The sequence below is a fragment of the Bufo gargarizans genome, chromosome 1 (genome assembly GCF_014858855.1).
Source record: "Bufo gargarizans isolate SCDJY-AF-19 chromosome 1, ASM1485885v1, whole genome shotgun sequence".
NCBI classification, from domain to species: Eukaryota; Metazoa; Chordata; class Amphibia; order Anura; family Bufonidae; genus Bufo; species Bufo gargarizans.
Window position 1 is genome coordinate 148,967,983 of NC_058080.1, and position 576,716 is coordinate 149,544,698.

The window sequence follows — 576,716 nt, forward strand, 5'->3', positions numbered from 1 at the left end:
TTATGAAAGAACATTTAAAAACAATGTGTTATGCCAGTAATTATGTAAAACTTTATTCTCATAGCTGATTAGTTTTTTTTTTCTTTTTTTCTTTTTTTGGCTGGATTTTGAGGCTTAGTGAGATGATTAATTATTTTACCTCTTGATCAATCTCTAGTGAATCCAGTACATAATTTTGTAGTCTCAAGCCAGTTTGCCTAGATAGTTCAAAGATCAAGCCAAAAACCCACATGTCCATGACTTTTTTTTGGTATTACGTGCCAACTTTGAATGAAATTTAATTATGCTTGTTTTAAAGAGGAAAGTTGCCAAATGTACATACTTATAATCCTGCTGTTTTATTAAAGGAGAAATGCAATATTATAACACTTTTATATACAGCTTTATGTGTACCCGGTGCAGAGAGATATGATGCAGTATAGTTAATAAAGTGTTGTTTGCATACAATTGTTTTCATTTAACTCGTAGGATACCAGCGCCGTACATGTACAGCGCTGGTATCAGGGTCACAAATCCCAACGCCGTACAGCTACGGTGCTCTGATCGCGCGGGTGCATGAGCTGCGCCTGCCCGATCAGCTGCAGGAGTCTTGCAGTCACTGATAGCCGGACCGCTGCTGTATGCGCCGGGATCTGTAAAAACACTGATGCCAGCGCATTAACCCTTGCACTGCCGCAGTCAGCGCTGACCGCGACACGTGCAGTATCGTGCGGGGTGGCTATCGGGTCCCCGCACTGCTGTGACGGGGACCCAATGGCAGGGAAGGCAGCCCAATGCCTTCCTTAGGCATCGTGGCTGCCTTCCGTGACAGCCTGTGAGATCCAACCCTGGATCTCACAGAAAGCAGGCTGTAAGTGTATCTCTTTCGGGATAACCCCTAGCAAGGAGAAGTTCCTTTAGTTCTAAAGCCTGTATTTGGTACCCCTCTTCAGTACTGTTAATCCTTTTTAGCCTGATAAATTGTCCATAGGGGACCGATTCCTTAACATTCTGAAGATGTAAGCTGTTGTAGTGCAGCAAGGAGTTGGTCGCCGCGGGGTTACGGTAACCCCTCGTGACCAACTCATCTCCATTCACCACCATAGCCACATCCAGAAATTTCAGGGTAGTACCTCCATAATTTAAGGTGAATCTCATTTTCATGTCATTAATCTCGTTGAGATGTGCAACGAACTCCAGACATTGGGTTTCAGTCCCCTTCTGGTGCCATCTCTAAAGGGCTCTGGTTCTGGATTGTGATGGTCGCTGTGGTTGTTCAATTCATCTGATAAACTAGAATCCGAATCTGTGGTCCAGTACTCACTTTTTGTATGACGTTGATGTCGTTTTCTATATTGCTTGTTTTTATTCCAGTCAACTATATTTCCTGTGTCATAGTCCTGTTTATCTCTTAGGAATTTATACCTTTTTTTTCCTTTATTTCTGCTTGTATGACTACTAATTTCTTATCCAGATTCTTGTCAAATGCTTTAAATTGACTTTTAGTAAGTCTTGTTTGTTACTCGTCTCTGGCTTTTGCCAGCTCCTCTTTTATCATGGTATACTCCAGCTCATCTCTCTTAGGCCTCTTTCACACAACCGTATGGCTTTTTCAATGTTTTGCCGTCCGTTTTTCATGGATCTGTTGTTTTGTTTTTTATTTCCGTTGAGTTTCCATTTCCGTTCCGTTTTTCCGTATGGGATATACAGTATATAGTAATTACATAGAAAAAATTGGTCTGGGCATAACATTTTCAATAGATAGTTCCGCAAAAACGGAAGGATACAGAAGATATATGGATGTCTTTCCATATGTGTTCCATTTTTTTGCTGACCCGTTGACTTGAATGGAGCCACGAAACGTGATTTGAAGGCAAAATTAGGACATGTTCTATTGTTCAACGGAACAGAAAAATGGAGATACGGAAATGGAATGCATACGGAGTATCTTCCCTTTTTTGGGGCAGAACCATTAAAATGAATGGTTCCGTGTAAGGACAGTTTACGGAACGCTAAAAAGTCCCTTAAACAGAAAAAAAAACGGTCGTGTGAAAAAGGCCTTAAGCACCATAACCAGTATCTGTGATGAAAAATCAGCATGCAACTTTTTTCACTCCGCTACAAATCTGTTATCACTTTCATATTGCATTAATTCCTTATAGATCCGGAGTCCTCTCGGCACTCTTCTACTCTCTTTATAGGATTTTAGAGAATTCACGGTCCAGAAAAAGCAGACTTCCTTATCTGCTATTTGTGTGACTTTGACTTCCAGAGCTAAAGTGTTCAGGGTCTGTAGTGCGTCTTTTGTGGTTGCATTGCGTGAAAAAATCATCTGCCCCCTCTCTGCCTTCATTCAGACAAGGTACGGTTTCCTCTAACGCCATAATATACCCTCGATACACCAAGGGTCATTCAAATCTGCGTGCTCTGCCCCTTCAAAGTCCAAATGAAACTGTATAAAACATAGATAAAAGATGGGCGGCACAGCTAATGTCCCACATGCAGTAAACAATGGATACCGGCGTTGTTAACCATGCGTGTCGCACAGTGTTTCAGTGCTCAAGCCTTCAAAGATAGAAAGTTCATATGCGAATAAGGAGTAAAGCAGGCGGCACTCACCACTGTATCCAAAAGGCAGACAGCTCCCACACAAGCTAAAAGCAGCAATGGCCGATTCGCGCTCCCACGCTACCTCGGGCCACTGTCGTCATCACTCACCTGCGTGTCAAATTTATACATCACCACAAGGGGTCGCCATAGAGAACTCTAGCGTTACCTCCAAAATGACATTTACTAATGGCAACGTAAACGAATAACCACATATGATCTGAAGCTCACTTCACTCAACCCTAATTGTAAGCTCTGGCTAATCCATACACAGATAAACTGGGTTATGCAATATATGAGAACATTATACAACAAGAAAGAGTTTGCATGTGCCCTATCCTGGGGTACTGCACAGGAAATAACAAGGATTCTGGATACAAATCACAGTGCTCACATTATAAGGCCTCTTTCACACTACAGTATGTTGAATTCAGTGTTTTGCGTTCCGTTTTTCACGGATCCGTTGTTCCGTTTTTTGCTTCCGTTGTGGTTCCGTTTCCGTTCCGTTGTTCCGTTCCGTTTTTCCGTATGGCAAATACAGTATACAGTAATTTCATATAAAAAATTGGGCTGGGCATAACATTTTCAATAGATGGTTCCGCAAAAAACGGAACGGATACGGAAGACATACGGATGCATTTCCGTATGTGTTCCGTTTTTTTTGCGGACCCATTGACTTGAATGGAGCCAAGGACAGTGATTTGCGGCCAAATATAGGACATGTTCTATCTTTTCAACGGAACGGAAAAACGGAAATACGGAAACGGAATGCATACAGAACACATTCCTTTTTTTGCGGAACCATTGAAATGAATGGTTCCGTATACGGAACGCAAAAAACGGACCGCAAAACGGAAAAAAAAACGGTAGTGTGAAAGAGGCCTAAACCACATCTTTATAGTAGAAAGCAGGAATACTTAAAGAAAGGCTAACCAATCAGAGGCCTCTCTCTGAACTAATCAAGCTGTGAATCAGCTGCATAAAATAAAACAGTATTAGTACACAGAAGAAGACAAGTCAACAGGGAACTCCTTGCTGCTCGTAACACCAGGGAGAACATTTCATGGCAAAATGCTAAACAATGTTAAAAATACAGGGCACAAGGTCACATCTTGGGATATTGATAGCATATTGCTAGAATACGCCATCAATATCAGATAGTTGCAGGTCACACCTCTGAGACCCACTCTTATCTAGAGAACAGTGTCCCCAAAGTGAAGCAGCAGACACTAAGCATACGCAGGTTGCTCTCCATTCATCACTATAGGAGTTGTGAAAATAGCTGAGCGAGTGTTCTCTGCTATTTTTGGAAGTCCCATAGTGGTGAATAGAGAACGCGCCACACAAGCACAACCGCATCTCCATTCACTGCTTTGGGACTGCTAGAAACAGCGGAGCCAGCACTCAGAAATTTTCAGAACTCCCTTATTAGTCAATGGAGAATGGTGACACATGTGAGGCTGCTCTCTGTTTACTTCAAAGGTCCCATTCTGGAGATAGGATTGGGTCCCAGACATGGTGCCTTCACCTTTCTGACATTGAAGGTGTACCATATCGATATACCATCAGTGTTCCAGATAGGCTGATCACTTTATTGGGCACATAGTTTGATAGGTGTTTTGTATATTTATTTGTGTATTTGTTATTCTATACAAATTGTGTGATCCATTGTTTTGAGATAGTGCTTTCAGCTTGTTAATAATAAACTCCCTCTCGATTTGTTGCCTCCAGTATTAATTTATAGCATGTATATTTATATACATATATTGCTTTCCCCAGAAAAATATTTTTCCCACAAAATATTGGTCACTGGCTCTGTTTGTATGGACTATGGGGGAGATTTATTAAACTGGTGTACAGTAGAACTGGCTTAGTTGCCCATAGCAACCAATCAGATTCCACCTTTCATTTTCCAAAGTAGCTGTGAAAAATGAAAGGTTGAATCTGATTGGTTGGTATGGGCAACTAAGCCAGTTCTACTTTACAAGAATTTGATAAATCTCCCCCAAGTCCCTGTTCACCCCAATTTCAATGCTGCTCCAATTATTGCTCCACTCCACTTTTTGTCCCAGATGAGCACATGGGAAATACTGAGGAAGGCCGGCTCAGCCACCGATTAGCTAAAGTGGGTCACCAACAATCACTGGCTGACAAGGCTTTTTTTGGCATATTTTAATGTTTTGCCAGCACAGCAAGTGGGGAAAATTAGGGATCGGAACAGCATCAGAACCGTATTGATGAAAAATCACTGGAGGTGAGTAATGCTGCTTTTTTATAGATATTTTTCAACATTTTCTGGTCCTTTTTTAGTGTTTCCGTGGAAAATCCCATTAAGAAATACATAATGTTGGTTCTAACAGCAACACAATGTCAAAAGGTGGACAGTACACTTTAATAAATGCCATCTTTTATAATTTTCTATCATATCTGCTTATTTGCAATATGTTGAAACAGCAGCAGAAAAGCACTTCATTTGCTATTGTGATTTTATTTTCTCGGAGACAAAGCACTTTTACGTCAATGCGTAGCTGAACGCACAAAGCTGCCAAATAATGACATAGGCTTAATACCTCCTGAATACAGTATGTTTGTTTTAACAATATATCTAACAAACCCCTTACGTTGATGAAAATGACTTACCGACTCATCATGGACATGTCATTTTTCCAAGGAAACATTGCCTAAAGTGTCCCAATGTTACTGCTGACCTTCCCTAAAGAGAAACAATAGACAAAGCACCTAACATAGTAAATCACAAGCCTTCCCTGAAGTCATAAGTCCCAGACTCTTTCTGGAATGAAAAAAAAATGAGTTACTATAAAAATTGCAATTGTAGAATTTAACATGTGTCCAGATGCCAAGGTCACTTCTCTGTGGCTTTTTTTTAATAGTAAATCATTGGCACGAAACTCATGGCATAAGTGATCCCATTCCTTTACGGTTTATGCCACAAAGTGTCCAACATGATACATTCCTTCTTCTTCAGTCAATACGCCAGTGATAGAAAAAATCAACACCATATATGAGGTCATTGAGTCAATCTATCAGGCTTCATACCGGCCAATGAATAGATCCCCTGCCTAAAACGTATATATACAGATGTAGAAGCGGTTTCTTCGGTGGATTTCGGTGGATTTCGCTTAAACAGCAAGCCAATTGTTTGGAGTTTTTGGGTTTCTTTTACCTCTCTAGATCTATCTAGAATATTTTCATGTTTAAAATATATGGGTTGGAGAAAGACATGACAGGTAGTTTTTCATTCCAGAAAAATGTACTACATTACTTACAGTAGTACTAAATCTGACTTACAGGCTGTTAATAGTCGAGAGCTGCAGGTACTGTGGGCATAGAACGTGCTCTGCAGATTTGCACCTCGTATTAAAAGATACTATAAGGCCTCATGCACACGACCGTTGTTTTATTCCATGGCCGTTTTTCGTGATTTTCTGCGGACCCATTGATTTTCAATGGGTCCGTTGAAAACTCGGCTAATGCACCGTCCGTGATCCGTGGTTCCAGTCCGTCAAAAAAATATAACCTGTCCTAATATTTTCGCTGGAAAACGGTTTGCGGACCCATTCAAGTCAATGGGACCGCAAAAAAACGCAGAGGCACACAAGATTGTCATCCTCGTCCACGTCCATTTTTTTCCTATCATTTGCATGGCTAACCTGTCTTAGACTTTTTTTTTTACATTCCCTTATGTCTGGTGGTCCTCCAAAAATAAAGGAAGACACACGGAAACAAAAACGGAAACAGGATCACAGAACAACGGAACCCCATTTTGCGGAACGGAACACAACAACGGTCGTGTGCATGAGGCCTAAAGCATACAATGTAATAACTATATAATTAAATAAACTGTTTAACTCCTTCATTACCTGAATGTTTATCCCACTTCTTTACCAGGCCAATTTTTCAGTTTTAGTTTTCAGTTTTAGTTGAGGTACTAATTCATTTCTGAGCCTACCTACATGTATTTGCACTAGTGTCTCTGACCTCCATTGCTACGCTGCCAACACTGGGACTAATTTCAAGAGGTAGCGAGCTGATCTCTGTGTTAGAGTTAAAGGGTGAATACCAAGGGTCCACCAGGATAATGCCATCAGGCATAGCCCAATGCCAAACCACTTAGTTGGCACAGTAGTTCCACAATAATTGTCTATATCACCTATCCGTAAGATAAGACAGTGTACCACTGATCCTGATTCTCACGTGTGGGTTGTGGTAGAGTAAAACAATTCTGAAATAAAGGTAAGGGCAAAATACATTGTCTCCACTATGCCCAGCAGCAAAATCCAATCCACTCTGCCCAACAATTGTTTTGTGTCTGTTCCATGTACGGTAAGAACAGTGTTTCTTTATGTAGTTAGATGACACATCTGCTCCAGGCAAATAAGAGTGCCCAATAGTTTAGCAATACTGTGCAACAAATCTTTTGTCCACCAGTTCAGATCTACATTGAAGAGGACCGGTCACCTCTCCAGACATGGCTGTTGTAATAACCTCATGTAATAACATTTCTGGGGCATCTATTCATATGGCTCTATGTTGTGCCATTCCTTCCATTATTTCTACAAGAATTTTATGAATAAATAGTCAGTAAAGGTATAAATGAGTGTTACCAGTAAGGGGGGGGGGGGGGGGTCCTACACAGTCTGACACTGGCAGTACTAATTTGTTAGTGTCAGAAACACCCGCTACCAATAAAACCCAGCAGTACTTTTACTATAGACTGCTCGATGTCACAGATCAGCGTGTGTGAACCCACTGTGCCACTGACTGGCTATACTCTGGAGCGGCGTGTCTAGGCAACTACCTGGTTTTCACTAGAGCCTCAGATGGTGAGGATAGACTTGAACTGTTAGGGCAGCAAAACAGGCAAAATTTCAGCAGTACCCAAATACACTATTATGAAAGTATATTGTTATATAACACCCCGCTTCAATCTGTCGTTTTGGGGGGGCCACTGGTCTATAACACCAATTATAATACTTTTTTCCCAGTAACGTTTGTCACTGTGTGCAGGAGAGGGAACGCAGCAAAACAGGCAAAATTTCTGCAGTATCCAAATACACTATTATGAAAGTATTAATTGTTTTTAGAGATGGCTCACCTGCTCATCAAACCTATGGGCTGGGTGCTCCTACTGGAAAGATCCACCCAATCGTCAGAGGTTGCGGTAATTAAATAAAAAGTAGTAGGGCACAACTACACTTGGTTACACATGGAGATTTTGTATATGAACTATGTATATTTATTGCACGTAAACACTTGGTATAAAACAATTAATTTAAAACAGTATACAATGCTATAATAAAACATACAGTATAAAATCACTGTAAATCTTTGGTAATTGCACGTAGGTTACAGTCTCGATATATATGGCTGGATGTCAGCAATAATATTGCTTTGACACTTCACCAACTTGGCTGGTATCGAGGTGAAAAATACAGTTTTCCTGGTGTAAAGTAATCTTATTAGTGTCCAATTGTTGCAATTGCATACGCTGTTAAAGAAAGTACGTTTGCTGATGGATAAAGTATGTTACTTTCACTGTGAATTAATGTTGTATTTCTCTCTGAGTACGCAGTTTGTGGATTACTATTTCATAATCCTCCTCATTTTAGATAGTCTATGATGTTTATAATTACTTAGTTATTGCTGTCTGCATATGTGTTCCGCATTGTTTTTACTCACTTACTTTTGCTAGATTTGTCGGGCTTGCTACATATACCGTGGCGTCCCACGTGTTGCTTGCATATGCTCCCATGTTCGGAAAACAGCGAACGAGCAAAGTTCGCCGCGAACCGCAAGGCCATCTCTAATGAACAGCTCCTGTGGCTGTTCAGAGATTCCAGATTTTACTGTAAAGAATGCTTGTCACTTCTTATGACTGAATCTTTTTTTCTCCAGGTGTACGGAGTGGGTCCTTGTTTTTGAGGGGGTTTAACACGCAATAGCTTCCCTACATATATTTTGTATGGTCTATTTATATATTTGTACAGGTTAATCATGTCGCCCCTTAGACTTCTTTTTTCAAGGCTCTACAAATTCAGTTCATTTAATCTTTGCTCATAATTAAGATCTTTCAGGCCCTTTATGAGTTTAGTTGCTCTCCTCTGTACTTTTTCTAACTCCAGGGCATTTTTCTATGGACTGGTGCCCAGAACTGAACTGCATATTCCAGTTTAGGCCGCACCAACACATTGTATAGTGGCAATATTACATCTCTGTCCCGCGGGTCCATACCACTTTTAATACAAGACACAATTCTGTTGGCCTTAGAGGCAGCTGACTGGAATTGCATGCTGTTATTTAGTCTATGATCTACTAATATACCCATATCCTTTTCAACAAGTGAATCTCCCAGTTTTACTCTCCCTAGTATATATGCTGCATGCAGATTATTAGCCCCCAAGTGCATAACTTTACATGTATCTATATTCAACCAAATTTGCCAAGTGGAGGCCCAAACAGTAAGTTTGTTCAAGTCAGCTTGTAACTTATTAACATCTTCCATAGACTGGACTGTACTACAAAGTTTGGTGTCATCTGCAAAAATAGAAACAGCACTTAGAATCCCATCCTCTATGTCAGTGTTCCTCAACTCCAGTCCTCAGGGCCCACCTACCAGTCATGTTTTCAGGATTTCCTTAGTATTGGGCAGCTGATATAATTAGTGCCCATCCATCAGAATTTACCACAGGTATTCATTCTGTGGGATACTCCTAAATCCTGATCGGCAAGTGGGCCCTGAGGGCTGAAGTTGGGGAACCCTGCTCTATGTCATTGATGAATAAGTTAAATAATAGCGGACCCAGCACAGAACCTTGGGGTACACCAGTTATAACCAGGGACTATTCAGAGTAGGAATCATTGACCACAACTCTTTGGATATGATTATGAAGCCAATTTTCAATCCAATTACAAATTATATTTTCTAAACCAATAGACCTCAATTTATCCATTAGTTGTTGGAGTGGGACAGCATCAAACGCCTTTGCAAAGTCCAAAAACACAATATCGACAACCTTCCCCCTGTCCAGGCTTCTACTCACCTCCTCATAAAAACAAATCAGGTTAGTTTGACAGCTTCTGTTCTTATTAAAACCATGTTGGCTATCACTTACTATATTATTGACAGTTACATAATCCTGTATGTAGTCCCATAGAAGGCCCTCAAACATTTTTCCCGCTATGGATGTCTAGCTTACTGGTCTATAATTTCCTGGTGAAGACCTAGCGCCTTTTTGAAATGGGCACCACATTCACTTTGCACTAGTCCTTTGGTACAATGCCTGTCATTAACCCCTTCAACCCTGGGCCAGTTTTCACCCTCCTGAACCAGGCCATTTTTTGCAAATCTGACATGCGTCACTTTATGTGGTTATAACTTTGGAACACTTATACTTATCCAAGCCATTCTGAGATTGTTTTCTCTTGACACATTATACTTCATGATATTCATAAATTTGAGTCAATATATTTCACCTTTATTTATGAAAAAATCCAAAATTTACCAAAAATTTGGAATTCGCAATTTTCAAAATTTAAATTTCTCTGCTTTTAAAACAGAAAGTGATACCTCATAAAATATATATTAACATTAACATTCCCCATATGTCTACTTTATGTTGGCATCATTTATTTTTTTAGGACATTAGAAGGCTTAGAATTTTAGAAGTAGAATTTTAACGAAAATTTCCAAAAAACACTTTTAAATGACCAGTTCAGGTCTGAAGTCACTTTGTGGGGCTTACATAGTAAAAAAAAAAACATAAATGTAGAAACTAAACCCCTCAAGTTACTCAAAACTGATTTTACAAACTTTGTCAACCCTTTAGGTGTTCCACAAGAATTAAAGGAAAATGGAGATGAAATTTCTAAATTTCATTTTTTTGGCAGATTTTCTTTTTTAATCCATTTTGTTCTTTAACACATCGAGGGTTAACAGCTAAACAAAACTCAATATTTATTACCCTGATTCTGCGATTTAAAGAAACATGCCACATGTGGTCGTAAACTGCTGTACTGGTGCACAGCAAGGCGCAGAAGCAAAGAAATGCTGTATAGTTTTTGGAAGGCAGATTTTGCTGAACTGGTTTTTAGATGCCATGTCCCATTTGAAGCCTCCCTGATGCACCCTTACAGTAGAAACTCCCCAAAAGTGACCCCATTTTGGAAACTAGGGGATAAGATGCTAGTTTTATTGGTACTATTTTGGGGTAAATATGACTTTTAATTGCTCTATATTATGTTTTTTGTGAGGCAAGGTAACCAAAAAATGGCTGTTTTTGCACAGTAGTTTTTTTTTTTTTTTATCTGACAGAGTAGATCATGTGCTATTTTTATAGAGCAGGTTGTTACGGACGCAATGATATCAAATATATCTACTTTTTTGTTTCAGTTTTACATAATAAGGCATTTTTAAAAAAAAAATTATGTTTTTGTGTCTCCATTTTCTGAATGCCATATTTTTTTTATTTTTCTGCCGATCGTCTTGTGCAGGGCCCAATTTTTGCAGGAAGAGTTGACATTTTTATTGGTACCATTTTTGGGTACTTGTGTTTTTTGATCATTCATTATTATACTTTATGGGGCAAGGTGACCCAAAAATTTGTTGTTTTGGCACAGTTTTTATTTATTTATTTTTACAGCGTTCACCTGAGGTGTTAGGTCATGTGACATTTTTATAGAGCAGATTGTTATGGATGTGGCAATACCTAATATGTAAACTTTTTCTTATTTATTTAAGTTTTACACAATAATAGCATCTGTATTGTAATGCATTGCCTGTAAGTGTATTACACTGAGTCATACACTAAGGCCCCTTTCACACGGGCGAGTATTCTGCGCGGATGCGATGCGTGAGTTGAACGCATTGCACCCGCACTGAATCCCGATTTATTAATTTCTATGGGGCTGTTCACATGAGCGGTGATTTTTCACGCATCACTTGTGCGTTGCGCGAAAATCGCAGCATGCTTTATTTTGTTCATTTTTCACATAACGCAGGCCCCATAGAAATGAATGGGGTTGCGTGAAAATCGCAAGCATTTTCACGCACGGTTGCTAGGAGACGATCGGGATGGAGACCCGATCATTATTATTTTCCCTTATAACATGGTTATAAGGGAAAATAATAGCATTCTGAATACAGAATGCATAGTAAAATAGCGCTGAAGTGGTTAAAAAATAAATAAATAATAATTTAACTAATTTTTTTCTGCAACGCAATGATGGCTGCACGTGTTTCTTTGCAGGTCACCATGGTTAACAATGGAAGAACAATGATTTCAAGCATCACCCTCTTTTTAACAGGTCAAGTCTGCCATTTTAACCCAACCAGCCTGACATAATGATCTCCAGCCTTGTGCTCGTCAACATTCTCACCTGAGTTAACAAGACGATTACTGAAATGATCTCAGCAGGTCCTTTAATGACCGCAATGAAATGCAGTGGAAAGTTTTTTTGGGGATTAAGTTAATTTTCATGGCAAAGAAGGACTATGCAATTCATCTGATCACTCTTCATAGCATTCTGGAGTATATGCAAATTGTTATTACAAAAACTTAAGCAGCAACTTTTCCAATTTCCAATATTTATGTAATTCTCAAAACTTTTGGCCACAACTGTATGTTCACAAATGCCAGAAGTCTAGCAAGCAAAATGAGAGAGCTTGAGACCTTGGTACTAGAGAAACATATTGATGTAGTTGGTGTTGTTGAGACATGGCTGGGGTTAAAAAAAATAAAAATAAAAATTTAACTCACCTTAATCCACTTGATCGCGCAGCCGGCATCTCTTCTGTCTTCTTTCTTTGCTGTGTGCAGGAACAGGACCTGTGGTGATGTCACTCCGATCATCACATGATCTTTTACCATGATGATAGACAGCAAAGAAAGAAGACAGAAGAGATGCTGGCTGCGCGATCAAGTGGATTAAGGTGAGTTAAATATTTTTTTTATTTTTTTTAACCCCAGCCATGTCTCAACAACACCAACTACATCAATATGTTTCTCTAGTACCAAGGTCTCAAGCTCTCTCATTTTGCTTGCTAGACTTCTGGCATTTGTGAACATACAGTCGTGGCCAAAAGTTTTGAGAATTACATAAATATTGGAAATTGGAAAAGTTGCTGCTTAATTTTTTTATAATAGCAATTTGCATATACTCCAGAATGTTATGAAGAGTGATCAGATGAATTGCATAGTCCTTCTTTGCCATGAAAATTAACTTAATCCCCAAAAAAACTTTCCACTGCATTTCATTGCTGTCATTAAAGGACCTGCTGAGATCATTTCCGTAATCGTCTTGTTAACTCAGGTGAGAATGTTGATGAGCACAAGGCTGGAGATCATTATGTCAGGCTGGTTGGGTTAAAATGGCAGACTTGACCTGTTAAAAGGAGGGTGATGCTTGAAATCATTGTTCTTCCATTGTTAACCATGGTGACCTGCAAAGAAACACGTGCAGCCATCATTGCGTTGCAGAAAAAAATGGCTTCACAGGCAAGGATATTGTGGCTACTAAGATTGCACCTCAATCAACAATTTATAGGATCATCAAGAACTTCGAGGAAAGAGGTTCAATTCTTGTTAAGAAGGCTTCAGGGTGTCCAAGAAAGTCCAGCAAGCGCCAGGATCGCCAGTGCAGAGCTTGCTCAGGAATGGCAGCAGGCAGGTGTGAGCACATCTGCACGCACAGTGAGGCGAAGACTTTTGGAAGATGGCCTGGTCTTCAAGAAGGGCAGCAAAGAAGCCACTTCTCTCCAAAAAAACATCAGGGACAGATTGATCTTCTGCAGGAAATATGGTGAATGGACTGCTGAAGACTGGGGCAAAGTCATATTCTCCGATGAAGCCTCTTTCCGATTGTTTGGGGCATCAGGAAAAAGGCTTGTCCGGAGAAGAAAAGGTGAGCGCTACCATCAGTCCTGTGTCATGCCAACAGTAAAGCATCCTGAGACCATTCATGTGTGGGGTTGCTTCTCATCCAAGGGAGTGGGCTCACTCACAATTTTGCCCAAAAACACAGCCATGAATAAAGAATGGTACCAAAACACCCTCCAACAGCAACTTATTCCAACAATCCAACAACAGTTTGATGAAGAACAATGCATTTTCCAGCACGATGGAGCACCGTGCCATAAGGCAAAAGTGATAACTAAGTGGCTCGGGGACCAAAATGTTGACATTTTGGGTCCATGGCCTGGAAACTTCCCAGATCTTAATCCCATTGAGAACTTGTGGTCAATCCTCAAGAGGTGGGTGGACAAACAAAAACCCACTAATTCTGACAAACTCCAAGAAGTGATTATGAAAGAATAGGTTGCTATCAGTCAGGAATTGGCCCAGAAGTTGATTGAGAGCATGCCCAGTCGAATTGCAGAGGTCCTGAAAAAGAAGGGCGAACATTGCAAATACTGACTCTTTGCATAAATGTCATGTAATTGTCGATAAAAGCCTTTGAAATGTATGAAGTGTGTGTAATTATATTTCACTACATCACAGAAACAACTGAAACAAAGATCTAAAAGCAGTTTAGCAGCAAACGTTGTGAAAACTAATATTTGTGTCATTCTCAAAACTTTTGGCCACGAATGTACATTTTAAGATTTTTCATTATAATTTTTTCCTCCTTCAGAGTTGGTTTGCGACTGACAGATTGTCACGGTACTTTCTGTGACAGAGGTTAAAAGATCTGAGAGACTGACTGCACGTGAGGTTAACTGACAGTCTCTTGATTCTCAGTGTTGTTGGGTAATGACCACATCCTCTTGTCAGGTGCAGATTGTGGTCATTTCTGCTCCCCTATGTAGTGTGGTTTCACACTTCATACCATGCGGTTGATATTCTCTGCTTGGATTTGGAAGAGTTGGTGTGTGGACCTTACCTGTGTTCCTACTCATCCATTTTCTATAAGATAAGTTGTACTGCTCTTTGTATTTGGTTGTTCCTTTGTGCTTGTTGCTGCTAATCCTCAGGGAGATGCTGGTTCTTTCACCTGGGAAGAAACCAGTAGTCTAAATCCCTGTCACTACCTCTAGGGCATCTCAGGGCTCCTAGGGTTTAGGTTCCGGAGTATGTATTTTCCCACCTTCAGGGTCTATACATACTGACAGGAGTTAGGGCCAATTCTAGAGGTTTCCTAGGAGGTGACCTTTCCCCTCTCCCTAGCCTTGAGGCCTAGTTCTTTGTCTTCTCCCTTCTGTTATAATTTTGGTGTTCCTCCCCATTATTCGTGACACAGATCTCCTTATCTACTTTTCTAATGTTCCCCCCACCATCCATACCCCCACCAATATAGTCTCAACCCTCTCTAACCTGTCTACCTGTCACAGTCTCCCCCATGACAGTGGTCAGTAGATCCAAGAGACTGGCTGTACGAGATGCAATCTGACAGCCTATTTGGTTTCACTTGTTTCTGTGCTGTTGCTGGGTATGACCACACCTTTTGTCTCAGGTGTAGCTTAAGTGGACATTCCAACTCCTCTATTTAATCTGGTCTCACCTATCATGCTATGCAGTTGATAGCTCCTTTTGGTTGTGGAAGTGCTGGTGACGTTTCTCCTCTGAGTTCCTACTCATCCGCATACTTTGGAGTTAAGTGTCTTCCCTTATTTCTTGTTTGTTGTATTCCCCTATCTTTTGGTATTAGGCCTGAGGGTGTCTCCTATTCCTTCAGCTAGAAAGGAACAGAACTTCTTTGTCCTGACACTATTTCCAGGGCCCTTTGGGTCAGATAGGGCTCCTGATTCCTATGTATGAACATTCCTACCATTGAGGTCTGTTCATACTGATAGTAGTCAGGGCTCGGTTTAGGGATTCACTAGGTGGTGACCTTTTACCTTTCCCTAGTTTCCAGGCCTAGTACCTTTTCCCTTCTCTCTTGTGTTCGATGTGGAGTTTAGTACCCACACTGCACCGTGACATTATCAACCGCCGCAAACCGTAATTTTTGTTTGTGTCAGTGAGGCTATGGATTCAATCACTGCACTGGCTAGACAATTGCAGGGTCTGTCTATAGAGGTAGTTGACCTCCGCACACATATCCAGGGATCACAGTCTGCTGGTGCCAGTAGTAGTTATCAGGCCTGTCCTGAACCTAAGGTTGCACTTCCGGACACATTTTTGGGGGGAAGTGATAATTTCATTCGGTTCAGAGAGTCGTGTAAATTGTGCTTTAAGTTACGTCTGCTCTCATCTGGGGATGAGAGTCAAAGAGTGGGCATTATCTTATCCTTAACCTCTTAAGGACCGGGCTCATTTTCATATTAAGGACCAGGCCATTTTTTTTTTTAAATCTGACCAGTGTCACTTTATGTGTGAATAACTTTAAAACTGCTTTGACTTATCTAGGACATTCTAAAGGTTTTTTTTGTCACATATTGTACTTCATGACACTGGTAAAATGGAATAAAAAAAATCATTTAAATTTATAAAAAAATACCAAATTTACCAAAAATTTTGAAAAATTTGCAAATTTCCAAGTTTCAATTTCTCTACTTCTATAATACATAGTAATATCTCCAGAAATAGTTATTAATTTACATTCCCCATATGTCTATTTTATGTTTGGATCATTTTGGGAATGCCATTTTATTTTTGGGGGGCATTACAAGGCTTAGAAGTTTAGAACCAAAGTTTAGACACCATTTTGGAAACTACGAGATAGGGTGGCAGTTTTGTTGGTGCTATTTTAGGGTACATATGATTTTTGGTTGCTCTATATTACACTTTTGTGAGGCAAGGTAACAAGAAATAGCATTTTTTTTGTTATTTACAACATTCATCCGACAGGTTAGATCATGTGGTATTTTTATAGAGCAGGTTATTATTGATGCAATGATACCTAATATGTCTACTTTTTTTATTTATGTAAGTTTTACACAACTATTTCATTTTTTAAACAAAAAAAATCATGTTTTAGTGTCTCCATAGTCCGAGATCCATAGTTTTTGGGTGATTGTCTTAGGTAGGGTATCATTTTTGTGGGATGAGATGACGGTTAGATTGGCACTATTTTGGGGGGCATACAACTTTTTCATCGCTTGCTATTACACTTTTTGTGATGTAAGGTGATAAAAAATGGCTTTTTTTACACCGTTTTATTTTTATTTTTTACAGTATTCACCTCAGGGTTTAGGTCATGTGGTATTTTTATAGAGAAGGTTCCTACGGACGCGGCGATACCTAATATGTATGAAAAATCTTTTTTGAAACCAAAAAAACTGAGAGCCATATATTTTTTTTTTTTTTTGGGCCATTGTCTCATGTAGGGGCTGATTTTTTGCGGGATGAGGTGATGGTTTGATTGTTACTATTTTGGGGTACATACAACTTTTTTGATCACTTTTATTACCTTTTTTGGGAAGTAAGTTTTTATTTTTTATGGCGTTCAAAACATGACAGTTTTATAGATCAGGTCGTTACGGACGCAGTAATATCAAACATGTGTAGAGAATTTATATTTATTTATTTTTATCAGTGATAAATGTTTTTTTTCCTTTTTTTCCCTTTTTTTTTATCCAGACCCACTTGGTTCTTGAAGATCCAGTGGGTCTGATGTCTGTATTTTCACTTTACTTAGTCTGATCAGACTTCTGCTTTTAGCAGAAGTCTGATCAGCACCTTGGACAGCCGGAAGCCTGTGTGATCCCATCAGTAATCGGGGGCTGAAAAGGCACAGCAGCCCCTGATGGGAGAGGGAGGGAGCTCCCTCCCCGTTTACCCCTTCTATACAGCGGTCCCTAAGGGCCATGGCATGGAAGGGGTTAAACGGCTGCCATCACAGCACAGATGTCAGCCGTTTCAAGCAGAGTGTCAGCAATGTGCTAATACTCTGCTTGCTAACTGCTTGGCCATCCTGGAAATGAAAGGGGGCGGGCAGGATGATCGCCCCCTTCCGACAGCGCTGCAAACCACAGATCTGAATTGACCTGCGGTTTGCAGCGATCACTGATACGGGGGGGGGTTACAGCACCCCCCTCGGCATTGTCCCAGGGTGCCTGGTGATTGATTTCAGCAGGCACCCTGTTCCGAACACCGCCTGCCGCACAGCGGTGATCGGAAATACACATGACATACCGGTACGTCATGTGTCCCTAAGTACCGGAACATCAAGATGTACCGGTATGTCATGTGTCCCCAACAGGGTAAAGGGGACGCTCAGTCTTGGTCTTTTTCTCTACCGACCAAATCACATTCCCTCCGGTCGGTAGATTAATTTTTCAGAGTCTTTTTCAGGTCTTATCTACGATGACCCGGATCAGATCTCCCTACGTGGTTTACAGCAGGGAGAGAGTTCTGTGGAGATCTATTGCTCTGAATTTAGGAGATGAGCTATGGATACGGAGTGGAACGATCTAGCTCTCCATAGCCAATTCTGTCAGGGATCATCCGATAGGCTTGATTGGCCTTTCACAAGAATCCTAAATCATTGGATGTGGCCATGTTATTTGCTGTATGTATGTATAGACGCCTGAGAGAGAGAGATCTAAGGCCCCTCACTCTCAGGATGAACTATCATATCACGTCCTCTGACACCTTGAGTGGAGAGACTCCTGAGTTTATGCCTGGTGACGAACCTATGCAGTTAGGGCGAGCTACCCCTGGGCCTGCTTGCAAGAGTTTTAGTCTTAAGAAGGGAGTATGTTTTTTCTGTGGAAAAATGGGACATGCTAATGTTTGTCCTTACGTTCAGCGTCAAAGTGAAAACAAAAAAAACATTTAATTCCCATCTTACTCTTGGTGGTGTTGAGTTAGAGAACTTACTCCAAAACTCTTGGAATTGAGATGTTTATTGACAGTGGGGCAGGGGTTAACATAGTTGATGGTCAGTTCGTCCGTTTGAATGGGTTTTCATCAAGTGCATTAGAGAAAAATATTTCAGTGTTTGCAATAGACTCCACACCACTTACTCAGAAATGTTTGTCACAGATGGTGCAGGACATTCGTTTAAGAGTGTGTGATTTTCATCAGGAATCCATTTTGTGTTTTGTGCGGGAGGGTCTGCCTGCTCCATTGGTTCTAGGTTTACCATGGTTGAGCAAACATAATCCTACCATTGACTGGCAAGCGAGACAGATTCTAGATTGGAGTGATTATTGAATGGACAACTGTCTTAATACATCTCTTTCTGTCTTGACCACTAAAGCTGTTCCCTCTTTCATTTCTGATTTTGCTGATGTATTTTCTGAGAGTGGTTGCCAGGGTTTACCTTCCCACCGGGAATATGATTGTCTTATTAATCTTATTCCCAGAGTGAAGTTGCCCAAATCTAGGTTATATAATCTTTCTGAACCCGAAAGCACGGCCATGCGAGAGTATATTGCCAAAAACTTGGGTAAGGGATATATTAGATCTTCCAAGTCATCAGTGGAAGCAGGGTTTTTTTTGTAAAGAAGAAAGACGGAACTCTTAGGCCATGTCTGGACTTCCGTTCCGTGAGCTCAATCGGATTACGGTCTGTGATCCGTACCCCCTTCCTTTGATTCCTGACTTGATTAACCAGATTTTTGGTGCCAAGGTGTTCTCCAATATAATTCTCCTCCGCATATAATCTGGTCAGGATCAAGGAAGGGGATGAATGGAAGATGGCGTTTAATAATCCTGGAGAGGGTCATTTTGAGAGTCTGGTCATGCCGTTTGGGTTAACTAATGCTCTTGCTGTTTTACAGCATTTTGTTATTGATATCTTTCATCATCTGGTGGGAAAGTTTGTTGTTGTGTATCTGGAAGACATACTAATTTATTCTCCAGACATGGAGACTCATCAGGCTCACGTGAGACAGGTGTTACAGATCCTAAGAGAGAATGAATTGTATGCTAAGATAAAGAAGTGTGTATTTGCAGTTCAGGAAGTGCAATTCCTGGGTTACCTACGCTCATCTTCAGGTTTTCATATGGATCCAGAGAAGGTCCATTTTGTGTTGGACTGAGATCGACCCAAAAATCTGAAGCTGCTTATGCGGTTTTTGGGGTTCACCGAGTACCGCAAATTCATTTTGAACTACTCGACTGTGGTTTAACCTTTAACGGACATGACTAGGAAAGGTTTGGATGTCTCAGTCTGGTCTGATGCGGCATTACTAGCTTTTTCTGCGGTGAAGGAATGTTTTGCTTCTGCCCCTATACTGGTTCAAACGGATGTGTCACAGCCATTCATTTTGGAAGTTGATGCATCCAAGGTAGGGGTAGGAGCAGTCTTGTTGCAGTGTAATTCACCTAGTAAATGGCGCCCATGTGCATTCTTCTCTATGAAACTCTCAGCTGCAGAAAGGAATTATGACGTGGGTAATAGAGAGTTACTGGCCATTAAGTTGGCTTTTGGAGGAGTGGTGTCATTGGTTGGAAGGAGCAATTCATCCTATTACTGTGCTTACTGATCACAAAATTCTGGCTTACCTGGAGTAGGCTAAACGACTGAACCCAAGGTATGCCAGTTGCCAGATGGTCGTTGTTTTTTACCAGATTTAATTTCATCGTCATCTATCGCCCCAGGATTAAGATCGTCACGGCTGATGCTTTGTTGCATAGATTTACTGGGGAGGAGGGTGATTCGGAAGATCTTGGTCCGATATTGTCTGAAGGGGTAGTTATATCTGTCCTATATCCCGACCTTGAGGCAGAGATGTTGTAGGCCCAGGGAGATGCATTGGATTCTTGTCCTCTGGGGAAGATGTATGTTCCTTCTGAATTATGTCACAAGGTGTTCGAGGAAAATCTGTCACGAGTAACGGAGAAGGGGAAAACACCAGATACACACAAAAGAAAAAGACAACAGTCTAGGCCTCAAAAGCTAAGCAAGAGGGGAGAGACCTCCTAGTAATCCATAGGCTTTACCCTAACTCCTGCCAGTATGAGCAGGTCCTGATGGTGGAAATGCTCATATGCCATATACCTATGCCCTTTTAAAACTGACGAGCCCTAGGGTAGGTAGCAGGAGACGAGACAGCAGGTTCCTTCCCAGATGAAGAAACCTGCGTCTCCCTGAGGCATAGAACCAAAACACACCAGAGAACAACAAACAGAACAGACAACTTGTACTTAGCTTTGAGATGAATTAAGAAACAGTAGACCCAAGACAAACAAGCTATTGCAACTCCCAGAGGAAATATCAACCGCATGGTCAGCAGTGTGACGCTAACCTAAATAGAGCCTAATCACTAATAACAAGCAGAACCTGAGGAGAGGTGATATCCTGCCAAACAACAACATACAAAGAGGAAAACAGAGAGACCTGTCAGATAGCCTCATGTGCTGCAAGTCTATCCGATCTTCTCACCTTCGTCAAGGGAGGGACCGTGACAACATCACTGTACGGTTCTCAGGACACCCTGGAAGCAGATCCACTGTCAATCTAATCTCTCGTAGATTCTGGTGGCCAGGGTTGTATAAGTGTGTTGAGTACTATGTGTCTGCTTGTAGTACTTGTGCACGTGCTAAAGTGACACATACTGAGCCGTCCGGATCTTTACTTCCATTGCCCAAATAGTCCCGACCTTGGACTCATTTATCCATGGATTTTATCACAGATTTACCTAATTCTTCAGGAAACACTGAGATTTTGGTGGTTGTTGATTGTTTTAGTAAGATGGCGCACTTTATAGCATTGTCAGGTCTACCTAATGCTAAAACTCTTGCACAAGTGTTTGTCGATAACATTGTGAAATTACATGGTATTCCTTCCGATCTGGTGTCTGATAGGGGGACTTGGTTTGTTTCCAAGTTCTGGAAGGCAATCTGTACTCATCTGGGGGTACGATTGTCCTTCTCTTCGGCCTTTCATCCTCAGTTGAACAGACAGATTGAACCCACTAATCAGAATCTGGAGACTTATTTGAGATGTTTTGTCTCAGAGAACCAGGAGGAGTGGTCTTAATTTTTGTCTTTAGCCGAGTTTGGCATAAATAACCGTAGACAGGAGTCCACTGATAAGTCACAGTTTTTTGGGGCATATGGGTTCCAACTGCAATTTGTCAAATTTTCTGTTACGGAGACTTCTGGTATACCTGAAGAGGAACGATTTTCCTCTTCTTTGTCATCTATTTGGCGGAAAATTTAAAATAATCAGAAAAAATATGGGCAACAAGTATAAACATATGGCTGACAACAGATGTATGAATGGTCCGGACCTGAGAGTGGGTGATTCTGTGTGGCTGTCCACGAGAAACATTAAGTTGAAAGTATCTTCTTGGAAGTTGGGTCCAAGGTTTATTGGTCGATATAAGATCACTGCCATTATTAACCCTGTAGCCTTTCGTCTTGAACTTCCTTGGGCTTTGAAGATTCATATTGTGTTCCATAAGTCATTGTTGAAGAGATATGTCGAACCTGTTGAACCGCCCTCCTTGCCTCCCGCCAGGATAGTTGACTCCCAAATTCTCAGTAGATCCATCCAGTATCTCATTCACTGGAGGGGTTATGGACCAGAGGAGAGGATATGGGTTCCAGCGGCCGACGTTAATGCTAGTCGTCTGGTGAAAGCCTTTCACAGAGCTTATCTGGATAAAGTCGGTCCTGGGTGTCCAGAAGCCACCCGTAGAAGAGGGGGTACTGTTATGGTCTCTCCCATGACAGGGGTCAGAAGATCTAAGAGACTGGCTGCACATGATGCGATCTAACAGCATCTTTGGTTTTACTTGTTTCTGTGTTGTTGCTGGGTATGACCACACCTCTTGCCACAGGTGTAGCTTAAGTGGTCATTCCAACTCCTCTATTTAATCTGGTCTCACCCATCATGCTATGCAGTTGATAGCTCCTTTTGGTTGCAGAATTGTTGGTGTCGGTTCTCCTCTGAGCTCCTGTTCATCTGCGTACTTCGGAGTTAAGTGTATTCCCTTATTTCTTGTTTGTTGTAATCCCCTATCTTTTGGTATTAGGCCTGAGGGAGTCTCCTGTTCCTTCAGCTGGGAAGGAACAGAACTTTGTCCTGACACTATTTCCAGGGCTCTTTAGGGTCAGATAGGGCTCCTGGTTCCTGTGTATGAACATTCCAACCATCAAGGTCTGTTCATACTGTTAGTAGTCAGGGCTCGGTATAGGGGTTCACTAGATGGTGACCTTTTCCCTAGTTTCCAAGCCTAGTACCTTTTCCCTTCTCTCTTGTGTTCGGTGTGGAGTTTACTACCCATACCAAGCCAAGATACTACCTCCATATTTATAGCCATATCCTCCTCCCTATTTTTAATGCATTGCCACCCCAGCCAGAATCCCCAGACACAGCAGCTCCCCTTCCATTGAGGTGCAAATTATCTGCGGAAAACAGATTGTACTCCAGTGAAAAGTCAGCCCAATGGTCTAGGAACCCAAACCCTTCTGCTGTACACCAAAACTTAAAAAACTGTGAGGTACCAGCCAATTTTCACCACTTAAGGGGGGAAAAGTTCCTTCCCGACTCCAATCAGGCAATCAGAATAACTCCCTGGATCAACGACCCCTCTCTAGTAGCTATAGCCTGTAATATTATTTTACTCCAGAAATTCATCCAAGCCCCTCTTGAATTATTTTATTGTACTCACCATCACCACCTCCTCAAGCAGAGAGTTCCATAGTCTCACTGTACTTAGCGTAAAGAATCCTTTTCTATGTTTGTGTACAAACCTTCTTTCCTCCAGACGCAGAGGGTGTCCCCTCATCACAGTTACAGTCCTGGTTATAAATAGATGATGGGAGAGATCTATGTACTGTCCTCTGATATATTTATACATAGTAATTAGATCTCCCCTCAGTCATCTTTTTTCTAGAGTCAATAACCCTAAAGTTGATAATCTTTCAGGATATTGTAGTTGCCCCATTCCAGTTTTTACTTTAGTTGCCCTCCTCTGAACCCTCTCCAGCTCTGCTATATCTGCCCTGTTCACTGGTTTTTATTGCTTAGTTTGCTGTTTATTAAAATTCCCAGGTTCTATTCCATGTCACTGTTACAGAGTGTTTTACCATTTAGTATGTACGAGTTATTTGCATTATTCCTTCCCATGTGCATCTGCCACTTCTCTGCCCAAGCCTCTAATCTATCCAGATCCATCGGTAGCTGTATATTGTCCTCTTCAGTGTTAATTACTTTACACAGTTTAGTGTCATCTGCAAAAATTTATATTTTACTGTGCAAGCCTTCTACAAGATCATTAATAAATATATTGAAGAGAATAGGGCCCAATACTGACCCCTGAGGTACTCTGCTAGTGACAGTGACCCAATCTGAGTGTGTACCATTAATAACTAGTGTTGAGCGCGAATATCGGCACTTCACTAATTCGTGAATATTTTGAATATAGCACTATCAATTCGCTATTTTGAATATTCATTTTTTTTTTATTGTTATATTTTTTTCTTTCCCACTTCTTAAAAGTAGTTCTTACCTGTCCTGAGAATTCCTGGCTTCCTGGCTGCTCCAGTCAGTACCCGTTGCCACTTCTGCCGACTTCCGTGCTCATGGAGCGTCCCCATCACCATGGGAATGCCTCCATACTAGAATGTACTGTCGGATGTGAGAATTAAGTTAAAATCGCAATGCGATTAATATAACTTGAAGTAATCGCATTGCGATTTCAATTAGACCTGGTTTATTATGGTTGGCTTGGTAGAATTAGCGAAGATTACGAATATGACGAATGTATTCGTCATATTCCTCAAAACGAAGATAATGAAGTATTCTCCATCTTCATTTTAGCTCCATATTCGTCAACTTCGCTAATTCTAGCAATCAAATAGGAAAGTTGACTATAGAGACAGCTGTGTTTAATTCGCTATGCGATTATATTACTTTGCTTTTTTTAAATAAATAGAATAATTATAATAATTATCAAGTATTATAATTATTTTATTTATAAAAAAAAAGGTAAGTAATATTATTGCATAGCGAATTAAAAACTTAGCTGTCTCTAGTCAACTTTCCTATTTGATTGCTAGAATTAGCGAAGTTGACGAATATGGAGCTAAAACGAAGATGGAGAATACTTTGTTATCTTCGTTTTGAGGAATATGACGAATACATTCCTCATATTCGTTATCTTCGCTAATTCTACCAAGCCAACCATAGTAAACCAGGTCTAAGTTGAAATCGCAATCGAATTGCGATTTCAACTTAGCATTGCTATATTCCATATTCGTTAACTTTGTTAATTCTAGCAAGCTGACCCATTAGAAACACAGCTCTAAGTTGAAATCGCAATGCGATTAATATAACTTGAAGTAATCGCATTGCGATTTCAACTTAGACCTGGTTTACTATGCTTGGCTTGGTAGAATTAGCGAAGATAACGAATATTCCTCAAAACGAATATAACAAAGTATTCTCCATCTTCGTTTTAGCTCCATATTCGTCAACTTCGCTAATTCTAGAAATCAAATAGGAAAGTTGACTAGAGAGTTAAAATCGCAATACGCGATTATTTAAATTGCATATTAATCGCGATAACTAGAATAATGACGAATATTCGATTTAGACGAATATGAGACAAATATTCAAGCGAATATTCGTGAATTTCATTGAAATAGAATATGGCACCTCCCGCTCATCACTATTAATAACCACCTTCTGTTTTTTATCAATGAGCCAGTTACTTATCTACATACAGACATTTTCTCCCAGTCCGAACATTCTCATTTTATATACTAACCTTTTATGTGGTACAGTGTCAAATACTTTGGAGAAGTCCATATATACGACATCCATACCACACGATAAAGGTCTAGCAGCTACGGCCCATTTCCTGAGATCGAGGGGCACGCAGTTTCAAAATCACAACAATTTTATCATGAGCCTCCTGGAATACACTCTTACACACAACTTCTTCACATATAGCGGGTCCATTTACCACCAGCTCAGGGGGACTGCTATGGGCAGCCCTTGTGCCCCCGCCTATGCAAATCTCTTCCTGGGCTGGTGGGAAGACAAATTTGTGTTCCCCGATCACCAGATGTGGTGGAATAGTGGGATTGTCTTTTGGACCCGCTATATTGATGACATCTTTGTAGTGTGGGGTGACAGTAAAGAGAAATTCTGTGACTTCGTCTCCGCCCTTAACGATAATAATGTGGGATTAAGATTCACCAGCGAAATTAAATCCAAGAGCATCACCTTCTTGGATGTGGAAGTAACATCTGTAGCAGGAAATCTGACTACAAATATCTATCGAAAACCGACCGCCACAAATAACATTTTACACTGGAATAGTCACCACCCACAAGCAGTTAAAAGAGGTATTCCAAAAGGCCAATATTTACGCATGCGCCGTAACTGCTCTGACAAAGAAAACTTTTACCAGGAGTCAAGGAATTTAAGAAATAGACTATTACAGAGAGGGTACCCGAGGTCTACTTTAAGGGAAGCTTTTCAGGCAGCCGAGAACAGGGATAGGGGCGATTTATTAATACCAAAAACAAAAGATAACAAGGATAGCTCAACCATTCGCCTAATTTCCACATATGACACAGCCAACAGCGAAGTCACTGCCATTTTAAAAACTCACTGGCCAATCCTAATGATGGACAAAGACCTGTCTAAAGCCATCTCTAACTACCCCCAAATAACATATCGCAAGGGGAGGAGCCTCAGAGACAGGCTCGTGCATAGCCACTACACCGGCATAAAAAAGGAGGGAACATGGCTGGACAGACAACCGAAAGGGACATTCAGATGCGGTAGCTGTAAGGCTTGCAGATATATACGCATTTCTAAAACGGTCACCTGTTCCACAACCAATATCATCCAAACGTTAGGTTCCTTCGCTAACTGCAAAACACAAGGAGTTGTCTATATATGTCAGTGTACCTGTCCGAAAGATTACATCTGCAAGACTTTCAGGGAACTTAGACGTAGAGTCTGCGAACACATCAACGACATAGTAAAGAAAAAAGACACCCCCGTTGCTAACCATATTAACGATCAACATGGGGGAGACCTAAGTACCCTTAAGTTTTTAGTACTTGAGGTTATTCCCAAACCTCTAAGAGGGGGTGACTGGGACCGGAAGATACTCCAAAAAGAATCCGAATGGATTTATCGATTCCGGTCACAGTCACCAAGCGGTCTCAATGAGCGACTCACATATACATGTTTTATTTGATTTAAAACATGTCGTTACAAACCCCTTAATTCCTCTATCAGAGACTATTCCTCTGTCCTATCCTATATAAATATCCCTAATTGCTCGTCCCCCTTTTGCCAATGCCGGTGCGTGAAGCACCATATCTTAGGAAAAGTGACATACATCACTGTCACTCCTATCATTCCTTCTCACGTCTATATGGCTCCCGTAATCTTTGCTATATACACGTGATGATGTCTATAGCATGCTACCATTAGAATCCCTCCGATTAAGACCTGGTATTTTTTGGGGCTCAAAATATATATTATAGTCCTCCCATCACCGATTCTTTATGAGTAGGGGACTATAGAACCATTTCGATCCAATTACTGTGGTTAAAATAACAGTTAGTGAGAAGCACATATAGACCAGGAACTTTCAGCATCATTGGCCGCTCATGCGTTCCAATATGCGTTCCAAAGACCGGAAGTGACGCATCGCGACCGGAAGTGCTCTCCCTTCGGCGTCCGGAAACACATGCCGGCACCAGCGCTTAAATAGCAAGCGCTGACATACTGTTATGAGCCCTCCAGCCTCCCAGCATACCAGCTGTGCTTGTTACAGGGTCTCCCTCTGTCTGGTGAGTACACTATATCGTTTACACCACTGACTTGTCCCCTTATGCTAATGACTGAGTGGCATATGGTGTACTTTGTTTATTGATCAGTACACTATTGCAATATATGAATATCTGTGACTAAGTACTTTGCTCTTTCAGACTCACATATGAGTGTCAGACACAGAGTACTTTGTTTTTTCAGACCTATATAAATGTCTGACATATAGCCCCTTTTTTTCACCCTCAGAATTCATCATATATACGGACAAGAGATATATATCTGTATACACAGCACCATCAAGTATGCCAAGGAGCTAAGTACCATCTCATTTTTCTAAGCACAACAATTTTTTATAAAAGGAATTTTTCTGCTTACTTTATTCCCTACGTTGACTACACTGTCATCACCTCCTGATGAGCTGCTGTATGCAGCCGAAACGCGTTGGGGTTGTCTTTCTATCATTTACATTAGACTTATTATTTTTTTGTTTTGTTTCACTGGATTAATATTTTTCGATCCAGCTTTGCTAAGTAGGGCATCACTAGGGCCATATCTAGGCTTAGGTACGGGGGCAGGGTGTCTCCACCATTAGGGGACATCCCTGTGCTTCAGGACATAGTTCCGTAGGGTCGTCTAGGGAGAGAATTTTTCCCATAGACTTACCCATTATCATCCCCGTTACTATAGTGATTCATTATTGTACCACCTATCTATAATAGGAGGTTCGCTGTTTGCATTTTTATATCAAGAGCATCTGAGTGTATCGATCACTCTTGCTCATACCCACTCATTAATAAAGGTATCAAGTTTCTTAATAAGCACGTCAATTCTCAATTTTCTTTTGACCCATATATACGACATCCATTAATTCACCACTGTCAAGTCTAGAACTTACCTCCTCATAGAAACTGATTAAATTAGTTTGACATGACCAATCCCTCATGAAGCCATGCTGATATGATGTTATTTGCTTGTTTTCATTGAGATCCTCCAAGATAGCATCTCTTAGAAAACCTTCAAACAGTTTACCCACAACAGATGTTAAACTTACCGGCCTCTGGGTACTGGGTGCTGGGTACATAGGTAGATGAAGTAGACAGATGTATAAAGGTAATTTATGCTGGATACATAGAGTGCCGGATTTGGCGTGTAGACGCTGGATAAAGTGTCTAGTGTTTGTTAAAGTGCTGAGTGCATGGATACTTGTGCCGGATGAATCTTGGCTGGGTATTAGTTCGGTATTGGGTGTAATAGAACTTCAGTGCAATATGTGAACTTCAGTGAGAATGTGTACATACATATAAAAAGGTTTGATTTCAAATATTTCCTCAGGATCGTTGGCCTGGTAGTAGAATTCATATGTCAGTCTTCTGGTGATCATAAAAAAGTCATATAAAATGTCCCATGAGTAAGAAGTTGTGAATTTATTACTCATGGGACATTTTATATGACTTTGTTATGGACTGGACTGCGCTATCACTTATGGAACACATACTAGATGGGGATTACGCAAGAAAGAGAAAAATACAATATAGTGCAGTGAAAGAAACTGATTTACTGCAGTCCTCCACTGAAGTCCCTGAATCTGAAGTCACTTAATCTAAAGTTGCACACTTATACAAACACACACTTAAATCAAACACACGACGTGCAAACTCGCGTTATATTCCTGAATATATAAATAGAGCTCTCAAAGCCAGCCTGTTTTGCTTCACCTGGATTCAAAGGACTGGGATGCCCTCAAGGCTGGTTTTTTTATCTTCTCCTAATTAGACAGCCACACCCTAATTACACACCCTGCAGAAGAGAGAGAATTTTTTTTTATCACAGTATATTCTCAGCAGCTTTTCAATGAACCTTGCAGCAGATGAAAGTCACAGTGTACAATAAAGTCAGATACAGCCACTCAGCAATGCACACAAATAATTTAGATCTCAGATACTCCCTCACTTAATCTAAAGTCGCACACTTATACAAACACACACTTAAATCAAACACGTGAAACACGCAAACTCGCGTTATATTCCTGATTATATAAATGCAGCTCCCCCTGGACTAAAGTTCTTAAAAATTATACTTAAGGACCTTCCACCTACCATTTATTTTGTCATTGGTACCAACATGGACCACGACAGCTGGGCCATCCCCAGCCCCTCCCAGTAATTTATCCACCCGTTCCACCACATGCAGAACCCTAGCACCAGGGAAACAGCAAACCATTCTGTTACGGCGGTCTTGGCGACAAATCACTGTCTAGGCCTACCTGCAGTACCATCACCCCGACTACTAGCTGGGCTATTCTCCCGGCTGTTGGGGACAACAATAACCGCTAGGGCTGCCATTTATGAAACCGACACCCTTGCATTATTGCCCAACTTGGCAAATTTGCTTGGAAGCTCAGAAATAGTGTTGTGAACGAATATTCGAATATCAAATTTTTATCGCGAATATCGCCACTTTGAGAATTCGCAAATATTTAGCATATAGTGCTACCCTATATATTCGTTATATCGAATATTCTGATTTTTCTTTTCATCTGAACACATGATTCCTCTCTGCTTCTTGCTTGTGGACCAATGAGAAGGAAGCAATGTCAAGTTCACAACAATACTTAGTGCACCAATCAGTAATCTGTAGTCAGACCTGCTAAAATGTTAAGTTTCACATAGTGCGAAAAAATATTCTAATCATTACCGATTAGTGCAATTGTGAATATATTGGATGACGAATATTCTGCAAAATATTCATGAAATATCGCAAATTCAAAAATATAGCCCCTGCCGCTCAGCACTACTCAGAAACAGGATTGGCCTTCCTCTTCTTGGATCCCTTTCTACTCCCTCTAAATACATTAACCCAGCGACCTACCTATTCCTATTGATCCACCAACTGATCTCCAACTTCCATATCTACCCCACTAACTGCTTGCTCAGTAAGCAGCATGCTCCTCTCAAGATTGTCAGTCGCCCTCAGTGTTGCATTTTGCTCTTCCCGATCTCTAACACGAGTTTCCAGGTGAGCAACATGCTGTCACGGCTGTAAGTGAGCAACAAGAGCCTACACAGTGAATAGCTACTGACTGGACCCAAACTAGGGAGGATAAAGGGTGACCCCTGTCAGACCCTAAAAGCTCTCCCTAAGCTGCTAAGCACATGTCCGGATCCGAATGGTGGATCGAGACATGCCCGCGTACCTGAGGCTGATGACCACTGAAACCCCTACAATAGTGGAAGGGGCACGGCCACCGGTGCCCTGCTCAGTATATGGACGGAACCGGGGTCGCCTCGGATCCAGTCAGCAAAGAAACAGAAACACACAATGTCTGAACACTCAACTGAAGGAGCGGCAGCTGCAGTGAAAACAGATCCAAAGTCAGCAGACAATATCCGAGGTACTTGCTTCAGCAGACGACAGATCCAGTGAAACGATAACACACAGGTGAAGATACTCAAGCGAGAGATACAGCTCAAATGAAAAGTATAATCTGCACCTCTACAAAGGAGGAGGGGTGATTTAAAGGCAGCAAAATCAAACACAGGAGGGACAGCTGGGAGGAAGGAAACCGAAAGTAAAGACCTCATCACAGGGGCGGAGAAACAGGGCAGAGGGAACTTCTCCAAGCTCTAGTAGTGACATCATCACAGGGGTGGAGAAACAGAGCTGTGAGAACGTCTCAAAGCTCTGGTAGTGACAGTACCCCCCCTCTACGGGTGGACTCCGGACACCCAGGACCCACCTTCTCAGGATGAGCCCTATGAAATGCCCTGATGAGGCGAGTGGCTTTAATGTCCGACACCGGAACCCACATCCTCTCCTCAGGACCATAACCCTTCCAATGAACGAGGTACTGAAGAGAACCGCGGACAATGCGAGAGTCCACAATTCTGGAAACCTCAAACTCCAGATTGCCATCAACCAAAATCGGAGGAGGAGGCAAAGAGGAGGGTACCGTGGGCTGAACATATGGTTTTAAAAGAGCCCTGTGAAATACATTATGTATCTTCCAAACCCGAGGAAGATCAAGACAGAAGGCAACCGGATTGACGACTGACAAGATTTTATAAGGCCCAATAAACTTGGGACCCAATTTCCAGGAGGGAACCTTCAGTTTAATATTTCTTGTAGACAACCACACCAGATCACCCACATTCAGGTCCGGACCAGGCACACGTCTCCTATCAGCCACACGCTTATATCTCTCACTCATCTTTCTAAGATTACTCTGAATCTTTTGCCAAATGATAGACAAAGACGAGGAAAATCTCTCCTCCTCAGGCAAACCAGAGGGAGCCCCTCCCGAGAATGTCCCAAACTGCGGATGGAACCCATATGCACCAAAGAATGGTGACTTATCAGAAGATTCCTGGCGACGATTGTTCAGAGCAAACTCGGCAAGAGGGAGAAAAGAACACCAATCCTCCTGGTTCTCTGCCACAAAACAGCGCAAATATGTCTCCAGATTCTGGTTGACGCGTTCAGTCTGACCATTCGACTGCGGGTGAAAAGCAGAAGAGAAGGACAGCCGAACCCCCAGGCAAGAACAGAAAGCCTTCCAGAATCTGGACACAAACTGCGTGCCTCTATCGGAAACTATATCCGAGGGAATGCCATGCAATTTAACAATATGGTCAACAAACGCTTGCGCCAACGTTTTAGCACTGGGTAAACCAGGGAAGGGTACGAAATGAGCCATCTTGCTAAAACGGTCCACCACCACCAGGATCACCGACTTCCCTGAGGAACGAGGAAGATCCATGATAAAGTCCATGGAGAGTTGTGTCCAAGGACGGGAAGGTATTGGTAACGGGAGAAGGGGACCTGAAGGCCATGAACGAGGGACCTTAGCGCGATGCACGTCTCACAAGCAGCCACAAAACCCTCCACCGACTTACGAAGAGCCGGCCACCAAAATCTCCGAGCAATGAGATCTACCGTGGCTCTACTCCCGGGGTGACCAGCAAGAACCATATCATGATGCTCCTTGAAGAGTTTGTGACGTAACTCAGGAGGCACAAACAACTTCCCAGGAGGACAACGGGCAGGTACCTCAGTCTGGGCAACCTGGACCTCGGCCTCCAAATCAGAATACAGAGCAGAAGGAGAAGGTCCAGAGGAGGGCAACTAAAGTAATAACTGGAATGGGGCAACTACAGTACCCTGAAAGATTATCAAAATTAGAGTTATTCACTTTAGAAAAAAGACGACTGAGGGGAGATCTAATTAATATGTATAAATATATCAAGGGTCAGTACAGAGATCTATCCCATCAGCTATTTATCCCCAGGACTGTGACTGTGACGAGGGGACATCCTCTGCGCCTGGAGGAAAGAAGGTTTGTACACAAACATAGAAAAGGATTCTTTACGGTAAGAGCAGTGAGAATATGGAACTCTCTGCCTGAGGAGGTGGTGATGGTGAGTACAATAAAGGAATTCAAGAGGGGCCTGGACGTATTTCTGGAGCTTAATAATATTACAGGCTATAGCTACTAGAGAGGGGTCTTCCTCTGGATCAACTTGCGGGATAACAGGCCGAACTGGATGGACAAATGTCTTTTTTCGGCCTTATGTACTATGTTACTATGTTACTATGTTAGAAACAACCACCCCCTCCGCCAAAATGGGACCCGGGTCCTCAGAGTTTCCTCCTCCCGGAAAACAGCGAGAGAGAGCATCAGCCTTCACATTTTTGATCCCAGGGCGGAATGTAACGACAAAATTGAATCTGGAGAAGAACAGAGACCATCTGGCCTGTCTCGGATTCATACGCCTGGCCGACTCCAAGTACGCCAGATTCTTATGGTCGGTAAAAACGGTGATAGGGTGCCTGGCCCCCTCCAACCAATGGCGCCATTCCTCGAAAGCCAACTTGATGGCCAACAACTCCCTATCTCCCACATCATAGTTTCTCTCTGCCGGGGAGAGTTTTTTTAGAGAAAAAGGCACAGGGTCGCCACTTGGCAGGAGAAGGGCCCTGGGACAAAACCGCACCCACACCCACCTCGGAAGCATCCACCTCAACAATAAAAGGTAAGGAAACATCGGGATGCACCAAGACGGGAGCAGACGCAAAACTCTCTTTAATCTTAGAAAAAGCTGCAAGCGCCTCCTCCGACCAAGAGGAAAAATCTGCCCCCTTTTTTGTCATGTCAGTGAGGGGTTTGACAACAGAGGAATAATTCAAAATGAACTTTCTGCAATAGTTCGCAAAACCCAGAAAGCGCATCAATGCCTTCTGATTCTCAGGAAGCTCCCACTCCTGCACAGCACGGACCTTCTCCGGATCCATGCGAAAACCAGAAGCAGAGAGGAAAAAACCCAGAAATTGAATCTCCGATACCATAAAAACACATTTCTCCAGCTTGGCGTACAATTTATTCTCCCGCAGAATCCGCAGAACCTGAAAAAGATGATCCCGATGGGTCTGAACATCAGGGGAAAAAAATCAAAATATCATCAAGATACACCAATACAAATTTCCCCATCAAATGGTAGAAAATACTGTTAACAAAATGCTGAAAGACGGCTGGAGCATTCATCAGGCCGAAAGGCATAACGAGATTCTCAAAATGCCCGTTAGGGGTATTAAAGGCCGTTTTCCATTCATCCCCCTCTCTGACCCTGACCAGGTTGTACGCGCCCCTCAAATCCAATTTGGAAAAAACCTTGGCCCCAACAATTTGGTTGAAGAGGTTCGGGATCAGAGGAAGGGGATAGGGATCGTGAATCGTGATACGGTTCAGCTCCCTAAAATCTAGGCAAGGTCTCAGAGAGCCATCTTTCTTTTTAACAAAAAAAAAACCAGCGGCAACAGGTGATTTTGAGGGACGAATATGCCCCTTATCGAGACTCTCAGAGATATAAGTTCGCATTGCGATTCTTTCCGGTTGTGAGAGATTGTAGAGGCGTGCTTTTGGCAACTTGGCGCCGGGAATGAGGTTAATGGGACAGTCAAACTCCCGGTGAGGAGGTAGCTCCTGAACACCGCTCTCGGAAAACACGTCCGAGAAATCAGAGAGAAATGATGGCACCGTTTTAGTAGACACCTCTGCAAAAATCGCTGTGAGACAATTCTCTCTACAAAACTCACTCCACTCATTTATTTGCCTTGCTTGCCAATCAATAGTGAGGTTATGTCTAGTGAGCCAGGGTAACCCCAAAACTAGAGGTGAAGGCAATCCGTTAAGGACAAAACAAGATATATCCTCCACATGAGTGTCACCTACCGCTAACCGGATATTGTGAACAATGCCCTTCAGGGATCTCTGTGAGAGTGGAGCAGAGTCAATAGCAAAAACAGGTATATCCTTTTCTAATGTGCAAACCTGAAAACCATGCATGGCTACAAATTGAGTATCAATAAGATTGACGGCCGCTCCACTATCGACAAAAATTTCACAAGAAATGACTTTGCTCCCTAGCGCTACCCTGGCAGAAAGGATAAAACGGGAACTGCAGGTCAGAGGAAAAGCATCAATTCCTACATCAACTTTGTCCAAGGTAGCAGATGAAGCAGAGTTTGATGAGTTACCTTTTGAGGTTTTTCTCTTATTATAACTCTTAGTACAGTTCAAGAATTTCCTAGACGGACAAACATTTGCCAAATGACCTATGCCCCCACAACAAAAACACACCATTCTCTGAGGACTAAATCCTCTTTTATCAGGGGCAAGTTGACCTAGCTGCATGGGCTCCTCCACAGAGGGAACCGAGAGAGGATGAGGCCCCTGCACACTAAATGAGTCCGCACCACTGCCCCTAGAGTGAAAATGACTGGACCGAGAGGTCTCGTTTCTTTCTCTTAGACGCCTGTCAAGGCGTACGGCCAATGACATGGCAGACTCTAAGGACGTTGGTCTCTCATGGAAAGCAAACGCATCTTTCAATCTCTCTGAGAGACCATGAGAGAATTGACTCCGGAGTGCAGCATCATTCCAACCTGAATCAGCTGCCCATCTCCGAAATTCAGAACAATAAAGCTCCGCAGACAGTTTGTTCTGGCATAAAAAACGTAAGTTAGATTCGGCCAGAGCAACACGATCCGGGTCATCATATATCTGCCCCAGGGCCACAAAAAATCTTTCCACGGTTCGAAGGGAGGGATCCCCCGATGGCAACGAAAAAGCCCAAGTCTGAACATTACCCCTGAGCAGGGAGATGACAATCCTCACCCTCTGTTCCTCATTACCAGATGAATGGGGACACAAGCAAAAATGGAGTTTGCATGCCTCTCTGAAACAAACAAAATTCTCACTGCCCCCGGAGAACTTCTCCGGAAGTGAGACCTTTGGCTCGCAACAGACTCCATGGGCCGGAGCAAAGCCCAATGCTTGAAGCTGAGTCATAGATTGACGGAGATCCGCTACCTCCAAAGAAAGACCCTGCATGCGGTCAACCAGGTCAGAAAGCCGATCCATGTCAAAAAAGGACGGTTTGGCGGATTATAATGTCACGGCTGTAAGTGAGCAACAAGAGCCTACACAGTGAATAGCTACTGACCGGACCCAAACTAGGGAGGATAAAGGGTGACCCCTGTCAGACCCTAAAAGCTTTCCCTAAGCTGCTAAGCACATGTCCGGATCCGAATGGTGGATCGAGACATGCCCGCGTACCTGAGGCTGATGACCACTGAAACCCCTACAATAGTGGAAGGGGCACGGCCACCGGTGCCCTGCTCAGTATATGGACGGAACCGGGGTCGCCTCGGATCCAGTCAGCAAAGAAACAGAAACACACAATGTCTGAACACTTAACTGAAGGAGCGGCAGCTGCAGTGAAAACAGATCCAAAGTCCGCAGACAATATCCGAGGTACTTGCTTCAGCAGACGACAGATCCAGTGAAACGATAACACACAGGTGAAGATACTCAAGCGAGATATACAGCTCAAATGAAAAGTATAATCCGCACCTCTACAAAGGAGGAGGGGTGATTTAAAGGCAGCGAAATCAAACACAGAAGGGACAGCTGGGAGGAAGGAAACCGAAAGTAAAGACCTCATCACAGAGGCGGAGAAACAAAGCAGAGGGAACTCCTCCAAGCTCTAGTAGTGACATCATCACAGGGGTGGAGAAACAGAGCTGTGAGAACGTCTCAAAGCTCTGGTAGTGACACATGCACACATCTTTCACAGAGGTATTCATCCTGGAACACCTGCTCCAGTCATGCATACATATGACAACTGTGCACTGACGGAAATCTCTTATGTTGCTAGCCATTATCCCAGCCATTAAAAGTAGTAAAAAAAAAAAAACTATTTAAGTTTGGTATAGCCGCAGAATTAGAATGTCAGGTCTTTTTTTAGTGCATAGAAAATGCTGTGATGTCAAAACCCCTAAACCTTGGTGGAATTCATTTTTTTTTTTTTTTTTTATTATTTTGCCACACAGAATTTTTCCCCGTTTTCCAATCTAAGGTAAATTACGTGGTAAACTAAATGGTGGCATTAAAAAATGCATTTTGTCCCGCCAAAAATAAGCCCTTAGATAGCTATGTGAACGGAAAAATAAATAAGTTATGGCGATTGGAACGTGGGGAGGAAAAATAAAAAATATAACAATAAATATAGGCCCGGTCTTTAAGGGGTTAAGGAGGAAAATACTTCTATCTTTGCCCTCTTTCAGAATTACTGAGATACTGTACAGTCATGTGAAAAAATTAGGACACCCTTTGAAAGCATGTGGTTTTTTGTAACATTTTTAATAAAAGGTTATTTCATCTCCATTTCAACAATACAGAGAGATTAAAGTAATCCAACTAAACAAAGAAAACTGAAGAAAAGTCTTTTCAAGATCTTCTGTAAATGTCATTCTACAAAAATGCCTATTCTAACTGAGGAAAAAGATAGGACACCCTCACATGTATTCCCTCTTAAATTGGCTCAGATCTCACACAGGTATATCACACCAGGTGCACATAATTAGTAGATCGTTACTCTGCATGTTGAATGAGGCTTGCCCTATTTAAACCTCAGACATTTAGTTTGGTGTGCTCCTGACTGTTGAAGTGAGAGTGAGCACCATGGTGAGAGCAAAAGAGCTGTCAGAGGACTTCAGAAAAAAGATTGTAGCAGCCTATGAGTCTGGGAAGGGATTTAAAAAGATCTCAAAAGATTTTGAAATCAGCCATTCCACTGTCCGGAAGATAGTCTACAAGTGGAGGGCTTTCAAAACAACTGCCAACATGCCCAGGACTGGTCGCCCCAGCAAGTTCACCCCAAGAGCAGACCGCAAGATGCTAAAAGAGGTCTCCAAAAACCCTAAAGTGTCATCTCGAGAACTACAGCAGGCTCTGGCTACTGTTGATGTAGAAGTACATGCCTCTACAATCAGAAAGAGACTGTACAAGTTTAACTTGCATGGGAGGTGTGCAAGGAGGAAACCTTTGCTTTCCAAGAGAAACATCGAGGCCAGACTGACATTTGCCAGAGATAAAGTTGACAAAGACCAGGACTTCTGGAATAATGTTCTTTGGACAGATGAGTCCAAAATTGAATTATTTGGACACAACAGCAGAGGACATGTTTGGCGTAAACCAAACACAGCATTCCAAGAAAAGAACCTCCTCATACCAACTGTGAAGCATGGAGGTGGAAGTGTCATGGTTTGGGGCTGCTTTGCTGCAGCAGGACCTGGTCAGCTCACCATCATAGAATCCACGATGAATTCTACTGTGTATCAGAAGGTGCTTGAAGAACATGTGAGACCATCAGTTAGAAAATTAAAGCTGAAGCGGAACTGGACCATGCAACATGACAATGACCCAAAACATACTAGTAAATCAACCAAAGATTGGCTGAAAAAGAAGAAATGGAGAGTCCTGGAATGGCCAAGTCAAAGTCCAGATTTGAATCCCATTGAGATGCTGTGGGGTGACTTGAAAAGGGCTGTACGTGCAAGAAACCCCTCAAACATCTCACAGCTGACTATTGAGGAGTGGGGTAAAATTTCCTCAGACCGATGTCGAAGACTGGTAGATGGCTACAAGAACCGTCTCACTGAAGTTATTTCAGCCAAAGGAGGTAACACTCGCTATTAGGGGCAAGGGTGTCCTATCTTTTTCCTCAGTTAGAATAGGCATTTTTGTAGAATGACATTTACAGAAGATCTTGAAAAGACTTTTCTTCAGTTTTCTTTGTTTAGTTGGATTACTTTAATCTCTCTGTATTGTTGAAACGGAGATGAAATAACCTTTTATTAAAAATGTTACAAAAAACCACATGCTTTCAAAGGGTGTCCTAATTTTTTCACATGACTGTATATGCATCTAATGACTGGTTGGATAATTGTACACCATTTAAAAGCAAATTGAACATATGCAGCTAGAACATTTCAAGTTAATATATCCTTACATTTTAATTTTTATAATAAAAAATAGGAAAGCCACCTGGACCTGTGGTTTCCCTTTATGGATAGAGAAAAGCAGGTCTAGGATCTCCGAAAGAGCAAAAATTTTTATTAATTTAACTCATTCCACTAAAGGTATATTTTGGCAACTGGATTACTTAAGAACCTATTAATACCTTCAGGGGGATGTTGAATTCTCAGAGCCGTAAATATAACGTTTTACAAAATAATTCAATTCATTTTCTTATTTCTAAGTTTTCATAACCTTAGCACTGTTTTCAGATTTTATCACATGAAAGGATTTTTCTTTTTTCCCTCTAATAAGTAAAGAGGTAAGCTATATCTATTATCACCATGGGCATTTTGTTTAAATTTGTACATTTCTAACGCTTTCACTGCTCTAAGGTTCAATGGGTCCTTCAGTTGCTTCCTAAGGTTCTCAAGTTCCTCCTGAGCGGCAATAATGCCAGACTTCTTTCTTAGATTTCCCAATTCAGAGATCTGTCAGAGAAGACTGTCCAGTTTCCTTTTTCTTATTATTTTTTTTGCCCATGGAGATAAGTTTGCCCCTCATGCTTTGTGAGCTTCCTATAAATAGGTTTTGACATATCATTAGGATCATTTAAATGGAAAAACTAATCTATGATCTTGCTGAGTGCTTCACAATTGCAGTAGTGAAACAAAGCAAATAGACATAATAGGGGCGTGGACTAAGACTATTAAATGTCCTGAGAGGGTGAGAAAATCATTTGTGGACTAGAGAGATTTTACTATTATCTACTTTGCACTGAATAGAAGAGGGAACAAATCCACTTTTTAGATGCTTCTAAAGTAGGGTTGGGGGCCACGCTTAAATCACCTCTCAGTATTACCATCCCATCAGGCAGGGGCAAAGCTAAAGGCTCATGGGCCCTGGGGCAATAGTTCAGCTTTGGACCCCCTTCCCTCAGTGCTTTGTGAAGAAGAGTGCGCTAGACCTTAGGTAGAGCGTGTGGACCACAGAGGGCGCACGAAACAACCGATCGAAGACAATGTTTTTGATTTCAGCAGTATTCCATTTATTCGTAAGACAACGCGTTTCGGGGTGCTAGGGTCCCCTTTATCAAGTTGTTTATCAGGCTGCAGACCAGTCAGAGTGCCAATGCTGTCAACCAACACTGTTGCCCCACGTGACTTCCGAAGGGGGTTGCGCCATGGCATGGGTAAGATAAAATTAGTTGAATTATGGACACTGCACGTGCAGTGTCCATAATTCAACTAATTTTATCTTACCCATGCCATGGCGCAACCCCCTTCGGAAGTCACGTGGGGCAACAGTGTTGGTTGACAGCATTGGCACTCTGACTGGTCTGAAGCCTGATAAACAACTTGATAAAGGGGACCCTAGCACCCCGAAACGCGTTGTCTTACGAATAAATGGAATACTGCTGAAATCAAAAACATTGTCTTCGATCGGTTGTTTCGTGCGCCCTCTGTGGTCCACACGCTCTACCTAAGGTCTAGCGCACTCTTCTTCATACCGTTACCCAAGTGGCAGGGTGGCTCCTGCCCAAGGCAATCGGACGAATCTAGGCTGCACCAACCGACAATTATCTACACTCATTCTCCATTGCAGTTGCATCCAATTGATGCAACCACAATAGGTGAGCAAACCATTTCTTTCACTAGAAATTTGATTTGCTGAATTTACTTACGCTATGAGCGCCTTCTCTTTCCTCTTGGCCGCTATCTGCTCAGTGCTTTGTGGCCTGGGGCAGGGAAGCACATAGCCTTCATGCTGCCTGAGGCAAAAATATGAACGGCACCCCCCAATGTCCTCCCCCAATGCCAAATTCTTGACCTAACCCATTTCCTCCAGCCAAAGGTGTAACTTGACCTGCATGCACTTTCTGTAATACCGGTTTTCTTATTTGGCACAAGGGTCTTTGGGTCCCCTCTGGCTCCTGTGCCCGGTTGTGACTGTTACCTCTGCACCCCCTATAACTACACCCTTGCCTTCAGGAAAATGTGTGAGTGTGTCTAAAACTAAGGAAAGCCTTACGAGAAGTGTTAGGTGAGTATAAGTTAACACATCACAACCATATTAGCTACCTTTTTTTTTAAAGACACCCAGCACATGCTACACATGGGTATTTAAGTTGCATTAGCACCATGCTGTACATGCTTGAAAAATGCTTAGGTTCATCCCAAACATTTGCATAATTAGCATGATTGATAGGTGTCTGATAGTTGACTACTATTAATGGATTAAAAGGACAATATTCCTGCTGCCTTTGCTTTCTTTTTTTCTTTTGTCTCTTTTGTGTGTCTGTCTCTGCACCTTAGTAGTATAGGAACTATTGACCAGATGCAGTCTTGCTACCCTAGGACTTATACTGCAAGTAGGTAAGGAAAGAAGGCTGGGTCCTAGTCAGGGCTCACTCTCTGTGTCTGTCCCTACCTACAGGTGTTACAAGATCATTCAGATTTTGCATCAAATTTTGGAAGCTTGTCATCAGCAAAAAAAACTTCCACTATATGTAATGTTATTTTTGTGTTGTTAGTGAAAGATATGTGTCAAGTACCTGGTGTCTGGTGGTCACTCACCATTCATTGTGCAATGAGCCGGGGCGTGGTACAGTTACACGGACGCTAATTATGCAGTGGGTCCAGATATGGGTATAATAGTCTAAAGTTTTTGTTCGTGGCGCCAATTGCAGAGAGCACAGGGTACAGTCTCAGGGCCCTTTAAGGTGTTGCAACTCACGTATCAGGTGAGGAATGCCAGAGCGGTGTAATGTCTCTGTGTAGCAGTAGTAATAGTGTCAACGGTGTCTCCTACCTTGGTATGGCTGGAGATCCAGACTTGGAATATAATTCAACTTGTCTTTACTGGAGGTAGCATTAATCCATATGAGTTACAGCAATAGTCTTGGGTCCCAGCAGGTATTGGCAATATGTGGCAGGGATCAATATCTCTTCTGCTCTGTCTATCTTCTGCTGTGTATGGGACTGACTAGCTGAGGAGGGATTTGGCTTCTCCTGGTCTCTGGATAGTTACTCACAGTTATGCTCACAGGGAACGGTTCGTCCTGGAGTTCTGGAAGTGCTGCTTGCTTGTTAACCAGTTGAGGCTGAAGGGCTCAGACTGGGAATGGTGATCTTTGGTCTCAACCGAGACGAGATCCTGGTTTGGGATCCCTATTTCTGGGAGCTCCTACTTGCACAGCCTTCCCCTTGCAGGGAGAGGTGGAACACACCGGATCTAACTTGTTTTTCCCTCCCTTGGCGCAGGACGTGGGAAACTCCACTTCCCTTAAGCAGGGGGGACAGAACAGAACTGGAATGTTCCATTCTGAATGGCCATAACATTAAAACTATGCCTACCAACGATGCCGCCACCTGCTGGTAGACCTGAAACATTACAAAAGAAATATAACATTTAAAATGGTTTCATCTGCACAGTTGTGAATGACATGAGGTAAATCACATCCAATGACAATATTAATGCTCTTAGCAGATTGTAGCGGGGTAAAAGCGTTTAGTCACCCCACTCTGGGATGTTACAATTGCACGGGCAACAGCTCTGGTAGACAGTTCTGCAGTCAGCATGCCAATTGCACGCTGCCTCAAATGTTGCGACATCTGTGGCATTGTGCTGTGTGATCAAACTGCACATTTCAGAGTGGCTTTTTATTGTGGGAAGTCTAAGTCACACTTGTGCAATATTCATGTCTAATCAGCACCTTGATATGCCACACCTGTGAGGTGGGATGGATCATCTTGGCAAAGTAGAACTGCTCACTAACACAGATTTAGGGCTCATTCACACGACCATATGAACGGATCCGCATCCGTTCCGCATTTTTGCGGATGGTATGCGGATCCATTCATTTCTATGGGCTCTGAAAAGATGCGGACAGCACACCGTGTGCTGTCCGCATCCGTAGTTCCGTTCCGCGGATCCGCAAAAATAAACTCACATGTCCTATAGTTGTCCGCATTAAACGTTCCGTAGCCCCATTCAAGTCTATGGTTCCGCAAAAATGCGGATCATACGGGAGTGCTTCCGCAAAAACGGAACACCATCCGTTCCGTTTTTTCACAGAAGAACGGATCCGCATATTTGCGGATCTGCAAAACACATACGGTCGTCTGAATGAGGCCTTAGACAGATTTGTGAACAATATTTGAGTGTAATTGGTCTTTTGTGTATGTAGAAAATGTTTAACACACAATCTGGCAACTAAAATGTAATGTTGATAAGTGCAAGATAATGCCCCTGGGACGTAAAAACCCAAGAGCAGAATATAAAATCAGTGCTGCAGTCCTAACCTCAGTATCTGAGGAAAGGGATTTAGGGGTCATTATTTCAGAAGACTTAAAGGTAGGCAGACAATGCCATAGAGCAGCAGGAAATGTAGCAGAATGCTTGGGTGTATAGGGAGAGGCATTACCAGTAGAAAGAGGGAGGTGCTCATGCCGCTGTACAGAGCACTAGTGAGACCTCATTTGGAGTATTGTGCTCAGTTCTGGAGACCATATCTCCAGAAGGATATTGATTCTTTGGAGAGAGTTCAGAGAAGAGCTACTAAACTGGTACATGGATTGCAGGATAAAACTTACCAGGAAAGATTAAAGGACCTTAACATGCATAGCTTGGAAGAAAGACGAGACAGAGGGGATATGATAGAAACTTTTAAATACATAAAGGGAATCAACAAGGTAAAAGAGGAGAGAATATTTAAAAGAAAACTGCTACAAGAGGACATCATTTTAAATTAGAGGGGCAAAGGTTTAAAAGTAATATAAGGAAGTATTACTTTACTGAGAGAGTAGTGGATGCATGGAATAGCCTTCCTGCAGAAGTGGTAGCTGCAAATACAGTGGAGGAGTTTAAGCATGCATGGGATAGGCATAAGGCCATCCTTCATATAAGATAGGGCCAGGGGCTATCCATAGTATTCAGTATATTGGGCAGACTAGATGGGCCAAATGGGTCTTATCTCCCGACACATTCTATGTTTCTATGTTTAGGATCCTTGAGTTCAGCTCATGCAAAATAGGAGCAAAACCAAAAGTGTTGCGTTTACATTTTTGCTCAGTGTAAATAACGTATCCCTGTCTCAGCCTGTACAACACAGTTCACACCCGTGATCAGATGCGGCTTTCCCAGCCCAACCTCCAGCAGCCTCCTGGCTGCTCCCACACCAGTGTCTCTTGGGAGATAGTGGTCTAAAAGTCTTCCCGAAGCTGACCGTGCGACCCTCTTCCTTAGGCGTCACTGGACCCCCCAAACCTCAGGCTAAACCCAGCCTTGTGGTCTCTCAACCCTCCCGGCTACGACCACACAGAACCACTCCAGGCTTCTGTGTGCAAGACACCACCCCCTCTCACTCTGAGGATTCATTTAGCCCCAGGTGATTACTGCACCTAGTTTTGCTTCAGACCTGGTTATTATAGGGAAGACCAAGAAAATCCTGCCATATATCTCCCCTAACAACCATCAGGCCTGTCACTGCCTCACATACCCCCCTCCTCTGTTCAAACCCATGGGGATAAACACCTGCATGTCTATACCCAGGCCAACAAAGCTCGGTTTGTCATGAATACTTGCTTTCTACCTAGTAGACCGTGTCTAAAGGGACTCCTCCGTCTTCTCCTTCTTCTTAGGTCTGTGGCCTGCCGAAAAATTTTCCATTGCCTGGGCACAGCTTTCAGACACCATGCTGTCTTCTCACCGTTTGATCAGGTTCACATCCTAAACCTGCTCAGGCCCTCTTTCATGTGCTAGGTTAACAGATGCCACCTTCATCTAACTTGCGCCCAAGCTCACTAACCATAGATCCCTGTGGAGACTTCTTACTGCATCTGGTTTGTGTGGTACACCTTCTAGCACTGCCTCATTTTTCTGCATGTTTATCACAGTAGGTTAACTCAGAGTTGTGCTCTCAACCTCATCACTCCGCATTTTCAAGTCACATACATTTTTACCAGCAGGGGAAGCTTCTTCCTAAATCACAGCCTGCAAAGGAAAAGGGGTGTCATCATCATCATCATCATCATCATCATTACATGGCCCCACATATTCACTAGGCATTGCAGATAACTTGGCACATTTGATTATAGAAAAAAGGGACCCGCTCACCTCTATTCTCTCAGGATAGGTGCTCCAATCCAAAATTTGAGTCACCCCTCAAAATGTCAGGTTATGTATAGGAAAGAAGTGGATTGGTCACTCTTATATGGAAATACAGGATGTTTTACATATATATTTGTAATAAGTGATAAAAAGTAATAAAAACATATTAAAAAGTACAGTGAAAAATCTTCTATGCTCTAGTCGACACAATATTGTATGCTTATTCTCTATCAAGATGGCATGGATTCTTTCAATGAATATTCATTACATAGAGAATAGCAGCAACGTTGGAATAGGTACTGATAGTGTCAGATGCCCCTCTCTCTATATCCCCACCTGGACTAATACAGTCCTATGTGTGATAGATAGGTTGTTTGGGTGAGGAGACAAATTGGCACAAGCAGTATTTGATAATGTACCAAATTGATAAAAATGAACCTTACATCCAGTATTACATTTTTATAAAATTATATTAAACCATTAGGTGGATCAGTCTTTGGGTATTGGGTCTTTTCTTTGTATCTACACAGGTCTGTCCAGGCGTCTGTGTCAGAAAAGGACTCCAACTTTTTGCAAACAAGTGATAGATTGTATCGGCTCTCCAGCTGTTGGTTGTCCCAATGTACTAGCAAACAGCTAAATTACAGCAGGGATCCTTCATTTAAGTGACCGATGCAGTTTGTTTGTGTCAAACGTCTATATTGGAAAAAGCGCTTCAACCGCTGCAGGCTGATACTAAGTTGCATCCAACTGCTGGCTATTGTAGCAGATTCGTGTGTGACTGCGGTAAGGATTACTCACTTAGGTAGCTGAAACAGTTCATTCAATTGTTGCTTAGCAAAGTATCTCTTGTTGTTGTACCCACTATTTTGGGCTTACCTTTGCTTGCGCCGTCAGGTAAATCGGGACTTAATCTCGAGCCCTTGCTCCGTGGAGTCTGCCGGCGTCCCGGCTGTGAAGCCGCTCGCGTCCCACGTGTCTCCCACAGATGATGTTAGTTCAAAGTGAGGATCACGGACCTTTCTCTGTTGGCGCTGCTGAATGACGTGTTGTAGTCCTCTATTGCTGGATCCAGAGGTTATTTTTCCTTTGTAGTGCACTAAGTGGAAAACGGGTGGGTGAGGTTCATCAGGGATATTTTGTATATAGAATTCTATTATATACAGATACCCAGAACAAATGAAAATTATATGTATATATACCACACAACAAAGAATTCTATATACAAAATATCCCTGATGAACCTCACCCACGATATAGAGATGATGGGAGAGAAAACGCACCAAATCTGTGCGTTTTTAGCGAAGTTTTTTTGCAATAAAGGTCCTCAGTGGAAGGCAAACTATTCTTCCATTAAAAGCTTGGGAAAACAGCCTTGATTGCACACATAAATATTTATTTATTGTTTTAAAGTGTATTTTATAAATGATATAGTACTAGTGAATAAGATCATAGTAGATATGTGAAATAACAAATATTGGCACTAAATATGATAGGTGGATCAAATTCTGGATAGAAAACTATAAAGAAAAAACGCACCAAAATCAGGGGTGCAAATAACATCCCAAAAACTTTATATTGACCTTGAAAGATACGATTTTGGATCCAGTCCGGATTTAGCTAAACACCAGCACCGGTATAAATTGTACTGATCCAAGGAATGGGGGTATGCCACTGAGGAAGGGGAAGCGTCTCCCCGAAACGCGTCTGGCGTCAAACATTTGGACGAATACCCCGTTTTCCACTTAGTGCACTACAAAGGAAAAAGAACCTCTGGATCCAGCAATAGAGGACTACAACACGTCATTCAGCAGCGCCAACAGAGAAAGGTTTGTGATCCTCACTTTGAACTAACATCATCTGTGAGAGACAGGTGGGACGCGAGCGGCTTCACAGCCGGGACGCCGGCAGACTCCACGGAGCAAGGGCTCGAGATTAAGTCCCGATTTACCTGACGGCGCATGCAAAGGTAAGCCCACAATAGTGGGTACAACAACAGGAGATACTTTGCTAAGCAACTATTGAATGAACTGTTTCAGCTACCTAAGTGAGTAATCCTTACCGCAGTCACACACGAATCTGCTACAATAGCCAGCAGTTGGATGCAACTTAGTATCAGCCTGCGGCGGTTGAAGCGCTTTTTCCAATATAGACGTTTGACACAAACAAACTGCATCGGTCACTTAAATGAAGGATCCCTGCTGTAATTTGGCTGTTTGCTAGTACATTGGGACAACCAACAGCTGGAGAGCCGATACAATCTATCACTTGTTTGCAAAAAGTTGGAGTCCTTTTCTGACACAGACGCCTGGACAGACCTGTGTAGATACAAAGAAAAGACCCAATACCCAGAGACTGATCCACCTAATGGTTTAATATAATTTTATAAAAATTTAATACTGGATGTAAGGTTCATTTTTATAAATTTGGTGCATTATCAAATACTGCTTGTGTCAATTTGTCTCCCCACCCAAACAACCTATCTATCACACCTGGGACTGTATTAGTCCAGGTGGGGATATAGAGAGAGGGGCATCTGACACTATCAGTACCTATTCCAACGTTGCTGCTATTCTCTATGTAATGAATATTCATTGAAAGAATCCATGCCATCTTGATAGAGAATAAGCATACAATATTGTGTCGAATAGAGCATAGAAGATTTTTCACTGTACTTTTTAATACGTTTTTATTACTTTTTATCACTTATTACAAAACTTGGCACATTTGCTTTGCACCTTGTCGGCAACTTCGTTTTCAATGGTCTCTTCACTTAAAGGTACAAGTTCTGCAGGAGTTTCGCCACTGGCTGCAGAAGTGTCTCTATTTCCCCACAGTTCCCATACCAAAAGGAAACCACAGCCCTACTTCAACTCATGTATGAGCACTTTGGCATCATCAAGTTCATAAGTCCCAGTTCCCCCTGGAGTCTCACACTTAGTGAGAGCTACCGGACAGTTTATGCTATCCCCATGAATGTCCCGCACATAGTTCCCAGCCACCCGGCTGGAAGGTATTAGGATTACCTGGCTCTCTGCGTCCAACAACGCCTGAACTGGACTGCCTTTCTCCATAAGGTCACACATTTGTGTAGCAGTCTCTAGTCCTGGTGTTTTTACACCAACTGGCTCGGCAGATAGCAACTGCTGCCGGCTCATAACACAACTCAGGGCTTCTGAGTAGGGATGAGCGAACTCGAACTGTATAGTTCGGGTTCGTACCGAATTTTGGGGTGTCCGTGACACGGACCCGAACCCGGACATTTTCATAAAAGTCCGGGTTCGGGTTCGGTGTTCGTCGCTTTCTTGGCGCTTTTGTGACGCTTTCTTGGCGCTTTTTGAAAGGCTGCAAAGCAGCCAATCAACAAGCGTCATACTACTTGCCCCAAGAGGCCATCACAGCCATGCCTACTATTGGCATGGCTGTGATTGGCCAGAGCACCATGTGACCCAGCCTCTATTTAAGCTGGAGTCACATAGCGCCGCCCGTCACTCTGCTCTGATTAGCGTAGGGAGAGGTTGCAGCTGCGACAGTAGGGCGAGATTAGGCAGATTAACTCCTCCAAAAGACTCCATCCAGTGATCGATCTGCAGCTGTGGATCATTGAGCTGCTGATACTCAATTGCTCACTGTTTTTAGGCTGCCCAGACCGTTTGTCAGTCACATTTTTCTGGGGTGATCGGCGGCCATTTTGTGTCTTGTGGTGCGCCAGCACAAGCTGCGACCAAGTGCATTTAACCCTCAATGGTGTGGTTGTTTTTTGGCTAAAGCCTACATCAGGGTGAAGCTGTCACACCAAGTGCATTTAACCAGCAATAGTCTGTTTATTTTTTGGCCATATACTACATCAGGGGCAAGCTGCGCCTGTCACCAAGTGCATTTAACCCTCAATGGTGTGGTTGTTTTTTGGCTAAAGCCTACATCAGGGTGAAGCTGTCACACCAAGTGCATTTAACCAGCAATAGTCTGTTCATTTTTTGGCCATATACTACATCAGGGGCAAGCTGCGCCCGTCACCAAGTGCATTTAACCCTCAGTAGTGTGGTTGGTCAAGCTATCACACCAAGTGCATTTAACCAGCAATAGTCTGTTCATTTTTTGGCCATATACTAAATCAGGGGCAAGCTGCGCCCGTCACCAAGTGCATTTAACCAGCAATAGTCTGTTCATTTTTTGGCCATATACTACATCAGGGGCAAGCTGCGCCCGTCACCAAGTGCATTTAACCCTCAGTAGTGTGGTTGGTCAAGCTGTGACACCAAGTGCATTTACCAGCAATAGTCTGTTCATTTTTTAGCCATATACTACATCAGGGGCAAGCTGCGCCCGTCACTAAGTGCATTTAACCCTCAGTAGTGTGGTTGGTCAAGCTGTGACACCAAGTGCATTTAACCAGCAATAGTCTGTTCATTTTTTGGCCATATACTAAATCAGGGGCAAGCTGCGCCCGTCACCAAGTGCATTTAACCAGCAATAGTCTGTTCATTTTTTGGCCATATACTACATCAGGGGCAAGCTGCGCCCGTCACCAAGTGCATTTAACCCTCAGTAGTGTGGTTGGTCAAGCTGTGACACCAAGTGCATTTAACCAGCAATAGTCTGTTCATTTTTTGGCCATATACTACATCAGGGGCAAGCTGCGCCTGTCACCAAGTGCATTTAACCCTCAGTAGTGTGGTTGGTCAAGCTGTGACACCAAGTGCATTTAACCAGCAATAGTCTGTTCATTTTTTGGCCATATACTACATCAGGGGCAAGCTGCGCCCGTCACCAAGTGCATTTAACCAGCAATAGTCTGTTCATTTGTTGGCCATATACTACATCAGGGGCAAGCTGCGCCTGTCACCAAGTGCATTTAACCAGCAATAGTCTGTTCATTTTTTGGCCATATACTACATCAGGGGCAAGCTGCGCCCGTCACCAAGTGCATTTAACCCTCAGTAGTGTGGTTGGTCAAGCTATCACACCAAGTGCATTTAACCAGCAATAGTCTGTTCATTTTTTGGCCATATACTAAATCAGGGGCAAGCTGCGCCCGTCACCAAGTGCATTTAACCAGCAATAGTCTGTTCATTTTTTGGCCATATACTACATCAGGGGCAAGCTGCGCCCGTCACCAAGTGCATTTAACCCTCAGTAGTGTGGTTGGTCAAGCTATCACACCAAGTGCATTTAACCAGCAATAGTCTGTTCATTTTTTGGCCATATACTAAATCAGGGGCAAGCTGCGCCTGTCACCAAGTGCATTTAACCAGCAATAGTCTGTTCATTTTTTGGCCATATACTACATCAGGGGCAAGCTGCGCCCGTCACCAAGTGCATTTAACCCTCAGTAGTGTGGTTGGTCAAGCTGTCACACCAAGTGCATTTAACCAGCAATAGTCTGTTCATTTTTTGGCCATATACTACATCAGGGGCAAGCTGCGCCTGTCACCAAGTGCATTTAACCCTCAATGGTGTGGTTGTTTTTTGGCTAAAGCCTACATCAGGGTGAAGCTGTCACACCAAGTGCATTTAACCAGCAATAGTCTGTTCATTTTTTGGCCATATACTACATCAGGGGCAAGCTGCGCCCGTCACCAAGTGCATTTAACCAGCAATAGTGTGGTTATTTTTTGGCTAAAGCCTACATCAGGGTGAAGCTGTCACACCAAGTGCATTTAACCAGCAATAGTCTGGTTATTTTTTGGCCATATCCCAGTCTAATTCTGTCACTAAATCCATACCGGTCACCCAGCGCCTAAATACTAGGCCTCAAATTTATATCCCGCTAAATCTGTCGTTACCGCTGTACTGTTGTGGCTGGGCAAGTTATTTAGTGTCCGTCAAAGCACATTTTTTGTTCAGGGTTGAAATACAATTCCAAATTTAGCAATTTCATAATTTAGTGGTTTCTGCTATATCAGAGCTATTTGAAATCTATCCCTAAAAGGGTATATAATATTCAAGGTGCACATAGGGTCATTCAGAATAACTTCACACACACGCTACTGTGCATTTCCAAGTCCAATTCTGTTAGTAAATCCATACCGGTCACCCAGTGCCTAAATACTAGGCCTCAAATTTATATCCCGCTAAATCTCTCGTTACCGCTGTCCTGTTGTGGCTGGGAAAGTTATTTAGTGTCTGTCAAAGCACATTTTTTGTTCTGGGTTGAAATACAATTCCCAATTTAGCAATTTCATAATTTAGTGGTTTCTGCTATATCAGAGCTATTTGAAATCTATCCCGTTCTGCCACATCCACACGTCCTAGTGTACCAACTACCTCAGGTCCCAGTAGCCGCCAGAATTTACAGCGATATATGGTGGGGCCCAATGCCGTTCTAAGGATGGTAAGGCCTGAGCAGGTACAGGCATTAGTCAATTGGGTGGCCGACAGTGGATCCAGCACGTTCACATTATCTCCCACCCAGTCTTCTGCAGAAAGCGCACAGATGGCGCCTGAAAACCAACCCCATCAGTCTGTCACATCACCCCCATGCATACCAGGGAAACTGTCTCAGCCTCAAGTTATGCAGCAGTCTCTTATGCTGTTTGAAGACTCCGCTGGCAGGGTTTCCCAAGGGCATCCACCTAGCCCTTCCCCAGCGGTGAAAGACATAGAATGCACTGACGCACAACCACTTATGTTTCCTGATGATGAGGACATGGGAATACCACCTCAGCATGTCTCTGATGATGACGAAACACAGGGGCCAACTGCTGCGTCTTTATATATGCCATCTAAATATATGCCAATGGACTGTTGCAGTGGTGGCTGACGTGAAGCCTCATTCTCTGCTATGACATGCAGACTAATTCTCTGCTGACATGAAGTCAGATCCTCTGTTACGGGACCTCTCTCCTCTGCCTGGGTGCTGGGCCTAAACTTATGAAAATGGACTCTTACAGTGGTGGGTGACGTGAAGCCTCATTCTCTGCTATGACATGCAGACTAATTCTCTGCTGACATGAAGCCAGATTGTCTGTTACGGGACCTCTCTCCTCTGCCTAGGTGCTGGGCCTAAATTTATGACAATGGACTGTTCCAGTGGTGGGTGACGTGAAGCCTGATTCTCTGCTATGACATGCAGACTGATTCTCTACTGACATGAAGCCAGATTGTCTGTTACGGGACCTCTCTCCTCTGCCTGGGTGCTGGGCCTAAATATATGCCAATGGACTGTTGCAGTGGTGGCTGACGTGAAGCCTCATTCTCTGCTATGACATGCAGACTAATTCTCTGCTGACATGAAGCCAGATTCTCTGTTACGGGACCTCTCTCCTCTGCCTGGGTTCCGGGGCCTAAATATCTGAGAATGGACTGTTCCAGTGGTGGGTGACGGGAAGCCAGATTCTCTGCTATGGGACCTCTCTCCAATTGATTTTGGTAAATTTTTATTTATTTAATTTTTATTTTAATTCATTTCCCTATCCACATTTGTTTGCAGGGGATTTACCTACATGTTGCTGCCTTTTGCAGCCCTCTAGCCCTTTCCTGGGCTGTTTTACAGCCGTTTTAGTGCCGAAAAGTTCGGGTCCCCATTGACTTCAATGGGGTTCGGGTTCGGGACGAAGTTCGGATCGGGTTCGGATCCCGAACCCGAACATTTTCGGGAAGTTCGGCCGAACTTCTCGAACCCGAACATCCAGGTGTTCGCTCAACTCTACTTCTGAGGTATTAGGGCACTGGTCAGAAACATGCCCAACCTCCAGAGCCTTGCTGTCACGGTGCCTCCTGTGACAGATGTCAGGAGATCAAGGAGACTGGCAGAGCGTGGAGGAATCTAACAGCCTCTTTGATTACTCTTGATTCAATGTTGATGTTGTTGTTAATGACCACATCCATTGTTTCAGGTGTAGCTTAGTAGTCATTACTTCTACCCTATTTAGTCTTTCCCCACCCTTCTGACTGTGCAGTAAGATAGCTTCATTTGGTTTTGGAAGAGCTGGTGTGTGGTCGCCTCTGGAGTTCCTGCTCGTCCATCTCACTACAGAAGTGTCGCGTTTGTTTGTGTTTTGTTTTCCCTTCCTTGTGGGTTGTTACTAGGCCTTAGGGAGATGCTTGTTTCTTCATCTGGGAAGGAACAGGTTGTCTCAGCCCTGCCAATATCCACAGGGCTCTTTAGGGTCTCCAGGGTCCCAGTTTACAGGGTATGGGCATTCCTACCTTCAAGGGGTGCCCATACGGTTAGGAGTCAGGGCCAGGAGTAGGGTTCTCTAGGAGGTGACCTTTTCCTTTCCCCTAGCGTTAAGGCCTAGTGGCTTTCCCTTTCCCTCCTGGTTGTCAGTGTGGTGTTTCCTTCTATACCTCATCAGTGACACCCGCTCACTATCACTTTGTCTGCTATACAAGTAATAACTGAAAAGCTGTTACCCACTGTCGTCACAGGTGCAGTCACCTCGGAAGATGAGGGAGCTCCAAGTACCTCTCTACCAAGTTCATCATCTTTCTCCTGGATCCTGGGAACCGCCCGCCCAGGATCACATGCAGACTCCACAATAGCTGAAGCGACTTCTGATTTCGCAATCCAGCTTCCTCTTACATGGGCTAGCATGGGATCCTTGAGATTCGCCATCCCCCAGTAACTTCTGGTAGCTGACGATATAGATAGAGCTGTCACTTTCTCCAGGTAGTGGTTGCTTCTAACAACATCACTACGGTTTCGCCGCACATCCTCTCCAGGACTTGGTACTCACTGACAGAGAACATATGCACTTCGGAATGCCACACTGCTCTCCCTATCACTTGGTTCCCGTTGGTTGCCCTTAGCAACTGCCCACATCTTTGTCTCTGGAACTCCAACCGCAGAACTTGAAGCACTCTCTCCGCTCCATAGCTGCCAAAATAAGGGAAAGGCCTTGCCCAGTATGAACTCTCATTTCCAGAGCCCCCACTGTACAGAGCCATGGTCTGTCACAAAGGTCAGTGACAGAGTAGTATTTGTCTCTGGTCCCCTCATTAGAAAGTCCAGAACTTTGGGCAGGACCCAAGACACTTGTTGACGGGAGTCAAGAATGACCCCCAGCGGGATTCCCCTGATCACTAACTCACAGGATCTCTCCGATGGGCTCCACCAAGCCGCAGCCATTTCCACCGGTCAGTCTCTATCACTGGGGTTCTGGCCCTTTAACTCACCACACAACTTTTCTTTGCAAAACAGAAATGACACTTTTCTGTGATGTAATTGCCCCTAGCAACCACTTTGCCCTTTTACTTTCTGTTGGGTCCGTTCAGCATGGACATAGCCTGCATCCTCCACCAATTGTAAGGGATGTCTCTCTCTCAGGGGTTTTGTAAGAAGCCACCCGTGTGCCTTCCGCAATTTGCAGAACGGAACAGGCGTCCCATTGTAGAAATGCCTATTCTTGCCCGCAAAACGGACAAGAATAGGACATGTATTTTTTTGCAGAGACATGGAATGGAGCAACGCATGCGGACAATACACGGAGTGCTGTCCGCATCTTTTGCGGGCCCATTGAAGTGAATGGGTCCGCATCCGAGCCGCAAAATCTGCAGCTCGGATTTGGACCAGGACAACGGTTGTGTACATGAGGCCTTAGTGTAAGGCCCCTTGCAGACGAGCATGAGCGGATTAGGTCCGGATGCGTTTAGTGAAAAATGCTCGATTTCACAAGAAAGTTCATTCAGTTTTTTATGCGACCGCGTTCAGTTGTTCAGTTTTTATCAATGCATTTTGCACGCGCGTGATAAAAAACTGAAGGTATACAAACAACTTTTAGCAACCATCCGTGAAAAACGCATCGCATCCCCACTTGCTTGCGGATGCAATGCGATTTTCACGCAACCCCATTCACTTCTATGGGTTAAGCGTTGCGTAAAAAAAAGCTGAATACAAAACATGCTGCAGTTGGACTGAAGTGATGCGTGAAAACCAGCGCTCATGTACACAGACCCATTGTAATGAATGGGTCCGTATTCAGTGTGGGAGCAATGCGTTCGCATCACGCATTGCACCCACGCGGAATAATAGCTCGTGTGAAAGGGGCCTAAGAGTAAAGCTGTAGCCTGTAGCCTGCATCTGGCACCAGGAGAGGTATAGAGTGGGCTCAGCATGAATGTTGGTACCTGCATTCCCTGGATTTAATGGAGGCCATTATGGCACCAAAAATGGTAAAAGGCAGAGTAGACTCAGCATGCATGTGGAACCTGCACTCCCTGAATTTTATGGTGGCCATTATGGCACATAACAGGACAGTTTTGTGAAGAACGCAAGTAATAGTTGTCTTGTGGAAAGATTTTCCCACCTGAGCTGTTAATCCCTGCAGCTCCGCCAGAGTGACCATGGACCTCTTGGCCACTTCTCTAATTAGTGCTCTCCTTGCATGGGCTGTGAGTTTAGGTGGACGGCCATGTCTTGGCAGGTTTGCAGTTCGGCCATACTCCTTCCATTTTCGGATGATGAATTGAACAGTGCTCCATGAGATGTTCAGAGCTTGGGATATTTTTTTTTATAACCTAACCCTGCTTTACTCTTCTCCACAACTTTATCCCTGACCTGTCTGGTGTGTACCTTGGTTTTCATGATGCTGTTTAATTACTAATGTTCTCTAACAAACTTCTGAGGCCTTCACAGAACAGCTGTAGTTATGCTGAGCATAAATTACACACAGATGAACTCTATTTTCAAATTGACTTCTGAAGGCAATTGGTCACACTGGATTTTATTTAGGGGTATCAGAGAACAGGGGGCTGAATTCAAATACATGCTTACTTTTCAGATTTTTATTTATTAAAATTTTTGAAAACCATGGATCATTTTCTTTTAACTTCACACATGCTTGCTACTTTGTGTTAATCTATCACATAAAATCCCAATAAGATGCATTTAGGTTTGTGGGTATAACGTGAAAAAATGTGGAAAAGTTCAAAGGGTATGAACACTATTTCAAGGCACTGTATATACTCATGCTGCTGCTGCTGCTTAAATTTGAAGCGGAGGAGCCCCCTGGCTCCTACTCATCGCCCAGGAGAATGTCGTCCTTGGTCTCCTCCCCCCAGCCACGGACAACACCAGGGATCCCAGAAAAGTTTGAAGTCCCCCTCAAAGCCTGCTCTTCTTGCTCCTCCTCCTCCACCCCCAAGCCACCATCCTCCTCTGACTTCTCTTCAGATTCCTGCTGCCTTGTCTCAGATAGAGTAGCCCCCCCTAGGAATTCATTCAGCATTGCGACTTCCTCATCTTCCTGCTCCTCGATGGCTTGATCAATAACATGATGCAATGAATGCTCGAGAAAGAAGGCATAAGGTGCAATGTCACTGATGGTGCCCTGGCTGCGACTCACCAGCTTGGTGATATCATCAAATGGCCGCAGAAGTATGCATGCATCGCGCATGAGCAGCCACTGGCACGGTGAAGAAAAAACAAGCTCCCCAGAACCTGTCCTGCCACAGAATTCGTACAGGTAGTCATTAATGGCATGTTTATGCTGGATAAGCCTATCAAGCATATACAAGGTGGAGTTCCAGCGCGTCGGGCAGTCACAAATAAGACATCTGATGGGCAAGTGGTGTTGCCGCTGAACGTCAGCAAGGCGAGCCATGGCCGTGTAAGATCTTCTAAAATGGCAAGACATTCTGGACCCCGGGGTATTTGGCAACAAATCACTGCACAACTAAGTTCAAAACGTGTGCCATGCAGGGCACGTGTGTCATTTTGCCCTTTTTCAGCGCGCTCAGCAGATTGACACCGTTGTAGCACACCACTTTACCAACTGTCAAATTGAGCGGGGTTAGCCACTGATCGGCCTGTGAACGCAGAGCTGAAATCAGTGCAGGACCGGTGTGGCTCTTGGCTTCGAGGCACAACAGCTGCAGCACAGCATGACAATGTCTCATCTGCTACATCGAATAGGCTCTGGCGAGCTTGGGGGGTGCAGTGGAAAAAGAGGAGTCAGCCGAGGAGGAAATGGAGGTTGGAGTAGGAGGAGGAGAATAAGAGGCAGGCCTGCATGCAATCCGTGGTGGTAACACCAAATCCACACGAGTGCCATGTGTTACATGCTTGACGGCCGTCAGAAGGTTCACCCTGTGGGCAGTAAAAGTTATGTACTTTCCCTGCCCATGTTTGCTGGGAGAAATATTTTCTTCTGGGGACCTTCCATTGTGGTGTGCCAATGGCCACAAATTTTCTAAAGGCCTCCGAGTCCACCAAGTTATATGGCAGCAGTTGGGCTAGTAGTTCCAACAAGCAGGCAGTCAGCCATTGGGCAAGAGGATTACCCGGCGTCACCATTTTTTTATGCTCGAACATTTGGGCCACGGAAGCCTGCCTTGTGCCAAAAGAACACGACGAAGGCACGGTGGAAGGTGGAGTGGAGGACAAATGGTAGGAACGAGGAGAAGGAGAAGAGGCAGGACGTGGGGACCAGGAGTGTGTCTTTGTTGTTCTGACGGTGTTGCTTCCACTGGGCTCGGTGATGGGAAGCCAGGTGCCTTCTTAAGGCGGTCATCCCTAGGTTAGTGTTGGGCTTACCGCGACTTATGCGTTGACAGCACAGGTGTTACGACCAGAAGATGTGGATCCTGTGTGTCATCTGATAGAGGACTGGGAATTAGTCCAATATTGCTGACTGCTGACTCTCAGAGACAGGACCCTGGTGTCTGCACCTGTTACCTTGAATGCAGCTACCTGCAGTAGTGTGAATAGAGTCCAACAAAGGCAGAATAAAGGAACAGATGGTCTTTACTGGCAGACAGTATTCAAAAGTCACTTGACAGATACAGGCAACACAAAGTTCAGAGCAATATAGCATGCAGATATAAGCAGTCTCATAGGCAGCGCAGGGTCTGGATCCAGGCAGACTTACAGGAGGATATGGGCAGATGCGTAGTCAGGCAGTGCAGATATAAGCGGTCTCGTTGTCAGGCAGTGCAGAGGTCTATAATCCAGGTGATCCAATAAACAGACAGCAGGCAGATGCGTAGTCAAATGAAGCGGAGGTCAGAATCCAGTAAATCCAATAAACAGACACAGTGGAATGCTTCAGTGGGAGTCAAGAGGTACAACAACCACGCTTGGGCACTTCATGATGAGTGAAGCTGCCTTAAATACAAAATAGTCCCGCCTCCGGGTGGGGATGGTAATCAGGAACCAGCTGCCTACTCCTATAAGAAAGGGAGAGGCGCGCAGCGTGCTATAGCTCATCAGATGACACTTGGCAAAGAGGACGGATGCGGCAGTATGCTGGCGGGCACCTGCGTCTCCTACAAGGTAAGCCAATAAGTCTGCCTGAAAAGATGTGTTTTTAAGGCACGTTTGAAGGTGGAGAAGTTGTGGATTGACCTAGTATTCCGCGGCAGAGTATTCCAGAGAGTAGGTGCAGCTCGAGAAAAGTCTTGAAGACGGGAGTGAGAGGTGTGAATTATGGAGGTTATTAATCTTAGTTCACTAACAGATTGGAGAGCACGAGTAGGGTGGTAGATGGAGATGAGGGAGCAGATATATGGAGGTGCGGCGTTGTGCAGAGCTTTGTGGGTTAGGGTGAGAAGTTTAAACTACAGGGTGGGCCATTTATATTGGATACACCTTTATAAAATGGGAATGGTTGGTGATATTAACTTCCTGTTTGTGGCACATTAGTATATGTGAGGGGGGAAACTTTTCAAGATGGGTGGTGACCATGGCGGCCATTTTGAAGTCGGACATTTTGAATCCAACTTTAGTTTTTTCAATAGGAAGAGGGTCATCAAACTTATTGGGAATTTCACAAGAAAAACAACAGTGTGCTTGGTTTTAACGTAACTTTATTCTTTCATGAGTTATTTACAAGTTTTTGACCACTTATAAAATGTGTTCAATGTGCTGCACATTGTGTTACATTGTCAATGCAACCCTCTTCTCCCACTCTTCACACACTGATAGCAACACCGCAGGAGAAATGCTCGCACAGGCTTCCAGTATCCATAGTTTCAGGTGCTCCACAGAATATGCTGTGAAGATACGAGATGTGCAGCACCTGAAACTACGGATACTGGAAGCCTGTGCTACCATTTCTCCTGTGGTGTTGCTATTAGTGTGTGAAGAGTGGGAGAAGAGGGTTGCATTGACAATCCAACACAATGGGCAGCACATTGAACACATTTTATAAGTGGTCAGAAACTTGTAAATAACTCATGAAAGAATAATGTTACATTAAAACCAAGCTCACCATTGTTTTTCTTGTGAAATTCCCAATAAGTTTGATGTGTCACATGACCCTCCTTCTATTGAAAAAAAAAAAGTTGGATTCAAAATGGCTGACTTCAAAATGTCCGCCATGGTCACCACCCATCTTGAAAAGTTTTCCTCCTCACATATACTAATGTGCCACAAACAGGAAGTTAATATCACCAACCATTCCCATGTTATTAAGTTGTATCCATATAAATGGCCCACCCTGTATATTCTGTGGTGGATGGGCAACCAGTGAAGTGACTGGCACAGACTAGTGGCATCAGTGTAGCGGTTGGTTGGATGGATAGATGAGCCTGGCTGCAGCATTTAGAACAGAATGAAGGGGGGGAGAGTTTAGTGAGAAGGAGACCGATTAGTAATACATTGCAGTAGTCAAGACGAAAATGGATCAAGGCAACAACAAGAGTTTTTGCCTTTTCCACCATAAGAAAAGGGCAGATTCTGGCGATATTCTTGAGGTGCAGACGACAGGAAAGGAAAGGAAAGATCAGAGTCAAATGTGGCCCTAAGACAGCAGGCATGCTGTACAGGAGTTATGATAGTGCTGCAGACTGAAATTGAAATATCAAGTTCAGGTGAGTTAGTAGATGGGGTAAAGACAAGAAGTTCCGTGAGGACATGATGTTACATACAGCTGCCAAACAATTACTGGTGTTTTGGAGTAAAACAGGGGTGATGTCAGGGGATGAAGTGTATAGTTGGCTGTCGTCAGCATAGAGATGGTATCGAAAGCCAAATCTACTAATAGTCTGTCCACTGGGGGCTGTATAGAGGGAGAAGAGTAGAGGACCTAGTACTGAGCCCTGAGGAACTCCAACATCAAGAGGAAGAGGAGAAGAAGAAGAGCAAGCAAATGATACACTAAGGGAGTGGCCAGAGAGATACGAAGAGAACCAAGAAAGGGCAGTGTCTTTAAGGCCAATTGAGTGGAGCATGGTGAGGAGGAGTTTATGGTCTATGGTATCGAACGCTGCAGAGAGATCCAACACAATCAATAGCGAATAGTCACCATTTCTTTTTGCCGTTAGGAGATCATTAGACACTTTAGTAAGGGCAGTTTCTGTAAAGTGAAGAGGGCGGAAGGCAGATTGTAATGGGTCAAGAAGAGAGTTTGCAAAGAGATAGCTTATTAAGCGAGAGTAGACAAGACGTTCAAGGAGTTTAGAGATGAAGGGGAGGTTAGAAACAGGTCGGTAGTTAGCAGCACAGGTCGGGTCAAGAGATGGTTTCTTTAGTAGTGGGGTTATAATAGAGTGTTTGAAAGAGGAGGGAAAGATACCAGAAGAGAGAGAGGTTAAAAATTGTAGTAAGGTGAGTGATGACAGCCGGGGAGAGGGACTGGTAGAGGTGTGGTGGAATAGGATCACTGCTACAGGTTGTGGGTCGAGAAGAAGAGAGAAGCCTGAAGACTTCTTCCTCTGTTATACAGGTCCTTCTCAAAAAATTAGCATACTGTGATAAAGTTCATTATTTTCTGTAATGTACTGATAAACATTAGACTTTCATATATTTTAGATTCATTACACACCAACTGAAGTAGTTCAAGCCTTTTATTGTTTTAATATTGATGATTTTGGCATACAGCTCATGAAAACCCCAAATTCCTATCTCAAAAAATTAGCATATCATGTAAAGGTTCTCTAAACAAGCTATTAACCTAATCATCTGAATCAACTAATTAACTCTAAACACCTGCAAAAGATTCCTGAGGCTTTTAAAAACTCCCAGCCTGGTTCATTACTCAAAACCGCAATCATGGGTAAGACTGACGACCTGACTGCTGTCCAGAAGGCCATCATTGACACCCTCAAGCAAGAGGGTAAGACACAGAAAGACATTTCTGAACGAATAGGCTGTTCCCAGAGTGCTGTATCAAGGCACCTCAGTGGGAAGTCTGTGGGAAGGAAAAAGTGTGGCAGAAAACGCTGCACAACGAGAAGAGGTGACCGGACCCTGAGGAAGATTGTGGAGAAGGACCGATTCCAGACCTTGGGGGACCTGCGGAAGCAGTGGACTGAGTCTGGAGTAGAAACATCCAGAGCCACCATGTACAGGCGTATGCAGGAAATGGGCTACAGGTGCCGCATTCCCCAGGTCAAGCCACTTTTGAACCAGAAACAGCGGCAGAAGCGCCTGACCTGGGCTACAGAGAAGCAGCACTGGACTGTTGCATGTCATTCGGAAATCAAGGTGCCAGAGTCTGGAGGAAGTCTGGGGAGAGGGAAATGCCAAAATGCCTGAAGTCCAGTGTCAAGTACCCACAGTCAGTGATGGTCTGGGGTGCCATGTTAGCTGCTGGTGTTGGTCCACTGTGTTTTATCAAGGGCAGGGTCAATGCAGCTAGCTATCAGGAGATTTTGGAGCACTTCATGCTTCCATCTGCTGAAAAGCTTTATGGAGATGAAGATTTCATTTTTCAACATGACCTGGCACCTGCTCACAGTGCCAAAACCACTGGTAAATGGTTTACTGACCATGGTATTACTGTGCTCAATTGGCCTGCCAACTCTCCTAACCTGAACCCCATAGAGAATCTGTGGGATATTGGGAAGAGAAAGTTGAGAGACGCAAGACCCAACACTCTGGATGAGCTTAAGGCCGCTATCGAAGCATCCTGGGCCTCCATAACACCTCAGCAGTGCCACAGGCTGATTGCCTCCATGCCACGCCGCATTGAAGCAGTCATTTCTGCAAAAGGATTCCCGACCAAGTATTGAGTGCATAACTGAACATAAATTTGAAGGTTGACTTTTTTTGTATTAAAAACACTTTTCTTTTATTGGTCGGATGAAATATGCTAATTTTTTGAGATAGGAAATTTGTGTTTTCATGAGCTGTATGCCAAAATCATCAATATTAAAACAATAAAAGGCTTGAACTACTTCAGTTGGTGTGTAATGAATCTAAAATATATGAAAGTCTAATGTTTATCAGTACATTACAGAAAATAATGAACTTTATCACAATATGCTAATTTTTTTAGAAGGACCTGTAGGGTCAAAAAAGGAGAGAGAGCATGTGGGGGAATTGGAGGGAGGAGGATTGAAATTATTTGGGGACTGGGAGATTATTTCCTGCCGGATACTGACAATCTTGTCTCTGAAGTAAGTGGCCATGCCATCAGCGTAAAGGTCAGTGACAGGTTCTGGAACATTAGAGCTTAGAAGGGAGTGAAAAGTGTCAAAAAGTCATTTTGGGTTATTCGAGAGTAAGGCGATGAGAGAGGTGAAGAACTTTTGTTTTGCAATATTGAGAGCCAAATTGTATGTTTTAAGCATAAATTTATAATGGAGAAAATCAGAGATGAGCAGTCATGAGATGCCAGTGAACAGGTGTGTGCCAGGTGACCAGGAGTTGCTGGTGCTGGTAATGGCATGACAGTAGTCCATGATAGAACTTGTATGTACAAATTATTGACCAAAAAATACACATACAGTAGGCGTACAATTAAGGACATAATAAGGCAGATTTAGGCTCATGCACACAACCATATTTTCCTATGGGGCCATACACATATTTCTATTTTTTGCGGAACTGCAAATTTTAGAGCAGGTCTTATTCCAGCCTGATCCATTCCATCCACTCAAGTCAGTGGGTCTGCAAAAACTGTGGACAGCACAAGGAAGCCATCTATTTGAGCCCATTTTTATGTTGATCTGTTGATAGGCATCTGGGAAATGCCCTGCACACCTATGACTTTTTGATGGCAATTTCTCATAGTAAATGGACATGTGCATGAGCCCTTACTAATATAAATGTGCTTGAATTCTGTATCAAATCAACCTCATGTTGTGCACAACATTTATTAAAGGGGTATTCTGGTTTCATGAAATTAATGACCTATCCTCAGGATAAGTCATCAATATCCGATCGGTGAGGGTCTAACTCTTGTCACCCCCACCAATCAGCTGTTCTAAGGGGCTGCAACTCTAGAGTGAGAGCTGCATCCTCTTCAATGTTTACCTACGTGCTGTCTACAGTACATTGTAGTGGCGATACACTGTAATTACTGCTGTTCATCCCATTCAAATGAATTGGAGAGGATACAAAAGTGCATGTGCCACTGTGATCACGTCCAAATTTTTCCAGTGCATTTTTTGCCCTTTTTATTCCTCTTTATTACAAAGTTGAGCTGCACATTTTGTTTGTAGCTCCAGAATAATAATGCAACACGTCTTCTAATGCTCATTTTATGAAGCACCTGTACAGTATATTATGAGTCAGGATGAACTTCTCCAGATGTTACCCCATTCTAAGACTAGAACACGGGGGACATTTGTAAATAATTCCTTCAGCGCTTCCATTTCTGATACACATTAGCATTTACGGCAAGACAATGTCAATGAAGTGAAGTGAAGTGAAATGTGTGAATAATTTAGTAGTAAAACCAAACAAATAAAGAAATATAAAAGACGGATCTCTTGTTCTATATCACATCATGTTGTAAAGACCCGCTCTAATAGGTCATTAAGTAATTGCATCAAACATGCAGTCACAATGATGTATTGACGAACAGAGATTGATTTTGAACAATATAAAGAAATAGTAAACAATTTATATCTATGTGAAATAAATGAGCTGTCTTAGATGTCACAGGAGGACTTTTATCTTATGTTCTTTTATCTTCACATTAAAACTTAAAAGACAGTTGAGAAAGAAAGGCCAATCTATTATGCATTTGAAATTTTAATAAGACAACTTGCTAGCACAATTATACTAATATGCAGAATTACTAGAGTACAACTACTGTATAAAGCCTAATTATTTTCTTAACACAATATTTTCAAGTTTTCTTAACTTCAAGAAAATGATTTTAGCAGGCCAGGTAAAAGCTTTTTACTTGTTGGACAATAATGAATTTACTTTACAATTCATAATTTCGTACCGCTGAGCTCTGTAGATTTTACATTGCTTTTTGCAGTTATAACTAAGAATTCACAGGCAAGGAAATAATCATAATCATGTTTTTGTTTATAAATAAAAAAACTATATTCTACAATCTGGGAATTCAATTCTTATCACTTAAAATAAATGGATGTGAATTATGTCCTTTTATCTAAATGAACGATCATTCTGGTTGTACCAAGTTATAACTATTAGATCAGTGGGGGTCCTACAGCAGGGAACATGAGAACAGGAACCCTGTACCCCTCAGAGTCCCCTGAAATTATTGGAAAGGCAGGTCAAGAGAGCCCATTGCCACGCCATTGGTCTCTATGGGAGTTCCAGAAATGCCAAATGCAGACCCTGCAGCTCCGTTCATTCCGGGGACTCCAAAGGGTACAGGGTCTTCATTTTTGTAATTGGTGGGGGTCCCAGCAGTAGGACCATCACCAACCTAATAGATTTACCCAATTAGTTATACCCTTATAGTTCTACAACCAGAATACCCTTTTAAAGTGTACCTAAATGCTCATCTAAAAAAAATTGAAAGTGTTAGAAATACTTCAACATAACTTTTCTAATATACACTCACCTAATGGATTATTAGGAACACCTGTTCTATTTCTCATTAATGCGATTATCTAGTCAACCAATCACATGGCATTTGCTTCAATGCATGTAGGGTTGTGTTCCTGGTCAAGACAATCTCCTGAACTCCAAACTGAATGTCAGAATGGGAAATAAAGGTGGGTTACAACAGCAGAAGACCCCACCGGGTACCACTCATCTCCACTACAAATAGGAAAAAGAGGCTACAATTTGCACGAGCTCACCAAAATTGGACTGTTGAAGACTGGGAAAATGTTGCCTGGTCTGATGAGTCTCGATTTCTGTTGAGACATTCAAATGGTAGAGTCCGAATTTGGCGTAAACAGAATGAGAACATGTATCCATCATGCCTTGTTACCACTGTGCAGGCTGGTGGTGGTGGTGTAATGGTGTGGGGATGTTTTCTGGGCACACTTTAGGCCCCTTAGTGCCAATTAGCCATAGTTTAAATGCCACACGCTACCTGAGCCTTGTTTCTGACCATGTCCATCCCTTCATGACCACCATGTACCCATCCTCTGATGGCTACTTCCAGCAGGATTATGCACCATGTCACAAAGCTTGAATCATTTCTAATTGGTTTCTTGAACATGACAATGAGTTCACTGTACTAAAATGGCCCCCACAAACACCAGATCTCAACCCAATAGAACATCTTTGGGATGTGGTGGAACAGGAGCTTTGTGCCCTGGATGAGCATCCCTTAAATCTCCATCAACTGCAAGATACTATCCTATCAATATGGGCCAACATTTCTACAGAATGCTATCAGCACCTTGTTAAATGAATGCTATGTAGAATTAAGGCAGCTCTGAAGGCAAAAGGGGGTCCAACACTGTATTAGTATGGTGTTCCTAATAATTCTTTAGGTGAGTGTACTTCTTTTTTATATTTTCCAATTTTACCATGAAAACGAGGCCCCTGAAGTTCGGGTCTCCTTATGTTCTTTTCACTACAGTTCATAGAGAATCCGTACATGGCAGCCATGTATGCGGAGTATGGAAACTGATTTATATTATATGCGCTGTAGAGAGCACTGTCCTGATGGGAGTACATCTCCCTGTTCCACTCTGTACCTTCCGCTGAAATCTCCACCATAGAATATCAGTGCAGGATACCACTGCCATGTTCTATGCAGAGGTTCCATCAGAGCACAGTGAGGACAGTCAGGAGCTCTGCATAGCATATCACTGCTCCTGCTTGTCCTGGCTGTGCACTATTGGAACCTCTGCATAGAACATCGTAGTGCTGGGCCCTAACTTCAGGGGTCTCTTTTGGTGGTAAAGTTAGAAAATAAATAAATTAAGTATATAAGAAAAATTATTTTCAGGATTTTTTAACACATAAAAAAAAATGTAACTGGACATTTGGGTATAATTTAAGCAAATTTTGCTGAGTATCTTAAAGATAGAATATTAACCAGACATCCCCTTCCTTTGCTATTTCCTTTTCAGCCTGTTGATAGGAAGAAGAAATAAATATTTTCCAAGGCAAACAGAGCATGCTCAATTCTGGTAGAATTTATATGAAACCAAATCAAATCGGATGGGCAACTCAGCAAATTCAGACTCAAATCGAATTTTAAAAAATTCACTTGTGTCTATTCTCCACCTTTTGGCAGCTGCATGTGCTCTAAAGGACTAGTGGCACTAGAGATATTTTGGCAATGTTAGAACTTCAACAAGGGTCAAAACCACATCAGTGGAACATCAGGATCAAAGCCATGTCAGTTGACCATATCATTAACCCTCTAACAACATTAAAATGGATAAAATCCTCCTGAGCATGTCACTTTTTTATTGTAAATTATGAATGTATGTATCAAGTAAGTAAAGCTGGCACACAAGTCAGGTGATTTAAGTGCATTTTAACCCTTTAGTGACCGTTCCTTTCCTGATTCTGATGGATAGTTTCTTTGCCTAACTAGCTCCATCCTCAAACCTTATTTAATCCAGGCCTTGCCATGTCCTCCTTACCAGATTATTGTGCTTCCTTTAAGTCTAGCTACTGCACCTGAGCCTCCCACAAGCTGTTGTGTTTATCTGTTACCGAATATAGACTGTTACCTGACTACACCTCTGCCTCACGCTACAACTATCGCCATTTATCCATTAACAAACCTGGACTATACCTCTGCCTCACGCTACAGCCATTATTAGTTATTGAATTTTGACTTTTATTAAATACGACTTACTTCAGGAAACTCCAGTCTTTTGGATTTTGAAAGCCATTGGACTCCTAACTTGTTTCCAGACCTTCACAATTCCACATATCAGGTGAACAATCATGTGAATAGTAGTGTTGATCGAGCTACTTGAGCATCGCGATGCTCGGCACATTGTGGTGTTCGGCCTAACACTGCATGAAAAGTTTCTGCTGGGATTTGAACTCACAACCTTCTACATTAGAGGCAAAAAACGTAACCACTCAGCTGTAAAGCTGAATGGTAAACTGTGTCAGAAAAACCTCACAGTAGTTTATCATATAGTAAGTATTCCTATACAGCAGAAGTGTGATTTTGTATTTAACTGCAGGTTAACATACAGCTTTATAGCATAGTGGTTAAGGTTCTTGATTCTAATGTAGAAGGTTGTGAGTTCAAATCCCGGCAGAAACATTTCAGAAATAGAGGCTATATTCAGAAATGGACATAGCTATATATGCTGTCAGAGCAGGGACTGTAGAGCACCCGAGCATCCCAAGGTCTTCTACCCGAGCACTGGTGCTCGGTCAACACTAGTGAATAGTATTACACTAACAAAAATATATTAAATAGCTTTTATTAAAAAAAAATGTTTGGGGGGGAGATAAAAATACAGCGATTTCAAATTATAATTTTTTTTTTTAAGTTTTCACTGTATGATGTAAATAATATGATAACTTTATTCTGTGGGTCAGTAGAATTAGGCATATTTCAGGAGCATATGGTGGCGCAAAGGTTAGTTGCACTACTATATGTGACTCTTGCCTCTCACGCTAGTTCTACAATTGTGGGTGTAGCATGGGGGAAAGGGGCCATTTTCTACACCGTTTTAGGCGTGGAAAAAGGTCTAAATGTAAGCTAGCTAGGATGCTATCTTACATTTAGACTGGCATTGGATACGCCACAGCTATGTAGACGCCTGCGTATAGGGCATTATTAAGACCGACTTCTAAAACGCTGGTTTTAATAAATGTGCCCCATAGTTTTTATTAGGTTAAACTTATTACACACTAAAAACACTTGTTTTTTTTAAAAAAAACTTTTTTTTTCCCATTAGACTATGTTACAGCTTGTGTTTCTAGGACAATTTGTAGTTTTAATAGTATCTTTTTATTAATTCAAGATTAACAAAACATTACAAACACTCCAATAACAGGTACAGCACTTTCAAGCAGAGTACAGTAATCAACACTGGGTTAACCATAGCATCTTTTCACGATTTTGCCTAGGTCCGAAGCACAGGGTAAATGGATACTGTATATAACACCCAATATACTGTGACTGGAGCTAATAAAAGGCTCTGCATACACACATTCATACACACCCTCTTCAGTCAGATCCCAAGAATCTTATCTCATTAGGGTAACAGCATTTGGGCTCCAATCCAGGGGCGCCAGATTTTCACAAATCGGTCTGGTGTCCCTCGTTTCTTGTAGATAAACTTATACAATTCAAGGTTGGTATTAACTAGTTGTATCTACTGTTGCACAGTGGGATTCTTAGGGGGCTTCCAAGGAGGATCGTTTTCCTAGCATAAAACAATAGTATTCTGCCAAATCTAGTGGGAACAACCTCATTCGCTATCCCCAGTAGACTCGTCAGTGCGGTGCAAACATTAGGGAGACCCAATCTGCTGTTAATGTAGGCATGAATTTCTATCCAAAAGTTGTGAATGATTGGACATTGCCATATCATATGAATTTGGCAACCTGTCACGAGTTTGAGGTCCCAGGAGAGACCTCCGCGTCGTCAAGCAGAGTGGGTCCACTCTGGAGCGTGAACTAGACAGTGACAACAGGAGCAAACGGACAACAGGTACCAGAAGGTACCGACGGTACATAGGCAAACATAAACAGGCAAATACAAGCAGGCAACTAAAAACACAAGCAGGAGTTCACGCAAGGGAACAGGAGTGGCAATGAGCAGAGAAGGACTAGCTCCACCAGTGGTATACTGCGTGGCCTTGCCCATAGCACTCTGCAGCAAGGCACGCTGCAGCAAGGGCTTGCTGAACAGAGACATATAAATACACACAAGGCGACTCAAACATAACTGGCAGAACAGATAACAGAAACACAGGAAAGAGGATGGCAATGAACAAGTAGGAAACCCACAGAGCACAGACAGACACGGATCCCATGGATCAGCAGCATGGGAGAGCGAGTACAAACTAGGAGCAGGACAAGACAACACACACCAGGAGAGCTGACCCAGAACTGAGGAAACCTCAGCCTTAGGCCTCAGGCACACAACTGTTGTTGTGTCCCGTGTCCGTTGTTCAGCTTTCTGTGATTTTCTGCGGACCCATTCTGTTGATTTACTTCTATGCTTTGGGTCGCTGTCCTGTTGCAACACCCATCTTCTGTTGAGCTTCAGCAGGTGGACAGATGGCCTTAGTTTTCCTTCAAAATGTCTTGATAAACTTGGGAATTCATTTTTCCTTCGATGATAGCAATCCGTCCAGGCCCTGACGCAGCAAAGCAGCCCCAGACCATGATGCCCCCACCACCATACTTCACAGTTGGGATGAGGTTTTGATGTTGGTGTGCTGTGCTTCCTTTCCTCCACACATAGTGTTGTGTGTTTCTTCCAAACAACTCAACTTTGGTTTCATCTGTCCACAGAATATTTAGCCAGTACTGCTGTGGAACATCCAGGTTCTCTCGGGTTTTTTTGGACAGCAGTGGCTTCCTCTGTGGTATCCTCCCATGAAATCCATTCTTGTTTAGTGTTTTACATATCGTAGATTCGCTAACAGGGTTGTTAGCATATGCCAAAGACTTTTGTAAGTCTTTAGCTGACACTCTAGGATTCTTTTTCACCTCATTGAGCAGTCTGCGCTGTGCTCTTGCAGTCATCTTTATAGGACGGCCACTCCTAGGGACAGTAGCAGAAGTGATAAATTTTCTCTATTTATAGACAATTTGTCTTACCGTGGACTGATAAACAGCAAGGCTTTTGGAGATACTTTTATAACCCTTTCCAGCTTTATGCAAGTCAACAATTCTTAATCGTAGGTCTTCTGAGAGCTCTTTTGTGGGAGGCATCATTCACAGCAGGCAATGCTTGCTCAGTTACTGGGATTTTCACGCACAACCATTTCTAGGGTTTACAAAGAATGGTGTGAAAAGGGAAACACATCCAATATGCGGCAGTCGTGTGGGCGAAAATGCCTTGTTGATGCTAGAGGTCGGAGGAGAATGGGCCGACTGATTCAAGCTGATAGAAGAGCAACGTTGACTGAAATAACCACTAGTTACAACCAAAGTATGCAGCAAAGCATTTGTGAAGCCACAACATGCACAACCTTGAGGCGGATGGGCTACAACAGCAGAAGACCCCACCGGGTACCACTCATCTCCACTACAAATAGAAAAAAAGAGGCTACAATTTGCACGAGCTCACCAAAATTGGACTGTTGAAGACTGGAAAAATGTCACAAAGCTCGAATCATTTCAAACTGGTTTCTTGAACATGACAATGAGTTCACTGTACTAAAATGGCCCCACAGTCACCAGATCTCAACCCAATAGAACATCTTTGGGATGTGGTGGAACGAGAGCTTCGTGCCCTGGATGTGCATCCCTCAAATCTCCATCAACTGCAAGATGCTATCCTATCAATATGGGCCAACATTTCAAAAAAATGCTATCAGCACCTTGTTGAATCAATGCCACGTAGAAATAAGGCAGTTCTGAAGGCATAAGAGGGTCCAACACCGTATTAGTATTGTGTTCCTAATAATTCTTTAGGTGAGTGTATATACATATATATAAAGAAAGTAGAAAAACTGCAGCACATCCAATGTGGTGAAATAAAAAAGTGGTCTTTTATTCACCCATGTGACGTTTCAGTCCATTTCCTGGGACCGTTTATCAAGATAACGGTCCCAGGAAGCAGACTGAAATGTCGCACGGGTGAATAAAAGACCACTTTTTTCTTTCACCACATCGGATGTGCTGCAGTTTTTCTACTTTCTTTATATGTGTGGACAATTGGTTGCGTCTGTACCGCTGGCACTCCAGATTTACATTACGGTTGGTGCTGCCTTGGATTTTCCATATGTATATATATATATATACTAGCTGAAGGACCCGGCTTCGCTCGGTTATATTTAATCTATTTAATTTAATGTTTGTGTGTGTCGTTAAAAGATATCAACACTATCCACTATAACAGTGACATCTACAGCACCCGCCCTAAAAACAGTGACCTCCACAGCCCCCCACCCATTAACACTGACCCCCCCCCCCCCCCACAGTGCCCCATCCCTTAAAATTGGACCTCCACAGCAGCTCACCCCCTTAACTTTGACCTTTACAGCAGCCTTCCCCTTTAACAATTACTTTCACAGCATACCACCCCCTTGACAGTGACCTCCACAGGGGCCCACCCCCTTAACAGTGGCCTTTACTGGTTTGGGGGCATGTCAATTTGAACAGCTCACTCTAAGACAGCAGCAGTTTGCTGTCTGAGTGTGATCTGCAGGGAGAAAGTCACCCTCCCTCCCAACCCTGCAGCTGACAGAAGTTGATTTTTACCTTTACCTCTAAGGGTCTATTCACACGTCCGTAGACGTAAGCCATAAGCTGTTCTACCAGACCGTCCATTTTCGGATGGTAAACAGTCGTTTGTAGTTGTTTTATGTGCAGCAACTTACAGAGTTCCCTCATCACCTTGGACATTACAGGGGTCCCTTGGTCGTTCAGAACCTCTTTAGGTTCTACTCAGGAAAACATCTCCATTAACTCCTTAGCTATGAGTCTGGCCGATGTATGTCGCAGTGGCACCACCTCCGGGTACCGAGTGGCGTAGTCTAGAATGACTAAGATGTGTTGATGCCCTGTGGCGGACTACGGTACTGGGCTTATGAGCTCCATAGCTATTCTGTCAAACGGTACTTCGATAATCGGGAGAGGTACTATGGGACTATAGAAATGTGTCTGAGGGCTAGTTATCTGGAGGGTCAGGCAAGACTTACAAAACTCTTCCACTTCTTTGAATATGCTGGGCCAGTAAAACCGCTGTACAATAGGATACTGAGTTTTCTGCAGCCCCAGGTGACCCCCGAGAATGTGTTGGTGGGCTAGATCTAACAGAAGCTTGCTATAAGCCTTAGGGACCACCAACTGTTCAATAGGCTCACCCCATAGTTGGTTTACCTAATACAACGTATCCTGATGAACCACAAAATGGGGAAACACTGACTCTGCCCCAGGATGTTGTGGTTCACCATCTACTATTAACACATTTTTCCAGGCGCGGGATAGGGTTGGGTCCCGACTTTGGGTGATACCAAAATTATCCCCGGAGACATTGAGGTCTGCCAATTCAGGACCCGGCAGCAAGTTCTCAACGTCTCCCATCATTACACTTAGCAAGGTTGTCTCCCCCTCTTCCACCGAAGTGGCGGTCACCCCTACTACTGGCCCTTTGGTCTCAGGTTCCCAGGGTTCTGGTCTCCACCCTGAGCCGGGCGACTCTGCTAGGGTTACTCCTGTCTCATGGGTATTAGTCACTCTCATAGCAGGCCACAGTGCCGGGAGGCCCGGGAAGTCTCTCCCTATTATAAGTTTGCAGTGTAAATTTGGGGCAACTGCCACTTCATGAATCCATCTGCATGATCCTGTGGTTAGAGACACCCGGGCGGTGGGATAGTCTTTTAAGTGTCCATGGATGTACATGACCCCGACTTTCCGGCCAGTATACTCCGCTGACCTTACCAGGGGAGCCCTTACTAGGGACACCAGACTCCCTGAGTCCAGCAGAGCCTCCACTGGAGTGTCTCCGACCTCAACCTGGCACAGGTGGTTTAGAGTTTTTGGGGTACCTGCTGCAAACAGCTTCCTGGCATATAGCCACTGGCGGTAGCCAGTTAGTATCCATGGGTTCCACATGATGGGGACATTCAGCTCTTATATGGCCAGGCTCCTGACACCGCCAGCAGACTATTGGAGCCAGGTCCGTAGAGGGCACAAGTCGCCGTGTCTGGGATGGAGATTTACGGTGTTTGACTGCACCCCTCCCAAAAACGAACCCCCCTCTTAGTAGCCTCGTAGCGCTTCACCAGGTCCACAATTTCTAGGGTGTTGCCAGGAGAAACCTGGCCGATCCAGAGCTGGAGAGGGGTTGGCAGAGCCCTCCAGAACATATCAGCCAATAGTCTATCCAGTATAGCCGTGGGACTCAGCACATCAGGCTGTAGCCACTTTTGCAAGAGGTGGAGTAAGTCATAATACTGGGTCCTCGCAGGCTCAGCCGGCTTAAAGGGCTTCTGTCACCCCACTAAACTTTTTTTTTTTTTGCCTACTTATAATCTCTACACTGCGATTTATGCCTACATTATCTAATTCATCATTTTGGTCCTGTAGATTTTGTTTAAAACATGCTTTTAAAATATGCAAATTACCTTGCTACCAGCAAGTAGGGCGGCTACTTGCTGGTAGCAGCCGCATCCTCCGATCCTAAAGACGCCCCCTCCGCATTGTGATTGACAGGCCCAGGGAACGGAATCGTTCTCTGCTGGCCCTGCCTGTTTGCATTCAAAATCTGGCGCCTGCGCCACGGCCGTACCTGTCTTCAATCGGCGCAGGCGCACTGACAGGCGGCCGCTCGCTCGGCCCCTCCATCCTCAATGCGCCTGCGCCGATGACGTCACATCTACACCCGACGCAGGCGCATGATTTTGAATGCAAACAGGCAGGACCAGCAGAGAACGATTCCGTTCCCTGGCCCTGTCAATCACAATGCTGAGGGGGCGTCTTTAGGATCGGAGGATGCGGCTGCTACCAGCAAGTAGCCGCCCTACTTGCTGGTAGCAAGGTAATTTGCATATTTTAAAAGCATGTTTTAAACTAAATCTACAGGACCAAAATGATTAATTAGATCGCAGTGTAGGGATTATAAGTAAGCAAAAAAAAAAAAAGGTTTAGTGGGGTGACAGAAGCCCTTTAAACCCCCACTGTACCCGCTGAGCCCGGACAAACACATTCACCCCCAGTCTAGCCAAAATCTCACCCTTTACTTTTTGCCGCTTGATCGTCCGGCAAGTCGAAATAGACCCACTGGGAATCAGATGGCAGAAATGGAGCGACGACCTCAGCCCACTGGTCATGGGGTAACTTTTCTCTGATGGCCACTTTCTCTTACATCGCCAGGTAGGTTTCAACGTTGTCCGCGGGTGTCATCTTAGGAATCACGCCACGGATTGCTTTCCGGGCATCGAGGACGCTCGGGGTTGCTCCTGCTGTCTGCAAAGCCATCACATGTTGTAGCAGAAACTGGTTAGTCTCTAGCTGCTGCTTATTAGCCTCGTGTTGCTGCAGGTTTGTCTCTTGCTGCTGCAGATTAGCCTCCATGAGGGCCTTCACAACAGCCTCCATTTTGTCATGGGGCACTGGTTGTAATACAGCTGGTTTAATGTACGACATTTAACCGTGCCTCAAAAAAATGCAGAAACCAAAAATATCGGCGTTCACGCCAGCCTCACTGCTATTGCCCGCATCCTCCACATATTGTGGGGTGTTCCTCTGGTAGATAGGGTAAGCGGGCACAGTACAGAGGCAAAATACAAGTTCTTAACTCAAAAGATCAGTGTTTATTCAAACTTGAGGCAATTGCACAAAACAGCACAAAACTTTGCAGTCTTGGTGTTAATTCACACACAATGGAAAGTTCATATAAGACAAGTCACCTTGCTGGCAATTCTGCCTCCAGTAGTCCACAGCAGGCTTTAGGGGGCCTGTTTCCCCAGCGTGCGGCTCTCAGCCCTCCAGCATTACACAGAGCCTCAGATCCCAAAAAACAGAGACAGCTCAGCTGAGCCCAGCTGCCTATTTAAGGACAGCCAGATGCTGCCAAAACCCGAACCGGCACTTAAACTCCAGTCCGGAATTTGACCTCACCTGGCTGAAAACCAGCCCAGCCGTACATGCTGGGAGGAAAATACCTACCTTGCCAGACACAACCACTTACTGTGTCACATATATATATATATATATATACAATATTTATATACTGTGACACAGTGAGAGGTTTGGTCTGGGAAAACAGGTATTTTCCTCCTAGCATGTGCTGCTGGGCTGATTTACAGCCAGGTGAGGCCAAATACGGTACTGCATTTTAAGTGCTGGTCCGGGTTTTGGCAGCACCTGGCTGTCCTTGAATAAGCAGCTGGGCTCAGAAGCCGGGTCTTTGTGCTCGGATCTGAGACCTGTGCTGGGCTGGAGAGCTGAGACCCGTATTGTAAAGGATCTCCTGGCACCCCGACCGGGTACCTCCGTCGATGGATGCTCCTAGCACTTCCCGAGGACTCCAAGCACTCCACTTGTCACCGTAAGCACTGCAGACCCCACAAACCGCCAAAGCTTGGTTAAGGACTCGCCGTCTCCTACCCACCCTGGACCTACGACAAGGCTCCAGGCTCCAGTGGGTGAACCTCTCCTAAATCCAGAGAGCAGGAACAAGTAACTGGAACAAGCTCTTACAAGAGCTAGTAGTTATAACCAGGGGATATAGCAAATCTTCAGCGTATAGCAATCCCCAGTGTCGATCAGTTACCCAAACACCAGCCTCAACATGATGAAGGGTAAAACAGGAACTTTATTGAACACACAAGCATTGACTTACACAAATTTTCCAACAAGGTTACCACCCACAGGGTTTTGTAAAAACAACCAATAAACACGAACAATACACTCAGACACTCCCACACAAAATCCTCCCCCCTATACAATTACCCCACACAATGGGTTGATGCAATTGTATCACAGGCAGGAGAATACACAATGTCTTCTGTCCTGGGGACAACCGAGGCATAATTCAATTATCTCTCAGGACAAAGGGAAATCGCCAATACACACATGGAGACAATAGGACAGACATCACCACTCAAATACACAATGTCCCACCCTTTACAGAACACATAGACATTTAACATATCCCAAAATGGCACGAATTAGACCAGGGGTTCAAAAGTTAGTAAAAGTCCTTTGTGAACAAAGGAAGCCTGGCTGATGAGAGGGCCCATAATCCTGGGGCAAGAGGCTGGTAGCCAGGCTTCTCCACCACCCAGTGGCAAGGTTGGTTTCGTCACACGTATGTAAAGGGAACAGGCCGCCTAAAGCCTGTATTTGAACTTTCTGAGGCAGAACTGCCACCAAGGTTACTTTTTGTTATATTAACTTGCCATTGGGTGTGAAGTAACACCCAACACTGCAAAAGTGACGTTTTGTTTTTGGCACCAGTTGTAAATAAACACTGAAGTTTGAATTATGGACTTGTATTTTGCCTCTGTACTGTGCCCGCTTATCCTAACTACCAGAGTGAATCCCTACAATTGGTGAAGGATGCTGGAAAGTGCAGAGAGGCAGGTGTAAGCACCAAAATATTGGGTTTTTTTTTCCGCCGGGCACAGTTGTATGTCTTACATTAAATCTGCTAAATTTCAACCCGTGACCCTTGACAAAATGGAGGCGGTAATGAAGGCCCTCGTGAAGGCTAACAAACAGAAGCAAGAAACAAATCTGCAACAGGGGGAGGCTAACAGGCAGCATTAAGAAACAAAGCAGCTGCTGCAGTGGTGGATCCAGGGGGGGGGGGGCAACTGGGCAATTGCCCCCCCCCCCCGAGCTGGCGGCGGGCGGCGGCGGCAGCGGGGCACAGGGAGATGAGCGCTTCCATTGTGGAAGCGCTCATCTCCAGACATCTGTATCGCCGTCCTCAGGACAGCGATACAGATGCCTGCCTGTGCTGCGGCAGGGAAGGGAGAGGCGTGTCCCTTTCCCTTCCTCTGATAGGCTGCCGGCCTAGTGCCTGCAGCCTATCAGAGGCCGACGCAGGCGGCGCAATGACGTCACCGCGCCGCCTGAGCCATACAGTGTAGGACACAGGCCAGAAGATGCCTGCATCGCATCGCTGACATGGAGGTAATTATGTGGTTTTTTTTTTTTCATTATATACAATACTTTTACTGGCACCTGGGGGCTGTTATTACTGGCAAAGGGGGGCTCTTATTACTGGGGGCTCTTATTACTGGCAAAGCGGGGCTGTTATTACTGGCAAAAGGGGGCTCTTATTACTGGGGGCTCTTATTACTGGCAAAGGGGGGCTGTTATTACTGGCAAAGGGGGGCTGTTATTACTGGCACAGAGGGGCTCTTATTACTGGGGCTGTTATTACTGGGGGCTCTTATTACTGGCTCAGAGGGGCTGTTATTATTGGCACAGAGGGGCTCTTATTACTGGGGGCTCTTATTACTGGCTCAGAGGGGCTGTTATTACTGGCACAGAGGGGCTCTTATTACTGGGGGCTGTTATTACTGGCACAGAGGGGCTCTTATTACTGGGAGCTGTTATTACTGGCACAGAGGGGCTCTTATTATTGGGGGCTCTTATTACTGGGGGCTCTTATTACTGGCTCAGAGGGGCCGTTATTACTGGCACAGAAGGGCTTTTATTACTGGGGGCTGTTATTACTGGCACAGAGAGGCTGTTATTACTGGGGGCTGTTATTACTGGCACAGAGGGGCTCTTATTACTGGGGGCTGTTATTACTGGCACAGAGGGGCTCTTATTACTGGGGGCTGTTATTACTGGCACAGAGGGGCTCTTATTATTGGGGGCTGTTATTACTGGCACAGAGGGGCTGTTATTACTGGGGGCTGTTATCACTGGCACAGGGGGGCTGTTATTACTGGGGGCTGCTATTACTGGCACAGGGGGGCTATTATTACTGGCACATGATTGGGGGCACTATAGGGGCATCTACTGAGGCCACAAAGAAGGGGTATTTTATATGGGCTCTCTGTACAGTACAATTTTATACTGGGACACATTATGGTGGGTACTATGGGGAAGGGGGGAGAGGAATACTATGGGGTCATCTACGGGGGGCACTAAGAAGGGGTATTTTATACTTGCAAATTATGGGGGACACTGAGGGCATCTACTGGAGCATTTTATACTGGTACATTATGGGGGGCACTAGGAGGAAGGAGGGTGTGGAGCACTATGGGGTCATTTACTAGGGGCACTATATAGGGGTATTTTATACTGGCACATTATGGGGGCACTATGGGGACATTAGCTCAACTGGGGGCATTACAAGGGGGTATTTTTTGCACTGTCACATTATAAGGAGAATTATTTCTACTGGGGGGGGGGGGCATTATGGTGGGCTTTATTACTCCCCCATGGTATGACCCCCTAGTAGCAGCACCATCCTCTCCCTGCTCTGCTATCCCTCTGCCCTTTCTCCAAATCCCTATTATGAAATCTTTCTCATTAGGATAAAACACATCAGCTCCGCCGAGCCCCCGGCCAAAGTGTGGAAGTGGCGTTCGAGATCCCCAAGGGCCAAGCCAAGTAGCTGTGAGTGTTCATGTGAAATATGATTGTTATACACATATAGCATACACTGTGCCCCACAATATACAGTATACCTTTACACTGTGTAGTCTGTTCTATAAGCACCATTGTTTTGTGGCGGCGGACAGAAAATAAACTAAAAGTGCCCCTCCCGAGACCAGGCTCTGGATCCGCCACTGAGCTGCTGCTAAAACACGTGATGGCTTTGCAGACGGCAGGAGCAACCCCGAGCGTCCATGATGTCTGGAAAGTGCTCCGTGCGGCGATCCCCAAGATGACATCCACAGATGACGTAGAAACCTACCTGGAGATGTACGAGATGGTGGCCACAAGGGTGAAGCTACACTGAGACCAGTTAGCTGAGGTCGTCACTTCGTTCCTGGTATCCTATTCCCAGCGGGTCTATGTTGACTTGCCGGATGATCAAGCGGCCGACTACTGGAAAGTCAAGGGTGAAATTCTGGGAAGACTGGGGGAGAATGTGTTGGTCCGGGCCCAGTGGGTGCATCAGTGGGGGTTCTGTCAGGAAGGGGGTCGGCAAACCCCTGAAAATCTCCACCGCAGGCCCGGAGAATTGAGCCGATAAAACCCGCCCGGGATGTACCCATGGCGGACCTGGTTCCAATAGTCTGCTGGCGGTGTCAGAAGCCTGGCCACGTAAGGGCTGACTGTCCCCATTGGGTTGAGACCATGGACACTAACTATGGCTACCATCAGTCGCTATATGCCAGGAGGCTGTGTGCAGCAGGTACCCCAGAAACTCTAGATCATTCGTGCCAGGTGGAAGTGGGAGACACTCGGGCGGAGGCTCTGTTGGACTTGGGGAGTCTGGTGACCCTAGTAAGGGCTACCCTGGTGCGGTCCACTGAGTATACTGTCACAAGTCGGGGTGATGTGCATCCACAGAGAATTAAAAGACTACCCCACTGGTGTCTCTAACTACGGTGGCCGGTACATGGACCCACGAGGTGGCTGTCGCCACAAATCTACATTATGAACTCATAATAGGGAGAGATTTCCAGGGCTTCCTGGCACTGTTGCCTGCTACGTGAATTACCGATACCCATGAGACAGGGGTAAGCCCAGCAGAGTGGCCTTGCTCAGGGGGGAGACCAGAACCCTGGGAACCCGAGGCCGAAGGGCCAGCAGTAGGGGTGACCGCCACTTTGGTGGAAGAGGGAGAGACAACCCCGCTGAGTGTGATGGTGGGAGATGTTGAGGACTTGCCGCCGGATCCTGAATTGGCAGACCTTAATGTCTCCGGGGATAATTTTGGTACCGCACAACACCGGGACTCATTCCTATCCCGAGCCTGGGAGAATGTGTTAATAGTAGATGGGGAACTACAAAATCCTGGGGCCGAGTCGGTGTTTCCCCGTTTTGTGGTTCATCAGTATATGTTGGATCGGGTAAACCAATTACAGGTTGAGCATATTGAACAGTTGTTGGTGGGTAGTAGGACTACCTAAAGAGGTTTTGACCGATCAGGGACCCCTTTTATGTCCAAGGTGATGAGGGAACTCTGTAAGTTACTGCACATAAAACAGCTACGGACGTCCGTTTACCATCCGAAAACGGACGGTTTGGTAGAAAGGTTTAACCAAACATTAAAAAATATGTTGAAAAGAGTGGTGGCTAAAGATGGGAAGGACTGGAACCTTCTTCTGCCCTATCTCATGTTCGCAGTGCGAGGGGGTACCTCTACTGGGTTCTAGCCCTTCGAACTGCTATATGGCAGACACCCTCACGGTCTCTTGGATGTAGCCAAAGAGGCATGGGAACAATAACCCACTTCGTATAAAAGTGTTATTGAGTACGTTACCCAGATGCAAGAATGGATAGAGACAGTGTTGCCTCTTGTTAGGGAGCATATGGAGGCAGCGCAGCAAGCCCAGAGTAGGGTCTATAATCGGCAGGCTCGGGTACGGCTCTTTAACCTGGGTTATTGGGTTTTGTTTCTGGTACCGACCGTGGACGGCAAGTTCCTGGCTAGGAGGCAGGGGCCCTACGAGGTACTCGAGAAAGTTGGAGATGTGAACTACAAGGTACACCAGCCAGGGTGGCAAAAGCCGGAACAGATCTACCATGTTAATTTGCTTAAGCCGTGGAAGGATAGGGAGACCTCTACGGAAGAAAGCCTGCGTCCAGGTTTTCTAGGGGAAGAGGTTTCGGCCCCTTTGTCTGATTCAAGGGAAGCGGTTGCCACCGTAAAAGCTGCTGACAGCCTGTCCTCTAAACAGGCGCAGGAGGCCAAAGAGTTCGTTAGTCAGAACACGGATGTGTTCTCTGACCTCCCCAGACGCACTTCCACAATCCAGCATGACAATGTCACAGAACCTCAGGCCAAAGTCTGGTTAAAACCATACCAGGTACCCGAGGCTTGGCGACAAGCCATCTAAAGACAGAATTTCCTGGGTCACCTGATGGTTTCTCTCCCTACAAAACTTTAAGTTCGGTGGAACACAGGGCAAGCTGGTTACAGGGAAACGCGGATGCCCTGTCCAAGGTACATTGTCTGGCGTGTGTTCACCCCCTCTGGGTTGAACAAAGGGGGGGGGGGTATGTGACACAGTGAGAGCTTTGGTCTGGGAAAACAGGTATTTTTCTCCCAGCATGTGCTGCTGGGCTTATTTCCAGCCAGGTGAGGTCTAATACCAGACCGGATTTTAAGTGCTGGTCCGGGTTTTGGCAGCACCTGGCTGTCCTTAAATAGGCAGCTGGGCTCAGAAGCCAGGTCTGTGTGCAAGCATCTGAGGCCTGTGCAGGGCTGAAGAGCTGAGGCCTGTATTTGGACTTTTTGAGGCAGAACTGCCACCAGGGTGACTTTTTGTTATATTAACTTGCCAATGGGTGTGAAGTAACACCAACACTGCAAAAGTGACGTTTTGTTTTTGGCACCATGTGTGAATAAACACTGAAGTTTGTATTACGAACTTGTATTTTGCCTCTGTACTGCACCTGCTTATCCTAACTACCAGAGCGAATCCCCACAATACATATACATATCTCTACAGTATATATATATATATATATATATATATATATATATTGGCAGTATTTGGGCACCATGGTGGGTGGGGGAGAGCATTATATACACTAAAGAAGTGCCACTATATATACTACAGAGGGCGACCATCATATATACTACAGAGGGGTCCATTTTATATACTACTATTTTGCGTAAACAGAAAGAGAACATGTATCCATCATGCCTTGTTACCACTGTGTAGGCTGGTGGTGGTGGTGTAATGGTGTGGGGGATGTTTTCTGGGCACACTTTAGGCCCCTTAGTGCCAATTGGCCATTGTTTAAATGCCACGGGCTACCTGAGCATTGTTTCTGACCATGTCCATCCCTTCATGACCGCCATGTACCCATCCTCTGATGGCTACTTCCAGCAGGATAATGCACCATGTCACAAAGCTCGAATCATTAAAATTGGTTTCTTGAACATGACAATGAGTTCACTGTACTAAAATGGCCCCCACAGTCACCTGATCTCAACCCAATAGAGCATCTTTGGGATGTGGTGGAACGGGAGCTTCGTGCCCTGGATATGCATCCCTTAAATCAACTGTAAGATGCTATCCTATCAATATGGGCCAACATTTCTAAAGAATGCTATCAGCACCTTGTTGAATCAATGCCACGTAGAATTAAGGCAGTACTGAAGGCAAAAGGGGGTCCAACACCGTATTAGTATGGTGTTCCTAATAATTCTTTAGGTGAGTGTATACTACCACTACAGAGGTGGTTATTAAATATATTACAACAAATACAAAAATACCATTATATATACTACCAATTCAGAGGGGGATTACAATACTGGTGGTATTACGGGAAGGGGGAGGGGCTTTATGTATACTACCACTACAGGGGGGCATTATACTAAAGGACATTGGGGAAGTGAGAGCATTATGCATGCTAGCACTATAGAGGGCGTTATTTTAAAGGGGGCAGTACAAGGGAGTATTAAGGGGACATTTTAATACAGGGGGCATTATACATATTGGCATTCCAGGGGGATGCATATGTAGTGGCACTACAGGGGCATTATAATACAAGGGGCACTTCAGGAGGTCATCATAACTACAGGGGCATTACAGCAGGGCTTTATAATGCCCCTTGTAGTAGCCCCAGTATTTATACATACTGTGTAACTATAGGGGATATTATAACTACTGGGGGCATTATAGGGGGCTTTATTACTATAGGGGTGACTTATAGATTAGCCTTTTTACTACTGAGGGCCCTTAAGGCCTGCCTTATAGACGGGGCCTTGTTATGCTGGGGGCACTATAGGGGGCTTTATTTCTGCAAGGGGTCCTATGGGGGCATTATTAATATTGGGGATACTGTGGAGGCATTGTTATTGGGCACAGTATGTTGGGCATTACTATTAATTGAGTTACTATTGGGAGAACTGTAGGGAGCACAACTACTATTGAGGGTAGTCTGGGAGCACTATTAATATAGGAGGGACTATGTGTGCGGCACTGTTATTTCTGCAGTACAGTATTTCGGGGCATTGGGGAGCACAGAGGGCACAATATTGGGGTTAGCCGCTGGATGACAATGCTGTGGTACCAGGAGGTTGGAGTATGATTGAAAAGTGAGGAATGTCTGTGTGTGTCCAGAGATGAGGGGCTATTGCGTGGCACCAGTTCAATTTCTGCCTCAGGCAGCAGAAAGACTAGAATCGGCCCTTTCCATAAGATATTACTATGTGTGCTGGGTGAGCTGCTGTGGAGGCAAAGTATGGGCGGTCAGAGTGCTGCTGTGTGTGTTACTGAAGGCTCTGTCCACACTGTATCTCATCAACAGATACTGTAGATGATAGATATGAGAGCGATTATAGAGAAACAGACCGGGGCATAGCTGTAGGGGAAGCGGCTGCTTTAGGACCCAAACTCAGAAAGGGCCCACCCAGGAGGACTAAGAGATTTTATTGTCAGGGCCCCCTCAACAGTATTATAAAATGCCATTATATACAGAGACACTGTAGAGAATGGACGGAGCGGCTGCTGGGCCTTGTCTGACTAGCCATAGGCGTGGGGGTTGCGAAGAAGTTGGCAGGGGAGAAGGGGCCCATTCAAAAATTTGCTGTGTGGCCCAGTCATTTCCAGTTATCCCACTGGAAACTGATAATAATGATCAGTATGAGAGAGATACCAGATAGAGAGATAAGAGACCGCTACAAGCTAAGAGAGACAGCAAGATGATAGAAGATAGGTAGATATATAGGAGATAGACAGATAGATAGAAAGGGTGAATAAAGGACTACACATTCTTTCACCTTATGGAAGTGCCGCGATTTTTTTATTTTTTATTTAGATACTGTAGATAGATATAAAAGGATAGATAGATAATAGAGCGATAGATAGATATGAGATAGATGATAGATATTAGATCAGTGGCGTACCGCCAATGGCGGCAGACCATGCAGTTGCTATGGGGCCCGTGAGGATCGGGGGCCCGGCCAGGCTGAATGGCCCCGCCCCCTCACTTTCTTATCTTGCACGCTGGTCTACAGAGCAGCAGGAAGAAGGTTTTGTATGCTAATGCCCACTGTGCCACCTTAGTATTTTTGTATGTCCTGGCCCAATTGGGCTGTCTTCATGTTAGTCTGTCTAGAGGCCTTATAGGCTGATGCTTCATGTTAGTGCTTATCCTTTTAGATATAGGAATAAACGTTAAGTTTTACCCCTTTGTCCCCTAGGGGATCAGTACATATTATTTAATGCCCACTAGGGTTGCACTTTCAGACCTGCATCGATACTATTTACCGATACGAGGCTGCGCAGCCTAGTATCAGTTAAAGAACATGGCATGCGCTGCTCTCAGCACGTGCCAAGTTCTCTTAACTAGCACAGTGGAGAAGGAGGGAGTCCCCCCCCCTCCCCACTGTGACGTGGCTGCCGCTGCCACCAGCTGGGAGAAGAGCAGGGAGGAGGAGGGGAAGAACTGTGGCCACTGCGCCACCAATGAATGTAAAACTTGTAATTCAAGTGTAGGCAGTGGGTGCCGGCAGCGGTATCACATACTCGTCACCTGGCCTCAATAACGGGGCATGCGATCTGCCGAACTGCGGCAATTAACCCCTCAGGTGCCACATTAACCTGAGTCGTTAATTGCCGCAGTTCGGTTGATCGCATGCCCTGTTATTGAGGCCGGGTGCCAGGTATGTGATGCCACTGTGCGGAACGCACATGAACACCATCTGTGTTTTGAGGATCTGCAATTTGCAGACTGCAAAACACACAATGGTCGTGTGCATGAGGCCTTAGTGTAATAATCAGTCCAGGGGCGTAGCTGTAGGGGGTGCAGAGGTAGCAGTCGTTACCGGGCCCAGGAGTCTGAGGGGGCCCAAAGACCCTTGTGCCACATAAGACACTGGCATTATAGAAAGTGCATGCTGGTCAAATTACACCTCTGGCTGGAAGGAAGGGGTTAGGTTAAGAATTTGAGCTTTTAGCTACGCCCCTGAATCAGTCATTCACAATGTGTAGGGAGCTGTATACTGTGGTGTCTGGATGGTATATATATCTATAGTACCTTTCATTGGCCTAGTACTGTTAGTACAAGCCACTATTAGTAATAGTAATGAGAGGCAGAGCATGAAACCCCCTTAAATTACTGCATTTCCCCCATAGACATATGCTTTAAGTTCTAAGGGGGGTTCAGTCTCTGACCCTCACCAGCACTGGTGCCTTGCAGCCCTGAGGTTCTAGGTTCAAATCTGACCAAAGGACCAACATCTGCATGAGTTTGTATGTTCTACCTGTGTTTGCATGAGTTTCCCCCCACACTCCAAAGACATAGTGATAGGGACCTTATGCTAATGTCTATAAAGTGCTGTGGAATATAGTAGCGCTATATAAATAAATATACACATCCAAAACAATAAGACCACAGTATCGCAGGGGTAAGTCAAAAATATAAAAACTTTATTCAAAAAGGTCCATCACATGAAGCAATGTTTCAATAGCAAAAAATACTTTGACTACTTGACAAAGGAGTTCTTTATGCTGAATCGTTGCATCGTTTGATGGATGGACCTTTTTGAATAAAGCTGTTTCCTATTTCTGACTTACCCCTGCGATACTGTGGTCCGATTTTCTTGGCTGTTGAACCAAGCTGTTGTTCTGGTGGCCAGGCGCACAACGGGAGAGGAAACCGCCGACACTAAATATTTTATACTTAGGATCCATTCACACGTCCGTAATGTATTGTGGATCCGCAATACACCCGGCCGACACCCCTCATAGAACTTCCTATTCTTATCCGCAATTGCGGACAACAATAGGACATGTTTTATTTTTTGCGGAGCCGCGGCCTGGAAGTTCGGGGCCGCGCTCCTGAAATGCGGATGCGGAGAGTGCATAGTGTGCTCTCAGCATCTCTTCTGGCCCCATAGAGAATGAATGGGTCAGCACCCGTTCCCAATATTGCGGAACGGATACGGACCCATTTGCGGACATGTGAATGGACCCTTACAGTAGGTGGGAGGGGGCCCACTTTGCCACTTTTTTTTTTTTTTTTGCTATGGGGCCCCTTGATTTCTGTATTAGATAGATCTAAGAGGAATGGATAGTAGGTAGATATTACACAGATAATAGGTGACAACTGACAACCTATGCAGTGAACACAGAGCACGTCACTGACGCTGAGGAGCCGTGCACGTGGCTTCCTGCGCTGTAGTCCGGGATTAGCTGAGAGAACTACATTAGCCGTGATGCTCTGCGTCCTCCGCGGGCGCTGATTGGCTGACAGCTCAGCCAGTGAGAGCCGCTGATGACAGCAGAGCAGGTGCTGATGGGGAAGCTGATGTCCACAGTCATGGCGTGCAGCATGAGAGCAGCTCTGCAGCATCTGCTCATCCTGACCCTGTGCCTGCAGATCGGGGGAGGACAGAAGAAGAAGGAGGTATTAGTGTGTGTGCTGGGCGAGCTGCTGGACGTGTTCACACTGCATCTCATCTTCTGTAGTGAGGATGGATGACGTCCTTACTGGGTGGGATATGGATGCCCGTAGATAGGTAGGGGGTGTAAAAAAATAAATGAGACCCTCACCTTATAGACCCCATAATTCCTTTGCTGTTGCCCCCCCCCACCCCCCACTGGACCGCAGTGATGCCACGCCATTCCCACTCTCAGTCCTCATTGGTCGCCTGTACTAGAATGGCGCATTCCTGCTGAGGCTCAGCCACGCAGATCTTGTCCTTGTGACCGTTGAGGCCACATTCTCTGTGTGCTTGGTTTACGAAAGTAAAGGTGCGACCACGCGGCCCGGTACTCGGACCCCAGCACCTCTGTCGCAACTGACAGCGTGGTCATACCCTAAGGGAAGGGCAGCCGGAGAGAGTTCAGAGCTGCGTATAAAGGATGACAATCCAGGGTGCACCCAGAAGATGGAGGCCTGATGGGTGCAGCGTGTGATTGTCATCCTCCACAATACTTACCTATAATAGTCATGTAAATAAAAGATGGAGGTGACATTTGTTTTTTAAAGGAGGTTCCCAGGATTTGAAGGGATTTTCCAGGCTCCTGATTCCTGATAATGATATCGTACCCTTGGGATAGGTCAATAATATCCCAGTAGGTGAGGGTCTGACACCCCGCGCCCCCACCGATCAGCAGTTCCTTGCAGCCTCCATCACTTTGAATGGCACAGGAAGCACATCTCCGTTCAAGTGTACTGGCCATGCTTCAGTGGGTGCTTAGCTGAAGTGACCCAGCATGGCCACCATCTTGAACAGAGATCCTGCTTCATTCAAAGTGCTGGTTCCAGCTGCAGGAAACCGCTGATCATTGGTGTCAGACCATTACCGATTAGATATTAGTGACCTATCATGACGGTAGGTCATCAACGTCAGGAGCCTGGAGAATCCCTTGAAATATTGATGACTGGTCCTTAGGATAGGTCATCAATATCTGATTGTGGAAGTCCGACACCCGGATCCCCCACCAGTCATCTGGTTGAAGAATGAGCATGGCCGCTCTTGTACCACCCTTAGCGGCATACTTTGGATAGCGGCTGTGCTTGGTATTCCAGCTCAATCCATTCACTCGAATGGGACTGAGCTGAGCAATAGCTGTGTGACCAATGGAGGTGACGTCACTGGTGGAAGAAGAGGCTGTGGCACGCACTAGAGCACCTAGGCTTTTCCAACAGCTGATCGGAGGAGTTGCCAGAGTTGGACCCCTACGATCAGAGTGGGGCTAGGTTATCCATTTTTAAAGGGATTCTCCAGGAAGGAATAAAATAAAATTACTGAAAATGCCTAAATAATACTAATATAACCATACTCTTTTATATAGCATTTATTATTCATAAGAAGTCCTTTTGTTTAGGGGGAATTAAAATGGCCAAAGCCTTATTACCTCACAGCAAACCCGTCCTAACTTACAGCAGGACAGGTTAGGCCTCGTTCACATCTCCGTTTGTGGATCCGGCCGGCTGTTCCGACATCTAAGTCGTGGAAAACCCCTTTAACACAACAAAAGCCATTGAAAGTCAAGTTGAAGCTTCCTGCAACTCTTTAATTATTAGGAGTGTGCCGTTAGAGGTTGTGACATCTAAGTCTTTGGTGCCTGCATGGACATGGACCATAAAGCTTTGTTCAACTGGAGACAACAATATGGAATAATTTACAGATTCTCTATCAGTCAGGAGAATTAATATTTATACTTAGTATGCGTCATCTGAGGGTTCATCACATTATAACCAAGCTAATGGATGTAAGTGAAACCTTGAGCTGGAGCCATTTTACAATTATTTCTTCAAAATCCCCTGTAGAAATCAGACCATACTATGAAAATGCTGGATGTAACAACTGAAATATTGCATGTCCTTCGTGACCAAGCTGCAGGTAGAACTGTCAGGTGTCCTTCATATTCGGGAGTCTGCACCAACCAGTACGATGGCTTGGGGCAAGTTTTGTGTGGGGGCAGCCAAAATAAATCATTAGCCTTGCAGTAGCGTTAGTTGGGATTTCGGTCTTTGCTTTTCTGGTCCATGTTGTACATCTGGCAGAGTAGGACAGTGCAAGTCTAAGAAAACTCTAAGCACTGTGTCTGGGATGTTTATTACTGTTTCTAACATGGTTCTGGGCTTTCGGTGGACAGCTGTGTACGTTTTTTATTTTTATACTTTTTTTTTTTTTGTGTGTGTGTTTTCCCAGATTTTTCTTCACTTTTGGTGTGTAGTTTGGCATTTCTTATTTTTCAAAACACAAAATGCTCTGTGTATGTCTTGTGTTGTCCTTAGCAACCAATCAGATTCCTCCTTTCATTTTCCGAAGGAGCTGTCCAAAATGAAAGCTGGAATCTGATTGGTTGCGAGGGGCAACTAAGCCAGTTCTACTTTACACCTGTTTGATAAATGTCCCCCTATGTTTTCATATGTGCAAATGAGCCTCTAGGAGCAAGGGGGGCATTGCCATTACACCCAGAGGTTCAGCTCTCTCTGCCGTGCCCTCTGCACTTTGATTGACAGGGCCATAGTGAAAACATCATAATGCCTGCCCCCGTCAGGCCTGGAGAGGGCACTGGGCGCCTGCCAAAGACTTCTCATAACGTCCTTGCTAATGATGGCTGGTTCTCAGGCTGTATAGCAGCTAGAGATACCAGCCGTGACTTGTTTTAAACCTTACAATATAAGCTCTAGCCCCAAAACATTGGGAGTTACAGCTAGAAAGAGGCCCAGGGCTGTATAAACATGTAACTTTGATTCCTGACCCGATTTTTTTATTTTTTTTTAAATTAATTTTTTAAGGGCGAAATAGTAGAGGAGCAGGTATTTTCAACATTTAGAGCAAGGAGGAGGAGACGCCAGTGTCTCTTCTTCTCCTGGACAGCAGCGCTGTCCAATCAGAGCTCAGAGTGAGGGAGTTTTTTTTTTCTCCCTGGCTCTGATCTCTGTGCTGTGATTGGACAGCACTGCTGTCAGGGAGGGGACACACTGGGGTCTCCTCCTCCCGGCGCCCAGGAATAATAGTAAGTGCACTTAGATCCCTGGGCGCAGCTCTATGTAGCCTGCTGCTTAGTTAATATTCTTTGGAACCATGAAAGGTCCTCTTTAATTACATTCATTGGTTGCGCAGTGCGCCCCTCCCTTAGTATTAGTATAATTGGTGGTGCAGTGCACCCTCCCAAAGCCCTCCTGCCCCCCCCCCCCAATTATTAGTATCATTGGTGGCGCAGTGGGCACAGGCCATTGTTATATGGTGGCCACAGGGTCCCCACCTCTCCATTGGTGGCAGTGGCAGATTACACTGCTGGGGATCCGATTGGTTACCATGGCAGCCAGGATGCTACTGAAGCCCTGGCTGCCATGGTAATCTCCCTGCTGCTGTGTGCACTATGCACAGGGCAGCAGGGAGAGTGTGCCGTCCTAGTCACCCTAATACAGCTCTATCGGGGTGAATAGGACAAGGGATGAAAAGATCCAGGTTATAGCCCCTAAGGGTTATTAAATAAAAAGTTAAAAAAAAGACCAATATACTAAAAGTTTAAATCGACCCCCTTTCCCAATTTTACATATAAAATTTAAAAGCAATAAAAAATATATATATTACATATCGCCACATCCGAAAAAGTGTGAGCTATTAAAACATTAAAAAATATTTCCGCTCTGGTGAAGGCCGTAACAGAAAAAAAAATCTAAACCAAGCAATTTGCCATTTTTTGTCACCTTGTCCCCCAAAAGATGTCACTGGCTGTGAGAGGTATGTGGTGCTGTATTATCTTATTTGTAGGGCTGGCTCACTACCGTGACCTGCGTCTCATCTTCTCCGTCAAGTCCTTTTTTTTTTTTTTATAATATGCATTTTAAATTTGACTACTAAAAAATGTCATTTGGCTCCTAAATTTTTTTAGTTTAGGAGCCAATGGCTCCTGGTTATTTTTTTTAGTCTGGAGCACTGTTTGCAGTAATTTTTGCAGTCTGTGTTAGTCATTTGCACCAAATTTATCAAATGTCGCAAGTTGTTAAACCTGGTGCGCGTCTCTCTAGAAATGCTACTCTAGTTTTCTTTCTCCACCCTTTTACTGGAGTGAGTTTGCGACTTTTGTGTCACTTTAGAAAAAGTCTCAGTAATAAATCTGTTGTGAAACGTAATAACTTAGCTAACAATGCCCACATTTCCACCTATTTTTCAAAACTGGAGCAGGTTGGGTAAAAATGCAGAAAGATTCAAAATAATTTTGTATTTTTTTTGCAAGGCCCCTATTTTGCAACTTTTCGAAGCCAGAATTCTGACGTGCAGGACGTGATAAATTCCCCTCAGTGTCCTCTGTCCCCAGGGGGAGGATAACAATCCCCCTTCCACCATCAGTCAGCATACTTGCTCTCTGCTTGTCACATATGAGTGAGAAGATGAGTGATGGTTCATCTAATCACCCTCCTGTGCCTAATTAGGCTGCTTGATGCCATGACCCAGACATTTACTGGCGTCCGGATCACCGCGCCAAATAAGTCACATCAAACACAACATCAATAAGGTTTACATTTTATACTGTCCCCATCCTATCCAGGCCCGATCCTTAGAGTAAAATATACAGACCACTTCTATAGTGATACACCACGTTACCCGCTGCACTGACGACAGAGGAATCTGATATTTATGACACATGGAAAAGAGTTTCATCAGTCAGAAAAGGCATTTTCACTCATTGTTGCCATAAATAATAATTTTCTTGTAGTGTGTTTTTTTTTTAACAATATTCAGACAATTTTCAGATGCGTATAATACAGAGGTGCCCATACTATGAATCCAACACCTGGACCTCCTGTGGTTCATCAGAACCTGAGGTATGGCGCGCTAACTTATTCTCTGATGTGTGTCTGTAATACAGGAGTAGTAAAGCAGCCATATTATACTTTTGCCTAAAAGCGGCCTTGGTTAAAGGGTTATCCAACCCCTATAATGCCCCATCTAATGGCCGGGCCCCTGACACAGGTTGTACTTACCTTGCTCCCTGGCATCACCGTCGCTTCTGATGCCCGCACGGCTGCCGCTGCATCTCCCTGTTGCGCGGATCAAAACATACGGGAGAAGGAGGGCAGGCTGTGAGAGGGATGAGCCTTCCTAGTATCGCGGGTGATGCTAGGAAGGCTCGTCCCCGTCACAGCATGCTACTTGCTACCCCATCGCCAAATACTACATGGTCTCTTCAATGTTTTTAAGCGCACCCACTCTTTTGTTGATGTCTATGCATGTGGTATATGAGATCTGCACACCTTAACCCTGGGTTCACACCTGAGCGTTTTACAGCGCGTTCCTACGCGCTGTAAAACGCTCAACAAGGAGAAACCAATACTTCCCTATGGGAATGGATCGCGTTGTAAAACGCTCGACGCTCCAAAAAGTTATTGAGCTTCTTTGGGGCGTTTTGTCGCGCGTTCCCGTACATAGACTTTCGGAAACGCGCGACAATGGGCGTTCGCTTGTCTCTGTATGCGCGATTGTAAACGCCGGTACAATCGCGCATACAGAGTGCTTCATCACAAACGCTCAGGTGTGAACTCAGCCTAAAGGGGTTGTTGACGGCGAGCAGGTAAACAATGGAGCGAAGTCTGCTCTTGTACAAGCACTGCTTTCTCTTTAAACAGCTGATCGGTAGGGGTGTTAGGTGTCGGACCATCGCCGATCTGATATAGATGACCTATGCCGAAGATAGGTCATCAATATAAAAAAGTAGACAACCCCCTTTAATATAGCACATTGTTTTTAATATATTACGTTGTAATAATACAATATTTACATAGTTTTTATGTGTAAAGGTCTCCCGGGTTGTGTTTTTTTTTTTTTTTTTCAAATAATTCCTGTTTGTCATAAAGTTACATGAAAATGTTGTCAACAGACTGTCAAGACCAGTGCAAAGATCAGGTGGTCTGCTTTCAGGAAATATACAGTATAGGCTTACTTTTCGAGGACTATAATCCTTGTATTTTATAGGTTGTTACTTTTTAAAAAAAAATCCAGATTTTTGTTCTTCTATTTCTGGTGATTTTATGAAGATATGTGCTTGTAACTTTAGATCTAACTTGTATGTATGAATTCTACTTATGTTGAAATGTTATTTTTAGGAGGCGTGGTGCATATAACTTTTTGCTAATTATTTTTAAACTAATTGCACTTCGACGCAAAGTTGTATGGAGATGCCGGGATGTATAAAGTGCTGAGTTGCATTTTGACAATGTGCCAGGTGTCTACTGGGTATGGAGGTTTAGTATGATTTTTTTTTTTTTTTTTTATAATTTTGGTTTTATTAATACAAAACAGCAAAAATTGTCCTGGCTACCAGAAGTGCAAAATGTCCAAGCCCCCTCCCCCCGAAAGGGTTAAAGGGATTGTCCCATTAAAACAACTTATCTGCAGTAAAGAGCCTGATCTGCAGGGGTCCAACTGCTTGGGCCTTCGTTGATAACTAAAAAAGGGGTCCGTGCAGTCGTGCTGATGCTCCATTCAGCTCTGTGGTGGCTACCTGAGATAGCCGAGTGCTTGCATGTGTGTCTGCTGCTCCGTTCAAGTGGGGAACATGGGCCCCCATTCTAGATTGCAGAAACAACTAAAATTGGGTTAAGAACTGTCCAACGCATTATTAAAAACTGGAAGGATAGTGGGCACCCATCGTATTCGAGGAAGAAATGTGGCGGGAAAAAAATCCTGAATGATCGGCGATCACAACGTTTGGTGAAATCAAATCAAAGAAAAACAACAGTAGAACTGTGAAAGTAAGAGCATTTCCACACCCACAATGTGAAGGGAACTCAAGGGATTGGGACTGAACAGCTGTGTAGCTGTAAGAAAACGACTAATCAGTGAGGCAAACCGGAAAAAAAAGGCTTCAATTTGCTAGGGAGCATAAAGATTGGACTCTGGAGCAATGGAAGAAGGTCATGTGGTATAATGAGTCCAGATTTACCCTGTTCCAGAGTGATGGGCGCAGCAGAGTAAGAAAAGAGGCAGATGAAGTGATGCACCCATCATGCCTAGTGCCTACTGTACACTCCTGTGGGGGCAGTGCTATGATCTGGGGTTGCTGCAGTTGGTCGGTTCAGCAACAGTATGTGCTCCAAGAATGAGGTCAGCTGACGACGGGTGATGGGACGTATGTATATTTTCTTTTTCTACACCACGTAAATGGCTGTAGTACAATGTAGGGTTGCTGCGATACAAAATTTTTGATTCGATACCACGTGAAAAAAATAAAAAGCCCAAAAAGCCACGTGCATTCTGCATTTTAAAAAATGTCGAATCGCGCAATTTTTTCATACATTATATTTATTTTTTTTCTTTGCCGGCGTTCACCACGTAGATAAAAAAAAATAAAAAATGAATATTTTAATAGTTTGGACTTTTTGGACGTGGCGATATGTTTATTTATTGTTTATATATTTTATATGTAAAATTGGGAAAGGGGGTGATTAATACTTTGGTGTGTGTGTGTGTGTGTGTGTGTGTTTTTTTTTTTTTTTTTTTATATTATATTTTTTTTTACTTTAATAACTATTTCCCCCCTTAGGGGCTAGAACCTTGTCCTATTCACCCTGATAGATTGAATTAGGGTGAATAGGACTTCACACTCTCCCTGCTGCCCTGTGCATACTACACACAGCAGCAGGGAGCTGACCATGGCAGCCAGGGCTTCAGTAGCGTCCTGGCTGCCATGGTAACCGTTCGGATTACACTGCTGGGGTTCCGATCAGAAGCTGCCACTGCCACCAATAAGAAGGGGAGAGGACCCTGTGGCCACTGCCCCCCATGATTTTAATACTGGGGGGGTTGAGGGGGGCACTGCGCCGCCAATGATAATTAACCTTTAATACAGGAGGGAGGGGTGTTGGCAGCAGAGGAGCGGCAGTTAACCCCTCAGGTGCCACACCTGAGGCGCTAACTGCCGCTGATCGCAGCTCCCTGTCAGAGGCAGGGTGCCGGTTATGTGATTCTGCTGCCGGCACCTGCCTCCTGTATTAAAAGTTAAAGACGAGCTTTCATGGGTTCGGACTTTGTTAAAGGTTAACTCTCACATTTAGACCCTAATTTCAATTTTCATACATGTAGTTACTAATAACATGATATTCCAGAATCAGTTACTATTAGACTGACTTACCCCATATTTAACAACATTCAGCCCTTAGCAACCAGTCTGCATAAGGGTCCATTCACACGTGCGTTTTTTCTTTCCTGATCTGTTCCGTTTTTTGCGGAACAGATCTGGACCAGATCTGGACCCATTCATTTTCAATGGGTCCTGGAAAAAATCGGACAACACAATGTGTGCTGTCCGTTTCCGTTGTTCCGTTCCACATGTCCGATTAAATATAAAACTTGTCCTATTCTTTTCTGCAAAAATCGGATCCTGGTACAATACAAAGTCAATGGTTCCGCAAAAAACTGATGACATTCGTATGTCATTACGTATGTCATCCGTTTTATGCGGAATCCGTTCCTGGAAATTAAATCCTGCCCACAGAAATCACTTATTCACTTTTCTTTTTCAATTTTTTTTCAAAGAAATCCAAACAACTTTATTTGCTTTGTGAAATTTATACATGTTTCAGTTTTTTGCGGATCCGCAAAAAACGGATGACATACGGAAACATTTTCAGGAACAACGGATCCGCAAAAAACGGACCGAAATTCGGGCTATAGAAAAATACTGACGTGTGAATGTAGCCTAAAACTGCAATTCACTATTCAGTTAAGATGGCCGCCACTGCCCTCACCCTGAGGCTAATCCCGCCTGCCCTCACTAGCCAGTAACAATAGCCCCCAAAAAGTGTCAGTAACCAAAGCCCCCCCCCCCCCACTAAAGCGTTAATCTCCTGCAGCACAAAGGGGTCCTCTTACCACATGTTGCTTTCATTTATACACTGAGCAGACGGCAGATCTCCCTTCCCTGGTCTGCGCTGCTTCGGCTCTGCATTGTCCCAGTCTGCTGAGTGAGGGAGCGCAGGGACAGGGAGAAGTGCACACAGCCCAGGCACTGTTATCAGCTGCTGGGGAGGACCTGGCTCTAATCATTTACTTACAGTCCCTGGCTGTAATGTGACCATGCACGCTGTGTCCTCCGTCCTTCAACAGATAGACGGACCATGCATAGCAACCCTATTTTAAGCACAGGTAAAAATAGGCAGTAAAGGAAACAAAAATGTGGAATTAAGGGCGGCACAGGGGGGAAGGAGAGACTGCTTCCTTCTCCCCTGTGCTGCTGAGAGAACATGGTGCGCTGACAGCAGCGTACTCATGTTCTGTGATACTAAATTGCGCACCAGCACAGCCCAGTAACGAAAAAATGGAAATTGATACGATACCGAGACAAAAGTATCGATTGGGTATCGAAATCTCGATACCTGCAACAACCCTAGTATAATGTACCTTCACCACCGGCAATTCTGACATATATTTTTCCCTTTTTTTTCTCCCTATTAATACACCCCCCCCCCCCCCCCCAGTTAAGACAGTTTATATCGTTTTTATCGTTATGTGGCGTGTCTTGCACATACTGTTCATCTGTGCTGATTAAATAATTACCACTGATACATATCGTGTAGGAGGAATGTAATTAAAGTTGTTTGTTTAATGTTATATTAACATAACAGGAGCAGATTCAATATTGATACGGCACTTGGCCCGGCAGCATTCATGTCTATTAAAGTTGATCGGTGGTCGATAAAGGGGTAGGAACCGGGTAACTATTGACCTATTGATATGGCTGTCCTGTGTTTTGTTCAAAATACTTGACATTTTTGTAAAGCATACATGGAAAAATGATATTGCAGGAAATAATACATAACTACCATGCCTAGTCATCCTAGTTTTGTCCTGTAGCTTTTTCAGTTGCTTTGTTCCCGGCCAAAAGCTGCGCATGGAGCGGTGAGTGTCCCAGAGGTCAGATCCACAGCAATCATAGCTGCATATTTACTAAAACCAGTGTTGCGCTAGATTTACACCTAGCAGGCTGCCGTGAATCGCCAAATCCCTATTGACTTTAATGGGATCTGGCATTAGTGCATGGATCCCCATCGAATCCTATTATACTCAATAGGGATCCAGCGGTTCACGGCATTGTATGCCAGATACGGTGAACTCTGGTGGACTGTTCTTCTGCAAGGAATAACTCTAACCCTGGGTTCAGACCTGAGCGTTTTACAGCGCGTTCCTACGCACTGTAAAACGCTCAACACGGAGAAACCAATGATTCCCTATGGGAATGGTTCTCACCTGGGCGTTTTACAGCGCGTACGATCGCGCTGTAAAACGCCCGACGCTCAAACAAGTTCTTGAGCTTTTTTTTGGGCGTTTGTCGCGCGTTCCCACACATAGATATTCGGGAACGCCCGACAATGTGTGCACGCCTGTCTCTGTATGCGCGGTTGTAAACGCCCGTACAATCGCGCATACAGAGCGCTAGTTTCAGAACGCTCAGGTCTGAACCCCCTGTAAATGTTACTCACCCAGAATGGTCTGTAGTTTAAGGTGGGGTATAACAGGGATGTGTATTAGGCACAGCTCTTTTTAATCCTTTGTAATTGCTCTTACAAATTAATGGAATTCAAATCAAGTGGAAAGTTTAAGAAGCTATGTTTGGGTTGGTAGTTCAGAAGATCATGTGGGGTGTTATGTGGACTTTTCTATCTCAGTGTTAGAGTGCCTTGCCTTATTTAGTAATATTTGCCTAAAGGGGTTGTCTAGCTTTAGAGCTGACCTTGACTTATCCCCATTTTAGCCCAGGCAGCTCCCCTGATATGAGCATCTGTGCATTTCATGCTCTGATGCTCTCCATTGCCCTGTGCTGGATGACGCTGGGTAAGGGCTTTTTTGTTTTATATATTTTTTTACACTGCTAGCTGGAGGCTTCCGCCTAGAAGTTTTGCCACTGACGTCACTTTCTCTGATAGGCGGATTTTACAGGCTAGGGCAGGGCTAAAGCCCGCTTATTAGTGCCGGTGACGTCACCAGGCTAACTGCTAGGTGGAAGCCCCCGCCTAGCTTTACCCATGAAGAGCCCGGTACGTTACTGCATCTCCAAAAAAAGTCTTTGCTCTGTGCGATTCAGCACAGGGCAAAGGAGAACATTGAAGCATGAAATCCTCCGATGCTCATATCAGGGGGACTGCCTGGGTGAAAACGAGCATACAGTCAGATCCATAAATATTGGGACATCGACACAATTCTAACATTTTTGGCTCTATACACCACCACAATGGATTTGAAATGAAACAAACAAGATGTGCTTTAACCGCAGACTTTCAGCATTAATTTGAGGGTATTTATCCCAATTACAATGAGCAGATAAAAGGTCCAGATTTCATTTCAAGTGTGCTATTTGCATTTGGAATCTGTTGCTGTCAACTCTCAAGATGAGGTCCAAAGAGCTGTCACTATCAGTGAAGCAAGCCATCATTAGGCTGAAAAAAAAACAACCAACCCATCAGAGAGATAGCAACTGTTTGGAACATTCTTACAAAGAAGAAACGCACCCGTGAGCTCAGCAACACCAAAAGACCCGGAAGACCATGGAAAACAACTATGGTGGATGACCGAAGAATTCTTTCCTAAGTGAAGAAAACGGTCTTCACAACAGTTGGCCAGATCAATAACACTCTCCAAGAGGTAGGTGTATGTGTGTCAAAGTCAACAATCAAGAGAAGACTTCACCAGAGTTAATACAGAGGGTTCACCACAAGCTGTAAACCATTGGTGAGCCTCAAACAGGAAGGCCAGATTAGAATTTGCCAAGCAACATCTATAAAAGCCTTCACAGTTCTGGAATAACATCCTATGGACAGATTAGACCAAGATCAACTTGTACCAGAGTGATGGAAAGAGAAGAGTTTGGAGAAGGAAAGGAACTGCTCATGATCCTAAGCATACCACCTCATCAGTGAAGCATGGTGGTGGTAGTGTCATGGCGTGGGCATGTATGGCTGCCAGTGGAACTGGTTCTCTTGTATTTAATGCAGCAGGATGAATTCTGAAGTGTTTCAGACAACATTATCTGCTCATATTCAGCCAAATGCTTCAGAACTCATTGGACGGCACTTCACAGTGCAGATGGACAATGACCCAAAGCATACTACATTCCACTTTGAGGGAAAGAAGTGGAATGTTATGCAATGGCCAAGTCAATGACCTGACCTGAATCCGATTGAGCATGCATTTAATTTGCTGAAGGCAAAACTGAAAGGAAAATGCCCCAAGAACAAGCAGGAACTGAAGACAGTTGCAGTAGAGGCCTGGCACAGCATCACCAGGGATGAATCCCCGCGTCTGGTGATGTCTATGCGTTCCAGACTTCAGGCTGTAATTGACTGCAAAGGATTTTCAAGTATTAAAAAATGAAAGTTTGGTTTATGATTATTCTTCTGTCCCATTACGTTTGGTCCCTTAACAAGTGGGAGGCACATATGCAAACTGTTGTAATTCCTAAACCGTTCACCTGATTTGTAAATACCCTCAAATTAAAGCCGACAGTCTGCAGTTAAAGCACATCTTGTTTGTTTCATTTCCAATCCATTGTGGTGGTGTATAGAGCCAAAAATTTTATTATGTCGATGTTCCAATATTTATGGACCTGACTGTATGTCTGGGTTCAGCTCTGGACCTGAACAACCCCTTTAAACAACCCTCAGGATAGGTCATCAATATCTGATAGGTGGGGGTCCGACCCCCCGGCAACCCCACCGATCAGCTGTTTGAAGACATTCGTACAAGCACTGCTTCCTCTTTATAGATTCCACTGCACATTATCTCTCTTGCAGCAGCGGCATAGTGTAACTACGTCTTATTCAAGTGAATGAATCAAGCACTTATAATAACAGTGCGCCGCCGAGACTTCCGTGATAACGTGCAGTGTAATCTTGAAGAGGAAGTAGCGCTCAAACAGTTGATCGGCCAACCAGTTATAAGTCAACACTGTGTACTTGCTGCACAACCCCTTTAATATACATGAAGAAAAGCGGGTGAGCAGGAAGTGTTTTTTTCTGTCTTAAGTACTGTGTGCAAAATGGTTGCCCATAGGCCCCAAAATGATTGACACTGATTGCACCCTGCTCCCAGTTAAAATAGGAAGAACAGCCCTGGAGCGCGCGCACACACAAAAAAAAAAATCCTTTTATTATTTTTTCTTGGGATATATTTTTATCTCTCTCCGCCATGGTTACAATCACTGAACGTTCCTGCAAGTTTTATAACTTGGAATATAAAGCTTTTTATTATTTTATATGTATTATTCAGCTAAATAACTGAAAAGATGATGATCTACTGGTTTTCCTTTTCATTTCACAGTCCTGAGTCTACGTTTCTGCAAAACATAAGTATACAGTCTACAGAAATCCAGAAAATATATACCCTTAAGATGTATATATTTATACAGGCAAAAGATGTGATTATTTATTTTTTAAAAGAGGAGTCCACTTAAACCTTGTGTAATGCCCCCTTGATTGTGAGGTCAAATGCAATAAAAAGAAATAGTCTTTCTCCAGCTTTCTGAAGCGTTCAGGCTTAATCATCGACAACAACCTTTAATATTGCACCTTGAAAACTATTTTATAGTCCTACTTCCTGGAAGCCAATAAAAATAGAATTCGCACTGAATTTAATGTGTGTTGCTGTAACTTCTGCATTATTGGATAACCTTATTGTAAATTGGGTTTAACTTTTTATATGTACTGTATGCCATTCGTCATGATATAAAAAAGTTACTTTGTACAGTAAGCCTTTTTTCTATTGTAAATTCAGCTAAAATATGTGATTTTTTTTTTTTTCTAGTTGTCATGGTTGTCCAGTTGTATGTACACTTTAGCATCGACCATTGTTTATTTCGGTTCTTTCCGCTGAGTCCTCTTTGTCAGATCCACTTTTATGGAAGGACAGTTTCCAATGTATGGCATGTTATTGAGCGTACTGAAGTTTTTTATGTAGTTCCTAATTGCGTTTAGCACTTTTTGGGACATAAAATTTATTTTAAATCAGTTAACAGGGTACAAGAGATGTAACAATATTGGCGGCTATAAAAGCTTTATTAAAATGATGGACCTTGCCTTGGAGCTGCTGGACTCATTGAAGAAGCTTGTGTATTTTAAAAATTTGGTGGTAGAGAAAGTTTTCATCCTAATGCTATCGAAAAAGTGATTGTCACAGTAGGTACTAGTGATGTCCTGTACTCACCCAACCACAAGGTTACAGTCTATTTAGAAAGGATCGTCAAAACCGGAGAGGGGGAGGGGTCTGCCTTTATGTAAAGTCCTGTCTAAAGCCCACACTCCGTGAAGATATAAGTGAGGGACATGAACATGTGGAGTCACTGTGGGTAGAGATACATGGAGCTAAAAACAATAATAAATTACTAAAAGGAGTTTACTATAAATCGCCTAATATACCACTGAAAATCTACTACTAAACAAGATAGACGAGGCGGCAAATCATAATGAGGTGGTTATTACGGGGGACTTCAACTACCCAGATATAGACTGGGAAACTGAAACTTGTATATCTCTTAAAGGAAACGGGTTATTGGCAATAACCAAAGACAATTACCTCTCCCAACTGGTTCAGGACCCAACTAGAGGGATGGCCATACTGGACTTAGTATTAACCAATAGGCCTGACAGAACAACAGACGTGCAGGTTGGGGGACACCTGGGAAATAGTGACCATAATGTAATAACCTTCCAATTATCATTTAAAAGAGCGTTTCTACAGGGAGGAACGAAAATACCAAACTTAAAAAAAGCTAAATTTAGCCAACTAAGAGAGGCCATAGGCCTAACTAACTGGGACAAAGTCCTCAAAAATAAAAATGCAGACACAAAATGGGATATCTTTTAAAAGTATCCTAAAATCTCATTGTGAGAGGTACATACCATATGGGAATAAAATGTTAAGGATCAAAAAGAAACCAATGTGGATAAATAGAACTGTAAAGAAAGCAATAAATGACAAAAAGAAAGCATTTAAATCACTAAAACAAGAGGGTAGCGAGGAAGCACTGAAAAACTAGAAGGAAAAAATAGAACATGTAAAAAACTAATAAAAGCGGCCAAACTAGAGACCGAGAGATTAATTGCCAAAGAGTAAAACAAAAAAAAAACATTTATCCCTGATTAAAAAATAAAATAAAAAATTCCCTACACATGTTATATATTACCGTGTCCGTAACGACCCGATCTATAAAACGGTCATGTTACATTTCCCGCACGGTGAACACCATAAAAAATAAAAAAATAAAAACTATGATGAAATTGAAACTTTGCTCACCTTACTTCCAAAAAAAGGTAATAAAAGTGATCAAAAAAGTCGTATGTACGCCAAAAAAAGTATCATTTAAACCGTCGTCTCATCCCGCAAAAAATGAGCCCTTACATGAGACAAAGACCCCAAAAAAAAAAAACTATGGCTCTCAGACTATGGAGACACTAAAATTATTTTTTTTGTTTCAAAAATATTATTGTGTAAAACCTTTAATAAATAAAAAAAGTACACATATTAGGTATTGCCGTGTCCGTAAGAACCTACTCTATAAAAATATCACATGATCTAACCCCGCAGGTGAACAACGTAAAAAAATAAATAAAAATGGTGTAAAAAAAGCCATAATTTTGTCACCTTACTTCCAAAATAAGGTAATAAAAGTGATCAAAAAAGTCATATATACCCCAAAATCATACCATTAAAACAGTCATCTCATCCTGCAAAAAATGAGACCCTACCTAAGACAATCGCCCAAAAAATAAAAACAACTATGGCTCTCAGACTATGGAGACACTAAAATGATTTTTTTTTTGTTTAAAAAATGATATTGTGTAAAACTTAAGTAAATTTTAAAAAGTAAACATATTAGGTATCCCTGCGTCCGTAACAACCTGCTCTATAAAAATAGTACATGATCTAATCTGTCAGATGAACGTTGTAAATAATAAATAAAAAAACGGTGCCAAAACAGGTATTTATTTTTTGGGCAAATTTTCCATTTTAATCCATTTTTTCCTGTAACAAAGCAAGAGTTAACAGCCAAACAAAACTCAATATTTATTGCCCTGATTCTTTAGTTTACAGAAACACCCCATATGTGGTCGTAAACCTCTGTACGGGCACACAGCAGGGCGTAGAAGGACAGGAATGCCATATGGATTTTGGAAGGCAGTTTTTGCTGGACTTGTTTTTTGACACCATGTCCCATTTGAAGCCCCCCTGATGCACCCTTAGAGTAGAAACTCCAGAAAGTGACCCCATTTAAGAAACTACACCCCTCAAGGTATTTAAAACTGATTTTACAAACTTTGTTAACCCTTTAAGTGTTCCACAAGAGTCAATGGCAAATGGAGATGAAATTTCAGAATTTCTATTTTTTGTTACTTTGCTTCACAAAAAGTGTAATATAGATCAACCAAAAATCATATGTACCAAAAAAACTGCCACCTTATCACGTAGTTTTCAAAATAGGGTCACGTTTTTGGAGTTTCTACTCTAGGATTGCATCAGGGCACTTCAAATGGGACATGGTGTAAATAAACCACACAGCATTCCTTTCCCTCTACGCCCGGACGTAGGGGCCGTAGAGTGGTGTACGACCACATATCGGGTGTTTCTGTAAACCGCAGAGTCAGGGCGATAAATATAGAGTTTTGTTTGGCTGTTAACCCTTGCTTCGTTAATGGAAAAAACGGATTGAAATGGAAAATTTGGCAAAAAATTGAAATTTCATCTCCATTTGCCATCAACTCTTGGGGAACACCTAAAGGGTTAATAATGTTTGTAAAATCAGTTTTGAATACCTTGAGGGGTGTAGTTTCTTGAATGGGGTCACTTTTGGGTAGTTTCTATTATGTAAGTCTCATAAAGTGATTTCAGACCTGAACTGGTCCCTAAAAAGTGGGTTTTTAGGAATTTCTGAAAATTTTCAAGATTTGCATCTAAACTTCTTCTAAGCCTTGTAACGTCCCCAAATAATAAAATGGCACTTCCAAAATGATCCAAACATAAAGTAGACATATGGGGAATGTAAACTAATAGCTATTTTTGGATGTATTACTATGTATTTGGATTCCATTTTACCAGTGTTATGAAGTACAATATGTGACAAAAAAAAAATTCAGAATGGCCTGGATAAATAAGAGCGTTTTAAAGTTATCACCACATAAAGTGACACTGGTCAGATTTCCAAAATAGCCAAGTCCTTAAGGTGAAATAGGGATGAGTCCTTAAGGGGTTAAAGAGTAATAAGGGGGGAAGCGCAGAGATCGACAAGGAGAAAGCAAAGCTGTTAAATATTTTTTTTCTCCACTCTATTCACTGAGGAAAATAAACTGTCAGATGACATGCAGAGTGTAAAAATTAATTCCTCATTCAAAGTGTCCTGTCTGACCCAGGAAGAAGTACATCAGCGACTTAAAAAGATTAAAATAGACAAATCGTCAGGACCGGATGGCGTACACCCCCGTATCCTAAGAGAATTAAGTAATGTCATAGCCAGACCTTTATTTCTGATATTTGCGGACTCTATACTGACAGGAAATGTCCCACAGGATTGGCACATAGCAGATGTGGTGTCAATATTCAAAAAGGGTCCAAAAACAGAGCCTGGAAAATATAGACCGGTAAGTTTAACAACAGTTTGAAGGTTTTTTAAAAGATGCTATCTTAGAGCATCTCAACGTAAATAGGCAAATCACGCCATATCAGCATGGCTTCTTGAGGGATCGGTCATGCCAAACTAATTTAATCAGTTTCTATGAGGAGGTAAGTTCTAGACTTGACAACGGCGAATCAATGGATGTCGTATATCTGGACTTCTCCAAAGCATTTGACACTGTACCACATAAAAGGTTAGTATATAAAATGAGAATGCTCGACTGGGAGAAAATGTCTGTAAGTGGGTAAGTAACTGACTGAGTGATAGAAAACAGAGGGTGGTTATTAACGGTATACACTCAGATTGGGTCACTGTCACTAGTGGGGTACCTCAGGGGTCAGTATTGGGCCCTATTTTCTTCAATATATTTATTAATGATCTTGTAGAAAGCTTGCATAGTAAAATATTAATTTTCGCAGATGACCCTAAACTGTGTAAAGTAATTAACACTGAAGAGGACCGTATACTACTACAGAGGGATCTGGATAGATTGGAGGTTTGGGCAGATAAGTGGCAGATGAAGTTTAACACTGACAAATGTAAGGTTATGCACATGGGAAGGAATAATGCAAGTCACCCGTACATACTAAATGGTAAAACACTCGGTAACACTGACATGGAAAAGGATCTAGAAATTTTTATAAACAGCAAACTAAGCTGCAAAAACCAGTGTCAGGCAGCTGCTGCCAAGGCCAATAAGATAATGGGTTGCATCAAAAGGGGCATAGATGCCCGTGATTAGAACATAGTCCTACCACTTTACAAATTGCTAGTCAGACCACACATGGAGTACTGTGTACAGTTCTGCTTTGTTCACAGGAGCCCAGATCTAGAGAGGGTCCAGAAGAGGGCAGCTAAAGTAATAACTGGAATGGAGCAACTACAGTACCCTGAAAGATTATCAAAATTAGGGTTATTCACTTTAGAAAAAAGTCGACTATAAGGAGATCTAATTACTATGTATAAATATATTAGGGGTCAGTACAGAGATCTATCCCATCATCTATTTATCCCCAGGACTGTGACGAGGGGACATCCTCTGCGTCTGGAGAAAAGAAAGTTTGTACGCAAACATAGAAGAGAATTCTTTACGGTAAGAGCGGTGAGACTATGGAGCTCTCTGCCTGAGGAGGTGGTGATGGTGAGTACAATAAAGGAATTCAAGAGGGGCCTGGATGTAGTTCTGGAGTGTAATAATATTACAGGCTATAGCTACTAGAGAGGGGTCATTTATCTAGGGAGTTACTCTGATTGCCTGATTAGCGTCGGGAAGGAATTTTGTATTCCGCTTAAGTGGGGAAAATTGGTTTCTACCTCACAGTTTTTTCTTTTGCCTTCCTCTGGATCAACTTGCAGGATAACGGGCCGAACTGGATGGACAAATGTCTTTTTTCGGCCTTATGTACTATGTTCATAGAATGTGTCGGCAGATAAGAACCATTTGGCCCATCTAGTCTGCCCAATATACTAAGTACTATGGATAGCCCCTGGCCCTATCTTATATGAAGGATGGCCTTATGCCTATCCCATGCATGCTTAAACTCCTTCACTGTATTTGCAGCTACCACTTCTGCAGGAAGGCTATTCCATGCATCCACTACTCTCTCAGTAAAGTAATACTTCCTGATATTACTTTTAAACCTTTGCCCCTTTAATTTAAAACTATGTCCTCTTGTAGCAGTTTTTCTTATTTTAAATATTCTCTCCTCTTTTACCTTGTTGATTCCCTTTATGTATTTAAAAGTTTCTATCATATCCCCTCTGTCTCGTCTTTCTTCCAAGCTATACATGTTAAGGTCCTTTAATCTTTCCTGGTAAGTTTTATCCTGCAATCCATGTACCAGTTTAGTAGCTCTTCTCTGAACTCTCTCTACCTACCTGAAAGACCCATCATAACTGACGACCCACAACTGGTCAACCATCCTTTCCTATCTTAGGCTACTTTCACATATCCGGTTTGAATTCTGGCAGGCTGTTCCAGCAGAGAACAGCTTGCCGGAGTTCTCCAGATCTGGCTCTGTCAAATGCAGACGGATTGTCTGCCAGGCCCACTAAAGGGAACCTGTCATCAACTTCATGCTGACCTCACTGAGAGCAGCATAAAATAGTGACAGAAATGCTTATTTCAGCACTGTGTTACTCATGAGCTAAAAGTAAGAGGTTGCTTAGAACCAGCATCATAATCATTGCAGCACAGGCCTTGAAAAATGGTTATTCATAATCCCCCGCACTCTCACCTATCTGCTCTTCATTGGCAGTTCTCTTCTAGAAAGAGCCTGTTAATCATCAGCAGTTGGGCAGGGAGAGCAGGACATGAGTAACCATGACTCTTCTCAGGTGTCTGGGACTCTCTTCCAGCCCAGTCTGCAATGATTGTGATTTTGGTTCTCAGCAACCACTTACTTACCGCTGAAATCAACTCACCTGTCTCTACTTTATGGTGCCGTTAATATGGGCAGCATAAAGTTGATGACAGGTTCCCTTTAAAGGGGTTGTCCGGGTTCAGAGTTGAACCAGTAAAACGGCTAGGGCAGCGCTAAAGCCCTCCCATCAGAGCCAGTGATGTCCCCAAACACACTGCCGGGCGGAAACTTCCGCCCGGCAGTGTGTTATGAAAAAAAAAAAAAAAAAAAAAAAAGAGCACGTGCCCTGCGCGATTTAGCGCAGGGCAAGGGAGCGCATCGGAGCATGAGATGCTCCGATACTAGCCTCAGGGGGGCTGCCTGGGTGAAAATAAGGGTATGTCCAGGTTCAGCTCTGAACCTGGACAACCCCTTTAAGTATAATATAGTCCGGCGGAGATCCATATGCATTCTGGCAGACGAGCAGAAAACCGGCCGGACACAAACCACTGCAACCTGCAGTTTTTGTCCAGCCGATCCTCCACTTTTTTGACGGAACAGCTATGCTGGAGTTTAACACCGGACATGTGAAAGTATCTTAAGCGCTGGGGCCTATACGGGAAGGGTACCATGGAAGCAAAATGGTAAACAAGTGACAGATCAGCACGGCCAATAATGGAAAATAGGCAGAACAGACTTAACGTGCCGGATTAGGAGAGACTAAACGGAACCAAATATGGATACACAAATCAAACTAAACCATGCCAAAATCAATGCCAGGAGAAATGGACAGGATTGAGTCAAAGATCAATAACCAGAAACAATTGCCAGGGGTCAATAGCAGGATGTCACATCAGGGTCCAAATTGTCAGGCAAAGGGTCAGCGTCTAGGTCCAAAGCAGAGGTCTGGAATACAATGGTTATGAGAAAAGACTCCTAATCACAGGCAACTTGTGACCAGACGTCCCCTATTAACATGGGACGTCCGAGTCACATGGTATCATCTAGCAGGATGAGGAACTTCTTATAATACCATGCAAGACTTCTACTCCCATGCTTAGGCCAGGTATAGCTGCTACCTGTGCAGACTGGTCTGGTTGGTACAGTTGGAAACTCACCTTTCCTCAAGTGCTCTGGTGAAAGATCTTGGTCTTTATTTCAATTCTTAAACAGGCTTCTAATTTTCTGGTTAATGCTTCTGTGGATTTGGCAAGATTATGTGCCTCTAATGTGTCCTTGTCAAATTCCTTATTAGAGCTGTCTGCCTTTTGATCTTGCTTGGACGATGCTGGTTCCACAGGTTGTGTACATTTTTATGTGAGGGAAACTGTCTGTTCTGTGTTAGATGATATGCTTGACAAAGCGTCAGATAAGAAGAAAGGATTGCCAATAGAAGCACATTTTTACTATCAAAGCTGTTCATTTCATAACCAGAAGCACAGAAGCCCTGAGCAGAGAAGAAAATTTCCAGCCCAATAAATGTAAAGGGAAAGTATTTGTTTTCAATCCTGACAACACCAATTGTCACTCCCAATGATGGCAGTTTTTCAGTTGGGGTCAGCCAATTTTTTTTTTATATATATATATATATATATATATATATATATATATATATATATATATATATAAATTATTTTTTTTATATTACCAAGCATCGGAAAAGATATTTAACATTCCATGGTTCCTGTATGCTATACACAGGGTTACAGGCTAGATTTCCAGTTGCTTCCTACCAACAGCCAATTCCTCCATAGAGATCAGAATTCTGCTACCCAGTGAAAAAGCCAAGTGCATCCTTCAGACTCCTACTCGGTTTAAAGAACGTGAACAATTTTATCAAATACATGAAATTCAAAATGTTAACTATCAAATCCACCATCCATCTTCTACTGTAGAACTGTTTAATGGCTATCCCATTCAGAATTTTATCTGCCCCAAGGGTATCCATCAAGATTATGGCACACATCCTCATCTCAGCCAACTCAGAACATCTGTTACAGTCTCATCTTCAGACAGTTCTGCATTTTTTGTCTACCTTGAAATGGCTGGTAAACCTCGACTCTTATCACCAAATGTATTTTCTTCCTGCAGACTACCAGGAATCTAGTAGCATCTTTCAAAAACATTATACGCCATTAGTCAGAGGTGCCCAAGCTAATACATGGATTCTCCAAACTACCCTTCTGAGCATATGGGATGTATCAGAATCTTCCCTGGATGTAAAGGACCAGTCTGTTCAGGTGGATGTTCTCTTATACCAGGGATGCTCAACCTGCAGCCCCCCAACTGTTGTTAAACTACAACTCCCACAATGCCCTTCTGTAGGAACATAGCTGTAGGCTGTCAGGGAATGATGGGAGTTGTAGTTTTGCAAAAGCTAGAGGGCCACAGGTTGAGCATGGCTGTCTTAGACCAATGACCAAGTCGTCACTTATATGCTTTCCCACTCTCCGGTTCCGAGGACCTTGATGAAAATAGTGGAACAAAAGCAAAAGTCATCCTGAGAGCGCTCTACTGGTCCAAGTGGTCCTTGTTTCCTCTTTCTCAACATGTTGGCGGGAAACTACTGGTTTCTGCCCATGGCACTCAATCTCCTTTTGCAGGGACCAGTTTCACATGCCAATGTCTCGTTATTTCTAGCTGCCTAGACATTGAATGTGCCCTTTTGAGGAGAAAGCCTCTTCAGATGTGGTTGTTTTCATACTTCATGATAGGAAACCAGTTATTTCTGCCACATATCTCAAAACATGGAAGGAAGGTTTTTCTATCCTATATATTTAAAATTGGATCCTTCTGACTCTCCAGACATGCCCTTGATATTGGACTTTCTACAAACCAGACTGGATAAAGTCTTAAAGGCTGCCTCCACTATGGCCTGCTGCTGCTCGCACAGTCTGTCCAGCATGTGCAAGGTGGAGTTCCACCTGGTGGGCACGTCGCATATGAGGCGGTGAGCGGGAAGGCCGAAGTTACGCTGTAGCGCAGACAGGCGAGCAGCGGCAGGATGTAAACGCCGGAAGCGCGAACAGACGGCCCTGCACTTTATGCAGCAGCTCTGACATGTCGGGGTAGTTGTGAATGAACTTCTGCACCACCAAATTCAGCACATGCGCCAGGCAAGGGATGTGCGTCAAACCGGCTAGTCCCAGAGCTGCAACGAGATTTCGCCCATTATCGCACACCACCAGGGCTTGAGGCTCACCGGCAGCAACCACTCGTCGGTCTGTTGTTCTATACCCCGCCACAACTCCTGTGCGGTGTGGGGCCTGTCCCCCAAACATATGAGTTTCAGAATGGCCTGCTGACGTTTACCCCGGGCTGTGCTGAAGTTGGTGGTGAAGGTGTGTGGCTGACTGGATGAGCAGGTGGAAGAAGAGGAGGAGGAAGCCGAGAAGGAGGAGGTGGCAACAGGAGGCAAAGAATGTTGCCCTGCGATCCTTGGCGGCGGAAGGATGTGCGCCAAACAGCTCTCTGCCTGGGGCCAAGCTGCCACTACATTTACCCAGTGTGCAGTTAGGGAGATATAGCGTCCCTGGCCGTGCTTAATGGTCCACGTATCTGTGGTTAGGTGAACCTTGCTACAGATGGCGTTGCGCAGTGCACACTTGATTTTATCGGATACTTGGTTGTGCAGGGAAGGCACGGCTCTCTTGGAGAAGTAGTGGCGGCTGGGAACAACATACTGTGGGACAGCAAGCGACATGAGCTGTTTGAAGCTGTCTGTGTCTACCAGCCGAAATGACAGCATTTCATAGGCCCGTAGTTTAGAAATGCTGGCATTCAGGGCCAGGGATCGAGGGTGGCTAGGTGGGAATTTACGCTTTCTCTCAAATGTTTGTGAGATGGAGAGCTGAACGCTGCCGTGTGACATGGTTGAGACACTTGGTGACGGAGGTGGTGGTGGTGTTGGTGGTACATCCCCTGTTTGCTGGGCGGCAGGTGCCAACGTTCCTCCAGAGGCGGAGGAAGAGGCCGAGGCGGCAGCAGCAGAAGAGGTAGCAGGGGGAGCCTGAGCGACTTCCTTGTTTTTAAGGTGTTTACTCCACTGCAGTTCATGCTTTGCATGCAGGTGCCTGGTCGTGCAGGTTGTGCTAAGGTTCAGAACGTTAATGCCTCGCTTCAGGCTCTGATGGCACAGCGTGCAAACCACTCGGGTCTTGTCGTCAGCACATTGTTTGAAGAAGTGCCATGCCAGGGAACTCCTTGAAGCTGCCTTTGGGGTGCTCGGTCCCAGATGGCGGCGGTCAGTAGCAGGCGGAGTCTCTTGGCGGCGGGTGTTCTGCTTTTGCCCACTGCTCCCTCTTTTGCTACGCTGTTGGCTCGGTCTCATCACTGCCTCTTCCTCCGAACTGTGAAAGTCAGTGGCACGACCTTCATTCCATGTGGGGTCTAGGACCTCATCGTCCCCTGCATCGTCTTCCACCCAGTCTTGATCCCTGACCTCCTGTTCAGTCTGCACACTGCAGAAAGACGCAGCAGTTGGCACCTGTGTTTCGTCATCATCAGAGACATGCTGAGGTGATATTCCCATGTCCTCATCATCAGGAAACATAAGTGGTTGTGCGTCAGTGCAGTCTATGCCTTCCAACGCTGGGGAAGGGCTAGTTGGATGCCCTTGGGAAACCCTGCCAGCAGAGTCTTCAAACAGCTAAAGAGACTGCTGCATAACTTGAGGCTCAGACAGTTTCCCTGATATGCATGGGGGTGATGTGACAGACTGATGGGGTTGGTTTTCAAGCGCCATCTGTGCGCTTTCTGCAGAAGACTGGGTGGGAGATAATGTGAACGTGCTGGATCCACTGTCGGCCACCCAATTGACTAATGCCTGTACCTGCTCAGGCCTTACCATCCTTAGAACGGCATTGGGCCCCACCATATATCGCTGTAAATTCTGGCGGCTACTGGGACCTGAGGTAGTTGGTACACTAGGACATGTGGATGTGGCAGAACGGCCACGTCCTCTCCCAGCACCAGAGGGTCCACTAACACCACCACGACCATGTCCACGTCCGCGTCCCTTACTAGATGTTTTCCTCATTATCGTTCACCACAACAACAAAAATATTATTTGGCCCAATGTATTGTATTCAAATTCAGCTGAATATAAATTTGAGGCCTAGTATTTAGGCGCTGGGTGACAGGTATAGATTTACTGACAGAATTAGACTTGGAAATGCACAGTAGCGTGTGTGTGAAGTTATTCTGAATGACCCTATGTGCACCTTGAATATTATATACCCTTTTAGGGATAGATTTCAAATAGCTCTGATACAGCAGAAACCACTAAATTAGGAAATTGCTAAATTGGGAATTGTATTTCAACCCAGAACAAAAAATTTGCTTTTGACGGACACTAAATAACTTGCCCAGCCAGAACAGTACAGCAGTAACGACAGATTTAGCGGGATATAAATTTGAGGCCTAGTATTTAGGCGCTGGGTGACAGGTATAGATTTACTGACGGAATTAGACTTGGAAATGCACAGTAGCGTGTGTGTGACGTTATTCTGAATGACCCTGTGTGCACCTTGAATATTATATACCCTTTTAGGGATAGATTTCAAATAGCTCTGATACAGCAGAAACCACTAAATTAGGAAATTGCTAAATTGGGAATTGTATTTCAACCCAGAACAAAAAATGTGCTTTGACGGACACTAAATAACTTGCCCAGCCAGAACAGTACAGCAGTAACGACAGATTTAGCGGGATATAAATTTGAGGCCTAGTATTTAGGCGCTGGGTGACAGGTATAGATTTACTGACAGAATTAGACTGGGATATGGCCAAAAAATAACCACACTATTGCTGGTTAAATGCACTTGGTGTGACAGCTTGACCAACCACACTACTGAGGGTTAAATGCACTTGGTGACAGGCGCAGCTTGCCCCTGATGTAGTATATGGCCAAAAAATGAACAGACTATTGCTGGTTAAATGCACTTGGTGTGACAGCTTGACCAACCACACTACTGAGGGTTAAATGCACTTGGTGACGGGCGCAGCTTGCCCCTGATGTAGTATATGGCCAGAAAATAAACAGACTATTGCTGGTTAAATGCACTTGGTGTGACAGCTTCACCCTGATGTAGGCTTTAGCCAAAAAAACAACCACACCATTGAGGGTTAAATGCACTTGGTGACAGGCGCAGCTTGCCCCTGATGTAGTATATGGCCAGAAAATGAACAGACTATTGCTGGTTAAATGCACTTGGTGTGACAGCTTCACCCTGATGTAGGCTTTAGCCAAAAAACAACCACACCATTGAGGGTTAAATGCACTTGGTCGCAGTTTGTGCTGGCGCACCACAAGACACAAAATGGCCGCCGATCACCCCAGAAAAAAGTGACTGACAAACGGTCTGGGCAGCCTAAAAACAGTGAGCAATTGAGTATCAGCAGTTCAATGACCCACATCTGCAGATCGATCAATAATCAAGTCCATTGGAGGAGTTAATCTGCCTAATCCCGCCCTACTGTCGCAGCCGCAACCTCTCCCTACGCTAATCAGAGCAGAGTGACGGGCGGCGCTATGTGACTCCAGCTTAAATAGAGGCTGGGTCACATGGTGCTCTGGCCAATCACAGCCATGCCAATAGTAGGCATGGCTGTGATGGCCTCTTGGGGCAAGTAGTATGACGCTTGTTGATTGGCTGCTTTGCAGCCTTTCAAAAAGCGCCAAGAAAGCGTCACAAAAGCGCCAAGAAAGCGACGAACACCGAACCCGAACCCGGACTTTTACGAAAATGTCCGGGTTCGGGTCCGTGTCACGGACACCCCAAAATTCGGTACGAACCCGAACTATACAGTTCGAGTTCGCTCATCCCTATGACGGGGGGGAAATCTGTGGATGACACTGATGGGGGGGGGGGGGGGGGAGGGGAATCTGTGGATGACACTGATGGGGGGGGGAATCTGTGGATGACACTGATGGGGGGGGGGGAATCTGTGGATGACACTGATGGGGGGGGGGAATCTGTGGATGACACTGATGGGGGGGGGGGAATCTGTGGATGACACTGATGGGGGGGGGAATCTGTGGATGACACTGATGGGGGGGGAATCTGTGGATGACACTGATGGGGTCTAATCTGTGGATGACACTGATGGGGGGGGGGGGTGGAATCTGTGGATGACACTGATGGGGGGGGTGGAATCTGTGGATGACACTGATGGGGGGGGGGGGTGGAATCTGTGGATGACACTGATGGGGGGGGGTGGAATCTGTGGATGACACTGATGGGGGGGGGTGGAATCTGTGGATGACACTGATGGGGGGGGGGTGGAATCTGTGGATGACACTGATGGGGGGGGGGGGGAATCTGTGGATGACACTGATAAGGGGGGGAATCTGTGGATGACACTGATGGGGGGGGTGGAATCTGTGGATGACACTGATGGGGGGTGGAATCTGTGGATGACACTGATGGGGGGGTGGAATCTGTGGATGACACTGATGGGGGGGGTGGAATCTGTGGATGACACTGATGGGGGGTGTGGAATCTGTGGATGACACTGATGGGGGGGTGGAATCTGTGGATGACACTGATGGGGGGGGGTGGAATCTGTGGATGACACTGATGGGGGGGTGGAATCTGTGATGACACTGATGGGGGGGGAATCTGTGGATGACACTGATGGGGGGGGGAATCTGTGGATGACACTGATGGGGGGGGGTGGAATCTGTGGATGACACTGATGGGGGGGGGGTGGAATCTGTGGATGACACTGATGGGGGGGGGGTGGAATCTGTGGATGACACTGATGGGGGGGGGGGTGGAATCTGTGGATGACACTGATGGGGGGGGTGGAATCTGTGGATGACACTGATGGGGGGGGTGGAATCTGTGGATGACACTGATGGGGGGGGGGGTGGAATCTGTGGATGACACTGATGGGGGGGGGGTGGAATCTGTGGATGACACTGATGGGGGGGGGGGGAATCTGTGGATGACACTGATGGGGGGGGGGAATCTGTGGATGACACTGATGGGGGGAATGTGGATGACACTGATGGGGGGGTGGAATCTGTGGATGACACTGATGGGGGGGGGGGTGGAATCTGTGGATGACACTGATGGGGGGGGGGGTGGAATCTGTGGATGACACTGATGGGGGGGGGGTGGAATCTGTGGATGACACTGATGGGGGGGGGGTGGAATCTGTGGATGACACTGATGGGGGGGGTGGAATCTGTGAATGACACTGATGGGGGGGGGGAATCTGTGGATGACACTGATAAGGGGGGTAATCTGTGGATGACACTGATGGGGGGGGAATCTGTGGATGACACTGATGGGGGGTGGAATCTGTGAATGACACTGATGGGGGGGAAATCTGTGGATGACACTGATGGGGGGGAAATCTGTGGATGACACTGATGGGGGGGGAATCTGTGGATGACACTGATGGGGGGGTGGAATCTGTGGATGACACTGATGGGGGGGGGGGTGGAATCTGTGGATGACACTGATGGGGGGGGGGGGTGGAATCTGTGGATGACACTGATGGGGGGGGGGTGGAATCTGTGGATGACACTGATGGGGGGGGGTGGAATCTGTGGATGACACTGATGGGGGGGGGGGTGGAATCTGTGGATGACACTGATGGGGGGGGGGGTGGAATCTGTGGATGACACTGATGGGGGGGGGTGGAATCTGTGGATGACACTGATGGGGGGGGGGTGGAATCTGTGGATGACACTGATGGGGGGGGGGGAATCTGTGAATGACACTGATGGGGGGGGGAAATCTGTGGATGACACTGATGGGGGGGGGGTGGAATCTGTGGATGACACTGATGGGGGGGGGGTGGAATCTGTGGATGACACTGATGGGGGGGGGGTGGAATCTGTGGATGACACTGATGGGGGGGGGGTGGAATCTGTGGATGACACTGATGGGGGGGGTGGAATCTGTGAATGACACTGATGGGGGGGGGAATCTGTGGATGACACTGATAAGGGGGGTAATCTGTGGATGACACTGATGGGGGGGGGAATCTGTGGATGACACTGATGGGGGGGTGGAATCTGTGAATGACACTGATGGGGGGGAAATCTGTGGATGACACTGATGGGGGGGAAATCTGTGGATGACACTGATGGGGGGGGAATCTGTGGATGACACTGATGGGGGGGTGGAATCTGTGGATGACACTGATGGGGGGGGGGGTGGAATCTGTGGATGACACTGATGGGGGGGGTGGAATCTGTGGATGACACTGATGGGGGGGGGGTGGAATCTGTGGATGACACTGATGGGGGGGGGGTGGAATCTGTGGATGACACTGATGGGGGGGGGGGTGGAATCTGTGGATGACACTGATGGGGGGGGGGTGGAATCTGTGGATGACACTGATGGGATGGGGGGGGGGTGAATCTGTGAATGACACTGATAAGGGGGGGTAATCTGTGGATGACACTGATAGGGGGGGGAATCTGTGGATGACACTGATGGGGGGGGAATCTGTGGATGACACTGATGGGGGGGGAATCTGTGGATGACACTGATGGGGGGGGGAATCTGTGGATGACACTGATGGGGGGGGAATCTGTGGATGACACTGATGGGGGGGGGAATCTGTGGATGACACTGATGGGGGGGGGAAATCTGTGGATGACACTTATGGGGGGGGGGAATCTGTGGATGACACTGATGGGGGGGGGGAATCTGTGGATGACACTGATGGGGGGGGGGAATCTGTGGATGACACGTATGTCATTCACAGATCCCCCATCAGATGCATCAGTGTGGAGGGAGGAGGCGGAGACGCTCATGGCAGAGCCCGGTGCAGTGATTCTACTCATATATACCCGGCCACGCAGCTGTTAAGTACATTCAATCCGATCCATATCTTAATGTATACTGCACTGTTCTGTACTTACTGTAGTACCGTATGTATAGCATTAAGACGGCGCAGACCGGCAGCTCCCTTGGTCATGCGCCGCCTGCCGCAGCTCCCTGCCGCAGCTTATCTCACTTTATGAATGAGCAGGCAGGCGGCGCATGAGGAGGGAGCTGCGGCAGGCGGCGCATGACCGAGGGAGCTGCCGGGCTGCGCCGTCTTAATGCTATACATACGGTACTACAGTAAGTACAGAACAGTGCGGTATACATTAAGAGATGGATCGGATTGAATGTACTTAACAGCTGCGTGGCCCGGTGTATTACTGTAGAATCACTGCACCTGGGCCCCGCCATGAGTGTCCCCGCCTCCTCCCTCCACACTGATACTTCGCTGGCCGCGCTGTGCAGCATAGCGGCCAGCAAAGTATCCGCTTTATAAGACGCACGCTATTTCCCCCCCACTTAAATACGGGCAATTCACCTTTTCTTACTTGTAATATTATTATGATTTTGTTTTTGCAACAAAAAAAAAAAAATTTCTAAATAAAATGTTATTAGGTGAACAGGGTTCATTTGTACAATGCAGTAAAAGTCACTTGCATTGACAGCATGCCATACTTCTCCTGTCATGTGCCCAGACTCAGTGCATCGATCTCATATCGATCGCTATTATTACTGCTGAACTGACTTATTGTACCGTGGCTGCAGTTCGATTCTCATTGTGTTGCTGTGCTTGACTATGATATCACGGGTCAATGATTGCTGTGCGGTACAATGGTGATAATGAGAATAATGAAATTCTGTCAACGCTTTAAACTGTTTCCGACCGTCTGAAAGAAGACCCTTGATCTCTCTGTGTCAGAAATAAGGATGAATACCTTTTATGTTACACATTAAGATCTGCTCTTCAAGAGGAGACTTTGTCACAAAAGAAGAGGTCGTGGCACACAGCAAACAGTCTAATGTTATGTATTACTGCTGTAGACAGTAATGGAAAGATGAATGAGAAAGTTGTGTTCTACAGCTATACTATATGTAGCAGGGTGGATTTGATTTAAATCACTAGTCAGTAAGGTTTGATTTAAATCCTAGTTTTCTACATAAAGACTCGTTCTTGCTGGTATAACTTATAATATGCAAGTAGATGAAGATTTTTAGAATAACAACTTTTTCATATTAGTTTGATTAGTAGGGATGTCCTGGGACCGATACCGGACATTTGCACGAGTACATGTACTCGTGCAAATGTCCCCGATACCACTGCCGATACCTGTGCGCCGCTTCTAAATGTGTCCGTCCGCGGCCTGGCCCTGCATCTCGCACAGCAAATACAGCTGCGATTCCTCTGACTGAGCCGATCCGTGTGAAACAGCTCAGTCAGATTAGCATAGAGGCAGCAGCAGGCAGTGTAATAGGAGCAGACAGTGGAAGCTAGCCCCGCCCCTCCCCGCCCTCCAACCAATCAGAGGCAGCCAGCACTGACTCGCAGCACAGGGGAGTCGTGCAGGGACTCAGAGAATCGTATGAGAGTTTATTAGTTAAAAGAATCGAAAGAGTCAGAGACGGTCCCTGCCAGGCTTTCTGCTCTGCGGCTCTGCAGTATACCATGTAGCGGAGCTGTGTGTGTGCAGGGTGCATGTAGCAGAGCAGGAAGCCTGGCAGGGACTCGGTGACACGATTCTTTTAACTAATAAACTCTCAGACGATTCTCTGAGTCCCTGCAATAACTATACAGTGTAATTACATCACAGTCTGCTCCACTGCATTCACTGTAGCAGAGCTGTGTTTGCCAGAAGCCAGTCCCTCCTGACCTTCGGTTCACTTGAGAGCCGACTCAGCAAGTGAACCAAAGATTCGATGAACTGAGCATGCGCATTGATCTTCAGTTCACTTGCTTCTGCCGGCTCAGGAAGTGAACCGAAGATCCGATTCATGAATCGGTTCTTTTGAATGAACTGATCCGAATGAACAGATTCATGAAAAAGATCCGAACTTCCCATCTAAATGCCTCTCCAGAGTCCAGACACCCTCCGGCCTCCTCAAACAGAGTTCTCCTGCCAGTAGTTTTAAAAGTTATAGGAACCGACCCTAGTAAGTGTATAAAGCTTAGAAGATTATAACCAGCCCAAGTGGTCACAGACAGAAATAAAGGTGTTGTGTCTGTCTTCTATGGCCCTGGTCCTTCCCTTCCTGCCTGCAAGCTGCACATTGATCTCTAAAAGCAGGCATTAGGGCAAGAAGAAATATACATTACTGTATGAGGGCCACAAGACTATTATACTGAGGAGGGAGGGGCTTCAAAAATTGTTGTCCTGACTCCTTACAGTAGCGTCTCCTTGTGGCCCTCATACAATATAATATATCCTTGTAGCTGCCCCCATACAGTATAATATCTCCTTGTAGCCCCCATACAGTATAACGTCCACTTGTGGCCCCCATACAGTATAACGTCTCCTTGTGGCCCCCATACAGTATAACGTCTCCTTGTGGCCCCCATACAGTATAACGTCTCCTTGTGGCTGCCCCCCATACAGTATAACGTCTCCTTGTGGCTGCCCCCCATACAGTATAACGTCTCCTTGTGGCTGCCCCCCATTCAGTATAACGTCTCCTTGTGGCTGCCCCCCATTCAGTATAACGTCTCCTTGTGGCTGCCCCCCATTCAGTATAACGTCTCCTTGTGGCTGCCCCCCATTCAGTATAACGTCTCCTTGTGGCTGCCCCCCATTCAGTATAACGTCTCCTTGTGGATGCCCCCATTCAGTATAACGTCTCCTTGTGGCTTCCCCCATTCAGTATAACGTCTCCTTGTGGCTGCCCCCATTCAGTATAACGTCTCCTTGTGGCTGCCCCCCATACAGTATAACGTCTCCTTGTGGCTGCCCCCCATACAGTATAAAGTCTCCTTGTGGCTGCCCCCATTCAGTATAACGTCTCCTTGTGGCTGCCCCCATTCAGTATAACGTCTCCTAGTGGCTGCCCCCCATACAGTATAACGTCTCCTTGTGGCTTCCCCCCATACAGTATAACGTCTCCTTGGAATATTATAGTTCTGTTTTTGGGCCTTTTGGTTGGTCAGTGGTGAGAAAATACATGTGTGTGTATTTTATTGTTAAAATTAGTATCGGTAATTGGTATCGGTGAGTACTTAAATAAAAGTATCGGTACTCGTACTCAGTCTTAAAAAAATGGTATCCGGACATCCCTATTGATTAGGTTGATTTTGCATTCATAGGTTGTAGAAGTTAGGTTTAAGGTATTTTTTCTCAACTCTGTTCACGTTATAACATTTTTGCTGTGAAGAAGAGGCATGTGATCTCTGCTGAGTCAAATTCAGTTTTGAGAACTGCAAAAGTAAACCAAGCATCTGTGATAATATCTTGTAGGCAGAGAAACTGTCTCACGCTTATTTTAAATACGCTAGTAGACGTTCCTAAATACCGTATTTTTTGCTTTATAAGACGCACTTTCCCCCCCCCAAAAGTGGGGGGAAAATGGCCGTGTGTCTTATAAAGCGATTACTTCGCTGGCCGCTATGCTGCACAGCGTGGCCAGCGAAGTATCAGTGTGAAGGGAGGATGCGGGCCCCGCAACTGTTAAACATTCAATTTGATCTCTATATCTAATTGTAGATGCGCTGTACGGTACTTACTGTAGTACCGGAGGTATAACATTAAGATGGCGCAGCGCCTGCCCCAGCTCCCTCTGTCATGCGGCGCCTGCCCCAGCTCCCTCTGTCATGCGGCGCCTGCCCCAGCTCCCTCTGTCATGCGGCGCCTGCCCCAGCTCCCTCTGTCATGCGGCGCCTGCCCCAGCTCCCTCTGTCATGCGGCGCCTGCCCCAGCTCCCTCTGTCATGCGGCGCCTGCCCCAGCTCCCTCTGTCATGCGGCGCCTGCCCCAGCTCCCTCTTTCATGCGGCGCCTGCCCCAGCTCCCTCTGTCATGCGGCTCCTGCCCCAGCTCACTCTGTCATGCGCCGCCTGCCTGTTTATTCATAAAGTGAGATAAGCAGGCAGGCGGCGCATGACCGAGGGAGCTGGGGCAGGCGGCGCATCAGGAGGGAGCTGCGACAGGCGGCGCATGACCGAGGGAGATGCCGGTCTGCGCCGTCTTAATGTTATACATCTGGTACTACAGTAAGTACCATACAGCGCGTATACAATTAGATATAGAGATCAAATTGAATGTTTAACAGTTGCGGGGCCGGGTGTATTAGAGTAGAGTCACTGCACCGGGCCCCGCCATGAGTGTCCCCGCCTCCTCCCTCCACACTGAACCATCTGATGGGGGATAATAACATAAGTGTCATCCACAGAGCCCCCCATCAGTGTCATCCACAGAGCCCCCCATCAGTGTCATCCACAGAGCCCCCCATCAGTGTCATCCACAGAGCCCCCCATCAGTGTCATCCACAGAGCCCCCCATCAGTGTCATCCACAGAGCCCCCCATCAGTGTCATCCACAGAGCCCCCCATCAGTGTCATCCACAGAGCCCCCCATCAGTGTCATCCACAGAGCCCCCCATCAGTGTCATCCACAGAGCCCCCCATCAGTGTCATCCACAGAGCCCCCCATCAGTGTCATCCACAGAGCCCCCCATCAGTGTCATCCACAGAGCCCCCCATCAGTGTCATCCACAGAGCCCCCCATCAGTGTCATCCACAGAGCCCCCCATCAGTGTCATCCACAGAGCCCCCCATCAGTGTCATCCACAGAGCCCCCCATCAGTGTCATCCACAGAGCCCCCATCAGTGTCATCCACAGAGCCCCCCATCAGTGTCATCCACAGAGCCCCCCATCAGTGTCATCCACAGAGCCCCCCATCAGTGTCATCCACAGAGCCCCCCATCAGTGTCATCCACAGAGCCCCCCATCAGTGTCATCCACAGAGCCCCCCCCCACAGTGTCATCCACAGAGCCCCCCCCTCAGTGTCATCCACAGAGCCCCCCCTCAGTGTCATCCACAGAGCCCCCCCCTCAGTGTCATCATCCACAGAGCCCCCCCTCAGTGTCATCCACAGAGCCCCCCCTCAGTGTCATCCACAGAGCCCCCCCTCAGTGTCATCCACAGAGCCCCCCCTCAGTGTCATCCACAGAGCCCCCCCCTCAGTGTCATCCACAGAGCCCCCCCCTCAGTGTCATCCACAGAGCCCCCCCTCAGTGTCATCCACAGAGCCCCCCCTCAGTGTCATCCACAGAGCCCCCCCTCAGTGTCATCCACAGAGCCCCCCCTCAGTGTCATCCACAGAGCCCCCCCTCAGTGTCATCCACAGAGCCCCCCCTCAGTGTCATCCACAGAGCCCCCCCTCAGTGTCATCCACAGAGCCCCCCCTCAGTGTCATCCACAGAGCCCCCCCTCAGTGTCATCCACAGAGCCCCCCCTCAGTGTCATCCACAGAGCCCCCCCTCAGTGTCATCCACAGAGCCCCCCCACAGTATTCATAAAGTGAGATAAGCAGGCAGGCGGCGCATGACCGAGGGAGCTGGGGCAGGCGGCGCATCAGGAGGGAGCTGCGACAGGCGGTGGGGGGGATCTGTGCATGACACTGATGGGGAATCTGTGGATGACACTGATGGGGCTCGGGGGATAATAACATAAGTGTCATCCACAATCAGATGGTTCAGTGTGGAGGGAGGAGGCGGGGACACTCATGGCGGGGCCCGGTGCAGTGACTCTACTCTAATACACAGAGCCCCATAAGTGTCATCCACAGATTCCCCATCAGTGTCATCCACAGATTCCCCATCAGTGTAATGCACAGAGCCCCCCCACAGTGTCATCCACAGAGCCCCCCCACAGTGTCATCCACAGAGCCCCCCCACAGTGTCATCCACAGAGCCCCCCCCCACAGTGTCATCCACAGAGCCCCCCCACAGTGTCATCCACAGAGCCCCCCCACAGTGTCATCCACAGAGCCCCCCCACAGTGTCATCCACAGAGCCCCCCCACAGTGTCATCCACAGAGCCCCCCCACAGTGTGTCATCCACAGAGCCCCCCCACAGTGTGTCATCCACAGAGCCCCCCCCACAGTGTGTCATCCACAGAGCCCCCCCCCACAGTGTGTCATCCACAGAGCCCCCCCCACAGTGTGTCATCCACAGAGCCCCCCCCCCCACAGTGTGTCATCCACAGAGCCCCCCCCCCCCACAGTGTGTCATCCACAGAGCCCCCCCCCCCACAGTGTGTCATCCACAGAGCCCCCCCCCCCACAGTGTGTCATCCACAGAGCCCCCCCCCCCACAGTGTGTCATCCACAGAGCCCCCCCCCCCACAGTGTGTCATCCACAGATCCCCCCCATAACAGCGCGTCATCCACAGATCCCCCCCCTAACAGCGCGTCATCCACCATTAGTTCAAAACCTACCAAAAGCACACCTTTTGGTTCAAAATATTTTTTTCTTATTTTCCTCCTCAAAAACCTAGGTGCGTCTTATCATCAGGTGCGTCTTACAAAGCGAAAAATACGGTACTTATGTAATCACAGCCTCATGAACGTTAAAATAAACTAAAACAAAAACTTTAATAAAGTTTGTTTAAAAAGAGGGCAAAAGGCCTATATGTCAGTCTGTGACCACAAGGCAACCAGACTTGAAACGTGCAGAAATGGACTATACAATAACCCTCTCCACTGTTGCAAGTCTGTACTAGACACCTGACTTGCTAGCAAGTAGCTGCTAATCAACTGCAAGCAGGATAACGGGACACGGTCCACACTATGAATGGACACTGGTCTGCTGCAAGTGAACCTTATGGATTGTACTGACCAGTGTGGCTGCATCAGCTAGTTGTTGGCCAGATGGGGCTGTGTTCAGTTAGCTGCACTGTGTCCATTCATAGTGTGGACTGTGTCCCGTTATCCTGCTTGCAGTTGATTAGCAGCTACTTGCTAGCAAGTCAGGTGTCTAGTCCAGACTTGTAACAGTGCAGAGGGTTATTGTATAGTCCCTTCCTGTACGTTTCAAGTCTGGTTGCCTGGTGGTCACAGACTGTGACATATAGGCCTTTTGCCCTCCTTTTAAACCGACTTTAATAAAGTTTTTTTTTTTTTTTTTTTTTTCTTTTAACATTCATCACGCTGTGATTACAGGCAGAGAAACTGCCCAATAATCTTACAAAAACCTCTGGAAGAGCATGACATTGTGAATGGATTAATGGAATTTATTTACCCCAAAAAATTACACACATAGAAACATAGAATGTGTCGGCAGATAAGAACCATTTGGCCCATCTAGTCTGCCCAATATACTGAATACTATGAATAGTCCTTGGCCCTATCTTATATGAAGGATGGGCTTTTTCCTTGCATGCTTAAACTCCTTCACTGTATTTGCAGCTAGCACTTCTGCAGGAAGGCTATTCCATGCATCCACTACTCTCTCAGTAATGTAATACTTCCTGATATTACTTTTAAACCTTTGCCCCTCTAATTTAAAACTATGTCCTCTTGTAGGAGTTTTTCTTATTTTAAATATTCTCTCCTCTTTTACCTTGTTGATTCCCTTTATGTATTTAAAAGTTTCTATCATACCCCCTCTGTCTCGTCTTTCTTCCAAGCTATACATGTTAAGGTCCTTTAATCTTTCCTGGTAAGTTTTATCCTGCAATCCATGTACTAGTTTAGTAGCTCTTCTCTGAACTCCTCCAAAGTATCAATATCCTTCTGGAGATATGGTCTCCAGTACTGAGCACAATACTCCAAATGAGGTCTCACTAGTGCTCTGTAGAGCGGCATGAGCACTTCCTTCTTTCTACTGGTAATGCCTCTTCCTATACACCCAAGCATTCTGCTAGCATTTCCTGCTGCTCTATGACACTGTCTGCCTACCTTTAAGTCTTCTGAAATAATGACCCCTAAATCCCTTTCCTCAGATACTGAGATTAGGACTGTAGCACTGATTTTATATTCTTCTCTTGGGTTTTTACGTCCCAGGTGCATTATCTTGCACTTATCAACATTACATTTTAGTTGCCAGATTTTTGACCATTCCTCTAGTTTTCCTAAATCCTTTTCCATTTGGTGTATCCCTCCAGGAACATCAGCCCTGTTACAAATCTTTGTGTCATCAGCAAAAAGACACCCTACCATTGAGGCCTTCTGCAATTTCGCTGATAAAGCTGTTAAACAATATGGGTCCCAGAACAGATCCCTGAGGTACCCCACTGGTAACAAGACCATGGTCTGAATATACTCCATTGACTACAACCCTCTGTTGTCTGTCCCTCAGCTACTGTCTAATACATTCAACAATATGGGAGTCCGCATACAGCCTAATTCTACATAATTAAAAAACGAATCTTTATTTCATGATGGAATAACCTTTGGATGGTAATATATTTTCCTCCAAAAAGCATTTTATATAAAAAAAATATCAGATTTAAATAAATAAAAATCTTTTATATTTTTAAATCATTGATTTCTATCCACCTTGATATGTAGCATACACTGAAAAAAGGCTCAAGTATACTGACCTACAGCAGCAGATGGAGGCCAAAAGGTCCTTCTTATGGCCTCTGGTGAATTGAGGCTAATTGATGCATTTGACATTTACAGTTGCAAGAAAAAGTATGTGAACCCTTTGGAATGATATGGATTTCTGCACAAATTGGTCATAAAATGTGATCTGATCTTCATCTAAGTCACAACAATAGACAATCACAGTCTGCTTAAACTAATAACACACAAAGAATTAAATGTTACCATGTTTTTATTCAACACACCATGTAAACATTCACAGTGCAGGTGGAAAAAGTATGTGAACCCTTGGATTTAATAACTGGTTGAACCTCCTTTGACAGCAATAACTTCAACCAAACGTTTCCTGTAGTTGCAGATCAGACGTGCACAACGGTCAGGAGTAATTCTTGACCATTCCTCTTTACAGAACTGTTTCAGTTCAGCAATATTCTTGGGATGTCTGGTGTGAATCGCTTTCTTGAGGTCATGCCACAGCATCTCAATCGGGTTGAGGTCAGGACTCTGACTGGGCCACTCCAGAAGGCGTATTTTCTTCTGTTTTAGCCATTCTGTTGATTTACTTCTATGCTTTGGGTCGTTGTCCTGTTGCAACACCCATCTGCTGTTGAGCTTCAACTGGTGGACAGATGGCCTTAGGTTCTCCTGAAAAATGTCTTGATAAACTTGGGAATTCATTTTTCCTTCGATGATAGCAATCCGTCCAGGCCCTGACAGAGCAAAGCAGCCCCAAACCATGATGCCCCCACCACCATACCTCACAGTTGGGATGAGGTTTTGATGTTGGTGTTCTGTGCCTCTTTTTCTCCACACATAGGGCTAGATTTATCATTAGCTCAGGTCAGAATAATGGAGTGAAAAAGTCCCAAACGCTAAAACTGCGCACAAATTTGCGACTTTTTTCTACTCTGCAGTTTTCTGAAAGTGGCGTGTTTTTCTTATGTAAATGAATCTCTAGACAGATTTACTATTGGGACTATTAAAAAAGTCGCAATTTCACTCCAGTGAGGACCATGCTTATCTTATGAGACTTTTTAATAGAACGTGCGACTTTTTCATAAAAACGTGCAACTTTGTTAAAGCTGCTTACTGACGGATAAACTGCTACCGTCAAACCACATTTATTACAGTCTTAAAGGGCCGATCATAAATCTGACTTGGCTAAAACTGACTTTAGCCATATGTTAAAGTGGAGTGAGCTGTCAGTCATGATAAATCCGGCCCATAGTGTTGTGTGTTTCTTCCAAACAACTCAACTTTGGTTTCATCTGTCCACAGAATATTTTACCAGTACTGCTGTGGAACATCCAGGTGCTCTTGTGTAAACTGTAAACGTGCAGCAATGTTTTTTTTTGGACAGCAGTGGCTTCCTCTGTGGTATCCTCCCATGAAATCCATTCTTGTTTTAATGTTTTACGTATTGTAGATTTGCTAACAGGGATGTTAGCATATGCCAGAGACTTTTGTAAGTCTTTAGCTGACACTCTAGGATTCTTCTTCACCTCATTGAGCAGTCTGCGCTGTGCTATTGCAGTCCTCTTTACAGGACGGCCACTCCTAGGGAGAGTAGCAGCAGTGCTGAACTTTCTCCATTTATAGACAATTTGTCTTACCATGGACTAATGAACAGCAAGGCTTTTGGAGATACTTTTATAACCCTTTCCAGCTTTATGCAAGTCAACAATTCTTAATCGTAGGTCTTCTGAGAGCTCTTTTGTGTGAGGCATCATTCACATCAGGCAATGCTTCTTGTGAAAAGCAAACCCAGAACTGGTGTGTGTTTTTTTTTATAGGGCAGGGCAGCTGTAACCAACACCTCCAATCTCATCTCATTGATTGGACTCCAATTGGCTGACACCTCACTCCAATTAGCTCTTGAAGATGTCATTAGTCTAGGGGTTCACATACTTTTTCTACCTGCACTGTAAATGTTTACATGGTGTGTTCAATAAAAACATGGTAACATTTAATTATTTGTGTGTTATTAGTTTAAGCAGACTGTGATGGTCTATTGTTGTGACTTAGATGAAGATCAGATCACATTTTGACCAATTAGTGCAGAAATCCGTATCGTTCCAAAGGGTTCACATACTTTTTCTTGCAACTGTACATTGGGAGCTTTTCCTTGATTATGTGCCAAATGTAGGGCTCTAACCGGATGTGTACAGGGTCTAAATTGTAGTTTACACACTTTTATTTTGTCTCTACAGCTTCCCCAGCGCTAAACAAACTTCCGTTCCCTATAATTGGCCCCATTATTGACCCATGTAAGAGTCCACAAAAGATGTCTGTAGCAGGGATTCTCACCATGCATGGTCGAAGCCCTTGCCAATATGTAAAGCATTGCTTAGGTTACTTTCACACTAGCGTTTTTGCTGGATCCAGCATGGCTCAGCAAAAACGCTTCAGTTACTGATAATACAACCATCTGCATCCATTATCAACAGATCCGGTTGTATTATCTTGACATTGCCAAGACGGATCCGTCATGAATTCCACTGAAAGTCAATGGAGGACTGATCCGTTTTCAATTGTGTCAGAGAGAGTTTTGCTTCGCAATCTATGACTGAAAGAAAACCGCTCTTCGGTATGAGAACGCAACCAAATGGAACGGAATACATTTTGGAACTTTCAGTTCTGTTCAGTTATGTTTTGTCCCCATTAAGGGTCCATTCACACGTCCGTTGTTTCTTTCCTGATCTGTTCTGTTTTTTGCGGAACAGATCTGGACCAGATCTGGACCCATTAATTTTCAATGGGTCCCCAAAAAAATAAGACCTTTTTTTTTTTTTTTTTTTTTTTTCTTTTCAGGACCCATTGAAAATGAATGGGTCCAGATCTGTTCTGCAAAAAACGGAATCAGGAAAGAAACAACGGACGTGTGAATGGACCCTTACAATGAATGGGGACAAAACGGAAGCGTGTTTTTCCGGTATTGAGACCCTATGACTGGAAGTGTGAAAGTAGCCTTAATTAACAGCATATATTGAAAAAAGTCGGCACTACCTGGTTGAAGTTCAATAGTGTCGTAATCCCGGCCTGTAGAAGCTCGTAGTCATGGATCGGCCATTGCCTGTACCTCCTCTTTTGTGTCTTCATTGACCAGATTTTAATGGACTAATATAGAAATGGAAGTTTTTACAGTGGTGAGTGACAGTTTGTTTTTCTATTGCTGGATATATTCCTTAAAGGGACACTGACAGGCCCAATAACCATAATTAGCTGTACATATCCATGCACAGGTCTTCTAATGTGCATTAAAAGCATAGAAGTATAACCCCTGTCCACATTATGAATACAGTAAACTCACGTTTTATAACCTGAAGTAATCGCTGTTTTTCTGCCCAAGGGGCGGGGTTTCAGCTTCTCTTGCGCCCAGCCAGCCTCAGCCCAACCGCCGTTTTTGAAGCGCCGCCCAGCTCATCAATAGTCACTTAGCTGGGCGGCTTCTGCAGTCCCCGACCTTCCGAGATCCGGCGCATGCCCAATAGAAAGCATGCGCAGAAGCTGAAAGCGAGTCCAATGCCCATTTCAGGTTATAAAACGTGAGTTTACTGTATTCATAATGTGGACAGGGGGGATACTTATATGTTTTTAATGCACATTAGAAGACCTGTGCATGGATATGTACAGCTAATTATGGTGAGGGTGTGGTGTATATCAACATTCAAATTGTTGATCCTGAGTGAACGGTAGGTGTTCTGTACAGTTACATGTATTACTGTCCTTGTTACGCCTTAGGGTTGTCACCATACCAAAATTTTGTTTAGATACAAAAACCTGGTGCAACCCTATTAGGCATTGCCGGAGGTGACTTTCCCTTTAAAATTACGCCTATTTGGAGAAATGTACAAGTACTAGAATTATAGGTAATGGATAAAATGCCGTGGGTTGAGAAGGGCTTCTGGTTTAGTTCAGTGTTTTAATTTAATTTTTTATTTTTTTTATGAGATACTTTAAAATGATTTTAGGAGATGGATGGGGAATGTGGGTTGGGTAAGCACTTATATTTTCACCATATTCGATTAAACCACACAATAAAGAGCAGACATAATTATTATTTATGGGTGATAAATTCTCAAGAATTGTTGCAGAATGCTTTACATTTTAAGCAGCAGGGATTTAGGTCTTAAATATGAGGCACCGATGGTGAATTTTAAGAAGGTATTAAAGTTTCTTGCTAAAAACAAATTAGAAGCGGCACAATGGGCATATGTAGATAAATATAGAAGTTATGGACAGGGACTAATTTTATTTTGCTGTATCGATTATATTATACTTATCCTATCGTCAGAAGAGGCCATCAATATCTGATCATCTGTTTGGCAGCATCATCGGTGTCAGAATTACACAGCTCCATTCACTGTGTGGTGGAGGTTGCTGGTTGGCGCAGCGCTGCTTCCAGTGAAGGGAATGGGATCAGTACTGTAGTTACGAGCTCTGTCCACTACACAATGGACTTTGCTGTGTAGGTGTGGCACCTGAGCTACATTCAAGTAGCTGGTTGATGGAGGTTCAAGGTGTCGCTCCCCCGCCAATCAGACATTATGGTATATACTGCGGATAGAATTGTGAAATCCTTGGAGGGTGGTTACTGAATAGATCTTTAATGTATTTAAAGTGAACAAGTTTTATTGCTGGCAATCCTTCTATTTTAAAGTGGTTATCCCATCATTTGATGTAAAAAATGAAAATCGGACATTGTATGGTGCATGACGATCTCTTTCTAACAAAGCTAGAACCAGCCCTGCACCTCACATGGATCCAGAGATCTCCCCATACATTGCTCTGCTAGATTTATATCAAGCTGAAAGCTCAAGTGGAGTGTATTTTCTTCTGCAGCTCAGGGGGCGTGTCCATGCTCTCCCTATGGCAGCTCAGGGGGCGTGTCCATGCTCTCCCTATGGCAGCTCAGGGGGCGTGTCCATGCTCTCCCTATGGCAGCTCAGGGGGCGTGTCCATGCTCTCCCTATGGCAGCTCAGGGGGCGTGTCCATGCTCTCCCTATGGCAGCTCAGGGGGCGTGTCCATGCTCTCCCTATGGCAGCTCAGGGGGGCAATTCAAGGATGAACAAAGAGAAGGTGGCGCTATACAGATAGACTTTATTGAATATTCCAGTGGCTATGCAACATTTTTATTACATGCAATTATAAAAGCATTCAGATCCAGGTGCTGGTCTGAAAACTGTAGAATATTTTTTGTGGGACAACCCCTTTAACTCATGTTGCCGTTCCCACATTACATTTGTACATATGTCCAAAGGTTTTCTCTTGGCTCAGTATATCAATGAGTGGCACTAGAATGCCAGCTTTGAAATGTTTTCTTCTTTTTAACAGCTGGTACTTTTATGTCACTCATTTTCGGTTATCTTGAGCCAGGAAGAAAGGTAAGGAAGGTCACATTTGTATGGAGTATAGAAATGTATGTGAGAGTACAAACTCCATATAAACCAATGTGGCTTATATAGGGAAATCTGTAGCACCGTTCATCTTACTTCAGAGGAAGTACAAAAGGTTTGAGCTATCCATTTTCCCTCTGGAATGATGTGTAATATTATTGAATTATCCATAAATGTGTTGAATTAATGGTGTATACGTAACCCATAGGGCCTTTGTTTCCTCCTGTACGGGCCTTGTCTGCAGCATGGTATTTATAAACATGATTATATGGCATTGTGCGCCAGGCCTGTATTTAAGTGTGTTTTATCACAGACTGCAGGTTCCCCCCTGTCAGAGGTGTCAGGATTACTTTACTGTGCCCTTCGCTAGAACATTAGCTGCCTATAGTCACAAATCAGATTTTTTTGGGGACAATGAATGCTGTGTGCTCTCATGCAGAACTCATGCTTATTTGGCTGTGAGGGGATAAATTATAAGTTCATTAGCTGATGTAGCGGCTTTGTTTTTCAAAGTAATTAGGGTTTTCAAATTTTTATTTTTTTTTCTCTCCCTCGCAGATGAGTTAAATTGAGATTGTCTGTGTCACTAGTGGGGTTGTGCGCAAACAAACGCATTAAGTTAAGTAAATCCGTAAAAAAGGGAACTTATAGCTGGTGTTTTTTTTTTCTTTTATCTTAGATGGTTTATTTAATTTTTCCAGTGTATGTTTAACCCCTTAAGGACTTAGGGCGTACCGGTACGCCCTATTTCCTGAATTCTTAAGGACTCAAAGCGTACTGGTATGTCCTAAGTTTAAATCGCGATTGCGGCTCCCCGGGGGTTAATCCGAACAGGATGCCGACTGAAATCATTCAGCCGGCATCCTGTCACAACGCCAAGGGGGGTCATGTGACCCCCCCCCCCCCCGTATCAGCGATCGCCACAAACCGCAGGTCAATTCAGATCTGCGGTTTGCTGCGGGGATCAGAAACTTTAGTGTGCCTAAAATATCGATTTTGCACCTCCCCCTGCACCCCTGCATGATTTTATGCCGGCGGGTGGTGCAGGGGAGGGTGGGGGTGGTGCGGGAGGCGGGCGGTGCGGTAGGCAGGATAGCGATCGGCCGCCCGCCTCCTCTTGAAAATTCATTGGTGGCCAGTGGTTATTCCAGAGTGTCAGCACATTGCTGACACTCTGGTATAAACGGCTGACATCTGTGCAGATGTCAGCCGTTTAACCCTTTCCATACAGCCCCCTGACAGGATGGGGTGACAGAGGTAAGGAGCCCCCCTCCTTACCCTTCCCCGTCTGCGAAGTTGTGGCCACAACTGAGCAGACAGGGAAGGTTCCCATGGCAACAGGACGCCTTCTCAGGCATCCTGCTGTCCATGGTGCTGAACAGATCTGTGCTAAAGGCATAGATCTGTTCAGACAAAGTGTAAGTAAAATACAGTACAAAACACTATATAGTGTACTGTACTGTATTATACAGACATCAGACCCACTGGATCTTCAAGAACCAAGTGCGTCTGGGTCAAAAAAAATAAAAAAAAATGTGAAAAAGTTAAGATAAAAAAACAAACACATTTATCACTGAATAAAAAAATAAAATAAAAAAAAACACTACACATATTGGGTATCGCCGCGTCCGTAACGACCTGATCTATAAAACGGTCATGTTACTTTCCCCGCACGGTGAACGCCATAAAAATAAAAAAATAAAAACTATGAGAAAATCTAAATTTTGCCCACCTTACTTCCCAAAAAAGGTAATAAAAGTGATCAAAAAAGTCGCATGTACGGCAAAATAGTACCAATCAAACCGTCAACTCATCCCGCAAAAATCATACCCTACCCAAGATAATCGCCCAAAAACGGAAAAAACTATGGCTCTTAGACTATGGAAACACTAAAACATTTTTTTTTTTTTTTTTTTAAATGAAATCATTGTGTAAAACTTACATAAATAAAAATAAAGTATACATATTAGGTATCGCCGTGTCCGTATTGACCGGCTCTATAAAAATATCACATAACCAAACCCCTCAGATGACCACCGTAAAAAAAAAAAAAAAAAAAACGGTGTAAAAAAAGCCATTTTTTGTCATCTTACGTCACAAAAAGTGTAATAGCAAGCGATCAAAAAGTCATATGCACCAAAATAGTGCCAATCAAACCGTCATCTCATCCCGCAAAAAATGAGACCATACTTAAGATAATCGCCCAAAGACTGAAAAAACTATGGCTCTTAGACTATGGAGGCACTAAAACATTTTTTTGGTTTTAAAAATGAAGTCATTGTATAAAACTTACATAAATAAAAAAAATTGTATACATATTAGGCATCACCGTGTCCGTGACAACCCGCTCTATAAAATTACCACATGATCTAACCTGTCAGATGAATATTGTAAATAACAACAACAAAAAAGTGCCAAAAAAGCTATTTCTTGTTACCTTGCCGCACAAAGAGTGTGATATAGAGCAACCAAAAATCATATGTACCCTAAACTAGTACCAACAAAACTGACACCCTATCCTGTATTTTCTAAAATGGGGTCACTTTTTGGGAGTTTCTACTCTAGGGGTGCATCAGGGGGGCTTCAAATGGGACATGGTGTAAAAAAAAAACTGTCCAGTAAAATCTGCCTTCCAAAAACCGTATGGCATTCCTTTCCTTCTGAGCCCTGTCGTGTGCCCGTACAGCAGTTTACGACCACATATGGGGTGTTTCTGTAAACTACATAATCAGGGCCATAAATAATGAGTTTTGTTTGGCTGTTAACCCTTGCTTTGTAACTGGGAAAAAAAATATTAAAATGGAAACTCTGCCAAAAAAGTGAAATTTTGAAATTGTATCTCTATTTTCCATTAAATCTGGTGCAACACCAAAAGGGTTAACAAAGTTTGTAAAATCAGTTTTGACTACCTTGAGGGGTGTAGTTTCTTAGATGGGGTCACTTTTATGGAGTTTCTACTCTAGGGGAGCATCAGGGGGGCTTCAAATGGGACATGGTGTAATAAAACCAGTCCAGCAAAATCTGGCTTCCAAAAACCATACGGCGCACCTTTCACTCTACGCCCCGCTGTGTGGCCGTACAGTAGTTTACAGCCACATATGGGGTGTTTCTGTAAGCGGCAGAGTCAGGGCAATAAAGATACAGTCTTGTTTGGCTGTTAACCCTTGCTTTGTTAGTGGAAAAATGGGTTAAAATGGAAAATTAGGCAAAAAAATTTAAATTCTCAAATTTCATCCCCATTTGCCAATAACTCTTGTGCAACACCTAAAGGGTTAATGAAGTTTGTAAAATCAGTTTTACAGTGAATACCTTGAGGGGTGTAGTTTATAGAATGGGGTAATTTTTGGGCGGTTTCTATTATGGAAGCCTCGCAAAGTGACTTCAGACCTGTAGTGGTCCCTAAAAATTGGGTTTTTGTAAATTTCAGAAAAATTTCAAGATTTGCTTCTAAACTTCTAAGCCTTGTAACATCCCCCCCAAAAAATATAATTCCCAAAATAATTCAAACATGAAGTAGACATATGGGGAATGTAACGTCATCACAATTTCTGGGGGTATTACTATGTAATACAGAAGTAGAGAAACTGAAACTTTGAAATTTGCTAATTTTTCCAAATTTTGGGTAAATTAGGTATTTTTAAAAAAATAAAAAATTAGACTTCATTTTACTAGTGTCATGAAGTACAATATGTGACGGAAAAACAATCTCAGAATGGCCTGGATAAGTCAGTGTTTTAAGGTTATGAGTACTTAAAGTGACACTGGTCAGATTAGCAAAAAATGGCCAAGTCCTTAAGGTGAAATAGGGCTGAGTCTAGGGGTGGGCGGTATAGGCGATATAGGAGATATGCGATATGAATTTGGGCCACGATATGGATTTTCGCCATATCGCCTATATCGCCGGACCGCGATATGATCATTTTCTCCTGAGCCGGCACAGCGGGGGGAGGAGGGAGGAGGGAGGAGGAGGGAGTCTCTCCCTCCCCACTGTGCGCGGCTGCCGCTGAAGACCAATGAGGACAGAGTAGGAGGAGGAGGGGAGGGACTGTGGCCACTGCGCCACCAATGAATGTGCCGGCCATATCCCACAGGGTCCCCCCATTCCCCCCCCCCCATCATTGGTGGCAGTTTGCAGTTCCGATCGGAGCCCCAGCAGTGTAATGCTGGGGCTCCGATCGGTTACCATGGCAGCCAGGAGTCACGCTGCTGAAGTCCTGGCTGCCATGGTATGTTAGTGAGCAGAGAGCAGCATTATACTCGCGTGCGCTGTGGCCGCCGGTCGCTCCTTCTTCTGTCTGTGCGGCGGATTGCTAATGCTTACAGCATTAGCAATGCGCCGCACAGACCTATGAGAAGGAGCGACTGGCGGCCACAGCGCACGTGAGTATAATGCTGCTCTCTGCTCACTAACATACCATGGCAGCCAGGACCAAACTGCCACCAATGATGGGGGGGAGGAGGGGGACCCTGTGGCCACTGCCACCAATGATTAATACTGGGGGGGGGTTTGCGTTACCAGAGGGGGCAGATCAGAGGCTGGGGGGAGGCAGATCAGAGGCTGGGGGGCACAGGAGAGGCTGGCGCCATGGTCAGCTCCCTGCTGTTGTGTGCACAAAGCACAGGGCAGCAGGGAGACTGTAAAGTCCTATTCACCCTAATAGAGCTCTATTAGGGTGAATATGACAAGAGTTCTAGCCCTTAAGGAGGCCAATAGTTAATAAATAAAAAGTAAAAAAAAAAAGTTTAAACACCCCCCCCCATATAGAAAACAATATATCGCAATATATATCGCACATGCTTGAAATTATATCGCAATATAGCTTTTAGGCCATATCGCCCACCCCTAGCTGAGTCCTTAAAGGGTTAAAGAGTTTGTTCTGTTGAAAAAAATAAATAAAAGTAAAATAATTCCAAAAGGAACACTCGCCTATACCATGCCATGCCCATTTTAACACTTTCCAGTTTACCCTGCAGTCTGTACTTCCTGGTCCCTCACAACACAGTAAATGTGACCACTCAGCCAGTCACTGGCCACTGCAGGGACTAGCCTCAAAGTCATTGGCGGAAATGTACTCACATTCAGAGGACTTTAAATGTAACCACATTCAGAATATTAAATAATGAATTCACAATTTACCACATTGAACTTCATTCACCATTTTTTGTCCTTACCTAAAACTTTCCCAACTCCTCTGTGATGATCTAATATTACAGAGGAGTTGAGAAAGTTGTAGCAAGGGGCAAAGAAATGGCAAATTGAGTTCCATGTGGATAAATGTAAATTAATGTACCTGAAGCAAGGAAACAGTGGGTGAATCATTGTAATAGTAAAACTGCCACTGAAAAATTTACTTGGGGTGAGGGTACAGCGCCTCACTACTGCACTGCAGAGTTCTACAGTGATGTGATCCTGCATAGGATATGCCATCATGGCTGAGCAGCCTGAGAAGAGAGCTCACCAATGCATAGTATATGCAAGTGCCAGAGCGTAGTGTGTAGTGAGGCTCCGCCCCCTCACCCCCCAGACAGCTCTGCAACCAGTCCTGCTCACATTCGAGGACAGGTTGCTGGCAGCCATTTTAAATCGTTCCTGGAGAAACCATTTAAATACGATTTTCCAGATTACAGTTAAATGGCTAGTGATGTCAGACACACACATTCATTCTCCATGGTTTTCTTTTAAGCAGCTTTATTCTTCTGTTCCACTTCTCAGTAACTGGAAATGGAAGCAGAAGTTTTGCCAGCAGAAGTTTAGCTGCAGATTTTCTTCAAGAATCAGTATGCCTTTCAGCACTGACAATGCCAGCTTTCAAAGGTCTGAAGAAGTGCTTATTGATAAAAGACTGCTTTCTGTATAGTTACTGACTCGCTGTATGAATATTCTTCACTTCTCCCATAGCACTTCCCAATGTGAACATACTTTTTCAGATTTAAGGGGAACTTTGAGATGAAACTGTGTATATATAGTATCCATGGCTGGAAATGCATAGTCAATTCATGGGGCAGCAATGTCTTCTTGTAAGGAACCTGACCCAGGCACAGTGGGAAATATTGGTTGTAAGGAACCTGACCCAGGCACAGTGGGAAATATTGGTTGTAAGGAACCTGACCCAGGCACGGTGGGAAATATTGGTTGTAAGGAACCTGACCCAGGCACGTTGGGAAATATTGGTTGTAAGGAACCTGACCCAGGCACGTTGGGAAATATTGGTTGTAAGGAACCTGACCCAGGCACGTTGGGAAATATTGGTTGTAAGGAACCTGACCCAGGCACGTTGGGAAATATTGGTTGTAAGGAACCTGACCCAGGCACGGTGGGAAATATTGGTTGTAAGGAACCTGACCCAGGCACGGTGGGAAATATTGGTTGTAAGGAACCTGACCCAGGCACGGTGGGAAATATTGGGTGTAAGGAACCTGACCCAGGCACGGTGGGAAATATTGGTTGTAAGGAACCTGACCCAGGCACGGTGGGAAATATTGGGTGTAAGGAACCTGACCCAGGCACGGTGGGAAATATTGGGTGTAAGGAACCTGACCCAGGCACGGTGGGAAATATTGGTTCTGCTGAAAAAAAACTGACGCCTTGACGAAGACCAAACAGATCCCATTATAGTCAATTGAATCTCTTCATGTCAATTATGTGCCGAATCTGGCACTTTTGTTATTTTCATTGTTCTGCTCCTGTAACAGAGCAGAACAATGGAAATCAGTATTGCTGGGGTGAAAGAGGCCTGCAAGTAAGACAGTCTGAACGGATAGTCAAACTGTGCTAGATGCTGTATGATAAATCTGTCACACCTTTAGACTGTAGTGTGGAAAACGACTGGAACTCACGATATTGAAGTTGAAGAATATGTCTTTATTCACATCACAATATGGTACAGAAGTGACGCGTTTCAGCTCAAGCATGAGCCGTTTTCAAACTTGCTTGTTTGAAAAAGGCTCAGGCTTGAGCCGAAACGCGTCACTTCTGTACCATATTGTGCTGTGTGAATAAAGACATATTCTTCAACTTCAATTTAATGAGTGCCAGTCGTTTTCTTCACTTCAGAGCGGGGGTCACCCTCCCTAGACGCGAGCACCACAACCGGAGTGCCAACTAAGCTTTTCTAGCGCACATCTTTAGACTGTCTAGTTTCAGGACAGAAAAAGCGAGCGCCTCATAGGGAGGATCGTTAAATACAGAGAAGGGCTCTTACAGCAGAGCTTCTTACCTTCAAATGTTCAAACAACCACTTCATGCATGTAGTAAAGCTAAAGACCAAGGTGCCGCCAGGCACTCCCTCCGAATGGCATGTGGCTCCCGAAGTTGGGAAATGCATTACTTGAACAACTTGAAATAAATTGTTTAAAGATTAATCAGTGAAGAATTACTTACCTAGGTCGCACTGCTGCTGCATCATCGTGTCTTTTGCTGTTCTTCTAGTCTAACTTTAGGCCACCTATAGGTTCTCTTTAGTGTTATTCGAAAAAGTTGCCTACATTTTAGTGCATATTTATATTTTTTATGCTCAGAGGCCATATTTATGAGACTCCCCTTTCCTGTGAAGCCACACCTTCTTTCACATAAGCCTCATAAATGCAGTGCAAATTGCTCCAAAAAACTGGCACATTTTTACTAGTAAATATGCATCATTGTGCAATCCTTAGTCCGTTGACCATAGTCTACAATATGACAACTATACTGCAACTGGCATGTGCAGGGAGATGTATTAAGACTGTCAGTATTAGGCCTCTTGCACACGACCGCATGCCCTCCAAGATATACGGTCCGTGAGCGGGCCATATGTCCCGAAGCGGCATTGAGCACACAGCATAATAGATTAAAATGAGGCTGTGGACTTCGGGCTGATGTCCCGCACTCATAAGATCATATGAGTACGGGATAATAGACCCGCGGGCGTCCCCACCTCCCCAGCATCATTGTAATCTATGATGCTGTGTGCTCCCATGCACACGATCAATGCCGCTCCGGGACATATGGCCCGCTCATTGTCCGTATGTCTCGGAGGGCATACGGTCATGTGCAAGAGGCTTTAAACTGAAGTTTTTCATAGTGAAATATAGGAAATTTATTAAGAAGCACACATCTCTCAATAAATTTGGTGAATGTTGGACTGTCTATAAGACTAAATCAAATGTATGCCTGCTATAAGCTGATGTACATTTGCTCTACAATTTGCACAATTTTCTATCTTTAAAAATTAAAACTATGCTGAATATTTGTGGTTGCTGCCCACTCATTGTTAAACCTGCCCAGGAACAAACTAAAAGTCTAAAGATTTTTTTATTCAAATATACTAGACCAAATTTTGCAACTTTTTTAACATCAAAGTTTCAAATCCCTATATATCTTCTTATGTGTTTTTTTGGACCATCTGACATAACATTACTACAAGTTATTACTTATTTTCTGTATATTACCACTTACTCCATGTTGCCACTGGACAGAAGCAGTAGTGTTAGTCAGTTTGAATTCCATCATGACTGCCACCGAGATGTTGCTTTCCTGACATCATAACTGATGGTCCAAAAGGCCATCTCCACCCAAAATCTAAAGATAACATATTGATTGGAGATGAGCTCAGTGTCTCCATTACTCCACATGCACAGATCTGGTGTGCTGTATGTAGAGTCCTTACTTTGAAGGACTGGTGTAATGTCTTTGTGAAATGGACTAATAAGTGGAAAATGGATTGATCTTCTTAAACCCTTCTGAATAGAAAAAAAACCTGACTGTCTTCCTCTTCTTCCAGTACAATGACAACTAGTGGGAAGACCCCTGTTAATGTTAGTTCATTCTTAGCAGAGTATTCAAGCAAATGCTGCTTATCCATTATATATTGAAAAGTTACTACTATACAGTTTGTACTAGACAGCGTCCAGATCCCTGCAGATGTTCATTGATTTGGATCCATTCTTGCCTATAGCCAGAGGCTGAAAACAGTCAAGCGGAGGTATAAAAAATGGTGAGGACTTGATATATCAGCTTACTCCTGTGAGGCTACTCGCGCCGCTGCTCTTGGGAATTAAGAGGGAGTGTTACTGGCTACTGTGCTATCCCCTGGACCAGGGGTGGCCAACCTGTGGCTCTTGAGCCACATGCGACTCTTTGCTTCTTCAAGTGAGGCTCTAGCTGTGAAGCCAGGAAGCACTCTCCACCCCATGCTCAGATCTCTTTTCCTGATAGGGCACTGTTACTACTTTGCAGCTCCAGCTCACTCTCCACTATGTTCTTATGCAGACAGTGTAAGGACGTAGTACGTGGAGACACGCACTATGACCTGACATTGCGCTCATCAGGTCACAGTGGAGAGCATGTCAGACCTCCAGAGTAGCAGGTGCCCAACCGAGCAGGAGCCCAGTGCCTGATCAGGAGAGGGAAGAGATTTGTTTTAAATTATAGAACTGAGAATGTGGGTCTGATCTGAGCATAAGGTGTGTGTGGGGGGGGGGGGGGGGGTCCTGATCTGGAAAATGGGGGTCCAGATCTGAGCATGAGGTTTCAGATTTGAGCATGGGGGCAGATCTGAGCATGGCGGTCTTGTTTGAGCATGGGTTGGTCAAGTCTGAGCATGGGGGGGGGGGCAGACCTGAGAAGGGGGAGATCTGAGCATGAGGGGGGGGGGGGGGTCTGAGCATGTGGGGGAGATCTGAGCACTGAGGGTCTGACAATGGGAGTCTGATTTGTGTTGTCTGATCCAAGCATTGGGGGTCTGATTTTGGGGGTTTGATTTGGAAGTCTGATGAGGTTTGGTGATCTTTATTGTAGGTCAGATAAGGATTGGGGATCTGATTTAGGAGTCTGATCTGAGGTCTGATGAAAAATATATATTACATTTTTTTTCTCTGCTAATGAACAATAAGAAAAAATATTTTTAGCAGACCTCAGACCAGATGAAAAATATATTTTTTTTATCTTATTTTTCTTTGTTAAAACCCAGGTGCATCTTGTAGGGCGAAAAATACGGTAACTGTGTGTAAATGTATAGCCTGTGGCTCCTGGTAGTCATACTTTTTTTTTTGTGTATGTAAGGTTGGCCACCCCTGCCCTGGACCGTCTCCACTGTAAGTTCCTGGGTGAGTGACAGCCAGGATATGAAGGGGTACTCAGGGGCAGACCTGGACATTAAGTATATATTAAATATAATTATAACCCCCACATCCATAGGAATTCACCCGTGTACTTTAGTACATTGATGTTTTCTTAAGGATAAGGGGGTTATGTTCATATTTAAAGGGATTCTGTCATCAGGATTTTAGCAACAGAGCTTTTCACATTAACACATCAGTCTCCATGTGTAACCACACCAGCCCAGGACCTCCACATCCAGCATGTTCACCTCCATGATCGTCTGAGACCAGCCACCCGGACAGCTGCAGCAACAATCGGTTTTCATAACCAAAGAATTTCTGCACAAACAGTCAGAAAACGTCTCGGGGAAGCTCATCTGCATGCTCGTCGTCCTCATCGGGGTCTGGACCTGACTGCAGTTTGTCGTCGTAACCAACTTGAGTGGGCAAATGCTCACATTTGATGGCGCCTGGTACGTTGGAGAGGCGTTCTGTTCACGGATGAGTCCCGGTTTTCACTGTTCAGGGCAGATGGCAGACAGCGTGTGTGGCGTTGTGTGGGTGAGCGGTTTGCTGACGCCAACGTTGTGGATCGAGTGGCCCATGGTGGCGGTGGGGTTATGGTATGGGCAGGCGTATGTTATGGACAACGAACACAAGTGCATTTTATTGATGCCATTTTGAATGCACAGAGATACCGTGACAAGGTCCTGAGGCCCATTGTTGTGCCATTCATCCACGACCATCACCTCATGTTGCAGCATGATAATGCACGGAACCATATCACAAGGATCTGTACACAATTCCTGGAAGCTGAAAACATCCCAGTTCTTGCATGGCCAGCATACTCACCGGACATGTCACCCATTGAGCATGTTTGGGATGCACTGGATCGGCGTACACGACAGCGTGTTCCAGTTCCTGCCAATATTCTGCAACTTCGCACAGCTATTGAAGAGGAGTGGACCAACATTCCACAGGCCACAATCAACAATCTGATCAACGCTATACGACGGAGATGTGTTGCACTGCGTGAGGCAAATGGTGGCCACACCAGATACTGACTGGGTTGGGGTTGGTGGCAGCATCTTGTTTTGAGTGTTTTGAAACCTGAATTTTTAGATTTCACTTGATTTGTATTAGATCTATATTTCCATTTCCATTGCACAGTAATTGGAGTGTTCGTTTTATATTCTGCTGTTACTTTTATGTCTCACATCTATATATTTGTGTAATGTTGTAACTGCTCGAAAGCCGATGAATAACCCGCAGTTGAAGAAGTTTATCTTACTAGGCATTTCCACTTTAAATAACATAAACTTTAAATATAAGAACATGAACTGGGAGCGAAGAGTAGCTTCTAAAGACGTCCCTTGTTAAATAAATCTCTTTTCTCTGTATAAGCTTGAGTTCTGACAAGAGAACTCGACGGATTAAATGCTTTTGCAAATTACTTCAGTATCTTTTTCCAATTATTTTTTCATTGCGGCAGGATTATAGACTGCATTGCATGTCACTTTGTATTTGCTTAGTACTTACATAACACAACACTGTCCTTAGCCAGCTATTGTAAGCCAGTGATGGAGAATTACAGTATGATTGTATCACTGATGTTAGTGTTCAGCTGTGATATTAATGGCACTATTAGTGATGTTTTTAGGCTTGCGGTTTATGACAGCTGCAACTGATTAAGTTTAATGCTCATAGATGCTGGTAAGGATGCGTGGCTTGTTTTTCCCATTATTTCTTCTGATGTAGGCAGACATTTTGCTTATTTACACATTTAAAATGAAAGCTGACACGTTTCCGTCCTGCCATAGATTTTGTGCTGAAGCTGAGATCTATAATGCTTTGAAGTCAAGTCAATTGGCCCAAATGCATGACGCTGACTTTCTTTGACAATGCAACTAGAAACTGTGCAATCCTCATTAGGCTTAAAGGGGTTGTCTGGGTTCAGAGCTGAACCTGGACATATCTCCATCTTCACCCCTCCGGCCCCCCTGATATGAGTATCGGAGCATTTCATGCTCTGATGCTCTCCTTTGCGCTGCACTGAATCGCGCAGGGAGAAGTACCGGGCTCTCCATGGGTAAAGCTTGACGGAGGCTTCCTCCTAGCAGTGAGCCCAGTGATGTCACCGGCACTAATGGGCGGGCTTTAGCGCTGCCCTAGCTTGTAAAACGGCTAGGGCAGCCCAAAGCTCGCCCATCAGAGCCGGTGACGTCACCGGGAACACTGCTAGGCAGAAGTAAACGAAAAAGCCTTTGCCCTGCATCGTAGCATGAAATGCTCCAATGTTCATATCGGGAAGGGGGGCAGAGGGGGTGAAGATGGGGATATTTCCGGGTTCAGACAAATGTCTTATTATATGGACACATAATTAAATAATATAAGTTGAAAGTCAACCTTCAACTGTACTTACTGTATTTTGTCCTTATGAGTAATAAGCCCAAACTTCATTGTAAATCTCTTTTGTTAAAGTTGATTTCCTTGGCGTTTAAAGGGGTTGTCTAGCCAGATATATTGATGACCTATCCAATCAGCTGTTTGATGAGGCTCCATATGAGCATCGCTTCCTCATCACTACACAACGCGTTGTCTGTCAAGCAGCAGCGTAGTGTAACGACAAGTACTTGAATGAAGTGAGTACTAGCCATTACCCTGCACGTCCAAGACGAAGTGCAGCATGATGAACAGCTGCCGATCTGATGTTGATGATCTCTCCTGAGGATAGGTCATCAATATATATGGCCGGACAACCCATTTAATATTGATGACTTAACCGTAGAATAGTTAATCAATTTCAGATCAGCGGGGGTCAGGCCCCCTGCATCCCCACCAATCAGCTGTTTGCAGGAGCTGCCGTGCACTGGAACTGGGCTGGAACAGACCAGCTCTATATACTGTGCGGTGGTCGTGTCTGGTTACTGCAGCTATCTCCCATTCACTTGGGTCGGAGCAAGCAAACCCATGCCAATCTAATATTGAAAACTTAGCAATATTAACCCCTTCCCGACCGCCCACTGGCTATATACATCCTATCTGCACATACCCCTTGCAGATAGCATGTATATAAAGGGTCAGGCAGCGCTTTAATCCCTGCGCTGATCAGCGCTAGGATTAAAGCTTCTGCAATCTAGCAGGAGCAGATTGGGTCCCGGCTGTCAGGCACAGCGGGGACCCCGAGGAGAAGATGGGAGCGGTTTATTACCTCTTCTTCCTTCTTATGTACTGGCAGCAGAGCTGTACCTGAGCGCAGGGGGGAGAGCGGGAAGCGGCCGCTTCCTCTGTTAGGCCTCGCGGTCATGTGACTGCCGGGGGTGTATGGGGTAGGAGCAGAGCTGCAGGGTCTAAGGAGACCCTGATCAGCTCTGCCTGTGTGTAATGGCCCCACAGGGGGCTGTTTCCTCCTGTAACTGGGGCTCCTGTGGATGCCTCAGTTACAGTGAAAACAGTGGGGAAAGAAAATTGTCTGTGTCCTCCAGAGGTCTTTTAATGACCTCCTGGGGGACATATTATGTGCCAAAAAAATCGGAAACCCATTGCAATATTTTTTTTTTTGTCAGAGTTTTAATATTTTTAAGAAGTAAGCTAAAATTTAAAAAATATATTTTTTTTAATAAGAATTTGAGGTTTCCCCCAAATTAAAACTAAAAAAGGAAAAAAAAATCTCTTAAAATACAAAAAAAACAACATGTTAATAAAAAGTCCTAAGTGTCACTAAACCACCACGTGCACAAAATCACAAAAAGTTGCCAGGACATTCAGGCCTTTTTTAGGCCCGGTCATGAATGGGTTAAACCAGGGTTGTTTCTCACGCAGATATATATATATTTTTTTTAAAGCGAATGTGTCATCAGAAAATAACCTGCTGTTTAAATCACTTTTTTATGTTTAACATATTTTGAAAGAATTTTTGATATTTTAAATTTTCCAGTTCAATATCTATATTTAAACAAAACCCATAAACTCCTGCAGTTTTCCCACTGGCCACTAAGCCTTCTTGGTCTGTACAGATCACTTTACTGCCCTTATATACCATTCTAAACCTGCCGGTAATGATAAGGAGATATCACCTCTGTGTATAGATAAGACAGGATCCACCAGTCACAGTGGGTGATTATCAAAGCTTATCTATTCCCACCTTGTACAATGACCTCCACACGGGTCACAGAGCATGCCTAGGAAACTCTCCCATAGAAGTCAATGAGGTCCCTCCTGACCATTCTGTCTATGGCCCATGTGGCAATTCTCTTGATGCTTTCTAAATGATAAAGGGGTTGTCTCATCACAGACTGTGGGGGCATATCACTAGGATATGCCCCCATTGTCTGATAGGTGCGTGTCCCACCGCTGGGACCCGCACCTATATCAAGAAAATAGCCCCAAAAGTGTTGGCGAGTGCACTGCGCATGCGAAGCCGCCCTCCATTCATTTTTTGTGGGTCGCCAAAAATAGCTGGGCCCACAGAAGTGAATGGGTGCGGTGGCCAGTCATGCGCGGTGCGCTCCAATTTATTTCTATGGGGAGCACGCTTGGTGTTGGCCGGATCGGAGTCTTCCAAGTTGGGACCTGCACCTTTAAGACAATGGGGGCATATCCTAACAATATGCCACCATGGTCTGTGATGAGCCAACTCCTTTAAGAACATCTCGGGAAAGATGGCCACCCCCATTATCATGTTCAGCAAATAGAAGAAATAAATCTACAATTAGAAAATGTTTAGTGCCACATTTCCATTAACTGAACCAAAGCAAAACTGCCACAAAAACTGCAATTTTTTATTTATTTTTTATCACCAAACACATGAGCGATATGGGCTGATCATAGCATTTCTACAGTATGGATCCATGAAATACGAATGACATAAGGAAGTGTTCCGTATTTTTTGCGGACCCATTGAATTGAATGGGGCTTCGCACCGTGATTTGCGGACAATAATAGGACAGGCACTACTTTTTTGAGGAACGGAGATACGTAAACGGAATGCACACAGTGTACCTTCTGTTGTTTTTGCGGACCCGTTGAATTGGATGGTTCCGCATACGGTCTGCAAAAAAAATGAAACTGAAGCGGAAAGAAAATACGTTTGTGTGCATGAGCCCTAAGAAGGAAAGTGAAGTATAAGATCTTTCCTGTATACTTCACGTTCCATTTGAATCTAGTGATAGCAGATTCAGATATTTTTTTGTTCCGATCGCTGTATTGAAGGCCGAATGCATTTCCTCCGCTGGGACTGAATGACCAAGGCCACGAGTCTATGAAAGTGCTCTACGAATCCGAACCTAGATTCATTATTACTCTGCAATCCACAGATCGGGTTTGGGATCCGTTCTCTAATACAGCATGTGCCGCTACTTACAGTAAAGGTATATACAACAGACTCCCATTGTCTCGCTTCACTATCGGCCTTGCATATATGACCGCAGCAGGGGAAATACATTCTACCTTCAATACAGCGATATGGAACTCCTTATATTTACTGTAAACCCAAAAAAGGTTTCATCCAAACAGGACAAATCTGAATCTATCATTACTATTCAAATCCAATTCTGGCTTGGGCTAATAAAAGCTGCACCAAAAACGGTCACCAAATAGCAGGTATTTTTTTAGGTTCCAAACAAAGCGGTCTCTGAAACCAACATTAAAGTATAGAAGCAGAATATCTACAGTCCATACATTTTTTTAACCACTTCACATCCGTGCCATTTGCCCCCTTCCTGACAGAGCCTAATTTTGCAACTTTGACATATGTCACTTTATGTGGTAATAACTTTGGCACGCTTATTCTTATCCAAGCCATTCTGAGATTGTTTTCTCGTGACACATTGTACTTCATGACACTGGTAAATTTTTGTTGATATACAGTGGATATAAAAAGTCTACACACTCCTGTTAAAATGTCAGGTTTCTGTGCTGTAAAATAATCAGACAAAGATAAATAATTTCAGAACTTTTTCCACCTTTAATGTGACCTATAAACTGTACAACTCAATTGAAAAACAAACTGAAATCTTTTAGGTAGAGGGAAGAAAACAAAAAAAACTAAAATAATGTGGTTGCAAATAAATGGGGATGTAGCTGTGTTCAGAATTTAAGCAGTCACATTCAAAATCCTGTTAAATAGGAGTCAGCATACATCTGCCATCATTTTAAAGTGCCTCTGATTAACCCCAAATAAAGTTCAGCCGCTCTAGTTGGTCTTTCCTGAAATTTTCTTAGTCGCATCCCACAGCAAAAGCCATGGTCCACAGAGAGCTTCCAAAGCATCAGAGGGATCTCATTGTTAAAAGGTATCAGTCAGGAGAAGGGTACAAAAGAATTTTCAAGGCATTAGATACACCATGGAACACAGTGAAGACTGTCATCATCAAGTGGAGAAAATATGGCACAACAGTGACATTACAAGAACTGAACGTCCCTCCAAAATTGATGAAAAGACGAGAAGAAAACTGGTCTGGGAGGCTACCAAGAGGCCTACAGCAACATTAAAGGAGCTGCAGGAATATCTGGCAAGTACTGGCTGTGTGGTACATATGACAACAATCTCCCGTATTCTTCATATGTCTGGGCTATGGGGTAGAGTGGCAAGACGAAAGCCTTTTCTTACGAAGAAAAACATCCAAGCCAGGCTACATTTTGTAAAAAAAAACATCTGAAATCTCCCAAAAGCATGTGGGAAAAGGTGTTATGGTCTGATGAAACCAAGGTTGAACTTTTTGGCCATAATTCCAAAAGATATGTTTGGCGCAAAAACAACACTGCACGTCACCAATAGAACACCATACCCACAGGAAGCATGGTGGTGGCAGCATCATGCTTTGGGACTGTTTTTCTTCAGCTGGAACTGAGGCTTTAGTTAAGCTAGAGGGAATTATGAACAGTTCCAAATACCCGTCAATATTGGCACAAAACCTTCAGACTTCTGCTAGAAAGCTGAACATGAAGAGGAACTTAATCTTTCAGCATGACAATGACCCAAAGCATACATCCAAATCAACAAAGGAATGGCTTCACCAGAAGAAGATTAAAGTTTTGGAATGGCCCAGCCAGAGCCCAGACCTGAATCTGATTGAAAATATGTGGGGTGATCTGAAGAGGGCTGTGTGCAGGAGATGCCCTCGCAATCTGACAGATTTGGAGCATTTATGCAAAGATGAGTGGGCAAATCTTGCCAAGTCAAAATGTGCCATGCTGATGGACTTCTACCCAAAAAGACTTAAGTGCTGTAATAAAATCAAAAGGTGCTTCAACAAAGTATTAGTTTAAAGGTGTGCACACCTATGCAGCCATATTATTTTATTTTTATATTTTTTCTTCCCTCTACCTAAAATATTTTTTTTTTTTTTTCAGTTTATAGGTCACATTAAAGGTGGAAAAAGTTCTGAAATGATTTATCTTTCCCATTTTTTTTTACATAGACTTTTTATATCCACCGTATTTTACCTTTATTTATAAAATCCCAAATTTACCCAAAATCTTGAAAAAAATCACAATTTTCTAAATTTCTATTTATCTGCTTTTAAAGCAGAAAGTGATACCTCATTAAATATTTATTAACATTCCGCATATGTCTACTTTAGGTTGGCATTATTTTGTAAATGTCATTTTTATTTATTTTTTTAGGACATTACAAGGCTTAGAATTTTAGAAGCAATTCTTAAAATTTTTAAGAACATTTCCAAAACCCACTTTTTAAGGACCAGTTCAGGTCTGAAGTCACTTTGTCGGGCTTACATAGTGGAAACCCCCTATAAATGACCCCATTGCAGATCTACACCCCTCAAGGTATTGAAAACTGATTTTACAAACTTTGTTAACCTTTTAAGTGTTCCACAAGAATTAAAGGAAAATTGAGATGACATTTAAAAATTTTGGGCGATTTTTCCATTTTAAACCATTTTGTTTCATTAACACATCAAGGGTTAACAGCCAATTAAAACTCAATTTATACCCTGATTCTGCGGTTTAGGCCTCCTGCATACAAATGTTTTTTTTTTCCATTTCTGTTCCGTTCAAATATAGAACATAACAAATTGCACGCAAATAACGATCCATGGCTCCATTAAAGTTAATGGGTCCGCAAAAAAAACTGAAAGCATACAGAGTGCATCCATAGGTCTTCCGTATCCATTCTTTTTTTGCGCATTTTTTTTTTATGTACTTACTGTTTAAACATTATTGTATGCTTTCCATTTGCGATCCGCAAAAAACAGATCACAAACGGAAACCGAACGGAAACACTACTGAAACAAAAAACGGATCCGTGAAACAGACCGCAAAATACAGAAAAAGCCATATGGTCGTGTGCAGGAGGCCTTACAGAAATGCCCCACATGTGGTCGTAAACTGATGTGACGGCAGATTTTGCGGAACTGGTTTTTAGATGCGATGTCCCATTTGAAGCCCCCTGATGCACCCTTACAGTAGAAACTCCCAAAAATGGTCCCTATTTTGGAAACTAGGGGATATGGTTTTATTGGTACTATTTTTGGCTACATATGATTTCTAATTGCTCTATATTAAGTTTTTTTTTGCTGTTTTGGCACAGTTTTTATTTTTTACAACATTCATCTGACAGGGTAGCCACTATACAATGTACGGCACTGTGCTTAGGGAGCACGGAGAAGGCCAAGGCGCTCACAGGAGTGCCGGTGTTTTCACAAACAGCTAATCTGTGGGGGTCCCAGTTGTCGGACCCCACTGATCATTATCTCTGAAAAACCCCGAAAAGGCTGTTTCACACAAGCGAGTCCATTGCGGGATTTGCACTCCGTGTGTGAACGTGATCCTCTTTTCTGGATTTCCAGGAGTGCACGGCATTATACTGATTTATAATGCTATGTACCGCTGCTTGACCTTACAGCTACAGAATCATGGTGACATAAAGCTGTCCATATGAGCCTGCAGAAGTAAGGTCAAGCAGAGGCACACAGCATTATAAACCAGGAGTGCACGGCATTATCCTGAAAGTCCAGAATGGAGCATGACGTTCCCACACGGAGCATTAGTCTCGCAATGGACTGGCTCCTGTGAAACAGCCCTAATAGGTCAGCCAGACTGTGTACATTTTCTTGGTCTGGCTTACACTGCCACAAAACTTGGTGTGAGTGGGAGCAGTGCTGCAGTAACCAGGCATGGCCTCTAGACGGTGTAAAGAGCAGTGTCGTTCTGGAGGTGGTGCCGCTAGTGAAAACGGCTGATCACTGGAGTTGATGGGAGTCAGACCCTTGTCGTTCTGATATTGATGACTTTCTTCCATGTTGAAGTGTCTGTAGAGCAAACTACAAGATTACTGCTACCGTAGTCAGGTAAAAAAAAGGAAATATAAAGAAAATGATACTGTAGCTTCAAATAAGTATTAAGAATGAAACTGAATGACGTAACATTTAATCAGCAGAGTATTCAGTCTGTTCCAACCTCTCTGATCTCTACAACACGTTGAAAATTTCAGTGAAAGAATATGGAAGGCGAAGCATCTTTATGAACAGGGAAGTCTAATTGATTTATATGCTCATGGCGAGGGGTTGGGGTGGGGAGAGACTATCCCTGGATGTCAGCCTCTTTTTGTAGCCTACAAAAGTAGCATTTTTTTGCACAAGGTACACATTTGAAATTTTTGTCATTTTAGCTTTTCTTGTGACTTTGTAAACATAAGTAGCTGAGATTTGGAGAGACTTGGGGGTCTCTTGGGCTCTACAAATTTAGGGCTCATTCAGACGGCCGCGCAATTTGTGGAACGGAACGGGTAGCCTGTTATAGTAATGCCTATTCTTGTCCGCAAAACAATATCTCTTTTGCAAAGCCATGGAACAGAGCATTGGATGCTGACAGCACACAGTGTGCTGGCCGCATTTTTTACGGCCCCTTTGAAATGAGTGGGTCGGCATCCATTCCGCAATATTGCGTAATGGATGAGGGCCCATTCATAGGGCCGTAGGAATGAGCCGGCTTCTCTGGTGGTCCATACTCATGGAAAGGAGCAGTGTATAATGCCATGGAAAAACGAATCCAGCCAGCAAAGGAGGCAATACGGACAATCGCAATACATTAGTAAGTGCCTTGTATTAACTCTCTCTACATAATAAGTGCTATTTGCTGAAGTTACACAGCCCCTTTAACAATAATGTACACCAAAAATCTCCCTATATTATGGTGTGAAACTACACGCGCTCATTGCAGGCTTGGATTTGCTATTCTGGTGCACAAGTACCCCACAGATGTACCGAATTAATTAAGGCGTTCATCTATTAATAAATTTGTCACATCTTACTCTAGCAATGAAGTGATACTTTTCCAAAAATGATCATTTATCATTTTGTACCATGTACTGAGAAATGTTAATGGGATCCTGTCAGAAGAAATTACAATTGTGACAGGTGACGTAAAAACAAGATGAAACCTGCAGTATGTGGCCGTTCATAGCGGTGCCATAGCAGAGAAAATGTAAGGGAATCTGTTGCGTCGCTTTTACCTATATAACGAACAGCGTTACCCCACAGAAGACTGCAAACATACCATGTCCAGAAAAAGTGCTTTTATTCTGCTGAAAACCAGCTCCCAAGGGCCCCGCTGGGCAGGGTTTGCTGCTCACTGTGCCCAAAGCAAACCAGACTTAAAGGGGTTGTCTCACTTCATTACGTAGCATTTATCATGTACGTAAAGTTAATACAATGCACTTACTAATGTATTGTGATTGTCCATATTGCTTCCTTTACTGGCTGGATTCATTTTTCCACCACATTATACACTGCTTGTTTGTGAAGCACCGATGAGCTACTTGCAAGGCTGCAATAGTTTAATAGTGTAGGGAAGCCAAGAAAGTTTATCATGTACGGCATACATATTAGGACATCGTTAGACATCATCCAAAACTCCCTCCTCCCTCAGACATCATCCACAACTCCATCCTCCGTCCTCCCTCATCCAAAACTCCCTCCTCCCTAACTCAAAATATGTCCTACTACACACACTCTTCGCCTGACGGAGCTGCTAGCTGCTGGAGAGGCAAAGGACCTGTGATGACGTCATGACCATGTTACGTCTGTTTTGCTGTTTGCCGTATGGGGAATGTATTTTTATAGTATGGGTGTTTTTACACATTGCGACACCCATGATCTGTATTATTTTTAGTTCTTTTATTTTCATTTTGGGAAAAGGGGGGTCATTTGAATTTTTATGTTTTTAATTTTATTTTTACAGTTTTTTATAGTTCCCAGGTTACACACACATCTCTGTAACACAGTACACAGCTCTGCTACATGCAGGTTACACACACATTTCTAATACACAGTACACAGCTCTGCTACATGCAGGTTACACACACATATCTGATACACAGTACACAGCTCTGCTACATGCAGGTTACACGCACATCTCTGATGCACAGTACACAGCTCTGCTACATGCAGGTTACATGCACATCTCTGATGCACAGTACACAGCTCTGCTACATGCAGGTTACATGCACATCTCTGATACACAGTACACAGCCCTGCTACATGCAGGTTACATGCACATCTCTGATACACAGTACACAGCCCTGCTACATGCAGGTTACTCGCACATCTCTGCTACACAGTACTGCTTCATGCAGGTTACACATACATCTCTGTAACACAGTACATATCTCTGCTACACAGTTCACAGCACTGCTACCTGCAGGTTACACATACAGCTCTGCTACACAGTACACAGCACTGCTACCTGCAGGTTACACATACATCTCTGTAACACAGTACACAGCACTGCTACCTGCAGGTTATACACACATCTCTGTAACACAGTACACAGCTCTGCTACACAGTACACAGCACTGCTACCTGCAGGTTACACATACAGCTCTGCTACACATACAGCTCTGCTACACAGTACACAGCACTGCTACCTGCAGGTTATACACACATCTCTGTAACACAGTACACAGCTCTGCTACCTGCAGGTTACACATACAGCTCTGCTACACAGTACACAGCACTGCTACCTGCAGGTTACACATACATCTCTGTAACACAGTACACAGCACTGCTACCTGCAGGTTATACACACATCTCTGTAACACAGTACACAGCACTGCTACCTGTAGGTTACACATACAGCCCTGCTACACAGTACACAGCACTGCTACATGCACATCTCTAGTACACAGCTCTATTTGATGGCTTCAGTTCTGTACACTCTACCAGCTGCTGTGCACATCTGACCCCTTCCACACACGTGACTCGTCACATGGTCATGACGTCATCACCGGTCCTTTGCAGCTAGCATCTCCGTCAGGTGAAGAGTGTGTGTAGTAGGGCGTATTTTGAGTTAGGGAGGACAGAGTTTTGGTTGAGGGAGGACGGAGTTTTGGCTGATGTCTGAGAGAGGAGGGAGTTGTGGATGATGTCTGACTATGTCCTAATATGTATGCCGTAATCTTGAGTTGTATCCACGAGTCCACCGGAGGTAGATGCAGGCAGACGGAGGTAGATAATAGAGAAAGAGAAACATTTTATGTAGGGTATTAGCTATATAGATGGATATATAGAATTAGATAGATAGATATAGATAATAAATATTGGAGATGGATATTAGATAGACTACCTCTTGAAGCTCATCAAGAGAATGCCAAGAGTGTGCAAAGCAGTAATCAAAGCAAAAGGTGGCTACTTTGAAGAACCTAGAATATGACACATTTTCAGTTGTTTCACACTTTTTTCTTATGTATATAATTCCACATGTGTTAATTCATAGTTTTGATGCCTTCAGTGCGAATCTACAATTTTCATAGTCATGAAAATAAAGAAAACTCTTTGACTGAGAAGGTGTGTCCAAACCTTTGGTCTGTATTATGTGTGTGTGTGTGTGTGTGTGTGTATATATATATATATATATATATATATATATATATATATATATATATATATATATATATATATAAATAAATATAATGTCTATGAGAGAGATTTATAAAGCAGAACCTAATATTCTGTGGACGTGTTTATTATAATACATTAGTGAGAGCATTTGCTATAAATGGAGCAATATGAAGTTACTAAAAGAGGTGAGCTTGTTCATGCCCTAGAGATCCTACAGTCAAATATCAGATGGCAGAGACATACGGCCTGATCTTAAATCAATTTTGAAGTCAATTTGTATTCCCCATTTTATAATTTGCAAGGGATTTTAATGAATAAAGCAGTGTAATTAACCTAATTAACCCTAATATAATTATAATTTGCCACTTACCAAGTCTATCAATCTAGCCATCACTCTTGAAGTATCAGTAAGTCTGCATCACTGATCACCTCTGGGCTCTTCATTACAGCTATACATTTGACGTGTTTTTATAAATGTGGATTTTATAACCAGTGGTCTACATTCCTGCTGCTTTCAATAAGCTTGAATTAATTAGCAAATTAATAGCTCTGATATTTTTATGTTTGTATTGCACCAGTAGTTGTGAATATAACTTTTTTTTAAAGGGGTTGTGCAGGGGGTTTATATCGATGATATGTTCTCGGGATAGGTCATCAATATCAGATTGGCGGGGTCCGGCTCCTGCATTAAATGGAGGCCATTATGGCACCAAAAGCGGCAAAAGGTAGACTGGACGAAGCATGCATGTGGAACCTGCATTCTCTGTATTTTATGGTGGTAAGTATGGCACATAACAGTATTTAGTGTTAGGTTCCTGTCCTATAGAGATTGCCTTGACGCCGGCAGATGGGCACAAATAAATGTATTTGCCAAGAATCTAAAATTTATGAAATAAGCGTAGCATTGGCACCAGAATATTTTCTATAAGTATGGCATTATTGTACTTTATTTGTGTTTGCAGAGTGCTGTTGCATTTTTTGTCTTTTTTTTGTCATTACACTGTGCCACCTTTACAGGTGAGCTGATGCACAGGTTATGTTGAAGAGAACGCAGTGCCAGTGCCACCTTCTATTCAGACAACTAATCGGCGGGGGTGCCGGGTGTCAGACCCCCACCGATCTGATATTGATGATCTGTCTTGAATATAGGTCATCAATATAAACCCCCTGCACAACCCCTTTAATGTAAGCTGTAGTAACAATCAGTTGATCATTATTTGGTGACCATTCAAATGATTTATTGTCCATGTAATACATTAAAAGACTAGTCCTGTCTGGACATTTGATATTTCTACAGGATATGTCATAATTGTATGATAGGTGTTGGTCCCACCTCCTGGATCTACATTTATCTCTAGAATGCGGCACAATCTGGTGGCCTCCACCAGGAACCGAGCATGCATGGTTCTCTCCATTCGCTTCATTGGGCGTTTCGAAAATAGCGGAGTGAGATTGTACAGTTTACTTTTATAACTCCCATAGAAGTGAACTACGATATCCACACATCTCAAGGTAGGTGGCAGGTACACCTACACTTATTGAACATATATAGCATGTCCTGTGGATATACCGTAAATGTCAAGATGGGAATACCTCTTTAAAGGGGTTCTCTGCATTTCCTAAATTGCTGATCTGTCCTCGGGAAAGGTAATCAATATCAGTTTTGCAGGGGCCTGACTGGCGGCACCCCTGACGATCAGCTATATGAGGAGAATTTAATAAATCAGGGATGGCCAACCTGAGGAGCTCCAGCTGTTGCAAAACTACAACTCCCAGCATGCCCAGAGTACCTCCAGCAGGGCATGGGGAGAGTTGTTCTTTTACAACCGCTGGAGGGCCGCAGGTTGGCCATGCCTGCAATAAATGAATAGAACGGAGCCATCCCATTGAAGTGAATGGGATGGAGGAGCTGTACTTGCACTTCTCACTCTGCAATGACGGCAACGAGCAGGTAAACAGAGTGCTGCGTTCTCTGATCAGCGGGGGTGCTAGCAGTCGGGCTCCTGCCGATCTGATATCGATGACCTATCCCGAGAATATAGGAAAAGTGGGGAGTTCCTTTAAGGACCAGGTCCAGATGCTTAATAAGTCTAACTTTTTCTACATTTAGCAGAGCAAGAATATTTGTGCTTATTGCAATAAAGGATAAGAATAGATCTAGAAGACTAAAAGTGATAGGTAAACCCCTAGGCAAGCGGTGCATACTATTCTGCTGCTTATAAGACTTTAAATTCATTAGCTAAAAAGAAAGTTGACACAAATTACATCTTTTAAATCCCGATACTGCTGAAAATAATTGGTTTCTTATATTTTTTTAATTTCTCTGTAATCTAATTTATACAAGAAACCCCAAAGTAATCTAGTATGAGAATTGGAAATGCTGCTAGCATTGGAAATATGTCAATATTAAAAAGAATGTTAGATTCTTATAGCGCCACGTTATTGTCTTCTCATTTTCCTTTTTTTTTTATTTTTTGTAATTGGAATGGCGTTATACAAAACAGAAATATTGAAGGCTGGCTATTTGTTTTATTATATTGCTAAATATTAAGCATTATTATGAACTTTGGTTGTGTTATATGATCATGTTAACTCATTTACTATGTGTACCTTGGTACCGTTCCGTGGCATTTTCTGCTGCCCTCCTTTGACTACATTCTTTTTCAGTCTATACCATCTGCATAGTATTAGGAAACAGTCATTGAAGGCAATGGAGTTTTACAGTCTTTGGTTAGTGTAAGGACATGGATCCACTTCCATAGGTATATCAGTCGGTGAATCTAACCTTAAAGTGGCACTGTACGTTGAACAAACTTTTAATACATCCCTACAGCATATCAAAAGTTTAGATTGTGTAAGTTTTGAGTGCTGAGACCCCCCAATGATCTCTAGAATAAGGGGCTAGAAGCATACGCATATTGCACTCTTTCTCCTTGCCTGAGACTGGGAGAGATGTCAGATGCTTTTTGTTATTGGGCTGCAAGTCTTTTGTTGAAAAGTCTTTAGAGGCTTATGTCTTAGTATCTTATTCAGTACTACAAGAAAAATATATACGCATTTCACTTCTGCGGTTATTTCTGTTGAAAGCGTATACGGGCAGTATTTCAGTACTACCAGAAAAGTACAGTATATACACATTTCACTATTTAATAGTTTTCTGGTTAAAGCGTATTGTGGCCTATTTCATTCCAACAAGAAATATATATTCTCAGGTCACTTCTGTAGTTATTTCTGGTGAAAGCGTATAGGGGTGTATTACAATAAAAAAAAAAAGAAAAATATATATGCACTGCACTGTTGCAGTTGTTATTTCTGTTGAAAGCGTATAACTGCGTATTTCAGTAAAATAATAAATATATACGCACTGCACTGTTGCAGTTATTTTTGGTGAAAGCTTATAGGGGCGTATTACAGTAGAAAAAGAAAAATATATACGCACTTCAATGGTGCAGTTATTTGTGGTAAAAGCGTTTTACTGGCCTATTTCAGTACAAACAGAAAAATTTATTCTTAGTTCACATTGGTGGCGGTTATATGTGTTAGTTCATGTTGGCAGTTATGTGTTGAAAGCATGGCTCGGATTCAGCAGGGTGGCAGCAGTGGGAGGTCGGGAGCCAAACGTGCCTGGGGTAGACCACCTTCGCAGTAAGTGTTCTAGAGGTTCACTGAAGTAGCGGCGGTAGCAGTCAGTCAGTGTGGCGGTAATAAGTGGTAAAATCTTTATTGAAGTTTTTCGTTTAAAAAACATTTATTCAGCGGTCAGAGCTGCGGTTATATGCGGTTAAATCTCCATGATGTCTCCATGATAAATCTGCAGTGTGGGGGCCCCGTGTGGCTTCTACACACTTTCAAAATAATCCTTAAGTGGAGCAAATAGATGCCGGATGACCGGGACGCTCTATGACCTTCCCAAAAGCTGCTGTCTGGAGCAGCGGTTCATTTCTGAGACATCCGTATAGTGCGGGGGGAATCCAAAGACCCTTTCCATCTCCATTATATGTGGTAAAATCTTTATTGAAGTATTTTGGTGGAAAAACAAATTTCATTTAGCGTTCAACGCTGCAGTTACATGTGGTAAAATCTTTTGTGAATAATTTTGGTGGAAAAACAAATTTCCATATTTTCCATTATCTTCCTACTCTCTTCATTCTCATCCTCAACACACACACACACTGACTTGACCCCCCCCCCCCAGCTATATATATATATATATATTGTAGGAGAGTCCCCGGAATAATAATGGACGGACGATACGTGCCACCAGAGGTCCTGGCCTCGGTGGAGTAAGAACCGGATCATTGCGGTTACAGCGGCGAATGCTGCTGGCGCAGCGTGTCCGGGCCGGTTCTTACTGGGATCAGGTAAAGAGTGGGGGGGTGCCTGTTCCCGACGGCCAGCCCAGGTTTTTGGTGGAGCTGGGCCTTTAAAGAACCCAGCCTGCTGATGATGGGGGTGGGGTGTGTCTTGCTGAGCTGGAGATTTCCACAGACAGAGTGAGTGCTGGTGAAGGAGAGTCTGGGCGCAGCACACATTGAAGGATAGCCCTGGGACCTGTGGTGCTACGAGCCGAAGGGGCTCTGGCCTGAGGGAGACAAAGGCAGATAGCCTAGAAGCCTGCAGAACTGCTGTGGTCTGTCCAAAACAAGGTGACTCAAACCTGCTGTTTATTTTCTATGGAAGGACTTTTGTTCTATGCACTATGTGGATATGCACCTGTGTGGTCTGCACATTGCCTGTTATGCCGTTGGTGTGAATAAAGTCACAGTGTATCACAAAGACTGTCTATGATTGCCTCAATACTGCTGCCGCTACCGTAGCCTACCACGAGCACATCCCCACAATATATATATATATATATATATATATATATATATGTGGTGCCAGCATCACCTAGGGGCAAATAAAGGTAAATGACATTGCCAGCCTGTTTAAGGGAATTACAGCATGATACCACAATGCATTTGAAATGACATTTAGCAACAGTTTAAAGTGACCACATATAGCACATAGTGGGACACTGCATCTGGATCAGCCAGGATTTACACACACCAATGCCTGATGTATCAGACTAGATCATCCATGGTGCCACACCAACAAAAGAGACCGGTTTCTTCTGGCTACCTGCCTCAGCTACTATTCTGATGCTGTTACCCGCCTGATGGCACACATCTGATGCAAAGTGCTCCTTCTTTCACCCACCATCTTCAGCAGGTACTGGTATTGCCACCAACCTCCACAGTATGTCACCTTGCCACTCTGTGGCCTCTTCATGCTGCCGCCACAGCCATACTCTGTCATTGTGCCACTCTGTGGCCTACTCATGCTGCCGCCACCTCCACACTATGGCACCTTGCCACTCAGTGTGGATATGGCAGCAGCAGGAGGAGACCACAATGTCACCTTGCCACTCTGTGGTCTCCTCATGCTGCTGCCATCTGCACACTATGTCACCTTGCCACTCTGTGGTATCCTGCTGCTGCCATATCCACACGGTCACCTTGCTACTTTGTGGCTTCCTGTCTCCTGATGCTGATGCCATCTCCACATTATGTCACCTTGCCACTCTGTGGTCTCCTCATGCTGCTGCCATCTACAGACTCTGTCATTGTGCCACTTGGTGGCCTTCTTATGATGCTGATGCTGCAATCCGCCACCTCCACACTCATTGTGCCGCTCTTTCAAAGTGTTTTTCTTTTCGGTAATATTGATGGGTGACTGAAAAACTCCTTTTACTGTATAGACCGAATGACGTTGTGTGAGGTCGTGGGACATCTGAGTGTGTGAGGAAAATATATATTATGAAAGAACAAATATACAAAAAGTACATGAAAACAATGACAACCTCCTGATGCTGCCGCCACCTCCAGACTGTGTCATTGTGCCACTCAGTGGCCTCCTCATACTGCTTCCACCTCCAGACCCTGTAATTGGGCCACTCTGTAGTCTCCTCATTCTGCTTCCACCTCACCACTATGCCATAGGTCCACTCTGTGTACTTCTCATGCTGTTCCCACCCTCCCCACTTCATGACTGGTACACTATTTTGGCTTTCGGCCTGGCTGACATCATAATTTATTTGACCTTTCTTCTGATCTGCCAGAAGGAAGGAAAAATGAGACACACAAAGGATCCTGTCTGTGTAGCAGCTGTAAGGCCTGTATGGTCCTATCAGAATTGGCTTATAATTTGGTAGCCAAAAGCAGGAGTGGGTAGAAAACGCATAAGACATGTAACTATTCCATTCACGTGTCATCTCTGTTTTACATCCACTCCTGTTTTTTTGGGGCATTAGCAATACTGATGGATTATTGAGCAAATGCTGACCGAGTGAAGGCGTATGCTCCGCAGACGGGATCAGTTTTTTTGTGGGTTATTGTTCTGACAGATCAGAGGAAGGACTAATTAATCAGTGAAGTCAACAAAAAATTACTACTAACAAAGTCTCCACTCTGCAGGGGGGCTCTACTTGTATACGCATTTAATAGAACAGGTTCTGTTGAAATCGATGTGGAATCAGCTGGCGACTGTGTAAAAGGAGTGCGCTTCTTCTTGGCGCTAACATCGACCTGTAAGGCTGTGTTATTGCTTCAGTTATTTGGTTTGTTTTGGCCCCGTAACTGCCCAAATAAGTGAAGTGTGCAGTGATTCTAAGAGCGACACCTGTCCTCTGCATTTCATACGGACTCGCAGTATTATTTTACTACCAAAGCAGACTCCCTATGCATGTTACTACAAGGCACAGTGTTCTACACCCCTATAAAGGCTCTGTGTAGCCAGGAAATAGCCGTTTTCTAACGTAATTTGCTGCGAATATATTCGGATCGAATCAAGTTTTTCCTGGAAAATTTGTTGAATCTAATTTTTTAAAAATTCGCTCATCTCTGTTTAATACCAATTACCTATCCTCAGGATAGGTCATCAGTATCTGATTAGTGGGGGTCTGACACCTAGGACCCCCACGATCAGCTTTTCCTAGGCCAGTGACGACACATCCGTCAGTCACATGGCTTAGGCACACCTCAGCCACATAAAGGAGAATGGGGCTGAGCGCAATACCAAGCACAGTGATTATACTATGTAACCTGAGGATAGGTCATTAGTTATAAAATCTTGGAAAACCCTTTGAAGGGGTTGTAGCTTTTCACTATTGATGACCTGTTCTCAGGTTAGGTCATCAATATCAGATTGGCGGGGGTCTGACTCCCGGCACCCCCGCCATTCAGCTGTTCGAAGAGGAGGCAGTGCTGCCTTCTCTTCTCTATTTACTTGCTGAACACAGCAATTACAGTGGTGAGGAGGCGTAATTACTACTATGGCATCCCCATTCACTTCTATGGGCTGGCTCTGTCTGTTCAAGTGAATACTACAAAGCCGTCTCATAGAAGTGAATGGGGATGCCATACTTGTGATTACACCTCCTCACCACTGTAATTGCTGTGGCGAGCAGGTAAACTGAGCAGAGAAGGCAGCTCCCTTCTCTTCAAACAGCTGATAGGCGGGGGTGCCGATCTGATATTGATGACCTTTTCTGAAGATAGGTCATTAATAGTAAAAAAACTGCCAACACCTTTTAAGCCTTCTGTTTCATAGCTGTTTCAGTCTGTAGTGCTATGCAGGGTGAAGAGGGGATTTATGCTTCTTGGGAAATGGAGATTTATGTATATCTCCGTTTTCCATCCCTTCTATTCTATTCCTAGCATGTTGCCCTTGTTTCCCATATAACCCGAATATCCTGTGTATATTTACACCTCCTCCAGTCCTTCATATACCCCAGGAGCAACACACAACCCTCGCAGATACTTATATATAAAAATAGTTTACTGATAACCTAGAGATGACAAAGCAATGGACATCATACATAAAGATACAGATAACACAATACATAGAGGACACCACCACACACAGCCACCTCAGTTCCTGCCCACCCTGGATGCTAAGCAAATGTGGCTAATAATGTGTATGTATATACAGTATATCCAGAGTCCACCAGAGTCCAATATACAGTCTACTGCAGTGATGGCTAACCTTGGCACTCCAGCTGTGGTGAAACTACGACTACCAACATGCTCCATTTATTTCTATAGAGCTGGAGTTGTAGTTTTACCACAGCTGGAGTGCCAAGGTTAGCCATCACTGGTCTACTGCATCGGTCCCCAACTGCCGGGCCGCGGCCCAGGACCGGGCCCTGGAAGATTGTTTTTCGGGCCGCGGCAGTACAGAGGAGCGGAGACGTCCGTGATAGGTTAATGCTCTATGACGCACTGGCCGTTGCCAGGATCGGCCCTAGAGACTGTAGCCCTGGTGGACTGGCTGGTACCAGAGAGCGCGCAGACTTAGGGCTCATGTTCCGGTAAAATTCAAAGAGCTCTGTCCGGTGCTCTCAGCGGGAGTATGAGGCGGCTACGGGCAGCAGGTAACCAGTCAGACTATAGTGAGTTGGACAGGGGGCAGACAGCGAGGGTGACACATAACAGGTTCCTATCTCCTGTGCATCACTGAGTGTCGTTCCGCGATCTGCCCTGCCAATGTCGCCTCACATCTGTGATCCATCCATTACATGGGGGGGTGGGGTGGGGGGGGGGAGCAGCCGGCATGGTGATAGTGTCGAGTCGACACATGTGGAGGTCTGTCATCTGTGAACTTACCCTGAGCAGCAGACACATTGCGAAGAGACCGAGACTTGATGAATGGGCACTGATTATCTGTCTACACTGTATACTCTACAATGTAGACATCTGTAGGGTCACTTATTATTAATCTGAGGTACATGGTGCTATTACATTAGTATCCCCATGTACCTCAGATTAAAAGTAAGTGGCCCCAAGCACCTCAAAAAATAATCGGCTGACCAGCACCCCCTAAGCCACACCCCATAACCCCCCACCCCACCCGGTCCCTGGGAAAATTGTCGTCCGTGAAACTGGTCCTTGGTGCAAAAAAGGTTGGGGACCACTGGTCTACTGGATCTACTCTTCTAACCAACTCACATCCAGTACCTAACCATTAGTATATGTACACATAGAGACTCGTGCATAAACGGCATCTATTGGTAATACAATCGCCGACTACAAATATCTATATGTACACATATAAAGTCTACTGGCATATCATACTTGTATACATACCCACATACACACACATATAACTTAGCTTGCTCCTGAAGTGCTGTTGGTCCAGTGGGTGGCAGGAAGAGAGAGCCAGCCTCACTCCCAACTTTCACCTATATCTTGCTGTGTCCCAGCCCCCCACCATAGACTCCACCCTGTGACCACCCAAATATCTTCCCCCATCTCTTGGTCAAGAGGATGTTGTTCAACTGCCTTATGCTAACAAGGGACACAATGCTACTGGCCATACTGAATGGGTGAATACCACTGGGTCCAATTATTGGGCATATTTGTGTGGTCATCAGGATGAGGTTCTGGCTGAAAGCCATATTTCCCTTAACACAGGGTTACTCACCTTGCAAGAATGACAAGCATTCCAGTGCCATTGCTCCAGCGATCTGCCACATCCATTTTCTAGGCAAAGGGATGCTTTTGGTGCTGGTTCTAAGCCTCCTTTTCTTGGGTAGCAGTGTCACTTTGTTAGGCAGCCAGCAATAATGTTGGTTTTCCAGCTTTTTTACATTTAGCCTCCAATGTTTTGCCTGCTGATTTATGTTTATTCCCTTGCCTGGGTCTTGTTCCTGGATATTGCTTCCACCTTGCCCTTGATATATGTGGTTCTTCTCCTGGATCTCACCATGGGTTCCTTTCCTGACTATGCTTCTGTCTCAGCCTTTGGTTTGTCGCATCCTAACTGCTTTCTTCGTGACACTTGGCTCTATTCCAGACTATGTTACTACACTGTGAGCACTAGTTCCACCAGGATGACCATTTTGGAAAATGAGACCTGTGGAGCTTCCTGTTGCAATATCCATAGATCCTTGCATATGTTTAAGGTTGAAGGCTAGATGATTTATATTAAAGCATGTTGGGACAATGGGGAAGATCTGTATTTTTAATATTAATGTTACAGTGTATACAATAAATAGGAGTAGATGATCCAGAAATCAGGTCCTCAGTTTTAGGAGTGACAACACTAATAAGTGTGTACGTTTTTCAGCTGTACACATGTGGTACATTGTCATTTTTGGTCCCATGCAGGAATAACATCTTAAATATTGAAATAAAAGCATATATTTTAGTGGCCCAATAAAAGGCTGTGTCACTAGTGGGGCATTTTGACTTTTTGTGATACATTTATAATATTCTTCAGACCAAAGTTTGGACAATGTGCAGCTTTGGTGTTTTTGTGACATTTTTATAGACTGCTACAAGTATATTTTGGGAATTGTTCTGTCATATTAGATTGAGAGGCACATGGTCACTGTACTTTTATACAACTTTGCATAAATCAGTAGTACAGGCGAATCAAAGACATTTTATAATATACCTTATTAGAGAAAAATGCCTTGCTCTGGAGTTATCTTTATCATCTGTCCCCTCCCCCTTTTTCGCTCTGAAATTTGTGAGAAATCAATGTTGCGAGTCCAAGACCATTGCCTGCTAGCTGAAGGATCACATTACATGATCATGTAGGAAGGTGGAAGTGTAGAGAGAAACAAGCAGACAGAGGGAGGGATACACGATTCAGCAGCTATCACACCCCAATTGTTTTATTCACATCTATACTTCTCCGTATTTCTTTATAATGCCCTACATGGTGCTTCTGAGTGAAGTTGAGTCGGGATGCAGTCTTTTATCTCCACGTGTATTCTATGGACAGATGAGATTAGAGATACAATATACAAAATAAAAAACTGCCAAAAAATATGCTAGATGCAATTCATATGTTGTTGACTCGGATATTTTGCCTGGACATCCACGTCTTGGCTTTGGAATAGATGAATGGACTTCATTTCGTGTTCTTCCAACTGTCATGGCGCTCACATGATGCAATTTTTGCAATTTTCTTGGCCGAGATACCGCTATGAATGAGCTGGATGATGCCGTTTCTCTTTTCTTGGGAAATCTTCTTCATGGTTGCTCCTGGATTCGAACCAGTGACCTTTTGCTTGGCAATCAACCTAATAACACACTGCGCTATTAGGGAATGTGAGAACAGGCTGTAATTTGTAGTATACATTAATAGGGTTGTTTCGATACCAAAATTTTGATTTGGTTTCGATACCATAAAAAAGTATTGTGATACTCGATACCATTCAATACCACGCAAAAAAAATTAAAAAACTAAAAGCCGTGTGCATTCCGCATTTTATGGAACGTCCGGCCCATAATTGAACAGTCCTATCCTAATTTTTGGGGGGGCATAGGAGTTTTTTTTAATATATTTTAATAGTTGGACTTTTTAGATGTGGCGATATGTAATATGTTTAATTATTGTTTATATTTTATATGTAAAATTAGGAAAGGGGGCGATTTATACTTAATAATTTGGTGGGGTTTTTTTGTTTTTTTTTTATACTTTTTTTTTATTTAGAAACTATTGCACTTAGGGGCTAGATCTTTTAATCCCTTGTCCTGTTCACCATAATAGATCTCTATTAGGGTGAATAGGACTTCACACTGTCCCTGCTGCCCTGTGCACAGTACACACAGCAGCAAGGAGCTTCTCATGGCAGCCAGGGCTTTAATAGCGTCCTGGCTGCCATGGTAACCGATCGGAGCCCCAGGATTACACTGCTGTGCTCTGATCACAAGCTGCCACTGCCACCAATAAAGAGGGGACCCTGTGGCCACTGCCACCAATGACTAATACTGGGGGGGGTGCACTGCGCCACCGATAACTTTAATACTGGGGGAGGCGCACTGTGCCACCAATGAGAAGTAACCTTTAATACAGATACAGGAGGCAAGTACCTCTGGCACCAGCCTCCTGTATTTGTATTACAGGTTCATTATTATTGGTGACACAGTGGCCAGGCACCTGCTGTGCTGGCTGCTTGACTCTGGGGGAGGACACTCAGGAGGAGGAGGCCGCTGTCGCTGCCGTTCGCCTAGCTCACTAGCTCAGACGGCGCAGCAGTGTATTACCTCTCCCGTCCCGCCTCCTGCTTTAATTAATAGAGGCACATTCATTGGTGACAGTGGTGCGGGCAGCTTCAGAGCCCGCTCACTTCATTCGGCTCAGCGCGGCACATTTGAAGCTGTAGTGGATGGTAAGATATGGAGCCTGAAAGTCAAAAGTTCCAAACCCTTTTTCTCGTTAGTGTAATTGCCAGATATTGTGCTGCCATTCACGTATATACATATGGAAGCCTATTCTGAAACTCCATCTGAAAGTTTAGGTTCACCTTTATACCAGGTTTCTGTGTGGTTAATCCCAGCTTGGTCCTTGTTGGTCGCTCTAAGGCAGGGGTGGGGAACCTTTTCTGCTGCCGGGGGCCATTTGGATATTTGTAACATCGTTTGCGGGCCATACAAAATTCTCAACTTAAAAATGTGACTGCTGTATTTGGTCAAATATATAACTAACTTAGGGGTAAGTTACAGAAATAGTGCTGCTTTATTTTTGCAGCACAGAATGGCGCCTGCACTATATATACAGTATCTCATATAGTACAGGCGCCATTTTGACCACACTGTCCCTGCCTCTTTCTTCACAATTGTCCCTGCCTTTGTCCCTTTCCCAGCCTCAGATCTGACCCCCACCTCCATCAGCCTGAAATCATCCTATCAGACCCCCCTTGCCTACATCAACCTCAGATCAGACTCCCATCAGACCCCCAGCCTCAGATCAGACTCTCATCAGACCCTCGCCAGCTTGAGATCACACCCCCATATGACCTCCTAACCTCAGATCAGCCCCCATCAGACCCTCCCCAACCTCAGATCAGCCCCCATCAGACCCTCCCCAACCTCAGATCAGCCGCATCAGACTCTCCCCAGCCTCAATAAGACCCATGCTGGAGAGGTTTCGTGAACCTCAAAGGCTTGGGTTTTGCTGGAATTGAGGTGGTTCCACAGATTAAACAAGGAGGCGATAGGGATCGCCTCTTATTTCAAAAAGAAGTGCGATGGATAATTTGCACAGATGCCATTGGACCCCTAGGTCTAAATGATCGAAATGATCTCAGTGTATTCATTTGAAATGTTCGTATTGTTTTGATTGATTTTCAATTGTATACGCACACAGGTGTTGCCTATATTTGCGATTGAGTATCACATACCCCACATGGGGTTAACCTCACACTCCTTTTTAAGTAGGCTGGCACACCTGACTGCATCATTCAGGTAGCCGGAAGAAGCACAAGGGTACGAAACGGCCATCGCTTCCGCACACCGCTCAGGAGGTTTTTATTTCAAGTAAAAGGCTTATCCGCCCCAGCCCTGTATAAGCATGTACCTGTTATCGCAATAAAGTGATGATACGTTGATACTCTGCAATTGGTGAGTGCCGCTGATTTCCTTCCTCTCTTGATGGTACTCTCCCCAGCCTCAGATCAGGCCCCCAGCCTCAGACCAGACCCTCCCCAGCCTCAGACCAGACCCTCCCCAGCCTCAGACCAGACCCTCCCCAGCCTCAGACCAGACCCTCCCCAGCCTCAGCCTCAGACCAGACCCTCCCCAGCCTCAGACCAGACCCTCCCCAGCCTCAGACCAGACCCTCCCCAGCCTCAGACCAGACCCTCCCCAGCCTCAGACCAGACCCTCCCCAGCCTCAGACCAGACCCTCCCCAGCCTCAGACCAGACCCTCCCCAGCCTCAGACCAGACCCTCCCCAGCCTCAGACCAGACCCTCCCCAGCCTCAGACCAGACCCTCCCCAGCCTCAGACCAGACCCTCCCCAGCCTCAGACCAGACCCTCCCCAGCCTCAGACCAGACGCTCCCCAGCCTCAGACCAGACCCTCCCCAGCCTCAGACCAGACCCTCCCCAGCCTCAGACCAGACCCTCCCCAGCCTCAGATCAATAGATCATCCCCAATAAGACCTCATATCAGACATTTAAAATAAATAAATAAACTTAACTCTCCAGCTGCTGATGGTGCTACCACTTGGCAGATTAACTTATCATCCCTGGTTTTCTTCCCACCACGCTGTACTGTGACCTGACAGCGCACAGTGTCAGGTCATAGTGCCCGTCAACTTGCACTACGTCTTGGCGCTGTATGTGTCAGGACACAGTGCAGGGCTGGAAGTAGACCAAGGAAGGTGAGGAAAGCCAGTGCAGTTCTCGCTCCCAGGGAAAAAGCATTTTCTGTAGTTCTGGTGACGAACCGGGCTCTCCACAGGGCTGCCAGGAAGCCCGGTGACGTCACTGGCACTGATGGGTGGGCTTTTTAGCGCTGTCCTAGCCAGTAAAACGGCTAGGGCAGCGCTGAAGCACGCCCATCAGAGCCTCTGCTTGGCAGTGTGTTATTGTAAACAAAAGAACCTGTGCCCTGCGCGATCGAGCAACAGGGCAAGGGAGCGCATTGGAGCATGAGATGCTCCAATGCTAACATCAGGGGGGCTGCCTGTGTGAAAATATGGGTAAGTCCGGGTTCAGCTATAAACCCCGACAACCCCTTTAACTGTTTGAAGGATTGCCTTTACATTTCCATATGCTGTTTCAGTTTTCGGTTTGTTTTCCATCTATGTTGTATTTAGTGAACAATTTCCATTTATTTCAGCTCTATTGGATCTTATTTTGCTGCAGCAGTAAAGGATAGGAAAAGCAGTCATGTCAAGGTTTCCTTTTATGTATTGTGTGCACCATACGAACAGATTTATTCTGTAACTGTGCGTTATTCTAAATTGGTCTGACATAACGGACAGGCTTTTTCGGTATTACATCCTTCTGTGCATAACGCTCCAATTTCATGTTTGACTTTACAGCCTGAAGCATGGTGATTGCCTCACATTCCTGCTCGTGTACAGCAGCTTCGTGTTTACTATTGCACTTGAAAAATTAAACTGCCTTTTTATATAGTTTATATATAGTTTTTTTTAATGATTTTTTCCAGTACATAATGCTACTAATGCAGGTGAACTAGATACTGAAGATGACACTCGGATGTACATGTTGAAGAGGGGAAGGTCTCATAACAAAAAATGAACTAGCAGTAGAACGTTTCTCCACGCTCATTGTCAGATCCTGTAGGAATTGGAGGTACACTTTAAGGGCTTGTTTACACGACCGTATGGCTTTTTCAGTGTTTTGTGGGCTGTTTTTAACGGATCCGTTTTTCAGTTTTTTTTGTTTCAGTAGTGTTTCCGGTTCCATTCTGTTTTTCCGTTCGGTTTTTATGAATGGCATATACAGTATATAGTAATTAGATAGACAAAATTGGGCTGGGCATAAAACTTTTGGTTCCGCAAAAACGGAATGGATACGGAAGACATACGGAGTACATTCCTTATGTGTTCCTTTTTTTTTTTTTTTTTGCTGACCCATTGAAATGAATGGTTAAGTATAAGTAACGCATACTGAAATAAAAAAAAAAGGCCAGTATACTGAACACAAAAATCCTTCGTGTGCATGAGCCCCAAGGCTGAGTTCACACCACTGTTCAGCTTTCCATTGTTCTGATCCATCAGAAGAACAGAAGAAAAAAATGCTTTATATTGAGCATCAGTTATGATCAGTAATCACATACAAAATATAAGAAACAGAACTGGATCGCACATCCTCAATACTATGCTTTTATCTAACTGCTTCTCAGTGTAATTTATCGTATACCTACCCCTATGCTGCATACTGTACATGAGGCATTAGTATACAATTTGATCAAAAAGCATAGGCCCACTCACCGCGACAAGGTTGCCTCTTCGAATGGGACCCTATTCTCGTTAACTACTTTCCCCAGATATTCTTATGGTATGTAATGACTCAACCAGTGGCGTACATAGAGAAGAAAGGGCCCCATAGCAAGGATCAATCAGACCTCCCACACAGGACAGAGGGGTTTCCGTCTAAACCCCTTTCAATGACCCTTGGGCCATTTTTTCCACTGCATTCATTTGCTAAAATAGCTGTAGGCTCTCCGGGCATGCTGGGAGTTGTAGTTTTGCAACAGCAGGAGGTCCGCAGGTTGGGCATCCCTGATTTAGAGGGTAGAGTCCTGACCAAGTTTTCACCCCCTTGGGCCCATAGCAGTCACATGGTCTGCCGCTATGATAGTTACCCCCCTGGCCTCCATTGTTTAGAAAACAATATAGCTACAGTATATACTTCTAGGAATTTAAACATAGGAATAAATGAAAGGCATCTGGACCCCTTCGCTATGATGTCACCACACCTGCATGAGGGGAGGAAGGGAAGGACTGGGTATGTTCACAATATTTTCCTAGGGTTTCTTGTAGGTATTTTATTTTCACATTTAGAAATACCCATTGTTCCTATGTGATGTTTTTTGTGCCAAGTGTTAATTGTAGTAAATAGAATTTTAAAAATCATGTTTATTAAATGCAGTAAGGCTACTTTCACACTAGCGCTTGATCGGATCCGTTCAGAACGGATCCGATCATATTAATGCAGACGGAGGCTCCGTTCAGTACGGATCCGTCTGCATTAATAACTTAGAAAATTTTCTAAGTGCGCAAGATGCCTGAGCGGATCCGTTCAGACTTTCAATGTAAAGTCAATGGGGGACGGATCCGCTTGAAGATTGAGCCATATGGTGACCTCTTCAAGCGGATCCGTTCCCATTGACTTACATTGTAAGTCTGAACGGATCCGCTCGCCTCCGCACGGCCAGGCGGACAGCTGAACGCTGCAAGCAGCGTTCAGCTGTCCGCCTGGCCGTGCGGAGGCGAGCGGAGCGGAGGCTGAACGCCGCCAGACTGATGCAGTCTGAGCGGATCCGCTCCATTCAGACTGCATCAGGGCTGGACGGAGGCGTTCGGGTCCGCTCGTGAGCTCCTTCAAACGGAGCTCACGAGCGGACCGACGAACGCTAGTGTGAAACTAGCCTTAAAAGGCCTGTGTAATGTCTCTGCATGGATTTACATAAAAGCAGCTTTTCTGTTAGAGAAACCGTCCTATCACATTTCTGTTTTTGTGCATATTACTTATTTGGTGTATTAAAAATGCTTGAGGCTGTGTATATTACTTATTACATTTCTATCATCCGCTTAGAGGATGGAAAAATGATGTGAATATACCCTAACACTTGTATATATTGCCATGAATTTGCCACTGATTTGCAAAAAATAAAAAATCTGAATGTGCCATTTAGGAAAATTGTAAAAACTAATACTATGTCTGCGAATAATTAAAGGGGTGATCCATGAAAAGATATTTATGACTTAACCTAAGGATAGGTCATTAGTATGAGATCTGCAGGGGTGCGATCAGCTGTTAGAAGAAGTCCTAAGTGCTGCACCCAGTGACCTCACTGTACATCGGTCACCTGGCCTAGTTGCAGCAAAGCCCCATTCAAGTCAATGGGGCTGAGCTGCAATACCAAGCGCTGCCACTATACGATGTACGGCGCTTTCCTTGGACGGCTGCCGGGAGCCTGTATCGGTCACCAGCACTTCGGTGAGCACCGTGGCTTCCTGAAACAGCTGATCGGCAGAGATGTTAAGTCATTATCATGTCCTAGATAATCCCTTTAAGATTATAAACATTTACATGACAGGTTCTCTTTAAAAACCTACAATTACCTCCTCGTCCTATGTATCTGCAGAATGTAGAATGTGTTTACAGTGCGGAAGGGGAAGATTAACGATGTCTTGGTGAATTCTCAGTCTTGTAAAAGCGGCATGCATAAGTTACTACAACTTCTAGTACATCAAACGCGACCTTGTTGGAGAAGTGAACCTGTGTTGGAGATTGTGGACAGCTGAAGGCAGTGCCTAAGAAATGAACATTTTTAGATATTGAGAAATGTTCTTTCCTTTTTTCTCGGATGCTTCTAGCTTAACATAAAATGAATCAATGTGGTTTAGTAGAAAGGAGCGATAAGACTATTCTAAGAAGTACTTCTCTGCATTCATAATAAAATCTGCCACTTTTTTATAGACAGTTGTTTAGAACAGAATGGAAACCTAGATGATCAGATATTATCCACCCTAACTCTTAAAGGGGTTATCCCATCATTAATGTAAAAAAATGAAAATCAGGCATCATATAGTACATGACAATCTCCTTCTAACAAAGCTAGAACCAGCCCTGCACCTCACATGGATCCAGAGAGGTCCCCATTCATTGCTCCAATTCTTCTGCTAGATTGTCTTCAGCCTGGCAGCTCAGGGGGAATGTCCTTTCTGCTGTAGCTTTTTCCCTGTCTTGCCACAGCTTCTAACAGTATATATGGCTGGTGGCAGTTAAAGATTTAAAGGGGTTCTGCAGTTTGTTTAAACTGATGATCTATCAGTTGGATAGATCATCAGCATCTGATCGGCGGGGGTCCTACACCCAGGACCCCTGCCGATCAGCTGTTTCAGAAGGCAGCGGCACGGCCTTCTCACTGTTTACCGCAGGCCCAGTGACGTCACGACTAGTATCACCTGGTCTGGGCGAGGCTAAGCTCTGTTCACTTGACTAGAGCTTTGCCCCGCCCAGGCCAGTTGATACTAGTCGTGACGTCACTGGGCCTGTAGTAAACAGTAAGAAGGCCGTGGCGCTCCTGGAGCGCAGCTGCCTTCTCAAACAGCTGATCGGCAGGGGTCCCGGGTGTCGGACCCCCTCCGATCAGATGCTGATGATTTATCCAGAGGATAGATCATCAGATTAAACAAACTGCAGAACCCCTTTAAACTGAGCGTGTGCGACCAGCATAGTGAGGTGGACCAGAAATAAGGAAAACAACAAACAGCAGGTGGCGCTGTACAGATACATTTCATTGAATAGCTCACCGGCTATACTAAATTTTCAATCATATGCAATTACAAAAGTATTCAGATCCAGGTGCTATTTCAAAAATATAGAATGGTTAGATAGTAAACCAGGAAAGTCCGTCATTTACGGTCAGGTACATTTTGCGTTGGTAACCTGAGAGAAAATCCGAAGACGTAAAATAAAGAGTCATTTTTCCACTCATGCGTTTCACACTATGACTAAGGCCACTGTGACTTCTTTATCTTGCTTCTACATCTGCAGATTTTACTTTGTTTCTAATAAAGAAATATATTTTATGAGATCTTGGATGCTGAACTTTTTCTTGCTTACCTGGTTTTTGCCTAGGGTTATGTTCACATAGAGCAGGTTTGCTGTAGATTTTACCTGCTGATTTCAAACTTGAATGCAGTACAAGTCAATGGTGTGTCCAAAACCCCTCTCACACATTGGGGAAAAATCAATGGGAATGTGTCACCATGAGCAATAGACAGTAGGGGACCTCATTGACTTCTATGGGAGAGTTTTCTAGGTCAGGAGGGAGTAGATAAGCTTTGATATCACCTATTTTGAATGATGGGTCCTCTGTTATCTGCACATATAGGTGATATTTGTCATTCTAATCCTGTCTGCAATGATATGCAGATAACTGCAGTAAAGTGATCTTTACAGAGTAAGAAGTGGTGCCTATTATTAGGATTAGTGACCAGTGTGAAAATTGTAGGGTTTTAGGAATTTTTAAAATACAGAGAGTGACATGACAATTTAATAATATCACCAAAAATTACTTAAATAAGTAACTCAAAGCCTTGTTGCACTCTGCATGTGCTATTCAGTGCTGGAAGTAAGGTTCCCACCCCATATGACACATGTAAAGTGGACTTCAGCACAAGATGTTTTAGTGCAATTCAATCCTTGTTTATTAAATTAGTTCTGTGGCTGTAATATCCTGACGTTTCGGCCGAATGGCCTTCTTCAGACTGATGCCGCTAGTGTTGAGGGGTAGAGTAAGAAAAGTGACAAAAGTGATAGGCAGACAGCGTGTGACGCTGTGTGTAAAGGCGAAGTTGTTTTTTTGCTTTTGTATTTACAGACAGCATCACGCGCTGTCTACCTATAGCGCTGTCACTTTTTTTTACTCTACCCCTCAACACTAGCGGCATCAGTCTGAAGAAGGCCATTCGGCAAAAACGTCAGGATATTACAGCCACAGAGCTAATTTAATAAACTACAATTTACTTGCACTTAAACATCTTGTGCTGAAGTCTACTTTACATGTTAAATTAAATAAATAAAAGGAGATGCTGGATTAAGGAGACCAGCTCTGTGTGGAGACTAGTGGCAGTACTCCATGGGAAAATAATATGCAAAGACATTTCTCTGGGAGAAAGGGAACAGTTTGGCTAATGCCACCTTCGAGAAGCGGCTCCCTAAGAGTTAATAGCCAAGCTATATATCCATCTGCAGACCCTTATGGGGTGTTTGTCCCCGATCAGTGTAAAGTAGGGTTCTGACTGGCTGAGGTGAGATGACTTGGATGCAGCTTAGGGAAGGTGATGGCTTTCCATAAAGGGCTTTTCCCCCTCGCCTATGACAGCACCCATGGAGAGACCGCCTCCTACTCCTCTGGACAGGAACCAGAAACAGATTCTGTTTCCTGTTCTAAGGGGACAGGAGGGAGTTCGGAAACAGACAGGATAGATGGACCTGCGGGTGCCCCGGCTGTTTAATAGTGTGTATGGAGGGCTTACTTGTGCGGAGTAAGTCTCCTTTAGGAGCCGCTGCGAAGTCTGGGCCTCTTTCTCCCTTCTCCCGGCTCCCCTCCTCGGCCCAGGGGGTTGTTTTAGAAACCTTCCCGTATTCTGCGGACCTCTTCGGCTGTGTCGCATGTCCAGCTGTCTGCACTGCACAGACTGCTGGCCACAGGTTGCCTGTGATTGGTTTTTGCTACCCTCACCTGCGTATTTGGATATTGACTATTGTGTGTTTTGACCTCAGCTAGTTTTGACCTCGACCCTGTGACCTTCTTGGATTTGACATGACCTGGATTGTATTGAACTTGTTTTCCCCTTCTCCCTGTGTACCTACGTGACTTCCTGCCCTTGACCTTTTGCTTCCTTGACTCTGTTACGGTTTTCTCCTTCCTCTTTAGGCCCCTGCACGTATCTAAGCTAGGGACCGCCGCCAAGTTGTACGCCGTCAGTTAGGACGGGCTGTGTAAGTAGGTAGGGACAGAGGTGCGGCTGGAAAACAGGGCTGCACTCTTCCCTTCCTACGTAACAGTTACCCTCTGCTTGGCCAAAGCCCCTGTGCCAAGCTGAGCAAGTTAATGGAGGAGGAAGGTCCGTTTCTGATGGGCAGCATCAAGCAGATGATCCAGGAGGAGGTTAAGGAGTCTGTTAGCAGTCTGCTAAAAAGCCGCCCTAGTACCTCTGCAGCTGCATCTAATCCTCCCTCTAGCGACAGTGATGTGCGTTCTGGATTGGAGGAAGAGGGAGAATGTCTTTCCTTAAATTAATCCTCTGATGACTAAGCCGCTGGTAAGCCGCTTTTTTATACAGAAAACATTAATACCCTAGTAAAAGTAGTAATAGCTACTATGGGGGTTAGATGACCAAAAGCCTCCGCAATCTGTTTAGAACTCTGTTTAAAGGTCTTGGCCCTAAGAAAACAAAAGTCTTTGATGTGCATAAAAATATTCAGGCTGTTATTGCTAAAGAATGGAAAAAGCCTGACAGGAAGTTTTTTATACCCTCCTCTGTTAAGCGTAAATACCCTTTTGGGTAGGAGATGACTACCTCTTGGGATAGAGCCCCAAAGCTAGATGCCACGGTTGCCAAAATAGCTAAAAAAGCTGCGCTTCCGTTTCAGGATATGGGTTCTTTAAAAGACCCAACGGATAGAAGGGCAGACATTTATTTAAAGAAAAATTGGGAAGCCTTGGCGGGGGCCTTTAAACCAGCTATTGCCGCTACTTCGGTAACTAGATCCCTTAAGGCATGGATGAAGTTTAACCGGGAGGTTTTCAGGGGAAGAGAAAGATCTAGACAATATGCAGGAGCAGCAAAAAAGTCCAAGGGGTTTCTTTTTTTCAGGGCAGAGGCTTTAAAAAATCAGCCCCAATGACGCCAGGCCTCCAGTGGGTGGTCTGTCATCTGTCTCGCTTCTTAAGTCAGTGGCAAAAAATCTACAAGAGCCCATGGATAAATGCAATTATAAAAGAGGGCTTAAAATGTAATTTTCAGACGCTGGTGAGATGATGGCTCCATATCTAGATGATTTTCTTACCTGGTTGAGAGAGGTTTTGGAGAAACTAGTATGGGAGATAAACATAGAAAAGTCTAGTTTGCAACCGAGTCAAAGGTGCAGTTTGTTGGGTTTGATCCTAGATTCAAAGTCCCAAACGTGTCTGTTGCCCTTACACAAAGCACTGTTGATATTATCAAAGATTCAGAACCTTCTTTCTTGGCAGGTAGTTTCCCTAAAGGGAGCCAAGTCTGTGCTGGGGCTCAAGACTGCTGCGATTCCGGGAGTGGAATGGGCTCAGTACCACTGAAGGCCCCTGCTGCTTCAGATTTTGGAAGTTTGGTACAGGCATACTCTCTGTTTCAGCTATCATCCCAGATGTTGCTTTCTCTGGAGTGGTGGATAAATCTTCAAATTCTACTGACACAGAGCTGCATATAGAGTCTCTGCTACTGCAGGGGACCTGAGACTTCGGGTGCTGTGCCTAGTCTCAAAATTTCAGAGAACTGAATGCTATCAGATTAGCGTTGACTCAGTCTTAAGATGATCAGGGGCAGGAATGTCAGGATCTATTCAGACAATATGACAGCAGTTGCATATATCAACAAGCAGGGTGGTACCAGAGCTCAGAGTCTGATGGCCCTAAGACTACAGATTTTCAGACTAGAGGAGGATTCTCTCTAATCTCTTTCTGCAGTACATCTAAAAGGGGTAGACAACGTAGAAGCAGATTTCCTTAGCCGTCATCATCTTTTGCAGAGCAAATGGTCCCTAGATCAGGGGGTTTTCAATAAAATTTCGGCCTTATGGGGCTTCCCGGAAATAGACTTCTTTGCCACCAGGTCAAACGGAAAGGTGGGGGTTTATTTTCTCTGTCACCGAAGGATGTAGATGCGATAGCTCAGTCCTGGAGAAGGGGTCTTCTTTATGCCTTCCCTCCTCTGAAGCTGTTGCCAAGAGTTCTCAAAAAGATCAAGGAAGATTGTGCTATGGTTATAGTGATAGCCCCATTTTGGCCAAGGAGTGTGTGGTTTTCAGAGCTCCGCAAAATGTTGATCGGCGCCCCCTAGGTTCTTCCAGTTTTCCGGGGTCTTTTAGCTCAGGTACCAATCCTTGACCCAGAAGTGGAGAGTCTTCATCTGACTGCCTGGCTTTTGAGAGGGAAATTTTAAAAAGAAGGGTTCTCTCTGAGGAGGTTATCACTACTCTGTTCCCGAGTCATAAGAAGGTCACTTCTGAGATTTATTTGAGAATTTGGAGGGCTTTCTGCAGATTTGCCAATAGACCAGTGGATGTTCTGGAGGCTCCAGATATTTCTCTTGAATTAGATGTCCTGCAGGAAGGTTGGAGGAAAAAACTTAGACCTAGCACTTTAAAGGTGCAGATCTCAGCCTTAAGTGCCTTATTTGAATTTAAATTAGCGGGTCATCCCTGGGTGAAGAGACTGCAGTAATCCCCAGTTTGCAGAAATAGGATCCCTTGGGATGTAAACTTAGTTCTTTCAGCCCTGATGTCAGATGCCTTTGAGCTGATAGACAGCATTTCTCCTAGGATGCTCTCCCTAAAGCTGGCCTTTCTTCTAGCTATTATTCTGCTAGAAGGGTTAGATGGCTGCTCTTTCCATTGACCAGCCTTACTTAAAGATCTCGGAGGATTGGGTGGTTATTTCTCCTGATCCTCCTTTTTTGCCAAAGGTGTCTTCCTCTTTTCACCGTTTCCAAGAGTTAGTTATTCCCTCCTTCTGGACTTCTCCAAAAAATGAGAACGAAGTTCCATTGTTTAGACGTGAGGAGATGTTTAATTCAATATCTGCAAGTCATACAGATAAAAAATTAGATTACACTTACCGGTAATCATATATTTTTTTTGAGCCTATGACAGCACCCGGCAAATTCCCCCCCCCCCCCCCCAAAAAAAAATAAATAAATAAAGATTATTAAAATAAAATATATACAGTACAGACAAAGTTTGGACACACCTTCTCATTCAAAGAGCCTATGACAGCACCCATGGAGAGACAGCCTCCTACTCCTCATGACAGCAAACAGGAACCAGAAACCGCTTTGAAATAGGGACCACCCTCTCCACCTCTAGTCCTTTTCCAAAAACTAAGACACATAAGAATATATATATATATATATATATATATATATATATATATATATATATATATATATATATATATATATACAGACGTGGACAAAATTGTTGGTACCCTTTGGTCAATGAAAGAAAAAGTCACAATGGTCACAGAAATAACTTTAATCTGACAAAAGTAATAATAAATTAAAATTCTATAAATGTTAACCAATGAAAGTCAGACATTGTTTTTCAACCATGCTTCAACAGAATTCTGTAAAAAAATAAACTCATGAAACAGGCATGGACAAAAATGATGGTACCCCTAACTTAATATTTTGTTGCGCAACCTTTTGAGGCAATCACTGCAATCAAACGCTTCCTGTAACTGTCAATGAGACATCTGCACCTCTCAGCAGGTATTTTGGCCCACTCCTCATGAGCAAACTGCTCCAGTTGTGTCCGGTTTGAAGGGTGCCTTTTCCAGACTGCATGTTTCAGCTCCTTCCAAAGATGCTCAATAGGATTGAGGTCAGGGCTCATAGAAGGCCACTTTAGAATAGTCCAATTTTTTCCTCTTAGCCATTCTTGGGTGTTTTTAGCGGTGTGTTTTGGGTCATTGTCCTGTTGCAAGACCCATGACCTGCGACTGAGACCAAGCTTTCTGACACTGGCTAGTACATTTCTCTCTAGAATTCCTTGATAGTCTTGAGATTTCATTGTACCCTGCACAGATTCAAGACACCCTGTGCCAGACGCAGCAAAGCAGCCCCAGAACATAACAGAGCCTCCTCCATGTTTCACAGTAGGGACAGTGTTCTTTTCTTGATATGCTTCATTTTTTCGTCTGTGAACATACAGCTGATGTGCCTTGGCAAAAACTTCGATTTTTGTCTCATCTGTCCACAGGACATTCTCCCAGAAGCTTTGTGGCTTGTCAACATGTAGTTTGGCATATTCCAGTCTTGCTTTTTTATGATTCGTTTTCAACAATGGTGTCCTCCTTGGTCGTCTCCCATGTAGTCCACTTTGGCTCAAACAACGACGGATGGTGCGATCTGACACTGATGTTCCTTGAGCATGAAGTTCACCTTGAATCTCTTTAGAAGTCTTTCTAGGCTCTTTTGTTACCATTCGGATTATCCGTCTCTTAGATTTGTCATCAATTTTCCTCCTGCGGCCACGTCCAGGGAGGTTGGCTACAGTCCCATGGATCTTAAACTTATGAATAATATGTGCAACTGTACTCACAGGAACATCTAGTTGCTTGGAGATGGTCTTATAGCCTTTACCTTTAACATGCTTGTCTATAATTTTCTTTCTGATCTCTTGAGACAGCTCTTTCCTTTGCTTCCTCTGGTCCATGTCGAGTGTGGTACACACCATATCACCAAACAACACAGTGATTACCTGGAGCCATATATATAGGCCCAATGGCTGATTACAAGGTTGTAGACACCTGTGATGCTAATTAGTGGACACACCTTGAATTAACATGTCCCTTTGGTCACATTATGTTCTGTGTTTTCTAGGGGTACCATCATTTTTGTCCATGCCTGTTTCATGAGTTTATTTTTTTACATAATTCTGTTGAAGCATGGTTGAAAAACAATGTCTGACTTTCATTGGTTAACATTTATAGAATTTTAATTTATTATTACTTTTGTCAGATTAAAGTTATTTCTGTGACCATTGTGACTTTTTCTTTCATTGACCAAAGGGTACCAACAATTTTGTCCACGTCTGTATATATATATATATATATATATATATATATTCTTATGTGTCTTAGTTTTTGGAAAAGGACTAGAGGTGGAGAGGGTGGTCCCTATTTCAAAGCGGTTTCTGGTTCCTGTTTGCTGTCATGAGGAGTAGGAGGCTGTTTCTCCATGGGTGCTGTCATAGGCTCAAAGAAAAACGATTACCGGTAAGTGTAATCTCATTTTTCCAGTTTGTATCAATATCCTTTGAAATGATCATTTATGAAGGTAAAAACTTGAAAATGGTATGAGCAGCACAGCGGTCAAATACATATGGTGTGCTAGCAGCTGAAGAGACGATCCACCAACCAAAAAGACAAAAAGGAAATAAATCCACGGCACTCGCAAAAGAAGTAAATTTAAAAAGGATGTTCTTTAATCACCAGAGCAACGTTTCAGTCCACTTACTGGGGTTTTTCTCAAGCAGTGACAACATACAATGGTGCAATGTGGAAGTATATAAACATCTCCATAGTAATTGATCATTAAACATAATTAGTGAATAAAACACAATTCTTATACATAAATGAAAATAGAACATGATCTATCACCAATCTTCATCGTAATCATTACAGTTGTGTGGACACAAACAAAACAGATGAGGAAAGCACATGCTAGATTGGACCCACTACACGTGTATTCAGCGTCATGTACTGTGTACTGCGCATGCTCTCAGGTTACCAGTGTTTCTCTGTGGAGCGCATTACCCAGCGGCCCAGCAATACTCTCATGTGACTGCGCGCTGGGTCACGTGATCCCACCCCACATGGAACACACTCTGAACCGCAAGCATCACCCTAGTGATGCAGTTACGTGATGTGACTATATGCTGGAGAGACTGTGTCACGTACATACGGACGTCCCCCTGACAGTGAGTGGCAGAAGATCTTTGAGACTGGCTACAAGTGGTTTGATTTGACATGTTAACCTTGTGGATCAGTAGGCATCTGTGTTGTTTCTGGTACTGGCCACACCCTTAACCTCCAGGTGTTGTGAACATTTAACTTTTCCCTATTTATAGTTAAGAAAAATCCAAGTTAATTAACAATATAATGGGGGAATAGAATGACATGTTAGATAAACAGATAAAAACGGAATGTAGATTCCACATATCCTGTCGCATCCTCCACTGCACACAAGACATGTCGGAGGGCCGATGCAGCTGCTCGGTATCCACATCATTGACATCAAACACAGTGGCCGCAAGCCACAAACTCCTATCTCTTATATATAAAAATATAATATAAGTTCCACCATTGTAAACGGGATAAGAAGTGACCCATGACACAATTCTGTTACATGAAGCAACTAGGGGGCCACACATCGAACCAATGTCGGGTAATCTGCATGCGATCATCGTATATGGCTCCCTTACCCGATTGTATAGAGGAACAGAGAAATGTTTTCATATTTATAGTACATAAAGATCAAGCATCTCATGCATAACACCCCACTTGGAAAAAAATTGAAATATGATGGTAACTACAATAGAAAGAGAACATAGTAACTGAAGAATAATTTTCTATCATAAAGTAATCAAGATCATATAATAATGCTAATCGGCAGAAGAAGGGTCGATACTGGTTTCACATACAGGGTATTCAATATCCATTATTTTCTGCAAGATAGAAAAAAAGTTTGTTTATTTTTTTGTATAAAAAAATAATCTGTAAAAATAACACCAAAGGGGGTACAAGAGCAAGTTTGCACAAGAATAATTATATAAAAGACATGGATATAAATGAATTAGGAATTATTTATTTTTTCCTTCACATATGGATTCACTATAATGATTACGGTGAAATTTGGTGATAGATCATGTTCTATTTTCATTTATGTATGAGAATTGTGTTTTATTCACTAATTATGTTTAATGATCCATTACTATGGAGATGTCTATATACTTGCATATTGCACCATTGTATGTTGTCACTGCTTGAGAAAAGTCCCAGTAAGTGGACTGAAACGTCGCCGTCTGGTGATTAAAGAACATCCTTTTTAATTTACTTCTTTTGGTGGTGCCGTGGAATTTTTTCCTTTTTACATTTATGAAGGTAGCTCTAATTTTTTTTAATGTATTTTACTTTTTTTGGTCTTGTACACCTTTCTGGGCTGTGGTCACATGACTATGTCCATGTAGCTCTTTCTTATTTCCTGTGATGTTATGTCCATGGGCGGGGCAATGATAGGGGAGTGCATCATGGGTTTGGTTGGATACAGGAACAGGAAGTGCTACATACAGGATGTGAAGAATCTAGGGTGATTGGTTTACATGGTGAAAATGGGTCAGGAGGATACACGTTAAAAAAGAAAAGGCTTGGGGGAGATGTACATATAAAGTAAGGAGTTACATGAACAGATCTGTTACAAGCCATAGTAATCCTAGAAAAACCCTTTTACCTAAAACCTTTTCTGTCTCAAAGAAGAGATTGCATACATTTTTCAATTATACTTTTTCATTGTTTAGGTTCTGATTCGAATGTAAAATACTCTTTCTAACTCCTCATTCTGAGTTCTTGGCACAATAGACTTTGGTATATTGGTACAGTATAGCAGTCTTCATTTCAGAGGTTCATGGAAAGGCTTGAAGCCTGTGTATGGTTGTCTATGCTCTACGCCACCACTTTTTGCATACTTTTCTCTGTTATGTCAAAAACAGGCAATGTTCTGAATGAAAATGTGACAAATTAATTCTTGTGTTTAACAGCGCATTGTTAAAATGGCTACTATATGAACATAAAGTGTACGGCGACACAGATTTTTTATTTTATAGGCTTTTTATGTAGATTTCTAACTTCATTGGAAACATTGGTGACCTGCCTTATGTAACTTAATTGCTTTATCCAGAGAACAGATGCGATCTGTACATATTTTCTTCCAGAAAACGAATTTATCATTGTTCTGTCATGTCACAAGCATCAAGAATCGTAAGGAACTTCTGTTTTTTCCCCTTCATCTCTGAACTCCTGTTTTTCTCCAAGTGTTTTTTTTTTTTTTTTTTTTTGCCAGTGTGTTTACTTGTTTTTATATATGACAATTTGTTTGATTTAGGCATAAGATGTGTTTGTTACTAGGAGACACATTTAGAAAGTGGAGACTAGCTGGGGCCCTTTTTTAACTTTACCTTCTATTGACGACAACTTTATAGCTCTTTAAAGTATGATCCCCCAGTTACAGTAGTTACATATTCACATTTTGTTGGCAATTGATCCGTTTGTTTCCCCCTCATCTGGTAAATACTGCTGCAAAATACTGCCATGTGAAAGTGGCATGACTGTGTTCAAGACATCATATTTTTCGCTCCATGAAGACACATTGAACCATTAGACGCACCTAGAATTTAGTGGAAGAAAATACATTTTTATCAGACCTCCAATCACACACCCAATCCTCATCAGACCACAGATCAAACCCCCAATCCTCATCAGTCCTCAACTCAGACCCCCATTCCTCATTAGACCTCAGATCAGACCCCCATCAGATCTCAGATCATACCCCCAAATCAAACCCCCATTGATTGTTAGACATCCAACCCCTATTATCAGACCTTAGATCCGGCCACTATCAGACTTTAGACCCCCATCAGACCCCTATTGTTCATTAGACATCAGATCAGACTCCATCAGATATAACATTAATTAACTTACCTCTCCTGCTCCGCCGCTGCTCTCCAGATCACACGGTCTCTCTTCCACTCCCTACTCCGTCGTCTTCTCCAGTCCTGCGCGTCACTGTGACCTGGCTGCATACAGTGTTAAGTGATAGTGTGCGCACCACGTCCTGGCAGTGTATGCAGTCAGCACGTTGCAGCGTGTTGCCCAGATGAAGACCAGGGAGCGGTGAGTACAGACAGTGGAAGCAGCATTTCACTTATCAATACTTGCGCCTCCTGCATACTAGTGAACACTTCCATAATGTAATCGCTCACTGGTATTTCCTCCATAATATGCACTGCCATTTTTCTCCCAGAAAAGTGTATCTTATGGAGTTGAAAATACAATATCTGCTAGTGGACACATTAGGATAGATCTACGTATGCAGTTCCGCTTGAGTTCTGGTGTAAGTTGCATCATATTTTTGCCAAAGATCAATTTAGACAAATGTAGTAATGAAATGCACCAAAGAGAGCAAATACTTGTGTCATGCTCCGTATTTTCAAAAGTGCCTAGGAAAGGGAACATAGTTTTGTCGAGCTGAAAAACGCGCAGGATTTATTAATGGCGTGCCAATGTTTTTTTTAAGACGAAAAACTGTTTTAAAATACCGTATAGCAACCAAGACATAGTATAAAGAAGACAAAAGTATATAATATACTCCAAGATGTGACCCACTGTGATAAATTTGGTCCATCTTCTAACTGTGTGGTCTTAAGTTTATGCTGTCTAATAGACAGTGAATGTTCCTCATTGTTCATGAGGTAGGTGCACAGGCTTTGCACACATTTGACTTGGAAACTTATTTTTTTACCTATATTAGTGTTTATGTTGAAAAGCATTAATAGCCAATAATGGCCAAGCTGCAATGTTCATCCCTTCATTAATTTCCATACCCCTAGATTTAGTTTGCATTCTGCTCTTAGTTTCAAACTTTTGTCATGTGGGAATGTCCCTCCCAATAATGCTGGATGTGAGGTCTGTGTGACCAGAATGCTGCTGCCTTCACTAACACTCATGTATCAGGACAGCTATGTAGAGTTGCACAGACTCTAGTCAGCATGCTTTTTTTTTTCTATAGAAGTAAATGGAGTGCTCCACACATGGGCGTCCACCTTTCCATGTTTAGCAAAAGTTGCTCTGTTCCCAGAGGTCCCAAAATGGAATATTCTGTTAAAAGGAACCTTAAAAGGCAACATAAAGTAGAGACGGGTGAGTTAATTTCAGAGATCTGTCATTTAAAAGTAAAAAGTAAGTGGTTGCTGAGAACCGACATCAGTCATTGCAGACTGGACCTGGAAACGAGTCACGGCCACCTGAGAAGAGTCATGGTTATTCATAATCTCCTGTTTTCTACCTAGTTTTCTCTCTAGTAGAGAACTGCCAATCATTAGCAGATGGGCAAGAGAGCAGGAGATTTTGTATAACCAGGACTCTTCTCAGGTAGATCTGACTCTTTTCAAGGCCTGGGCTGCAATGATTATGATGATGGTTCTCAGTAAGGCTACTTTCACACTAGCGTTCGTCGGTCCGCTCGTGAGCTCCGTTTGAAGGGGCTCACGAGCGGACCCGAACGCTTCCGTCCAGCCCTGATGCAGTCTGAATGGATGCTGATGCAGTCTGAGCGGATCCGCATCCATTCAGACTGCATCAGGGCTGAACGCTGCTTGCAGCGTTCGGGTGTCCGCCTGGCCGTGCGGATCCGTCCAGACTTACAATGTAAGTCAATGGGGACGGATCCGTTTGAAGATGCCACAATATGGCTCAATCTTCAAGCGGATCCGTCCCCCATTGACTTTACATTGAAAGTCTGGACGGATCCGTCCGAGGCTATTTTCACACTTAGCTTTTAAATGCCAAAATAATGCAGACGGATCCGTTCTGAACGGAGCCTCCGTCTGCATTATTATGATCGGATCCGTTCAGAACGGATCCGATCGAACGCTAGTGTGAAAGTAGCCTAACACTGACTTTTAGCTGAGGAGATCTGCATTTCTGTCACTATTTTATGCTGCCCTCAGTGAGGTCGGCATAAAGTTGGTGACAGGTTCCCTTTAAACTTTATAGCATTCTGAGCCTCTTCTAACTATTTTTTTTATCAGCCAGATGACCCCTTGTACTTGAGCCCTGATAGACACCACCAGTTATTTAGCGCAGCGCAGACCGGCCATCATACAGAAAAGATTACATGACAGCACCTGCTCCTTCCATATCCTTGGTAGAGAGACGAAGAAGATACAAAAAAGAAAAGTCAGTCTCTTTAATCTTGAAGTTAACGTTAATAATATTTAATTGACATGGCCTTTTTTCAATAGCCATTCTAATTATTAATTTTGACAAAAGGGCTCTCAAGCTGCCTCATGTCAAGCGAACAGAACCAAGCATCAACTACAAAGAAGCCAGGCCTCGATACCCAGCTGTCACGCCAAGACACTAAGTGAACCTGTTTTTCTTTGTCCTATGGAAACCACCAGCATGGACATCAATGGCAAAGCCATAATTAGTGGTTTGCAGATGGATAATATTCAATGGCTCCACGCACTAATCATAGCAGGGTTTGACGTTCTGCCATGCATTCTTTTCATCCGTGATATAAATACGCGGCTCACTGACATCTTGGTTGCTGTGTTTGTATTTTCTTCTATTCACGTCTTGTGATTGTGACCGTTGTGGTGGAAGGTTGAAGGGAGGCAGGAGGCTACGGACACCATGGTGCACAGGCCCGGGCATTATTAAGCTAATTGGTCAAATTAGACTTCTCTTCTGCTCAAGAATCCTTTCTGTGACACGAATAACTCGCTGGTTGTTCTAATTTTGCAGTGTTTTTCAGATGCTGCCAGATAACGCTGTAATCAATACTTCTTCTTTTCATTCGTATGATCTATGTCGACACGGTTATAGCTCCAGTGTATAGAGTATTATTAGTGTCTTAGTCACAGGGGAAGTGATACAGCAAAGTATTGGCAGCCTGCACAATGGGTTTTGAATAGGTTTTTAGTCACAGAACATATGTTTCTTCTGAACTAAAAGAGTGAATATGGACTGTGTAGAATGGAGGACGTGTCTTTGATCTCTCTACGTTCTGTATGTATGATATCGACGTATGCTAATAAAACTCAGGCTGAGAGGGAGCCCATCACCGGAAAATCTACTGGTAAACCAGGCACAACGCCTTGTAGGGCTAGCTCAGCGGGATGTCATGATATCTATCACTTAGTGATCCATTGCTTAACGGTGTTATCCGGATATTGATGACCTATCCTCCAGATTTGCATGGGTCCAACACCCGGGACCCCTGCTGATCAGCTGTTAGAAGAGACCGGGTGCTCCGTGAGCAGCATGGCCTTTTCATAGGAGATGTGACATCACTGTGCCATGACTGAAAGCACAAAGACAAAAACAAAACAATGCAACAGCACTCTGCAAACACAAATAACATACAATAATGACATATTTATAGAAAATATTCTGGTGCTAAAGCTACGCCGATTTTTATAAATTTGAGATAAATTTAAGTTTGCATTGGAGGTGTGGCCGACTCCACTCCTGACTAGCCTTTCTGCCCCTAGGCCAGTGGTGATGAACCTATTGCACGTGTTCCAGAGGCGGCACTCAGAGCCCTCTCTGTGGGCGCCTGCACCCTGGAAAAAGTCAATGGTGAACCTATATGCCTTAGACTTTTCCTGCCATTCATCAGCGAAGGGCGCAATATGAATGGCACAGGCAGCGCATTGAATGTAGGGAGTGATAAAAGTACATGGAAGATATACTATACTGGTATTCAGATTAAATTGCCCCGTTGACACTTTGCGATAAATAAATTGGGTTTTGGGTTACAGTTTGGGCACTCAGTCTCTAAAAGGTTCGCCATCACTGCCCTAGGCTGATTTTAATTAGTGCAAGTATAAAGCTGTGTCCTGCTCTCCCTGCAATCATTGGAAGCCATCTGGCACCAGGAGAGGTATAGAGTGGAACCAGCATGCATGTGGTACCTGCACTCCCTGTATTTTTTAGTGGCCAGTATGCCACCATTACAGGTAGCATTTAGGGTTAGGTTCTTGGCCTATCGAGATCACCATGACGCTGGCTGACAGGCACAAATAATTTCGTATAAAATGTATTTGCCAAGAATCTCACATTTATAAAATGAGCATAGCATAATCACCAGAATATTTTTTATAATTATGGCATTATTGTACTATGTTTGCAGAGTGCTGTTGTATTATCACTGTACATCGGGCACATGGTCTAGTTGGAGCTCAGCCCCATTCAAGCGCCCTGGAGGCCTCTGCACTCGCTAGAGCTCTGGTGAGCATAGCAGCTTCCCATAACAGCTGATCGGCTGTGGCTAGGTCATCAATAGTATAACCCCTTTAATTCTGGAGAAAAGTACTTTTATTACTTTTATTCAGTATGCAAATGAGCGATTAAGTGCACTGAGGGTGGACCCAAGCCACTCTGTGCACCCTTACTGCTCCTGCCAGTCATTATATTTGGTTCTGTGTCATACTCAGATTCTAAATATTATACACAAATGCCAAAAGAATAACAAAAAGCTTTTCTAATGTGTCTCTAGGGCTGTGATGACTAGTATATGCCCTCCGTTCTTCCTTGCAGTGATTACATTTTTAGGGTTAGGGATGTTTGCTACATTCAATAGAAGTTATAGCACAGAGGTCTTTAGGTAAGGTACAGATATAGTGGTCCCCCTCCCCTATTCAGCTCACGCCGTATAGTGAATATGATCGTCATTCCAGAATCATCGTCTTTGTAAGCGTCAAACTGAAGCTTCGTTTGTTTTTTGGCTTTCCGTTTGTGAGATCCGTTTGCATTCTAATGCATTCTGATTAAAAAAGGATCCGCTCAGAATGCATCAGTTTGCCTCCATTCAGTCTCAATTCCGCTCTGGAGGCGGACACAAAAACGTTACTTGCAGTGTTTTGTTGTCCGTCTGATGAAACTGAGCCAAACGGATCCGTCCTGGCACACAATGTAAGTCAACGGGGACAGATCCGTTTTCACTGACACAATCTGGCACAATAGAAAACAGATCCATCCTCCATTTGACTTTCAATGGTGTTCATGACGGATCCGTCTTGGCTATGTTAAAGATAATACAAACAGATCCGTTCTGAACGGATGCAGACGGTTGTATTATCTGAACAGATCCGTCCATGACTGATCCACGGAAAATGAAAATGTGAAAGTAGCTTTAATTAAATTGACAAAAACCGTCTCTGTTCACTGTAATGTTGCCATTGGCTGAAACCACCTGTAATGGCATTGTGCAAAGAGCCGACTGTATGCTGCCTGTAGTCCTGATGATGATTTAAGGCTTTTTTACAAGTGAAAATTAGTTAAAGGACAGAGTAATTTAGTAGATGGGTTGTTCATGTCTGTCCTTGTTTTGTTTTTTTTTGGATTCAAAGCAATTTTACTGTTTTTCTATCTTTCTTCCTTCCTATTTCTATTTTGTGCATTTAGAGAACTTTTTAGAAGACGTTGGCAAAATAGCGAAAGAAATGATCTGCAACATCTTCCATGATGTGAATAAGTTTAATAATTTGACTTAAGAAAAAAAAAAAAATTATAAAATACACCTGCAAATCCTATAAGTGTACAAAAGTTGCACGATGGTTGTATCTAGGGATGAGCGAATCGACTTTGGGTTAAAGCGCACTTGGAACCGAACCAGAGTTCGGGAAATGGTTTTTTTTTTTTATTAAATTTTTTTACAGTAGAAATCGATTTAAGTTATTATGCGAGCCGGTATATTCTAATACTGCTCGCTCCGTAAAATATTCAAACTAAGTATTATGCAAATCGACTTCGGACGTTTCATCCAAAGTCCATTCTCTCGTCCCTAGTTGTATCCATTACAATATTTTGTGAATTGAGGAAATGTGACTTTTAACCCCTTCACTACCGAGCCACTTTTCACCTTAAATCCCAAAACGATTGTTTTGTGGTAATAACTTTGGAAAGCTTTTTCTTAGGGCTTGTTCACACGACCATGGTTTTGATCCGCATCCGAGCAGCATTTTTTGCGGCTCAGGTGCGGACCCATTTACGTCAATGGGGCCGTAAAAGATGCGGATAGCACTCTGTATGCTGTCCGCATCCATTGCTCCGTTCCGTGGCCCCGCAAAAATGAAGAGGCATGTCCTATTCTTGTTCGTTTTGTGGATAAGAATAGACATTTCTATAATGGCCTCCTGTTCCGTTCCGCAAATTGCGGAAGACACACGGGCGGCATCTGTGTTTTGTGGATCCGCAATTTGCGGACAGCAAAACACGGCACGGTCGTGTGAACAAGCCCTTATTGAAGCCATTCTAGGATTGTTTTCTTGCGACACTTGGGCTTCATGTTGGTGATAAATTTGAGTAAATATGTTTTACCTTTTATTTATTAAAAACTCCCCAAATTAGAGAAATTTTTTAAACATTTACTATTCTCTAAATATGAATTTCTATGCTTTTATGGCAGATACTTATACATCGCTAAATAGTTATTACTTTACATTTTCCATATGTCTACTTTATGTTGCCATCATTTTGTAAATGTCATTTAATTATTTTAGGATGTTTAGTTGTAAGACCTTAAAAAGACAGGGCTGTATCATTCCAAATCATATCCAGTCATCTGAAGTTACCACAGGTGGAGTCCAATCAAGGTGTAGAAACATCTCAAAGATCAAGAGAAATAGAAGCCCCTAGAGCTAAACTTCAAGTTCATAAGGGCTCATGCACACGACTGTATGTATTTTATGGTTCACAAATATACTAAAACGGATGACATCTGTATTGCATCCGTATTTTTTATTTTTTTTGCAGATCCATTGTGACAAAGCCTGTCCTTGTCCGCAAAACAGACAATTATTATTATTTTTTTGTGGGGCGGACATACACAATGCCCGTGCACCTCATACAGGTTATACTTACCCCGCTCCTTGGCACCTGCGTCGCTCCTGCTGCCCGTTCGGCTGCCGCTTCATCTCCTCGTCACGTGTATCAAAACATCTGGGGACAGTGTAGGGGTGAGGGGATGGTTAGCCAATAGTAGGCTGCAATTGGGACCAGCCTCCGTAGCATCGCGGGCCCGTTGCGGCCTACTATTGGCTTCCCCTGTCGCCGGATGTTTTGATCCACACGACAGGGATATGTAGCGGAGGCCGTGCGGGCATCAGGGGGGGGTCATTATAGTGGTTTGATACCTATCTGCCTACTTAAAGGGGTTGAGTGATTTCACACACTTATCCATCACTCCCCAGACAGTCTATCTCTCTGAATCACTACTAACCTGTGGTCTCTCCCCTAGATTGACATAATCATCATCAGTTTAGTTTATCTAAGCTTCTATCTCTTACTGTACACACAACGTTTGCAAAGTAAACGCTCTGTGGGTTCTGTCCTGGATTTTCCTCTGGATGTAAAATCCATCACTCCTCATTCATGGTGTTCTTCTCAGTGTATGTCCAGAGAAGAAACCTGAGGATAAAGCCATGGTAGATTTGCTTTGCAGAAGCTAGATACAGTAGACACAGAAGCAGGCACACAACACATGGTCTATAGCTCTGTCTAATGCAGGAGCACAAAGGACATGTCCCCACTTTATGAAACCCTTACTTGTCTCTGCTGTTTGAGACAGACTTCACATAACAACCAGTAGTGGTAAGCAAAATGTATAACAATACATATACTGTAAGGTTCTTGTTATACACTTTGGTCAAACTGTGAGGTCTACTTTCTACCTTCACAATGACCTTTATTAAAGGGGTTCTGCACCTTCATTTAACTGATGATCTATCCTCTGGATAGATCATCAGCTTCTGATCGGCGGGGGTCCGACACCCGGGACCCCCGCCGATCAGCTGTTTGAGAAGGCAGCGGCGCTCCAGCAGCGCCGCGGCCTTCTCACTGTTTACCGCCGGGCCGCCCGCCCACTGACATCACGACTTGTATCAACTAGAGTGGGCGCGGCTAAGCTCCATTCAAGTGAACAGAGCTTAGCCGCGCCCACTCTAGTTGGGCGGGCGGCCCGGCGGTAAACAGTGAGAAGGCTGCGGCGCTGCTGGAGCACCGCTGCCTTCTCAAACAGCTGATCGGCGGGGGTCCCGGGTGTCGGACCCCGGCCGATCAGAAGCTGATGATCTATCCAGAGGATAGATCATCAGTTAAATGAAAGTGAAGAACCCCTTTAAATGGGTCTCTACTACAACACCAACCACCGCTGCCACAACAGAACACCAGTGGGGGTAAGGGCTGCCTCACAACCCAATGGCACCCATTCTGCCAGGCAAAGCACTCTCTTGTTCTATTATTTTAATGTACATAATATATAGACCCTGGTAGTTGGGGATGGCCACAGTCAGCTGTAAATGGGGTGGTCTTATGGCATACTCCAGTAGGCCTTAAAGCCAATAGGGTTGGACTGGCCCAACTGCACCCACTGACTTGACGTAAGATATGACCTCAGCGATGACATTATGAGCACTATGGCGACTTTTAACCCCTCATCAAATTCCAAGCGCTATAATGTCTGTAGAAGGAAACCGCTAAAGAGAACAAATGAAGGTGGCTACATATTGTATGGAAGTCTTGTGTAGATTTTCTGCTGTCCAGTGCTCAGTGTTATTACATTGCACATTAGTTTGATGGGGGAAAAAACAAGAGCATGTTAGAGATTAATTAAGAAGGTTTATGTTAATAGAGGCTAAATATATTTTCAAGGTTTGTCTCTAAATTAGTGTCTCTGCAATAACTTCAGCGTGTCTGGGTGAATGCAAGATAAACTGGAAATTAATTATGCTGTAATGAGCTTATCGTTCTGTCATTTGTAACAGCAGAAATTAGGAATAAGGTCATGCTTTGTGCTAGAGTAAATCCTCTATAATGTGGTTTTATTTGATTTAATGTTTGTGTAAATAGAATGGCGCCGCTCCACGATTCCATCATTTCAGGGCCAGTAAGACATAAAGTCTTGAAGTTATGTTATGTCTTTACCAAACCATAGGATGATTTATGGTAATGAGCATATTCCATATGTTAGGATTATATCTTCATTCGTGCATTGATCCAGCCTCTTATATAAAAGATTCCACATCTGTAAAATACTGTATGTATGCTCAGTCTAAAGAGTTCTTAGTGGTTGTCCTGTTCCCTTGAGCATTGAAGACAGCATGTACAGTGCAGAAATGCGTAGAACAGAACTAAGGAAAATGGTCAAAAAACTGTATCTTCCCAAAATGTAAAAATGGCATGTATTAATAATTAATGTATTAATAAATTAAAATTTAGAGCACTGGTAATTATTATTTCTTAAATTACCATAATTTTACCCTAGAAAACGCACCTGCCAAAAAGACGCACCGAGATTTCAGAAGAAGAAGAAAATAAGAAAAAAATATATTTTTCTTCAGACCTCAAATCAGACCCGCAATGTTATGCATACTCCCAATCAGACCCCCAATATTATTCATACCTCAGATCAGACGCCATGGTTATTCAGACCTCAGATCAGACAAAAAATAAATAAATCAACTCGTCTCTTCTGCTCCAGACACCGTCACTCAGGAGATTAATCGCTCTTCCTGCCGCACTGTGCTGGGATCCAACGTCGCACAACAATTTTTGAAATTATGGAAAACCTTAGACCAGACTATAGGTGCTTTGCATAGAAGAGATGCATTTTTGCCTGTGTTGCTTACTTGTGGTTGTGTTTTTTAAAGAGGTTTTTCAAGTTTTTCTTCAAATTAGCATAGAGCAGGAGGTGTCTAAAATAAAGGAAAAACATTCCTGTTAAAACAGCCGCTCTGGTCCACTCTGTTCACGCACACTGACCACTAAGCTTTGAGCTTGCATCATTCTCAAAGTGCAGCATTTCTAAGTGCATTTGAGATATTCAGGAAACTAAGGCCGAATGCACACGACCCTAGAACACGGACGTGAGCGGTCCGTGGTATCCCGGCCTGGCATCCTGCTAAGAGCAGGAGCGCATGGCGTCATTGGTTACTATAACGCAGTGTGCTTCATGCCGCCGCTGCAGTACAGTAATACAATCGTATGATCTATACGAGTGTATTACTGTACTGCAGCGGTGGCACGAAGCGCACAGCGTCATAGCAACCAATGACTCCGTGCGCTCCTGCTCTTAGCAGGATGCCAGGTCGGGATACCACGAACCGCTCACATCCGTGTTCCACGGTCGTGTGCATTCGGCCTAACTTAGAGCTTTTCCACTGTAGCACAACTTCAGCTGTTTTTGGTGGCTACTCAGACACTCTGCTTCAAAACAGGTAAGGAATTTGTTAGTCAGGTTTTTTGCTATTGTCTGATTGCAAATGAGCATAGGGTGATTAAGGTGTTCAATTTGTTGTTGGGGGGAGGAGCTTTTGTGGGAGTGTGTGTGTGTGTGTATATATAGCAACATAGTATTAGCTTGCCTAATTATAGCTTGCTGCATTCTCAAAGTGCAGCATTTCTAAGTGCATTTGAGATATTCAGGAGGTAATTTGGAGGTGGATACAATCTAAAAAAGTAAGATTTGATTGTTTAAAATCTTTCCCTTCTTTAAAATGGCAGACCTGGTTCTGTGCAGGAATTGTTGCGCTTTTATTTCAGGTTCCACTCTTTAGAGGTTTGGATGCTGTCTAATAATGATCTCCGTAATGCAGCAGGAAATTACATTTTTGAAATCTGAGATTTGTAAATTAACCGATAAACAAACTCAGGCTGGGAACATTGCAATGCCACTGCAACAGAGGCCCCCTAGAAATGGAAGGTGGATTACTGCAGGTTCTGGTAGACTTGGAGTTGTTGAGAGAGGACATGCCCCACAGTCTGTGGCTCTCCATAATTCATTTGCAGCACTTTCAGAGCGCAAGAGCAACATGGAGGATGGCTAAGGCACAGTGGGTGAGAAACAATCATCTCCTATGCAGGACTGCAGCCAAAGACAAAAAGGAGAAGGTGGGGACTGATAGTAAGCAGCTGTTGGTGGGCGATTCTATCATAAGAGGTGTGAAGTTTGAGGAAAAAGGTTTTATGAGATGTCTCCCTGGTGCTGCCGCTAGCAGGGACAGATGACAAATCCTTAATATTGTTAGGCAAGCAAAGCAGGAAAGGGAGGTGGATGTTATTGTCCATCTTGGGACAAATGATCTAGCTTGAAATGAGGTTTCAAAGGTGAAGGAAGCTTTTCACACACTTGGTAATGATATACGGGAGGTTGCATCGACTGTTTCATTCTCTGCAGTTTTGCTTGTGCATAACCTTCAGCATGACAGGCAGATGCACATTAAGGAATTCAATGTATGGCTTGGTAAATGGTGTCTAAACCAAGGGTTTGACTTTGTGTCTCATGTTCGCTCTCGTTGGAATGGAAAAGAACTGTGCAAGACAGATGGTTTGCATCTTTCTCTCAAGGGAGCGAATGTCCTCAGTGAACAGTTCAAAGTATTTGCTAAGGAGCATTTAAACTAGGAAAGGGGGGCAAAAGGGTGATAATCCAGCAATCAGACTGCCCCCGGAACAATGCCAGAAGATGCCAGTAACACATAGGTTAAGAAATGACAAGCTCAGAGTCTTGTCTACAAATGCTCGCAGTTTAGGGAGTAAGATCAATGAACTTGAGTCTATAATGGCATCTGAGAATATAGTTTTAGTGGCTGTTACTGAGACATGGTTCAATTGGAGTAATGACTGGGATATAACAATACCAGGGTTCTCTCTATATAGGAAAGACAGAGAAGGCAAGAAAGGGATGGGTGGCCCTGTATGTGAAAGATAGTATAAAATCTGATTTAATACAAGTTAGCAAGACCAATTTAGAGTCAGTTTGGGTTACGTTGCAGCTTGATATTCATAAGGTAACGCGTGTAAGTTTGATATATAGACCACCTAGCCAAGTCAAAGAATTAGACGATCTACTAGTTGAGGAAATGGCTAAAATTACATTGAAAGGGGAAGTTATCCTTTTGGGAGACTTTAATCTTCCTGATGTAAACTGGAAAACCAAAATAGTTAGTTTTGCCAGGAGTACAGATATTCTAAATTTCCTACTGGGATTATCTCTACAGCAAGTAGTAGTAGTAGTTTGCAGCTTTCTCTTATCCCCCATGATTGAATTCTACTTCTTGGTTTGTCATGTGACTGCTTTAAGGCCTTAAGGCAGTGAGATGTGTCCTGACATCAGCAGTACATGTGACACTAACCAGTTAATGTTCTACCTCCACATATTCAAAATGCTATGTGTATCTGGATTTATAATAGATACAGCTAATGTCCATCATTTATTAGAGAAAAATTAATCATTTAGTTTGTCTATTATCTATTTGCCTGTCTGTCTATCCATCCATAACTGACACTGTAACTCAGGGTTCCTCACCTCCGGCCCTCAGGGCCCACTAGCCAGCCATGATTTCAGGATTTCCTTAGTATTGAGCAGGGGATATAATTAGTGTCAGTGCATCAGGGCTTACCACAGGTATTTATTCTGTGGGATATGCTCAAATTGTGACTGATAGGTGGGCCCTGAGGACTGGAGTTCAGGAACACTACTGTAAATGTCTCTCCATAGTGGTTATTAAAGGGAAAAAAACAAAGCGCTGTGGGCATGTGCATCCTCCATTACAAGGCTCCACTACATGACGTAACCAGCGGCAACTGAAAATCAAAACAGATTTGCCACAGGGTGCAATGGTAGGCTTATGACTTTAGAATAAGACAGTTTTGGTAAATGGTGGTATTTGGAGAAAGTGGTATAACAGCGATATCTGTTGGCGGGACAGATTTATATTTATAGGCTATGTACACCTTTTGGGGGCATTTTTTTTAATTATTGCATTGTACTTATTTTGAGCTCAAAATCATTTTTTCAATTGGTCTTTATTAACAATATGGAATCCTTTTTTGTATACAGAGCGGACATGCCCCACTAGCTGCCTGTGGATTTTCTGTCATCTGGGAAGCAGAAAGGCTCTTTATCGCTGCTCTCACATTATAAACACTCATTATAGCTTAATCCTTATCTTACGGATAAGAATGTGGCTTAAATAAGTGTTTACGACCTCTTACTAAATGAGAGAAAAGGGTTATTAAATGACCGGCACATAGTGAAAGTACCAGTCACACAGCTAGAAAAACAGTTAACTCTTTGTGACAGAATGGCTCAATATTTTTAATAAAGGTCAATTGAAAATATGATTTTTGGCCAAAAATAAGTTAAATGCAATGATAAAAAAAATTGCATCCAAAAGTGTTCATAGACTTTAAAGGCACAACCCCTTTAACAATGTGCAAAGCTTCTAAAGCTTAATAAAGTTATTGATTTATACTGTCTGGATAGCGCTTTAACCCACCGATATTGGTGCTTGCTACATCTGTATTTACACCGTTCTCTCATTCATAGTGTTGTAATTCTATTAACTGAAGTGGTAGATACTGATAGACTTGTTTGATGGTAAAAATAATGATAATGTTATACAAGTGGCAAAACTTGAAAATGCTGATTGTACCCAGCATTTCTGAGCATCTGTCTGCAGCTTGTCGTGAAATGTACACGCGCTGGAAATACATTTGTAACACTAACCGCCGTTTAGCATCCTCACTAGAGTGCTAAGCTATTCTGCAATATGTTGCCTAATCAATGTTGACTGCTTTTGCCGACATCAGCAAATGACAGCATAGCGGCGACTAATCTAAAGAGACATTTTACCTTCCAGAGATTTACAATAAATTGAGAATTGTTTTTATTACTGAACTTAAAATTAACAATTGTAGAATTTCCCTTGAGTGACTTTTCTGTACATAAGGAGATAGATCGTTTAAATATTTGGAAGCGGCTCAGGTTCAGTGATGCCAACATTTTTCTAAGATGTCGAAATGCAGCAGTTTATACACAGACTGAAAAGAAGTAAAACTGTGGCGTTTACAGTCATTGTGTTATCTGCTTGAATGGAAAAAGGGGTCCATAAATCTGGATCTGAATCATAGCGAGCATCGGATATAAGTCACGAGGCGAATCCTGGAACTGGGTTATAGCAAATGGAAGTCCCGTTAGTGGCAATGCCAATATACTGTACAATAAAAACTTTTGTGCTGCAAGTTTTGAAGCTGCAAGGTGTCATTGTCACATAGGTGATAAACTAGTCATCATTCCTCATTGTGAGTTTCTGACCTATTCAAAAACCTTAATGGGGTTGCCCAGCCATTAATATTGATGACCTATCGTCAAGATAGGTCATTAATATCTGATCGGTGCGGGTCCGACACCTGGCACCCCCGCCAATCAGCTGTTTGAAGAGAAAGCAGTGCTCATACGAGCTCTGCCTTCTCTTCATTGTTTACCTGCTCATCGTTGCAACTGTCCCTGTTAAAGGGGATATTAATTATTGATATTTATGCAAATCTCAATAATTAATATTCATAAATAGGAGGAGCCGTCTAGTGATGACTCCGCCTATTTATGCCTTCATCATAATATATAAATAGGTTAACTATGTTAACTACCTCTGTTACCTATACACTACACTGAACTACACTACGTGCGACTTACTATCACTATACTACGGCGGCGACTACTAAAAACACCATACACTGTATTATGAACAATAAAGAATATTTATTACACAATACAATTATACAAGTCTAACAATATGCTATATCTATATATATATTCATAGATCAATGGATATGAATATATATACATATAGAAGTACACACCGCAGTATAGAAACGGTACTACAATAAACACAATACAAACCTAACTACACTACACAGCACAATCCCAAATTCCACCCCACACACTAGCTATACTTACAATAATGCACTTACATACATACAATTATCGGTTATACTCCCGCCTGGCTACTCACTGTCCCTACGGGGGCACAAGTGGGTTAATCACACAATTGTGGCCCTGCAGGGGTTAATACCTGCAGGCCAAGGAACACAGGGTTTTGGGTAAGGCGGGGCAAGGGTTACTCAGGAAAGGGTGTTTATGCTCTGCAGGGACTTGCAGGGCAGAAGCTGGGCCTCATGTTGTGAAGGGGTTAATGGTCAGGACTCTGCAGGGACAAAGCAATGCAGAGGTGTAATGCTCTGCAGGGATTTATTCACACACTATATGTATTTGCTTATAACTATATATATCTATATCAATGGAATAGAGATATATATATTTATAGCAGCACACAACAATATAAGTACACACACTATAACACAGTCCCAAGTCCTCCCCAACTTCTAACTACAATTGAAATAATACACATGCATACACTTTTCCAGCAGCCCACCCAATCCTGGCAATATACTATCCCTACGGGGAATAACCAGGGGTATTACGGAACAGGGGATATGAGGGATCTACAATCCTGGGGGAACACAGGGGATATTAGGATTATAGGGGGACTCAGGGCAGGAGAGGTGGGGGTAACCAAGGGTTATAAGGGGGTGTCTGGGCTGCTTCCAGGGTACATGAGGTCAGCAGCCAGGGGTGGGGATAGTTGGTACTCAGCCATTTCCAGGAGCATGTGGCCGCATGTGGCCTCTCTTCCTTCAGCGAGCTGTTCCCTCATTGTAGTCCAGATTCCAAGAGACCCTTGTTCCTGGTTTCAGGCTCCTATATCAGCCTCAAACACCCCACCCTCCTCAGGGATGTGACATCATAGTGTGACTGTGACGTATGCCTGCCAGTTGGCCCCCTGAGGCTAGCAGCACCACACGCCCAGCCATGTCACAAACATAAGGAGGGGCAGAACATAGTAAGTAGGCTGATAAACTAAACAAAAGGCCTTTGAAGTCACCAGCCACCTGGAGACATATCCACCCCCCTGCAGGAACTGGCTGAACGCTGTGCCTATGGGGGGAATATTAAGTATATATATATCTACCTGCATGTACATATACACAATATAAAAGGGCCAACATTCATGCATATATGTAAGGGCATATATATAGATATATATTTAAATCTAACACTTCACTCAACAGTCCCCATTCACTTCTATGGGATAGCTCTATCCTATTCACTTAAACAGACAGGAGCCTTCCCGTCCGACACCCAACACACCCTTTAATCAGCTCTGAGACGAGGAAGTGGTGCTGCATGCAAGCCCTGCTTCCTCGTCACACATCTCCTGTGGAGGGGCGGTGTAGTGTAATTACAAATACTTACTCTGTTTCTTGATTAGAGCAAGTACTTGTCATTACACTGCACTTCCGAGACGATGTGCAGGGTGATGAACAGGAAGCGCATGGAGCACCGCCTCCTCTCCACACAGCTGATCCCAGCACCCCTGCCGATCAGATACTGATCTATCCTGACGATAGGTCATTAATATTAACGGCTGGACAGCCCCTTTTAAAAAAAAAAAAAAAGTCGGTTTACTGCCTTGGACTAAAAACTGTAGCTAAATTGTTAAAATCCATTAAAGGTCCTACAAAAAGTCTAGGTATAGCCCCAGCCTTACACCCTCTCATGTCCTATTCTGAAAATATTCTCCTATGCAAGCCCAGCAATGTCAGCACTGAGGCAGAAATCGAACAATGTGTATATTGGAAAGGCTTCCGTTTTGCATTCCGTTCTAGAATTCCATTATATACCCTTATAACTATGTTATAACGGAACCTATAACGGAACTCAATAACGCCGATGTGAACCCGGCCTTGCACTATATACTACTTTTAGTTCTGGAGTGTTGACAGATTCCATTTAATCTTGAAGGTTCAGTTTTTTGGGGATTATCACCTGAGCAGAGAGAATTACTAAAAAGCTCATCCCTCACTATGGAGCCTGGCATGTCCATGCACCTCAACAGGCCAGTGATTTCTATGGACATTGTGTAATGCATCATTTTTACTGCGGGGGCACTGCAGGGAAATTGAGCACGCACTGTCAGCTGGTTTCTGGCTCTCTCCATCTTATCAATGGCAAATAGGGGGTTGCCTAGAATAGCTTGCATATAATTCGGATAAGCTTCTCGTGCAGAGTGTTTGCCGCTGTTACTGTCTTGGCGAGGACTAAAAAAAACTAAAATTTGTCTTTTTATATAAGAACACAATCCTGTGATCCTTAACGTTAAATAAACTTTTCACAGGCCATACTCAAGAAGGCATCATTAAAGGAAATGTTTTCCTCCTGGCTTGAAAAGGCTTAATTTTTCATTAAAAGAGCAATGGCCAAGTCAATTCAGAATGTTATAAATGCCCTTAAAATCGGGAAGAAATTGAAATTTTAAACAAGTGCACAGTCTAAGCCCAAGTGATTACAGAATGACCAGCTAGTGGTGAGGAATACCAACGCTGTATTATCCTGCAAGGCAGCAGAAGATAATGAACAGGTTAGCTGTTCAGCTCGCAGAGAGATGAGGACCTCATTTCGTTCTAAGACTATATATTTCCTGCTTTTTATTTTTCTCTGGAGCCATATTACACAGCTCAGCAGCGACCTACCATCTGTCATTTCCGCTTCTTTTCTAATTTTTTCAGCCACCATAGCATGGTATCAATCAAACAAAACCTCCTCAAAGGGTCTAAAGACCACAATGGCGACTTATTAATCAAGGCATATTCTCTATTATAGCTGCCATATTTTAGTGTAGGCTATATGTTTTGATATTAAAGGAACTAATCCTATTTCAAGGCCTTCCAATATGATTTATCTTCTTTCAAAATTAGAAAAAAAAAATCTAATCCTATTCCTAGACTATGTACAGATTCATCATGTGCCAGGCTGCCACTTGGCACTTGCTGTCATTTGTATCTCAGAGCATTTCCATGTTACCAATGGAATAAAGAAAATTGAAGGTGTCCAGACATCAACTGTGTTTCTCCTGGACCAGGTTACAAACCGGGAAACTGAAGTTATTTAATTATCTCCTTTTACATCGTAGTCATTTTTATATATGCATAAAACATAATAACATGCCAATTGATACTCGGCAAATCAGGATAGCATACAACCACTTCATGGTTGGAAAATACTACAATGGCTATGAATTTACAAATTATGGCAATTCTGGAGTTATAAATGTATACTTCAGTAGTGGTCTTGTAACGCTCTTGTTTCCTGCAGTTAGCAGAAGTCTGAATGACTATAAGCAGGTTTGACTTTTGGTAATAAATATATAAATATGACGTTCGAAATAGCCCGTCAGGTTTTATATAGTTTACATATACAGTGCCTTGCAAAAGTATTCACCTCCCTTGACTTTTTTCGTGTTTTGTTACATTAACCCCCCTGGCGGTAATCCCAAGTGTGGCTCGGGGTTAACTTTCACTGCCAGAAGCGGTAACCCCGAACCACACTTGAACTGCAAAACACAGACGCGGCCGGCACTTACATAGAGAAGTCCTCAGCTATTATCTTGCGGAGCTGCAGACCGGAAGTTCGCGTCCGCGCTCCGGAAATGCAGATGCGGACAGCACACTGTGTGCTGTCCACATCCATTTCTGCCCCATTGAAAATGAATGGGTCCGCACCAGTTCCGCATAATTGCAGAATGGGTGCGGACCATTCATACTGACATCTGAACCACAAAGTTCTTTACCTGTTCCCTGCGAGTCCGGCGGCGCATGAGGCAGAACTGGGAGGGAAATTCAAATCAATAAACTGAAATACAGTACACACACAAACAGTGATACAGTGGAATCTGTGAGGATTTGTCTCTAGGGATCATTCTCTAGTGCCCTGGCTGCCCTTTTACTGTCATTTCTGTCTGGAAATTTTTCGGCCATGGCATCAAAAAAGTGTCAATTGAGTGCAGACGCAGTTTTAGACCAGATTAATGACAGTGACTTAGAAGTACTCTCTGAGAGAGAGCGATTCATGGGGAAAATCCTTATCCGACACCGATCAGACAAGTGACAGTAACGAATCAGCCCCTGAGCTCAGTGATGTGCGAACCTGGTGCCCTATTTCTGTGGTACGTTTATTGGAACACCTGGTATCAAAGTAGACGTTGAGCACAACAACCCTTTGGCACACCTACAAATTGTTATGGAGACAAACTGGTACAAAGAGCAATAATCCACTACTGTGTCACACGTTTTCAAGAAGCAGAAAGTGAGAACCAGTGACCAAAGATGACATTTGGAAATTTATGGGCCTAATAATACTTCAGGGAGTGGTGGGAAAACCCCTGCAGAAATGGTATTGGACCACTAATAAATCACTTGCAACTCCATTTTTTGGCACCATCATGTCAGAATACAGATTTTCCCTGATTATGAATTAACTTCACAAATAGTGAAATATTTGATGAAGCTACTCATCCTGCACAAAAACGAAAGAAAATTTGGGAAATATGTCAAATGATTGTAAAGAATTTCCAACAGACCTATGTGCCAGAAAGAGACATCGGCATGGATGAAAGTCTAATGGCCTAAAAGGGACGGCTCAGCTGGATACAATACATTGCATCAAAGAGCATGATTTGGCATAAAATCCTATCTGCTCCTGCAAATGGTTAACTGGCTACATTTGGATTTCAGTTAAATACACTAGAAAAGACATACAATTCAGTCCAAAGTACAGCGACTATGGAATGTCCACATCTTCAGTCCTCACTCATTGAACCATTGCTAAATCAGGGCTATTGTGTAACAACCGACAACTTTATATATCTCCAACTTTGAGTTTCTTCTAAAAAACAAAACCGATGCCTATGGAACCGTTAGGGCTAACCGCGGTGACATGCCATCAATGTTTGGCAAGAAGAAGCTGAAAACTGGCAAAATGGTTGCCTGGCAGAAAGACAAGCTCATGGCACTGCGTTGGCATGACAAAAAAGATGTGTGCCTATTGAGTACTGTTCATAATACCTAGACTGTTACTGAAAACACGAAAGGTGGGAAAGAAGTCATAAAGTAGTGATAGACTACAATAAAACCATGGGAGGTGTCGACAGAGCTGACCAAGCAATTACATTCTACCCAGCAATGCGGAAACAGCAAAAGTAGTACTACAAGATGATCTTCAGGCATCTTCTTGAGCAATGCTTGTGGAATGCCTACATTCTGCATAGAGAAAAGAGTGACAAGCCTTTGGTTCATTCTGAGTTAATTTGGAAAGTTGCTGAACCGATCTTTGTGAACCACCAAACACCATCAATGGCTGTGAATAGACCTGGACGTCGTGCTGTTAATGTTGTCAACCCGGAACTCCTGACTGATCGTCACTTAATGGACTACATCCCACCAACCGAAAAAAAAAGTCAGCACCTACAAGGATGTGCGTGGTTTGTTGCTCAAAGCGAGATGATAATTGAAAGAGAATCCGAAAGGAAACCAGGTTTCATTGTCCTGATTGTGACGTCTGACTTTGTGCAGTCCCATGTTTCAAAATTTTTCACACCCTGGAGGTTTATTGAACCAATATGCAGTGTCTATTATTACAGGGACTAGTGATGTTGCACCCTTGTTTGACAAATTGCAGTGTTTTTGATTACATTATTGAGTAAAATTATATTATTTTTTTAAATTATTTATTGTATTATAACTTATGATTTTGTGTTTCAAACTTTATCATACCTGGAATGTCTACTAGACTTTTGTTTAGACAGATTTAAAGGGAACCTGTCACCATGATTTTGCGCATAGAGCTGGGGACATGGACTGCTAGATGGCCACTAGCACATCTGCAGTACCCAGGTCCCATAGCTCTCTGCGCTTTTATTGTGTTAAAAAAACGTTTTGAGTGATATGCAAATTACCTGATATGAGTCCTGTAGCCGGAGATGAGTCAAGCATAAAGGAGCCCAGCACCGCCCCGCGTCCTCCGAATCTCCTCCTTGCTGGCTGACGTCACAGAGCTGGAGCGCCGAAATCATGCGCAGTGTCAGCATCATGTTCATTCCCTGTGCTGGCATCAGCACAGGGAACGAACTACGCATGCGCTAGCTCGCGCATCGCGAGATTTCGGCGCTCCAGCTCTGTGACGTCAGCCAGCAAGGAGGAGATTCGGAGGACGCGGGGCGGTGCTGGGCTCCTTTATGCTTGACTCATCTCCGGCTACAGGACTCATATCAGGTAATTTGCATATCACTCAAAACGTTTTTTTTAACACAATAAAAGCGCAGAGAGCTATGGGACCTGGGTACTGCAGATGTGCTAGTGGCCACCTATCAGCCCATGTCCCCAGCTGTATGCGCAAAATCATGGTGACAGGTTTCCTTTAAGCGAGTAATTCCTAAGAATTACAGGCCTACAACATAAAATAAATTTCTATGCAAAACAGTGTACCGCTTTGGGTACAAAATTACTGACCTAATCAGACCGCCAGGGAGGTTAAAGCCTTAAGTTCAATGTTTTGTTGATCTGACTTTTATGTGATGGATCAGAACACAATAATCTAAGTTGGTGAAGTGAAATGAGAAAAATATATAAATAAAACAATTGTTTAGAAATGGAAAACAGAAAATTGGCAAGTGTTAGGAAGCCCATAAAAAGCTCTGGTGCAACCAATTACCTTCAGAAGTCATATAATTAGTGAAATGATTCCACCTGTGTGCAATCTAAGTGTCACATGATCTGTCATTACATATACACACCTTTTTTGAAAGACCCCAGAGGCTGCAACACCTAAGCAAGAGGCTAGGGTTGTTGCAGGTATCCAAATTTCGATACCCAATTGAAATTTTTCGATACTGGGCTGCGCTGCTGCGCAGTCTAGTATCGCCGAACATGAGTGCGCTGCTGTCGGCGCACTCATGTTCTCTCAGCAGCACAGGGGATAAGGAAGCAGTGTCTCCCTCCCCCTGTGCTGCTGCTGCCGCGGCCAACAATAAACTGAGAGAGGGGCGGCGGAGGGGCAGGCACACTGTGCCACCAATGATGGGACTTTTCCTGGGTCCGGACTTTAAGTAGCAGGCTACATAGAGCGGCGCCCAGAGATGTCCCTGCACTTAGTATTATTCCTCCGTTCGCCCGCTGTGCCCCATTACTGTATCCTGCTCAATATGCTAATTACTATCGGAGCAATGGGGAGGAGACATCAGCTTCTCTAGTGGGCGTTCCTTCTCCCTGGCTGTAGCGCTGTCCAAAAAAAAATAAAAGTTTAAGAAACACACCAAATTATTAAGTATAAATCACCCCCTTTCCCAATTTCACATATAAAATATATAAACAATAAATAAACCTAACGCCACGTCAAAAAAGAAATCTATTCGGTGAACGCCAGAACAGAAGAAAATAAATATTTTTATTTATTTTTTATGCGGAATGCACGTGGCTTTTTTGTTTATTTTTTCACGTTGTATCGAATATCGCAATACTTTTTTATGGTATAGAAATTGAATAAAAAATTTGTAATCGCAACAACTCTACAAGAGGCGTCACTAACCAAACACTGCCATAAAAACCAAGGAACTCTCCAAACAAGTAAGGGACAATGTTGTTGAGAAGTAGAAGTCAGGGTTAGGTTATAAAAAATAAATATCCAAATCTTTGATGATCCTCAGAAGCACCATCAAATCGATCATACCCAAATGGAAAGAACATGGCGCAACAGCAAACCTGCCAAGAGACGGCCGCCCACCAAAACTCACAGACCAGGCAAGGAGGGCATTAATCATAGAGGCAGCACAGAGACCGAAGGTAACCCTGGAGGAGCTTCAGAGTTGCACAGCAGAGACTGGAATATCTGTACGTAGGACGACAATAAGCCATACGCTCCATAGAATTAGGCTTTATGGCAGAGTAGCCAGAAGAAAGCCATTACTTTCAACAAAAAACAAAAAGGCACATTGTGAGTTTGCAAAAAGCATGAGGGAGACTCCCAAAATGTATGGAGGAAGGTGCTCTGGTCTGATGAGACTAAAATTGAACTTTTCGGCCATAAAAGAAAACACTGGCGCAAAACCTGTACCACTCTGTGTGTGATTTGAGGCTAGGAAGGAGGTTCACCTTCCAGCAGGACAATGGCCCCAAACACCCTGCTAAAGCAACACTTTAGTGGTTTTGGGGGAAACATGGAAATGTGTTGGAATGGCCTAGTCAAAGCCCAGATCTCAATCCAATAGAAAATCTGTGGTCAGACTTAAAGATTGCTGTTCACAAGCACAAACCATCCAACTTAAAGGAGCTGGAGCAGTTTTGCAAGGAGGAATGGGCAAAAATCCCAGTGGTAAGATGTGGCATGCTCATAGAGACTTGTCCAAAGTGATTGCTGCAAAAGGTGGCTCTACAAAGTATTGACTTTAGGGGGGGGTGGGGGAGGGGTGAATAGTTATGCACATTGACTTTCTGTTATTTTGTCCTATTTGTTTTCTTCCCAATAAAAAATAAATAAAAAAATCTTCAAAGTTGTGGGCATGTTCTGTAAATTAAATGATGCAAATCCTCAAACAATCCATGTTAATTCCAGGTTGTGAGGCACCAAAACACATAAAAAGTCAAAGGGGGTGAATACTTTTGCAAGGCACTGTATATAGTCGAGGGTATAGGCTGCTCATGTGGCTGTGTGGTGGCAGCATGCTCATGGCAGGTGGTAGGGTTTCCTGAAAAGGTGGATTTTGAGGTTACCCTTGAACGTTCGGATGTTGGGGGAGAGCCTGATGTGTTGAGGTAAAGAGTTCCAGAGTAGGGGAGAGGCATGTGAGAAATCTTCTAGTCTATTGTGTGAAGAACAGATGAGGGGAGAAGGTCCTGTGAGGATCTGAGATTACGTATGGGGACGTATTGAGAAAGCAGGTCAGAGATGTAAGGAGGAGATCAGGTTGTGGACAGACTTATATGTAGTTGTAAGTATTTTAAATTGAATTTGCTGGGCAATGGGGAGCCAGTGAAGAGACTGGCAGAGGGGAGAAGCAGAGAAGAAAAGAGGGGCAGCAGAGTTGAGAATAGATTGGAGGGGAGTGAGAGTGCTCGATGGGAGGCCACACAGGGGGAATGTGCAGTAGTCCAGGCAGGAGCCTGCACTAGTATTTTAGTTGAATCAGTGGTAATTATCCAAGGGAAGGAAGATTTTAAGACTTCGGGTTATGTCTCCCATTATCAGTCAGAGAAAATACAGGCTCTCTGATTGCCACACGTGATAGAGGTATTTATGTTTTCAGAAAAAAGGAACTATTCATTCTACATCTTGCAAACTGTTTAACTGCTCAGATGCTGCTATCAGTTCTGACCCCGCAATTTTCAAAAATGTTTTCTCCCACACAAGGCTCTATTATTAAGGAAAATCTAAAAAGATACATGTCAATAAGAACCCATACTATAAGGTTAATACATTATTTATTGGTCGCCGAAAATACTGAAACAAATTTTTTTTGTAGAACCTGAAAAAAATTGAAAGCATTATTATGTTATTTATACCACACAGTCAACACTGTAAAAGTAAATCCCAAAATGTTGAAATTTCTAGTTTTTTTTACCACCCAAAAATGTATAAAAGTTATTTAATTCAGTATACCTAACCCAGAATGGTTTCTATAAAAATTACAAATATTCACGCAACATTATGCCAGTGTCTCATACAGAAGAATACTGCTGGAAGACGGAGGAGGGGGGATGGTGGAATTTTCCTAGGTTAAAATTTGTTACATCGCTAAGGGGTTAAAGGCTAAGTACACCGTTGGGCAAATTTTTGCTATTATTGCATTTAGAGCTAAAAATCATTTTTAAAATTGGTCTTTAAATATGGAACCCTTTTCTCTGTACAGGGCTGAGCTGCTCTAATAAAAGGATTAGAATTTTCTCTCTGCTCTGTCAGCCAGCTAATCTGACGGGCTCCTTATCTCTGTTCTGACATTATAAACACTCATTATAGCTCAGTTCTTACCTTACTCATAAGAATGTGGCTTAAGTAAATGTTTATGACCTCTTAGTAAATTACGGATAAAGGTGACTGGCACAAAGTGAAAGTACAATTCACACAGCTAGACAGACAGAACAGCTCTATTTTTTTTTTTAATAAAGACCAATTGAAAATAACATTTTTATCCCAAAATAAGTAAAATTTAATTGTAAAAAAAAAATTGCCTCTGAAGGTGTACATCTCCTTTAAAGGGGTTATCCGACACTTTGAAATTGATGACCTATCCTCTGAATAGATCATCAGCATCTGATTGTTGGGGATCTGACGCCTGGGATCCTGATACTGCTGTGGTTGTTGCTGTCTTCTCGCTGCTTACCCTAGGCCAGTGATGTCACGTCCATCAGTCACATGGCCTAGGCACAGCTAAGGCCCATTGAAATGAATAGTATGAGTATGGTTCATTAGTTACAGACAGTTGAATAACCCCTTTAAGGCACCTGAGTTGTACACCAACTATAATCATTTAAGACATCCATTCAAATTCGACAGTAAAATGGGGACATTTTGGGGAATTTTTTTCCAATTTTCTGTTTTGGGGTTAAACTTCCTTTGACGGTTAAAATACCATGACATGTCTGTTTGATAATAAAGTACTAAAGGAACACTCCAAGCAAAACTGATATGTAGCCTATTATTAGGCTTAGGGGCCAGTGCAAAAACAGAATTTATTAAAATATCTTTTAATAAAGATATCAACATGGAAAATAAAAAAAATAACCACCAAAAATTATTTCGAAATTTTCAAAAGAAAAACATGATTTAAACTATAGATCATTTTCTGATTACTCATTCCCTTTAAATGCTGACAGCAGGTGAATAAGGGGGAGTAGGGAAATAAAAAACTGATATGGACTCCTTATCTGCAGGACTACTCATTTATAACCGCAGAAAATAGTCCAAAATCGTGGTAACAGATTCCCTTTCAGCACAGACCTAGTTCCTGTGTAATGTCATTATGATGCCCCCAGGATTAGGTGAAGACTGGCAGGGCATCTGGCAGCTCCTGTTAATGTATTCTCCCCCCCCCCCCCCCCCCCAAAAAAAAGGGGGGGGGGGAAACCTGGTTGCATTCTTTATTTCTCCAAGATTTGCTGATTTGCCAACTTCCTGTTATTTTGTCATATTATTGGGCAAAATTCCATGCAAGCTGATGGGACAACCCATTTGAGACTGCATCTTCATTGGGTTTTCTACATGCCTTTTGAAAATCCATAAATGGTTCCATTTTCTTTCTTTTTTTCTTTTCATTTTTCTTTATAATATAGTTTTATATTTATTATAGATCATAACGTAACAGCACAAGCTAATTGACGCCTTTTTTAAATTTTCATCACATTTGTACCCTTACAAAATTTAATGTAAATAAATGTTTTAAAAAAAAAAGCTTCTTTATTCTAAAGCTCTAATTAGTCTTCAGTAGCTGAAATCAGTTGGCTTCCTGCTGCTCCGCTCTGTGATGTTGCACATTTAGCGTGTTACCCTGTTGCTTTTTGTCTTGTAAACAAGCTGGAGTGATTGACTTGAATAGTTTTTAAGAATTGTGTTGAGATGAAATTACAGGAAATTCACTGGGACTCTTTGGAGTATTCACTCCATCTGCTGAAGTAACTCCAAAGTTTTGTAAGCATCGAAAAGTGGAAATTAGAAATCAACATGGAGTGTCAATCCGGCTGCTCTGCGTGTCTCTAATCAAGGCTGCTTGAACAATGCGGTAAAATAAAGTACAAACTGATAGACTTGACGTACAAAATTTTACATTATAGACGATTGTAACGCACCTCATGATTTCTTTAATACTAATCTGTAAAATAAAAGAATTCTACCTAATTGCCATTTAATTGTTTTAGGTGTCTTATACATTTGCTTGAAAAGGACGTTTTTGTAAGTTTATAATTTTGACCCTGCACAAATTCTTCAAATAATACAATTTCATACAGATTTGTTAAATGGGTTGTCCAAGTGTTTAATATTGATGGCGTTCTCTCAGGATAGGTCATCAATATCTGATGGGCAGAGATCAGATTCCTGGCACCCAGTCGGGCTAAATGCTCCACTAAGTTTTCCCTTTTTCCATTGTGTGGGGAAAGTGAAGAAGAGCTAAAGGAGTTTTCCAGTTGTGTATCCTCAGAATATGTCATCATTATCTGATCGGTAGGGGTCTGGCAACTGGCACCCCGTCGATCATCTGTTTTAAAAAGGCCATGGTGCTCTGTGAGCTCTGCACCCTCGTCGCAGCTTACCAGATAACACCCTCCATTGTATAGTGGATGTGCTTGGTATCCCATCTCGGCTCCATTCATTTGAATGGGACTGAGCTGTGTCTAGTTCATGTGACCAGTGAATGTGACATCACTGGCCTAAAAGGAGGGGCACCACAATCAGCTGATCGGCGGAGGTGCCAGGAGCCTGACTCTCACCGATCAGATATTGATGACCTATCCTGAGGATAGGCTATCTATATTAAACACCCAGAAAACCAATTTAACGGATTTGGATGATTCACTTATTGATCTCCATTCTGCACCAATTTATGGTGCACTTTGCTTAATCAGGTGCAAACACAATTTTGATGAGATATATATATATATATATATATATATATATATATATATATCAATTTAATAACAATTTTTACGTTCACTTTATTAAAAACTTTTTTTATTTTATGTCAAGTATAGTCACTGTTATATATATATATTTTTTTTTATTAAAGAGTTTTACTATTCAGTAAATTAAAGTAAAAGTAAAGTAAAATGTAATAGTGAGATCCCAAAGGGATGATCCCATCTTATAAAGTGATGGTATATCACTTGATTAGACCTCAATTTTTTTCTGGGAATAAAGGGGCTACAGTATAACAAGATGCCATCTCATTATAAAAAGGAAATGGACACCACATACATTTTTCTATATGACCAACATATATCTCACTTTTCATAAACCCTTGTGTTTGATTGCAGGAAGTGCTCATTCTTATGCGGCATGAATTTCTGTTTTTGATATAGGTGTCTATAGCCTGCCAAATCCTAGAACTTGTTTGTTAGATTACATTGAGGTTTGCAGCAGCAGCAATATTCCCTGACAATCCCACCCCCACTGGACACAGAAGTATCTTGACAACCCTTTCCCTACTGGCAGCAATATTGTCCCCTGGCAACACCTCTCCCGCTGGCAGCAGTATTGTCTCCTTGACAACCCCTCCCCCACTGGCAGCAGTATTGTCTCCTTCACAACTCCCCCCCCATTGGCAGCAATATTGTCCCCTGATAACCTCTCCCCACTACAGAATAGTGCTTTTTACCTAAGAATCACCATCGGTATTAAAAAATAAAAATTAAAATAAACCTCTCAAAATGTCAATAAAAAATGCGTACGTTTTTTACTGTAAAAAAAGAACAAGTATGTTTTTGTGGTAATTTTTAGCACATCTTTGGTATTATTCAACTCCTATAAAAAAGTACATGGGGTAAAAACACCTGAAAATCTGCAGTTGCAAAAAATACTAACAACGCAATGCAAAAATGCCAGGAAAAAAATGTGGTAAAAATTGTTTTTTTGAAAAAGCATGTGATTTTAATGCAAGTCGATCACTTGCAAAACGCAATGTGATGTGTCAAAAAATAAAAACATTAAATGATCTGCAATGCAGATTTTAAAATCTTTAGCATGTCCGTCCCACATAGGGTATTTGCACATTATCTGTAAGGCCTAGTTCACACTTCAGTAATTTGGTCAATGGTTTGATTACTGATTTTCATCAGTGATTGTGAACTAAAACCAGGTGTGGGTCAAAAGGTGTGGAACGACAGCAAGCGTTCCTTCCCAACAATCTGCTGCTCGCTGGTGGAGGACACTGCTGCATTTACATGCAGTGATCTCCTCCAGAGTATGGGGAGGGGCGATCACTAATACTACCTCAGACAGAAATGTTGTTTGCCGGCAGCAGATCTTGTTTACACAGCAAGATCTGCTGCCAGCAGACGTCAATGTTTGTGCACACACAAAAATCGGATTATCGGCGGTACATTTACACCACCATATAACGTGTGTTCCTATGATTATCATAACTGATTGTGAGCTGAAGGCAGAAATGGAGTATACACAGAGACAAGGCATAATGGAAAGATTTGCAGTTTCACCTATTCTGATTTATTACTCACATTTGGTTTTGGTTCAGAATCGCTGATCAAACACTGACTCTGTGATGTACAACATCACAAGACTTGGATTCCATTGCTATTACTCCAGATCACTTTACTTTGCAGCTCCTTTCCATTTGCTGGAAGGTTACCATTGTCAGCATGGGATGTTTGCTCAGTGATTACTTAGAGTAGACTCATCCTCTCCCACCTGCTCTTGTTTCACCTCCTCTGAAGTAATCATCTTTCCTCGGTTAACAAGCTCCAGAATTGAATTGCAGTATGTCAATTATATTCTAAGAAATTATTAACTAGATAAGGCATATATTGACATTCACTTTGTTGTGAAGTTATTAAGGGGTTAAAAGTGGTTGAAAATCAGGTATGGATGTTAGAGTGCATGGAAAGGATACCTTAATGCAAAAAAATGGGTTTTCTCCAGTAGTTTAGTAAGATGTGTCCATAGCATTTAAAGGCTAGGTACACATTTAGAGGCAATTTTTGTTTATTTGACAAAATATTGAGCCGTTCTGTCACAAAGGGTTAACTGTTTTTCTAACTGTGTAACTGGAACTTTCACTTTGTGCCGGTCATCTAAATACCCTTATCTCTAAACTTCTGAGGTCATAAACACTTATTTAAGCCACATTCTTATCAGTAAGATAAGAACTGAGCTATAATGAGTGAGTGTTTATAAGGTCAGAGAGCAGAGATAAGGAACCCGCCTGCTCCCCAGATGATGGAAAAGACTGAAAATTCACAGGCAGCTAGTAGACGCAAAAAAGGATGCCATAATTGTTCATAAACACCAATTAAAAAAATTATTATTAGATCAAAATAAGTACAGTGCTTTTTACCGCCCAAAAAAGTGCAGAAAAGGAAAAAATTGATTTTTTTTGTTCGGTAAAAAATGCTTTTTAAACCAGTAATGATTTTTTTCCATTGTGCTTGGCTTTTTTACGTTTTTTTTTTTTCTACCATTTTTCCCCCTATAGAGAAGATGATAAAACACTATAAAAATACCAAATACTTAATTATGTTTGTATTAAAAAAATAATGCCTAAGACCCATAAATGCCAGTAGTAAAAAAAAGCTTGTGTATCCTGTGTTTCTTATTTCCCATAGACCTTCAGCTAACATCTGGATCTGGAATTTTTACAGAAAAATAAAATAAAAATCAAAGGTCCAAAAAAAAAAATCATGTCAAGAGCATCTTTCAGCATGATCAACTCTATTACACCAGGTATACTGCCTGATAGAGTTGATCATGCTAATTAAAATTATACTTTTCTTTTGTCTGTATGTTAAACAGCTGCAGAGAGATCTGCATTTTATCCTTATGCCAATAAGCATGTTGGAGAATCGGGGGGCACGGGTGAATCCTTGGAGCACTGCTTTTATGTGCTCTGCACACTCCTCCCTCCCTTTGATTGACAGGGCTTCAAATCATCATACTGAATACAGAGGCTGACATTTTGATCATGCTAACAGAGGCTCTTTGAAGACATAGGATAATTTGTGGTCTGACACCCAGCACCCCCACCAATCGGGAAAAGGGTTTAGAGGAGAAAAATAAGAAAAACTAATATTTTCCCTCAGAGCAGACCCCCAAATCAGACCCTTTTCGTCATCAGACCTCAGATCAAACCCCCAAACCAGACCTCCATTTTTCATCAGACCTCAGATCAGACCCCAAAATTAGACCCCCCCAAGCTTCATTAGCATTAGATTAGCCTCGGATCCGGACCCCCCCCAGCCTCGCCTCAATCAGCCTCAGATTGGTCCCCCATTCCTTCTCACTGTCCTCAACTTGAAGAGAAACCTGAATGGAGCGGTGATCATGAGTGTGCCCTGCCATTCTGTTCAATGTCGGACATTGCTTGGTTTCAGAATTTGACTTTTTTATAAAGTAGCATGCAGTACCATCATTTTTCTTTATTTTTTTAGAACCTCTTAAGTGAAAAAGTAGAACAGATGATGGAATGGAGCTCCCGGAGATCTGTCATTCGTATGAATGGTGACAAGTTTAGAAGATTTGTGAAGGCACCACCACGTAATTATTCTGTTATTGTGATGTTCACTGCCCTTCAACCTCAGAGACAATGTTCTGTGTGTAGGTGAGTAGATTCATTTCTAAGGAATATCCTGTGTGGAGATGAGTTACAGCTATATATAGTACACATACTGTATACATTGGCATGAAGAAGTTTGAACACCCCTGTTCAAAATTATTGTTACTATGGAACAGGTAAGCAAGTTGAAGATAAAATGATCTCCAAAAGGCATAACGTTAAAGATGGCACCTCATTCCCTTTGTATTTTAAGCAAAAGCAAAAGTTTGGCACCCTGCATGGTTAGTACCTAGTAGCACCCCCTTTGGAATGTATCACAGCTTGTAAACATTTTTGTAGCCAGCCAAGAGTCTTTCAATTCTTGTTTGAGGGATTTTCATAAATTTTTCTGTAATTGTGATCAGAGGTGCCCAAACTTTTGCATGCCACCGTTTATGTAAGTTTTTTTTTTTTGCATATATTATAAAATAGATTCGCCCTTTAATCTACTGCCATTAGGCATAGACCCAGTGAGGGACATTTATGAAGACTCATATGCCCAGTATAATGACTTAAAGCCCAAAATGTTCCTAATTGTGTTTTATGATTTACATGGTGCATAAGGCTGAAAAAAATACATCTGTCCATCTAGTTCGGCCTGTTATCCTGCAAGTTGATCCAGAGAAAGGCAAAACAAAAAAACTGTGAGGTAGAAGAAAATTTTCCCCACTTAAGGGGAAAAATATTCCTTCCCGACTCCAATCAGGCAATCAGAATAACTCCCTGGATCAATGACTCCTCTCTAGTAGCTATAGGCTGTAATATTATTACACTCCAGAAATACATCCAGGCCCCTCTTGAATTCCTTTATTGTACTCACCATCTCCACCTCCTCAGGCAGAGAGTTCCATAGTCTCACTATTCTTACCATAAAGAATCCTCTTCTATGTTTGTGTACAAACCTTCTTTCCTCCAGATGCAGAGGATGTCCCCTCGTCACAATCCTGGGGATAAATAGATGATGGAAGAGATCTCTGTACTGACCCCTGATATATTTATACATAGTTACAGTTGCAAGAAAAAGTATGTGAAACCTTTGGAATGAGATGGATTTCTGCACAAATTGGTCATAAAATGTGATCTGATCTTCATCTAAGTCACAACAATAGACAATCACAGTCTGCTTAAACTAATAACACACAAAGAATTAAATGTTACCATGTTTTTATTTAACACACCATGTAAGCATTTACCGTGCAGGTGGAAAAAGTATGTGAACCCTTGGATTTAATAACTAGTTGAACCTCCTTTGGCAGCAATAACTTCAACCAAAAGTTTCCTGTAGTTGCAGATCAGACATGCACAACGGTCAGGACTAATTCTTGACCATTCCTCTTTACAGAACTGTTTCAGTTCAGCAATATTCTTGGGATGTCTGGTGTGAATCGCTATCTTGAGGTCATGTCACAGCATCTCAGTCGGGTTGAGGTCAGGACTCTGACTGGGCCACTCCAGAAGGTGTATTTTCTTCTGTTTAAGCCATTCTGTTGTTGATTTACTTCTATGCTTTGGGTCGTTGTCCTGTTGCAACACCCACCTTCTGTTGAGCTTCAGCTGGTGGACAGATGGCCTTAAGTTTGCCAGTACTGCTGTGGAACATCCAGGTGCTCTTATGCAAACTGTAAATGTGCAGCAATGTGTTTTTTGGACTGCAGTGGCTTCCTCTGTGGTATCCTCCCATGAAATCCATTCTTGTTTAGTGTTTTACGTATCATAGATTCGCTAGCAGGGATGTTAGCATATGCCAGAGACTTTTGTAAGTCTTTAGCTGACACTCTGATTCTTCTTCACCTCATTGAGCAGTCTGCGCTGTGCTCTTGCAGTCATCTTTACAGGACGGCCACTCCTAGGGAGAGTAGCAGCAGTGCTGAACTTTCTCCATTTATAGACAATTTGTCTTACCGTGGACTGATGAACAGCAAGGCTTTTATAACCCTTTTCAGGTTTATGCAAGTCAACAATTCTTAACCGTAGGTCTTCTGAGAGCTCTTTTGTGTGAGGCATCATTCACATCAGGCAATACTTCTTGTGAAAAGCAAACCCAGAACTGGTGTGGTTTTTTTATTTTTTTATAGGGCAGGGCAGCTGTAACCAACACCTCCAATCTCATCTCATTGATTGGACTCCAGTTGGCTGACACCTCACTCCAATTAGCTCTTCATTAGTCTAGGGGTTCACATACTTTTTCCACCTGCAATGCGAATGTTTACATGGTGTGTTCAATATAAACATGGCAACATTTAATTCTTTGTGTGTTATTAGTTTAAGCAGACTGTGATTGTCTATTGTTGTGACTTAGATGAAGATCAGATCACGCTTTATGACCAATTTGTGCAGAAATCCATATCATTCCAAAGGTTCACATACTTTTTCTTGCAACTGTACAGGTCCTTCTAAAAAAATTAGCATATTGTGATAAAGTTCATTATTTTCTGTAATGTACTGATAAACATTAGACTTTCATATATTTTAGATTCATTACACACCAACTGAAGTAGTTCAAGCCTTTTATTGTTTTAATATTGATGATTTTGGCATACAGCTCATGAAAACCCAAAATTCCTATCTAAAAAAATTAGCATATCATGAAAAGGTTCTCTAAACTAGCTATTAACCTAATCATCTGAATCAACTAATTAACTCTAAACACCTGCAAAAGATTCCTGAGGCTTTTAAAAACTCCCAGCCTGGTTCATTACTCAAAACTGCAATTATGGGTAAGACTGCCGACCTGACTGCTGCCCAGAAGGCCATCATTGACACCCTCAAGCAAGAGGGTAAGACACAGAAAGAAATTTCTGAACGAATAGGCTGTTCCCAGAGTGCTGTATCAAGGCACCTCAGTGGGAAGTCTGTGGGAAGGAAAAAGTGTGGCAGAAAACGCTGCACAACGAGAAGAGGTGACCGGACCCTGAGGAAGATTGTGGAGAAGGACCGATTCCAGACCTTGGGGGACCTGCGGAAGCAGTGGACTGAGTCTGGAGTAGAAACATCCAGAGCCACCGTGTACAGGCGTGTGCAGGAAATGGGCTACAGGTGCCGCATTCCCCAGGTCAAGCCACTTTTGAACCAGAAACAGCGGCAGAAGCGCCTGACCTGGGCTACAGAGAAGCAGCACTGGACTGTTGCTCAGTGGTCCAAAGTACTTTTTTCCGATGAAAGCAAATTTTGCATGTCATTCGGAAATCAAGGTGCCAGAGTCTAGAGGAAGACTGGAGAGAGGGAAATGCCAAAATGCCTGAAGTCCAGTGTCAAGTACCCACAGTCAGTGATGGTCTGGGGTGCCATGTCAGCTGCTGGTGTTGGTCCACTGTGTTTTATCAAGGGCAGGGTCAATGCAGCTAGCTATCAGGAGATTTTGGAGCACTTCATGCTTCCATCTGCTGAAAAGCTTTATGGAGATGAAGATTTCATTTTTCAGCACGACCTGGCACCTGCTCACAGTGCCAACACCACTGGTAAATGGTTTACTGACCATGGTATTACTGGGCTCAATTGGCCTGCCAACTCTCCTGACCTGAACCCCATAGAGAATCTGTGGGATATTGGGAAGAGAAAGTTGAGAGACGCAAGACCCAACACTCTGGATGAGCTTAAGGCCGCTATCGAAGCATCCTGGGCCTCCATAACACCTCAGCAGTGCCACAGGCTGATTGCCTCCATGCCACGCCGCATTGAAGCAGTCATTCCTGCAAAAGGATTCCCGACCAAGTATTGAGTGCATAACTGAACATAATTATTTGAAGGTTGACTTTTTTTGTATTAAAAACACTTTTCTTTTATTGGTCGGATGAAATATGATAATTTTTTGATATAGGAATTTTGGGTTTTCATGAGCTGTATGGCAAAATCATCAATATTAAAACAATAAAAGGCTTGAACTACTTCAGTTGGTGTGTAATGAATCTAAAATATATGAAAGTCTAATGTTTATCAGTACATTACAGAAAATAATGAACTTTATCACAATATGCTAATTTTTTTAGAAGGACCTGTATTAGATCTCCGCTCAGTCGTCTTTTTTCTAAAGTGAATAACCCTAATTTTGATATTTTAGGGTACTGTAGTCCACCCATTTAAGTTATTACTTTAGTTGCCCTCCTCTGGACCCTCTCCACCTCTGCTATGTCTGCCTTGATCACAGGAGCCCAGAACTGTACACAGTGCTCCATGTGTTTTCTGAATAAAAAAGACTGTAAAGTGGTAAGTCTGTGTTCTAATCACGGGCATCTATGCCCCTTTTGATGCAACCCATTATGTTATTGTCCTTGGCAGCAGCTGCCTGACACTGGTTTCTACAGCTTAGTTTCCTGTTCACTAAAATTCCTAGGTCCTTTTCCATGTTAGTGTTACCCAGTATTTTACCATTTAGTATGTACGGGTGACTTGCATTATTCCTTCCAATGTGCATAACCTTACATTTGTCAGTGTTAAACCTCATCTGCCACTTCTCTGCCCAAGCCTCCAATCTATCCAGCACTATCTGTAGCAGTATACTGTCCTCTTCCTCGTGAATTATTTTACACAGTTTAGTGTCATCTGCAAAAATTGATATTTTACTCTACAACAGGGATGTCAAACTCGTGGCCCTCCAGCTGTTGCAAAACTACAACCCCCATCATGCCTGGGCATACTACAGCTATCAGGGAATGATGGGAGTTGTAGTTTTGCAACATCTGGAGGGCCATGAGTTTGACATCCATGCTCTACAAGATCATTAATAAATATATTGAAGAGCAAAGGGCCCAATACTGACGCCTGAGGTACTCCACTAGTGACAGTGACCCAACCTAATTGTTTACCGTTAATAACTACCCTCTGTTTTCTATCACTCAGCCAGTTACTTACCCACATACAGACATTTTCTCCCAGTCCAAGCATTCTCATTTTATATACTAACCTTTCATGCAATACAGCGTCAAATGCCAGATATACGACATCCATTGATTCGCCGCTGTCAAGTCTAGAACTTACCTCCTCATAGAAACTTATTAAATTAGTTTGACATGACCGATCCCTAGTGAAGCCATGCTGATATGGTGTTATTTGCTTATTTTTATTGACATACTCCAAGATAGCATCTCAAACAGTTTACCCACGACAGATGTTAAACTTACCGGCCTATAGGCTCTGATTTTGGACCCTTTTTGAATATTGGCACCACATTTGCTATGATCCAATCCTGTGGAACCCTCCCTGTCAGTATAGAGTCCTTATCAGAAATAATGACAATTGGAAGGTTATTACTTTTCTGGTCACTATTTCCCAGGTGTCCCCCACTATTTCCCAGGTGTCATGGACATGGTGATAGAATGATATAATGTCACCATGGTGCCTTACAAAATATTCCCCCCTTGGTGGTTTTTCTGTTTTGTTTTGTTGCATTATAACCTAAAGGAAAATTGATTTTTGGTGGGTTTGTACCATTTGAATTGGTTACACAGCATATCCACCACTTTGAAGGTGCAAAACAATTTTTCACTGTGACACAAAACTTAAGACAAAAAAAAAAAAAAAAAAGCTGAGAAATTTAATGTACAGTCATGGCCAAAAGTTTTGGAAATTGGAAAAGTTGCTGCTTAAGTTTTTATAATGGCAATTTGCAAATACTCCAGAATGTTATGAAGAGTGATCAGATGAATTGCATAGTCCTTCTTTGCCATGAAAATTAACTTAATCCCCCAAAAAACTTTCCACTGCATTTCATTGCTGTCAGTAAAGGACCTGCTGAGATAATTTCAGTAATTGTCTTGTTAACTCAGGTGAGAATGTTGACGAGCACAAGGCTGGAGATCATTATGTCAGGCTGATTGGGTTAAAATGGCTGACTTGACCTGTTAAAAGGAGGGTGATGCTTGAAATCATTGTTCTTCCATTGTTAACCATGGTGGCCTGCAAAGAAACGTGTGCAGCCATCATTGCGTTGCATAAAAATGGCTTCAAAGGCAAGGATATTGTGGCTACTAAGATTGCAGGATCGGAGTGCCACCAGTGCAGAGCTTGCTCAGGAATTGCAGAAGGCAGGTGTGAGCGCATTTGCACGCACAGTGAGGCGAAGACTTTTGGAAGATGGCCTGGTGTCAAGAAGGGCAGCAAAGAAGCCACTTCTCTCCAAAAAAAACATCGGGGACAGATTGATCTCGAAAGTATGGTGAATGGACCGCTGAGGACTGGGGCAAAGTCATATTCTCCGATGAAGCCTCTTTCTGATTGTTTGGGGCATCATGAAAAAAGCTTGTCAGGAGAAGAAAAGGTGAGCGATACCATCAGTCCTCTGTCATGCCAACAGTAAAGCATCCTGAGACCATTCATGTGTGGGGTTGCTTCTCATCCAAGGGAGTGGGCTCACTCACAATTTTGCCCAAAAACACAGCCATGAATAAAGAATGGTACCAAAACACCCTCCAACAGCAACTTCTTCCAACAATCCAGCAACAGTTTGGTGAAGAACAATGCATTTTCCAGCACGATGGAGCACCGTGCCATAAGGCAAAAGTAATAACCAAGTGGCTCGGGGACCAAAACGTTGACATTTTGGGTCCATGGCCTGGAAACTCCCCAGATCTTAATCCCATTGAGAACTTGTGGTCAATCCTCAAGAGGCGGGTGGACAAACAAAAACTTACTAATTCTGACAAACTCCAAGAAGTGATTTATGGAAGAATGGGTTGCTATCAGTCAGGAATTGGCCCAGAAGTTGATTGAGAGCATGCCCAGTCGAATTGCAGAGGTCCTGAAAAAGAAGGGCCAACCCTGCAAATACTGACTCTTTGCATAAATGTCATGTAATTGGCGATAAAAGCCTTTGAAACGTATGAAATGCGTGTAATTATATTTCACTACATCACAGAAACAACTGAAACAAAGATCTAAAAGCAGTTTAGCAGCAAACTTTGTGAAAACTAATATTTGTGTCATTCTCAAAACTTTTGGCCACGACTGTACATTAGTATTCACCCCTTGAAAGTCAGTACTTTGTTGAGCCACCTTTTGTTGCACTTACAGATGCAAGTGTCTATTAGCTTAGCACATCTACACACAGTGATTTATGTCCATTCCTCTAGTCAAAATTTCTCTAACTCCTTCAAATGAGATATGTTTTATTGGTGTACAGCAGACTTCGAGTCATGTCACAGTTTTTAATTTGGTTTGAAGTCTGAGTTTTCACTAGGCCATACACAATTAAATGTTTCCCCTTAACCCCTTTCTATACTTTGCCGCAAATATATGGCATGGTGATTATTGCCTTGATGCACCATACAGTAGATTTACGGCATGGAGATGGCAACATACAGCTGACACCCCGCTGCAATAGCCAACATTGGTGCTAGTGCACAGTCTGTAGCAACCATGGCGTCTAAGGGGTTTATAGTGGGAGAGGGCTTCCTTTCTGCCTAATTTGGCCCAAGTGACACTATTGCAGGAACTTGATGGTTGCCATGGCAGCCAGAGCCCTTAAAAAGTCCTTCGAGCCTGCCATGCACACAAAGCTCTCAAGTGGCAGGGTCTGATTGGGCCAGGTATTTGTGCAAACTAACATTACAACACACTTCAGTAGATGACTACAGTATATTGTACCAGTGATAGGGTTTTGTATTTTGTATCCCCAATTGGGATCAAAAAATTATATCCACCCCAAAATGTTGCTAATAAAAACTCCAGCTTGTCCCGCAAAAAACAACAAACCCTCGCACAGCTCTGTTGACAGAAAAATAAAGTTAGGAGTTTTGGTTGTGGCAATGCAAAGAAATAATTATATTTTATAAAAAAGTTATCTCACCTTCCCAAAAAATGACATTAAAAAGGATCAGAAAAATCTTATGTACCCCAAAATGGTACCAATAAAAACTTCAGCCAGTGCCTCAAAAACAAGCCCCTGTACAACTTTGTTGACAGAAAAATAAAAATATTATGGATGTTAATATATGGCGATACAAAATACAACTGATAAAATCACCTTTTTAATTAAAAAGAATAGTAAAACATGAAAAACTATATGGATCTGGCATCACCATAATTTTGTCCAGTGGCAGAACAAAGCTATATCATATATAAATTGCAAATAAAAATTAAATTCAGTGACAGAGTTGCAATTTTTGCCCATTTCACCTCCTAATAAAGTAAATAAAAAGCGATCTAATAGCCAATGTACCGAGAAATGGTACCAAAAAAAACAACAAAATTGCCCCTTAAAAAAACAACCCCTCACAAAGTTCAGTCAACAATATTAAAATTATGGCTATTAAAACCATTTCAGTAAACTTCATGTTACAATCCAGATGCTGCTCCTTCCCTTCTGACCTCTGCTGTGTTGCCAGACAGAGTATGATTACATTTGGGGTGTTTCCGCATTCCAGAACAATTGCATAATAAACTGATGCTTTTTCTCTGTTTATGGCCTCATGCACACGACCGTGCTGTTTTTTGCGGTTCGCAAACCGCGGATCTGCAAAAAAACAGAACCTGCCTGTGTGCCTTCCGCAATTTGCGGAACAGAACGGGCGTCCGTCAATATAATGCCTATTTTTGTTCACAAAGCGCGGACAAGAATAGGACATGTTATATATTTTTTTTTGCGGGGCAGCGGAACAGAGCAACGGTTATGGACAGCAAACGGAGTGCTGTCGCATCTTTTGCGGCCCCAAAGCGGCGGCTCAGATGCAGACCCAAACAACGGTCGTGTGCATAAGGCCTTACCCTTGCAAAAATGAAAGATTTGTTGCTAATGCACTGTAGTATTGGAAAAAAATAATTTCACAGTCCAATGTTGATAAATTCCATGAAACACCTGAGGGACTTACTTAATTTGTCGTTTAAAAATCACAACATTTTGAGAAAAAAATATCCCTAATAAAACTTGGTAGATATTCTTGATCAGAATCACAGAAGTTACCCTTCAAATATGAATAGCAATATACCAGATATCAGTAATAACCTCTTAGTGTGATGGTATAGCAGAGTAAATACTGTACACAGATGTGGACCACTATGCCATATAGGTCATGTGGCCTGCCCTACTCACAGTTCCGCTGCTCAGAGTTCTGCTCAAGTTTACACCTCTTGGATGGAACATTTATATGTGGGGGAGGTTGTGTCAGTTGCTCAAATATACTCAGATCTACCTGCTGATAAGACACTCCTAGTTTTTAGAGGAGGAAAATCAGGAAAAACATTTTTTTTATCAGACCTCAGGTCAGACCCTCAATCTTTATCAGACCCCCCAATCAAACCGACAGTCTTTATTAGAGCTCAGATCAAATCTCCCAACCAGATCTCCAATCTGTACACACCTCAGATCAGACCAATCCTCATCAGACCAGACATAAATAAATGAACTTACCTCTCCTGCTCTGAACCACATGCTCTTCCTACACTCACTGCTCCCTGGTATTCTGCCAGTCCTGTGCCGCAATGCGACCTGACATCGCACAGCGTCAGGTCATAGGGTATGCCTACATGCACTGCGTCCTGATGCTGGTCCGGACACAGCACAGTGGGCGTCTGGAATAAGACCAAGGCGTGCTGAGTACAAGTAGTGCTAGCAGCATTACACTCCCCGCTCCCTGTTCCTCTTGTATACTAATGAGTGTTTCAGTAAACAAAGTGCTCATTAGTATTCGCTTTATAGGATGCACTACCATTTCTCCCTCTTTTGGGGATGAAGAACATATGCATTCACAACATTTCAGTTTTTCTTTCTTTTTTATACAAGGTGTTTTTTCATTCAGTGTAACAATTTAGACTATTTTGTCAAGTCTGTTACATAAAATCAAAATCCAATCCATTGTAATGCAACAAAACCAGGAAAACCATCAAACACGGTTGAATACTTTAGCAAAGCACTGTATGTGCAGATCAGCTTAAAAGTCCAAGATCCCATGAAGAATTATGACAGGAGAAAGAACTCTAATTAGATAGTTTTTATTGTTAGACATATTATATCATGGTTGAATTCTCAAGACAAACTGGAAATGAAAACTTCTGAAAATGAAGCCAGAGCGGCAATCGGCTAAGATTCTGATTTCTGAAATCAAGTGAATGGGTTCACGTCCGCATACTACGGTGGACACATGGGTGGTGGCCATGACACAGGCCAACAACGGCCGTCTGCATGAGGCCTTAAGATGCAAGATTATAGGAATCACAGATTTGGAATGACCAACTTCTCTTGCTATGGCTGATAGGGACATCCCTTTGGCCTTCATCTGGACAACCTACTGCTGGAGGTTTTCAGTCACTTTAAAACGACTCACCATTAGAGTTGAGCGAACGTGTGTTTTAAAGGGAACCTGTCACCTCCAATAAACATCCCAAGCTGGCAGCAGTACCTTAGAATATCCAGCAGCATGTTTGTAACGATCATTTTCTTCCTGCAGGCAGAGAAGCAGAAGCTGTAAAAACCTTCTTTAACCCCCTGCCCTGCGCGCTTCTCTAGTCAGGCTTGAAGTCATGGAGGCAGTGGAATCCTTGCTTCAAGTCACGGTAACCACGCCCCCTTCCCTTCCCCTTCACTGACAGCCGAACTGTCGTGCATAATCGCTGTCAGTCACAGCGAAGGGGCAGGGAAGGGGGCGTGGTTACCGTGACTTGAAGCAAGGAGGCCACTGCCTCCATGACTTCAAGCCTGACTAGAGAAGCGCGCAGGGCAGGGGGTTAAAGAAGGTTTTTACAGCTTCTGCTTCTCTGCCTGCAGGAAGAAAATGATCGTTACAAACATGCTGCTGGCTATTCTAAGGTACTGCTGCCAGCTTGGGATGTTTTGTCGGAAATATTTAGTATAATCTGAAGGCCAATGTGGCTAAAGCTCAGATAACATTCTTTTATCCCCTGCCGGCGCGCTTCTCTAGTCATGCTTGAAGTCAAGGGGGTAGCGGCCTCCTTGCTTCAAGTCAAGATAACAACGCCCCCTTCCCTGACCCTTGCTGTGACTGACAGCGCTTATGCAGAGAGTTTGGCAAAGCCAGCCAAACTGCCGGCTGTCAGTCACAGCGAAGGAGCAGGGAAGGGGGAGTGGTTATCTTGACTTGACGCAAGGAGGCCGCTACCTCCGTGACTTCAAGCATGACTAGAGAAGCGCGCCAGCAGGGGATAAAAGAATGTTTTCTGAGCTTTAACTGCATTGGCCTTCAGGAAGAAAATTATTGTCGGAAACACGCTGCTCGCTACTGTCAGTTACTGCTGGCGGCTTGGGATGGTTTTTGGAGGTGACCGGTTCCCTTTAAGTTCGGTGTCAGGTTATGGAAGAATCCAGTTATGTATTCCGCTACCACGGACCATAACATATGTGAGATTTTATTTTTTGACACAAGTTAGTGGAATATGAGACATTGTAAGAAAAAAAAAATATATATATCAATTTCCGCTAACTTGTGCCCAAAAAATGTCTAAATGGAGCCTTACAGGGGGGTGATCAATGACAGGGGGGTGATCATGGAGTCTGTATGGGGTGATCACCACCCTGTCATTGATCACCCCCCTCTAAGGCTCCATTCAGACGTCCGTATGTATTTTGCGGATCCGCGGTGTCAGTGTTTTGCGGATCCACGGATCCGCAAAACACATACGGACGTCTGAATGGAGCCTTACAGGGGGGTGATCAATGACAGGGGGGTGATCAGGGAGTCTATATGGGTTGATCACCCCCCTGTCATTGATCACCCCCCTGTAAGGCTCTATTCAGACGTCCGTATGTGTTTTGCGGATCCGTGACACCGCGGATCCGCAAAACACATACGGACGTCTGAATGGAGCCTTAGAGGGGGGTGATCACCCTATACAGACTCCCTGATCACCCCCCTGTCATTGATCACCCCCCTGTAAGGCTCCATTTAGACATTTTTTGGGCACAAGTTAGCGGAAATTGATTTTTTATTTATTTTTTCTCTTACAAAGTCTCATATTCCACTAACTTGTGTCAAAAAATAAAATCTCACATGAACTCACCATACCCCTCACGGAATCCAAATGCGTAAATTTTTTTAGAAATTTATATTCCAGACTTCTAATCATGCTTTAGGGCCCCTAAAATGCCAGGGCAGTATAAATACCCCATTTCGGAAAGAAGACACCCCAAGGTATTCGCTGAGGGGCATATTGAGTCCATGAAAGATTGAACTTTTTGTCCCAAGTTAGGGAAGGGTCACCTCCTAGCTAATCCCTGACCTCTTTCCCTGCACTGCTCAGCCCACATACAGACCTTGAAGGTAGGTGTGATGTGTCCTCCAGCCTGGGCTGACAAAACCCTGAATTCCCTGAGATGGTGAAGTGGGGAAATAGGAGCAGCCTGCTCGCACAGAACCTGGATGGGAAAGATGACATAAAACAACCATACTAGAAAAGACACTTATCTTCCAGAGCAGGAACAGACAGCCAACCTTCCCTCCTAGCTTCCCAGACCACAATGATTAGTATAATCCGCTCAGATCACTTGGCTGGAGTGCCATTTAAACTAATGACTCCACCCAGTGCACCTGATAAGAGGCGGATCCAGCACGGCACCAAAACAAACACTAACTTCGTGCTGCTATCCTGGCCGACCTCCGCACATCGTCAGAGTGGGGCATGACACTTTGTGAGAAAAAAACAAAAACATTTCCGCTAACTTGTGCCCAAAAAAAAAATCTTCTATGAACTCGCCATGCCCCTCATTGAATACCTTGGGGTGTCTTCTTTCCAAAATGGAGTCACATGTGGGGTATTTATACTGCCCTGACATTTTAGGGGCCCTAAAGCGTGAGAAGACGTCTGGGATCCAAATGTCTAAAAGTGCCCTCCTAAAAGGTATTTTGGCCCCTATACACATCTAGGCTGCAAAAAAGTGTCACACATGTGGTATCGCCGTATTCAGGAGAAGTTGGGCAATGTGTTTTGGGGTGTCTTTTTACATATACCCATGCTGGATGAGAGAAATATCTCTCTATAATGCCAACTTTGTATAAAAAAAAAATTGGAAAAGTTGTCTTTTGCCGAGATATTTCTCTCACCCAGCATGGGTATATGTAAAATGACACCCCAAAACTCATTGCCCTACTTCTTCAGAGTATGGCGATACCACATGTGTGACACTTTTTTGCAGCCTAGGTAGGCAAAGGGGCCCACATTCCAAAGAGCACCTTTAGGAATTCACTGGGCATTTTTAACACATTTGGATTTCAAACTACCTCTCACACATTAGGGCCCCTAAAATGCCAGGGCAGTATAACTACCCCACAAGTGACCCCATTTTGGAAAGAAGACACCCCAAGGTATTCCATGAGGGGCATGGCGAGTTCCTAGAACTTTTTTTTTTGTCACAAGTTAGCGGAAAATTATGATTATTATTATTTTTTTCTTACAAAGTCTCATATTACACTAACTTGTGACAAAAAATAAAAAATTCTAGGAACTCGCCATGCCACTCATGGAATACCTTGGGGTGTCTTCTTTCCAAAATGGGGTCACTTGTGGGGTAGTTATACTGCCCTGGCATTTTAGGGGCCCTAATGCGTGAGAAGTAATTTAAAATCAAAATGTGTAAAAAAAAAAAAAAATGCCCTGTGAAATCCTAAAGGTGCTCTTTGGAATGTGGCCCCCTTTGCCCACCTAGGCTGCAAAAAAGTGTCACACATGTGGTATCGCCGTACTCGGGAGAAGTTGGGCAAAGTGTTTTGGGGTGTCATTTTACATATACCCATGCTGGGTGAGAGAAATATCTCGGCAAAAGACAACTTTTCCCATTTTTTTTTTATACAAAGTTGGCATTTGACCGAGATATTTATCTCACCCAGCATGCATTTATGCACTGGTATGATTTGCTATAAGATGAAGAATTTCATGCAGTCCTTTTACAAATCACTGACCGCACGCTGGGATATCCCGGTGACAGCGAGAATGATTAATGTAGCGTGGTACAATGCAACATCAGTAGAAATAAGTGCTACCTATATATTCTATCTGCCAATAGCTGCCTGTTTCAAGAGATATACTGGTTAGTACTAATGTCGCCTGTGGACATTGTACTGCTGGGCAAGCAGCAGAATGCACTCCTACATTAGATTAATAGGACTTGTCTGTTACGGTATTGGCTCAGATCCACAGTGGCGGGAAGCTCAGCTAGGCCTGAATCGTCTATACATAAAATGGTCAGCTATTCACTTGAGTGGTCTCCATGTAATACTACCCTAGCCAGACAAAATGCATAGCAAGGCATTGCTTGCATATATCAGCTGATTGCCAGAGATTAGATAAGGGCAGATCTTCTAGAGCAAATCCTTTTAAAGGGGTTTTCCGAGACCTAAAGGGGTTAAGGGGAAAAGATATTGATGACTTAATGACTTATCCTCAGGATGCATAGCATGTGGATCTGCGATCCATGTTTTTATTTATTTATTCTTTTTGGTTGGATATTCAATTAGTGTCTTCCGATTTGACCTAAGTGTTTTTAATTGACAAGAGACTGCATAAGGGTTAATAAATTCCCACTAGTTCTCAGTTGGAGTCCCTGAGAGCACATGGAAAGGTGAGCCCTTGACATCTGTTCACATGGTGGAGAACTGTATGGTTACTATTGTTGCTGTGATGCTGTGCCGGTGGGTCGGTGGGGCCCAGTGCCAGGGTGGCTTTGTCTAGCAGCATGGGTGCTGTTGGACTGCCGGGTCCCGCCATCTGTTGGTGCGCGCAGTAGCGTCGGTGGTCACCACATGGTGCCGTGCCAAATTAGAGAAGGTCCCCACTCATGGAGACAACCTTGGCATGTTGAGTGGGCTTATGCATTTTGGTAAAACGTATACCAATGCCTTGTGTACAATATGTATATTAGGGGGCTGTCTACTATTACTCTGAGAAGCGATGTCAGTTGTGCTGAGAAATAGTGATAGAGCAATGAATAGCATGTGGATGTGTGATCTATGTTATATGTATTTTTTTGGTTATCCTCAGAATGGGTCATCTGTATCAGATCTGCAGGTGTCCAACACCCGGGTTCAGCTGTTAGAAGAGGCTGGCGCTCTGTGAGTGCCGCAGCCTCTTCCTAGGCCAGTGACGTCATCATACAGTCAAGTCAATGGGGCTGAGCTTCAGTACCAAGCACAGCCACTATACAATGTACGGTGCTGTACTTGGTAAGCTGCCAGGAGGCCACAGCACTTCCAGAAGATCCAGTGAATTCCTGAAACAGCTTGAGGTGGGACCCCAATGTAATAATGGTGACCTATCCGGAGGATAGCTCATCATTATCTTTTCAAGGAAAACCTCTGTAAAGGAGTTCTCTGGAAATTATTTAAAATAGCCATCTGCAACCAATGTGTGCCTCTACTTGCAGAGCCTCCTAGGGGGAGTGATGATGTTGGAGTTGTGCAGGCGGTATATCTTAATGACTTATCCTCACGATTGGTCATCAATATCTGATCTTTGGTGGTCTGACACCCGACACCCCTCGCTGATCAGCTGTTTGAAGAGGAGGCGGTGCTCCATGCAAGTGCTAATTCCTCTTCATTAGCCTGCTCGTCATCTCCCAAGCAAATGTAATTACAAATACTCTCTCCATTTAGTTGAATGGAGAAAGTACTTGTAATTACACTACACCACCGCTACAGGGGAGACAACGTGTAGTGTACTGAAGAAGAAGCGGTGCTCGCATGGATCACCGCCTCCTCTTCAAACAGCTGATCAGTGTGGGTGCTGGGCATCAGTGCCCCGCAGATCAACTATTGATGACCTATTCGGAGTATAGGTCTTCGATATATACCACCTGCACAACTCCTTTAAGTCCTGAACAGCCCCTTAGAAGACTTTTATATACCAAAAGTCATGCATGAAAACCGGCAATGGGAAGTTGCATGCCCCCAAGACCAAGATGCCGATTTCCATGTAAACGAGAGAGGTTCTCCTGTGACATACAGGTTATCATTTATCTGGGAAGTTATTAATAATATTGATCTGTGTGTGGGATACATTTGAAACACTGACAAATGTGATTTGAGACCTTTTTAGAATGGTAAACTTACAGAACCATTTTATTGCACAATAACCCTACAAAGGCTAATGTTTGACTCCGTAAATTGGCATTGGAAGAATACAGTAATGATGCATTGTTCGTATGTTAATGAATGCAGGTTTACAGTCATTTCACAGTGCTCGCTTATACAGTAAGGTGGTGGCTTTCCTGCTAGCATTGTGTTCTTAGACACCAGCTAATGAGACTGACGTTACATTACTGCCCTCTACAGCTTGTTCCCATTCACTGGTGCTGTTTCCTCCAAAATAATTTAAACGTTAAAATCTGACTGTGTGTCGGCTCATTTAAAAAACAGCATAAGCGTCTAAGGGCTCATCTACAGCTAGTTCTAAAATTAACCCTCCCTCCCCCTTTATTTTGCTTATGGTGACTCTTTTGGAGCTGACCATACATATTTGATTAATGTCAGGGGAACCTGTTGATTTCGATGGAAGCAGCCAACCATCTAACGTACATGCAGAATGTCCTGATTTATTTTTTTCCCTGATGGCAGATTTGTAGGGAAAGAAGGACTGGGCTGTTGGATATCAGCATGCCTGATCCTTTTGTTCTCAGGGAGGTGTCTGTTGGTGTCTTACTTCCCTCTCCCTGTTCAAAACGCATGCACGCTTGGCTAAGCGGAGTGTGTATGGGGGCAGTTGGGAGGGATAGCTCCACTGCTGACCAGTGAATAGCCCGCCTTACTCCACTCCATCAACCCTCCCCCAAGTGATGACCCTATTGCGAAATTGTTATTGTACCAAGACATTTTATTGCCACTGTGAGGATCGCCTGTAGTTGATAATGAAGCGATTTAACTGGGATAAACTCGGAATACTAGGAATTACTGTGAATCTGTCATCAGTATGTGATGCTGTGAATGCCTCTGTCTGTATTTTAAAGGTTCTGCCAGGAGAGCAGACGAACCTGTAGCTCAGGCAGCTGCATGATTCCAGGAGTGCGGTCACCGTGGAGCTGGGACTACACATTCAATCAAGTTTTTTTGAAGAAAATATTCAGTGTATATAGTAACAGGAGGTTTCTAGATAGGCTAGTTGGATATCTTCTTAATAAATCCAGGACATCTTAGGTCTGCTTTTCCCACCTAAGCACAAGCGTGAACTGCATGTGACTACATGAAAAACAACCCTTCTCAAAGGATACTTACATATTCTAATAATTAAAATAAAAAATGTAGCTTTTCTCTCTCCAGAAAGCCTCAGGAATTTCTCCTGCTAGAACAGTGAAAGAGTAAATGCTAAAATATCTGGAGGGCTAGGGTAGTGAAGTTGTTAATGCTAGCATCCCTGATGGTTCAGGGCAGTGGAGGGGCCTAGGGTACTGTCGTGAAGGGCTTAACAACAGGTATTTAAAGGCTACAGGACTCCTTCCTCTTGCTACTCCATCTGTTAATGCAGACTGATATGACATGCTGATACTGCTCCATCACTTTCCAGCCAATTATAGAGACAGTCTGACAGTCATAGCATTAAGGGCTAATGCCCACAAAAGTAAGGGCTCCATGCCCATGCTGCGGACCGCATACGGAGGTTCCGCAATACACAGGTCTTCAACTGTGTGCATGCCGAATCACGGATGCGGACCCATTCACTTGAATGGGTCAGCAAATCCAGAGATGCGGTGCGGAAGCACTACGGAGTGCTTCCATTGTGTTTATGGCCGTGCCTCAGCACCGCAAAAAAGTAGTGCATGCACTACTTTTTTGCGGTGCAGACCGCGGACCCGTGCAGCACGGGCACGGAGCCCTTAAGTTCGTGGGCATGAGCCCTTAGGGTGGAGCAGTGTCTGTGTTATCAATGAGAGTGTTAGAGGAACAGAGTACTTGTACTAAAACGTCCCATGGCTAGAGTGGACAGCCTCGCCCCTCTAGACTGTGCAGCTGAACCGGCTGCGCGGACTGTCTGTGCGTCTCTGGACTGAGCAGCAATAGTACACAAAGCTCTTAGAAAATCCATAATGTTGGAAAGAACAAGTCTCTCTTTTTTATATCTCTGGAGGTCTCCTTCTCACTATGCCTCTATTTTAGACCAAGGAAAAAGTTGGCCACCTTTTGGTCGTCTTGCCTAATCATGTCTCTGCTTGGGTAAGGTGTGACGAACAGCTCCACATATTACTACAGTTTTCTCGAACCGTTTATGGTGACTTTCACACAGTCAGTTTTTGTTCTGTATTTGTAAGCCAAAATCAGGAGAGGGTCCAAAGCACAGCAGAGGCACATATACGGATACAAAACACTGACTACATCTCTCCCAGTCCCTGTGTCTCTACCACATTATTGGGGACGTGGAATAACATTTTGCCCCAGGCCATAGAGGACTAAGCGTGAAGTTTTTGGTGAGAAGGTTTTTCTTGGATACTGCACTGTTATTGGCTATTTTAAGTACAACTAACATAAATTTTGTATTTCAATGATTCTGTTCTATAAATTGTTAAGCTATTGAGTTGGAAAACTCTCAGAGAAATATTCCTAGATAAATAGTGCAAATTGCTGAGGATTTTCAACTTTTTTTCCTCTTTATATTTTTATTTTTTTATTTTCTGTCTCATAATTATCCTTCCACATAAAGGCAGTGCATATTTTAAATTATCTTGCATGAATTACCCTAACTGCTACACCTGCTGTTAGAGCATATCTGAATATGTAGACGACTACTGTGTTCTTTCTGGAAGCTTCCAGATTGTTAATACATGAATGTTCTGCAGCAGGCAATCAAATAGCTACATGCATGGTATAATGTTGGAGGGAGAAGCTCACAGCAATCGCCTGGTATGTATTTTTACTCAATTTAAGTGGCCAGTAATCGGTTTTGAGAATAATAGGTGTCTTGATAATATATAAGGAGATTGTTCTTAGAAACCTGAGATGTCTCAGTGGTCGTAGCGATGTATGTAAAAAAAAGGTCTCATCTGCACTGGATACGTGCGGCGAGCCAATGGACTTAAGGCGCAAATCACAACCCGAGCTTGGATACGAGATTTTTTATTGAAAAGACGACGCGTTTCGGGGTACTCAGGACCCCTTTATCAAGTCTGAAAAAACATATGGTTGTTACAGCGGTCTGTAGTAAATCAAAGGTGTAAATAATGTAAAAGTATAAATAATCAAAAATTCATTAATATTAATAGTTGAACAATAGCTGAAACTGTGTGTGTACATACGTGCGTACAAGCACACATACACGCATTTATATCTGTATATATAGAAAATTATTTGGATGCGTGGATGGATCAATGGATGAAGACGAAAACATAACCATAAACACAAGCATAAACGTAATATACAGACGTGGACAAAATTGTTGGTACCCTTTGGTCAATGAAAGAAAAAGTCACAATGGTCACAGAAATAACTTTAATCTGACAAAAGTAATAATAAATTAAAATTCTATAAATGTTAACCAATGAAAGTCAGACATTGTTTTTCAACCATGCTTCAACAGAATTATGTAAAAAAATAAACTCATGAAACAGGCATGGACAAAAATGATGGTACCCCTAGAAAACACAGAACATAATGTGACCAAAGGGACATGTTAATTCAAGGTGTGTCCACTAATTAGCATCACAGGTGTCTACAACCTTGTAATCAGCCATTGGGCCTATATATATGGCTCCAGGTAATCACTGTGTTGTTTGGTGATATGGTGTGTACCACACTCGACATGGACCAGAGGAAGCAAAGGAAAGAGCTGTCTCAAGAGATCAGAAAGAAAATTATAGACAAGCATGTTAAAGGTAAAGGCTATAAGACCATCTCCAAGCAACTAGATGTTCCTGTGAGTACAGTTGCACATATTATTCATAAGTTTAAGATCCATGGGACTGTAGCCAACCTCCCTGGACGTGGCCGCAGGAGGAAAATTGATGACAAATCTAAGAGACGGATAATCCGAATGGTAACAAAAGAGCCTAGAAAGACTTCTAAAGAGATTCAAGGTGAACTTCATGCTCAAGGAACATCAGTGTCAGATCGCACCATCCGTCGTTGTTTGAGCCAAAGTGGACTACATGGGAGACGACCAAGGAGGACACCATTGTTGAAAACGAATCATAAAAAAGCAAGACTGGAATATGCCAAACTACATGTTGACAAGCCACAAAGCTTCTGGGAGAATGTCCTGTGGACAGATGAGACAAAAATCGAAGTTTTTGCCAAGGCACATCAGCTGTATGTTCACAGACGAAAAAATGAAGCATATCAAGAAAAGAACACTGTCCCTACTGTGAAACATGGAGGAGGCTCTGTTATGTTCTGGGGCTGCTTTGCTGCGTCTGGCACAGGGTGTCTTGAATCTGTGCAGGGTACAATGAAATCTCAAGACTATCAAGGAATTCTAGAGAGAAATGTACTAGCCAGTGTCAGAAAGCTTGGTCTCAGTCGCAGGTCATGGGTCTTGCAACAGGACAATGACCCAAAACACACCGCTAAAAACACCCAAGAATGGCTAAGAGGAAAAAATTGGACTATTCTAAAGTGGCCTTCTATGAGCCCTGACCTCAATCCTATTGAGCATCTTTGGAAGGAGCTGAAACATGCAGTCTGGAAAAGGCACCCTTCAAACCGGACACAACTGGAGCAGTTTGCTCATGAGGAGTGGGCCAAAATACCTGCTGAGAGGTGCAGATGTCTCATTGACAGTTACAGGAAGCGTTTGATTGCAGTGATTGCCTCAAAAGGTTGCGCAACAAAATATTAAGTTAGGGGTACCATCATTTTTGTCCATGCCTGTTTCATGAGTTTATTTTTTTACATAATTCTGTTGAAGCATGGTTGAAAAACAATGTCTGACTTTCATTGGTTAACATTTATAGAATTTTAATTTATTATTACTTTTGTCAGATTAAAGTTATTTCTGTGACCATTGTGACTTTTTCTTTCATTGACCAAAGGGTACCAACAATTTTGTCCACGTCTGTATATCCATAAGTAATAGATTGGTTCAGTGTTTTGGCTGGATGATTGTTTACACAAATGATAAAATAGAGGATAAAAGTGAAAAATAGAAAATGGATAAAAAAAGATAAAAAAATGGCTAAAGGATATAGGTAAAATGGATTATAGATCTAAAAAAATAAAATAAAAAGCTAACACAGACCCTGTTGGGGGTATATATAGCTGTATAGGACGGTTTCCTGGTTGTGTACGGGTCTAGATGTACGCAGGAACAGATAGGTAAAAGTACATGGTTTAGAGTGTAGATGAAGGGAGTCCCTTGCAAGGGGGAGAATGATAATATTTTTTCTTTTTTCTAAAGGAACAATTATTTGAGAATTTCAACTCAAAGTAAAATGCTATCATCTGGATAGGAGTGCTAGACTTTGCTATTCTCTTGTTTGAAACTGGAAGTTGTACTATACATAAGTGTTTTATAATGAGACGGAATGCCTGCGGTACCTGTATCCTTGGCAACGTGAACCCGCCCGCTGGTGCCCTCTCCTGGAGGTCCCTTTCAGAAGGAATGCTAGTCAGCATTAATGTGGTCAATGAACGAGGTGGTGGGGATAATAAAAAAAATACAAATAATTTTTGGTGAGGTTTGGTAGGTCAAGTGAAATGAACTTTTTTTGGGTCATGTATTTCATTTTGTGTTGTTTTTTTGTTGTTGTTTGCTTGTTGATTGGTGTGTTTGGAGCTGTATGTCTAGGGTTGTGAGCAATCAGTTGAAAGTATATAGTATATGCATATGTATGCACATATACATACATATATATATACACATACATACATACGCACCCAACAGCACACAACAATATGAACATGTATTTTTGGCCCGTCATATAGTAATTTGCTTCTATAGCTTGTGGTCAGCATTGGTGTAGAAGTTTAATCTATAGTGATAAAAGGTATAGGTAACCTGATAATGGGGCGTCTGGATGGTATTTGTGGCCAGTGTTCTGGTGCTGTAGTGGCTGCTGGCATGGGAGGAGGATCGGTGCTTACCTGATGATAATTGCTGGAGAGTGTCCTGCTGTTGTGGCGCTGCTGTGCTTGCTGCACGTGTAGTGTGCAGTGTGAAGGAGCGCACGCTTTCCGGAGTTATGAGGCGGGGCTGGTGGGCGGGGGCGTGGCAGGGGTGTGTCTGTGAGGGGGGCGGTCATAGATGCCGGAGGCTGGGGAGCCCAGCTGATGTAGATGATGTGTGTTTCGCTAATGCTGCGGCTAGTGTTACAGGGAGGGCGGTGTCACAGGAGTTGTTGATGCTGCGATAGGAAGAGTGTGGTCCTGGCTGAATGTACTGATGTTGGGGCTGTGTGATAGTGGTGACCGGAATTGGGCAGATGCCTGGGACTAGTGGGATGTTGAGGCGATGGGAGGGGTGTGTATTATGAACTGATTTGATGGGTATTCTTATGAGAGGAAGTCACGGAAGGTGGGGATGGGAAAGGATGGGAATGGTCAGTAAAGAGAGGTGCTGCTTGTGTAGAGGTGGTACCAAGTGGCCCATCTGATGAGGGGAAGAAGGACGGAATATATATATATATATATATATATATATATATATATATATATACAGACGTGGACAAAATTGTTGGTACCCTTTGGTCAATGAAAGAAAAAGTCACAATGGTCACAGAAATAACTTTAATCTGACAAAAGTAATAATAAATTAAAATTCTATAAATGTTAACCAATGAAAGTCAGACATTGTTTTTCAACCATGCTTCAACAGAATTATGTAAAAAAATAAACTCATGAAACAGGCATGGACAAAAATGATGGTACCCCTAACTTAATATTTTGTTGCGCAACCTTTTGAGGCAATCACTGCAATCAAACGCTTCCTGTAACTGTCAATGAGACATCTGCACCTCTCAGCAGGTATTTTGGCCCACTCCTCATGAGCAAACTGCTCCAGTTGTGTCCGGTTTGAAGGGTGCCTTTTCCAGACTGCATGTTTCAGCTCCTTCCAAAGATGCTCAATAGGATTGAGGTCAGGGCTCATAGAAGGCCACTTTAGAATAGTCCAATTTTTTCCTCTTAGCCATTCTTGGGTGTTTTTAGCGGTGTGTTTTGGGTCATTGTCCTGTTGCAAGACCCATGACCTGCGACTGAGACCAAGCTTTCTGACACTGGCTAGTACATTTCTCTCTAGAATTCCTTGATAGTCTTGAGATTTCATTGTACCCTGCACAGATTCAAGACACCCTGTGCCAGACGCAGCAAAGCAGCCCCAGAACATAACAGAGCCTCCTCCATGTTTCACAGTAGGGACAGTGTTCTTTTCTTGATATGCTTCATTTTTTCGTCTGTGAACATACAGCTGATGTGCCTTGGCAAAAACTTCGATTTTTGTCTCATCTGTCCACAGGACATTCTCCCAGAAGCTTTGTGGCTTGTCAACATGTAGTTTGGCATATTCCAGTCTTGCTTTTTTATGATTCGTTTTCAACAATGGTGTCCTCCTTGGTCGTCTCCCATGTAGTCCACTTTGGCTCAAACAACGACGGATGGTGCGATCTGACACTGATGTTCCTTGAGCATGAAGTTCACCTTGAATCTCTTTAGAAGTCTTTCTAGGCTCTTTTGTTACCATTCGGATTATCCGTCTCTTAGATTTGTCATCAATTTTCCTCCTGCGGCCACGTCCAGGGAGGTTGGCTACAGTCCCATGGATCTTAAACTTATGAATAATATGTGCAACTGTACTCACAGGAACATCTAGTTGCTTGGAGATGGTCTTATAGCCTTTACCTTTAACATGCTTGTCTATAATTTTCTTTCTGATCTCTTGAGACAGCTCTTTCCTTTGCTTCCTCTGGTCCATGTCGAGTGTGGTACACACCATATCACCAAACAACACAGTGATTACCTGGAGCCATATACAGACGTGGACAAAATTGTTGGTACCCTTTGGTCAATGAAAGAAAAAGTCACAATGGTCACAGAAATAACTTTAATCTGACAAAAGTAATAATAAATTAAAATTCTATAAATGTTAACCAATGAAAGTCAGACATTGTTTTTCAACCATGCTTCAACAGAATTATGTAAAAAAATAAACTCATGAAACAGGCATGGACAAAAATGATGGTACCCCTAGAAAACACAGAACATAATGTGACCAAAGGGACATGTTAATTCAAGGTGTGTCCACTAATTAGCATCACAGGTGTCTACAACCTTGTAATCAGCCATTGGGCCTATATATATGGCTCCAGGTAATCACTGTGTTGTTTGGTGATATGGTGTGTACCACACTCGACATGGACCAGAGGAAGCAAAGGAAAGAGCTGTCTCAAGAGATCAGAAAGAAAATTATAGACAAGCATGTTAAAGGTAAAGGCTATAAGACCATCTCCAAGCAACTAGATGTTCCTGTGAGTACAGTTGCACATATTATTCATAAGTTTAAGATCCATGGGACTGTAGCCAACCTCCCTGGACGTGGCCGCAGGAGGAAAATTGATGACAAATCTAAGAGACGGATAATCCGAATGGTAACAAAAGAGCCTAGAAAGACTTCTAAAGAGATTCAAGGTGAACTTCATGCTCAAGGAACATCAGTGTCAGATCGCACCATCCGTCGTTGTTTGAGCCAAAGTGGACTACATGGGAGACGACCAAGGAGGACACCATTGTTGAAAACGAATCATAAAAAAGCAAGACTGGAATATGCCAAACTACATGTTGACAAGCCACAAAGCTTCTGGGAGAATGTCCTGTGGACAGATGAGACAAAAATCGAAGTTTTTGCCAAGGCACATCAGCTGTATGTTCACAGACGAAAAAATGAAGCATATCAAGAAAAGAACACTGTCCCTACTGTGAAACATGGAGGAGGCTCTGTTATGTTCTGGGGCTGCTTTGCTGCGTCTGGCACAGGGTGTCTTGAATCTGTGCAGGGTACAATGAAATCTCAAGACTATCAAGGAATTCTAGAGAGAAATGTACTAGCCAGTGTCAGAAAGCTTGGTCTCAGTCGCAGGTCATGGGTCTTGCAACAGGACAATGACCCAAAACACACCGCTAAAAACACCCAAGAATGGCTAAGAGGAAAAAATTGGACTATTCTAAAGTGGCCTTCTATGAGCCCTGACCTCAATCCTATTGAGCATCTTTGGAAGGAGCTGAAACATGCAGTCTGGAAAAGGCACCCTTCAAACCGGACACAACTGGAGCAGTTTGCTCATGAGGAGTGGGCCAAAATACCTGCTGAGAGGTGCAGATGTCTCATTGACAGTTACAGGAAGCGTTTGATTGCAGTGATTGCCTCAAAAGGTTGCGCAACAAAATATTAAGTTAGGGGTACCATCATTTTTGTCCATGCCTGTTTCATGAGTTTATTTTTTTACATAATTCTGTTGAAGCATGGTTGAAAAACAATGTCTGACTTTCATTGGTTAACATTTATAGAATTTTAATTTATTATTACTTTTGTCAGATTAAAGTTATTTCTGTGACCATTGTGACTTTTTCTTTCATTGACCAAAGGGTACCAACAATTTTGTCCACGTCTGTATATAGGCCCAATGGCTGATTACAAGGTTGTAGACACCTGTGATGCTAATTAGTGGACACACCTTGAATTAACATGTCCCTTTGGTCACATTATGTTCTGTGTTTTCTAGGGGTACCATCATTTTTGTCCATGCCTGTTTCATGAGTTTATTTTTTTACATAATTCTGTTGAAGCATGGTTGAAAAACAATGTCTGACTTTCATTGGTTAACATTTATAGAATTTTAATTTATTATTACTTTTGTCAGATTAAAGTTATTTCTGTGACCATTGTGACTTTTTCTTTCATTGACCAAAGGGTACCAACAATTTTGTCCACGTCTGTATATATATATATATACTCACCTAAAGAATTATTAGGAACACCATACTAATACGGTGTTGCACCCCCTTTTGCCTTCAGAACTGCCTTAATTCTACGTGGCATTGATTCAACAAGGTGCTGATAGCGTTCTTTAGAAATGTTGGCCCATATTGATAAGATAGCATCTTGCAGTTGATGGAGATTTGAGGGATGCACATCCAGGGCATGAAGCTCCCGTTCCACCACATCTCAAAGATGCTCTATTGAGTTGAGATCTGGTGACTATGGGGGCCATTTTAGTACAGTGAACTCACTGTCATGTTCAAGAAACCAATTTGAAATGATTCGAGCTTTGTGACATGGTGCATTATCCTGCTGGAAATAGCCATCAGAGGATGGGTACATGGTGGTCATGAAGGGATGGACATGGTCAGAAACAATGCTCAGGTAGCCCGTGGCATTTAAACGATGGCCAATTGGCACTAAGGGGCCTAAAGTGTGCCCAGAAAACATCTCCCACACCATTACACCACCACCACCAGCCTGCACAGTGGTAACAAGGCATGATGGATACATGTTCTCATTCTGTTTACGCCAAATTCAAACTCTACCATTTGAATGTCTCAACAGAAATCGAGACTCATCAGACCAGGCAACATTTTTCCAGTCTTCAACAGTCCAATTTTGGTGAGCTCGTGCAAATTGTAGCCTCTTTTTCCTATTTGTAGTGGAGATGAGTGGTACCCGGTGGGGTCTTCTGCTGTTGTAGCCCATCCGCCTCAAGGTTGTGCGTGTTGTGGCTTCACAAATGCTTTGCTTCATACCTCGGTTGTAACGAGTGGTTATTTCAGTCAACGTTGCTCTTCTATCAGCTTGAATCAGTCGGCCCATTCTCCTCTGACCTCTAGCATCAACAAGGCATTTTCGCCCACAGGACTGCCGCATACTGGATGTTTTTCCCTTTTCACACCATTCTTTGTAAACCCTAGAAATGGTTATGCGTGAAAATCCCAGTAACTGAGCAGATTGTGAAATACTCAGACTGGCCCGTCTGGCACCAACAACTATGCCACGCTCAAAATTGCTTAAATCCCCTTTCTTTCCCATTCTGACATTCAGTTTGGAGTTCAGGAGATTGTCTTGACCAGGACCACAACCCCACATGCATTGAAGCAACTGCCATGTGATTGGTTGACTAGATAATCGCAGTAATGAGAAATAGAACAGGTGTTCCTAATAATTCTTTAGGTGAGTGTGTGTGTGTATGTGTATATATATATATATATATATATATATATATATATATATATATATATATATATAAAAAAAAAATAAGAATATATATGAGAATATATATGAAAAGATGTTTCAAGAAATCATATGTGTATACAATTGATAATGGAGAAATTAAAGGAAAATAAAACAAAAATATAAATGGTAAAAGGAAATAAATGAAAAAAAGAAAATACATATAAAAATGAAAATAAAAATATAAATAAAAATAAATATAGAAATAAAATCAAATAAATAAAATTAAAAAATAATAAATAAAAATAATAGAGAATAATAGAGGAAATCTTAAATGAGGGTTGGTGGTGAGGGGTGATAGGTTGATTGGTTCGGGTGGGTGGAGCTGTGGGGGTCGTATATGCACGGGATGGTGATATTAGAAGCACTGGTTTTCTATGCTTTCATTGAGTCCGTTGGGTTCAAGCGTGTTGAGTTTGAAGATCCAGAACATCTCGCGTCTTTGGAGGGTTCTGGATCTGTCCGGGCGATTGGCCTCAATATGTTCCAATGGAGTGATGGACAATTTTGAGGGATCCTGGTTATGGGTGGCTAGGTAATGTCTAGAGACGCTGTGTTTTAGATATCCTTTGGTGATGTTTATTAGTGCGTTCTCTTAAGGCCTGGATGGTCCGGCCGACATACTGCAGGCCACATTCGCATTCCAGGAGGTATATCACGTATGAAGTGGAACAATTTATGAAACTTTTGATATGGAATTCCTCACCGGTATGCTTGCTTCTGAAAGTTTGGATTTTGTTTGAAATGTTGCTGCAGCATTTACATAGAGTGTGGCCGCACTTGAAGCTGCCCACGGGAGCAGGACACCAGCTGATTCTGCTGGTGGGGGCTGGTTTCTTCTTCTTTAGCTTACTTGGGGCCAGAATGTTTTTTAGGGATTTCGCTTTTCTAAACGTGATTTTTGGTCTTTGCAGTATTTTTGGTTTGAGGTACGATCATTGGTTAGAATATGCCAATGTTTTGACAGGATTCCCCTTAGGGTATCGTGGTTGGGGTTGTAAGTGGTGATTTGTGATGTTCTGTAGTGGTTGGGGTCTTCAGTTTCCTTTGGTTTGACTTTGGTCACTAGGCATTCTTCTTTGCTTAGAGCATTCGCCTTGGAGTAGGCGTTTTCAATGATTTTGCTTGGGTATCCCTTCCTCAGGAATCTGCTGCGTAAGGTTTCGCTTTGTGTGGTGAAGTCCTCCTTGGTCGAACAGTTTCTTCTTATCCGTTTGAACGGACTGTATGGTATATTATTTTTCCATTTTCTATAGTGTGCACTTCTGTAATCAAGGTAATTATTTTCGTCTACTTTTTTGAAAAATGTTTTTGTTTGGATGGTTTCATTGTCGAAAAAAAGGAGTAAATTTAAATATTCAATTGAAGTGATAGAGATGTTGGCTGTGAAGGTCAGATTCCAGGTGTTGGTATTGAGGTATGAAATGAATTGCTTGGCTTTTTTTTTATATATTGCAATACCCACCCAAGTGGCGGTTTGGCCCCCGCCCAGGGTTATTTCGGACACCATCCGGCAGCACCAACCCAGACAACCTCAACTCTTCAAACCTCCCTCCACCAAGGTTGCACCACAATCAGTGCAAACCAAACCAGGTGAGTAACTCCACTCATCTTGGTTAGGAGGAAGGGACATCTATCTGTTTACCCTCACCTATGAGCGCCTTCTCTCCTCTCTTGGCCATCTGATCACTGTAGCGATGTATGGACAACTTTGGTCATATTATTCCACTGTTACAGTATTTAAATACGTTTTTTAAAGGTGGCCCTTCATTTTATAGCTTCATCTAATCTACTATTCTAATCCACAGCTCTTTTACTTGACATTGTTCCTGATCTAGTCACCAGTACTCAAGAGCGTAGATTTTGGTCACCAGCATACCTCCTAAGGTTTTGGCAGGGCTATGCAGTCGGTAATCCAAAGCTGCAACTCCTGCATTTTATCACGCTCCGGCTCCTTCAAAAATTTCCAATAAATTAGTAATATGTTTCCTGCCTTTTTCTTACTATCATGTAAGTAATCAGGCTACTTAGCTAGATCTTAAACCTTATGTATTGGAATCCAATTTCTGAATTTCCTGACATTTTCTAGTAAATATGTAATGCCCTATGCATTCAATAACTGGAAAGTTCTGTTATGTACCACATACTTGTGAGAAATCTATGAATTTGTCCTCCAAATTTTTGGAAAAGCTCATTTTGTATGTCCTGAAAATGTACAGATTCATAAGTCTAAATGGGAATAAAAGAAACATGTAAAAAGTGTAGCTGCTATATGCAGTGCTTCTAACCATGAAAGGGTTGTCTGGGAATAAATAACATTCCACAGACATGCAGCTATCCGCACCTCCGATCCTGCATACTGGCTTCTGTGTGTCTATCTTCCGGTCCTCAGCTTGTTTACTACCACTGGCACGGGCATGATCATCTACTCCACTGCAACCAATGACTGGCTTCAGCTGTGGTGTGTCCACAAGAGAAACATCACCACTGAAGCCAGTTATTGGCTGCAGCGGAGAAGATCATGCCCGTGCTGGGGACAAATTAAACAAGCCGTAGAACAGAAGATGGACACGCAGGAGCCGGCAGGTAAGTATGATTCTTTCCATAGAGGAGACAGGCTGCGGGCACCTGTGAAAAGTTACTTATTGCCGCAGGAGTTTCTTGCTACTGAGCATGTGCAACACAGTTTCCAGCATTGTACTGTAAGTAAGGGCCTTGGAATAACATGATGATATCAAGTATTAGGGACAGCAGGGAAGACAGGAGAGGGGAGAACTGATTCTCCATCACCAGTAGAACACCCCGCTCATCACTGATTTTGATTAAATAAGGGCCATAAATTTATAGAACATAAAATGTATTTATGATTTAAAGAGGTTATCTCACTTCAGCAAATTACATTTATCATGTAGAGAAAGTTAATACAAGACACTTAACTAATGTATTGTTATTATCCATACTGCTTCCTTTGCTGGCTCTATTAATTTTTCCACCACATTATACACTGCTCATTTCCATGGCTACGACCACCCTGCAATCCAGCAGTGGTGGTCGTGCTTGTACACTATAGGAAATAGCACCAGTCTACTGTATATGAGCTCCCACAGTCCAGGTCACTATAGATGCTGGCATTTTTTCCTTTAGTGTGGAAGCACAACCACCACTGATGGATTACAGGATGGTCGTAACCATGGAAACAAGCTGTGTATAATGTGATGGAAAAATGAATCCAGCCAGCAAATGAAGCAATATGGACAATCACAATACATTAGCAAGTGCCTTGTATTAACTTCCTCTACATAATAAATCCTATATGCCATACTGGCACAACCACTTTTCCAAACTTTTCTGCATTTACAGTATATGAAAGTTAAAGGGGTTCCGCACTTTGTTTTAACTCATCAGCTTCTAATCCGGGACACCCGGGACCCCCACCGATCAGCTGTTTGAGAAGGCAGCGTGGCTCCAGTAGCGCCGCGGCCTTCTCACTGTTTACCGCCGGCCCACTGACATCACGACTAGTATCAACTAGGATGGGCGGGGCTAAGCTCTGTTCACTTGAATGGAGCTTACCCCCGCCCAGGCCAGTTGATACTAGTCGTGACGTCACTGGGCCGGCGGTAAACAGTGAGAAGGCCACAGCGCTACTGGAGCGCCGCTGCCTTCTCAAACGGCTGATCGGCGGGGGTCCCGGATGTCGGACCCCCGTCGATCAGAAGCTGATCTATCCAGAAGATAGATCATCAGTTAAAACAAAGTGCAGAACCCCTTTAATGCATTAACACAATATTACCATTTTTTTTTTTAAACCTGAAGTCAGTATATTTTTTCCGACTCCACCCAAAACCAGCATAGACTCCGACTCCATGAATGTATATTTATACACTTGTGGTTTTTTTTTAACCCCTTCCCGACCAGCGCGTAATAGTACGGCGCAGCGGGACGTGACTTGCTGCCCAGCTCCGTACTATTATGGACTGGCTGTTCCCGTTAGCTGGACCCCTGCTGTTTAAGCCTTGCATCTGTGAAAACACCAATGCTGTCGCATTAACCCCTTCTATGCCGCGGTCAGTGCTGACTGTGACATAGAAGGGGTTTGCTGTAGGTGAGGGAGCCAGTCGGGTCCCCACACTGCTGTGAAGGGGGCCCGATGGGTGAGAAGGCAGCCCGATGCCTTACACCGCATCGGGACCAGCCTTCTACAGCTGCCCTGGAGATCCAGCCCCAGGCTGGGTCTCCTAGGCAATCTGTTAGTGTACTACTTAATATAATACACTAATAGGCAATGCATTACAATACAGATGTATTGTAATGCATTGCAGAGGGGATCAGACCCCCAAAAGTTAGTCAGAAATAAAGTTAAAAAAAAAAGTTAAAAACTTTTTACTAAGAAAAATAACGTTTCAATTAAAAATAGAAAGAAACATTTCCCCCTGATTTTATAATAAAAAATTGAAAAAAAATGAAAAAACCACACATTAGGTATTGCTGTGTCCATAACTACCGACTCTATAAATATATCACATAAGAAAATAAAATAAAAACTGTGTCAAATAAACCCATTTTTGTCACCTTACATCACAAAAATTGCAACACCAAGCGATCAAAAAGGTGTATGCCTCCCAAAATAATACCAATCAAACAATCACCTTATCCCGCAGAAAAGGAGACCCTACCTAAGACAATCGGTCAAAAAATAAAAAAGCTATGGCTCTCAGACTATGGAGACACTAAGGCCTCTTTCACACGAGCGTGGCGTGTGAGGGCCCGATAAGATGCGGGTGCGTTGCGTTTAAATGCAATTTTTCCGCGCGAGTGCAAAGCATTTTAATGCAATCGCCATGTTTGGTACCCAAACCCGAACTTCTTCACAGAAGTTCGGGTTTGGGTTAGGTGTTGTGTAGATTGTATTATTTTACCTTATAACATGGTTATAAGGGAAAGTAATAGCATTCTAAATACAGAATGCAAAGTAAATTAGGGATGGAGGGGTTAAAAAAAAAAAGTTAACTTACTTGCTCCATAGCTGCCGGTCTCTGTTCTATCTTCAGGACCTGGCAAAAGACCTGTGGTGACATCACTGTGCTCATCACATGGTCCAATCACATGGTTCATCACCATGGTGAGGGACCATGTGATGTGACGTCACCACAGGTCCTTAGCTGGCAGCTCAACATTACAGAAAAAGACAGAGATCCACAACTACGCGATCAAGTGGACTCGGTGAGTTAATTATTTTTTTTTTTAACCCCTCCATCACTATTTTACTTTGCATTCTGTATTCAGAATGCTATCATTTTCCCTTATAACCATGCGTGAAAATCGCACCGCATCCGCACTTGCTTGCGGATGCTTGCGATTTTCACGCGGCCCCATTCACTTCTATAGTGTCTGTGTTGCGTGAAAAATGCAGAATATAGAGCATGCTGCGATTTTCATGCAACGCACAAGTGATGCGGGAAAATCACCGCTCATGTGCACAGCCCCATAGAAGTGAATGGGTCCGGATTCAGTACGGGTGCAATGCGTTCACCTCTCGCATTGCACCCGCGCGGAAAACTCGACTGTGTGAAAGCGGCCTAAAACTGCAAAAATGCTATTATTGTATTAAAGTGAAATAAATTAAAAAAATATATATATTAGGTATCGCTGCATCCGTAACAACCAGCTCTATAAAAAAAATCACATGACCTAACACCTAACGCTGGGAAAAAAAAAAAACTGTGCCAGAATTACAATTTTTTTTTGTCACCTTGCCCCATAAAGTGTAATAATGAATGATCAAAAAGTCATATGTACCCAAAAATTATACCAATAAAAACATCAACTCTTCCTGCAAAAAACGAGCCCCTGCATCGGCAGGAAAAGAAATTTATATGTCAGATGAATGTTGTAAAAAATAAAAACACACAATAATATAGAACAATTAAAAATCATATGTTCTCCAAAATAGTACCAATAAAACTGGCACCTTATCCCCTAGTTTCCAAAATGTGGTCACTTTTTGGGAGTTTCTACTGTAAGGGTCTATCAGGGGGGCTTTAAAATGGGACATGGCATCTACAAACCAGTCCAGCAAAATCTGCCTTCCAAAAACCATATGGCGAACCTTTCCTTCTGCGCCCTGCCATATGTCCTTACATCAGTTTACGATCACATGTGGGGTGTTTCTGTAAATCGCAGAATCAGGGTAATAAATATTGAGTTTTGTTTAGCTGTAAACCCTCGATGTGTTAAAGAAAAAAATGTATTAAAATGTTAAATCCATTTTCCTTTTATTCTTGTGGAACACCTAAAGGGTTAACAAAGTTTTGTAATATCATTTTTGAGTAACTTGAGGGGTGTTGTTTCTACAATGTGGTCAGGCTACTTTCACACTTGCGGCAGTGTGATCCGGCGGGCAGTTCCGTCGTCGGAACTGGCCGCCGGATCCGCCGATCTGCTGCTGCCTGAAAGCATTTGTGAGACGGATCCGGATGCGGATCCGTCTCACAAATGCATTGCAAGGACGGATCCGTCTCTCCGCTTGTCATGCGGACCGACGGATCCGTCTTGTACATTTTTCGCATTTTTACCGATCTGCGCATGCGCATGCCGGAACGACGGATCCGGCATTCCGGTATTCTGAATGCCGGATCCGGCGCTAATACATTCTTATGGGAAAAAATGCCGAATCCGGCGTTCAGGCATGTCTTCAGTTTTTTTCGCCGGAGATAAAACCGTAGCATGCTACGGTTTTCTCTTTTGCCTGATCAGTCAAAACGACTGAACTGAAGACATCCTGATGCAAACTGAACGGATTACTCTCCATTCAGAATGCATGGGGATAAAACTGATCAGTTCTTTTCCGGTATAGAGCCCCTGTGACGGAACTCTATGCCGGAAAAGAAAAACGCTAGTGTGAAAGTACCCTCATTTATGAGGGATTTCCACTGTGTAAGCCCCACATAGTGACTTCAGAACTGGTCTGGAAATTTTCTTAAAAATTGTAAGAATTGCTTCGAAACTTCTAAGCCATCTAAATGTCCTAAAAAAATAAAAGGACTTTTACAAAATGATGCCAACATAAAGTAGACATATCGGGAATGTTAAGTGATAAATATTTTATGAGGTATCTCTTTCTGTTTTAAAAGCAGATAAATAGAAATTTAGAAAATTGCGGTCCTATCGGTGACAGCTATCTCTGTGCACAGACTTATGCCTCATTCACACATCAGTGTTTGGTCAGTGATTTTGGGCCAAAACCAGGTGCGGCTCTAAACGCAGAACAGGAGCAGATCCTTCCCTTAGCCTACATGCAAACGATCGTTGTTTGTTTCCGTTCTATTTCTTTTTTGCGGATAGGATGCAGACCCATTCATTTCAATGGGTCCACAAAAAATGCGGACAGCACACCGTGTGCTGTCTGCATCATTATGTCCATTCTGTAGCCCCGCAAAAATAGAACATGTCCTATTCTTGTCCGTTTTAGGCATTGTTACAATGTTGCAAAAACAGATGCCATCCTTTTTTTTTGTTTTTGTTTTTTTTTGCGGACTGCAAAACACATACGGTCGTGTGCATGTAGCCTTATAGCCTTATACCTGGTTTTGGTTCACAATCACTGATAGAAATAACTCACCAAAACACTGACGTGTGAATGAGGCTTAACAGGGAAGGTCTTCAGTCACTAATTGAACTGCCTCATTGACTTCAAAGCCAAGAATGAGCAGGACAAGTTTTGCTGAATCCTCTCCCATAAAACTGTACACCAATCTGCTCTGCTCCTCCTGCTCTATAGCCTGCTGCCTGCAGATCACTCAGCATTTGGTTGGTGACAGGTTCCCTTTAATAAAAAACAAAACAAAAAAAAAAACACTCCAGTTTTTTAGCTGACCTCCTCATTCTAACAACCGTTTCGCTGCCAGGGGAGTTCGCACATTTTGCATCTCGGGTAAACAGGACAATTTTCCCAGTTTTAGACACGTGCAAATAAAACTGAATTACAGAATAGAAAAATCCTACTAACCCATATATTTTCTGAAAGTTTGTACGCACGAGGTATGTCCTTGGCTTCCAAATTGCTGTCCTGCCGGTCCTTGGCAGGGAAAATGTAGTTTTTCTTTTGCTGATCTGAGGCTTTGTTCCGGACTTAACATACGTTGTTTCTCTCTTAACATACTTTTTCTAATGCTACTTTCACACTTGTGGCAGAGCGATCCGCAAGAAGTTCCGTTGCGGATGCGAATCCGTCTTACATATGCATTGCAAAAACGGATCCATCTCTCCGGATGTCATCCGGAGAAACCGATCCGTTATATATTTTTTTCACATTCGGCATTGCGGTATTTTTAATGCCGGATCCGCCACTAATACATTTCAATGTAAATTAATGCCGGATCGGGCATTCCGGCAACTGAGCCGGAATTTTGGATGGAGATAATGCCGCAGCATGCTGCGGTATTTCCTGCGTCCAAAACACCGTTCAGTGACTGAACTGAAGACATCCTGATGCATCCTGAACAGATTACTCTCCATTCAGAATGCATGGGGATATACCTGATCAGTTCTTTTCCGGGATTTAGCCCCTGTGACGGAACTCAGTGCCGGAAAAGAAAAGCGCTAATGTGAAAATAGCCTTATTATACAAATTAGGCCCTTGCTCACCATTGCTGTTGCTGCACCAAAGCTCCACTGCTTTCTGTTGCCAGCCCCTCCCTGGCTTCTTTGCCATTGCTTGGCCCTGTTAATCAAAGGAGGGGCTGGTCACGAAAAGCAGCAGAACTTGGGTGCAACAAGTGCAATGGTGACCCCCTCATTGCACCAAATGCCTAATTTGCATATTAATTAAAAGTATCATTACTTTGGAATGGAGCCTCGGTTATGCATCTATGCAAACAGTTGGATAGCGAGGCCGCTGGTGACAGATTCCCTTTAAAGGGGGTTGTCTGAGTTAAATTAGAACTCGGCCAGGCCCTGTAAATATGTTAAGATAATAAAAGAAGAGATATTTAATCCTTTTCTCCCTTGTAGTTAGTTTCTTAATGCACATCTTTCCCATGTCAAAAAGAGGAATATTTAAACAGGTTTTTTTCCCCGGGAGTTTTATACTGATAGCCTATCTTCTAACATCACATGGCTTAGGCTACAAGAAGGCTGTGGCGCCACTGACAGTGGTTCCGAGTGTCGGACCCCCACCGATTACAGAGAATAGGTCCTCAGTGTAAAACTCCCAGAAAACTTGTTTAAAGGGAACCTGTCATGTTTAACATGGTGTTCGAGCTGCAGGCAACATGTTATAGCGCAGGAGGAGCTGAGCAGCTTGATAAATATTTTTATGGGAAAAGATTCAGTAAAACTTGTGGTTCATTTATTTAAATTCCATCTTATTCTGGGCTTTGAAGTTCAGGGGGTGGTCCTGGTAGTATAGCGAGTTCTGTGAACCACATAGCTTGCTGTGCTCCGCTGTTTGCCTAGCTCCAATGCAATGCAGTGAGCGCTAAACAGCGGCGCGTCTGTCCGTTCTGACGTTTTCCAGCTAACTGGTGGATGGGTTGAGATGATACTACCCCTTTGAGGAGTACTAATTTTGCATATTGAAACCATTGTTGTCAGCTGTGTAACATTACCTGCAGTACCATACCTAACCTTATGGTTTGCTGTGACGAAAGTGCACAAGTGCAAAAGATACAAGAATTCAGTGCACTGCCTGTTGAATAAGAATGTAATGTCAGAAATATCTTTTTGTTAAAATATACAATTCATGTTACTTACATTTTGTTATGGCAACAGTAACCATGCATGTTTTTTTTTTTTTTTTTTACGTTGCCAAAAATTGTCATGGTAAAAGTGCTAGTTTTGTGGAGCCTACACTATGACAATTTGTGCCCCTGTAACTGTAAGATGCGTATACATAATCTGGTAACCTATAGTAAACCTCTTCTGGTATTCATTAAAAGGTAATCCAATTTATACACCGATGCGGTTTGTGATGTCCTTCATTAGCTAGTGATTAAAACAGATTTACTACAGGTAAATGAATTATTGTAGAAAGCAATTATCTGTATAACAGCAATAAATGACATAAGGCCCCATGTACAGGTGTAAAATGCAGACCGTTGTAATGCTTTATGCTTTGCTATTTTACATTGACTATAACAATGTATTGTTTTCCTGCTGTGGCCCTCTTAGCTTTTCTGCTACACAGTATACGGGGGAATTTATCATTGGATTTGTGCCAGTTGCCTGCCATAAAAAGTCACCCATTTTTGTGCACATCATTTTGTAACACCCCTAGACAAAAGTATTGTTTGTAAAGACCCACCACATTTATTAAACAGCATGCAATGCTTGAGTTATGTGCAAATTACATGAATACTGACTAGAAAATATGACCTAAAAAATTCTCCTCATGATAAATCCCTCCTGTGGTCTACACTTGATGTGATCTGCAGTACCTAGGTCGTATTATAAAAATCTACATCATATGGCAGTGTGTTCGGAAAGTCTTCAGACCCTTTGACTTTTTTCACGTTTTGTTATATTGCGGCCTGGTGCAAAAATAAATAGAAAATGTAAATTTTTTACCCCCTTCGTTCGGCACTCAATACCCCATAATGAGAAAGTGAAAACAGAATGAGTGAAAATGGTATTCAGACCCTTTACTTAGGACTTAGTTCAAGCACCTTTGGCAGTGATTGCAGCCTCTAGTTCTTTTGGGTATGATGCCACAAGGCTTGTACACCTGGATTTGCAGATTTTCTGCCATTCTTCTCTTGAGATTCTCCCAAGCTCTGTCAGGTTGGACGGGTATCTGTTGATGGACAGCCATTTTCAGGTTTCTCCAGAGATGTTTGATTGGGTTGAAGTTAGGGCCTTGGTTGGGTCACTCATGGACATTCGCAGAGTTGTCCTTAAGCCACTCCTGTGTTATCTTGATTGTGTTAGGAGTTGTCTTTTTGGAAAGTGAATCTTCGGCCCAATCTGAGGTCCAGAGCACTCTGGATCAGATTGTCAGTAAGATTATCCCTTTACTTTGCTTCATTTAGCTTTCCCTCAACTTTGACCAGTCTCCCTGTCCCAACAACTGAAAAACAACCACACAGCATGATGCTGCCACCACCTTGCTTTACTGAAGGGATGGTGTTTGCAGTGCCTTTTCTCCTCCAAACATGACAATTAGAATTAAGACCAAAAAAGTAAATCTTGGTTTCATCAGGTCAGAGAATCTTGTTTCCCGCTGTCTGGGGGTCCTTGGTTAATTTCTTGAAAATCTAACCTGTTTTTTACTGAAGCCCACATTGGTGGAGTGATGTAGTGATGGTTGACCTTCTGGAAGTTTCTCCCAACTGCACTCAGGATCTTTGGAGCTCAGCCAGAGTAACCATTGGGTTATTGGTCACCTTTCTTACTACTGCCTTTCTCCCCCAATTGCTTAATTTGATGAAGTGCCCAGCTCTAGGGAGAAGTCCTGGTTGTTCCTAACTTCTTCCATTTTAGAATTTTGGAGGCCACTGTACTCTTGGGAACTTTCAGTGCAGCAGAAATGTCATGTACTCTTCTCCAGATCCGTGCATCCACTCAATTCTGTCTATGAGCTCATTAGGAATGGCTTAGCAAGAAATGGCCAAGGCTTAAAGGGGTTCTCCGGGAAACAAAAAAATGAAAATACTGAAAAAACATGTTATTGTAAATAAACTCTGAAATACTTTTTATTATTTATAATGACTCCTTTTGTTTAGGGGGCAATCAGTGAAGAAGTAAAAATGGCCGCTGTCAGATTTATGAGCGCTGAGATAACTGCTCCGCTGTGTCCCTGTGCTTCGGAAAGGAGTTCACCTCTCCTTGTACTCACAGGCTGAAGTGTTTTTTAATTACGCTCCTCCCCCGCGGCAACACATCTGCTCCTCATTCCTACCCTTCAGCTTGGAAGGACGAGGTGAATTCTGAAGCACCTTCAGTGGTTGATGTTATTACCCTAAGAAGCTCTAGTCTGGTTTTATCTCTCCATCAGCCCCCAAAATGAATAATAACGGACATTTGAAGAAATGCATTTCACACCCCTTTATATTGGTAGTCCTAATATAGCTTCCACTTGCCATACAGCTGTATCGATCGGTTGTCCCCATAGAGCGAAAGTGATTGCTGAATGTAAAAGCTGCCCTCATCTCCGCTGATCAGTCACTCATTGGGAACGTCTGCTTAGTTCCTAATAATCCACCTCATCATTGGTCCATGTAAAGGGACCTTTACACATTATTTATCCATAGAGATGTGTCCACACTTAAAAGGGGTTGTCTCCCTTCAGCAAATGTAATTTATTATGTAGTGAAAGTTAATACAAGGCACTTACTAATGTATTGTTATTGTCCATATTGCCTCCTTTGCTGGCCGGATTTATTTTTCCATCACATTATACACTGCTCACTTCCTGGGATTATGACCACTCTGTAATCCAGCAGCGGTGGCCGTGCTTGTACACTATAGAAAAAGCACTGGGTTCTCTGGAGGCTGGGACTATTGGAGTGTTCATAGGCCGGCACTTTTTTTTTATTTTTATAGTGTGCAAGCATGACCACTACTGCTGGATTACTGGGTGGTCGTAACCATGGAAACGAGCAGTGTATAATTTAATGGAAAAATAAATCCATCCAGCAAAGGCGGCAACAAGGACAATCGCAATATATTAGTAAGTGTCTTGTATTAACTTTATCTACATGATAAATGCCACTTACTGAAGTGAGAGAACCCCTTTAACTGTTCATTTATCGCAACATTGTCTGATACGTGTAATACAAGATGCATCGCATAAATAATTTCAACACAGTGGGGGAGATATATCAAGACTGGCGCATCCATATGCCAGTCTTGATCTCTCTACACTGGTGTGAGATGGGCCTAATTTATTAAGAGGCAGATGTCTCGTAATATATCAGGCGTATCTCTTCCCTGCCGTGCGCCAGAAACTGAAGTCTACGCCAGCTACAAGCATGACTGTAGGAAAAGATTTACAGAGCAACAAGTTTTTAAAACCACATTGTGAATAACATTAAAAGAACGCCAGAAACAATGGCAAAATGGCTGTTTCCCATTCCACCCCCCATAAAATGTTTAAAAATGAAACAATAAGCTATTTGTACCTAAAAATGGTGGCAAAAATTGCAGTTTATCTCACAAAAAAAAGCCCCATGTAGCTAGTCTTGAAAAGTCATGACCTAAAAGATTTTTTTTTTAATGTCTGCAAAACTACTAAAACATAAAAGTTATTCAATAAATTATATGTACTTCAAAATGGTGCCAATAAGTTCGACTCATCCTGAAAAACAAAAACAAAAAAAAAACTCATTTAACTTTGCAAATGAAAAACGTAAAGGGGGTAATTTATGAAGCTGAAATACGTCTATGTTGGGCGTATTTCAGGCGCAGATTGAGCTGTAACCAATGACTTTTCCCCGCTCATACCAGGTCTAAAAAAGTGGGCAGGCCGTTTCTGGTGTCGAAAAAGTTTAAAAAAAAAAAAAAAAAAAAAAAAAAAAAAAAAAAAAAGGGCTTAATGTAAGAGGGCTCGGAACCTGTCTTACATTTAAAAGCGGCCTCTTCATAACTCCGGAGGATCCCCCGCCAGCGCAGGGGTTTATTAAGACCGGTGTTCTATCAAAAAACCTTACCCCGTGAAAATCCCTTACCACTCGTGACTTACGGTGACGCGGCCGCGCCGGAAATGACTAAGATCAGCTGGAGGAGGGGGTGTGCACTACCACGGGTGCGCAAGCGCACTACCACGGGTAAGGTAAAATTACAGGGAGCGCTGCGGGAGAAGCGGCCACCAAATGCGCATGCGCAACCACCAACAGCTAGGCTCTGGGGGTGCAAACCGCGATGTACTCCCGTCAGCCACAAACGTCAAGATTACACTGCACGTGTGCTCCATTGGCCAGGGATCGCTCGCACAGCGAACCACCATCCGAACTCCCTACCCCTCAGTGCGCATGAGTGGAGCCAGCCCGCACAGCCTGACTTTTGTGGCCGACGAGAGTACATCACGGCTTGCACCCCACCCCCCTCCTACCGCAGCTAAGGCTCCGTTCGCAGACGCAGTGTCTCCCGGGTCCTAGCTGTTTGTGGTCATGCGCATTTGGTGGCCGCTTCTCCCGCAGTGCTCCCTGTAATTTTACCTTACCCGTGGTAGTGCGCTTGCACTGAGGCGCACACCCCCTCTTCTAGCTTGTCCAGTGCGGCCGCATCACCGAAAGTCATGAGGGGTAAGGGATTTTCACGGGGTAAGGTTTTTTGATAGAACACTGGCATCTAAAACGTGACTCTTGATAAATGACCCCCAAAGTTTGTTAGATTTAGTTTGAGGCAGTGCACATTTTGCATAGTAGGAACGGGTTAATGTCTGAGCACTCGATGGCCATGCAAAATGCATAGATGTCACACAAGATGTCCAAGATTGGTTTATGGGAGTTCTGACAGTTGCAGACTTTCTGAGCAGGAGGGGCATTTAATTTTTAATTTTATTTTATTCTATATTGTTTTAAAGTTTGCTACTGTATTTATTAATTCTTTATTTTATTTTATTTTTTCCTATAGGGGCACATGTTAGGCTAGGCCTGATTTAGTAGTTCCGCACCCTATTTCACTGAACATGTTCGGCTCCAGAAATGTAGAACTTCTTTACAGTTGAGTAGTTTCCCCATCTTTTTCATCTGTGGGTTGTGAGTTTGGACATATGGATCCATGATTTATTGCAAACACTTGCACCTACCCTGTGTGGACTCATCAGTAGGACATTATTTTTAGATGTAATCCTGGAGACTCTCCTCCTATAAATTTTATATTAGATGATATTAAATTAGTCATAATATGGAGCACGGTTTCTGCCGTATGTGATTGACAGCCCTGGGAGTGAGGTTGTCATGGAATCCGGACCGCTGATCATCTTCCCAGCTCCCTGATGATTTAGCAGGCAGACTTCACATTGTTGGAGTGATTTGCTAACAGGATGTTGATGATGAGACTTCAGAGATTAGCAGCAGTAGAGGGCCAGCCAAAATGATTGATATTATTTCTGAATAAACAGTTGGATAGATATGTCGGATATTAGAAAAGAACAGGTAAAGTGTACTATAATGCTGTCGAATGTGCCGTCTGTATGCCTTGGTTTCAAGCTTTTATGTGGACTACAAAAGAATATATTGTAGCGGATATTCACTTTTGACTGGGTGTGTTTAAAGGGACAATCCAGGAAAAATTATGAGGTTTTTCCGGTACTTAATTGTCAATATCAGATCAGTGGATCAGTCCCACACCCAGAACCCTGACTGATCAGCTGTTTTTGGCACTATACAGTGACTGGAGCCAGAGGCACAATGTTCTGTTCACTGTGTAGTACTGGGGTTAGTAACTCTGCTTGCATGCAAATGAATGGGAGATAAGCTACCATATGCTGGTATTGGAAACTACGCAGTAGATGTATTGTTTCTATCCCTAGCAGCTACTCGAAACAGGTGGTTGGTAGCAGCTCCAGGTACCAGTCCCCTACTAAACTGATATTGATGACCTATACTGAGGCTTGACCCTCAATATCTAAGTACCGGAAAACTTCTTTAAGTCGGTCCACTACAAGAGACACTTAAAGGGGTTTTCCGAGATTTCGATACTGATGACCTATCCTCGGACAGCCTGGACCCCCACTGATCCACTGAGAAGGCACCGGCGCTCCTGTGAGCACCACAGCCTTCTCGCAGCTCACCAAGCACCGAGCCGTACAATGTATAGCCAATGAATGGAGCCAAGCTGCAATACCGAGCACAGCCGCTATACAATGTACGGGGCTGTGCTCGGTGAGCTGAGAGAAGGCCGTGGCGGTGTCTTCTCAAACAGCTGGTTGGCGGAGGTCCCAGGTGTCAGATCCCCACCAATTAGATACCCATGACCCTCTTAACCCCGTAAGGACTCAGCCCTATTTCACCTTAAGGACTTGGTCATTTTTTGCAAATCTGACCAGTGTCACTTTAAGTGCTGATAACTTTAAAACACTTTGACTTATCCAGGCCGTTCTGAGATTGTTTTTTCGTCACATATTGTACTTCATGACACTGGTAAAATGAAGTAAAAAAAAATAATTTTTTTGCATAAAAAAATGACTAATTTACCAAAAATTTAGAAAAATTAGCAAATTTCAAAGTTTTAGTTTCTCTACTTCTGTAATACATAGTAATACCCCCCAAAATTGTGATGACTTTACATTCCCTATATGTCTACTTCATGTTTGAATTATTTTGGGAATGATATTTAATTTTTTGGGGATGTTACAAGGCGTAGAAGTTTAGAAGCAACCCTTTAGGTGTTGCAAAAGAGTTATTGGCAAATGGGGATGAAATTTGAGAATTTCATTTTTTTTTTGCCTAATTTTCAATTTTAACCCATTTTTTTCCACTAACAAAGCAAGGGTTAACAGCCAAACGAGACTGTATCTTTATTGCCCTGAGTCTGCCATTTACAGAAACTCCCCATATGTGGCCGTAAACTACTGTACGGGCACACAGTAGGGCGTAGAGGGAAAGGTGTGCCGTATGGTTTTTGGAAGCCAGATTTTGCTGGACTGGTTTTTTGACACCCCTGATGCACCCCTAGAGTAGAAACTCCAAAAAAGTGACCCCATCTAAGAAACTACACCCCTCAAGGTATTCAAAACTGATTTTACAAACTTGTTTAACCTTTTAGGTGTTGCACAAGTTTTAATGGAAAATAGAGATACAATTTCAAAATTTCACTTTTTTGCCAGATTTTCCATTTTAATATTTTTTTTTCCAGTTACAAAGCAAGGGTTAACAGCCAAACAAAACTCATTATTTATGGCCCTAATTCTGTAGTTTACAGAAACACCCCATATGTGGTCGTAAACCGCTGTACGGGCACACGGCAGGGCGCAGAAGGAAAGGAATGCCATACGGTTTTTGGAAGGCAGATTATGCTGGACTGTTTTTTTTTTACACCATGTCCCATTTGAAGCCCCCCTGATGCACCCCTAGAGTAGAAACTCAAAAAAAGTGACCCCATTTTAGAAACTACGGGATAGGGTGGCAGTTTTGTTGGTACTAGTTTAAGGTACATATGATTTTTGGTTGCTCTATATTACACTTTTTGTGCGGCAAGGTAACAAGAAATAGCTTTTTTGGCACGTTTTTTGTTTTATTTTTTTTTGTTATTTACAACATTCATCTGACAGGTTAGATCATCTGGTAATTTTATAGAGCAGGTTGTCACGGACTAGGTGATACCTAATATGTATACAATTTTTGCAAAGTTTTATACAATGACTTCATTTTTAAAACCCAAAAAATGTTTTAGTGTCTCCATAGTCTAAGAGCCATAGTTTTTTCAGTTTTTGGGCGATTATCTTAAGTAGGGTCTCATTTTTTTGCGGGATGAGATGACTGTTTGATTGGCACTATTTTGGGGTGCATATGACTTTTTGATCGCTTGCTATTACACTTTTTGTGACGTAAGATGACACAAAATGGCTTTTTTACACTTTTATTTTTTTACGGTGGTCACCTGAGGGGTTAGGTCATGTGATATTTTTATAGAGCCGGTCGATACGGACGCTGCGATACCTAATATCTATACTTTATTTTTTATTTATGTACGTTTTACAAAATGATTTTATTTTTAAAAAAAAAAAAATCATGTTTTAGTGTTTCCATAGTCTAAGAGCCATAGTTTTTTCAGTTTTTGGGCGATTATCTTGGGTAGGGTATGATTTTTTGCGGGATGAGATGATGGTTTGATTGGTACTATTTTGGCCTACATGCGACTTTTTTGATCACTTTTATTACCCTTTTTGGGAAGTAAGGTGGGCAAAATTTCTTTTTTCTCATAGTTTTTATTTTTGTATTTTTATAGCGTTCACCGTGCGGGGAAAGTAACATGACTGTTTTATAGAAAAGGTCGTTATGGACGCGGCGATACCTAATGTGTAGTGTATTTTATTTTTAAAATTTTTATTCAATTTTTATTCAGAGCTCCCTGACCCTGACAGTTAACCTTTTCCATACAGCGGTCCGTACGGACCGTGGTATGGAAAGGGTTAAACGGCTGACAACCACTGGCCACAACCCCCCCCCCCTGCACCACCCGCCAGCATAAAATCATGCGGGAAGGGGGGGGTGCAAAATTGATAGTTTAGGCACACTAAAGATCAGAAACTGCAGAAAACGCAGCAAACCGCAGGTCTGAATTGACCTGCGGTTTGCGGCGATCGCCGATACGGGGGTCACATTACCCCCCCTGGCGTTGTGACAGGATGCCGGCTGAATGATTTCAGCCGGCATCCCGTTCCGATTAACCCCCGCGGCGCCGGAATCTCGATTTAAAGTTAGGAGGTACCGGTACGCCCCGAGTCCTTAAAGGGGTTGTCCGAGTTCTGAAAAAAAAATAATATAGCACTGAAAATCTGATATATAACTGAGCTAAGCAAGTTTTATGCAAAAAAAAAATATTTTTTTCCTAATTTCTCTGGTTCTTTTCTGGCTCTTTGTTTACATGCAATAACAACAATCTCTGCCCCTCCCCCTGCTCTTCTAAGGGAGTGAATACAAGAGCTGCCCTGAGTGACATGTCTGCCTGCTGGGAGACTCTGCAGCATGTTGTATGTGTAGGACTATAAGTCCCAGCTGTATAATGACACTGCTAATACACACAGGATCTTTCCCCTACCTTCTTGTGTAATGCTCTCTCTAGTAGATCAGCTCTAGTGCCCAGAATTGTCCCTGCTGCAGAGCTGTGCAGCTGAAGGGGTTAAGTATCCTTGCAAAGAGCAGACGGCAGTAAAGGGGGGCGTGGCCAGCACAGTGACGTCTCGGTTATAGGCTTGTAAACGACCTTTATCAGAGCAGGGAGAGAAGCTGACATCACGGGTCATGTGACCCTCAGTCAAATCGGAGAAACTAGCCACTGGAGATAAAGTGAGTGAATTGGAAATCTGTTACATTTGCTTAGTTAGGAACATAGAAAGAACAAAAAAATAACTCTGATAACCCCTTTAAGGACTCGGGGAAATAGGGCATACCGGTATGCCCTACGTCCTTAAGGGGTTAAAGGGGTTTTCAGAGATTCTGATATTGATAACCTATCCAAGGCATAACAGGTTGGCGGTGGTCTGACACCTGGCTCCCCTGCTGATCAGCTGCTTGAAGTGCAGTCCACTGAGCGCTGCAGCCTCCCAACAGCTTTCCAAGCATAGCATCGTCTTGTGTGAGTGCTTAGGCCTTTTCCTAGGCCATTGATGTCATGTTCATCAGTCACGTGGACTAGGGGCAGTCTCATTCAAGGGGTTCTGAGTTTCAGTTCTAAGCACAGGCACTGTCCAATAGACCACGCTGTGCTTGGAAAGCTATGAGGAGGCTGCATCACTACTGGAGCTCCATGAACTCCTTCCAGGAGTGGACTGGGAACTTAAAGTGGGCCTGGAAAAAATACTAAAAGTGGCCCCGTTTTTTATAGTCGGGTCCAAATTGATGGAAGGCGGGGCCAACAATACCATATTGTGGTACATTATACCATCCCAACAGAGCCAAATACCACAGTCCATCCCAAAATACTGCCCCAGCAGCACAAAATACATTCCCAAAAACTTCTAGCCGGCCGTGAGGAGGGCTCAAGTGGCCCCATGGGCATCGGCCCACCGGAAAATTTCTCTGTAAGTTCTATGGCCAATCCACCACTGACTCCTTCAAACAGCTGATCGGGAAGGGGGGGGTCTGTGATCCATGAGATATTTCCCTGTATGCACACAACAGTGCCTGGCTGATCATAAGCTATATGATAAGCTTTTTATGTTTGCTAATAAAACGAGACGCATTTGTGAATTAAGGGGGTTTGTTATCTGGGACTTGGATGGCATATTGCAAGGATATGTCTTCAAAGTCAGATAGGAGCAGTTCCCACCTTTGAGGCCTGCACCTGTCTCCAAACGGGCCCAATAAAGTTAAGGAAAGCATACCGTGCATTAACAGTGTGCTCTCCATTCATTTCTATGGAAATTCCGAAAATAGTTGAGTGATCGTGCTCAGCTATCAATGGCAGTCCTAAAGAAATGAACGGAGAGCAAACCGTGTAAGTGTGTCCACCACTCCATTCATTTCTATGAGACTGCTGAAAATAGCCAAGCCGTGGAGGGGGACCGCACATACGCAGCTGCTCTCCGCTCACTTCGAGGGTCCCATTCTGGAGTGGGACCCCCATCTATCTAACATTGGTGGCATATCCTAGCATGATGAGACAACCCCTTTAAGAGGGAATATGGCCAATAGGTTGAAGCTTCTGCCTAAATGTTTGTATTGATTTGTAAAATGTTGTATTTCTGTACCGCATTTAGGAAACTAAGCCAAGTGTTTTATCTAAATGATGCTACCTATTCCATTTCAAGGTAAATTGACTTAATGGTGACCCTGAGGCACTGGAAGTGAAGCATTTTACTTCAACATACACTAGAAAATAGTACAATATATATATATATTCCTTCGCTCCGTTCTCATTATATCCTAGCGATATGCCCCCATTATCTGTGATGGGAATACCCCTTTAAGAGGATTTTTTTTTTTTTAATGACATTCAATCTCTATAGATAACATAGTTTTTTGTAACCTGCTCTTATTTTGTGGTTATAGGTGTAAGCCATCTTGCCTGAGCTGACAGCAGTTTAGAGGTTAACACTGTGGATATGGATCCATTGTGCCTGGGGATACTCCTGGGGGTGTTCTCAAGGTTGACCCCTGGCTTTCACCCTTTTGCTAACATATAGGTACCGAGACATTCTTCAAGGAGCAGTCTCCATTCAGAGACTGCTGACCCAGGCAGGTCATGAGACACCAGTGCATGGCACCGAGGGGGACAGGTAATAGCTTGGTCAGTGGACAGGCAGAGTTTGTATAGTACGGTAGTCAGGCAGTAGATCAGGCCAAGGAGTCAATACGGAGATCAGGCAGAGGTCCCGACAGGCAGCACAAGGTCAGTTCGGTAAAAAGGCAGAGGTCAGGCATAGTTAGAACAATACAATACCACCACCTTTGCAGGACTAGGCAAGCCAGGAACCTAAAGCTTAGGCCTCATGCCCACGACCGTAGTTATGGTCCGCATCCGAGCTGCAGTTTTTGCGGCTCAGATACAGACCCATTCACTTCAATGGGGCCGCAAAAGATGTAGACAGCACTCCGTGTGCTGTTCGCATCCGTTGCTCTGTTCCGTGCCCCCCCCCCCCAAATTTTTTTAACATGTCCTATTCTTGTCCGTTTTGCGGACAAGAATAGTCATTTCTACAATGTGCCGCCCGTTCCGTTCCGCAAACTGCAGAAGGCACACGGACGGCTTCTGTTTTTTTGCAGATCCGCGGTTTGCGGACCGCAAAAACGGAATGGTCGTGTGCATGAGGCCTAAGGCACCTTCCCATGGTTAAGTCACTCTATGAATGCCACCATTAGCTGAGGCCACATGGAAGGCCTTGAGTGGTCTGCAGCCTGGAACTGTGGACAGGGTTTAAGTGCTCCATTGACCATACCAGCAGGCCGCCCGCTATCTGCCGCCATCACACAGAGATATGCTTTACAGCAGTCACATGGACAGAGGATTCCAGTTTCTGGGGATGACTCAATTGACTTCTATGGGAGAGCGTTGTGGACATGCATGGAGAACAGGCAAATGAGCAGTGACTATCATATATTGTCACTGAATAATCCTGCTCTCTATGCCAACAGCTTTATAGCATGGAGTTACCATTCATTGTCCTCCTGTCTGTACCGATAATGAGAATGCTACTGAGATTTCTACAGAACAGTTAGTGCCAACCTATTGTAAGTCTCAGTTGTTTTTTTCTTATATAGATAATGACATAGAAAATAAGAAAAAAAAACACCAATAATCAAAAAAACATTTAACACAATAAAACGAGACAGATGTTTATTTTCTGATGGTACATGTCTTATTACAACAGCTGATGAACAGGAAGGAGCAAGGGCTAGGAAGATCAGCAGAGATTTATTATATATGTAAATTAGACCTTTGGTGCAATGAGGGTGTCTTAATTGCTCTTGTTGCACCCAAGATCCACGATCAATGAACACATAGATGGTAAATGCAACATAAGAAATATATTTTTTTAATTGGTACATATGGGTAAACCCATTGATAACAAACCACAGGTCATAATCAGGGTAATTGTATTACATATCATCTGTATACAAGACGGATATCTATATATTCACAGATCATAAAGTGTGATTTATTGATCACAACACATTACAAAACTCATGTGCTACAAACGTGATTGGTAGCATATACGTTAAGTATTACTCTGTGCCCTGGCTCTCATTACAATAGTGCTGACTAGGAACAGTTCCTTATACAGACAGAAGGTCAATGTAAATATATATTCAACCTCTAGTATGTCACCCAACCTCCTGTCCGTCATACAGATCATATAGCTTATTCTATATAACCCTTCATGCCCCTTTACACTGCCCAATGTTCAAACAGACTATCGCTAATGAGTGTTCATATGAACACTCATTAATGATAATGTGCCGGTGTAAAGGTGCCGCCGATGAACAGGTGAAACACTCGTTCATTGGGTAAAAAGAAAGAGCGTTATATGAATCAACATTTGCCGGCAGAAGATTGTGCCTTCTAAACAACCCTCTGGAGCCGGCAAACAGTGATTTTGTATGAGGACGAGAGATTGCATTAGCGATTGCCGCTCCCCATACTGTGGAGGAGATCTCTGCATGTAAATGACCAGTCTCCTTCACTAACAAGCAACGCTTCCTTTCCGACCATCATCTGCTCCATTAAACAATGTAAAGGGGCCATAACTGATCTCAATACCATTCGTAGCACATGAGTTTCATAATACAGTTGCAAGAAAAAGTATGTGAACCCTTTGGAATGATATGGATTTCTGCACAAATTGGTCATAAAATGTGATTTGATCTTCATCTAAGTCACAACAATAGACAATCACAGTCTGCTTAACCTAATAACACACAAAGAATTAAATGTTACCATGTTTTTATTGAACACACCATGAAAACATTAACAGTGTAGGTGGAAAAATTATGTGAACCCTTGGATTTAATAACTGGTTGAACCTCCTTTGGCAGCAATAACTTCAACCAAACGTTTCCTGTAGTTGCAGATCAGACGTGCACAACGGTCAGGAGTAATTCTTGAGCATTCCTCCTTACAGAACAGTTTCAGTTCAGCAATATTCTTGGGATGTCTGGTGTGAATCGCTTTCTTGAGGTCATGCCACAGCATCTCAATCGGGTTGAGGTCAGGACTCTGACTGGGCCACTCCAGAAGGTGTATTTTCTTCTGTTTAAGCCATTCTGTTGTTGATTTACTTCTATGCTTTGGGTCGTTGTCCTGTTGCAACACCCATCTTCTGTTGAGCTTCAGCTGGTAGACAGATGGCCTTAAGTTCTCCTGCAAAATGTCTTAATAAACTTGGGAATTCTTTTTTCCTTCGATGATAGCAATCCGTCCAGGCCCTGACACAGCAAAGCAGCCCCAAACCATGATGCCCCCACCACCATACTTCACAGTTGGGATGAGGTTTTAAAGTTGGTGTGCTGTGCCTCTTTTTCTCCACACATAGTGTTGTGTGTTTCTTCCAAACAACTCAACTTTGGTTTCATCTGTCCACAGAATATTTTGCCAGTACTGCTGTGGAACATCCAGGTGCTCTAGTGCAAACTGTAAACGTGCAGCATTGTTTTTTTGGACAGCAGTGGCTTCCTCTGTGGTATCCTCCTATTAAATCCATTCTTGTTTAGTGTTTTACATATCGTAGATTCGCTAACAGGGATGTTAGCATATGCCAGGGACTTCTGTAAGTCTTTAGCTGACACTCTAGGATTCTTCTCCACCTCATTGAGCAGTCTGCGCTGTGCTCTTGCAGTCATCTTTACAGGACCGCCACTCCCTGGGAGAGTAGCAGCAGTGCTGAACTTTCTCCATTTATAGACAATTTTGTCTTACTGTGGATTGATGAACAGCAAGGCAATTGGAGATACTTTTATAACCCTTTCCAGCTTTATGCAAGTCAACAATTCTTAATCATAGGTCTTCTGAGAGCTCTTTTATGCGAGGCATCATTCACATCAGGCAATGCTTCTTGTGAAAAGCAAACCCAGAACTGGTGTGTGTGTGTTTTTATAGGGCAGGACAGCTTTAACCAACACCTCCAATCTCATCTCATTGATTGGACTCCAATTAGCTCTTGGAGATGTCATTAGTCTAGGGGTTCACATACTTTTTCTACCTGCACTGTAAATGTTTACATGGTGTGTTCAATAAAAACATGGTAACATTTGATTCTTTGTGTGTTATTAGTTTAAGCAGACTGTGATTGTCTATTGTTGTGACTTAGATGAAGATCAGATCACATTTTATGGCCAATTTGTGCAGAAATCCATATCATTCCAAAGGGTTCACATACTTTTTCTTGCAACTGTATATACAGGTGATGTGTGATACAATTACCCTGGTTAAGACCAGTGATTTATTATCAATGAGTTTATCTATATGTACCAATTTAACCCCTTCCCGACCGCTCCATGTAAATTTACGACGGCGGTCCAGCATGTTGTAAACAGCAGGCACCCATGACTAATGCATGCATTCAATGATAACATCAGTCGCATACATTTTATGTCAAATGTGGCCACGACATCTGGGAAGTTAAAGACCGTGAGCATTTACTCTCTGTCATGCTCTGGTTCCCCCTGGTGAGGATCGGGGGGAGCTGGATGCAGTGTGAGGCAGCCCCTGTACTCAGAAGTGGTACAGGGCTTCCGCACACTAGTTCATATGGAGAGTCTGCCTGTGGCAGGGCTCCATAGGAATTTATGTGGTCATTTATCAAACTGGTGTAAAGTAGAACTGTCTTAGTTGCCCATAGCAACCAATCAGATTCCATATTTAGTTTTTAACAGCTCCTTTGGAAAAAGAAAGGTAAAATCTGATTGGATATATTGCAAACTAAGCCAGTTCTACTTTACACCAGTTTGATAAATTACCTTATTAGTGTAATTGTCATAGCCTCAAATGCTAAAGCACTGGAGTCTATGAAAAAAGCAATCTAATGATTGCTTGTTATAGTTCCCCAGGGGAGCACTTAAAGTGTAAAAATAAATTAAATACGTTTTTAAAAATATATAAAAATTTAAATCGCCCCCTTTCCCCAAAATTAAAATTAAAATACATAAATAATTTAAAAAATTACGGTAACTTGAGCATCACTGCATTTGAAAACGCCCGTACTATTAAAATATATAAAAATATTTATCCCATATAGTGAAACGGAAAAAAGTTAAAATGGCTGTTTTTTTGTCACTTCACCTCCCACAAAAAAATGGATAAAATGTGACCAAAAGGTCATAACCACCCCAGAATGGTATCAATGAAAAGTATAGATGGATCCACAAAAAGTGTACCCTCATACAGCTCCGTAGGCAAAAAATGAATAAAAGTTATGTGGGTCAGAATGTGGCAATAGAAAGGAAAAATAATATTTTTCTAACATTTGTATTTATAAAAAATAAAATTGTATTAAAACTTAAGAAAAACTGCATATGTGATCTTGTTGTAATTGTAGTGACCCAGAGAATAAAAGTAACAGGTCAGTGGTCAGTTTTACCACATTGGAAATGGTGTAAAAAAAAAAGCTGTTGTCGAATGGTGTATTTTTTATTTATTTTTTATAATTCCACATTGTATGCAACCATAGATTGTGCCATTAGAAAGTGCATCTTGTCCCTCAGATCAACAAAAGAGAAACAGTGTTTTAATTAGGTCAGGGATGCCCAACCTGCGGCCCTCCAGCTTTTGCAAAACTACAACGCCCAGCCTGAATTAGGTGAACCACAGCTATGTGTCTATGCAAATAGTTTGATAGGGAGGTTGCTGGTGACAGATCACTATGGTTCTTACAGATAAGCTAATGTAATTCGTTATCTCATTTAGATCCTCCTTATGCTTATTTTTTTTTTATGTGGACACTCCTGGCCCGTTTTCACCATGAAAACAAATTCCTCTGGATGCCTGACATCCTGTATGTGGCACTTCCTGTTGTTGAATCCAACCAAACCCATGATGCACTTCTCCTTTTTCTGCCATAGCTCCAGCACCGCCCCCAGCAACTCCCAGCTAGTTTATTGCCCCTCCCACCCACTAGTTACATAGGCACTTCCCTGTCATTAGCACACCCATGGACATAACATCACAGGAAATAAGAAAGAGCTGCATGGACATGGTCATGTGACCACAGCCCAGAATGGGAGATGGGAGCATTAAAGGTAAAAGAAATGCATTACAACTGGTAATTTCATAAGTGATAAATTTAAAGGATGTTTATTTAAACTGGAAGGCCTCTTTATAGGGGTTTTCTGGTAATATTTATTTTAAGCAAGTGCCCACAGCCTGCCCCCTGAAATAGAGGATTCATACTTACCTGCTCCCTCAACTGTTTCCATCCGCCAGTGCCGGACATGGTCATGTGCACTGCTCCAGCCAATGACTGGCTTCAGCGGTGACGTGCTGCTGCTTGGTCCCACATTACTGCTGTAGCCAGTCATTGGCTGAAGCGGTGCATGTGACCATGGCCAGATGGAGACAGGACTGGAGCGGAGTAAAGCGGGTAAGTGTGAATCTCCTATTTCAGGGGGCAGGCTGCGGGCACTGCTTACAAATCAGTATTACCTGGAAACTCCTGTAAGACTAAATTATTATTTTGTTTATACAAGGCTGTATCTTGCAGGCCTTAGTAGCAGCTGATTGACACTTCAAGCTGTAGTCTCTGATATACACGTACAACCAGATTCTTCTCTATCACCTCCCTCGCCCCCCCCCCCCCCCCAGAACGTGTGAGGAATGGCGATTTAGTCCTCTGATAGTTTACAGATGTTCACATTGAATTCAATCATTCAAAAAAATTCGCAAATCGATTGGGGAAATTTATAATTACTGTCCTGAAATGTAAAGCTACACCAGTCAGACATCAACTTCAGCAAATTTATCAAACGGCACATGTTGCAAAAAAAAAAATTGGGGCATCCTGTTGGACATGTTAGATACTTTCATTTACTCTCCCTCTTGGCTGGCTTACTTTACACAATTTTTTTGTCCAACAATAATGGAACACGCCTCTACTAAATCTTGCACATTTTAGCAACATCTGCCTTTTTAGACAATTTTCAATGCTGTCTAAAACACAATTTGGTGCACATTTCATCACTTATTTGGGATACATTACAATAGTGTTGATGTGTAAGTCAGGGACCATGCTCTCTGTTACTGGAGCTCAAGTCAATGTTTTATTTAATTACAAACTAGCAAATCTAACTAAGAATTAGAATGCAACCTGACATGGCCAGAGTGAATACAAGACAAAGATATTTAAATGAAAGAAGAGGTTTTTATGCCGGAATGCAATGTGTTCCTTTTTCCAAACATAACGTATCTCATTTACACCAAAAACTTTTCATCCGTCAACAAAATATTGTTCTAATGGCCTTCTGGCTTGTTCAAGTGACCTTTAGCAAACTGCAGACAGACAGCAATTTATTTTTATTTTTTTATAGAGAGCAGCGGCTTGCAAATCCTGTCATGCACACTATTGTTATTCAGTGTCCTCCTGATGAACATTAACTAATGTGAGAAAAGCCTTTGAGGTTACTTTGGGTTCCATTGGGACTGCATGCTGTTGGCATAATCTTTGTTGGTCGACCACTTCTAGAGAGGGTAATAATGGTGTAAACAATCTTTCCCACTGTGGAATCCAAGCTCTTTAGAGATGGTTTTGGAACTTTTCTCTAGCCTGATGAGCATCAACAACTCTTCTTCTGAGGTCAGAACTTGCTCCACATGCCACACTGTTTCCTTATGCAGTAGTCACACATCCTTACACGTCTCTTCTGTACGTTAGCTAGGCAGAGTAAGCCCTGAGGAACATCACAGAGCAAAGAATGCTGGATTTGGTTAGAAAAATCATCAGGAAGCTGATGAAAACAGGAAGTTTTGCATGTAAATTTCCTGCCAGGATGCAGTGATGCCAAGAACAGGGAAAGTAAAGTGCAGACATGAGAACTTCTTAAAAGCATTGCCTGAGATTAGAAAATAAGTCGTCTTTCCTTAAACATTGTAATTGGAGCTGAGCTGTAATTTAAGGAAAAACAGCAACTTTTTCCTAATTCTGGACTACCCATTTAAGTTGCACTAGAGGTAAAACCTGCCCCTTCACAATGGCTATGTGGTTTCAGGTGGTCCACAGCCTATGATGAAAGGGACCAGGTCATAGACTTCTGTTTACTTAGCCAGAATACTGCTGAAGAAATTTGTGTAGACTAAAACATAGGTTTCTAATCCTTTCTTGTTTTCATCTAGCTTCTGTTTTAGCGTTCCTTTTAACCCCTTAATGACGTAAGCATGTGCTTGTTCCCACATAATGATTGATATACTCGTCATGATTATCTCATAGGCACTACCCAATGTAAACACAAGATCGCTGTAGAAGCTCGGCTACAATACACAATTTTGCTAATGCTACAACTGCCAACATTGTAATGTTCTCCAATTTCAGCAGTTTTACCTCTTAAATGACACAGTAAACAACGACTGTGGCATCTAAGCAGTACACACCTTATTGACTTCTATGGGAGAGTTTTCTAGGCATGCTCTGTGACCTGTGCAGGGGTCAGGAGGGAGTAGATAAGCTTTGACAATCAACTACTGTCAATAGCGGATCCTGTGTTATCAGTGCATAGGTGATATCTGTCATTGTACTCCTGTCTGTAATAATGAGGAGATAATCATTACATTTCAAGAGTTTGTTGTGGGCTGAGTTGTCATTAGTAGCATCTGTTTTCTGTCTTGCCAAAACTTTTTCACTTTACCCTCAACAGTACTGTATGATGATACATTTTTTTTTTTGTTTTGACATTTTGAGGTACATACAATGATTACAATACATTGATTGTTATTCAATTTTCCTGGAAAAGTGGCCAGTTCTGACATGTTGACAGAACAGGATGATGCTGTAGTTGGGGATTTGGGTCATTATGGACATCTATGCCAGTTATGTGTCCTTTTTTTTATTTTATGACATAACTGTTTCTGCTGGGGAAAAGGGTTTTTGCATTTTTCTATTTATTTATTTTAAACATATTAATGGAGGAACTTGATCACTTTTAAAATACACTGCAATACTTATGTATTGCGGTATATTATTCCTATCATTAGTATACTGAAAGGTAGCCTATTAGACCCTGCCAGAGGCAGGTTCTAATAGGGATGTCTACATGGCAGACCTGGGGGACATTTTTAGGTCCCCCAGCTGCAATAGCAGCCATCAGCACTTTGCAGTTGTATCATGGGGGCCGATAGGTTGTGAAAGAACACCCCTGTTCTTGTCTAGTCAACTAAGCAGTTAAACTGCCTGGAGCAGAGATGCCTCTGGTCCTGACAGTAGTTGGAGCAGGAGCAGGGCTCTCTCGTACCACTCTGCTTTTGCTGCTGATCTCTTAGATGCACTCAAAGATTAAGATCACCATGTACATCATAAAGTGGGACGTAGAGCTGGATCATGATGTACGTTTTCTGCATAGGTTGGGAAAGAGTTAAACAGCAATATAATATATGAAGTCCGCAGTAAATATACCATATATTTTAGAGTATATGCATACATAACTTGCTATGTGTATTAGCTTTTAGTTACCATGGCATACTTATATTGACCTTGCTAGGTTTGGCATATAAATATTTTGCACAGAAAATCCTATTAGGAAGTTGCCTTGAACAAACAGCTTAATTTCAGTTCACTTTTAGAACGTGTTACTTTTTTTATTTCGTAATCTCTTTCTACCTTGAAAAATGGGCCCATTATCTCTCCCAGTAGGCCCATTGCTGTCGGTTGTCATATATAACCAGCTTTGAGAATGTTCAAAAGTTGGATCTAGCCCTAAGGGGCTTAGCTGCATTTCTAGTTACTATCCGTCAAATTATATTTTCTTTCATGAATACAATGCATTATGATTATTAAACTAGTTTATTTCTTTTATTCATTAAATAAAGACATGATAACTGTATATTAGTCCCGAAAGGATCACAAAATTGTGTTGTGTTTGCCTTATATAGAAAATCGGCAAGCCAAGTGAACGTTTCCCTGGATGTAAAGAGCGGCAGGCTTTCTAGTATACTTCCCAAAGCTTCGTGTTAGGTGGAAATGACACAGTTTGTATGCAGGTCAATGAGCTGAATCCCCACACGTCTACAAAATGTACACAACACCAATATAAAAAATGAGGGGCTATTACCTTGTAGGTGTATTACAAGCTACAACTCCTACAATAAAAATTACCAAATGGCACACACAAAAAAAAAATATATATATACACACACATTGGGGTGGGACTCCCCTCCATCCTTGGTCGGTATTACTATTACTTTTAACATAGTACATAAGGCCGGAGGAAGGCAAAAAAAAACATGTGAGGTAGAAGCCAATTTTCCCCACTTAAGGGGGAAAAAAAAATCCTTCCCGACTCCAATCAGACAGTCGGAATAACTCCCTGGTTCAACGACCCCTCTCTAGTAGCTATAGCCTGTTCCATAGTCTCACTTCTCTTACCGTAAAGAATCCTCTTCTATGTGGAGTGATCTCTGTACTGACTCCTGATATATTTACACATAGGTATTAGATCTCCCCTCAGTTGCTGATCCCCTGAAGGATCCAGCAGAAACGCAGATGTGAAACTAGCCTTACTCCACACTGGACATTTTCCTGCTCTTTCCTCTATGACTCTGTGACAAAGGTCCGCCTCTCGGACCAAAACGTCAGACTACTGTCACATCAACTACTTTGCATAATATCCTCCATAGATGTGAAGTAATTTGTTCCTTTGTGTCTTTGAAATAAACGTATATCTTTTTAATTGTGTCATTCCTTGGAGTGTCCGGTGGTTTGTGTGCTAAATAATACAATTTCTGGTCATTTTATTTTTGTATTCTGTTAAGATGTGTAAAGGATCTGACATGCCTGAACTTGTCAAATTGATATCGGCACTTAACATTACTTACTCCTATGAGAAGCTTCTCTCTATGGGTAATGGTGGCTTTACCTGCTGTCAACAAAATTGGTGCCACTGGTCGGCCTCCCTATACTGTTCCCATCCTTAGGCCCTCACCAGGCCTTAGTGATCAGAGCTACTTACTGATATTTTGTCTCAATCCACTTGTTTGCCACTTGGCTATACCTATTAGGCAGCAACGCCCCTTTAGTGCATCTAATACTCCTCTTCTCCAGGCATGGTACTCCTATTCCATTAGATTATACCCTCCAATTGCACCGCTTTTGTTCTTATCATGTTGGTTACTATGTTACCTTCCTTATACCTGTGTTTCCCGGGTATGCCCGGCATGTTTCTTGTATGCTGCAAAACTTTAATAAAAACTATTGAATTGAAGATGTGCAAAGGACCTGTCACAAGTGTAAACTTTTTAAACTGTAAAGCAAAAAATCAGCAGCACCACATTTCTAGAATCCAAATTTTAGGCACGTATTAAGCTTTAAATAAACCACCATTGCATTTGAGAAGGAATGCTGCTATTTTTGACAAGTTTTAAATTGTCTATCTGCCTGTCTTAGCTCCATCATTTTTTTTTTTCTCCACTCCCCCTGTTCCCAAGTTAAGGGGCCCATTACTGGAGCAGTGGTTAGCCAAGGGGACTCTTCTCTCAAGAGGGTATGAACTTCATCACTCTGACATGGACAGAGTCAAAACTGCAAAGACCTATACTATACCTTATCTTCCAAGACCACACAGTGTTGTCACTTCAGCCTATTGGATTAGAGAGACACATAGCAATATGCTATTCATCCCTTTTCTCTACAAGACTGTGAACGTAAGTGCGAACACAGCATGGTCGCAAGATCACGCTAGTAGTGTTTACCACTGACACTGTCCACGTAGGTTGATTAAAATCACTCCCTCCTGAGAAGAGTCCCGTTGACCATCTACTTGGCTATTTACTGCTGCACCAACAGGCCCCGTAACTCGGGAACCGGGAGAGGACCGTAAAAAAAAATGAGCGACTCAGAGGAACAACACAGGCAGGTAGCAATTCAGGCAAGTACACTACTTTAACTTTTGTTTGATGTGATGATAGTCCTCTTTAACTCCAACCAGTATTGACCCAAATAACCTGAAAGGGGTTTTCCAGTACTTAGATATTGATGACCTGCCCTCTGAATAGGTCAGCAACATCAGATCAGTGAAGGTCTGCCACCCCGTGCCCCAACTGATCAGCTATTTTAGGCAACTGCCAGTGCTGGAAACTGAAGTTGACTCCAATGTGTAGAAGCCATGCTGGATGATTGCAGTTCAGCTCCCATTCAAGTCAAGGGGAGCTGAGATGGTGTATTTTGGCATTGGAGCCTTCTGTCCACTGTATAGTATGCGGTGGGGGTGCTTGTTGTTGGACACCCACCTATTTGATATTAGTGACATATCCTAAGGATAGGTAATCAGTACATGAGTCCTGGAAAACCTAATTGGATATTTTGACTTTAGATACAGTTATAATCAGGGCTGTGGAGTCGGAGTCTGAGGCAATTTTGGGTACCTGGAGTCGGCAAAAAGTGAACCGACTCCGACTCCTACTAGATTTAAATTGGAATAATTATTATTTTTTTAAACAAGTTTAAATGTCCCAATTCACAAAAAGTTATAATTAATTACCGTGTTTTTCGCCCTATAAGACGCACCTGCCCATAAGACACACCTAGGTTTTTGAGGAGGAAAATAAGAAACAAAAAATTTGAACCAAAAGGTGTGCCTTTGGTGGCTTTTGAACTAATGGTGGTCTGTGGATGACACTGTTATGGGGGGCACCTGTGGATGGCACTGTTTTGGGGGGCATCTGTGGATGCCACTGTTATGGGGGGCATCTGTGGATGGCACTGTTATGGGGACATCTATGGGTGGCACTGTGGATGACACATATATAGCATCTTATCTTATGTGTCATCCCCCTATAACAGTGTCCCTGTGTAGTGAATGGGGGCCGACATCTGTTTTCTGTAATGGCAGCGGGGCCCGGTGCCTGCTTCATTCATAAAGTGGGCGGAGCAGACGCGTGACGTAGTGAGCAACGCTACGAGCGCCCGCCCGGCCTCCTGACTGCCAAGAAGTTAGTAGTAAGTAGTACAGCGCTAGATTTAAGATGATTGGAATACTTTAACAATACCCACAACCAGTGTTCCCTCTAAGCCTTGGCCGCTGCTGAGCGCGGTCGACTTAGAGATGGGCAATGCTTAGTCAAAGGTGGGCGATAGGACAGGCAAACAAGAAGGGGCAGTATTATAGTAGTTATATTACTGCACATAGGAGCAGAATTATAGCAGTTATATTCCTGTACATAGGAGCAGTATTATAGTAGTTATATTCTTGTACATATGAGCAGTATTATAGTAGTTATATTCTTGTACATAGGAGGCAGTATTATAGTAGTTATATTCCTGTACATAGGAGCAGTATTATAGTAGTTATATTCTTGTACATAGGAGCAGTATTATAGTAGTTATATCCTTGTACATAGGAGCAGTATTATAGTAGTTATATTCCTGTATATAGGGAGCAGTATTATAGTAGTTATATTCCTGTACATAGGAGGCAGTATTATAGTAGTTATATTCTTGTACATAGGAAGCAGTATTATAGTAGTTATATTCTTGTACATAGGAGGCAGTATTATAGTAGTTATATTCTTGTACATAGATGCAGTATTATAGTAGTTATATTCTTGTACATAGGAGCAGTATTATAGTAGTTATATTCTTGTACATAGATGCAGTATTATAGTAGTTATATTCTTGTACATAGGAGCAGTATTATAGTAGTTATATTCTTGTACATAGATGCAGTATTATAGTAGTTATATTCTTGTACATAGGAGGCGGTATTATAGTAGTTATATTCTTGTACATAGGAGGCAGTATTATAGTAGGTATATTCTAGTACATAGGAGGAAGTAGTATAGTAGTTATATTCTTGTACATAGGAGGCAGTAGTATAGTAGTTATATTCTTCTACATAGGAGACAGTATTATAGTAGTTATATTCTTGTACATAGGAGGCGGTATTATAATAGTTATATACTTGTACAAGGATGTAGTATTATAGTAGGTATATTCTAGTACATAGGAGGAAGTAGTATAGTAGTTATATTCTTGTACAATGGAGCAGTATTATAGTAGTTATATTCTTGTACATAGGAGGCGGTATTATATTAGTTATATACTTGTACATAGATGCAGTATTATAGTAGTTATATTCTTGTACATAGGAGGCGGTATTATAGTAGTTATATTCTTGTACATAGGAGGCGGTATTATAGTAGTTATATTTTTGTACATAGGAGGCGGTATTATAGTAGTTATATTCTTGTACATAGGAGGCGGTATTATAGTAGTTATATTCTTGTACATAGAGGCAGTCTTATATAAGTAACAATTATTATTTTGCACTTGGTTATATGATGGTGAACATAAAATATGCCTTTGTCCTTCATTGAGTGAATAGTTTCTTTAACACTATAAAGACAACATTGTGGTCTCATTTGAACTTTTACTTTTCTTTGCTGCAGCTTCTTCAGTATTGCAGAAGAAGAAGGTGCTGCACAGCCAGGCTGCAACCTATGTGGTATGTGCTGTGGAGATTGCCTACTGTACCCTACATAGTGGTAAGGTCGTGCTTTCTCCCTTTAGCTACATACCATGCTGAGGGCAGAGTGAGGCACTGGGATATGAAGGGACTGGTAATGTTGTGTGGGAGACATGCAGTGAAAGCCTGAAGCCCTCCTCACTTTGCAAACATAAAATGATAAATTTCTCATTCAAAGGGCTGTGCAGTGTCCTGTTCAACTAAATGTAACATGAAGCTCTGTAATTACCCTGCACTCTGCTCCCGCGTGATCTATGGGAACACTCAGGGAGATTTTAATGTCTTCACTTTGCAGGCGGCGTCTTACCCTGTCCCTGACACAGCAGGGTAAAACCACTTTAGCCTCCCTCAGGTTAAAAGACAGCTCCACCTCCACATTACCTTGCCCTGCTGCTTCGTGCTGCTCAGTCCTCCTCTCCTCTTCCGGTCAGAAAAAGAAGGAGGAGCTGCAGCAGTAGCGCAGAAATATGTGGAGGCGGCGCCGCACACTGAACGTATTGCTGAAGAAGTCATCATCATGATGACTGCAGGTGCCGCTGAGCGGACATTATAAAGTGGTGAGCGGGGGCACAATAATTGATGCGCGGCCGCGCACCCGCGCACCTTAGAGGGAACACAGCCCACAACTTAGATATGATTACCGTATACTACAGTGAGCGGGGCCCGGTGTAGTAGAATACAGTGACTGCACCGGGCCCCGCTGCCATTACAGAAACAGATGCCGGCCCCCAGCCTCTCCTCCCTCTCAGCCTATTCACCGGACGGTTGCAGCATTCGCCCCCATAAGATGCACGGCTATTTTTCCCCCACTTTTGTGAAAAATACGGTACTTCTCTACTGTAAAAATAAAGGCCAATGCATGCAGTGCGTCACATTACCGCAAAACGAACATGTTAAGTGACTATGAAGAAGCATGCTTTTCATATGCTTCACTATATGGCACGCAACGCACAGTTAAGGAGCGGCAATACTTATACTTTCCATTGTGTTGTGTTCCGCTGTTACAGGGAACGCAACGCCCATGGTTAGCCTAGCCTCTCACTGATAACTGATTAAGTAAATATGTTTTTTGCAGGACTAGACACTTGTATAAGTGAAGGGAATGGATAGTCAATAGCTCAAAACTGAAGCTGTAAACCATTTGAAAAACTGCTGTCATTCAGCTAAGGCTGCTTTCACACTAGCGTTCGGGTTTCCGTTCGTGAGCTCCGTTTGAAGGAGCTCACGAGCGGACCCGAACGCAGCCGTCCAGCCCTGATGCAGTCTGAATGGAGCGGATCCGCTCAGACTGCATCAGTCTGGCGGCGTTCAGCCTCCGCTCCGCTCGCCTCCGCACGGACAGGCGGACAGCTGAACGCTGCTTGCAGCGTTCGGGTGTCCGCCTGGCCGTGCGGAGGCGTGCGGATCCGTCCCGACTTACAATGTAAGTCAATGGGGACGGATCCGTTTGAAGATGCCACAATGTGGCTCAATCTTCAAGCGGATCCGTCCCCCATTGACTTTACATTGAAAGTCTGGACGGATCCGTCCGAGGCTATTTTCACACTTAGCTTTTTTTAGCTAATATAATGCAGACGGATCCGTTCTGAACGGAGCCTCCGTCTGCATTATTATGGGCGGATCCGTTCAGAACGGATCCGCCCGAACGCTAGTGTGAAAGTAGCCTAAGGCTATAAAAACTTGTAAACTTGTAAACTCAGATTGTTAGCTTAAACTTTAAACATGACTATGGGATTCTACTAGGGAAATCATGTTTTACAATAAATGCCCCTTCCTGGATCCTCCCACTGCCCGATCTTCAGCAGAAGATCAGCACACAAAGGAGAAGACATTTGCATATTAAATACCAAGGAGTCGGGGAGTCTGGGTCGGAAGCAAAAACTGAGGAGTCGGATTTGGAGTCAGACCATTTTTCTACCGACTCCACAGCCCTGGTTATAATAAAACTATACCCCTATAACTTGCTATATATCTGCGTCACTTACCGCTTTCTCTGGCAGTGTTTGATGCAGTTCTTGGAGCCAAAGTCAGAAGTGCGTTGGAAGTGAATGAGAGATCTAAAGGAAGGACTTTCTCGTTCCTGCTGGATCCACTTCTGGCTTTGGCTCAAAAAACTTCCACAAAAAGCTGTTTGTGACCTTATAGTTGTCTTGAATGGTCGTTGTTCGTACTAGGACTATATACTGTATATTTTGCAGTACTAAGCATAACTTTTTTTTTGACAGACAAGCTAATGAAGAGTATCAAGTACTTGCAAATTCTTGGCGATATTCTTCTGCATTTTCCAACAAACTTTTCTTCACCATTGTGGATTACGATGAAGGAGCGGATGTTTTCCAACAGGTAAATAATCTGTTGCATTTTTCCTGTTTCTCTAAATTATATTTAAAGCCTAAATGCATAATTTTCCCAGAGGAAAAGTAGCCACCTAACGCATAAAGGTTATGAACACCTTCAAAGCCATTTTTTTTGTATTCTTATGATTTACATGTATATATATTTTTTTAAACATGTTTGTTATATGTTTATAAAAAATGTTGCACGGTTTAGTCTCTATAGCTATTAAATTTCACAGTACATAGCAGCTGCAGAAGGCTGCTCTGTGATAAATCTGTCCGAGATTTTGTCTGGTGGCTCATTCTCCAACCTGGAAGAGCTTGTGTATTGGCTCGTACTGGAGAAATGGGAGAATTCGAAATTGCAAAGTACAAAATGTTTTTGGATCCTGAAGTTGTCCATAGTAGAGTTGAGCGAGGAGCGCTTCGGACGCTTAATCAAATCAAAACTTAGGGTGCTTTCACACTAGCGTTATTCTTTTCCAGCATTGAGTTCCGTCCTTGGGGCTCTATACCGGAAAATATCTGATCAGTTTTATCCCCATGCATTCTGGATGGAGAGCAATCCGTTCAGGATGCATCAGGATGTCTTCAGTTCAGTCTTTTTGCCTTTTTTTGGACGGAGATAATACTGCAGCATGCTACGGTTTTATCTCCGTCCAAAATTCCAGAACACTTGCTCACTTTTTCCCATTAAAAAACGCATTAATGCTGGCCCCGAGTGTTTCGGCAAAACGGTTCCGGCATTGAGGTCTTCGCATGCTCAGACCGCAAAAAATTTGAAAAAAAATGAATGTCGGATCAGTTTTTCCGGATGACACCGGAGAGACGATCCGGCATTTCACTGCTTTGTCATACGGATCAGGATCCTGATCCGTCTGACAAATGCCATCAGTTTGCATATGTTTTAACGGATCCGGAAGGCAGTTCCGGGAACGGAACTGCCTGCCAAAATCCTCTGCTGCAAGTGTGAAAGTACCCTTAATCAATTCAAAACGTCTGAATAATACTGTACAGAGATCAGTCTCCTTACAGTATTAGAATGTATGGGCTCCGATAAGCCGAAGTAAGTTATTCACGAAGTCGCACGTGACTTTGTTGACTAACTTCAGTAATTGATTTTTGAAGCTGAAAACCACTTTAAAACTTGAAACAGAGTTCGGTTTCAAGTTATTCAACGAAGTCAGACAAAGACGAATCTCCGTACAGTATTGTTCTGAAGTTTTGAACAAAGAGACTTCTGATTAAGCATCTGAAGCTCGCTTCGTTCAACTGTTATCCATAGCATTCAAAGCGCACACATAGTTATCTCCTGTACAGGGTTAGGACAACTAATGATAAGTGCTGATTGGACACGAACAGGCAGCCATGGTGAAAGAGCCTACTGTATGAGGATCTACAGAACCATGTGGACCAGGTAACTATAACTGTAGGGTTGGTGTGGACGCCTTCCCTGCTTTTGTTTAGTGCGGCTAGAAAGATATTAACAAACAGAATTGTCCATTTGGCACTGATTGGAATAAAAAAATAAATGTATTGCTGTAAAATGTAATAAATCTGAAGTATGAGACAGTCAAGGGTTTGCTTGAGTTTTACATTGATTATAGGATTGTCTTGTTAATATGACTTCATTCTTTATTTCAAACCTGTTTATCGCTTTCCCAAATAAGCCTTGTGATTCTAAATACTTTTGTGTTAAAGGGGTTCTGTACCTTTTTTATTGATGATCTATCCTTTGGATAGATCATCAGCATGTGATTGGCGGGCGTCTGACACCCGGGACTCCCGCTGATCAGCTCTTTCAGAAGCGCTGCGCGCCATGACTATCACAGGCCTGGGCATGTCTCAGACCTATTGGAGTGAACGGGGCTGAGCCGAACCCCGGCCAGTGATTATAGCTGTTATGTCACTGGGCCTGCGGGAAAAACTGTGAGAAGGCCGCGGCGCTACTGCGTGAGCTGCTGCCTTTCTAAACAGCCGATCAGATGCCGATGATCTATGCTTTAATTCTTGTATAAGAGGTTGAGCATTGAGATAGCTATGTTACACCTTGTGGTGAGGAACTCCATTTTCCTTTCTGTTCCATTTGGAAAAAAAACTGATTTGCATGTTTATTTCACAGAGACAATTTGCATGTCTCTTTCAACCCTAGGTCCTCTCACTAAATGCGACCGTGGATGTGAAATCCTTATATTCCAATATCCTACACGAAGGTGGATTGCCAACTGTAATGGTTATGAAAATGAGATATCCGTCACTCAAGGAGATTAAAGATAAAAACATAATTTATTGTAAATCCTCAAACCTAGCTGCAATGGTTCTTACGCATGGCATGATGGATTACCTGAAATAACGCAACTATACATCAGTACAGTGAGCCGAATATACCTTTTTTTTTTCTTTTCTCCTACGGATTTCCAAGTGTACCTAGAGGCTGATGGGATTGTCTCAAAGTCTGTGCGTCAACTCACAAAATTCATCCTCAGCCACAGTTACTTCTCTTTTGGCAAAGAGACATACCTACCATGCACTGGAACTGCCATGGGCAGCAAAATGCTGCCACAATATGAAAAAACTGGAAACTGACTGGTATCCAAACAATCTGCATTCAGGCTGAACATGAACTAATAAAATTCCATGAACGATTCAATATATTGCATTCCACCATAACCTGACCCTTAAATGGGTTGTCCGGGTTCACATATCCATTTCTTCACCCAGGCAGCCCCTCTCAAATGAGCATCGGAGCATTTTTCTGCAGATCCGGTGACGTACCTGGTCTCTGCTACAGCTGTTTGACAGGCTAGGGTAGCGAGAAAGCCCGCCTATTAGTGCCGGTGATGTCACCAGCAACACTGCTAGGTGGAAGCTACCGCCTAGCAGTGTAAAAATGTAAACAAAAAAGCCCTTGCCCTACGTGATACAGCGCAGGGCAAGGGTGAGCATCGGAGCATTTCATCCTCCTCTCAGAGGGGCTGGCTGGATGAAAAGGGGGATATGTCCGGGTTCAGCTCTCAACCTGGACAACCCCTTTAACTATTCAAATACAGAAATCAGCTTTCTGTATACTACTATAAAACTTGAAAACAGCTTAATGCAGACATCCCTGTATTGAAAATCTTTTGATCGACCTACATACACACTACATAAATGTGACAGCTTCCACCCCAAACACATTAAAAAGTCCATCATCTACAGTCAGGCCATGAGGTATACTCACATCAATTCCAGCCCATCAGACAGGGATGAACATTCACACCATCTGAAAAGGACATTTTACATCTGGGCTATCATAGTGCTTCAATTGAACATCAGATCACAAGAGCCACCAGGATACCCAAAGAGTCAACTTCTCCAATTCAAGAAAAAAGAAACAGAACCACCTTGTACCTCTCATAGTGACCTACAACCCACAACTAGAGGGGGAAAAATGTATATCACGTCACTATATCACCAGCTAAAAATAAATTAAGATCCATCTTTTCTATGTTACCGACAACCTCCAAATCTGAGAATTGTCCTGATACAGGAGTCCATTGCCATGTACCACACAAGGAGAAACTTATCCCTGTAATATAAGTAAATGACAACAGGCAAGATCTGGATCCCCAAAACAAAGCAGGACTAGAGTCCCTGGAACATTCTCTATAACATGATTCACGGCACTGGGGGGCGAGGGGGGATTTGTCAAAGCTGATGCAAACAGGCACTGGAGCAGCTAAAGCAGTTTTCCTTGGCACCAGTTTTGATAAATCAGCCCTAATATGTACTGTTGGGGGTCCCGATTTTGGAGAAACAGGACAGAAACTTGAAGCAAGGATACATAGATACATTTTCCTTTGGCCAAGCATTTTTCTAGCAATGAAGAACACATGAAAGTAGTAATATGAAAAAGTCATTTTAATCTCAAAGATCCAGAAGAATTTGGGAATACAAATTTATAACACTACTTGACAGGTTGAATTTGTCTCCGGGATTTATGGCACATTACAAGATGTAAAGGGTCTGCTACAGACCCTTTACCAGGTCTCTGAGATGACCTCAATTTAGAGACCATAAAACTTTCACACCTTTTATCTATGAGATCATTAAGGACTTATTCTCAACCTTTTTTTTTTTTTTATATATTCTGTTGTTTTTCAAATGTCCGTCCATTATACTATGCCTCTGTTCTTTTATATAATATATATTGCTGTTTCTTCATATAGTGATATTAAGCCTGAAGAAGAGGCCTAAGTTGTGTCAAACGCTCGCTATGTAACATCATTGCTTCTAAAAGACTTACGATATTTAGTTTCTTTTAATGAGCGCAGTAAACCTCTCACAGAGGGACGTTATGTGTTGGCTAGCCTATTACCTCTCTCGAATTCTGGACTCTTTTCCAATGGCATCGGGTGCATGTGCATAGTTTAGTGGCCCTAAACAAGGTGACACGTTACTTTAAAGACAGATTGATTAGATAAATAGATTAATTGATCAGATGGTCAGTGTTAAATCTTAAAAAACCCATTGATGACGTTTATTACAAAATTACCTGCTTGACAATTAGGAAAAAGAGACGCTCTCCTTTCACGTGTGTCTGTAATAATATTCTGCTGATTTTTGGTTGCAAAATGACTAAAAGTGTACTTCTAGTTTGACGTAAAGTCAGGCAATACTTAGAAATATGTCAAGTACTTGATTAATTACTTCTTCCTCGTTTATTACCAGCTTCGATCTTCCTGGCTCCCTGCAGCATGCCTAGTGAAGTCGTAGCAGCATGCCTGCTCCTGCTGATGGAGAGAATCCACATCCTGTATAAAGATCTGTGTGTACTGCACCTATTAAAGCCTATAATATGTCTGCTGTTGAGACCTGTGTACTGAATACAGTTTCGGAGCAGCAGGAGCTGGCAGGCTGTGAAGATTTCGGCGTGCTTTATATAACATTATTCATTTATATTAAGTTGACTTTTTTTATTTGGCTGTTTCTTGTGACCTGCACAGGCTCGGACTGGCCCACCGGGGAGGCGGGGAATTCCTCGGTGGGCCCCCTGTCTCCTGCGCCCGGAGATAAGACGGAGGAGAAATTATTTATCTTGTCTCTCAGGAGAGATAATTATTGTAACCACTAGGTGGCAGTATCGCACAGTGATGCAGCCTCCTACTGGTGTACATTGTACAGGAGGCCCCGCAGTATCTTCTAGACTTCTGGGGCTGCTGGCAGTGAAGGAGGAGAGAACATGTCTGGCTATCCTCCTGCCCTCCCTGCTGTCAGAAAACTGGCTGCTGGAGAGAAGGACTCCTCTGCGGTGCTGGGCTGACTTCTCAGGTGTGACAGTAGTGAGCTGGAGGAGACTGTAAGGGGGAAATAGGGGATTTGTTTATATCAGACGTGTGTGCATATATATGAATGTGTGCTGCTCTCTCCAGAGTTCAGAGTGGCATTGGGGGGGGACTCTGCTGTAGGTACCCCAAAGCCTCTGCCTCTGCTTGAGGTGCACCCTCATAAGTGCCCCAGCTCCAGATGCCCCCACTCTAAATGCACCCCTAATATTGCATATTTTCCATTTGCCCCCCTAATACCTCTGCTCCAGGATCACCACTATTACCCTGCCTCTGGTAACCCAAATGCCTCTGCTTTAGGTGCACCCCCATAAGTGCCCCAGCTCCAGATGCCCCCACTCTAAATGCTCCGCTAATATTGCCTTTTCTCCAGTTACCCCTGCTCCAGGATCCCCACTATTACCCTACCTCAGGTGACCCTAATGCCTCTGTTTGTTATGACCCTCCGTTTGTGCCCTTCGCTCACGTTGCTCCTCTAGCACCTTTGCTTGGGCTTTGGTAAGGGTTATGACCTGCAAAGGGGGTTGGACTTTTGACTGAAAAATTCTGCACAGTGTGTCACATTCTCCAGTATTGACACGTATGGTTTACATTGCGGTAGTGATGATATTCCGTATTTACAGGCATCACTGCTGCCATGTAAAGAGATACTGGTGGAGTGGTGGAGGATTTAAAGGGGTTGTCCAGGTTTCCAAGTTATCCTCTCCACACCATAGGGCATAACTATATGATTTGTGGGTTCTAATTCTGCTACACCCCCCTGATTTCCAGGAACGGGTCCAGTTCCCCCTTTTTGATGGTGTGGCAGGCCACATATATGCCTTGCTACTCCATTCATTCTCTTAAGGACCACTGGAAATAGCCAGCGAGCGCTGTACTCTGCCATCTCCAGCTACCCCATAGAGAATGGATGGAGAGGCAGGGCAGATGCTCGACCTGCCACTCAATCAAGAAGGGGGATCAGTGGGGGCTCCAGTGTTCAAACCCCCACAGATCACTTAGTTATCCCCGATCCTGTGGATAGAGGATAACTAGAAAAGTGGACACAGGCCCTGTAACAGGCGAGCATTTCTATTTTAGACACATTTTGGGCCAGATTTTTAATTTGTATTTTATTTGTTTTTTATACCCAAAGAAAACCTTTAAAGATAAGGAATGTTAAAAGGTCCAACAGCTATGACACGACAGGTCATAAGTGTCTGATTGATGGGGTCTTACTGCTGGGACCTCCATGATCAAGGGAACGTGTTCTTAAGACCCTTGTGTACATAGATCGGTGGTAATGTAAATGAATGTCTCAGGACCCCCTTTCATGATCAGTGGGTGTCCCAGCAGTCAGACCCCCAGCAATCTGATATTTATCACCTATCCTGGAGATAGGCGATAGGACATTATGGTAGGACAACTCTTTTAAATATACTGTAGATTATGTGCAATCTGAGGAGGTTAAGATTTGGTAAATTTCATGCCAGACATTTATGCTTAAAGAGGTTAATGGGTTTATCTCACTTCAGTAAATGGCATTTATCATGCAGTTAATACAAGGCACTTACTAATGTATTGTTATGATCCATATTGCCTCCTTTCCATCATATTACACACAGCACGTATCCGTGGTTACGGCCATCCTGCAATCCAGCAGCACTGGCCGTGCTTACACACTATAGGGAAAGGCTTTACCTATAGTGTGCAAGGACGGCCATCACGGCTGGATTGCAGAGTGGTCAAAGCCATGGATACGTGCTGTCTATAATGTGATGGAAAAGTAAGGGTACTTTTACACTAGCGGCAGTACGGATCCGACGGGCTGTTCACCCTGTTGGATCCGTCCTGCCACTATTTCGCCGTGCCACCACACCGCCGCTCTGTCCCCATTGACTATAATAGGGATGAGGGCGGAGCTCCGGCGCAGCACGGCAGTGCACGGCGAGAGGCCGCCGGACTAAAAAGTCGGACATGCAGTACTTTTAGTCTGGCGGCCTCTCGCCGTGCACTACCATGCTGCGCCGGAGCTCCGCCCCCGTCCCCATTATAGTCTATGGGGACGGAGCGGCGGCACGGCGAAATAGCGGCAGGACTGATCCGACAGGGTGAACAGCCTGTCAGATCTGTCCTGCCGCTAGTGTGAAAGTACCCGAAGTGCCTTGTATTAACTTTCTCTACGTGATAAATGCCAATTGCTGAAGTGAGACAACCCCTTTAAGTGTGCTGCACTTAATAGGGTTAGGCATAAATGTCTTGGTGTGTGCATTACGTGTTTCCTATGTGTGATTGGTGTGTGCTATATATGTTCTATGTATCAGTAGTGTGTGTGCAGTTTGTGACATATGCATCAGTGACATGTGACCGTGGTATAAGTGTCTTGTGTCCCACATGTGTCCAATGAGTGATTGGTGTGCACTGCATGTGGTTTCTGACTGACTTAAGTGCAGGATATCCATATATGTGTACATTCTGCCACATGTATGTTTGTGCAATTTGCTGTGAGTGTCTGCCATCATACTTCATCTTTAATATTTCTGTTATCACTGTAAGTGCTCATGAACACGACCGTTGGATGTTTTGCAGTCTGCAAATTGCGGATCCTTTCCACATTTAGAACAAGCCTATCCTTGTCTGTAATGCCACAATAATAGGACATGCGGACATACAGACACAGAATCTACACAGTCATTTATTTATTTTTTTGCGGGCCCATTGATGTGAAGGGACAGGTACGGACATGGAAAAAAAAAAAAAGTTTGTGTGCAGGAGCCCTAAGGTGGGCCCCCAGTGTCGGACGAGGTGCCCCAGTCCGACACTGGACCTGCATCTTCCTGTTCTATCATGTATTCTACAGCAGAGACTCAGTTTAGCTTTCAGTTTTTGACTGTGGTTCTGACCCTTAGGGTCCATTCACACATCCGCGTGTGTTTTGCGGATCCGCTGATCCGCAAAACACTGACAGCGGCAATGTGCGTTCCGCATTTTTCGGACCGCACATTGCCGGCACTAAGAGAATATGCCTATTCTTGTCCGCTATTGCGGACAAGAATAGGACATGTTCTATTTTTTTCAGAATCGGAATTGCGGACCCGGAAGTGTAGGTCCGCAATTCCGGATCGGAGCCGCACGTTGTGCGGCCCCATAGAAATGTATGGGTCCACAATTCCGTTCCGCAAAATGCGGAATGGAATTGCGGATGTTTGAATGGACCCTTAAAGGGGTTGTCCAGTTTTTTTATATTGATGGCCTATCCTCAGAACAGGCTATCAATATCAGATCAGCAGGGTCCGATACACTGCACCTCCGCTGCTGTTTAGGTGTAGCTTTGGCACTGACTTCCAGAATCGGAGAAGCGCTGCAAGGAAACAGCTGGGGTACAGGGTGTCGGGCCCCCGCCGATCTGATATTGATGGAATATATTTTTATGCTTAACAACCTTACAGCTGTTTTTAGCCTGCCCCAAGAGCTTGTTGTATTTGGTGAAAAAATCATCCCCGCCTTAAAAACAACAATTGGGCTGGACAACCCCTTTAAGTTACATCTTATTCTTCCATATTGATGGTTGTCTTAGTATTGCTTTGGTTTATTCCTTGTCATTATACAATACTAGACATTAAGCCCGTTACAATAATGGGCGCTAGAACAGTAGTGCTGGCACTGTTATGGGGGGGTACCTGTGGATGACACGGTTATGGGGGGGTACCTGTGGATGACACGGTTATGGGGGGGTACCTGTGGATGACACGGTTATGGGGGGGTACCTGTGGATGACACTGTTATGCGGGGGTACCTGTGGATGACACTGTTATGCGGGGTACCTGTGGATGACACTGTTATGCGGGGGTACCTGTGGATGACACTGTTATGCGGGGGTACCTGTGGATGACACTGTTATGCGGGGGTACCTGTGGATGACACTGTTATGCGGGGGTACCTGTGAATGACACTGTTATGCGGGGGTACCTGTGGATGACACTGTTATGCGGGGGTACCTGTGGATGACACTGTTATGCGGGGGGTACCTGTGGATGACACTATTATGGGGGGGTACCTGTGGATGACACGGTTATGGGGGGGTACCTGTGGATGACACGGTTATGGGGGGGTACCTGTGGATGACACTATTATGGGGGGGTACCTGTGGATGACACTGTTATGGGGGGTTACCTGTGGATGAAACTGTTGGGGGGGGGTACCTGTGGATGACACTGTTATGGGGGGTACATGTGGATGACACTGTCATGGGGGGGTACCTGTGGATCACATAGCATTTTATGCTATGTGTCATCCACAGATCCCTCCCATAACAGTATCGCTGTTTAGTGTGAATGTAATGGCAGGGGGGCCCAGTGCAGTCACTTTATTGCACCGGCCCCGCTCAGAGTAGTAATACTTTGAATAACTGTAATAATAATAATAATGATCTTCACTTCTTCACTTACTACATGGTGAGGCAGGAGGCCGAGCGGGCGACCAGGCACTGGCAGCGTAACTCACTACGTCATGCGCCTGCGCCGCCTGCTTCATTCATGCAGTGGGCGGAGCAGGGGCGTCACTTAGTGAGTTACTCTACCAGTGCCTGGCCGCCCGCCCGGCCTCCTGCCTCACCATGTAGTAAATGAGCGGGGCCGGTGCAATACAGTGACTGCCCACCGCTGCCATTACAATAGGATGCTGCACATGTAGTGTCCGTGGAGTGTGTGCCGATAGAGCGGTGTCTGGCCGCGCTGCGCATGTGGGGAAGCGGTGCATGTGCAGTGCGGCATAATGAGTAAGATAGCCGGCTCTCAATGTGGACGGCTCCCCGGGATCTGTGACGGCTGTGCTGTCCCGTGTGCTCCAGGCAGAGTAACTCTGAAAGCCGCTGTGCCCGGCTCCCAGCGTCCTCCTCCCTGAGCGCTGCTGTCCCGCCGATGTGCCCCCGAGCCCGGCTCTGCGACCTGGATTGTCCTGTGTGTGTGTCCGTCCGCTGCTCATGCGCACTTCTGTAATTGGCACACACGCATGGACACCAGCCCTGAGCACGTACACAGGGCTTTTATTAGTATAGATAAGCCATGTGTTGATTGATGTGTTATTAACCATGTGTTTGCCTCCGGACAGAATGCGTTACAGGCTATGTTGTCAGGTATCTTGTTGCATATGCGTCGCAGGATTCTCTCTATGCATTGTAAAGGGTGAACTCAAAGTTTTTTTTTTTTTTTCCCTTAGCATGTGCACCAGATTTTGTAAAATGATATACATTGCCAGCATTGTAATATTCTGCTGATGTTATGCCCCCAGTTCCACAAGGGAAAATCTGTCACTTGCGAGTTTATATTTATGACACACATAACCTGATAGGACAGATGAAAATAGATAGTCCATTTAACTATAAATAACTTGAAAGTATAAAATAAAAATTCCTTAAAGGGGTTTAAAATACTTTAAAAGTGTTGGCCTATCCTTAGCATAAGCTATCTCTATCTGATTGGCGGATCACCGATACTCTGCACCCCGGACGATCAGCTGCAGTAGCTCCGGCACCAGAACGACACTGCTCCATCTGTTATTTAGAGGATGGGGCTGGTTACTGCAGTGCTGCCTCCATTCACTTCAGCGCAGAACTACAACTACTACACAACAGCTGAGTGGTGGGAGTGCAGGGTGTTAGACAACTTCTTTAAAGGGGATGTCCGGTTTCCGATATTGATGACCCATCCTCAGGATAGGTCATCAATATCAGAGTGGTGGGGTCCGACTCCCAGGACCCTCACCGATCAGCTGGTTGAAAGGAATAAAGCGCTCCTGCGAGCCCAACGTTTCCCTGCTCTCTGGCCCCGCAGTGGCGAGCAGGTGGAATTACAGCTCCTTCATCCCATAGAGCAGTGATGGCGAACCTTTTACAGACTGAGAGCCCAAACTTCAACCCAAAACCCACGTATTTATCGCAAAGTGCCAACACGGAAATTTACCCTGAATACTATAGTCCAATATAGTTTATCTTCCATGTACTTTATCATTTAGCTATAATATCCTGCCTACATTCAGTGCTGCCTGTGCTGTTCATAGTGCGCCCTGTCCTAATGAATGGTAGTAAAAGTCTAAGGCATATTGGTACACCATAGACTTTTTCTAGGGTGCGGGTGCCCACAGAGAAGGCCCTGAGTGCCGCCTCTGGCACCCGTGCCATAGGTTCGCCACCACTGCCATAGTGTATAGCTACAACTGCTCCTTCCCACTCAAGGGTAGGAGCTGTAATGACACAAGGCAGCACTCGTACTATCGCTGTGTTCTCTATGAACAGCTGATCAGCGGGCGCGCCAGGAGTCGGACGCCCACTGATCTGATAGACCCTCTCAGTCCACACTAAGGGCTCATGCACACGACCTTATTTTCTTTACGTGTCCATTACATTTTTTCTTGTTTGTTTGCAGCCCGTATGCGGAACCATCCACTAGAAAGGGTCCGCAAAAAGAAAAAACAAAACTGTGCACCTCAATCTGCAACAGATACGACAAAAAGTGGTATACTAAGGGTATGCCCTGAACGCAATGTGAAGAGAGGTAGTTTGATCATCTGTTTCTTCTTAATTCATTTATCAGATCTGATTAAGGCCAGGTCTTAGTTTTTTTTTTAGTTTTTTATGAACCTAAAAATCTATGACAAAAACAAACAAATATTTTTCCATGATTGCCATGCAATAATTATCAATGCATTTTTTTGGGGGTGAAACACACTGATGTAAAACATTTTTCTCATATTTTTTTTAAACCTCACAAATCCTGTAAACTACCGTATGTACCATTTCTGCTGTACCTCCATGACTGTCCTGTTACTCTGACCCCTGGAAATGGACTTAAACCGCAGATAGCTAAATGTATTCATATAAATGCTGACATTTCATTGTAAATGTTCTTTTTGTGTTTTTATGTCCTCATAAATCATTTTTGGACACAAAAAGGGAATAAAACGCCAGATTTCTCACCCCGAACAAAATCAAATGTCACGCACTTTTCAGGATACATTAGATAGAAATATTTTGTTTGCCGTAAGTCCTTTATTGATCAGATTTTCTATATACCGCCATATGCTTACTTCAGCTCTCTCTGTTAAGATATCGAATGCAATTTCTAGAGAAAGACAATTCGGGAAGAAAAGAGCAGATGCAGTTTTTATGTTACTATTGTGCATTAACATAATTCACACCTTTCTGTAAAGACGACCATCTGTTATAAAATAAATTCCTTTGCTCCTCCATAAATATTAGTTTAGCACTAGTAAAATGAAATAACCTCCTAAATGAATGTTAGATATATTACATAGAACATTAGAAGTGGTGCTTTAGTTGGTTAATTAAGTGAATACTTCATCAGCCGCCCTAATCTTCTTAAAGTATTCTGCTATTTAATGAAGCAGCTAAAACCGTGCCGTCTCAATGGATATTAGCTGCAGAATCTGGTGAAACGGCCTGAAAAACTCCTCTAATCCAGTATTCCATGATCTACAAAGTGTCATAATCCAGCACTTTTATACAGCATCATGTAGAATTTAAAGGGGATGTCAAACTAATCTTTAAAGAGTAGCTGCCGTTTCATTTTTTTGCTAATGTGTAGGGACAGTGACGGGGAACGTTTAATATACTTTTATTTAAGGAAAAACGATTATTTGTGGTAGAAAACTGGGGCTGAAATGTCCCGTAGCAGCTCTCTCTCAAATGAGGGTTACTAAGGGCCATCCGTCTTTTATCAGCATAGGAGAGACGGTCTGTGCCGGGGCTGCGGGCCTCTGCCTGCCCTGCTCCATCACAGCCTGGTGGGCACAGGAGCCTTATGTATTACATACACATTTCCCCTTGTATTAAATATAGTTTACAGTATGTTTAGTGTGGCCAGCGCTGTTAGTGAGCCTTTCCCCTGCACTCCCGGCTGGCTAATGAAACAGCCGCCGGGAGCGATGCCTGTGCGTGCAGTAAGCGCTCACTACAGGGAGGCAGGGAGGCTGCTATACAGTATATACGGACATAACCGTCGCTATAACAGCTTCCAGATGTCTGACCGAGTGGTAAGCGCTCAGTGCAGGGAGGCAGGGGGAGGCTGCTATACAGTATATACGGACATAACCGTCGCTATAACAGCTTCCAGATGTCTGACCGAGTGGTAAGCGCTCAGTGCAGGGAGGCAGGGGGAAGCTGCTATACAGTATATACGGACATAACCGTCGCTATAACAGCTTCCAGATGTCTGACCGAGTGGTAAGCGCTCAGTGCAGGGAGGCAGGGGGAGGCTGCTATACAGTATATACGGACATAACTGTCGCTATAACAGCTTCCAGATGTCTGACCGAGTGGTAAGCGCTCAGTACAGGGAGGCAGGGGGAAGCTGCTATATAGTATATACGGACATAACCGTCGCTATAACAGCTTCCAGATGTCTGACCGAGTGGTAAGCGCTCAGTACAGGGAGGCAGGGGGAGGCTGCTATACAGTATATACGGACATAACTGTCGCTATAACAGCTTCCTGATGTCTGACCGAGTGGTAAGCGCTCAGTGCAGGGAGGCAGGGGAAGCTGCTATACAGTATATACGGACATAACTGTCGCTATAACAGCTTCCAGATGTCTGACCGAGTAGTAAGCGCTCAGTACAGGGAGGCAGGGGGAGGCTGCTATACAGTATATACGGACATAACTGTCGCTATAACAGCTTCCAGATGTCTGACCGAGTAGTAAGCGCTCAGTGCAGGGAGGCAGGGGAGGCTGCTATACAGTATATACGGACATAACTGTCGCTATAACAGCTTCCAGAAGTCTGACCGAGTGGTAAGCGCTCAGTGCAGGGAGGCAGGGGAGGCTGCTATACAGTATATACGGACATAACTGTCGCTATAACAGCTTCCAGAAGTCTGACCGAGTGGTAAGCGCTCAGTACAGGGAGGCAGGGGGAGGCTGCTATACAGTATATACGGACATAACTGTCGCTATAACAGCTTCCAGATGTCTGACCGAGTGGTAAGCGCTCAGTACAGGGAGGCAGGGGGAAGCTGCTATACAGTATATACGGACATAACCGTCGCTATAACAGCTTCTAGATGTCTGACCGAGTGGTAAGCGCTCAGTACAGGGAGGCAGGGGGAAGCTGCTATACAGTATATATACGGACATAACTGTCGCTATAACAGCTTCCAGATGTCTGACCGAGTGGTAAGCGCTCAGTGCATGGAGGCAGGGGGGCTGCTATACAGTATATACGGACATAACTGTCGCTATAACAGCTTCCAGATGTCTGACCGAGTGGTAAGCGCTCAGTACAGGGAGGCAGGGGGAGGCTGCTATACAGTATATACGGACATAACCGTCGCTATAACAGCTTCCAGATGTCTGACCGAGTGGTAAGCGCTCAGTACAGGGAGGCAGGGGGAGGCTGCTATACAGTATATACGGACATAACTGTCGCTAGAACAGCTTCCAGATGTCTGACCGAGTGGTAAGCGCTCAGTGCAGGGAGGCAGGGGGAAGCTGCTATACAGTATATACGGACATAACTGTCGCTATAACAGCTTCCAGATGTCTGACCGAGTGGTAAGTGCTCAGTGCAGGGAGGCAGGGGAGGCTGCTATACAGAATATACGGACATAACTGTCGCTATAACAGCTTCCTGATGTCTGACCGAGTGGTAAGCGCTCAGTACAGGGAGGCAGGGGGAAGCTGCTATACAGTATATACGGACATAACCGTCGCTATAACAGCTTCCAGATGTCTGACCGAGTGGTAAGCGCTCAGTGCAGGGAGGCAGGGGAGGCTGCTATACAGTATATACGGACATAACTGTCGCTATAACAGCTTCCTGATGTCTGACCGAGTGGTAAGCGCTCAGTGCAGGGAGGCAGGGGAGGCTGCTATACAGTATATACGGACATAACCGTCGCTATAACAGCTTCCAGATGTCTGACCGAGTGGTAAGCGCTCAGTACAGGGAGGCAGGGGGAAGCTGCTATACAGTATATACGGACATAACCGTCGCTATAACAGCTTCCAGATGTCTGACCGAGTGGTAAGCGCTCAGTACAGGGAGGCAGGGGGAGGCTGCTATACAGTATATACGGACATAACTGTCGCTAGAACAGCTTCCAGATGTCTGACCGAGTGGTAAGCGCTCAGTGCAGGGAGGCAGGGGGAGGCTGCTATACAGTATATACGGACATAACTGTCGCTATAACAGCTTCCTGATGTCTGACCGAGTGGTAAGCGCTCAGTGCATGGAGGCAGGGGAGGCTGCTATACAGTATATACGGACATAACCGTCGCTATAACAGCTTCCAGATGTCTGACCGAGTGGTAAGCGCTCAGTACAGGGAGGCAGGGGGAAGCTGCTATACAGTATATACGGACATAACCGTCGCTATAACAGCTTCCAGATGTCTGACCGAGTGGTAAGCGCTCAGTGCAGGGAGGCAGGGGGAAGCTGCTATACAGTATATACGGACATAACTGTCGCTAGAACAGCTTCCTGATGTCTGACCGAGTGGTAAACGCTCAGTGCAGGGAGGCAGGGGGAAGCTGCTATACAGTATATACGGACATAACTGTCGCTATAACAGCTTCCAGATGTCTGACCGAGTGGTAAGCGCTCAGTGCAGGGAGGCAGGGGGAAGCTGCTATACAGTATATACGGACATAACTGTCGCTATAACAGCTTCCAGATGTCTGACCGAGTGGTAAGCGCTCAGTACAGGGAGGCAGGGGGAGGCTGCTATACAGTATATACGGACATAACTGTCGCTATAACAGCTTCCTGATGTCTGACCGAGTGGTAAGCGCTCAGTGCAGGGAGGCAGGGGGAAGCTGCTATACAGTATATACGGACATAACTGTCGCTATAACAGCTTCCAGATGTCTGACCGAGTGGTAAGCGCTCAGTACAGGGAGGCAGGGGGAGGCTGCTATACAGTATATACGGACATAACTGTCGCTATAACAGCTTCCAGATGTCTGACCGAGTGGTAAGCGCTCAGGGCAGGGAGGCTGCTATACAGTATATACGGACATAACTGTCGCTATAACAGCTTCCAGATGTCTGACCGAGTGGCAAGCGCTCAGTGCATGGAGGCAGGGGGAAGCTGCTATACAGTATATACGGACATAACTGTCGCTATAACAGCTTCCAGATGTCTGACCGAGTGGTAAGTGCTCAGTGCAGGGAGGCAGGGGAGGCTGCTATACAGAATATACGGACATAACTGTCGCTATAACAGCTTCCTGATGTCTGACCGAGTGGTAAGCGCTCAGTACAGGGAGGCAGGGGGAAGCTGCTATACAGTATATACGGACATAACTGTCGCTATAACAGCTTCCTGATGTCTGACCGAGTGGTAAGCGCTCAGTGCAGGGAGGCAGGGGAGGCTGCTATACAGTATATACGGACATAACCGTCGCTATAACAGCTTCCAGATGTCTGACCGAGTGGTAAGCGCTCAGTACAGGGAGGCAGGGGGAAGCTGCTATACAGTATATACGGACATAACCGTCGCTATAACAGCTTCCAGATGTCTGACCGAGTGGTAAGCGCTCAGTACAGGGAGGCAGGGGGAGGCTGCTATACAGTATATACGGACATAACTGTCGCTAGAACAGCTTCCAGATGTCTGACCGAGTGGTAAGCGCTCAGTGCAGGGAGGCAGGGGGAGGCTGCTATACAGTATATACGGACATAACTGTCGCTATAACAGCTTCCTGATGTCTGACCGAGTGGTAAGCGTTCAGTGCATGGAGGCAGGGGAGGCTGCTATACAGTATATACGGACATAACCGTCGCTATAACAGCTTCCAGATGTCTGACCGAGTGGTAAGCGCTCAGTACAGGGAGGCAGGGGGAGGCTGCTATACAGTATATACGGACATAACTGTCGCTATAACAGCTTCCTGATGTCTGACCGAGTGGTAAGCGCTCAGTGCAGGGAGGCAGGGGGAAGCTGCTATACAGTATATACGGACATAACTGTCGCTATAACAGCTTCCTGATGTCTGACCGAGTGGTAAGCGCTCAGTGCAGGGAGGCAGGGGGAAGCTGCTATACAGTATATACGGACATAACTGTCGCTATAACAGCTTCCAGATGTCTGACCGAGTGGTAAGCGCTCAGTGCAGGGAGGCAGGGGGAAGCTGCTATACAGTATATACGGACATAACTGTCGCTATAACAGCTTCCAGATGTCTGACCGAGTGGTAAGCGCTCAGTGCAGGGAGGCAGGGGGAAGCTGCTATACAGTATATACGGACATAACTGTCGCTATAACAGCTTCCAGATGTCTGACCGAGTGGTAAGCGCTCAGTACAGGGAGGCAGGGGGAGGCTGCTATACAGTATATACGGACATAACTGTCGCTATAACAGCTTCCTGATGTCTGACCGAGTGGTAAGCGCTCAGTGCAGGGAGGCAGGGGGAAGCTGCTATACAGTATATACGGACATAACTGTCGCTATAACAGCTTCCAGATGTCTGACCGAGTGGTAAGCGCTCAGTACAGGGAGGCAGGGGGAGGCTGCTATACAGTATATACGGACATAACTGTCGCTATAACAGCTTCCAGATGTCTGACCGAGTGGTAAGCGCTCAGTGCAGGGAGGCAGGGGGAAGCTGCTATACAGTATATACGGACATAACTGTCGCTATAACAGCTTCCAGATGTCTGACCGAGTGGTAAGCGCTCAGTGCAGGGAGGCAGGGGGAAGCTGCTATACAGTATATACGGACATAACTGTCGCTATAACAGCTTCCAGAAGTCTGACCGAGTGGTAAACGCTCAGTGCAGGGAGGCAGGGGGAAGCTGCTATACAGTATATACGGACATAACTGTCGCTATAACAGCTTCCAGATGTCAGACCGAGTGGTAAGCGCTCAGTACAGGGAGGCAGGGGGAAGCTGCTATACAGTATATACGGACATAACTGTCGCTATAACAGCTTCCAGATGTCTGACCGAGTGGTAAGCGCTCAGTGCAGGGAGGCAGGGGGAGGCTGCTATACAGTATATACAGACATAACTGTCGCTATAACAGCTTCCAGATGTCTGACCGAGTGGTAAGCGCTCAGTGCAGGGAGGCAGGGGAGGCTGCTATACAGTATATACGGACATAACTGTCGCTATAACAGCTTCCAGATGTCTGACCGAGTGGTAAGCGCTCAGTGCAGGGTGGCAGGGGAGGCTGCTATACAGTATATACGGACATAACTGTCGCTAGAACAGCTTCCAGATGTCTGACCGAGTGGTAAGCGCTCAGTGCAGGGAGGCAGGGGGAGGCTGCTATACAGTATATACGGACATAACTGTCGCTATAACAGCTTCTAGATGTCTGACCGAGTGGTAAGCGCTCAGTACAGGGAGGCAGGGGGAGGCTGCTATACAGTATATACGGACATAACTGTCGCTATAACAGCTTCCAGATGTCTGACCGAGTGGTAAGCGCTCAGTGCAGGGAGGCAGGGGGAGCTGCTATACAGTATATACGGACATAACCTGTCGCTATAACAGCTTCCAGATGTCTGACCGAGTGGTAAGCGCTCAGTGCAGGGAGGCAGGGGGAAGCTGCTATACAGTATATACGGACATAACTGTCGCTATAACAGCTTCTAGATGTCTGACCGAGTGGTAAGCGCTCAGTGCAGGGATGGCAGGGGGAGGCTGCTATACAGTATATACGGACATAACTGTCGCTATAACAGCTTCCTGATGTCTGACCGAGTGGTAAGCGCTCAGTGCAGGGAGGCAGGGGGAGCTGCTATACAGTATATACGGACATAACTGTCGCTATAACAGCTTCCAGATGTCTGACCGAGTGGTAAGCGCTCAGTAGCAGGGAGGCAGGGGGAGCTGCTATACAGTATATACGGACATAACCTGTCGCTATAACAGCTTCCAGATGTCTGACCGAGTGGTAAGCGCTCAGTGCAGGGAGGCAGGGGAGGCTGCTATACAGTATATACGGACATAACTGTCGCTATAACAGCTTCCAGATGTCTGACCGAGTGGTAAGCGCTCAGTGCAGGGAGGCAGGGGGAGGCTGCTATACAGTATATACGGACATAACTGTCGCTATAACAGCTTCCAGATGTCTGACCGAGTGGTAAGCGCTCAGTGCAGGGAGGCAGGGGAGGCTGCTATACAGTATATACGGACATAACTGTCGCTAGAACAGCTTCCAGATGTCTGACCGAGTGGTAAGCGCTCAGTGCAGGGAGGCAGGGGGAAGCTGCTATACAGTATATACGGACATAACTGTCGCTATAACAGCTTCCAGATGTCTGACCGAGTGGTAAGCGCTCAGTGCAGGGAGGCAGGGGAGGCTGCTATACAGTATATACGGACATAACTGTCGCTAGAACAGCTTCCAGATGTCTGACCGTGTGGTAAGCGCTCAGGGCAGGGGGGCTGCTATACAGTATATACGGACATAACTGTCGCTAGAACAGCTTCCAGATGTCTGACCGAGTGGTAAGCGCTCAGTGCAGGGAGGCAGGAAGGCTGCTATACAGTATATACGGACATAACTGTCGCTAGAACAGCTTCCAGATGTCTGACCGAGTGGTAAGCGCTCAGTGCAGGGAGGCAGGGGGAGCTGCTATACAGTATATACGGACATAACTGTCGCTATAACAGCTTCCAGATGTCTGACCGAGTGGTAAGCGCTCAGTGCAGGGAGGCAGGGGAGGCTGCTATACAGTATATACGGACATAACTGTCGCTAGAACAGCTTCCAGATGTCTGACCGAGTGGTAAGCGCTCAGTGCAGGGAGGCAGGGGGAAGCTGCTATACAGTATATACGGACATAACTGTCGCTAGAACAGCTTCCAGATGTCTGACCGAGTGGTAAGCGCTCAGTGCAGGGTGGCAGGGGAGGCTGCTATACAGTATATACGGACATAACTGTCGCTAGAACAGCTTCCAGATGTCTGACCGAGTGGTAAGCGCTCAGTGCAGGGAGGCAGGGGGAGGCTGCTATACAGTATATACGGACATAACTGTCGCTATAACAGCTTCTAGATGTCTGACCGAGTGGTAAGCGATCAGTACAGGGAGGCAGGGGGAGGCTGCTATACAGTATATACGGACATAACTGTCGCTATAACAGCTTCCAGATGTCTGACCGAGTGGTAAGCGCTCAGTGCAGGGAGGCAGGGGAGGCTGCTATACAGTATATACGGACATAACTGTCGCTATAACAGCTTCCAGATGTCTGACCGAGTGGTAAGCGCTCAGTGCAGGGAGGCAGGGGAGGCTGCTATACAGTATATACGGACATAACTGTCGCTAGAACAGCTTCCAGATGTCTGACCGAGTGGTAAGCGCTCAGTGCAGGGTGGCAGGGGAGGCTGCTATACAGTATATACGGACATAACTGTCGCTAGAACAGCTTCCAGATGTCTGACCGAGTGGTAAGCGCTCAGTGCAGGGAGGCAGGGGGAGGCTGCTATACAGTATATACGGACATAACTGTCGCTATAACAGCTTCTAGATGTCTGACCGAGTGGTAAGCGATCAGTACAGGGAGGCAGGGGGAGGCTGCTATACAGTATATACGGACATAACTGTCGCTATAACAGCTTCCAGATGTCTGACCGAGTGGTAAGCGCTCAGTGCAGGGAGGCAGGGGGGCTGCTATACAGTATATACGGACATAACCGTCGCTATAACAGCTTCCAGATGTCTGACCGAGTGGTAAACGCTCAGTGCAGGGAGGCAGGGGGAAGCTGCTATACAGTATATACGGACATAACTGTCGCTATAACAGCTTCTAGATGTCTGACCGAGTGGTAAGCGCTCAGTGCAGGGTGGCAGGGGGAGGCTGCTATACAGTATATACGGACATAACTGTCGCTATAACAGCTTCCTGATGTCTGACCGAGTGGTAAGCGCTCAGTGCAGGGAGGCAGGGGGAAGCTGCTATACAGTATATACGGACATAACTGTCGCTAGAACAGCTTCCTGATGTCTGACCGAGTGGTAAGCGCTCAGTACAGGGAGGCAGGGGGAGGCTGCTATACAGTATATACGGACATACCTGTCGCTATAACAGCTTCCAGATGTCTGACCGAGTGGTAAGCGCTCAGTGCAGGGAGGCAGGGAGGCTGCTATACAGTATATACGGACATAACTGTCGCTATAACAGCTTCCAGATGTCTGACCGAGTGGTAAGCGCTCAGTGCATGGAGGCAGGGGGGCTGCTATACAGTATATACGGACATAACTGTCGCTATAACAGCTTCCAGATGTCTGACCGAGTGGTAAGCGCTCAGTGCAGGGAGGCAGGGGAAGCTGCTATACAGTATATACGGACATAACTGTCGCTATAACAGCTTCCAGATGTCTGACCGAGTGGTAAGCGCTCAGTGCATGGAGGCAGGGGGGCTGCTATACAGTATATACGGACATAACTGTCGCTAGAACAGCTTCCAGATGTCTGACCGAGTGGTAAGCGCTCAGTGCAGGGAGGCAGGAAGGCTGCTATACAGTATATACGGACATAACTGTCGCTATAACAGCTTCCAGATGTCTGACCGAGTGGTAAGCGCTCAGTGCAGGGAGGCAGGGGGAGCTGCTATACAGTATATACGGACATAACTGTCGCTATAACAGCTTCCAGATGTCTGACCGAGTGGTAAGCGCTCAGTGCAGGGAGGCAGGGGAGGCTGCTATACAGTATATACGGACATAACTGTCGCTAGAACAGCTTCCAGATGTCTGACCGAGTGGTAAGCGCTCAGTGCAGGGAGGCAGGGGAGGCTGCTATACAGTATATACGGACATAACTGTCGCTATAACAGCTTCCAGATGTCTGACCGAGTGGTAAGCGCTCAGGGCAGGGAGGCTGCTATACAGTATATACGGACATAACTGTCGCTATAACAGCTTCCAGATGTCTGACCGAGTGGTAAGCGCTCAGTGCAGGGAGGCAGGGGAGGCTGCTATACAGTATATACGGACATAACTGTCGCTATAACAGCTTCCAGATGTCTGACCGAGTGGTAAGCGCTCAGTGCAGGGTGGCAGGGGGAGGCTGCTATACAGTATATTAACACAGTTATTTCCCTATAACAGCTCCCCACTGCCTCCCTGCACTGCCTGTACTGAGCGCTTACCACTCGGTCCTGTTACGTATCCTCTCCCTCACTACCCTGGTGCAATACATAGAGGCGTAGCTAAAAGCTTTTGGGCCCTGATGCAAGAATTCATCTTGGGCCCCCCTTCCCTCAGTGCTTTGTTGCAAGGGGTAGGGGTGCATCTCACCTCTCTGCTGCCTGAGTCAAAAATTGAAAAGGCACCCCCCCCCCCCCCCCATGCCAAATTCTCAACCTAACCCCTTCCCTTAAGCCCTACTTTTAAATACATACTTGGAAAACATTACATACAGCGCTACAAAACATACAGGGTAATACAAGGCCACATACCTCTTACATCCAGTGACGTAGATCTTCTCCTTTCAGACCAGACCACTATGACGATTTCTCTTAGCCATCTCTTATCTCTGCAGAGTTTGACAGACTGGCATCTTAGTTTTCTACTTTTCCATCATCCTCACACCTGAACACCCCATGCTGTCGCCCCTAATATTGTGCCCGGTGTGCTCCCCAATACTATACTGCAGAAACAGTCGACCTAAAAATACTAGTAGTAATACTAATAGTGTAAATATAATGTCCCCCACAAATAATTATGCTAAGCGGATACTGTGCCATGGTGCCCCTCACAGTATGGTGCTCCCCAAAATCCCACCAATAGAAATAATTATCTGCCAGAGTGCATAGTGTTGAGTGCACCCAATAGTAATAATATCCCCCATTGTGCCCCAGAAGTAATAATGCCAAATCAGACCTCAAATCAGATCCTCAAATTAGACCCCATATCAGATTCTCAGATCAAACCCCATATCAGATGCTCAAATTAGTCTCTGAGTGGAAGCCAAGTGGAATTAAACCAGGAGGCTTAAATCTGTAATTTGACACAGCACAACAGCATGTTTTATGCTCCCTTATTATTTGTTGTTTTTCCTGTAAAATAAAATAAAAAACCTTCCTTGTGTTCCTTTATTTTTACATAATTGAACCAAAGATAAAAGATGAGAAGTCATTAGTTATACAATCAGATTTTCTCAGAAAGCTATGGGCCAAACTAGCGCCAGTATGAGTGGAATATTTCCCGCAAAGCTCCAGTTTTTCACTGATTCTTATAGTGCATAAATATATTTTTTTACTTTCTTTGTTCTAAACAATTGATTTCCCGGTGACCCATACAATGAATTCTGAGAAATCCGAATAGAATGAATAGGAAATGTCAGTTGTTTCTTGATAGAACATATTTCACTGAGTTTTCTATGATGATCTTCATAAAAGGAAGAGAGCAGTAAGTACCGAGAAGCTGAACTTAAAAGACCAGTATTCATCCCTTTGTATGGATGGTACAATAGGCAGATTATTCTCCATTTGATGCAGTAGTAGACTAAAGCTGGCTACAGACATCAGGTAGGTCTCATTCAGCCGTCATCATCATCATCATCATTAACTGAACCAAGGACATGTTGTTTCAACATGATAGGGGGCAAAAACATACCGCCATGGTTCACTATCAGGGCAGGGATCTGACATGTAAAAATCCAATTTAATCCTTACTTCTCCTGACTACATGACTATCTGGCAGTTGCATAAACAAGCAGGATAGACTCGTATAGCACTGCTTAGTTTCTAGATATTTCATTTTAGTTTTCTACCTGTTGGGGGTCAGTTTTTGTAGTTCTACCAGTTTTCAGAATTTTTTAGTTTTTTAGCTTTCACTGACACTCTATCCACGTGTGCAAAAAATGGACAAGACATGGGAAGGAGTTGTTTAACCACAGGTTCTCCAGAATACTGCGGCATATTACACCAGAAATCTACTCTACCTCCTGGCTGGAGTAGATCTCAGTTCTGGTACAAGCAGACTGAGGACATGAATTACTGGAACTATGTCCTGTAGTGTGATGAGACCAAGATAAACTTATTTGGTTCAGATGGTGTTAAAAGTGTGTGGCGGCAACCAGGTGAGGAGTACAAAGACAAGTGTGTCTTACATACAGTCGGGCATGGTGGTGGGAATGTCATAGTTTGGGGCTGCATGAGTGCTGCTGGCTGTGGTGAGCTACAGTTCATTGAGGGAAACATGAATGCCACCATGTACTGTGACATACTGAAGGGCAGTATTCCAACAACCCCAAACACACCTCCAAGATGACCACTCCATTGCTAAAGAAACTGAGGGTAAAAGTGCTGGACTGGCCAAGCATGTCTCCATCAGTGATGGCCAGTTCGCAGTGTTCGCCAGGGAACACATGCAGGCTGCCATCTTGACTCACAAGTCCGGCAATGCACAGGTAAGCCCTTACCTGTGCCTGTGCCGCGAGCCGGTCTGAAATAAATGCGGTCACCGGGAGCAGGCAGTTCCGAAACAGACGCCAGGGACCTTCATCAGGCTGTTCTCGGAACTGCCTGCTCCCGGTGACAGCATTTGTTTCAGACCGGCTCCCAGCACAGGTACAGGTAAGGGCTTAAATGTAAAAACACAAAATGCAATCGCACACTGCAACCAGCACTCTGCAACCAGCACTCTGCCCTGCCTTTATGCTGGATGTTGAATAAGGCATTGGTGTACATTTTGGCCAAAGCGTAATAAGCCACTCACCACGTCAAGGTCGCCTTCATGAGTGGTCCCTAACACTAGTTCCTACCTTTTATGGGCCATGACAGCCACATAAAGTCCAGGGAGCGCAGGTACAGCATGCACGCCAAGCACACTCTGCTTTTAACCCCGTCCGGTGCCATTACAGCTTTCATCGGATCCAGGGATGCAAGTACTCACATGCATGCTGAGCCCACTTTATACTTCTCCTGGGGCCTAATGGCTACTGGTAGGTGCTGTATAAGCAGACTCAGTTTTATACTGACTTTAAAACCAGCCTCCAGGGGGCAGATTAACTGGACAGGTGTGCTTGACTGCTTGGAGATCGCCACGCCTCCAATACGTACTACAAAGAGAAAATATGGAAAATTTCAGCCCGCACAACCCCTAGCAGGGGCAGAAATAAAGATATAAATGTAAAAACACAAAATGCAATCGCACACTGCAACCAGCACTCTGCCCTGCCTTTATGCTGGATGTTGAATAAGGCATTGGTGTACATTTTGGCCAAAGCGTAATAAGCCACTCACCACGTCAAGGTCGCCTTCATGAGTGGTCCCAAACACTAGTTCCTACCTTTTATGGGCCATGACAGCCACATAAAGTCCAGGGAGCGCAGGTACAGCATGCACGCCAAGCACACTCTGCTTTTAACCCCGTCCGGTGCCATTACAGCTTTCATCGGATCCAGGGATGCAAGTACTCACATGCATGCTGAGCCCACTTTATACTTCTCCTGGGGCCTAATGGCTACTGGTAGGTGCTGTATAAGCAGACTCAGTTTTATACTGACTTTAAAACCAGCCTCCAGGGGGGCAGATTAACTGGACAGGTGTGCTTGACTGCTTGGAGATCGCCACGCCTCCAATACGTACTACAAAGAGAAAATATGGAAAATTTCAGCCCGCACCTGAGGGCTTACCTGTGCATTGCCGGACTTGAGTCAAGATCGCAGCCCGCATGTGTTCGCTGGCGAACACTGCGAACTGGCCATCACTGGTCTCCAGACCTAAACCCTATTGAGCATCTGTGGGGCATCCTCAAAAGGAAGGTGGAGGAGCGCGAGGTCTCTAACATCCACCATCTCTGTGATGTCGAAGGAGTGGAAGAGGATTCCAGTGGCACCCTGTGAAGCTCTAGTGAACTCCATGCCCAAGAGAGTTAAGGCAGTGCTAGAAAATAATGGTGGCCATGCAAAATATTGACACTTTGGGCGCACAATTAGGCCCTTTTCACTACAGATCAGTTATTTTTAGTGCAAACTGATGCTAACTGAACATAACTGATTCTCAAAGTAAACAATCAGTTTATTTAATTTACAGTGGATATAAAAAGTCTACACACCCCTGTTAAAATGTCTGGTTTCTGTGATGTAAACAAATTATTTAATTTTTTTTTGTTTTCTTCCCTCCACCTAAAATATTTCAGTTTTTTTTCAATTGAGTGGTACAGTGTATAGGTCACATTAAAGGTGGAAAAAGTTCTGAAATTATTTATCTTTGTCTCATTTATTATTTTTTTTACAGCACATGAACCTAACATTTTAACAGGGGAGTGTAGACTTTTTATATCCACTGTATCTTTTTCTGACGGATCAAAAGAGCGGAAAACTAAAAGTTGATGTGAACTCAGCATAAGCAATATACCCTTTATCTTACTACATTTAAAGATTGTTAAGAATCACACATTGTCCACTAAGTGGGATCTGTAATTAAAGTCGATCCTTTATAACCACGAGTACTAGACCCCAAAATTGCTTTACTTCTGGACAAAGCAGATTGATAGTTACCTACATCGTAGGCAGAAAGTAGTATCTTTAAATCCCATCTTATTCATAAGGATTGGAGTACCATATAATCTGTGAATTATATTAAATTGAACCATCACGTGGTGAGAATTGTGTGAAACATTCACCAAGTTCTCATGTATACTCTCCCAACTTTGCTGGGATAGGGCTGGAATCTCCAAATGCCATGCAATTTGGCCAGGAGAAGTGAGACCCCCGAGAGACTCTTTAATGATATATTCCAGTAGTACACGCAGTTCAGTATTGAACAGAGATTTATGCCCTGTCCCATTAAATGTAGAGCACAGTTGGGAATATCTGAAAAAACCTTGGGGCCCCATATTCCTTATTGACATTAAGTGATTATATGAAACCAATTCCCTATCCATAACTACATGGGCAACATAAACAATATTCTTTTTTCACCCAAAATTGATGATCAGACATTTTAAAAAATTCCTTTAAATAATAAGAGTTCCAGAGAGGAGTACATGAAAGCACTCCTTTGATCCCCAACATTTCCCTTAGGCCTCTTGCACACGACTGTATGCCCTCCGAGATATACGGTCGGTGAGCGGGCCTTGTGTCCTGGAGCGTCATTGATCGTGCCCACGGGAGCACACAGCATTATAGATCACAATGATGCTGTGGACGTTGTCCCGCACTCATACTATCTTATGAGTGCGGGACAATAGCCCTGCGGGCGGCCCGATGTGCGCAGCATCATTGTAATCTATGATGCTGTGTGCTCCCATGCGCACGATCAATGGCGCTCCAGGACACATGGCCCGCTCACCGACCGTGAGGGCATATGGTCGTGTGCAAGAGGCATTAGTGTAAACTTATTGAGAAGCTCATCAATAGGCCAGGTTTTTATTCACCATACCTTAACTCCCCAGATTCTGTGTAAGAATTTTATTAAAAGGGGATTGCCTTACAAGCATATTAATCGTCTGACAATATTCCCAGTTAGTGCACAGCCATAGTTGTGCAGCTAAAAAATATCCCTTAGGCTACATTCACGCGAACGTATTTAGTTTCCGTGTCCGTTTCTTTTTTTTTTTTTGCGTATTGAATGAGGACCCATTCATTTCAGTGGGTCCGCAAAAAATGCGGACAGCACACCGTGTGCTATCCGCATCCGTATGTCCGTTCCGTAGCTCCGCAAACAAAATAAAGAATGTCCTATTCTTGTCCGTTTTACGGACAAGGATAGGCATTGTTACAATGGATCCGTAAAAAAAAACGGAAGCCATACGGACGTCATAATCAATTTGCGGACCGCAAAACACATACCGTCGTGTGAATCTAGCCTTAAAGTGAGGAAGGGATAACCCTTCTTGCCCAAGGAGCTTACACAGATGGACCATTTATTATCCTAACTTTTAACCATATTAAATCATTAATATTTTTTATTTATTTTTTTCAATTATTTTGGAGAATTGTCTTCAATCCAAACAGGGGATACTCTTAAGACATACAAAAATTTTGGTAAGATTACCATTTTAACCAGCGACATTCTATCGCCTCTAGATAGAGGTAGTTTAAGCCATTTTCGTAATTTTAGTCCTCATTTTTTTTTATCAGGGGTATTAAATTAATTGTTGTATGGTCATTAATATTTGCTGAAATCCTAATAGAAATATATTCAAGCCATTCGAACATGCCCAGGACCCTCAAATCCTCCCCACTGTCTAATTCAAGTCTATCTAAAAGCAAAAGAGCAGCCTTGGACCAGTTAAAGACCAAACCCAGAAACCTCAGCAGCTCTCTACCCCTTGAATAATCCTTGGAAATGTATTATTCATATCACTAATATAAAATAATATATCATCTGCATACATAGATATCTGATCCATTTAACCTCCCACACCTAAACCCTTAATAATACTATCTTGTCTAACACAAATTGCCAGTGGCTCAATTTAGATATCATCGGGAAAGAGGACATCCCTGACGGGTTCCTCTAGTTAAAGCAGGATGTCACTCTCTGACTGGCTGTTGGACATTTATACAATAGCTTATCATATTCAATAAACTGTATTCCAAATCCAGATCTACCCATCACACTCTAGAGGAACTCCTACTCCTCCCTGTCAAAGGTATTAGTGTCATCAAGCGACAGGATGGAGCGTGATCCCTCCCATGAGGACTGTATGTTTGCAAAAGGACGATGCAAATTAAGATGAGAACCCTTGGGAATAAAGCCATTTTGGTCAGGATGAATTACTAAAGTTAATTCCCTTACTAAGCCTTGTAGTAAGTGTTTTTGCAAACAGCTTAACATGGGTTTTGGTAAGAACCTTTTTGCAAGGAGTCATTGACTGCGCCGAATGCCGCCGAATGCAGAGACGAACGGCGCAGGCGCGAGATTTCGGACGCCAGAAGCAGGGGGAGGATCGATTTCACTAGGAGAGGGGCGTGCTGGAGCGAGGAGCTGGGCGGCAGTTTAGGAAGGTAGACGGAGCCTCTAGGTGCTGAAAAGACGCCCACATAGCACCTAGAGGCTCATTTGCATAAATATAAAAGTGCTTTATTAAAGAAAACGGCGGAACGGAGGAATATAATACTTGGCTTGTATAGTTCATCAGACACTAGCGGATCGCTAGTGTCTGAGAACGAAATGTGTCCACAGCAAGTGGTAGAAACCCTTTAATGTAATTATTTCTTCTGACATGGAATCCGATAACTACTCAGTTGAAAGAGATTCTTTAATTACCTTCAACAAGCATGGAAGGATCACAGCTCCATAACTTTGGTAGAATTAAAATAGAATACCATCAGATTGAGGGGAGGTGTTCCCTGTAGATGATTGAACTGCTGCTTTAAGTTCTTCTAATGTTATCGGCTCCTCAAGCTTCCCCTTTTGGATATCCGAAAGTACTGGAAATGAAAGAGCCCTCAAATATAATTCCACATCATATATTATTCCTTGTGATTTTATATAATTCCAAAAAATAAGCAAAAACCTAATTTGATCCTGATCTTCTATAACTACCATGTGTGGAGCAAATCTCTCAAATATCCTCTCTAGGCTCTTGAATGTGGATGACCCTTGCTAACATTTTACTAGATATACAAAAAATGTTTTTGACCAGAAAAAAAAAGTTATTGCACTTTTCCCAACATAAAGTTCTGGTATTCCTGATTTGCTCATCATCTGTACTACATTTAAAAAATTCCTGTCCCATCATAAATGATGAATGAAGTCTGATTTTCATTTTTTACATCAATCATGGCATAATCCTTTAAAGGAAATATCCTGTATGGTTTGTCTGGTGTAAGAGACCCATGATCAAAAACTATATTAAGGAATATAGAGGAGGTGGTCCCTCAGTTGGAAGAGTGGCTTTAGAGAGTGTTGTTGTCCATGGAGAACCTGTCATGTATTATATGAACCTCTTATTGCTTTCAGTGGCAGTTTTGTAATAAATGCCTTATTTCCTCTGTGGTGCCGCTGCTGGGAAATTGAATACTTGCAGCAAGGGTCTTCTACAGATTTAATAGTTGCAGATCTCAACATGAGGACACCCTATTATCAACTTATTTTTAGGAGGTCTGCTAACGAAAATGGTTTATCTAGAAAACCCCTTGAAAACCCACATAAGTCTAATGTACAATATGCTTTGGCTGCTTTGGCACATTTTGTTCCTTCACTTTGCTTCATTGTCATTCAGTACTTCATTACCGTAATTTTTTTTTTTTTTTTTTTTTTTTTTTTTTCATTTTGTGCTGCAGTTTGTTGAGAGGTGAATCATTGTGTAACAGGGCTTTCATAATTGAATGCAAGTGTCAAGCTTAACAGACTTTTATTCATGTCCAGCTTTTCTTCTAACAATATAAATCCCTATCTCCTCGTGTTCAAACTGTGAATATCAAATCAATTTCTTGTTTTTCAAGGTTTCTATCATTAAAGTACAAGTACACTTTTGTCTATACATTGTAGCCAGTTACAAATACAGCTGCTCTCCTGCTAATTCACCAGAATTTGTTAAATAGACACTTATGTTACTTAGCATTTATCCGCCCACAGTATGGTTTTTCGAGATTTACATCCCATGGTTTCCTGAAACAGATGATTGGTGGGGGTGCGAGGAGTTGGATCCCTGCTGGTCTCATATTGAGGACCTATCCTGAGGATAGGTTATCAATATGTAAATCCTGGAGAAGCCCTTTAAGGTAACTAATTCCGTTTTGTGCTGAAGGACACAATATACAGAACTGAAGAGCGGACAGTCGTGATGTGTTTACCCTAAATCCAGTTTATATCTTCGTAAGGCCTCTTTTGCCTTAGGGTACTTTCACACTAGCGTTATTCTTTTCCGGCACTGAGTTCCGTCCTAGAGGCTCAGTACCGGAAAATAACTAATCAGTTTTATCCCCATGCATTCTGAATGGAGAGCAATCCGTACAGGATGCATCAGGATGTCTTCAGTTCAGTCTTTTTGACTTTTCAGGACGGAGATAATACGCAGGATGCTGCGATCTTGTCTCCGTCCAGAATTCCGCAACACTTGCCGGAATGCCGGGTCCGGCATTTTTTCCCATTGACATGCATTAATGCCGGCTCAGGCCCCGAGTGTTCCGGCAAAACGGATCTGGCATTGCGATCTGACCAAAAAAAAAAAAGTGAAAAAAAATAAATGCCAGATCCGTTTTTCTGGATGACACCGGAGAGACGGATACGGCATTGCAATGCAATTGTCATACGGATCAGAATCCTGATCCGTATGACACATGCCATCAGTTTGCATGCGTTTTGACTGATCCGGCAGGCAGTTCCGACGATGGTACTGCTTGCCGGAATCTTCTGCCGCAAGTGTGAAACTACCCTTACTGTGCCATTTTATATGAAATGTAAAAGCTGAAAGGACAGGGTAATCTTTACTAAATACTGGTAAATTTACATGGTGGAATGTAAATGTGTCTTACTTATATTTTTTGTGTCGTGGCTGGATGGTATAATCATATTTACTGTGATATGCAACATCTAATGCCAATGGCCTGTTTATTGACCCACACAATTTACGCAAACCCAGCACAACCACAATGCAAAGCACGTTGTATGTCGGTAAAGTTTTTCAACTGGATGCTGTCAGTATTTTGCCTGTACTTTCCGTAACTGATCTTATTAGAGAGGCATTTTATGAGATCTGGTCATAATCAACACCTACTCACCCCAGCTAAGAAGCTAGGTGTCTTCCCCAGGGATTAAGACCATAGCATACAACTCCTAAAAAAGTTCTTGGTATACAAAATCCAAACATTGCTTGTATAAAAATAAAAAAAATAGATATTCCGTATATACTCGAGTATAAGACGAGTTTTTTGGCACATATTTTTGTGCTCAAAAAGCCCCCTCGTCTTATACTCGAGTCTAGGTCTTGATTGCGAAAATTCGCAAAAAAATCGCATTCAAATTTTCGCATAAAAATTCGCATGAACTGGTATTTTCCCAAAAATCGAATATTCGCTTTAGTTGGTTTTTGTACTGTTAAAGTTATTGTTGATACCATATTGTTTTTCTGTGAAATAAATATTCAAAAACCTTTAACCTATTGAGGTCTCAATTAATGTAATTTTATTGGTACGGTATCTATTTTTATTTTTGAAATTTACCAGTAGCTGCTGCATTTCCCACCCTAGTCTTATACTCGAGTCAATAATTTTTCCCATTTTTTGGGGGTAAAATTAGGGGCCTCGGCTTATATTCGGGTCGGCTTATACTCGAGTATATACGGCAGTTTTTATTCAGTAAAACATAGTTAATACAGTATGGTGGGAAGTCAAAGCCCTACACTGTTAATCAAAAACATACCTCTACAGTATAAATCTCATGTACAGTAAGTATATATGACACCTTAGAGCCACAAACTGATGGAACAGTAAAATAGTACAAACCAGGTTGCAAAATACAGGTATTAAGGCATAATAGGCAGTAAAACACTAAGACAGGGAAACCAAAGTTACCAACCACTGTTAGACATACTATAACCACAAGGCAGTGAGTTACCCCTCAGACCCTGCCACAAAAATGTGCATCTCAATAATAAAAAGTAAAACTCCTATATCATATAGATTGATTACACACAGAATGATTTATTTCAAGCGTTTATTTCTCCTGCAGCGAATGTAAACCCAAAGTTAGTATCTCAGAAAATTAGATTATAGAAGTCAAATTACAAAAATATTTTTAATGCATTAATGTTGGCCTACTAAAAAGTATGTGCACGCAATGCTTGGTTTGGGCTCCTTTTTCATGAATTACTGTGTCAGTGCGGCGTAGCATGGAGGCAATCGGCCTGTAGAACTGCTGAGGTGTTATGGAAGTCCAGGTTGCTTTCATCGTGGCCTTCAGTTCGTCTGCAATGTTGGGTCCAGTGTCCCTCATCTTTCTCTTGACAATACCCCATACATTCTCCACAGCGTTAAGGTGGGGCGAGTTTGCTGTGGATCGGTCATCATTATAAAAAAAAGCGGACAACAGAAGAACATAAAACACAATTTAGATGTTGGGACAGGGCCAACAAAACACTGTAAATGTGAGTAGGACTAACAACTGGAGGAGCAATTTGCAACTAATTTACATGACTTGGTATGAAAAGAGCATGTTAGAGATGGGCAGAAGTGCACCAATATTTGCATCTAGAAATTGTGAAACCGTTTCCGAAAAATGTTTCTCATTGCAAAATTGTGAATACTTCCTCTGGATCAACTTGCCGGACAACAGGCTTAACTGGATGGACAGATGTCTTATTTTTCAGCCTTATAAACTATGATACTATGCTACTAATATGTCATCATGTACAATACATAATATCAAAAGATTTAGGTAATCTGCAGAAATCCATGTGTGCAAGGGACCAGGTCGACTGTCAATATTGGATGCTAGTCATTAGAGATGAGCGAATTGTTTAATAATTCGATTCGCCAGTTCGACAAATATTTTTGGAAAAATTTGCTTTGATACGAATAAATTTGCGGCAAATTACGTTAAAAAAACGGCTATTTCCTGCCTTCAGAGAGCCTTTATAGTGGTGTAGAACATTGTGCCTTACAGCAACACGCATAAGGAGTCTGCTGTGGTAGTGAAATAATACTGTGAGTCAGTATGACATGCAGATGACAGGCGTCGCACTTAGAATCACTGCACACTTCACTAATTTGGACAGTCACAGGGCCAAAACTGATCAAATAACTGAAGTATGAACTCAAGCCTTCCAAGTCGATGTTAGTGCCAAGAAGAAGCGCACTCCTTTTACACCGTCGTCAGCTAATTCCACATAGATGTCTACAGAACCTGTTCTGTTAAACACTTATACAAGTAGAGCACCGCAACCAGAGTGTAGAGGGTGTCAGCAGTAAGTTTGTGTTGACGTCACTGATTTTTTTGCCCTTCCTCTGATCCATCAGAACAATAACCCACAAAAAACTGATCCTGTCTGTGGAGCATATGCCTTCAATTGGTCAGTATTTGTTCAATAATCCATCAGTATTTTATAATGCCCAAAAAACAGGAGTGGATCTAAAACAGAGATGACACAAGAATGGAATAGTTACATGTCTTATGTGTTTTGTACCCACTCCTTCTTTTGGCTACCAAATCATAAGCCAATTCTGATAGGGCAATGCAGGCCTTATAGCTGTTGCACAGATAGGATCCGTTGTGCATCTCATTTTTCATTCTTTCTGACCGATCAGAAGAAGGGTCAAATAAATGATGTCAGCCAGACCGAAAGGCAAAATAGTGTCCCAGTCATAAAGTGGGGAGGGTGGGAAAAACATGGGAAGTCCACAGAGTGGACCTATGACATATTGATGAGATGGAAGCAGCATGAGGAGACCAAAGAGTGGCCCAATGACAGAGTGTGGAGGTGGCGGCAACAGTAGCAAGGTGGCCTAGCGTGGAGATGGCAGTAGCAGCGGCATCAGGAGACCACAGTGTGGCAAGGTGACATAGTGTGGAGATGGCAGCAGCAGGAGGATACCACAGAGTAGCAAGGTGACCTAGTGTGGAGATGGCACTAGCAGCAACATCATCAGACCACAGAGTGACATAATGTAGATATGGTAGCAGCAGGAGGATACCACACAGTGGCAAGGAAACATACTGTGGAGATGGCAGCAGCAGCTGCATCAGGAGACCACAAAGTGACCCGATGACAGAGTGGGGCGGTGGGTGGCAATACCAGTACCCGCTGATGAAGGTGGCTGAAAGGAGCACTTGGCATCAGATGTGTGGCATCAGGCGGGTGGCAGCATCAGAGTAGTAGCTGAGGCAGGTAGTCAGAAGAAACCGGTCTCTTTTATCAAAGTGTTGGTGTGGCACCATGGATGATATAATCTGATGCATCAGGAATTGGTGGTTGGAAATCCTGGCTGATCCACGCCTGATTCATCTTGACAAAGGTCAGTCTGTCCACATTCTGGGTGGACAGGCGAGTTCTCCCTGGGGTAACTATGGCACTAAACACCTGCTCTGATGCCACACTACTGGCCGGAGAGGGCACCTTTTCCAGGGCAAACTCTGCTAGTTGTGGCCACAAATCCAGTTTGGCTACCCAGTAGTCCAGCAGATCTTTGATGTGGGGTGGCAGAGTGCTGTCCAAGTATGTCACCACCTGCTGGTTCAGGTCCTGCTCTAGGTGTACCTGCTGCTGCTGGTGTGAGTAGTTTCTTCACTACGCGGGTGAAGAAAGCTATTCATCAGCAACTGTAGACTCAGGCTGCTACTGATGGAGCTGGTACTGCTCCCGCCACCCCACCCCTCCCCATCAACCATGTCATTGGAACATGAGTGCAAAGGCCCCCCGGTCAGACCTGCGAGAGGATGAACGATGGAGCAGATAGGCAGCGGCCAACTCACTACCTAGGATGTCTCTGTAGTAGTTCTTTGTCCTCCCTCTCAGTGGGTGTAAAAAAGGCTCCTATTCTGGACCGGTAGGGTCCAACAAGGTGGAGAGCCAGAAGTCATCCCTCTGCCAAATGGTGACAATTCGGCTGTCACTGCGCAAGCAAGTGAGCATGCATCGGGCCATTTGTGCAAGTGACTCGGAGGGACTCCCTGCCTCCATCTCCACTGCATACTGCCACGGTGTGTCCGGGTCCTCTGTCTCGTTTTCCTCATCACCCTGTAGCTCCTCCTGCTCCTCCTGTTCTGTCAGCTGAGTAGAAAAACCACCTATTTCTCTACACATTGCCTGTGCTCAAATGTCCTCTTCTCCCTCCATCCTTATTCTGCTGCACCCTCTGCTTGCGCCAGAAACATTCAGGCCTCTGCCACTCCTCTGTGCATGGCCTGGCACTTCTCTGCCTGACGTACTTGTAGCTGAACTAAACAAATTAAACGGAAATTAACCCCCCCCCCCCCCCCCCCAAAAAGCTACGAATATATTTTTCTTGTTGGACTAAAATAGGCCACTATGCGCTTTCACCAGAATTAACTGTAGAAATGCACTGCGAATATATATTTTTAGTTTTACTGGTATACGACCCTATACGCTTTCACCAGAAATAACTGCAGAAGTGAAATGCGTATATATTTTTCTTGTAGTACTGATATAAGATACTAAGATATAAGCCACTAAAGGCTTTTCAACATAGCACTTGCAGCCCAATAACAAATGACAGAGCTGTCTAATGGCTATTTGGATCCCCAAATAATCATTCCCTGCACTTGCAAATCGCTTTCCTATCAATGTCCCTAGCGCCTTCTGACGTCTCTCCGTGCGCTAAGATGCTGTGAAATGATTCCTCCCTATCCTTTCCCTGCACTTATAAATCTTTTTTTTTTATCTTTTTTTCTCCACAATCAGGTTTTTCCAGTTACTGTCTCTAGTGCCTTCACACGTCTGTCCCTGCACTCTGAACGCTGGAAAATGTCTGACTCTAAGATGGCCGCTGTGTTTATAGGGTTATGACATCACAGGGCTGGCTGGCTGCTAATTAGCTGCATGCATGGCATTATGGGTCATCCCGCCTTACCAGAGTTCCTTGCCCCATGTCCTCACACATGTAGCCACCATTTTAGGAAAAATTGCGATTCGTTACCACGAAGTGCGAGGAAATTCACATTCGTTGCAAACCTAATTTCTCCTGAAATTCTATACAAATTCCACTTTGTCAGCTTCGATTCGCTCATCTCTACTAGTGATCTATGAGCCCTTGGACGGCACTGCATTAAAAACAGAAATGATTCTGTACTGGAAATCACTGCATGGGCTAAGGAACACTTTTTGAAATCCTTGTCTGTGCAACCATTGTCTGTGTCTGTTCATAGTGCAATCCAGAAATGCAAGTTAAAGCTGTATCATGCAAAGAAGCCATATGTCAACGTGATCTGGGCATGGGCAAAAGTTCATTTGAAACGGACTGAGATAGAATGGAAAACTTTCTACGGTTGTGTGGTCAGATGAATCAAAATTTGAAATTATTTTTGGAAACCACGGACTTCATGTTCTGTGGACTCAAGAGGAGAGGGACCATCCAGCTTATCAGCGCACAGTTCAAAAGCTTGTATCTCTGATGGTATCAATGCTGAACAGTATATTAAGGTTTTAGAACAACATACAGTATGCTCCCATCCAGACATCTTTCAGGGAAGACCTTGCTTATTTCAGCAAAACAATGCTAAACTACATACTTCACCCAGCACACCAGCATGGCTTCACAGAAAGAGACCAGGTCTACCTGGTGTCCAGACCTTTTCACCAATAGAAAACTTTTGGCACATCATAAAACAAAAAATCCAGCAAAGAAGACTCAGCAGCTAGAATCCTACATCAGAAAATAATGGGACAACATTCCTCTCCCAAAACTCCATTAATTGGTCTAATTTCCTAAATGTTTACAGACTGTTATGAGGGGATGCTACACAATGGTAGACATGGCCCTATCCCAACTTTTTTGAGATGCATTGCTGTCATCAAGTTGTAATTGAGATTTTGATGAAATGGTAAAATGTCTCACTTTCAACCTCTGATATGTATTCTATGTTCTATTGTAAATACAATATCTGTATGGGTCTATGAGATTTGTAAATCATTGCATTCCGTTTTCTTAACATTTATTTACATTTTACTAAGTATCCCAATTAGGGTTGTATAATGTACAGTCTTATTGTATATGTAATTGTGGTTACACATTTATCTTTAACTAAAATGTTTTACTTGACCATTCATTTCAGTGCACAGTAAATGTAATAATTAATATTTTGCTCTTCACTACAGCTTAACATGAATTCAGCCCCTACGTTCATGCATTTTCCAGCCAAAGGCAAGCCCAAGAGAGCAGATACCTTTGATCTTCAGCGTATTGGGTTTGCTGCAGAACAACTAGCAAAATGGATTGCTGACAGAACCGATGTTCATGTACGTAAATAGATTTTGGCATCATACATCTTTACTCCTATTTTCATTCACATAGTATATGGTTTATTCTGTTATTGAAAGTCTTCTTAGACCTGTCACTTTATGTTTAGTAGACTAAGTCCTGTGTATCTTTAGAAGACTCATAGCTTTCTGCATACTATGGCATTCCATTCAGTTTTTTTTTTGCGGACCGTATAAAGAACCATTCATTTCAATGGGACCGCAAAAAAAAAATGGAATATGTCCTATTATTGTCCGCATTACGGACAAGGATAGTACTGTTCTATTAGGGGCCAGCTGTTCCGCTCCACAAAATACGGAATGCACACGGATGCCATCCTTATTTTTTGCGGACCACAAAATACATACAGTTGTGTGCATGAGGCCTTATTAATAGTAATGGATATTTGTTAGCCAGTGGTTATAGAATAACATGGTAATTAAAATTATATGAATAAGTAAAAGTACAAGCTTAACCCCTTCCCGACATGCACTGTACATGTATGACGCATGTCTGGGGCAAGCCTGCTGTTACACAGGAGTTGCACATAGACAATGTCAATGATTGGCGAAAACACCAATAGCGGACATTTGACCCCTCAGATGCCATGGTCAAATTGACCACGGCATTTAAAAGGCCTTGTCTCAGGTGTGCTGCACTCTCGGGGTCTAAACAGCTCCCCCACATGGTGATCATGGGAGCTGTTTGGTTGCTATGGTAGCCTCTGGCCCTCTGAAGGATCTGAGGTCTGCCACAATACCTGAAAAAATATGTATATAAAATTCAAATCACCTCCTTTTCCCCATATAAAACCCCCCCAAAAAAACATCATATGTATTGTTGCATCCCTAAAGGTCTATTAACCTCTGCCGAACACATGATGTACCGATACGGCATGTTGTCCCGGTACTTAAGGACACATGACATACCAGTACGTCATGTGTATTTCCGATCACCGCTGCCCGGCGGGTGGTGATCGGAACAAGATGCCTACTGAAATTATTGAGCAGGCACCTTGGCTAAATGAGCGGGGGGTCCTGTTTGCGGCTTTTACAAGCGGCGGCGGCTGCGGTCTGCTGTGCCATCGGGTCCTCGTGGGGCTGTAGGGGGGAAGGCAGCGCAATGCCTTCCTGAGGCAGCTGTGCTGCCTTCCGGTGAAGAGTCTGTGAGATCCAGCCCCCTGGATCTCACAGGCAGGAAGTATTGGAATGCATTGTAAAGGATTAGACCCCCAACAGTTGAAGTCCCAAAGTGGGAATAAAAATAAATAATCAAAATCGTCGTTTTCCCCAAATAAAGTTAAAAAATATTGGTAAAAAATAGGGGAAAAACAAAACTATACATATTAGGTATTGCCACGTCCATATCGACCGGCTCTATAAACATATCACATGACCTAACCCCTCAGATCAACACCATAAAAAATAAAAACTGTGCTAAATAAACCATTTTTTTGTCACCTTACATCACAAAAAGTACAACAGCAAGCAATCAAAAAGGTGTTTGCCCACCAAAATAGTACCAATCTAACAGTCACCTCATCCCACAAAAAATGAGCCCCTACCTGAGACAATCGCCCAAAAATTAAAAAAAACTATGGCTCAGAATATGGAGACACTAAAACATCATTTTTTTGGTTTTAAAAAACCTGTTATTGTATAAAACTTACATAAATAAAGTATACATATTAGGTATTGCCGCATCCGTATCGACCGTCCAAAACTATCTCAAGGCAAGCTGCTGTTCTTTAAAGGTAACACTTCAGGCTGACTATGCTGTTTGAGCTGCAGACAGCATGTTTTAGAGCGGGAGGAGCTGAGCAGATTGATACCGGTATATAGTCTTATAGGAAAAGATTTGCTATCACTTGTATTTTATATATTTAAATTCCTGCTCATTCTGGGCTATGAAGTCCAGGAGGCGGTCCTATCAGTGATTGACAGCTGTCTGTGTATACACAGTCATAGATGGAGGGCTTTCAATCACTGATTGAAGTCCAGGAGGCGGTCCTATCAGTGATTGACATCTATCTGTTTACACAGTCATAGAGGGAAGGCTGTCAATCACTGATAGGACCCCCTCCTGGACTTCACAGCCCAGAATGAGCAGAGATATACATGTATAAAATACAACTTCTACTGAATCTTTTTCCACAATGCTATCTGCTCAGCTCCTCCTGCTCTATAACATGCTGCCTGTAGATCATTTCACATTTTCATGGTGACAGGTTCACTTTAATCATTCAAAGGGCAAATCAAGTGTTGGTTCTATACCTTCATTATCCAAACTACAGCTATTTCAACCTTAGCTTATTTCTGTCCAAATGTAAACGTCCTAAAACTCACAGAGAATGTCACTCACGTTTGAAATAAGGCTACTTTCACACTTGCGTTGTCTTCTGGTATTGAGATCCGGCAGAGGATCTCAGTACCGGAAAGAAACATTTCCGTTTGGTCCTCATGCATTCTGAGTGGAAAGAGATCCGTTCAGGATGCATCAGGATGTCTTCATTGCGTTACGTGATCAGACACAACCAAAAAACGGAACCGAAAAAAATGGATTTGACATGGCATTGAAAACAATATCAGCCAATAGTGATGGATCCGTTTTTTTTTATGAGCCTAAGAAACCAGATCCATCACCCACTCACTGACTTTTAATGTATTTAGTGACGGATACGTTTTTTTTCCGTTTTGATTTCACACAACCGCATCCTAATGGAACAGATGCATCCTGATGTGCAAAATCAAATCTGATCAGTTTAATTCCGCTATCCTCTGCCGATCTCAATACCGGAATTAACCATGCAAGTGTGAAAGTAACCTAAGATGACTCCAGCTGTTGGCAGGAAGGTAGCGGAAGAGAACAGAGATGGAGGTCCTGGACATATGCCATTTTTCATAATGTGAGCAGATATTGTAGTGACATCTTTAAATTTAGACCTGCACTTTGCTGCTGTTTCTTCACTGGTGAATGTGCAGAAACTCATGAACAGGTTTCAGAGCCGATCCTCAGAGTGCAGTCCCAATTATCAGAGGACTGCCAGCATGGCTCACCCTCACAATCATGTGGAATAGGGGTTACATGCTAATATTTTGTTTTGGCAAGGGTTGTTGGTTGTCAAAAGTTATCTATAGGGGATAACTATTAGATCGGTGTGAGTCCTACTGTTGGGATGCCTACCAATCACGAGAATGGATACCCCTCAGAGTCCTCCAAAATAAAGCGGCAGGTCGAGCACGTGCAATGCTACTCCATTCATCTCCAATACAGTTCTGTAGATAGCTGTGTGCAAAGCTCTGCTATTTCCAGAACCTTCCGTGCCCAACCTGTGGGGGGGCTCCTGGGAGTACAGGGTACCCATTTTCATGATTGTGGGAGTCCCTGTGGTAGGACACCCACCGATCTGATTGTTATCTCCATTCTGTAATACCCCTTTAGTTTGGCCAGAGACATAAGATTTTAATAGGCAAATGGATGTCCATTCGCTTGTCTGACAATATTTTGGTCCAGGACTCCCACAAACAGTTGCCAACCTTCATAATCATCGTCACGTTGGGAAGGATCTACAAGTGAAAGAAACATACAGTTGGCCGATTATATGAACTACATATGATGGGTGACTACCGCACAGGAACCTGGCCAGGAGTTTGGGCATCCCAAGATAGGATGTCTTGATGGCAGTATCCTAGTGCAGGGTCTAGAGAGTAAATGTGAATTCTCCTGCTTATTTGTCATATTCCTGGAGTGGCTCAATAAACAGAATGACCCACCAGACAGCAGAGCCTATTTCAGGCACATCTTGACAGGTTCTAACACTGTAAATCAATAGTGATGAGCAAGAATACATTTTATTGTCTCAGAGCAAATCAATCCTAGTTCACAAGTCAGACAGAGCAGACCTGCTTCATCATGCTGGTCTGTTCAGCAAAGATTGGCTCTTGAGGATCCTTCTCCTTCATTATCTCTTGTCCAGAACCAAGGTTCTTTCACCATCAAAACACATTCCTTTTTAAGAGATAAAAATGTGATTCCGCTGCCCATTTGGACCTTTCATGTGCAAGGGCGGTAGACGGCGATTGTCCTCAAACCAAATACACCTGATGGAGGACAAATACTGTACCCCAGCATCCGGACCAAAACTGTTCCATTCATTTTACCCATAATATACAGTATACGGATTTTCCTACCTGATAAATTACGGTATGTAAATTCCCTATTTCAAGTCTTGACCTTCCCCTGGTAGAAACAATTCACATCCTTATCCTTCTATTAGCAACATTCTGCGTTTCTCATTTTTGGTCTTGCTGGTAATGAGGTCTTCTCAGTATATTGAGCTATAGACGTGGATTACTTATCGTTATCATTCATTGTGGTTTTCCGATTTGTCTGTAAAAAAAAAATGTTGGCTATCTGTGATTTTGGGATAAACTGTCCAGAAAAAAAAAAAAATTCTGGTTGGCAACTCTGATAGGCGCGCACTCTCACACACACACAGGGACAGACGCGCACTCTCACACACACAGGGACAGACGCGCACTCTCACACACACAGGGACAGACGCGCACTCTCACACACACAGGGACAGACGCGCACTCTCACACACGCAGAGACAGTCACGCACTCTCACACACGCAGGGACTCTGACACACGCAGGGACAGGCACGCACTCTGACACACGCAGGGACAGGCACGCACTCTGACACACGCAGGGACAGGCGCGTGCACCCACGCAGGGGCAGGCGCGTGCGCACACAGGGGCATGCGGTACCTGAGGGGTTAACTGGAGCGGATCGCAGTTCCCTGTCATAGAGGTCGGGTGACGGCTATTTGATTCCGGCACCCGCCTCCTGTATTTGTATTAACAGGTCAGTTATCTTCATTGGTGGCGCAGTGCGCCCCCCCCCTCCCAACACCCCAGTATAATAAACATTGGTGGTGCAGTACGCGCCCCCCCCCCCCCAACACTCCAGTATAATAAACATTGGTGGCACAGTGTGCCCCCCCAACACCCCAGTATAATAAACATTAGTGGCACAGTCACCCCCCCCCCCCCCAACACCCCAGTATAATAAAGATTGGTGGCGCAGTGCCAATGAGGGTTAAAAAATAAATTAACTCACCTCCTCCAATTAATCGCATAGCTGCAGTCTCCTGTTCTAAAGGACCTGTGATGACGTCACTGAGCTCATCACATGGTCCATTACCATGGTGATGAATCATGTGATGTACCATGTGATGAGCACAGTGATGTCACCACAGGTCCTTTGACAGGTCCTGAAGAAAGAACAGGAGACCAGCAGCTACGCGATCAATTGGAGGAGGTGTTATTTTTTTATTATGTTTTTAACCCTCAATTGACCTTCTATTAAGCATTCTGTATTAAAGAATGCTATTATTTTCCCTTATAACCATGTTATAAGGGAAAATAACACAGTGAATAGACTTTCATCCTAGCAACCAAGCGTGAAAATCGCACCGCATCCACACTTGCTTGCGGATACAATGCGATTTTCACGCAGCCCATTAACTTCTATGGGGCCTGCGTTGCGTGAAAAACGCACAACATAGAGCATGCTGCGATTTTCACGCAACGCACAAGTGATGCGTGAAAATCACTGATCATCTGCACATCCCCATAGAAGCGAATGGGTCCGGATTCAGTGCGGGTGCAATGCGTTCACCTCACGCATTGCACCCGCGTAGAAATCTCGCCAATGTGTAAGGGGCCTAAGGGTGAATAGGACAAGGGTTCCAGCCCCTAAGGGGGCTAATAGTAAGTAAAAAAACACTAAGGCTACTTTCACACTTGCGGCAGTGTGATCCAGCAACTAGTTCCGTCATCAGAAACTGCCTGCCGGATTCGCCGATCTGGATGTGACTGAAAGAATTTGTGAGACTCATCCGTGCGAATCCATCTCACAAATGCATTGCAAGAACAAATCCATCTCTCCTCTTGTCATGCGGACAGACGGATCCGTCTTGTATCTTTTTACAAATTTTTGCCGGCACTAATACATTCCTATGGGGAAAAATGCCGGATCCGGCATTCAGGCAAGTCTTCAGCTTTTTCTGCCGGAGATAAAACCGTTTATCTTTTGCCTGATCAGTCAAAATGACTGAACTGAAGACATCCTGATGCATCCTGAACAGATTGCTTTCCATTCAGAATGTATGGGGATATACCTGATCAGAATGTATGGGGATATACCTGCCGGAAATGAAAAACGCTAGTGTGAAAGTACCCTAAAATATTAAGTTTAAATCCCAATTTAAATATAAAATATCCCTTTCCCAATTTACATATAAAATATATAAACAATAAATAAATAAACATATTACATAGCGCTGCGTCCGAAAAGTCCAAACTTTTAAAAAATATCTCCTATGCGGTGAGCGCCGTAACAGAAATAAATAAATAAAAACCATGCGATTCGCCCTTTTTTAGTCACCTTGTCGCCCCCAAAAATAGGATAGGACTGTTCTATTATGGGCCGAGCGTTTAATAAAATGCGAAATGCATGCGGCTTTTTTTATTTTTTTTTGGCGTGGTATTGAGTATCGCAATACTTTTTCTGGTGACGAAAGCGAATCAAAATTTTGGTATCGAAACAACCCTACGCGTAGCGTTGTCACGATACCAAAATTTTGATTTGGTTTCAATTTGGCTCCTACATTTTTCAGTTCAGGAGCCAATGGCTACTAGGTATTATTTTTTAGTCTGGAGCCCTGAGTCCTATGTAACACCCCACATAACACAGTGAACTATTGTGTTATGTGGAGTGTTATATACGATTGCATGGAACAGCTACTACATTATCTGCACACAGAAAGTTATCACTGTTATCTGGGCTGTTACGTAGGACTGCAAGTGACGAATAAAAATTTTAGTTGCCAAATTTAAAATACATATGATTATAATAAAAAAAGACTTGGAGGAGAAGATGAGACGCAGGTCAGAGTAGTGAGTTAGTTCTACATATAGGGGAATACAGCACCACATACCTCTTACATCCAATGACTTCTCCTGTCATGTAGATCTTCTCTTTCCTCTTCTCCTCCGTTTGACCCAGACCGCCATGACAAATTATTTCAGCCGCATCTCGTCCCTACAGAGTTTGTTACACAGACATGTTAGATTTCTCATAATTGGGTTTATTTATCAAACAGGTGTAAAGTACAACTGGCTTAATAGCCCATAGCAACCAATCAGTTCACACCTTTCATTTTCCAGAGGAGCTGTCAAAAATGAAAGGTGGAGTCTGGTTGCTATGGGCTACTAAGCCAGTTCAACTTTACACCAGTTTGATAAATTATTCCAAAGGTCCCTATAGTGTCTACAGCAGTTATAATATCCCCTAGAGTGCCCCTAGTAATAATAACACCCTATATTTTGCTCCAGGTAATAATGCCTGTATAGCGTCCCCAAAAATAATGTCCCCAAAAATAATGTCCCCTAATATCAACCACAATATAGTAATTTCCCCCACACTGTCCCTATATAGTAATTCCCACCATATAGTAATTTCCCCCACACTGTCCCCATATAGTAATTCCCCCCATATAGTAATTTCCCCACACTGCCCCATATAGTAATTTCCCCACACTGCCCCATCAAGTATTAACCCCCCAAACTGCCCCCCATTAAGTAATTTGCCCCATCAAGTAATAACCCCCCCAAGCTGCTCCCATTTAAGTAATTTGTCCTCCACTCTGCCCCCATCAAGTAATTTGCCCTCAATTAAGTAATTTGCCCCCATAAAAACATTTGCCCTCACTGTCCCTGCAGTAATATGTCCTCCTCTGCCCCCCAAAGTTGGTACACACACACACACACACACACACACAAAAAAGGCTAATACTATACTTATACTACCTGTGCCCGGAATGGTGAGGCAGACGCGCATACATCAAAGCCCTGCTCGTGACACTATACATGCGTTCATTGACGTCATCACCCACTCCGCGCAATGATTTCCCCACGCATGCCGCGCTTTTACCACCACATAGGCCTCAGGCCTACTATGCCTGAAGACTATGGCGGTGATAGGCTGCGGGGCAGGGATCTATGTGCTCCTCTGCCATGCTTCAGTATGTGGGCGTTTGGGCCTGTGTTGGGCCCCCCAGCGATGTCAGGCCCGTGGCGGCCCACCCAAACGCCCCAATTCTAATCCGCCACTGATCCTGAGGGTAGTCATCAATATTAAGCACTCAGGCTATTACAAAGTCTTCACATATAGACAACCAAATAATGCTCCTAGACTTACTTGTTCTTCTGGATGATGTCACCTATTTAGTGACCAGGAAAAGGCTGTTAACAGATTGTATGAAGGTTTCAAAAGAAGTATTTTAGCTAGTGCAACCATGCAGGTATGCAGAAGTGATCATTAACTGGAGCATTGTATTAGCAGTAATTGCATCATTGTCCTAGTAATGTAAAATTAGTATTAGCCAAACAGTTTTACTTTTGGAATAGTGACACAAAACAAAGTAAAGCGCCACTTGCTACAACTCCAACATCTTGTGCTATGCAGTGTGCTCTACTTAGGAACTATTATTACAGCCTACGGTAAGCTGTAAAATATTTCTTACATGTGCAAAATAATAAGTACGGTCTTATAAGAATAAATGAGTTGTCCTGGAGTCGGGCATTGTGTTCTTTTTGACATAGATACAACAAGGAGAAATATCCCATTAAGTTATTAAAAGTAAAGATTGAAGGATTGTTGAAAGAAACATAATTTCTTTAAGTAATGCTTGAAGCACTGCCAGGTCCATCAACATTCTGTGTTAAGATCCTGGTTGAACCTAGACTCCTCAATCATGGCAACAGTAAGCTAATAAAACACATTCATAGTACGTGAAAGCTTCCCAAGTGTGTCCTCAAGAGCGTCCCCAACAATCTTAGCATTAGGTGAATATATTATTAATCGATATTGTCAGGAAATCCAAAAAAATATCAATTGCTCTTTGGAAATGACTGTTGGTATGTGGACATGTGGTGCTATAATTAGAAATGTATGACCCTGTTGTAAAATATACATGATGTATAGTTTTGATAATTTTGAGTTTTGAGATTTTTTTTTCAGTATTACGGTACTATTCTAACTTGGCAAAAAGATCCAAAGCAACGGTTTGTTGTAGTTGCTATCAGTCAAAGTAAAAAGAAAGCTCAAATAGGTCAAATTGAAATAAAGATTGATATATAAGAAACCATGCTATTGCTGAGTTCTTTACTACTTGATGTCCTGCCAGGTCCATCATCATTATATACAAAGTGTCTGGCAGCACCATAACACTTTGTTCTGTTTCTACAAAATCCAAAATGATTGAAGATGAACCTTCAGGATCGTTTTGAAGTTTAATGGAAGAGTGACGTTTAAAGAAAATTGTTAATATCTGGTAATAATCTTCCAAAAGGATATGTTACACTGGTGGTTCATGGTCATCACTGTCCTGTGCCGACAGGCATCTGCTTTGTGTGTGTGTGTATTAGGACCATTATTTATGTATATCCCCTCTGTTGCAGTACTGCAAGGGTTTAACCTCCCTGTTCCTCTGTGATCTACTGTTAGGCTGTTACCAATTGCTAATTAGCTTCTCCTATATAGCTGTGCTGCTGACCTCAACTTCCTGGCTCGTGCAATTTGTTCTATACAGATCTTGCTAGGTCTCGCTAGTCTGCTAGAGCCTGTGAAAGAGCTACAGTATAACCCATTTGTTGCCTGTGTACTGACCTCTACCTGTTTCCTGGTAACTCATCCTCAGCTGCCTCACCTGACATGTGCCTGTACACCATACTGATCCTGTGCATCCTGCCCTGATCTTTCGATTGTTTCACGGGTTCTCATGAGATCTGCCAGCCCTGACCTTCGCCTGTTTCCTGACTACATGTTATGCCTATTCCGTTGGTGCCATGCATCGGTGTCTCTGGTCCCTGTGGGGCAGCACTTTTAATAACTACAAGAGGTAGCAGTCTGGTGGCTACCCCGCAGTGAAGGCCAGATACCTGTTTGGGGGAAAGAGTGAAAACCAGGCGACCGCCAGGATAATACCCTGCAGACTAAAGTCAAGCCACTTTGCACAGTCGGCCCTTGCTTACTGCCCATAATAGGTTAATAAAAAATGTATTGCTGTAATACATTTTTTTTAAAGCATTATCATTATTATATCTGTAGGAAGATGTCACTGCTTATATTATAAAAAGGGGTTAAAGGGATTAAGCAAAAAACAAGCTTTCTGGTTCTCCGACATACATGTATTTAAAGATGGTCCCCTCTCATGAGCACAACGGCGCTATAGCCACCAGGTTTCTGCTGTTTTAAATAGCAGAGGCCCGGGGATAATGTCAGTGATAATGTCAATCTCAGACATGTAATCCCTCAGATGATGTGGTGTGGTGAAATGTGACCACAGCATCAGAGAGCTCTAAAATCAGAAGCCAAGTGCTTCCCAGGCCGCCTTCCCTAGGCTAAGATCTGGGAAGGTGTCCCATACTAGTAATAGGCCTGAGCCTGTATAAGGCCAATTCCTAGTATAATCCAATGCTGGCCTATAGGTGGCAGCACTGCACTGGAATATACTAAATCCTTTGTTCTGTAATGGATAGAAATGCATTATAGAATGCAGGTGGCAGTCTAATGATTTGTTATTCATGTTATAGTCACCTTGGGTGACCTAAAAAAGTTCAAACATTTTTTTAAAAATATTTTAAAAAAGTTAAAACCGAGATAAAAGTTCAAATCACCCCACTTTCCCTACAATAAAAAATTAAACATAATGAGCATCATTGTGTCTGAAAATGCCCTTACTATTAAAATATAAAAATATGCATCCCATTCAAAGTAACGGAAAAAAAATTGCTATTTTTTGTCACATTACCTCCCCAAAAAATGTAATTCATAAGTCTCATCATAAATTTATACACCCCCCAAAATAGGATCAATAAAAACTACAGATAATCCCGCAAAAAATGAGCCCCTACACAGCTCCGTAAACAGAACTAGAAAAAAGTTATGGTGGTCAGAATATGGCTATGGACATTTTCTTCCAAAGGTTTTTTTTTTTTTTTTTTTTTTTCTTTTCCCCAGTATTAACCCTCTGTTTTTTTTTTTTTGTTTTTTTTTTAGTTTTCGTTTTGCGCTCCCTGCTTTCCCAGAGCCATAACTTTTCTGTTTGTCTGTTCACATAGCCATGTGAGGGCTTGATTTCTGCGGGACGTTTTTCTTTCCAACGCCACCATTTAATATTGCATATGATGTAGTGGGAAGCGGGAAAAAAATTCCAAATGGGGTGAAATTGCAAAAAAAAAGCAATTCCACCACAGTTTTACGTTTTTTTTTTAAATTTATGACGTTCAATGTACGATAAAACTTACCGCTTACTTTTATTCTACATGTCGGTACGAATCCGGTGATACCTTATATGTATAGTTTTTCTTGCGTTTTGATAGTGATAAAAAAAATGAAAAAGTGGGAAAAAAAATCTGTTTTACTTTTTTGTCGCCATTTTGACCTCCTATAAATTTTTTGTAATGTGTACGGAGCTTTATGGGGGCTCATTTTTTGCGGGGCGATCTGAACTTTTAATTTATACCAATGGCGTGTGTATGACTTATTGATCACTTTTTATAAAATTTTTCCCCTCACCCATGACGGTACCCATGCGACTAGCACATCCCATCCAGGACAGGAAACCTGAAGAGATAAAATGGTTCACACCCCCACCACCCTCAGTTCAGGTTTCCTATCCTCCGGATAGGAGGTACCTGAGGAGTTCCCTCTTATTTTTTTAGGTTCTCATCTCAAGGGGCTGGGGAAGGTCCGGGTCTACAACACCATAACAGGACCTATCCCTGGCGGTGTAAGTCTCCTGGGGGAGCCGTTGCCTAAGTCTGTCCTGCTTCCTGCCTCCTCCCAAGCCTCATGGAGGATCCGCTGTGGCTGTGTTCAGGTCCTTAGTAGTGCGGTGGCCGGCGTCCCACTTCCAAAATGGCGGAGCGTGGTCCCGATGCACTCCGCGCATGCACGCCGGGGCGAATTATTCCGGCGTATTGAGGATGTTTCCGACAGCACTGACCGGAAAGGGGAGGGCTCACCTGCCTCATGGATTAGGCGTCTTTTGGGCCTGATGTTAAAAGGAGCTGAGGCGCGTAATAAGTCGGCAGCAGCAGGGGACAGCCAGCCTTGGTGCGCACACAGTGCTATGCAGAATCTGGAGCCTCCACGAAACATGTCGGAACCAGGTGACGCCAGATACGCCCACAAGCCCAGTATTGGATCTGAGGAATGGGGAAGCTTGACTCTACGAATTGGTGAGATTGATCCTCTACTAATAAATTTGGGTGTTTGCTTTTTTGTAGGTGGCAAAAACACCTAAGAAATCTTCCGGCAAAACTAAACACAAAGAATGTGGAGGATGTAGAGTAGCATTGTCAGCTTCATATGCTAAACCACTATGTCAAGCTTGTATAGATAAGTTAGTCATGGAAGAATCCCATAGCTTATCTAAAACCATTAAGGCCTTGGTACGATCTGAAGTTAAGTCTTCCTTTAAATCCTTCAGTCGGGGCCGTCGGAAATCACCAGAAAGGCGTACCTATAACAGGGCTCTGATTCTTATCTTTCTGGGGAAGACGAAGACATAAAATCAGGTCAGGATTTTTCTTCTGATTTTATGTCTTCAGACGAGGATTCAGCGGGGAAAGCGCTATTTCCACCTGAAGATACTGAGCCTTTGTTAAAAGCCGTAAAAACCACGATGCAATTGGAGGACGTAAAACAGCCTAAGACTATCGCTGACTAGGCTTTTGAAGGCCTTGGCCCTAAACTCCATAGAGTTTTCTCCGTTAATAAGAACATAGAAGCACTGATTAGGAAATAATGGAAAAACCCTGACAGAATTTTTTTTCATACCAAATTCTGTTAAGAGAAAATATCTATTTAAAGAGTCAGTGGCGGGCGTATGGGGCAGAGCTCCTTCTGTAGATGCCCCTGTAGCTAAAATAGCCATAAAAAATGTCTCTTATGTTTGAGGATTTAGGCTGTTTAGGAGATTCCTTAGATAAAAGAGCAGACGATTATCTAAATGTACTTGGCAATATGCCTCTACAAGTCTCAGGCCAGCCATTGCCGCCTCTTGGGTCTCCAGGTCATTAAGGCTATGGTTAGGTCAACTAGAATATCTTATTAGAGACAAAACTCCTAGAGAGGACTTACTATCCAACCTTCCTCAAGGCAGCAGATTTCCTTGCAGACGCTTCTACTGATGTTGTCCGTTTTTCTGCCAGAGCAGCTGCCATATCAAATGCAGCAAGGCATGCCATTTGGATTAAATCATGGAAAGGGGATCAAGGGTCCAAGTCTAGACTTTGCTCTCTCCCATCTGAAGGTTCTAGATTGTTTGGTTCCTCTCTTGATGACATCTTAGAGAGAGCCTCTGACAAAAAGAAGGTGTTTCCGGTTCCCCAGCAAACTTCTTTTTTTCGTAAACCCCAGGCCAGTTTTAAAAGACAAAGGAGTAGGCAAAGTAATAGAAGTGAAAGAGAAACATTTCCTAAATTATCTGACTCCCTACCAGTGTTTAAAACCCAGGAAAACAGACTAAAAGACAAACTGAAATGACGCCAGAAGTCCAGTGGGAGGAAGACTGTCTCAGTTCTTCCCAGCCTGAAGGTCCATTTCTCAGAACAAGTGGATCCTAAGTGTAATCGAAAACGGATTCCGGCTGGAGTTCATTTCTCGTCCAAATTTTTTTTTCACTCAGTTTGCCCCAAAAATCCAGAAAAAAGGAGATTTTTTTTCTCTCTTAGACAAGGGAGTAGTTTGTCCAGTCCCCAAGACAGAGAGGGGCAAAGGGTTATATTCCCCTTCATTTTTTGGTGAAGAAATCAAATGGAACATTCAGGGTTATTTTGAATCTGAAGAAACTGAACAAATCCCTGGTCTACAAGAGATTTCGAATTGAGACGATAAAAACAACTGTGAAGCTCCTCTTCCAGGATTGCTGGATGGCAAGCCTGGATCTGGAGGATGCGTATTACCATGTTCAATACATTCCTCCTACCAAAAGTCTTTAAGAACAGCAGTCTGGGTTCAGGGGAAATTGCTGCATCTCCAATACAGAGCGCTTTCCTTCGGTGTAGCGCAATTCTCCAAGAGTCTTCACCAATATGGTAGCAGAGTAAGCGTCTTTTTTAAGACGGTCAGTAATTACTCTGGTGCCCTATCTGGATGATTTTTTAATAGTCTCTCAGTCAAAAGAAGGGCTAGAAAAAGATATGAAATTCCTCTGCTCCACTTTAGAAAATCTAGGATGGATAATCAATTGGAAAAAAATCTAATCTGATTCCTTCTAAAGTTAGCATTTTTTTGGGGGGATTCAGTTGGACTCCTGTTTACAAAAAAAGTTTTCTTCCACCTCAAAGCAGAGTCGATTATGGATCAAATAAGGTCAGTCTTCCTCTCCTACCAGTGTACTTTCAGGGAAGCAATGGCGGTACTAGGGCAGATGACATCAGCAATCCCAGCAGTACCTTATGCACAGATCCACTCCAGAGATCTTCAAGCAGACATCCTAAGATTGTGGGACGGCTTCCCTTATTCCTTGGATCAAAAATTCCACCTTTCCTCAAAGGCAAGATGCTCCCTGTTGTGGTGGTACAGAACATCTATCAGCAGACGTTCCATGGATATTTCCAGACCAGACCATAATTACCACAGACGCCAGCCCTTGGGATGGTGGGATCTGATTAAGAGAAAAGCATCCTCCAATTTCAAGGAGTTAAAAGCAGTAAATATGGCACTGACAGTGGCTCTTCCAGAAATAAAAAAAACAGGTAGATTGTGTTTTATTCGAACAATTCAACAGTGGTGGCCTGAATAAAACGTCAAGGAGGAACGAGAGTCCCTTCCCTCCTACATCTATGCCAGGAGATCTTTTGCATAGCGGAAAGAAGAATGATTTTCCTTTCAGCGGTACATCTGAAGGGGAAGGAGAATGTTATAGCGGCCCAAGAGGTCCTGGTATTCGAATCTTCTGAGGTTGGCAGTACAGCCTCCATGGTCCCTACCATTGAGTGAGGATCTTATTTACCAGGGTCCACTAGTTCATCCCAGCCCAGAAGTCCTTCATCTTTCAGCATGGATTTTGAAAGAGAAGTCTGGTCAGGGAAGGGGATTGTCGGACAATGTGGTTTCTACCTTACTACAAAGTAGGAAGGCGGTTACCTCTAAAAAATATATTAAAGTTTGGAATATTTTTTCTACCTTCCTAGGTCAGTACCCAGATCTCTTTAAATCTCCAGAAATACCAAGGATACTAGATTTTTTATTTTTTTTTACAAGCAGGGCTAGATAGGAATCTTAAAGCTTCCACACTAAAGGTTCAGATAGCTGCTCGAAGTTATTTCTTTGATTTTATAGGTTAGCTGATCATCCATGGATTAAAAGATTCTTGTCAGCAGCCTCCAGGTTACATCCTTCCTTAAGACCATTGTCTCCTCCCTGGGATTTGAATACTGTTCTTTCGGACGTATCTCAGAAGCCGTTTGAACCATTAAGCGAAATCTCTATCAATATGCTTTCTTTTAAAATGGCCTTCCTTCTAGCAATAATCTCTGCTAGACGGGTATCTGAGATTCAAGCTTTTTCTGCCTTCCCTCCCCATACCACGGTTTTGGAGGATAAAGTTAATCATTAGACCAATTCCATCTTTCCAGCCCAAGGTGGTGTCAGATTTTCACAGAAGTCAGGATGTGATACTACCCTCTTTTTGCCCAGATCCAGTCAATACATTTTATTGCCTAGATGTCAGAAGGTGTCTAGTGTTCTACCTAGATTCCATGTCACCTTGGAGGATAGATGAAAATCTCTTTATCCAGTTTCAGTGAAAGTGTAGGGGCCACAAAGTTTCCACTAGTGTTATTGCTAGATGGGTAAAGAATGCTATTTCTCTTGCCTATTCTTCCCTTAGCCTGCCTCCTCCAACTGGGTTTGGGGCTCATTCTACCAGGGCCATTGCGACCTCTTGAGCAGAGAGGGCAGATGCTTTTTTGGCCCAGATTTGTAGAGCCTCTACTTGGAGCTCTCCCCATACTTTTTTTTGACATTACAGACTGCATCTTGATTCAGAAGCTGCCTTTGGTAGGAAAGTGCTACACGCTGTAGTCCCCGTCCCCGTCCCCCCCCCATAATTTTTCTTTGTCTTATAGTTTAGTCCTGCATGGGTGCTGTTATGGGTGAGGGGAAAACAATAATTGCTCTTACCGGTAATTGTTTTTCTTGAAACCCATGACGGCACCCCAAAAATTCCATCCCTAATATATATATATATATAAAAAATAAAAATAAAGTGTATATATACATATAGAATTATAGTTGATAGAGCTTCTTTCCCATGGGAAATTAGACGAGTTACCTGATAGGTTCTCTTCTTTACCATTATGTGTGGTGTTTTCTGTTTTTTTTTTCAACTCTTCTTTCTTGGTGGTTGGCACGCCTCCGGAGGTCGGTTTATTATAATGACTGAGGTGTGGTGAGGGTGTGAACCATTTTATCTCTTCAGGTTTCCTGTCCTGGATGGGAGGTCCTAGTCGCATGGGTGCCGTCATGGGTTTCAAGAAAAACAATTACCGGTTAGAGCAATTATTGTTTTTTGTAGAAAGTGAAGCGACCAAAAACGGCGAATCGGCTGCTTTTTTGGACGCTTTTTTCTGTTTTGCTGTTTGCCGTATGGGGAATATATTTTTATACTATGGGTGTTTTCGCACATCGCGACACCCATGGTGTGTATTTTTTTAATTTTTTTTAGTTCTTTTATTTTTATTTTGGGAAAAGGGGAGTGATTAGAATTTTTTTTCTTTTTAAAAACGTATTTATTTTTACACTTTTTTTTTTATAGGGAACTGTAACATGCAATCATTAGATTACTATTATCGTAGACTCCAATGCACTTGCATTGGAATCTATGATTATACTACTTTCCTATGGGAGCCCTATTACAGGCAAGGGCTCCATAAGGAAATACTATGCAGCAGCCTCCTGTCATTCACAAAGACAGGGGAAGCTGCACACACGCTCCGGCTACTCCGATCGCCGCACAGGGGAGCCGGAGCATAACCGGAAGTGTACCCGCATAACCGCGGGTGTCTGCTATAAGAAGCAGGCGGTCACCCACTTCTATAGCCCCGCAGCGCTCAGGAGCGGGCGCCATCTTTAAAGACCAGTAGACCTGTACGGTGCTGGTCGTTAAGGGGTTAAAGCACAAGAAAAACAACAGTATATATGGTAAATGTGGTATCGTTGTAATCGTACTGACCCAGAGAATGAAGGGCATTGGTCAGTTTTACAGCATAGGGAATGTCATCAAAATAAAAATGTGGTGCAATTGTGTATTTTTCCAATTCCACCCCAATTTTTAATTTTTTTTCCAGCTCCCCACTACATTGTGAATGGAAAAAAATATATAAGTTATGGCTTCGGGAAGGCAGGGACTGAAAAATAAAAATGCAAAAACTGAAAAAGAAAGTTCCTGAAAGGGTTAAAATAAAGTCACTCATATTTCAAGGTTCTGTGGTTAACAACCAGTATTTGTTTAAAAGATTAGATGAGGATTTGGAAGGTTAGTATGTGGCAGTTTGTTCGTTTTAGCCATATACGTTACATATAGGGATTTTTCAAGTTGTCAGAAACTTGGACTAGACAGTCCAAAATTAGGCATCATGCACACAAAAATTTTCATTCCATGTCCGTTCCGTTTTTTTTTGCGGACCATATACAGAACCATTAATTTCAATGGGTCCGCAAAAAAAACGGAAGGTACTCCGTGTGCATGTCCCATTATTGTCCGCATTACGGGCAAGGATAGGACTGTTATATTAGGGGCCAGCTGTTTCGTTCCGCAAAATACGGAATGCACACGGATCCGTTTTTTGCGGACCGCAAAATAAATACGGTCGTGTGCATGAGGCCTTAGTAAGATTCATCACAGTGTCTGGTGCTGGATGATAAATCTGGTGCACCTTTAAACTCTGTAATCTGTTTATACCACCTATAGTGGTGCTTGAAAATTTGTGAACCCTTCATAATTTTCTATATTTCTATATAAATTTGACCTAAATTTACATCAGATTTTATGAGAAAAGAAAACCCTGCATTCCAGCTTAAAAATCTCATCCCTTCTGTGAAACACGGTGGTGGTAGTATCATGGTTTGGACCTATTTTGGGGTATCTGAACCAGGATGGCTTGCCATCATTGATGGAACAATGAATCCTGAGTGATACCAGCAAATTCTAAAGGAAATGTCAGGACATCTGTCCATGAGCTGAATCTCACAGTGGTCCAGATGGCGACCAAAATGGTCGCCAATGTGACGAGGAATTTGCAAATGACGATAAGACTTTTAAGTCTTATCACCATTTGCGACTTGTCCCACCGCCGCGCTGCAGCTCTAAGAAATAAAAAAAACTTCAGCAGACACACCACGCTAGGCACGTCTGTTAGAAGAGCCAATCCCCCGTCATCCAACCTGCCATCCAGCGAGGAACGGGAAGCAAGGACCAGTGGTGTACTGGGGGGGATCCGCCCTGCTCCGCATGCCTGCTCTCAAGGGGGTGCCAGAAGCAATGAGCTCTTCCATCAATACAGATAGAAGCGCTCATTGCTGGAGCGCTGGGAGCTGCGGTCCTGTCACTCACCGCTCAGCTCCCAGGGCTCCTCCCCTCCTTCAGACCGGCGGCGCACAGAATGGTGAAGCAGGAAGACTTCTCCCCGCTCCACCATTCAGCCTGCAGACACAGATCGTGCTACCAGCCTGCAGTCTGTGCCTGCAGGGAAGAGGTATGTTAGCTTCAGGAACGGGACAAGGTGAGTAGTTACTGTGTGTGTTTTTTTTTTTTTTTTTTTTTACAGAGTAGGTAAAGAGGGCTTTATTACTATGGAGTGGGCACAGTGGACATTATTACTGTGAAGGGGGCACAGTGGACATTATTACTGTGAAGGGGGCACAGTGGGCATTATTACTATAAAGGGTGCACATTGGGGATTATTACTAGGATGGGTACACAATGGGGATTATTACTAGGATGGGTACACAATGGGGATTATTACTAGGAAGGGGGCACCATGGGGATTATTACTATGAAGGGGGCACAATGGGGATTATTACTATGAAGGGAGCACAATGGGGATTATTACTAGGATGCATGGGTACACAATGGGGATTATTACTAGGAAGGGGGCACCATGAGGATTATTACTATGAAGGGGGCACCATGGGGATTATCTCTATGAAGGGGGCACAATGGGGATTATTACTATGAAGGGAGCACAATGGGGATTTTTACTGTGAAGGGGGCACAAAGAGGGCATTACAACTGTGAAAGAGGCACAGAGGGCATAACTTCTGTGAGAGGGCACAATGTGGTCATAACTACTGTGAGGGGGCACTCATTTTTACAAAACTACTGTGAAGGTTGTACAATGAGGTCAACACTACTGTGAGGGGGTACAATTCTTTTTTAAAGTATTGGGGAGGGGGGTGCCAGAGAAAGGACTGACCCCGGGTACCAAACACCCTAGGCACGCCACTGGCAAGGACGGCAAGCTTGTGAGTACACAAGTACAATACTTTGCCTTCCTAAATGCTTCGGCATCCACATAGTAAATTGGGTAGTCTAACTGGCTGCATACCATAGCTGGTACATTATCATGAGGCCCCTGTGCTGTTCCCCCTCTCCCGGCTTCCTCCCTTCACGGCACACTTCCTTGCCTCCTCCTTGCAGAGACCACGCTGCTCTGAAGATTTCTACCTCCAGTGCAGGATCACAGGAGACAGGCCCTCGCCAAAGATCATGCAACAGGCTGCTGTGAAGCAGGGACCATAAAGCACCACAGGGAACACAGAAGGGCTGAACCAAGGACAAAGACAAGAGGAAGGTGGTCCTGTATACACAGACAAATGGTTGGACACATAAGGAAACAATAAACAACGGGTTACGTTCCCTTCATGATATATTCCCTTTTAGGTCCCTTTCACACGAGCGAGTCCCATGCATTGAATTTGCAGCGCGTGTCAGGGAGAACACCCGTCCTGACCTCCCAGCACTGCCGGGGTCGCATAGCATTGATTTATGATGCTGTGTAACCCTTACAGTTATGGAATGTATTGGATAACACTGACAGCATTATGTCAGTGTCATCTAATACATACATGTAAGGGTTACATAGCATCATAAATCAATACAATGCTGTGCGACCCCCATCAGTGCTGGAAGTTCAGATAGGTGATGGTAGGCGTGGAAATTATTATATATTTTTTTATTCTCTCCCATAAGGTATAAGGGAAAGATCTGCTCCTGTTCTGTGTTTAGCGCCGCACCTGGTTTTGGCTCAAAAATCACTGATGGAAATCACTGACCAAACACTGACTGGATGCGGACCCATTCACTTCAATGGGGTCGCAAAAGATGCGGGACAGCAGTCCGTGTGCTGTCCGCATCCGTTGATCCGTTCCGTGGTCCACAAAAAAAAATCCTGGTTTTGGCTCACAATCACTGACCAAAACACTGACGTTTGAATAAGGCAATTTTTAATACCATAGTTATATATGTATTTAAATTTGGCGACTAAAAATGTTATTTGGCTCCTAAATTTTTTAGTTTAGGAACCAATGGCTCCTAGGTAATTTTTTTTGTCTGGAGCACTGTCTCTGGAGAAAATGGGTCATGCTGCAAGGCAATAATCCTAGGCACACAACTCATTCCAAAGAGTGGCTAAAGAAAAAAAAGTTTGGGAATGGCCAAGTCAAAGTCCTGACCTTAATCCAATAGAAATGTTGTGGAAGGACCTTGAAGTGAGCAGTTCATGGGAGAAGACCCACCAATATAACAGAGGTGAAGCTGCTTTGTATGGAGGACTGGCCTGAAATTCTTCCAAGCCAATGTGCAGGACAAACCAATGGTTTCCGGAAAGATTTACAGTCATGTGAAAAAATTAGGACACCCTTTGAAAGCATGTGGTTTTTTGTAACATTTTTAATAAAAGGTTATTTCATCTCCGTTTCAACAATACAGAGAGATTAAAGTAATCCAACTAAACAAAGAAAACTGAAGAAAAGTCTTTTCAAGATCTTCTGTAAATGTCATTCTACAAAAATGCCTATTCTAACTGAGGAAAAAGATAGGACACCCTCACATGTATTCCCTCTTAAATTGGCTCAGATCTCACACAGGTATATCACACCAGGTGCACATAATTAGTAGATCGTTACTCTGCATGTTGAATGAGGCTTGCCCTATTTAAACCTCAGACATTTAGTTTGGTGTGCTCCTGACTGTTGAAGTGAGAGTGAGCACCATGGTGAGAGCAAAAGAGCTGTCAGAGGACTTCAGAAAAAAGATTGTAGCAGCCTATGAGTCTGGGAAGGGATTTAAAAAGATCTCAAAAGATTTTGAAATCAGCCATTCCACTGTCCGGAAGATAGTCTACAAGTGGAGGGCTTTCAAAACAACTGCCAACATGCCCAGGACTGGTCTCCCCAGCAAGTTCACCCCAAGAGCAGACCGCAAGATGCTAAAAGAGGTCTCCAAAAACCCTAAAGTGTCATCTCTAGAACTACAGCAGGCTCTGGCTACTGTTGATGTAGAAGTACATGCCTCTACAATCAGAAAGAGACTGTACAAGTTTAACTTGCATGGGAGGTGTGCAAGGAGGAAACCTTTGCTTTCCAAGAGAAACATCGAGGCCAGACTGACATTTGCCAGAGATAAAGTTGACAAAGACCAGGACTTCTGGAATAATGTTCTTTGGACAGATGAGTCCAAAATTGAATTATTTGGACACAACAGCAGAGGACATGTTTGGCGTAAACCAAACACAGCATTCCAAGAAAAGAACCTCCTCATACCAACTGTGAAGCATGGAGGTGGAAGTGTCATGGTTTGGGGCTGCTTTGCTGCAGCAGGACCTGGTCAGCTCACCATCATAGAATCCACGATGAATTCTACTGTGTATCAGAAGGTGCTTGAAGAACATGTGAGACCATCAGTTAGAAAATTAAAGCTGAAGCGGAACTGGACCATGCAACATGACAATGACCCAAAACATACTAGTAAATCAACCAAAGATTGGCTGAAAAAGAAGAAATGGAGAGTCCTGGAATGGCCAAGTCAAAGTCCAGATTTGAATCCCATTGAGATGCTGTGGGGTGACTTGAAAAGGGCTGTACGTGCAAGAAACCCCTCAAACATCTCACAGCTGAAAAAGTTCTGCATTGAGGAGTGGGGTAAAATTTCCTCAGACCGATGTCGAAGACTGGTAGATGGCTACAAGAACCGTCTCACTGCAGTTATTTCAGCCAAAGGAGGTAACACTCGCTATTAGGGGCAAGGGTGTCCTATCTTTTTCCTCAGTTAGAATAGGCATTTTTGTAGAATGACATTTACAGAAGATCTTGAAAAGACTTTTCTTCAGTTTTCTTTGTTTAGTTGGATTACTTTAATCTCTCTGTATTGTTGAAACGGAGATGAAATAACCTTTTATTAAAAATGTTACAAAAAACCACATGCTTTCAAAGGGTGTCCTAATTTTTTCACATGACTGTAGTTGCAGTTATTGCTTCACAAGGATTCACACCAGATGCTAAAAGTAAAGGTTCACATACTTTTTCCGCTCAGACATGTGATATTGGATCGTTTAAGGCTACTTTCACACTAGCGTTCGGGCGGATCCGTTCTGAACGGATCCGCTCATAATAATGCAGACGGAGGCTCCGTTCAGAACGGATCCGTCTGCATTAAAATGGCAAAAAAAAAGCTAAGTGTGAAAATAGCCTCGGACGGATCCGTCCAGACTTTCAATGTAAAGTCAATGGGGGACGGATCCGCTTGAAGATTGAGCCACATTGTGGCATCTTCAAACGGATCCGTCCCCATTGACTTACATTGTAAGTCTGGACGGATCTGCACGGCCAGGCGGACACCCGAACGCTGCAAGCAGCGTTCAGCTGTCCGCCTGTCCGTGCGGAGGCGAGCGGAGCGGAGGCTGAACGCCGCCAGACTGATGCAGTCTGAGCGGATCCGCTCCATTCAGACTGCATCAGGGCTGGACGGCTGCGTTCGGGTCCGCTCGTGAGCCCCTTCAAACGGAGCTCACGAGCGGACCGACGAACGCTAGTGTGAAAGTAGCCTAAGTCTAATATTTTGGATGTCTTTATCTACTTTTCAAAGGTGAAAATGTAGTTTTAGGACAAATGTATGCAGAAATATAGAAAATTCTGAACAGTTCACAAACTTTCTAGCACCTCTGTATTTGTTCTCTTACTTCATGCCAGAATTTTGCATTACAATTCTAGAGCCCTTTTGGCGTTGCATCTTAAGCCACACTCCTTATCTGGCAATCTCCACCCATTTCATGCTAAGCCACACCCTTTGTCAAGCACCTTAGAAAATGTGTGGTGTTAGGCCTAGTTCACATTTCTGTGATTTGGTTAGTGATTTCCATCAGTGATTGTGAGTCAGAAGCACTGAACAGATGCAGATCTTTCCATTATAGAGTACCTTCTCATTCCTGGTTTTGGCTCCCAATCACTGACCAAATCAATGAAGTGTAAACTAGGCCTAAGGCATCCTGACTTAATCTTGTCCCAAATTCTGGCACATTTGCAATAGTAAATCTTCCCCAGTGTATTTCCTGGAAGAGTGTAAGGCCACATGCACATGGCAGTGTACTTTATGCAGATTTTCCACGTAGATTTTCATGCAGATTTCCCGTGCCACTTTGAGAGACCTTGACGGGGTGCGCGGGCTCCGGTATGTTCTTGAAATAAGAATATATTGACAAAAGTCTCATGTTAATATATAAGCCATATATTGTCAATTGCATTTTCCATTGTACCATTTTTTCTTTGTAAATGTTTGCATAAAAGAATTGCCCTTATAATGCCCCAGTAGTACAAATGCCCCATTTATGTGTGCCAGTAGAAGAAAATTCCCCTTGTAGAGCACCCCCAGTATAAAGAAAAATAACAAACCCAGACCCTGCGTCTCCTGTCCAGCTGGCAGCCCGGCCCACCGCCAGCGTTTATTGCACCTCCAGCGTCTGCCTCTGAGAGGCTACAGGCACTAGGCCTTGCCACGGTGTTCTGCTGAATATTGAGATGCCCTAGCAGCTGGCAGTCCCACCTACCCCCTCACCACATAGCACAGGTTGCACCTCTGTTCTAGACTATTGCTAGCTTAGACTAAACACAAAAATTGTAAAGCCTTATCGTGCATTTTTTTTAAGCCAGAAGAGTGCAATGCTTGATGAGTTCCCCCTGAGTATATGCAATATTACATGTGTGCTTTCTCCCTGTTTTAGATCCGCGTGTTCCGGCCACCTAATTACTCGGGAACAATAGCTCTGGCTTTGCTGGTGTCTCTGGTTGGTGGTCTGCTGTACCTGAGAAGAAATAATTTGGAATTCATCTACAACAAGACAGGCTGGGCAATGGCTGCTCTTGTAAGTATTTATATTCCTCCAGTTACATCTGTCCTCTTGTGCTGGTTTCCTACCACTGATTTCTTCCTACCCCATAGTAAATGTACAGTCTACTTGTACCTCACAGCATTGATATATGACTTTTAGAAGTCATCTTCTGATGTTACGTGGCCATTGTTAGCATTTAAATCACACAAATTCAGAAAAGAAAAAATCTAAACCTGTTTTAGGAGAATTTGGGCTCTCACACAAAAGAATTTAAAGGGGTATTCTGACACCTCCACCGATCAGTTATTTTGGGCAGCAGCTTACATTATGGTGAATTGAAAGCTCCATACGCTGTATTTTCTGCCACGAGCGTACCGCAGCTCATTTGAATGGTATATGAGCTGCAGTACCAGCACGGCCACTACACAGTGAATGCAATCTTGTGCTTCCAGCTAAGTCCATTGTATAATTTTCAGGAATGGTGGCTGCCCAAAACAACTGATTGGTGAGGGTGCCGGTTGTTGCCCCCCACCAATCTGGAGACCATCAATATCTAAGTACAGGAAAAAACGTATTTAAGCACCATTTCTGCATGCAGTGCTATAACAGCTACTTCATTTTAATGGGGATGTCCCATGAAAAATATTCTACAGTTTTTAAAACCAGCACCTGGATCCGAATACTTTTGTAATTACTTATAATTAAATATTTAGCATAGTCGCTGAGATATTCAATAAAATGCATCTGTATAGCTCCACCTGCTGTTTGTTCTTTTTCTTATTTCTTATTTCTTCCTGCTCTCTCAGAAAGCCGCACATGCTCAGTTTCATCTTTAAACTGCCTCCTGAGTTGTGATAAGGGGGCGTGTCCATGCTCTCCCTAGCTGCAGCAGAAAAGACACTCCCCTTCAGCTGTCAGCTTGATAATATAATATATATTGATATAAATCTAGCAGAGCAATGAATAGGGGGATCGCTGGATCCATGTGAGGTACAGGGCTGGTTCTAGCTTGGTTAGAAAGAGATTATCATGTACTATATGATGTCTAATTTTCATTGTTTACATTAGTCATGGGATAACCCCTTTAAGGGCACCAATATCTATTAAAGGTAATCTCTGACCCGTTTTATGGTGTCCATAAACAGATAACGTAATGAGAGATCCTGAGCAAAACTATGGGTCCACTTACTTGCATTGACCCAATCGTTTTGTTAACATCTGGAGTTGGTTCAATACACAGCATGTACTCAGAAGTCCTCCTATTTATGAGCTTCAAGACCATTCAGCGGCAGGGGGTGGGGAGACACAGGAGCTGATAAATATAAGCATTACTGAGCAAAATGAAGTTTTAATGTATGCAAATGAGCCTCTAGGATCAATAGGGGGCGTTGCCTTTATACTTCCAGAAGCTCTGCTTCTGTCGCGCTCTCTACACTTTAATTGACAGGGCCAGGCAGTGAAAACATCATCATGCCTGGCCCTGACTTCTACTAAAGCCCCGCTCTGCATCTGGCGCAGTACAAGAAAGAGGCTTGTCAGAGCTGGATACTGAAGCGCTGAGTCTTTAGGAGTAACGGCGACGCCCCCATTGCTCCTAGAGGCTCATTTGCATGTATTAAAACATCATTTTTCTCAGCAATGCGGGCACATATGAACATGGGACCAACACAGATGTCTTCAGCTGCCAAGCGCACATGTAACAGGTCAGTCAGCGTCATAGGTACAAATCTGCTGACAGATGCCCTTTAACTCTGTCTACATGATAAATGCCATTTGCAGAAGTGAAACAATCCCTTTAAAAATCATTGATACATCAAAGACATGCTGTGCAGGGGTCTTCGGTGTTAGCATGGAACGCCTTTGGTATTGTCTTAGGAAGCTAACTTACATAGTTTCAAGAGAATTGTACATTTAACCATATTTATGATTTATGCTGAATACATTTTTGATAAAGTGAAAAGCACTAACAGTATAGTAAAGATGAGCCATAGTAGAACTATGTTCAGAAGAGCGAGAAATGAAATAAGTGAGAACATCCAGCAGTCACCACAGGATGCCATATGTAAATTAATGGACAGTTTGTAAAATTAAAGCTGTATTCACATCATGTTTTTGTCCATGACGTATAGATCGATGCCTCCAACAGATGCTATACAAAAAAAACATTTAACGTATACTGTTTTGCCGGACTCTACAGGGTGGAAAAGCCTAGTATACACTTTTGCATGGTGCTTTTTTGTTAAACGTGGTATTAAAACTTGTTGCAACAAAGCCTTAGAAACATTGTCCTTTCTTCATATTAAAACAGTAGATTTGACCATGATTTTTAGAACCTGTTTGTATAGTTAAAGTTAACTTTTCCCATATCGATTTCAGTAGAGATGAGCGAATCGAATCAGACGAAGTGGAATTCAATGCGAACCGCAATTTTTCCTAAATTGGCGGCTCCAAGTGTGAGGACATGGAGCAAGGAACTACGGGAAGGCAGGCTGACCCATAATGCCATGCATGCAGCCAATCAGCAGCCAGCCCTGTGATGTCACAGCCCTATAAATACAGCGGCCATTTTCGAGTCAGACATTTTCAAGCGTTCTGAGTGCAGGGACTGACGTGTGAAGGTGCTAGGGAGAGCATTTGGAAAAACATCATTGTGAAAAAAAAAGATTTTTAAGTGCAGGGAAACAATAGGGAGGAATCCTTTCACAGCATCTTAGTGCAGGGAGAGATATCAGAAGGTGCTAGGAACAGTGCCAGAAAAGCGATTTACAAATGCAGAGAAAGAGTATTTGGGGATCCAAATAGCCATTATTTGGCCTATTTCATTATGGAAAAAATATATATACGCACTTCACTGGTGCACTTATTTGTGGCAAAAGAGTTAAGTGGCCTATTTCAGTACAGAAATAAAAATATATACGCATTTCACTGGTGCATTTATTCCTGCTGAAAGCGTTTACTGACCTATTTCAGAACAAAAAGAAAAATATGTTCTCAGTTCACGGTGGTTATATGCGTTGAAACCATGGCTGGGAGTGAGCAGGCTGGCAGCAGTGGGAGGTCGGGAGCCAAACGTGCCCGGAGTACAGCACCTGCTTCACAGCAGCCTACCTACCCGAGAAGTAGTGCTGCATAGGTTTATGGAAGTAGCGGGGGTAGCAGTCAGTCAGTGCGGCTGTTATATGTGTTATTTTGTATTTCAGTACAAACAGAAAAATACATTCTCAGTTCACGTCGGTGGCGGTTATATGTCTTGAAAGCGTTTAGGGGCCAATTTGAGTACAAAAAAAAATAAATATGCTCAGTTCACGTTGGTGGCGGTTATATGTCTTGAAAGAGTTTAGTGGCCTATTTCAGTAGAAAAAGAAAAATATATTCTCAGTTCACGTTGGTGGCGGTTATATGTGGTAAAATATTTATTGAAGTATTTTGGTTGAAAAACAAAATGTATTCAGAGGTCAGGGCTGTGGCTTCTACACATTTTTAAAATAATCCTTTAGCGGGGCGAATAGATGCCGGATGACCGGGACACTCTATGACCTTCCCAGAAGCTGCTGTCGGGAGCAGCGGTTCATTTCTGAGACATCCATATAGTGCGGAGGGAATCCGAAGACCCTCTCTATCCCCGTGCTCTGTTATATGTGGTAAACATCTTTATTGACTTATTTCGGTTGAAGTTATACAGTCCTGTATGTGGTAAAACCTTTTGGGACTTATTTTGGTCAAAAAAACTAATTTTATTCAGTGTTCTGTTCCGCAGACTGCAGTTATATGCGGTAAAATATTTTTTGACTTATTTCGGTCGAAAAATTAATTTTATTCAGCGTTCAGCGCAGCAGTTATATGCGGTAAAATCTTTATTGACGTATTTCGGTCGAAAAACTATTTTTGTTCAGTGCTCAGCGCTGCAGTTATATGCGATAAAATCTTTGACGTATTTCGGTCAAATAAATAATTTTATTCAGTGTTCAGCGCAGCAGTTATATGCAGTAAAATCTTTATTGACGTATTTCGGTCAAAAAACTAATTATATTCAGCGACCAGCGCTGCGGTTATATGCGGTAAACTCTTTAGTGATGTATCATGATGAACTTTGCGACTCTTCCGGGCTCAAAGCTATCTTGACGCTTTGTCTTCTCATTGTCTGTAGCTACTAGAGGCCTGTTCATGCCAGGCAGGTTTCCCCAGAAGTATCTGGGTCGGATTTTCTCCTGTCTTAGGCAACACTTAATTTTTATCATTAAATGTATTAAATATTGAATATTAAATTGAACCAAATCTTGATTAAAATTATAAGAAAGTAAACTTAAATTCGGCAATATTTTATCCCAATCTTCGAGGGAAATTCACGGACAATCAATTTGCCAAGCCTTTTGTGCCAGAGAACGTGTATTATTAAATGGTGTTTTAAGCAACACTTTATAAAGTTGAGAACTTTTAACCTTCTGTTCTGTTCCATATTCCCTATAAATGAATAGTTGACGCGGCCACTCTTTGGCCTCCACATGCTGCTGCCACCTCTGCATACTTTCGTCGTCATGCCACTCTGTGGCCTCCTCATGCTGTGGCCTATTCATGCTGCTACCACCTCCACACTATGTCACCTTGCCACTCTGTAGTCTTCTGATGCTGCTGCCACCTCCTGACTCTGTCATTGTGCCACTCAGTGGCCTTCTCCTGATGCTGCTACTGCAGCAGCTGCCACCTCCAGACTCTGTAATTGTGTCAACTCGGTGGCCTCCTCATACTGCTGCCACCTCCAGACCCTGTCATTGTGCCACTCTGAGGCCTCCTACTGATGCTGCTGCTGCCGCCATCTCCAGACTCTGTCATTGTGCCACTCGTGGCTTATTCATACTGCTGCCACCTCCACACTCGGTCATTGTGCCACTATGTGGCCTCCTGATGCTGCCGCAGCCTCCAGACCCTGTCATTGGGCCACTCTGTGGTCTCCTCATGCTCTTCCCACCCTCCCCACTTCATGACTGGGCCACTATTGTGCCTTTTGGCCTGGCTGACATCATCATTTGTTTGACCCCTTTTCTGCTCTGTCAGAAGGAAGGAAAAATGAGACACACAGTGGATCCTGTCTGTGTAGCAGCTGTAAGGCCTGTATGGTCCCATCAGAATTGGCTTACGATTTGGTAGCCAAAAGCAGCAGTGGGTACAAAACATTTTTGACTTATTTCGGTCGAAAAATTAATTTTATTCAGCGTTCAGCGCAGCAGTTATATGCGGTAAAATCTTTATTGACGTATTTCGGTCGAAAAACTATTTTTGTTCAGTGCTCAGCGCTGCAGTTATATGCGATAAAATCTTTGACGTATTTCGGTCAAATAAATAATTTTATTCAGTGTTCAGCGCAGCAGTTATATGCAGTAAAATCTTTATTGACGTATTTCGGTCAAAAAACTAATTATATTCAGCGACCAGCGCTGCGGTTATATGCGGTAAACTCTTTAGTGATGTATCATGATGAACTTTGCGACTCTTCCGGGCTCAAAGCTATCTTGACGCTTTGTCTTCTCATTGTCTGTAGCTACTAGAGGCCTGTTCATGCCAGGCAGGTTTCCCCAGAAGTATCTGGGTCGGATTTTCTCCTGTCTTAGGCAACACTTAATTTTTATCATTAAATGTATTAAATATTGAATATTAAATTGAACCAAATCTTGATTAAAATTATAAGAAAGTAAACTTAAATTCGGCAATATTTTATCCCAATCTTCGAGGGAAATTCACGGACAATCAATTTGCCAAGCCTTTTGTGCCAGAGAACGTGTATTATTAAATGGTGTTTTAAGCAACACTTTATAAAGTTGAGAACTTTTAACCTTCTGTTCTGTTCCATATTCCCTATAAATGAATAGTTGACGCGGCCACTCTTTGGCCTCCACATGCTGCTGCCACCTCTGCATACTTTCGTCGTCATGCCACTCTGTGGCCTCCTCATGCTGTGGCCTATTCATGCTGCTACCACCTCCACACTATGTCACCTTGCCACTCTGTAGTCTTCTGATGCTGCTGCCACCTCCTGACTCTGTCATTGTGCCACTCAGTGGCCTTCTCCTGATGCTGCTACTGCAGCAGCTGCCACCTCCAGACTCTGTAATTGTGTCAACTCGGTGGCCTCCTCATACTGCTGCCACCTCCAGACCCTGTCATTGTGCCACTCTGAGGCCTCCTACTGATGCTGCTGCTGCCGCCATCTCCAGACTCTGTCATTGTGCCACTCGTGGCTTATTCATACTGCTGCCACCTCCACACTCGGTCATTGTGCCACTATGTGGCCTCCTGATGCTGCCGCAGCCTCCAGACCCTGTCATTGGGCCACTCTGTGGTCTCCTCATGCTCTTCCCACCCTCCCCACTTCATGACTGGGCCACTATTGTGCCTTTTGGCCTGGCTGACATCATCATTTGTTTGACCCCTTTTCTGCTCTGTCAGAAGGAAGGAAAAATGAGACACACAGTGGATCCTGTCTGTGTAGCAGCTGTAAGGCCTGTATGGTCCCATCAGAATTGGCTTACGATTTGGTAGCCAAAAGCAGCAGTGGGTACAAAACACAGAAGACATGCAAATATTCCATTCATTATGTGAGGGTCATTATATACACTGCCTGTCCCAAAAAAAAGTTGCCACCTGGATTTACCTAAGCAAATAGTTATGAGCCTCCTATTGGAGAATTAATGCATTGGCGATTATCTTTCAGCTGGCATTAAGTTATTTAACATCTAAGGAGATTGCAGAAACTACTAAAATTTGGTTAAGAACTGTCCAACGCATTATTAAAAACTGGAAGGATAGTGGGGACCCATCATATTCGAGGAAGAAATGTGGCGGGGGAAAAAATCCGGAATGATCATGATCAGCGATCACTTAAACGTTTGAAATCAAATCGAAGAAAAACCACAGTAGAACTCAGGGCTATGTTTAATAGTGAAAGTAAGAGCATTTCCACACGCACAATGCAAAGGGAACTCAAGGGATTGGGACTGAACAGCTGTGTAGCCGTAAGAAAACCACTAATCAGTGAGGCAAACCGGAAAAAAAGGCTTACATTTGCTAGGGAGCATAAAGATTGGACTCTGGAGCAATGGAAGAAGGTCATGTGGTCTGATGAGTCCAGATTTACCCTGTTCCAGAGTGATGGGCGCATCAGGGTAAGAGAGAGGCAGATGAAGTGATGCACCCTAGTGCCTACTGCCTAGTGCCTACTGTACAAGCCTGTGGGGGCAGTGCTATGATCTGGGGTTGCTGCAGTTGGTCAGGTCTAGGCTCCGCAACAGTATGTGCTCCAAGAATGAGGTCAGCTGATTATCTGAACATACTGGATGACCAGGTTATTCTATCAATGGATTTATTCTTCCCTGATGGCACAGGCATATTCCAAGGTGATAATGCCAGGATTCATCAGGCTCAAATTGTGAAAGAGTGGTTCAGGGAGCATGAGACATCATTTTCACACATGGATTGGCCACCACAGAGTCCAGACCTTATCCCCATTGAGAATCTTTGGGATGTGCTGGAGAAGGCTTTGCGCAGCAGTCAGACTCTACCATCATCAATGCAAGATCTTGGTGAAAAATTAATGCAACACTGGAAGGAAATAAACCTTGTGACATTGCAGAAGCTTATCGAAACAATGCCACAGAGAATGCATGCCGTAATCAAAGCTAAAGGCGGTCCAACAAAATATTAGAGTGTGTGACTTTTTTGGGGGGGATAGCGACTTTTTTTTTTGCCCAGGCAGTGTATACTGGGGCACTATGTGATGGTCATTATATATACTGGGGCACTATGAGTAGGCCATTTTATATACTGGGACACTATGTGAGGGCCATTTTATATACTGGGGCACTATGTGAGGGCCATTTTATATACTGGGGCACTATGTGAGGGTCATTATATATTCTGAGATACTATGTGAGGGTCATTATATATACTGGGACACTATGAGTGGGCACTTATATATACTGGGGCACTATGTATGGGGCCATTATAAATACTGGGGCACTTTTTGAGGGTTCTTATATAGACTGGGACACTATGTCACAGCCATGATATGTACTGGGGCACTATGAGAGGCCATTGGATGACCAGGGGCACTCTGGGACATTATGTTGAGGACACTGCAGGGGTTGGGTTTGAAAAATAAATAAATAAAAATGCAAAATGAATGCCAAACGGCCATTAAAAATCGATAGACAGACAGAAAATGGATGCACACACGGATGCAAAATGACCATGAAAAACTGACAGTGTATCCATCTTTAACGGTCGTTTTATTTTTCCGCTGTGGTGGGAGTGTAGCCTTTCTGGAGCACCCAGACTGTGGTCTCCTGGTCTCGTATGTATGGCCATGTATACCACGTATCACATACTTTTCTACAAGAAACACACAGTACAATTTCCTCTTATAAATCATTTCAAGGCGTCAGATCCTTTGAATACATGCAGTCTGCACATTAGACATTAGTTCAGGGTCATGTGTTTCAACTCATTGCACTCAGCTTTGTTGGATTTACGGAGATGCAAACAGCTTTCTGAGCCAGAAACCATCTACCACTGAAAAGCTCCAAGGTAACGTCTCCATTATCTTTGCACAGTGAAGTGTCCACTGTCAAGATCTCTGACATATTGTTTATAACACTGTCAGTTCTGGAGATCCAGCAAGGCATACTCGCTATCAGATGAAAGGGAGATGGCACTGAGTACATATTAGGAAAGAGGGTGCACATTTGTGTTATTATTACTGAAAAATTGGCACCATTAGTCATAGCATCATGAAAAGAAACTATAGCTATTCCAGCTCATCCTTGCATTTTTAAAGGAGATCGGTACAATGCACCATTCTGCTATGTGTTAGCATCATTTCAAGTGTTTCTTTTCGAAATAGTCCACATTTTGTTTAAAGGGAACCTGTCCCCTCGGTTATGCCTTTCAGCTTTTCCTTTGCATATGGTGGTCTGGATGTGGCTCTTGTTGCCTTTTCTAATTGCACTGAAAATCCACTTTTAGTCTCATCACATGCAAATGAGCTTTTTCAAGTCAAGGCGCTTGGAGGTTTTAGAAGTCAAAGTTTTCTTTTTCATCCTCAATTTCCCTCATTTTATGTTTTCTCGGGCATGGAACATTTTCCCCTTCTCTCATGAGAACATGCACAGGCCCCATTTGTGCGCATTTCCGGCGCTCGCCCAGTAAAAGTGTGTGTGCTTCTCTTGGCTTAAAGTCTTCACTGCCCATGGGCCGGAGTACAGGAGCGTTCTTCTCCGGAATGTTCATCCACATCGTTGGATTGGGAACAGTCGTGGACTCCAGCGTATGTGTAGTGAAGATAAACCAAATAAGGACCTAGAGCGCAACAGGTGAACCTCAAAAATCCCAGCACGCCACTGTTTAAATTAAAAAGGGTCTCTACTTTGGTAGAAATGGTCAGCAGTGCAGTTAGTGTCAAGACACCTGCTTTGCTCCAAAAGAGCAATCTTCTCACTAATAGTGCAGACACTGTCCCCTTAATGGTTTCCTCGTTCCGTCCTCGTCAATGTTCCATCTTGTGAACTTGCATGGATCACCAAAAAAGTGTTGTGTATAGCCACACTGCAGCCCCTCACATTTTCAAATCGCTGTTTGCTAGCTTTGCTGGAGCTGCATCTCTTGGATCCTGATTCCCCAACGGGAATATGGAAACACAAAGAAGCAGAGCCTTGTGAAGGATCATTTAAGGTAAAATCACTGCTGTATTTATTCAGAATACTCACAAGATGAACATCTTGTATAAAATGTTGTAAAATAGTAGGAATCCTCTCCGGATGGAGATCATCCCAAGTGTCCAACTAGTATCACCTCTCATGGCTTTTTCAGGGATTCTTATTCTAAGCTCCAGTCCGCATTTTTAACTCCATAAGTGCCAACACTTCCAAGTCAAAAGTCACATCACTTAAAAACATCATGAGGGTGCATTCACACAGTGCAGCCCCTAACTGTGGTACCAATCTGCTGGTATGCAGCAAGCACCCAGAAAACCCATCATCTAATGAATTCAGAGTCCCAACATTAAAAAGGAAAAAGAATGAAAAATGTATCAAAACTGCACCATGTGAACATGACCCAAAATTATCATCTCTAACAGTCAATTTCATTATTTCACCTACTTGGAGAAAAGGTGTTCATTTGGTTTAAAATACAGCGATAAATAAATAATAATTAAACCCCCTATAAATGTATCTGATATATTAAATCAAACATACTGGTGTATTCACCCTTTTTAGCTCTAGCACAACCCCCAATACAGTAACGGATGACTGAGTGCACCAAGTAAGCTATTCCTGCAGAGAATCCCCGTTTCCCAGCCAAAGTGGAAGAAAAAAAGGAAAAATAGAGGCTTCAGAAACGCCCGATGTGAACACAGCCCAAAAAAACTAATTCAATCTACATTCAATCAGAAAAATATATGGTCTTTTTTTTGTCACAAAGTTTTAATGATGACACTTGAATAGGAACGAGCGTCCCATAGAAGTGGCAAGCGCGGCCTTCTCTTCAATCAGCTCATCTGCGGGGGTCTTATATTCACCACCTATCCTGAAGCTAGGTCATCAATAGAGATGAGAGAAGATTTTAAAAAATTGTTTCAGCCAATTCGACGAACTTTGACAAGATATTTAAATCAGGTATACCCAGGCCACTCTGCCTAACCATATTCATCCCACTTGGTGGCCTCAGTGTGAAGGCTTGAAACTGAAAATGCAGGGAGAGTGTACCACTGTGTGTATTGCATTGTAGTGCGCCCATATTCATAGTTAATCCGTTCTGTAGGTACTGGGCCATCAGTAGAACAGGTATAATTTATCTCTGTCTACATCCCTGTGCAGTGCACTAAGATTCATAGCTAATCCCTTCTGTTAAATCGAAAGCATACAGCACCCTTCAGTAAAGCCAAAAACCTGTGAAAACCCCTGCAGTGCCATGGCCCCTTAGTGGAACAAAATAAAGAAATGGAGGCAGCACCAATAAAGTAGTGGGGGAAAAAAATGTTCTTTTAATGCATGTTGTAGCAGTCCAAACACATGCTTTTTTATCCCTTCTGTAGATTTACTGTGCGTCAGTATTACAGGTCACTGTTACCGTCAGGTCTAATTTATCACTGTGGACTTAACCGTGCAGTGCCCCAAGATTCAAGTAGTGGCCCCATGACAGAGTAGGGAGGGTGGCAGCAGCAGCAGTAACAATAGTGGCCCCATGACAGAGTGGAGAGGGGGGCAACAGTAACTCTGACAATAGTGGCCTCATGACCGAGGGTGGCAGCAGCAATGGCAGTAACAATAGTGGCCCCATAACAGAATGGAGATGATGGCCAACAGCAGTGGCAGTAACACGGACAATAGTGGCCCCATGACAGTGGGAAGGGGGGGCAGTGGTAGTAAGGCTGTGTTCACATCACCGTTTATTTTTCTGTTCTTCTGATCCGTAAGAAGAACAGAAAACAAAAAAAAAATATGAAGCCTGTATTTTGTGCATCCATAAAGCCTCTTTCAGACAGTCAGTATTTGATCATTGATTGTAAGCCAAAACCAGGAGTGGGTCCAAAACAGCATAAAAATGTAATAGAAATATTTACATCTCTTTTGTGTTTTGGACCGACTCCTGCTTTTGGCTTACAATTACTGATCAAATACTGATGCAAAATACTGACCGTGTGAAAGAGGCCTTATGCTCAGTTTGCATACGTCTTGGTCATTTGCATCTGAAATCATTTTTTTTTTTAAACAAAAAAAATAGTCCTGCATGCAGGATTTTATGGCCTCTTTCAATTGGTCGGTATTTTGCATCAGTATTTGTAAGCCAAAAACAGGAGTTGGTCCAAAACATATAAAATGTAATGGAAATATTTGCATCTCTTCTGTGTTTTGGACCCACTCCTGCTTTTGGCTTACAAATACTGATCAAATACTAAGGCCTTAGGAATGCTCAAAATACAGGATCCTTTTTTTATTTGATCTTTCTGTTCTTCTGATGGATAATAAAGGAAAAATAAACTGTGATGTCAACATGGACGAACAGGGACAATAGTGGCCTAATAACAGAGTGGGGATCTGTGCCAACAGCAGTGGTAGTAACAGAGACAATAGTGGCCCCATCACAGAGTGTGGTCAGCAGTGGCATACAGCACAAGATGGTAGTAGCAGAACCCAAAAACTGTGTGATATCAAGGCCCAGTGGCATGCATAGCCTTATACAAATTCAACGTGTACATATCAATAGGCCAAGAAGCCCCATTGTAGGAAGGGCAGTGGAGGCATCAGGCGGGTGGCAGCAGGACGTGGTTAGAAGTTATGTCACATATGCAAATTAACCTGAGATGAGTCCTGTCCCTGACTCATCTCACATTAATTTGCATATGTAGCAAATCGTCTTTTTTTTTTTTTTTTACACAATAAAAGCACACAGAGCTATGGGGACTGGGTATTGCGGATGTGCTAGCGGCCATCTAGCAACCCATGTCCTCAGCTCTATACACAAAATCCCGGTGACAGGTTCCCTTTAAGTTGTAATAACGTTCCAATTGCATTTCCATCCAGTGCACTTTCAGAGCGTCCCCTGTCTTTTCATTTACTAGTTTGTTTAGAATGTGATGCTGTTTGATAACCCCCGAAAATGTTTTATCTCTCATGAAATGGACATTATTGTTTCCATTGCTACTTTTTGCAGTCATTTGCTTAGGAAGCGTAGAAATCATTGGTTGATGATTAATAAGCATCTGAGTTTCTGCCCGTCTGCCTTTCGCTATGAGTTACTGAGCATATGGGAAAGCATATTCGTGTTTGTTTATTTGCTACAAATGTAATCTATACAAATGTCAACAAAATTAACACGATCTTCAATCCCTGCATGAAATTGCATTTCATTAGAAAGGTGCGATAAACTCTCAGAGCAATGCACCAGAAAGGTAGGAAATTGGAATTGATGTACTGTATGAAAGCAAGAAAGCTATTTGTTTGAATGCAAGAGAATATACCCAAAGTGATTTAAGCCCCTATTTTATCGTTTTTTTAAAACAAGTCAATTTTAAAGTTCGTAAAACAAGGTAAGTTACTGAATCCCAAGCAGTAATAACTTTCAGGGAGTATACATTGTGCCGTGTTCAAGAGAGAACCCGGATCAGCAGAGTCAAAACAAGTAAAAGCTAATTAATCAAAGAAAACGCTTACAAAATTAATCTAGCATGTAAGATTTTAACGATCACTGCCAAGTTGTTTAATATATGCACCAGCAGGTACGCTTCACCTCAGTTGTCAGCCTGTGGTCTCGTTTACACTTTCAGGAGCCATGGCCACGAGAACTAACACAGTGTATGGGGCCAGAAGTAGACCGCTTAGCACCCTGTGTAGGAACCCCTCATGTTTACTGCACTAGAGTGAGGGCTGAGCTTCAGGAACCTGGCACGGGTGCTACACAGTGTATAGAGCTATCTGCTTCCGGGTCCGTACACCATCTTGGTAGCTGATCGGTAGTGTTGCCAGCTGTCGGCACCCCATCAATTGGATATTGATGTCCTAGCTTAAAGGGGTTCTGCAGTTTGTTTAAACTGATGATCTATCCTCTGGATAGATCATCAGCATCTGATCGGCGGGGGTCCAACACCCGAGACCCCCACCGATCAGCTATTTGAGAAGGCAGTGGCGCTCCAGCAGCGCTGCAGCCTTCTCACTGTTTACCGCCGGCCCAGTGACGTCACGACTAGTATCAACTTCCCTGGGCGGGGATAAGCTCTGTTCACTTGAATGGAGCTTAGCCCCGCCCAGGCCAGTTGATACTAGTCGTGACGTCACTGGGCCGGCGGTAAACAGTGAGAAGGCTGCGGCGTGCTGGAGCGCCGCTGCCTTCTCAAACAGCTGATCGGCGGGGGGTCCTGCGTGTCGGACCCTCGCCGATCAGATGCTGATGATCTATCCAGAGGATAGATCATCAGTTTAAACAAAGTGCAGAACCTCTTTAAGTATAAGTCAGAATAGAAGACCTTGAAAACCTTTAACCCCCACTTTCCCCTTGATTAAGCCTAGCAGGGTTTGTTCAAACTATATAAGACAATAGTGTTTTGTTCAGCATTGGCTTCATGGCTGCAGAAGGGGGGGGGGGGGGCACTTCTGGGGTCAGGTGGGCTAGAATTGAGCTAGAGCTGCGATCTTGGTCTTGCTTGAAGGCCAATGACCTGGCACTGTTCATGGTCTAGCCTGAATTAGAGCAGGTTGAAGGGAGAGCTGCATATACTGTATGGGCAGCTTTCACCTCAGCCCAAGAAAAGCCGTTATTATTGAAAAACATATATATAGGCCACGTCCTTAAGACCCCTATTGTAAAATGAATACATTATTTAGTATAAAAAAAAAGTGTTTTATTGTGCAAATAATATAATAAAAAAATAGGAGAGATGTTTTTCCCTACGCCAGTTTTCTGGCGAGAAAAGTCTCAAACCCCATGTTTGCGACTTTTTAAAAGCCAGCACCACCACTTTTGGCACTTTCCAAGTAGGGGGCGTGGCAAGGGAAGGGGTGGCCAGCGGGGCTGGCACATTTATCTTGTTTTAAGCCAGTTTTTTTTTTGTAAATAAAGACTAAAATAATTGATTTCAATGGACTCTTGGAGGCTGTGCCTACACCTCTTCATAAATTAAGAGCATCCTCGGGTAGCGCAGGGGTCATCAAGAATGGTGTACCACAGGCCCGTCTTGATAAATTTCCCAGTATATTTTTATTATCATGTGGCATCATAGTAATCATACTGACCCACAGAGCAAAATTGTCATGTAATTGATGGAATGCCACCGGCTGGCTGTGACTTGAACCACAACCCTTATGTGCAACGACTAGTAAGAGGAAAGGAGGAAGTGTCTCCTATAGTAGCCGTTCAGATTCTATTTTTTTTTTTTTTTTTATGACCTTCTGAACATCTAACATCTGATTTCCCCTTTTTATTTGATATGTTGACCGTGGACGGCCTTATGTCACGTAGCTGTGTCTATCAATATACTGTATGGTTTTTATATACTAACCCTCTTGTGGTGTATTTCCTTGTACTTGTTTCTGCAGTCATGTTTTGTGCTGACACACATATAATACATCCCCTTACAAGGATATTTTCCTTAAGGCAATGAGAAGAATAAAATATATGTGTGTACCACACTTTCATGCCAATTCCCAAATTATCTCCTGCATTTTAATAGTCAACAAAAATTATGAAAAGTGGCTGTTTTGCCTGCATTTGCTTTCAGAAATCATTGCATTGCACTCATTTATGGACATAGCAAGATTAAATGTGACACTGGTTGGTTGTACTGTTTGAAAATGTGCTAAATTGAATTAGGAATTCAGATGGCTACATGACCTCTTTGCTGTGAGGTATGGAACATTACGACACCCGCAATGCTTGTCATATGATTTAGTATCCTCTGAGTAGCTGGTAAGCTGAAACACTGAGCACTAAACTGGAACAGCACCACAGGAGGGTGATAGAGCCAAGGGAAATGTGTGTTATGTGTTGCTTAATATTAATTTGTTTGCCAGGGAAAATAGTAACCCCTTAGTTCCGGCCTATTTTGGTCTCTTTTTTTTTTTTTTGTCTTTTCATCGAAGTATTTCAAGAGCCATTGCAAGGGATCTGCCCTGATGACAGATTGCCTTTTATAAATCTTTTTATTATTTTTATTATTTTGCGGTCTGATGCATTATTAGAATCTGTGAGGTTTAAATCTTATATTTATGGGGAAACCTATTTAAACACTTGTACCCAACTGCACGGTTAAACTGGCTTCCATAGGAAGAAGATCAAAAGAGACTTTAAGAACTGAATCTATATAGCCCTGAGGACAGAAGGGAGTCATGCAGGGGCAAATTGGCCATAGACCTTACTGGTAAATTTCCCAGTGGGCCGACACCCGGGCCCTCCTCACAGCCAGCCAGTGAAAGTTTTTGGGGATGTATGTTGTGCTGCTGGCAGTATTTTGTGATGGACTGTGGTATTTGGCTCTGTTCGGGTCATATAATGTGCCACAATATGGTATTGCTGGCCTTGCCTTCCATCAATCTGGGGCCACTTTTAATATTTTTTCCAGGGCCACTTTAAGTTCCCAGTCCATCCCTGTAGTCATTATTGAAACCTTAAAATATGTTAAAAGCTTAAAGGAGTTGTCCAGCCATTAATATTAATGATCTATCGTCAGGATAGGTCATCAATATCTGATCAGTGGGGGTCCAACACCTGGCACCCCCGCTGATCATCTGTGAGACAAGGAGGCGGCGCACCATGTGAGCACCGCTTCCGTATCTTTGCTCTACGCCTCATTTGAATAGAGCGAGTACTTGTATTATACTGCACTTCCACAACAATGTGCAGTGTAATGAAGACGAAGTGGCGCTCGCGTGGAGCTCCGCCTTCTGTTCAAACAGCTGATTGGCGGAGTTGCAGGGTCGCGGACACCCATCAATCAGATATTAATGACCTATCCTGAGGATAGGCCATCAGTATTAACATCTGGACTACCCCTTTAAATAAGGTTCAAGAGGAAAGTGTATTGAATTAAAAAAAAACTCAACTGAAGAACAAGGGGGCAAAATCTAAAATTAGTTGGGGGAAGAGAAGAAAATATTTTTACACCAAAAAAGCCTCCCATGAGATGTGGTTGGGAAATGTACAGTAAGTAAAGTTAAGCATGCCTGGGAAAAACACATGTCTATCCTAAGGTAAATAAGAAATATAAGGGCAAAGTAGATGGATGAGGGGGTCTGTTACAGTTCAGTGAATGTGAATCCTCTGTGCCAACTAACTGGTTCGGCTTTGGGCTGAATCCCGAGGGTGCTACTCCAGCGTTCCCCTGGTATTCTCCCTTTAACCTCTATAAAAGTATCAGGACTTTGCTTCAGGGAAGCAACCAGTCCACTACCTCCTGTGATAGTCCCGGTGTAGGTAGCAGCTGACTCACTGGGTTCAAGGTCTCTGATGCAAACACTATACTATCAGGATACAGAGAACACACCAAAAATGCAGGAAAACCAAAGTTATAGTTGAACAGTCACCAAGACTAGAATGCATTTTTTTTAAAAGTTTTTTAGAGATCCAGGCAGATCAATGCAGACACAGGATAGACTTGCAGGCAGAGTAGTGATGAAGCAAACATGAGACAGGCAGGCTGGGGGCTAGAATGGAGAATAGACAGACTGGGTTAACTTGAACCTGAACTGAACTTGTACTTTAATGTGCAGGGGCACACAGGCAGGGTAGAACACACTTAAAACAGGGCAGGAATACTGGCAGGAGATAGCCTTTGCTGGTCACGACAGAACCTAAAGTTTAGGCACTCTACTGCTGCAGAGGGTGACTTCAGTACCCAGGGACCCCCCTGGATGGGGAAGGATTGGAAGTGTGCACTGGCCCTTTAAGAAACTGGGGGTGAGTGCACATGCCCTAAAGGAGCATCAATCAGGAGCATGGATGCAGCAGCATAGAGAGGACATCAGCGACCAGAACACTGGATAGCATGGCAAGTGCCATGGTGTCCGCGCCTGTGGGCATAGACTGTAGACCTAACAGGGTCTTTTTCTGCCATCAATATTCAATGTTTCTATTAATAACACTATGCACAGGCATAAAAAATCTAAATGTTCATTTTTGTGCAAAGATGTGTTTTTCAATTTAGTTTAAAGATGGAAAGTGTCATCTTTTTTTCTTTTATGACCTTTAGTCATGGTTGCATTTATAACTGTTGATGGTAAGTATCTTTCCTCTACAAGATAAACACTGCAGTTTTTTCTGCAAAGCCTAGATAACCCCTTTAATAAAACAGGACCTCCATCATTTTGCAAAAGTGAGAACTGGGTACAAAGAGCAGCTCTTTGTAGGACCTGGTCTATACATATAATTCTATGATTTCCCCTGTGGTGGCACTGCAGGATAATTTGAACACTTGATACAAGGCTGCCAAATTACAGATGATTGCTGGAAGATCCAACAGAAAGAGGTGAAAGCCCAAAGTGGAGTACACATGTATGCATCCTTCGCAGAGTGTCATTTTTTGGAATTTTAAAATGCATGAAAACTGTATTTTAAAACTTATTTTTTTCACTGTAAAACCCTTTTTATGATGTTGTTGTATACTTTTTGGTGGAGTTCTTTATGTAGTAGAATTTTTTGTGCATATATTATTATTGCCATTTTTTAAGTCCTATAACAGTGATGGCTAACTTTGGCACTCCAGCTGTGGTAAAACTACAAAACTACAACTCCCAAGATGCCCCCCTTGCTTGGCCGCCCTCCGAACTCTAGAAATAAATGGAGCATGCTGGGAGTCGTAGTTTCACCACAGCTGGAGTGCCGAGGTTAGCCATCACTGTCCTATAAGGAGGCATATGGGTAAAATGCTAGAAATAAGCACCATACCCCGAGAGCATGCTGTGTTTTATAAAAAAAAAAAAAAAAGGCACTGACCCAAAAAGCCTTAAAAAAAAAATGTGACAAGCCAAAACACATTGTACATACTATGTTTAAAGGCTATGTACTCCTAAATTAGCCTTTATTAAAAATATTGAGCTGTTCTGTCACAAAGGGTTAAATGTTTTTCTAGCTAACTTTGTGCCGGTCATCTAATAAACTTTATTTTTAAACTACTGAGCGGTCATAAACACTTATTTAAGCCAAAATCTTATTAGTAAGATAAGAACTGAGCTATAATATGGTCAGAGAGCAGAGATAAGGTGTCTGTCTGCTCCTGATCTGTCAGAAAAGACAGAAAATCAAAAGGGTGCTACTAGAGCATCTTAGCTCTGTATAGAAAAAAGAACTCCATATTTTTAATAAGACCAATTTAAAAGAAATTATTTTCAGCTCAAAATGAGTACAATGCAATAATTTAAAAAAAAATACCCCCAAAGGTGTACATAGCCTTTAAATATAGATTTTAACTACTGGCCACAGCATTTTCTGGCCAAGAAAAAAACACAATGAAAATGTTATGAAAAATATCTCAAAAAGCAGTGCATAAAAGTGGCTTTAAAGTCATTCTCTCCAACTGAATTATTGATGAGCTATTCTTAGGATAGGTCATCAATATCAGACAAGATGACCTCATAATGTTGGGAGCCCTACTCTAAAATTACTCATTACTCTTAGTGCCAACTGTTTCTTATGAATTCAAGGAACGTAGGCTCCAGCTATAAGATGCACTTATTTAAGAGTATGTGACCAAAATGGAGACAACCACTCCTCCACATGCTTACCACAAATGCAAAACACAATGTTATTCAGCCTCTCCTATAAAATGAAGAAAATGTGCAGGTGTGTGCTGCTGTGGCTGAAAAACAAAAGTAATAGCAAACACAATGCAACAGCACTCCGCAAACACTGAATTACATAAATTATACATTTTATACAATTATAAAGCTATGTACACCTTTGTTTTTTGTTTTTTATTATTGCATTGTACTCATTATGAGCTAAAATAATTTATTTTAGTCTTTATTAAAAAATATGGATTCCCTTTTTCTGTACAGAGCGGAGATGCTCTAGTAGCACCCTTTTGATTTTCTGTCTTTTCCATCAGACCAGGAGCAGACGGACTCCTTATCTCTGCTTATAAGCACTGATTATCTCCGTTCTTATCTTACTGATAAGAACGTGGTTTGAATTATATAAATTATTTAAAAAAATTTAAGGTTATACTTTAACCGCCCAGGCTGGTTTTAATTACATCAGTATATAGCTGGATTCTTCTTTTACTGATTTTAATTTAAGGCCTATTGGCACAAGGAGAGGATAATCATTTTAGAGTAACAGAGGTCACCTTGCTGTGATAGATGGGCACACATGATTTTGATCAAAAAGTACATCATATGTAATTATATAATAATTCTAGCATTAATTCATATATTTTATGTTTGCAGAATGTTATTGCATTATGTTTAGTTTTACTTTTGTAGTATTTTCAGGCACAGCAACATTCACCTGCTCATTCACTTCATTTTATAGGATGTATTAACTGACTCTGTGTTTTGTTTTTGTAGTAAATAAATTCTAAGACTTATTATTTTCTAATTCTGAATTGTCCATATACTGAAACATGTTGTTGTGTAACTGTAGTATGTATACTGAAACATAGTCATTTGTATTAATTAACTTGTTTTAATTTTTATTTTAGTGTGTTGTGTTTGCAATGACATCTGGACAAATGTGGAATCATATACGTGGACCCCCATATGCGCATAAAAATCCACAGAATGGCCAAGTGGTAAGTATATTGTATATTTTAAACTATCCTTTGTTTTGTCTATGTTTTGTAGATTTAAAGGACATCAGCAGATTTGTACCTATGACTCTGACTGACCTGTTACATGTGCTTGTGGCAGCTGAAGGCATCTGTGTTGGTCCCTTGATCATATGTGCCCGCACTGCTGAGGAAAACGATGTTTTTACATATATAAATGAACCTCTAGGAGCAACGGGGGCGTTGCCATTATTCCTTGATGCTCAGCTCCGTCTGCAACTGCTGTGCCCTTTGATTAATAGAGTCAGGTGTGATGACTTTTTCACTGCTTAAGTGGAGAGGGTAGGTGGTTTCAGAGAGTGCAGAGCCTCTACGTGTAATGGCAACACCCTTGTTGCTCCTAGAGGCTCATTTGCATACATTAAAACATCATTTTTTTTCTCAGTAATATAGAACACATTTGAACATTGGACCAACAAAGATGCCTTCAGCTATCAAGTGCAACAGGTCAGCCAGTTTCATAGGTACAAATCTGCTGACAGATGCCATTTGAGTGGTTCTGTTGATCTGCAGTAATGGGTTTATTTTTGTAACATTTATTGTAAGGGTAATAAGGTTACTTTTGGAATAAACTTACTGTATCTCTACCATGTGTAGAAATATAAATACTAGAAAATGTAACCTGCTTTTGTACAAAAAAATAAAAGCAATTTCTGTACAATGATATTTTTCACTTTCCTAGTGAAGATTTTTACCCTACCCCTTTGAAGGACTGAAGATGGGTAGGTTTTCAGGCGACTGTTTTGATAGGTCATATGACAACCTTTCTGTTGTGGTCAGAAGTTAAAACTAGGCAAAACCCCCCAAAAATTTTTGGACTCCTTCAATTACGCTAGGGATACCCAATGACAATGGTGCGCAACATTTTTTGTAATGATAGTCAATGGTGTCGCACTGTGACATGTTGCAAGTTGTATTTTTGCGTGACAGTCGCATCACAGTCGCAGCATGTTGCAGTGCGACACCATTGACTATCGTTGCCAAAAATGTTGTGCGACACATCGCAGTATAGTTGTTCCCTTTTGCGCTGCAAATATCGTCATGTAACCATTCTCTTAGATGTGGATATAGATTTACAGTGGGGAAAATAAGTATTTAACACACTGACTATTTAGCAAGTTTTTCCACCTATAAAGAATGGAGAGGTCTGTAGTTTTTATCATAGGTACCCTTCAACTGTGAGAGACCGAATCAAAATATCAAGAAAATCACATTGTATGATTTTTTAATTAAAATTAGCATTTTATTGCATGAAATAAGTATTTGATAAAATAAAAAGACAGAACGTAATATTTGGTGCAGAAACCTTTGCAATTACAGAGGTCAGACGTTTCCTGTAGTTCTTGACCAAGTTTGCACACACTGCAGCAGGGATTTTGTCCCACTCCTCCATACAGAACTTCTCCAGATCTCTCAGGTGTTGGGGCTGTTATTTGGCTACATTGAGTTTCAGCTCTCTCCAAAGATTTTCGATTGGGTTCAGGTCTGGAGACTGGCTAGGCCATTCCAGGACCTTAAAATGCATCTTACGGAGCCACTCCTTAGTTGCCATGGCTGTATGTTTTGGGTCATTGTCAAGACTCATCCATGACTCATCTTTAATGCTGTTACCGAGGGAAGGAGGTTGTTGGCCAAAATCTCACAATACATGGCCCCATCCATTCTCCCTTCAATACGGTGCAGTCGTCCTGTCCCCTTTGCAGAAAAGGTCCCCCAAAGTATGATGTTTCCATCCCCATGCTTCACGGTTGGGACGGTGTTCTTGGGGTTGTACTTATCCTTTTTCTTCCTCCAAACACGGCGAGTGTAGTTGATGCCAAAAAGTTATATTTTGGTCTCATCTGAACACATGACCTTCTCCCATGCCTCCTCTGGATCATCCAGATGGTAATTGGCGAACTTCAAATGGGCCTGGACATGTGCTGGCGTGAGCAGGGGGACCTTTTGTCTCCTGCAGGATTATAATCCATGATGGCGTAGTGTGTTACTAACGGTAATCTTTGAGACTGTGGTCCCAGCTCTCTTCAGTTTATTGACCAGGACCTCCCGTGTAGTTCTGGGCTAATTCCTGACCTTTCTCAGACCCATCCTTACCCCATTAGGTGAGATCTTGCATGGAGCGCCAGACTAAGGAAGATTGACAGTCATCTTGTGTTTCTTCCATTTTTTTTATAATTGTGCCAACAGTTGTTGCCTTCTCACCAAGCTGCTTGCCTGTTGTCCTGTAGCCCATTCCAGCCTTGTGCAGGTCTACAATTTTGTCCCTGGTGTCCTTAGATAGCTCTTTGGTCGTGACCATGGTGGAGAGGTTTGAGTGTGATTGATTGAGTGTGTGGACAGGTGTTTTTTTTATACAGGTAACGAGTTCAAACAGGTGCAATAAATACAGGTAATGGATGCAGAGTAGGAGGGCTTCTTAAAGAAAAACTAACATGTCTGTGACAGCCAGAATTCTTGTTGGTTGGTAGGTGATCAAACCATGCAATAAAATGCTAATTAATTATTAAAAAATCATACATGTGATTTTCTGGATTTTTTTTTAGATTCTGTCTCTCACAGTTGAAGTGTACCTGCGATAAAAATTACAGACCTCTCCTTTCTTTGTAGGTGGGAAAATTTGCAAAATTGCTAGTGTATCAAATACAGTATATCTCGACTTTCTTACTTTTCGAAATAAACATTGTTCTTACTCTTGGTGTAGTTGTTTTTGGCCATGCAGGCTCTCATTGTGGCCTGGTCTTTTTCTTATGGAGTCAAGAACACTTAGCTTAGCTGAGGATAGAGAAGCTTGTTGTTCTTCTGGGAAACTCTGACTTTTTAGATGAGTTATTGCTTTTACCCTTGGAAGATGTACAATCTACCATTGTAGCAAGACTTCTCAATTAAAGGGGTTGTCCACTTTTATATTGATGACCTGTCCTCACGACATTACTTCTCCAGTGTAATACTTTATCTAATTTAAGTCTTCATCTGGATTCTGGAAAAAAAAATCCAAAAATGCTATAAAATAAAAAAACACTGCCACCTCTTCTATCCCAGGCCGATCCAGCACAGAAGCTTCAGTGATCCCTCCTGTCTGTGCTTACAAGTCATAGTCACATGATTGCTGCAGCCAATCAGTGGTCTCCTCTGTCATATGCTGTACTACCTGCATTATGTCTCACCTTGTTGAGCGGTGATGCCAGTAGTATGGCATATGAACAGTGGTGTGCCTAATACTTTAAATACTTTAACCCCTTAGTGACCACCCATACGTGTTTTTACGGCGGTCCATAAGGGGCCTTGGGCTGGGCTGCCGTGTTTTTACGGCGGCCCAGTCTAAGCGCTGCGCGGCTCCCCCGTGCAGCGGGAGCACAGACCCGGCTCACACATGAGAGCCGGGGCCCTGCTCTAACAGCCCTGACCGGCAGAAGTGCCGATCCGGGCTGTTTAACCCTTTACATGCCGGGCACAATGGCGCCCGCTGCATGTAAAGTGGTGACAGAGGGAGCGGACTCCCTCTGTCTCCCATCAGCACCCTGAAAATGCGATCGCGGGGTGCTGATGTGTTGGGAAGCTTACCTCGCTTCCGATCAGGGCCCCGAGCCTGTCTTCAGTTATCTCCAGCAGGCTGTGCCTCTCTGGCGCAGCCTGCTGGTCAATCTTTGAATAGCATTGCTATTGAAATGTAATGCATTATAGAGATAATGCATTACATTTTAAAAGCAATCAAAATACTGTATATTATAGTCCCCTTGTCGGACTTTTAAGTAGTAAAAAAAATAGAAAAAAAATACACATTTATTAAATAAAAAAATTCCATAAAATAAAATAATATGCTTTTTTTTCCATTGAAAATACGCTTTTCAATGAAAAAAATTGCAAAAAGAAAATATCCCCCATATGTTTGGTATTACCGCGTCTGTAACGGCCCGGACTACATAAATATTACATAAATTATCCCCTATGGTGAACGTCGTAAAAAAAAAAAAAAAAAAAAAGACAGAATTTCTAATCTATTCTTAGTTTCCACCGACAAAAACGTAATAACAAGCGGTCAAAAAGCGGCATTTACTCCAAAATGATACCAATAAAAAATACAAGTTGTCCCTCAAAAATCAAGCCCTCACACAACTCCATAGAAAAAGAAAAAAAAAGTTATGGGTCTTGTAAAGTGGCAATGCAAAATCATTGTTTTGGTTGGAAAAAAAAGTAGTAAAAATTATAAGTATTTAGTATCACTGTAATCGTACTGACCCAGATAATAAAGATATTATGTTATTTGTACCGAAAAATGAATGCCGTAAAATTTATCATGTAAAAACGCAGTGGCAGTATTGCTATTTTTCCCCATCTCCCTCCGAGAAAGAGTTAATAAAAGTTAATCAGAAAGTTATGTGTACCCCAAAATGGTGCCATTAAAAACTACAACTTGTCCTGTAAAAAACAAGCCCTCATAAAGCTATATAGACGAAAAAATAAAGTTATAGCTCTTGGAACGAGACCATGAAAAAAGGAAAAACTCTTGGTCATAAAGGCCCACACAGGCTTGGTCACTAAGGGGTTAAAAAAATTGTACCCCCTCACAGTAGTATTGCAGTAACAGGTTATCTAAATGATGCATAATAAAATAGCTTGTGAACATACACCCTACATCCAGTGATAATGCATGGATCAGAATCCTTCTGTGTTCTAGTCCAAAATCCTAACTACAGTTAGGCCTCTTTCACACGGGGTTATGTGTGTGGGCCGGATAGGATGCTGGTGCGCGATTTTTCCACATGAGTGCAAAGCGTTTTAATGCGTTTAATGTGAAAAAAATCGGCATGTTAGGTTCCCAGACCCGAACCCGGACCTTTTCACAGAAGTTCAGATTTGAGTTAGGTGTTCTGTAGATTTTATTATTTTCCCTTATAACATGGTTATAAGGGAAAATAATAGCATTCTGAATACAGACTGCTTAGTAAAATGTCGCGTAGCGGATCTCCTCTTCTTTCTTCAGGACCTGGGTAAAGGACCTTTGATGACGTCACTGCGCTCATCACATGGTCCATCCCTAATTTACTTAGCATTCTGTATTAAGAATGCTATTATTTTCCCTTATAACCATTTTATAAGGGAAAATAATAAAGATCGGGTCCCCATCCCGATCGTCTCCTAGCAACCATGCATGAATCGCACCACATCCGCATTTGCTTGCAGATGCTTGCGATTTTCACGCAGCCCTATTCATTTCTATGGGGCCTGCGTTGCGTGAAAAACACACAATATAGAGCATGCTGCGATTTTCACGCAACGCGCAAGTGATGCGTTAAAATCACCGCTCATGTGCACAGCCCCATAGAAATGAATGAGTCCGGATTCACGCATTGCACCCACTCGGAAAACTTGCCCGTGTGAAAGAGGCCTTAGAAGTTCACATAAAGCATCATAAAAACGTATTTACTATATTAATGGGGTTTAAAAGGAGGCTTTTGAACTGAGAAATCTCAAATATAGGATTCAAAAGATTAGAGTTCCATGTAAAGTTTCCTTTATGCATAGAAAGCTTTTCCACTCTAGGAAGATTAACATTCAGATTTAAAAGAAGTCCTTGTTTTTATCCACTGGCTGTCTATCCACGTCCTATCACTGGAGATCTCTAGTTCAGTACGGTCTCTTTCGTCCGTCTCCTGCTTCCTGTCAGCTTATCGTATCACTGCATGAAATCCCTGAAGTTCATTTCCAGGCGTCTGAAGTGAATAATTAATTTGTCCTGTCCTTAAAGGGTTCCGAACAATGATAAGGCCTGTCATAAACATGTCTTACAAACTTTTCTGATGTGGAGTTTTTCATCCATCGCCTGCCATTGTACATTACTGCCTCATAAATCACACATTTTATTTATTTATACCGTATTTTACAGAAGAAACACTTTGAGAAATGTTCTTATTTCCAAGCATGTTCCATGCACATAATATATGTAGCTCTGTTTTTCACTTCCATTACTGAGTATTAAAGATTGAATTTGCTCAGCCATATTTGATGCCCCTTCTGTTTTTTATGGGACATGGAATAGTGCAAGTGTGGGCCTCTCAGTATTCACGTATGAGGGGCTATATCTTGTGCAGCACTATAGCAAAGCCTATTAACACATGTCTTTTTGAGTTAAAAGCTAGGTACGCTTTTAGAGACAATTTTATATGATTGTATTTTACTCATTTGGGGCTGAAAATAATTTTTTCAATTGGTCTTTATTAAAAATATTGAGCCGTTCTGTCACAAAGGGTTAATTGTTTTTCTAGCTGTGTGCATCCTACTTTCACTTTCAATTTGTGCTAGTCATCTAATAACCCTTATCTTAAAATTACTAAGAGGTTATAAATAGGGATGAGCGAACCAGAACTTTACAGGTTCGGGTGGTGTAGGAATTCCGTTATAACTGAATTTGTAGACGAAATGCAAAACGGAAGCCTTTAGGGGCATTCTGTTTTGATCCGTCCTAATAGAAGTCTGTGGCCAAGCATAACAGATCTGTCTGGTTTCCGTTATGCTTGGCTCATAGACTTCTATTAGGACGGATCAAAATAGAATGCTCTTAAAGGCTTCCGTTTTGCATTCAGTCTATAATGGAATCCATAAAGGAATTCCTACACCACCCAAACCCGAACCTGTAAAGTTCAGGCTCGCTCATGCCTAGTCATAAACACTTAAGGCTGTTTTACACTGGCTGATGTTTTGGCCGATAATCGCTAACGAGCCTTTGCATGAACATCTTGTAGTGTAATGCTGCCGCCAATTGCCTGATGCATGAGCAACGCTTATTAATAAGGCAATTCTGATTTGTAAGCAATCTGTCACCGGCAAACCAGTAGACAGCATGGGGAAGAGCGATGGCATAGCGATCACTTCTCCCCATGCTGTGGAGGAGATTGCTGCATGTGATAGCAGCAGTCTTCTCCGCTGGCTAGCAAGCGATTGCCGGAAGGGAACGCTTACCTCCCGACAATCACTTGCTGATCTGCCTATCCAATACAGCTTTTATTTAAGCCACATTCTTATAAGAAGATAAGATTCGAGCTTTGATGAGTGTTTATAAGGTCAGATATCAAAGATGAGGAGCCGTCATCTAACCTGCCTGGCGGAACAGAGAGAAAATTCAGATCCTGCTAGTAGAGCATCTCAGCTCTGTACAGAGAAAAGGACTCCATATTTTTTAATAAAGACCAACGAAAATATGGTCTGGATAGGGTGGTGGTTTCCTCAAAGATGTGATCTTCGGTAAAGGTTTCACTGTCACTGGTGCCAATAAAACATTTGTAACATTACACAATATTAAATCATGAAATCATATACAGTAAACAAGATTTGTTAAATGAGTATTCTGGTTCCACCATGTTTTATCCTATCCACAGGATAGTGGATACCTATTAGATCAGTTGGGATCCGGCCACTGGAACCACCACCATTCACAGGAATTGGGGCTCTAACTGAGCGTTGCTAGGGCGTGTCAGTGTTCAGTCTGTAGAAGACGCGTGTGTGTAACATGCAGAGGCTTCCAACCTGCCTCTTGTCATTACCCCTGTCCCTGACTATGAACATGTTCCCTATCACTGCCAATCACCTGTCTATCTGATTTGTTACACAGAGATGTTTTTAGTAATGCTTAATTAGAGCTTTACAAAAAAAAACTCTTTAAAAAATGTATTTAAAGTCTGCCATTTTGGTTTAAAGGATACCTGTCACTTGCGCCCCATTCAGACAAACGTATGTTCCCATGATGCAGACCACAAACAGTGGGTCCGCAGTACACTGGCACCAGCCGTGTGAAATCCTTGCAGAGGTGCCAAACATATGGCAAAATATAGAACATACCTATCTTTTGTGGTGTGGAGGCACAGACCCGGGAGCCCATTGAAGGTTGAGTGTTTCAGTGGGCTTCCGGGTCCATGTCTCCGCACCAGAAAAGGTAGGACATGTCCTATCTTTTGTTGTATGCTGAGGAACGCAGACCCATTCAAGTCAATGGAGTTAACACTGCCAGTGCCCGTGTATTGCATACCTGCGGTTTGTGGTCTGCAAAACATGCACGTAGGCCATACATTCGTCTTGATGGGGCTTTAAACAAACTTCAGCCCCTCGTCTTGGGCTGCGTTGACATCTCTAGTCAATGTTTCCTGCAGGCTGTTCCAGCAGAAAACAGCCTGCCGGCGTTCCCTTGGTTTGGCATTGCTGGATTCAACAGATCACTGCCGGATCCCTATTGACTATAATTGTCAAGTGATCCGTCTGCTTTCCGGCATAAATGCTGAGTTTCAGACAGAAAAATACTGCTGCTGCATACAGCGTTTTTTGTCCATCCAACAGCTGGCATTTATGCCGGAACAGGCTGTCGGGTCATCAATAACGGAGATGTGAACACAGCCTTCGTGATCAGTGGGAGTCTCAGTACATTTGTATGATATATTTTCTTTCCACTTTATTGTATCCATTTGATCTATTGACGTTTTTATTGTACCTGCACAATATACAGTATGCGTTATGCTGTTGGAGGGGGGGGGGTCTCATATATTTTACTTGAGATCTCCCGATTTGTTGTGTATGTTGTAATGACTTTGCAATAAATCTATTATCCATTATTATACCGTGTGCATTGGTTTTTATACCGTGTGCATTGTACTTTTCTTTGGTCTTGCAATTTTACATATGGCTACCAACTGTATTATTAGTATTGTTGGTGGTGCCCATCTCCTCTCATATATATATATATATATATATATGGCATGGTCAAAAATGCACCTTTACTTTTCCCTCCTAAACTGGAGAGACTGATTGTGAGCTCAGAATCCGGTGACATACTGCTCGTAGAAGTCAATGAAGAGATGAGAACACCTCACTGTTGTGCCATTACTGCTGCTAGCAGACCCCACTGAGTAAGAGACGTTCCTTCAGCCCTTTGGGGGTTGTAGTGTTACAGTAGATCTGTGGAGGTGCAGAATATTACATATTGAGCTTTTGTACTTTTTAGTGAATACATTTTACTCTTCAAGCATCTAAATTGGTTCTGATGCTTTCATGAACGTATATTAATAAGGTAAGGAGAGTTCTGCTTGGTCTTTTGATTTTTACTCTACATCACTGCTGGTTTTAAGATTCCATTGGGAATATCAAGAAATGGAGTCAAAGCAGATCATTTTATTTTAAGTAATTGATTTTGCAGCATGGTTTTTTGGAATTCATGATATTCTTTATCTTGGCTTCATTAACTGAGAAACACATTTTATTGCTTGTGTTATGTTATCAGACCATATAATTAGACATGGAAATATGACTTTTATTGTTATTAATTGTAAATTTCCCATGATATTCTGGAGTTTGTGGCTCAGCTTGTCTAGCAGTTATTCAGTGCTACAATGTTATCGTGTTAGCAACTCCAATGAGGTTGAAATCTATGAACTTAGTTCTTCAAGGCAACCACTGCCATGGGTCTTAGTAGTAAACGCATGCAAATGCTATAACCCAGGTTTGAAATCCCAACTTTAAAGATATTAGGACTGTTTTGTCCTTAAAGGGGTTGTCTCACTTCAGCAACTGGCATTTATCATGTGGAGCAGGGATGCTCAACCTGCGGCCCTCCAGCTGTTGTAAAACTACAACTTCCACGATGCCTTTCTGTAGGATGATAGCTGTAGGCTGTGAGGGAATGATGGGAGTTGTAGTTGTGCAACAGCTGGAGGGCCGCAGGTAGAGCATGCCTGATGTAGAGAAAGCTAATACAAGACACTTACTAATGTATTGTGATTGTCCATGTTGCCTCCTTTGCTGGCTGGATAAATGTTTCCATCACAGTATACACTGCTCATATCCAGGGCGTATGACCGGCCTGCAATCCAGCAGCGGTGGCCATGCTTGTACACTGTAGGAAAAATGACTGGCTTCTCTGGTGACTGGGACCTCAGAAGTGTGAATAGGCCTTTTCCTGTAGTTTGCAAGCACGGCCATCGCTGCTGGGTTACAGGGTGGTCATAACCCTGGAAACGAGCAGTGTATAATGTGATGGAAAAATGAATCCAGCCAGCAAAGGGAGGCCAAAAAATGCCATTTGTTGAAGTGACACAACACCTTTAAAGGGGTTATCCAATCCTATAAAAATCCCCCCAATGTGCCGGGCCCCCCACACTGAATATACTTACATGGGTCGCCGCTCCTGGTCCCGCTTCTCCCCGTGCGTAAATGAAAGCATCTGGTGTTGGGGGGGGGGGGGGCAGCCAATGTCGGGTAGGGATGGGGATGAGCCTCCATAGCCTCCTTGGCAAATTGCAGATCCGCAAAACATGGATACCGGCCCGCATGCGTTTCGCAATTTGCTACCACTCTCATAGAAAATGCCTATTCTTGTCCACAATTGCGGACAAGAATATGACATGCTCTTTATTTTTTGCGGGGCACACGTGGGCTATCTGCATCTTTTGCGACCCCATTGAAATGAATGTGTCTGCACCCATTCTGCAAAACGGGTGCGGAACAAAACATATGGCCGTCTGAATGAGCCCTAAGTCTGTACATAGATATACTTGCATATCGTGTGCATTCACTCATCTTAAATTTCGGAAATGGTAAGACACCACAGTGCCGCATCTAACAGAAGAGAAAACAAAGAAAGTCTTCCATTCTTGGTTGGGGAGAACACCCAATGCACAGACAAGCTCCTACCGAATCATTATTCTAGGGAAGGCAGCTGAACCATATGAATGTTCTATTCTGGCCCAGAGGCCGCATGTCATGCATTTGAGGACCTCCAGTCGAGTATCACTGTGTCTTCCAACCTAATATAGTGATTTCATGCGGAACGCATTAAAAACAAAAGCACAGATCCCTATGGGATTAAAGTTTCCATGTACTGTCGCTGTTTTCACGCATGTGTCTTCTCATCTGTCACCAGCATTTTTTGTTAGTTAGCCTGTCATTTCCCATTGTATTATAATTGTGGTTTTTCTGACTGGTCTTGATAAACATTCGGAGAGTCATTTATCAAATATCGATATTTTATTCCGGTCTTTGATATTCCCTGAGCAAACGATGCTCTTAATGTAAGACTTAATTTATTTATGTTAATTTTATGTCATAAATTAGGCGCATTCGGCAGTCCTTGCTCGTAGCGGGAGTACAGTTCAGTCGTCATTATGCCAGTAAACTGAATCTGCTTAGGCCAATGGCCCCGCACAAACCACACTCCGCCATTCCTCTTCTCAGACAGTGTTGAGGGTGGAGCAGTGTCGGACTGGTGTTCCGGGGGCCCACCAGTGAAATTAGATTCTGGGTGCCCACTGTAAACCTACATGGAAATACTACTTGCTTACACAGCAGCTGGCAGCAGCATCGCGCTCAAGATGATTATGGGGCCCCATAATCTATCCAATATTTAATACAAACATAGGCTGGGTGAGATGCTGTACACTGCGTATCTATATGTAGTGCAATCAGTGCCATGTGGCACTTGTGCAGAGGGTGGGAAATAGGGGCTCACCTTGCTCAGGGCCCACCGAGGGGGGGATTCACTTGTTTTCCTGGGGGACAGTCCAAGCTTGAGGTGGAGTAGAAATGCCACCTGCGCAGTAGCATTCAAAAAGTCGCAGATGGTGGGTTTGTGACTTTGCACGCCAGTTTCTGGCATATGGGGTCATAGCAAATCACCCTCTCTGTCTTCTTATATTAACTCTGTGGCATCTGTTACGGAAACCATGAATTGTTCTCCTTCACTTTGTGCAGTGTTGAGTTTGAAGGCAAAGATTTTGATCTTTGCTCATAATTACATTTGACGTTCAACATTAATTTATCATGTTTTACAGATGTCTTATTAATTAAGACCTTCTTATTTCAAACAACATTGAAATGGAAGCTATTAATTATTAGATGCCCCGTAGTCATTTCAGAAATTAGATTTTTTTTTCATGGACTTGTTGCTTTTCTAGTTTATAACAATTTATGATATTTTACAAAATTCACATGTTCCATTTTGTATTAAAGTAATAGGGTATCACTACAATGGACAGTGATTCACTAGCCCTATCCCGTGTCAGATCGGCACAGAACAGGGTAAACAGCTGCGACACACCCAGCAGCAACAGGAGAACATTAAAGAGTTCTAGAAGCAAGTAGATTATTTTATTAGGTTATATTCATCAGAGGTAACTTGTGCACCACCAGCATCAGGAATGATGTCCTTACTTGAGTTTTTATCTCCACCAAACTCCTCAAAATTCATTATGCAACAAAGTCCAAAGTATGGCCCAGCTGAAGTGTTACAAGTGCACAGAAGCATTTCGGCAAGCCTGGTCATAGAGCTTGAAGAAGACCTCCATGCCAAAACATTGCTGTTTTACATGTATAAGATGAATGGAGCATTTTGCTGTAGATAATATATTGTATGTTTCCAACTATAAGACACTTTTTCCCCAAAAAAGTGAGGGAAAAATGACAGTGCATCATATAGTCCAAATGCTAATGGTTGCTTCCATTATGGGAGGCGTGGGGAGTGAAGCGCTGCGCAGTACTCCTTGTCTTCGCCCCCGGCCTCCCTCTGCACTATGTCCTGACTATGTACAGTGCCAAGACGTAGTACACGTAGGTCCGTACTATGACCTGACGCTATGGAACATCAGGTCACAGTGCAGTGCGGGCCGGAAGAAAACCAGGGAGTGATGAGCAAGTGGCAGCGCTATCTGGAGCAAGCGAGTTTATATATTTTTTTAACATCTGATCTGGGGTCTGTTCTGGGGCTGATGGGATCTGTTCTGGGGCTGATGGGGTCTAATCTGAGGTATGGTGGGGGTCTGTTCTGGGGCTGATGGGGTCTGTTCTGACCTGATGTCTGTTCTGGGGCTGATGGTGTCTGTTCTGAGCTGTCGCCTGTTCTGTGACTGATGGGGTCTGTTTTAAGGCTGATGGTGGGCTTTTCTGAGGCCAAGCAGGAGGAACTGAGCAGACTGATTTAAGGCTTTGTCGGAAATTTTCAAATTTATTCATTTTAATCTTTTTTATTTTATTTCTGATTTCAGTGGAGGTGTTATCAGTGTCTGACAGCTATCTATGTATACACAAACAGAGAATGCTATCAGTCCCTGATAACACCTCCCCATGTACAACTATCAGTGACTCACAGCTATCTTTGTATACACACTTACACAGAGAATACTATCAATTACTGAAACACCTCGTCTATGTATAGGTATCAGTGACTGACGGCTATCTCTGTATACACACTTACACAGAGAATGCTATCAATCACTGATAACGCCTCCCCCGTGTACAACTATCAGTGACTGACGGCTATCTCTGTATACACACTTACACAGATAATTCTATCAATCACTGATAACACCTCCTCCATGTACAACTATCACTGACTGACAGCTATGTATGTGTAGCATACCAAACAACAGAGGAAAACACGTGAGGCCGATGGATGCAATAGTTCATGTACTCATGGTTAGCAGATCCCTCCCTGGGCTGGCGTACAGTGGATGGGAAGACAGCATGAAATCCTCTGGGGCACTCTCGGTTGCAGGGAACACCAGCCAGATGGAAGTTGAGGTGCCCTTGATGGTAATTGGTGTTGGGTGCTTTTGCGGCTAGGACCCTGGTTCATGACGCCAGCACGAATAGGTGCAAATGTTGGTGGTAGTAGTTGAGATGATGATATAGAATAAGTGAGACTAGAGCTTTTAACAAACTCCCAGTACTTTACTGAAGTTAATCCACAGATGAAGGTATGTAACAGTCATTTACAACAAGGCAGCTTTCACAGTGATTCACATTAGTTTCCAGAAGTTGCATAAGGCATCGTCCTCTGACAATCAGTCTTTCTCTCTCTTATTTCTCCAGGTAGGAGGGATGAATTATCTCTGTTGTACTGTATAATGCTGTACCTCTGTATCCTCTTCTAGGAATACTATACTTAGACACATTGCCTTTTTGTCTTTAATTATGGTGGTTAGCTTGTAGCTTTGAATCTCTCCACCTGAAGCAAAGGAGTCTAGAGTCTGATAAATGACAGTTACCCTCCTTTGTCAATGTCCTCATTCCCTTTCTGAGCTGCCTGGAGATACTGTAATCTTTTCCCTTCTATGGGCTGGTATATGGAACTAAGTATGGAGTTTGGATAACTCACAAAAATGGCTGCTGAGGTTCAGCTTGTCCTCAGACATGACACACTGACCTTCTTCTTCTTGCACTGAGTACTGAGTGAGTAGGGCGTAGTTAGCCCTGGGAGAACCTCAGCCTCCCTATGCAACTTTATGAGAACACATTTACAAGCACAATTTACATGAAACACAATCACAGTATTAAGCAGTGTGTTTCAGTATATACCCTTACACACAGAGTGCTATCAATCAATGATAACACATCCCCCTGTACTGAAAGGTGTTCACTGGGTGGTTTAAGTTAGAAAAAAGCAAATATATGCCAGTTGCAGTTGGTTGTTGTGCTGTCCTGAAGAGCCAGCATCCTTTGGCACTTCCTAACTTTTTCAGAAAGTCAATATAGCTTGAATGAGAGGTGCAACTGAATGCTAAAGTATACTTTATAAAATCCCATTTTTATTTAATTCATTCAAACTGCGACCAAATTTTCTAAGGTATTAATCTAATACCCCAATGAAGCCCAGAAATGTTTATGGTGGGGGCTTTTTGATCTTCAACATATTCTCTTGACATCTAAATAATAGACATAAAATACCTAAGGAGCTTCTGCAGCTCCTTATTACTTAGGGATAAAACCTACATAAACCTGCATAAAAATGCGACCTTTTTCGTGAAATGTGGGAATATTTCTTAGAAAAGGGCCTCATATTGAAGTTGAAACTAAGAAGAACTAGTATAGTACTGTATTGTAAAATGTTACTGTCGAGTTACGCAGGTGTGAGGACCACTGGGGCAACAGTGAAGGTTCTAGAAGCAATGGAGAAGAACATATATTTTATCCAAATTTTCTGTTTCACTTTTTTTCATTTTTTGGTATGACTTTTTGGAACATTCAGTCGGAAGTGACAGAAACTGTTAAAAAGAGTGTGCAGATGTTTGAAAAGCTCAGTTTCTTTCGCCTGGAGTAACTTAACTGCAGCCATTTGTTGCGTGTTTACAAAAGGGACTCGAAGAGCAGCTCCAGCTGGCCACCTGTAGACGCAAACCATATGGCCTTGTCTGTTTTAAGAAAAAATCTGCTAGGAAGAAGAATTATCTCAAGCTCTGTTTTGTCAGACTAGCCTGTAATGTGCCTTAAATTTTAGATGTTCTGAAAATCTCTTGCCTTAACAATTCATGTTTAGACCTAAAAGGTTCGGTAATGAGAAGCTGTTATGCTGAGAATGCAAAGTAAACTTCAGAACAACTTTCCGACAGACAGAAAACCATGTGGGATTCGGAACATCTGGACTGGGACTATTGCAGGCATTAAGTAAAACTGCTAATATACAGTAGACTGCACTTAATTTCTGCGTGATAAACGGTTTGTTTTCATGGGGCAATACTTCTGGATAATTAAATAATGCTTGTTGGGCTTTTCTTTTAACTTTTGCTGCAAAGGTAGAATTTAAGGCTGTGAAAAAACCTGGTTGATAAATTGTTTAGATAAGAACTTGATCTAAATGGCTAAAACAAAAAAACTGTGTAAAAAGGATGCAATTAAGTATTAAAAGTGTGTGACTCGCAGTTGTGTATTCTGTACATCAGTGTTTCGATGGCTACTTGCCTTGGCACAGCATGAACATTTAGTCTGCCTAGCATACTTTTAATATGTTTACATTTTATATAAATTGGTATTTTGTTATGAAAAAAATGGAAGGATCTGAAATAAATATATAAAATCAAAAGTATAAAAATATGTTCTTAATTACCTGGTGTGACCAGAGGTCAAGGACCTGACCTCATAATCTTGACCCACCGTTACTGCAGTCATGATTGCCCCATTTCCCTCATTACTTCTGCTTAGTAAGTCTGCATTCACAAAGTGTTCTTGCTATACTAAACGTATAAGGAATGCCCAACCTGCTGCCTTCAAGCTGTTACAAAACTACAATTCCCAGCATGTTTGGATAGCTTACAGCTATTAGGGAATGCTGGGAGTTGTAGTTTTTGGGCCACAGGTTGAGCATCCCTGGTTTAGAGTGTACGCAAGGTCCATAGGCTGTGTCCATATGTTTCCATTAGTCAGGTAAAGGCCAAAAGAGTGCGATACTACAATGGGGCTCTAAGACTATTCCAGACTATATGTTAAATTGAGTCCCTAAACACAGTGTGAACATAGCCTAATGTCTGGTTTGGGACATCTTTATGCAGGCAATTAGAGTGCCTATGCTGGTCCAAGAAGTATGATGATCTATAAAATTTTCATTAAATATGATAATTCAACATATGTCAGATACCATGTATTCAGAGTTTTTCAATTTAAAGCACCTCTGTCAGCCTGATCAACCCTATTAAACCAAGCATACAGCCTAGTAGGGTTGATCATTCTGATAAAAAAAAAAACACATTTTTATTTGTATGCTAATGACCTAATAGGAATACCAAGGGTTGATTTGGTAGACGCCTTCACCTTCAGTCCCTCCCCTTCATTTACTGCACTAGACACCGAGTATAGCCAGGTCTTCCTGTGCCTACTCTTTGTGTTCTCCTGCTGCTCTCCAAGTGCTGAAACTTGTCAGCTGTGACGGCGCTGTATCTCCTGGTCTCTGTGCTTGATCAGTGTATCTCCAGCTGGACTGAGCAAGCACCAAGACCAGGAGACTGCCAGGATAATGCCCCCAGTACTAGCCCAAAGTCAAACCAGTTGGTTGGCACAGTGGGTCCACATTCACTGCCTGCAATTTTTTATTTTATTTTTCAAATTTGTGAAATGGAATGAAATCCTAAAATTACATTCTTATTTTCATCTGAATTCATAATAGGAAAAAGTATAATCTTGTAACTTAATTTGTATTGTGCTACCATGTTCTTCTAACATGTACATTTTAAAAGTAATACTTTTTGAATGCAGAAAACATTCTCAGTCATTTAGCTTGATTTCATGCACAATAAATGAGGACCATATTGATCTTGTTAATTGATCATTGTGCTGTCAGATATTAGAGGCTGTATGGCGTTTATTCAAGGGAGTCCATCAGCAGTTTTGACCATACTAAACTGCTGACAGCACCAACTAGGGTCTAGGGAGAACAGTACAAATATACATTTTGTGGAACTTTTTTCCCTCAGGAGTAGTGTGAATATGTGCTTTTATTCTGACAGATTGTAAGTTTTAACTGCCCAGGAACTGCTTTACCACCTCTCCCCGCTGCCCTGAGTGACAGATATAGTTATTGTCTGGTTGGATGCTACGGCTGTCACTCAGCATAGGGGGAAGGGCTGTGAAGCAGCTCAATGGAGAGAGCAGCAAGCAGAAACTTTCGAAGAATAAACCTCCATATTCACACTGCTACTGATGTGAAAAGCTCCACAAAAGGTATGTTTGTACTACACTCCTCAAACCCTACCTATTGCTGTCAGCAGTTTAGCATGGTCAAAACTGCTGACAGACTCCCTTTAAGCATTCACAGTAATTGTAGCAAGGAGCCTGGGGTGAGGCACGTGCTGCTTACTGCAAACAATGTATGTACTAGCAGTTAGCTTGTACTGCCTTTTGGATAGGGACAGAAGAGGTACCGGACGTAATCTCTCACGTCTGGACGTAATACGCTACCTCTTTGTCGCCAGTCTCGCTTTACTGCCTCCTAAAACCAGTGACTGCACCATATAACAGATGAATAGAGGGCACTCTGTCAATATGTAATGGCATAATAAGTTAGCTGTCCCTAAGTGTCTAGCAGGATGCGTAAACCTATAAAGATATGAATAAAATACACGAGGACTGTGTTTATGACTACTAATGCCCAAATCTTCTCTTTTCAGAGTTACATTCACGGGAGCAGTCAGGCTCAGTTTGTGGCAGAATCTCATATTATCCTGTTGCTGAATATCCTTCCAATCACGTAAAATAAAATGCTTTTGTTATTGCTCTGTCATTTTTAACAATGACAAAAATGTCCTCCATACCCCGGCTGGTAGAGGTAAGTGCTTATAGTTTATAGCGCTGGGACTGTAATCAGCAGGAGTATAGGTTGTTACAAATAATATCTGCAATAATAATTTCATTGGCTTTCTAGTGTAATGTTCCCTGGAACTGTATTCTGTAGCAGGGCTAAACACTGTGCACGGCTCCGACTCTTTACAGATAGGATATATCACATTATTTGTAGCAAAGCGCGGGGAACGGCCGGGGTTACAGCAAGCATTATTTCCTATGGCTTTATTGTTAAAGAAAAACCATCACCATGAAAATGTAGTGTAATCTGCCAGCACTATGTTATAGAGCAGGAGGAGCTGAGCAGATTGATGTACTGTATCATTTTATGGGAAAAGATTCAGTAAAACTTGTATTTCATTCATTTATATTCCTGCTCATTCTGGGCTGTGAAGTCCAGGAGGGGGTCCTATCAGTGATTGACAACCTTCCCTCTATGACTGTGTAAACAGATAGATGTCAATCACTGATAGGACCACCTCCTGGACTTCAATCAGTGACAGTCAGCCTTCCCTCTATGACTGTGTATACACAGACAGCTGCCAATCACTGATAGGACCGCCTCCTGGACTTCAATCAGTGACTGTCAGCCTTCCCTCTATGACTGTGTACACACAGACAGCTGCCAATCACTGATAGGACCGCCTCCTGGACTTCAATCAGTGACTGTCAGCCTCCCCTCTATTGCTGTGTACACAGAGACAGCTGCCAATCACTGATAGGACCGCCTCCTGGACTTCAAAGCTCAGAATGAGCAGGAATATAAATGAATGGAATAAAAATTACATTGGATCTTTCCCCACAAAATTATATATCAATCTGCTAAGCTTCTCCTGCTCTATAACATGCTGCCTGCAGATTACATGGCATTTTCATGGTGATAGGTTCCCTTTAACCCTTTCTACCCCAGAGGGTTTTTTTTGCTTTTGTTTTGCGCTCCCTGCCTTTCCAGAGCCATAACTTTTTTTTATTTTTCTGTTCACATAGCCTTATGAGGGTTTGTTTTTTGCGGGACAAGTTGTACTTTCCAACACCACCATTTAATATTGCATATGATGTAGTGGGAAGCGGGAAACAAATTTCAAATGGGGTGAAATTGCAAAAAAAAAAAGAAGCAATTCCGCCACAGTTTTACAGGTTTTTTATTTACGGTGTTCGATGTGCAATAATGACCAGTAACTTTCATTCTACTTTCATTCAGTACGAATCCGGCGATACCTTATATCAGTGTTTCCCAACCAGTGTGCCTCCAGTTGTTGCAAAACTACAACTCCCAGCATGCCCGGACAGCCAAAGGCTGTCCGGGCATGCTGGGAGTTGTAGTTTTACAACAGCTGGAGGCACACTGGTTGGGAAACACTGCCTTATATGTATAGTTTTTCTTGCGTTTTGATAGTGATAAAATAATTAAAACAGTTTTATTTTTTCATTGCCATATTTTGACTCCTATAACTTTTTTTAAATTATGGGTACGGAGCTGTATGGGGGCTCATTTTTTCCAGGGCGATCGGAACTTTTCATTGATACCATTCTGCGGTGTGTATGACTTTTTGATCACTTTTTATTTAATTTTTTTGTAGAAAATGAAGCGACCAAAAACGGCGACTCGGCCATTTTGAAGTTTTTTTCAGTTTTGCTGTTTGCCGTATCAGAAAGATACCATGGGTGTTTTCGCACATGGCGATACCCATGATGTGTAGTTTAAAAAAAAAAAAGTTTTTGTTTTTATTTTGGGGAATGGGGGGGTGATCTTATTTTTTTTTATTTTTTTTAAAGACTATTTTTTTTTTTACACTTTTTTTTTTATAGTTCCCATAGAGAACTATAACAAGCAATCATCAGATTGCTATTCTCATAGACCACAATGCATGAGCATTGCTAGTGTCCTATTGAGCTCTATTACAGGCAAGGCTCCATAGGAAATACTATGCAGCAGCCTCCTGTCATTCACAAAGACTAGGGCTGCTGCACACAAGCTTCGGCTCCTCCGATTGCCGCACGGATGAGCCGGAGCATCACCGGAAACGTGCGCTCAGATGCTGTGGTCAGGATTGACCATGGCATCTGAGGGGTTAAAGGTTCACCGTTGGCATTACTGCCGGTTGCGGACATTAGCCGCGGATGTCTGCTATAAGGAACAGCAGGCAACCCATGGCTATGGCGCCCACTCTGCTCAGGAACGGGTGCCATCTTTATAGAATAGTACAGCGCTGGTCGGGAGGGGGTTAAATGAGTTGTATCAGATTAGAAAAATATGCATAAACAGCACCACTTTTGTCCATGGGCTTGTGTAATATTGAAGCTTATCCAGTTCATTTGGATAAAACTAAGCCATTCTAAGCTTTTCTCGTGACACATTGTACGTTTTTAAGCACCAATTCAGTTATAAAGTGATTTTGAGGGGCTTATGTAATGGAAAAACCCCATAATTGACCCCATTTTAGAAACTACACCCCTCAAATTATTCAAAACTGATGTTAACCCTTGATGTGTACCACAAGAATAATATGAAAATGGAGGTTAAATGTCTAAATTTCACTTTTTTGGGTATATTTTTTATGTTAATCAACTTTTTTTCTTGCAACACAGCAAATAAACTTTAATATGCATTACACCGATTCTGCAGTTTACAGATATATCACATATATGGCGGTAAACTGCTCTATGGGCATGTGCCAATGGTCAGAAGGAAAGCAGCGCCATATGGATTTTGGAGGCACATTTTTCTAGAATGTTTTTTAGGCACCATTTTGTATTTGAAGACTGAGGTACCCCTATAGTGTTAACCCCATTCCGGAAACCAGACCCCTCAAGGAGTATTTCAAGGTGTGTAGTGAGTACTTTGACCCATCAGGCATTTCATAGAATTAGGAAATATTTGGCTGTGAAAATCACAATTTTTTTTTTCCAGAAAAAGTTTCTTTACTCACACATTTTTCACTTTTACAAGGGCTGACAGGACAAAATGCACCCCACATTTTGTTACACATTTCCCCCTTTATATGGCAACACCCCACATGTGCTCAAAAACGGATTCTTGAGCACATGGCAGGGTTCAAAAGGGAAGGAACACCAGAGGGCTTTTGGAGGACAGATTCTGCAGCATTGGCTTTTTGGAGCTATGTCGCATATGAAGATAACCTGAGGTACCCCTACAGTGACCCCATTCCAGAAACTAGACCCCTCAAGGAGAATTTAAAGGCGTGTAGTGAGCACTTTGACCCATCAGGCATTTCACAGAATTAGGAAATACTTAGCTGTGAAAATGAAAAATTACAATTTTTTTTCCAGAAAAAGTTGCTTTACACTTACATTTTTCACTTTCACAAGGGGTAACCGAACAAAATGCACCCCACATTTTGTTACCCACTTCCCCGGCAACACCCCATATGTGCTTGTAGCCTGCTATATTGGCGCACAGCATGGCTCTTGAGGCAAAGTGCAAAATATGGATTTTGCAGGCCTGAATAAGCAGACATGGATTTTAGGTGCCATGTCGCATGTTAAAAAATTCCTGAGGTCCCCAAAAATCAAAAACCCCAAGAAGTGACCCCATTTTGGAAAGAGCATCCCCGTACGAACATTTTAAGTGGTGGAAAGGGAACTTTTCAGCAAACAAGTGTCTCACAGAAGACATAAACCCTTGTTAAAGGATTTCAAAGCACATATTTGTGAAAATGCACCCCAGTATATGTTTCCCATTTTCTCCCCATTCAGGAAACACCCCATATGTGCTTGTAGCATGCTGTATGGTCGCACACCAGGCAAATGGCTAAATATGGATTTTGCTGGCAGGCCTGAATTGGCAGACATTGATTTTAGGTGACATGTCGCATTTAAATAATTCCTGAGGTCCCTAAGAAAACCCCCAAAACTGACCCCATTTTGGAAAGAGCAGCCCCGTACGAACATTGTGGAAAGTGGTGAAAAGGGCACCTTTGACCAAACAGGTGTATTACAAAAATGAATATGTAGTGGTTGGTGAAAAGTGGATATGTAAGCTATGCGGACTAAATCAGATATAAGGTGGTAAAATTACAGGGTACATCAAGGATGAAATTATTCCATGGATGAGTGATAGACTCTGAAACAATCCTTGATGCACGGGCCAGGTTTTTCAGGGCAGGTTTCACAATGGTGAAAGGTGACTTTCCTTATCCCTCTTTTGGAACACAGGGAAATGTTGCCTTGGTACAACTCGGGCACGGTAACTTACAGAAGTACTGGGACCCTCCATTGCTTGGTTTGAAAACATTTGGGTCTTTATCACCACCTCTTGAAATTGTAGGAATATTCTTGGATGGCCTCTAGATCTAGATAGCATGAACGCATTGTACAGTGCCATCTGTACAATGTGTAAGGCCAGCTTTTTGTACCACACTTTTGTTTTTCGTGTGGCATTGAAGGGCTTTAGAACTTGATCTGAAAGATCACCCCCCCTCCATGTGTTTATTGTAGTCCAGGATGCAGTCTGACTTGGGTACAGTGGTAGTGGTACCTCGTACAGCGACAGGGGAGCTGGTGTTACTGTGAATGTGGTCCGTAAAAGGACATCCCTCTTGTACTTAACCACCAACTTGTTCTGATGGAGGAGAGCATGGCTTTCTCCTTTTCTTAGTGGTTGCCCTACCAGGGATCTAGGGAGGCCTCTCAGATTTTTGCGTACTGTGCCGCATGCTACAGTACCTCTGGAAGCTAGGGACTGGAAAAGTGGTAGACTGGTGTAGTAATTATCCACGTAGAGATGGTAACCCTTATTCAGCAGTGGGTACAGTAAGTCTCACACGATCTTCCCACTAACTCCTAGGACGGGCAGGCATTCTGGAGGTTCAATCCGGGTGTCCCTCCCTTCGTAAACCCAGAACTTATGAGTGTACCAAGAGCTACTCTCACAGACTTTATACATTTTTATGCTTTACCTTGCCCGCTTGCTGGGCACGTACTGGCGGAATCTTACCCTCCCTTTGAAAAGTAATAGGGATTCGTCTAAGCAGACATTTTGTTCTGGGGTGTACACTTCTGAGAACTTTGCGTTTGAAGTGGTCAAGGATGGGCCTAATTTTGAACAGACTGTCAAATGCATGGTCATACTGGAGTGGGCACTCTGCATTATTGTTATAATGCAAAAATTTCAGAATTGCTTGGAATCGATTACGGGCTATGGCACTACTGTAAATTGGAGTGTGGTACAAGACATCCGCACTCCAATACTGAGTAATCTTAGTTTTTTTTTTACTAGGCCCATATGCAGCAAGAGCCTCCAAAAGTCATCTCTGCTGCATTTACTGGGGTCCAACCTTGGGGTCTAGCGTATGGTGTTGTGGGGTTCTAGGAAATAAATTGCTGGGCGTATAAATTTGTTTGGGTTACCATCAAATTTATAAAATCTTCAGAGAAAAAGATTTTTTTAAATTCATTTCTGTGAAGCCCAAACAATCTGAATTCCTGAGCTGCCCACAAACTCAGGAATATGGGGCTGATAATCTTTAGGGAGTGGAGTCCATATGGGGTCACTCTGGGGGACTGTCTCAACTGCTACCCTGGGGCGCCTTCTAGAGGGTCCCTCATCACCGGATGATGATGAGGGGGTAGAAGAAAGTGGCATCCTCTTCTCCCTCACTGGCCGACTCACATACGCGTATGCCTCTTCAGCTGAGTATACTCGTTGGGCGGACAGGCCATTTTTATTTTTTTGGGGTGTAACGTGTGAAATATGTAATGTAAAACTTTATTTAGTGTGGGGTGTGTATGAGGTGCTTTCACACGTGAAGGGGCTTGTAATAAATTGGAAATTAAACTTAGGAGAAAAAAGGGAGAAGTAGAAAAGTAGAAATAAAAATTGAAAAAAAAAAGGTTGTTCTGCACAAAAAAAACTGGGAAAAATGAGTAGATCATGGACACTACTGATCGGTGCTCATTGGTTTCAAAATGCTCGCATGCAGATGGTGTGTTCGTGCAAAATACTAAACTGACACTTAACTAACACTAACTGACATTGATTTTTATATCTATATATGTATATATATAACTACCTACCACTAACTGCAGGTTTTTTTCACAGAATTTTTAATTTTTTTTAAAGATGTAAATGAGCACACTGGTTATCGGTGCTCTGCAGCATGCACGCACACAGTTTGTGCGTGCAAAAACTGTAGTATGAACATTCACTACAGTGTTTAAAGGGTTTCTACCACTTTCTTTGCACACATTTCGTTTTCAGACACTAGCGATCCGCTAGTGTCTGATGTACCATACAAGCTAAGTATTATATTCCTCCGTTCCGCCGTTTTGTTTAAAAAAGCACTTTTATATTTATGCAAATGAGCCTCTAGGTGCTATGCGGGCGTCTTTTCAGCACCTAGAGGCTCCGTCTACCTTCATAAACTGCCGCCCAGCTCCTCGCTCCAGCACGCCCATCTCCTAGTGAAATCGATCCTCCCCCTGCTTCTGGCGTCCGAAATCTCTCGCCTGCGCCGTTCGTCTCTGCATTCGGCGGCATTCGGCGCAGGCGCAGTCGAAATGTCTGATCGCTCCCTGATTATAGAGCTCTATAATCAGTTTCTATGAGGAGGTAAGTTCTAGACTTGACAGCGGCGAATCAATGGATGTCGTGTATCTGGACTTCTCCAAAGCATTTGACACTACCACATAAAAGGTTAGTATCTAAAATGAGAATGCTCGACTGGGAGAAAACGTCTGTAAGTGGGTAAGTAACTGGCTCAGTGATAGAAAACAGAGGGTGGTTATTAATGGTAAATACTCAGATTGGGTCACTGTCACTAGTGGGGTACCTCAGGGGTCAGTATTGGGCCCTATTCTCTTCAATATATTTATTAATGATCTTGTAGAAGGCTTGCATAGTAAAGTATCAATTTTTGCAGATGACACTAAACTGTGTAAAGTAATTAACACTGAAGAGGACAGTATACTACTACAGAGGGATCTGGACAGATTGGAGGCTTGGGCAGATAAGTGGCAGATGAGGTTTAACACTGATAAATGTAAAGTTATGCACATGGGAAGGAAAAATGCAAGTCACCCGTACATACTAAATGGTAAAACACTCGGTAACACTGACATGGAATCTAGGATCTAAGAATTTTAATAAACAGCAAACTAAGCTGCAAAAACCAGTGTCAGGCAGCTGCTGCCAAGGCCAATAAGATAATGGGTTGCATCAAAAGGGGCATAGATGCCCGTGATGAGAACATAGTCCTACCACTTTACAAATCGCTAGTCAGACCACACATGGAGTACTGTGTACAGTTCTGGGCTTCTGTAAACAAGGCAGACATAGCAGAGCTGGAGAGGGTCCAGAGGAGGGCAACTAAAGATATAACTGGAATGGGGCAACTACAGTACCCTGAAAGATTATCAAAATTAGGGTTATTCACTTTAGAAAAAAGACGACTGAGGGGAGATCTAATTACTATGTATAAATATATCATGGGTCAGTACAGAGATCTATCCCATCATCTATTTATTCCCAGGACGGTGACTGTGACGAGGGGACATCCTCTGTGTCTGGAGGAAAGAAGGTTTGTACACAAACATAGAAGAGGATTCTTTACAGTAAGAGCAGTGAGACTATGGAACTCTCTGCCTGAGGAGGTGGTGATGGTGAGTACAATAACGGAATTCAAGAGGGGCCTGGATGTATTTCTGGAGTGTAATAATATTACAGGCTATAGCTACTAGAGAGGGGTCGTTGATCCGGGGAGTTATTCTGATTGCCTGATTGGAGTCGGGAAGGAATTTTTTATTCCCCTAAAGTGGGGAAAATTGGCTTCTACCTCATAGGGCTTTTTTTGCCTTCCTCTGGATCAACTTGCAGGATAACAGGCCGAACTGGATGGACAAATGTCTTTTTTCGGCCTTATGTACTATGTTACTATATATATTTATATAAACCCCTAACTACACTTTATTCTTTTTTTTTTAACCCAAAAAATTATAAAACATTGCTGATCAGGCAGATATGTACTAAACAGCCTTGGTGGTCACAACTCGCACAATGAAAATGTTGTGCAGAGCTGGAAAATTGTAAAAAAAAAGAATTTAAAAAAGTGCACGGACCAAATGGTGTCCGTAAACAAAGGACGGGGGGAAGGGTGGGAGCGGGAAGGGACGGAGGGTGGTTTAGGGATCTGGAACTGCTGCAAATTGAAAAAAAAATCACTGCAGCAGTTCCAGATGTTCTTATTTTCTTCTTTTTTCAGCAGGTAGAATTGCAGAAAAAGCGCAGCGGTGTGGAACCACAAATCCCAGCAGGTCAGATACAGCACAGAGGGGCACAGGTCTGCTCTGCATGCAGTCACCAGCTGGAATGGCTGCATGCAGGGAGGATCTTCCCTTTCCTGTGCAGCTGTAGTGCTGCCATAGGCTGGCGCGTTGTTCCCGAAGTTCAGCACCAGTCACCCCTGTACAAAGCCTTTTCCAACCCCCTGCAGCTTCCTGGATAAATGAAAAATCATCCGGACCTGCGACTGGCCAGTCTGCAGAAATCGGCAAATCGCAGCGATCGATGCTGCACAGGGGCGGAAAAACGTCCCTCTGCCCCTTGGGAAGATGGCTGCCTGCCGTCCTGAGCAGCCATAATCACCCGGTCACCAAGTGATTTCACTCAGGGACCAGGTAAACAAAGCACCATAGTTCTACGGTGCTGGTATTTTGAACCCGGTTCCCAGCACCATACAGCTACGGCTCTGGTATCCTACGGGTAAAGGGCATCTGTCAGCAGAATGGTACCTATGACACTGGCTGACCTGTTACATGTGCGCTCGGCAGCTGAAGACATCTGTGTTGGTCCCATGTTCATATGTTCCTGCATTGCTGAGAAAAATGAAGCTTTAATGTATGCAAATAAGCCTCTAGGAGCAACGGGGGCGTTGTCATTACACCTAGAAGCTCCTCTGTCTCTGCAACTTCTGCTTCCTTTCCATTTTGATTGACATGACTAGGTGTGATGACGTTTACATAGTCTGGTCCTGTCAATCAAAGTGGAGTGGGTGTGGCAGTTAGAGAGCTGATCCTCTAGGTGTAATGCTCCTAGAGGCTCATTTGCATATATTATAAATACTTTTTCTCAGCAATGTGAGTATATATATATATAGTAAAAAAAAAAATATATATATATATATATATATAGAGAGAGAGAGAGAGAGACACAGAGTAATAGATACCCTTAAAGGGGTTTTCTCATGAATAACCTCTATGGTATATATGCATAGGACTGGTACGGGTCAGAGTTTTTTCCTCTGTCTTGTGACCTCAGCAGGACCTTAGTGACCACCTATACTCTTTATTTTTTTTACGGCGGCCTAGTCTAAGTGCTGCACAGCGGGGAGCGGGTACCCGGCTCTCACATGAGAGCCGCGGCTCTGCTCTAACAGCCCGGACCAGAAGGAGTGCTGATCTGGGCTGTTTTAATACTTAACATGCCGTGGGCAATGGCGCGCAATGCCAGTTTCATAGGTACAAATCTGCTGATAGATGCCCTTCAAAAATCCCATCTGTCTGCACTGCCCATCCATTTTTCAGCCAACCCACCTGTGGGATGTGTCCGAGGTGTCTAACAACTGCTTACCCCATTCACTCATAGACATAAGATTAGGGGTGCACCTAGACCCTCTGTGGCCACAGGCGAAAACTGAAACCGAGCCCCCCCCCCCCCCCCCCCCCCCCCCATAGCAATTTCTTAGCATAACCCCTTTGCCACAATGAAAGCGCTCATTGCCCATGGCCCTCTTGCCTGTACCTGGTACTGCCTGAGGCGATAACCTCACCTAGCCTCATCGGTGGTGCAGCCCTGCATAAGATGAGGGGTTTGGTAGAGCAGGGTAATCTTTGCAGTGGCAATTACCCGGTAGGTGTGGACAATCCCTTACTCAATATACCCTGCTATCAGGAGGTTTTCTACTGTAATAGTGTTATAATTGTACCTATGATAAAAGGGCAAGGAGCTGGCATTCATCATGGCAGCCCATATCTAGTAACACACATGGTAGTCTTAGCAACAAGCTTCTAATGGTGGTTTTGTGTTTTTAGTATTTTGAATGGAGAGCAAACGAGAACTGCTTGGTTTTTCCATTGCTGTAGATATTGTATCCTAGTGATGTGCATTTCAAATAGCCTACCACATCGTAGAACATTGTCACGGCCCAGTGTTTGCTTCCTTCCAGATTTCTGATATCGATTTAGTGATTTATTTTCTTTTTTCTGAAAAGAGCGTCACAAGGAGACGAAGTCTGACACCTAACACCCCGGTTACTGTAACATCTTTCTACAAGCCAGATGATATTTTGCCTTATTAAAGTGCAAATCTTATCATCTGCCAATAACATAATGATGATCGATACTGGAGCGAAGCATCTAGAATCCGATAATGAATCACGTGTCTTCAGGACTAGAACCATCTGTCATCTGTTCATTGAGCGTTCATCTGAAGATGAGCACATTTGGGATCTGCATTAATAACGTAGCATCATCTTCTCTGTATAATTCTAATCTATTGATCGATTATTGAAGTGACTGGTTCTATTGATTTATAAGAGCCCTGTGCAGTTGGGTATAAGAAGGATTTAGTATAACAAAACTAATAGGCTTTCTTGGTACTCTGAGTATCTCAAGCACTTTACCATCCAATTTGTAGATATATCATTTTCACACGTAAATCTGTAGTCTGATATTTCATCTTAAAATTTGAAGTGAAATCTCTTTTAGGCGCCCAAAATTGTATTGAAGAGTAAACTTCTAAGTGGTGGTCTTCCCAAAGTAGATGGGCAATATAATGTATGATAAAACTGGAAACCTGGTCTGGAAAAGGGGATGGCCTCTCACATAGGTGGACTCTTGGCGTATGTTTCACTGTATGTAGGGAACATAGTTTAGGACTGAATGTCTAAGTGTATGGACCCATGAAGACTCTTAAAGGGTATTCTAATTCAACTAATAAATAGTATTCTTTATATAAAGAAAGAAATTATACAATTTTCTAATATTCTTTCTTTATCAGTTTCTTACATTTTTCAAGAAACTCTACTTGTAGCCGTTCAATGGGAAATTTCCTTGTTAAAGGGAGTCTGTCACCTTTAAGCCCTATGAAGTACAGTACAGCCCCTGACTCCAGATCACTAATTTATATATTCGTACTCTCCAACTTTCCTTCATTGTGCACCTGCAAACTAGCACTGGAACATATTAAAAGGACTCATGAGTATGTCCATATAATCGAAAGGACTCCAGGATGAGTCATCTCAACGTATTCTAGTGCAAGTCTTTCGGTGCACAATCTGGAATATGTGTGAGAATGGACATTCAACTTGGTGATTTGGAGTCAGGGCAACGGTGTTATTCTTGTACAGTAGTACTGCATCTCAGAGGGCTCAGTGGAGAGGACATTGGACATAGCCATTAGAAAAAGTGGCCAATCGTCTTCATAAATGTGGTTTTCACCTAAATTTTTCTGGTTTAAATATATGTAGAAATTTGACCCGTTGTTTACACCAGCACTTAAGACCCATTTACACAGGGCAGTGATCGCTCCAAAAGGTAGTTTGTGCGAATGTACATTTCCAATCATTGCCTGTATAAACATGTCCAGCAATTGAACAATAAATGAGGGAATCCATAATGCATATTCAGTGAGCATAAGAATAGCAGAGCAGACAGGAAGTAATTATAGCCCTACCTTACACATTGTAATGGAGGAGCACGCAGGCAGCTGTAAATAGAGGAAATGTATGCGAGAGCAGAGAGGAATCATGGAAACTTTAGTCCATTACATGAACAATCCTACCCACAGGAAGCCCTAGCAGCATCAAAACAAAGGTGCATAACAGACCTGGAAAATTATAATAAAACTGGTAAGCATTCAGACACCTATACTTAATTTTCAACTCAAGACCTTTAACAAATATGTCTTTTGAGCAGTTAAGAAGATAAAAAGCCCTAGGACAACATGATTTGTGTTCATCTCCATTTACAGTACCAAGATATAAAAATGTTATTAACTTTTTGTTCACTTTTTCAACTGCATGTAAACATGAAAGTGTAATTTAGAAAAGAGTTTTCCAATATTTTAAGACTGATGACCTGACCTCAGGATAGTAATACCTTCATAATCACAGGTGCATATCCATGAGGCAAACATGATTATAAAAAAAGAAAATGGCTGCACACCATTATACATACAAACAATAGAGCTAAGAAATGGGGATCATAAAAGTGGTACAATACCTACTATAAATGAGTCAATGGAAGCGCACATATTTGATCAAACGTGTGGGGCCCATCTACTAGACGTCAAGGTGGTTTCCGCAGATGGGTCCCTAACACTAGTATACTGCCTCTCTTTGTCCTCAGGATAGGTCATCAGTATCTGATCAGTGGGGATCCGACACCCTGGCTGCTGTTTGAGAAGTTAGCAGCGCTCCTGTGAGCTGTGCGGCCTTCTCCATGTTTACCAAGCACAGCAGCATACATTTTATATGGGCTGTGCTTGGTATCATGCTCAGCCTTCATTCATTTGAATGGGGCTGAGCTGCACCCAGGCCACGTGACCAATGAACGTGTCCTCACTGGCCTATGGAGAGCTGCTAGAAGGCTGCAGTGCTACTGTGAGCGCCGCTGACTTCTTGAACAGCTGATCGGTGGGGGCGTCGGATTCCCACTGATCAGATACGGATGACCTACCATGAGGATAGGTCATCAGTAGTAACATCTTGGAAAACCCCTTTAATTTCTGTTCATATTCTGTAGACTTGATTGTGGATGTTACTTGCTCTGTTAAAGATCACTTTCTAGAGATTCCTTAACAACAATTTTAGATGCGGCAATCACCATGGGAATGGTCCTCCTTAATGAAGCTGCAACCTCAAAAGGAGATGTCGGAAAAAGAAGAAGTAAGTTATTTTATGGCATCATTTTAAGAATTTTGTTTTCTTGTTTTTATTTATTATATGAAACCTAAAACACATAAACAACTTTAAAGAGACTGCGATCACCCCTATAAACTAAAGTAATGCATCCATAGTATAAAAGATTGTATTTTAACCAGTCATTTTCATCTTTATAGTCACTCTGGAACAGATGTGGTCCCACAAACCGGCTGTGTGATGGTTAAATCGGATTCTTGGGCGCACACACAAAATGAAAAGGACTTCCGTGTTAGTCACCTCTATGCGTCGCACGGCTGGTTTGTGGCTGCACAGTAGGATAATCCTTTTAAACAGGGATTACTTCTACACCAGTACTATACTATAAGGGAGCCCTTCCAACGTTGCATTGAATTGTGGCCTCTGGTATTGTCTCCTTAGATGTCCTTTTAAAACCATCTTCTGCACTTTCAAAAAAGATTAAAGCAATGGCTGAGATCACTGGGCAGTTATATATCAAGTGGTTGTGCATTACCGTTCCTGATCCTAGCCTTAATGGTAATGTTTTTGACTGGGCGTGTGCAAGGCTTAAAAACACTGACCTCTGGTACAGGGAGATTTAGGCTGGATTTACACAGCCCGATGGAGCAGGTGATTGACGAGAAGGAAGCGTTCTTTCCTGACAGTTGCCTGCGTTTCAATAGAGGTGAAGCGCAGTATTCACATGCCGGGATCGCCTCCACTGTATGGCGTCTGGCTGCCATCTCTTGTCCTCATACAGATTCATTGTTTCTGAGTGCCGTTTAGACAGCACGATCTGTTGCCCAGAAATGATGATGCAGATGTCCGCACCAACAATTATTTCACTCGATGACCAAGTGTTTTGCTTGTTCATCAGGTGATCTGCGGCACCTTTTACATGGAACGAGTGTTCGGAAGATGATGGGGTTCTAGGTTTTGAATCCGACCAAGGACAAAATCTACATGGAGTTTGTATGTTCTCCCCGTGTTTGCGTAGGGTGACTCCGGTTTCCTCCTACACTCCAAAAACATATTGATAGGGAACTTAGATTGTGAGCCCTGCTGGGAACAGCAATCAATGATAACGTGTGTGAAGCGCTGCGGAATATGTCAGTGCTATAGAAGTGAGTAAAATATATAAATAACCCTGGAGCAGCAAGTCACAGTGTATGTGTTAGTTTATTGCATCAGGGCAGTGCAAAAGGGATTCAAGGCATGGCAAACCCTTGGGCTGGGTTGGAACTTTTTTATTATTTTTATTTATTTATTTATTTGCGGTTATTTTCTCTGCTTGTTGCAATGGAAGAAGCATTTGTCCACTGGATAGGGGATGACTATTAAATCAGTACAGCACAACGCTATCTCCGGCGGTTCCATGGGGCTTGAATGGAGCGACAACGCACATGCTCAACCACCGCTCCAATCTTGTGGTCAGACCCCAACTGATCTAACAGTTATCCCCTATGCAGTTTGTTCATACGGGAATATCTTTTATAATCTGTAGATTTCTAGAACCTAATTTATATCTGATCGTTCTTTAATGCTTGTACACAAGTATTTACAATGTACATCAGGACACAGGTGTACAATTGAATTTAAAGTTCATAATGCTGATCCTGATGCTTTAAAGAACTTCTGGGACATGTAGTTCTGATCCCAATACCAACTAGAAAATCCCTGTCAACACAACAGAAAATACCGGCACATGACATTACAGCCCAGACTGTCAGGCTCTTCTGCGTGATCACTATTATCCATTATTTAACTGCATTTTCCCCTTATTGGGATGTACCTCTGCCGGGACAAGAAGTGGAAATTCCTCAAACCATTTCTTTCTCCTTACTCGACAGTTCTCCTGAAATGTCTGTTTACCCCATAAATAATTCTGAAGCATCTTTCAACTCTGTGTTTTGCTGTTCCTCTGTTATTAGTCCTGGAAATGTATGAATAATATGGACAGCTGGGCACTACCACCCACATTGTCAGTAGTGTGGGTCTCTACGTATTGCATGAGAAATAACAGAGGAACAGCATAGTAAGAGTTTGTCCCATTAAAAAAGCAGCACCTGGATCTGAATACAATGTAATTGTATCCATTTACTAATTTTGCATAGCCACTGAGTTATTAAATAAAATGGATATGTATAGCGCCACCTGCTGTTTGTTATTTTTATTATTTCTCTGCCCACCTTATTGAGGTGGTTGCACATACCCAGTTCCACCCTTCAGCTGCCACCAGCCATATCTACTGCTAAAGGCTGTGACAGTTACAGGGAGAGAACTGCAGCAGAAAGGACACACCCCTAAGTTGCCTGGTTGAAATAAAGCAAGCAGAGCAATTTGAATAATGAATGGGGGATCGCTGGATCCGTGTGAAGGTACAGAGCTGGTTCAGTTTTTAATCATGGGATAACCCCTTTAGGTTTAGTAGCCCTCTTTAACATTGCTGGCAGGGACTGTTATATATTATTACTTTACAACCTCAATTCAGATGTTGTAAAGTGAGACATTTTACCATTTCGTGAAAAACGTTAACTCATTTAGAAGTTGATGGCTGTAACACATCTCAAAGAAGTCGAGACGGACAACAAAAGGCTGGAAAAGTAAATGGGAATAAAAAAATAGTAAGAGGAACCATTTGCTACTAAGTCATCTGCCTGGGTATACAAAGAGCATGTTATAGAGGCAGAGTCTCTCAAGCAAAGAAAGATGTTCCTCAACGTAAAATTGCAAAGACTTTGAATATCCCATCATCTACAGAACATAATCTCATCAAGAGAATCTGGAGAAATCCATGTATGCAGGAGACAAGGCCGACGGTCAATATTGGATACCCATCATCTACTGCATCTAAAAGAGGTGTAATTCTGTACTGGAAATCACTGCATGGACTCAGGAACAAACATAGTTTGCGTTCACACAAATGCAAGTTAAAGCCGTATCATGCAGAGAAGAAGCCATATGTCATCATGATCCAGAAACACTGCCGTCTTCTCTGTGCCAAGCTCATTTGAAATGGAATAAGGCAAAATGGAAAACTGTTCTGTGGTCAGATGAATCAAAATGTGAAATTCTTTTTGGAAACCACAAAGCTGGTATCCTGAGGACTAAAGTAGAGGGACCATCCAGCTTATTATCAGCGTACAGTTCAAAAGCCTGTATCTCTTACTAACTGACAACAAAAAATAACGCACCATGAAGGAGTTGTTGGAATGGAATGACACTTTCTATGTGTGAATGTATTGATATGTGTAAGTGATTACAATATTATAGGGAAAGGCTATGTTTATTGGGGAAACTGGACAATTGTAAGGAGGCTCTAGGATCCTGTTCAGCCGGCTAACCTGGATACAAGATGAGATATGGTTGAGCATGGAGGCATATAAGTTGTGTATGGTATCCTGCGGCACATTTTACCAAAGGAGCTTGGCCTGGAGATCCTGCTACTTTTAGGCTTCTGAAGCTGGCGTCCTAGCAGGTTCCATAAATGCCTGATTGGAGATAAATCTGATTACAGGCCAGGCTAAGAAAGTGTTGTAATCTGGTGGAGACATTCCTCGGAAACCCTTGCTGTTTGTGGGCGAGAATTATCCTGCTGAAAAATGGAAGTCGTAAGTCCTGCCATGAGAGGCAACATGTGGCCGCAGGATGTCCTGCACATATCGCTGAGCTGTTAGTGTCCCTCACATCAGGTCTAGGGTTGACTGACTCTCATATGTGATGGCTCACCAGATGTTCACACCAGTAGTTTGAGTACTGTGTCGCTCTGCAGCAAAGGCAAGATTGAAGTGCCCACAATGAGGCCTCCATACTCAAACCCGATCACTGTGAGATCCCAAACAGAACTTGGATTCATCGCAAAAGAAAGGACGATTTTGGCATCAGATGTTTCTATCTGCGTGTGTTAGGTCTTTTATCAATGGCGTTTTAGACCCCGGTCTTAATAAAGGCCCATAGCTGGCGGTGGTTCCGCCAAAGTTATGAAGAGGCGCAGGCCAGTTCTAAATGTAAGCCATCTTCCGAGCTGTCTTAAATTAAGACCATTTTCTATGCCTAAAACAGGCGTAGAAAATGATGAACGAGACAGGCCTACAAGCCTGTCCCCTTCCCGCCCACACACCACGTCCCCAAAATTTTAGACCTGGCTTGAGCGGGGTTGCGTTGCAGGTAGCGGCTCAACTAGCCGTTGCGCAATCTGTGACTGAAATACACCTAATTTAGGCGTATTTCAGAATAGTAAATGACCCCCCCAAATAGTAAAAGTGTGATCTTATTCTGTGAATTATGTGAGCTACACTGAGAGAGATGCAATAAAGAGCGGCACTGAACAGTAGCAGAGCACGTTCAGTACATGCACAGATACAAATCATATCAAATCCTTGGAAATGCACATGGATTATCGCTAATTACGGTGCTTTGTCTGTGCCAGCCAGTAAAGCACAGCGAGCATAAGAACTGCAGCGAGTGTTGTGGTGACTCAACCAACAATCAGTGTTACTAATGTGAGGCACACGGAGGTACTAAGTTATTAACCCCATGTGCCTTACTATATGTAGTAATGTCTTGATTTAATTTTTTTAAATTTTACCTTGGTTTCTGGAGTAGTATGTACAGCACGTTGCTCAATGAGATAGAAGGGCCCTGATCTCCAATATCAGCTGTGAGTTATCGGTATTGTCTTCAGCATTTGGAAAGTCATGGAGTCTTCTAGAAGACCACAGAGAAGAAATTGTTATAGTAAGCAAGTTGTAGACATCAGCTTTGCTAACTCTATATAGCCCTAAAAAAAAGTTAATGTTTTTGCATTATTTTTATTATTTATTTTATATATTTATTATTATTTTTATATTTATGAAAACAGACATAAAATATTAATAAACACTGACACTCGCCTTCCCTGGCTGCAGCCGGTGATGTACTGTTGTGGCTGAAACAGTGACGACCCATGCCCCGCGCTGGTGCAGCCACAACAATTACTCACTGGCTGCATCCCAGGGTGAGGCAGGAATGGCACCGCTGGATCGGAGGGTTTTATTGTTTTATCAGGACCCAGGCTGTTTCCGTATATATATATAAAAAAAATAATGTGGGAAACCCATTTAATTTATAGGTCATATTGGTATAATCATGTACCAGAACTAGGAGAATTTTCCTGATGTGCAATAATTTGAATACGTATAATAATAATAGAAACGGAGACCGTGGCCTGTGTCTTATTTGCATAGATGTATGTCCTAATATTTGCAAATCGAAATTAGAAAAAAAGCTTAGTTCCAAAGGCCACATAACAGTTTGGCTGTAGACAGCAATGTGAAATGGCATTTCAATATCTTCTACACTAACCTCATTATTATGGAGATAGAAGCACTTCCTTTTAGCTAAGCTTTGCAGTCAAACATAATTCTCTGAAGCGTAATAAATCTGACGTACACAGTGACTTGAATTAAGAAAGTAATCCCATTTTATAGTGTGTCTTCCTGTCATACACAGTGGTGTTCAGAGCTCCAAGCATTTATCCCATGTGAACATATGAAATCTGGTTTGATGTAGGTTTTATTTTATGTACTTATTTTTATTGTACTGCCCTATAGATAGCAATACTGTAAGCAGAGCAATGTTCAGACATAGCTCAAGCTACTGACTATAGCTGGTAGCGTGCTTCATCATTTCAGCAAACTGCCCCCTGTATCAGCAGGATAGCAATCAGCAGGCTATGAAATGTGCAAATAAAAGCATCTTCTCAAAAAAATATAACAGGGGGCATTTATCCTGCTTTGGATAGGTGACGCAAAATATTAAATGATATTGGCCCATCTCTACGTGAAAGCCTTCCATGGAAGTGTAAGGAGAAAACCCATTTTTATTGGGAATGTTATTATGTACTGCTGCTTGGTCTACAGAAAAGAAGAATTGTGTAGGAAATCCAGTCTTTCCTGGAAGTTCTGCACAGCAGCACATTGCATGATCCCAGCGTGGAAAATACCAGAAATCTGTAACAACGCCAGTTTTTACAAGACTGCAGGACTGGACTATAGCAATCATCTTTCCTGGGCACTAATGCTGTCTCTTGGTACTTAGAAACCCCAGTAGGGCCAAGAATACGGTCGCAAGAATAATATTATGAAGCACTGGCAGGCAAGGAATATCCAGAAGTAAACTCACCAATAAATGACAGGAACCAAATGATGGCAAACTGATGACAGCTATTAGCCCAGCAGTCCGTGCCGGCGCTGCTGCCCCTAACCGCGGGCAAGGTCATCGGGCTCCCTCTTTCCCTGCCGCCATGCTGACAAGCGCAGGCAGCAGATAGTTTAACTATGGTATCTGTATTCTATGCCAGTTTCCTTCAAGCTGGAGACTTGTACTGGTGGTTGAACTTGCATGGGTGCCTCTCTCTCGACCTATGAAGAGGCACATACACGCCCTCTATCTCAGCAGCCTATGGCTGGCATGCAGCAGGTATTCCTACCACAGGAAGATGCCTGAGCAACCTCATGGTTTTAGCTTGTCTATCTCCAAGTGCTAAGGTGTCTCTTTTGTCTGCTTCGCTGGGTAGTGGACCTTGCTTATTGAACTCCTGGACTTTGCCTGTTTGCCGCCTGCTTTTGACCTCAGACTTCATTTATGATTTTTGCCTGTTTGCCGCCTGCCCCTGACCTCGGATCTCGTTTATGGACTTTGCTTGTTTACGCCGGCCTCTGACCTCAGACTTTGCTTACTGACTTTGATTGATTGCCGCCTGTCCAGACCCAGAACCTCCTGGCCACACAAGTCCCCTCGGTACTACTAAACAGTTTTCGAAAGTCACTGTTAAACTTTTTTTTTTAAACTTACCTAGGAAGGCCAAAAGAACGGAGACCAGGAGTCTGATTGTAATGGGACTCTAAGCTTCTTCTCAAATCCATTTTTTCAGGAATTGGATGGTATCTCTCAAAAAATGGTTCAGCCACCAGTATTCTTATTTGTACGCACTATCTCTTGAAGTGGACGCTATAAAGTCTTGTACTTTATATGTTGCTTTTCCTCCAGCAGCCAGGTGGGTGGAAACTGAGTCATCCTCAGAAGCATCCACCAAGGGCTCTCCTCTGCTAGAATGGTATGATGACTATTACAAATGCTCCGACTTGTCTGACCTTTGATAAGAGTTTTGAGACCTTTGGCATAGGATTAAACACAAACGCAAACCAGAAATTTTATGGTATGGAGAAGGTGTTCAGTGAGCATGGTTTGTTGTGTCAATAGATCGATCAAAATTTCACAACCTTGGCATTGACTTTGATCACTAGCAGCTTGATCTTGGTCATCTTGCTTTACCAGTCGAGCAAACACTTTTGGATTAATTGTCCTCTTGCTTGGAATCATCTGGTAACTTCTGAGACAATCTGCCCATACCTTTAGTTCGCTAATGTGGACCACTGACATATTTTCAATGCATTCCTCCACTCAGGCCAAGACCCTCACTTTCTTAATGTATGTAAGTCACCATAGTGGCATTGTCTGACTGGACTCTTACAGCTGTGGTCAACAGCAACTGTTGAAAGTGGGGAAGAGCTATAGAAACCACTCTGTCCCTGGCATTGGAGGATAATGCCTATCATTGGAAGTCCAGAGACCTTGATTTGTAGGTCCAGAGACAAGGGGACCTTTCCGATGGATGCACTGGTAGTAAAAACTACTTACTGCAGGAGTCATGAGTTGTGCCTCTGCCATGTTTGAAATGTATCTGTAAAAAGTAAGTTTCAATTCTGTTGATGCAACATTTGTTTTAATTCAGACTGATGCTCTGCTCCAGGGAGTTCTTTGACTGGTTCAAGCTACTAATCAGTTTTGTCTAAAGGGGCCTAAAATACCACTAATCTACAGGATGTCTTATGGTTTCAGACATTAGGCCAAATATTGGAAAGACTTGGCTCATTGAATCTGAGAGGTCATGGAAGAAACAAGTTTCTTGAGTTTTCTTGCAACTTAATGCAAGAAAACTCCCCTTCAGATCTAAGCAGACCACCATATTGAGGTCTAGCTCTGAGAAGTCCTGGGAGCTGTAGAGAATATTGAAATTGTTGGATATTCATACCCCAGCTGATGGCTAGCTTTAAAAAAAATTTGGTGGGCCTAGACTAGTGAAACATGCAAATAAACATCCTTAAGATCCAGACTTAACATAGTATCATTCCTTTCTTTCAGGGACGAAAAATTGATTATCTTCATTCTGAACCATTCTTCGAAAACTTTATTGATATCATGAGATGATGGCCCTGAACCCCCATCTTGTTTGGGTATTAGGAGTATATGCCTATACTTCACTATTACTCTGGAACCCCCTTTAAAAATTATTTAAAGAGAACTCCTTGAAGGCTTGAAGTATGGAGAGATTTCTTGCAGTTAGCATAAGCAAAGTGGTAGAAACAAACTTGTTTCTTGGAGGACAACAATAAAGGATTATGTAACCATGTTTTACCAGACTTGATACTCATGGATCGTGAACTAAGGGTCCATTCACACGTCCGTGGAATGGGTCCGCTTCCGTTCCACAATATCTGGAACGGGTGCGGACCCATTCATTCTCAATAGGGCAGGAATGGATGCGGAGAGCAGACTATGTGCTCTCCGCATTTCCGAGCTCGGCCTGATGTCCTATTCTTTTCCTATGTGGGTGCCGGCCGGGTGTATTGCGGATCCACAATTTGCAGATCCGCAATAAGAGAGGAAGAAAGAGGCTTATTTTATCTCATAAGATATATTGCAAAGTTTCTTATATTCACCTTTACTATTGATGCAAATTTTGATGAATGGTTAGTGACCAATTAAAGGGAACCTGTCACCTGAAAAACGCATATTAAACCAACCACAGTACCTTATAGAATCCCCCAGTGTGTTGCTAATCATGTATTTCTTTCCTCTTTGTGTTTCTTCATACTTGTTAAAAACGCATTTTTAATGACGGTTGGCGCTGTCTCCGAGTCAGGCTTGAAGTCAAGGAGGCAGCAGCCTCCTTGCTTCAAGTAAAGCTAAGCCCGCCCCCTTACCCCTCCTCTCTACAATTAGATGGACATGCTGAAAAAATTCACAGCATGAAAAAATATAATTTGTAGGAGTATATAACTGTATATCACTGAATAATTATCCTAGTAAAACGTAACTTTTATATCAATACCAATCTAAAATAAGTCCCACAATGAAAAATTAGATAACTGCATATATAAGATAGAATTATGTGTTTAAGCAGACACTGGGTATGCAAACTTAGAGAATACAGTTTGGACTATATAGTCACCACTCACGGTTTGATGAAAGTTTAAGGAGATGTATCCAGCCAAAGCAGATGAACGAATTTGTGGTAAAAGGGTCCACCAAGATTCTAATAGTAGATCTTCACTGCAGATGTACTGAGGAAAAACAGTAATACAATCACTGGCTCTCCTTGTGCAGAGAGGGCTAGGGACATTGTTCTCCCAGTTACCTCACTCTCTCTGCACAAGGAGAGCCAGTGATTTTAGATGGACATGCTGCCGTGATGCCGGGATCGTGCTCTTCTAGCGCATGCGCAGTACGCTGCCTATTACAGCACGATCCTCACTCACCCGCCTGCCTTTTGCTGACTGCGGATGCGCCGGACAGTTCGATCGCACGCTCGTCTGGCCGCCACGCTGTAACAGGCAGCGTACTGCGCAGGCGCTTAGAAGAGCACGATCACGGCAGCATGTCCATCTAATTGTAGAGTGGAGGGGTAAGGGGCGGGCTTAGCTTTACTTGAAGCAAGGAGGCTGCTGCCCTCTTGACTTCAAGCCTGACTCGGAGACAGCGCCAACCGTCATTAAAACTGCGTTTTTAACAAGTATGAAGAAACACAAAGAGGAAAGAAATACATGATAAGCAACACACTGGGGGATTCTATAAGGTACTGTGGTCAGTTTAATATGCGTTTTTCAGGTGACAGGTTCCCTTTAAGCTTATCTTTCATAGTGAAAAATTCACCTGAGTGGATCTTGATCTGCTCTTGTTGCACCCAAGGTCCACTCCTTTCTGGGGCCAGCCCCTCCCTCTCTGCTTTGACTGGCAGGGCCAGGCAGTGGCAAAGCAGCAATGAAGGTCACTGGAGACAGGTTCGCTTTAAAGACAGAGGGGATCATTAATCAAACCAAATACGTCAGGTTTTTATAGAGAAGGTTGTTACGGACGTGGCAATACCTAATATGTATGCTTTTTTTGTTTTTTGTTTCATACACCAATATCATTTTTGAAACCAAAAAAAAATCATGTTTTCGTGTCACCATAGTCTGAGAGCCTAATTTTTTTCAGTATGAGATGACGTTTTGATTGGTACAATTTTGGGGTGTGTATGACTATTTGTTCGCTTGCTATTACACTTTTTGTGATGTAAGGTGACAAAAAAATGGCTTTTTTGACACCGTTTTTTATTTATTTTTTCACCTGAGGGGTTAGGTCATGTGGTATTTTTATAGAGCAGGTTTTTACGGGTGCGATGATACCTAATATGTATCCTTTTTTTTTATTTTTTTTACATTTAACACAATAAAAGCATTTTTGAAACAAAAAAAAATCATGTTTTAGTGTCTCCATAGTCTGAGAGCCATAGTTTTTTTTTTTTTTTGGGGGGGGGGGGCGATTGTCTTATGTAGGGGCTCATGTTTTGCGGGATGAGGTGACTGTTAGATTGGTAGTATTTTGGGGGGCATACACCTTTTTGATCGCTTGGTGTTGCACTTTTAGTGATGTAAGGTGACACAAATAGCTTTTTTTTACAGTTAATTTTTTATGCGGTCTATTGAACGGGGTGTATCATGTGATTTATTTATAGAGCTGTGTGTTACGGACACAAGGATACCTAATATGTGCATTTTTTTTATTTTTTATTATAAAATCATGGGAAAGGGGCGTTTTATTTTTTTTTTATTTTTATTTTTTACTTGAAACTTAAAGGGAACCTGTCACCAGTTTTATGGTATCCTAACTAAGGGCAACATAAATAAGTGACTGATTCGCTTAGCAAAATGCTTGGTCACTTTCTTTAAGTGACCCAGTCAATCTGCCAACATCTTGTATTGAAAAGCTCCAGCTGCTAATGATGAGTCCTGAATATTCATAAACACAGAAATATAGTGGCAAATCTGGGGGAGCTGCTCAACCCCTAACACTGTAGCGTGTTTTTCATTGGGGGAGCAGCCCCACCGCATGTGGACCGCAGCAAACGACTATCCCCAGCAAAAAATATTTTGCATACGGTGGAGGATGTCGGCGCGGTCCACATGCACCACAAAGGCATCCTACACAAAATGGAGCATTGTGCGGATGAAAATATATTCATAAATCACAGAAAAAATGCACCAAACGGATATGCCACTGACTATACTGGCTAGTCATACTGTAAATGCAGATATTAAAAGCTGAGACTTTTGCCAATATATTCCTGTCAGGAAGATATCGGAGCCCACATGCACCACGTCACGGCTCTCAGCATGGCAAGGGGTCCTACCACTACGCTACCTATGGTGTGAACAAGGTCTGAAGGTGATGTAATCCAGCTCACAGCCAAGCTTCCACACAACCGCCTAGCAGGACAACTAGTGCAATGTGAACAAAGCCAGACTGTAAGCCACACCCATATCAGACCATGTGATGGAGGCTACCAGGTGCAAAGGAGAGTGTTTAAATGCCAGGTAAAGGCACATACACTACATGTAAAACAAGACAAAAACACAGAAATATAGTGGCAAATCTGGGGGAGCTGCTCAACCCCTAACACTGTAGCGTGTTTTTCATTGGGGGAGCAGCCCCACCGCTTGTGGACCGCAGCAAACGACTATCCCCAGCAAAAAATATTTTGCATACGGTGGAGGATGTCGGCGCGGTCCACATGCACCACAAAGGCATCCTACACAAAATGGAGCATTGTGCGGATGAAAATATATTCATAAATCACAGAAAAAATGCACCAAACGGATATGCCACTGACTATACTGGCTAGTCATAAATGCAGATATTAAAAGCTGAGACTTTTGCCAATATATTCCTGTCAGGAAGATATCTGAGCCCACATGCACCACGTCACGGCTCTCAGCATGGCAAGGGGTCCTACCACTACGCTACCTATGGTGTGAACAAGGTCTGAAGGTGATGTAATCCAGCTCACAGCCAAGCTTCCACACAACCGCCTAGCAGGACAACTAGTGCAATGTGAACAAAGCCAGACTGTAAGCCACACCCATATCAGACCATGTGATGGAGGCTACCAGGTGCAAAGGAGAGTGTTTAAATGCCAGGTAAAGGCACATACACTACATATAAAACAAGACAAAAACACAGAAATATAGTGGCAAATCTGGGGGAGCTGCTCAACCCCTAACACTGTAGCGTGTTTTTCATTGGGGGAGCAGCCCCACCGCATGTGGACCGCAGCAAACGACTATCCCCAGCAAAAAATATTTTGCATACGGTGGAGGATGTCGGCGCGGTCCACATGCACCACAAAGGCATCCTACACAAAATGGAGCATTGTGCGGATGAAAATATATTCATAAATCACAGAACAAATGCACCAAACGGATATGCCACTGACTATACTGGCTAGTCATAAATGCAGATATTAAAAGCTGAGACTTTTGCCAATATATTCCTGTCAGGAAGATATCGGAGCCCACATGCACCACGTCACGGCTCTCAGCATGGCAAGGGGTCCTACCACTACGCTACCTATGGTGTGAACAAGGTCTGAAGGTGATGTAATCCAGCTCACAGCCAAGCTTCCACACAACCGCCTAGCAGGACAACTAGTGCAATGTGAACAAAGCCAGACTGTAAGCCACACCCATATCAGACCATGTGATGGAGGCTACCAGGTGCAAAGGAGAGTGTTTAAATGCCAGGTAAAGGCACATACACTACATATAAAACAAGACAAAAACACAGAAATATAGTGGCAAATCTGGTGGAGCTGCTCAACCCCTAACACTGTAGCGTGTTTTTCATTGGGGGAGCAGCCCCACCGCATGTGGACCGCAGCAAACGACTATCCCCAGCAAAAAATATTTTGCATACGGTGGAGGATGTCGGCGCGGTCCACATGCACCACAAAGGCATCCTACACAAAATGGAGCATTGTGCGGATGAAAATATATTCATAAATCACAGAAAAAATGCACCAAACGGATATGCCACTGACTATACTGGCTAGTCATAAATGCAGATATTAAAAGCTGAGACTTTTGCCAATATATTCCTGTCAGGAAGATATCGGAGCCCACATGCACCACGTCACGGCTCTCAGCATGGCAAGGGGTCCTACCACTACGCTACCTATGGTGTGAACAAGGTCTGAAGGTGATGTAATCCAGCTCACAGCCAAGCTTCCACACAACCGCCTAGCAGGACAACTAGTGCAATGTGAACAAAGCCAGACTGTAAGCCACACCCATATCAGACCATGTGATGGAGGCTACCAGGTGCAAAGGAGAGTGTTTAAATGCCAGGTAAAGGCACATACACTACATATAAAACAAGACAAAAACACAGAAATATAGTGGCAAATCTGGGGGAGCTGCTCAACCACTAACACTGTAGCGTGTTTTTCATTGGGGGAGCAGCCCCACCGCATGTGGACCGCAGCAAACGACTATCCCCAGCAAAAAATATTTTGCATACGGTGGAGGATGTCGGCGCGGTCCACATGCACCACAAAGGCATCCTACACAAAATGGAGCATTGTGCGGATGAAAATATATTCATAAATCACAGAAAAAATGCACCAAACGGATATGCCACTGACTATACTGGCTAGTCATAAATGCAGATATTAAAAGCTGAGACTTTTGCCAATATATTCCTGTCAGGAAGATATCGGAGCCCACATGCACCACGTCACGGCTCTCAGCATGGCAAGGGGTCCTACCACTACGCTACCTATGGTGTGAACAAGGTCTGAAGGTGATGTAATCCAGCTCACAGCCAAGCTTCCACACAACCGCCTAGCAGGACAACTAGTGCAATGTGAACAAAGCCAGACTGTAAGCCACACCCATATCAGACCATGTGATGGAGGCTACCAGGTGCAAAGGAGAGTGTTTAAATGCCAGGTAAAGGCACATACACTACATATAAAACAAGACAAAAACACAGAAATATAGTGGCAAATCTGGGGGAGCTGCTCAACCCCTAACACTGTAGCGTGTTTTTCATTGGGGGAGCAGCCCCACCGCATGTGGACCGCAGCAAACGACTATCCCCAGCAAAAAATATTTTGCATACGGTGGAGGATGTCGGCGCGGTCCACATGCACCACAAAGGCATCCTACACAAAATGGAGCATTGTGCGGATGAAAATATATTCATAAATCACAGAAAAAATGCACCAAACGGATATGCCACTGACTATACTGGCTAGTCATAAATGCAGATATTAAAAGCTGAGACTTTTGCCAATATATTCCTGTCAGGAAGATATCGGAGCCCACATGCACCACGTCTTTTTCTGTGATTCCTGAATATTCATGAGCTCCTGACTCTCCCCGCCCACCTGCTGCTGAGTGACAGTTTGTTTCCATAGGAATCAGCAGCAGATGGGCAGGGGAGTGGCTATAGCTCTGAATTAAATATACGCTGGACTCAATGACATCACACTGGACTCAAATCAGCTCATTAGAATGCGTCATCTTTGTGTGTATATTATGAGGTAACCATCTGTCACGCCAGTAAGTGAATACATCTAAGGTACTTTTTAATAGTTAATGATTTTATAGAATTTAGTTAGATTATAATCAAATATCCACATAATTTTTTTTTATTCAAAACACTTTTTTTTTTTTTTTAACTTTATTCCTCTCCCACTCTGGGACTTCAACATTTGGGGGTCTGTTCCCTTCTGCAATGCATTACAATACATCTGAATTGTAATGCATTGCCTATTCGTGTAGGCTGGATCTCCTCGACACCCATAGAAGGCAGGTCCGGATGCCGTGCAGTGCATTGGGCAGCCTCTGCACGGCATCGGGCTGCCTTGTCACGCATCAGGTCCCCGCCACAGCAGCGCGGGGACTCGATGGGCTGCTTTACCCGCTGCCAACCACTTCTATGTTGCGGTCAGCACGGACCGTGGCATAGAAGGTGTTAATCCGCCGGCATCGCTGTAAACAGCAATGCCAGCGGATGCAGCAGGTGTCCGCCCGATCATCCCGCCGTGCATGTACAGTGGAATGCATTCTGGCAATGCATCCCCCGCCGTACATGCACAGCATTTTGCGTTAAGGTGTTAAATGTCTCCCAAATACAAATAATCCTCTGCTGGAATACTGTATATACAGTTGTGGCCTAAACGCACACACAGATGTGCCTAAAACTAGTTAAATTTGTCCCAAATAAAATTTATTCTGCTGGAATACTGTATATAACGTTTGTGGATTGAATGTACACACAGATGTGCCCAAAAGTAGTTAAATGTGTTCCCAAATACAATTAATTTTCTGCTGGAATACTGTATATACGGTTGCAGCCTAAACGCACACACAGATGTGCCCAAAACTAGTTAAATTTGCCCAAAATATAAATAATTCTCTGCTGGAGTACTCAATATAAAGTTTGTGGATTGAACGCACACACAGATGTGGCACAAATTAGGTTAATTTCCCCAGAAATTCTTTTTTCTCTGATGGCGCGGTGTATATCTCACTAGCAGGCGCACTCTAGCGAATAAGACCCTTTTTATAATGTCTGCTAAACACGCTGCTTTCTGATGGCGTACTGTAGATCTCACTAATATCAAATCTTTCTGTCTTTTAAAAGCTTTTGGGTACTTAAAAAAGCCATTTTCCAGCCCTGCACTATTTGTCCCTTCCTGAAGACGCCTGTCCCTGATACTGCTGAATTTAACCCCTGGAAAAAAAAATATAAAAAAATGGTGCTGCATTGCTGTCAAACACACACTGTAGTCCTTAAGAGGACTGTTTGGTCTTTCAATAGTTTTTGTTGGAGTTAAATCTGTGAATTTCCGGCAAAACGCTATATGTCCCTGCCTACTGTCTGCTCTCCCTGATGCTGAATGATCCGAGCGCAGGACATCAGCTCCTATATAAACTGGTATTGCGTGTTCCGGCCACAGCCAACCAGTGTAAGGCTAATAGCCAACATGGCTATGGCATTACACTGGAGGGAATTACTTACCTGAACGTTGATTGGCTGCTTTGGAGGCGCCAAATGTGCGGGGAGGAGACTCAAGCAATGCAATGAGCACACGTAGTATTCGGCCAAGTACCGCCACGTGCCAAGCATAGCGATGCTCGAGCTGAACCGGTACTTTGCCGAGCATGCTCGCTCATCACTATAAATGACCCCTAGAATATTTCTGTAGAAAACTTATATATGGGCTAACTAGCCCAGAACAAAATGGTGCCCAGCAAGCTATTGCAAGGTTTGTGTTTGTGCTACCACCTGGTGCATGCCATGCTGGCACCAAACAAAACGGTTGCCAGATACAAGAGCAGTGCATGTGCCAGAATACCAGCACATGTGCAGATACAGAAAGCACAGTGTAGCTTAGAAATTGGCCTTCGTAAGACCTGCTACCCATATCACTACCCTTATGTATGTATATGCCGCTATGCAAAGCATACAGGAAAAACACATTTATTTGTGAAATGCCTTTATGCATATTTTTTTTACATATTAACAACCCTTACTTATACAGAAATGATTAATCTCATTAGCATAATATAGGTTTTTGCCAAATATTGCGTAACATATAGTAAATATGTAAAATGTCATATGTATCTCCTACAGTATACGTATCAGGTTTCAGGGTATAATTCTGTGATACCAAATGCACCTGCACAATGTGTGTAGCTATAATGTGTGATGTGTCTGTGTGTTTTGGTGTGTGCATATAATAGTGGTTTACTCTTGATTATCTTTTCAGTCATTTGTCTAGTGGGACTGGGCCTTGTGGTCTTCTTCTTCAGTTTCCTCCTGTCGATTTTCCGCTCAAAGTACCACGGTTATCCATACAGGTATGTTCTGGTGTCCACTTTGACTTAAAAGTTTTTACATACAGTACATTGTTAGGAATACAGGATATTGTTGTTGCTGTACTATTTGTGGAATTTTTTTACCTGTTATTTGTTTTATATACATCAATCAGCCACATCAATATGACCACTTACCGGTGAAGTGAATACCATTGATTATCTTGTTGCAATGGCTCCAGTCAAGGGTGTGACATATTCGGGCACAAGTGAACAGTCCGTTCTTGAAGTTGATGTGTTTAAAGCAGGAAAAATGGGCAAACATTGATATTTCAGTGACTTTGACGAGGACCAAATTGTGATGGCTAGACAACTGGGTCAGAACATCTCCAAAATGATAGGTCTTGTGGGTTGCTTCTGGTATTGTTCTATGTCTTAGCGGAATTTCAACATTAGACTTCTCTGGCAACCAATAGGATACGGTAACTTAGAAAGTCAGTGTGCTTATCTTTTTGCGTAGAGGGTCTCCCATTAACTTAAATGTAGAGTGACAGCATATGTCCATTTTCGTCAAGCCCAGGACTGGGTATCCCAGTTGGTGATCTCAACAGTTTTACCCTTACATTCAGACTTTTATCTAGTTGACAAGCCATAAAAATATTTGGCAGGAAAACCTTTTTAATTGTTTCAACTAGGGGTGCACCGAAATGAAAATTCTGGTCCGAAACCGAAAATTCAGGATGCCCTTGACCGAAAACCGAAACCGAAACTGCCTTTTTGCCCAAATACTTTTTAAATACTTTTTTTAAGTAAAATAAAAGGAAAGTGAATTAAAATATAAAGTTAAACAGATACATAGATATTATACACACAAAGCCACCCAAAGTGGTTATTTAAAAAAAAAATGTCACTCTCCCCCCCTCCCTCCCTTGTCACTCTCCCCCTCCCTCCCTTGTCACTCTCCCCCTCCCTCCCTTGTCACTCTCCCCCTCCCTCCTTTGTCACTCTCCCCCTCCCTCCTTTGTCACTCTCTCCCTCCCTTGTCACTCTCATTTCCCCCCCTCCCTTGTCACTCTCTTTTCCCCCCCTCCCTTGTCACTCTTATTCTACCCCCCTCCCTTGTCACTCTTATTCTACCCCCCCTCCCTTGTCACTCTTATTCTACCCCCCCTCCCTTGTCACTCTTATTCTACCCCCCTCCCTTGTCACTCTCATTCTACCCCCTCCCTTGTCACTCTCATTCTACCCCCTCCCTTGTCACTCTCATTCTACCCCCCTTGTCACTCTCATTCTACTCCCCCCCCTCCCTTGTCACTCTCATTCTACTCCCCCCCCCCCTCCCTTGTCACTCTCATTTTACCCCCCCTCTCTTGTCACTCTCATTTTACACACCCCCTTGTCACTCTCATTTTACACACCCCCTCCCCCTCCCTTGTCACCTCTAGTGTAGCCTGTGTAGCGTGGCCGAGCTCTGTTCGGTCCGCGGTACAGGAGCATTTGTTTCTTGTACCTGGCCGGACTGAAAGGAAGTGCACACTAAGTGAGCACTTCCTGTCAGTCCGGCCGGGTACAGGAAACAAAAGCTCCTGTACCGCGGAACGAACAGAGCTCGGCCACGCTACACTAACAACAGCAGTAGCACAGAGCAGATACAGCAGGCTGCGCAGCACTGAGCCGGAGATTCTTTAGAGCGGCAAGCGTTTAGGAGGCACAGCATGAGGGGCGCCGCCGGCCGCCCGCCCGAACGTATATAACCAACCATATTTTCTGCCGATATGTACCAATATCGGCCGAAATGGATTAGGCCCATTTTCGGCCGATATTTTCGGCCGCCGGAATTTCGGTGCACCCCTAGTTTCAACAGGTGAACTTAGTCACAGTAGAAATTTGCATTACATGGGCTACGTTCACATATGTGTTGTGGACTCTAGTAGACTGTTCTGGAAGAGGAACAGACTGATGGAGTTCACTGTATTCGGCATAGCTGGGTAGGGCGGCTCTCTGCTGGATCCCCGTTGACTACTATAGGATCCGTCCACTTTCTAGTATAAATGCTGTTTTTTTGGCCACGAGTTCGCAACGGACCAATTTTTCACATTGAGCAGACTAGATGGGCCAAATGGTTCTTATCTGCCGACACATTCTATGTTTCTATGTTGGATATGACAGTACATTGCCGGCAGTATTAACATGGTTCCTGGGTCTTTATGACTATTGCATGTAACATATTTACTCTAACATCATGGCACCCTGCAATGGACAGATGTACTTGGCCTGTAAATGGTGATGCCCAAAAGTACACCAGGTGCCTAAAATGCATACTACATGTGATAGATTGTGAAGTGATAACCCGCACCACTGATCCCATAAATTCATTATAAAATGCCAGTATACGTTGACTGACTGGTCTTCATCCATTTTTCATAGAGATATGTTCCTGTATATAATGAAGACCCTAACCCCATTCTCATAAATTTGACATAAATTTACTTTGCCCTTTTGTTTTTTAATCACTATATTTAGTTTATACTTTTATAAGCCAATTGCTTCTGTGATAGATTTTTTTCACATTAATGCATTATTTTTCTGAATTCTCATGTTATACAGTAGTTTTCTAATTACAATGATAAATAATCAAATTTCATTGGGTCTGTGATCTGGTGAGCAGACCACCAGTGTCACATCAAGAGCTGGAGCATAGTGGAATTGTGATTTTCTGCTATAGCAGATGAGAACAACACATTATTTTTCTCAAATGAACTGTGTGCATTCATTTGAAAAGGCATTAAACGGAACAGAAAATTTCTAAAATTCTGAAATATGTGAGCGCAGGACTGCCTTGCAAGGCTAACGACTGTAATTTGCATTTACACGTGTCAGAGTACACAAGTGCCATGCATAATTAACTTTATATTCAGGTTTACAGGTTTAAAAGGCCTATGTATAATTATTCTGATGGTTTTACATGTAATTTAGAGATGTGGAAATTGGTTCTTTGATGTTATGCTATCTTCAATTACTCTGAGTTTTGCTGTCACCTCTGAGGCTTATTCACAAAGGCAACAATGTCATACTGATCTCATTGAAATAAATCGTTCTGACGTTTGTTCTACAAATTACACACACATCACAAAGAAATGAATTTGTTATATTTTACTTTTATTTCTCTACACTGGGCATATCTTCAGATTTCCAGGCTCTGTGGTCCTATTGTAGCTGTCTAATTAATTGTTATATAGTTCAGGCATAGCCAACCTGCTGTTGTAAAACTACAACTCCCATCATGCCCTGCTGTAGGCTGGTAGCTGTAGGTAGTTTGGGCATGCTGGGAGTTGCAACAGCTGGAGAGCCTCAATTTGGTCATCCCGGTATAGTTCATTGCTGGTTAGATTGGATTGGATTTAGTGTAGTCCTTCAGAACCTTGAATACTAATGTCCAGCATGAAGATGGGTAAGATCCAAGATGTTAATCTTGGGGGAGTGGGTTCCAACTCAGATCCACCCAGTAAGTCCGGCCTGTAAGAAAAGTCAGTGCCCTGGACTCTTTTTGCAAGTTGGATGTCCAGCAGTAAGAGTCATTATTGATGTGGACATCACGACAGGGTTGTGCCAGGATCTGAAGAGGTTTTCCAGGCTCCTGATATTGAAGACCTATCCTCAGGATGTATTTCATTTCATATTACTTGAAGGTACTGGTCTAACTTTTTGCAGTACTGTACACAAAGACAGGTGGATTCTGCGCTCTTACTAAACCCTCATACTGATGTAAAATTGAGAGATTAGCCAACATATCCTACTGTGGAGGACATGTCTGAGCCCGAGCACCGCGCCAAGGTTTCTCAAGTAGCTCGGGACCTAACACTAAACCTAACTGTGCCGTATGGGCAATACCCGGAGCCAGTGGGCGAATTACAGGAGCACAAGGTCCGACTCACAGCAAACTCCCAGTTACCTCCAGCATTCAGCCATGCTTACAATGGGAGCTGGGAGAGAGCTCTGAGCCCCACCCAAGACTGGCTGATATAGCCCAGGCCTCACATGTGCACCAGAATGCTGCCTGTGGATGGAAATAAAGGCACATTCAGACTAGGAGTTTTTACACCTCCAAACAACTCTATATATAAACTACAAATTGGCGTGGTAATGAAAAGCAGGAAATGCTCAACCCCATATGCAGTGGTGCATCTATACCGGGGGGGGGGGGGGGGGCAGATCCTGCACTTCTGGTCCGCCGCGAATGGCAATTCCCAGCAAAAATATACAATGGAGGATGTCCGCAGCGGACCACAAGTACCACAATAGAGATCCTACAGAGGATAGAAAATGTGTGGCCAGTCTTGGGTGGGGCTCAGAGCTCTCTCCCTCCTCCCACTGTAAGCATGGCTGCATGCTGGAGGTTACTGGGAGTTTGCTGTGAGTCAGACCTGTAATTTGCCCACTGGCTCCTGATATTGCCCATATGGCACAGGTAGGTTTAGCGTTAGGTCCCGAGCTACTTAAGAAAACTTGGCGCAGTGCTCGGGCTCAGACATGTCCTCCACAGTAAGATATGTTGGCTAATCTTTCAATTTTACATCAATATGAGGGTTTAGTAGGACCCCAGAGTGCACCTGTCTTTGTAAAAGTTATTTGTTATTTTGTTTGATTGTTTATCACATCCACACATTTGCTATCCTGTGTAGGATGTCTATTGTGGTATTTGTGCCAGGTCATTTGTGGCACCCTTCAGCAGTGAATTTATAGGTTTCACAACCAGAAGTGTTAATTTCCATGGACTAATACTTAAAGGGGTTGTCCATCTTCATTTATTTTAATGTGTCCACAGCCAGCTGTACCTGTGGAAAAGTCCATACTCACTTCCTCCTTTTACGGTCCCCTGGCTTTTTTCACTGATCTTTCTGTCCCTGCCTTTAAACTTCCATGTGCATTGGGTCTTCTGCTCCACTGCAGCCAGTGACTGAAAAACCAGTGAAGGAAGCAGTAATGCAGCAGTGGTAAAATGTTATATTCTTAAAAATGTGTTTAGTTGTTCCATATTTTTATACTGATAAAATTATTGATGTTAATGTTATTATAAAGTAGGCTAATAAGTATGATGTAATTAATAACATTAATAATACCAGCGCATTCACGCCTAATGAATTCTGTTTTCTTTTTTTCAGTTTTTTAATTAAATGAAATATACCAGCTTTCCCAAGATGTCACAGTTTATGCTGAAGACAAAGCATTTCTGCTGGAACAAATGGCATATATATTAATTATTCTTGCGTCGCTTGCTGTTTGTTTGCTTTATGTTTTAGTGCAGTGGTGTATTAATTTGTGAGTGAATTTTTATTGTTAATGAAAATGTAATTAGACTTTTTCATAGAACCATAGAATACACTGATCTTTGTAAATAGGCATTTCCAGTAGCAAAACTCTCCAAACTAAATGTAGAAGGTTTACAGCATAGAGGATCCTTCACATGCAGTTTTGTTCCGGAAGTTTTTTCTTTTCTCCCCCCAAAAAAAAAAGCCAGACCTGATCAGCGTTTTGTAGTGTCTTTTAGATGTTTTTGCCTGTATCAGGTCTTATAGCACCTGAATTTATTTTTTATTTTTGGCATGCCTGGAATTTTTTTTATATTTTTTTTAGATTAAAGTTTGTGTCCCCCAGTGATGTCACTTTGTCTGTAGTGTTGAATGGGGAAAAAAAAAATTGGTACAAAAAAACACTAACACACATTGTGCATTCATTTTTTTAAAGCAGCAAACAAAACAATATAGGTGTATGGGAGAAAAACGCCCGACCAGAGCATGCTGTGATTTAAAAGAAATGCCATTGGCCCTAAAGATGCAACTCAAGGGTGAAGAAACAACACGTACCTTTTTGTCCTGCATTTATCATATTTAGACTATAAGATGCCGTTTTTCGGCTAGAAAAAATCTTGCTAAAAAGTGCCTGTGTCATATATTGCACAGTCACGGGAGCCCATCAGTGTCAGACTAACCACTTCCCCCCCGACCTCTTCTTTAATGATGCTGCAGAGCAGTTCATGTAACGCTGTGCCCGATCATTGAATTTGCTTCTTATAGCACCCTCTTCCTTGACTGTAATGACTGTCCAGCTCACCCTCTTAGAGCAGAGCAGCCAAGTTGCTTTCTCCGATTAACCTCGTCTTCCTCATAGCCATTAGTCCTCTTGATCTGACAGACAGGAACACTTTCACTTGATTTCTGCCCCCCTCACAGATAACGGGGATATATTGTAACTGTGTGCAGTGTATTCTGATGGACACTGCTGACCACTGAGCCGTAGCTCGAGCTGTTACTGCTTTCCCTACAGGGGGTCACTTACTGGTGTGAGAGGAGGGGGCAGCTTGTGAAGGACCCAAGATCAAAGAACACGCCCACATGTGGTTTATATCCAGAAATACAGTGACGGCCATATAACCATAGAAAATAAAGCAATTGTGACCAGCGTCTTCTCTTTTTTGCAAGTTTATTTTGAGTAACACATCAGACAAGGCAACGTTTCGGCTTATCTCAAGCCATAATATACATCACACATTGTGAGTTTAAATACATACAGAATAAGGGGTTGTGACAATTCTTTCACCAGTCATTTGCATATAAGTAGTGTCATATTAAAAATCAATCATAGGCATTTGCATAATGTGGATTGTAAATCCCTCCATACAAAGAACAGCCTCTTACATGTTCCCTCCGGAATATTCGCGAGCGTGTGAGCTGCAAGATGGCCACTGCCGTATGTCTCCTCGGCGTCTCCACTAATCCACTGTGCATGACCTTGTATCATGTACATTACGTCTATCCTAACAGACTACGCATGTCACGTTGCGTGCTTCTCACACAACTTTATCAACAAGGACAACATGTATACATTAGTTGTATTCTCGCTTTCCTGCTGTGTATAATAGTTGGCAACGCACATCCAGTAGTAGGCCTCATATTTCTACGATACTCACCACTCTTGCTGCGGCACTGCAGAAAGACACCCACCATCGGTAGGGTTCCATCTGTGTGGACATCATGTCTTTTATCATACCAGCCATGCATCCTGTCCCTATATACCAATTATTTCCGCTGTAAAGACCTATGTCCATTCTTGCCAATCTGCAGCTCACCTTAACCAGAGAGAACATTAAGAAGAAACGTGTTAGATATACATTCACAGTGCTTTTCCACATATCACCTAAAAGTGATTAAAATCATAAAATTAATCCCACCATGAAAACACATATCCTAAAGAAAAGAAAAAGGGAATCCGTTCCGCTCCTAGAGGTGACTTACATTGAACTCTATATTTAACCCTCTTATCTTTAATGCTTGCATTGCATGAATCCATTTCAACTCCTTCTTACGCAATAGGCCTTCGCTGTCCCCACCTCTACGAAGAGGGGTACAGAATCGATAACCCTAAATCTCAATTGGTTAACAGATTGTCCCTTTTCTTTCAAGTGTCTCAGAATTGGTAACGCCATAACCTCTTTCCTGATTTACTTTTATGTTTATTAATCCTCTCTTTGATCTCCATAGTCGTTTCTCCCCCATAAATCAGGCTACAGGGGCAGTGTATTGTGTACACCACATAATCCGATCTACATGTAGATCTTTCTTTGATCCTATAGATCTCTCCAATATAAGGATGGGTAAATGTATCACCTTTTAACATGTTTCCATGGTTACAACTTCCCAAACACGGAAAATGTCCTTTTTAGGTTTCATAAGAAATGTCTGACCATCTTTTTTCATCAATCCAATATCAGATTTAATTAATCTATCCTTCAGATTCCTATTCCGTCTATATGACATTAATGGATTCTGCTTGAACTCTTATCAGATCAATTTGAAAAAAGGTGGTCAGACATTCATTATGAAACCTAAAAAAGGACATTTTCCATGTTTGGGATGTTAAAAGGTGATACATCCTTATAGTGGAGTGAGCTATAAGATCAAAGAAAGATCTACATGTAGGTCGGATTATGTGGTGTACACAATACACTGCCCCTGTAGCCTGATTTATGGGGGAGAAACGACTATGGAGATCAAAGAGAGGATTAATAAACATAAAAGTAAATCAGGAAAGAGGTTATGGAGTTACCAATTCTGAGACACTTGAAAGAAAAGGGACAATCTGTTAACCAATTGAGATTTAGGGCTATCGATTCTGTACCCCTCTTCGTAGAGGTGGGGACAGCGAAGTCCTATTGCGTAAGGAGGAGTTGAAATGGATTCATGCAATGCAAGCATTAAAGCCAAGAGGGTTAAATATAGAGTTCAATGTAAGTCACCTCTAGCAGCTAACGGATTCCCTTTTTTGTTTCTTTAGAATGTGTTTTTATGGTGGGATTATTTTTGATTTTAATCACTTTTAGGTGATATGTGGAAAAGCACTATGAATGTATATCTAACACGTTTCTTCTTAATGTTCTCTCTGGTTAAGGTGAGCTGCGGATTGACAAGAATGGACATAGGTCTTTACAGCGGAAATAATTGGTATAGAGGGACAGGATGCATGGATGGTATGATAAAAAGACATGATGTCCACACAGATGGAACCCTACCGATGGTGGGTGTCTTTCTGTAGTGCCGCAACAAGAGTGGTGGGTATCGTAGGAATATGATGCCTACTACTGGATGTGCGTTGCCGACCATTATACACCAGCAGGAAAGCGAGAAAAGAAGAACTAATGTATACATGTTGTCCTTGTTGATAAAGTTGTGTGAGAAGCACGCAACGTGACATGCGCAGTCTGTTAGGATAGACGTAATGTACGTGATAATGGAGACGCTGAGGAGACATACGGCAGTGGCCATCTTGCAGCTCACACGCTCGCGAATATTCCGGAGGGAACATGTAAGAGGCTGTTCTTTGTATGGAGGGATTTACAATCCACATTATGCAAATGCCTATGATTGATTTTTAATATGACACTACTTATATGCAAATGACTGGTGAAAGAATTGTTACTTCTATAAAGTGGGATGTTGGTGCTGTCTTCAGATTGCTTTGGAGCCATTTAACCCCATGGAATCTTTTAGTAAAAGAGATACCGTACCTCCTGTTCCATTTTAGGGTGACAGTCAGGGCTTCCATCGGCTCTATAAAATTGTGCGATACTTGTACACACCTGTTAATTAAATGTCTTGCTGATCTGGTTAATAAGAGGTACAGACCACAGTTACAGAGGTTATAAAAGCTAAAAGTTTCCATTGCTTGTGAGTACAGGAGAACCACAGCATGCAGCACCATTCTTACCATTATGTTAGCCTAAAAAATAAGACCCCTGATGCAGTGCATACCACAAACATGCAGGTAAAGACCATATAATCTTTACTGACAATACTGAAAACTGGCACAATAGAAGAGCCGATAAAATAAAATAAAAAAAAAGTTAATACTAGGCTACAACACTACCTGGAAAACCAACACTTAGGCTCCATTCACACGTCCGCAATGTGTTTTGCGGATACACGGAGCCACGGATCTGCAAAACACGGAAAGCGGCAATGTGCATTCCGCATTTTGCGGACCGCACATTGCCGGCACCAATAGAATATGCCTGTTCTTGTCCGCAATTGCGGACAAGAATAGGACATGTTCTATGTTTTTGCGGAAACGGAAGCACAGATGCGGAAGTGCGGATCCGCAAATGTGGATGCGGACAGCACATTCCGGCCCCATTGAAAATGGCCACTAGCACATCTGCAATATCCAGTCCCCATAGCTCTGTGTGCTTTTATTGTGTAAAAAAAACGATTTGATACATATGCAAATTAACCTGAGATGAGTCCTGTCCCTGACTCATCTCACGTACAGGACTCATCTCAGGTTAATTTGCATATGTATCAAATCGTTTTTTTTACACAATAAAAGTACACAGAGCTATGGGGACTGGGTATTGCAGATGTGCTAGTGGCCATCTAGCAGCCCATGTCCTCGGCTCTATACACAAAATCCCGGTGACAGGTTCCCTTTAAATCATTTTTTGTCTTTCTTTTTTTCCTGTGATACACAGGCAGTGATGGCCAGTTCGCCATGTTCACCCATGAACACATGCAGGCTGCCATCCTCAATCACAAGTCCGGCGATGCACAGGTAAGTTCTTACCTGTGCCTGCGCCACGAGCCGGTCTGAAACAAATGCGGTCACCGGGAGCAGGCAGTTCCGCGGACAGCCGCCGGGGGCCTTCATCGGGCTGTTCTCGGAACTGCCTGCTCCCGGTGACCACATTTGTTTCAGACAGGCACAGGTAAGGACTTACCTGTGCATCGCCGGACTTATGATTTAAGATGGCAGCCCGCATGTGTTCGCGGGCGAACACGACGAATTGGCCATCATTGTACACAGGCTTTATATTTATGCCATTTTTGTGGGCTTTTTTATACCCAGGAAAACATAGGAAATTTTTGTAGCTCATATCTATCTATCTATCTATCTCATATCTATCTATCTATCTATCTATCTCATATCTATCTATCTCATATCTATCTTCTATCTATCCATCTGCCCCAGTGTCACATTCCCGCTCCAGTATGTCGCTCTCGGAGGAGCAGGACAAAGTACACCTTAAATTGTGTCCCCTAATTGCCATGACGTCCAGAGTGTCTATGATGACACTGCTTTAATTGGGTTGTCTCTTCACAGAGCAGTCTACAAGACTAGGCTAGGTTCACATCTATAGTGGAGGTTCCTGCAGAAATCTTCATCGCAGAGATGAACGGAAAAAAATTACAAAACACCACTGCATGCGTTGTATTTTGTCCAGCCAAATGCCAGAAACACAATGGACTCCTTTTATATGGGATTGTCGGACGGTGGCCAGCATATGCTGGATTCAGCGAATCTGGTTTTCTGTACCTAAGACGGAAAAGAAAAATAGAATTTCACCATAGATGTGAACCATGGCTGTTGTGTAACTGCAGACCAGTCCGATTTACTTTACTTGGGCTGCGCAGCAATACCAGACCCAACCCTTGGACAACGTGTGGTCCTGTTTCAAGAAAACGTTGCCTTGTTTTTCTAATCCAAGCTACCGAAGTGGGTCCAACACCTGTGAAAGAAAATTTGCTGGGGAAAGTTGCAGTCAACTGATAATTTTCCCTGCAGTGACCAGTGGGGTCAGCCTCGGATTTTTGCCACGGTTTCCACCGTGGATTGTTCAGAATACATTGTGTGATTATACACTATATGTTAATGGTTTACAGCACTGTCTATTTTAAATATTTCTTTGTTACATTATTTGTTAATCTTATGTTATCCAGTGTATAATTTAGAAGATTAGGAACAATAATCTCATATTTCCAGGTGATTTTTTTATTATGTATATTTCATTATTTATTACAGTTGGTTAATGGTAGATATGTCTACTGTTATGTCATGTTATGATGCTATTAAAAATACGTATTGCATTTTGTGTTTGCAGGTGCATTATGTAACTTTAACATTATTTTGGGGAAAATTGGATTTAGAGTATAAGACAAATGGCTATCGACCTTAAAGGTTTTTCCAGGACTTATTTATTGATGATCATATTGGCAGGAGTCTGACTTCCAGCACACTCTCCACACCTATTCCAGTGAATATTATCTGCCCACTGTTTTGGTGCAATGCACTCTAGTCAGAACCGTTCTTAAGAAATTGTGAGATAGAAGATGTAGACAGCGGCTGACTACTAATTGGTAATGAGGGGCAATAGGTGAAAGATGATATGACCTGGATACATTTATTTATTAGGTTGTCACAATACTGAGTTAAAGGAACACTAAAACCGAAAAATAAATAACTGTAAAATACAGATACAATTTTGCATTTTCCTTCAATCAGTTTTGGAGAAATCAGGAAACATAGGAGTTACTTTCCTTGGACCCTTGGCATTTTTGGCCAAGAGGAACTGCACTCGAGCATCTTGCCTTGTAGAGAACCTGGCTCATCCATTTAATACATCAGAGTTACCGCAGGGGAGATGGACATGCCAGCTACCTCCGCTGGTGATCATGGCTGATCACAGGAAGTCCTATCGGCAGAGCCCCCTTGCCATGATCAACTCCGTGTTGTGGAACCTGTCATAAGGAGTTATCCAAACTGGACAACAATTTTCACCACTTCTGTCACCCCTTTCTTTTTTTAAGCTAGGTAATGAATAAGCTAAAGGAGTTTTCAAGTTTTTGTATTGATGACCTATACCCTGAACAGGCCATTAATATCAGAATGATGGGGGTCTGACACCTCAGTGATCCTGAGTAGGCCATCAGTATTAAATACTAGAAAATACCTTTAAGTGGTGAATTTAGGCAGTATTTACCGTAGCTTATGAACTCATCATACTGATTTTAATCTGGATGCGAAGATCAGTTGTACTGTATGTATACTTTCTCCTCAGCCCAGAATACTGCTGTAGCATGCTACAGTGCACAATGATCTTCCTGATCTGCATCTCATAACTTCCAGTGTATACAAGATGATAAAACTTATCTGGTTAGCTGATTATTTTTGGAATCCCTTATTGCATGCCCATACATTTCTAATGGGACATTGACACATTCATGACATAAGCTAGAACAATCTCATATTTTTGGGTATCCTACTGCTTTGACCCCTGCCCATTTTGTAGTATCGCTAGAAATGTTTTTTTCATCTCCTGTCAGCTCCTCTTGTGTTTTTTCCAAAGGCTGCATGAGTTGACCAAGAATCCTCTGTTAAAAGTCACTGCCACTTTGGTGTGATTGTCCGGCTCAGTGCTGACGACAGACTAGATATAAAAGGGGTTGTTGTCTGACCTGCATGGGGAAGCATACTAACTTTCAGCCCCGGCAATGTCCCACCGCTAGTGGGCTCTGGTCCCGCTTGTCAACATCTGGTTTGACAGGGGTCATGTGTTGGGTGCAGCCAATAACTGGCCGCAGCAGTGACGTGTCCTCATTCATCACGTCAATGGGTCACATGATGCAGGGGGGACCAAAGGAGCTGGATCCCAGGGGCAGGGAAGAAATAAGTGTGTTTTGCTACACATGCCAGGTGACGTGTGTGGTGGGGTCTGGCCAAAAGGTCAAAGGTAGACCGTCCCTTTTAATGGCATATTCAGAAATATGCCGAGACAACTCTATTTTAAGTTCAAAAAGTTACAGCTAGCAGTAGGTCAAATGGAACAAATATTACTTGTAGTGTTCCAAACCCTGCTTTTTTCAGCATAAATATGGTGTGATAAATATGGAACAATCACCTTGCTTCTGAAAGTCTCTTTTTATACATCTGCACCACATATAAAAGATTATAAATGTGATAGTGGTATAAAGCTTAATATTAACAATGATGAGCGAGCAGCAATTTTATGCTGCGGCTTACAAATGTCTCCATATTCCATGTCAGATTTAGAATCCTCTGCATTTCATTTCAGACTTCATAACAATGTCTTATTTCCTTCAGATAGTATCAGAAAAGCCGACACTATTTCTTCCCTTTTTTTAATACATGTTTTGCTAAATCGATAGTTTAATGGCTGAACCTGACAGTTGATAAAATTGCCTGGAAAATAAAAAATGTTCACAAAATACGTGTGATTGACACAAAAGGTGAGTAAGAAACTTGGGGTTTGCAGATGAAACCATCCAGACATCAGCTGTATGTTTTATGTTGCATTGTAAAGGGGAATATTAAATAAAAACATTCTGCCGTTTTTGATAAGAAAAGTTCTGTTTCCGGTTCTAGCATTAAGCTGGTATTGGCACAGAAAATGAAGGTTTGCCGTTGATGAAAAAACTACCAATCCAGTGCTGGATACAGACTGCTAGACCGGTCAGAGCACCAGGGACTTTTATTTACGGTATTTATCGTATGGCATAGACACTAGAATAGCAACACATAAAAATGCATAAGCGCATCCATAGACATATACACATGCATAAACTCAACCCTTGGCAAAATAAGGTAACAATAATGAAGCAGAGTGATTATGTACGTGTGGCAGGGCGGAACAGAGCAGGCTTTGTCCGTTTATAGACAAACATCCAATTTGCCTATATATTCAATCGCTTCAGCATCAGGAAATCTGAGCTGTCATCATAGGACCTTGTCGGACATTCGTCTATGATGTGTTTTATAGTCTGGTTATTTCCGCAATCACAGTGGGGATGGTTGTTTGCCCCATTTGTGTAGGAGGTATGCACCCCTCCCATGCTCTGTTCTGATCCTGTTTAGCATGGACCAGGTTTTGCGTGGCAGGTCGAAATCTTGTGGAGTATAGGTAATGCATGGCACAGGCATGTTGTTGTGATGCATGTTATGTACTTGGATCCATGCACTGGTGAGGTTGTACCCTTCCTCCATGATCATTTTTGCTGTTTTGGTAGGTGGTTTACGTGATCGGAGTCTGCCACAATTGGCATCTTCTATGTCCATGTGGATCGGCAGGTTTCTGTTGTCCATTATCTTTTTATATTCTCTCTTTAGAGCATTTTTTCTCCGCAGGTGTGGAGGGGGGATATGGCTTAATGTTGGCAGCCAGTACGTGGGGGTTGATTTGACAGTCCCTGATATCATGCTCATAGTGTTGTTCAGTTGGGGTGTCTATTTTTTGTATATGTGGGCTGTTAAGCCATACTGGGGCGCAGTATTCAGCAGCAGAGCATACAAGCGCAGAGTGGAGGCCGATTCTCCCCAGGTTGTTCCTCACAGCTTTTGGATGATATTGTTTCTTGTTTTTAGCTTCTCAGCTGGTTTTGTTAGGTGTTCCTTGTAAGACAAGGTTCTATTTAGGGTTACACCTAGGTATTTAGGTGTTTGGTTGTGCTTTAGAGAGGTGTTTTCAAATTGTATATTAAGTTCTCTATTAGCTAATTTATTTCTAAGGTGGAAACAGGTTACTTCCGTTTTAGTAGCATTTTGTTGGAGTCTCTATTTTTTAAAGTATTCTCCCAGCACTTTTGGGTCGGCTGTTAGGACTTTTTCTGTCGTTTCCATTGATGTGCTTCTTGTTGCCAGTACCCAGTCGTCGGCGTATCCAAACAGCCTCTATCTAATCTGAGGTATATCTGCGTTGTACAGGCCTGTATACGGAACCATTCATTTCAATGGGTCCCCAAAAAAATGGAAGGTACTCTGTGTGCATTCCATTTCCGTATGTCCGTATTTCCGTTTCTCAGAAAAAAAATAGAACATGTCCTATTATTGTCCGCATTACGGACAAGGATAGTACTGTTCTATTAGGGGCGAAATGTTCCGTTCCGCAAAATACGAAATGGATGTCATCCGTATTTTTTGCGGACCGCAAAATACATACGGTCGTGTGCATGAGGCCTAAAGAGTGGTGGTGCAAGCACTGAACCATGTGGTAGTCCGTACTTTAGCTTTATTTTGGAGCTGGTGTTTGTACCTATGATTACTTGAAATGTGCGATCATTGAGCATGTTGTCTATTAGGTGGGATAGTTATTTGCAGGAGATTACACAGAGAAATGGAAGTATCATCCCCTCATCCCAGGGAAAGCTGGGCAGATAGTAGGGCCCAATGAACTTGGCAGGCCTATGCTTATCTGTGTAGCCATTCTCTACACTTGTAAAGCTAAATGTGGGGCCATGCTGTGACTCTATGGTCCCACATTTCTGGCTCCTTGGACTGGAAATGTTGGAGACTCTGCAGCATTTCATTGCTGATTGATTTTTGATTTACACAGTCTTTTACTTGGGCCAAACAAGTTAAAAAATTTCCAAATTGAATAATTTTAGTACAAAAGTTTTTACGTAAGATTATTTTATTAATTGTACTTTTTTATTATGCATTTTTTCTTTTGTTTAGTTTCAATGTAAGAGTTGCATTATAGAATCTATCTTTTTTGTTTTCTTTAATGCCTTTAATATAATATAAAACCAATCTATAAAAAGGGTTGTGTCGCCATTAAATGTTAATTTAATAAAATTCATCTTGAAAAACTAGTTATTATTGTAATATTTTCTGTTACAAAAATGCTGTTACTGTGAGATATTCTCTTCATTTTCATGGCTACCCCTGGTGAATAGAAAGTTTCACGTCCTCCTACTGAGGTGGTCGCACATGCTCAGTTCCATCCTTCAGCTCCCACCAGCCATATCTACTGTTTAAAGTTACAACAGTTAGGGTCCATTCACACATCCGTTGTTTCTTTCCTGATCTGTTCCGTTTTTTGCGGAACAGATCTGGACCCGATCTGGACCCATTCATTTTCAATGGGTCCTGAAAAAAATCGGACAGCACAATGTCTGATTTATTTTTTTTCTTTTTTCAGGACCCATTGAAAATAAATGGGTACAGATCTGGTCCAGATCTGTTCCGCAAAAAACGGAACAGATCAGGAAAGAAACAACGGACGTGTGAATGGACCCTTAAGTTGTTTGCCATTCATGGCCACATCAGAGTCCTATTTTTTTCAGCTCCCTAAAAGTGATTTCATTTCAATGTACTGTATATGTGAGGTCAATACAAAGAATGAGCACATAATTTATTTATTTCAAGGACTTTACCAATGACCAGACATCAATTAAAATCAGTTGGTGTAAGATGTGCCAAATGTATATCTGGTGAATGCCCATGTGCCACAAACTGAAATGCACAGTAGCTTTGAGCTGGTGTAGATTCCAGCTGTAATTTACACCAATTATCTTGGTGTATATTATGATGAGTGTGGCGGTAGAGGACCTGCCCCTTAGGCCAAGCTCCATCCACTTTTTAGAAATCTACCATAAGTGGTGAAAAATATCTAAAATAGTATGACTTTATGCCAGAAAACTCACAGACTATGAAAAATTCCTCCCTTTGTCTTTGCAGGTGATTTGGATTTTTGTATCAAAAAAGTAGTGTACCTACCGCTATAAAGATAAACATAATTTTTATTTTAATGACTTATAATAGAATTTAGGACCAAAAGGAACATTTAAGAAAACAAAAAAAGTATATTGTAAGTGTGATAACATGCTCTGCTTGTACTGTTCAGTATGTGGGTAGTAAGCTGCTCCCCTTCCGGCGATACAGGACCGGAGCATGACACTGGAATCATCAGGGTATAAAAGTGGTGTCATTATTTACAAAAAAAATTACTCCTGCTGCCCAATTTGTTTATTTAAAGGGGTAGTCCTGGATTAGAAAAACATGTTTGCTTTCTTCCAAAAACAGCACCACAACTGTCCATGGGTGTTGTGTGGTATCGCATCTCAACTCCATTGGAGTCAACGGGGAAGAGCTGCAATTGTGGCACACAATAAGGCCTCATGCACATGACAGTATTGCTTTTTCAGTGTTTTGCGGTCCGTTTTTTACGGATCCGTTGTTCCGTTTTTTGTTTCCGTTGTGTTTCCGTTTCCTTTCCGTTTTTCCGTTCCATTTTTCCATATGTCATATACAGTATACAGTAATTACACAGAAAAAATTGGGCTGGGCATACAATTTTCAATAGATGGTTCAGCAAAAACGGAACGGATACGGAAGACATACGGATGCATTTCCGGACCCATTGACTTGAATGGAGCCAAACACTGTGATTTGCGGACAAGAATAGGACATGTTCTATCTTTTCACGGCACGGAAATACTGAAATACTGAAACGGAATGCATACGGAGACACTTCAGTATTTTTTGCTGAACCATTGAAATGAATGGTTCAGTATATGTTCCGTATACTGAGCTCAAAAAACGTCCAGTATACTGAACGCAAAATACTGTCGTGTGCATGAGCCCTAAGGGTGCTGCTGTTTTTGGAAGAAAGCAGCCAGGTTTTTCTAATCCTGGACAACCTCTTTAACTAGGACAATCAATGACAAAACAAACATTTGTAATATGCTTTTTATTAGTATGTCTTTAAATTGCAAAGTGCATATATGACTGGTACGTTTATATACACAGAGTAAATTCCAGGTACTTTAGACTTACTGCAATGTACAGGTCCTTCTCAAATAATTAGCATATTGTGATAAAGTTCATTATTTTCTGTAATGTACTGATAAACATTAGACTTTCAGATATTTTAGATTCATTACACACCAACTGAAGTAGTTCAAGCCTTTTATTGTTTTAATATTGATGATTTTGGCATACAGCTCATGAAAACCCAAATTTCCTATCTCAAAAAATTTGCATATTTCATCCGACCAATAAAAGAAAAGTGTTTTTAATACAAAAAAAGTCAACCTTTAAATAATTATGTTCAGTTATGCACTCAATACTTGGTCGGGAATCCTTTTGCAGAAATGACTGCTTCAATGCGGCGTGGCATGGAGGCAATCAGCCTGTGGCACTGCTGAGGTGTTATGGAGGCCCAGGATGCTTCGATAGCGGCCTTAAGCTCATCCAGAGTGTTGGGTCTTGCGTCTCTCAACTTTCTCTTCCCAATATCCCACAGATTCTCTATGGGGTTCAGGTCAGGAGAGTTGGCAGGCCAATTGAGCACAGTAATACCATGGTCAGTAAACCATTTACCAGTGGTTTTGGCACTGTGAGCAGGTGCCAGGTCGTGCTGAAAAATGAAATCTTCATCTCCATAAAGCTTTTCAGCAGATGGAAGCATGAAGTGCTCCAAAATCTCCTGATAGCTAGCTGCATTGACCCTGCCCTTGATAAAACACAGTGGACCAACACCAGCAGCTGACATGGCACCCCAGACCATCACTGACTGTGGGTACTTGACACTGGACTTCAGGCATTTTGACATTTCCCTCTCCCCAGTCTTCCTCCAGACTCTGGCACCTTGATTTCCGAATGACATGCAACAGTTCAGTGCTGCTTCTCTGTAGCCCAGGTCAGGCGCTTCTGCCGCTGTTTCTGGTTCAAAAGTGGCTTGACCTGGGGAATGCGGCACCTTTAGCCCATTTCCTGCACACGCCTGTACACGGTGGCTCTGGATGTTTCTACTCCAGACTCAGTCAACTGCTTCCGCAGGTCCCCCAAGGTCTGGAATCGGTCCTTCTCCACAATCTTCCTCAGGGTCCGGTCACCTCTTCTCGTTGTGCAGCGTTTTCTGCCACACTTTTTCCTTCCCACAGACTTCCCACTGAGGTGCCTTGATACAGCACTCTGGGAACAGCCTATTCGTTCAGAAATTTCTTTCTGTGTCTTACCCTCTTGCTTGAGGGTGTCAATGATGGCCTTCTGGACAGCAGTCAGGTCGGCAGTCTTACCCATGATTGCGGTTTTGAGTAATGAACCAGGCTGGGAGTTTTTAAAAGCCTCAGGAATCTTTTGCAGGTGTTTAGAGTTAATTAGTTGATTCAGATGATTAGGTTAATGGTTCGTTTAGAGAACCTTTTCATGATATGCTAATTTTTTGAGATAGGAATTTTGGGTTTTCATGAGCTGTATGCCAAAATCATCAATATTAAAACAATAAAAGACTTGAACTACTTCAGTTGGTGTGTAATGAATCTAAAATATATGAAAGTCTAATGTTTATCAGTACATTACAGAAAATAATGAACTTTATCACAATATGCTAATTTTTTGAGAAGGACCTGTATAAAGAACTGTGGTCAATAGATTTACTATGCTGGTTTATTTCAGTAAGTACCTTCATTATTTTATGCTTTTTTTTCTACTTTTATGTTAGTATGTAGACAACAACTATGGGTAGAAAAAAGTTAAATATCGACATCTGAAATAATCTGTTTACCTTAAAAATTTCCTTCTCCATCTGGAACCACCAGACCAGAACCAAGCTTTTCTAGAGGGAACAGTCATCCCATTTTTTCAGTATTTGCTTAAGTGCTTGTAAGGAAATTTCTTACAAATCATCTGCCATGTCTGAGACGTTATACAGAAGGAGGTGGCCCCCACAGCAGCACGGCTGTTCATATGATTATTATGAAAATGAGCAAAATGTTTGTTCTCAATGCAAGTGAAAATAATTCACAGAAAAAAATCTCCAGTAACTGGTGATGGCACATTCTTCCAAGGAAAGCTTCCAAATCCAAGGTGAATTTAACAGTTGATCGACAAATCCATAGACTAAAGGGAGGTTTTGATATGCATGCAATTTATAAATGTGACAAGATAATAGACAGGGTTGTTGATGTGTTATGTCTCACCTGCTGAGGTGGACCCACTAACCTCAGGTCTGGAAGACCAGGTCTTACACAGCATGGACAGGTGGCCCTGGTGCAGCAGGACAGAAGAGCCGGTGATGCAGTAGGACTGGAGATGCAGGTGAGTGGCTTTGTAAGCAGGACTGTTGTTACAGCTGAGTTGTACTGGAGTAGCAGAGTTGGATTGTGCAGAGTTGAAGTAGTGCTACACTGTTGCTGAGTTGTGGAAGTAAAATCACTAAAATATAGTGGCCTAAATGGGAGGAAATGCTCAAAACCCCGAACACTGTAGCATGTTTAGACCCGGGGGAGCAATTCCTCCGCATGTGATCCGTTGCTAGCGGCAATCCCCAGCAAAAAATGCATACAATGGAGGATGTCGGCAGCGGACCACATGCACCACAAAGGCATCCTACACAAGATGGAATAATGTGTGGATGAAAATATACAAATACATAAATCACTGGAAAAAGTGCACCACAATGATATGCAACTGACAATATTGGCTAATCCCTCAGGCTTATGTTAAAAACTAAAACTTTAGCCAATGTATTCCAGTCAGGAACACAACGGAGCCCTTTTGCACCACCGTCAAGGTATGTCAGTGTGGCATGGGTCCTACCACTAGACTACCTATGGTGTGTGAACACGGTCTGAAAGGTGCTAAGATCCAACTCACAGCCAAGCTCTCACATACCTCCATAGTGAGATCACTCATGCAGTGGGAGAAGGGAGAAGGCTGCATGTTTTTTTTTTACATCAGTCTGAGGGATTAGCTAGTATTGTCAGCTGCATATCATTGTGGTGCACCTTTTGCAGTGATTTAGGAGTTGTGGAAGTGCAGTGATGAACCAGAGATGACTAATACTAGGTGTTGCAGATCTGTAGTAGTACTGTGCTAATGGTGAGCTGTGGAAGTGCAGGTGATGATGCAGAGTTGAAGAATGCTTGGTTTAGCAGAGCTGTAGTAACGCTATTCTAAGGTACCAGAGCTGGAATAGTGGAAAGTCCAATGTAGCAGAGCTACATGCAGCAAAGCTGATGTAGTGGAAAGTCCATCCAATATAGCAAAGCTGGTATTGTGGTAAGTCCAGTGTAGCAGGATTGATGTAGAGGCAGGGCCAATGTAGCAGAGATGATATGGTGTTAATCCAATGTTGCACAGCTGAAATAGTGGCAAGTACAATGTAGCAGGGCTGGAATGGTGGAAAGTCCAATGTAGTAGGGTTGAGTGCAGTGGAACTGATGTAGAGGCAGGGCCAACATGCCAGATTTAAAATGGTGGCTAGTCCAGTGTAACAGAGTATGCATATGCAGACAGGTAGGCAGCAGGGATATCGAACTGCCTGAATAATCTGGAGTGACGGTTACAAAGCCATAGTGAAGACCCTAGATCTCTGAGTGGACAGATGGACGATGTGAATTTGCCAGGATGCCAAATTTCTCAAAAATGACAAATAATATTGCAGGTGTCTAACCCTAAAGCAGACCATACAGATTAGCTGTCGGCCCAAGTATCATTCATCTGAAAGCTATCTCTCACATTCTTCCCATATGTATGTATGCTCAGCCCAGGCAATCGTTTTCTTCTCCCAGGAGTAGAGTTGAGTGGACACCTGGATGTTCTCGTTCGGCCGAACTTGAAAAAAAAAATTCGGGTTCGGTACCCGAACTTGACCCAGAACCCTATTGAAGTCAATGGGGACCCGAACTTTTGAGCACTCAAATGGCTGTAAAAATGTCATGGAAAGAGCGAGAGGGCTGCAAAAGGAAGCAAAATGTTCTTGAGAGCATAGCAAATGCTCTGTAAACAAATGGGGATAGGGAAATTAATTTAAAAAACATAAAAATTAGGAATGATGTAAGAGGAAGAAGTTAAGGAGGCGATAAATGGGTGGATGTGGCCGTGTAGGCTCAAGTGACGGTTTAGGTGGAAGCGGCGGCGAAGGAGGTAGGTAGCCAACACAGATGTGTGTTATTTAGCATTTTTACATAGGGGTATCCACCAAAATATTGGGACATATAAAAAAAGAAATAAGAGCACTTGAGTACAATGATGGATGGTTGAGGCTGTTAGAACTGTATTCTGCACAAGGTACAGACAAGTCCTGAGGGATCCAAGCCTGGTTCATTTTAATGAACGTGAGCTTGTCCACGTTGGCTGTGGACAGGCTGCTGCGTCTGTCTGTAACGACGCCTCCTGCCGTGCTAAATACACGTTCAGAGAGTACACTGGCTGAGTGGCAGGCCAGCACCTCCAAGGCATACAGGGCAAGTTCTGGCCATGTGGACAATTTGGAGACACAGAAGTTGAATGGGGCAGAACCATCAGTCAGTACGTGTAGCCGTGTGCACAGCTACTGTTCCACCATGTTCAAATGCTGCCTCCTGCTAACACGCTCCATATCAGCAGTTGGGCCCGGTTGTTGCAGCGAGATGACAAAACTTTTCCACATGTCGGCCATGCTAACCTTGCCTTCTGAGGTGCTGGCGCTGACACAGCTGCGTTGGCGACCTCTTCCTCCTCCCCTGCTTTCGCCTTGTGCTTCCACTTGTCCCCCGGCGTCAGTCGGGAATGCTCTCAGAAGCACGTTTACTAGCGTGCGCCTGTAGTCGCACATCTTCCGATCACGCTAAAGTGAGGGAATTAAGGATGGCACATTGTCTTTGTAACAGGGATCCAGCAGAGTGGCTACCCAGTAGTCAGCACACGTTAAAATGTGGGCAACTCTGCTGTCTTTGTGCAGGCACTGCAGTATGTAGTCGCTCATGTGTGCCAGGCTGCCCAGAGGTAAGGACAAGCTGTCCTCTGGGAGGCGTATCATCTGCGTCCTCCGTATCCCCCCAGCCACGCACCAATGATGGGCCCGAGCTGCGTTGGATGCCACCCTGCTGTGAACATGCTTCATCCTCCTCATCCTCCTGCTCCTCGTCCTCCAGTAGTGGGCCCTGCCTGGCCAAATTTGTACTTGGCCTCTGCTGTTGCAAAAATCCTCTTTCTGAGCCACTTCTAAAAGACTGGCCTGAAAGTGTTAGAGATGACCCCTCTTCCTCCTCCTCCTCCTGGGCCACCTCCTCTTCCATCATCGCCCTAAGTGTTTTCTCAAGGAGTCATAGAAGTGCTATTGTAACGCTGATAACGGCATCATTGCCACTGGCCATGTTGGTGGAGTACTCGAAACAGGTCTCGCATGGAGACCCAGTCATTGGTGGTGAAGTAATGCTGTTCTGCAGTGTAAGTCACCCGTGCGTACTGCAGCTGAAACTCCACTATGGCCTGCTGCTGCTCGCACAGTCTCTCCAGCATGTGCAAGGTGGAGTTCCACCTGGTGGGCATGTCGCATATGAGGCGGTGAGCGGGAAGGTCGAAGTTACACTGTAGAGCAGACAGCCGAGCAGCGGCAGGATGAGAACACCGGAAACACGCACAGACGGCCCGCACTTAACGCAGCACCTCTGACATGTCTGGGTAGTTGTGAATGAATTTCTGCACCACCAAATTCAGCACATGCGCCAGGCAAGGGATGTGCGTCAAACCGGCTAGTCCCAGAGCTGCAACGAGATTTCGCCCATTGTCGCATACCCCACCACAACTCCTGCGCATTGTGGGGCTTGTCCCCCAAACACATCAGTTTCAGAACGGCCTGCTGTCGTTTACCCCTGGCTGTGCTGAAGTTGGTGGTTAAGGTCTGTCGCTAACCGGATGAGGAGGTGGTAGAAGAGGAGGAGGAAGCCGAGGAGGCAACAGGAGGCAAAGAATGATGCCCTGCGATCCTTGGCGGCGGAAGGACATGCGCCAAACAGCTCTCCGCCTGGGGCCCAGCCGCCACTACATTTACCCAGTGTGCAGTTAGGGAGATATAGCGTCCCTGGCGTGCTTACTGGTCCACGTATCTGTGGTTAGGTGGATCTTGCCACAGATGGCGTTGCGCAGTGCACACTTAATTTTATCCGATACTTGGTTGTGCAGGGAGAGCACGGCTCTCTTGGAGAAGTAGTGGCAGCTGGGAACGACTTACTGTGGGACAGCAAGCGACATGAGCTGTTTGAAGCTGTCCTTCTCCACCAGCCTGAATGACAGCATTTCATAGGCCAGTAGTTTAGAAATGCTGGCATTCAGGGCCGGGGATCGAGGGTGGCTAGGTGTGAATTTATGCTTTCTCTCAAAGGTTTGTGAAATTGACAGCTGAACGCTTCCGTGTGACATGGTGAAGATGCTTGGAGACGGAGGTGGTGTTGTTGGTGGCACATCCTCTGTTTGCTGGGCGGCAGGTGCCAACGTTCCTCCAGAGGCGGAGGAAGAGGCCGAGGCAGCAGCAGAAGAGGGTGCAGGAGGGGCCTGAGCCCTTTCTTGGTTTTGAAGGTGCTTACTCCACTGCAGCCCGTGTCTCGCATGTAGATGCCTGGTCCTGCAGGTTGTGCTAAGGTTCATAACGTTAATGCCTCGCTTCAGGCTCTGATGGCACAGCGTGCAAACCACTCTGGTCTTGTCGTCAGCACATTGTGTGAAGAAGTGCCATGCCAGGGAACTCCTTGAAGCTCCCTTTGGTCTGCTTGGTTCCTGGTGACAGTGGCCAGTAGCAGGCGAACTGTTTTGGCGACGGCTGCTCTGCTTTTGCATCCGGCTCCCGATGTTGGCTCGGTCTCACCACTGCCTCTTCCTCCGAACTCTGAAAGTCAGTGGCACGACCTTCATTCCATGTGGGGTCTAGGACCTCATCGTCCCCTGCATCGTCTTCCCCCCCAGTCTTCCTCCCTGACCTCGTTTTCGGTCTGAACACTGCAGAAAGATGCAGCAGTTGGCACCTGTGTTTCGTCATCATCAGAGACGTGCTGAGGCGGTATTCCCATGTCCTCATCAAGAAACATAAGTGGTTGTGTTCTATGTCTTCCACCCCTGGGGAAGGGCTAGGTGGATGCCCTTGTGAAACCCTGCCAGCAGAGTCTTCAAACAGCATAAGAGACTGCTGCATGACTTGAGGCTCAGACAGGTTCCCCGATATGCACGGGGGTGATGTGACAGACTGATGGGCATGTTTTTCAGGCGCCACCGGTGCGCTTTCTGCAGAAGACTGGGTGGGAGATAATGTGAACGTGCTGGATCCACTGTCGGCCACCCAATCGAATAGCGCCTGTACTTGCTCAGGCCTTACCATCCTTAGAACGGCATTAGGTCCGACCAAATATCGCTGTAGATTCTGGCGGCTACTGGGACCTGAGGTAGTAGGTTCAGTAAGACGTGTAGCCGTGGCAGAACAGCCACGTCCTCTCCCTGCCCCAGAGGCTCTACCAACACCACCACGACCATGACCGCGTCCCTTATTAGATGTTTGCCTCATAGTTAGCATTCACAAAGCAAAGTAAAAAGTGGTTAAGTCTGTTAAAAATAATGAACCGCCAATAAAAACCCTGATGTAGGGTATTGCACTCTATTATTATTTTTTTACTCTATATGACAGCGGTATTTGTCGCCTAAATGTGACACTCACTTATGCACGTCTAATCCCAGATGTGCAGTATATCAGAGGGTTTATTCACCCCAGTAAGAACAAAGCCATATTTATGGCCAAAATGTGACAGTCACTTATGCACGTCTAATCCCAGATGTGAAGTATATTAGAGGTTTTTTTCACCTCAGTAACCAAAAAGCCGTAATTCTGGCCTAAATGTGACAGTCACTTATGCATGTCTAATCTCAGATGTGCAGTATATTAGAGGGTTTTTTCCCCCTACTAAGCAAAAAGATGTATTTCTGGCCTAAATGTGACAGTCACTTATGCACGTCTAATCCCAGATGTGCAGTATATTAGAGGGTTTTTTTCACCCCAGTAAGCACAAATCCGTATTTCTGGCCTAAATGTGACAGTCACTTATGCATGTCTAATCCCAGATGTGCAGTATATTAGAGTTTTTTTTCCCCCTACTAAGCAAAAAGATGTATTTCTGGCCTAAATGTGACACTCACTTATGCACGTCTAATCCTAGATGTGCACTATATGTTTTTTTAACCCCAGTAAGCAAAAAGCAGTTTTTCTGGACTTGCAGACATGCAGATAGCCTGTGCTGGTGCACTATCGTTGCATGAAATGGCTGCCGATTATGTATTGATATTGACAAACTGAAGTAAAAAAATGTTTGTTTTCAGCATTAGTTGGCTCAGGGCAGGCTTAAAAAAATTGTGCACTGCACCCACAAAACACATTTGCTGTAGATCGCTGAGTAAAAAAAGCAGTTCTTGATAAGATTTCTCCCTGATCTCTCCCTCACTGCAGCCTCTCCCTAAACTAATCCGAGCAGAGTGACAGGCGGCGCTACGTGACTCCAGCTTAAATAGAGACTGGGTCACATGGTGCAGTTGGCCAATCACAGGCATGCCAATAGTAGGCATGGCTGTGATGGCCTTTTGGGGCAAGTAGTATGACACTTGTTGATTTGCTGCTGTGCAGCCTTTCAAAAAGCGCCGAACACCGAACCCGAACTTTTATGTAAATGTTCGGGTTCGATTCCCGGTGCCGAAAAACCTAAAGTTCGTTACGAACCCGAATTTTACAGTTCGGGTTCGCTCAACTCTACCTAGCAGATAATCTGTGTGTAACCATATGTGTCTGGCCGCAGCTTCCTCCTCTCTCTACATTAATACCATCTACACCCCTGGCACACTGGGCATGTATGTATATTGGAGAGTCAGAAGAGATACTTGTTGACCAAATGAGCATTCACCATCCAGCTATTAAAGGTGTATGGGCATCTTTATACATGGTAGACCATCTATCTTTTAGGCTTGGCTAGTCAGATTAGCACTGTTGCCGTTGTAAGCTGTATTTGTATGTAATCCTTGTGTTTTTATAGGGTTATCTCCAAGTACTCTGGTTTCTTCCCATACAGATTAGCACTGTTGCCTTTGTACACTGTATTTGTATGTAATCCTTGTGTTTTTATAGGGTTATCTCCAAGTACTCTGGTTTCTTCCCATACTCCAAAAACTGTACTGGCACAATGGGAAATTAAATAAAGCATTGCTTAAAAAACATATTCTGAAGTGACCTTCCCAATGTACTGTATTGGCCCAAATCAAACAAACATACTTAAAAAATAAAAAATAAATCTAGCCAACATGCCCTTATCTTTTCTGCTAAAATTCTTGTTTAGATCTTAGGTTTGATTCAAGGACTCCAGGCATATCCACTACCTTGACAGGCAACCTACATTTGCCCGTCACCTTCCATGATCCACCTTCTCTCATTTCCCTTTACCTCTGTTCTCCGAGTATATCTGGAACTGGGGTTTAGCCTTTAATGGACGTTCTGGGGGAATGTAGACCTGGCCCTGGGATTTGGCTTCAATACCACCAACTTCAAAGCTTTATATCAGCCCTATGCCATCCCTCCAATTTACAGGCCTCATGACACCTTTTGAGAATTTGTGTTTTTCTTCAACAACCCCTTCACATGTGATCTCTTTGGTTTATGGTATGCTAGTTAGTGGGGAGGCAGAAACTTAAAGGGAACCTGTCACCGGGATTTTGGGTATAGAGCTGAGGACATGGGTTGCTAGATGGCCGCAGGCACATCCGGAATATCCAGTCGCCATAGCTCTGTGTGCTTTTATTGTGTTTAAAAACCGATTTGATACATATGCAAATTAACCTGAGATGACTCAGAGCTTGAAAATATGACTCTTCTCTGGTCACACAAGTAAGATATGACTCTTTTATGCTAATTTGCATATGTATCAGATCGTTTTTTTTTTACACAATAAAAGCACACAGAGCTATGGTGACTGGGTATTGCGGATGTGCTAGCGGCCATCTAGCAGCCCATGTCCTCAGCTCTATACACAAAATCCAGGTGACAGGTTCCCTTTAAGAAAACTGGTGAACAGCAGTCATATTTTACCAAAGATAATGGTATTTGACTCCAGTTTGACGGCAGATGTTTATCCAGGTTTTTCACCTCTTTTGGAGATGTTCTTCAGCTCAAGGTACCATATTGCACATCTGGAGGGATTGCCCAATCATCACCCTCCTGTGGAAAGAGTAATCTCTCTATACAATACTCTATCTAGCACTGCTGTCCACGCTCCCTGGATCACTTTCTAAGGTGAAAAAAAAATATCTCCTACAACATTCTATTCTGGCCACTTAACACCCCATTCAGAGCCCATTGGGTACAGGTTCTTAATCAATTTGTGCAAATGGAGGAGGTCCATGCTGAAGTTGCTAACTCCCAGCCTCCTTTTTCTACACCTTGGCTGCCTTGGTCTCAATTTAGATCTTTCCAGGTCTGGTCCTTTGGGTGAGAATCGGTACATTACCTTTATGATCCAAAATTGGTTTGTGCTCATCGTTTATCTCCTTTTGCTTTCTCTCTACGTCACAGCTGCCATGTGCTACCTTTAGTCCTCCTTTCTTCTCCATTTCCTCCCTTTCTTCCCTTTTATATTCTTATTTTGTCATCAGTTCCTCTTGTTTAAAAGTTACACCTGCGCCATAATGACCGCCTTTTGTACTTTACCAACATATATCTACTACTCTAGTCCACTGATTATTGCCTTCTTAGACTGTGCGCAGTTGCTTAAATCCTTGCCGACATACTGTATGTCGTATTAGTATGTCACAGCCGGAAGTGACTTCCCGCAAATTGACATACTAGTATGTCAAGATGATTGGGTGGGCACTGGAGCTGTGCACGCCCTATCAATGCAAGGGCCCAGCTGTGACTGACAGCATCGCTGTAAATGCAGATGCCGGCGGATTAATCCTTTATATGCCGTGATTAATGCGGACCACGGCATATAAGAGGATCGCAAAGGGAGGGGTCTTCCTCTGCCTCTCCATTGGCCCCCTGTGCTTCAACACTGTAGCGAAAGAAAACACAAATGGAATGAGTTAAAATGGGTAGTATTAGAATGTGAACCCTGGACAAACTCCAGGAGAAAATAAATGTAAACTATTACAACACGAAACAAGATGGATCACAAAGATGGAAACACTGAAACCAAGGGGGTTAAATGACATGTATTTTTAGGGTATTTTTGTGAATGAGCTTTTTTGTAACAATATGTTTTTAATAATGTTGATGATTGAGACGTGAGAACTAAGAGTCTTTAAAGGGATTCTGTCACCTCCCCTAACCCAAAAAACGATTTTAAAGCAGCCATGAAGCACAGCTTACCTTGATTAGGCTGTGCTCTTTGATCTTGTAATCCGTCCAGCAGTTTCTTCAAAAAACGACTTTTATTGATATGTAAATGAGTCCTGAAGGTGCCCAGAGGGGCGTTTTGTTCATCTTAGAGAGCCCAGTACCGCCCCTCTTACAGTGCCCAGCCCGCCTTCCTTGCACTGTCTATCCGCCCCCAGCCTGCCACAGCCTCTCCTCCCCCTCCCTCACGCCGAACGAACTTTCGCACAGGCGCAGTACCCACTGAGGGCTGCGCCTGTGCGATCAGCAGGAGACTGAGGGCAGGAGCTTCATCCTCGTCACTGGGCATGCGCCGAGCCCAGTGACGTCCGATGCTCGCTCTTCCCTGCGAGCATCGGACGTCACTGGGCTCGGCGCATGCCCAGTGACGAGGATGAAACTCCTGCCCTCAGTCTCCTGCTGATCGCACAGGCGCAGCCCTCAGTGGGTACTGCGCCTGTGCGAAAGTTCGTTCGGCGTGAGGGAGGGGGAGGAGAGGCTGTGGCAGGCTGGGGGCGGATAGACAGTGCAAGGAAGGCGGGCTGGGCACTGTAAGAGGGGCGGTACTGGGCTCTCTAAGAGGGACAAAATGCCCCTCTGGGCACCTTCAGGACTCATTTACATATCAATAAAAGTCTTTTTTGAAGAAACTGCTGGACGGATTACAAGATCAAAGAGCACAGCCTAATCAAGGTAAGCTTTGCTTCATGGCTGCTTTAAAATCGTTTTTTGGGTTAGGGGAGGTGACAGAATCCCTTTAAGTTGTCCGGTTGCACATGATAGCCATGCATGAGTAAGGGGGCGTGACCCCCGAAACGTCGCACATGATGAAGTAGGTTACAACTCGGCGTCTCAGAAACACAGACTTGCGAGCCTAGAAACTGCTTTTAATATTTTTGCAAATAAAGGACTGAAAGTGCAAGCACTTCATTAAAAGTGAGTAGCAATTTTTCCTCACTCATACATGTAAGCTAAGAGCTATATACAATGGATATAAAAAGTCTACACACCCCTGTTAAAATGTCAGGTTTCTGTGTTGTAAAAAATAAGACAAAGGCCTCATGCACACGACCGTTGTTTTATTCCGTGTCTGTTCCGCAGTTTTTCATGATTTTCTGCAGACCCATTGATTTTTAATGGGTTCGTTGAAAACTCGGCTAATGCACCGTTTTCCATCCGCGTCCGTGATCCGTGGTTCCAGTCGGTCCAAAAAATATAAGCTGTCCTATTTTTTTCACGGAAAACGGTTTGTGACTAGGGATGAGCGAACTCGAACTGTATAGTTCGGGTTCGTACCGAATTTTGGGGTGTCCGTGACACGGACCCGAACCCGGACATTTTCGTAAAAGTCCGGGTTCGGGTTCGGTGTTCGTCGCTTTCTTCGCGCTTTTGTGACGCTTTCTTGGCGCTTTTTGAAAGGCTGCAAAGCAGCCAATCAACAAGCGTCATACTACTTGCCCCAAGAGGCCATCACAGCCATGCCTACTATTGGCATGGCTGTGATTGGCCAGAGCACCATGTGACCCAGCCTCTATTTAAGCTGGAGTCACATAGCGCCGCCCGTCACTCTGCTCTGATTAGCGTAGGGAGAGGTTGCGGCTGCGACAGTAGGGCGAGATTAGGCAGATTAACTCCTCCAAAGGACTTGATTAACTGATCGATCTGCAGCTGTGGATCATTGAGCTGCTGATCCTCAATTGCTCACTGTTTTTAGGCTGCACAGACCGTTTGTCAGTCACATTTTTCTGGGGTGATCGGCGGCCATTTTGTGTCTTGTGGTGCGCCAGCACAAGCTGCGACCAAGTGCATTTAACCCTCAATGGTGTGGTTGTTTTTTGGCTAAAGCCTACATCAGGGTGAAGCTGTCACACCAAGTGCATTTAACCAGCAATAGTCTGTTCATTTTTTGGCCATATACAAAATCAGGGGCAAGCTGCGCCTGTCACCAAGTGCATTTAACCCTCAATGGTGTGGTTGTTTTTTGGCTAAAGCCTACATCAGGGTGAAGCTGTCACACCAAGTGCATTTAACCAGCAATAGTCTGTTCATTTTTTGGCCATATACTAAATCAGGGGCAAGCTGCGCCTGTCACCAAGTGCATTTAACCCTCAATGGTGTGGTTGTTTTTTGGCTAAAGCCTACATCAGGGTGAAGCTGTCACACCAAGTGCATTTAACCAGCAATAGTCTGTTTATTTTTTGGCCATATCCCAGTCTAATTCTGTCACTAAATCCATACCGGTCACCCAGCGCCTAAATACTAGGCCTCAAATTTATATCCAGCTAAATCTGTCCCTAGTGCTGTAGCTGGGCGAGTTATTTAGTGTCCGTTCAAGCACATTTCTTGTTCTGGGTTGAAATACAATTCCCAATTTAGCAATTTCATAATTTAGTGGTTTCTGCTATATCAGAGCTATTTGAAATCTATCCCTAAAAGGGTATATAATATTCAAGGTGCACATTGGGTCATTCAGAATAACTTCACACACACCCGCTACTGTGTATTTCCAAGTCTAATTCTGGCACTAAACCCATACCTGTCACCCAGCGCCTAAATACTAGGCCTCAAATTTATATCCCGCTAAATCTGTCCTTAGTGCTGTAGCTGGGCGAGTTATTTAGTGTCCGTTCAAGCACATTTCTTGTTCTGGGTTGAAATACAATTCCCAATTTAGCAATTTCATAATTTAGTGGTTTCTGCTATATCAGAGCTATTTGAAATCTATCCCTAAAAGGGTATATAATATTCAAGGTGCACATTGGGTCATTCAGAATAACTTCACACACACCCGCTACTGTGTATTTCCAAGTCTAATTCTGGCACTAAACCCATACCTGTCACCCAGCGCCTAAATACTAGGTCTCAAATTTATATCCCGCTAAATCTGTCCTTAGTGCTGTAGCTGGGCGAGTTATTTAGTGTCCGTTCAAGCACATTTCTTGTTCTGGGTTGAAATACAATTCCCAATTTAGCAATTTCATAATTTAGTGGTTTCTGCTATATCAGAGCTATTTGAAATCTATCCCTAAAAGGGTATATAATATTCAAGGTGCACATTGGGTCATTCAGAATAACTTCACACACACCCGCTACTGTGTATTTCCAAGTCTAATTCTGGCACTAAACCCATACCTGTCACCCAGCGCCTAAATACTAGGCCTCAAATTTATATCCCGCTAAATCTGTCCTTAGTGCTGTAGCTGGGCGAGTTATTTAGTGTCCGTTCAAGCACATTTCTTGTTCTGGGTTGAAATACAATTCCCAATTTAGCAATTTCATAATTTAGTGGTTTCTGCTATATCAGAGCTATTTGAAATCTATCCCTAAAAGGGTATATAATATTCAAGGTGCACATAGGGTCATTCAGAATAACTTCACACACACGCTTCTGTGCATTTCCAAGTCTAATTCTGTCACTAAATCCATACCGGTCACCCAGCGCCTAAATACTAGGCCTCAAATTTATATCCAGCTAAATCTGTCCCTAGTGCTGTAGCTGGGCGAGTTATTTAGTGTCCGTTCAAGCACATTTCTTGTTCTGGGTTGAAATACAATTCCCAATTTAGCAATTTCATAATTTAGTGGTTTCTGCTATATCAGAGCTATTTGAAATCTATCCCTAAAAGGGTATATAATATTCAAGGTGCACATAGGGTCATTCAGAATAACGTCACACACCCGCTACTGTGCATTTCCAAATCTAATTCTGTCACTAAACCCATACCTGTCACCCAGCGCCTAAATACTAGGCCTCAAATTTATATCCCGCTAAATCTCTCGTTACCGCTGTCCTGTTGTGGCTGGGAAAGTTATTTAGTGTCCGTCAAAGCACATTTTTTGTTCTGGGTTGAAATACAATTCCCAATTTAGCAATTTCATAATTTAGTCGTTTCTGCTATATCAGAGCTATTTGAAATCTATCCCTAAAAGGGTAGATCATATTGAAGGTGCACATAGGGTCATTCAGAATAACTTCACACACACGCTTCTGTGCATTTCCAAGTCTAATTCTGTCACTAAATCCATACCGGTCACCCAGCGCCTAAATACTAGGCCTCAAATTTATATCCCGCTGAATTTGAATACAATACATTGGGCCAAATAATATATTTGTTGTTGTGGTGAACCATAACAATGAGAAAAACATCTAGTAAGGGACGCGGACGTGGACATGGTCGTGGTGGTGTTAGTGGACCCTCTGGTGCTGGGAGAGGACGTGGCCGTTCTGCCACATCCACACGTCCTAGTGTACCAACTACCTCAGGTCCCAGTAGCCGCCAGAATTTACAGCGATATATGGTGGGGCCCAATGCCGTTCTAAGGATGGTAAGGCCTGAGCAGGTACAGGCATTAGTCAATTGGGTGGCCGACAGTGGATCCAGCACGTTCACATTATCTCCCACCCAGTCTTCTGCAGAAAGCGCACAGATGGCGCCTGAAAACCAACCCCATCAGTCTGTCACATCACCCCCATGCATACCAGGGAAACTGTCTCAGCCTCAAGTTATGCAGCAGTCTCTTATGCTGTTTGAAGACTCCGCTGGCAGGGTTTCCCAAGGGCATCCACCTAGCCCTTCCCCAGCGGTGAAAGACATAGAATGCACTGACGCACAACCACTTATGTTTCCTGATGATGAGGACATGGGAATACCACCTCAGCATGTCTCTGATGATGACGAAACACAGGTGCCAACTGCTGCGTCTTTCTGCAGTGTGCAGACTGAACAGGAGGTCAGGGATCAAGACTGGGTGGAAGACGATGCAGGGGACGATGAGGTCCTAGACCCCACATGGAATGAAGGTCGTGCCACTGACTTTCACAGTTCGGAGGAAGAGGCAGTGGTGAGACCGAGCCAACAGCGTAGCAAAAGAGGGAGCAGTGGGCAAAAGCAGAACACCCGCCGCCAAGAGACTCCGCCTGCTACTGACCGCCGCCATCTGGGACCGAGCACCCCAAAGGCAGCTTCAAGGAGTTCCCTGGCATGGCACTTCTTCAAACAATGTGCTGACGACAAGACCCGAGTGGTTTGCACGCTGTGCCATCAGAGCCTGAAGCGAGGCATTAACGTTCTGAACCTGAGCACAACCTGCATGACCAGGCACCTGCATGCAAAGCATGAACTGCAGTGGAGTAAACACCTTAAAACCAAGGAAGTCACTCAGGCTCCCCCTGCTACCTCTTCTGCTGCTGCCGCCTCGGCCTATTCTGCTGCTGCCGCCTCGGCCTCTTCCTCCGCCTCTGGAGGAACGTTGGCACCTGCCGCCCAGCAAACAGGGGATGTACCACCAACACCACCACCACCACCTCCGTCACCAAGCGTCTCAACCATGTCACACGCCAGCGTTCAGCTCTCCATCTCACAAACATTTGATAGAAAGCGTAAATTCCCACCTAGCCACCCTCGATCCCTGGCCCTGAATGCCAGCATTTCTAAACTACTGGCCTATGAAATGCTGTCATTTAGGCTGGTGGACACAGACAGCTTCAAACAGCTCATGTCGCTTGCTGTCCCACAGTATGTTGTTCCCAGCCGGCACTACTTCTCCAAGAGAGCCGTGCCTTCCCTGCACAACCAAGTATCCGATAAAATCAAGTGTGCACTGCGCAACGCCATCTGTGGCAAGGTCCACCTAACCACAGATACGTGGACCAGTAAGCACGGCCAGGGACGCTATATCTCCCTAACTGCACACTGGGTAAATGTAGTGGCAGCTGGGCCCCAGGCGGAGAGCTGTTTGGCGCACGTCCTTCCGCCGCCAAGGATCGCAGGGCAACATTCTTTGCCTCCTGTTGCCACCTCCTCCTTCTCGGCTTCCTCCTCCTCTTCTTCCACCTGCTCATCCAGTCAGCCACACACCTTCACCACCAACTTCAGCACAGCCCGGGGTAAACGTCAGCAGGCCATTCTGAAACTCATATGTTTGGGGGACAGGCCCCACACCGCACAGGAGTTGTGGCGGGGTATAGAACAACAGACCGACGAGTGGTTGCTGCCGGTGAGCCTCAAGCCCGGCCTGGTGGTGTGTGATAATGGGCGAAATCTCGTTGCAGCTCTGGGACTAGCCAATTTGACGCACATCCCTTGCTTGGCGCATGTGCTGAATTTGGTGGTGCAGAAGTTCATTCACAACTACCCCGACATGTCAGAGCTGCTGCATAAAGTGCGGGCCGTCTGTTCGCGCTTCCGGCGTTCACATCCTGCTGCTGCTCGCCTGTCTGCGCTACAGCGTAACTTCGGCCTTCCCGCTCACCGCCTCATATGCGACGTGCCCACCAGGTGGAACTCCACCTTGCACATGCTGGACAGACTGTGCGAGCAGCAGCAGGCCATAGTGGAGTTTCAGCTGCAGCACGCACGGGTCAGTCGCACTACAGAACAGCACCACTTCACCACCAATGACTGGGCCTCCATGCGAGACCTGTGTGCCCTGTTGCGCTGTTTCGAGTACTCCACCAACATGGCCAGTGGCGATGACACCGTTATCAGCGTTACAATACCACTTCTATGTCTCCTTGAGAAAACACTTAGGGCGATGATGGAAGAGGAGGTGGCCCAGGAGGAGGAGGAGGAGGAAGAGGGGTCATTTTTAGCACTTTCAGGCCAGTCTCTTCGAAGTGACTCAGAGGGAGGTTTTTGGCAACAGCAGAGGCCAGGTACAAATGTGGCCAGCCAGGGCCCACTACTGGAGGACGAGGAGGACGAGGATGAGGAGGAGGTGGAGGAGGATGAGGATGAAGCATGGTCACAGCGGGGTGGCACCCAACGCAGCTCGGGTCCATCACTGGTGCGTGGCTGGGGGGAAAGGCAGGACGATGACGATACGCCTCCCACAGAGGACAGCTTGTCCTTATCCCTGGGCAGCCTGGCACACATGAGCGACTACATGCTGCAGTGCCTGCGCAACGACAGCAGAGTTGCCCACATTTTAACCTGTGCGGACTACTGGGTTGCCACCCTGCTGGATCCACGCTACAAAGACAATGTGCCCACCTTACTTCCTGCACTGGAGCGTGATAGGAAGATGCGCGAGTACAAGCGCACGTTGGTAGACGCGCTACTGAGAGCATTCCCAAATGTCACAGGGGAACAAGTGGAAGCCCAAGGCCAAGGCAGAGGAGGAGCAAGAGGTCGCCAAGGCAGCTGTGTCACGGCCAGCTCCTCTGAGGGCAGGGTTAGCATGGCAGAGATGTGGAAAACTTTTGTCAACACGCCACAGCTAACTGCACCACCACCTGATACGCAACGTGTTAGCAGGAGGCAACATTTCACTAACATGGTGGAACAGTACGTGTGCACACCCCTCCACGTACTGACTGATGGTTCGGCCCCATTCAACTTCTGGGTCTCTAAATTGTCCACGTGGCCAGAGCTAGCCTTTTATGCCTTGGAGGTGCTGGCCTGCCCGGCAGCCAGCGTTTTGTCTGAACGTGTATTCAGCACGGCAGGGGGCGTCATTACAGACAAACGCAGCCGCCTGTCTACAGCCAATGTGGACAAGCTGACGTTCATAAAAATGAACCAGGCATGGATCCCACAGGACCTGTCCGTCCCTTGTCCAGATTAGACATTAACTACCTCCCCATAACCATATATTATTGGACTCCAGGGCACTTCCTCATTCAATCCTATTTTTATTTTCATTTTACCATTATATTGCGATGCTACCCAAAGTTGAATGAACCTCTCCTCTGCCTGTGTGCTAGGCCTAAATATATGCCAATGGACTGTTGCAGTGGTGGCTGACATGAAGCCTGATTCTCTGCTATGACATGCAGACTAATTCTCTGCTGACATGAAGCCAGATTGTCTGTTACGGGACCTCTCTCCTCTGCCTGGGTGCTGGGCCTAAATTTATGACAATGGACTGTTGCAGTGGTGGCTGACGTGAAGCCTCATTCTCTGCTATGACATGCAGACTGATTCTCTGCTGACATGAAGCCAGATTGTCTGTTACGGGACCTCTCTCCTCTGCCTGTGTGCTAGGCCTAAATATATGCCAATGGACTGTTGCAGTGGTGGCTGACGTGAAGCCTGATTCTCTGCTATGACATGCAGACTGATTCTCTGCTGACATGAAGCCAGATCCTCTGTTACGGGACCTCTCTCCTCTGCCTGTGTGTGTGCTGGGCCTAAATATATGCCAATGGACTGTTGCAGTGGTGGCTGACGTGAAGCCTCATTCTCTGCTATGACATGCAGACTAATTCTCTGCTGACATGAAGACAGATTCTCTGTTACGGGACCTCCCTCCTCTGCCTGGGTGCTGGGCCTAAATATATGCCAATGGACTGTTGCAGTGGTGGGTGACGTGAAGCCTCATTCTCTGCTATGACATGCAGACTAATTCTCTGCTGACATGAAGCCAGATTGTCTGTTACGGGACCTCTCTCCTCTGCCTGTGTGTGTGCTGGGCCTAAATATATGCCAATGGACTGTTGCAGTGGTGGCTGACGTGAAGCCTCATTCTCTGCTATGACATGCAGACTAATTCTCTGCTGACATGAAGACAGATTCTCTGTTACGGGACCTCTCTCCTCTGCCTGTGTGTGTGCTGGGCCTAAATATATGCCAATGGACTGTTGCAGTGGTGGCTGACGTGAAGCCTCATTCTCTGCTATGACATGCAGACTAATTCTCTGCTGACATGAAGACAGATTCTCTGTTACGGGACCTCCCTCCTCTGCCTGGGTGCTGGGCCTAAATATATGACAATGGACTGTTGCAGTGGTGGGTGACGTGAAGCCTGATTCTCTGCTATGACATGCAGACTAATTCTCTGCTGACATGAAGACAGATTCTCTGTTACGGGACCTCTCTCCTCTGCCTGTGTGTGTGCTGGGCCTAAATATATGCCAATGGACTGTTGCAGTGGTGGCTGACGTGAAGCCTCATTCTCTGCTATGACATGCAGACTAATTCTCTGCTGACATGAAGACAGATTCTCTGTTACGGGACCTCCCTCCTCTGCCTGGGTGCTGGGCCTAAATATATGCCAATGGACTGTTGCAGTGGTGGGTGACGTGAAGCCTCATTCTCTGCTATGACATGCAGACTGATTCTCTGCTGTCATGAAGCCAGATTGTCTGTTACGGGACCTCTCTGCTCTGCCTGTGTGCTAGGCCTAAATATATGACAATGGACTGTTGCAGTGGTGGGTGACGTGAAGCCTCATTCTCTGCTATGACATGCAGACTAATTCTCTGCTGACATGAAGACAGATTCTCTGTTACGGGACCTCCCTCCTCTGCCTGGGTGCTGGGCCTAAATATATGCCAATGGACTGTTGCAGTGGTGGGTGACGTGAAGCCTCATTCTCTGCTATGACATGCAGACTAATTCTCTGCTGACATGAAGCCAGATTGTCTGTTACGGGACCTCTCTCCTCTGCCTGTGTGTGTGCTGGGCCTAAATATATGCCAATGGACTGTTGCAGTGGTGGCTGACGTGAAGCCTCATTCTCTGCTATGATATGCAGACTAATTCTCTGCTGACATGAAGCCAGATCGTCTGTTACGGGACCTCTCTGCTCTGCCTGTGTGCTGGGCCTAAATATATGCCAATGGACTGTTGCAGTGGTGGCTGACGTGAAGCCTCATTCTCTGCTATGACATGCAGACTAATTCTCTGCTGACATGAAGACAGATTCTCTGTTACGGGACCTCCCTCCTCTGCCTGGGTGCTGGGCCTAAATATATGCCAATGGACTGTTGCAGTGGTGGCTGACGTGAAGCCTCATTCTCTGCTATGACATGCAGACTGATTCTCTGCTGACATGAAGCCAGATCGTCTGTTACGGGACCTCTCTGCTCTGCCTGTGTGCTAGGCCTAAATATATGCCAATGGACTGTTGCAGTGGTGGGTGACGTGAAGCCTCATTCTCTGCTATGACATGCAGACTGATTCTCTGCTGTCATGAAGCCAGATTGTCTGTTACGGGACCTCTCTGCTCTGCCTGTGTGCTAGGCCTAAATATATGCCAATGGACTGTTGCAGTGGTGGGTGACGTGAAGCCTCATTCTCTGCTATGACATGCAGACTGATTCTCTGCTGTCATGAAGCCAGATTGTCTGTTACGGGACCTCTCTGCTCTGCCTGTGTGCTAGGCCTAAATATATGCCAATGGACTGTTGCAGTGGTGGGTGACGTGAAGCCTCATTCTCTGCTATGACATGCAGACTGATTCTCTGCTGACATGAAGCCAGATTGTCTGTTACGGGACCTCTCTCCTCTGCCTGTGTGCTAGGCCTAAATATATGCCAATGGACTGTTGCAGTGGTGGCTGACGTGAAGCCTCATTCTCTGCTATGACATGCAGACTAATTCTCTGCTGACATGAAGCCAGATTGTCTGTTACGGGACCTCTCTCCTCTGCCTGGGTGCTGGGCCTAAATTTATGACAATGGACTGTTGCAGTGGTGGCTGACGTGAAGCCTGATTCTCTGCTATGACATGCAGACTGATTCTCTGCTGACATGAAGCCAGATCCTCTGTTACGGGACCTCTCTCCTCTGCCTGTGTGTGTGCTGGGCCTAAATATATGCCAATGGACTGTTGCAGTGGTGGCTGACGTGAAGCCTCATTCTCTGCTATGACATGCAGACTGATTCTCTGCCTGACATGAAGCCAGATTCTCTGTTACGGGACCTCTCTCCTCTGCCTGTGTGTGTGCTGGGCCTAAATATATGCCAATGGACTGTTGCAGTGGTGGCTGACGTGAAGCCTCATTCTCTGCTATGACATGCAGACTAATTCTCTGCTGACATGAAGACAGATTCTCTGTTACGGGACCTCTCTCCTCTGCCTGTGTGTGTGCTGGGCCTAAATATATGCCAATGGACTGTTGCAGTGGTGGCTGACGTGAAGCCTCATTCTCTGCTATGACATGCAGACTAATTCTCTGCTGACATGAAGACAGATTCTCTGTTACGGGACCTCTCTCCTCTGCCTGGGTGCCGGGGCCTAAATATCTGAGAATGGACTGTTCCAGTGGTGGGTGACGGGAAGCCAGATTCTCTGCTATGGAACCTCTCTCCAATTGATTTTGGTTAATTTTTATTTATTTAATTTTTAATTTAATTCATTTCCCTATCCACATTTGTTTGCAGGGGATTTACCTACATGTTGCTGCCTTTTGCAGCCCTCTAGCTCTTTCCTGGGCTGTTTTACAGCCTTTTTAGTGCCGAAAAGTTCGGGTCCCCATTGACTTCAATGGGGTTCGGGTTCGGGACGAAGTTCGGATCGGGTTCGGATCCCGAACCCGAACATTTCCGGGATGTTCGGCCGAACTTCTCGAACCCGAACATCCAGGTGTTCGCTCAACTCTATTTGTGACCCCATTCAAGTCAATGGGGCCGCTTAAAAAAAGGCGGAGGCACACAAGATTATCATCCACATTCGTTTTTTTCCTATCATTTGCATGGCATTCCGTTATTGTCTGGTGGTCCTCCAAAAATAAAGGAAGACACACGGAAACAAAACCAGAAACTGATAACGGAACCCCGTTTTGCGGACCGCTAAAAAATACTGTTGTGTGCATGAGGCCAAAGATAAATCATTTCAGAACTTTTTCCACCTTTAATGTGACCTATAAACTGTACCACTCAATTGAAAAACAAAGTGAAATTTTTTAGGTGGAGGGGATGTAGCTGTGTTCAGAATTAAGCAATCACATTTAAAATCATGTTAAATAGGAGTCAGCATACACCTGCCATCATTTAAAGTGCCTCTGATTAACCCCAAATAAAGTTCAGCTGCTCTAGTTGGTCTTTCCTGAAATTTTCTTTGTCGCATTCCACAGCAAAAGCCATGGTCCACAGAGAGTTTCCAAAGCATCAGAGGGATCTCATTGTTAAAAGGTATCAGTCAGGAGAAGGGTATAAAAGAATTTTCAAGGCATTAGATATACCATGGAACACAGTGAAGACAGTCATCATCAAGTAGAGAAAATATGGCACAACAGTGACATTACCAAGAACTGGACATCCCTCAAAAATTTATGAAAAGACTGGTCTGGGAGGCTACAGCAATATTAAAGGAGCTGCAGGAATATTTGGCAAGTATTGGCTGTGTGGTACATGTGACAACAATCACCCGTTTTCTTCATATGTCTGGGCTATGGGGTAGAGTGGCAAGACGAAAGCCTTTTCTTATGAAGAAAAACATCCATTTTGCAAAAACACATCTGAAATCTCCCAAAAGCATGTGGGAAAAGGTGTTATGGTCTGATGAAACCAAGGTTGAACTTTTTGGCCATATTTCCAAAAGATATGTTTGGCGCAAAAACAACACTGCACATCACCAAAAGAACACCATACCCACAGTGAAGCATGGTGGTGGCAGCATCATGCTTTGGGGCTGTTTTTCCTCAGCTGGAACTGTGGCCTTAGTTAAGCTGGAGGGAATTATGAACAGTTCCAAATACCAGTCAATATTGGCACAAAACCTTCAGGCTTCTGCTAGAAAGCTGAACATGAAGAGGAACTTCACCTTTCAGCATGACAACGACCCAAAGCTTTTATCCAAATCAACAAAGGAATGGCTTCACCAGAAAAAGATTAAAGTTTTGGAATGGCCCAGCCAGAGCCCAGACCTTAATCCGATTGAAAATCTGTGGGGTGATCTGAAGTGGGCTGTGCACAGGAGATGCCCTCGCAATCTGATAGATTTGGAGTGTTTTTGCAAAGAATAGTGGGCAAATCTTGCCAAGTCAAAATGTGCCATGCTGATAGACTCATACCCAAAAAGACTGAGAGCTGTAATAAAATCAAAAGGTGCTTCAACAAAGTATTAGTTTAACCTCTTGGGGACACATGACATACCGGTACGTCATGTGTAGTTCCAATCACTGCCTCGCGGTGGGTGGTGATCGGAACTGGGTGCCTGCTGAAATCAATCAGTAGGCACCCTGGGACAATGCGCTGGGGGGTCCTGTAACCCCCCCCATATCGGCGATCGCTGCAAACCGCAGGTCAATTCAGACTTGCGGTTTGCAGCGTTTAGGCTGGGTTCAGACCTGAGCGTTTTACAGCGCGTTCCGTAAATGCTCAACAGGCAAGAACCAATGATTCCCTGTGGGAATGGTTCTCACCTGAGTGTTTTACAGCGCGTACGATCGCGCTGTAAAGTGCCCGACGCCCCAAGAAGTACAGGAGCTTCTTTGGGGCGTCTTGTCGCGCGTTCCCGTACATAGACTTCCAGGAACAAGCGACAATAGGCGTTCGCTTGTTCCGGAGCCGCGATTGTAAACGCGCATACAATCGCGCATAAAGAGCGCTCCATGCCGAACGCTCAGGTATGAACGCAGCCTTAGAGGTTGCTGTGGTGGGCGGTCGGTGGTGCCATCGGGTCCCCGTGTGGCTGTAATGGTGAGCCAATGGGATGGAAGGCAGCGCGAGGCCTTCCTTAGGCATCGGTGCTGCCTTCCAGTGAAGAGCCTGTGAGATCCAGCCCCCTGGATCTCACAGGCAGGAAACTATTTGAGTAATACACACTGTATTACTCATACAGCCAATTCATTCCAATACAGCAGTATTGGAATGCATTGTAAATGGGATCAGACCCCCAAAAGTTGAAGTCCCAAAGTGGGACTATAAATAAAGTGAAAAAAAGTTGAAAAAATTTAGTTTTCCCCCCAAAAAAATTACGTTTCACACAAAAAAAGAAAAGTAATTTCCCCCAAATAAAGTGTAAAAAATGTGATAATAAACACTTTTTTTGTCACCTTACATCACTAAAAGTACAACAGCAAGCGATCAAAGAGGCGTATGCCCACCAAAATATTACCAATCTAACCGTCACCTCATCCCGCAAAAAATGAGCCCCTACCTAAGACAATCGCCAAAAATTTTTATAAATATGGCTCCGAATATGGAGACACTAAAACATCTTTTAAAAAAAAAAGCTGTTATTGTGTAAAACTTATGTATACTTTTATTAATTTACTTATTAGGTATCGCCGCGTCCGTAATAACATGCTCTATAAAAATATAACATGACCTAACCCCTCAGGTGAACACCGTAGAAAAAGAAAAAGAAAACGGTGTAAAAAAAAGCCATTTTTTGTCACCTTACATCACAAAAAGTGTAATAGCAAGCAATCAAAAAGTCATATGCACCCCTAAATAGTGCTAATCAAACCATCATCTCATCCCACAAAAATCATACCCTACCCAAGATAATCGCCCAAAAACTGAAAAAAACTATGGCTCTCAGACTATGGAAACACTGAAACATTATATTTTTTTATTAAATCATTGTGTAAAACTTACATAAATGAAAAAAGTATACATATTAGGTATCGCCGCGTCCGTAATAACCTGCTCTATAAAAATATCACATGACCTAATCCCTGAGGTAAAGGGTGTAAAAAAGCCATTTTTTGTCACCTTACATCACAAAAAGTGTAATAGCAAGCGATCAAAAAGTCATACGCACCCCAAAATAGTGCCAATCAAACCGTCATCTCATCACGCAAAAATCATACCCTACCCAAGATAATCGCCCAAAAACTGAAAAAAACTATGGCTCTCAGACTATGAAAACACTAAAACATGATTTTTTTTTTGTTTAAAAAATGAAATCATTGTGTAAAACTTACATCAATAAAAAAAATAGTATACATATTGAGTATCGCCGCTTCCGTGACAACCAACAATACCACATGATCTTATCTGTCAGATGAATGTTGTAAAAAATAAAAACGGTGCCAAAACAGCTATTTCTTGCACCCTAAAATAGTACCAATAAAACTGACACTTTTTGGGAGTTTCTACTCTAGGGGTGCATCAGGGGGGCTTCAAATGGGACATGGTGTCAAAAAAACTGTCCAGCAAAATCTGCCTTCCAAAAACCGTATGGCATTCCTTTCCTTCTGCGCCCTGCCGTGTGCCCGTACAGCAGTTTACAACCACATATGGGGTGTTTCTGTAAACTACAGAATCAGAGCCATAAATATTGAGTTTTGTTTAGCTGTTAACCCTTGCTTTGTAACTGGAAAAAAAAATATTAAAATGGAAAATCTGCCAAAAAAGTGACATTTTATCTCTATTTTCCATTAATTCTTGTGGAACACCTAAAGGGTTAACAAAGTTTGTAAAATCAGTTTTGAATACCTTGAGGGGTTTAGTTTCTAAAATGAGGTCATTTTTGGGTGGTTTCTATTATGTAAGCCTCACAAAGTGACTTCAGACTTGAACTGGTCCTTAAAAAGTTGGTTTTTGAAAATTTCAGAAATTTTTTAAGATTTGCTTCTAAATTTCTAAGCCTTGTAACATTCTCAAAAAATAAAATCTCATTCCCAAAATGATCCAAACATGAAGTAGACATACGGTGAATGTAAAGTAATACCTATATTTGTAGGTATTACTATGTATTATAGAAGTAGAGAAATTGAAACTTTGACATTTGCTAATTTTTCCAAATTTTTGGTAAATTTAGTTTTTTTTTTTTTATAAATAAAAATGCTTTTTTTTTTTTACTCCATTTTACCAGTGTCATGAAGTACAATATGTGATGAAAAAACTATCTCAGAATGGCCTGGATACGTCAAAGCATTTTAAAGTTATGACCACATAATGTGACACTGGTCCTTAAGGTGAAAATGAGCCCAGTCCCAAAGGGGTTAAGGGTGCGCACACTTATGCAACCATATTATTTTATTTTTGTATTTTTTTCTTCCCTCTACCTAAAAGATTTAAGTTTGTTTTTCAATTGAGTTGTACAGTTTATAAGTCACATTAAAGGTGGAAAAAGTTCTGAAATGATTTATCTTGGTCTCATTTTTTTACATCACAGAAACCTGACATTTTAACAGGGGTGTGTAGACTTTTTATATCTACTGTACAACTGAATTGTACAGAGATTATGGACACAGAGTCAGAGTGAGACTCAAGGTTTTTATCCACTACTGGGAGTAATTTGATATTTTGCAGTGACAGGGGGCCATTGGCTGCTATGCAAAGGCCTCAGGGTCTGCCATATATGGAAGCCTGTGAGGCCCAGCCCCCAGGCTGGGTCTCACAGGAACACTGTCAGTGTATTACACTGACATTCAATCTAGTACAATACAGTACAGTTATTGTACTACATTGAAACACGGATCAGACCCTGATATGGGGAAAAAAAGTGTTTTATAAAAATGAGTTTACAGTAAAATAAAAAAGCGCCATTTTCCCTTCATCAAGCGATTTTTAATTTTAAAAAGTTATGCAAATAGACCTATTAGATATTGCCTCATCTGTAACGAGTGGCTTTATAAAAATATCACATGACCTACCCAATCAGGTGAACTCTGTAAAAATAAAACTGTGCCAAAACCCCCAAAAAGTATAATATTGAATGATTAAAAAAATCTTATGTACCCAAAATTGTACCAATAAAAACGTCAACTCTTCCCGCAAAGAATGAGCCCCTACATAAGAAGACCTGCTGAAAAATTTAAAAATATGGCTTTATTATGTAAACCTGAAAAAAAAGACATATTTGGTATTGTCGCAGTCGTAACAACCTGCTTTCTTAAAAATAACACATAACACTAAGTCTGTAAACTCGTATTTGAATAACATGGGTGTAGTTTCTACAATGGGGTCATTTATGGGTGGTTTCTTTTATGTAAGCCCCACAAAGTGACTTCATAACTGAATTGGTCCTTAAAAAGTGGGTTTTGGAAATTTTCTTAATTTAAAAAATTGCATCTAAAATTCTAATCCATCTAATATCCCAAAAAATAAAATGACAGTTACAAAATGATGCCAACATAAAGTAGACACATATGGGAAATGTAAAGTAATAACTTTTTGAGATATCACTATCTGTCTTAAAAGCAGAGTAATAAAAATTTCAAAAATTGCTAATTTTTCCAAATTTTGGGTAAATTTTGAATAAAAAATAAAATAAAAGGTGAATTATATTGACTCAAATTTACCACTGTCATAAAGTACGACATGTCACGAGAAAACAATCTCAGAATGGCTTGGTTAAGTAAAAGCATTTCAAAATTATTACCACACGTCATATTATATGGTCTGGTCAAGAAGGTGAAAACTGGTCTGGGATAGAAAGGGTTATTAAAATATTTTGACCCTAAAACAAAATATCTACCAAAGCATATAATAGCTGATGAACAAAAAATAACAAGGGGAACAAGATTTACTGTATTATATCATGATCGATTGTACTAAAGAATTTTTTTACTGTTGCAGAAGTATGATGTTTCTGAGTGTGATTGTTGTAATCAAAGCCTAGCAAAGTGACACAGGACAAATCTTTGTGTACCTTATCTTGAATATGTTCAGTCATCCTGAGATCCTATATACTTAAACACAGTAAAGGTGGCAAATGCTAGAGCTTCTGTAAGTTTCAAAATGAGCAGGTGCAATGGACAATAATGAGTGTAGTTGATGTTACACCAAGCAGGTGTATTATACCCATCTTAGAGGTAACAGCTGGGTGGTAATGTGGTGCCAACACATTCCGTACAAATAAGCGTTGGATTAAGCTGTAACAACAAAACTTTTATCTCTAAATGGGATACTGAATGTGCAGGAGGCTAACAACAAAAAACATACAAATGATGTTGAATGAGTAAAAGTGAACATAAGGACATCACTTCTGTGACAGAAGAAACATTAAGGCTACTTTCACACTCGCGTTTTGGCTTTCCATTTGTGAGAACCATTTAGGGCTCTCAAAAGCGGTCCAAAATGGATCAGTATTGCCCTAATGCATTCTGAATGGAAAAGGATCTGCTAAGAATGCATCAGTTTGCCTGCAGCGTTTTAAGGTCCGCCTGACGAAGCGGAGCCAAACGTCCTGGCACACAATGTAGGTCAATGGGGACGAATCCGTTTTCTCTGACACAATCTGGCACAATAGAAAACGTCATGGCTATAGAAGACATAATACAACCGGATCCGTTCATGACGGATGCATGCGGTTGTATTATTGTAACAGAAGCGTTTTCGCAGATCCATGATGGATCCGCAAAAAAACGCTAGTGTGAAAGTAGCCTTACATAGACTGAATTCTATCTGATTTATATTGATAGACAGTAAAACATCTTACGATCACATTTTAATTGATAGGTGCTAATCTTAAAATGTTTCATTTCAATACATACTGTATGAGTAAGTTAGTATGTGACGTGAAAAGAAGATGGACCATGGTTAAAGTGAAGTCATTATAGTTTCTAAAGTCTATCTATGGTAATGGCCAAAATTTGTAAGACTCACAAAAAGTTTGCTGTGCAATATACCAACATTAGCAAAGCTCAGATGCAGTTTACTAGTAAATGCCTCGCTGGAACTGAAATAATGGGATACCCCAGACAATGCTGTCTGGCTAACTGGAAGACATTTTATCATATCTTTCATTTGAAACATTTTCTTAAAGGGGTTGTCCCACAAAAAATATTTTACAGTTTTTAAACCAGAGCCTGCATTTGAATACTTTTGTAATTGCATGTAATAAAAAATGTAGTATAGCCACTGAGTTATTCAATAAAATGTATCTGTACAGCGCCACCTGCATTTTTTTTTCTTATATCTTTGACCTGCTCACTAAGATGGCCGCACATGCTCAGTTTCATCCTTCAACTGCCTCCTGACTTGTGATAGGGAGAGCATGGACACGCCCCCTGAGCTGCATCAGAATAGACACTCCCATTGTCCCCTTGAGCTGCCAGCTTGAAATAACTCTAGCAGAGCAATTGAAGCAATGAATAGGGGGATCGCTGGATCCATGTGAGGTACAGAGCTGGTTCTAGCTTAGTTAGAAAGAGATTGTCATGTACTATGTTGATGTCTGATTAAATTTTTTTTCATTTATGGGATAACCCCTTTAAGATAAATCACTAGGCTGTATTACACTGGCCAATGTTTCGGCTGATAATTGCGATCATCTTCCAGTGTAATACTGCCGGCGATTGCCCGATGGAGGAGCAGCTCCTTCAGTGGGCAATTCTGATATGTAAGCATGCTTAAAAATCAGTGCTTTCCGGCGGCAGATCGTGCTGTCTAATAGCAATCTGCCACCTGCAAACCACTAGACAGTATGGGAACGAGTGATGGCATAGAGATCGCTCCTCCCCATGCTGCAGAGGAAATCTCTGCATGTAATAGCGAATATTGGATTAATGACAGGCACTGTAAGATTTGGAGTCATACAGACAAATCAGACCATTGAATGAATATATATATATATATATATATATATATATATATATTCAAACATGAGTTATAAAAAGTCATATAAAGGATCAAGTTGATGTTCCTGCAGGATTAGTAACACAATGGATATCCTTTATCTATATAAATTGTTATACATAAAGATAAATAAACAATATTAAGTTCATACATCCATTGTAGGAATAAAATGAGGATGTTATAAAGAGGCTGTAAATATGCAGCTCCAAGGTAATAAAAAATCAAGATTGAGGAAGGTTAGTGATGGCTATTTGGTTAGTCAGGCATGTTAGATACATAACGGCATCTGTTGCAAGCATACACCACAACTGAAGAAGGAGCAGGTTTAGCTCCGAAATGCATTTGGTATTGGAATCTGGTCATTTGTATGCTATTTGGATATCAAGAAAAGGCTATCAACATTGGCATCATTCAGCTTGATACAAAGATTTCCATTCATCCGGATATAAAGATTTCCGTCCATTTATTCTGCTACAGTGTCTCCGCTAAGTATCAACTGCACACCCCCGACCACGTGGGACGCCACATGAGATGCCGAGATAATTTACCTCCCCTACACAGCGAGCGGCCACAGCTCAGAGTTTGTATACTCCCAACACCACAGCGGCTGCAACCTACATTGGCTGAGTTTATGATAAGGAACTAAGGCGACACCGGCAAACTGGTAATTTCAGGGCGATAAAGTCACTTTATATTATAACAGGTTAAAAGTGCCTAACTGTTGAATGAATTATTATTTACAAGAGCCTGATTATAGCGTGTGGAACGATAGTTCATCTAACAAACACCTAGTTGTTGGATGAACTATCGCTTGCAACAGATGCCTTTATGTGTCTAACATGCCTGACTAACCAAATAGCCATTACTAACCCTCCTCAATCTTGTTTTTTTTTATTACCTTGGAGCTGCATATTTTTTAACAGCCTCTTTATAACATCCCCTTATTTTATTCCTTTAATGCAGGTATGAACTTAATATTGTTTATTTATCTTTATTTATACCAATTTATATAAAGGATATCCATTGTGTTACTAATCCTGCAGGAACATCCAACAAGTGAAGAATCTTCACTTGATCCTTTATATATTTTTGTATTTTTTATTTTAATTCCTTTATATGACTTTTAATAAATCATGTTTTTATATATATATATATATATATATATATATATATATACACACACTAACCTAAAGAATTATTAGGAACACCATACTAATAAGGTGTTGGACCCCCTTTTGCCTTCAGAACTGCCTTAATTCTACTTGGCATTGATTCAACAAGGTGCTGATAGCATTCTTTAGAAATGTTGGCCCATATTGATAGGATAGCATCTTGCAGTTGATGGAGATTTGAGGGGTGCACCTCCAGGGCACGAAGCTCCTGTTCCACCACATCCCAAAGATGCTCTATTGGGTTGAGATCTGGTAACTGTGGGGGTCATTTTAGTACAGTGAACTCATTGTCATGTTCAAGAAACCAATTTGAAATGATTCGAGCTTAGTGACATGGTGCATTATTCTGCTGGAAGTAGCCATCAGAGGATGGGTACATGGTGGTCATGAAGGGATGGACATGGTCAGAAACAATGCTCAGGTAGCCCGTGGCATTTAAACGATGGCCAATTGGCACTAAGGAGCCTAAAGTGTGTCCAGAAAACATCCCCCACACCATTACACCACCACCACCAGCCTGCACAGTGGTAACAAGGCATGATGGATACATGTTCTCATTCTGTTTATGCCAAATTCGGACTCTACCATTTGAATGTCTAAACAGAAATCGAGACTCATCAGACCAGGCAACATTTTTCCAGTCTTCAACAGTCCAATTTTGGTGAGCTTGTGCAAATTGTAGCCTCTTTTTCCTATTTGTAGTGGAGATGAGTGGTACCTGGTGGAGTCTTCTGCTGTTGTAGCCCACCTTTCTTTCCCATTCTGACATTCAGTTTGGAGTTCAGGAGATTGTCTTGACCAGGGCCACAACCCTACATGCATTGAAGCAACTGCCATGTGATTGGTTGACTAGATAATCGCATTAATGAGAAAAAGAACAGGTGTTCCTAATAATTCTTATGGTGAGTGTGTATATATATATATATATATATATATATATATATATATTCAATGGTCTGAGTTGTCTGTATGACTCCAAATTGTATAGTGCCTGCCATTAATCCAATATTCACGTCTATTGATATTTTTGTGCGGCAGTGGGTGAGCCACAGGCAGTGCACCCATATATGCACATACCTGAAAGGGTGAGCACCTGCGTTACTATACTATGTAATAGCAGCAGTCTCCTCCACTAGCTTGCAAGCGATTGCCGGGTGGGCCTGTCTTATACAGGCTTTACAGTCTATAGAACTATTGATTAAACATCATGATATCATGATATTCTGTATTAAACTTAACTCTAATTAGTACTTAAGGTGTAGCAAATGCAACTTGCAGCATACATACTTGTTTGTAGGCACACTTTAGAACCTTTGGAAATAAATAATAAAGCCCTCAGAGTATACACAATGCACCTGGAACGTCTGCAGACCTTTTCACTTTTTCACATTTTGCTATGTTGCAGCCTTGTGCTAAAATAAAAAATATTAACGTTTTCCCTCATAAATCTGCATTTAGTACCCCACAATGAGAAAGTGAAAAAAGAATTTAAGAAATGTTTGCAAATTTATTAAAAAGGAAAAACTTAAATTTTGCATGGACATAAGTATTGAGACCCTATGCTATGACTCTTGAATTTTGGCACTGGGGTTCTCCCATTTCCTTGATCATCTTTGAGATGTTTATACACTTTGATTGGAGTCCACTTGTGGTAAATTCAGTTGATCGGACATTGTTTGGAATGACATACCCTCTCTGTATAAGGTCTCACAGCTGACAATGCATATCAGAGCAAAAAAAACAGTCCACGAGGAAGAAAGAACTTCCTGTGGAGCTCATAGACAGAATTGTGTGGAGGCAGAGATCTGAAGAAAGGTACACAACATTGATTCCCAAGAGCACAGAGGCCTCCATAATTCTATAATGAAATACGTTTGGAACCACTCAGACTCTTCCTAAAACTGTCCACTCCACCAAAGTAATCGAGGGAGAAGGGCTTTGGTAAGATGGATGAACAAGAACCCAATGCTCACTGGATAGTCTCCAGCAATCCTGTGTGCAGATGGGTGAAATTTCTAGGTCAGCCATCACTGCAGCACTCCACCAATCCAGGCTTTATGGCAGAGTGGCCAGAAAGAAGCCTCTCCTCAGTAAAAGATACATGAAATCTGCCTGAAGTTTGCAAAAAAAAAAGTGATTAAAGGACTTTTAGACTGAGAAACAAACTTCTATGGCCTGATCAAACCAAAATGGGACTTTTTGGCTTTAGTTCTACATATCATTTCTGGAGGAAACAAGTCACTTCTCATCACCTACTTAATATCATCTCTACAGTGTAGCATGGTTGTGGCAGTATCAGGCTGTGGGAGTGTATTTCAACGACTGGAACACAGAGACTGGTCAGGATTGAGGGAAAGCTAAATGGAGCAAAGTGCAGAGATTTTTAATAAAAACCTGATCCAGAGTCCTCTGCACCTTTTAACAAAATAGTGACCCTAAGCACACATCCAGGAGAAGACAGGAGTGGCTTATCCCGTGTGACAAAGCTTGAGAGGATCTGCTGAGAAGAATGGAAGAAAATCCTTGTAATCACTGCCAAAGTAACAAGTCAATGCAATATTTTAGTTTTTCCATATTGTAAAAATTTTGAACATTCTGTTTCTACTTCGTCTTTATGGTGTACTGAGGGCAGAATGATGGTGAAAAACTTATATCTCTTATATTATAAAAATTAGTTTGTCTGTCCCGACGTCTATCTGTCTGTGTGTTCTTTATGCGCGACCAAACGACTAGAGCGATTTTCGGTTTTCGGTTTTAGCATCTCTCTAAGACGTACCATTCCTGAGATATTCCCAAAATATGACCTGCATTAGCCAATACAAGCCTGCAAGTATTTTTCTTCATATCCCAACTGCCATACACATGGTCACATGTCCCTTATCAGCCAATAGAAGCTTGCAGGCCCTTAGTCTCCACATACACACAGTTGTACTCCAAGTTTTCATAACAGCCCAGCCATTTTTCTTCACTGCTGTAGGTCAGCTTTAGGATAAGACGCACGACACAGGGCACAACTACGCTGCTATATGCATCCATCTTAGATGGATTTTTGCGACTGTGCGACACCATAGCCTATCATTATAAAAATTGTTGAGACAAAATGTCGCGTGACACATGTCGCTGTGTAGCCCTAGCATTAAAGGGGCAGGGGGCTGTGGAGGTCACTATTAAAGGGACGGGCACTGTGGAGCTCACTGTTAAAGGGACGGGTACTGTGGATGTTACTGTTAAGGGGCAGACCACTGCTAAAGGGGTGGACACTGTGAAGGTCACTGCTAAAGGGGTGGACACTGGAGGTCACTGTTAAGGAGGTAGGGGCCACTATTAAAGTGAGGTCAATGTTAAGGCAGCGGGGTACTGTGGAGGTCACTGTTAAGGGGGCGGGCCCCTGAAAAAGTCACTGTCAAGGGAGCGGGGTGCTGTGAAACTCACTGTTAAAGGAGCCGGTTGCTGTGAAGGTCAAAGTTAAGGGGATGGGCTGCTGTGGAGGTCCCATTTTAAAGTGGCGGGGCACTGTTCACTGTTAATGGGGCGGGGTGCTGTGGAGGTCACTGTTATGGGAGATACAGTCAATATCTTTTAAAGACACACACAAACATTAAATGAAATAGATGAAATATACCCGTGCGAAGCCGGGTCCATCTGTTGTAATTATATAAATGTAACAAAATGAAAAAAGTGAAAGGGACTGAATGGACTGTATACAGTATGTCAATAAAATACATGGACGTAGTGTCTTAAATGCAATTTAATAGACAGTAGGAAGCTGCTGTAGGATGCCATTTGCCTCCTCCTACCTAATGGATTCCTGTGCAAGTGCGCTTGATGCACATATGGTTTGTCTGTCCCTGGCTTTTATTGAGGGTTGTATCTTTTCATGACACCGCAATGTGCAAATTGTACAAAGCATCTGAAAATATGAGTCTGTCCGGGTGTAACTACAGAAGCAGAGATATTTATATGGATTCCTACATTTATATTTTCTGCATCAAGAACTGAAAGGTGTCAGGAGCTAACAATGTGTATATACATCAGTGTAAAGTTGTAACATAAGCAAATCCTTGTTGTTTTAGGATATTGTGCTGCCTTCGGATTGTAACAAGTGGTGCTTAGGGTATTTTTTATCCAAGTTGTTTTCCATTAAAAGTGTTGTTTGGTATAATTCATCTTGATTTGTTTTTCTTTTTCCTTTGGGGTCTCTATAACAGCACCTGCTATGCCATTCTTACTATCCTACTGACAGTGATTTATCAAATACATTAAATCTGCTATATCTCTTGCTGGCATAGCTTATTTTTCAAATATTAAATCTTTGAATTGTCCCCTCTAGTCTGCCCTGACCTTCTTAATGTATCTTTATATTGCTTTAAAGATGAAATGTGACTTTATTATGAAGCCTGTTTCCCGATACAAAATATGAAGGTATTAGCACATATCGAAACAGTTCAGAAGGTAAAAGAAACATAGCAGATACCCAACAGCTGAATAAACCAAGGAACTACTGGATATATTATGTACAATGCTGGGGGGGGAAAAAACATTTAAAGTTTATGTTAGATGCTAAACAAATGTATTTTTTTATTATCTATATTCTACCATATAAAGTTCTATGTTAATTTTTTCTACAAATTGTATCTTATTCAACTGGTTTTTGTTTGGACTACACAACAAATATGCATATTACATAAAACTCCAATGTCTATTCACAGATATTCATATACACGTAACGTAATTTGACCCAAAAGGGAAGTTCATTTATATAAACTCAACATTATTCCCTTCACACTTGGTTTGAATTAGATTACAGCACTTCTATTTAGATAACAGATAACTATATGTTTGACCGTGTCTTGTGCATTTATTGTAGAAATTCCTTATATGAATTGCTATGCAGTGAAATGTCTCAAGAAACCATGTATGACAGTGTGTCCTAATAATAGCTAACAATTTAAGCAAAATCAAATACAATGGAACAGCACTCTGCTTACACTAAATACTGTATAAACGAATGCTATACTCACTATATAAATCAATGACAGGTTCTTAGCAAATACATTTTAGACAAAATTATTTGTGCCCATCTACCACAGCAAGGTGACCTCTACTGGACAGGAACCTATGCTAAATGCTACCTTTTCTGACAGCCTGCAGTTCATGCAGGGCAACCAGATTCCACCAGTGAATACATGGATATCAAGTTTCAGCTTTATACTACACTAGTATACAAAGCCTGTGGGGAAGATGGGTTAGTAAGAAGTGCATGACTAAACAGAGGACAGCCAAACTCAAGGTATATACTGCAATGACAAAAACAAAAATTAGCACATCCTAAGATGCAGGTGCACATCACCATTGCTAAAAATACAAAATCAAATACAATGCAACAGCACTCTGCTTGCACAAAATACATAATCACAAAGTATATAATGCTATACTCACTATATAAATACATGGGAGTTTCTTGTTTTTGAAGTAGATATTTGGAGGGTTGGCTGTTACCACTTTAGTTGTGCACTTCTTAGTAACCACTCTTTCCCACATGCTTTTTAATTATAAAGCTGAAACCTGCTCTCCCTGTATTTGTTGGAGGTTTGCTAGCACCAGGAAAGGTAGCAGAGTGGGTCCATATAATGCACTTGGAATCTGCTTGTACTCAATTCATTGGAGATCACTTGGCAGCCGAAAAGGCAGCATTTAGCATAGGTTCCCATCCAGTAGAGATCACTTTGCTATGGTGGATGGGCACAAATAATTTTGATCAAAATGTATTTGCTAAGAACCTCACATTAATTTATATACTGAGTCAAGCTCGGACTGGCCCACAGGGGAATAGATCAATCCTCTGGTGGGCCCCTGACAAAGTTGGGCCCCCAGTCCCCCAGCACAGCATCTTAACCAACCTATATGCATCTAAAACTGGGTAGATTATTATTAATTTATTATTATAGATGCATCAGGTGGCTGAGATTACTTCTAGATACAGAAGCAGGCCAACTCGAATCCTGTTTCCTGAGGAACCTGCCTTCTTGAAGTTGTTGCAGGGACCCTCATAATCAATCATCATGAGCATCTTACTGCTTCCTGCCACTATGTGAGCAGGTAGTATTTTCATGTAGGTGCATAGTGAGCCCCCAGAATTTAGTGATCATGTATTTTAAGAAGAGAGCTGTTGCATTTTGTATTTTCAGCCATGGTGATGTTTTTTTAGGATATGCTATTTTTTGTTTTGTCTTAACAATATTGGCAGAGTGATTCATCAATGCTTCCTGGATTTTCTTTTTATTATTACAAGCAGCAGTGAAAAAATATTCACTCTAGCGACTAAATAAACATGGTACATATCTCCAAAAAGAACCCCCAACAACAGCAAAAAGACTGGCACATAGAGCCTGATTTAAAACATTTAGCAAAGTTCAGTTGAGGCTTAGTTGCCATTTAAATGTTTTAATTTGGTGGATTAATTATGTACTTTTGCACCTAATAAATATATTGACCAAGGGTGTACACAAATCTCTTGGCGTCCCATAGCAAAACGTAGTATGGGCCCCCTGCCCCACCAAATTCCCCTGTACGCATGTGACAATCACTCCCGGGCAATGCAAAGCGCAATGCCCCTTATGTTTGACAAATTAACTTTTTATTTTTTTATTACATTTTAATTTAACTTATTCAACTTCTATGATGGAAAAAGTGGAATGCATGTTTCATAAATATTGTGCTCATTCTGACCACCATATTTCTCAATGTATTTATACAAGACAAGCGGCATAAATACATAGATAAATCTGCTTCCCTACAATTACAAAGCTGGCTGCCGACAGCCACCACTAGGGGGAGCTCCGTGCATAGTAATTTATACAGTTACTTACTGAAATAACTGTATCATTTCTGAAATAATCTCTTTGCATTGAGCACCCCCTAGTGGCAGCTGCATGAAAATGCAATGAAAATGCAATTTTTTCTTGCTAGATAGAGAAAGAAGTAGAAGTTCAGCTCCAGGGCCCTCTCCCCTTGGGCCCCATAGCAGTTGCATGTTGTGCCTCCAAAGAAGTTACCCCACTAATCTTGACATATGTTTAAAGGGAGTCTGTCACCTCCATATGCCCATAGACAGTGCTTACATGGCTCTGTAGCACACCTATACAGGATTGTAACGATACCTTTATTCTTTTCTTTAGACTTGCACAAGCAGGAAAAACGAAGTTTAATTCATATGCAACTGAGCTCTCGCAAGTGCTCAGGGGCGGCGTTCAGTGTGTAGGTGCCCAGGCTGCTCTGCCGCCTTTTCACTTTACTCCTCCCCAGTCTCTGCCTTTGCCCTATCGATGAGGCAAGAGACTTGGAGGGAGGGCAAAGGCAGAGGCTGGGGAGGAGTAAAGTGAAAAGGCAGCAGAGCAGCCTGGGCACCTACGCACTGAACGCCGCACCTGGGCACTTGCGAGTGCTCAGTTGCATATGAATTAAACTTCGTTTTTCCTGCTTGTGCAAGTCTAAAGAAAAGAATAAAGGTATCGTTACAATCCTGTATAGGTGTGCTACAGAGCCATGTAAGCACTGTGTATGGCCATATAGAGGTGACAGACTCCCTTTGGAGTGATTACTTATACTCTAGGGATCTTGCAGGTTATACAATACAGAGTATTGTCTGATGTTCATCATTTGTAAGGGGTAAATTAATGGCATCTGCATACAATTCATACATCATTCATTCAATAACATCTACAAACATTTCAACATGTTTTTTTAACAAATACACAGTGTCCATAAAAAGGTGAGTAACTTTGCAAGCAACCTTTAGTTTTTAATGTTCTATGTTCCTCCTTTTATACATATGACGGCTTTTAAAAATATGTTGAAAACAGATCTAGTTTATCGCTTCTAACCTAATTCATCTTGCTCATAAAGAGGACGTGTCACCTCCTGACATGTCTGTTCTAGTAACTACTTGCATTCCCGATGTAATAACATTTCTGGAGCATCTATTCTTATGGCTCTAAGTTGTGCCATTTATCTGTTATCCCTAGTTGAAGTTTAGGGATAATTTGTCATCTCAGACAATTGGGGCATATCGCTAGTATATGCCCCCATTGTCTGATAGGTGCAGGTCCCACCTCTGGGAACCCACACCTATCTTGTAACGGAGCTGGCAAAGTCCTGGAGGGCGCATGAGCGTCTGTCCTCCTTTCATTTCTATGGGGCCAACAGGAAGGCTTGGTGGTGGATGGACCCAGCACTGCCAGCCACCACTTTGTCGCCCTTGTGTTCAGCTTCGTTTTAGAGATAGGTGCGGGTTCCAGAGGTGGGACACACATTCATTGTCTGAGATGGGAACACTCCTTTAACTGCCATCTTTGTGTTACCAGTTGGGGCGTGTCACTGCTCAATCTGCCATTATGCAGTCACTGCTGCCAGTGTCAGACTGTGCAGGGACACAACCCCCAACTGGTGACACCCAGATAGACTTTTATTGCAGACTACTGGCAATACATTCATGTAGTTCAAGTAGGAATAATGGAGGAATGGCACAACATACAGACATAACAATCGTGGAGTATCTATTGTTATTACATTTGGCATGCAAGTAGTTATCAAAGCAGGCATGTCTAGAGAGGTGACAGGTCCTCTTTAAATTTATAACTTGTTATCTCCGCTCCCATGATGAGTTTCAGGTAACAGAAATCCAGCAAAATGTTATATTTATATTTAAATGGAGATGAAAATATTACACAATTAAAATTTGTATACTGTATATCTTTTTTTTAAACATTTTTTAATATACTGACACATATTATATATTATATACACATATTGCCGTACAGTTTGTTTATTTAAAACTGTATACAAATGGTTTTATGTTAAAGGGGTGTTCCCGTCTCAGACAATGGGGGCATATCGCTAGGATATGCCCCCATTGTCTGATAGGTGCGGATCCCACCTCTGGGACCCACACCTACATTGACAACAGAGTGGGGAAGGTGGTGGCCATAGGACCCCGGAAACCGTCCGGCCACCGACAAGCACTCTCCCAAAAGGATTAAATGGGAGCACACCGCACTTGCACAGCCACCTCTCCCATTCATTTCTATGTGCCCTATACAATCTTCAGGGGTCCATTCTGCGGGTCCCGGAGCTAGTGATATGCCCCCAATGTCTGAGTTGGGAATACTGCTTTAATGTTAATGTTTTCACTTAATTTGTAGAAATACAGACAGAGAAAATGGTATATATTAGATAAAGTAAAATGCACATGACTATATCACCGCTCTGTACAACATTGGAATGGGGAAACTATTCTTCGAGGATTACAGGACCAAACAGAGCACTAGATGGCGGTAGTCTATACATACCCGAGGGACTTTTTGTGCCATGTATAGCATCCTTCACATGGCTTAGCTGTGTTCATATGGCCTTACTCAACGTTTTATGTAGAGTTAAAAATGTTAATGGCTATTGAAAAGTAGAATTTTGTTTAACATGTTAACAGATCTCACATATGTCACAGTTATTGCACGAGCACAGAAGTTGTGTCTACATGATCACCCACAAAAAGTTGCTGTGCAATCTTTGATACTATAATTTTCATTTTTAACCCCATTTTTAAAACAGCAGACACCCGACGGCAATGGCGCCCACTGCATGTGTGAACTTGTGCCATATTTAAAGTCCAGACCACCAACGTATATATGCGTATGGCAGTCAGGATCGGGTTAAAATACTGCAGTCAATGCAAGCAATAGTGTGAATACTGCCAGAGCAGAAAGGGACTGTTTGTTGGATCACTGTTAACTCTGAGGATTATGTTTATATACATTACATTAGTCCTTTTATAGGACTCCAGGACGTCCTGTGATGATAGGGAATAACAAGTACACCCCAAGGTTTCATGCATTTGGGAAATAATTGAAAAACCTTGGTTACTATATGTTTTGTTTTTATTACTTTAATTTATGACTCTAGTATTGTATTTGCATCATAGTGGAAGTCAATGGACATTCTAGACTCATAGCAGGTCCTGTACCTGAATCCTACTGCCTGAAAAGGGGTGTTTTTCTGAATAAGTATACACGTTAAATGACACCCTTGTAAGGGTGAACATAAATGCCATATAAAATAAGAGCAACGTATGTTGCGCTATATCACAAAGTGTGCCTAACGAGAGCACCAAGATAACTTCTATTGAAACATGGATCTTTGAGGAAAGGTAGAGTTCTGAAAGCCTGATCAGTTTTGATAGATATGATGCACATGAGACAGGAAAATGACTAATGCTGATCTTTATACAGAACAATCTGATAAAACCAATTCCATTACAGGGAGCGTGATGGATGACACAAGAGGACACATTTTTCCTAGGAGAAATTATAAACAAACATGTGAAGAAGAGATACTTAGACCATCACAGATAATGATTTGATTGATGGCAAACACACAAGGGTTCCTTTGAGCTAAAGTAGAGTCTACTAAGAATTATAGACTCAACAATGTTTGTTCTTTGAACTAAGCTTTAAACTTCAGACATAGCTGACAATACTGGGCAATATTAGAGCGTTAAGAGCAGCTTGTTATAATTGTCAAAGCTTTAAGATCAAATGATTGAAGATGCCTCACTGGAAATGTTTACTTTTTACAAAAAGAAATGAAGAGAATAAAAGAAAATTCATTTAAAGAGGTGGCCCACTTTAACATTGCTTTTCCACATGGGCTGGAAACAGCACAAGAAGCCACTTGCCAAAAAGGGTATTTTTTCTGTGCCACATCTTTTAGTGCAACCCTTTAAAGAGTAACAAAACTTTTTTACACTTTTATCTTAAACTGTACTAAATAGCCCCAAAAATCATTTTTGTAATATACTTTATTAATTAATTATGTTGTTTTCCATCTTAAAAAATGACCCAAAGCCCTGAATCATCATTGCCCCCGTAAGGCGCTGGCTTATCAGCGATGTAAGGTGTATGAATTTCTGCTGCAGTGGAGAAGGCTGCACAGGAGGGAGCACAGCTCGCTGCCCCTGCCTGTGCTCACCTCTACCTAATTCTGGCACAGCACATTGGTGCCCTGTACCAATATGCTCTGCCAGGGTGGGCCCCACAATGCTGTTATACATGCTCATCACACCACTAATACATCTCACGCCTCTACGGAGGCCCAGGTCCAGGATGAGCCCTGATTAACCCACATGTAGCCCTACTCTCTTGTTCGCACCTGACCAAACTCTAGTTTAAGGTTACTTTCACACTAGCCCTTTGGATTTCCGTGTGTGAGATCCGTTCAGGGCTCTCAAAAGTGGTCCAAAATGGATCAGTTTTGCCCTAATGCATTCTAAATGGAAAAGGGTCCTCTCAGAATGCATCAGTTTGCCTCTGTTCACTCACCATTCTGCTCTGGAGGCGGACACCAAAACGCTGCCTGCAGCGTTTTGCTGTCCGCCTATTGGAGCAGAGCCAAACGGACGGATCCGTTTTCTGTGACACAATCTGGCACAATAGAAAACGGATCCATCATGTGTGGGGATTTGCTCTGGTAGACATGCTTGCAGACGCAGTATAGAGGCAACGACAACGTCTTTAACTTAAACAGTTTGGTGTTTGTTCAGACATAAGGATAAGCAAAACAAAAAGTCAATTTCAAGGAAAACAGCCACCTTGAGTCTGGTGTTTGTTCACACCATGCAGCAATGCAGAAGTCCTTGGACATAGCAGAAACCCCCTGCTCTCACACCAACAAGGTAGCAGGCCTTTACCCAGGCCCAAACTCCCAGGTCCCAACACAGAGACTGACAGAGCGTCACTGTCAGAGAGGAGTAAATTCCTACCACCTGACAGCGCTGCCTGCGTTTTATAGCCCAAACCAAGACCCGGCCTGGAACGTGGGGAGCAGCCACCCACCCTGCACTTTGGCTGCTCCCAATAAGAGCCGGCCCGGATCGGCTTTACAGCCATACTAAATAGCATAACCATGTAAGCCAGCACTAGCTGCCACTGATATATGAAATTACCGGATCTTACCTCACCAATACAAGGAATCTATGTGACACATACCTTCCGTCAATGACTGACCCTTGTGCCTTCCTACACATGGATATAGAAGACATAATACAATCAGATCCGTTCATGACGGATGCATGTGGTTGTATCATTGTAACTGAAGCATTTTTGCAGATCCATGACAGATCCACAAAAAACGCTAGTGTGAAAGTAGCCTAAGTAGTAAACATTTAAGGCAATAGTTTTTTCTGACCTAGTACTTTTTTGTGCTCCATCTTTTAAGTGCAAATCTTTAGGTGCACAATAGAATTATACCAGAATTGAACCAGGAAGGAACTAAAGGAGCTACAAAAACATTCACTGCAATCTTTTTGCTTGTCACAGTTATTACTTCTCTTGTCCTACACTTCCTGGAATACCCCCAAATCCATACACCCAACAACAAACTATTTATCTCTCCCTTCCTCTTACCAACCCATCTGATCTGTCATACATACTTGCAGGGTGGTAATACAGTAGCCAAGGATTGTGTATCCTTAAAAACTGATAACTGGATCTCAGGCTGTGTAACAGCTAGAGATTCATGCCAGGTCTCCATGATGTATGACTAGTTAGAGCCCTTAGAAAGGGGCCACAGTGAAAGCTGCATACCGTATACCTGCAGCTTTCATCCCCGACCCAAATTCTAAGAGATCTAAATCTTGATTTATTTCTGATCTAGCATCAATCTTGGTCTAGTTTTAAAGCTGAAATTTCCACGCAGACCAATATATGCCAGCAGAAAGCAGCCCTCACCCCCTGACCAGCTTAGATGTCAGCCAGCATGAAGGAGAGGGTGGCAGTTTGGAGTGCTGACAGAGAGAGAACCACATAGTCATCTCCTTCCTCTGTGTATCTGTAAATGTCTCCAGAGGAAGGATGCAAAGACAAAAGTTAGGCTACATGCACACGACAGTTAAAAATTGCCTTGTAACGGCCATCACACGGCCATTTTTAGCACCAATGAAAGTCTATGGGGCTATTCACATGTTTGTTTGTTTTTTGATGGCCAGTGAATAGCAGCCGTTAAAAAATAGGACAAGTCCTCTCTTGATTGAAAAGCACATATCGAAGGACCTGTGCTCAGCATGATGATGTCACCACGCACTTCTGCTGCAGTTTTCTCCCTGTAACTGATCACAGATGATATGGTTGGTGCATAAACTGAGCATATTCGAGCAGCTCAATGAGGTTAAAAAAATTGGGAAAAGAACAAACAGCAAGGTTACAAAAAATAGGAAAAGATAAAACAGCAGGTGGTGCTATACAGATACATTATATTTAATAGTTCACTGGCTATACTAAAATTCCAATGACATGCAATTACAAAAGTATTCAGATCCAGGAGCTGGTTTGAAATACGTAGAATATGTTTCATGGCACAACCCCTTTAACTGATCTTCAATTTATTTAAGGAATGCAATTTAATTTATAAGGAATGTAATTTGTTTTACAATATCATATCTTATCTAAACTCTGGACAGACTGCGATTCGTGTGTACCATATTTAGCTCAGTTACTCATGTCCTCATAAGTTAGTTTAGATAATACTTGGGGTGGAGGTCCTCACTGGTAGCTCTTTGAGATGCACTATATTTCTTCTCTTACTGACTGTACCTACAAATCCTTGACAGCAGATTCAAATCTATTGCTCCTTGTTATCAGCCATTTCAGGCCGGGGAGAGGATGACTGTAGGACAGGAGAATACAATCTATTGCTCCCTGTTTTCAGCCATTTCAGGCCAGGGAGAGGATGACTGTAGGGCAGGAGAATATCACACATAATATGATTAGTTACAGCAACTAAACAGGCAATATCACACATAAAAGGATTAGATACACAGCTTAACAGGCAGTATCACACACGATTGATTAGATACAAAGCTCAGCAGACAATATTACATAGGATAGCATTAGACACAGCAGATGCATAATTGAGATAAGACGAGCAAAAAACGGTTTTGTTAAAATTGGGCAAGGGCACCATAGGTGATAAGTATGTAGGTTAGGGTTTTGGAGCTGCTCTGGGGAAGTGTGAGATGTGTCCATGTAGTGCAAAAAGTAGACATTTACCAGAGGTTTTTTTAAACGACAGATAAGTTTTTGTATCAAACACCTTTGGGGGCATAGATACAAAAATGTGATTGCCATGCTATAATTTTGCACATCCTTGTGCCTTTATATACAATGGTAATGTTCAGTCATGTACTGCATTTACTGCACCCTGGCAAATACATTTGTTTTACCTCTGTGACCCTGTGTGTGGTGGTTGGTTTTCTATGGCACTGCAGGATGGTATAAAAAGAAATAATACAGAAAAGAGTTTACAATACATATTTGTACAGTACAAATGGAATAGAAAAAAGTTGATGGGAGGAAGAAGCAGCAAGAAGCTTTCCTTATAAACCTGGTCAAACATAGGATACTAGTGGGGAAAAATACGGTACTGTTTAAATTCTTTTTTATTAAGTTTTGAAAGTTCAAAAAATAATTCTATTTCACAACAGGGTGATAGTGAAAGACTATAACATAGATGTGGATAAGATTGTATTACATATCATTAAAAGTCATGATGTGTATTACAATGAAATAAAATAACATTCTAGTATCAACTTGTAAAGAAAATATTTCTAGCTATTAAAATCTAAGATATTGAACTTATAGCAGTTGGTGCTAGGATGACATACAAACAAATTGCAAATTCGGACCGGAGTCTTTATTAACAGAATGATAATATGTATGCCATTTGTTTATGTGCCTATACCATGACAGTGTCCTTAATACTTGGAAATTGTGGAAGCTGACAACTTTTAGAGAGAAATCCGGTACTGGCTTCAAGTAGGGCAGCAATATGGCTCAGTGGTTAGCATTGGTGCCTTGAAGCACTGGGGGTCCTAGGTTCAAATTTGACTCCAGGGACAGGAGGAAAGGGCATATATGTTAGAGAGAGGAGTAGCATGGACTTTTCTGGTTCTCACATAAGATATTTTTCAGAAAATAATTGAGATGTGTACTTACTCATCTATTGTCCCCTTCACACTTAAAGAGGTTGTTTATAAACACCACAATGAAATTTACCATTGTTCAAATCATATTGTTTCAAATAAGTCGCACCAAAGACTTGCAAGACACACACAATAAAACATACATTTCACAGTATCCTTATCCCGTCCATACCCAATCTTTAGACAGAAATATCTAAGATTCTGACAGATAAAAGAAGATTTATAGCAGTCAGAACATCTAATAAATGCATCAGCTAGGCCTCACGTGGTTCATCAGAACCTGAGATATGACACTCTAACCCCAGTTCTGATGAAGCACAGGATGTTCAGGTGTTGGGTCTATAATAAACAAGCACAAGTTTTACTCCCTTTTGAAAGCAGCCAGAGTTAATCCCTTCCAGACACAGCCAGTTTTCACTTTCCTGCCACAGCCTAATTTTGCAACACTGACGTGTCACCTTATGTGGTAAGAACTTTGGAATGCTTTTACTTATCCAAATGATTCTGAGACAGTTTTTTGTGACACATTGTTGTTCAGGTTAGTGGTAAATCTGGGTTGATTTGGGGAAGGTATGTCATTAGCAAACACTTCAGATTGTCACCTCCCCAAATGCAGCATGTGTGTCTTGTCTGGTCCACCATTCCTTATTGTAAGCACAGAGTGAGCTCCGTTACCACATAATATAGTGCTTTACAGGGCTGATACAAGCAGAGAACGGAGTCTCAATATAGCTTCTGTGCTCTGCATCCTGACTGAGGCCATCCTGTTAGTGTTTAGGACAGATTCCATACTAAATAATCTGACGGCAGCCATTTTTATTTCTTCATAGATTTCCTAGACAAAATGAGCCATTATAAATAATTAAAGGAGTTTAGAAGTTTATGTTAACATAGTTTTCTCTTATTTTCTGGGAGCCTCTTTAATTAATCTGGTTGTGGTGTAGGTTCAGGGAGGGTCTCTCCCTCTCCATGCACATAGGCTTTTACCAATAAAACAAACTTAGTGGCTTCTGTTGGGATTTGAACCCCAGACCTTCTATGTGGTAGGCAGAAGGCTTACCATTAACCTATAGACTTGCCATGTTGGGACACATCTACACTTTGACAGCTCACACATGGGACATATGCACTCTTGGCCAGCTCACACCTGGGAAACATACAGGCTCAGCTAGCTCACACCTAGGACAAATGCACACTCTGACATCCCACACCAATGACACATGCATGCCTGAACAGACCACCACTCAGTCAGCAAATACCGAGGACACATGCATGCTCGGACACCCCAAACCTAGGATACCTGCATGCTCAGACAGTTCACACCCAGGAGACATGCACACTAAGACAGCTCATACCCAGGACACATGTACACTTGGACAGCTCACAACTGTACAAGCTCCTCTTTCTGTGTGACTTCCAGCATATGCATTTAAGTTCCTTTAGTAGAACCTTGCACATGCACTGTGAGCTGTTTGATCATATGCGTTACCAAGGTTGTTGGTAACCCATGAGATAATAGATTATCACAAAAACAAGCAGAACAGCTTGGTGTGCATGATAGAAACTGAAGTTCTGAATAAACTAGAGATGAGTGAATTGATTCTTTAGAACCAAAATTTAGGATTTGCTAGAATCAATTTCTTGAGATTCTATTCTGGCATATTTTTTTAATAGAGAGTGAAAAACTTTGACTTTGACTGTAATCAGTTTCACAGTTCATTATCAGGTCTTGACCTTATCACCCCATGTTCAGGTGTTAGCTAGTAGCACAATGCACCATCTGCTGTCTGAACAGTTTTATTGCAGGCACATTTGGTATTTGTAAACAAACTTTATCATGACTTATTGTGCTGGCACGAGCTAGCCGCTGAATTTCATGCTGTACATATATGGCCACGTTGAGATAAATGAACAGTTAAATGTGGACACATTTGTGTAGACTAGAACTATATTCATTCAGTACTTAGCAAATATACAGTCAGTTCCATAAATATTGGGACATCGACACAATTCAAACATTTTTGGCTCTATACACCACCACAATGGATTTGAAATTTAACGAACAAGATGTGATTTAACTGCAGACTGTCAGCTTTAATTTGAGGGTATTTACATCCAAATCAGGTGAACGGTGTAGGAATTACAACAGTTTGTATATGTGCCTCCCACATGTTAAGGGTCCAAAAGTAATTGGTCAGAATAATAATCATAAATCCAACTATTATTTTTTAATACTTAGTTGTAAATCCTTTGCAGTCAATTACAGCCTGAAGTCTGGAACGCATAGACATCACCAGACGCTGGGTTTCATCCCTGGTGATGCTCTGCCAGGCCTCTACTGCAACTGTCTTCAGTTCCTGCTTGCCCTTGGGGCATTTTCCCTTTAGTTTTGTCTTCACCAAGTGAAATGCATGCTCAATCGGATTCAGGTCCGGTGATTGACTCGGCCATTGCATAACATTCCACTTCTTTCCCTTAAAAAATTTTTGGGTTGCTTTTGCAATATGCTTTGGGTCATTGTCCATATGCACTGGGAAGCGCCGTCCAATGAGTTCTGAAGCATTTGGCTAAATATGAGCAGAGAATATTGCCTGAAACACTTCAGAATTCATCCTGCTGCTTTTGTCAGCAGTCACATCATTAATAAATAGAAGAGAACCAGTTCCATTGGCAGCCATACATGCCCACACCATGACACTACCACCACCATGCGTCACTGATGAGGTGGTATGCTTAGGATCATGAGTAGGGATGAGCGAACTCGAACTGTATAGTTCGGGTTCGTACCGAATTTTGGGGTGTCCGTGACACGGACCCGAACCCGGACATTTTCGTAAAAGTCCGGGTTCGGGTTCGGTGTTCGTCGCTTTCTTGGCGCTTTTGTGACGCTTTCTTGGCGCTTTTTGAAAGGCTGCAAAGCAGCCAATCAACAAGCGTCATACTACTTGCCCCAAGAGGCCATCACAGCCATGCCTACTATTGGCATGGCTGTGATTGGCCAGAGCACCATGTGACCCAGCCTCTATTTAAGCTGGAGTCACATAGCGCCGCCCGTCACTCTGCTCTGATTAGCGTAGGGAGAGGTTGCGGCTGCGACAGTAGGGCGAGATTAGGCAGATTAACTCCTCCAAAGGACTTGATTATTGATCGATCTGCAGCTGTGGGTCATTGAGCTGCTGATACTCAATTGCTCACTGTTTTTAGGCTGCCCAGACCGTTTGTCAGTCACATTTTTCTGGGGTGATCGGCGGCCATTTTGTGTCTTGTGGTGCGCCAGCACAAGCTGCGACCAAGTGCATTTAACCCTCAATGGTGTGGTTGTTTTTTGGCTAAAGCCTACATCAGGGTGAAGCTGTCACACCAAGTGCATTTAACCAGCAATAGTCTGCTTATTTTTTGGCCATATACTACATCAGGGGCAAGCTGCGCCTGTCACCAAGTGCATTTAACCCTCAGTGGTGTGGTTGTTTTTTGGCTAAAGCCTACATCAGGGTGAAGCTGTCACACCAAGTGCATTTAACCAGCAATAGTCTGTTTATTTTTTGGCCATATACTACATCAGGGGCAAGCTGCGCCTGTCACCAAGTGCATTTAACCCTCAGTAGTGTGGTTGGTCAAGCTATCACACCAAGTGCATTTAACCAGCAATAGTCTGTTCATTTTTTGGCCATATACTAAATCAGGGGCAAGCTGCGCCCGTCACCAATTGCATTTAACCAGCAATAGTCTGTTCATTTTTTGGCCATATACTACATCAGGGGCAAGCTGCGCCCGTCACCAAGTGCATTTAACCCTCAGTAGTGTGGTTAGTCAAGCTGTGACACCAAGTGCATTTAACCAGCAATAGTCTTTTCATTTTTTGGCCATATACTACATCAGGGGCAAGCTGCGCCCGTCACCAAGTGCATTTAACCAGCAATAGTGTGGTTATTTTTTGGCCATATCCCAGTCTAATTCTGTCACTAAATCCATACCGGTCACCCAGCGCCTAAATACTAGGCCTCAAATTTATATCCCGCTAAATCTGTCATTACCGCTGTCCTGTTGTGGCTGGGAAAGTTATTTAGTGTCCGTCAAAGCACATTTTTTGTTCTGGGTTGAAATACAATTCCCAATTTAGCAATTTCATAATTTAGTGGTTCCTGCTATATCAGAGCTATTTGAAATCTATCCCTAAAAGGTATATAATATTCAAGGTGCACATAGGGTCATTCAGAATAACTTCACACACACGCTACTGTGCATTTCCAAGTCTAATTCTGTCACTAAATCCATACCGGTCACCCAGCGCCTAAATACTAGGCCTCAAATTTATATCCCGCTAAATCTGTCGTTACCGCTGTCCTGTTGTGGCTGGGCAAGTTATTTAGTGTCCGTCAAAGCACATTTTTTGTTCTGGGTTGAAATACAATTCCCAATTTAGCAATTTCATAATTTAGTGGTTCCTGCTGTATCAGAGCTATTTGAAATCTATCCCTAAAAGGGTATATAATATTCAAGGTGCACATAGGGTCATTCAGAATAACTTCACACACACGCTACTGTGCATTTCCAAGTCTAATTCTGTCACTAAATCCATACCGGTCACCCAGCGCCTAAATACTAGGCCTCAAATTTATATCCCGCTGAATTTGAATACAATACATTGGGCCAAATAATATTTTTGTTGTTGTGGTGAACGATAACAATGAGGAAAACATCTAGTAAGGGACGCGGACGTGGACATGGTCGTGGTGGTGTTAGTGGACCCTCTGGTGCTGGGAGAGGACGTGGCCGTTCTGCCACATCCACACGTCCTAGTGTACCAACTACCCCAGGTCCCAGTAGCCGCCAGAATTTACAGCGATATATGGTGGGGCCCAATGCTGTTCTAAGGATGGTAAGGCCTGAGCAGGTACAGGCATTAGTCAATTGGGTGGCCGACAGTGGATCCAGCACGTTCACATTATCTCCCACCCAGTCTTCTGCAGAAAGCGCACAGATGGCGCCTGAAAACCAACCCCATCAGTCTGTCACATCACCCCCATGCATACCAGGGAAACTGTCTCAGCCTCAAGTTATGCAGCAGTCTCTTATGCTGTTTGAAGACTCCGCTGGCAGGGTTTCCCAAGGGCATCCACCTAGCCCTTCCCCAGCGGTGAAAGACATAGAATGCACTGACGCACAACCACTTATGTTTCCTGATGATGAGGACATGGGAATACCACCTCAGCATGTCTCTGATGATGACGAAACACAGGTGCCAACTGCTGCGTCTTTCTGCAGTGTGCAGACTGAACAGGAGGTCAGGGATCAAGACTGGGTGGAAGACGATGCAGGGGACGATGAGGTCCTAGACCCCACATGGAATGAAGGTCGTGCCACTGACTTTCACAGTTCGGAGGAAGAGGCAGTGGTTAGACCGAGCCAACAGCGTAGCAAAAGAGGGAGCAGTGGGCAAAAGCAGAACACCCGCCGCCAAGAGACTCCGCCTGCTACTGACCGCCGCCATCTGGGACTGAGCACCCCAAAGGCAGCTTCAAGGAGTTCCCTGGCATGGCACTTCTTCAAACAATGTGCTGACGACAAGACCCGAGTGGTTTGCACGCTGTGCCATCAGAGCCTGAAGCGAGGCATTAACGTTCTGAACCTGAGCACAACCTGCATAACCAGGCACCTGCATGCAAAGCATGAACTGCAGTGGAGTAAACACCTTAAAACCAAGGAAGTCACTCAGGCTCCCCCTGCTACCTCTTCTGCTGCTGCCGCCTCGGCCTCTTCCTCTGCCTCTGGAGGAACGTTGGCACCTGCCGCCCAGCAAACAGGGGATGTACCACCAACACCACCACCACCTCCGTCACCAAGCGTCTCAACCATGTCACACGGCAGCGTTCAGCTCTCCATCTCACAAACATTTGAGAGAAAGCGTAAATTCCCACCTACCCACCCTCGATCCCTGGCCCTGAATGCCAGCATTTCTAAACTACTGGCCTTTGAAATGCTGTCATTTAGGCTGGTGGACACAGACAGCTTCAAACAGCTCATGTCGCTTGCTGTCCCACAGTATGTTGTTCCCAGCCACCACTACTTCTCCAAGAGAGCCGTGCCTTCCCTGCACAACCAAGTATCCGATAAAATCAAGTGTGCACTGCGCAACGCCATCTGTAGCAAGGTCCACCTAACCACAGATACGTGGACCAGTAAGCACGGCCAGGGACGCTATATCTCCCTAACTGCACACTGGGTAAATGTAGTGGCAGCTGGGCCCCAGGCGGAGAGCTGTTTGGCGCACGTCCTTCCGCCGCCAAGGATCACAGGGCAACATTCTTTGCCTCCTGTTGCCACCTCCTCCTTCTCGGCTTCCTCCTCCTCTTCTTCCACCTGCTCATCCAGTCAGCCACCACCAACTTCAGCACAGCCCAGGGTAAACGTCAGCAGGCCATTCTGAAACTTATATGTTTGGGGGACAGGCCCCACACCGCACAGGAGTTGTGGCGGGGTATAGAACAACAGACCGACGAGTGGTTGCTGCCGGTGAGCCTCAAGCCCGGCCTGGTGGTGTGTGATAATGGGCGAAATCTCGTTGCAGCTCTGGGACTAGCCAATTTGACGCACATCCCTTGCTTGGCGCATGTGCTGAATTTGGTGGTGCAGAAGTTCATTCACAACTACCCCGACATGTCAGAGCTGCTGCATAAAGTGTGGGCCGTCTGTTCGCGCTTCCGGCGTTCACATCCTGCTGCTGCTCGCCTGTCTGCGCTACAGCGTAACTTCGGCCTTCCCGCTCACCGCCTCATATGCGACGTGCCCACCAGGTGGAACTCCACCTTGCACATGCTGGACAGACTGTGCGAGCAGCAGCAGGCCATAGTGGAGTTTCAGCTGCAGCACGCACGGGTCAGTCGCACTACAGAACAGCACCACTTCACCACCAATGACTGGGCCTCCATGCGAGACCTGTGTGCCCTGTTGCGCTGTTTCGAGTACTCCACCAACATGGCCAGTGGCGATGACGCCGTTATCAGCGTTACAATACCACTTCTATGTCTCCTTGAGAAAACACTTAGGGCGATGATGGAAGAGGAGGTGGCCCAGGAGGAGGAGGAGGAGGAGGAAGAGGGGTCATTTTTAGCACGTTCAGGCCAGTCTCTTCGAAGTGACTCAGAGGGAGGTTTTTTGCAACAGCAGAGGCCAGGTACAAATGTGGCCAGCCAGGGCCCACTACTGGAGGACGAGGAGGAGGTGGAGGAGGATGAGGATGAAGCATGGTCACAGCGGGGTGGCACCCAACGCAGCTCGGGTCCATCACTGGTGCGTGGCTGGGGGGAAAGGCAGGACAATGACGATACGCCTCCCACAGAGGACAGCTTGTCCTTACCCCTGGGCAGCCTGGCACACATGAGCGACTACATGCTGCAGTGCCTGCGCAACGACAGCAGAGTTGCCCACATTTTAACCTGTGCGGACTACTGGGTTGCCACCCTGCTGGATCCACGCTACAAAGACAATGTGCCCACCTTACTTCCTGCACTGGAGCGTGATAGGAAGATGCGCGAGTACAAGCGCACGTTGGTAGACGCGCTACTGAGAGCATTCCCAAATGTCACAGGGGAACAAGTGGAAGCCCAAGGCCAAGGCAGAGGAGGAGCAAGAGGTCGCCAAGGCAGCTGTGTCACGGCCAGCTCCTCTGAGGGCAGGGTTAGCATGGCAGAGATGTGGAAAACTTTTGTCAACACGCCACAGCTAACTGCACCACCACCTGATATGCAACGTGTTAGCAGGAGGCAACATTTCACTAACATGGTGGAACAGTACGTGTGCACACCCCTCCACGTACTGACTGATGGTTCGGCCCCATTCAACTTCTGGGTCTCTAAATTGTCCACGTGGCCAGAGCTAGCCTTTTATGCCTTGGAGGTGCTGGCCTGCCCGGCGGCCAGCGTTTTGTCTGAACGTGTATTCAGCACGGCAGGGGGCGTCATTACAGACAAACGCAGCCGCCTGTCTACAGCCAATGTGGACAAGCTGACGTTCATAAAAATGAACCAGGCATGGATCCCACAGGACCTGTCCGTCCCTTGTCCAGATTAGACATTAACTACCTCCCCATAACCATATATTATTGGACTCCAGGGCACTTCCTCATTCAATCCTATTTTTATTTTCATTTTACAATTATATTGCGAGGCTACCCAAAGTTGAATGAACCTCTCCTCTGTTTGGGTGCCGGGGCCTAAATATATGCCAATGGACTGTTCCAATGTTGGGTGACGTGAAGCCTGATTCTCTGCTATGACATGCAGACTGATTCTCTGCTGACATGAAGACAGATTCTCTGTTACGGGACCTCTCTCCTCTGCCTGGGTGCTGGGACTAAATATCTGACAATGGACTGTTGCAGTGGTGGCTGACGTGAAGCCTGATTTTCTGCTATGACATGCAGACTGATTCTCTGCTGACATGAAGCCAGATCCTCTGTTACGGGACCTCTCTCCTCTGCCTGTGTGCTGGGCCTAAATATATGCCAATGGACTGTTGCAGTGGTGGCTGACGTGAAGCCTCATTCTCTGCTATGACATGCAGACTAATTATCTGCTGACATGAAGCCAGATTGTCTGTTACGGGACCTCTCTCCTCTGCCTGTGTGCTGGGCCTAAATATATGCCAATGGACTGTTGCAGTGGTGGCTGACGTGAAGCCTCATTCTCTGCTATGACATGCAGACTAATTCTCTGCTGACATGAAGCCAGATTGTCTGTTACGGGACCTCTCTCCTCTGCCTGTGTGCTGGGCCTAAATATATGCCAATGGACTGTTGCAGTGGTGGCTGACGTGAAGCCTCATTCTCTGCTATGACATGCAGACTAATTCTCTGCTGACATGAAGCCAGATTGTCTGTTACGGGACCTCTCTCCTCTGCCTGGGTGCTGGGCCTAAATTTATGAAAATGGACTGTTGCAGTGGTGGGTGACGTGAAGCCTGATTCTCTGCTATGACATGAAGACTGATTCTCTGCTGACATGAAGCCAGATCCTCTGTTACGGGACCTCTCTCCTCTGCCTGTGTGCTGGGCCTAAATATATGCCAATGGACTGTTGCAGTGGTGGCTGACGTGAAGCCTCATTCTCTGCTATGACATGCAGACTAATTCTCTGCTGACATGAAGCCAGATCCTCTGTTACGGGACCTCTCTCCTCTGCCTGTGTGCTGGGCCTAAATATATGCCAATGGACTGTTGCAGTGGTGGCTGACGCTATTATTGGACTCCAGGGCACTTCCTCATTCAATCCTATTTTTATTTTCATTTTACCATTATATTGCGAGGCTACCCAAAGTTGAATGAACCTCTCCTCTGTCTGGGTGCCGGGGCCTAAATATATGCCAATGGGCTGTTCCAATGTTGGGTGACGTGAAGCCTGATTCTCTGCTATGACATGCAGACTGATTTTCTGCTGACATGAAGACAGATTCTCTGTTACGGGACCTCTCTCCTCTGCCTGGGTGCTGGGCCTAAATTAATGCCAATGGACTGTTGCAGTGGTGGCTGACGTGAAGCCTCATTCTCTGTTATGACATGCAGACTGATTCTCTGCTGACATGAAGCCAGATTGTCTGTTACGGGACCTCTCTCCTCTGCCTGGGTGCTGGGCCTAAATTTATGAAAATGGACTGTTGCAGTGGTGGGTGACGTGAAGCCTGATTCTCTGCTATGACATGAAGACTGATTCTCTGCTGACATGAAGCCAGATTGTCTGTTACGGGACCTCTCTCCTCTGCCTGGGTGCTGGGCCTAAATTTATGAAAATGGACTCTTACAGTGGTGGGTGATGTGAAGCCTGATTCTCTGCTATGATATGAAGACTGATTCTCTGCTGACATGAAGCCAGATTGTCTGTTAAGGGACCTCTCTCCTCTGCCTGGGTGCTGGGCCTAAATTTATGAAAATGGACTCTTACAGTGCTGGGTGACGTGAAGCCTGATTTTCTGCTATGACATGCAGACTGATTCTCTGATGACATGAAGCCAGATCCTCTGTTACGGGACCTCTCTCCTCTGCCTGTGTGCTGGGCCTAAATATATGCCAATGGACTGTTGCAGTGGTGGCTGACGTGAAGCCTCATTCTCTGCTATGACATGCAGACTAATTCTCTGCTGACATGAAGCCAGATCCTCTGTTACGGGACCTCTCTCCTCTGCCTGTGTGCTGGGCCTAAATATATGCCAATGGACTGTTGCAGTGGTGGCTGACGTGAAGCCTCATTCTCTGCTATGACATGCAGACTAATTCTCTGCTGACATGAAGCCAGATTGTCTGTTACGGGACCTCTCTCCTCTGCCTGTGTGCTGGGCCTAAATATATGCCAATGGACTGTTGCAGTGGTGGCTGACGTGAAGCCTCATTCTCTGCTATGACATGCAGACTAATTCTCTGCTGACATGAAGCCAGATTGTCTGTTACGGGACCTCTCTCCTCTGCCTGGGTGCCGGGGCCTAAATATCTGAGAATGGACTGTTCCAGTGGTGGGTGACGGGAAGCCAGATTCTCTGCTATGGGACCTCTCTCCAATTGATTTTGGTTAATTTTTATTTATTAAATTTTTATTTTTATTCATTTCCCTACCCACATTTGTTTGCAGGGGATTTACTTACATGTTGCTGCCTTTTGCAGCCCTCTAGCCCTTTCCTGGGCTGTTTTACAGCCGTTTTAGTGCCGAAAAGTTCGGGTCCCCATTGACTTCAATGGGGTTCGGGTTCGGGACGAAGTTCGGATCGGGTTCGGATCCCGAACTCGAACATTTCCGGGAAGTTCGGCCGAACTTCTCGAACCCGAACATCCAGGTGTTCGCTCAACTCTAATCATGAGCAGTTCCTTTCCTTCTCCATACTCTTCTCTTCCCATCACTCTGGTACAAGGTGATCTTGGTCTCATCTGTCCATATGATTTTGTTCCAGAACTGTGAAGGCTTTTTTAGATGTCGCTTGGCAAACTCTAATCTGGCATTCCTGTTTTTGAGGCTCACCAATGGTTTACATCTTGTGGTGAACCCTCTGTATTAACTCTGGTGAAGTCTTCTCTTGATTGTTGACTTTGACACACATAAACCTACCTCCTGGTGAGTGTTATTGATCTGGCCAACTGTTGTGAAGGGTGTTTTCTTCAACAGGGAAAGAATTCTTCGGTCATCCACCACAATGTTTTCCGTGGTCTCCCGGGTCTTTTGGTGTTGCTGAGCTCACCAGTGCGGTCCTTCTTTTTAAGAATGTTCTAAACAGTTGTTTTGGCCACGCCTAATGTTTTTGCTATATCTCAGATGAGTTTGTTTTGTTTTTTTCAGCCTAATGATGGCTTGCTTCACTGATAGGGACAGCTCTTTGGATCTCATCTTGAGAGTTGACAGCAACAGATTCCAAATGCAAATAGCACACTTGAAATGAACCCTAGACCTTTTAGCTGCTCATTGTAATTGGGATAATGAGGGAATAACACACACCTGACCATGGAACAGCTGAGAAGCCAATTGTCCCTTTACTTTTGGTCCCTTAACAAGTGGAAGGCACATATGCAAACTGTTGTAATTCCTACACCGTTCGCCTGATGTGGATGTAAATACCCTCAATTAAGCTGACAGTTTAAAAGCACATCTTGTTTGTTTTATTTCAAATCCATGTGTGGTGTATATCAAAAATGTTAGAATTGTGCGGTTATCCCAAATTTCAGTTGTAATTTGCATATATGAGGTCAGGATTTATGATGCGCCCATAGCTCTACAGTTGGTATTTGACCTTCTATATCATATTCAGGTGATGGTGATTCCGCCATTTCTTTTAATTGTTGAGCTTTGTATGTAGAGTACGTTGCATTATATCTAATTGGATTTTGTGTACCAGATATTTTTGCAAATGAGCACTTTGCATGCAATAATTTTCCAATTTTTCAGAGGCGACTTTGCTGTTGTCCACGTGGTTGTGTGTTGTTTGTGCATTTTGGCCTACCCCCCCAAAAAAATAATAATAATAAAGTGCATGCTTTGCATCATATTTACTGTTTTACACTCTTTTCCAAGAATTTCATACCTTGTCTGACAAAGGAGTTGCTTCACAGGAAAAGGGGGTATGCTCTAAATGCCCTGTGCTCCAAAAATGCACCAAAATTTTGGCACATTTTCTGGAGTGAAACTACGCGAGCTTATAGGTGGCATAAACTTAGACCAGACAGTTTTTTGGCGCACAGACAAATTTTAGATACACAGAGAAATTCTGGTGCATGGACACATTTTTGGAGTTTGGAGTACGAACAGAATTCTAGCATAAATCTTGTGCAAAATTTACGATATTCCAAATTTACAAAGGTCCATGCACCAGAACAGTAAATTTGTCAAATATTAAGGCTGTGATTCGTATTCTTAGACAGTGAAAACTATAACACTATTAGTAAATCTGCCGCAGTATGTTTTGCGCTTTCACTAAATATGGATTGTGGTAACCTAGCAGCAGTTTACCGTGTACATTTTTCTCACAAATGTGGACGATGACCATATATTACATGACCTCTTTTCCAGTGTTTTTAAGAGCCCATGCTTATGGTGATGTATATGATTGTTGTATGCACAGTATGAGCTTTGCACACTTAAATACATGACATTGTTTTTTGCGAATTGTTTTTATGTGTAAACCTCTGCTTGGTTGTGAGTTTAATGGTGCAAATTTTTGTTTTGATTTTTAAATAATTTGATTTTTAAATAATTCTTGTCCCTCTTGCCAGAGCATAATGGAATGCATGCTCTGTCTGCAACATAGTTTCTGACATTTATGACATTTTTATCTCTCTCAGAAACATAATCCACACCTTCTGACACAACCTTCCCTGCTGTACTCTCTTATGGTGGATTTAAGTTTACTCACATTCCACAGCCAAACATGATGGAAGAGTTGGTCTTTTCTTATCAGATCAGACTGCCTCCTTTTGAAGTAAACTGTCCGCATCTACTCTTTCTCCAACTTCCAAGTGTCAGCTACCGACCCCCAGACCCTACCCCTAACTTTATCAACTACTTTTCCTACACTTCCTTTCTACTGACATCACCACCGTCATCAAAGGTGATTTCAACACATGCTACACATCTGTCTTGAAACTTCTAATATTCACTTCCTTATTTCACAGTGGTCCTCCACTTCCATTCACACTGGATCTTATATTTATCCTCTTCTGTTCCATATCTAACCTTTCCAACTCACCTTTCCTCTTAACCACAGGAGGACTACAGTCTACATATATTCTTTTCCCTGTTTTCATTAACTGCCCCCCAGTCCACAAACCAGCATACCCTTATAGTAAGCTTCAATGTCTTGATTTTTCGCTTATTTTCTGGCTCTCTTCTGCCACTGTCTATCGTATATTTACTTCATGATGCAGATACAGCTGCCACTTTGTATAACACCACAATAACTTAAGCTTCTGACTCAGTTGCCCACCTAACACACAACAGAACTCAATAAACATATAGTCAACTTTGGCACACCAACTTGACTAAAAAAATGAGGCAGGCTTCCAGGGTTGCAAAGTAATGATGAAAAAAACCTCGAAGGGACACATACAGTAAAATTCCTTCCTTATTTGAAGACCGCACTTACTGCTTCACAACAAATTTACTTAACAACTTTCATATCTTCGCTGTCTCACAAGTATTTAACAGTTTCAACTCTTTTTTTTCCTTCCCCTGGTGCCCCCTATAACATCTCTCATCTAATTGAGTGCTCGGCCACATGCTTCAAACAGAAGACTGATAATATTAGAGAAAGCACCAGTCTACAGTCCCCACAGCTTCTCTACATAACTATTCAGTTCTTCTCCCCAGACCCATCCTCTGTATAGGTCATCAGTATCTGATTGGTGGGAGTCCGACACCCAGGATCCCTGCCGATCAGTTGTTTGAGAAGGCACTAGTGCATGCAGTAATGATGCTGCCTTCTCGCCGGTTTGCCTAGACCATATGACTTCACTGGTCACATTCCCTAGGTGCAGCTTAGCCCCATAGAATGTACATTGCTGCGCTTGGTGAGCCGTGAGGAGTCAACGGCACCACTACGAGCGCTAGTGCCTTCTCAAACAGCTGATTGGAGGCGGACCTGGGTTTCAGTACCCCACCGATCAGTTACTAATCAGTTAAAAAAATCTCGGAAAATCCCTTTAAGTAATTGGTCTGCAATACAGAATTGGATTATTATATCACTGTACTAGGTCAGTAGTAATCCGCATTGGCAGCTTTATATCGATCCAGTATTTGCATGCTGTTATTTTTATGCAGTCTGTACTGTATATAAAAAAACACCACTGTATGGAAATAGAGTGAGATAAATGCTTCATTGAAATAAATGAAGGCTGTGTTCGAGAACCTTGCAATATGGATTCCTAATTCCCTTGCACCTAAACTGCAACTCTTTAGCACTCTCCTTGTCTCTGTAGATTATTATAAACTGTACTTAAATATTAAATAAGGAAGGCTCTTTCCACACTGATCTGTACCGTAGTTGCTGACCTATATAAGTGAGGTGTTAGTGAACATTCAAACAAGAGATATTAATCTCCTCAGTTTTCCAGCTGCTAACATCAGATGATGCCTTACTAAGACTGCCCACAAATGGTGAGACCTGCATGAAAAGAGAACCAGAATTGTGGATCCTGTGATTTTCTCTGCACAGCCTGATGGTCCATGAGGAAACTGGATGTGTGAATTGCCTATTATTGTAATGGGTCACGGTTCAGTCTGTGTGCTGTCCATTCAGATGTGAACATCGCTTGTGTGAATGAGCCATTACAATGTGTGATGACACCACTTCTACAATGTATATTCAGATTCACAATCTGCCAATTAAAAATTGCATAGGATTCATCAATTCCTGCAAATATTTCCACTCATCTTTTCCCAGGATATTCCTGCATATTTATGCCATTAGAGAACACAGTAAATTCCCAGATGGATTTTCAGTTGTAATAGCCATTCTGTCCTCGGGAGTAGCTCATTTAACCAGATGGAAACCTTAGATCAAGAAGTAGAGATGAGCTAACCAAGTTATACATATCTACTGTATTCGTTCATCAGAGGTCTTGAGAAGGGGCTGTTCCCTGTACTACAGCTCCAAGTAGCGGCACAAGCGAAAAGGCTTTGCTACTGCTACCAGAGCAGTGACTGTGCATGCGCCAGTATACTTCAGAGTAGCGGTGCATGCATAGTCACTGTTCTGGTAGCAGCAGCAGAGCATCTGCGCTTCTGCCGCTATTCAGAGCAGCAGGACTGGGCAAGATGTCCATCTGGTGGGAGCCTCTCGTGCTGGGGGTCATTTATCAAACTGGTGAAAAGTAGAACTGGCTTAATTGACCATAGCAACCAACCAGATTCCTCCTTTCAGTTTCACAAGGAGCTGTCCAAAATGAAAGGTAGAATCCGATTGGTTGCTATGGGCAACTAAGCCAGTTCTACTTTACACCACTTTGATAAATGCCCCCCTCTGTTCTCTGCCCAAATAGATTTTCCCATCTCTACCTTCCATACCAAGGGCTTTATGCCATCTCTCTCTCTTCTTTCGTTCTTCTGTTCTTTCATTTTCTACGGTTATGCATGGGTTTCTTTTCTTGTAATGAGATGTGACATTTTAGATTTGTTATATATATTTCAGAAAAATGAACAGCACTCCAATGTCTCATGAAAAAATAAGAACTCCTTTAATCACCCATGGGGTCCAACATTTTGGCTCAATACTAGAGCCTTTTTCAAGCCTAGAAAAAGGCTCTAGTATTGAGCCGAAACATTGCACCGCATGGGTGATTAAAGGAGTTCTTATTTTTTGGAGTGCTGTTCATTTTTCTGGACTATAATTGGGGTAAGAAGCCTATTCCCTCAGGAATGTGCACCCAGACTTGCTTATTGGCCAGTGCTGCCATTTTCCGTTGTGTTATATATATGTATATATATAGTGGCGATGTGAACTGTAAAATGCATGGGAAAGTCCTGGAAGGGGGGTATATCTCTCCCAGGTTCCTCAACTGGCTGAGGTTGGTGAAATCCAGAATGACGCTGGCTTCACTAAATATAGTTGGCGGAGCTATTTTATTTATTTATTCAGGGCTGGATTTTACTTGGATTGGGATGATAGGTTTTGGCATTGGGACCTCACAATCCACCCCCCAAGTCCGGGGCAGGTTTTCCCCTAGCAGTAAGGTGATCGCAGGTGAGGCCTGCTGTAATCAGGACGGCATAAAGCACCTCCCAGGGTGTCAGTCTAAGAAGGGAGAAGTGTCTGTGAAGCCAGAGCAGAGGCTCTGTGTGTGGTCTCAGTCAGGAGGACTGAGGGGCCACAAGGTTATGCAAAACCTGATCTCTTCCCTGTGTGGACTGACGCTTGATGAGTGGAACCTGCTAAGGCTTGGAGCCTGAGACCCTGACACTAAGCGGTACTTAGAGGAGAGTCAGGGAAACCTATGTGTTTAGGTAGAGCCCAGACGGGCAGGAGTTTATTTTGTATAACTGTTTATGTTTACGCGGACATGCCGCAATAAAACACAGTTTTGGCCCCCTGAAAGATAGCTACCCCTTAATATGAATATATATATATATATGAATATATATATATATATATAGATCCGGAAAAAAGAGCGGCACTCCAATGAATAAAAGCAAGTGAACCCTTTATTCACCCAAGCGGTGCAACGTTTCGGCTCCAATGAGCCTTCTTCAAGCTCATTGGAGCCGAAACGTTGCACCGCTTGGGTGAATAAAGGGTTTACTTGCTTTTATTCATTGGAGTGCCGCTCTTTTTTCCGGATCCATTGATTGGGGCTATAAGTCTATTCCCCTTGAGACGCGCACCCGTATTTCTTTTCTTTAGCCAGTGCCGCCATTTTTCTTTTTATATATATATATATATATATATATATATACACACACTACTCACAAAAAGTTAGGGATATTTGGCTTTCGGGTGAAATTTATGGAAAACCCTAGTGATATTATATCATGAAAGAAGGGCATTTAAGTAGAAGCATGCAATGGTGATTTCCTCACCTCAAATAGTTTATTGAAACAAAAGCCAGCGACAGTGGTGGGTATACCCATACAAAATGTGTCAATGTCTCAAAAACTTATGTGGCCTTGAGCATCAATTACAGCTTCACAACGACGTCTCGTGCTGTTCACAAGTCGACTTATTGTCTGTTGAGGCATGGCACCCCACTCTTTTTGAAGGGAGGCCCTCAAGTCTTTGAGGTTCTACACGGCGGCACAGATGATCCCCTAGGTTTTCAATGGGATTCAGATTTGGATAAAGTGCAGGCCACTCCATTTGAGGTCCCCCAGTCTCCAGCAGCCGTTCCCTAATGATGCGACCTCGATGAGCTGGCGCATTGTCATCCATGACGATTAAATTAAACCTGTGTGGTTTATACAGAGGCACAAGGACTGGATTAATGATGTTATTCAAGTAGCATTATATAAATATAGACTCCAGCAATGTTGATGCAAGCGTAATTCTTTATTTAGGAAATGTGGCTGTGTAGAACAGGTGTGACGTTTTGACCACGTAGGGCTTTTATCAAACTACAGCAAAAACATAGAAATATCACAAAATGAATATAGTGATACCAGAGCAGTGGTGTGTTAGTATATAGTAAACAGTTTATAGTAGACATAAGTTGTGCACATCTTAGAGTAGTGTCAAGTCACATCTAGAGGTCCAGAAGGGGACACTAGGTTGAATATAAATATCAATACACACATGATAAGGAGAATTAAACTGATTAAAATTAATGAAAATTTAACTCATGAAACTAAAACAATTAATTAAAATCGAAGTAGAAAATATTATATAGGATATATCATATTATCTCACATTGGTAGCAATGCATATTTTTCCTCATTACTGATATCCGATAAGGGGTCCTGTATATGGATTACTATGTCCCTGTCTTACCAAGAAATACACATTTATTTGGAAATGGTATATAAAAGAGATGGTAATTGAAAGAGAGCAAGGCTGAATTACTATATGTAGAGAGTATACCTGTATACAAAATGGATCGATACCGTACTTTAAGGTTAAAATACAGATGAAGGTATATTGTACAGTAAAGGAGATATAAGTGAGCTGTAGAGCCATTAATCGTTGGTTACCTGGTGCCGTGATGGGTAGAGCCTCAGGGTTGTGTGCGCTATTGGAAATGTGCATCAGCACTTCAGGGAGACGCGCCACGTGTATCAGGCAGCGCTCTCTTTACATAGAGTGAGCCGGCCGATAGAGGAATGCGGTGCATGCGAACTGAAGTCCAGAGCGTGTCATGCCTCGCTCTGGGCTGAGACAGAGTTGAAGCGCTTTGCCTGGTGTATTGCTAGCAGGCTCAGACTGGCCCATAGGGGTACAGGGGAATCACCCGGTGGGCCCCTGAGCAAGGTGGGCCCCTAGTCTCCCATCCCCTGCAAAAGTGGCACATAACACAGTAGACTTACTGCACTACATACATATATTCAATGTACAGCACCTCCACCAGCCTATGTTCATATAAAAATGTGTTAAATTATTTATTATATTTTAATGTATCCGTATGGTGGCCCCCCAAAATATATTTTACTGGTGGGCCCTAGGTACCCCAGTCCGACACTGATTGCGAGGTAGGGAGGAGTGGAACCCAGGGGGGTTAAATAGAGAGTACGAGATCCAGAATTTGTCATAAGTGGGATAGTGTTTGAGATCAACAGATAAGGTTAACAACACCCGGAAGGGATATGGATTAATGTATATGGAGAACCATTACTTCTATATGTATATACTGTATCACTGGGCGATTCTTTGATCGTTCTTTTTTTTCTTTATTCCAGATGTAATTATGGAACCCTGGTGCCTCCTGGAGTATCCTTTATAAAGTCACATATTCATTACCCCTATTCATCACCACCATTTTACTTACATTAAACATAACTATTATATACATCACTATATACGTTCATTTGTCCTTCCCCCTTTTTTTTCTGTCTGTAACAAAACTAGCGATTCCGCTCCTCCCTCCCTCGCAATACACCAGGCAAAGCGATTCAACTCTGTCTCAGCCCAGAGCGAGGCACGACACGCTCTGGATTTCAGTTCGCATGCACCACATTCCCCTATCGGCCGGCTCGCTCTATGTAAAGAGAGACTGCTGCCTAGCACACGTGGCGTGTCTCCCTAAAGTGCTGATGCACATTTCCAGTAGTGCACACAACCCTGAGGGTCTACCCATCGCGGCACCAGGTAACCAACGATTATTGGCTCTACAGCTCACTTATGTCTCCTTTACTGTACAACATACCTTCATCTGTGAGTAGAGTTGAGCGGACACCTGAATGTTTGGGTTTGACGGTTCGGCCGAACTTCACAAAAAAGTCCGAGTACGGGATCCGAATTTGACCCCAAACCCCATTGAAGTCAATGGGGACCTGAACTTTTGAGCACTAAAATGGCTGTAAAAAAGTCATGGAAAGGGCTAGAGGGCTGCAAATGGCAACAAAATGTGGTTAAGAGCATGGCAAGTGCTCTGCAAACAAATGTGGATAGGGAAATGACTTCAAATAACATAAAATACGTTAAAAAAATAAATAATAATCTTGATCTAGGAGGACGAGGTCCAGTAAGAGGTTGAGGAGGAGGCGGCGGTGGAGGATGAGGTGGTAGCCTACACTGATTTTTGGTTTTATTTAAAAAAATATTTGTTTAAATTAGGGTACACCCCAAAACATTAGGAAATGTAACCTGTTATAACCCCCTCCAGCATTGCTAAACAAACGTTCAGACAATACACTGGGTGCAGGGCAGGCAAGCACCTCCAAGGCGTAAAGGGCAAGCTCAGGCCATATGCCCAATTTGTAGACCCAGAAGCTGAAGGGGGCAGACCCATCAGTTAGTACGTGTAGGCGTGTGCACGCATACTGCTCCACCATGTCACACATCCCGTGATGTTCAAGAAACCAATTGGATATCTGCTCTATCCAATGTTCTGAGCTATTCAATGTTCTTTTCTGCGCCTACCATGTTGACCACAGTTAGCGGCGAATCAGGGTTCCACGTCGGAGAGGGAGCGTGAGAAAGGGAGACCACATCGAAGGGATGTCAATGGCTGCAATGTGATCAAGCTGAAATGTGGGACAAATTATTAAAGCAGAAGGATCGAATGAAAGGGCCAATTAAAGACAAATATTAGAAATTAAGTCCCTGTCAGATGGGTGTTTTTCATCGCCAGAAATGGGTTAATGTCACCCACCAATGGAAAAGATGATTTTTAAAAATTTGGTCCCTGTCATCTATGCAGAGCAGGGGTTTATTCACGGCAAAAATGGTAAAATGTCACCCAAGAATGTAACTGAAAAATTAGTGAAATTTATGAACCTGTCAACTAGGTAAAGCAAGGGTAAATCACAACCAAAAATTGGTGAATTTCACCCGACAGTGTAACAGAAAATTTTTTGAAACCTGTTGTGGGGATCCGCTCTGGTAGGCAGTGGTAGCGAGTGCAGTATAGAGGCAGCACAGAATGGTCTTGGTGTAAAACACGATGCTTTGTTTATTCACACGGTGCATATTTGTGAAAGACGGTGCAGTTCATAGGGAGGGTGGTCACACACTACAGCAAAATAATAGTTCAAACACAGCAAGTCCCTGCTGCAGGCTACTTGAGGCCTGTTTCAGTCACATAAAGCAAAGTCTATTTAAAGCCAGGAGTAATGTCACCTTTTTCTCCTTGGTGAAGTAAGTCCATGGGTCCTGCTTTGTCATGGTCTTACCTTCTTGCTGTTCTCCTTCGTTTGACATGTGCTGGCGGCCATCTTGGTTTCTGGGTTTCTTGTAGCCTCCCACCCTGCGGCTTCTCCTTCCCACTGGGAGGAGCTGGATGCCTAGCTCATATATATAGGAGGTCTGTGGCTTCAGTTCCTTGCTTGGTCCTCCTGTGTTCACATGCTTCTAAGACTGCTGCTGCTTCTGGTTCCTGATCCTGGCTTCGTCTGACTACCCCGCTGGTTCCTGATCCTGGCTTCGTCTGACTACCCTGCTGGTTCCTGATCCAGGCTTCGTCTGACTACCCTGCTGGTTCCTGATCCAGGCTTCGTCTGACTACCCTTCCGGTTCCTGACCTCTGGCTTCGCAAGACCCTGCTTCGGTTTAGCCATCCGTTTGGACTTTTGCCTTACAGCTTTATTTTCAATAAAGCCTTCTTATTTCCACTTACCTCTTGTTGTACGTCTGGTTCATGGTTCCTTGACATGCTTCTAGCCACAGGACACGGATCCCTCCTGGCTTCAGCTGCAGGATCCTGCACAGTCCTCCACAGGCCTCAGCACACAGCCCAGCTCACCTCCACTTCTCACTCTCACAGCCAGAGAACACAGAAGCTCCACATTGCGCACCACACCCTTGTTGCTGGTCAGGTTTTAACCCTTCCCTGGAAAACCTGGCCTGGACCGTGGGGAGACAGGCACCCGCCCGCATATCTGCCTGCTCCCAATAAGAGCCAGCCCGGATCCGCTGTGTTAACAGCATAACCGCTGCAAAATGCACTTTTCTGGCTCTTACTCCACCGGGGCCAGGACCCCCGGTAGCACGTACCTCCCGTCTACTACCACCCCAGGTACTCTCCTACACTGTTTACCTGTCTACTAGGTAGAGCAGCGGTATATCAATTTGTGAATTTCACCTGAAAATGTAACTAAAAAATTAGTGAAATTTATGAACTTGTCTACTAGGCAGAGCAGGGGTATATCACAGCCAAAAATTGGTGAATGTCACCCAACTATGTAACAGAAAAATTTGTGAAATTTTTAACCTGTCAACTAGGTGTTGCCACGTCCCTTATTCAACCCTTTCCTCATTCTCCGCAAATTTTGTATTTGGCCCAAAAAGGGTGTTTTTTTAATATCGGAAGATAACAGCAGTATCTAACACGTGTATTTCACACTGACAGAAGCAGCAAAGGCCGCAAATTTAGTATTTGGCACAAAAAGGGTGTTTTTTTTTTAATAACAGAAGATAACACCAGTATCTAATGCGTGCATTTCACACTGACAGATGCAACAAGGGCTGTAAAATGTAGTCTTTTGACCAAAAAGGGTGTTTTTTAAAACCCTGAAAATTATTGCAGTATTTCAAGCTTAAATTTCACACTGACTAATGCTGCAAAGGCCCCAGATGGAGGGTATTGCCAAAAAGGGGTGCTTTTTTAAACCCAGAAAATTATTGCAGTCTTTCAAGCTTGTATTTAACAATGACAGATGCAGCAAACACCACAAAATTAAGATTTTTTTTAACAAAATTTGAGTTTTTTTAATAACAGAATATGACAGTAGTATCTACCGCTTGTATTTCACACTGACAGAAGCAGAAAGGACTGTAAAATGTATTCTTTTGCCCAAAAAAAGGTGTTTTTTAAAACCCAGAAAATTATTGCAGTATTTCAAGCTTAAATTTCACACTGACTATTGCTACATAGGCACCAGATGGATGCTTTTTAAACCCAGAAAATTATTGCAGTCTTTCAAGCTTGTATTTAATACTGTCAATATCTTTTAATGACACACACAATAATTAAATGAAATACAGTAGATGAAATATACCCGTGCGAAGCTGGGTCCTTCAGCTAGTATATGTATATATCTATACGTATGATGTGTAACCATATAGGGTTCTGCGTTTTCATTTCATTGATTTTATTGGAAAATTTACTAAATTGCATTTACCCCTCTGTGTCTACGATAAACAAACCAAATCACATTTAACTTCATACCCAGCTATAAAATAAATCTGCAGCATCCCTCGATTTCTGTTCCTGATAAGTTACGGCAGAATTCAGCAATGTCTCCTTTTCCATCTCTTGCTGCTTCTCCATATTTACTTGTTGTATAAAAAGAATAAAAAGCAAAATAAGTTGAAGGTTAGAAAACTGTTATCAAGTCCATTCTTAAGGGGATTAAGCTTCTGCCATAAGGAATGGTGTTTATATTGTCTAGAAAAGTTTGTGCTGGAAAATTGACTGTATAGAATGGAGTATAAACTTGTTTTCTTTCTGGCCGATTTCCACATAACACACCGTGTGAGGCAGAAGGGCCTCAGGTGCAGTGTTATACATGTAATGTATTCAAAAAACTCCAATTTAATGCCGCTGTTCAATCTGGTTTTATTTCTGGATCACTGCATTGTTGTCAGGATGAAATATCTGCCATTTTCTAAGTTGAAATATAAAGTTAGCTTTCTGACAGAAGCTCATATTTTTCAATATACCTTCTTGATTTTCGAAGAGGCTCCTGTTTGCATTGGCATCCCCATGCCACCCGGCATTTGCAGTTTTTCTCATAACATTTTCAACGTGGGAGCCTCACTGTGCCCATGTACGGTGCTTAAGATATGTCGCTATATAGTTATCTTAAGAGCTAACTCACCCAGAATTACGGCTTTGTACAGGCTCCAAGTTGGCCTGAGCCATTATATGACCACAAGTCTATAGAGTCAAAGCAAACCTCTTTATGCCTCCAGTTTCAAATAGTGGTACAGATGTGTCCACCCTGACCTTAGATTGAATTTAAGGGGTTTTCCGGGATTTTAATATTATTGGCCTATCCTCAGGATAGGTCATCAATATCAGATCGGTGGGGGTCTGACACCTGTCACACACGCCAATCAGCTGGCGCCTACCTATACAGGTGGTCATCAATATCAAATTGACCGGGGTCCAACAGCCCCGCCGATCAGCTGGTTGAAGATCAGCAGTGCGAGCGCAGTCTTTCCTTCATTGTATACCTGCTCGTCGTCGACATTGCAGCAGTGAGCAGGTGTAATTACAAGAAGCCGTCCCATTCACTTCTATGGGATGGCTCTGTAGTATACACCTGTATAGTTACGCACCAGCTGATTGGCAGGGGTGACGGGTGTCAGACCCCCGCTGATCTGATATTGATGACCTATTGATGACCCATCAATATTAAAATTCCAATTCAATCCGAAACTGCAAAATGCAAAACACTTGACAGACTACAATTCATAACATGACCGATGGATGGCTGCATGTAGACACATATAGAATGGACATCTTGTGACTCAACATTGCTAAATCATGTTTAAAAAAAAATAATATATGTCCCTCTCCCACCCATCTAAAAATATTTTAAGACAAAAGGAAAGATGAGGAAGGACAGATCTGTAAACTCAATTGAAGAATATCTTAAAAATATGGGGCTATATAAAGTCACCATATGGCAGCACAGGAACTGCCCTTGTCTCTGCGGCCTGGTACAACTAGGTCTCCATACAAGCACTGTGCACACTACTCCGCCATGTGAGCTACAATGCCACACCCAACCTTTGGACAGATGTAGTGCTGTTTTAGAAGAAAGCAGCCATGTTTTTCTAATCCTGGACAACCCCTTTAAAGAGGAATAGTATACCCGATGTATAAAGCTATGTGCATTAAGTCAACTTGTGTGTTTTTTGGGGCTAAAACATACAAACAAGAAACTTTACATTTTGCTTGCCTTACCCATTCTTCTCCTTTCTCCCACATTTGGTCTCCTGCGAAATCTTTGTTTTCAAAGCGTATGATGGCATGTGATCTATTTTGACCATTGCTTGTAATTACTCCTTGTTGTTTGAGGCCATCAAACACAATACAGCAACTGACTTGCTGTTTTCACATGGTATGCCATTACTATGTCACCCCCCCAGCAAGGAACACAAGGAACCCAGCATCCAATAAACAGAAATTAATGAGCTCCCCCTAGAGGCAGCACTTGGCGGTCAGTTTTAAAATAGTGTAAAGACAGTCTGTCACCTACAAAATCAGTTTCAAAGTAAGCATACCTCCATGTACGGTAGGTTCTCCAAAACATAACCATACCTTTCTTGAGAAATCTGGTCCTCTAATCCTGGAAAATGCTTCTTTTTATTTTTATGCAGAAAAGGTTTTCGGTGTACCATTGGCTAAGTTTGGTGCAGCATATCCGCACCCAGGGCCTCCCTCTTGTTTGATTGATCGTCCTTGAGATTTGAGAGCTGGTTGTGATTATACAGGTGAAGCCAGGTGCACTGAATGGAGTGACCACACCCACAATGCACCGGACACATTATTTGCATAACAATAAAAAGGAGAATTTATCATAATTAGACTAGAGTTTCATGGTTATGTTTCAGGAAACCTACCCTACAGGGTGGTATACTTACTTTGAAACTAATTTTGGAGGTGACCGATTCCCTTTAAGTATTGATGACCTATCACTATCAGATTGGCAGGGGTCTAATGCACAAAACCCCTGCCGATCCTCTGATTGGTGCTGCACCTGAATTGGGTGCTGGAACATTGCATCAGAAAGTTAGACCCCCACTGTTCTGATGTAGGTTCAGGGATCTGTATTAATATAATGATTTAATCCTTAAATACAGGACCAACCAGGGCAAGGTTAATCATACACGTATTTACAAATGCCTATGCAGGCAATAGAAACCTATCTTGGCCCAAGTGTAATTAATACTTCACTTTTATTAGACAATTCATTAAAAAGTGTCACTGATAATTTTGATCCTCATATGAAAAAACACAGACAACACACAAAATAACCTGCTGGGGTATTAAAAACACAGTTTATGGCCCACTGTGAGAGATAGTATTTGTCATCAATTGGAGGCGATATATATAGTCACTCACTCCAGAACAAGTGAGAACAGCAGAACCACTGCCGCATAACCAAAAAGGTGTAATACGTGCTGGCTGTATTAATAGGCTGTTTTACAGTCTACCATTTGCCAACACCCAGGGCACTTATCTTATGTGCCCTGGAATGGAAAGTGTGAATTTTTTTGCTTTAATTGTGTGAGGGGATTTGTGGCATCCACCCTCTACACAATTCCACGTACTCTGGGGTAACTGACCCCTAGATACTGGCAATGGCTATACTGTTGGTAAGCTGAGAGTGCGAGCTGCTGATGAATATCAGACAGTTCATATCAGCACAATCAGTCATTGCTACTAATGCCAATTGAATGCCAGTGAACGAACCCAGCCACTGTTTGTTGTTGACTGGGAACGTTGCCACGTCTCGGAATACTGTTACCAACAAGAGCTGGTTAGCAGCAATAAGGCAACATTGGAGACCAATTGCTGCCCTTTAATTGTGAGGGAGGATTTATTGCATCCACCCTCTACACTACCAAAACGTGCTCATAGGGCAGCTGACCCCTGAACAGAGGCGATGGCTACACTGTTAATGACCTAAATGTGCAATGGTGTCAGCACAGTCAGGACTGATGTGAACTGTGTCTTACTTGAAAAGCAGCCTGCTAGTGGTATTAGACAGATCTAATGGCATATGCAGGGCTGACAGGACTGCTGTCCTCCTGAATGTGTGATCAGTCGTGAACACTGGACGGGTCACTGCTAAAGATCAACAACTAGGGGCCACTTAACTGCTAATTAAAACCTAAGTCTGCCCCACCCGACATGTTTCGCCAGTCTCGCTGGCTTCCTCAGGGCCAAGATAGGTTTCTATTGCCTGCATAGGCATTTGTAAATACGAATATTATGATTTTGGACATTCACCATAAACACCAAATATGTGATAATAAGAGATTTGGATCATGGAGTAAAATGTAAATTTTGATGCTAAGGATCATCACAGTATATACTCTCAGGTTTTACAAAATAAATGAATGTGTGCCAGTAGCTCTCCCCATGCAACCTGTGCCAAAAAAAGACAAGGTTGGGAAAAGCCTATGGATTTTGAATGAACAGATATGTATGACGTCACCACGCCGGACAGTGTGAAGATGTCATCTCTGGCCATGCGAGATTTTGCGCCAGATCTTTAAGCAAGATGGTGGCGGTATACATGACTTAATTTTTTTTTCTGTTAATTTTACACAGTTTTTACTCTCAGATGTGGCGATCATGTATGAATGCGGCATCTGAGGGGTACAATGATGGGGAGCGGCGCTATCACAGCTCCGTGTCATTGCACCCGCTACTTACAAAAAAAAGTGCATTTTCTGACAAAGTATTTACCGTATTTTTCGCTTTATAAGACGCACTTTTTTTCCCCCAAAAGAGGGGGGGAAATGACAGTGCGTCTTATAAAACGATGGTTGACTTTTTTTACAGGGCTGACACTGATATATCGCCGGCCGCTAGCTACATTCATAGTGAGTACTGATGCAGGCGATTAGGCTAGTTTATCAATAGGAGAGCGATGGATTCAGGAATAATGAAAGATTTTACATACAAAGAGACTTCTGTGCGCGGGGCCCGGTGTAATACAGTGACTGCACCGGGCCCCGCTGTGACTTGCCTCCAGCCACTCCTCCCTCCCCGCACTGTGACTGATGTATCTCCGGCCACACTGTGCAGCATAGCGGCCGGCGATATATCAGTGTCAGCTAGTTTATCAAAAGGAGAGCGGTTGATTCTATTTTACATACAAAGAATAAAGTACTGTAATGCTGTGAAACATAGGGCCATGAGGGGAACCAGCATAAGATGCTATATGTGTGTCACCCACACATATAGCATCTTATGCTGGCCCCCGTCATGGCCCTTTGTTTCACAGCACACATCCCCCATAACAGTGCATCATCCATAGATCCACCCCATAACAGTTCATCATTCACAGATTTCCCCCCCCCATAACAGTGTGTCATCCACAGATCCCCCATAACAGTGCGTCATCCACAGAGCCCCATAATAGTGTCATCCCCAGACCATTAGTTCAAAATCCACCAAAAGCACTTTTGATTCAAAATATTTTTTTTTCTTATTTTCCGCCTCAAAAACCTGGGTGCGTCTTATAATCGGGTGTGTTTTTTTTTTTTTGGCGAAGCAGCTGAATAGAATTTTAAGAAATGTGCTCATCTCTAGACACCACATTTCTGTGCCCACCTTCATTGAGAGACTATAATGACAAGAAAAGAGACGGTCTGGCTTGTGGTGGAAGCATAGCAGGAGTCTCTAGGAGTTCAGATTTTGTGGATCGGTTTTCTTCTTAGCTATGATACAGTATTTTTATATGATCTGTTCCTTTATAAAAATGTAGGTTGCTGTATCAGTATACATGAATAGTTGGCACCCTCATGGCTGGTCAGGATATTTTAGGTGTAAATTGCTTCAAAAGCATCTTGCTGCTCACAGTTTATTAAAGCTGTTGCCACAGTGTATGTGCATAGTGTTTGGAAATCAATAATCTCCTATCCGCACTCATTTACTGAAAAGGCCAATGTCAATAAATGCTGAATCATGTTATTTAGCATAGTAAATAAAAGTATGAATCAACAAATCTAAATTTAAAGGAAATATATCACTGGAAGTTGACATTTATTTAACATTTTAATGGTGTCATTTTATTTATTTGATACAGATCAATGTAACACACACACCCTTAGGCTACATGCACACAAACGTTGTTTGTTTCCGGGTCCGTTTTTTTTTTTTGCGGATAGGATGCAGACCCATTCGTTTTTAAATGGGTCCGCAAAAAATGCGGACAGCACACCGTGTGCTGTCCGCATCAGTATGTCTGTTCCGTAGCCCTGTAAAAAAAAATAGAACATGTCCTATTCTTGTCCATTTTAGGCATTGTTACAATGGATCTGCAAAAAAACAAAACAAACTATGGCATACGGATGTCATCAATTTTTTTTGCGGACCAAAAAACACATACGGCCATGTGCATGTAGCCTTAGGGCTGTAATACACTACCTGATGCTCGGGCGGTTGAAGCGCTGATGGATAACATAATAAAATGAAGACAGAAAAGTAATGGCCGAGCTCACCTGCAAATATAATGGAGGCACGGGTATTGTCAGGAACACAGCAGAAATCCAATGAAGAAAGGTATTGTCACGACCATGGTCATGGTCGTGACTCCTGATCCGCATGCAGTTGCCTGCGGTTTGGTTTTTGTCAATCACATTGTGAGGGCGGCTGGATTGCTCACATGTGATTCCTCACATGTGGTTGCCGCTGGCAACATGTTTGTACTTGGCAGTATAGCAGCCTGAGCTGTTGCTAGGCAGCTTGCTGCAATGTGCATGCGGTTGCAACTGGCAACCTATCTTTTGTTAGGTGTATCTTTTGTATGTCTGGTGTGCACAGGGTTTTAGTTATGTGTGCACTTTCTCCTTTAAGTGGCTGTCTTCCCTTCCCTGGTGTGAGAAGGGTTAATTCCCTTCTGTGTGTGTGAACACTGGGTGTGTCTGTGTGGGTGTGGCTACTTGGGCCTATATAGCCTCTGCTGAGAGCACTAGTCAGAGGGGTACTTCAGCCATGGTCTGCTGGAGTCGTCCTCCTACTTTATACTATCTGCCAGTGAGGGCCACCCTTGTGGTCATAGATGTTTATATGTTCAGTTGATGTATTCCTTTTGTTATTTAATGCAGCTATGGATCTGGGTTCCTGTGTGTGTATGTGTGTTGGCTGTGTCCATTTAAGTATGGTGTGGACATCAGCGTGTCAGCACAGGGATCCAGTCAGCAAGGCTGTGGCAGGTAGGTGGAACTAGTGCAGTTCACCTGCCATATCCATAGGTCTGTTTTTGTACCCCTTTTCCTTGCAGCTTGGCCAGTGAGACTCCTGTTCCTCCGTGCCTAGGAGGAACAGGTCGTCTTACCCTGCTCCTAGTTCAGGGCCACCCTGAGGGCTAGCAGGGACTATTAGGTTCCGGTGTATGAGCCCTCCCACCATCAGGGTTGGCTCATATGGTTAGGAGTCAGGGTCAGGTTAGGGACGCGATAGGAGGTGCTCCCTAATTCTGTCGTCCTGGCCGAGCAGCCAATAACATCTTCTGGCATCGCACGGCTGAGAGTTTTCCCCATCCTCAGCCGTGACATATATATAATGAACACAGCTTCCCAAAAATTTAAAAAACTGCATTTGCAGGTGAGCTCGGCCATTACTTTTCTGTTTTTATTTTTATTATGTTATCCATCAGCGCTTCAACTGCCCGAGCATCAGGCAGTGTATTACAGCCCTAAGGCTACATGCACATGGCCGTATGTGTTTTTTGGTCCGCAAATTGCGGATCCACAAAAAAAAATGGATGACATCCATATGCCATCGTTTGTTTGTTTTTGCGAATGCTCGGGCAGTTGAAGCGCTGATGGATAACATAATAAAATGAAAACAGAAAAGTAATGGCCGAGCTCACCTGCAAATATAATGCACGGGTATTGCCAGGAACACAGCATAAATCCAATGAAGAAAGGTATATAATGAACCCAGCTTCCCCAAAATTTAAAAAACAGCATTTATTGTACCATAAGTATCAGATCCAAGAAACACACTAAGTCTACACGGTTCAAGTCAGAGACCCTTAATCATGACAAAGTACTGCATAAAGCCACAGGTGCCTTTATTCACATACCCACCAATTGCATGAAAGTGGGACGGAAACAAAGAGACCTGTGGACTAATGAAACATGCAAATTTTAAAAGACACTTGAAATACAACAAAAACACAAGAAAATATATAAAAAACGAATAATGCAGTATTAAGTCTTGTCTTTGTATTATTGCTGATGGATAACATACCCGTCGGCGCTCGTTTGCGCCAGCCTGATTACACAGCCTGATACAAAACTTAGTCTTGACTGAGCCAGATTAATCACAGTGGCTGCTGCTGAACGATAAATCTGAAAGACCAGACCACTTTTTCAGTAAGCCATACCCCTTGTTGGAGGAGCCACCAAAAATAGCTGAAAGTGTTTTAAATACTTAGTAAATGTGTTGCAATTAGAGATGAGTGAATCAGTTCGTACCCAGATGTGGCGCATGCACAGTTGTCATCTGTGCTGCTCCGGTAGCTGTAGCAGAGCCTCTGCCCTTGCGCCACTACTCAGAGCAAAGACACAGAGTTTGGATTAACAGGGCCAGATGAAATGCCTGTCCCCGTCAATCATTACTATATGTTTTTGTACTTTATTTGGTTCGCAGAGAGCTGTTGCATTATATGTTGTGTTGTTTTGTGTTTTCAGTCATAGCAGCGTGCACCGGCGCATTGGGATCCCTCTTGTGTCTCCCTTGTATTTTGCACTGGAGGTGTGGCCGACTCCTGACCAGCCTGTCTGCCTCATAGACTGATTTTAATTAGCATGAGTATAAAGCTGAGCCTGTTCCTCCCCACTCACTGGAAGCCCCTGACACCAGGAGAGGTATGGGGTGGGTAGTGGACTCGGCATGCATGTTGGTACTTGCATCCCCTGTATTCAATGGAGGTCATTTTGGCACCAAAAATTATAAAAAAACAAAGGGGACCCAGCATGCATGTGTAACCTGCACCCCCTGAATTTCATAGTCGCTGTCATGGCACTTAACAGGTAGAACTTAGTGTTAGGTTCCCGTTTTACAGAGATCGCCTTGACGTGTGGCAGACGGGCTCAAATAATTTTGTACAAAATGTATTTGCCAAGCATCTCTACTTTATTAGCATAGCATTAGTATTACAATATGTTTTTGTATTTTATTTGGTTCGCAGAGAGCTGTTGCATTTTATGTTATGTTGTAATAGAGGGGGAGGAGAAGAGCGTGGCCAGCCTCTTGCCGCTCAAGAAATCTGTTTGATGAACTACTTAATTTGTACAAATCAATTGACTCATCTGTAATTACTATTCTACAGACATACATTTTATCCATACTATATTCATATTTATGGTACATTCTTAGTAGGAAAATGCTATTTAAGCATGACTTCCTGCAGTCTATCGTCAATCAGCACGCGGTGCCAGCTGAAAATTACCCAGCGACAGCAATGTCACTTGCTTGTCCTTCGAGCTCATAGGAGGATTTTAGTTGCCACATTTTAGATACTTCATCTATAGTTACATTCGCTTCTTAAATCACAAGGGAATCTTTTGCCAATAACAAAGCAGCTTCTTGTCCTCCACGTGTAAATTCTTGAGCAGAGTCTTTTCAAGGACTCATTGCGTTCCTTGCTGCCCTGCTGTGTCGGGTTGCACATCGAAGGTAACAAGTTTTGCCAAATCACTGCTTTCAAATTATTTCGCTACAATCTAACTGCTGGGTTTCGTAATCCTAGGTAACTTTGAAACACATTTTGTTTTACTAATGATTTTAAATAGCTTAATGATTTCAAATTGCTGCTAAACTATTAGTCCAGTATACTTACTAAATAATTGGAAATTACAATAAATTGCTGAAGCTTGAATGCATGCAGTCTTCTTTTAAAGCTACTGCTGTTGATTTTTTCCTTAAAGGGGTATTCCAAGATTTTAATATTGATGGCCTATTGTCAGGATAGGGGGTTTGACACCCTCATCTCCACCAATTAGCTATGTCATGTGATGTCAGTGCCAGGACTACACAGCTCTGTCTGCAGCTTGTCAGCTACAAACGCCACCTGCTGCAAAATGGATGGAGCAGTGTAGTTCTGGTACTGACTTCCACCGCCAGAGCTACTGTGAAACAGCTGATCAGTGAGGGTGCAGAGTGTCAGACCCCTGCCAATCAGATATTGATGGTGTATCCTAAGGATAGGTCATCAATTTTTAAAATTTTGGAGAACCCCTTTAATTTAAAATACACTGTGTCAATAAAGGTTTAACAAAGTGGAAGCCATAGTAAGATTAAATGTGAATTTAATTTTTAGATATTTTTAGCTCACAAAAGAGTTCAATTTTTTAGAGCGCAAGATGTCCTGCTTTTCTTCACACAACTGAAGATTTTAAAGGTAAAATTGTGTCTGCCAGTGGTTGCCACTAGGGGGAGGTTACAGTATTCCAATTATAGCTCTCACTAAATTAATCAAATATAGTCCTAAATTAATCTGAATTCAATAATCTTCCTCTAGTCCAGGCTGCAGGTAGCCAATTGAAGAAAGGGATTTGGAACTATGAATATGAACTCAAACCGCTATAAAGATATTTCATGAAATTACTCAGCACAGAATTCAGAAGAATGTAAACGAACTAAGTTCGGTGACAAAAAAGTTTGGAATCACTGCCCTATAAAAAAAAATAAGCTCAACAGCACTCTGCAAACACTGAATATGTAAACTAATGCTATATTCACCATATAAAATGAATATGAGGTACCTACTGTACATACACTATGCCCATCCACTATGGCAAAGTGACCTCTCTTAGATGGAACCCTACTCTATGATGACTCATCTCCTCGTCGTGCCAACATAAATCAAATGAATTCAGGGAGAACAGCTATATACTCAAATTAAAAAGATGGGGTTGTTAGGAATGCAAGACCAAGATGAAGGCAGCCACACCTCCAAATGCATAAAACAATGGATATAGCATTAGTTCATATGTTCAATGTCTGCAAAATGCTGTTGCATTGTGTTTGGTTTTGTATTTTCAGACATGCACCTGTGCTCTTGTTTCAAAAAGATCAACAACTCACAAAAGAATGTAAAGCTGCCCAAAAATAAAATATATGGTAAAATCCATGTATGAAAACACACATGTCAATGTACCCCTATTTTGATGGACCCCTTGAAATGGTCAGTCAATGTTATATCTAGTGTTGAGTGGACTTCAATCCGAATTTCAGGGAAAATTTAGTTTGCAGTGAAGTGAAATTTCCTTGTGCTTCGTGGTAGCAAATAGATTTTCCCTGAAATGGTGTAAAAAAAACAAAAAAATAATAATCATACCTACCTGTGCACGGTGACGTATGACATGACCACACCGGCCAATGTGATTTCGCACCAGATCTTCAATCAAGATGGCGGAAGCCAGCCCATCGCAAGCAAATGGAGGTAAGTATGATGTAATTTTTATTTTTTTTGCACTGTAAAATGCCACGATCAGCTATGAACTAGGTTCAATGACTGGTGGTGGTGCAATCCCGCCCCCTGTCATTGCACCCACTACGAAGTAATTTGCCACAAAGCAAATTTTTTTGTAAAATTTGACGAAGCAGCCAAATCTAATTTTTTTATACTTTGTCCAACACTAGTTGTATCCAACATTTCAAATGGGTAAAAGGTAAAATTAGCAATACACTATATAGGAGTTTTGAACTTTGGGGTGCCATTTTGCATTGGAATTTGCTTTTAACCCCTCAGTGACCACCCATACACCTTTTTACTGAGGTCACTAAGGGACCTTAGGCTGGGCTGACACTTTTTTACGGGAGTCCAGTCTAAGCTCTGTACGGCTCTCACATAAGAGCCAGGCTCCTACTCTAACAGCCCTGACCGGCAGGGGTTCCAATCTGGGCTGTTTAAGACTTTATATGCTGCTGGCAATGGTGCCCGCCGCATGTAAAGTGCTGACAGAGGGAGCGGACTCCATCTATTTCCCGTCGGCACCCCGCAAATGCGATTGCGGGGTGCCGATGCATGTAAAGGCTGATTGGGGTCTGATGTAGGCTGTCTAGTTTCCAGCAGGCTCTGCCTATCTGGCGCAGCCTACTAATCAATGTCAGTAAAGAACTAGAGATTAAAATGCAATGCACATTTATTAAATAAATAAAAATTCCAGTAAAAAAAGAATACACTTTTTTTCATTGAAAATAAGCTTTTCAAGGAAAAAAAACTTTGAAAAAAATAAATAAATCGCCGCATCTGTAACAACCCGCACTACATAAGTATCATATAAATTATCCCCTACCGTGAATGCCGTAAAAAAAATAAAAATAAAAAAAGACAAAAATTGCTAAATTATACTTAGTTGCCACTGAAAAAACTTAAAAACAAGCAACACAACTCCATAGAAAGAAAAATAAAAAACTTATGGGCCTTGCGAAGTGGCAATGCAAAAAGATTTTATTCCTTTTTAAAAAAAAAGCGGTTTTACTGAACAAAAGTAGTAAAACATAAAAAAACTATATGTATACTATATATCGCTGTAATTGTACTGACCCAGAGAATAAAGATAGGTTATTATATTATTTATGCCAAAAAATGAACGCCGTAAAATCTAGAACGTAAAAAACTCAGTGGCAGTATTGCTGTTTTTCCCATGTCCCTCCCAGAAAGAGTTAATAAAAGTTAATCAGAAATTGTGCCATTAAAACTACAACTTGTCCTGCAAAAAACCTGCAAAAAACAAGCCCTCATACAGCTATTTAGGCAGAAAAATTAAAAAGTTATAGCCCTTGGAAGGCGACGATGAAAAAAGAAAGAAAAACGCTTGGCCAGTAAGGCTCAAAACAGGCTGGTCACTAAGGGAATCAGCAACAGCTAGTATGTGCGTATGAATTAATACCATTTATTCTCCCTCTTCGACTGTAAAACACGCTCCTTTTTCAAGACATACACATGCACAGATCTAGCCATTTTCAATCTTTTAATTTTTGAAATGTTACAATTGTAGGTGAATATAATATTATAATTGCTATACTGTTCCTCTGTAGCTATTTACGAGTTTATTGGTAAGTATGAAAGCATTGTCAGTACATGTGAAGAATTCTTTGTTTATACAGTGCATTGAACTCCAGCGTCTTCACGATGACTGCAGTTTGTTTTTCCCCAGGGACTGGCTCTACACTCTTTGATGGAGCTTTCTGTTCCAGAACAGTTAACATCGTCCATCCATATTCGGCCAGTTCCTGTATGCAAAATAATTATTCAGTTATTCACACAAGAAAATCACGCATCACTGACTTTCACTTTAGCTAGTGCAAAACTAAAACTTGCTAATACCAAACAATCATATTTTTGAGCAAAAGTATATCTATCATAGTGGAAAACCATGAGGTTGCTATAGGATCCTTGAAAAAAGGGGGGCTCAGCTTTTGTTAGTATTGCTCCCTTTACTACTAGGTGGCAAGAACCTGTACAGAACTCCTCTCTTCATCTGGGACATGGAGGGGACAAACACCTAGCCAATATTTCCTGGGTGATCAGACTTGGGACCATAATTAGCTTGCATTCTATTCCATGATATTTGCTAAGAGGTCTTCTCCACCTTTATGGCGATTCTTGAGTCTTTTTCGGCACAAATGTTACTTGCAAGTTTTTGCTACTATTCCAAAACAACCCTAACTCAGGTATCTGATAACTTTACTAAAATGTTTCCTCACAGGGCATACCAGCATCTTTTACAATTATAGATTAATCTGAATTTGCTAAATAAATGGTATAAATACATCAGAAAATACTGCCTGTTGTGTGACAGGCTAATGCTTTAATCAACTTGTGAATTGTAATCGCCTTCAATAGGTTGCAGAAACATGAGAATTAAATTGAAGGTCCACAAAACCACTAGAAGACCTCCAACGTGGTTCCAGATAAACAGATTACTTCTTCTGCTCTAAATGTCCTTTTTTGCATCTTTCACATCACGTTATGTCTCTGTGACTACTTAGTTTCCTGACAGACCCACCTATCAAACCCACAGACAATGATTTAAATGAAATACTGATGTCCTATATAGGTTATATTAGTATTCAATAGGTGGGGGCTGACTCCCAGCACCCTGACAATCAGCTGTTGAATCACTGCAAGTTGTATAACCACTGTGCCTTGTTTTGTAGCTTAAAGAGTCTCTAAACAATAAGAAAGTTATATATTCTAGTTGGCCATGCTTTCACTTATGTATATGCGCTGCCCTTTGACGTCTCACTCCAGTCTGAGTGACACACTCTCCCGTTGAAAGCTATGGTACAACGTAGTCTCGTGAGAAGTCCTGGTTCTCATGAGATCATGCTGCATCAGAAGGCTGTGTGACGGAGAACATCAGAACATCCCTTAGAAGAGAAGTAACTAGCCACACCTCTGTGGCTAGCCACTTATGATTGATGTGTGTGTGTTACCAGAAATCTCAGGGGACATTCCTGCAGAATGGGGAGGGGTGCATATTCATAACTGAATGCATGCTATGCTCAGGAAGCATGGCCAGCTAGAATATATAAATATCTCACTTTTTTTTAGATTGATGACAGATCCTTTTTAACTTGACTAATGAAAAAGAAATCACAAGCCATCGAAGAGTTCACTCAGACTCTGTCGCCCCATCAAACATCTGATGTGTAGGATTCCCCAGAGCTGGTCCCCCATCAATCTGATATTGATTGCCTATCCTGTAGATAGGTCACCAATCTTTAAGTCCTAGACAACCCCTTTAAATAAGGGCCTGGAAGAGATTGGTACAAGGTGGCTTCCGTGGAGCAATGCTTGGAGCTAGGGATTCTATTAGATAGTTAAAGGGTATTTTGTGGAGAAATGAGGCTTTAATAGTTAATGCAGAGCATAAATATTCCAATAATTCTTCAAGCTGAAATCATTCTACAACTGTCAATAGAAACCCAAAGACGTCATTAGACATAATTGGGCTGTCACATCAACATAATGCATCAACTTGTGTGTTGTCTACTCACAACATTCAAGCACTTGTAAATGAGGAATTTTAATTCCCTACAGATTATTGTCCAAATACCATCTGCAATAAAATTATTACAAATTTATACCATACAATGCAGTTGCTTATGGCACTGTTACTAATGTAATAATTAAAGCATGGATATTTTTATCTCATTATTATTTTTTTGTGCATTTAGTGGGCGTGTATTAATCCACCTTCAGTCTACTTGCCCTAGTATCAGCTTTGTGCTGCAGATAGAAGCAATTTATTGTAAAAAAGATGAGAACCTCAATATCTTTATTTAAAATGTCTGGCAGTTTTTGTTCCACAGCCTTCCATTTCAGCATATACAGTGGATATAAAAAGTCTACACACCCCTGTTAAATGTCAGGTTTCTGTGCAGTAAAAAAATGAGACAAAGATAAATTATTTCAAAACCTTCCAACTTTAATGTGACCTATAAACTGTACCACTCAATTGAAAAACAAACTGAAATATTTTAGGTGGAGGGAAAAAAATAAGTGTGCACACCCTCTTATAACTGTGGATGTAGCTGTGTTCAGAATAAAGCAATCACATTTAAAATCATGTTAAATAGGAGTCAGCATACACCTGCCATCATTTAAAGTGCCTCTGATTAACCCCAAATAAAGTTCAGCTGCTCTAGTTGGTCTTTCCTGAAATTTTCTTAGTCGCATCCCACAGCAAAAGCCATGGTCCACAGAGAGCTTCCAAAGCATCAGAGGGATCTCATTGTTAAAAGGTATCAGTCAGGAGAAGGGTACAAAGGAATTTTCAAGGCATTAGACATACCATGAAACACAGTGAAGACAGTCATCATCAAGTGGAGAAAATATGGCACAACAGTGACATTAGCAAGAACTGGACGTCCCTCCAGAATTGATGAAAAGACGAGAAGAAAACTGGTCTGGGAGGCTACCAAGAGACCTACAGCAACATTAAAGGAGCTGCAGGAATATCTGGCAAGTACTGGCTGTGTGGTACATGTGACAACAATCTCCCGTATTCTTCATATGTCTGGGCTATGGGGTAGAGTGGCAAGACGAAAGCCTTTTCTTACGAAGAAAAACATCCAAGCCAGGCTAAATTTTGTAAAAACACATCTGAAGTCTGTGGGAAAGCATGTGGGAAAAGGTGTTATGGTCTGATGAAACCAAGGTTGAACTTGTTTGGCCATAATTTCAAAAGATATCTTTGGCGCAAAAACAACACTGCACATCACCAAAAGAACACCATACCCACAGTAATTCATGGTGGTGGCAGCATCATGCTTTGGGCTGTTTTTCTTCAGCTGGAACTGGGGCCTTAGTTAAGCTAGAGAGAATATGAACTGTTCCAAATACCAGTCAATATTGGCACAAAACTTTCATGCTTCTGCTAGAAAGCTGAACATAAAGAGGAACTTCATCTTTCAGAATGACAATGACCCAAAGTATACATCCAAATCAACAAAGCAATGTCTTCACCAGAAGAAGATCAAAGTTTTGGAATGGCCCAGCCAGAGCCCAGACCTGAATCCGATTGAAAATATGTGGGGTGATCTGAAGAGGGCTGTGCACAGGAGATGCCCTCGTAATCTGACAGATTTGGAGTGTTTTTGCAAAGAAGAGTGGGCAAATCTTGCCAAGTCAAAATGTGCCATGCGGATAGACTCATACCCAAAAAGACTGAGTGCTGTAATAAAATCAAAAGGTGCTTCAACAAAGTATTAGTTTAAGGGTGTCCACACTTATGCAACCATATTATTTTATTTTTATATTTTTGTGTGTAGACTTTTTATATCCACTGTACCTGTATGTAGACTATCTTGCTTTCTGTTTTACACAGAACAGTCAGGTTGCTGCTGTTACGGCTCGATGTATAGCCCTCATCTGTGAACTCCTGGTATCTCATAAACAATCATTATAGATAAATTATTATCAAAATGATAGGAATATGGCTTAAATCAGTGTTAATGAGCTACCAGGAGTTCAGAGATAAGGACTATACATAAGCAGTCAGGACAGTAGACCAGTGTAAAACAAAAAGCAAGATACTCTGCAGATACAATATACCCAAACTGAAGGCTGTAAAGCAAAAATAAAGACCAACTGAAATTAAACTATCTCTAGCCCCACATGAATAAAATGTAATAATAAAAAAAATTGCCTCCAAAGCCTTTAATGAGAAATCCGTTTATAACATTCTTACCTTGGCCAAACCTCTGATCTAGAATGACTTGAAAAACACCTGAATATCCCAACATCCTGCATACCACTGCACCGTCTTTTAGATCCCAATGATCGTCGCACACAGTACCCCATTCTCCAAGATGAAACACTTCAACTCTTCCTTCATTAGGAATTCTCCCACCAACAAGTCGTACATTAGAATCTGTAAACCAGACAATTTAAGAATGTTACCTGTATATCAGGTGGTTGTAGGTAGGTACACCTACATTTCTAGAATATATCGACATTTAAAACAAGTGTTGTGTACTAATGTGATTGATATTAGTCTCTGGGCAGATTGTCAATCTCTGGAAAAAGCAAGAGCAGAACTCCCGCATGATATACCTGAAGGTATTCGGGACAGTGTGGACAAGTGACTATTTGGCATTTGGCTTTCATTTGAACTGTGATAAAAACTGAACTGCTATCACATCAACAAAATGGAAATAATAGAAAGGGTCAGTTGGTCTGTTAGCAATAGAAGAAAAGGCCAAACGTGCAGAATGTGTCCCCATTAAACAAAATAGAAGTTACAAAAACCTTAGCAATCACATAAAAAGAATCTGGACCTACTGTATCATCAGACATAAAATATTTTGGTGGTGTATACTGTAATCAAACATTTTGTAATAATTTGTAGTGGTGGTGGTGGCTACTCTCCTATATAGCCTATGGTATGGTGCTACGAACCCAGGGAGAGGACACCCTACCTCTCAGGACTAGATTGGGAATAAAGAATTGTGTTTGGGCGAGCACTCTACCAAAAAGCACACATTTATTGAAAGTAAATTGCAATATAAAACTAGTTAAAAAACAAGTTAAAAAACACAAGTAAAATACATCGATATAACCACAATGGGGTAGATGGATATAGATCAATGTCCATAAAGGGCTATTCAATCCTCTGGCATGAGTGGTGTCTAGAGTTCTTTATAGGACCTTCTGATATGGCCTTAGTTTCCAGCAGAGGTCCACTATGACCACAATAATAGGTGATAGATGTTATAAATGCCTATACAGCGCTGAAGAGGATTCTTGCGATCGACTAATACTTTTAATATTTCAATCCCGAAGTATTTTTATCAGAAGAAAAGGATAACTGTGTTCTCGGCTAAACCTGCCGCTTTGTAGGAATAATCCATGTGTGTCCGCGATATTTGTCGGGGAGCGGGTGAGAGATACCGGGTGATGTATGAGACACCGGCGTCTCACGTTGCTCTCCTCGATGGCCGCGTTCAGTAGTCCTCGCGGAATTGCACTTACGTGGCTTCCTGTTTAGTCCGGTAGTGACGTCTTTCCTATATTCGATTCGAAGATTTGGAAATTCGATTTTTCGAATATTAAAGTCCTGTCTGCCTGGCCATGCGACTAAAGAGATTTCGACAGGTGTATGGTGTTTACCCAGACGCGTTTCAGAAATTTATAACTATCCCTTCCTCAGTGGTTACGCTACACCTGTCTGTGTACACCTTATATACTCCACAGAGCTGTCGTCAAAACCTGGACCAAACCTCGGGATTTGGTACTTCCGATTTTGTAAAATTCGATACCTCCGATTTCTAGGACATCCGATTTTTTAAAGTTTATATTTATCGGAGACCTCCGATTTTTTTCCTTTTTTTCTCCTTCAACTTTCGATGATTTCTAGATATATTTTCTTTGTTATACTTTTCTCACAGATTCATATATAAATAATAGAATATTAAGGGAGGAGAATACATTCGTCAAATACCTCATTTGTGGATACATCCTTTTTTCATCATGTATAATACAATAATTTACACTAAGTAAAATCTTTTAATAAAATGTTGGAAATATATTTGAATATTAAAAAATATATATATTTAAATATTAAAAATAATAAAAACAAGATATATTTAATTATTAAAAATGTGGATTGTTTCTTGCAGTCTCAACGTGGGGTACTGATAATTAATGATACACTATACTCCACATATTGGGCTTACACAAATATTTCATTTTCGGAAGATAACAGTGGTGTTGATGATGACAATAATGGTGATGGTAGTGACAACAATAGTAGTAACAACAACAATAGTGACAGTGGTGGAGTCGGCAGGAGGCCTCAGATCGAGGGAGGGTTGCAGTGCTGATACACGTCCAGACCTACGACCCTCCATTGAACCGGGGACACCCCCATACAAAAAGGCGAACAATTCCAGCTCCGAATTTAATCCTGATGGTAACAGGCTCCCAAACTCGTAGATTCGCCGGGACTCCTTCCTGGACATTTGTTTGATGAAATTACCTCCTCTCCAGTGTTGGTCTACCTTTTCCAGCGCCGTAAAGACGAGACTGGCCGGGTCACTGTTATGGACCTCCCTGTAGTGTTTAGACAGGGAATATTTTTCATAACCTTTCTTGATGTTGGCTATATGTTCAGCCAGTCTCGTCTTTAATAATCGTTTAGTTCTACCAATGTATTGTCTATTACAAGGGCACTGGATCAGGTAGACCACACCGGTAGAGTTGCACGTAAGGCAGTCTTTGATATCCCAGACAAATGTATTCTGTGTAGAGGGGACTGTGGTAGTCTTACGGGGTTTGTTGTTAATTTTGCATGCAATACATTTGCTGCATTTGAAAAACCCCTATAAATCCATCCAAGTCCCCTGCCTTACGTGCAACTCTACCGGTGTGGTCTACCTGATCCAGTGCCCTTGTAATAGACAACCACTGAGGTAGGGATAGTTACAATTCCCGAAACGCGTCTGGGTAAACGCCATACACCTGTCGAAATCTTTTTAGTCGCATGGCCATGCAGACAAGACTTTAATATTCGAAAAATCAAATTTCCAAATCTTCGAATCGAATATAGGAAAGACGTCACTACCGGACTAAACAGGAAGCCACGTAAGTGCAATTCCGCGAGGACTACTGAACGCGGCCATCGAGGAGAGCAACGTGAGACGCCGGTGTCTCATACATCACCCGGTATCTCTCACCCGCTCCCTGACAAATACCGCGGACACACGTGGATTATTCCTACAAAGAGGAGGTAAGCGGCAGATTAGCCGAGAATACCGTTATCCTTTTCTTCCGAAAAAAATACTTCGGGATTGAAGTTCGACATATTAAAAGTATTAGTCGATCGCAAGAATCCTCTTCAGAGCTGTATAGGCATTTATAACATCTATCACCTATTATTGTGGTCATAGTGGACCTCTGCTGGAAACTAAGGCCATATCAGAAGGCCCTATAAAGAACTCTAGACACCACTCATGCCAGAGGATTGAATAGCCCTTTATGGACATTGATCTATATCCATCTACCCCATTGTGGTAATATCGATGTATTTTACTTGTGTTTTTTAACTTGTTTTTTAACTTGTTTTATTTTGTAATAATTGTTTTACAAAGTGACAACTGTAAGGTCCCACTTGTTTCTGGATCATATTAGATCATAAAGGATGATCCTATCAGTCTTGAATCTTTGTAGAAATATAAGCTATCATGCCAATATACAAAAATCCTAATATCAATCCATAGTTAAAAGAAATATTTCATACCCCTCGTTACAGATGGAGATGCAGACAGAGTTGTTTTGGTTGGTGATGCCACTTGTCCGCTTTCCCCTTTCTCACCTTTAACACCGGGCAGCCCTACAATAAAAAAAATTCTCTTAGTATTCAAAAATATTTCAGGAATATACACATTCGTAACTTGTCCTAGACTGTGTGTGAATGAATTAGGAAAATTCTAAAGCTCGGCTTACACATTGCAGTAATTTGCTGTGTGGCCAATGTTTTTGTGATGTGTTTTTTTGGCCATGTGAATTTTACAAGTGATACACGTTTTAACATGTTTAGGCTACTTTCACACTTGCGTTCAGAGCGGATCCGTCTGAGACGGATCCGCTCATATAATGCAGACGGTGGATCCGTTCAGATCGGATCCGTCTGCATTATATTGTAAAAAAAATTCCTAAGTGTCAAAGTAGCCTGAACGGATCCGTCCAGACTTTACATTGAAAGTCAATGGGGGATGGATCCGTTTGAAAATTGAGCCATAGTGTGTCATATTCAAACGGATCCGTCCCCATTGACTTACATTGTAAGTCTGGACGGATCCGTTTGCCTCTGCACGGTCAGGCGGACACCCGAACTCTGCAAGCAGCGTTCGGGTGTCCGCCTGCTGAGCGGAGCGGTGGACAAACGCTGCCAGAATGATTCTTTCTGAGCGGATCCGCATCCACTCAGAATGCATTAGGGCTGGACGGAATCGTTCGGGGCCGCTTGTGAGAGACTTTGAACGGAACTCACAAGCGGAGCCCCGAACGCTAGTGTGAAAGTAGCCTTACCTGTAAAAACTAGGCAGCCAAAAACTGCCCCAAGTGCTTGAAATTTTGTGTGTGGTGATTGGCCAGCCTAATTGAGATCCACTGAGGAGTGGATGCATTTGTATACAGCCCTATGATCAAGTCTGCCATCATTTCTATACTTCACACATGTGGCAGAGCAGCACCCGGATTCCCCATGGTCATGTTGAGCCATGTGCCACTGGTTTATAGAATGTCTCTGTGGGAAATGCCTCCATAATACAGCATCTGGTGGAGCTACATCTTTCTCTTTTTTAAATGTGTATGCCTCTCTATAAAGTAGTAGTTGTATTAAATTGTCTATGAAACAGTTCAAAGAATACATTTCAGATATATTTCTTTAGTAAGATACATCCTCTGAAATGAATCAAAATTTCCACATTTCTGCCCTGAGTTTTGATGACACTATACAGCATTGAAGTTCAGAGCTCCATCACTAAAGTCCTCACAAAAATCTGTGTGGACAATGCCTAAAGAGCTCTTGACACCTTGGAGTCCGATCACCAATAAATACAGAATGCTGCAGGAACTCTTGAAAAAAGGGTCTGTGCTTCATGGGGACATCACCACTCATGTCCTTGAGTTGTAGTGTTGCAGTTCAGCCCCATACAAATTCCAATGCCAGCCACAGCTTATGGTCAAGAGTGGCATTCATCAGATAATACCAGTCTCTTTCCTTTTTCTAATCTTGTACAACTTCTTTAAAAATTGTAACCACAATTTTTTCTTGCAATTTCAAAAGACCCTGAACTACAAATCTGCTTAAAGGGGTATTCCCATGGCATTTTTATAGGGTGTTAGAGAGATCTGCCTGCTCCAGATAGAATGGAGAGCACATTGTACATGTGCAGTGTCCTTTTCATTCACTGCTATGCAATTTCCAAAAATAGCAGTGAGTACACTGCCAACCGACTATTTTTGGAAGTCCCATGATGTTGTATGGGGGGTGACCGCACATGCACATCTTCCTCTCCATTGGCATTGGGCGCTGATCTGGACATAGGTGTGGGTCCCATCTCTTAAAACCATCTGACATTTATGGTATATTCTATGAATATGCTATAAATGTCCCAGATGGTAATACCCCTTTAGTTAAATTTACATGTAGTTAATACTGTAGATAATGTCATACCATACATCCTATATATAACTGTACCATGCTCACCTGGCAGTCCGTTTAATCCTGGCATTCCAATTATCCCTTGCTCTCCCTTTATTCCACCTAAACCTGTAAACGAAAACGTGCACAATAATTTTGAATGTTGTTTTTAATTACATTCTGTGTATATATCTATTTATATATAAAATATGTTGTAAATTAAGCCCATACATCTCCTTATTTATTGTACTTATTGAAACCTGCATTAATATTTCATCTATATCTCAATCAATACAATTATCCACCACCATGGACAAATAGAATCAGGAATGTTAACTAATACGAGCTGTCCTCTGTGTTCCTGTGTCTCAAATAGTTAAATAATTTAGTGTGACATGCTGTCATTTTATAGTTTGTGACTCATATGACTCACTATACACCATCATTTTATAGTGTGTGAACAGAGGTTAAGCCTGTCAAGCACTAATGTTATTTATCTGGCAAGAAAATATAATCCAGACCAGAAATGAGAATGATAGAATAGCCTGTGGCATGGAGACACATGCTAGAGACAGAGATAAGTTCACTAAGTGTTTTTTGCCAATATGAGGTGAAAATGTAACACTATCTCCTAGAAACACAATAAAATCCATGTTGAAGGCTTATGACATGCTCCATACAGTTTACCATTACTTCTTTGTACAGACTGTTACTGATCAGCTGTTTTGAGAAGGCAGTGGCACTACTATGAGCACTGCTGCCTTCTCACAGCTCACCAAGCACAGCGCCGTACATAGTTTAGAGATGAGCGAATTTCTCAATCAGGTTCGATCCAAATTTATTTGTGGCGAATCACATTAAAAAACTGCTATTTCCTGGCTGCAGAGAGCCTTTATAGTGGTGTAGAACACTGTGCCTTGCAGTAACATGCATAGGGAGTCTGCTGTGGTAGTGAAATAATACTGTGAGTCAGTTTGACATGCAGATGACAGGCGTCGCTCTTAGAATCACTGCACACTTCACATATTTGGGCAAAACTGACCAAATAACTCAAGTGTGAACTCAGCCTTAAAGGTCAAGAAGAAGCGCACTCCTTTTACACCGTCGTCAGTTGATTCCACATAGATGTCTACAGAACCTGTTCTATTTATTGCTTTTACAAGTAGAGCCCCCCTTGCAAAAGTAAAAAAAAAAAAGCAGTGGATCAAAAACAGAGATGCCATGTGAATGGAATATTTGCATGTCTTCTGTGTTTTGTACCCACTCCTGCTTTTAGCTACCAAATCATAAGCCAATTCTGGCTTACAACCGTTACATAGACAGGATTCGTTTTGCGTCTCGTTTTTTCCTTCCTTCTGACAGATCGGAAGAAGGGTCAAATAAATGATGATGTCAGCCAGGCCAAAAGGCTAAATAGTGTCCCAGTCATGAAGTGGGGAGAGTGGGGACAGCATGAGAAGTCCACAGAGTGGCCCTATGACATAGTGGCGAGGTGGAAGCAGCATGAGGAGACCACAGAGTGGCCCAATGACAGAGTGTGGATGTGGCGGCAGCATCAGAAGACCACAGAGTGGCAAGGTGACATAGTGTGGAGGTGGCAGCAGCATCAGCAGACCACAGAGTAGCAAAGTGACATAGTGTTGAGCTAGCAGCAGCATCAAGAGACCATAGAGAGGCAAGGTGACATAGTGTGGAGGTGGCAGCAGCACCAGGAGACCACAGAATGGCAAGGTGACATAGTGTGGAGGTGGCAGCAGCATCAGGAGACCACAGAGTGGCAAAGTGACATAGTGTGGAGGTGGCAGCAGCATCAGGAGACCACAGAATGGCAAGGTGACATAGTTTGGAAGTGGCAGCAGCATCAGGAGACCACAGAGTGACCCGGTGACAGAGTGGGGAGGTGGGTGGCAATATCAGTACCAGCTGAAGATGGTGAGTGAAAGAAGGAGAACTTGGCATCAGATGTGTAGCATCAGGTGGATGGCAACATCACAATAGTAGCTGAGGCAGTTAGCCAGAAGAAACCTGTCTCTTTTGTCAAAGTGTTGGTGTGGCACCATGATGGTCTAGTCTGATGCATCAGGCATTGGTGGGTTGAAATCCTGGCTGATCCACGATCTTGACAAAGGTCAATCTCGCCACATTTTGGGTGGACAGGCGAGTTCTTATTGGGGTAACTATGGCCCCCGCCGCACTAAACACCCGCTCTGATGCAACACTATTGGCCGGGCAGGACCGCTTTTTGAGGGCAAACTCTGCCAGTTGCAGCCACAATTCCAGTTTGACAGCCCAGTAGTCCAGCAGATCTTAAATGTGGGGTGGCATGGTGCTGTCCAAGTATGCCACCGCCTGCTGGTTCAGGTCCTGCTCCAGGTCTAGCTGCTGTTGCTGCTAGTGAGTAGTTTCTTCACTAGGCGGGTGAAGAAAGTTACTCATCAGCGACTCTAGACTCAAGTTGCTGCTAATGGAGCTGGAACTGCTCCTACCCCCCCACCCTACCACAGCAGCCATGGCAGAACACAGAGGGCACCCCCAGTCAGACCTTCGAGAGGATGGACAAAGGTGCAGATAGGCAGCAGCCAACTTACTACGTAGGATGTCTCTATAGTAGTTCAGTTTGTCGTCCCTCTCAACGGGTGTAAAAAAGGCCCCCATTTTGAACCGGTAGCGAGGGTCCAACAAGGTGGATAGCCAGAATTCATCCCTCTGCCGAATGGTGGCAATTCAGCTTTCACTACGCAAGCAAGTGAGCATGCATTGGGCCATTTGTGCAAGTGACTCGGAGGGCTCCCTTCCTCTATCTCCACTGCATACTGCCATGGTGTGTCTGGGTCCTCTGCCTCATCTTCCTCATCGCCTGTCACGGCCTTTGGTGTGCGCGGTGACACGGTTGCCATGCATGCTGTTGCCTGCGGCAACATGTTGTGGTTCCAGCATGTAGGTGCCTCCTCCTTTCTCCTAGGGCCTTTTTCTGTCTGGTGCCGGAGGGGTTAATTATCTAGCTGTTGGACATACTGTCACAGTACCTCCCACCATACCATTTAAAGCAGATGGACAAGCAACCAGGCCAGAGGCTGGGATAAGGGAGCAGGTCACCTCCTATAATATTCCTAATCCTCGCCCTAACTACTCACCGTATGAATGGACCTGGATGGTAGGACGGATCACACCCAGTAAACCTAGGTCCTTGAGTCGCCCTGATAATCCCTGAAATAAAGAAAGGGCAGAGACGACCTGTTCATCCCAGACACGGATGAACAGGAGTCTGCACCAGCCTAGCTGAAAGGAAAAAGTGGAGACTGTATACCAGAACTGGATCAGGTAAGCACACCATACAACACACTTACCTGCCGCATCAACACCGACTGGAACCAGAGCATGAGTACTGATGCCCACAACCCATAGAGGACACAGTACAAACAACCACACCCAGGTAGCCAGCACACAAGTTACTGCCTGGAAACCCCCATGCAAAACAGACACATAGTGGCCCTAGGCAGAGCTGCATACAGATTTGTACTTAGGCCCTGATTTCCCTATAAGGCCCTGGAATAAGTATAAGATCAGAGACAACCCATTCCTCCCCAGATGGACAAATGGAAGTCTCTGTCTCAGGCCCAAATACAACAACAGGGAATATAACAAATACAAACAAACGCAACACTTAACATCTGTAGAGATGGAAGAACAGGAACACCAGAGAGGATCTCGCACAAGCTCAGCCAAACCCAAATGAAGCTATCTACCGCATAGTCAAAAGGGTGGGGTGAGACTGTAAAGGGTAGAAGTGATGACCACTGAGCAACAGCTGAGAAAAGGGAAGTGGTCATTAACCCTATTAACACTGAATCAAGAGAAATCAAGGAGGTTGTTGATTTCCTGACATCAGTCACCTGAGGGACAGTGACAGTTCCAGGACATAAATCAGTGAAATGACGTTGTTCATCCTGAAGTTATGGCGACTGACAGATAACGTGGCCTCCTTAAAGGGCCTGAGCAAAAGGCAGGTGTCAGGCATGAGCTGCCACTGGCTGACATCGAAGTTACACAGAGGGGTACTCCTGTCCGCTTGGATCATCAAGAAATCGTTTATGGCCTTTCTCTGTTCGTATAGTCGGTCCAACATATGGACGGTGGAATTCCAATGGGTGAAAACATCTCATATCAGCCTATGTTGGGGGATGCCGTTCTGCCGATGAAGCTCAAGGAGGGTGTGCTTTGCAGTGTACGAGTGGCTGAAGTGCATGCAAAGTTTCCTGGCCATTTTTAGGATGTCTTTAAGATGAGTGGAACACTTCAGGAACCGCTTGACAACCAGATTGAACACGTGCGCCATGCAGGGCCCATTGCTCAAGCCTCCTTGACACAGTGCCGACACCATGTTCTTCCTGTTGTTGGTCACCATGGTTCCGATTTTCAGTTGTCACGGAAAAAGCCAGGATTCGATTTCTTGATGAAGGACACGGGGCAGTTCCTCCCCTGTGTGACTCTGTTCGCCCAAGCAAACAAGGTGTAGACCAGCGTGACACTGCTGTGCCCTGCACATGTGGTATGCTGGAGTGGCACTGTGAATTGTCCCTGCAGTGGAGGCTGAGGACACCATGGAGGATAAGGAGGCAGAGGTGGACATTGTCGCAGGACCAATGGCGTGAGAACGTGGAGGCGGAAGCGGCGTCACCTGGCCAAGTTGCTGGTTTGGCTGTGCAGGAACCACATTTACCCAGTGGGCCGTAAAGGACATATATTGTCCTGGACCGTACTTACAGCTCCACACGTCGGCGCTGCCGTGCACTTTGGAAAACACCGACAGGCTCAAGGACTGGCCCACCTACATTCTACACACAGTTATACTACATTCTACACACAGAGGGATACACCAAATGGCAAAGGATTTAGGAAAACTAAATAAAGTCCTAACCTCAGTATCTGAGGAAAGGGATTTAGGGGTCATTATTTCAGAAGACTTAAAGGTAGGCAGACAATATCATAGAGCAGCAGGAACAAACCTTGGTGAGCGCACCCCTGAGGCGCGTTTCGCTCAGCTTCTGAAATGCGCGTCAGGGGTGCGCTCACCAAGGTCCCAAGGTTTGTTCCCCTTTACTTTTTCTTATATGTGTTTCCCATGCTGGTTATGATTTCTTATGTGTTGGATGCATGTTGCATGCTATTCAGCTGCTGCTGGGGTGGAGTATCCACACACTGCATCTATTCACACCTACAATACAGCCAGCATGGTAACAACTGTATTATCACTGAAAGCCCACATTTCCACCTGGCCTGTGTATGAGAAGTTTTCTCGCTTCAGCCATGTGGCTTACTCAGACTAGTAGGTGATGTGCGCTTGGGGGATAGATCCATATTGTGTAACCTTGGTGGGGCGCTGATTAGCAGTGCTGCCACATTACTGCTGCTATTCATATACTTATTTATGTCTATGGTTTTGTCTTTTATGTGATGAATTAATAAAATATTTTGTGATTTACGTATATGTGTGTTGTTGTTTATCGGATCTATCGAGTTGGTGCTCACACATGATTTTCTCATTGTTATTGAGAAGTATTTTGGTTATAATCATACGCCTCTGATCCATTGTCACCCACGGGTCTGCAGGTCCTCGGTCTCCTCATGTTCACAGCCATTTTGATATGGGTCATGTTACCGCAGCAGCCAATGAATGGCCACAGAAGTGTTGTGTCAGTGGGTCACCAATCACAGTTAGCAATTAGCAGCAGCTAAACAAAAGTTGATGCAGGGAGAACCGGGACCTGTAGAGCTGGCAGAGGAGCGATGATTGCCTGTGGGATTAAGGGTGCAAGCTTGAGATGTTTGGAGCATCCAGGCTAATGGGCCCCTTAAAGGGAACCTGTCACCAGTTTTATGGTGTCCTAACTAAGGGCAACATAAATAAGTGACTGATTCTCTTAGCAAAATGCTGGGTCACTTTCTTTAATTGACCAAGTCAATCTGCCAACATCTTGTATTGAAAAGCTCCAGCTGATAATGATGAGTCATGAATATTCATGAGCTCCTGTCTCTCCCCGCCCACCTGCTGCTGAATGACAGTTTGTTTCCATATGAACCAGCAGCAGGTGGGCAGGGGAGTGGCTATAGCTCTGAATTAAATATACGCTGGACTCAATGACATCACGCTGGACTCGAATCAGCTCATTAGCATGCGGCATCTTTGTGTGTATATTATGAGGTAACCATCTGTCACACCAGTAAGTGAATACATCTAAGGTACTTTTTAGTAGTTAATGATTGTATATAATTAGTTAGATTATAATCAAATATCCACATGACAGGTTCCCTTTAAGACATGACAGGTGATCACTGTAATATGTGACTACTCAATAACCAAACCTGTGTGTGTTTGTTTGTCTATTATATACTACTGCCTGGTTATCTAATCAAATAAACAATAGTTGCATGTAGTGTGTTGCTTTGAGATCATTGTGACAGTGTCCTAGCACAGACTCCTTCAGTAATCTTTTATGTTTACCCTCTGATCCAAAAAAGTATACAACTGGCATAGAAGAACTAGGAATGTCACTGGTCAATTATTGGTGCTCAGGGTTTCACTTCAAGGATGCTATTTCTGCCCTGTAAATGGTTGTACACTTCTGTGGTTCTCTGCTACCGATACTTTTACATTAGTATGGAGACCAAATTTGCACAAAACTATGCATTTAGAATGTAAGATATCATTCAGTTTCTGTTTCCACACATACTAGTGCTTATATTATATTAACCGATTAAGACAATATCTGACATTTCACATGGGTAATAGTCATACTGAATGTATTAGCTAGCTAGGTTTCACATCAAACACTCACATGATATATGACTTTCACATCTGGTCACAGTTACATAATATTGTATTTGTTAACTATATCAACTAGTCCTGGAAAATCCTACCAATGACAGCAGTTAAGCCTGTGGCTTAATTGCTTAGGTACCTGCCTCACAGCAGACATTCTAGAAAATAGGAATGAAACTTTGAAATACAGTTGCCCAAAAAAGTATGTGAAGCCTTTGGAATGATATGGATTTCTGCACAAATAAAATGTGATCTGATCTTCATCTAAGTCACAACAATAGACAATCACAGTCTGCTTAACCTAATAACACACAAAGAATTAAATGTTACTATGTTTTTATTGAACACACCATGTAAACATTCACAGTGCAGGTGGAAAAAGTATGTTTACATTGTGTGTTCAATAAAAACATGGTAACATTGAATTCTTTGTGTGTTATTAGTTTGAGCAGACTGTGATGGTCTATTGTTGTGACTTAGATGAAGATCAGATCACATTTTATGACCAATTTGTGCAGAAATCCATATCATTCCAAAGGGTTCACATACGTTTTGTTGCAACTGTATGCTAGCTAGATCAGAAATTGAAATGATACTCAATTTTGATATCTGACTTTAATCACTGGTCAGCAATTTTTGGCACATTTTTCTGTGCACAATATTGTATTTAAACTACACATCTTTCCAGTGAAACAACTCCACTTTGTAATAAGCCACACCTGTGTAAGATCAATACATGTGGGGTAGATCATGTGTGTCACTTTGTTGGTACAGATTTTCCCAGAGAGTCAGAATGTCCCCTATTAAGTGTATCTAATACTCTCTGTGACCCTGACCAGCGATGAAAGTCAGATATCAAAGTCAAACATCATTTAAATTTGTGATCTAGCTAGTGTATTTAAAACATTTTTTTTCTATTTTTTTTTTTTAGATTGTCTGCTGCAGGTTTTGATTGTGAGATATATACCTTAGCAATTAAGTAATAGGCTCAACTGTCGTCAATGGGTGGATTTTCTCTATGTGATCAGGTTAGCATATACAGTGTCTGAAACTTTTGTGACATTGACCAGTGAAGAAAATCAGATATCAAAATCAAACATCATTTGAATTTCTGATCTAGCTAGTGTATTTAAAAAATGTATTCATATTTATTCTACAGATTGTCTACTGCAGGTCTTAAACCCAAGACCTGCTGTATATGAGGCAGATACCTTAGCAATTAAGCCACAGGCTCAACTGCTGTCAATGTGTGCAAATGTTGGAAAAGCAGTATGATAAGAAACCACTTGCATGACGTAAAGTTCTGACTTACATGCTGACATTTTAATGACTCCTTACATCAGCACTAATGATTCCTAGAATTTACACAGTGGCAGATTTTATTTTTCATTATCACTTATGACTGCCATATTTGGTGCCAGAAAAATACCTTTCTCCCTTGAAACTATGAAAAAACTATGGTGCAATTAGCATCCGCAAACCCCATAGTGTTTTTATTTCTGGATCAGCACTGTAGGACTATAGGTTGGACTTGATGAACGAATGTATTTTTCCAACCTTACCAGTTATGTAACTATGATATTGCTCTCACCATTTATGTCACCTACCTCTTCAGTTTTGATCTTTCAAGTGCTAATGCCATCACAATTCTAAACTAGTTCAGAAACTGCATTAACTAGTGTACCTCTTGCTCCTGGTATCCCATTGATTCCTATTAAGCCTCTGTCTCCTTTTTCTCCTTTTGGACCAGGAGGACCTAAATTATAAAACACAAAAAAAAATCACGTAAAGACTATGGCAAAAAAGTGAAGAACCAATCATCTCTTCCCATAGAGCCGATTCTAAGGATAACATCACAATTTTTGCTTTTGGTATTATAACTTTTCTATATCACATATTAGAATTAAGCAATACCTGTAGCAATACGAAATTGATCTCATGTATAAAAACCAGTGCAGAGAGCTATGAGAGACCAAACTGATCATACTGGCATTACAGTAGCATTGAAGCGTTGATGTGCAGAAAACAAGGCTATAAAATGTAATAGTGATGAGTAGGAATATAGAAAGCTGTATATATAGGAGTTAATGGATTGAAGATTTTTCACAAAGGAGCGTCCAAGCATATTTGTACCCATGGTTGAGAATGCAAAATGCCACACCTCATCATATGGACTGTCAAGGAATTCATTAAAGGGGTTGTCCGGGATTGGGGACATTGGTTTAATTGTTTAACAAGGACATAAATATCTCCTACATGACTGTCCTTCCCTTCCCATACTTTTCTGATGTCCCGTATTCATTATGCAAATTCTCAGCCGGAAGTGAGTCTTTTCTCACATTCAGTGACATACCGGGTCCCTTTTGCAGAGCGAAGCCGGTTCTTCCACTTCGCAGGGAGCCCGGTGATGTCACCATCAGCAGCAGGCATTATGCAGAGTGCTCGGAGGGGCGGTACCTCGGTGGCAACAGATTGCGCTAAGCCATGCCCCTCCAGTCCCATGACGTCACCAGGCAGGGCGTGTTGTTTACAATGAATGAGGCAAGGGAACTATACGGAATATGATTTAAGGGGGGCGGATGCATGGAGGATGTGGCGATGTGTGGCAGTAGGCGGAATAACAATGAGGGGGCGGAGTCACAGCAGAGATGAGAGTCGTCTGAAAGCACGTAATGCCGCGCTGCGCTGGGACCCACAGTGCAGAGCGGCAGGAAGTTAGACAAAAATAAACAGAGATGTAAACAGTGCGTGGGGGACAGTCGGAGCCGTGTAGAAATGGTGATAATACCTTAAAACATATGGGGGGGACCTAGAATCACCTGTTAACAGTGAGTACTTAAAAAAAAAATTGATCCCGGACAACCCTTTTAATGATTACATGGTAAGCATAATTAACACCTGGTATTCCTGATAGTTTAGGATGGTGCATGGATAATGAGAAAATGTATCAATAATGTTATTTTATTTTCATACAGCCAGCAATATACTGTAGTTATATGGTAACATTATTTTTCCCTGCAGTGGCCACAAGGGGGAGCTTACTGCCCCCATAAAATAAATATTAAATCCATATGCAATGATTTTCTCCTAGTGGCAGCATAAAATGGGTTTCCAAATGCTAGGAAGACTTACCTTAGTGTACCTTAAAGGGGTAATCCGACACTAACAAGTGCTCCCCCGTTGCTTCTGGTCCCCACACTGCCGCTGCTGTTTCCTCCCATGCTCAGATGAAAACATATGGTGTCAGGGGGGCGAATAGCCAATGGCAGGCTCTGACGGGGACGAGCCTCCCTAGTGTCACTTGCGATGCTAGAGAGGCTGGTCCCCGTCACTACCTGCCATTGGCTCCCCACACCAGATGTTTCCTAATCTATCAGTAATGGCCATCAGGACATTGTACAATCATGCTACACATACCTTCATGTCATTTGGCCATTTATGGAATATCCAGGAAAAGAATGTTTAATACATGGTCACACTGCATACAGCAGGGAAGCGCTGCGTCATCATGAGAGTGGAGAGGGAACAGATTTTGGAACTTAGGAGCAGACAGCAGGGAAGGGGTGGCAGGCTTGTGTTCTTTCAAAATCAAAGCCTGCCCCGCTAGGCAATTAGGAGGTGTTTTTCCTGGACATTTGATAAAGAGCCAAACGACGTAAAGGTATCTCTAGCATGCCTGTATGTTCTGAAACCTGTCACCTCTCCTGACATGTCTGTTTTAATAGCTTCATGCATTCCCTATGTAATAACAATTCTGGATAATCTATTCTTGTGCCTCTATGTTGTGCCATTCCTTTATTATTTTAACTAGAAGTTATGAATGAATTGCTAGCAGTCTGCAGTAAGGGTACAGAGGGGAGGTAACAAGTTGGGGTGTGTACCTGCACGGTCTGAAAACGGTAGCACTGATTGGATAGAATAAGTCTGTGCAGGTACACCCCCCCAACTGGTTACCTCCCCTCTGTACCCTTACTGCAGACTACTAGCAATTCATTCATAACTTCTAGTAGAAATAATAAAGGAATGGCACAATATAGAGCCATAAGAATAGATGCTGCAGTATTATTATTACATGGGGAATGCATGATGCTATTAAGCAGGCAAGTCAGGAGTGGTGGAAGGTCCTCTTTAAATATTTCTTAAAACACTAGCTCAATAAAGTAATAGTTTATAGCAAAACTACACGTTTTACCATCTTATCATTTTTAGGTAAAACATTATATGCAGATTCTCAGCCACTAGAGGGAGCTTAAGAGCCTACTAGAACTGTGTTATTGTGTATGCAGTAAGCTCCTTAGCTCCCTCTAGTGGCCACTTTTTCAGAAGTGATCTCAGGCCAGACACCAATCAATCACATGTTTCTGACTAGGGCTCAGCAGTCCTTCCTTCCCACCTTCTTCTTCATCTTCTAATGGAGAATCAATGTTTGTGACCATTGGTCACACATTATGCTATGACTTGCTCTGCGAGGGTCTTAGACACCCTCATTCTCCTGAACTCACATCCCCCAACTTGCCTACAGTTCTGTTGTTATAAAGTTTTAGGTGTTTATAATCTACAGGTCTATTGGTTGGTTATTGTAACTATACAATGTATTCATTATGTAAGCTGCTCTGTGAGGCTTATTGCTTGATAAGTATGTGTGCTCATGTTAAATGTTGTATGTCATACCTAATTCATAATGAATAAATGTATTCAAAAGAAAAAATAAATAAAAAGCTTTGACCCATACAAGTGCTCCTCTTGTGTTTCTTAGAGACCTTACCTTGAATTATTGTTAAATTGTTCAGTTTAGCTGAATGCTCCCAGTCACGTAATTGGAGGTCATTTGTGATTTTATTCAGCGTTTTTACTTCCTCTTTCATTTCTTGTTCTAGGATGATATATTTTTGCTTTACATCCGTAAATTCTTTTGTGGCATTCTGAAAATATGAGTACTGTTGCCCAATTTCCTTTAAGGAAAACAGTTTAGTAATTAAAAAAGTTAAAAACATTATTTGTAAAAGCAAGTTTTCTTTATGCCTGAAATCACACATACAGTTTTTCTGACAGTTTTCTTTTCAGCCAAACACAAGAATCATTATTTCATTTATGTTTCCTTTTATTGGGTGTTTACTCCCAAAAAAAGTGTTTAAAAAATTTCCACTATTCCATAAAAATAATGCTGTGTGTTAAAGACTGTGTAAATTATGTAAAGAATAGTTTGGCAGTCCACTTGTCTGAACGTATCATGAAGAACCATATTATTATTTGAGGAACCTCTCCACTTATATTAGCTCATAAGTTGCACTGATTATTTTTTTTCCTTTCTATGTTTAAGCTTAAAGGACATCTGTCAGCAGATTTGTTCCAATGAAACTGGCTGACCTGTTGCATGTGCTCTTGGCAGCTGAAGGCGTCTGTGTTAAGGTAGATTTAGATGGCTAGATTTTCAGGAATTTGCGAACGCTCATTCCCGACAATCTGCTCATCTAAAGGTGCAACCGATCAACTGATGGACGAGCGTAAAAACTCGTTCATCGGGTGAAACTGTTGTTCATGTAGACCTAAAATATAATTTCTGGGGAGCAGATTGTACCATCTAAACAGCAATTTGTTGCCCAGAAACAATGCAGCTGTTATTGCGATCGGTTGTCTTCAAGTTGGTGATTATTTTACGTAAGTACAGCTTTCTCCTCCACTGAGTGAGCAGCTGAATGTCCGGAAGGAACGCTACCTTCTCTAAAATCGGCTTTAGCTTATCCCGCGTAAATCCATTTTTAGTCCAATGTTCATATGTGCCCGCATTGCTTAGAAAAATGAAGTTTTAATACATGCAAATGAGCCTCTGGGATCAACGGGGGTGTTGTCATTACTCCTAGAGGCTCAGCTCTCTCTGCAACTTCTCTGCCCAATTCGCTTGACAGAGCCAAGCAATGATAACTTCATCACACCTGGCCCTGACCTCCTAAAGTCAATCAAAGTGCAGAGGGCACAGCGGAAGTTGCAGAGAGAGCTGAGGCTCTATGACTAAGGGCGATGCCCCCGTTGCTCCTAGAAGCTCATTTGCATATATTAAAACATTATCCTCAGAAATGCAGGCACATATGAACATGGGACCAACACAGATGCCTTCAGCTGCCAAGTGCACATGTAACAGGTCAGCCGGTTTCATAGGTGCAAATCTGCTGACAGATGCCCCTTAACAATTTATTGGAAAACATAAAGCACTGTAATCAAATTCTCTAATATTTTCACCTCTACCTACTACATATTGCATTCACTATTGTAACCCACTTTTATTTTTTAGAGCCTCCAAAATAAGAAATGGATCAACTTTGCAAAAGTCTTGGTTACAAATATTTTACAATTGTGTGGCCACAGTTCCTATAGAGATGCTATGAACATACCTCCTCCATTAAATAGACCTTTTCAGAGATTGTTGTATTTATATATTCCATTTTCATTTTGCTATCATCTAATGAAGTTGTTAAGTGTTCAACCGTATTAAAGATGTTTTGTACTTTATTTTCCGTTTTTTCACACTGTAGTCTATTGCTCTTTAAGATTGCATTTAAGGTTTTCAGCTCTTTCAAGTTGAGTGAGGCTTGTTCTTTGCAATCTGAGGAGTTTTGCAGTAGGTCATGTATGAGCTGAGTGTAATCAGAGTTGTTGTTTGTCTCTAGTTCATTGTGATATTTTTCAGCATGAATTTTGTTTTGTACAATATGTTCCCCTGCTTCAGAAACAGCAACATGTTCTGCAAAACAGAGGACAAAACAAGCTCAAATTATACACATTTTTATACTGCACTTTAATTCTTACTGCAGTCATACTATCAGGATAAAATACAATATATATATATATATATATAAAATAGAAAAAATCGGACAGCACTCCAAACGGTTTCTTCAGTAAAACAGGTAGTGTTTCTTCACCCATGTGGTGGCAGCAAAAAAGCGACGTTTCGGCTCTACATGAGCCTTTCTCAAGCTTGAGAAAGGCTCATGTAGAGCCGAAACGTCGCTTTTTTGCTGCCACCACATGGGTGAATAAACACTACCTGTTTTACTGAAGAAACCGTTTGGAGTGCTGTCCGATTTTTTCTATTGTCTACAAGTGGGTAAGCTCCAGTTACCGTACTTTGCACCCGCTTTTGTTTTTTTCAAAGGTGGTGCTGCCAGTAGTTTTTTATACCGTGTATATATATATATATATATATATATATATAATGTCACGCACTTACCTGACATGTCTGGCCACACTATGGTGGCGTCGCTCTGTTTCTATGACTACCAGCCCCGCTGACAGTGGGGCTGCTCAACCTACGGTATCAGGAGCTGGAATGCTAGACTAATTTAAGATAAGTCTATCCCTGTACACTTCAGAATTCATCTGGCTGCTTCTTTTTTCAGTCATTAATAAACACAAGTGATCCAATGGCATTGGAAGCCATGCATGCTCATGCCACTACACTGCCTCCATTATAATTTACAGAGGACATAGTGTGCTTTGGATTATGAGCTGTTCCAAGCCTTCTCCATACTTTCTTTTTCCTATCATTCTGGTATGGGTTGATCTTAGTTTCATCTGTCCAAAGAATGCTGTTCCAGAACTGGGCTGGCTTCTTTAGGTGTTTTATGGCAAAGTGTAATCTGTCTATTCTATTTTTGAGGCTGATGAATGGTTTGCACCTCGTGGTGAACCCTTTGTATTTGCTCCTTAAAATAGACTTAGATACTAATACACCTACTTCCTTGAGAGTGTTCTTAACTTGGTTTGGATGTTGTGAAGGGGTTTTTCTTCACCATGAAAATGATTCTGCAATCATTCTGTTGTCTTAAATAGAAGTCTAGGCTTTTTTGAGTTCCCGAGCTCACCAGTGCGTTCTTTTTTTTTACCAGAATGTACCAAACTGTTGATTTAGCCACTCCTAACATTTCTACCATCTCTCTGATGGATTTCTTCTTTTTTTAAGCCTAATGATGGTCTGTTTCACTTCCACTGAGAGCTCCTTTGACTGTATGTTGTAAGTTCACAGCAACAGCTTCCAAATGAAAATGCTGCACCTGGAATGAACTCCAGACCTTTTACCTGCTTAATTGATTATGGATTAACAAGGGAATAGCTCATTCAACCCATCAAATAGCTTTTGAGATAATTGTCTGATTAATGTTGGTCCCTTGAAAAAGAGGCAGCTACACATTAAAGAGCTGTAATTCCTAATCCCTTCCTCTAATTAGGATGTGAATATATAGTTCAAATTAAAGCTGAGAGTCTGCACTTTAAGCCCATATTGATTATATAATGTTTGTTTGTATATGTTTTCGCAAACAGCTAAAATGCCAAAACTTATGTCATTGTCCAAATATTTCTGGACCTAACTGTATATACACTGTACATCTGTTCAAAATTGGAAAAAGTGGATATTTTATTGTATATACATATGCATATACAGGGTGGCCCACGAAAAAGTAGCCCACCTCCAGTGATAGTATGACAAGATGAACGAAAAAGTGTATTTATATTTTTTTATTACCTGAAAGTGGTCCCCATTCACGTCTTTGTATCTTCAGGCACGTCGGATTCTTTTGGCTGATATTGCTTGTAATGCTGCGGATAGTGTTTGTGATGTTTTCCTTGAGTTCATCCAGGGGATGTGGATTGTTAGCGAACACGTTTTGTTTTAAATTTGCCCACAGATAAAAATCGAATGTGAAAAAGTCTAGGGAACAAGGTGGCCATTACCCCTTGCTCACAGTTCGCTCATCCATAACCAGTTCATGAACCCGTGCTAGTGAGTCCAGCGAGGTGCAGCATGTTCCCCCATCTTGTTGGAAAAAGCAGGACATTTTTTATTCTGCAGTATCACAGTTGAAGAACTGCAAGCAGTATCAGCCAACATAATCTGATGTGCCCAAAGATACATAGAGGTAAATGGGGACCACTTTCAGCATATTTTGCAATAAAAAATAAAAAATCCAATTGCTTGATCATTTTGTCATACTATCGATGGAGACGGGCTACTTTTTCATGGGCCACCCTGTATATACAAAATACAAAAAACAATAAAAATTATTGAAAAGTGATTAACAAAAAAAAAAAAAGACCCAGGGTTACCCATGATAAGATGGTACCACCCTTAGAGACCAGTATACCTTATGATGCTTGTGATGGGTATACTACTAAATCAGTGGTTAGCACTTGGGTCCTGGTCTTGAATCTTACCAGAGGCAACATCTGCATGTGTTTGTATGTCATTCCTGTGCTTGAATAGAGGTCCTCTCCAGTTTGCATTATTATAAAGTTGGCATAAATACTGTACTTAGAGACTTGCTGTTCAGAACATATGAATAGTGTAGCCTCAGTCTTTGTCCTGTGCCATTGAGACCATATCTTTGCGTATATGTAATTTTCATATATACTAGATGGCCTTTATATGCTTCTTTTAGGTGGATCTCCTTTAAATGATCGTTTTACATTAACACTTAGCCCCCTATACACAGGAAAGGGAATCAGTGTCTGATGGGGGTTCGACCACTGGGATCCCTGTCAATCATAGGAATAGGGGTCTTATGTTTCCCAGTTTGAATGGAATAGTGGTCATGCATGTCTACTGCCACTCTACTCAACGTGACTGCTGAAGATACCTGAATACTGTGCTTGGCTATCTCTGCCAGTCCATAGAGGTAGCAGAAATGAGTGCCTGCCTCTTCATTGAAATGGTGTAACATGGTACGTCTGTTTTCATAATCGCCAGGGTTTGGACACCCACCTATGAGTCACTTATCCCCTATACTGTGGAAAACTCATTTAAGATATTTTTGGCATAATTACATTATACAAGTAGTTTTACAGTACCTTGTAGTTTTATAGAGAAGACAAGGTGGCCCAGGACAATAATATACAATATTACAATAGCTGCAAATGCAATCTTCAGTTTCTTTTCAATACTTTTCATGCAATTGCCTGAAAATAAGAATGCTTTTTTTTATTCTTAATTTATAAATATAAGATACTGTAAAATAGATTCACTTTTCAAAGAGTTGTATGTCTACTTAAAGATGTAGCCTAGGCTAATTGGCCAACACAAAGCGAATAAATGGACAAGTATTTTGGCATGTTACACATCAAATTAAATGATTTTCCAGAAAGCAATTCTAGATATCCAACACCCACAGAAAATGAACTCTTTTGATGAACTATTTATAACCCATTATTTATATGATGCCAAAATATTTTCGAACACTATGATAATAATAATACAAAACTATACTGAAAAACTATTCAAAACTCAATACTGAATCAAAATTATAACATAAGAAATACTTACATGGGATTAAGGATTTCATTGTCTGGCTATCCCATTGTTTGTTCTCTAGCTGGTCAAGACATGTAATTTCCTCATGATTTTCAGATGATTTTGACCACTTTGCCATTTATTAATGACTGAAATGACAGGAAAAATACTCAATAAAAAGCATGACTTTTTAAAATCTTGTCGTGATCTATGATTTCAATAAATCAAAGTTAACTTATAAAAAAATAGAGTGGATGGATAGCTGATATGTAGAACGAAGTCCTCTCACCTTTATGTGAAAAAATATTATATAGAAATTGAAGTATAGAATGCGGCTGCAGGAATTTGCGGCTGCTGAATGCTTCCTTGTGGCTTCTTTTTCTAAGTAAGGGAAATGACTCTCCATCTGACACTGAAGTTGCATGTTATGCATGTTATGCAATGTGAAAAATGAGTCAGGTTTGCTGAATAATCAGTTTTCATGTATTTCTTATGCAAACAAACTCATTTTGGACATGTATTTCTTCTACATATATTGTGCATGTATGTATAGTATATTCTACGTACAGTAGGTAAAAACAATCACTGGGACACCTAGCAGCAATGCACCATGGGATCATATTTTTAGGGAGCCATCTCATAAATAGAGACTTTGAAAAAAAAATCTTTAAATTTAGTCGATTTTTCCACTTCTGTTTATTATTATTTTACTGTGACACTAACAATAATCAAGACAAAAAGTGAAACTTGATGTGCACAAGTATTCATGCCCTGAAAGTCCATACTTAGTGGAGCCACCTACTGCTGCAACTACAGATACAGGTCTCTTGCGGTATTAGCAAATCTAGGCATTGCGATGTTTGTCTTCCATGCAAAACTGCTCCAAGTCCTTCAAGTTAGATGGGTTGTGCTATCTTTGTCATGCCATAGATTCTCAATTAAATTGAGGTCCATGCTTTGACAAGGTCATTCCAAGTTTAGGTTAGGGTCATTGTCCTGCTGGAAGATGTCCCAGTCTCAAATCTCTGGCAGACGAAAACCGGTTATCCTCGAGAAATGCCCTGTATTTGCTGCCATTAGAGATCAATGAAGTTTTAAAAAATTCAATTTGGCTGCTTCGCCAAATTTTACCAAAAAATTCGCTTTGTGACTAGAGTTGAGCGAACACCTGGATGTTCAGGTTCGAGAAGTTCGGCTGAACTTCCCAAAAATGTTCGGGTTCGGGATCCGAACTCGACCCGAACTTCAACCCGAACCCGAACCCCATTGAAGTCAATGGGGACCCAAACTTTTCGGCACTAAAAAGGCTGTAAAATAGCCCAGGAAAGGGCTAGAGGGCTGCAAAAGGCAGCAAAATGTAGGTAAATCCCCTGCAAACAAATGTGGATAGGGAAATGAATAAAAAAAAAAAATAACCAATATCAATTGGAGAGAGGTCCCATAGCAGAGAATCAGGCTTCATGTCACCCACCACTGGAACAGGTCACTGTGAGATATTTAGGCCCCGGCACCCAAACAGAGGAGAGAGGTCCCATAGCAGAGAATCAGGTTTCATGTCACCCACCACTGGAACAGGCCATTGTCAGATATTTTTACTCCCCGGCACCTAGACAGAGGAGAGAGGTCCCATAGCAGAGAATCAGGCTTCATGTCACCCACCACTGGAACAGGCCATTGTCAGATATATTTAGGCCCCTGCACCCAGACAGAGGAGAGAGGTCCCATAGCAGAGAATCAGGCTTCATGTCACCCACCACTGGAACAGGCCACTGTGAGATATTTAGACCCCGGCACCCAGACAGAGGAGAGAGGTCCCATAGCAGAGATTCAGGCTTCATGTCACCCACCACTGGAACAGGCCATTGTCAGATATTTTTAGGCCCCGGCACCCAGACAGAGGAGAGAGGTCCCATAGCAGAGAATCAGGCTTCATGTCACCCACCACTGGAACAGGCCATTGTCAGATATTTTTAGGCCCCGGCACCCAGACAGAGGAGAGAGGTCCCATAGCAGAGAATCAGGCTTCATGTCATAGCAGAGAATCAGGCTTCATGTCACCCACCACTGGAACAGGCCACTGTCAGATATTTAGGCCCCGGCACCCAGACAGAGGAGAGAGGTCCCATAGCAGAGAATCAGGCTTCATGTCACCCACCACTGGAACAGGCCATTGTCAGATATTTTTAGGCCCCGGCACCCAGACAGAGGAGAGAAGTCCCATAGCAGAGAATCAGGCTTCATGTCATAGCAGAGAATCAGGCTTCATGTCACCCACCACTGGAACAGGCCACTGTCAGATATTTAGGCCCCGGCACCCAGACAGAGGAGAGAGGTCCCATAGCAGAGAATCAGGCTTCATGTCATAGCAGAGAATCAGGCTTCATGTCACCCACCACTGGAACAGGCCACTGTTTAGATATTTTTAGGCCACGGCACCCAGACAGAGTAGAGAGAGGTCCCATAGCAGAGAATCAGGCTTCATGTCACCCACCATTGGAACAGGCCACTGTCAGATATTTAGGCCCCGGCACCCAGACAGAGGTGAGAGGTCCCATAGCAGAAAATCAGGTTTCATGTCACCCACCACTGGAACAGGCCATTGTGAGATATTTTTACGCCCCGGCACCCAGACAGAGGAGAGAGGTCCCATAGCAGAGAATCAGGCTTCATGTCATAGCAGAGAATCAGGCTTCATGTCATAGCAGAGAATCAGGCTTCATGTCACCCACCACTGGAACAGGCCACTGTCAGATATTTTTAGGCCCCGGCACCCAGACAGAGGAGAGGTTCACACTTTGGGTTGCCCCGCAATATAATGGTAAAATTAATAAAAGAGGATTGAATGAGGAAGTGCCCTGGAGTACAAGAATATATGGTTAAGGGGAGGTAGTTATAAAGGTCTAATCTGCACAAGGGATGGACAGGTCCTGTGGGATCCATGCCTGGTTCATTTTTCTGAACGTCAGCTTGTCCACATTGGCTGTAGACAGACAGCTGCATTTGTCTGTAAGGATGCCCCCTGCCGTGCTGAATACACGTTCAGACAAAACGCTGGCCGCCGGGCAGGCCAGCACCTCCAAGGCATAAAAGGCTAGCTCTGGCCACGTGGACAATTTGGAGACCCAGAAGTTGAATGGGGCCGAACCATCAGTAAGTACGTGGAGGGGTGTGCACACGTACTGTTCCACCATGTTAGTGAAATGTTGCCTCCTGCTAACACGTTCCGTATCAGGTGGTGGTGAGGTTAGCTGTGGCGTGGTGACAAAACTTTTCCACATCTCTGCCATGCTAACCCTGCCCTCAGAGGAGCTGGCCGTGACACAGCTGCGTTGGCGACCTCTTGCTCCTCCTCTGCCTTCGCCTTGGGCTTCCACTTGTTCCCCTGTGACATTAGGGAATGCTCTCAGTAGCGCGTCTACCAACGTGCGCTTGTACTCGCGCATCTTCCTATCACGCTCCAATGCAGGAAGTAAAGTGGGCACATTGTCTTTGTACCGGGGATCCAGCAGGGTGGCAACCCAGTAGTCCGCACACGTTAAAATGTGGGCAACTCTGCTGTCGTTGCGCAGGCACTGCAGCATGTAGTCACTAATGTGTGCCAGGCTGCCCAGAGGTAAGGACAAGCTGTTCTCTGTGGGAGGCGTATCGTCATCGTCCTCTGTTTCCCCCCAGCCACGCACCAGTGATGGGCCCGGGCTGCGTTGGGTGCCACCCCGCTGTGAACATGCTTCATCCTCATCCTTCTCCACCTCCTCCTCATCCTCCTTGTCCTCCAGTAGTGGGCCCTGGCTGGCCACATTTGTACCTGGCCTCTGCTGTTGCAAAAAACCTCCCTCTGAGTCACTTCGAAGAGACTGGCCTGAAAGTGCTAAAAATGACCCCTCCTCCTCCTCCTCTTCCTTGGTGGAGTACTCAAAACAGCGTAACAGGGCACACAGGTCTTGCATGGAGGCCCAGTCATTGGTGGTGAAGTGGTGCTGTTCCGCAGTGCGACTGACCCGTGCATGCTGCAGCTGAAACTCAACTATGGTCTGCTGCTGCTCGCACAGTCTGTCCAGCATGTGCAAGGTGGATTTCCACCTGGTGGGCACGTTGCATATGAGGCGGTGAGCGGGAAGGCCGAAGTTACACTGTAGTGCAGACAGGCGAGCAGCGGCAGGATGTGAACGCCAGAAGCGCGCACTTTATGCAGCAGCTCTGACATGTCGGGGTAGTTGTGGAGGAACTTCTGCACCACCAAATTCAGCACATGCGCCAGGCAAGGGATGTGCATCAAACCGTCTAGTCCCAGAGCTGCGACAAGATTTCGCTCATTATCGCACACCACCAGGCCAGGCTTGAGGCTCACCGGCAGCAACCACTCGTCGGTCTGTTGTACAATACCCCGCCACAACTCCTGCGCGGTGAGGGGCCTGTCCCCCAAACATATGAGTTTCAGAATGGCCTGCTGACGTTTACCCGGGCTGTGCTGAAGTTGTTGGTGAAGGTGTGTGGCTGACTGGATGAGCAGGTGTAAGAAGAGGAGGAGTAAGCCGAGTAGGAGGAGGAGGCTACAGGAGGCAAAGAATTTTGCCTTGCGATCCTTGGCGGCGGAAGGACGTGCGCCAAACAGCTCTCCGCCTGGGGCCCAGCCGCCACTACATTTACCCAGTGTGCAGTTACGTATCTGTGGTTAGGTGGACCTTGCCACAGATGGCGTTGCGCAGTGCACACTAGATTTTATCGGATACTTGGTTGTGCGGGGAAGGCATGGCTTTCTTGGAGAAGTAGTGGCGGCTGGGAACAACATACTGTGGGACAGCAAGCGACATGAGCTGTCTGAAGCTGTCTGTGTCCACCAGCCTGAATGACAGCATTTCATAGGCCAGTAGTTTAGAAATGCTGGCATTCAGGGCCAGGAATCGAGGGTTGCTAGGCGGGAATTTACGCTTTCTCTCAAATGTTTGTGAGATGGAGAGCTGAACACTGCCGTGTGACACTGTGGAGATGCTTGGTGACGGAGGTGGTGGTGTTGGTGGTAGATCCTCTGTTTGCTGGGCGGCAGGTGCCAACGTTCCTCCCGAGGCAGAGGAAGAGGCCGAGGCAGCAGCAGCAGAAGAGGTAGCAGGGGGAGCCTGAGTGAGATCCTTGTTTTTAAGGTGTTTACTCCACTGCAGTTCATGCTTTGCATGCAGATGCCTGGTCATGCAGGTTGTGCTAAGGTTCAGAACGTTAATGCCTTCGCTTCAAGCTCTGATGGCACAGCGTGCAAACCACGCGGGTCTTGTCATCAGCACATTGTTTGAAGAACTGCCACGCCAGGGAACTCCTTGAAGCTGCCTTTGGGGTGCTCGGTCCCTGGTGGCGGTTGCCAGTAGCAGGCGAACTCTCTTGGCGGCGGGTGTTCTGCTTTTGCCCCCTGCTCCCTCTTTTGCTACGCTGTTGGCTCGGTCTCACCACTGCCTCTTCCTCTGAACTCTGAAAGTCAGTGGCACAAACTTTATTCCATGTGGGGTCTAGGACCTCATCGTCCCCTGCATCGTCTTCCACCCAGTCTTGATCCCTGACCTCCTTTTCGGTCTGCACACTGCAGAAAGACGCAGCAGTTGGCACCTGTGTTTCGTCATCATCAGAGATGTGCTGAGGTGGTATTCCCATGTCCTCATCATCAGGAAACATAAGTGGTTGTGCGTCAGTGCATTCTATGTCTTCCACCACTGGGGAAGGGCTAGGTGGATGCCCTTGGGAAACCCTGCCAGCAGAGTCTTCAAACAACATAAGAGACTGCTGCATAACTTGAGGCTCAGACAGTTTCCCTGATATATACAGAGATTACTGCAGCTCTCACCCCTCACCAAGTAGAGCACGGATATACAGCAAAATGTGAAAAAGAAAACAAATTCCAGCTCTTCACAATAAAAGGCTTCTTTATTCCACTTCTTTAACCCCTTAAGGACACAGGGCGTACAGGTACGCCCTTGTGCCCTGGTACTTAAGGACACAGGGCGTACATGTACGCCCTGTGCATTTTCAATCACCGCCGCGCGGCCGGCGGCGATCGGAACCCCGTGCCTGCTCAAATCATTGAGCAGGCACTTGGGGCAAATGCGTCGGGGGGTCCGGTGACCCCCCCATGTATGCGATCGCAGAAAACCGCAGATCAATTCAGACCTGCGGTTTTCTGCGTTTCCGGGTTATTCGGGTCTCTGAAGACCCGATAACCCGGAACAGGATGGTGATGGTGGTGTGATTTCACTCCACCAATCACCATCCAGCGATCCTGAGTGGTGATGGTGACATCACCACTCAGGATCGCTTTCTGATTGGTCTGTGGGCGGTCCGGCGGCAGATTCTAAAGAGGCAGGCACCCCTCTCCTCCTCGGGAACTGTAGGCGCCCGGATCGTCCCTGGCCAACACTTTCCAGGTGTGGTCCCCCATACTGGAAAGAAGGGACGAACCCAAAAAAAGTGCAGAGTGTGTCGCAGGAGGGGGATACGGAAGAACACGACTACTCAGTGCGACACATGCCCCGATCATCCGGGCCTCTGCATTGACGGTTGCTTCAGGGAGTATCACACTTCCATGGAGTACTAAATTTATATCCCAATTTAGCACTGACATCGGATAAAAAAAAATGGTTCTCAGACTTGAGACACCCAAAAAAACTAAAATTATTTATTAAAAGTAGACATAGGTATTGCCGCGTCGGTAATAATCTCCTCTATAAAAATGCCCCATGACCTAACCCCCCAGATTAACACGGTCCAGAAAAAAAAAAAAAGGTGCAAAAAAAGTTTTTTTTTGTCACCTTACATAATAAAAAGTTTAATAGCAAGCGATCAAAAAGTCATATAACCCCCAAATTAGTGCCAATAAAACCGTCATCTCATCCCGCAAAAAATGAGCCCCCACATAAGATAATCAGATAAAAAAAAAATAGAAAATGACTCTTAGACTTTAGAGATACAAAATTTTGACTTATTAGGTATCGCCGCGTCCGTAAGAATCTCCTCTATAAAAATACCCCATGACCCAACCACCCAGATTAACACAGTAAAAAAAAAAAAAAAATAGGTGCAAAAAATTTTTTTTTTGTCACCTTACATAACAAAAAGTTTAATAGCAAGCGATCAAAAAGTCATATAGCCCCCAAAATAGTGCCAATAAAACCGTCCGCTCATCCCGCAAAAAATGAGCCCCCACATAAGATAATTGGCTAAAATAAAATAAAAAAAATGACACTTAGACTTTAGAGATACCCAAAAAAAAATGTTGTATCAAAAAAGATAATATAGTCAAAAACCTAAATAATTGTAATAAAAAGTAGACTTATTAGATATTGCCGCGTCCGTAAGAATCTCCTCTATAACAATATCCCATGACCTAACTACCCAGATTAACACGGTTAAAAAAAAAAAAAAAAAACGGTGCCAAAACCGCTATTTTTGGCACTTTTCCATTTCAGTCCGTTTTTCCGGTAACAAAACAAGGGTTAACAACCAAACAAAAGTTAAAATGTATTACCCTGATACTGCAGTTTACAGAAACGCCACATTTGTGGTCGTAAACTGCTGTATCCGTAAAAGGGAGGCCGCAAAAGGAAAGGACCGACATGGTTTCTGGAAGGCCGATTTTGATGGCCTTTTTTATTGACACCATATCCCTTTTGAAGCCCCCCTGATGCCCCCCTAGAGTAAAAACTCCCTAAAATTGACCCCATCTAAGAAACTACACCCCTCAAGGTATTCAAAAATGATTATACAAACTTTATTAACCCTTTAGGTGTTCCTCAACAGTTAATGGCAAATGGAGATGAAATATCAGAATTTCAATTTTTGGTAACCTTGCCTCACAAAAATGTAATATAGAGCAACCAAAAATTATATTTGCCCAAAAAATACTCCCCCAAAAAATGCCACCTTATCCCGTAGTTTCCAAAATGGGGTCACTTTTAGGGAGTTTCGACTCCAGGGGTGCATCAGGGGGGTTGAAACAGGACACGGTGTAAATAAACCGGTCCATAAAAATCAGCCCTCCAAAAACCAAACGGCGCACCTTTCACGCTACGCCCCGCTGTGTGGCCGTACAGTAGTGTACGGCCACATATTGGGTGTTTCTGTAAACGGCAGAGTCAGGGTAATAAAGATACAGTCTTGTTTGGCTGTTAACCCTTGCTTTGTTAGTAGAAAACATGGGTTAAAATGGAAAATAAGGCAAAAAAATGAAATTTTCCAATTTCATCCCCATTTGCCAATAACTCTTGTGCAACACCTAAAGGGTTAACGACGTATGTAAAACCAGTTTTGAATACCTTGAGGGGTGTAGTTTCTTAGATGGGGTCACTTTTAGGGAGTTTCGACTCCAGGGGTGCATCAGGGGGGTTGAAACAGGACACGGTGTAAATAAACCGGTCCATAAAAATCAGCCCTCCAAAAACCACACGGCGCACCTTTCACTCTACGCCCTGCTGTGTGGCCGTACAGTAGTTTGCGGCCACGTATTGGGTGTTTCTGTAAACGGCAGAGTCAGGGCAATAAAGATACAGTCTTGTTTGGCTGTTAACCCTTGATTTGTTAGTGAAAAACATGGGTTAAAATGGAAAATAAGGCAAAAAAAGAAATTTTCTAATTTCATCCCCATTTGCCAATAACTCTTGTGCAACACCTAAAGGGTTAACGACGTATGTAAAACCAGTTTTGAATACCTTGAGGGGTGTAGTTTCTTAGATGGGGTCACTTTTAGGGAGTTTCTACTCCAGGGGTGCATCAGGGGGCTTCAAATGGGACATGGTGTAAATAAACCAGTCCATAAAAATCAGCCCTCCAAAAACCATACGGCGCACCTTTCACTCTACGCCCCGCTGTGTGGCCGTACAGTAGTTTGCGGCCACATATTGGGTGTTTCTGTAAATGGCAGAGTCAGGCCAATAAAGATACAGTCTTGTTTGGCTGTTAACCCTTGATTTGTTAGTGGAAAACATGGGTTAAAATGGAAAATAAGGCAAAAAAAGAAATTTTCTAATTTCATCCCCATTTGCCAATAACTCTTGTGCAACACCTAAAGGGTTAACGACGTATGTAAAACCAGTTCTGAATACCTTGAGGGGTGTAGTTTCTTAGATGGGGTCACTTTTAGGGAGTTTCTACTCTAGGGGTGCATCAGGGGGCTTCAAATGGGACATGGTGTAAATAAACCAGTCCATAAAAATCAACCTTCCAAAAACCATACGGCGCACCTTTCACTCTACGCCCCGCTGTGTGGCCGTACAGTAGTTTACGGCCACATATTGGGTGTTTCTGTAAACTGCAGAGTCAGGGCAATAAAGATACAGTCTTGTTTGGCTGTTAACCCTTGCTTTGTTAGTGGAAAAAATGGGTAAAAATGAAATATTAGACAGAAAAATTAAATTCTCAAATTTCATCCCCATTTGCCAATAACTCTTGTGCAACACCTAAAGGGTTAACAACATATGTAAAATCACTTTTGAATACCTTGAGGGGTGTAGTTTCTTAGATGGGGTCATTTTTGGGTGGTTTCTATTATGTAAGCCTCGCAAAGCGACTTCAGACCTGAAATGGTCCCTAAAAATTTAGTTTTTGTAAATTTCAGAAAAATTTCAAGATTTGCTCCTAAACTTCTAAGTCTTGTAACATCCCCAAAAAATAAAATATCATTCCCAAAATAATTCACACATGAAGTAGACATATGGGGAATGTAAAGTCATCACAATTTTTGGGGGTATTACTATGTATTACAGAAGTAGAGAAACTGAAACTTTGAAATTTGCTAATTTGCTAAAAATATTTTTTTGACTTAATTTTACTAGTGTCATGAAGTACAATATGTGACGAAAAAACAATGTCAGAACGGCCTGGATAAGTCAAAGCGTTTTAAAGTTATCAGCACTTAAAGTGACACTGGTCAGATTTGCAAAAAATGGCCTGGTCCTAAGGTGTAAAAAGGCTGTATCCTTAAGGGGTTAAAAACAGGCATCAAGAGCAGAGTAGTATGCTGTGACGCGTTTCGGGCTGTTACATCTTAGCCCTTCATCAAGACAAATATACAAACTTAAAATCTCCTTTTTATACACAGTGAGGAACAACCCATCCCACTTGATTGGTTGGCTTCCATGCCCTATAACAGTTTCAGGTGTTCCTGACCTTTTAATCCCAGGGAGAAACAATTCCAATCAGGTGGGAAGTAATCCACAGTTTCAGGAAAAAACACTTCATTTAAATTGTAAAGTTAGGTCATGCTTCCTATTCAATCCTTTAGGTATACATGTCCCTAAATTAAACATCCAGTATGTTTCACGACTGTATAATTTTTGCCTACGGTCTCCTCCTCTAACTGGAGCCGTGACTCTCTCAATTCCCTGCACACAAAATGCAGAGGTATCGCCCTTATGTAGTATCCGCCCATGTCATGGTGGGAGATGAACTTTTTATTTTCAGATTACAACCCATATGTAACATCCCTAAAATGGTATGGGCGTTTCATTGACGACATGTGGGTTTGGCAGGGTGATGCAGAAGAGTTGACATCATTTGTGGATTTTATTAATGGTTGTATTCCATCGATCAAACTTACTATGGTCAGTGATTCCACCTCAATAGTTTTTCTTGACCTAGTATTATCTGGTAATCGAACAACCCAGAAAGTTAGTACCTGTACACATCGTAAAGTTACGGCTGGGAACACTTTACTTCATGCATCATCCTGCCATCCTCCACATGTGGCCAAGAACATACCCAAAGGGGAGATGCTGAGGGCATGTCGAAATTGCTCATCTCTGGATCTGTTTGTGAAAGAGGCATCCGATATTTCAACCAGGTTACAGATCAGGGGATATTCGAGAGAAAATATTCGCAAAGCCAGGGAATAGGCGATTTCGGTGGATAGGGAGTCGCTTATTTTTGCTCGAATAAAGAGTGCGAATAAGAAGAAGCGAAAAAATCTAAAAAAATCAAAACAAAAATATTCGGGTCCGCACTCGGGATCCGAGCAACCCTGCGACTTTTTTCACTAATTATAGTGTAGAATATCCCCTTATCTGCAATATTCTGCGCAGGCATTTTCCGTTTATAGGCTTTGATGAAGGTTGGGGGGAGATTGAGGAGGCAGGTATCAGATATATCGCGAAAAAAGCACCAACTATAGGACAAAAAGTCAGTCCCAGTTTGTATATGGAAAACGCAAGGTGTGAACCAATCTGGCTGAACACTAAAGGAAACTTCAAATGTGGAAGTAAAAAATGTATATGTTGCACGCACATGTCAGTGAGTAAAGAGATTGTATCTACATCAAATAACAGCATACACAAAATGCGGCAATATATCAATTGCAATGCAGAATATGTTCAGTAGTTTATGTCATCACATGTCGTGCATGCATGTTGCAATATGTGGGATGTACGCTCAACCAGCTCAAAGTGAGAATTCGGAAGCATCTGAGCGACATCCCACATATTGCAACATGCAATGTTTCAGCGGCTACATCGCACTTTGCGATAGTACATAAGGGCGATACCTCTGCGTTTTGTGTGCAGGGAATTGAGAGAGTCACGGCTCCAGTTAGTCGTGAAACATACTGGATGTTTAATTTAGGGACATGTATACCTAAAGGATTGAATAGGAAGCATGACCTAACTTTACAATATAAATGAAGTGTTTTTTCCTGAAACTGTGGATTACTTCCCACCTGATTGGAATTGTTTCTCCCTGTGATTAAAGGGTCAGGAACACCTGAAACTGTTATAGGGCATGGAAGCCAACCAATCAAGTGGGATGGGTTGTTCCTCACTGTGTATAAAAAGGAGATTTTAAGTTTGTATATTTGTCTTGATGAAGGGCTAAGATGTAACAGCCCGAAACGCGTCACAGCATACTACTCTGCTCTTGATGCCTGTTTTTAAAGAAGTGGAATAAAGAAGCCTTTTATTGTGAAGAGCTGGACGTTGTTTTCTTTTTCACAGTTTCCCTGATATGCATGGGGGTGATGTGACAGACTGATGGGCTTGGTTTTCAGGTGCCATCTGTGCGCTTTCTGCAGAAGACTGGGTGGGAGATAATGTGAATGTGCTGGATCCACTGTCGGCCACCCAATTGACTAATGCCTGTACCTGCTCAGGCCTTACCATCCTTAGAACGGCCTTGGGCCCCACCAAATATCGCTGTAAATTATGGCGGCTACTGGGACCTGAGGTAGTTGGTTCACTAGGACGTGTGGCTGTGGCAGAACCGCCACGTCCTCTCCCAGCACCAGAGGGTCCACTAACACCACCACGACCATGTCCGCGTCCCTTACTAGATGTTTCCCTCATTGTTGCCGTTCACCACAATAAGAAAAAAATTATTTGGCCCAATGTATTGAATTAAAATTCAGGCCTTTTTTTTACAGGCACCTAACACTATCTGGCTATCTATTTAGGTACCGTATTACACTCATACAGGCACAGCAGTAACCACAGATTTAGCTGGATATAAATTGTAGGCCTAGCATTTAGGCCCTGGATGACAGGTATCCCTTTACGGACAGAATTAGACTTGGAAATGCACGGTAGCGTGTGAAGTTATTGAGGATGACCCTATCCGCACCTTCAAGCTAATATTCCCTTTTATGGATAGATTTAAACTTGGCCTGATACAGCAGAAACCACTGATTTAGGGAATTGCTAATTTGGGAATTGAATTTCAACCCAGAACAAAATATATCCTTTGCCAGACAGCAGACAGTATTACAATTGGCTGGCCACAGCTGAAACACCAGATTTAGGGTACTGCTATTTTGGCAATTGTATTTCACCCCCTCAATAAAATAGCACGCGTAGCCAAGCCCCTGATGTAGGATATAGCAAAAACCAACAAACAAACACACAAAATGGCCACCGATCACCCCAGAAAAAAGTAACAGAAAATCTGGGCAGCCTAAAAACAATGAGCAATTAACTAGCAGAAGTTGAATGATCCACAGCTGTAAATCGATAACTTCATTAAGTGTTTTTATGAGTTAATCACTGCCTAGTCTCACCCTAACAGCAGCAGCTGCCACCTCTCCCTACACTGATCAGAGCAGAGTGACGTGCGGCGCTACGTGACTCCAGCTTAAATAGAGGCTGGGTCACATGCTGCACTGGCCAATCACAGCCATGCCAATAGTAGGCATGGCTGTGATGGCCTCTTGGGGCAAGTAGTATGACGCTTGTTGATTGGCTGCTTTGCAGCCTTTCAAAAAGCGCCAAGAAAGCGCTGAACACCGAACCCAGACTTTTACGTAAATGCTCGGGTCCGTGTCACGAACACCCCAAAATTCGGTCCGAACCCGAACTATACAGTTTGGGTTCGCTCATTCCTATTTGTGACAAATTACTTTGCCGCAAAGTGCATTTCATTGTAAGTAGTGAATGCAATGACAGGGAGCGGCGATTGCACCCCATTGTACCCCTCAGATGCAGAATCTGACAGTAATAACAGTGTAAAACAAAAAAAATAATTAAATCATACCTCATCCATTTGCTCGCTAAGTGCTGGCCGCCGCCATCTTGATTGAAGATCTAGCGCGAAATCTCACACTGGCCCGTGATAACGTCATCATGTCAGCTGGCGTGGTGACATCATATGTCTGCGTGCACTGGATTTGGTGCAAGATCTTCAATCAAGATGGTGGCGGCCGGCCCGTCGCAGTCAAATGGACGAGGTAAGCATAATTTTTTATTAGTTTTTTACCACCATTCAGGGAAAATTTATTCACTACTATGAAGCATAAGGAAATTCAGCTTGCGGTGATTCAAATTTTCCCCTCAATTCTGATCGACTCTACTTCATGGACTTCGATTCACTCAACACTAACTGCTAATCATCTTTCCTTTCATCCTGACCAGTCTTCCAGTCCCTACCGATGACAATCATCTCCACAGCATGCTGCTGCCGCCACTATAATTTATAGTGGGAATGGTCTTCTTAGGGGGATGGGAAGTGGCACACATAGCATTCCCCATAGTGATCAGAAAGTTGAAATTTCTTCAGTGGGTTTATAGTGTCTGGCATATGCTGTTTGGCAAACTCCAAATGTCTCCTCTTGTTATTTTCTTTAACCCATGAAGGACCAGGCAATTTTTATTTTTTAACATTTTTGCTTTTTACTACCTGCCTTCCCAGAGCTATAAAGTAGTTTTTTTTCGATTTACATAGCTGTATGAGGGCTTGTTTTTTGCAGGATACGTTGTACTTTCTAATCGCACCATTTACTATTCCATACCATGTAGTGGGAAGCTGGTAAAAAATCCAAATGGGGTAAAATTAGAAACTAATACAATTTCTAAATAGTTCTATGGGTTAAGCTGTTACAATATTCCCTATGCAGTCTTTGCATCACCATATTCTGACCCCTATAAATATATATTCTGATCACTTTTTATTCATTATTTGAGGAGAGCTGAAGCGACCAAAAAAAAAAAAATATATAAAAACCCGGCAAACCGTCCATTTTGTTTTGTTTTATTTACGGGATAAATACATTTGTACTTTAACAGGAATTTTGGGATATGGCGATGGGGAAAGAGGGGCGATTTAATTTTTTTAAATATCTTTTTTATTAAAAACATTTTGAAACTTTTTTTTTTACATATTTTTTTTGTCCCCTTAACAGTTATCTGATTGCAGACCACAATGATTTAAAATTGCAGCCTAAGGCAGATTCACTATGTTCCTTTGGAGCCTTGCCACAGACAGGGCTTCATAGGAGCTTAGTTATGACCAGCATTAGAGCCTTCAGAAGGCCTAAGGCTGCCATTGCAAACGAACAGCTCCCTCAATCTCACTGTGCAGGAGCCGTTCGGGTTTTGGGAGTGCAGCACTCCTGGGGTTTTACTGCTTAGATGCATATGACCACGCACTTCGCCCAATAGCTTCTTCCAGGGGGCGTCCCCTGGAAGAAGCTATCGGGCGAAACACGCGTTGGGGAGTCAATGGAGGTCACACCAGCCTGCGGTCGGTATTGCCTATTTTTACCTGTTGTCTTCCTACTTTGCACTTTTTTCCAGTTCTGTGACCACATGGGACATGGTTTGATGGACTTTAGTTCCATTCTTTGTACCGCTGCACCTTTGGTTGGGTGTGTGGAACAACATTGATAATATTTATATGGATGTACTGTTGTGCTGATTGTTGTCCTGCCATATGCTGCTAGGATCTGCTTTTAATTGCATTGACAATATTATATATTATATGTTGTGAAATAAAGAGTGTATATTTTTTTCATTATTTTTTGATGCGTGGTTACTCATTTGGTGTATTATGGTTGTTTCTACACGTATCCATTATAACCTTATGTTTATACTGTAGGTATAGTAATGCAACAAAGCAGTAAAAACCACCAGGGAAAGTGAATACTTTATCTATAAGTGTATGGAGAAGGTCGACTGTGTGTTACAACCAGACAGCTGAGAAGCTCTGACAGAAGCCTTTCAGAACCTCCTCCTTGAGTTTTCTTTGTTGTGGTGGTCAGTTCCTTATCTCGTTAGCCTCTCTCAGCTGTCATGTAGTTGGACTGATTGCTTCCCTTTAAATTCCTCCCCATAATGCATTACTGGGCGGCTTATACTTCTTCCTGGAGTGTGTGTGCATGCTGATCCTATTTCCCAGTCTGCTACTAAGTTAAGTGCTGTACATTTATCTGTTATTTTCTGTTTGCTGGATCCCAGGTGACCCTGACTCCCTCCGTGTCTGGTGTAGGGAGCCGGTGGTCGTGTCCCCTCACTATTGTAGGGTGTTCAGGTGTTATATAGTCGAGGTACGTGGATATGCAACCATCCACCTTTGGGATTTTTGCATACGCTGAGCAGCCAGGGAAAGTGCTAGGTCTTGTGCAGGGGTCTCCCTTTTGGTTCCTTAGCTTTGGATCCAGTGAGTCATATATGCATGTTGCATTGTCTTGTTTCCTGTACACCGTCCGTGACATTATAAGCCGCCAAAACCGTCTCAAGCATGGATCCGGTTTCACTTTTGGCTGAACGCTTCCAGGGTCTTTCATTGGAGGTAGCTGATCTCCGTAAGACTTTTTCTCAGCTTCAAGTGACCGGTTCAGCTTGCGTTCATGGAGTTTGTTCTGAGCCTAAGATCTTGCTCCCGGATACGTTCTCTGGGGGTAGTGAGAATTTTGTGCGTTTTAGAGAGGCTTGCAAACTCCATTTTCGCCTTCTTCCCCATTCCTCTGGTGATGAGGAACGGAGGGTGGGGATCATTATATCGCTGCTCAGGGGTAACGCTCAGTCTTTTCGCTGCCGGAGGGGGCACGGCCTCTCCGTTCAGTGGATGAATTCTTTTTAGCCCTGGGTCAGATATATGATGATCCGGATCGTATTGCTCTGGATGAGTCTAGACTACGTCTATTATGCCAGGGTAAACAATCCGCAGAGATATACTGCTCAGAATTTCGGAGATGGGCAGCTGATACTGGTTGGAATGATGCTGCACTCCGAAGTCAATTTTGCCATGGTCTTTCAGAGGGATTGAAAGATGCATTTGCCTTTCATGAGAGGCCTATTTCTTTGGACTCTGCTATGTCTCAGGCCGTTCGTATTGACAGGCGTTTTAGAGAGAGAGGAGAGATGTCTCCTTCCTGTCATACTCAGTCCCAGGACAGTGCAGCGGTCTCATTCTGTGCGCAGGGTTCTCGGTCGCTGTCAGCCCCTTCTGAGCAGGAGCCCATGCAGCTGGGGTTGATTGCTTCTGACAATAGAAGATTCAGCTCGCATGGGAGGGTTTGTTTTTGTTGTGGAGGTATAAATCATTTGGCAAATGTTTGTCCCTCTAGGAGATTCAGGCAGTTTTCTGGGAGTAATAAAGAAACAAACAGGAAAAAATCTTTTAAAAATGTTCCGTCTTTTACTATTGGCATGGTTGAGGCGGAAATTTAAGGTTTTCCGTTTGCTTGTAGTTCCCGTTTTGTCCTGCCTGCTAGGGTGGCGCTAGAGAGCAAGAGCATTTTTTGTGAGATTTTTGTGGATAGTGGAGCAGCTGTCAATCTCATTGATAATCAATTTGCAATAACTCATGGTTTCCAGGTGCGCACTTTGGGAAAGGATATTCCTGTTTTTGCTATTGATTCCGCTCCACTTTCTCAGAAATCATTAAAGGGCATAGTTCAAAATATCCGTTTAATTGTGAGTGATGCTCATGTTGAGGATGTGTCATGTTTCGTCCTTAGCGGTTTGCCTACTCCTCTAGTGTTGGGGCTACCCTGGCTCACTAAACATAACCCCACCATTGATTGGCAAGCGAGGCAAATAAATGGTTGGAGTGACTTTTGCAGAGAGAATTGCCTCACGACATCTGTTTCTGAGGTTGCTACTAAGACTATACCATCTTTTCTCTCTGAATTTTCGGATGTCTTCTCTGAGAGTGGAGTCCAGGATTTGCCCCCGCACAGGGAGTACGATTGCCCTATTAATCTCATCCCAGGCGCCAAACTGCCTAAATCTCGTTTATACAATCTTTCCCAACCTGAGAGGATCGCTATGCGTGCTTATATCTCTGAGAGTCTGAGAAAAGGACACATACGACCCTCGAAGTCACCTGTTGCCGCTGGTGTTTTCTTTGTTAAGAAAAAAGATGGTTCTTTAAGACCTTGTCTGGATTTCAGGGAGCTGAACAGTATCACTATTCATGACCCTTATCCGCTTCCTCTGATCCCGAACCTGTTTAACCAGGTTGTTGGGGCTAAAGTATTTTCCAAATTAGATCTAAGAGGGGCATACAACCTGGTCAGGGTCAGAGAAGGAGATGAATGGAAGACGGCCTTCAATACCCCTGAGGGCCATTTTGAGAATTTCGTTATGCCTTTTGGTTTGATGAATGCCCCAGCCGTTTTTCAGCATTTCGTGAACAGCATTTTTATCATTTGATGGGAAAATTTGTATTAGTGTATTTGGATGACATTTTGATTTTTTCTCCTGATTTCAAAACTCATAAGGAACATTTACGTCAGGTCTTGCTCATCCTGCGGGAGAATAAATTATATGCGAAACTGGAAAAATGTGTGTTTGCGGTTCCAGAAATTCAATTTCTGGGGTTTCTTCTCTCCGCTTCTAGGTTTTCGCATGGACCCCGAGAAGGTCCGCGCTGTGCTTGAGTGGGAGCTTACTGAGAATCAGAAGGCGCTGATGCGTTTTTTGGGCTTTGCCAATTATTACAGGAAGTTTATTTTGAATTATTCCTCTATTGTTAAACCACTCACTGATATGACCAGAAAGGGGGTAGATTTTTCTTCTTGGTCAGTAGAGGCGCGTAAGGCTTTTTCTAATATCAAGAAGAGTTTTGCTTCCGCTCCCATCTTGGTGCAACCTGATATTTCTTTACCCTTCATAGTTGATGTTGATGCTTCTGAGGTGGGTGTGGGGGCGGTCTTGTCTCAGGGTTCCTCTCCTGCCAAATGGCGACCGTGTGCCTTTTTCTCGAAAAAACTCTCCTCCGCAGAGAAAAATTACGATGTGGGAGATAGGGAATTGTTGGCCATCAAGTTGGCTTTTGAGGAATGGCGCCATTGGCTAGAGGGAGCCAGACACCCTATTACCGTATTTACTGACCATAAAAATCTGGCCTACTTGGAGTCAGCCAAGCGTCTGAACCCGAGACAGGCCAGATGGTCTTTGTTCTTTTCAAGATTTAATTTTGTTGTCACGTTCCGCCCTGGAGTTAAGAATGTGAAGGCAGATGCCCTGTCACGTTGTTTTCCGGGAGGCGGGAATTTTGAAGACCTGGGTCCCATTTTGGCTGAAGGTGTGGTGGTCTCTGCTCTTTTTTCTGAATTGGAGGCAGAGGTGCAGGCAGCCCAGTCAGAGGCTCCTGATCTTTGTCCTCCTGGGAGGTTGTTTGTGCCTCTCGCTTTAAGACACAAGATTTTTAAGGAACACCATCATACGGTCCTTGCTGGGCACCCGGGGGCAAGAGCCACACTGGATCTCATCGCTCGGAGATTCTGGTGGCCTGCGCTTCGTAAGTCGGTTGAGGGTTTTGTGGCAGCCTGCGAGACTTGCGCTCGTGCCAAAGTCCCTCATTCACGGCCATCAGGTCCTCTCCTTCCCTTACCCATTACTTCCTGTCCTTGGACACATCTGTCCATGGACTTCATAACGGACCTGCCTCGTTCCTCGGGGAAGACTGTGATTCTGGTGGTGGTGGACCGTTTTAGCAAAATGGTGCATTTCATCCTTTTTCCTGGTTTGCCCAATGCTAAGATGCTGGCGCAGGCATTTATTGATCACATTGTCAAATTGCACGGTATTACTTCAGACATAGTCTCTGATAGGGGCACACAGTTTGTTTCCAGATTCTGGAAGGCTTTCTGTTCTCGCTTGGGGGCTCGGTTGTCATTCTCTTCTGTTTTCTACCCGCAGTCGAATGGCCAGACAGAGCGCGTCAATCAGAATCTGGAGACATATCTGCGCTGTTTTGTGGCGGAGAATCAAGAGGATTGGTGTTCTTTTTTGTCCCTTGCTGAGTTTGCTTTAAATAACCGTCATCAGGAGTCCTCTGATAAGTCAAAAAATTTTGGTGCATATGGGTTTCATCCGCAGTTTGGGACTTTCTCGGGAGAGGGCTCTTCTGGTTTACCTGATGAGGACAGATTCTCCTCGTCTTTGTCATCTATTTGGCAAAAGATTTAGGATAATCTAAAGAGCATGAGTGAGAGATATAACCGTGTGGCAGATAAGAGACGTGTGCTTGGTCCGGACCTGAATGTTGGTGACCTGGTGTGGTTGTCTACCAAGAATATCAAATTGAAGGTTCCCTCCTGGAAGTTGGGTCCTAGGTTTATTGGGCCTTACAAAATCCTGTCTGTCATCAATCCTGTTGCCTACCGTCTTGATCTTCCTCAGACTTGAAAGATCCATAATGTTTTTCATAAGTCCTTATTGAAACCTTATGTTCAACCCATTGTACCCACGCCTTTGCCTCCTCCTCTGATTATGGTTGATGGGAATCTTGAATTTCAGGTCTCTAGGATTGTGGATTCTCGTCTTGTCCGCGGTTCTCTTCAGTACCTTGTTCATTGGGAGGGTTATGGTCCTGAGGAGAGGATGTGGGTCCCAGTGACTGACATTAAGGCCTCTCGTCTCATCAGGGCTTTCCATAGGTCCCATCCTGAGAAGGTGGGCTCTGAGTGTCCGGAGTCCACTCGTAGAGGGAGGGGTACTGTCACAACCAGACAGCTGAGAAGCTCTGACAGAAGCCTTTCAGAACCGCCTCCTTGAGTTTTCTTTGTTGTGGTGGTCAGTTCCTCATCTCGTTAGCCTTCCTCAGCTGTCATGTAGTTGGACTGATTGCTTCCCTTTAAATTCCTCCCCATAATGCATTACTGGGCGGCTTATACTTCTTCCTGGAGTGTGTGTGCATGCTGATCCTATTTCCCAGTCTGCTACTAAATTAAGTGCTGTACATTTATCTGTTATTTTCTGTTTGCTGGATCCCAGGTGACCCTGACTCCCTCCGTGTCTGGTGTAGGGAGCTGGTGGTCGTGTCCCCTCACTATTGTAGGGTGTTCAGGTGTTATATAGTCGAGGTACTTGGATATGCACCCATCCACCTTTGGGATTTTTGCATAGGCTGAGCAGCCAGGGAAAGTGCTAGGTCTTGTGCAGGGGTCTCCCTTTTGGTTCCTTAGCTTTGGATCCAGTGAGTCATATATGCATGTTGCATTGTCTTGTTTCCTGTACACCGTCCGTGACATTGTGGTCTCTTAACAATTTCCTCTTTAGTAGAAGCTTATCTCTAGGAAGGAAAATATTGCATAACAAGTTGATGAAATCAGAAATTGTGTGCTATCTCTCCTCCTGCAGAAGATGACTTCATATCTGTGGTCACTCTGGTTTGACAATTTACAGTAACATTGTATAATGTATTCAGTGGCGACTGTAGGAACAATATATAGGGAGGGGGCACAAAGATACCACAGTCAAAAATGGGGGGGCACTAATAATTTTCACCACTTAATCATACTACTGGAAAAATCTAAATAAGTATATATAAATAAGATTACAAAATAAGAGAGTATTGCGGTATGCAGGGATACATTTATAATAAAACTATTTACTTACAAAATAAGCTATTCAGTCGTCTGCTGTGCCGTCTTCTGCTTGCTTCCATGGATTCTTTTCCCTTCTTTTTGTCTCTCCTCAGTGCGCAGGCACACTGTTATGGGGGATCTGTGGATGATCCGTTTTTATTGGCAGCTGTGGATGACCTGTTGTTATGGGCATCTGTGGATGACCCGCTGTTATGGGCATCTGTGGATGACCCGCTGTTATGGGCATCTGTGGATGACGCTGTTATGGGCATCTGTGGATGACGCTGTTATGGGCATCTGTGGATGACGCTGTTATGGGCATCTTGTTTTTTGCGGCAGTTTTCTTATTTAAAGATTGTTTTATAAAACTTTATTGTTCTATAAAATTTGTTGTGTTTTGTTTTGTTTTATTGTAACCAATGGGGTTACAGTACGGACAATTTAGTCTGGGCCAAAGTAATGTTACATACAGCAGCCGCCGTTACATGGAAACAGGGTAATAGACATGGTGCCGCTTATGGTCGGAGCCCCGAATGCTAGTGTGAAAGTAGCCTTACCGTGTACCTAATGCTGTCTGTTCTGCTGTCTGTCCTCCTGACCCTGGAATAAAGGAGCCTTACAACAAATGTCTAAAATTACACCGTAACATTACATAAAAATAAAAAACAACACACGTTATCAAACTGTAAAAAATGTATTTATTAAAACAAAAATAATAAAGAAAGCCTCTATGGCAACTTTTTCAGCTCCGAAACTATTTTGTCCATTTTTCGGAGCTGGTGGAGGTTTATTTCCTCCATTTGCCGCAACTTCCGATTAAAGCGTTGCTGAATTTTTTTTAGCTCCGCTATATTTTTTCGGAATTCTTGTTTGGTGGCCTCTACGCCCTACGCTCAAAAAAGTTCTAGAGCTTCTTTGGGGCGTTTGTCGCGCGTTCCCATACATAGACTTTCGGGAACGCGCGACAATGGGCGTTCGCTTGTCTCTGTATGCGCGATTGTAAACGCCCGTACAATCGCGCATACAGAGCGCTCCTTTCAGAACGCTCAGGTGTGAACCCAGGGTAAGTGAAAGGCTGGCACGCTTGTATTGGATAATACAGGTCATTTTTGGGGAATCTCGTGTATGTCGTAGAGAGCCGAGACCCTGCAAGATTTATTTCCAGGTAGCATGGGATGTGTATACCAAGTTTCGTTTAAATCGATGGTTGCGTTTTATAGTTTTTGCGGAACATAAATATATAATCTTGAATCCCATACAAATTAAGTGGGGGATGTATGTAATGGTCGGGGACGTTGACCGGAATGCTGAATGATGTTTGCAGTTTATGTAGATATAAACGTGTGAAACGTATGAAATCATCCGGTGACATCATACATCAGTACCGCGCTGTGTGTATAACAATATATATACAATCTCAGCGAGGTAGAGATGTATGATGAATCTGGAAGATTTTGTACATGTCACACCAGGTATTAAAGCGAACCTTTCACCAGGATTTCACATAATAAACTATTACCAGTACCTTATAGATATCCTCATTGTGTTTCAATGCATTATTGTACCGCTTTCCTGGGATGGATATTCATGAAAAAAAAGAGTTATAAAGTCATCGTCTCCAGCTCCTGAAGTCATGCTCCTGAAGTCAAGGGGGTAGCCCTTCCCTCACTCCGGGCTGTACCTCCCCTGCCCTAACCCCGCCTCTAAATAGTGTAACTGACACCCGGCTCAGTCGCCGGGACCGCGCTTGTACAGGCGGCGCATGCGCCGTCGGACTCGAACGCGAGCCTGTAACTGAATCGCGCGTGAGGAAGAGAAGACAGGCAGGCATCGGGGACGGCGCATGCGCCGCCTGTACAAGCCCGGAGTGAGGGAAGGGCTACCCCCTTGACTTCAGGAGCGTGACTTCAGGAGCTGGAGACAAGGACTTTATAAGTCGTTTTTTTCATGAATATCCATCCCAGGAAAGCGGCACAAGAATGTATTGAAACACAATGAGGATAATCTATAAGGTACTGGTAATAGTTTATTAAGTGAAATCCTGGTGAAAGGTTTGCTTTAAGTAATCATTTGAAAAGGGATGAAACACGGATGTAGCAGAGGTAACACACATGCTTTATGAGACGTGTTATGTAAACTTCATGCAATTAAATGTGTTAAGATATTTTAAAAATACCTTGTGTTTCAGGATTACGTGATAAGTTAAGAGGTTGTGTGTTAACCATACTACATCTGTACAGATTAGCAGCATAACTGAATATATACATTACTGAGTGTTGTAGAGAGAAATACAAAAATCATGTAAGCATTGTACCTGGGCATAATCGCCGACTGTACTCATCGACCTTTTCTTTGTGTTGCCGCTTCAGGTCACAAAACATTTTCTGTATGGCCTTATGGTCGTGCCATATGCCGGTTTTTAATTTTAATTGGACCCGGACAGACTGCACGATGGCCTCTTTTTCGACCCTCTTGCTGGTCCATGGGTATCCCCGCTCCAGAAAGCGCTGAAGGATAAAGATGAAAGCATATCATCACAATTTTTTTATTATAGAAATATTTCAAGAAATATCCACAAAAAAATAATCAAAAAGTAGTTACGCCTTTAACCCCTTCACACATTATGACGTAAAGGTATGTCATTGCGTGACAGGGGATGTATGGAGTGGGCCTCTGCAGTGAGCCGCTCCATACGAACGATCTGCCGGCTATATGATACAGCCGACATCCGGCCGCACTAACAGGAAGCGGCGATCGCGCCGCCCCTGCCATTCAACCCCTCAGGTACTGCGATCAAGGCTCAGTGCGGCACCTGTGACGTGATGCGCCTCCATCTTCCTTCCAATCTGCGCCCCTGCAGTGAAATCGCGGGGCTCCGATAGGTTGCCATGGCAGCATGGACGCTGCTGAAGCTATTCAGGCCAGCCATGGCTTTCTCCATACTGAGCTATGCACGAGGCACAGCGCAGAATGGAGTGTGTAAGAATCCTATTCACCGTAATAGATCTCTATTATCGTGAATAGGAGACGGGATCAAAAGATCCCATGTACGAGGCCCCTATGGGGGCTAATTGCTGTAAAAAAAAAGTTTAATAAAGTTTAATAAACACCATTATATTAAAAGTTTAAATCACCACCCTTTCCCAATTTTACATAGAAAACACTTTTTTCTAATACAAAACATGGTAAATTAAATGGTGGCATTAAAAAATGCATCTTGTCCCGCAAAAAAAAAGGCCTCATATAGCTATGTGAACGGAAAAAATAAAAATAAAATATTTGCATACACTCAATCTACATATAAGGCTACTTTCACACTTGCTTTTCAGAGCGGATCCAGCTGGGGTCTGCACAGACGGATCCGCTCATATAATGCAGACGATGAATCCGTTCAGAACGGATCCGTCTGCATTATATTTCAGAAAAAATTCTAAGTGTGAAAGTAGCTGCAGACGGATCCGTCCAGACTTTACATTAAAAGTCAATGGGGGACGGATCCGTTTGAAATTGAGCCATATTGTATCAACGTCAAACGGATTCGTCCCCATTGACTTACATTGTATGTCTGGAAGGATCCGTTTGCCTCCGCACGGCCATGCGGACACCCGAACGCTGCAAGCAGTGTTCTGGTGTCCGCCTGCTGAGCGGAGCGGAGGACAGACGGTGCCAGACTGATGCATTCTGAGCGGATCCGCATCCACTCAGAATGCATTAGGGCTGGACGGATCAGTTCGGGGCCGCTTGTGAGAGCCTTCAAACGGAATTCACAAGCGGAACCCCGAACGCTAATGTGAAAGTAGCCTAAATAATAAGTCAATGGGGATGGATCCGTTTGACGTTGACACAATATGGTGCAATTTCAAACGGATCCGTCCCCCATTGACTTTCACTGACTACAAATTGGACTTAGACTTTTTTCTTAAATATAATGCAGACGGATCCGTTCTGAACGGATCCCATCGTCTGCATTATAGGAGCGGATCCGTCTGTGCAGACCCCAGACCGTTCCGAACGCAAGTGTGAAAAGTAGCCTAAGCTGTAGGTTGAGTGTTGCTAATGCTAAATACTGTTCTGACATGCATGCAATATGAAATAAAATACAGTGCTGTAATACAATATTACTTACAGTAAGAATAATTTCTTCTTCATCCTTTTGAAATCGAATTTTGCCCATTTTCGATCGCAGATTTTAAGACAGAAAACTCCACAGGAAGCAATGCAAAACCAAAACCAGGGCACATGTCACGTGATACGATTACATCACTCATAAGAAGTTGAAATCGCAATTCGATTATTATAACTTGAATTAATCGAATTACGATTTCAACTTAACACTGCTATATTCCATATTCGTTAATTCTAGCCTAATATGGAATATAGCAATGTTAAGTTGAAATCACAATTCGAGTAATTCAAGTTATAATAATCGAATTGCGATTTCAACTTTTTACGTATATTCTTAATATTGCTCTAACTTCGTCTTTTAGAATATTCGTAATATTCTAAAAGACGAAGTTAGAGCAATATTACGAAATTTCGTAAAATACACATATAGAATATTTTACGAAATTTTGTAATATTGCTCTAACTTCGTCTTTTAGAATATTACGAATATTCTAAAAGACAAAGTTAGAGCAATATTAAGAATATACGTAAAAGTTGAAATCGCAATTCGATTATTATAACTTGACTTAATCGAATTGCGATTTCAACGTAATTCTCAAATCCGACAGTACATTCTAGTATATGGAGACGTTCCCATGGTGATGGGGATGCTCCATGAGCACGGAAGTCGGCAGAAGCGGCAACGGGCACTGACTGGAGCAGAAAAAAAACAAAAAATATTCGATTTCGCGAATATATGGAACGATATTCTAAATATTCGTGAAATCTCGAAATTGAGATATTCGAGAAAAAAAATTGCAATTCGAATATTTGCGCTCAACACTACTGTAAGGGTGCATCAGGGGGCTTCAAATGGGATATGGCATCTAAAAACCATGTGGAGTTCCTTTTCTTCTGTGCCCTGCCGTGTGCCTATACAGCAGTTTATGACCACATGTGGGGTGTTTCTGTAAACCGCAGAATCTGGGTAATAAATATTAAGTTTTGTTTGGCTGTTAACCATCGATGTGTTAAAGAAAAAATTGGATTAAAATGGAAAATCTGCCCAAAAATTTTTATTTTTAAAAATAATTCCTTTAATTCTTATGGAACGCCTAAAGGGTTAACAAAGTTTGTAAAATAGGTTTTAAGTAACTTGAGGGGTGTAGTTTCTACAATGGGGTCATTTATGAGGGTATCCACTATGTAGGCCCCACAAAGTGACTTCAGACCTGAACTGGTCTTTAAAAAGTGGGTTTTGGCAATTTTCTTAAAAATGTGAAGAATTGCTTCTAAACTTCTAAGCCTTCTAACGTCCTAAAAAAATAAAATGACATTTCCAAAATGATGCCAACATAAAGTAGACATATGGGGAATGTTAAGTAATAAATATTTTATGAGGTATCACTTTCTGTTTTAAAAGCAGAGAAATTGAAATTTAGAAAATTGTGAATTTTTCAAAAAATTTTTGCTAAATTTGGGATTTTTTCATAAATAAAGGTGAAATTATTTGACTCAAATTTATGACTATCATGAAGTACAATGTGTCACGAGAAAACAATCTCTGAATGACTTGGATAAGTAAAGGTGTTCCAAAGTTATTACCACATAAAGTGAGGTATGTCTGTTTTGCAAAATTAGGCCTGGTCAGGAAGGGGGCAAATGGCCCAGATGGCAAGTGGTTATATAATTTATAATTCAAATGTAATTGTTTTCCTCATAGATAATGGATATATGAATAGAAGTTAGAAAATTCTACTTGCACTCTACCAATGTCAAAATCTAAATTAATCTGCAGTTGTATCCTTTTTATTAGTTGCCTCCTTTGTGCCTTCCTTTGCGCGCATAGCTGTAACAATGACAGTTGGCAGCCGCCAGCATGCAGCACATCCTCAGTCCAACTGCACACAAGGCTCCTCCTCTCCGCTGCAGGCTCCGGACCCGCTTTCCTGCACTGTCGCAGGCGCCGACAGCTACAGTTGCACCTTGTAGGAGCCGCACACGTCCTGTTTCTTTAAGGGTTTGTGCACGCCCCTAATTCTGCCTTCTCTCCAATCCCAGCCAGGCACCACCTTTATAAGGGTGCTTCCCCCTTACTGTGATGCCTGAGCAATATTGTAGTTTTCTACAGCGAAGGTTAAAGTTCGTAGTTCCTGTGTTGTAATCCTGCTTCCGATCTAAGCCTGTATCCTGACCTCGTCTCTGTCTGATCCTCCTGTACCTCGCTGCTCTAAAGTATATGATTCGGATTGTCGACCATGCCTCTGTGTGCTGTTCAGCTTGTTACACCTGCTGCACCTGAGCTTTTCGGCTCTGCTGTTCTAACAGCTCCAGCTCTGCTTAATCACTAACTCAGTTCTGCTTCATCTGACTCTGCTGTTCCGCTTCTTCCTTCCAGCGACAGCTCTCTCCACCTGCCTGTATCCCCAGTGCTTGCATTGGGTTGTTCTGGCCTGCTTGGCCAGCTGCCACTTAACCGGGACCACTTTTGCGGTAGCAACCTGGTGTCTCCCCTGCAGCTAAGGCCAGCTTCCACATCTTGGAGTGGGATAAATGGTGAAGACCAGGGGAATACTTAGATTCCGCTCCCAAATTTGGCCCAAAGCCAAATCGGTAAGTGGCACAGCGGGTCCACACCAGTTGGAGCGTTACAACTGCCTGTCCCAAAAAAAAAGTCACCACCTGGATTTAACTAAGCAAATCATTATGAGCCTCCTATTGGATAATTACTGCATGGGCGATTATCTTTTAGCTGGCAATAAGTTATTTAACCCCAACTGGTGCAATGAGTTGCTTCTCATTTCTTAAACAACCATGTTGAAAGACACATCTCTTGGTCGTGGAAAAGATGTTATTCTGTTTGAGAAGGGTCAAATCATTGGCATGCATCTAGCAAATAAAACATCTTAAGAGATTGCAGAAACTACTAAAATTGGGTTAAGAACTGTCCAACGCATTATTAAAAACGGGAAGGATAGTGGGCACTCATCGTATTCGAGGGAGAAATGTGGCGGGGAAAAAATCCTGAATGATCGTGATCTGCGATCACTTAAACGTTTGGTGAAATCAAATCGTAGAAAAACAACAGTAGAACTCAGGGCTATGTTTAATAGTGAAAGTAAGAGCATTTCCACACGCACAATGCGAAGGGGACTCAAGGGATTGGGACTGAACAGCTGTGTAGCCATAAGAAAACCACTAATCAGTGAGGCAAACCAGAAAAAAGGCTTCAATTTGCTAGGAAGCATAAAGACTCTGGAGCAATGGAAGAAGGTCATGTGGTCTGATGAGTCCAGATTTACCCTGTTCCAGAGTGATGGGCGCATCAGAGTAAGAAGAGAGGCAGATGAAGTGATGCACCCATCATGCCTAGTGCCTACTGTACCAGCCTGTGGGGGCAGTGCTATGATCTGGGGTTGCTGCAGTTGGTCAGGTCTAGGTTCAGCAACAGTATGTGCTCCAAGAATGAGGTCAGCTGACTACCTGAACATACTGAATGACCAGGTTATTCCATCAATGGATTTTTTCTTCCCTTATGGCACGGGCATATTCCAAGATGACAATGCCAGGATTCAACGGGCACAAATTGTGAAAGAGTGGTTCAGGGAGCATGAGACATTATTTTCGCACATGGATTGGCCACCACAGAGTCCAGACCTTAACCCCATTGAGAATCTTTGGGATGTGTTGGAGAAGGCTTTGCGCAGCAGTTAGACTCTACCATCATCAATGCAAGATCTTGGTGAAAAATTAATGCAGCACTGGATGGAAATAAATCCTGTGACATTGCAGAAGCTTATCGAAACAATGCCACAGCGAATGCATGCCGTAATCAAAGCTAAAGTCGGTCCAACTAAATATTAGAGTGTGTGGCCTTTTTTTTTTGTTTTGTTTTTTGAGCAGACAGTGTAGCTTATTGGTTTGCAATGCACTACTATGGTCCCAAATTAAACAACAAAATTTGCTCAAACTAAGCTAACCTGACAAAGTTACAAAATATCTATGGATTTTTTTTTTGCCTAAAGTCTAGTCAGGTTTAGCCTCTATTTGTTTGTACATCACCAGGGTACTGGAGTATAATTGCAACTTTTTATGTTTTTTTTTAATAGAAAAAATGACAAAAATGTAGATCTGCCCCTTACGAAATGCAAGCTGCCAGGCATGGTGCAAATCACACAAAATATAGGGCATATACATCATAAATTTGGCACAAAAACTCTGTGTAAAAGCTCCCTTTACTGAGTGAGGGCAAGGTGAATGAGGCTAGAATTTGTCATTGACACATATGTAATGCTGTGTGCATGTGTTATGTATGCTACGTTTTGAGTCTGGTGTTCATCATGTTATGTTGTTCTGTGTTGTGGGCTGCTGTAGTTGGCAGTGCCCTCATGCCTTACCCTTAGGATCAGCAGAATGTGTTCTGTCTATTATTCTAATAGAGGTTTTGGCAGTTTGTGTTGGTGTATTATTCTACAACTTTAGCCCTCAGGGAAAATGGAAGGGGTTTTGGCACTGTGTACGGGCTGTCCTCATTGGTGGGTGAAGTAAGATGGTGACTTGGGACTAGGAGTCGTCCTCCTAATTTTTGTGTACACATAGTTATGTTCAGTGAGTGGTATTGAGAGATTTTACTTTTATGAACTGAATGAGGATCAGTGTAAAATAATCTTTGGTTTCTGTGAAGCTGACAGAACTTGCGTGGAATGAAAGTGTTTCGCTAGTATGAAAGGTTGTTTGTGTGTTTGGTGGGTTCTAGAACGTTCAGGTGCCCTCATCCTTCAGAGTGACCTGGAAGCAACAGTGCTACCCGGAGTGAAGTATAACCACCATGCTTATTGTGCCCTCTTGATGCTAACTATTACCACAAAACTTTTGTACCACTGTATCTGCAGTCATGTTCAGTAAAGACACCTGTTTATCTGTTGGAAAGCTATTCGAGAACCCCATTACATTCTACCATACATGTGAGAAGTCATGTACAAAGGTGTGTGTACTTCAAGCTTGCATGGCAATTCATGAATCCGTCTGCTCACCTCTACAGGTTTCATTAGGTGTCATGTGTATCATATTTATACAGATAATGTATTCTGCTCTACAAAAATGGATCTAGGTAGTACACTTCCATAAATTCTGAGTCTGATGGAGCATGGCAATTTTTTGGGATTGGATTTGTATGGTAATTGGTGGAATGCAAAGATACAGTAGAGGGCTCATACACATCAATGGACGACCAATTGCACCTCTGTGCAAAATAAAGTCAAAGTCTGGTTGTGTACATGAGCTCTAACTCAGAGACATCTGCTCATTTACAAGCCAGGATATAACAAAAAGAGATTTCTAATGTCTATACAAATTATTTGAAAGCCATAGTAATGAAAATTAAATACAAATACCAGCATAATAGCCACCAGTAATTAGGGCATAAATCCAGACATCCCAATTTGCTTTGTTTTTCTGGAACATCACTATACAGGGCCCCTGAATTATCTTGCATAAAATCATGTAAAGCACTGCTGACAGCCTAGTTGTAGGGATAATATAATAAAAATACCGCTTCATGACGGTTAAATATGACAGTTACAAGGCTTAGTATTACAAAGTGTTCAGCATAAGACAAAAATTAATTGACTATCACAGCCATGCTATTTTTCTCATGACATGAATCATAATCTAGCTGTCTCCGTCTGACAAGGTCAAAATTTACCACATTGTACACAAGAAAACATTAAGCTGGAGAGGTTTGATCACATCTTAAATCAGGAGCTGCATAATTTTAGACATGAAATCTAATTCTGTCACAACTGAAGTGCTTCTCTCTGCAATATAACAAATAAAACTTGGTAAAACTTTGAATCAAAGAGCACAGAAAAGAACAAAACCATAAATACTTCACTAGGGTGACAGATAATTAATATGAATTATCTGTGATTGAGTTCTTACTCAGAAGCCATCAAACTATGAAATGTGATGCATCAGAAAAATACTCTTCTCTAAATATAGTAAAAAGCATCAGATCTCAAAATCTCAAGGTCTTATTTAGGAAATTTGGGATATTTTCTTGAATACAAATGTGCACTTTTATAATCTGCCTCAAATCTGTCTATCTATCTATCTATCTATCTTAGCAGCAGTCACTTCAAGATATGGGTGCAGTTCCTCTGGGACCTTAAGCTGGAGGTCCACTAGGTATCCAGTATACTGTATCTATCTATCTACTTACCTCCATGTCTATCTATCTATCTATCTATCTATCTATCTACCTACCTCCATGTCTATCTATCTATCTATCTATCTATCTATCTCTGCAACATGTTCTTAAATGATATCCCAGTACTTTGATGATACACTGTGCTGCATATAGCTGTGGACACTCTTCAACATTTTGTAGCCCTACTTTCTAAGCCAAAGTTGCAATCCAGAAGACTACAGTATGCTGTATGTAGTCTTGCTAACTGCAGCTGTCCCACAATAGCTCAAATCAATCAATAGAGCTATGAAAGTTGGCATGTAGCCCAAACTTTATAAATGAGCACGCTGCACAATGCGAGTATAAACATGGCATGTAACTGTAGAGTGGCTAAACATAGGTGGTTCCCCTTTAAAGAAGACAAACCAGATTAGTTTTGAGTAGTTACCTTTACTAACACTTAATCATTCTGTCACTTTACATCAGAATAACTCCCTGGGTCAATGACCCTTCTCCAGAAATCTAGTAACTATACCCTGTAATATTATTACGCTCCAGAAATATATCCAGGCCCCTCTTGAACTCTTTTATTGTACTCACCATCACCACCTCCTCAGGCAGAGAGTTCCATAGTCTCACTGCTCTTACCGTAAAGAATCCTCTTCTATGTGTACAAACCTTCTTTCCTCCAGATGCAGAGGATGTCCCCTAGTCACAGACACAGTCGTGGGGATAAATAGATGACTGGGATAGATCTCTGTACTGACCCCTGATATATTTATACATAGTTATTACTTCTCCCCTTAGTTGTCTTTTTTCTACAATAAATAATCCTAATTTTGACAATCTATCAGGGTACTGTAGTGCATCCATTCTAGTTATTACTTTAGTTGCCCTCTTCTGAACCCTCTTCAGCTCTGCTATGTCTGCCTTATTCACAGGAGCCCAGAACTGTACACAGTACTCCATGTGTGGTCTGACTAGTGATTTGCAAAGTCGAAGGACTGTGTTCTCATCACGGGCATCTATGCCCCTTTTGATGCAACCAATTATCTTATTGGCCTTGGCAGCAGCTGCCTGACACTGGTTTCTACAGCTTAGTTTGCTGTCCACTAAAATTCCTAAGTCCTTTTCCATGTCAGTGTTACCCAGTGTTTTACCATTTAGTATGTACTGGTGACTTGCATTATTCCCTGCCATGTGCTTAACCTTACATTTGTCAGTGTTAAACATCTACCACTTCTCTGCCCAAGCCTCCAATCTATCCAGATCCCTTTGTAGTAGTATACTGTCCACTTCTGTGTTAATTACTTTAAACAGTTTAGTGTCATCTGCAAAAATTGATATTTTACTGTGTAAGCCTTCTTACAAGATCATTTATAAATATATTGAAGAAAATAGGGCCCAATACTGACCCCTGTGGTACCCTACTAGTGACGGTGACCCAATCTCAGCGTGTACCATTAATAACCACCCTCTGTTTTCTATCACTCAGCCAGTTAGTTACCCACATACAGACATTTTCCCCCAGTCCAAGCATCCTCATTTTATATACTAACCTTTTAAGTGGTATAGTGTCAAATGCTTTGGATAAGTCCATATATACGACATCCATTGACTTGCTGCGGTCAAGTTTAGAACTTACCTCCTCATAGAAACTGACTAAATTAGTTTGACATGACCGATCCCTCATGAAGCCATGCTGATACATCGTTATTTGCTTACTTTCATTGAGATATTCCAGAATAGCATGTCTTAGAATACCCTCAAACAGTTGTTAAAACCCATACAACAGATGTTAAACTTACAGTTTTATAGTTTGCGGGCTCTGTTTTTGACCCCTTTTTGAATATTGGCACCACATTTGCTAAGTGTCAATCCTGTGGATTGCTCCCTGTCAATATCCCTTAAATATCAGAAATAAATGTCTGTTTATTACATTACTTAATTCTCTTAGGATACAGGGGTGTATGCCATCTGGATCCGGTGATTTGTCTATTTTAATCTTTTTAAGATGCTGCTGCTCTTCTTCCTGGGTCAGACAGGGTACTTTTAATGGGGAGTATTTCATCTGACAGTTCATCTGAATACAGTGGAAAAAATATAAAGATCTCTGCTGGTCTTAAAATTGCCTTTCAGTATTAAGACCAGCGGTGTAACTACCATAGCGGCAGACCATGCAGCTGCTTTGGGGCCCAGGGCTAAAGGGTGCCCAGTTGGGATCATCCCCTCTTCTACTGGGGGTGAGGACTCTACCCTCTCTAAAGGAGCATTTTTTAGCAAACGAGACAGTGAAAAGGGTCATTGAAAGGGGTTTAGGCAGAAACCCTTCTGTCCTGTGTGGGGGCCTGGTTTCATCCTTGCTATGGGGCCATTACTTCTCTATGTAGGCCACTGATTTAGACATTTAAGTCCATGATTCTGTGGTGAAGTGTTTCCCCACAGATATATTCATTTTTTCTTTTATTGCGTGATTTGTAGGTTTATCCTCAAACTGAGAGTTTGCATGGTTTCTCCAATATAGATGCTGTCACTGGGGCACTATGTGCATTGTATCATGTATACCGCTTTGAAAGATGCACATGGAAAAGTGCCAGTAATTTTGTAGTCCCATTGTGTGAATAGTGTCTGTTGATAAGAAGTGGCTACAGATGCGGAAGAAATCTCAGTGTGGAAGAAAGGAAAGCCATATAATTACTGGAGACTAACAGCGATAATATATGGAGGCACTAATACATATCATAAATGGGTTTAGCTCTGCATCATCCACTTTACTAGACAATCTCAAAATAGGTAACTTCTACATGTTACTTAAAATACATAAAGAAGGCAACCCAGGAAGATTAATTATTTCTGGTACTGGAACAGTAACTGAAAATATTTCTGGATGGGTAGAAGACAGTCTAAAACTCTTTGATTAAACACTTACTCAATTATGTCCAAGACAGCATAAGCATTCTCGACAGTCTTCTGAGAGACATTTTCTCTGTCTACTACCAGAAGGTGCAATATTGTCAATCATGAATGTAGAGCCACTATACTTGAACATCCCCCACAAGGATGGCATAGCCACATGCCAACATTATCTTCAATATAACAACATATCCACAAAGCCAATCTTATAACTAATCAGATACGTGCTCCACCATAACAAATTTTCATTTGGGATGACATATACCATCAATGTAGGGGGAGTACCATGGGTAGTAAAATGTCACCACAATATGCCAACCTGTTCATGGCTAAACTAGAGGAGACATTTTTATCAAGAAGCAGGAATTAACCTCTAGCTTCCGGCAAATTGATAACCTGCTACTAATCTTGACAAGCTTTGAAGATGAGCTGCTGGCCTTCCACAAAAACTTCAGGAATTTTCATCCAACCATCAAACTCACTCTCAGCTACTCAAAATCTCAGATACAATTCCTGGTGTGGGGTTTCGCTCTGGTAGATAGGGTAAGCGGATGCAGTACAGAGGCAAAAGACAAGTTCTTAACGCAAAATTTCAGTGTTTATTCACACTTGAGGCAAATGCACAAAACAATGCGTTACATCTCCATTAACTCTTTAGCTATAAGTTTGGCCGATGTATGTCGCAGTGGCACCGCCTCCGGATACCGAGTGGTGTAATCTAGGACGACCAAGATGTGTTGGTGTCCTCTAGCGGACTCCAGTACTGGGCCTATGAGGTCCATAGCGATTCGCTCAAACGGTACCTGGATGATCAGGAGAGGTACTAAGGGACTGCGGAAAAGGTGCTGGGGGCTAGTTGTTTGGTAGGCCGGGCAAAAATTTGTCCACCTCTCTAAACGCACTGGGCCAGTAAAACTGTTGCAATATCCAGTCCTGTTTTTTCTGCATTCCCAGATGACCCCTGAGAACATGTTGGTGGGCTAAATCTAACACTAGTTTGCGATAAGCCTGGGGCACCCCAACTGTTCAATATGTTTGCTGGTTTACCCGATACAGCATATTCTGATGAACCAAAAAACGGGGAAACATCAACTTGGCCCCAGCTTCACCATCAATTATTACCACATTCTCCCAGGCACGGGATAGGGTTGGGTCCCGGTGTTGTGCTGTACCGAAATTTTCCCGGGAGAAGTTGAGGTCTGCCAACTCAGGACCTGGTGGCAAGTCCTCCACATCTGCCACCATTACACTCAGCGGGGTTGTCTCCTCCTCTTCCACCGAAGTGGCGGTTACCCCTACTGCTAGCCCTTTAGCCTCAGGTTCTGGCCTTCCTCCTGAACAAGGCCAATCTCCTGGGTTTACCCCGGACTCACAGGTATCAGTAACTCTCACAACTGACCATAGGGCCAAGAAGCCTGGAAAGTCTCTCCCTATTATGAGTTCATAGTGGTGTAGATTTGTGACGACTGCCACCTCGTGGGACCATCTGCCGGCTAACGTGGTTAAAGACACCAACACGGTGGGGTAATCTTTAAAGTCTCCTGGCAAAAGTGGTCTAGAGATTCCGGGGTACCTGTTGCACACAGTTTCCTTGCATATAGCGACTGACAGTAACCAAAATTAGTGTCGATGGGCTCAACCCGATGAGGACAGTCATCCCTTACATGGCCAGGCTACTGACACTGCCACCAGACTAACGGAGCCAGGCCCATAGTGGGTACATCCCGGCTGGGTTTCATCGGCTCAAATCTCTGGGCTGGGGGTGGGGATTTCCAGGGGTTGACTGCCCACCTCCCAAAATAACCCCCCTGTAGATTCTTAGTAGCCTCATAGCGTTCCACCAGGTCCACCATATCCAGGGCATTGCCAGGAGACACCTGGCCGACCAAGAACTGGAGAGAGAGTGGCAGAGCCCTCCAGAACATATCAGCTAATAGTCGTTCCAGCATAGCCGTGCATCTCAGCACATCAGGCTGTAGCCACTTTTGCAAGAGGTGAAAAAAGTCATAATACTGGGGTCTCGCGGACTCAGCCGGGTTAAACCTCCACTGATGTACCCGCTGGGCCCAGACCAACACATTCACTCCCAGTCTTGCAGGAATCTCACCTTTTACTTTCTGGTAGTTGCTGAGAATTGGATGCCAGGAATGGAGCTCTGACCTCAGCCCACTGGTCTAAGGCTAGTTTCTCCCTTGTGGCTACCTTCTTCTACATCGCCAGGTAGGTTTTGACGTCATCTAAGGGTGTCATCTTGGCAATCGCCGCACGGAACGTTTTCCGGACATCATGGACTCTTTGGGATGTTCCTGCCATCTTTATAGCCATCACATGTTGTAATAGCAGCTTGTTTGTTTCTTGTTGCTGCCTGTTAGCCTTCCATTGTTGCAGGTTGATTTCTCGCTGCTGCTGGTTAGCCTCCACTAAAGCCTTTATTATGGCCTCCATTTTGTCGAGAGTCACAGGTTAAAATTTAGCGGGTTTAATGCAAGACATAAAACTTTTTGGGCAGATTTTCCATTTTAATCCATTTTTTTCCGCTAACAAAGCAAGCGTTAACAGCCAAACAATACTCAATATTTCTTGCCCTGATTCTGTAGTTTACAGAAACACCCCATATGTGGTTGTAAACTGCTGTACGGACACACAGCAGGGCACAGAAGGAAAGGAACGCTATATGGTTTTTGGAAGGCAGATTTCACTGGGATAATTTTAAGCTGCCATGTCACATTTGAAGACCCCCTGATGCACCCCTAGAGTAACTCCAAAAAAGACCCCTTTTAGAATTAGCGAATATATAGCACTATATTCGAAATATTTGCAAATTAGCGAAATGCTGATATTTGAGATTAAAATTCGCTAATCGAATATTCAAGCTCAACACTAGTAGTGACCACTGAACTCCACCCTAACCCCTGTCCCTGCCTACTTGTCTCGCAACTCCTAGCGACAAGGGACAACTGGTCGACAAACCCTTAGCTAGGATAATGAAGGGAAGACACATGAACAACACATGAACAGAAAGGTCAAACAAGCCGCATCAAACCAGGAGAGCACGCCAAGACCAGAGGATGAGACGGACGGGAATTCGGAAACCAAGCAGGCACAAACAAACAAGGTGAGTACCATGCAGGAAGGACCCCAATAACAGGCAATCTGTGGCCAGCAGATTGCCTGTTTAACTAGAGCGCTGGTGGAGTCATGTGATGTGGCCAGCGTCACATGACTCCTGAGTTCTGATGCAGCCGATCATTGTCATCTTCTCCAGCTGTAGAAATTTTTGCTAGACTAGTTAAACAAAGATTTTGACAAAATACAAAACAATAGATTTGAAGACAATCTAGACAGAAATGTTCTCAATGAACTGAAGAGTATGAAAAATTTGATTAAACCAGCTGACAAGTAAAGATGTCCCGAACTATTCGCCGGCGAATAGTTCCCGGTGAACATAGCTTGTTCGCGTTCGCCGCTGCGGACGAACATATTCGATGTTCGTTCTGCCTCCTATACTTCATCATTGAGCAAACTTTGACCCTGTACCTCACAGTCAGCAGACACATTCCAGCCAATCAGCATAACCTCCCTCCCAGACCCTCCCACCGCCTATCAAAAAACAAGGACAGCATCCATCTTAGATTAATTCTGAAGCTGCAGTGTCACAAAGTTGCAATTGCAATGCGATTATTACAGGTTATATTATTCGCATTGCGATTACAACTTAGAGCTGGGTTCCTAATGGTTATATTGATAGAATATAACGAAGATTGAGAATATAGTGCTATATTCATTGTCAATTCTAGCAATACAACCATTAGGAACTCAGATCTAAGTTGTAATCGCAATGCGAATAATGCAGGTTATATTAATCGCATTGCGAATGCAAGCTGTTCCTAATGGTTGTATTGCTAGAATTGACGAATATAACGAATATAGCACTATATTCTCAATCTTCATTATATTCTAGCAATAAAACCATTAGGAACCCAGCAGCTCTAAGTTGAATTCGCAATGTGATTAATATAACCTGCATTAATCGCATTGCGATTACAACTTTCTCAAATCCGACAGTACATTCTAGCATGGAGCCGTTCCCATGGTGATGGGGACGCTCCATGAGCACGGAAGTCGGCAAAAGCTCTAAGTTGAAATCACAATGCGATTAATTCAAGTTCTATAAATCTCATTGCGATTTCAACAGAACTTCTGCTGACTTCCGTGCTCATGGAGCGTTCCCATCACCATGGGAACGACTCCATGCTAGAATGTACTGTCAGATTTGAGAAAGGTGAAATCGCAATGCGATTAATTCAAGTTCTATAAATCACATTGTGATTTCAACTTACCACACTCTGCGTCAACTACGTAATTTTCCATGGGAGTTTTGCCATGGATCCCCCTCCGGCATGCCACAGTCCAGGTGTTAGTCCCCTTGAAACAACTTTTCCATCAATATTGTGGCCACAAAGAGTACCTGTGGGTTTTCAAATTCGGAAAACACAAATAAAGGAACAGACTTATCTGTAGAAGCATCAGTTGCAGCATGCACACAATCCAGGAAGTTGTATAAACCGCAAAGTGATGCAGTATGGGAGGGGATTTAAAGGGAAGCAATCAGTGCAACTAGATGACAGCTGAGAGAGGGAAACAAGATGACAAAACTAAAGCCTAAAGCAAAACAAAAGAACCTCAAGCAAGAGGTTCTGAAGAACGTCTGTCAGAGCTTCTCAGATATCTGGCGATCAATGTTGTGATCTGGCCTATGCAGATGTACGAAAAGGAGGCGTTCTGTCAACTACAGGATGGGTCATGCTACCTTACATTAAATTGGATCACAATCCTTTGATGCGGCAAAAGAAGAGAACTTGCTGCCATCCTTAGGAGGGCTCATGAGTCAGGTATTATTAGTTCTAAAATGTTGGAGGGACTTACCACATAATTTCACATTCTTCCTACATTTTATCTGCTTCCCAAGGTGCACAAGGTGCACAAGTATCCCACTTGTCCATCTGGGAGGCCGATTGTGTCGGGGATTAGAGGTCTCTGTGAGACCACATGTCGCTTTGTGGAATTTTTTTCTACAAAAATGTGTTGAAACATTATCATCCTTTGTTCAGGACACCACTAAAGTCCTTACGAGACTTAACAGTGTTCACCTTGAGAGACTTATGTTGCTTGTTACACGCAACGTTGAGTCCCTGTACACATCTATATGTCATGACCACCGGCAAGGGGCGTCTAAATTATTCTTGGAAATGACCAACTTAGTTGCAGATTTGATTGATTTTATACTGATGTTATTGAAATTTGCTTTGACACACAATATTTTACTTTTAAAGATGGTCTCTTCCCGCAGCTCTAGGGTATGGCCATGGGGGCGACTTGTGCGCCTTTATATGTAAATTTACCTGAGGGGTTAATTTTGCGGATCTCAGCCCCCTGATCGGGTGCTGCCAGGCATCAGGGGCCAGACTCCCCTTTCTCCCCAGTATTAAAAGCATTGGTGGCCAGTGCGGACCCAACCTCCCTCCCTCCCCAGTATTAGCATTGGTGGCCAGTGCGGCCCCCCCCCCTCCCTCCCTCCCGCTTCAGAACATATAACTGCACCGCTGAATGGCAAATAATACTTTTTTTTTCCCACTAATACACCCCAAAAAGGGCTGTAATTTACAGTTTCCCTGTAAACTTCACCACACAATGGCAAATAATAGTTTTTTGCCGCTAATTCATGCCAAAAAAGCTTTAGAACATATAACTGCACCGCAGGAGGGCTAATAAGACATAAAAATATTTCCTAGTAATACACCCTGTTAATGGCTGTATCACATAGCACTTGCACCCCAATAAAGAGAACGGTTTGCTGGAATTACAGAGTTAGCAGCTGTTGCAAACCTGAAAGCAGCAGTATAATGGCAATTTGGATCCCCTGTCAGTGCAGCAAGGTGTAATAGGATTGTTCTTATTACCTAGGCTGTATCCTCCCCTATTTGACCCTGTTCTGCTTCAATATTGTGGAATAATTCCTCCCTATCCTTTCCCTGAACTTTTATACAGCAAAATAAAAGTTTTTCCTATCACTGTCCCTAGTGCCTGCTGACGTCTCTCCCTGCACTAAGATGGCTGAGGCTATTCATAGGGCTGTGACATCACTAGGCTGGCTGCCTGCTGATTGGCTGCATGCATGGCATTGTGGGTGATCCCCTTTTCCCAGATTTCTTTGCTCCATGTCCTAACATGTGCAGCAGCCATTTTAGGACAACATGCGATTCGTTACCACAATTTCTTTCTGAAATTCGGATAAAATTCCACTTTGTCAACTTCGATTCGCTCATCTATAGTAGTCACCCAAAGGAGATATCCTTTAAGGGATTGATAGAGTGAGATTAGGGATTAGGGAAGGGGACATGAAAAATGCCTCCTCAAAAAAGAGACGAGATGGATGGTACTGCTAGATGCAGTTATTTCTTTGGGGCTAAATGAGGCCCTCAGCTTCAAACCCTTCTTATGATGTGTTTTTAGTGTCTAAATGTCATTATGTTTTATTTATCCAGTATTGATACTTGAATCTTTGACGTTATTTTTGGACGGGAACAAGCTGCGTCAGAATATGTTTGTTTGGAATACTTGACCCTGTTATATTATATGCGGGATATTGCTGAATAGTGGACCTTTCAACTCAGAGCCCATTGAGACGGTTTAAAACTCTATATTAGACATGTGGCTGGACCAACGAAAACAGTGGTTTGAAGATATGAATATCCGTGATTTGAACTTATAAATTTACAGTGTTATTGTAACGGGGTGCCGAAGGCACACTCGGTCTCCCATCAGCCGCAGACCTGCTGCTTAGCTTTGGGAGCGAGGATCTGTGTTTGACCTCGTTCCCAGGGCAGCTTTGCTAGCTGGGAGGCTCCCTGCTCCTAGGTCTGCCTTGAGCGCCGAGCTGATCACTCGGTGCTCGACTGGTCGGTTATGTGACGCTGGCCACGTCACATGACCCTCACTCGCCACTATAAATACAGGCAGCCTGCTGGCCAAAGGTTGCCTGTTAATTTAGGTTCCTGGCGTTTGTTGGATACCTGTATACTTACTTGATCCTGTTCCTTGACGATCCTTTGCCTGCTCCTCCTGTACTGCGCATCCCTCCTGATATTTTGACCTCGGCTTCCACCTGACTATTCTTTGCGGACTCCATTGGTACTTCTCGACTCTCCTGGTATTTATGACCCCGGATTCTCCTGACCATTCTTTGCTTATCCCTCTGTACTGCGCTGTCCTCTTGGTTTTGACCCGGTCCGTTCACTATCCGTTATTTGTCTTGTCTGTCCTTCCCGCACATATCCTAAGTTAGGGACTGCCGTCCAGTTGTCCCCTGTCATCAGGACTCGTGAGGCAAGTAGACAGGGCCAGGGTGGAGCGCAGTGGTCACTATCCTCCCCCGTGTGTGTGTACGTGACCGTTACAGTTATATATTAATTGTATTGGATTATATGGATTTTTATGTATTCACCATGTTGATGCACTTTATGAATTTGCACTTTTATATATGAATTTAAATAATTTTTATTGATACGCATTATTGCATTTTGCACTTTATTCGTTTTTTAGCAC

General features: G+C 43.1%; 2 protein-coding genes across 2 annotated transcripts; one reads left to right on the top strand and one right to left on the bottom strand.

Annotated features, from left to right (window-relative positions):
* Nucleotides 1–85,766: 85,766 nt before the first annotated feature.
* Nucleotides 85,767–414,635, top strand: TUSC3 (tumor suppressor candidate 3). The gene is made up of 10 exons (XM_044295877.1): nucleotides 85,767–85,874; nucleotides 212,996–213,165; nucleotides 277,208–277,325; nucleotides 315,326–315,466; nucleotides 339,826–339,966; nucleotides 360,110–360,199; nucleotides 378,142–378,205; nucleotides 391,141–391,215; nucleotides 408,131–408,221; nucleotides 413,339–414,635. The coding sequence occupies exons 1-10, from the start codon at nucleotides 85,776–85,778 to the stop codon at nucleotides 413,352–413,354; spliced, it is 1,005 nt and encodes a 334-aa protein (XP_044151812.1). The 5' UTR covers nucleotides 85,767–85,775; the 3' UTR covers nucleotides 413,355–414,635.
* Nucleotides 414,636–508,066: 93,431 nt separating this feature from the next.
* On the bottom strand, nucleotides 508,067–535,312 carry MSR1 (macrophage scavenger receptor 1). Its single transcript, XM_044299520.1, has 10 exons — nucleotides 535,154–535,312; nucleotides 534,898–535,013; nucleotides 534,426–534,533; nucleotides 530,975–531,324; nucleotides 529,351–529,537; nucleotides 526,270–526,341; nucleotides 517,832–517,894; nucleotides 515,858–515,950; nucleotides 512,309–512,491; nucleotides 508,067–508,343 (listed from the first exon to the last, which is right to left on the bottom strand). Exons 2-10 carry the CDS (start codon nucleotides 535,001–535,003, stop codon nucleotides 508,210–508,212), a joined length of 1,296 nt encoding a protein of 431 aa, XP_044155455.1. The 5' UTR covers nucleotides 535,004–535,013; nucleotides 535,154–535,312; the 3' UTR covers nucleotides 508,067–508,209.
* Between the last annotated feature and the right edge of the window lie 41,404 nt (nucleotides 535,313–576,716).

Bases quoted from the DNA above. Each gene is read 5' to 3' on its own strand.
- MSR1 (XM_044299520.1), bottom strand. From the start codon at position 535,003: ATGGCAAAGTGGTCAAAATCATCTGAAAATCATGAGGAAATTACATGT. The intron at 526,342-529,350 runs GTAAGGTCTCTA...TTTATAATTTAG, and splicing joins CAATTTAACAATAATTCAAG to GTCCTCCTGGTCCAAAAGGA. The intron at 512,492-515,857 runs GTATGAAATATT...TCTGGTTTACAG, and splicing joins ATCTCCATCTGTAACGAGGG to ATTCTAATGTACGACTTGTT.
- TUSC3 (XM_044295877.1), top strand. From the start codon at position 85,776: ATGTCCACAGTCATGGCGTGCAGCATGAGAGCAGCTCTGCAGCATCTG. The intron at 85,875-212,995 runs GTATTAGTGTGT...TTATTTTTTTAG, and splicing joins GAGGACAGAAGAAGAAGGAG to AACCTCTTAAGTGAAAAAGT. The intron at 277,326-315,325 runs GTAAATAATCTG...TCTTCACTACAG, and splicing joins GAGCGGATGTTTTCCAACAG to CTTAACATGAATTCAGCCCC.